Source organism: Typopeltis vanoorti, chromosome 18 (genome assembly GCF_054136105.1).
Source record: "Typopeltis vanoorti isolate ZY-2024b chromosome 18, IOZ_Tvanoo_1.0, whole genome shotgun sequence".
NCBI classification, from domain to species: Eukaryota; Metazoa; Arthropoda; class Arachnida; order Uropygi; family Thelyphonidae; genus Typopeltis; species Typopeltis vanoorti.
The window spans coordinates 18,412,170-18,917,750 of record NC_143566.1 but is presented as its reverse complement, the minus strand read 5'-3'; the positions used below and the strand labels follow the sequence as shown (position 1 = coordinate 18,917,750).

Below are 505,581 nucleotides of genomic sequence, written 5' to 3'. Positions count from 1 at the left end.
TTATTAAGCATAATAAAGAGTGTTTGCTGGACCGATTTTCCATATAACTTCAAGTCATTCATATACAACAGATGGAAATTTTAATATTACATTTAAAAATTTCATATCCAAGTCTTGTTTTCTTCAGAATCATAGGCAAAGGTACCAAAGAGCAATGGTGACAAGGAATCACCTTGGAAAATTCCACATTTAATGCTGATATCTGCAAATCACTCATTATTCACTATTAAAGTTGTTTTCCATGATTTCATAGCAACAGCCAGAAACGAACATATGTTTTGTTAATTCCAAATATTTTTAGTGATTTTAGAATCCAGGAGTGTGGGAGGGAATGAATACTTTTTTTTTTTTTTGTAGTCTATCCATGCCATGTTTAAGTTAGTTTTTCGTCTTTTTGAATTTCTGAGAATCATTTTATTAATAAGGATTTTTTTTTGTTCCTCTAGATTTTTTAAATTGCCTTTTTGTTCAATCAGATAAATCTGATTATTTGATAATAGTGGTATATGGAATTTGCTATGATTGCAGTGAACAGCTTAAACATAGTTGACAGACATGTTATTGGACGATAGTTACATGAGTCTGCACCCTTATCCTTATCTATCATGAAGAGAAGAGTGCGCCCAGATGTCTTCCACTGAGCCTGACTGCAACAAATAATTAAATTGTTCTGCATTCGATCATATAGACTGGTTAGATGTTTTAACCAGAACCTATGTAGTTCGTCTTTGCCAGGTGCACTCCAGTATTTTTAATTTTCTAGCTTGAGCACTGCCCATTTCTTCAGTGATAATGACATTTTGCATTCTGATTCTATTTCTTTAATCCATGACGCATATTTTTCGTGTTCAATGGGATTATCCGAGATTGACTTCCAAAATTTGAGTGTTTCCTCTTTTCCTGGTGAACGATGGTTTGTATTTGTATTTCTTTGGAGAGACTGAAAGAACTGACGTTGGTTCTTGTCGAAATTCCATATTTTGTACATATTGCTTTATTCATGCTTCATATCTTTTAATTTTCTGTGCAGTCGCTGTAATTCTTTGTTTTAGCTCTTCGGTAACTTCAGCAATTGTTTGGTTGGCCAAATTATATGTGTTAATCAGTTTGTTTTTGATGTTATTATTATTCAGCCGTTCTTTAACACTCTTTATGTTGCTCAGATCAGCTCGAAGTTTGTTGACTTCGATTGTTTCATCCTCGGCATTTGCTCTTTCCGTTTTGAAACTAAGCTTCACTGAAATGATATAGGCTGTGCTGTATAGGAGATGATTTGTTTCCTTTATGCTGTTCGTTGTGATGGTTTCAATTACAGCATTTGTGTCTAAGAGGAGCTGTTTTAGCTTAGATTTTTGTAAAGATTTTAATGGTGGTAGTCTTATATGGTCATTTATGGAGTTCATATGTTCCAATATCCATGACTTCATTTTAAACTGCACTTCTGTCAAAACATTCTGATGTATGTCATCAGCTTGACGTTTACTGAGTTGAATTCCAAAGTTTGATATAGCTACTCCTGATGATTTTCTGTTATTGGAGTTGTTGGTTTATTACCAAACCCTTGCAGATCACGTTCAGTAAATATTTTGTTATGGAAAATGAAATTCTTTTGGCCCATAAGTCTTTGTTCTGTTATTGCAGATTCTGAGAATTTTTGTTTCCAAAATAAATGCATACGCTTTCTGAAACCTCGTTTTTCTCATGTTGATCTGTAAAAATATTTCATAACTTCTCTGTTTTCTTCTACAGTCCATTTTTTACATTTGATTTCTTCCAATCGCTTTTCAGCTTCCTGCCCTGTTGCCCAGCAAGGAGCGGCTTGTCAGCAAGTCTCAACTGAGGATCCCCAACATCTGACGGAGTCCTCAATGACCCAGGCGTCGACTGATCCGGTATGGATCTCTTATTCCTTTTCACCATTAAGATGTGGGATGGAACACTGTTAGTCTGGCTCCTCAGTTGAGACCTAACACACAACATTCAATGGCAAACCATTCCAATCACGCACCATTCTATAAGAGAAAAAATCTAGATCTCACCCCCTTCTTAGAATCATTCATTCCAAGATTCAAAAGTTGCCCTCTTGTTCTTACCCCACCCTCCATAAAATAAAAAATTCTATCAACTGAGACCTCTATGACCCTTTCAGAAGTTTGTAAGTTTCAAATATATATCAACCCTCTTTCACCTGTTTGTTAGCATCTGTAGTCTACAAATTCTCAATCGGTCTTCACAATCAGTATTCTCCACAATTTTCATATCATTTATAATACTCTTCTCTTTAATGTCTCTACTCTACAAAAATCTCAACAGAAACGAGAAGACCTCCTATAAAAGATAACTGCTATTTTATGTAGTAATTGGCGATATTGATTACAGTTCAGTAGAATCTTGTTTACTTTTAATAATTCAGCATAACGCGATATTATCGGTTAATTACTGATTGTTTTATTGAATTTTGAAGCTTAAATTGAAAGATTGAAAATGGTGGTTCCAACAAGATATGTACGGGGCGTAGAGCGAAGATCAAGTGTAATTAACGTCGAAGTTATTTGAGGATGGTTCGATGTCGTCAACGCAAAATGTATGTTTCACGAAATTTAGTGGATATGTTTGTTGAAAGACTGAAGAGAGAAGATCATAAAAAAAAAAAAAAATCAGCTAACGCCTTTTTATTCCCGTATATACGGGAGTAGGCGAGGCCATTTAGCCCTATCTAACTTTTGGAGACTGAGTGGGCAATTCAATCTCCACTGGTACCCAATCAGAGACAGATGGCCCAAGGCTATCACTGATTAAGCGGTACGCAGTGAAGAGAGACGGCTCAAATGTGCCGCCATCTCGTAGTCTCTAACCCTAACACAATATATTTAATGTCTGAAATAATGTGGGTTCTACGGTCGATTTTCTTGAGTTTACAGGACGAAAAACCCGAGTTTCCGGGAGGAAAAACCTGCTTGCCCGTGCCAGAGATCGACTAACTCGGGAACCGGTCGAAACTTAGAAAAATTTCCTCTAGTCGCCGACTAGACTCGAAACCAAGACTTCCTTCGTGCTGCCTAGCGCGGTGGTGTGCAAACGCCACATCCACTGAGCTACACAGGCTCAAGAGAGAAGATTAGTTTGTAAAAATTTTGATCTATTTTTCTTGACCACGAGTTACCAGTGAATGCTAAACAAACAGACTGATTAAACGAACGTTGGCATAAATGCAAGTGCAAAAGAATCTTTGAACGAAAGTGGCACATTGTGATTCATAATAAAAAAAAAAATAGGCTCTTTAGTTAAAGCGTTGTAGCTCAGCGGAAGTGGCGCTCGCATCCTCCGTGCTAGGTTACCCAAAGACAGATTTTAGTTCAAGTCTAGTCACCAACTGGAGGATGTTTTTCTAAGTTCTTCGACCGATTCCCGAGTTAGTTGATCTTTAGCAAGAGAAAGCGATTTTTTTTTTGTCACGGACACTCGGATTTTTCGTCGAATAAACTCAAGGAAACCGTACATAGAATCCACACTATTTCAGACATGAACATTTCTGTTTGGGTTAGTTACCAACAGATGGCGATAGTTGTTTACCAGTCTCTTGCCGCTTATAATGAGCGATAGCTATCTCTCATACCGGTTGAGATTGAACTGTTCACCACTGGCAGCCGGTGAAATTTTAAGTGGGGAGTGCTTCCTAAAATAAAATAATAATTATTATTATTTCAATTTGTATAGACCCCGATTTAAATTTCACCGGCCGCCACTGCTGCCCACATAGTCTCCAAAGGACAAATAGGGCATAAAACAGGCCTAGCCTATTCTCTATAAGGGAAAAAAACGTTAGCTGATTTATTTCTTTTTTATGTAATCTTTAGCGATAATAAATAACGCAATTCCTAACTAAATCAGGACAGTAGTCATAAACAAAAGAAAAAAACCTGGATAGATCATTTAAAATTGAGAATTTCTCTCTCTCTTCCATTACAGAATGAGTTACAGGGGTTCTTTCGATTCGAACTATGAAATAATATATTGGGTGTTGACCCAATAACCTTGAAAGTTGGAGTTATACGAAAATATAAAAATTAATTTAGAACTTTTCATTGTTTTGATTATATTTGGTCATTCAAACATATAATTAAATATTAATTAAATTAAATTGAATATGACTTACAAAAATCTAATACCAACAAGTTTCGCAGACGGCTGTTCGGCTTCTTCAGGGCTTATAACGGTAAGACAAATAAACTCAAAGTGGCTAGAACAGAAAATGGAGTAACACTATCGCATAAATTAAACATTAAAACAGAACGCATAACATTAGACTGTTTATTTACTGACATCTATTTAAAGCCTCAGCGTAACTGTTATAACAGTGACTAACACAACACGTTCCATGCGTGTAATGTTACGCCTTCTGTTTAAATGTTTAATTTATACGATAGTGTTACTCCATTTTCTCTGTACTAGCCACTTTGAGTTTTTTCTCTTACCGTTATACACCCTCTGTCCAGAAAGAAACCGAACTTTTCCAAAATAGAAGAAACTAGTGCTTCAAAATTTGACCTTTTGACCTTTTGGTCAGGCGGAACGAATTCTTTGTGGGAAATGACCTTGAAATCGTAGAAACAAATCAGCATTGTCTTTATTTTTGACTTCACACACAAAACAAACTCAAAACACCACGTTTCGTCACCAGTAACAATCGTTTCAAGGAAGTGTGAGTCCCTACGAGCGGTTTTAATGAAGTCCTTGCAGTTTTCAATTCGATTCATTTTTTGGTTGTCGGTCAACTTGTGGGGAACAAATCGCGAATTCAATTTACGAAGGCCCAAACTCTCGGTTAAAATGTTGTGCACAGTTGATTTTGGATTCCCCAATTCGTCTCCAATCAATCTCACGGTCGATTTGGAGTTTTCTTTGATCAAATCACTTTTTAGATTCTCTGTTTAAACTCATTTTCAGATCGAAAATGGGTTTCAAATAGAAACTCATTTTCAAAACACACTGTCACTCTTGGCACTATAACTCGGCTTCTAATGAAACAAATATCATAAATAGTTGAACACAACAGTAATGAAGGTTGTCGATTGCGACAAAAAAGATACAACAGGTGGCGCCACTAGTTTCGTCTATTTTCGAAAAGTTCTGTTTCTTTTTGGATAGTGGGTGTAAGCCCTGAAGAAGCTGGACAGTCCCGTCGGTGAAACTTGTTGGTATTAGATTTGCAAAATCCCCAAGAAAGCCGGAATGTTTGGCAGAATTTCATAGAATATAGATTGAAGTAAAAAAAATCCTGTATAACACATTAATTTTTGATATATTTGGTGTTCACAAAGCACATGCAATATGAGGCCTCACAAACTAGATTTATTCAGCATGAGAATGAATATCTGGATTTCATTAACTGCACTGTTCTTGTGAACCAAAGTTTCATTCCACTTTAGGAATTAAGAATATAAGGAAACTGAAAATGATAAAGTGGGTATAAAGTTCATTTTCATGGTAAAATTGATCACAACCTTGAAATCATAGAGAATGCTCCCTGATGGGATGCATACTTATATGCTCTTAATTTTCAGTTCATTCTCTAATACTCTTTATTTACCACAGATAAAAGTGGCATTCTTATATATTTTTAGAGATTTTTAAGATAATTTTTTTAAATTTTTATTATTTTTTAAATATTTAAATTTTTAATATTTTTTGTTTTTAATTTTTAATATTTTTTGTTTTTAATTTTTAATATTTTTGAAATTAATTTAATTTAATTTAATTTTTAAAATTTTTTATTTCATTTTTTAAATATAAATTTTTAAAATTAGTAATCACCAGCAGAGCCGTACTTACACTTTTCCCGAAGCTCGAGGGGCACCCAAGGCGCTAGAGTGTGTGTGGGGGGACCTGGATCCCCTCTCTCATTATTTGGGCCCTAATTTTTCCATACCCTGTGAAAAAGTACGTCCCTGATCACTAGAACTCCACCTCTCATAATTGCTTACAGTTGAGATGTACTTCTGTGGCCTGGATGCCAAAAGATAATGTTTGTAATCTTAAGCAGTATTTACTTCATGTATTTCTGTTTTCAACGATGCTGCAGGGCTAAAAACTAGATTCCTCTCTGAGAAAACCAATGTTCTTCTAAGGATTGACTAATAATGCAAGAAAATTTACAAAAATTAGTGACCAGCAATCATTCTATAGCACTGTTACATGTAAATGGTTTTTATCAGTTCACTGATGGAATGTTTACTCAAAATCCAAAAAGCGGCAGGTAGCTTTCGGTTGAAGAGCGGAACTCAAAGTTGTTCGTGATGTACTGAAGATATAGCATAAGCAACTATGTTAACGACTTCTAATCCCTTTTAGGAAGAAGAGAGACCTTTCAACCCTATCTAGCTTTTGGAGACTGAGTGGGCAGTTCAATCGACATCGGTAGTCAATCAGAGATAGCTGGCCTATGACTATCACTAATTATACGTGACCACCGGTGAAATGCGTGTTTCAAAAACAGTTAGAAGTGTTCATATTTTTTGTATGTTCTTTAATGTTTATCTTTCTGATGAAGCTGTTAGTCAATTATAGTGAAACACGTAGAGGTTTTGTTTCTTATAATAATCAATCTATGAGTAAAATCATCTTATTAGAATTTATTTCAACCTATTACTATCCACACTGTTTCATTTCGATATGATGAAAAACCACTTGATATTATAATCACCAAAAAACGAAAAGGTGGTATTTCCTTAGGTGACTATCAGAAACTTACTAATAGAGGATGCTGTTTTCCTGCCAGATCTCTACTCCATTTCCCAAGAAGTCAGGTATCATTCAAACTCAAAAAATGCTTTACCATCACTGAAGACGAGAAAAAAAATGACAAGAACTTAAATTTTCAATCCACCTGTTTATCCTTAATGCTTTCCCAAGAAAACCCATTGAAAAACTACTCTTCATAAAAATACAACCTAGCCAAACATGCAATATTAAACATGAAGGAAGATTCTGAATGTATATATATTTTGTGAGTTCAATAAAAATTCATCATTGGCCTATAGAGTAAGATAGGCTGAGAGTCAGCAGATAGTAGGAGAGGAAATAAAGATAGAGTGCATAGTGGTCGAGTAGGTGAAAGAGGCCTCAGTTGACCTGTTTTAGCTGTTTGCCCCCCAGGGGAGATTCTAAAACGGTCGTTGATTTTTCACTTTAGAAGAAAAGGAAAAATCCTAAAAAGGAAACATGTAACAAAAACAAAAACATGAAGTACAGAGAAAACAAAAACTATAGATAGGACTAGAAACCGAAAAAGAAAGGTGGGGGGAAGGGTCTGGCCTGAGTGATGCAGCGCTCAAGGAGCTACACCACCTCGTTGTAAGCTTTCGCTGCTCAGGTTCTCAGGCCCTCCCCCACCTGTGGGAACTAGAGAACATTATAGCTCTGGACAGGAAAACCAAGGAATGGTTATTGTGACTGTCATTTTTTATGGGCAGTCATTATTCTTTTAGCCACTTCGCTTCCCTTGGCCATGTCTAATTTGGAGAGAGCTAAGAAGAACGCCGATGCCGCCTCCTTGTCTATGTCCAGGGCTACCTGTACTTGCTCATGGGCTATTTTGCTGATGTCTTCAACAAATAGTTCACCCCATTTTGCACTAACTACATTGGGACCATATTTCCCAGTGAGGAGGAGCTCAGGTTCCCCTATTCTCACTATTGCATTTTTAAATTTTTCTGCCACTCCAGAGATACCTTTAACTAGATGCTTTAGAGTCTCCCCTGCTTTTGCATGAGGAGTCTCTAATTCTTCTGTTTCTGCTGGTTTTATTTTTTTCATCTCCTTTTCGTCTGGGCTGAGTGGTCGTTTGAAGGGGGTGCTGTTTTCCTCCATATTTTCTTCTTCTCCTGCGATTTCAGCATGTGTGACAGCTTGCTTTTTTGCTGGTTCTTCATGGATTTCTTGCTTCTTATCTTTCTCGGGTTTGGATATTATGGCAGCATTTTTTTTTTCTTATTGCTCTCCTATGGCTTTCTGCTGTAGCCTTCAAGTTTGGAGAATCTTTCTTTTCTATATTGCTAGTATTGCCTGGCAGTATTGTTGTGATGGTAACTCCCATCCTTTCTGCCAGGGTTCTTGATGGGCAGGTGTCCACTTTGTGGTCTGTGGCACCACATTTTGGGCAGGCTGCCTCGCACTTATCCAGGTTGTGGCCTGCCTTGAGGCAGTTTATACACTTCGTTTTCAAGCAGTCGGCCCCAAGGTGGGTGAAGGCTCCACATCGGAAACATTGTATCTTTTCGCCAGGGTAATTAATCATTCTGAATGTATTCTACATGTTGATATCCATGAGAATTTCAAAATCGAAGGAAAGGAACATTAATAGTGACGTGGCCATAAAAGACAAGAAAATATAAGTTAGTGTGCATATCTGCTAATAATCTCACAGAAAAGATAACGCCACCACGTGCTATTTCAATAAAAACTCAATTTAACAGTGCATTAAAAAAAAATCCACTGAAGAAATCCAACCACATGGCACTTCGAATAGGAACCAATAATTGATTTTGAATGATGCAAATTTTTAAATTTTAGGCGGATTAGACAGAATAATAAATTAATAATTAAAAAATGGGACTTTTAATTAGTTCTACATTAATACACTAATATAAATCAAAGTAATATACCTGTTTAAGGTCTTATGGAGCGCCATTCAGTGATCCAAATGCTCCAAACTTTGAAGGAATGTGTTGAGTGTCATGAAGAAGAGATATCTCGGGGGGGGGGATTAGTTCGAAAACTCGCCACCTGGGGCATTACGAATACCAAATGCATGGAATTTGCATATCATGCAACTCACAGGTATTTAGAAGGGTTTAAAAAGATGGACACTGGATTTTTTCCCCTTCATTCTGGTTGTTAACACTATGAACAGTGATGGGACTAACCTATACTACCTGAAAAATTCAGAGGTTGCTGCACTCCATGAATTTCATCACCTGAACAAATATCTACGAGGTCCACTATCACTATGTGCTCTGCGATGAACGATTAGTCGTTTTTAAAACAGTTGTTTTAAAAACGACTAATTAAAAACGACTAAACGATGATGTTTTTAAAACAACTTTAACATTTTTAAAACAGTTGTTTTAAAAATGTTTGTTAAAAAAATATTATATATATATATATATATATATATATATATATATATATATATATATGTAGAGAGTTTATTACCTTGCGTATAATATACGTTAAAGATACCAAGCTATTTTAAATATAAACCTGGTTTTAATCCATTTTCCAAGTAAGCAAACAGAAAAGTAAGTCAAGTTTGCGCCTGCAAGTAGTGCAAACTTGACTACTTATGTGTGGGTCACCCAGACAAGTAGTCTGGGTGACCCACACATAATGCAAGTCTTAGGCAACTCGTGGTAAAGATGAAATAAGCTCTGATCACTATTCTTAGTATTTACCCTTAATGCACAGCACATCTCCTTGATGAGATGTATGATGCTTTGCATTAAAGGCAAGGGGCCACTACCCAGACCGGTTTCGACCTTTATTGAGGTCTGTTAACTGTTAACTTAAATGAAAACGACAGATGGAGACACAAACTGCCTTCGGACGTTTGTGTCTCCATCTGTCGTTTTCATCATAATTTGATGCATCACGAATGAGTTGGTTGGGGTGGAGTGATGCCTGGGCGAAGTACTTGGTTGCAGTCTGGTTGAGATATGAAGGTATGTCTGGCATGTTTCCGTCTTGGTGGAGGAGAGCATTCCTAACAAACCACGGGGCGTCGAAGATCATTCGGAGGCATTTATTTTGTAGTACCTGTAATCTTTTGATGTTGCTGGGGGAGGTGTGGCTCCATGCCGGCGATCCGTACGTTAATATGGGTCTGATGATTGTCTTGTATATTGTTAGTTTGTTTTCTGTACTGACTTTGCTTCTTTGGTTGAGTAGCGGATAGAGTTGGGCTATTGCTGAGTTGGCTTTGTTGCAGGCATGTGAGATGTGGGAGTTGAATCGGAGTCGGTTATCCAGTTTGATACCCAGGTATTTGACTTCTTTTTGCCATGGGATATCAGTGTTAAACATCGTGACTGCTCCGTGGTGGGTTACTTTCCTTCTTCTGAATAGTATGGCAGTACTTTTGTCGGCATTGACATCTATCCTCCATTTCTGAAACCATTCTTCAAGATTTGTTGCTGCGTCTTGTAGTCGTTGTGTGGCTAAGTGTGGCCTGAGTGATCTGGTCAGTATTGCCATGTCGTCTGCATAGAAGGCCGTGGTAGTTGATACTGTGTTTGGTAGGTCTGAGATGAAAATGTTGAAGAGTAGCGGCGATAGGAGGGAGCCTTGCGGGACACCTGCTGTGATGCTTCTCTGGAGGATCTGAGGCCATGTAGCTTAACTTGAAATTTTCGGTCTTTCAGATGGGATTCTATGATTTTTGCTAGATTTAATGGGTATTTTGCAGCTAATAGTTTGTGGATGAGGCCTTTGTGCCATACTTTGTCAAAGGCTTTCGCCACATCCAGGAAGATTGCACCTGTGTGTTGTTTCCAGTTGTATCCAGTAGTTATGAATTCTATAATTCTGTGGACCTGTTGGGTTGTGCAGTGGCCTTTGCGAAATCCGAATTGTTCTTTTGGGATTAGGTCGATCTTGTCCGTTTCATTTTGTAGGCGGTTCATAATTATCTTTTCCGCGATTTTTCCCAAATTTGATAGGAGGCTGATAGGTCTGTAGTTCTGGGGGAATTGAGGTACTTTTCCAGGTTTGTGGATGAGGATTACATCTGCCTGTTTCCAGCGAGTGGGGAAGTAGTTGAGTCTGAGCATTGCGTTGATGATCGCCACTAGATGCATAACTGTTTTATGGGGGAGTGCTTTTATGGTTTGGTTTGAAATCTCGTCAGGACCTGGGGCCTTTCTGTTGTTGAGGCTCTTGATGATTTGATGTACCTCCTTTGGTGTAGCATAGCTTGTATTGTCTTGGCTGCTGGTTTGATGGAGTGCACAGCGGACATGCCTGTGTATTTTTTTAATGAAGTGCAAGTCTGCATGCGCATAGTTGGGGCTGAATTGCAGTTCCAGGGCATCCGCGAAGGCTTCTGCTTTCTCGTCGTCTCGGTAGGCCATGCCCCTTTCTCCCTGGATTGGCTGAATGTTGGGGCGGTCGCTGCGAAGGGCTTTCGTCATTTTCCACAGTGAGTTGTCTTTGGTGTTTAAGGAGCTTAGCTTCTTCTCCCACAGCTGGTTTTTGTGATCTTTGATCGCATATCGAACAAGGTTTGTTGCCCTGTTTAGCTCTTGTCTATCCTGGGGGGATAGTGTTGTATGGTAACGGCGTCTGATCCTGTTTTTGCTGCGGATGAGCTTTAGAATCTCTTCTGGAAGCAGGTTGGCTTGAAATGGAGTGGTAATGGTGGAAGCTGCTGCTAGGCCAGCTTGGATTGTGCTTTCCAGTTTTCTGATTGTTGTATCTATTTCTTTAGGTGAGGAGATGGTTGGAACGGGTCCTGTGAGGTTGCAGAGGATAGCGTTCAGCTTTTTGAAATTTGTGCAGGACTGCCTGGGGATGATTTCTGTTTCCCCGCCTAGGTTTAGTAGTACCGGATTGTGGTCGGAGCTTAGATCATTGACTACCTGTAACTGGAATTGGTGCGAGGTGTTCCTAAAAATGGCTATATCCAGCACATCAGGTCTTCCCAGCGGTCCGTAGTGTGTTGGTTCGGCGGGACCTGCTATGATGATGTTTCTCTTCATAGCGAACGTGTGTAGGCTCTTCCCATTATTGTTGCAGTTCCTACTGTTCCATGCAGGATGTTTGGCATTTAGGTCTCCCGCTACAATTGTTGCTTCATTTGTGTCGAGCAGCTGGGAGAGATCCGAGGCTAGTAGTGGTTTGCCTGGAGGGTTGTAGACTGAATATAGCTTTAGGTTACCTGCATTTTTGGTGTTTATCTCAATTCCAGTTTCTACCAGGTGTGTAGTCGTTGTCTTCTTGATCTCATTGTATCTTATGTCTTTTTTGACAAAGATAGCCGTTCCACCTCCTCTGGCATTGAGTCTGTCATTCCTTAGTAGTGCGTGGTTCCTTAGTTTGGGGTTGTCGCAGGGCCGAAGGTGCATCTCGTTGATTAAGAGGATGTCTATTCTATGTCTTGCTGTAAATTCTTGTAGTTCCAGGAGTTTGTTGTTTAGGCCGTTGGCGTTCCAAAATGCGATCTGTATGAAGTTGTTCGTACCAGGTGTATTATTCATTGCTTATCATTGTGAAGATGACTTGAGTGTTTCTTAAGAACTTGTTCGTATCACTCTGATTGGGGTTAGTCTTGCTAAAAGCCGTTAGCATCTCCCCTAGGGTGGCAGCAAGGATAGAAGCTGTGTTCTGTCTGTTTGGCATAGATTCTGCTGATTTAGCCTTTGAGGTGACTGCTGCAGCATATGAGCTGTGTGATGTTCGCTGATTGATATCTTCTTCAAGGGGTGTTGCACATTTTTGAGCTGGTGGAGTGCCTGATTTTCTGTTGCTTGCCAGGTTATCTGGGTGGAGAGTGCAGCCTCTATAGTTGGCTGGGTGTGGGCCGCCGCAGTTTGCACATGTGGCTGGAGTTGTGCGAGGTTTGGCGCATGTGTGAGTAGGGTGACTGTCCCGGTACTTCACACATTTGTACTCTGCTCTGCACAGTTTCTGTGCATGCTAATATCTCTGGCAGCGATGGCATTGTCCTGCTGTTGCTTTCTTTCTGAGTGGTTCTGTTTTAATCCTGAGATTGCAAACTGTTTTGAGATCGTAAATCCTTCTTTGTTCCTTATTAATTTCCACGAGAACCAGCGGCATGGGACGTTTGTCTGCCCGGTACATTCTTGATATTTTTATGGGCTCCAGTCCTTGAGATCTAAGGTCGATGGCTATTTCTTCGGACGTGATATCTTCTACCAGTCCTCTAATGACAACTTTTAGGTTCTTTTCGCTTTTCAGTTCGAAAGTGTGGTATGGGGTCTTTAGCTCGTCCATCAACTTTGTTAGCCGACGGTAGTCTGATGTCCCTTCGGGCTGGATACGGACTCCTTCGTCGGAGTTTTTAGCTGTTTTGAATTTAATCTCGGAGTTTCTCATGGCCTCCGAAATTCTCGACCATTGTTTTTTGTCTCGTAAGATTACCGGCGGGACTCGTTCTTTGATCTGTGCCACTGTGTCCATTGGCTGGTGTTCCAGTTCTTCAGGCGGTGTCTCTTTTCGTCGCTTTTTTCTGCTCACCGTTTGGTAGTCGTCTTGTTCTTCTGGAGTCTGAGTATCTGTGGCTGGGTTGTTGTCTCTTGTTTCATCCTGAGATGTGGTGGGGAGAGGTTCTGAAGGTTGATAGTCCTCAGATTCCACTTCCGCGATTTGATGGATCTCTACTTTACCTGGCCATTTTGTATGTAGGAGGTTTCCTACATGTCGGAAAATTGCAAGTAGCTGCTTAAAGTCTAGTTCATCATAAGGAGTGCTCATGATGATTAAGACTAGTCTTTTACCTTTACCTTACCTTACCTACTTACCTAAAATTTCTGATCACCTGTCTCAATCTTTATCTTTACCTTACCTTACCTTCACTCCAACTTTCCAACTCTAATCTTTCTATCACCTCTATTAGTAAAATAATCTCCCCCTTATTGAGGTCTCACCACTGGGAGCCATATTTATATATATATATATATATATAGTTCAAAAATTCACCACCAGGGGACGCAGCGTGATGTGCTGTTAATTCATTAATTTTGGTTCATTAATTTTGTGTGTGAAAAGAGAAAAGCAGCAAAAGTATATATATATATATATATATATATGATCCATATGAAAATATGTTATACATATATATGAGGGACGTCCAGAAAGTAAGTTCCGTTTTTAAATATTTTCACTGCAGCACTGCGATCGCAATGCTGTTCATGCATGCTGGGTTTGTTGATCCCTTAGCAACGTGTTGGTGCCATTTTCAGACATTCTCGCAGTGTATACGATTCTTGGTGTGTGTTTATAATGTCTAAGAAAATCGAATCGCCCACCGCATGTGAAATTAGGTCAGTTATCCGTTTCTTGAATGCGAGAGGAACATTAAAGCAGCTGAAATTCATCGGAAAATTATTGAGGTTTATGGAGATCACGCAATGAGTGATTCAATGGTACGAAGATGGGTAAGACTTTTTAATGAAGGAAGGACAGGTGTGTTCGATGATGAACGAAGCAGTCGGCCATCTTTTGTGACTGACGATTTGGTGCGTTCATTTGAAGAGAATATTCAACAGAATAGGGTATTCACTATGACGTCACTCTCACTGCAATTTCCAGAAGTTTCACGTTCATGTATTCATGAAATTATGTCGGAGAAAACTAAATTACCGAAAATTGTGTACACGCTTGGTGCCGAAGCAGCTTACAGAACAACACAAAGTGAATCGGCTGGGCAGTTCGTTGGAATTCTTGACACGCTGCCATGAGGATGGCGATGCTTTCCTGAGCAGACTTGTCACCGTGGACGAGACTTGGGTGCCGCACACAACCCCGGAATCCAAACAACAGTCAATGGAGTGGAGGCACACCTCATCACAAGTCAAGATGAAATTGAAGACAACGGTTTCCACTCGGAAAATCACGTGCACTGTTTTAGGACAGACAAAGAATTTTGCTGGTAGACTTCTTGGGTCAAGGCTCCACAATCAACGCGAGTATGTACTGCCAAACCCTTAAGAAACTGCGTTGTGCGATCCAGAATAAAACATGGCAGCTTACCAGGGGCGTTGTGTTGATTCATGATAATGCCAGCCCACACACGGCCGGCGTAACACAACTTCTCGTCATCTTCAGCTGAGAACAATTCCAACATCCCCCATATAGTCCTGACCTCGAGCCAATCGACTTTGACCTGTTCAAACAGCTGAAATCTTTACTTAGTGGCTGCGGTTTCAAGATGACGAGATCAAAGAAGCAGTCGATACGCGGTTTACGTCACAGGCGGCAGCCTTCTACGACGAAGGTATACAATTCTTGGTTCCCCGTTATGATAAGTGCCTGAACATTGGCGATAATTACATAAAGTAGTGAAAGATGTCTACTTTAATTTCCAATAAAGTTTTTTTGTAAGTATATTTTTGTTTCTCTGAGAGCCCATTGAAACCTACTTTCTGGATGTCCCTCTTATATATTATTATTATTAAGAGAGACCTACAGGGCGTCAGAGACTAATCAAGGGAGGCCACATACCAGACACACTAGCTATCATACTTATTCTCGAATTCATTCACACTGTTTGCACTCACAAAATCCAAACGCAATCCATTCCAATCATGTACCACCCTCTGAGAGAAAAATCTAGCCCTCATACCCTTCTTGGCAGTCTTCATTCTCAGCTTCCAAGGAATCCTGTATGACCCTTTCAGAAATTTGTAAGTCTCAAACATATCACCCCTCTTTCTCCTGTTTGCAGTCTACAAATTCCCAATCTGTCTTCATAATGAGTATTCCATAATCCTGATATCATTTTTAACATTCTACTTTGTACTCTCTCCAATATATCAATCACAATGGAAACCCGGAGACCAGACCTGCACACAATAGTCCAAGTGAGGTCTTATCAGGGCCTTGTAAATATGCAAAATAACGTCCTTATCGTTACATGAAAACGTTCGTTTCAGCATTGCAATAACCTTCTGAGTTGTATTTGCAATCTTTTCCACATGGCCCCTGAACTTCCTATCTATTAAGACTCTAAGATCCCTAGCCTCATCAGTTCCTTCAAGCATAATCCCACCAATATAATACGACATTGGATATCTAATCATGGCGAAGTGAATGACTCTACAATTACTGATATTGAACTGACATCCATTTTCCATGCCCACAATTCCAGCCTATTCAAATCATTCTGCAAAGACTTCATATTAGCAGCATTCCTGATTACCCTACCTATCTTTGCATCATCAGCAAATAACTGTATGTCGCTTGTCAAATCCTTCCCAATATCGTTAATATACAGATTGAATAACAGTGAATCAATCACTGATCCTTGTGGTACACCACTTGTTACCTTAAACCTTGCCGATTTAGATCCCATTTTCTCCAATTAATGCAACAGTCATGCTGTATTCTGTCAAAAGCGTTAGCAAAATCCAAAAGTATCATGGTGTATCCATTTCCCCCCTTGTCTAGTTCAAAGGTAACATTATTATAGAATGTGAGCAAGTTGCTGAAACATGACCTTCCCTTAGTAAACCCATGTTGCTCATTGCAAAGTAGAGATTCACTGTCAACCCGCATTTTTGAATGCGGGTCCCTAAACAATTTTTCCAAAATCTTCACCACCACTCCTGAGATACTGATTGGTCGATAGTTGGACACATCGGTCTTTGTGCCACCCTTGAGTAATTACCATACATTCCTTTTATCCGATGCTTTCACAAGCTATACTGTTCAATGTGCTGCCCACACACATACAATGAACACACTTTGTTGAGGATGAAGTTCGTTGTTATGCCACGAACTTCATCCTCGACAAAGTGTGTTCAATGGCAGAAGGCACTTGGTCGGGACTGATGTTTTGTACATGCTGCATTATGTTGTCTTTGAGCACTGACAAATGATCAGAATGATCCCTATAAACCCTGTCTTTGAGAAATTGACAGAGTCAGAAATCTCAGGGGGTCAGATCAGTTGAATGAGGTGGCCATACACTGGTCAATGCATGGCTGATCACTCCAGCTTCAGTGGCATATTCTCAAAGAACCTCCTGTATGGATCAACGAATGCGGAGGATGGGCTGTTCTCATTATGGACTAAGGATGAAACCATTAAGGGGATTTCATCTTTCAGAAATCCTCCCCCTCTCTTTAATGGTCCATCCTATGGTCTGGGACTAGTTAGAAACCTTTGAATTGCAATGCGTGAGGAATCCATAATTTCACAGTGCGTTTGTCAGATAAGTTTTAATTTTACTTTTTTATAATTCTGACGTGTGCTGAAACCAGAACGAGACATACGAGCGTACGCAATATATGTATTCCCTTTGATTCAAGTTACTGTTCCCAGCATAAGTAAGGAAGGAGGTTGTCATGGGGATACATGCTGATTAGCCTGGGATAACGGTAGCGGAAGTGGTTGTATACGTATAGGCAGAATATAATGGAAATCACGTTAAGAGAGGTGGGGGGGGTGCGATAAATAAAAGGAGCCAATATTTATTCGTTTAGTTTATACTGTCATCTTCAGATTTGTTTTTCTTCTGACTGGAATATCATGTAAGTCATGGAAAATCCTTTTGTGGATGGGTTTAACTTTTTATTTTATTTTTTAGTATGCGACTATCACCTATAGTCTTTCTTTAGGTGATAGTCACCTAAAGAAAGACTTATAACTTATAACTTAAGGCAGTGTTTCTCAAACTTCAGATATCCAGATATCTGCATAACCAGTTCTTAAATTTTCATTATTACCAATTACCCCTTATCAAACAATAAATAAATAAAGTATATGTAGTTGTAAATGTGTATTTAATTTGAATTTATATGTCATGTAAACAAAAAATATGATTTTTTTTTAATAGAACGAAATTTGGAATAGGTCCCTCTTCATCTCCCGTCCATGAAAATCCACATTTCAAGTACTTCATATCATAGTTGGTTCTCTAGATGTCAGACGACACACCCTTATCAATTTAAATTGATCCAGACGCAACATCAACGTTTTCTTGTTTGCTTACAGCTACTTGTATTTGCTATATTGCTCTCTTTTGTGGGTTTTATAAATCCAATCTTTAACCAATGATCCATACTTAAAAATTTGAAAGCTAAAAAAAATTATCTTATTTACTCGAATATAACTCGCACTTTTTTTTTCCCCAAAATTAAAACTAAAAAATCGTGGTGCGAGATATATGCGGAGATTTTCGGAAAATGGGAGATATATGCGGGTTTTTTTCCCTGAAAACTAAAGTTTTCAGAAAAAAAACTGCAAATGGTGTGACTTACCAAGAAGCTCCTACTCACTATCGCTACTTTAGGCATCGAGAACAGTTTCCTTGTGTGCATCGTCAAAGTCATCTACCCAAATAGCTTTATCTTCTTTCCCATTATTTCAAGCAAAAATTATCAGTAATTTACAACACTTGAGATATGCAGAGCAGCTATGAAGAAGCACATATAATTTGTGCGGTATTAACAAAAGATCACTCGAACCAAAGACAAATTAGCATTTCAGCAATTGAGTTGAAATGCTAATTCGCTTCAACCAAATTCCAATATCTGAAGCACATTCACTATACAGTATATTTCTTAGTTTTAACACGCTCACGACGGGGTGGTGTCAAGCAAAACCATATGTTGGAGGGGGAGATGTGATTCATTAGTTAGTGATGTTTTTATCCCAGTTGTCTCTAATTGCATATAATGATTCCATGCGTTAATGATGCATAGCCGAAAATTTCCATGTACCCCTTGAAGACCTTTTCCGTACCCCCCGGGGGTACGCGTACCACACTTTGAGAAACACTGACTTGAGGTATTATATTTAGGTATTTATAACATATCATTATTAATACTTAATAATTTAATATTTTTATGAACGTTATATTGTGATGCTCACTTCTGCCTAAAAATAAACAGAAGGCTTAGAATAGCTATATGACGCAACAAAGTGTAAAACAAAGCCTTCCCCTTTTACACGGCTATAGTATATCCGTATCGAGTAAATATGTTGTTTAGGGCAATCCGTCCTAATATATATAGGCAAAATTAAAATTGTGTCTATAAAGGAAATCTTAACTGTATCCAATTTAATTGCTCATGTTCACTGCATGATTGTGATTAAACAGAATGCATATCTCATGACAAAAAAAAAAACAAGGAAATCGATCAGGGTTGGAAAAAACAATCAATTTCTTTTCATGATTGCTGTAAGAGATTCAGATTAGCAAGCAGAAAAGAAATTCTTCGATTTACAAGCAAGATGTGAAGGAGAAATGAGGAAGTGTTGGTGTTTTACTACGCGTGCATGGTTGAGTTAAAGAACAGGAAAAACTGATGGAAGAATTAGGATTTCAATGTAGACTAAACCTAAAGAATGGACGATGTCTTTTGATTCCTCAAAATTAGTTTGTTTGAAGAGAACTTTATATCCCAATGGAAACAACAACAAAAAAAAAAACTTTATGTTTGAGGCTTAATCGAATGATTAAGGAATGAACCACGCAACGACCTTCATAATGAATGCATGCATGATATCACGTTTTTCGCAATTGTTCGTCGCTGAAATGCTCATTTTCATCGTGCAAAAACACAATCATTTTTAACCGATTCAAATCTAGTAGTAAATAGTATGCTAAGCCTCTTTAACTAAACTAAGTTAATGCTGTCAAAGTAGTTGCAGAAAATAGCATTAAAAACAGACAGACATGGAAAATAGATGGAAGCGTGAAAAACCTATTTATTTCCCCCATTGAAAATGCAATCAATCTATTGAACAAACAAAATAATTTCAGTTATTTAGAATAAACGGATAACCAATCTGGTTATCCGTTTATTCTAAATGAAAGTTGGTAAACGAAATGAAAGTATGATGGGACATAATAGATTTGTGCTCAGTGTGGAAAAGTGAAGTTTCTGGAATAGTAAAACATTTTATGGCTCTAGAAGCATCTATTTCAACAATGATTAACTAAAACCTGAAATATAAGATTTTAGTTAATGTTATTGTGTATGTATTTGTGAAGGTGATAAATGGAAAGAATCACAGTAAACACCAAAATTTTGAATAAATCTAAGTGATTTTGTATCAAACATTTGGCAGTATTGTGTAGCTCAATGAAGATGGCACTATTTGTTATTGGTTTAATTTAATAAAATATACTCAATGAAGATGGCATGTGCATTCCACGGTGAGAGCATTCGATCATTGACACTCATCATTTCATTCAGTAATACATACACTATATATATACACACAGACATTCCAAGAAGCAACAAGTTTAGGAACACCAGATTGCAGCAACTGTCTGCCATACTCTCACTCCAAGTTCATTTAGTATTGAATGCCCTGCTTTCGTTGGAAAGATCTGAATTCGAATTTCGTCTGGGATGCAGAAACCTATGACTGTTTTTTCTGCTGATAGTGATAGTTGGGCTCGACTAAGATGGTATTCCACTTCCAGAAATTTTTTTTTTCATCCCACACAAGAAAACATGTATGAAGCTAACAATATCTGAAATTGTGAGTTCTGCTATAGTGGCCTTGTCGCCTTAGTTCCTTTCCTAATAACTCCAAAGAAACCAATTTCTCAGCCTACTCTAATCGTAGGTAATGACCTCAATCACAGAAAATGACAAAGGCGAGGTCGTTTAGCTCAAACTAACTTTTAGAAAGTGGATGATACTGATCTCCACTCTTAACCAATTACAGGTAGCTGGTCTGAAATTGTTAGTTCTGCTATCGATTTTCTTGAGGTGTGGAATTAAAACCCCCATTTTCTACTGGCAAAAATCCTTGACCATGCCTCATATCGACTAACTCTGGAACCATTCAAAGAAAGGCTTAGAGAAGAGATCCTCCAGTCGACGACTAGTATCGAACTTAGCACAGTCTTTCTAGTGGCCTAGTGCTATGGAAGCAAACGTCAACTGTAATGATCATGAGAGTATTGCAAAAGTGGCTGCCGCAAGTATAATCCAAGTGCTTTTTTTTAAACACATCTCAATAATCTCCTTAGATCGCTACAGCACAGGAAGCAGAAATAGTGTCAAAAAAAAAAAAAATATATATATATATATATATATGTTCAATACTGGCGCACTCGTGACAGCACGTAGTCAACTTTTATCTTCTTCTTCCTAACATGGAATATAGGCCATGTGGCCTGTTCCGGTCTCATGCCATCTCTTTCTTGGTCTTCCGATTCTTCTTTTTCCACTTATTTTGTATCTGTATAATATTTTTGGTAGTCGGCTGTTGTCCATTCGATTTAAATGTTCTAGCCATTTTTGTTTATGCTGTCTTATGTAGTAATTAATTGGTTTTATTTATTTTTATTTTGGCGTCAACTTTTATTTGGAACTCAAACTCGCATTAGTTTTCAAAATGTACTACTGTTTTTTTGGACTAGTACTGTTAATGCAATTTTTAAGTCTGTTATTTTTTGTATATTTCTTTGATTGTGATACCTGAAGAAGTTGATCCATTCAACGAAAGTAGTAATCTAGTAGTATCTTTTTAAATAAACCATGTCGTCTCTTTATCTGTCGGTATCAGTCATTTAAAATAATTTATATTTTCTACCGAGTAAAAATGAATAATCACAATATATATATATATATATATATATATATATATATATATATATCAGTGTTCATTCCAATCCCTGGAAGAGACGAGTAGGATTTGGTTTCTCCTCCCCACCTCTCTCTGTTTGTCTTACAACAAACATAGCTCTCATTGTCTCAACACTTAATCTAGATTTCTCCTTTGACCACATACTGTTCATAAGAGAAAATATTTTCTCAACAGGTGCTGTACTTCCTGGATTATAGGTTATGAATAATAATTTATGATTGACCAATATGAAAATATATTTATAGTTTTTATTAAAAACGGGACAAATTGACATTTTCATTAAAAAGACGGGACGGCTGGGAAATATGAAAAAAAAAACTGTACTGTCAGGTTCAAAACGGTACGTATAGTCTGCCTAATAATAATAAAAAATAAAGTAGTAATGATAATTCTTCTTGTATATACACATAAGTTAGTCGTTAGTCAGTAGAAATGAAAGCCATTTGGTAAGAAAACCCAGGGTTAGCTGGTCTCATACATAAAATTGTAATGATCATGAGAGTATTGCGAAAATGGCTGCCGCAAATATAATTAAAGTGCTTTTTTTAAAAAAACATCGCAATAATCTCCTTAGATCGCTATGGCATAGGAAGCACAAATAGTCTATATATATATATAAATCAGTGTTCATTCCAATCCCTGGAAGAGAAAAGTAGGATTTGGTTTCTTCTCCCTGCCTCTCTCTCCCTCTGGAAACCTGAATTTTTACTCCTGAAACTCCAGAAAAATGGATTGTAGAATTTTGACAACAAAAGGAGTGTTAGGATCACATCATGGTGCTGAGTGTGTCCTCCCTATCCCTCCCCCATAATGTCTAAAAAATCAAGGGGAGAGAGTAGCTGTTGATGACAGTCAAGGACAGAGACTGGATGTCACCAGTTTTCCAAAGAGACACCTGCACAGGTCACATCATACAATTGATTTCAACCAAACACTTCTTAAGTTGCAATGTTACGCTGATTTCAACTAGATCCGTTGCGTAAGTTAATTTGAGAAAGGAAACAGTTGTTAATGATTGCTTCCCTCTCAGATTTCTATCCTGTAGTTGTGACTAGAACTCATGGACAATTGGGCCAAAATCGATGATGGGAAAGTAAAGAGGGTGAAGAAAGCAAAATTCTGAAGTTACATGGCAACAGAAAACCCTCTTAGTGGCTATTTTACTACTAAAATAATTGTAAAATAGCCACTCTGTAGAGTTCCAAAAATCCAAGGCTAATCCCGGATTTCCGCCAAAGTAACTAAGGCATGAAGTTGAATCCGGTGTAATGTCTATTACTTCTGTATGAGACCAGCTAACTCATATTTTGCTGAAAATACCTTATAATGGTTCTCTGCATCCTAGATGGGATTTTCTAAGCTGGGTTTTTCCAACATAAGAGTATCATTGCCAACCGAGCTATGAAGGCTCTAACATCAAGTTGATACAAAGTATATTTGTTTTTGTAATCTGCTGATGAGGGGGGGGGGGGGGGAGTAAGGATTGTTAATTTTTATGTGGAGTTTGAAAGTTGTATGAAAATATTACTTCAAATTCCTCACTATTTTTTCTCAGATTCCCCTGATATGGAGAATGTCCCTTTTAATAGAACATAAGGTGTGTCATTAAACTAAAATGAAGTATTATTTATAATCTGTGCATATGTAATATCAGTTTCAGTGTTACCATTTTGTGATGTAGATCAGTGGCATGACAATATTCATACTATGAAACCTTATAAAGTGGAGTTTTAAGGAAAGTTGAGCAGCACAGTGATCAGAGTAAGGAGTAATCAATAAACTGACTGAAATCCGGGCGGTTAGCCTAGTGGCTTTGCGCTTCGCAACCATATGCCTGGGGAAGGAGTGTCCTGGGTTCGATTCCCGTCACCAACATGAGGAACTTAAGGATCTTCTTCAGCCATAGCCAAGTTAGCCGGTCTTGTGCATGGACAGCAGGGTTTTTCCCCCCAGTTTTACATCCTGAAGGTAGGCAAACTGGCCCTGTGAACACGGATCTACAGCCATAAATACTTAACACTCCATGAGGGGACTCAACTCGCCCCAATAGGGATGGGGGAGAAAAGGGAGGAAAATCCATATGAATAAATAAATAAAATAAATTGACTAGATGTTCCACCACATTAGAGTAACAAGGAGGTAACTGTTCTGCCACCAGTTGGAGACAGTGATCATGTTGTACTGAACTCGAAAGTGGCTAAGAATATGGATGTTCCACTCAGAAAAGGTCACATCTTGATTTACAAGGCCGGAAATTATGACTAACTGAGAAAAATACTAGCTTCAGTTCTATTGTATAAATTGAGACAGATGGCACACTGCATGAGAAGCATTAAAATGTTTGAATGGTGCAATATCAAAATGCATCCCTAGGGTCTAGAGAATAAATAGGATCAGCTTTAAATGGATATGTTCATATTTTATTGCATACCCCACTTGTCACCTTCTAAATCACTTGTATGAGCCAAAATAAACCTATCTTTACAGAATCACTAACATCCTTAATCTTAATACCATGAAAACACAATTTTGTTACACTCTCCTCAAGCACTACCCTTATCAATTTTGTTTGTTCATATTATCTGCCAAGCATTTCTCCAAAACCTCAATCTCTGAATTTGTTCTGTGGAGAATCTCATGTGCTTCGTTTCCATTACTATCTCTTCATTTTGCACTGCTTCATTCGTACTTATACCACTAGTAACACCAACCTTGACTATCACATTATCACGCATTTCATGTTTCAACTCACCACTACTAGCATTCTTCTTCTTCTCTCCACACACTTCTGATATTCATTAATGAAACACTTATGACAAACACATTCTCCAGTTTTATTTCCATACAATAATTTCTTGCTCTGTGAGGTGTATGCATTTTGCATACGCTCAGTGAACAAAATCAGGACATCAAAATCGTCTGTCATTGTTTTGCACATTGGAGTCATGTTTCACAACACAGCATACAATAAAACAAAAATAAAACCTCTGAAAACTACAAAATTAAGCACACAACCCTTACAATTATTCAAACAAATACTCATAAATATACCAATACAAACATTTTTAAAATTATTCTAAATACATTCAAAAGAACTTATCTTTAAGAACTGAAAATCATCATGTTGCACCTTCTGCTCTCTTGCAGAAAACATGAATTTATCTTATCCAGATTTAGAAGGCTTAATTAGGATTATTATGCCTTGAATATTCTTTTCAAAAAATCTCTATGTAAGAAATTGCCAAGCTGATAACACAGGGAAACCCATTGCAGTATCCTCTGTTTGTATATATTTTATATATATATATATATATATATGGCAAAGAAGTGTAGAGGTTTGTGATCTTGGGAGTGGAAAATGTTTCTTTAAAATTTTTAAAGGTGTCATCAAGGGGATGTTGATGAAGAGCTGATGATAAAGCTGACCATAATATCAGAATATTACCACAAACTATTATTATTATTATTGTTCCGGGAAACTCCAAGGAGTCGACAGACTCATCGAGGGAGGCCCTAACATCATGTCTGGAACAACTATTCAGCATTCACACAGTATCTATCATATCTTGCCTTGAACTCATTCACGGTCATAGCACCCACAACAGACTCTGAAAGCTTATTCCACTCATTCACCACTCTCCAAGTAAAAAACCTAGCTCTAACACCCTTGTCAACCACGCTCTTGCCCAGCTTCCATGCATGGCCCCTAGTCCTCCCACCACCAGTCATATTTTCAAAAATATCTTCTGGATCAATCTTATAAAAACCCTTCAGTAATTTGAATGTCTCAATCATATCACCCCCTCCTTCGCCTATCGTCCAATTTCTGCAACCCACAAATCCTCAACCTATTCTCATACGGTTCATTCCACAGACCTGCTATCATCTTGGTCACTCGTCTCTGGACCCTCTCCACTTCCTCCCCATCACGAAGAAACCCTGGTGCCCATAACTGGGCACAGAAGTCCAGATGGGGTCTTATCAAGGCTCGATACAGAGGAACAACAACTTGTTTGTCTCTGCATGTTAAAGTATTTTTCAGAAGCCAAGTGACCTGTTGAGCTGTTTTAGTTACTTTTGCAATGTGCCCCCTAAACTTCAACTCCTATCCACCAGCACTCCCAAATCCCTGGCCTCATCAATCTCCTGGAGTACGGTTCCACCAATGCAATATACTGCTGCTGTTCTTTTCACCCCAAAGTGCTTAACCTTACACTTGGCCACATTAAACTGACATCCATTTTTTCTAGCCAGTCCTCCAAACTATCCAAATCATCCTGTAAAATTTTGACATCCTGTGCACTCACAATTGCTCTACCCAACTTTGTATCATCAGCAAACAAGTGAACACTTCCTCTCAAATCCTTTCCAATATCATTGATGAACAAATTGAAAAGCAGTGGTCCAAGAACAGAGCCCTGCGGCACTCCACTAGTCACAAGCCGTCTTTTTGACTCCACTCCTGAATAAACCACTCTCTGGTATCTCTCCTTCAACCACCCTCCTATCCATCTTACCAACCCGATATCTATCCTCATCTGCTCCAGTTTACTGATTAGGGTTCCATGTGGTATCCTGTCAAAGGCCTTGGCAAGGTCCAGTAGTATCACTGTAAACCCATTACCCCTATCCAGTTCAGCCGTCACTGTGTTATAAAACGTGAGCAAGTTACTGAGGCATGATCTACCCTTCACAAAACCATGTTGTCCCCCATACAATATCCCATTTTCATCTATCCAATCCTGTATTCTTTTCTTGACTAATTTCTCTAAGACCTTGACAATGATTCCTGATATGCTAATCGGTCGGTAATTTACAACAGCAGTCTTGGAACCACCTTTATGCAGTGGAACTATTTTTCTCTCCTTCCACCTGCTCGGGACTAACCCAGACCGGAGACTCAAATTAAACAAAATGGTCAAGGGTACTGACAATTCTTTAGCTGCTTCTCGTACTACACGAGCTGGTATACCATCCAATCCCACAGATGTATTGACATTGAGGTTATGCAATAGACTACTCACCTCCACTTCATTCACCACAATTCCCGTATAATCTACTGGTTTATTCGCTTCTGCAATGTCACCACCTGGATGATATATTCTTGCTAAGTGCTCACTCAGTAACTCAGCTATCTCAACTGATTCAGTTACCTCCATACCATCGGCATTCTTTAAAATCATTCTACCATGTACATTTTTCCTTTTACTTGCTACATATCTAAAAAATTGTTAAGGATTTCTTTAGCCTGCATGGCCAATGTTCTTTTGTAATCCTTTTTTGCTTTTCTTACCACACTCGTCACCCTTCTGGCCTGCGCTTTATACCGTTCACGTGCCTGCCGGTCACCTTTCTCCTTAAATTCCCTCCATAATTGTTTCTTTTTTTGCAGCTCAAGCTTAATGGTGTTATTCATCCATTTAACCCCTACTTGATTTATTATTCAGACTCTAGGTATACAGTCAGCCATTGCTTCATGCAAGCACTTCTTAACTACCTCCCATGCACTATCAACTTCTAGTCCTTGCCAGGGCACTGAACCAATCAAACTCCTAAGCTTGTCATACTTTCCAGCCCGATAATTCCACATGTACCCTGTCTTAATTAAAAATTCTACACCTTTAGCCACCTCCCAAGTCAAGACCCTATGATCACTCTCACCGATTGGTGGCAATGTGGTCATATTTGTTACAGCCAAATCCTCAGATGTAATTACTAGGTCAAGCACTCTCTGACCCCTAGTATTTTCCATTACATGCTGTCGCAGATAGTTATCCCTTAATAACCGCATAAAATCCAATTCCTTCCTCCCGTGTGACCTCTCCTCACTCCAATCAATGCGATCATAGTTGAAATCTCCCATAATAATCACCCTCCTTCCACTCATTTCTTCTATTTGCTTGTGCATACTGTCACCACCATCTTTTCCATCACCTGGTCTATAGCAGCACCCAATTGTATATTTAGTTCTGCTAGCCACAATCTCACACCAAATGGCCTCAAATGTGCTCTTTTCTCTATCCTGCAATTCAACTTCTACTCTCCTTGGCTGTAGCTCATCAGCTATCATCAATGATACTCCTCCCACCATTTTATTCTCTCTGTCATTCCTGAACACACTATACCCATCACATTCAATCCCACTAGCTATATCATCTACAGTCAGCCATGTTTCACTAATACCAATAACCTGTGGTCTGGAAGTGCCAACCATGGTCATAAACTCTTCCTTCTTGTTCCTAATACTCCTAGTATTAGTGTACATGAATTTAAAACCCCCATTAGCCCCAACCCTACCTTGATGTCTTATATTAACTATCCCACTCTGGTTTGTTGTCCTTATTTGCTCTTGCATATTATATTCATTCTTACATTCAACTGCCTTCCTAAGGACTGTATATCTACTCCCACCCCTTAACAAATCTAGTTTCCCTGAATTTGCACATCCACTACATTCAGCAACACTTTCTCAAGTCTTCTTACACCTTACCCATTCAAATGCAAGCCATCCATCTTATATAGATCCTTTCGCCCATCAAACTCACTCCACACGTCCACAAATTCCACACCACTCGTCATACATAACCCACGCATAAAGTCATTTGCAATTATGGTCCTCCTTTTAAACATTTCACTGTCATATCGTGGCAAAAGACTAATCATTCTAACTCTCTCACTCTTTTCTTTTGCTACCTCAAACAATTCATTCCGGTCTTCTATCATTTCCATTTTATCTCCTTTCAAATCATTCGTACCTGCCACAACAATCATTTCTTTCACCCTTTCCTTTTGATCTCTAATAGACTCAGTTACATCCTTTATGGTCGTAGCAGGTTGGTACGATTTTCTCAAATCCTCTACTAACACACCTCGTACTAACGAGTCTCCATACAACACTCTATCCTTCATTTTGTTCATGTTCACATTCATACGCCTATTTTTCCTCTCATACCTTTTATTATTGGTTGGTTCATTCAGTCGACTTTTGTTCATGCACTCTAGCTGCTGTTTTGCCCTTTCTATCGCACCATTCAACAACGCGATCTCACTCAATGCATCTATCTCATCTATCAAACATCTTGCCTTTTAGCTCGTCTCAAAGTAAATTTTTATATAACCATTATCTGCACACAGACTTACCTCCTGCTTAGAGATAACATGCATGAGATGCTTGGAATTATACAAACTGAAAACTTAATACTACAAAGAAAGGCAGTGGCAACTTTCTGGGAATTCATACTCCTGACAGCATGAATACATCCTATGTACCGTTAGTTCATCTTCATAAAATCCTCACCTAACCAGAGATGACTGCTGTACTCCAATTAAAACATCATTGCTTAGTAAAATGTTCTAACTGAAGTTTCAATTTACTATTTTGATTAACATCTAGCTAATTTTATTCAAAACAATGAGAAACTTTTTTGACATGTATTTGCTAACAGTCATGCTAACAATCATTTTCCTTACCCTCATTATTCATTATGGGTTAAATTCTAGGAGCTAATTTTTTGGCTATCATGGTTAATTTTAATTAGGATGGAAACTAATTGTCAATTTGTAAAAGATGGGTGTAATAAAAAACAAATTTAAGTATGCATTCTGGGAACTAAAAATTTTATTCTCTTAAGTGTATACTGAAACTGCAGAATGTAACAAAATACAGTTATATGTGTATTCATAATCAGCTTGCCTTATCAGGCAACAGCTGACAGACCTTTGTATTAGAAGTCAGATTTATTTAGTACAGTAGCTTGTCATCCAAGAGGAAAATGATATTATATATATATAAAATAGTGCAGATTAAATGAGATTCATGTATAATAAAACATCTTTTATTTACATTCAAATAATCTTTCACAATATTTCCTCTCTGCATCAAAAAGAAGCACTTCATAAACTTTATAATTAATCATAAGATAAATTTTTTTTTTTTCAAAAAATAAACTAGAATGCTTAAAACTGGAATGTTCGAGGCTGGGGATCCAATATTAATGTCACCTTGTTAAAAACTCCTCGACCAAAATAATCTGCAACCACTGAGAAGCTATCTTTTGCTCTCTCTAGCTGTAAAAAGTCAATTGCACAATAACATATACTTTATAAATGCTCTATTAAATGTTCAAAGATAATACTGTCTGCTAATTGTTTCCTGACAGAACCATTTAAAAAGGTAGGAGTACATATAACTATAGAAAACAATAAGTTAAAAATTAATTTATCGTAATGCATAGTGTTCCATGTGAAAGCTTTCACCAATATCAGTTAAAATCCATTTTTGTCTGGATGAGCCGAATACAGTAATCCCTTGATTAGTGCGTCATTTTTTTCGATACCCAAATTCAATTAGTGCACCTATATACATCTTAAAAATAAATGTTACAGATTTTAAAAAATCACTCACCAGAATGAAATAATTTAGTTACCGATTTAAAACATTTTACAAAACTATTTTTAATGGCACACTACACTACTTGCATGTACACTATGTTCCAAATTTTTACCGCCAAATTTATGTCGTCTGCTAGCACGCCAAATATTTGAGACCCTTTGACTCTTCTGCGCATGTCACAAAAAGGAGAATCCATTCCGATAGTAGGGTAATCAATTCGTCTTCTGGGATGAGTTGCTTATTATTACATGTTGGAAAATTAACTTCTCTTTTATGATCATTGTAGTTTTTAAAGTGGTAACTATTTTACTTGTATAACAGTTGGGAAATTTTATCTATAAAGCATGTGATTTCGCATGTTGGCGACCAATTCGTACATCCTGTATTTCTTTCTCCCCTTCAATGATAATGTCCAAGAGTTAATTAAATCTCATTCTGAAGAATCGAGTGATTCCTACCTGCTAAATTTAGATGCACAGTGGGAAGATCCCGAAGAATACGAAGAAAATTGAACTACTGATAGTCAGCCAAAAGAGATTCACAGAAACAATTTGAAAATGTTTTTCATACAATCAAAGTTTTTAAGCAGCAATGCTTAGAGGCCAACCTTGATGAAGAGAGAAGCAGTAAAATTTGCAGAAGAGTAGAAGAGGCAATAGGACCATACCGTCAGTTGTATGAAAAAAAGAAACAAAATGCCCACCAAATTACGTTAGCTCAATTCTTTATTAAGAAGTAGAATAATAAAATTTATATTCTGAATGTGTTTTATTGTCTTTCAGCTTCATGGTTTTCCTTTAGCTTTCCTTTAACTTAATGAGACATACCTTAATTCTTTTATAAAAAAATTAAGGTTCAAAAAAGAAATTTGAGGAACGAATTATACTTTTTCCCATAGGTTATTATATTCGATTAGTGCGTTTTCGATTAATGCACCTGTTTTAAAGAACTGTATTCTATATTTGTTACATGCAAAAAACATAGGAAATAGGATAAAAATACCAGATGAATCCCATTTAGACTTTTTTTTTTTTGAAGTGAGGAAACTATGGCAGCAGGGGGAATGTAAATCACAACTAATAAAGTGATTAGCATACTTCTCAACAGCTATGACTCGAGGAGGAGAGAGAGCAGAGATAATGAATGGCAAAAACACTAACTTATGCAAAGCAAAAAGTACAAGTTGAAGGACATGTGTATATACAGGTGAATAACAGATTACAGCAGAACAAAGCAAAAGAATGCATGAAAGCAGAGCTAGAAAAAGGGAAACGAGAGTGGTCAGAGTGTAAAGGAAATGTATGACACAGAGCATACAAATACAGATGGTGTACATGGAATGCTTCAAATAAAGTGGGAATGGTAGTATCTCAGGTAGTACAGTGATGGAAAAGGAAAGTTGGGGAGGTTGCAAGCTGGTCAGAATGATTTATGGTACTTAATATGGAGTATTTTGTTTGTATGAGGGCTGTTCAATAAGTAATAAGACTAATTTTACTGTCGCGAAACTACTCATCACAATATTAATTTCTGTGGAATAAAGAAATGTTGCTGTCTGTGTTAACAAAAGAGGTCAATAGATGGCGTGATGTGCCAAGAGTGTCACGTGACTAAACGCAAGCTTGTTTCGGTGCACCTACGAGCCGAGACCAGTTGTCGAAATGGAAGCGTCCTTGGAACAGTGTTATGCGATTAAATTTTGTGTGTTTGCAAATATCGGCACCAGACACTTTTAACATGATATGCGAAGCTTTCCACGATGAAGCAATGTCGAGGGCAAGCGTTTTTCGCTGGCATTAAACTTTTAAGGAAGGAAGGCAAAATGTGGAAGATCTTGAATGTGAGGGAAGACCTTCAACGTCCATCACAGAGACAATGATCAACACAGCAGCGATTATCATCGAGGAGGATTGCAGAATTACAGTACACCAGTTGCATGTTGTCCTGAATATTTCTGTGGGAAGTGTTCACTCAATCATGGCTGAACATTTGGGACTGAAACGTGTTTGCGCCCGATGGATTACCAAACTCTTGACACAGGAGCAAATGCAGCATCGAGTGGATGTGTGCAATGGAAAGAAAGACTGGAACAAGAAGGCGACAACTTCTTAAAATGCATCATTACAGCAGATGAAGCTTGGTTGTATCACTATGACCTTACAATGAAGCAACAAAGCAGTGAATGGAAGCATCCGTCTTCGCCTATCCCCAAGAAAGCAAAAACTGTAAAATCGGCTGGTAAAGTTATGACCATAATGTCTTTTGACTACGAAGGCATCGTTTACCAACACGCTGTAGAACCCAGGAATACTGTGAACGGCTCATACTATGCAGATGTTTTACGGACAATGGTACAGCATGTCAAAAGGAAGTGTCCATTGCTGAAGAATGGCTTCTTATTGCACCACGATAATGCAAGGCCACATATTGCTGGTTGTGTAGTGGACGTTTTGCAGAAGAACAACATAGATATCCTACCACACCCTCCATACAGTCCTGATCTCGCACCGTGTGATTTCTGGCTGTTTCCTCAGCTCAAGAAACCACTAAAAGGCCGCCGTTTCGAAAGCAACAAAGTATGTGTAAAAGCTGCGGAGGCGGTTTTGAAAGAACTCTCAAAAAACAGACTTTCACATGTGTTTAAGGAGTGGACGCAACGTTGGGACAAATGCATCGCGTCTCACGGTAGTTACTTCGAAAAAGACCATATAAATGATGACGATTAAAGGTAATCTGTTTTCTGTATAAATATAGTCTTATAACTTATTGAACAGCCTCCATATATTAATGCAAAGGTATCAGAAATCAGGTTACTGATTATGTGGCACTGATCAAACCAGTTTGTCCAAAGATGATATACAGAAAGAAATGAAGGTATACCAGATCTTAAGGGTGGGAGTGGAAGTAATATAAAGCAGTATGTGTAGCTTTGAGGTTATTTGTTCTGAAGTTGAAATAAAACAGAATAGCATATTTAACTGGGATGTTGTTATAGGTCCCAAAATATAGATGACAATGACTACAAAATATTTAGAGAAATTGGATGGGGAGGTAACAAGATCCTAAGGCTTTTGATCATGGGAATATGGAAAGAGGAGACAAAATATAGAAACAAAAAGAGAAAATTTTTAGAATTAACGGGGAATAATGCTGTGCTAGAGAGCATGTGATGGAAGCAATACATATCTTTAGGTGGAGGTAATGAAAGACAGTATATGAAGTGGCTTGGAAGCTATTGCATGTGAAGCTTGAATAAACAGATCAGAAGAATAGGCAGTGATAGTTTTACAGGATGCAGTATGAATTAGGCATGAAACCTGCCATTGGCCAAAAAGTGATGAGGTACTGACTTGGGAAGTTATCCAAGTAAAGCAAGATTTCTGTCTAAGGCAGATATATGTGGATCTATAAGAATTATGGAAAGCTCCATAGTTACATCAGTAATATGGGATGATTGAGCTTTGAGAAAAGAGGATAATAGAACATGGGGAGTTGGTTAAGGACAATTTTTCACAAGTAACTGTCAGGTGAATAAATAAGCCAGGAACGGAATGTACAAACAGTGAAATTAGGCAGCAGTGTAGGGGGGAAAAAAGTTATGGAAGAAATGTTAGATAGCAGGTAATAACCAGATGCATGATGAGTATGAAATATGGTAAGGAAAGAAAGAAATTAACAAGTTAGGTTAAATGAAATTCAAGAAAGTTTTGCTGCTGTGCAATGCGCAAGGGAAGAATAACTTATGGGATAGTGACAATGGTTGTTGGTATTGGTGCTAAAGTAACTACTTCAGAGAATGCAATGGATTTAATAAAAAATTCAGTCAGTTCATTTTCGTACTAAATTTTACTTGACAAGAAATTATATTCTTGTTTATCTTTATCCATGTTTAAACATGAAGTATCTTCATGACTACACTACTTGTACATAGAGACTACGTGTGTTGAGGCTTAAGTGTTGTGAAGAATTCATATTAGAGGTTTAATGGAATATTAACAGCACTGAGAAAGGATTAAAACTAATTTTAATACTTCCAATATTTCATCTCCGTCACAGAGACATCTTTGGGGATTACAAAAAGTAACAACACACACACAAATACAATACAAAGTAAAACTAAAGTCCTATGTAGGTGGTGCACCTCTATGGGCATTTGCAGGTGGCCTGGGATGTAAAGAGGGATCTCTGATAATTAAAGTTTCCCAAATTTTGGGAAACTTTAATGCAACCGTATTTGTTTAAATTAGGTTGATTCTGAGTGCAGATGCAGATTCAAAGAATAGTCTTTCTTTTTTCGAATTTACTATGGTGGAGCATGGTAGTTTTTTTCCAGGCGATCCTGTGGGATGTATCCAAAACATGGCCTGCAAGGCCAGATTGACCATAATTGTGTTTGCAGATGTAAGAACTGTGTTCTTCTAACTGGATAGATGCTGACCTGCCTGTTTGTACGAAGTAGGCAAGTTTACAGGAACAAGGTACTCTATATACACCAGGCACTGAAAGAGGAGGGAGCTGGTCTTTAGTGGGGCGGATAAGGGTAGCAAGTTTACGGTGGGGCTTAAAAGCTGTATGGAGGTTGTACTTTTTTAATGATCTGGCTATTTTTTCTGAAGTCCTTCTGAAGCGATGGATGAAGAATGGAGAAGGACTTGATTATTTTTTTAATTCTGTAGTCATTATAGCCATTGGAAAGGAAGGTGTTGTGTATGTGTTTGAGTTCGGTTGAAAGGGCAGTTTTACTGGAACAAAGATTGTGGGCCCTACTGGTCAGAGTTTTAATAATGCCATATTGCTAGGAAGGGTAGTGGTGGGAGAGTTTGTGAATGTCTGCCTGTATGAGAAGGTTTCCTATATACAGAGAAAGAAAGGTTACCATTAGGAAAGGGTAAGCTATTGTTATTTTCCTTTTCCATCGTAAACTGGATTCTTGGATGTAGATTTGAGGTGACTGAGGAAGGAATCTAATGTGTCTGGGCCATCATCATTCCTTAAATCCGTGGTACTTCAGAAAAAATAGCCAGATCATTAAAAAAGTACAACATCCATATGGCAGAACTAGAACTAGTTCACTATCTAATCATGTTCTTAATTCTGCTTGCCCTAACAAGGAAGATTCTGTCATTCATCCACTGATCTGAAACAAATCAGAAAATTTTTTTTTTAGATGCTACGATGAACTAGGCGAGAAGAAATGTGGAATCAACAGAAATTGTCCTTGATCCGGTGCACCTTAATACTGTTGTGTCACCTTTTTTAATAACTTTGATATCTATGCTCTCTGTTTATTCGCCCCTTGGTGTCACATGGCTATTTAAGAACAAAGGGAATTGCCCTTGGGTAGAGCCAAAATCCAAATGCAACCAAGCTTCTGAGGTTCTTCTTCTCATAAAATCCTAAGACATTTATTTGTTATCGCTGCGCCACTAAGGACAATTAATGATTCGTTTCAGTCGGTCATGCCTTCTTTTCAATAGGATTCTTGGGGCAAAGTCACTCTTTCACACGTGTTGCCTTTTTACCTAGATTCTGAGGCCTCTTCACAGACTACCCTTTTCTTTCGGAATAATGTGATTCACCTCGGACCTTGCAACGTATACCCTTTCCCGTGGATATGCGGCTTCTTCCATTTCCTTCTGCCAGGCATCAGGGCAGAGATTTCCCCTTGCGCTTTGGAATCGTCCCTCCACTCGTGAAGTCCACACACCAAAACCACCAGGAAAAGAGCCCCCTGGAGGAGTTCCTAACTCTTTTATATCTCCACACCCCATCGGCACCTTCCATAATCTTCCTCCTCCCGCCGACAGCGCTCAATGCGATATCTCTCGGTAGAGGACTTCTTCTTTGATATGATATGCTTGCAACAACTTCCTTTAATCCTGTGCTCTTGGTCTTGGATTACGCTATAATTATCGTTAAAAACTGTGAGTCATTCATCTAAGCTTTGTCTATCTAATTTCTAGGAATGGTATACTGCTTTAATCATACATTAACGTTCTTTTTCCCTAGAATTTCACTGCCAATATTTAACTAGCTTAAGTAATCTTTCTACATAATGGAATAACACTCTTTTCTTATGCATTTTCACAATTATTATCTTCTTGTTTAATATATCCTAATTTTGTTCACATATATGTAATTTACACTCTTAGATGCAAACAAATTTTCTATTATAGGGTCTTTGCTTGTTAAATTATGAAAGAATAAATTCTCTTAGGAATTTTATCAATCACAATTTAACAATACTAACCTTAGCTATAACCTATTTGATTGTCACTCTTCAGCTATCCAGCATTGGCATACGTGAGATCATGTCTACATGCCCAACAATACTATGGCATCCAGTACGCCATCAAATGTCAGCAATATGTACTGTTTGCACGTTAATTTATAGCAGTTGTTCTGTTGTAATGTATATTTTTATTTTATATTTCTCTTTTTGTCATGCACCTGATGAAGTCTTCTAAGAAACAAAACTAGTTGTGCATTCAAATAATAAATAGTTTTTTCCATTTTGGTATCTCTTGGCTTCTAGTCATTAAATTTCTTTAATATGTCGTATAGTTGAGTAAATTTGTTACATTAAATATATATACACACATACAAGTAGTCCTCGACTTACGAGGTTTTGCACTTACAACGGCTAAAAATTATTATTAAAAATTCTCTAATTTAACTTTGTTGCCAGCATATACATACATATATTACATTGCTTTTGTATACGCATGGCAGCATTGCCATTAGTCAACAAGCAAAACCTATCACCAATACACAATAACCGTAGCTATGATTCACCCATTTCTAACTTATCACAGCCTTTGGCACGTTAATTGCTAATCAGCAGTTGAAGTGTTCATTTCTCTCATTGAAATTTTTGTATCTTGTCGTAACCCTATCATGTCCAGAAAGAGAAATAATACTATTGATGAAAATTCCAACATAAAAAAGAAGGCGAGGAAAGCTTTAAGTTTAGATGTTAAAATGAAGGTCATTAAAGCATATGACAAAGGAAAGAAAGTCAGTGAAACAGCATGAGAAGAAAAACTATCCCATTCAACTGTTTCAACAATTATAAAAGATAAATCAAGAATAATGAAGGCAGCTAAAGAGGCAGTTAATATGAAATGTACAATTTTAACAAAAAAAAAAAAAAAAAAAAAAAGAGAAGGGCCAACTCATGAAATGAAGAAGCTTTTAACGATATGGATAGATGATCATATCGACAAGAATATTCCTCTGTTTATTTACAATTCAAACAAAAGCACGCAGCCTATTTGACAATTTAAGGAAACAGCAAGAAGATAAATACAGCAAGCATACATTTAATGCTAGTAAAGGTTGGTTTTATCGATTCAAAAGGCGATTTAACTTACATAACATATGAATAATGAGAGAAGTTGCTAGTTCTGATTTTGAAACTGCTGAAATTTTCAAGAAAAATCAGAAAGAGATGATAGAAGATGAAGGCTATTTGCTAGAGCAGATTTTTAACATAGATGAAACCACTGTTCTGGAAAAGAATGCCAGAACAAACTTACATTCACAGAGAAGCTACATCGCTGCCTGGTTTTAAGGCATTTAAAGATAGGATTACGCTTCTTGGAGGAAATGCTGCTGGTTTTAAATTAAAACTATTTCTTGTTTACCGTTCACAAAAACCCCAGAGCTTTGAAAAACAGTGACAAGAATACGTTGCTGGTTTACTACAGGAGTAATCCTAAGGTTTGGATGACAATTGTTTTATTCGAAGACTGGTTCTTAAATTGTTTTATTCCAGAAGTACATGACTACTGTCTTGAAAAAAACATTCCTTTTAAAATTCTACTGCTGCTTGACAATGCTCCAGGACATCCTCTTCACATTGGCGATTTGAATGAAAATATAAATGTGATGTATCTACCACCCAATACAGCAGCTGTGATTCAACCTATGGATCAAGGTTCGATTGCTGCATTCAAGACATATCCGAAAACTACATTTTCTCAAGCAATAACAGCAATGGACAATGATGCTATAACATTACCCAATTTTTGGAAAAATTACGATATTAAATAATGCATTCAGAACATTGGAACTTCATGGAAGGAAGTATCGGAACAATGTATGTGAGGAATTTGGAAGAAGTTACTACCGCAGGAGACACTCTACAATGAGTGTAGTATGTTAGAACAAATTGGTGAAGAAATCGTTGAAATTGCAAGAAAACTGGATCTAGAAATCAATATTACCGATATAGAAAAATGAGCAGATCATGAAGCAGGTGAACTGACTGATCAAGACTTAATTTTCCAAAATAAAAGAGTTGTAGAAGAAGAAAGAAATAACGAGGAAGATGAAGAAGAGAAATCATTAAAAAAATTTACTATAAAAGGATTAGCTGAAGTATTTTCTAAACTAAATGAAAGACTTCAGCTACTCGAAAATATGGATCAAGACACTAATCACTTTGCCAAAGTTGAAAAGCAAATTCGAGAAGCAGTCAGATATCACAAAATATATGAAGAAAAAAAGAAAAAATCCAACAGACAACATTAACTAAATTTCTAATTAAAAAAGTTACTCCCGATCTCGAGAAATAACCATATAATCCAAATGAGTAACAGTTACTCACCTGTTTAATTAAAGACACCGTTAATAAGTTTTTTTTTGTTTATGTTAACTAATATTTAAAGGCATTTCAAATTAAAGTAAGTGCACCATTTTTGATATGTGTTTATGTATTTATATATGCTAATAAATAATTTATATATGTTTATGTAAGTTTATACATTTTTAACCGTTTTAAGTTAAATAGAAACCTAATTTATGAAAATATTATAACAGAAATCAAACAAATCAATAATTAAAAAAAACTCCTCGACTTACATCAGAATCGATTTATGACAGGGACATTGGAACAGAACCCCGTCGCAAGTCGAGGACTACCTGTGTATACATACATACATACATAGTAATAACCTCCTTGTGATGCTTTACTTAAAACAATGATCCACTCTATAACGCTTTTCAATGACTTTGCCCATGTATACAATACTGCAATCATCATATGACTATTTTAGTGACATGATGCTCTTGTGAATCAATCCATTCATAGTTTTTGTGAACTGCTTATTTATGACATTTCTCACTGCATCTGCATGTGTTCTGTGTGAATTATAAGATGTTTATAACTATTATTTTATGCAACTGTGGTCAATAATGGCAGATAAAAATCAGAGTAAGGATGCTATTTCTTCCATAAAATAAAGTGTAAAACTGTTACATTGGATACTAAGATTACAATGACTAAATTTAGTGATGGTGGTGTGTGTGGTGAACACTGAGAGAGAGAGAGAAGCTGCAGGATAAACTTACCTCACACAACTGGTGTTAAAATCAAAGAAGTGAAAAGTCCTACATTAGTTAATACTACGGTTATCTGTAAATAAGACAATCTTATTGCCCAAATGGTATAGACAGTTGACCAAACTGGTTAGCATGTTAAAATTAAGCCAAGATATTCAGAATAACTTTTACATTTGTAAAAATTATTCTAAATTTTTATTTGTATATCTGAGATAAATTAATGCTTTATTTATGTTATTATTATTAACATCTAACCTCCATGGAGTCAGAGACTCATTGTGGTAGGTACATATCATCATGCACAAAGCTCATCCAACTGTGCATTAAACCGATTCCATGCGTCTACATTCACAACACACCCAGGCAATGCATTCCACTCACCAATCACTCTCCATGTAAAGAACCCGAGTCTCAATCCCTGCTCACATCTTCCTTATACAATTTCCAAGGATTGCCTCGTCCTATCCTTCCCTCCCTCTCCCATCCTATGAAAAATCTCTTTCATAGCATGAAACTAACTTGTATGTTTCAATCACATTCCTCCTGTCCCCTCTTATTCATGAGGCTTTGCAATTTACATTTTTTCAATCTGTCCTCATACTCCACATCCCAAAGACTACTGACCACTTTTGTGAATCTTCTCTGGACCCTTTCCAACATATCCTTGTCACCATGAAAACTCAGTGATCAAATCTGTGTACAATACTTCATATGAGGCCTAATCAAGGCCTTATACAATGGTATCATAAACTTTTTATTTCTGCATGTCAGGGTCCTCTTCATCATTGCCATTATCTGATGTGATGTCTTCACAACTTGTGCAATGTGACCCTTGAAATTGTGGACCTAGTCCACAACCATTCTCAGATCTCTCATCTCCTCTAAAGTTTCCTCACCAAGTGTATACTTTGCATCCTATCGTTGCTTACCAAATTTCAAAACCTTACACTTTGCAACATTGAATTGATAGTTCCACTTACTTGCCCATTCAGGCAATCTATTCAAGTCCTCCTGTAAGGCTATAACATCTGCTTGACTCTGCATTGCTCTCCCCAATTTTGCATCATCTGCAAACAGCTGTGAATCATCAGTTAAACCCATCCCAGTATCATTAATATACAGGGTGGGCCAAAAGTCACAAAGGGGTTTCAATATTTAATATCTCCTTTATTTTTTGTTTTAAATTTACATTAGGTATGAAAAATGAAATCTTGTAAATGGCATCCATTTTCTACTTTGCACAAATGTGCCCTTTCTAAGGCATTCTTCATCACACCTCTTAGTGTTTCAGGATCCAGTGCTCTTATTTTGGTCCAAATATTGTTCTTCAGCTGTTGGAGTGTCTGAGGCTTGTTAACATAAACTTTTTCTTTGAGATAGCTCCATAGAAAGTCACAAAGGGGTTTCAATATTTAATATCTCCTTTATTTTTTGTTTTAAATTTAGATTAGGTATGAAAAATGAAATCTTGTAAATGGCATCCATTTTCTACTTTGCACAAATGTGCCCTTTCTAAGGCATTCTTCATCACACCTCTTAGTGTTTCAGGATCCAGTGCTCTTATTTTGGCCCAAATATTGTTCTACAGCTGTTGGAGTGTCTGAGGCTTGTTAACATAAACTTTTTCTTTGAGATAGCTCCATAGAAAGAAATCAGGAATCGCCAGATCTGGAGAATGCGATGGCCAGCTTATGTCTTCCCTCAAAAATCTGCCTGAGTAGTTGGATTGTGGCTCTTGCTGTGTGAGTTGTCACTCCATCCTGTTGGAACCACATGTCATGTTTATCTTGAACTGCTGGGAGTAAGAAATTTTCGATCATAGACCAATATTCACCTCCTGTAACACTGACAGGGTTCCCAACATGATCAGACCACATACTTAAGGGGTTGCAATTCCCTTTGGTGAACTGCCCTAGGATTTTCCAAACCCCAAATCCTAAAGTTTTGTTTGTTAATGAAGCCATTCAAATTAAAATATGCTTCATCTGACATTATCAGCTTGTGGATAAATTTGGGATCTCTCTCCTTGCTAATTCTTGAAATCTGTGGGCATAATCTGGTGGCTTCAGCTGTTGCACCAACTGGATTTTATACGGAAACAGGTTCAAGGTTTTCAGAATACACCAGAGTGACGTCCGAGAAACTCCAACCTGTCCAGACTGCCGTCGAATTGATGTACTCTGGTCTTCTGCAACACTCTCCTCTCTTACACGCTCAAATGTGGATTCATTTTTAACCGAGCAAAGTTTACCTGTTCGTGGAAGGTTTCTTACTGAACCCTGTTTCTCAAAACGACCAATCAAATATCTAATCATCGATTCGCTTGGAGAATTTCTCACACCGTAATGGTGATGAGATGCTTGTTGGGTCAAAATTATTGATCCTTGGTTTTGATAGTAAAATTTCACAATTTGTGTTTGCTGTTCAGTCATGAATTTTTCCATGGTTAATCTCCAAGGTCTTCTTTATAAAATTTGTAAAAAATGTTATTAAAACTACAGACCCCTTTGTAACTTTTGGCTCACCCTGTACAAACTGAACAACAATGGTCCCAAAACTGACCAACATACCATTAGCGACCTTCCTCTTTCGGGATACTGCACTCCCATATACAACTTTGTGATACTTATCTGCCAGCCAGTCACTGATCCAACTCTGAGGTCTCTTATCCAATCCCATCTGTTTCAATTTATTTAACAGCTTGTCATGTAGCAGTCTATCAAAAGCTTTTGCAAAATCTAAGTATACCACTGTATATGCATCTCCTTTGTCCAAGACATCTGTCATCTTGTTATAGTACATAAGTGAGTATAACATGATCTCCCTTTCACCTATGCTGATAACCACAGCGAATACTACTGTCAACCATTTCTGTATCCTAGTTCTCGCCAATCTCTCTAGTACCTTCAACCACAACTCCAGATATACAGATTGGCCTATAATTTATGGCCACAGCCTCATCACCGCATGTATGCAGTGGAATAATTTTATCTTCTTTCCACTCTTTTGGAACATGTGCTGTTGTAAGACTCATTAAACAGGCATGCCAATGCTACTGCCAATTCCCTGGAACATTTACTTAGGACAAGTGGTGATATGTCATCAAATCCTATCACCTTATTGATATCAAGTTTATTTTTTCATATACTGCCTGCTCACTCCCAATTAAGCCAACCTCTCCTATGTCCTCTACACTTGATGAAGATGAAATACTCTTATAAATGCTAATGTGTCTTCAAAAGATAGGCACAGTAAGGAGATCATGACTGTTGGGTTAATAATCTCATAATAATAGTCTCTCAGATTTTTGGTAATGTGAGGCAACCATATTTTTAAAAAAGGGGGAAATCATGAGAACATGATGATCAAAACTTAATGGCATTGTTACAACCACTGAATGGCTATAATACACATAATACCTGGATGTATGTGTAGACCTGCAGATATTAATAGTTCTTTCAGTGGGGACAAAGTATATCAGCTTATAAGAGCAGAGTATCCTATAAATGGCAGGATGATGCAGGATCTTTTGTTGAGCGAATAAAGGAGAACTAATTTTTGATAAAGGGGGGGGGGGTATGAGAGTCTCGTCTTTCAAGATTGTGTGAAAGATAACAGACGACAATATACATGGATGTGCTTTCTTGAGAGAGAGAGAGAAGCATAAGTATCCACTGATTAAATGAATAACTAGAATATCAAGGAAGATAGCTATTTTCTTAAAGTTTTTCATCCAGCAAACCAGCCATAAGAACATACACATACATAGCTGGTTTGCTGGATGAAAAACCTGTTTCCAAGAGGAAAAACCTTGCCACTTCCATATGAAACCAACTAACTCACTTTCAGCTGAAATGACCTGATTAAAGATTCTTCATATCCTTGATGATATTCAAACCAAAAGGAATCATCTATATCAATGGAGCTATAAAAGGCAGGATGATGCAGGATCTTTTGTTGAGCGAATAAGGGAGAACTAATTTTTGTTCTCTGTCTCTCTTTTATAAATTGTATAATTGATCGTATGGTGTTGGCTGCTAAAGATGTGCTAAAAACATTTCTAACATATTAATGTCACGTAGCCAAATGTGGAACTCTTCATTAGTGTAGCAAAATGATAGTTTTTAGTGGCATCTTAAGCTTTTTTTTTAAAAGTGTTACATGAATGAGCTGGGAAGTGAACCTGGTAAAATTTATATTTTGTTCTAACAGATAAAATAGCCAGAATGCATGGTAATCAGCAGATATCTTAGTATTGCTTCTTCCTAGCCTCCATGGAATCCAAAGGCTCATTGCAGGAAGTCGAATACTCACAGACAACAATAACTATCATACCTTGCTTTGAGCACATTCGATGCTGGAGCACTCAACATCCATTCTGGCAATACATTCTACCCATTTTTCATCTGCCATGCAAACAATCTCCTTTTCATTTTCTTAAAGGTTCTTATATAATCTTTGACCAGTTCCAGGAAAGATCTCTTGTTCTTGCATCATCCATTATCCTATATAATAATCTCCCTATATATATGTTATAGGCTCCTCTCACCAACTTATACATCTCAGTCATATCACCCTCCTCCTATTACCAAGCTCTGAATACCACATTAACTAAGTCTGACCTGAATATCCTCATATTCAATATTCAAGTCTTGATATGGTCTTAATTAGTGGCCTCTGAACTCTCTCCAGTGTTTCCTTATCACCTCCTTACCCATTCATGGCAGCATTCTTCACCTAGAAATATTCTGGGCAACTTGTACGTTTGTGACGTGTCAGTTCTCTATTCACTATGATCCCCAGATTCCTCATTTCTTCCACTCCCTAAACCAAAGTTTCTCTGATATAAACCTCATTTCATCTTCTCTGGCCAAAGTGCATACCTTTACACCTAGCAACAATGAAATGACATCCCCATTCTTCAGCAAAACACCAAACTATTCAAATCTTCTTGTGTAACAACATAACGTCAACACTTCCTGATATTGCTCTTCCTAATTTAGCATCATCTGCAAACAACTGAATATCTTCACTCATATCCTTAAATGGAACCATTAATATATAAATTAAAGAACAGTGGTATCCCAGAACAGACATGTAGTACCCCACTCATCACCTTTTCTTTTTTGGAACACTGCACCCCATACATAGCACGTTGGCTCCTGGTAATATTAATTATCCACACATTGATTGGGTAGAAGAGAAATCTCATGATGTTGTTGTGAAACAACTTTCTCAAGCAGTATGTGAAAGTAGGAATTAGAGATCAATGAGCATAGATTAGATGATAGCATCAGAAGGTGTCTCAGTTAAGAATATATCTCCTTTACCCAACTGGTGACAGTGATCATGCCATACTTTCCTGTGAAGTAGCTAATTATACAGATGTTCGAATTAAGAAAGGCTACATGCTGAACTACAAAGCTGGAAATTATGACCAACTTAGGAGAATACTATCATTGGTCCCATGATATCAGTTACTGAATGGGAAAGATATCAGTAATGTGTAGGAATTTTTGAAAATGCTTGATTGAGAGGCAGTATCTGAATGTATCTCTAGAGTTCGAAGAACATAGTGGGAGTTCTTCCATTCATTTCACATAGTGGGAGTGAAATGGATGGATAGATAGATAAGCAACCTTATTAAGCAAGAGATTCATAAGATGATGAAGATATGGAAGGAATATCATGTGAATAGGAGTGAGAGCAGTTATGAAATATATAAAGCATAGGACAGAATAGTTATGGGTATTGAGGGGAGAGCTAAATCAAAGAATGAAAAGAAACTGGCAATGTAGGCTAAAGCAACCAAAAAAAGAATTTTATTTTTATGCTGGAAGTAAAAGAAAAAGTGAATGTGGAAGAATAACTTTACTGAATGCAGATTGTACTGTAGTGTCAGAAGCTAAGGAGACTGTTCAACTAATGAGTGCTCAGCTTTGCTTAGATATATCAATGAGGTGTATGTAACATGGCAAACAATGCTATTACTACACTGAAAAGTGATAATGGTGCATGAAGTTAAAAAGTTGTTGCTTAACAGGATAAGAATTCAGCAACAGGGACAAATGAAATATCAGCACATATTCACTTGACATATTTGTATAACTCAAGTCTCAGCTAAGGAAAGATACACAGAAATGGAAAGAGTGTATATGTTACTGTGAAAGACCAAAATTAGAGAATGTCAATATTCTCCGGTGAATGTCAACACATACCAAATATGTCGGTGAAAGACCGGCGTATTTGGTTATATTATTATACATTCGAACCATGCTGGTATATGTCGACAAGCACAGATAAGCTCTGGTGGGGTCGAAACAACAAGGTGAGAAGACACAGCCAGAGAGAAGTGACAAAAAAGCTAAATCCTTTGTTCTCTCTTGCCAAATCCTCTGCTGCGATTGAGCTCACATGGCATTTATTTTGCTGGTGCGTGCAACGTTTGCTTAATTTCTATTTTTTTATCCGATACCCTAATTTATATTGAATGTATATGTATATATATGGCTACTGCAGTGAACCGTGATCTTTTTTTTTTGAAAAGTTATGTGCATTAATTGTGAGTAAACGAAAGACAAATTGTTTTTATTTTTCTCAAGTACTCTAAAATACTTTCTGAAGTGATTTCTGCTAAAACTAAGTGCAGTATACCTTTGGATTACAGACGATTAAAACATTTTGACATTTTAAAACTTAATGATGAAGAGAAGTTCATTGTGCCATTAAAACCAGGAGAAACGAATACACAGTATTATGTTACCAATAATGAATTGTTCAGTATACTATCTGAAACTCGCATCAGAATAGGCCATGGAGGAAGAACACGTATGCTTAAAGAATTGCAAGTTAAATACAAAAATATTACATATGAAGTTGTAATGTTGTATTTAAATTTATGTAAACAATGTCAAATGAAACAGTGCACCTAAAAAAGGTATTGTTGTGAAACCAATGGTAAGTTTGGAGTTAAACTCAAGATGTCAAGTCGATCTGATAGACCTGCAGTCATACAGGGATGGCGATTACAAGTTCATAATGGTATATCAAGACCATTTAACGAAGTTTGTCCAGTTACGACCTAAAAACTAAGACAGCTGAAGGAGTAGCGTATCACCTTCTTCAAATATTTTTAGCATTTGGTGCCCCAGCTATATTGCATTCAGATAATGGTAGGGAATTCAGTAATCGAGTCATATCCGAACTATGCGCTATGTGGAAAGATGTTAAGATAGTTCACGGAAAGCCTCGTCATAGTCAAACACAAGGCTCAGTTGAAAGGGCCAATCAGCATGGATGAACGATAACAATACAAATGAATGGTCAGATGGTTTGCCCTTTGTTCAATTTGCCAAGAACACAACATACCATGAAGGAATACACCAAAGTCCTTATGAAGCCCTGTTTGGCGTTAAACCAAAAAGAGGCATAGCATCGTCATCTTTGTCTGGAGAGCAAATCGCAAATATTGAAACCGAAGAACAGCTCAAAGAAATTGTTAATACTTTTGAAGAAAATTTGAGCAGTGACCATACCGAAAACCATATTCCAAAGGAAAATATTGAAGAGGAGCTGCAAGCTACCACGTCTTCATATCAAGCTCTGACTGAACAACACGAGTTTATTTCTATAAAAAGATCGGCCGTGAAAGAGAATCTTCTGCTGCAAGCAACGAAAATGTTACAAACCTCAAAAAGAAAATTTCCTCCTGCTCAAATTGGTGATACCGTACAAATACAAGTCCCTGATGTCGACTGTGACCGTACAGATACCCGAAATGTGTTGGCGGTTGTTTTTGGAATAGAAGACTCCGACTTTTATAAATTAGCAAACAAAAATGGTACCCTCAAGCAGCTTTATACCCGTAATCAGTTCGTAATTTGTAAAGAAAAGTTACTTTCCATAGATGAGATTTCTTCTCAAGAAATGTCGCTGAGAGAAGCAGCTGCAACTAATTTGAGAAGTGGAGGGCAAGGCTATACATGCTGTAATTGCAAAAAGAAGTGTTCCACGACTAAATGCAGTTGTAAAAGCAAAGGACTCTTGTGCAATTCAAAGTGTCATAACAGTTTAAGTTGTTGTAATAAATAATATTGTATAACGTTAATCACATAATTTATGTGTAAGTTTATTATTGGTATTATTTTCTTTTCTGATTTAGAATGTACTGTTCGTTTTAGGTTCAATAGTTTATTTACATGTGCTGTTACTTAAGCTTTCTCCTATTTTGGCATATCATAATATTATTTCTCCTATTTTGACATATATCATAATATTATTTCTCCTATTTTGACATATATCATATATTAAAAAGTTGCATTTTTGTCTTAACGTAATAAAAATATTTTTTATTCAACATCAGTGCATGCTGAATGTCGACATTTGCCAGTGTAACTGAGAAATAATGATATTTAGCAAATATTTTGTACATACACCAAGCGACTATGTGAATGCTGACATTCACCGGAGAATATCGACATTTGCCAGATATCGGTCTTTCACAGTAACATATACAGTTCCATTGTACAAGAATAGTGCAAAAACCAACGTATCTAACTGCTGACATGTCAGTATCTCTGATGTGGTGGTGAAAATTTTAGAGATTTTAGTAAGACTTGTCTGTACCAACTTCTATATGTGAATAGAAGTTGGTACAGACAAGTAATATTCTGCAAGGAACAATATGGAGATCATATTTCAGCAATTTGCTCAATAGGCAGGATAATCAGAGATGCTAGTGGCATACAGCATTTATAAGATGATTTGAATAAGCTGGAAGTGTGGACAAATGATAACAGCTATCAAGCCAATGTTAGTAAGTATATATTATGCACTTTGGCATGTGATTATCCAACAGCATATTACACTGGCGTGATTAGGTATGAAATGAATAATTGATGAGCCTAGAGATCTTGGAGTTATGGTGGATAGAAAGTTGAAGTTCAAATGTCACATAACAAAAATTGCAAATAAATCTTGGAAGATAATTGGGATGTTAAAACACACATTAACATATGATAGAAGTCATTTTGCCTCTTTACAAGACCTTAATATGACCCGATCTGTACTACTGTGCACAGATTTGGTCTCCTAGTTTCCAAGGGGATAAAGAAGCTGTAGAAAGGATGCAAAGAAGATTTATAAAGAAAATATGGAATGCAGATTATGAAGATAGACTGAGAGTATGTGGAATACAGTTATTAGTAGAGAGAAGAAAAGATAGGTAGATGTAAAAATATTCATAATTCTAAATGATGAATATTTTTACAAATTGTTTATGTTAGTACATTATTAATTTTGGTTTCAAAACATGTATTATCAGCACTTGCGATGTGCTCATTAGTGATACTATTATTGCCAAAATAAAATAAACAATTTGAAAATTGATGTGCTTACCAGATTCTGATAATTGTGCCACTTTCAGTTATTTTATTGTAATTTAAAATGATTGAGATTTGTGTATTGTAAAGATATTCTTGTTAAGCTAACAGAGACAATGTGTCAGCCATTATAAGTAACTTCTTGCTTGCCATTTACATGGAGTGCGCATGCTCGCCAAGGAGTTTGATGCATGATTGACAGCTGACAGATAGAGCATTCGATATCGAAGTAACGAGGAAAACAAGAGAGAGTTAATAAAAGTTTAAGAACACAGACCGGAAAAATTTTGTTCCTATAAAGTTAATAAGTTTTATGCGACAGTCGGAAGAATATTAATAGAAGATTCCGAAAATGAATCATAGAACTGTGAGTCTTTAAACTGGAGGAGTTGAGACTGTCAACAAGTATTTCGTAAATAAAAGAAGATATTGCAGTCAATGTTCTAATTGAATGTTCGAGGAAACGCTGATTAGAAAGTTTCACCTGTCTTAAGGATGCCGGATCTATTTGTTATTTCTACTGGAAAAGGCAGCAAATTTGCTCAATTTAGATATGTTATTTATGAATTAGTAGAAGAAATTCTTTTTCTCTGGTACAGTAAATTGTGCTTTAAATAGAACTGCAAGAGGTAAGAATATTTATATGTCAGTGCGACAGGAGGAATAATATTCTATGCTATAATAAGAGAGAAACAAAAAGGATCCTATGGAAAAGAAGAAGAAAATGTTTATATTTTCAAAAAAAAAAAAAAGGCCTTAACAAGGAAACTGACTATGAACATTTTGTTATTGTGAAAACAAGGTGTTTAGTCTGGCAGACATGATTAAGTATATGTTAAACAATCCAGTAAATAGAATGAGTCAGAGAATGGGTGATTTTAATATTTTTGGATAAGAAAATTTCTAAAGTGTAGATTTATTTTAGAAGACCCTGCATCCAGTATTTTGTAGTTATGTAATTTTATTTAAAGTATATATATTGTTTTAGTTTTATTAAATGTGTATATTTTTTGTATTTGGTCTTGAGTCACTGATTTCTAAAAGAAACAGTTAAAAGTCATTGCACCAATTGGAATTGAACCCTTGTGTAAATAATAAAAAAAATTTCTTTATACAGATAATCTCCAATCTCATTACAATAGGTAATATGATAGAGTCTATGAACTTTTGAGAGGGCATTATAGGATATCAGTTGATAAAATTTTTCATTGTATAGAAGGTGGATTGAGGGCAAGGGGATATCTATGGGAGTTAAGTTGGTGTGAAAGGGATAAGAGCTAGATTTTTCTTTCATAGAGTGGAACAGTTTGCCTGTTGAAGTAGTGAATACATCTAGTGTGAATGAATTTAGAAAAGGTATGACAGCTGATGTGGGTGATGTATGGACTCCCTTAACTCCTAATAATCTAAATAATTCCTATAAATGATGAATAACTATAGGAACAATGTACATCCTTATCATATACCTTATTTAACATCAAATTTTTTTTTGTTTATTTCTAAATGCTGAATTACAATGTAAGATAGTTGGTTTGATTTTTATTAGCATTGCCCTCAATCCACCTTCTATACAATGAAAAATTTTATCAACTGATATCCAATAATGATATCAGTTGATAAAGTTGATATCAGAAAACTAATAATGTGCAAGTCAATAGTTGATACATAATGAGAATGGTATAAATCAAATAAAAAAACAGTGTGTATATATTCATATTCAAATTTTCTGTTCTTACTGAACTAGTCATCTTACTTTCATAAGCTTTATATTCCTCATGCAAGTGCTCTCCAATATACAACACCTTCCTAACCTCTTTTTTTACCTGCAGTTCCTGTTTGATTTCCCTAGTCATCCATTTAACAAATTATTCTTAACTATCTCTCACTCAATACTGATCTCTCCTTTTTCATTCATTGTACTGCTCAAAGCTGGTTGTTTCTAAGTCTATTATAGTTGCCTGCCTGCCTTATAATTCCACATAAATTGCATCTGTCTTGATATTTCTGTATGCATATATATATCCTCCAAGTCCGAAATACATGGTCATGCTTACCAGTTGGGGGTAAGGATGACTTTTCAGTCATAATTATATTCTCTGACCAAATCTAAAACTCATGCATATACATTCCTGTTCCTCAACCTCCACAATAATCTTAGGGTTGTGTACATGCCACATATAATGAAGTCTTTAAATGGTGGTGGACTGGGTGACAACATGTTAGGCATTGCAGCTAGCAAGATGGATAGAAGTAATAAGCTCATACAAAGCAACTACACAAATTATACAAAACATTAAACTCAGTGACCCAAACTTAGAACTAGTATATTAGTGAAGATACCCTCTCTTAATAATGAACCTTTTCTTTCTTTCTTTTTTTTATGTCTCATGTTAATCTTCTCCTTCTAACTTCACCACGAAGCAACATACTGTATATTTTAGGTGTTCCAGACTAGAAGACAACTAAATTTATTTGAAAAATATTGATTTTATATTATTATATTCTGCTTACTCTCCACAAATTCTGTTGTCTCATTACTGATTTAAAACAGGTTTTTATGTGGAAAAAAGATAAATGTTCCATTTCACAAAAAATCAAAACTTAGAGCTATTTGATTTATAAATTAGATTTGCAAATCTAGACTTTACACTGGATCATAAAAATAAATGAAACAAATTTTTGAAAAATATTTAAGAAACTTTAATACACTACCTGATGATGAAATTGTTCATGAAGACTCTTATTCTGTTCCTGATCACGTACCATTTCTAATATATTTCTGTATATAGAGAGAAAAAATTAACTAAGTAATTAACATATTTCATCTTAATAATAGTGCTGAATAGTCACTTCATGCTAGCTTATATCATCAATTAATAGCTTAAATAATAGTTTATATGTTAAATCATTAAATGACCAATTCATAGAGAAGACCACTTTTGAAAGAATGCTGGAAACTTTATAACCAATATTTAGGAATACAAATGTTCTGAAATTAATTTTTAAATACAATAACTAAACCTGTTATATGATCTAAGTCAGACTTAAGGTAGGTAGATAACTTGACATTTGGATAAACATCTACACTAACTAGCTATTTCTAGTACTGTATTCGTATTATTTAAAATCAGAAGTACAATATACAAATATTCTTTATTTTATAATCACTATGCTCTTCATACATTAGGTGTTAAGTGAAATCAAATTTTCAATAGATCTAAAGTTTAGTTGTTTTTTTTTACTATAAAAAGAGCATTACATCTTCTGAGATTAGAGACTGACCTTGGGGTCCAAAATAACTTGCCAACCTATTTTCAAACTTTAAATAGGTAAGAAATCTAGCTTCATTGACTCGAATCCGAAAGGGATTAGCATGCCTAGTGGGCTGCTTTTGGTAAGCAGAACTGGCACTGTAGAATGAATCTGCATTATATATATATATATATATATATATATATTGCAGATGAAATGTAGAATACATATTTGCTTATTTTATATGTTTTGCTCTCACAATCAGTAATCTCATAATTCAGCAATCTGTTCCTGTGAGTGAGTTAGTTATAGCAATGCTTGTTGTAATGAGAATCAGCTATATATGTTCTAATAATTTATATATACATCACATGATACCACAAAATTAGACTATTTTGATCGAAAGAAAGCACTTGATTGCTCTAGTTCCAATTAGTCTGTGCTGATATGCCAGCTCTACAATGTTGGTTTTTATTAATGTTGTGCATAAATTTTTTAATGTTATGGTCAATTCTCACTTAGTGAACTACCTTTAAAACTGAAGATGCATTCTAAAGGATATTGATGTGAACAATGTTTTGGCTTCCATATTGAGATTTCTGTAGTTATAGTTATTCATGTTGACAATTTTGGAATAAACTATGTAGACACAGAAATGAAACAAATAAATTAAATATTTACAACCTATGTATAGCGTTTACATGCATATCTTAAAAATGCTTTGTTATGCCAGCATGCATTTGATTTAAGTCATTACTTCCAATTTAAGCACTTATATGTGATTACAAAGTCATGACTAAACTGAGGACAGCAGCTTCTTTCAATATTAGTGATGATAAATTAGAAGCAACATGCTCTTGATGTAGTTGTGGTCAACCCACTAAATACATTGCAAAAAAATTCTGCTAAAAAACATTGCTAAAAAAACCATATATTTAAACACTCAGGCATAATTTGCTTTTTATTATACCTCTATGCAATAATGTACCATGAATAGTGACTCATTATTATGAACTTTATGAAGTCAAAAGATTCATAGTGGGCTCACTCATCCATTAACATAATACCTATCATACATCTCCTTAAACCTATTCACTGTTGGGGCGCTCACAACCACCTCTGGCAATCCATTCAATTATTCACCATTCTCCAAGAAGAGAACATGGTCCACTCTTGATTTCATAAAGTTAAAATTTACCCCAAGATATATATGAGTTACTCAAATTCATGGTGCATGCTAGTTATTTCACATGGAAATCATACTTGAAGAGAAATTATATTTTTCTTTTAATCCTTTACCCAAATGTGAGCAAACGAAAGTTTGCATGTGAAGTATTTTTACAACTAAGTTACTATGCAGAGGTTGTTGAATTTACATCAGATGAGAAAGAGAAAATATACAAACTGGAAGGAACAGCAATGGGTTCCTCCTTTCCCTGCCATAGCCAATTTCTATATAGAACACTTACCAACCCAAGCCCTCAACACAACTATATGTAAACCACATCATCATCTATACTGGTGTCCAAAACATAAGGACAAATGCTATTTCTGAAGTTTCCACAACCACAAATTCAGATGAGGAATCAACTTGTGGCAATTGGTATAACTGATGATTTCAAGTAGAAAGTGGGTACGCATTCAAAGTTTCAAATCGCATGCAAAGGGGCCATGTAGAAGCACTCAACAGGATAAAAGGCAAAAGTCCGTGCTAAGAGAATTGTGTTTGAAGGAAGCTCTTTTTGTAAAGGAATAAAGATGTAAACTTGGATATCTCATACACAAGCAGTGAAGATCCTTCTGGAAACAGAGGATATTAATTGAATTGGGTAGCCAGCATGCTCCCCAGATCTTAATCCCATAGGACATATTTGGGACACAATAGAGATGCCCATTGCTGCACGAAATTCTCCCCCAGAAAACAAACAAAGCCTTATCCTTGCTTTGAAGGAGTGGACCAGACTGTTTCAAGAACTCGTGAAGTAGAAGAAACACACAAGGAAACAGCATTTTTGGCTGTATAAAGATTATCTATTACAAAATAAATTTCCTAATAGATACTATATGTCTAAAAAGAAAGCTCTTTAATCTATGCATTATTCCCCTCTTTACCTATGGAAGCAAGACATGGGCAACAACTAAAAAACAGGAAGATAGGTTGCCTGTAGCCCAAAGCACCTTGGAGGGAAGAATGCTTTACATAACAAAAAGGGATACATTAAGAAATACTAGAATCAGAAAGATGACTGGAATAGAAGATATTGTGAAGTGTTAGAAAGCAAGTAAATGGAGATGGGCTGGCCATATTAGTAGGCCACCAGACAATAGGTGGACAAAATTAAGCACTGAGTGGATATCAAGAGAAGGTCATCAAAGAATGATGGAAGGATGGTTTACAAAGATTTCACATGAGATGGTGGATGTTGGCTAGAGAAAGAGAGAACTGGAGAATTAAGGGGTTGCAGGTCTATATCCTGCAGTAATGGAAAATGGCAAAAGAAGAATTATATAAATGTGAATTTGTTGGAAGTAATCCATAAAGCTAGATACTTAGAGTTGGTGTGGTCAATGAGCTAAAGTTAAGGAGTCACACTGCTAAAGTGGTTAAGTCATCAGATTTAACCACCAAACTTCAGATAACATGCCCAAATGGGTCTTCCATTTCTCAATAATTCCTCCTTGGAGATGTATTCATAAAAACAATAGTAATAATAATTACACATAAATTTACCTGTTTTCTGGCAAGCATAATGGACACTCTGAATCATTTTCAGCACTGTAACTTTCAAAGCATCTATAAATAAAATAAAAGCATGTAATTTATATTAGTGGTAGCTAATTCTGTACAGAATTTTCAATTAATGCCCATACAATTAAATGTATTAGTTGAGTTATTAAAATACTCAAGTTATGAAATAACTATTTTTTTAAAATGGTAATTCCAAATATGAAAGGTCACTGATTCTAGTATAACAATTATAGTAGTATCCTAGTAATATAAAAAACTAGAAGGCTAACAAAGAATTAACTTAACACAGAATATCAGCAAGCAGAAGTTTTAGAGAATACATATGAAGGAAGACTACTAAACAAAATTCAAGTAAAGGTTCTTAAGTTTAACATAGAGTTAAATAAGTGTAGCTTAATCTTAGACATTACTAAAATTAATTGATATCATTTTAGTTACTGCAATAATAGTATTCACCTGTGATGTCTTAGACATGCTCTATAGGTTGAGAAGCCAGTAGAATGATTCTAAATACTTATCTGGATGAATACTGCACATGAAGATTTATGTGAAAAAGAAGTGGGCAGTTAAGGTGTTCTCAATCCAGGAAAAATGAAGCATTCAGCATGGTTTTGAAAGGGGAGCAATGTATCAGATAAGCAGTGATCCACAAGTCATGATATTCACGTGTTTATGTGTGAGAAATGCAGAAATTGTGGACTAGTAGGATATGCAGTATGTGGGCATGTGTTGCTTTGGTTTTGTTCCAAATTGTTTTAAAGGTAAAGAAATGTAATTCAATCCATGAAGGTGGCTGCTTTTTGTCTTAAATGACTTACACTTTGATTTCAATCATTTTGTGAAATGTGAAGTATTCTATATGTATTCAATATATTAAATGGATAAGTTATGGATTTTTAAAGTAGATCGAAGGAGTGTGTGAGTGACTTAAATACAGAGCTGATGGGTAGTTACATTAAGGGAGAGTAGTGAGAACAAGTGGTCATTAGACAACAAAGAAATATCGCGTGAAAGATCAGTGCCATGTGCAAGCAAGGGGATAAGAAGAAAAAAGCAGGAATGTTTCCTTTTTTTTTTGAACAGCTGAAGGTTGTATTCTTTGGGGAAAGCAGAGTGGGGAGGCTATTCCAAAAAATAGAAGAATGAAATGAATGGGCCTGTCTACTGCTGCTAACCAACAGTCAACATGTACAGAGCATCAGGTATAGCTAGCAGAGAAACTACAAAATCCATGCTGAAATAACTGCTATTTTACTTGATTACTGAGGTTAAGAAGACAGTTTCTTTTAAATAATAACTATGATTTATTCAAGCAATAAAAATAAAGGAAAGGAGTGATGAGTTATAGTAATTATCAAACATTTAATTAAATTTAGTGAGGCCACTGTGTTTCGAGATTTGATTCCTAATGGTTCAACCCCTGTTAATAATACATATTGACAGTCAATAAACTGAAAGAACTAAACAATCTTTTTCTCCCAGGTTCTCAACTGCTACCTTAGTCCACAGCCAAAACTAGAACTCCAGGTCTCAACATTAGTCTCTCTCTCTCTCTCTCTCTCTCTCTCTCACAGAGTTTAATGCTCAGGATACATTCTTAAATAGAGCACTGCACTAAGCTGGATCATTTTAACCTTACATAAATAGGGAAAGATGAAAAACACAAACAGGAATAGAAAAGTAGTGAACTTTTATTAAACAATAATATTATATATATAAACTTGTATAATGTTACTCAGGGGCTCACATTGGTGATTACGGGCATGGCAAACCCGAGATACCCAAGTTAGACCTGATCTTACTTCGTACAATATACACTTGGTATATCATATCTGGAGACTAGTCTTTCACTATTCTTTCCCCTCTACTCTCTCTCTTACTTCTTACTCCCCCCCCCCAGTGCTATTAGAGCAATTCGAGGGTGAGGGGGGGTGACTCTTTCCTCTCAAACTGCAGTTTCCACTATCTACTAAAAAAGGCAAGCCAAGTTGTCTTAAGGTGGCAGCCCCAACACTAAGATATCTATCGTCATGCTAGTCACTTGACATAGAGAAACACATATTACTTTCAAGTCTCAACAAAATCCAAACCGGACAGAAAACATGGGAAATGACTGCAAACTGGAAAAGGTTAAGAAACTTTGGAAAAAGAAAAACGTGGTGAAATATGCTACATGAAACATTAGAAGCATAGCACGTAAAGAAGAAGAATTAGATAAAATTTTAAATGAAGAAAATATAGAAATTGCAGTTCTTACAGAAACAAAAAAGAAACTTAAAGGAACAAAAGAAACAGCTAACTACAATATCATATATAGTGGAGTGGACAAACAAATACATGCAAAAGCTGGTGTAGTGATTTGGATCCATAAATCAATTAAAGCAAAAATTATACATACTGGAATGAAAGAATATTAGAAGTGCGATTAAAATTAAATAAAGAAAATTTAACAGTTGTTGGAGTGTATGCCCCAGAAGAAGGAAAAGAAGAAGAAAATGATTACTTTTACAAAGAGTTACAAGGAATATATGAAAAAAAAAAAATAATAAAATAAAACAGACCATATAATTATAGCCAGAGATCTTAATGCCAGAATAGGAATGAAAAAAATTAACAATAATATACAAAAATTTGGAGAACCAACAGTAAACAAAAATGGAAAGAGACTCATTGATTATACAATATATAATAATTTAAAAATAATTAATACATTTTACAAACATAAAAATATGCATAAATATACGTGGTGTGCAAGAGGACAAAAATCAATAATAGACTACTTTATAGCAAATGAAAAAGCAGCAAACCTCTTCCTAGATGTTAAAGTTAGAAGAGGGCTAGACATTGGCACAGATCACTATTTATTACAGGCAAAACTAAGATTTCCACCAAACTGGCTTCAAAAAATACAAAAAAAAATAAAAAAAATAAAATAAACAAACTAGAGAAACAAATCCAATTACAAAGTAAGACTACTAAATGATTCAAGTATAAGAAATTTATACCAACAGAGGATTAATAACTACTTAGAAAAAAATACAAGAAGATGAAGACATTGAGAAAGAATGGAATAATATAAAAGAAATTATCGCATCAACAGCATATGAAAGTCTAGGAACACACAAAAAATATCGTAAAAATAAAAAATTACATATATAGGACAATGAAATAAAAACAATAATTGAAAATAAAAAGCTGGCTTTTAAAAGATGGTTAAGTAGCAAAAAAACAAGAAGATGAAACTGAATATAAAAAAAAGACACGCAATAGCCAAAAGAGAAACCAATAGCCAGAAAGAGACAAAGAGAAAGCTGGGAAAAATTTGTATCATATCTAGAAAATGACATATACAAAATAAGATCAAGTGCGTACAAAATACTAAAACACATGAATGCATATATAAAAGAAACTGCAAATATAAATTGTGAAATAGATATAAAAGAATTCTTGGATTACTTTACATATCTCTGGACGGATAATACTGGCATCAAAAATAATTGCACCAGAAACTCACAAAATACCTTAAATGATATGATAACAATGAAAGAATTAAAGGACAACCTAAATAAAATAAAAAATGGCAAATCAGCAGGAGAAGATGGGATAAACTATGAACTGTATAAATTTGCTGGAAAAAAATTTCATCAAAGATTACTAAAATTTTTAAATAAAATATATACAAATACCAATAGAATCGAATACAAGCATAGTAATACCTATATTTAAAAAAAGGGGATAAAACAAAACCTGCTAACTACAGATGTATTAGTTTATTGAATACATGCTACAAAATATATAGCAGAATACTTAATGAAAAACTAAAAATATACAGTGAAAAACTATTATTAGAATGTCAAAATGGATTTAGAAGAGGATGCTCTACAATGGATGCAGCTTTCTGTTTAAAACTACTTATAGAAAAAAGAAGAGAATTTAATTTGGAAACTCATCTTTTGTTTCTAGATTACGAAAAAGCATTTGACAATGTAAAAAGATATATACTGTTTGATATATTACAAAGAATAAATATACCTAATATTTTACTACATGCAATATTGAATATATATATATAAAGATAATGAAATAAAAATAAATGAAAGTTGTTTAAAAAAAACTTATAAACCAAGGAGTAAGACAATCTGTCTCCAACACTTTTCAATATTTCATCATCATCATCAAATTCCTGCCATGTACCCTCAAGGGGTGTACAGGATATGACAGTACTACATGAAAAAATTACAATATTACTAACTTCCTATCTACAATTTTCCTCCAAATCAGTCTGTTACTTGTCAAGACTCCAACATTATCAGATCTTATATTTCTATCGTCTAAGGCACTTTGTACTGTATCAATCCACCTATATCTTGGTCTTCCTCTGGGTCGTTTTCCTGCCAACCTGGCAGAGAACACTTGTTTTGCTAATCTTTCCTCTCCCATTCTATTTAAGTGACCATACCATCTGAGATTAGCTCTGCTAACGCATTCCTGGATGCTGACAATGTCAAGTTCTTTCCTAATATCCTCATTTTTAATATGATATTGCCATTGATGCCATCTGTTCACGCCTCTAATCTTTCTTAGGACTCTCATATCTGCGGTCTCTAGTCTTTGGTCAAGTGTTTTACTTCTGACCCAGCTCTCAGATCCATAAGTTAAAACTGGTTTGAACACTGTCTTGTATACAGCTAATTTAGTGTTCCGACTAATTTCTTTCTTATTCCATATGAATTTATTCAACTGACTTCCCACCATACCAGCTTTGCTGATTCTGTTGTCTATTTCTATATTTAGTTTACCATCTTCAGTAAAAATTGTGCCTAAGTAGCTGAAATGTTTTACTTGTTCCACAGGTTCTCCATTCACAACACAGTTGACATTTTCAATGATTCTGCCTATTTTCATTGTCTTTGTCTTTTTATTGCTGACCTTCATACCATATCTATTACAACAGCTATTCAATTTAGTCAGAGAATCTTGCAGACTTGTAGCAGATTTATTTAGAAGTATAACATCATCCGCATAAAGCAAAGAGCTGACATTAACATCTCCAATTTTGATATCAGGTTTAATACCACATTCCTTCATAATGTGATCCATATAGATAATGAATAACAGAGGGGTTAATGTACATCCTTGTCTCACACCAGATTTAACATTAAACCATCTTCCTGTACTTCCTTCAATTCTAACTGCTGACTCACAACTCAAATAAAGACTAAGTATTGCTTGATATAATGCCCCATTGACACCATATAACTGCAGCGTATTGAATAGCTTCTCTCTTGGCACCTTGTCATATGCCTTTTCCAAATCGACAAAACTTAAATACAGATCTTTGTTATATTCCCATGCTTTCTCGACTATTTGTCGTAAAGTGAAGATCTGATCCTGACAGCCTCTATTTGGCCTGAATCCAGCTTGTTCTTCACCAAGCTTTTCCTCCACAATTCTTCTCAACCGTTTCTCAAGTATACTTGCATAGATCTTGCCAGGAACACTCAGTAGGGAAATACCTCTGTAATTCTCACATTCGGTTTTATTTCCCTTTTTATATATGGGTACTATGAGAGCTCTACTCCAATCATCGGGAATTCGTCCCTCTGTCCAGGCTTTCTGAACTATGCAGTGCAGCCATTGTAAGACTCTTATACCACCATACTTCAGCATTTCTGGTCGAATATCATCTACTCCTGCTGTCTTTCCACATTTCAAGACTTTGATGGCTTTTTCTACTTCAAGTATGGATATGTATTCCTGACTGCATGCCTGGTCAGTGTTTTTTATCACTGTGCTGTCATCACTGTTTGTTTCATTTAGCAGTTTTTCAAAGTAATTACTCCATACTTCAAGGATATCTTTTTCTCCTGTTTTCATTTCACCTTTATCATCTCTAATTCCTTTTACAGCACTCTTTCCTCCATTCCTAAGCTTCTTCAACAACCTCCAGAATATTTTGCCACCTTCTTGATATTTATTTTCTATATTCTTGCCAAAGTCCTCCCATGACTTTTGTTTAGCTAGTTTTACACACTGTTTAGCTTTCTTACATTTGTCTCTGTATTCTGTAAGAGTAAAAGCTGACTTATTTGCCAGGAACTTTTGATATGCTTTCTTCTTTTCCTTCACTGCCTCTTTAACTTCCTGTGTCCACCAGGGAGTTCTGATTTTTTTATCTTTGCACACAACCTCACCACATGCCTCTCTGGCAGAATCAATCAATGTTTCCTTCAGAGTTTGCCACTGAATCTCCAAGGTTTGATTCCTGTTCTCAAACTCTTTCATTTTCTTTTCAATAATATTTCTGTATTTTAGTCTACAGTTCACATCTGAGAGCTGCTCAACTTTTATTCGCTTTAAAACTTTCTTACATGTTATTCTTTTCAATATGGAATTCAATTTTATCCTGCTCACGACTAAATAGTGATCACTTCCAATTTCAAATCCTCTGTACACTCTGGTGTCCTGCACCAGGGAGAAAACATCACTATCAACAATAACATAGTCAATGAGACTTTTCTTATTCCTAGCCTCTTCTCTCCATGTGAATTTGTGCACATTTTTATGTTGGAACATGGTGTTAGTAATAACCAGTCCATGTCCTGAGCAGAAATCCAACAGATATTTGCCATTATTATTAGCTTTGCTCTTTTCTCCAAATTTTCCCAAAATATTTTTGTATGTCTCACAATCATTTCCTACTCTACTATTTAGATCCCCAACAAGGACCAACTTTTCCTTTTTCATTGTGTCAGTTGCTTTTTCTAAAGCCTCAAAAAATTCCTCCACTTCTACCTTAGTAGAACCTTCTGTGGGACCATAGGCACAAATAAGTCTCATTGTCCAGTTCCCCATTCTCATATTTGCCCACATTACTCTACTTGAGACTGACTGCCATTCAAGAAGATTAGCCTCGTATTTTGTGTTGAATACTATGGCTACTCCTTCTTTTCCTTGATTGTCATTGCCTGAATATAACATTTTGTATTTATTGCTCAGAAAGATCTCACCAGTTTTGGTCTTTTTTGTTTCAGTCACCCCTATTATGTCGATCTGGTACTTATCTAATTCCTCAGCTAGCTCCATTTCTTTGCCATTCAGGCTTCTTACGTTGATAGTACCGATCTTTAACTCTGGTGATGTTGAGTTGGGGTTTGTTTTCAGATTTGTTCCAGTAGCTGACTTTTCGCTGTTCGCCCTGGTTCCCTGGCAAAAACAACGGGGGCCTTGTTTAACCGGGCGACGCCCCAGCCGGCATGAAATTTTGTCATGTTGTACCATCATTTTTATTTTGGTTTAACCAATAAGAATACAATTTGGTCGGCTAAATCCCAAATTGCCAGCCCATCCTCGTTCGTTCAGTATCAAAGCAGATACCCAACAGGGTGCACCACGAGAAGGTGAGGATTGGACATTAGGTCAGAAGCCCTGGTCGGTTCTCCGCATTCCTTTAAAGGCTATGTGGAGGTCTCCTCTCAGTTATACAGCTTTGACCCTTAAGCACCCCTTTTCAATATTTACATTAATGAAATATTAATACAGTGGAACACCTTAAACAATCAAGGTATAGATATTTCCCAGAATAACAAAATAAATAAGCTATTATTTGCAAATGATCAGGTAATAATATCAGATAAGGAAGACAATTTACAAAGAGCAATATATAATTTAAACATCACAGTAGAATAGTTTGGAATGAAAATTTCCATAAATAAAACTAAAACAACGGTATTTTGTAGACAAACTCTAGTTAGAAGCAAAATAGTTATTAATAATAAAATATTAGAACAGATTAATACTTTCAGTTACCTTGGATGTGAAATATCATATGAAGGAGAAACAGACATTAAATGAAAACCTTGAAAATTTTTACTGATTATAGGCCTGATAAATAGAACACTCAACCCAAACATAGTACAAAAAAAAACACGCTTGAAAATATACTATACTTTATCATCATCATCAAATTCCTGCCATGTACCCTCAAGGGGGTGTACAGAATATGATAGTACTACATGAAAAAAATTACATCATTACTAACTTCCTATCTACAATTTTCCTTCAAATCTGTCTGTTACTTGTCAAGACTCCAACATTATCAGATCTTATATTTCTATCATCTAAGGCACTTTGTACCGTATCAATCCACCTATATCTTGGCCTTCCTCTGGGTCATTTTCCTGCCAACCTGGCAGAGAACACTTGTTTTGCTAATCTTTCTTCGCCCATTCTGTTTAAGTGACCATACCATCTGAGATTCGCTCTGCTAACGCATTCCTGGATGCTGACAATGTCAAGTTCTTTCCTAATATCCATGTTTTTAATATGATATTCCCATTGATGCCATCTGTTCACGCCTATAATTCTTTCTCAGGACTCTCGAATCTGCTGTGTCTAGTGTTTGGTCGAGTGTTTTACTGCTGACCCAGTTCTCAGATCCATAAGTTAAAACCGGTTTGAACACTGTCTTACAGCAAATTTAGTGTTCTGACTAATTTCTCTCTTATTCCATATGAATTTATTCAATTGACTTCCTACCATACCAGCTTTATTGATTCTGTTGTCTATTTCTATATTTAATTTACCATTTTCACTAAAAATCGTGCCTAAGTAGCTGAAATGTTTTACTTGTTCCACAGGTTTTTTGTTCACAACACAGTTGTCATTTTCAATGATTCTGTCTATTTGCATTGTCTTTGTGTTTTTAATGCTAACCTTCATACCATATCTATTACAACAATTATTCAATTTAGTCAGAGAATCTTGCAGACTTGTAGCGGATTTATTTAGAAGTATAACATCATCTGCATAAAGCAAAGAGCTCACATCAACATCTCCAATTTTGATATCATGTTTAATACCACTTTTCTTCATAATGTGATCCATATAGATAATGAATAACAGACGGGATAATGTACTTCCTTGTCTCACACCAGATTTAACATTAAACCATCTTTGGTACTTCCTTCAATTCTAACTGCTGACTTACAACTCAAATAAAGACTAAGTATTGCTTGATATAATGCCCCATTGACACCATATAACTGTAGCATATTGAATAGCTTCTCTCTTGGCACCTTGTCATATGCCTTTTCCAAATCGACAAAACTTAAATACAAATCTTTGTTATATTCTCATGCTTTCTCGACTATTTGCGGTAAAGTGAAGATCTGATCCTGACAGCCTCTATTTGGCCTGAATCCAGCCTGTTCTTCACCAAGCTTTTCTTCCACAATTCTTCTCAACTGTTTCTCAACTATACTTGCATAGATCTTGCCAGGAATACTCAGTAGGGAAATACCTCTGTAATTCTCAGATTCAGTTTTATTTCCTTTTTATATATGGGTACTATGAGAGCTCTACTCCAATCATCGGGAATTCGTCCCTCTGTCCAGGCTTTCTGAACTATGCAGTGCAGCCATTGTAAGACTCTTATACCACCATACTTCAGCATTTCTGGTCGAATATCATCTACTCCTGCTGTCTTTCCACATTTCAAGACTTTGATGGCTTTTTCTACTTCAAGTATGGATATGTATTCCTGACTGTATGCCTGTTGAGTGTTTTTTTACCACTGTGCTGTCACCACTGCTTGTTTCATTTAGCAATTTTTCAATGTAATTACTCCATACCTCAATGATATTTTTTTCTCAAGTTTTCATGTCACCTTTATCATCTCTAATTCCTTTTACAACACTCATTCCTCCATTTCTGAGCTTCTTCAAAAACCTTCAGAATATCTTGTCACCTTCTTGATATTTATTTTCCATGTTCTTACCAAAGTCTTTGCATTACTTTTGTTCAGCTAATTTTCACAGTGTTTATCTTTCTTACATTTGTCTCTGTATTCTCTAAGAGCACAAACTGGCTTATTTGCCAGGAACTTTTATATGCTTACTTCTTTTCTTTCACTGCCTCTTTAACTTCCTGTGTCCACCATGGAGTTCTGATTTTTCTACCCTTGCAGACAACCTCACTACATGCCTCTCTAGCTGAATCAATCAGGGTTTTCTTCAAGGCTTGCCACTAAATCTCTAAGGTTTGGTTCCTGTTCTCAAACTCTTTCATTTTTTCTTCAATAATCTTTCTGTATTTTAGTCTACAGTTCACATCTGAGAGCTGCTCAACTTTTATTCGCTTTAAAACTTTCTTACATGTTATTCTTTTCAATATGAAATTCAATTTTATCCTGCTCAAGACTAAATAGTGATCACTTCCAATTTCAAATCCTCTGTACACTCTGGTGTCCCACAACAGGGAGAAAACATCACTATCAACAATAACATAGTCAATGAGACTTTTCTTGTTCCTTGCCTCTTCTCTCCATGTGAATTTGTGCACATTTTCATGTTGGAACATGGTGTTAGTAAATACCAGTCCATGTCCTGAGCAGAAATCCAACAGGTATTTACCATTATTATTAGCTTTGCTCTTTTCTCCAAATTTTCCCAAAATATTTTTGTATGTGTGACAATCATTTCCTACTCTGCTATTTAGATCCCCAACAAGGACCAACTTTTCTGTTTTCATTGTGTGAGTTGCTTTCTCTAAAGCCTGAAAACATTTCTCTGCTTCTACCTTAGTAGAACCTTCTGTGGGACCATAGGCACAAATAAGTCTCATTGTCCAGTTCCCCATTCTGATATTTGCCCACATCACTCTACTTGACACTGCCTGCCATTCAAGACGATTAGCCTTGTATTTTGTGTTGAATACTATGGCTAATCCTTCATTTACTTGATTGTCATTGTAATTGCCTGAATATAACATTTTGTATTTATTGCTCAGAAAGATCTCATCAGTTTTGTCTTTTTTTTCAGTCACCCCCCTATTATGTCGATCTGGTACTTATCTAATTCCTCAGCTAGCTTCATTTCTTTGCCATTCAGGCTTCTTATGTTGCTAGTACTGATCTTTATCTCTGAGGATGTTGAGTTGGGGTGTGTTTTAGGATTTGTTCCAGTAGCTGACTTTTCGCTGTTTGCCCTGGTTCCCTGGCTAAAACAATGGGGACCTTGTTTAACCGGGCGACACCCTAGCCGGAATGAAATTCTGTCATGTTGTACCATCATTTTGTATTTTGGTTTAAGACAATAAGAATACAATTTGGTCGGCTAAATCCTAAACTGCCAGCCCATCCTCGTTTGTTCAGTATCCAGGTAAACAAAGAATAAAAACAAGTGAAATGAGATTTATGAGAAGAACTGCAAAATACACATTATTAGATCAAAAAAGGAATGAAGACATTTTAAAAGAACTAAAAATAAAATCAATAGAAGAAAAACTAAACAATTATAAACAAAAATGGATTGAACATGTAAACTGAATGGCCAACACCCGACATCCTAAGCAAATACTAAAATATAAGCCAACTGGAAGGAGAAGGCAGGGGAGACCTCAAAAAAGATCTCATTATCCATCTCATTATATTGGATGGATAATGAGACCGGAACAGACCAATATGGTCTATACCCGTAATTATTGTTATGATGATGATTTATATAATGTATTTATGACTTTACATTTTAGATGATGGGCTGGACTGAATGTCTTCTGAGAGCTTTGGCATCTTGAAGCTGTAGCCATGAAGAGTTGACAATCATTTCCTTTTTTGTTCATGAAGGAGTTCTTGGTAGCAAGGTATTGCTTCCATAATACCCTAGCTTTAGAGCTCTGTGCATAATCCAAGTCATTTTATAAGAATTGATCCATAATTTGTGTTGATTGTTGTGATACTTTTATTAAGAAAATCTATACTAAGTTCTCTTTGTCCATCATCTTTAGAACCAGAGGCTGCAGATTTGCTTATTCTTAAAGATCATTGTTGCTAACACTGTCACCATGGGATAGTAGCAATTACTCAACATACTCTTCATTGTCCCAACGCATTACTGATGAAGCCAATAGATTTATTATTACTGCTTAAAGCTGTACATACCATTCTCTGGTGTTATCCCTTGAATGTGGCAAGTTTGGGAAATTGGAGAATTACATTTTGCTGAGCATTTCAAAAGAATGCTATAACAAAATAGTGCTTGAATGGGGTAGCATTAACTGGGGTCTTACTGTGTATACAATATATATAGAGTGCTTGGAAAGAGGTTAACACACACCATAGTATGAGGAACAAACAGCCATGACACTCATCTTAATAAGATGTATGACCTCCTTTTGTTCCAATGATTGCAGCAACAATTCTATGGGGCATCCTTTCTGCAAGCATACAAGGCAATCAGTGGGAATTGTGGACCATTCTTCTTGTAGGCATGTAATGTGGTCCCTTGACTTCACCCCATGCTCATTCCACAGACGTTGAGGGATGAGCATGGGGTTGAGATCAGGATTCTGTGGAAGGCCAGTCAAGTGTGGTGACGTTCATGTCCACAAACCATACAGTTATAGCAGCAGCTTTATGGCACTGTGTTAGCTTGCTGAAAGAGACAATGGCCAGTTCCATAGAAATGCCAAAGTAGGAAGCATTGCATTATCCAGAATGTTCAGATACTTCTAAGAGTTCAATGTTCGTGGCATTACAAACTGAGGTCAGAGGCCAAACCAGGAAAAATAAGACCACACCATCACATTGCCACTTCCGTATTTCATAGTTAGGATTATGCACTCTGGTATACATTCACTGGACATCTGCCACACCCACACCTATTGATCTACTCGGTAAAGGGTGTAATGTGATTCATTGCTCCATTACACAGCTTTCCAAGTTTCCATGTCCCACTATACACACAATTTGCATACTATAGCCCTACAATGCAAACCCATGTTGTGAGCCTTGGTTCTGAATGTTTTTGTGCAGATTTCTGCTCCAAATGATGCCTGGAATTCCGCATTCAATGTGTTGGATGATGAATGGTAGTTTTTACATATTATCCCCCACAACACCTTATGTTCACATTCGGTGACTGTGGTGGGTTGTCCACTGTGGGTAGCACTTGCAGTTCACTCTCTGTGCTTTGATCCCAGTATGGTATCATTGGCTGTTGACTTAGTATGGCCAGATTTGTCAATAATTTGCCAAAAAGATAGGCCTGAAACATGGCATCCTATCACAATGCCTCTTACAAACTCTGTCAGTTCTCTTCTCGCAGCCATTTCACCTGGATGCAGCTGCACTGATTTGGAAGTTTCATATTCCTGCAATTTATACTGTCTACAAACATGTGACTTGTTACACGGCATAAGGCACCTTGCTTATGGAATGTCCATTGACTTCTTTCCATGCAGTATATATATATCTACTCTATAATACAAAATGATAAGCCTTTTTTTGTAATGTTTTTTGTCAAGTTATTTGAAACGTTTTGAAGCCCAGGAACTACCCTGAGTGTCGAGTCTTCAAAATTCGAGTCATCAGAATTCAATGAGAACGGGCCTACCAGTCCGGAACTCGGGTGGTTTGGTGCTGTAGTTGCCGGGGGGGGGAGGACCCCTTTTCGAGTTTTCAAAATTCGAGTCATCAGAATTCAAGGAGAACCAGCCTACCAGTCCGTAACTCAGGGGGAAGAGCCCCACCCCCCATTTTGAAGACTTGGCACTCAGTATATCCCCTGAGTGTCAAACCTTCAAAATTCAAGTCATCAGAATTCAAGGAGAACCGGCCTACCAGTCTGGAACTCGGGGGATTGGGCACCAGGGTGGTAGAGCCCCCCCCCCTGAAGATTAAACACTCAGGGGCTACCCTGAGTGTCGAGTCATCAGAATTCAAGGGGAACTGGCCTACCAGTCCAGAACACGGGGGGGGGGGGGGGGGGGCGAAGCCCTTTAGTGTGTGTGTGTGTGTGTGTGTGTGTGTATATAGTGTGTGTTGTTTTTTTTTTTTGAGACAGTATGCAAAAGTACAGTGTACTGGCACCTTTTATTAACAGTGACACTAATTGTACATACTGATATGAATTTTTTTTCCCAAAGTAATATTCAACTCAATTTTTCTCTTTTGTTTTGTTTATTATGTTTCCCCTACACGTATACTAGGAGGCACGCCCATTTTACAGTTAGTGATTAGATTTAGTGCAGTTATGGTTACTTTTCTATAACCTTGTGTTTCCGCATGTATGTGTGTGTATTATAGCATTAATATATGATTATACCCAAAATATACATTTTTTTAAATCAGAATGAAGGGAAGCCTAAATTTGTGCAACTGACAAAGTAAATGAAGAACCTAGTTCACAGATTTGGAAGAAGTCTCAGATTGTGGGAGCTCAAAAAAATCCTATATTAAAAGATACTTTTAAAGCAGTAATGATGGGGATGACACTCAACTAGATATTTTTATTAAATTTAAAAGATATGCATACAAATATGGAATGCTAATTCAGAAAAATTTAAAAACTGAAAATATCGGCATCAAATCAAATTATATCCTGGAGAGTGTATACTTTTCATGATTCTCATTTGGCAGGTCATGAAAGATTTTTTAGAATTTAGCAAAGAATAAAAGATAACAAATACATGAAAAGTGACATGATTTTATTCATGTGTATAATCATGCCATTAATGCCCATTAAGATCTATTTTCAGAGGCGAAACTTCACTACAAACTTTTCCTATACCAACAAGACTTTCCAGGCCTTTGCTATTTGTGTGGTAGCTATGCTTTAAGGATATCTATGGCTACTAGAATATGCTTATATTCTAGTAGCCATTTTTTTTTTGTCTTAATTTTCATTTTTTATTTATTTATTTTCAGCAATTCGAAAATTGATTTCCTCACAACTGGAGAATCTCAATGCAGCTTTATGAAGAATCAAACTGCAAAGAAGTTCATAAACATGATAATTTTAGATACATCTGGAGAAGCTCCTTAGGCATTACCCTTAAAACAAAGAATTAAACTTTATATTTGAACTGTTTTAACAGTTATATAAGTTATTAAATTTTAAGTTTTAGGGGAGCTCTTAAGAACAATACCCCAGATGTGAGAACAGTATTCAATATTTAGATTTGTGAACCCTATAAAATTAACAGCTGTTCAGGGATAATCATACTTTGAGGAAAAGAGAATAGGCTATTTCTTGAATGCTGAGGAGAAGTCTTACTCAGAGATTTGGGTAACATCAAAGGTGAGAGTGAAAGAAAAGGATGAAATAGCCTATCTTTTCTTCGTTCCTTGTCATTGTTGTTGCAATAAATAAGATATGAATGAGTTTGGCTCATTCATATCTTATTTGAATATCATATCATATCATTCATAGTGGCATTCTGATAGCAAATTTATCAGAATGCCACTGAATAATGGTTTGGAAAGCAGAAATCCGAGTTACAAATGTTTGTGTTCCCCATGTTTTGTTGATTTATGACTTAGAAAAAACAACTTTTCTACAGCAGTTGTCCAATGGTGGGTGAAATAAACAAGAAGATTCTCTATTGATCAATAGCAGAATTCATTGATAGTGATGATTGTTTATTAGCTGTAGGTTTGAGGGTTGTAGGGAGTTGAAGCATTAATGAACTTATCTATTACCTTAGATAGAATTTAAGTAAGCACCACTGGTCAAAATCTGTTAATCTTCTTAAGAATGGACAAGAATATAGGCTAATGTCAGAATGATCAGAGAAATGCAACAGAATCAGGACACTTTCTGGTATCCAGTTTGAACAAAACTCTTCTTATCTCCTCCTAGAGAAAAATCAAAGGGGAACATCACAAAATACCACACATACACAATAGTAAGACATTTGCCATGATGATCTATGCAAAAATGTAAGGAAAAGTTACAAACACTGGGAGATTAGCATTTTCCATGGTAAACAATGCAGTATGATAGCAGAGAGTTGAGAAGGGCCATGATTGCTAATGAATTAATGAGAATATTGTGAAGGAGGAATGGTGTACAGTTTGTAGATGTGTGGAGTGAATTTGATGAACAAAAAAGACTCATACATACCTGATAGACTTGGAATGGTTTTGGAGTTAGGTGTCTGGAGAAAGTATTATTTAGTGAGAGCTTGAAAGTGGAAAACAAAATAAACTAAAGATAAGGCAACAACTACCAACCCAACCACGGTAGTAACTCTGGGCACAGAGGGAAAGGAACGTGCACTCCCAATCTCAACACTTGCTGAGAACCTATGACATTCAAAAAACTGATACCTTTCTCAGCCACAATCCAACAATGACCTACAAGCACCAATTAAGGAAAATTACACACATTGGTAGTTGGAATGTACAAGGAATACTACATACAGGCAAACTGGGCAGAGTGCAAAATTAAATGGAAAGACTAATAAATATCGATATACTAGGAATCGCAGAAACACGTTGAAAAAACAAGGGACACTTTACATCACAGCTAGGCAATACATTTATTTTGCTGGACATGATTCTATAAGCAGACACAGAGTAGCAATAATTGTCAAAAATGTAAGTGCACACCAGTAAGGAGCTACAGCCTTAGCAATGATAGGATAATTTCCTCATGGACTGACTGTAATCTGAAACCAATCATACTTGTACAAATTTATGCCGCTACAAGTGATGCAGATGAAGAAACCATTGACCTCTTTTACAGAGAGATCCGAATTTAGTCATAGATGCAAAGATGCAATACCAAAAAGAGACATTCTGATCATTGAGGTTGATTTCAATGCAAAAGTTGGAAAAAGGATGGAAAAACCACAACAAGACAGTCCTGGGACCTCACGGACTAGGCACCCAAAATGAAATTGGTGAAAGACTGATTGACTTTTGCATAGAAAGAGAACTTATGGTTACTAACACCTTCTTTGAGCAAAACACAAATGGAGACTATACATCAGAAGACAAAACGAGGAACCAAATTGATTACATTCTTATTAACAAAAGCTAGAGAGCTATGATAAAAAAAGTTAAAGGACTTCCCAGAGCTGATTGTGGCTCTGATCACCAACTCCTCATTGCTGATATGAAAATACGTTTGAAAACAAATAACATACATATCTGCCCAGATTAGACTTCACAGGAATTACTGAGACACATAGCATTAAAGTGGAAAATAAATTTCTAGAACTAGGGAATTACACTGATGAAACCCAGAAGAATTTTGGGATAAAACCAAAATAACATTATAGGAAACTGCAAAAGTTAACATTTCCCAAAAAAATCCAGAATCAACACACCCTGGATATCAAATGAAACTCTGAAACCAACCAAGAAAAGAAGAGAAATTAAGTCAAAAGGACTTTAGACAGATCTACAGGTGAGTTATCCAAGCTCATCAAAAAACTTTGCATTAAAGATAAAAACAGCTTTATCAACAACACATGCACAGAAATTGAAGATCACTCAAGTCATCAAACCAAAGATTTATTAACAAAATAAGGCTATTGAATAGAAAATTTAAACCAAAGTATTCAAGTATAGCTGATGTTAACAATCGTATTCTTACTGATCTAACAGACATCCATAATAGATGGAAAGACTATTGGTCAAAGATAATTCAGTCTCATTCAACCAAGAAAACACCAGAGACTTCCATAAGGAATCTTGCATTTTAAAAGAAGTTGAAGAAGCTCTAAAAAAATTCAGAAAAGGGAAAACCCCAGGCCAACCAAATACCATGCAAACTTCTCGCATGTCTAAGAACCATAGGAATTGAAATCATCAGAAAAATTTGTAATAAAATCTGGGAGACAGGAGATTGGCTAAAATCCATTTTTATCCCAATACGCAAAAAAGGAAATCACAAAGAATGCAATAATCATAAAACTACAAGAGGAAAAATAATTATGGCAGGTTGATGCTGGTGGATAGGTATGGTAGCAGAGTAATCATAGCATGGTAAATAATATAGCAGAATTATTTAACAAACACTTCATCAGTGTATATCATAGTGGTATGAATGATGCTGTGCAACGTGTAGAAGGGAGGCAAGAATTAGGAGAATTAAAGGTGAAACAATCAGAGGTGCATCAAGTGTTGCTTGGGTTAGATGTTAATAAGGCAGTGGGAATGGATGATATATCATCACGTATTCGTAAGGAATGTGTACCACAATTGGCTATACCCTTGACCTGGTTGTTTAATGAAAGTCTTGCAGTGGGTAGGGTTCCTAAGGAGTGGTTCCAAAACTAAAACTCTTCCTCGTTGGTCAGTGTTTTTCTTTGTTTCTCTTTGCAGCTATAGAGGGGTATTTTGCAGATCTTACTGAGAACCACTACAAGGACAGGATAATGGCATTTGATCATTGCTGGAATAAACGTATTAGTCTTAAGGGAGATTATGTTGAAAAATAAAAATCATTTTGAAATTATAATTTTTTTTTTTCATTGTTAGGCCGAGAACTTTTCAGACCACCCTTGTATGTGCTTCATTGATCACGCTAAAGCATTTAACAGTCAGGACCTGTGGAAAATAATAAGTAAAATGGGCATCCCAGAACATTTGACACAATTTTTAAAACAACTCTATGAGAGGAATCAGGCTGTGGTGAAGATGGATGGAAAAACATATAGTGGTTTCTCAGTTACTGGCAAAAAAGATGAATAATCTTAGGTATTCTGATGATATTTTCCAGCAGCAAAGGAGAACTGGAGTCTTTTATTAAAAGAGTTGAATAAGAAAGCCTGAAATATGGTTTAAGAAATAATCCTAATAAAACAAAATACATGGCCATAGATGAAAATGAGAATTTCACCCACAACATTGACTTTGAGGTGGATGAATTTATTTACCTTGGAGCTCTAATAAGCATCTAGAGTAGATGTCAACCAGAAATTAATAGAAGAATTACCATGGTAAGGTCAACAATGGTGCAATTGTAGAAAATATGAAAAGACAGAAACATTTTTATCACCACTAAATCAAGCCTGGTCAGTAGCTTGGTGTTTTCGATTTTCATTTATGGTGCTGAATCTTGAACACTCAGCAAGAAGAAATAGACAAGATAAACAGCTTCAAGATGTGGTGCTGGAAAAGGATGTTGGGAGCCTCCAGGTGCATTGTCTTGATGAAAGATGATTTTTTTCTTCTGCAAACTAGATCTTTTTTCACAAATTTTTTCGTCTAGTCTGTTAAAAGATCGGAATAATATTCCCCGGTTACTGTCACGAGTCTTCAGACTCGTGACAATAACCGGGAGAGTGAGCAAAAAGAAGAAGAAAAAAGTTACATCATTACTAACTTCCAATCAACAATATTCCTCCAAATTAATCTTTTATCTGTCAAGATAAAAGATTAATTTGGAGGAATTATCAGATCTTATATTTCTGTCTTCTAAGCAATTCTTACTGTATCAATTCATCTAGTACTTCTTCCTCTTGTTATTTGGGCTAAAAATACTTATTTTACTAAGCTTCTCCTCTCCCATTCTGTTTAAGTGACCATTCCACTGATCAGTTCTGCTAACATATTCCTGAATGCTAACAATGTCAAGTTCTTTCCTAGTATCCTAATTTTTAAAGATCCAAATTACATAATCTGATGAATTACACCAGGATATTAAGTGCTTTTGTGTTAATTTTATGGTTTCTGGATAGTTTTTCTGTTTTTTGGGAATTAAAATAGAGAATTCTGAGAGAGAAAAACCATGCTACTTCCATATGAAACCAGCAACTCACTTTCAACCAAAAAAGCACATGTTAAGATGATGTGTTTTGGTGAGAAGCGATTTTTTTTTCCAAATAAAACGAGCCCGTTGTATTTCTAATTGCATTAGGGGGACAACTAATATTTTGCTTCTTGTTATAATGTACTCTTTATGAGTGAATGTTATTTTTATAAGTCAATAGAGACATTTGTTACTTTATATGATCCAAGAATAAGTGACAGAGCAACAATGTCATCTATTAATCACTGGATAAGAGGGTCCAGTGATTAATGGGTGCAACTAGTTATTGCAGTTGATACTTCTAGCAGTTCTGACAGCTATGGAGAAAGCTAGATATTTGCCAAGAAATTATCAATTTTATATTATTTTTAATGGAATGCAAAATCATGTTATTCACATTAACTTACTGCTGATGATAAGAATGTCCACAAAGAAAGTGAACAGATGGTAATTCTAGGTGATGCCCACAACCACTGCATTTTGACACTTGAAAAATTTTTGCACTAAAAAAATAATAAATAAATAAAATAAAAATACATATAAGTTCTAGTAAATGCACATTGACACATTTTGTTCAATAATCAAACACTATCAAAATGAAAGTTTACAATTCATAGTGAAATTCAAAATTATGTTAACTCTTATTTTGCTGGCTAAACAAACATAATAATAGGTGAATCATCTGCTTATGGTTTTACCTTTTATTACATACCATCTGCTTTTATTATTATTTTAATTTATTTTTTATAAACATTGTTTCATGATTTAAATTGTGCTAATGTAAAATTCTGTGTTAAACTTGGGGAAAGTTCTACAGTAATTAATTAACACACACACACACACACACACACACACACACACACACACACACACACGCACACGCACACGCACACACAGGGGGTTCTCCACATGCGTTGTTTCGACTTTATGATGGTAATCCAATAAATAATTTAAAAAATAAATTTCGACTTGAAGAAGAGCGACGTAAAATTCAAACATCGCGGGCGAACTTGTTTGTGAGTGCGGTGGAAGAATACGCCGTTACGCAGCGTTTGTTTGGGAGAGGTGGCATCGCTTGGGTCCCATCATACACTCTTTGGGTACAGCGTGATTTGTTTACATCCGCTCTCTCACTTTTGTGTTTGTGTTTTTTTGTACCTTTCGATATGGCTCCCAAAATGTAAGGCAGCCTCTTCTGATGGCAGTGTGTCGAAGAAAAGGAAAGCCATTACATTAGAAGTGAAATTAGACATTAAAAGGGCAAAAAAGGGAGAAACACCAGCGACCACACGTTGAACTAAGTCGTACCACAGTCGGGACCATTATCAAGTATAAAGTTCGCATCCTTGAACGTGAAAGGATTAGTGCCCATGAAATCGACTGTGATTATGAAAAAACATAGTACGCTCATGATTAAGATGGAAAGGCTTCTTGTTCTTTGGCTGGAAGACCAGCATCAATGCCGTATCCCAATTAGCCTCATATTAATTCAAGAAAAGGTGAAAAGATTGTTTGAGGCACTGAAAAGTGAAAGGGGGAAACGAGTGCAGGTGAAGAGTTTAATGCTAGTAAAGGTTAGTTTATGCAGTTTAAGGCTCGGGACAATTTACATAACCTTAAGGTGCAAGATGAAGCTGCTAGTGGTGATTTTATCCAACTACAGAATAAAAGGTAAAGAATTGTTTCCATTTTAATCACCTGTACAGAATGTACAGTTTCATTTGTCGTTTTGGGGATTGTTCTCATTTTTATGTTTTTTTTTTTTATTACAGTTTCATTTTTGTCATTTTTGTGTACTATACAGTAATTATGTTCCCCATTTCATTTTCCTATAGCCTAGTTCTGTTTCTTGATATATACGTATAACTTTAGGGTGTTTTAGGTTAGGTAAGTAACTTAGGCTATGGTTAATTCTGACTTGCATCAAAAATTGCCTTACGTCAGTCCTTAGGAACTAATCTCCAACTTAACGCGAGGACCACCTGTATGTATATAAATATATATATTTATATCCATATATACATATATATATATATATGGAGCGTCCATAGCTCAGTTGGTATGGATAAAGCCCTTTGGGTGGAAAGACCTGGGTTCGATTCCCGTCAGTGACGCGAGGAACCTTTATCTGGTCTCTTTCAACGGAGGATGAGTTAACCGGTCTCATACAGAGGCGGTGGTATAAAAGTCTTACAGTGGCTGCGCTGTATAGTTCAGAAAGCCTGGCCAGAGGGACGAATTCCCGATGACTGGAGTAGAGCTCTCATAGTACCCATATATAAAAAGGGAAATAAAACTGAATGTGACAATTACAGAGGTATTTTCCTACTGAGTGTTTCTGGTAAGATATATGCCAGTATACTTGAGAAATGGTTGAGAAGAATTGTGGAAGAAAAGCTTGGTGAAGAACAAGCTGGATTCAGACCGAATAGAGGCTGTCAGGATCAGATCTTCACTTTATGACAAATAGTTGAGAAAGCATGGGAATATAACAAAGATCTGTATTTAAGTTTTGTCAATCTGGAAAGGCATATGACAAGGTGCCAAGAGAGAAGCTATTCAATAGGCTACAGTTATATGATGTAAATGAGGCATTATATCAAGCAATACTTAGTCTTTATTTGAGTTGTAAGTCAGCAGTTAGAATTGAAGGAAGTACAGGAAGATGGTTTAATGTTAAATCTGGTGTGAAACAAGGATGTGCATTATCCCCTCTGTTATTTATTATCTATATGGATCACATTATGAACGAAAGTGGTATTAAACATGATATCAAAATTGGAGATGTTAATGTCAGCTCTTTGCTTTATGCAGATGATGTTATACTTCGAAATAAATCCGCTACAGGTCTGCAAGATTCTCTGACTAAATTCAATACCTGTTGTAATAGATATGGTATGAAGGTTAGCAATAAAAAGACAAAGACAATGAAAATAGGCAGAATCATCGAAAATGTCAACTGTGTTGTGAATGGAGAACCTGTGGAACAAGTAAAACATTTCAGCTATTTAGGCACGATTTTTACTGAAGATGGTAAATTAAATATAGAAATAGACAACAGAATCAGCAAAGCTGGTATGGTGGGAAGTCAATTGAATAAATTCATATGGAATAAGAGAGAAATTAGTCGGAACACTAAATTAGCTGTATACAAGACAGTGTTCAAACCAGTTTTAACATATGGATTTGAGAGCTGGGTCAGAAGTAAAACACTTGACCAAAGACTAGAGACCGCAGATATGAGAGTCCTGAGAAAGATTATACGTGTGAACAGATGGCATCAATGGCAATATCATATTAAAAACAAGGATATTAGGAAAGAACTTGACATTGTCAGCATCCAGGAATGTGTTAGTAGAGCTAATCTCAGGTGGTATGGTCACTTAAACAGAATGGACGAGGAAAGATTAGCAAAGTAAGTGTTCTCTGCCAGGTTAGCAGGAAAACGACCCAGAGGAAGACCAAGATATAGGTGGATTGATACGGTACAAAGTGCCTTAGACGATAGAAATATAAGATCTGATAATGTTGGAGTCTTGACAAGTAACAGACTGATTTGGAGGAAAGTTGTAGATAGGAAGTTAGTAATGATGTAATTTTTTTCATGTAGTACTATCATATCCTGTACACCCCATGAGGGCACATGGCAGGAATTTGATGATGACAAATCAGAAACTATAATCATGTGACAAGATGACAACTGATGACCCCTTCTCCCCACTCACAGATTCACTTTAATCACTCTCAAAGAAAACTGTTTCTCCCTTATGCCTTTCTTATATGTATTTTCATGTTCCAATCAACTGACCACTCTCATTCTTCTACACTCTTCTATGACTGTTAGAATATAAACAGCTGTTAGTCAACATTCACTTGCTGTCCTGCTTCAAACCTAAACCTACACAGCCAACTCTTCTTTCTCCTCTTTCATTTCATGTATTTCTCTACTTGGAACAGTTACATCACTCTTCAACAAAAGGCTACAACTTTTAGTTATCAAGAAACATGTCAACAGATCTCCCCCCACACACACACATGCAACACTGGTGTCATATAAGTTTTGGAACCTTTTGTGTGAGAGTTTGTATGTACTAAACACATACATATAATACACACACACAGAGGCACATATCACATGAAAGCGACAGGTGAAATATATATATACATATTTCATTTTCATGTTTCATTCTAAAACAGGTGCCTTAACATTATTTCAACACGTTTCTTATTCAACACATACATATGAAATTTCAAAGGTAAGAATGCTAAAAATGGATTAAATCTAAATATGTGACACTTTCAAATCCAACCACTTTGGCATTACATGATGAGGAATTTATAATTTTATTTAACTTGAAATGATTTTTAAAAATCTTTATTTTTCACCTTTCTCCTCACTGCATAATTTTCTCAACGTAACATTTTGTTATTTTTAAGGAAAAAACTGATACACATCACTTTTTAAAATCATTATGTGACAGTTACATCCTATAAAACATATTATTTTCCTAGTATGCAAATTTAATGTGACACTGCATTTTTACAAAAATAAAAATTCTCATCTAAATCAGATATAGTAATTTTCAGGAGAAAATAGATTAAATAAAATTTACTTGGTTCTGATCTCTTCTATTTGATTTCTCATCTTTTTTGTGTCATCTCGATATTGACTAATTAATTTCTCATCTTCAGCAATCTGTTCATATTCTTCTTTCAAATAATTTTTTAAATAATCCTATACAAAATATAATGGATCAATAGTGGAAGTTTCAGAAACAAGCTTAATAAAATGATAATAAACTGACATATATAAGTATAATAAAATACTTATGTAATGTATAATAAGCATAATAATAATGTTAATTAAAGGTACATCACACTGAGTCTGTTTAAAATGGTAATAAGTTTGAAAATACTAGTTGTTGATAATGTGATAGTTTTAATTGCTTACTGTACTGTAACAAAAGTTAATTTACTAAGCTAAACTAAGGATCACTGAAAAGTGTTGCAGAAGAATTTCAGGAATACCATATGGATATAATTGGTGTTATCAAGTCGAAGAATACTAGAGGAGAAATTCCTTCTAAATAAGTTTATTTGGCAGAAAAGCTAGAAGTAGCTACAGAATTAAACAGTATAGCCTCTGTAGCACAACTGGAAGAATAGCGATACATTGCGCCCTTCGAATGGAAAAGACCTGGGTTCAATTCTCGTCGTGAAGAGGGAAATCCTTATATGAGCTTTTTCAGTTGAAGGTGAGTTAGCCGATCTCATACGGTGGTAGTAGGGCTTTTTCTCCCGGAAACTACAGTTTTTCATCCTGCATACAGACAAATCGGCCTTCAGAACATACGCAATTTACAGACAAAAAATACTGTTGTTAGTTAGTGATGATGAGCAATAGATGGCAGTAGTGGAGAGGACGAAATTTATTCAGTGAAGTAGAGTAGTGTGCCCTCCTACGATGAGTCCTTGGACTCCCTGGAGGTGTCACATAATAATAATAATAAACCTTTGGTGGTTGGGAGTATCATAAAAAAAGAAAGAAAAAAACATGAACAACTTCTTGAATGAAAGACATTTTATAATGAAAAGTCTTAAGGAAGGACAAGTTTCTAAATAGGGAAATGTAAGTAGGAAATAAGCAAAGAATTTTTTTGTCATTAGAAAGAGCAAGTAATATAAAGAGAGTATTGGTTCTTACTGAAATAACTAAACAACAGAGCAGGTAATAACTCATAAGAAAACAATGTTCTGGACAAATTTAAAGAAAAAGAAGGAGAAATCTAATAATGATAATGAGTATCTAATGGATTTCTGCTCAGGATATGGACTAGTTATTAAGTTAGGAGATTTCCTAACACCATGTTTCAACATCAAGAAATGAATAAATTGACAAAGAGAGAACACAGAAGAAATAAGAAAGGATTATTATACAGTTTCAAGATAAGTGACTGCCATTTAGTTTAGAGGACAAAAATGGATATCATGCTGAAAAGAAAAACATGCACAGCACCCATGAAAAAAATGAAAGCTGAGCAGCTTTCAGATGTGAAATGTATACGCAAATATACACCTTTACTTGGGAGGGGGGGGGGAAGTAAGTAAAAGAACCTGAAAATAGGAGGTACATAGACCTCTGGACTATGTACTAAGACTAGACTACGATGGGACCATGTTTAATATAATCTCTAGAGACTAAACATGAATGAAAGTTTTTCAAGCTACTTAAGGCTATCAATAAGCAGAAAGATGTAGCTCAGACTGGGTAAAGAAATCCATCTTATAACATAAAGACATTCATAAATATCCAGCCTGACTGCAGTGGAATTTAAACTCAAAATCTGATGGAGAGGCTGGAGAAGTTATCTGCAAAGATAGAAAAATCAAAATTCCAGATGGATTTAAGTTAAAGAAAAAGAGATCATATTAAAATTCTGGTTAGTAAGCATGAAAAAATACAGAAAAGCTAATTTGTGTGCCAAAAATTACAGTTAATTATCACTATAGCAAACATGTAAGAATTATAGGAATAATTTGTTATAGTGCATTTTCTTCATTCTATCTGCTATGATGGCCTCATTCCTAACTTTCTGGAGTTTGTTATAATGGTGCTTGCAATAGTGGGAATTGACTGTTGATGATATATATCATGAATGTGGGGAAAGGTTTTAAAGGCTACTGAAAAAGATTAAAAATTGAAGGAAGGGGTACAACACAATGCATTAAAAATGATATGATATAAAAGCAGAAAATACACATATTCTGAATGTCTGGAATAATTATTCTGAAAAACTTTAATGAAAGTCAATTGTAGAGCAACAGTAGAAGAACTGCATCTGAATGAGGAAGGATGGGACAACTGGAGAGAATGTTGATAGTGATTTTCTTCCTTGACTACTTGTATAATAACTAAAACGCTTTTTTTGAAGTGAAGAAGAGAAGAAGAAGAATATAAAAGAAGAAAACTACCATTCCAGAACCTTCAAGGAGGCTGCTACGATCGCCCATTCAACAGGAAACCTAAACAAGAATCAAGGTCTAATCGTACCGGAAATTTGGAAAGGTTTAATCAGATCACTAGACATCAAAGAAATTAACTTTCACGCCAATTATATTATGTCTCGTAACAAATAAATCATGTTCCCGAGACACGCGCATTATCTCGCACAATACTAATTTTGTATGAATTAGAACTGTCAGTTAAAAACGTAGTCTGTTACCTTCATGTAGCTTACCAATTGTATTCCCTGAAGATGCCGATAGCAAAAATTGGCGAAACATGTAAGACAATAAATTAAAAACCCACTTGACTATCATTCAAAAAAGGTGTTTTAGTTATTGGAGAGAATGTTGTTTTCAGGTGCAAGGGAGAGTACTAGTACAGGGAAACTAGACTTGTCAGGTTGGATAATAGCAGGGGTGGCCTCTTGTGTGGATAGACACTTGAGAGGAGGAGGAATATATGGTGTTATGGAGAGTGAAATGGAGTCTGAAAGGAATTATGATAGGTATAGAAATAGTGATAGAAATACAAATGTCAGGAGTATCAGGAATAAAGGAGAAGAAGTAGTGGCACTGATAGCTTTAGGTAGTCCGAGGATTATTGGAATTAGTGAACCATGGTTGACAGATGATATACTGACAGAAGTAGAAATAGAAGGATATAGTGTATTTCAGTAGGATAGGAAGGATAAAGGTGGTAGTGGTGGATTATTGCTTGTACATGATGGGGTTGTGTCCTCTCAGAACAGAGGAGTTGGAGGGAAATGGAACTCCTCTTCAATCTTTTGGTTCTGTCCACTACTGGACGAAGGTCTCCCCCATGATTTTCCAGACCACTCGGTTTTCTGCCTCTCCCATCCATCTCTCTCCTGCAATTTGTTCCAGTTCATCCCTCCACCTTCTTCTTGGTCTTCCTCTTTGTCTTGCTCCATCCATCGGTCTCCACTCTATTGTTTTTCTAGTCCATCTCCCGTCACTGCATCTGGCAATATGGCCAGCCCATCTCCACTTAGCCTGTTTAATGTATTTTACAATATCAATGACACCTGTTTGAGATCTTATTCAGGTATTTGTCTTCCTATCTCTTAATGTTGTCTTCCTATCTCTTAAAGCTGAGAACAACACAGCATTGCATGGAGAAAAGCATGCTGTGTTGTTCTCAGCTTTTTGTTTAGGGCTTCTGTTCAAGTCCATGTTTCTCTTCTGTATGTTAGGACAGGAAATATGCACTGGTTGAAAGCTTTCTTTTTTTAGACTCATAGGGATGTCACTTTCGAACATGTCTCTCATTTTCCCATAAACCATCCATCCAAGGTGAATTCTTCGTTCAATCTCTTTTCTTTCACAATCCTCAAAGGATAACAATTGGCCCAAATATACATATGAAGTAACTTGTTCTATTTCATGGTTTTCAACTTTGACAGTTCTATGGTTTATGTATTTATTCATCATTATTTTTGTTTTATCTCTATTTATTTTTAATCCAATTACTTTGGAAGCTATATTTAGCCTTTCTTCCAGATCTTCAAGATTATCTGTTATTAGGACAATATCGTCTGCAAATTTCAGATGATGCAGCCTTTTCTCCATTTATATTTATTCCTTTTGTTTCCCAATCAAGGCTTCTTAAGACTTCCTCTAGTGCAGCTGTAAATAATTTGGGAGATATGGTGTAGCCTTGCCGGATGCTTTTTTGTATTGGGAACTTTTCACTGTTTTTATATAATTTAATTACAGAAGTTGCATTATTGTAAATATGTTTTAGTGTTTCAATATATGGTTTCTCAGTTCCCTGGGTTTCAAGTGCTTTCAGTGTTGCAGATGTAACTGAATCAAATGCTTTTTCACAGTCAATATAGGCCAGACATAAGGGTTTATTGTATTCAATTGATTTTTCAATGAGCTGTCTTAATGTGTGAATATGGTCCAAAGTATTGTAATTCTTTCTAAATCCAGCTTGTTCACAGGATTGCATTCCCTCTAGTTTAGATTTTATTCTATTATTTATACTTTTTGTGAAGACTTTATATATGGTGGGGAGTAGGCTTATAGGTCTGTAGTTTTTAATTTCTTCCTTACTGCACTTTTTAAAAATTAATATTAGAAGTGAATTGTTCCAATTTTTTGAAAATTTTCTCTGTTTTAGGCATTTATTAAAGAGTTTAGTCAGCTGTTTGATGACAGAGCTTCCTTCCAGTTTTAAGAAGTCTACCATAATTCCATCTTCTCCTGGGGCCTTTCCATTCTTCATTTCCCGCAGTGCCATTTCCACTTCACCTTGTAAGATCTCAGAGGCATTGTGTTCTTCTTCACTCGAGTTATCCATAGATGATTCTTGGATGTCCCGGTCTTTGTCTTCATAGAGTTCAGTATAAAATTCCTGAATTCTTTTATCTATTTTTTTATAAGTTCACCATTTTTTCCTCTTACAGCAGCTATTTCCTTTGTTCCAACTGATAATGTTCATCTTAAGATCTTCATATTACTATTGTTTTGTATTGTTTCTTTAATTTTCCTAGTATTATACGATCTAATTTCATGCTTCCTTTTACATATAGTTTTACAAATTTCTGCATATTCTATTTTATTGGTGTCATTCAAATCTCTTCTTTTCTTCATCAGATCTAAGGTTACCTGTCTTAGTTTTTCCTCTCTTTGGTGCCTTTTTACACTTCCTATTTCTAGTGCACAATTTAAGATAGATTTTGTTAAAATTCCATTGGCATCATCGATGGTAGTAGCTGTGTTTAACTTTTTTAGTTCATTTTTGAGTGATTCTCTATAACAGCTTTTATTGTAGTAGAGGTTTTGTAGATTCACTAAATTGGACTTTTTTCTTATGAGCTTATCCCGTTCCCTTTTTTTTGTTGATCCATACTTTAGCCCTTACTAGTCTGTGGTCACTTCCTGTATTAAATCTATTAGGCACTTTGGTATTATTTATTATATATCTTCTGTTGGAGACGATGTAGTCTATTTCATTGTAAGTTTGTCCATTTGGGCTTCTCCAAGTCCATTTTCGGTTGTTTTTCTTCTCGAAAAAGCTGTTCATAATAAAGAGGTTATTTTCTTCTGTGAATTCAATAAGTCTTTCTCCTCTGTCCAAATCCAAATTTACTGATGGAATTCAGATGGTCATCTCTGCTTCCAATCATAGCATTAAAATCACCTATTATAATTATGTAGAATTCTTTAGAATTATTTAATGTGGATTCTAATGTTTCATAGAAATCTTCTGTCTCTTCACCTGGATGGTCCGTAGTTGGGGCGTATATTTGTATAATTTTCACTTGGTATCCTTTATTTATGAAGAGACTTAGTTCAGCTATTCTTGATGTTATTTTATTAACAAACAGGACATTGTTCTTGTTTGTTTTATTTATTAGGAATCCTACACCACCAGTTGAGTTTCTGTCACATTCACAGTGGTAGAGTAGATGTCCATCTTTTAATTGCATGAGAATTTCTTCTTTCCTTCTTATCTCTGAAAGGCTCACAACGTCCCATATTATATGGTCCAATTCCTTCATCAGTTCTTCCAATCTATCATCATTCATCCGGTAGAGATCGGCAGTTATATGTTCCTACTAATATCCTTCTATCATTGTGCAGCGTAGGTGGACTCATTGTAGCTAGTGGAGACTGTAGCATATTTTTTGACCTAGACCCTCTGCCTAAGTCCAGGACGCGTCCCTTTTTATACTGGGCGACAGATGAGCCAGTATGCAATTTTCCTACTTTATTCATCATTTGCATTGTCCTCATGGGGAGGTATTGAGAAATGGAACTATTGAGAGTATATGGTGGTGGGAGGAGGCAGGACAGGATATTTAGTGGAATGTTGCTACAAGCCAGGGAATACAGAGTTTGAAGAGAAAGAAATGTTTAGGCAGTTCAGTTTGGCAATTGCAAAATGGGTGATTATAATGGGAGATTTCAACTACAGTAGTGTAAATTGGGAAAAGGTAAAAGTAACAGATTGGAATTCTTGATGGACAAATATTTTAGGCAACATATAGTAGAAGAAACAAGGCTCAAGAGCTTTGGATTTGGTCACAGCATCAGAGGACCTGACTCTAACTGAAATGTTATCCATGTCCCCAGCTGGAGAGAAAGAGTGACCATGCAGACTTAACTTGGGGAATGAGTAGATATGAGGAAATGTCGAGAAGAAAGGAATTTATGGGAAATTATAAGACAGGTGATTATAATAATCTTAAAAATCTGCTTGGGACAGCATAATGGGTGGAAGAATTGGAAGAGAGATATTACCAATACATGGGAACTAGTGAAGAAATATTTATTAGCAGCAATGGTAAGTTGCATACCTTACAGTGGATGACTAATAGTATAACATCAAACAAGAACTGCAGATGAAAAGGAGGTTATGGAAAAAGTATAAGGAGCAGGGTGGAGAGCAGCTGTATGAGGAATATGACTTGACTCAGGCTAGGAAAGTGACTAGCATGGTAAGGAAGGCAAAACCCTGAAGAGATTAACCCTGAGATCCAAGGAAAATCTGAAGGAATTCTTTTGCTATGTGGCCAGTAGGAGGAGAAATGATTGTGGAAGAGTGACATTGTTAGATGAAAATGGGAGTAGAGTGCAGAAGACATAGTGGAGTTCTTTAATGATCACTTTATTGGGGTATTTCATCCTGGAAAAAAGGGTTTTATTACTAGAGGTATGGGGAGGGTTCAAGGTTTGGAAGTGCAAGAGGAGAGTGTGATACAACTACTAAGTTCTCTGGATGTCAATAATGCAATGAGACTGGATGGGATTTCATCGCATTTTAAGAGAAAGTGTCCAAGTCAACAGAACTGACAGCTCCATTAACTTGGGTTTTCAATGTGAGTCTACCTTTGGGAAAGGTGCCCAAGGAGGAGAAAAAGGGTAAGATTGTCCTTTCACATAAGGGCACTTGTAGAGGAAGTGTCAAACTACGGGCCAGTTTGTAAGATTTCTCTAGTGATTAACATTTTGGAGAAATTAGTGTGAGATCATATATAGCATTGGGCAGATGAGGATAATGTTATCTCTGAGTGTCAGCATGGATTTGTTAAGAGATGATCTTGTTTTAGCTATTTAATTGTCTTTTATAATAAAGTAAGAAGAAAGGTTGATGACAGAAAGGCATATACTGCCATTTTTTTATTTTTATTTTACAAAAGCAGACTGGATTACACATGTTAAGCTGATAATTAAGTTACACCATATGGGTCTGGATATCAGGTTAGTGAAATGAATTAGAGATTGGCTGTCTGATAGATATCAGAGAGTTGCAAACAAGGGAATGGCATCATAGAGATAGGTTACAAGTGGAGTCCCTCAGGGCTCAGTATTTGGACCCATATTGCTTAACCTTTATATCAATGACATTCTCAATGGATTGTAGAGGAGTGTTCAGTCATTTCCAGATGATGTGAAGCTGTAAAGAGTTATTAGTAATAGTGCCAATATGGTGGCCTTTCATGAGATGAATAGGCTGGACAGAATGGGCTATCAGTTTAATGCAACTAAATATAAGAGAATTTTGGAAAACATCAATGGGAAACTGCATACTCTGTTGGAGGAATTGTAACAGGAAAAGTTTGGGATGTAAGGGACCTTGGGGTTATGACTGATAGAAGCTTGAATTATAAGTGACATATCCAAATGTAATGTGGGTAAACTAGAGGATTGCTGTTAAGCTGAGAAGGACACTGATCAGCAGAGATAGAAGAGTTGTAATCCTAGTATAAAGCTCTGATCAGACCACACATGGACTCTGTGCTTGGATTTGATTGCAGGGATTTGAAAGAGATAAATTAACCTTGGAGAGGATGTAAAGGTATATAACAAAAATCATATCAGAACCATACAATGTTAGCTATGAGAATAAACCGAGGATATGTGGAATGCAGAGTATGGTCAATAGAAAGAGAAGTGATATTGAGACATTTAAACTGTTGATAGGTAGTTACAGGATTGATACTGGGGAGTTCTTTCATATGGTAACTCAAGAAGAAGGCACAATGACAGGAGGCCATCCCTGGAAGTTATGAATGGAAGTGGTGAGTACGATGATGAGGAGTGAGTTTTTGGCGAGTTTTTGCATGAAGGATGGTTGGACCTTGGAATGCATTGCCTGATAGAGTAACAAGGGCATGAACAGTGAAGGAGTTTAAGGAATGGTATGATAGACTTTGTTTTAAGATGGATCTTCCATGATGAGTCTAATGACTCTATGGAAGTCCCAAATAATAATAATAATATCCAAGGAATGTAATTAAGAGTGTATTTTAGTATGGGAGATAAATAATGCTATTTAAAACCTGAAATGCAGAAAGACAGCTAGATAGGATATTAAAGATATTCAATATTCCTAAAATTCCTGTCTTGATAGCTTAGCTAATAAAAGCTGATGTATGTTTACTGCAAACGTTATGGGATAGTTCAAATCCTCTGTCAGGCAAAGATGTTTACAAAATACCTATAGATGGATTAGTATAACCTTGAGTTCATAAAGCTTGTCTTTCAAAAAGCTTAAATATAGCCATATAAAATTTTTATAGTTGCTATGTTCACTATATTTCAGAAGACAAGAGGTAATCAGATAGTTAAATTCCACACGATTAACAATTTTCAATACACTAATGTATAAAAAGGGGGAAGGGAAATCCTGAATGTGAGAATAATAGAGAATTTTTCTATTGAGTATTCTGGACATTTAGGCAAGCATACTCAACATGAGGAAAAGAAAAGTTTTTGAAGAGAAACCTTGAGAACAAACTAGTTTTAAACCAAAAATAGCCAAAAGGTTACTGGCATTTAACGAGGATCTTCAAATTTTGTAGATCTGAAAAAAAAAAAAAAAAAAAAATAATACAGTGAAGAGAAAAGGATGTTCAAAACATTTAAATGATATGGAGTGAATGGGAGGTTACAAAGGGCAGTGGTAATCTTTATTTTCCTCATGTTTCTAAAAAAACTATTTGGATTTAATGTAACCATAAAGATAAACTTCTACATGTTTTTCCCTATACTGACTAACAACTTTCAAACTAACAACTTTCTGAACAGCTGTTGTTCAGAACTTCTGAACAACAGCTGTTTTTTAAATTCATAATATTAATAATGTGGAACTAGCCATATGAGTCAGCTGGCATATCAAGCTAAGTTGTCTCTTTCATGGTTGTACAGAAAAAGAATGGCCAACCTGAATGTTCACGTACAACTTTTAGTGTGTAACCTTTCATGGTTGTACAACTTTTTCAAGCCTTGTCAGGCTTCTAGTATGCAGGGATGTGGTGGTCTCACACTGGCAATGAACTTCATTTCTTTCGCTTAAAGACAAACACTGATGTCCATTGAGAATTTGAACCAGAAGTGGTTAGCATACTTGGTTAGAGACCAAGTATGCTTACCACTCAGCCAACCAGGCTGGCAGAATGATTAAAAATAAAGATATTAGAAAGAAATATGATACTACTGGCATTCAAGAATGTGTATCCAGAGCTAGCTAGTTAATATACTGGCATTATTACTTATGCAAAAAGAAAGGTCAATGTTAGAAAAAGAAGCATTTGAAGAAAACAAAGATGACTATGCTATTTGTAGTGCCTCAGAAGACTGAAATATAAAAAATGATTGTACTGCAAGGAAGATGATGTGAAAACTGTCAACAATTAAAGAAACTTCAGTAAAACTATAACCATGTTCTTCTTCACTGATTTTTTTTTTATTCCATGACTAGCATGTCAGGAAGGGGATTGAGGGTGAAGAGAGTGCAAAAGAATCATAAAATAAGTTCAATTAATACCTATGTAATTCAAAAAACCATTTAATTCATCATTCCATCCTCTTGGATTTCTTTTATTTTTACATTTGACATAAATTAACTACAGATAGTAAATTCTGAGAAATACTATCAGAGGAAGAGTATAATATCATAATATTTTCACTGGGTGTTGTCTTCTTTTTTGTAGGAAGTAAAATGTCACTTTATATTGCAGAAACAAAAAAAGTCAAGCCCGAAGTGTGTATGAAATATGCTTAGAAATCACTGGTTGTCAAAATATATTGCCATTAATGTGAATTTTTTGGTTTAGTACATAAAATTAAAGTGGGTACGTATATCACTGGAAAAAGAAGAAAATAATATATATATATATTTTTTTTTTTTGGGGGGGGGGAGTTATCTGTGAGTGTTTGATGCATCAAACAGTTCTTTCATAACAGATGTAATTTATGACTACAGTAATATGACATTCAGACAATTTCCTCTACTGTGATAGTAATTAGCTTGAGTTCTATATTTTATAGTAAATTTAATGTCTCTCTGAAGTTCAAGAGTAATTGCTTTAAGGACTTTTCTCCTCAGTTAGTAATACAGAGCATTATTAGCCTCATTTCAAGACTTCAGCAAAGCAAAAGGTATTATCAAAAGTCTTGTACATACAGTACACATAATTTGTCTTTTGGATTCCCTTCTATTAGAAGTATTAAATAAAATAAGAATCATGTTGTTGTCTAATGGATATAAAGAAACTACCATCCAGAAAATAATCGATAATTATCATCCTTCAGCCAGACTACAATCTGATGTTAACAGGATTTCCATGCCCTACCTTAATGGGACTTTTAAACAAATAGAAAGGATTAGCTGCAAACACAATTTGTACACTACTTTCAAATCAGCATGAAGATTATCTTCTTTCCCACCATCTACTAAGGATAAATTGCCTCCACTATCCTTTAACTTAGCTAATCTGAATATACTGACTGTTCTGCTAAGATTAGAATCCAAGAATACATAACTAGAATAAGAGGATTCAGGTCTTACTTTCATGCCTTCAACACTACACATAGTGTGTATTGGAATCAAATAAAGATTTTGAACTCCAGTAGATTTAAATTATTATTATGACTCAGGCCTCTATGGAGTCACAAGACTCATCGTGGGAGGCCTACCCTAGAAAACACAAAATACCACTCTTTGAACCTATTGACCATTCATGCTCTCACCACTCTATTAGGCAATGCATTCCACAGTTCAACTACCCTCAGTGCAAAGAAACCACTCCTTATCCTCATGCTCACAACTTCCTTTTGTGACTTCCAGGGATGCCTCCCCCCCCACCTTCCTTGTCCTCGCTCCTTCACTGTGTTCCACCACATGAAAGAATTCCCTAGTGTCAGTCCTGTAACTATCTCTCAACAGTTTAAGAGTCTCAATCATATCACTTCTTCTATCTACCAAATCCTGCAGTTCATATTCTCTCAGCCTGTATTCATAACTAACATCGTACAGTCCTGATACCATCTTTGTTATCTGCCCCTGCACTTTTCACAGTTAATTGATTCCCTTCAATTCCTAGGGACCAAATCTGAGCACAATAGCCGGTGTGGAACGACAACTCTTTTATCTTTGCAGGTCAGCATCCTTCTCAATATTGCAGCAATCCCCTGTGTTACCTTCACTATCTTTGCAATATGTTCCCTAAATTTCAGGTTTCTATCAATTATCATCCCTTGCCTCCTCCAGTAGAGTTCCATGCCTCCCATTGATGTATCCAAAACTTTAATATTTTACATTTAGTTGAATTAAACTGACACCCACATTCATTTGCCCATCTCTCAGTTTATTCAAATTCTCTTGCAGAGCTACCACACTGCACTATTACTAATAACCATTATTAGCTTCACATCATCCTCCGAATGTCCCCCTGCAATCCATCGACAATGTTACTAATATAAAGTTAAACAATACAGGTACTGTATTTAACCCAGTACTGAGCCCTGTGGGACCCCTTGTAATGTTCTGCTTTCTTGATACCACTGCCTCATACATAACTCTCTGATACCTATCATATAGCCTGAATCCAGTTCACTAACCTGACATCTAAACCCATGTGCTGAAACTTAAATATCAGCTTATGATGTGGTACCCTGTCAAATGCCTTTGTAAAAAAAAAAAAAAAAAAAAAAAAAAAAAAAAAAAAAAAATGGCAGAATATGCATTTCCCTCATTAACCACTCTTGTCACTTTATTATAAAAGGCAATCATATTACTAAAACAAGAGTGAACCTTAACAAATCCATGCTGACTCTCACAGGTAACATTACCCATATCTGCCCAACACAGTAAATGATCAGTTACTAATTTCTCCAAAATCTAAATTTATAGCTTGACACTTCCAGCCTACTACCACTCTTATGCAATGGCACTATCTTAACCTCCTTCCACTCCTTGGGCACCTTTTTCATGGTCAGACTTTCACTGGAAAGCCAGATCAACAGAGCTGTCAGTTCTTTAGCCCACTTTCTCAAAACCCATGGTGAAATTCCATCCACTTCCATTGCTTTATTGATATCCAGAATATTAGTATTTGAAACATACTCTCTTCTTGTAGGATGAAATACTCCAATAAGGTGTTTATTGAACAACCCCAATATGTCCTTTGCAGTCACTCTATTCCTATTCTTATTCAACAATGTCATTCTTCCACAATCATTTCCCCAACTACTTGCCACATAACGAAAGAATTCCTTAGGATTTTCTTTGGATCTCTGGCCAATCTCTTCTCATATTCCAGTTTTGCCTTCCTTACCATACTAGTCACTCTCCTGGCCTGAGTTTTATATTCTTCATGCATCTGCCCTCTCTCTCTCTCCTTATATCTTTTCCATAACCTCTTTTTTACCTGTGGTTCCCATTTGATATTGTTTGTTATCCACTTTACACCATATCATGTTCTCTTTTTCACTTGCAGTATACAGCTTGTTATTGCTCCTAATAAATATTCCTTCACAAGTTCCCAAGCACTGATGATATCTTGCCCCTCCAATTCCTCCATCAATGGAACTAACCCAAGCTGATAGCTAGGATTATTATAACCACCTGCCTTATAATTCCACATACATTCCTTTCTCTTTGATACACCTGCATGGCTATTCATCCTCCATCCTCAAGTCAAAACAATATGGTCACTCTTTCCAACTGGGGACAGAGATGCCATCTCAGTTATAATCAGATCTTCTGATGCTATGACCAAGTTAGAACCTCATGTTTCTTCTACCTATAGGCTAAGACATTTGTCCCTCAAGAATTCCAGAAATTCCATTCCCGTACTACTACTATATGCAGTTTCCTCTTCCTAATTTATACTGATGTAGTTTAAATCTCACATAACAATCATTCTTTTTTTGCGCTTGCCCAGCTCAACTGCCTAAACATCTCTTGCTCTTCATCCTCTATGTTCCCTGGCTTATAGCAACACTCCCACTAAATATTCTGTCCACCTCTACCTCACACCATATGCTTCTGACCGAGAGGACATAAGTCATCACTTATCATAAGCAGTACTCCACTACTGCATTTGCTTTTCCTCTATCCCATCGAAAAATGCTATACCCTGCTACTTCTATTCCTGTCAGTATATCATCTTCCATCAACTATGTCTCAGACATAAAGAATCAAGGCATTGTCACTGTTTCTATACCTATCACTATCCCTGCCAGACTCCACTGGATTCAGAAGTACACAATGTATTCCCTCTTCTCCAAAGCACCTGTTCTCGCAAGAGGTCATCCCTGCTACCATCCACCCTGATAATTCTAGTTTCCCTGCATTGTTCTCTGAACAGTGACCTGTTCAGAGAACAATTTTCTCCAGATGCCTATATCCTTCCTCATTCAACTGCAAGCCATCTCTAGCATGCAGTTCCTTTCTGTCCTCAAATGTCCTCCAAGCATCCATGTAATCTAAGCCTCTGATACATTTTGGCTATTATACTATTCATTACTGATGCTCTTATCTACAGATTTGCATTATCATACCTCTCTCTGTCTTCTTCCATACAACCTCAAGCATGACCCTCAGTTCTCTTTCCACCTGATTCATACTGCCTCTCAAATGGTTCGTTCCCACCATCACAATCATCTCATCCATCCTTTCAACCTCACTTATTTGCCATAGTTACAGTATCGTTTCTCCAGGCAAACACTCCCCTGGTATTCTATCTTATGCACTACAGGCCATCAAGTCTCCATACATCACACCACTTACTCCTCTGTTTCTTCCTTGCTTACCTGCATCCCTCACGCTCTCTCTCTCCTCTAACACTTTCTTTGTTCTTCCACTTACCTGCCATCCTGTCATCTCTTCATCCCTGGTTCCAGCACTGTATCTCATTCCCTTTCTTTTACTGGTTCTCCTATTGTCTCCCCTTCTATCATTCCCATAACTCACTCTCACTCCTATTCTGATTTGCCATTTCCAGTCACCTAATCTCTTCTTTCATGCATGCTTCTCAACTTATTCCTGATACATCCCATTTCTTTCAAGGCATCTATCCATCTCTGCAAACTACCTACTCTTGCTTGACATTCATCCTCCCAATTAACACCATCCTAGAAAATTTCACAATGTTTCAAACCTACACTCCCTACTTTTATTTTTTCATTCAATTTGTCCATATATTCCTTGAAATGTGCAAAACCTGCTGTATAAGAATACCTACCCTAGTTGAAGGAAATGCCAACTAGATCTCAGAGTGAAAAAATGACTTTTATCATAGAAATGTCAAGACATTGACATTTCCATGTGTAGACATCCATGTCCACTGCAGAATTCAAAGCCTTTTTGGTTGGAGTGAATATGCTAACCACCCAGTCAACCAAGATGACATCCTACACTGTTTGAGATCTCGCATTGTTCAATGTTGATATAAAAAAAAAAAAAAAATTAAATGTTTCACACAAGAGAACAGATCATAACATTCTTAAGAACAATAATGGTATGTTAGTTTGATAAAAAAAAATGTCAAGCCTTGATGATGGTACAATCAAGTATGGCAAAATATTATCACAGTCATTATTTCCTGAATGTACAACTATATGTATACAAATTATGATTATTTTCATTATATTATCAGATCCCTCAAGAGAGTCAAGGATGCAGCAAGGAAGGCCATACATCACCCACATCAACTGTCATACCTTCTCTTAAATTCATTCACACAAATGCACTCCCTATTTTAACAGGCAAACTGTTGCATTCACTCACTGTTCTGTGAGAGAAAAATCTAGCACTCACCACTTTCTTAACTACACACAAACTCCCACAGATGTCCTCTCCCAAAAATATAATGAAAATTTTCATCAACTGATATCATATAACACCCTTTCAAAATTTATAGATCTCTATCATATCACCTCTCTTTCTCCTGTTTACCAATGTCTGCAGTCCACATAACCCAATCTGTTATCATAATCTTCATTTTATACTCCCAACATCATCTTTATAACTTGTTTGCTCTCTTTCAACAGCTTCTTTAAGTCCTCTGAACCTAGGAAACTAACTCTGTGCACAGTAGTCCAATTGCACTCATATTGAGGCCTTGTAAAGAGGCAAAATGACTTTCTTGTTCACAACAATGTTCATTTCAATATTACAATAATCCTCTGAGTCGCATTTGAAATTTTTGCTATGTGACTTTTGAACTCCAACTTCCTATCCACTAGAAATTCAAGATCCGTCCTCATAAAAAGAAAAATGGATACCACAATGATGAAATACTTTTGTGTTGTATTTAGCCAGCACAGCCAATTTCTTTTCATATTCTGATTTACTTTCTATACCATACCTGTGATTTTTCTGGCCTTTGGAAATTGCATCATGCCAAAAGTGCATAACTTTACGCTTATTATCAATGAACCGCTTGCCATCATCATTTGTTCACAGTTCTAATCATTCTGTAAGTGCTATATGTCAGTATAGTAGCATCCCTGATTACTCTATTTTGCTTATCTTTGCATTATCAATCAAACAACTAAATATTCCCTGTCAGGTTATTCTCAATATTAGTAATATATACGTTGAACAACAGTAATACAAGACCTGATCCCTAGGGTATACCACTAGTAACTTTCAATCTGGCAGATTCATCCCTCTGCTTAGGATGTTATTATAAATGAGCTTAGTTGTAACATTATAATAAAATGAGCATATTACTCAAACATGACCTCCTTTTAGTAAATCCTTACTGTTCTTTGCAAAGTATAGCTTATCCTTCAACCTATTTCTGTATGCAAGTTCTTACCAACGCTTCTGAAATCTTCCCCACTACTCCAGAAATGCTGATAGATTGGCAGTTAGATGTATCAGTTTTTGTACCATCTTTTCCATTCCTGTGGGATCTTTCCTGAGTTGAGACCCGAGTTATACAACTATGTTAAGGGCTTAGTAAGTTTGACTGAACACTCCTTTAGCATGAGTTGATATATCCCTATTGCTGAATTCTTATTATTATATATTAGAATCTCCTTCTCATGTGCGTCTATCTCTTCATCCAGTGTACATAGTCCTGTACCTCATGTTGCACAGGACATGAGCTTGTCATAATTTGTCATACACCAAGTTGATGGATCATAATGAAATGAATACTCATTATTTGAACATTCTCACCTGTTCCAGAAAGAAAGATACATCAATAAAATACTTTTGGGCTGTCTTTAGCATGCACAGTTCATTTCTTTTCATACTCTGATATAGCTTTCCATAACATACCTGTAATTTTTCTGGCCTGTGCTTTAAAGATTTCAGTTAGATGTATCAATATGTATTTTCATATATATTTTATATTCTTATACTTATTCTCATGATATTCCTTTCATGTCATCCACTTCTCTTCTTAATAATCTCTTGCTTAATGATATTGAATATCTATTTCACTCTCACTCTACCTCCTCTTTGAACTCTAGGGACACATTCAGATATTGTATCATTTATTCATCTTTTTAAAGCCTCCCATACTCTGCTGATATCCTTCTCATTCAGTAACTGATATCATGGGACCAAACATAGTATTCTTCTGAGTTTGTCATAATTTCCAAATTTTTAGTTCATCAAGTTACTGTCCTAAATGGAACATCCATACACTTTTCAGGTCAGTATGACTTGATCACTATCCCCAACTGCTGGCAAAATAGTCACATTTTCAACTGAGAATTGTTCTGACACTATGATAATATCTAATGCTCTTTGGCCTCAAAGTTGCTTCTTTACACACTGCTTGAGAAAGTTATCACGCAACAGCTCAATAAATTCTCCTTCATTTTTATCATGCATTTTCTCTGCTACCCAATCAATCATTGAATAATTTAAGTCATCCACATGGTTATTTAATAACCATCAAGATAATTTGGTGATGCATTTCATCATTCTCAGTAAAAACCTCCAAATCTGTAGCAACACTCCATTTATTTCATCCTGTTAGCTTCCACTTCACACCAGATAGCGTTGAAGTTACTGCTACATGGGACATTGCTTTCATGAGTTTCAACTCTGACCAGGCTCAAACCATCTGATATCAGTAGTAGAACGTAACCCTTTATGTTCTACTACTGAACAGACATAACTCTTTTTCTACTATCAATGCCATTACCCTTTCTATCTTCATGAAACACATAATACACTTTCATCTCTATTCCTGTCAAGATGCCATTCTTATCCAACCATATCTCACTTTTTCCAACAATTTATGGGTGAACAAACTCAATCAATGCAACTGTTTCATTTCCCTTGTTTCTGATACTTCTAGCATTTGTATACAAACATAACAGCTCATTCCTGGATGTATAACAGGGTTCGCTGATGCCACTTCTTAGATGTGACTTCTCCACGCTTTTTTGAGCCAGTATGGTGTAAGATAGAGGTGAATAGAATGAAATACTTCGTTGGATGTTGCTATAGACCTGGTAACATGGAAGGTAGTGACCGGGAAATGCACAAACAAATTAGCAAGTGGGAAAAGGGTTATCATTATGGGAGATTTTAATGGTAATATAGATTGGGATGACAAGATAGCAACTGGAAGTGAAGAAAATGAATTTCTTGAGTTTTTGAAGGATAACTACCTCAGGCAGTATGTAACAGAGGGCATGAGGATTGAGGGTCTTGGATTTGATCATCCCATCACAGGATATTATTATAAATGAGGTGTCAAATCTCCCTCCAGTTTGTGAGAGTGACCATAAAGTGAATACCTGGAGATGGTTGCCAATCATGTGAGGATTTCCATAAGGAAAGGGTACATGTGGAACTACAAAGCTGGTGATTAACCTTCATTTCATGTTACAGCTGCAAGCCATAGCATAAAAATGAAGAGATGGGTGGAAAGGAGATCAATGCTGCTTGCATGATATTCAGGAACTATTTAGTAGAAATGTCTAAATTTATTCCAAAGATCAGAAGGTTAAATGGGAGGGTGTGGAATGGATGGATGAGGAGATTAAGCATACAATAAAGAGAAAAAAAGGCATCATAGAGACAACATAAGAGGAGTGGTAATAATCAATTCTATGGGGAATATGGGGATGGTGACTCAGTTGGTCAGGGTAGCATGAGTTCAGTGTGGCTGGTGAGGCCAAGAGAGAGCCTTAGGAGTTCTTTCAATATGTAGTCACCAAAAAAAAAGGTGGGATGGCATTGATTGGAGAAAATGGTATAAGGATGGCTGTTGCAGAGAATATGGTTGGAGTATTTATTGGGCAGTTTTTCATTTTCATCTTGATGTCACATTCACAATGTGACATCAAGAATGACACAAATAATTTAATAACTAAATTAAATATTACATGCTGACCTTTCACTAAAACAAGTTAGCATTATCTAAGCACCTGAATTGTGCACTCTGAAAAAAAAAAGGAAAAACCTACAGAGCCAGAATAGTCGCAATCAAGAAGCTAGAAGCAGGAGTTATGTCCTTTTCGACAATATGCCGGCCTGGTTGGCCAAGTGGTCAGCGTATCTGCTCTCCAGCCAAAAGGCTGCAGGTTCAGATGTTTGTAATTGTTTGGAAAATACTAAGTGGTGATGATAGGGGGTAGATGGTATTGGTGTAGACGATGATGGTAGTTGCGGTTGTTGTAGTTGGATTGAGTGGAGGAGACAGAGAGGTTGTAGAGTAGGTGCCCTCCCTTGATGAGTCTTTGGTCTCCCTGGAGGTGTTAGGTAATAATAATAATAATATATTATATAACTGATACGAATGAGAAGATAATGCAGTGCTCTAAAATTTGTGAAGAAATATTTGACCTGCTTCTGTAAATACTTCTCTGTGACTTTTTTTTTTTTCCTCTAGCTAATGAAGTGGTTTCATTCTGAGGCATGTTGTGCCAATCCTCTCTTTTTTTTTTTTTGAGAGTTTGAGAGCAGTGGTTGATGAGGAGGAAACATATGGGGAGTTAGGTGGGCTTGATATTAATGGTTCATGTGTTTTGGGGCAATGTGCTAGAGAGATGACATCTGCCTTGATATATTTGTTTAATGTGAGTCTTACACTGGGTCAAGTTCCAGGGGAGTAGAGGGAGAGCAAGATTTTGCTCCTTCATAAAGAAGGTGACAGAATTCAAGCATCAAATTATAAGACTGTCTGTGGAAGGGCTGGTGGTAGAGCAGATGTGGCCTTGCAAGAAGACTTGAATAGACAGAGCGAATGAGCACGGAGTGGGAATACAGTTCAATGTTGCAAAATGTAAGTTATTAAAATTTGGAAAAAAAACAAAGATAGGATGTAGAATATACTCTTGGAGATGCAAGAAATAAGAGATCTTGGGGTGATGATGGATAAGGATCTGAAATTTAGGGGACATATTGCCAAAATTGTAATGGCAACACAATGAATTTTGGCAATGATGCAGAGGAAAGTGACTTGTAGAAGTAAAGAGATTCTGATTCCAAGTGTATAAGACTCTGATTAGGCAACATATGGACTACTGTGCAGAGATTTGGTCACCTGGTTTTCAAAAGGATGAAGAAATGTTGGAGGGTCCATAAGCAACTGACCAAAATAATTTCTGATTTCTGGAATGTTGAATATGAAGAAAGGTTTCAGACGATGCAATTGACAGAGTCTAGTGGATAGAAGGAAGAGGAGTGATATGATGCATAAGTTGATAAGGAGTTGTCATAGGATTAATGTTGAAGAAATCATCATCATCATGCATATCAAGGATTTAGGCCTAGCATGGCCTGTTTCTAGCATGACTGGCCTTAGAAGTCATCATTGAATCGTTTAAGAGGACGTCCTGGTTTTCTTTTTCCTAATGGCTTGTACTTTAAGGCTTGTTTTGGTAATCTTTCTGTTTTCATTCTTTGAACGTGTTCCATCCATTTATGCTTATATTTTTTAATTTTTTCTATTACTGGTTCTTGGTTTAATTCTTTCATAATTTCTTTGTATCTTTTGTGATCAAATAGGGTATACTTTGCAGTTTTTCTCATAAACTTCATTTCTGCTGTTGTTAATCTGTTTGTTTTATTGTCCAGATTTCGCTTCCATACATTAAGACTGGTAGGGCTAATGTATTGTATACTTTTAGTCTGGTTTGTTTTTGAACTAGGTTTGGTTTAAATATAGAGTTAATTACACCCGTTCTTTTTAAATATTTTGCAATTTTTATGTTTATATCTTTTTCATTTTCATATGTGATCGTACATCCTAGGTAATTAAATGAATTCACCTGTTCTAAGATCTTGTTATCTATTACTATTTTAGTTCTTGCTGGATCTTGTCCTTTAAACGCCATAGTTTTTGATTTTTCTGTTGATATTATCATACCATAATCTTTGGATATCTCATTTAGATCTAAAATAGCTTTCTGCAGTTTGAAGAGGTTTTTCATAAAATGGTGGGAGATTGGGGAAGAACAAGAGGTTATCTGTGGAAGCTGTATAAGGAGGGTGTGAGCAAGGGAATGAGAAGCAGGTGTTTTTTTTTTTTTTGCATGGAGAGTTGTGAATGATTGGAATGCATTGTCTGAGAGCATGGAGTCTGCATAGAATTTGAATGTGTTTATGGTATGGTATGAGTTTGTGTGTGTGTATGACAAAAGGGGATCTCCTACACCAGTGTTTCTCAAACTTCAGATATCCGCATACCCCTTCATATATTTTCATTATTACTGAGTACCCCCTTATCAAATAATAAATAAATAAAGTATATTTCATTGTAAATGTCTATTTTATTTGGATTTATATATTCATATAAACAAAAAATATGATTTTTAATAGAACAAAATTTGGAATAGGTTCCCTTTCATTTCCCGTCCATGAAAATCCACATTTCAAGTAATTCATATCATACTTACGAAGATTTTTCATCTTCTTACTAGTTGGTTCTCTAGAGATGTCAGACGACACACCCTTATCAAATTCATTTGATCCAGAGGCAATATCAACGTTTTCTTGTTGCTTACAGCCACTTGAATTTGCTATATTGTTCTCTTTTGTGGTTTATAAATCCAATCTTTAACCAATGATCCATACTTAAGAATTTGAAAGCTAAAAAAAATTGCCATAAATTTATCTACTTGAATATAACTCGCACTTTTTTCCCAAAATTAAAGCAAAAAAATCGTGGTGCAAGATATATGGGGGAATTTTCAGAAACTAAAGTTTTAAGAGAAAAAAAAACTGCAAATGGTGTTTTTTTAGACGTTCATATTTCTTCTTTTTTATAGCATATCTTTTTTAGACGTTCTCCTCATCCGATCATCTTCAAATATTCTTACAACTACAGTATACAGGAAACCAACATTCACAGGTCGTTATATTCTGAAAGAATCAGCCCATCATCCATGTCATAAAACAGGAATTATAAAATGTCTCATCAAAAGAGCCAAAACTAATTGTTCTACTTTTGATTATCTACAGAAAGAACTTTCTACTATCCAGCAACACATGAAACTCAATGGCTTTTCTGAAAAAAGTATTCAACGTCTTCTTACATCTTATAATCCTCCACAAAACAACAAAGATTCAATACGTCGAGTACCTATTCCTTATATCTCCGGTATTTCAGAACCTATCGCAAGAATTTTGAAGAAATATGATTTAACAGCTACGTATTCTCCTATTAACAAACTGTCTTCTCATTTTCCTTCTCCTAAAGACAAACGCTCAACTTTATCTCTTCCTGGAGTTTATCAAATTCCTTGCAACTGTGATCTCTCTTACTTTGGACAGACTGGACGTTCTCTTGAAAAAAGAATCCAAGAACATCAATCATCCATTCTTCACAATAAACCTGAAAAGTCTGGTTTGGCTCAACACGGGATTGAAACTGACCACAGCATCCTTTGGTCCAAAACGCGCCTCTTACATAGATCCCGTTATAGGTTCGAACGTTTGTTCAAGGAAAGCGTGGAGGCCTTGCTCCATCATCCCAACCTGAATCGTAATGACTGCATATCTATATCAAAAATCTGGGAAAGCCTAATCAAGATTACTCATTAATTTTTTTTTAATAGCAAATTCAATCATGTTTCTACTTCAAAATATTTCGTTTCATACTTAGTGATATAACATCACGCGGCATGTTCTAATTTCAACGATCTATTGTTAGTATTCTAGCTTGTATATTTTTTAAACTGTTCTTGTAATACCACCGACGATGGTCTGCTATTTCCAGACCGAAATATTTGGTTAAATAAATATCTTTCTTGTGATTACGTGATTATATCATTCAATGGTGTGACTTACCAAGAAGTACCTACTCGCTATCGCTACTTTAGGCATCGAGAACAGTTTCCTTGTGTGCATCGTCAAAGTCATCTACCCAAATAGCTTCATCTTCTTTCCCATTATTTCAAGCAAAAATTACCAGTAATTTACAAGACTTGAGATACGTAAGGCAGCTATGAAGAGGTGCATATGATTGGTGCGGTATTAACAAAAGATCGTGCAAACCAAAGCCAAATTAGCATTTCAACAGTTGAGTCGAAATGCTAATTCTCTTCAACCAAATTCCATAACATCTGAAACACATTCACTATATATTTCTTAGTTTTAACGCATTCACGACTGAGTGGTGTCATGCAAAACCATATGTTGCACCAGCAACATATGGTTTTGCTTGAGTTTATACAGCAGTTTCTGTTGGAGGGAAGATATCGTTCATTAGTTAGTGCTGTTTTTATCCCAGATGTCTCTAATTGCACTATTTGTTGAGAAATATGATTCCATGCATTAATGAAGCATAGCCGAAAATTGCCACATACCCCCCCCTGAAGACCTTTCGCTTTGAGAAACACTGTCCTACACGAATCTGTGACTCCATGGAGTCTTAGGATAATAATAACAATGAACCACTTTTACCAAAAAATTATTTAAAATAATTACGAAGTAATTCCTCCCTGGCTTGATACAATTTAATAAAATTTGGTAATCAGGATCACTGTTAAATTTTTTTGTTTCAACTGGACAATTTTAATGGCAAAATTTGGAAAAAAAACTGCTACAGTACATACAGCAAAAACAGCTCAAGTTCCATTGTTGTGATCATGAATAATGTTTACTATAGAATATTGTGTTTATAATATGTATCTATATATGACTGTTTATGATTTTTCCATAACTGCTTAGTACTGATTTGTTTTTCAGTATCATCACTCAACGAACATAACAGGTAATTTATTCATATCAGACTGTTGCTTAAATAAGGTTTTTAAGAGGCAAAAATAATGATTTTTTTTATTTGATCTTCTCAATCCTTAAATAAATAAATAAATACACAGTATAAATATTAATAATTAAAGAAGATGCTAGTTTACAGGACAAAGACCTTATAGTTTCAATTTTAGGAACTGATCAGAAGACTTTTTTCCCTCAGGAAATTTCTTCCTGAGGGTTCAGGTAGTTGATCTTTAGCAGGTTCAACTTCTCCCAAAAGATACCCAGGTTTTTAACACAATTCAGCAGAGGTGACCACAGAACTTGATACTACAATAATAAACTAGCTAGGATAAGAACATCAGGCAGAGCAGGAAAACAGTAATATTCTAGTAATGATTTTGTCTATCTACACTGGTTGGCTGGTGATCACACTAATTTTCTAGTGATGATAAAGGCAGAAATTAGCTACTGAAAAGTTATAGCTAAAGACCACCCTTATTCCATTCAGTGTAATATAAAAGGGGTAAAATATTTATTTATTTTCTAATTTATTTTACAAAATGAAGCAAAAAAAAACTTACCTTAATAACTGAGAGATTTGCTGTATTACTTTTTGCCATAATATTCACTACCATAATAGGAGAGAGCAAATTATTATCACTTATCTTTAAAAAAACATAAGGAATAGTAACTTTATTGACATTTCAGGATTATAATAATAATCAGGTATGAGAAAAAATATTCAACATGAGGCAAAAGTCAAATTATTATTATATGGGTATGTCCACGGAGTAAGAAGCCTTATCATGGGAGACCCACACTAATCATTATTTACATAATATCTGTCATATCTCTTAAACTCATTTGCTGTTAGGGCACTCGCAACCACCTCTGGCAATCCATTCCAGTCATTCACCATTCTCCAAGCAAAAAATTTAGCCCACACACCATTACTAACCACACTCTTAACGCAACTCCAGGGATGTCCCCCTAGTTCCCTCCGTAATCATCATGCACTGAAAAATTTCCCTTGTGTCAATCTTACATATTGACACAAAGTCAACTAAACTTCACAACCCACACACACCTTCAATCTATCTTCAGAGGGAGTATTTCACAGACCCTTAACCAGATTGGTCATTTGTCTCAATCTTCTCCACCACCTCCCCATCCCATAGTAATTCAGTTGACCAAATCTTGATGCTGCTTTATCACAATCTTATAAAAAGGGATAATAACTTCCCTATCACTATTTGTCAATGTGTTCTTCAACAAAGTAATTCTTGCAATATGTCCTATGAACTTCAACTCTCTGTTCATCATCACCCCTAATTTCCTAGCCTCATCAATTTCCTGCAATCCACCCCACTATAAACTACTCTTTAGTGTCTGTCTGCCATCCACCTCTCTATCCAGCCATCTTCATATCCAAAGATAGCCATACCCATTTGCTCCAACTTATGTAATAGTTTCCTGTGCAGTATTATGTAAAATGCCTTTGCAGAGTATTTGTAAACTATTTATAAAATGTGAGTTAACTACTATGGCAGGACCTACCCGCCTTAATACCATGGAGTATCATACAGCTATCCACCGATTCTTGACTTCTATCCTTACCCAGTTTTCCAACATCTTAATCACCATCCTTGGTCTGTAATTTGCTACTTCTGTCTTTGAGTCACTTTTATGGGTTCACTCATGTAAGTGATATACCATACCTTCTTTCCAGTCCCTCGGAACCTTACAAGAGCTGAGACTTAAGTTAAACAATTTCATCAGAGGCACTACCAGTTCTCTTGCACATTTCCATAGCACACAGGCTGATACATATCACCCAATCCCACTACCGTATTCATAATGATATTTATCAGTACTCTGAACACCTTCAGTTTGTCCATCTTAATTCTCATGCCAGTCTCCATGACCTGCAACTGCAAAATCTCTACCTGGATGATACACCTTTGCAAAGTGATTATTTAGTAACATAACTATTTCTTCTGCTTCTGTCATTTTCCTGGCATTGATTAAATTTATCCTTCCATAATCATTCCTACTTTTTTTTCATTCTGTTGGTCTCTATTTCCTGAAGGAGTCTGCATGATCATGCAATTTCTTTCTGTGCCAGCATAACTCTCATTCGTATTTTGAGCACTATCACTCACTGCTTCCACTACATTCTCCACAACATCTTGACAATCCTGCCTTATATCCTTATTTTCAGTTACTTCATTCTTTTGCCACTCGCATTTCTTATATTCACTTACAAAACATTTCTGACAAATATTTTTTCTGTTCTCACTCTCGTACCACTATCCATTCACTCTCAGCAATGAATACATTAAACACACGCTACATTGAACTAAATCCCGCACACTGATATCAGTCAACACATCGATGTCTTGGTGTCCATTTTTTTTGTGCGTGATTAGTATGACAGGTATTGTGTGATTAGTCAAAAGACTAATCACACAATACCTGTTTATACATCTTAAACGTATTCACTGTTGGGTGCTACCATCCACCTATGGCAATCTATTCCACTCATTCACCACTCTCTCCAAGTCAAGACCCTAGTCTGCTCACCCATACTAACAACATTCTATGACAACTTCCAAGTATGATCCCTGGTTCTGTCCCTACTCTTCATGTATTGAAAAATTTCTCTTGTTGCAATCTTATAGAATCCCTTTAGTAACTTTCTATTTATATAAGAAAGTTTCTAGTAACCCTTTAGTAAGTTTCTATTATATCACCTCTTCTTTGCCTGTCAGCTAAACTCTGCAACTTGCACACCTTCAATCTGTTCTCATAGCGAGCATTCCACAGACCTGTTGCCAGCTTATGTCTATACATATAAAATGGTTGGAATGCATTAATTAATATTATTTATAAAATTAATTCTAAATAATATTTATAATTAATTTTAAATTAAAGTATTAAATAAAAGGCAATTTGTGCTTTAATGGACTCCAATAATTTTTAAACAAAATATTTATTATTTATTTTAAGTATTAAATGCTTGTAAGTATTAATCAGTGTTTATACTATATTGTTTGAAAATTAAGAAAATTGTTTGAAAAAAAACAAATATATCTCAAAATAAGCCTATTTTGAGATATATTTGTGTTTGTTCTGGTTATTTTTCAGGTAAAGCAATTATTTTAAATTAAAAACAGTTGTTTCATTATTACAGGGATAGATTGTAAAAGATATTGTATTTTCCAGGAGGATAGAGGAAATAGGACTGGAGGAGTAGGCAATATTACTGATGATTGTTGAGGAGGATTTTAGGTCTTAGGGAGATGATTCATTTTGAGGCAAGGCTATTTGGCACAATCTCCCCAATTGCCATTGAGGAGATTGTGCAAGAGAAATGGTGTGCAGTTTGATGTATGAAGTGAATCTGATGGACAAAAGGACTTATATATGCCTGATAGACTATATTTAAATGGTTTTGGAATTAGATATTTGGAGAAAGTGTTGTTCAGTGAGAGTGTGATAGTGAAAAACCAGGGAAACAAGGATATTAGGGAGGATGAAAGCAAGCATGTGTCTGGCCATCCCTCTGATAAATGAGCATGGGTACAGTATGCAATGCCAAATTGGATTTCACAGGTCTCCAATTTAAACGGGTTGGTAATAACATTACACAAGGTTAACTATGGATACAAAGGGACATTGAAATGCATGTACTTATGCAAAAAAGGGTGAGGAGTTTTTAGCATTGGCAAACTCAACTTGGCCAAAAATTATAATCATCACTGAGACCTGGCTGACTGAAAATTATACAGTTACAGGGATAGAATGTAAAGGGTCTTGTATTTTCAGGGAGGATAGAAGGAACAGGACAGGAAGTGAGGTATTGCTGATGATGGCTGCAGAATTACAACCATCAAAATTAGAAAGTTAAAGGCACTTTAACTTCTAATTTTGATGGTTGTAATTCTGGCACTTTGTTTAGGGCTCATACTCAAAACACCACGTTTCGTCACCAGTAACGATCATTTCAAGGAGGTTTGAGTCCTTATGAGTGGTTTTAATGAGGTCCTTGCACTGTTCAATTTGATACATTTTTTGGTCGTCGGTCAACTTGTGGGGAACAAATCACGAATTCAATTTACTAAGGCCCAAACTCTCGGTCAAAATGTTGTGCACAGTTGATTTTGGAATTCCCAATTCATCTTCAAATCTCACGGATGATTTAGGGTTTTCTTTGATAAAATCACACACTTTTTGGATGTTAACTTCATTTCGTCCAGTTTTTGGATGGTTTTTCGTCGTCCTCAAGCATCTCACAACCACTTTGAAATCGTTTAAACCACTCATAAACTTGAGTACAGGATAAGCATTCATCACTGTATGCTTTTTGAAGAATCTGATGCATTTCGGTAAAACGTTTACCAAGTTTAACACAAAAGTCAATTGCAGCTCTCTGTTTGAAACTCATTTTTCAATAGTTCGTCAAAACACACTGTCACTCTTTGCACTATAACTCGGATTCTAACGAATCCGAGTTATAGTGCAAATGTCATAAACAGTTAACACAACACCACTGAAGGTTGCTGCTTTTGACAACAAAAAGATACAACAGGTGGAGCCACTAGTTTCTTCAATTTTCGAAAAGTTCGGTTTCTTTTTGGACAGAGAATGTACTGCAAAAGTTGGTAAAATAGCTCAATGAATTATTTGGATGTTGAAAAACACACTAACAAGTAAAGATAAGGAAGTTATTATCCCTCTTTATAAGGCTATGAATCGGCCACATCTTGACTACTAGGCAGAGATTTGATCACCTGGGTTTCTTGGTGATCAGAAGGTGGTCAAAAAGATTCAAAGATGAGTGACAGGTCTGTGAAATATTCTCTACAAGGATAGGTTAAAGTTTAGTTTAGAGGCAGAAAAAGAGGGAACATGATCAAAACTTTTAAGATATTGAAGGGATTTTATAAAATTGTTGCAAGTGAAAATTTTCAATATATGACAAATAGTCAGAGAACTAGGGACCCATCAATGGAAGTTGTGTAAAAGTGCGGTTAGTAGGGATGTGCAGACCAGATTTTTTGTGTGGAAAGTGGTAAGTGAAGGGAATGTATTGCGAGAATTGGTTGCGAGTTCCCTGATGGTGAATGGATTCAAAGAGAGGTATGATGGTTGATTTGGGTCTCCCACAATGATTCTCTGGTCTCTGTGGAGATGCTGTAAATAAAAATAATAATAATTTCATCCTTGTGAAGGCAAAATCAGAAGCTGGAGTGTAGAGGATATGGTGATGGAGGAGAGACTGATGGTAAACTAGCAGGAAGTATATGAGAAATCAAGTATTTCCTTGATGTTAACAAACTTGTACTCTTGTTCTAAATTTGATGTTAATATGGCAACAGGACTTGACAGTATATGGCCACGTGTCATGAAGGTATGCTCTTTGGAATTAACGGCACCATTGGCACACCTATTTAACATGAGTTTTGCATCAGAGTGAGTCCCAAAGATATGGAAGGTGAGAAAAATTGTTCCACTTCACAACATGGGGGTTAAGACTGAGGCTACAAATTATAGGCCAATCTGTGTGTCTGGAGAAGTGTTAGAGAAGTTGGTGAGGACCAGGATTCAGAAATGGGTTAATTATGGTAATATGAAAATATTATAATAGAAGTTTTCTTTATGATGTAAATTGTAAGCATGGGTTTGTTGGGAGGGAGGGGGTCATGTTTCAGCAATCTACTTGAGTATTATAACTAGGTGACAAATTCACCTCGACAAAGACGATGTAGCAGATAAGGTGGTGTACTTAGATTTTTCAAAGGCCCATGATACACTACAACAAGACAAGCTAGTAGCTAAATTGAAACAGATGGGATTAGATAACATGACTAGTAAGCTGGATAGTTGATTGGCTGTTGGACAGGTACAGCAGGTTGTGTATGGATAATAGGTATCCCAAAAGAGGAAAGTTGCTAATGGAGTGCCACAGGGATCTGTTTAAGGACCATTACTGTTACTTGTACATTAATGACATTGTGACAGGTTTCACTGGAGATGCAGTTGATGCCAATGATGCAAAGTTGGGAAGAGCTATGAAAAGAACAGAAGACATTGTGGCTTTGTAGGAGGAGGAGGAGGAGGATCTGAATAGACTATGTAAGTGGAGCTATCAATTTAATGTTGTAAAGTAATCTTGAAATTTGGTAAGAAGGTTGGGATGCAGAGTATACAAATAAAGAAGAAATTTTAAAAGAGGTGCAGGAGATAAGAGATCTGAGCGTGATGGAGGACAGACTTGAAGTCCAGAGGTGACAATGCTAAAATTGTAAAAACATTCAAACAAATTATAGCAATAAAGAGGAGGACATTGACATGCAGATGCAAAGTGGTTATGCTTTCTTATATAAGGATTTGATCATATGGAATACTGTGCACAGATTTGGTCACCTGGTTTTGAGGGGGATGAGGATGTATTGGAGAGGGTCCAGAGAAGGTTTACTAAGTCAGTGTAAGGTCTGTTTAATTTCAGATACAAAGAGAGATTGTGGGAATGTAACTTAGTCTTGTGACAGAGTAAGAAGGGAGAATATGACTGAGACATATAAGTTGGCAAGGGGTTGTGACCAGATTATTGTGGAGTAGATATTTAATAGAGTAGAGGGAAGCAGGGGTAGAACTAGAGGCCATCGCTGTAAGCTGTATAAAGACGATGTGAGTAGGGGAGTGAGAAGTAGGTTCTTTGCAAGGAGAGTGATTGACAAGTGGAATGCATTGCCTGAAAGTATGGTGGGTGTAGAAATTGTGAATGGGTTTAAGGCATGGCTTGATGATTTTTTGCATGAGAAAGTATAGATCCCTTTCAATAGTCCTTTGACTTCATGGAGGTCAGATAATAATAATATTATTATTATTATCATGTCCAACATCAAATTTACTCAATTCTTCATATACTGTATTTCCTGTTCGCTCACCACCACCATCTCCACTTCCCAGTGTGCTCAAGTTCTGCATGATGTCTCATTCATGAGGATGAAATACCTTAACATTTAATATCTGAATTATATCCTCTGCTGTTGTTATCATTCTAGTATTTTCAGCTTACATCATCTTTCTTCTACTGACCATTGTCTAATACAGATAGTTCCTGAGTAGGGCCAAAGCGGTTAATCTCCTTTCTATCCAATTCATCATTCCATGAAATATCTGCAAGCTGTCTCCTGACTTTTCATAATCACCAGCCTTATATTTCCATATACAGGGTGTTCGGGATAAATTTGACAGTTTCGTAAGGAAAAAGAAAATCTTCTTTGTATCTATTAAATTTAATGAATTGACAAAAAAAATTACAGGCAGAGTTAATTACAATACTATCAACAAGATTTACTCAAAATAACCACCATTAGCATCGATCACAGCTTCAATTCTGCTTCGGAACCTCGAACAAGCTGATGCTACAGTCTCCCTGGGAAGGGCCGCAAAAACTGTTTTAATTTTATCCATTAACTGGGCTTTTGTATTACTGGAAGTGCGATTGGTGTCTTTTTCAACTGCGCCCCATACAAAATAATCCATGGGGTTAAGGTCTGGGGAGTTTGGAGGCCAAACATTTGGACTGGTGAAGTCGTAGAAATTTTCAGACAACCATTTTTGACTTTTCCCAGAGGTGTGGCAAGGGGCCGAATCCTGCTGCCATACATACGGCCTACCATTGCCTATCCTTGTTATCCAGGGCTTGACTACAGTTAGCAACTCCACGAACAAAGCCCGAATTCCAATGCCAGGGTTCTTCAACACATGTTCCTGCAGATTTGCGAGGAATTCTGCTGTACGAACGCAATCAGATCGTCTGCTAGGGATCTTTCTTCTTGCTACATCCTCGTAGTCACCATTGCAAGTCTCTAGTTCATGCCTGATTGTTTTTACTGTATTCAGGGAGCATTGGGCAGCAGTCGTAATATCCTTATTTTGATGGCGGGCACGAATCATCATGATACAAGTTATTCTCTTCCATGATTCAGGTGGGTTCCAGCTATCCATCCTTTCTGACATCTTGTATATGAATGAAGAAGGGTCCAAACTTTTAAATGAAGAGAAGTGTGTGTTAATACATGTAACTTACGGAAAAATATAATTAATTATAAATATGTCAAATTTATCCCGAACACCCTGTATATCCCTTTCTCACAGAAGTCCTGATTAAGTCACAGTCACTCTCACCAAATGGAGGAAGATTTGGCATCCCATTTATAACATCCTTTGATGAGATGATCAAATTCAAGGCACTTGATTTTTATGTGTTTTCTATTATATACTGACTAAGGTAGTTGTCTCTGAAAAATTCAAGAAATTCATTCTCTTTGGAATGGGAGTCACATCTTATGTGACTCCCAGGTGCAATCTATATTACTATTATTATTATTATTATTACATGATAATAATAATAATAATAATAATATTATTACATGACACCTCCAGGGAGTCCAAAGACTCATCGTGGGAGGGCACCTATTCTACAACTGTCTTCTCTCAAGCTACACCAACGGCATCTACCGCCGAACATTACCATTTCTACAGACAATCACAAACATCCATGCCTACGGCAGGATTCGAACCTGCAGCCTTTTGGCTGGAGAGTAGATACGCTAACCACTCGGCCAACCAGCCGGCATTACCATATTACCATAATTAAAACCACCCATAATGATCCCCTTTTCATATTTGCTTGGCTAATTTGCCTATGTTTCCATCACATTGCCCTCCAAATGTCCTATAGCAACATCCAACTAAATATTTCATCCTATCCAGCCCTACCTCACACTATGCTGCCTCAAAGCCACTGCCACTGTTTGCCATTGCATCTCTTCATGCTGAATAACACTTCTGGTATCATTAGTAATATTCCCTTCACCTTCCAACTAGATCACACAGACATACTAATTTACCTGCATGCTTTTTGTGTACTCAACTTCTGTAGTTTGCATAGTCAGTGAAAAGGGTGATCATTATGAGTGGTTTGGTGAATACATTGGGCCTCAGACAATAGGCATCAGATGCAGATATATAAACTTGCATTTAGTGTAAAGTGAATAATATTTTTATGAAGGACAGGAGGGGAGGGGGAATGCTGCTGATGAGGGGGAGGACTCCACCTCATACCTGATGAGATGGAGTCTAATAAAATCAAATACATGGTAGGGTGTTGTTACAGAACTAGTGGACCAGTTGCTAGTGATGACAAAATACATTACTAAATAAACATAATGGGTGAGAAATGAGTAATCATAATGGGTGACTTTAATTATCCAAATAACACTTGGGTAGTGGTGACATCTCATGAGAAGAAGGAAACCAAATTTATTGAACTGTTGCGAGACAACTTCATCAAAAAGCATGCGAAAGAAGGAATTCAAGGCTAAGAGAGAGATCTGATTATAATACCACAGGGGGTTTCAGTTAAAGATGGACTCTTCTGCTTCCTTTTGGTTACAGTGATCATACTGTAATGACTTGGAAAGTGGCAATCATCATGCATGTTCCAATCAGAAAATGTTATGTGCCAAACCATAAAGCAGGATTTGACCAACTGAGGAGTATGTTAAATTCCTCCCCATGATAGTCTGCTGGATGGCAGCATTACATAGGAAGTATTTAAAAAAATATTCAGATGTGTCCTGAGAGTTCAAAGAATAAATAGCATAGGAGTGAAATGTATGTGCAGTCTTATTAAGCAAGAGATTCTTAAGAAGAAAATGATGTGGAAGAAGAACTAGGCATAAAGATAATGGCAGCTATGAAATTATAATCAGCAGGCCAGAAGAGTCATGACTGTTATACAGAAAGATTAGTAAAGAAAGAAACTGGCTCTGCAAGCTAAAGACAATCCAACAATCCAAAAGAATTCTATCATTATGCTGCAAGTAAAAGAAATAACTCTGAATGCAGATGGCATACAGTTGATATATGCAGAAGAGACTGTTTGACTAATGAGTGCCCCATTTTGCAAACAGTATATGATTTGAGTCTTAGAACAGGGAAGCTTTCACAGGAGTAGAAAGAATGTATGATAATTCCATTACAGAAGGGTGGTGAAAGGCTAATTTATCTAAACTACTGACCTACCAGTATCTTTGGAGTTTTGGTGAAGATTTTGATAAAGTTGGTTAGGGCTCACATATAGAAATGGGTTGACAGTGAAACTGTACTTTGCAATGAACAGCATGGATTTACTAAGGGAAAGTCATGTTTGAGCAACTTGCTCACATTCTATAATAATGTTCCCATTGAGGGGAGTGGATATACCATGATACTTTTAGACTTTGCTGAGGCGTTTGATAGGAGACGTCATGGAAAACTGTTGCATAAATTAGAGAATATGGGATTGGTAGCATGGATAAGAGGATGACTTTCTGGCAGATATCAGAATATGATATCTGCCAGAAATGTAGTATATGGGGAGATGTGAGTCTGTAAGATTTAAAGTGACCAGTGGCATACCACAGAGATCAGTAATTGGTCAACTGTTATTCAGTCTTTACATTAATGAAGAGAAGGATTTGACAGATGGCGTTTGCTGATGATGCAAAGATAGATAAACTAATCAGGAATGTGAGTGATGATATGCAGTACTTGCAGTTCAATGTTCATAAATGTGAAGTTAAGCACTTTGGTGTGATAAGATATTCAATGTCATATAATATTGGTGAGATTATGGTAGAAGAAATTAACAGGCAAGGGATCTTGGAGTTTTAGTAGATAGGAAGTTGAAGTTCAAGGACCATGTAACAAATTTTGCAAATACAACTCTGAAATGCTGAAAGAAATGCTTCAACAAACCTTGACATGTAAAGTAAAGGAAGTTATTTTGCCTCTTTACAAGGCCTTGATATGCCTTCACATGGACTACTGTGGGCAATTCTGGTCTCCTGGTTTTCATGGTGATGCTACTAAAGTGGAGAGAGTGAGTGCAAAGTAGAGTGCTGGACTGTGGAATACATATTATAAAGACAGACTGAGAATATATGAACTGCAGGAACTAACAAGCAGGAGAAAGGGGGGGTTACATGACTGAGACTTACTAACTTCTGAAAAGGTTATAGGATATAAATAGAATGTTTTATTTTATGGAGGATGGGGAGAGGATGAGAGGGCATCCATGGTAGTTGGGATTGAATAAAGTTGAGAAGAGAGTAAAAGATAGATTTTTGTTTTTTCTCTTATAGAGTGGTGTGTGATTGAAATGGATTACCTTTGGAGGTGGTGAAAGTAGATAGTGTGAATGAATTTAAGAAAAGGTATGACAGCTGGTGCCGGTGATAAGTGGCCTCCCTTGATAAGTTCCTGACTCCCCGGAGGTAATAATATTAATAATAAGCAACATGACACCTTTCCCAAGTCCAACAATATACTCTCTTTAAAACAGCCATCTGTTCTGCATTTACCACTACATGATATTATCTGTGCATTTTTTAAACCAGTGGTTATGATTCCCTGTAAAAAAGATAATATATACCACATTTGCAAAGTCCAACAATATACCCTCTTTAAAACAGCCATCTGTTCTGCATTTACCACTACATGATATTATCTGTGCATTTTTTAAACCAATAGTTACGATTCCCTGTAAAAAAGATAATATATACCACATGCCCTGCTCCATCTTGCCATCTCTTAATTAATATATATATATATTATATATATTAGGGTTACCAAGTAATTTTATAAGCTTGGTTATTTAACTCCTAATCTCAAGTATGCAAACAATTAAGTTTGCGCCTGAAACACAGTTCAAGTCTAAAGATGGTACAACACCAGGGCAACTCACTGTAAAGGTGAGTAAAGCTCTGATCACTATTCTTAGTATTTTCCCATAATATAAAGCACATCCCACTATAAGATACTAAGAATAGTGAAAATACTAAATAAATACTAAATACTAAGAATAGTGATCAGAGCTTTACCCACCTTTACAATGAGTTGCCCTGGTGTTGTACCATCTTTAGACTTGAACTATGTTTCTGGCGCAAACTTAATTGTTTGCATACTTGGGATTAGGAGTTAAATAACCAAGCTTATAAAATTACTTGGTAATCCTAATATACAGTATCCCCAAGTTAAAAAATTAATCACACACACACACACACACACACACACACACACACATATATATATATATATATATATATATGATTACTTGTGTGTCTTGTGTTCTGAAAAGTGTTTTTTGTGCTCTGGGATGCTAGTCTAAAATGAAGAAAATATCAACAGCTTAATAACTGATCATATGTATTTTGTTCTTGTAATATTGTTGTGAATAAATAATGGTAAATCATTAAAATGAATAATTGCTAATGCATAAACCATTCTCAACATATATGTTAAATATTCACTTTCAACATCATGGAAAGCCAAACAAACAAACAAATAATGTTGGCTTATGTGACATACTTTGATATTTTTTTTTATAAGCAATATGAAAGTAGAAATCACACACACACATATATATATGGCAACAAATTATAGGCCAATCTGTATATTTGGAGTTGTGGTGAAGGTACTAGAGAGATTGAAGAGAAGTAGGATACAAAAATAGGTTGATAACAGCAGTATTCGCTGTGGTTATCAGCATGGGTTTATTAAACAGAGATCATGTTTTGCTAACTTATGTATTATAACAAGGTGACAAATGTCTTGGACAAGAGTATATACAGTGATATACAGAGTTTGCAAAAGTTTTTGATATACTGCTACCCAATAAGATGTTAATTAAACTGAAACAAATGGGACTGAGTTGGATCAGTAACTGGCTGTCAGATAGGTATCAGAAAATTGTATATGGGGTGCAGTATTCCAAAAGATAAAGGTCACTAGTGGTCTGCTGCAGGGATCAGTTTTTAGACCACTGTTGTTTAATTTGTATATTAATGATATTGGGATGGATTTAACTGGTGATATGCAACTGTTTGCAGATGATGCAAAATTGGGGAGAGCAATGCAGAGTCAAGCAGATGTTATAGCCTTACAGGAGGACTTGAATAGATTGCATGAATGGGCAGGTAAATGGAACTCTCAGTTTAATGTTGTAAAGGGTAAGATTTAAAAATTTGGTAAGCAATGATGGGATTCAAAGTATACACTTGGCAGGGAAATTTTAAAGGAGGTGGAAGAGATGAGAGATCTGGGGGTGGTTGTGGACAATGATCTGAAATTCAGGGCCCACACACTGTACAAATTGTGAAGACATCACATCAGACAATGGCAATGAGGATATGTCAGAAAGGCTACAGAGAAGATTCATAAAGGTGATCAGTGGTCTCTGGAATGTGGAGTATGAGGACAGATTGAGAGAATGTAAATTGCAAAGCCTCATGAATAGGAGGAGGATGGGGGGGGGGGGAAGGCATATGATCGAGACATATAAGCTAGTCAGAGATTGTTACTGGGTTGACATGGGAGAGATTTTTTCATAAAATGGGAAGGGAGATAGGGGAGTGGTGATAGAACAAGAGGCCATCGCTGGAAATTGTATAAGGAGGATGTAAGTAGAGGAGTGAGGAGAAGAACATGGAGAGTGGTTGTTAAGTGGAATGCACTGCATGAGTCTGATGTGAATGTAGACACACTGAACCATTTTAAGGCATGGTTGGATGAGCTTTGTGTGATAGTGTGTACCTTGTTAAGTCGAAGTGAACCAGAATATTAAAGAAAATTATGTTTCACTCAGACTTAACATCATTGTCACTCTCTTAAAAGAATTAATGATTTATCAGAATTGTAGAAGCACTTGTATAGAAATTTTACCTTTAGTTTTATAGCTTATCTTATTTTGTAATGTGAAATTTCATTATAATTTTGGGGTATAGCTGCTTAGTCTCAGATAGTATGTAAATAACTAACCATTTGCTGGGTGAGAGATAATAACCAAAATGTGAAATGGCCGACTTCAGAAATACGTAGTGAGAGTACAGGTACATCTGTTATGTAGCACGGTGCCTCCCCCCCTCCCCCAACATGACGCTACGAAAGTTATGAGAGGATTCCGCGAGCAGTGCTTAGTGCCGTGTGACATAGAGAACGTATGACGTAGATATCAGATGGCAAATGAGAAAAGTGGCGCACCGTTTAAAAGGAGCGGTAACGCTGCATACAGGGCTTTTAGACGTTTTCCTGCTGCTGTATTCTTGTGCCTCGGAAGTCCGGCTGGTATGGAGCCTTCACGTGGGTTTCCTTTGTTCAAGGAAGTTACGACCAAATGACCAAGGGAACTTACCAGTTGGAAACAAAAGCCCAGCAGATCATGATAGTGGAAAACTACAGACATCTCCCAATATGTAGTATAGAGGAAAATCGTAAAGAGTATCCAGTAAAGTGTGAAGTGAAGCGGTAAATGTGGGTAGATATCTGACGAGATACTGAAGCGGTTAAAGCAGCATACCAGCAAATTGGTAAGGTGAAAACTTTATGTCTTTTAACTAATGGAACTGAACGAGAAGATTTATTGTATGTGCAGCTAGAGACTCTTTGAACTGTTAAGTGATAGATTTAAGAAGGAAACAGAATATTGTCTCATGAATGTACCTCGAGAGAGAGTGATATACTAGAGTTCTTAATTAGGCCCGAGATATATGTAAATTGGATAAGATTTGTCAGAGAAGATTGTGAATGAAATTTGATATATATTAAGGGTGAGATTTGATCGAGTAGAGTGATACAACAAGACTAAGTGATAAATGTTATTAATTAGGTTTCTCAGATAGAATTTTATGGAAAGGACAAATAACTGTATGTAAGAGTACTAATGCTGTACCTAAATATTATTGAATGATTAACTCAGTGTTTCAAACTGTATTATACGTATTCTACTTGCAAATGAAAATGTTTTGTTTAACTATAAATGTTGTCTTGCCTATACTTAGATCCTACTGCACTTGCTCATAAAATATAGCGAACCTTGAAAGGCGGAAAAAATGAAATATTATCAGGTCATTGACTGCAAGTTTAAAAATTATAAATGACAAGAGTGAATGCTGACTGGATTCTAACTCCTTGGTCTTACATGTTTAGTATATCCTAGAATTCAGGGTGGTGCAGCGTTAATAAATAAATTTTCTCTGAATTTGAAAAGGGAGATAGAACCAGTGCTGAGATAAAGAAATAGACATTCGCCATTTGCATTTCTTTGTCTGACAGAACAAAAACTTCACCGTCGATTTCGGCTTAAGTAATAAGTATACTGAGATAGAAGTTAAAAGATAAATGATATTGAAAAAGTGATAAGAAAGTAATAAGAAGGAATTAAAGGGAGAAAGATAGAAATAAGAGATATATGTGTACAAGAGATAGAAAGGGTCTTAAAACACAAGGGGACAACACAACAACCTCCCACAATGAGTCCCTGACTCCATGGAGGTCAGATAGTGGAAGTTTTCATCCTGGAGTTTTATTCCTTACAAAAATACACAAAAACCACCTAGAACACATCATCTGATAGGCATAAAGTAATAATAGTAAAAAGTTATTCTTATATATTCTTTTATGCTTTCCGTTTTATTTATTTATATATTTTTACATATTATATTATTTTATATTATATTGAATGAGCTACGGCTATCTTATCTTCACAAGCGGCATCATGGCTTGATTCAAATCATCACTTGCCAAAATACAACGAAACCTCCCATTGATAATCTTTCACCTTTAGAACATGCTGCTTTCAATAAGCTCAGAAACAATTCTGATATAGTGATATTACCTGCAGACAAAGGAAATGCTATGATTATCATTGACTCAGATGATGATGACTATAAAGTTAAACAGCTTCTTAACACTGACACTTACTCCATTATGGATTATCACCTACTAGATGGTTTCAAAATCGCACCAATAACCTTTTAAAAAAAAACAAAAACCTATGAATTTAACAGAGAAACCAGACTAGCTCTCTGTTTTCTTCATCCTCTTCCTCTACGTCTATATGGGAAACCCAAAATTCATAAAGAAGACACACCTCTATGTCCAATAATAGAAGGGATAGATTCTCTGATATATCTTCTTGTCAAATTCCTACTGATGATCTACTTGCACTGCTTAAACTTGAAAACCTAACAGGACAATCACTATCCTTTGTTAAAAACTCCGAGCATTTTGTTTCAAGCATCAGCAATGTTATCCTTGATGAACATGACATTTTAGCAAGCTTTGATCTAGTCAATTTGTTTACCAATGTTCCTACTGATGATCTACTTGCACTGCTTAAAGATAAATTCTCTGAGAAGGTTATGGCACTCCTCAAACACTGTATTTCACGTGGATACTTCAAATATAAAAATACAATATACTGTCCTCTTTTGCCAGTTTTAGCAAATCTTTATATGGAAACTTGAAAACTAGGCCCTAGAACAGTGATGGTGAACCTTTTTACCCAGGTGTGTCAAACATCTTTTTTTTTTTTAAATATTGATGTTGTTGATGTGCCACTTGCATACATGCATTATAAATTTAACTACTTAATCACAGATAGTGATTTACACATATCATATTAGGCTATTTCTTTAATAGGACATTGATATACAATCTATGAATTCATATTATACAATTAATTTAATAAACTGAAATTACTGAAATTAGTTTTTTCATCAGAATACCAATATTTTTCAACATCCAAGGTGTGTCACCTGAAACCCTCAAGTGTGTCATAGGTTCGCCATCACTGCCCTAGAAGAATACCATCATAAACCAAAATTAAGGAAAAGGAATGTCGATGATATATTCTTATTAGTCTTGAACCATGGACTACACCTTCACTTCTGCTTTTTCATGAGTACCTGAATCATCAACACCCTAATATAAAATTCACCTATGAATTAGAATCTAATGGTTCACTTCCATTTCTGGACTTATTACTAAGAAATTGGGCAAATTAAGTCTATTTCAAAAGCCTACACATACTGACAGATATCTACATGCCTCATCCCATCATTATAGACCTCAAAAACTGGGTATCATTTCCACACTAAGAGCAAGAGCCCACTGACTCATCTCTGACAAGGACAAACTAGCCAAAGAACTTCAACATTTAAGAAACACTTTCCTTCAAAATGGCTATACTGAGCACACAATCTCCAGACTACTCAACCAACATGAGACCAGAGAAATTTCTAATGAAGAGGAAAACAGAGGATTCATCACGCTCCCATATATTAGCTCTGTATCCAATAAAACTATCAAAAATACTTAAGGAATATAAAATCAAAGTAGTATTTATCCCCTTTATCAAGACGAAATCACGGCTAAGATTAGCAAAATCTCAACATAGCCCACTTCAATATACAGGTGTTTACAGACTATGGTGCAATTGAAGATCATCTTACTATGGACAGATAGAAAAATCAATTGAACTATGCACTGAAGAACACATTCGAGATATTGAATATGATAGAAGTGAAGCCTCAGCTTTGTCATCACACATGCTCTCTTCAGTTGACCCACAAGATGCTTTGGGAATCAGACATCAAGTTTTATAAAGGAATAAATCAAAACTATTACATTGTTGTCATGATACAAAAGAAAGAAAAATATAGGAATCATTGGCAATTGCATTAAATCCTAAACATTTAAATATTAACCAAAGTATTAACTTGTCTGAATACATCCTAGCCTTCAATAATCAAGAACGTTCACATAAATGCACAGAATGTTTGGAACAATTTGAAATAATTTAAAAAAAATAATAATAATAACATCAATCTCTTATATAACTGCATAACAGTTGTCACATTTGTTAGTCCTTACTGCTTTGTCTGCTAGTTTGTTTATTTACATCTGAAGAGAAGAAATCCTATGCAACTGTGATAGATGTCATGTTACTAAGTGAATAAATGTTATAAACTTATACCAGTATTCTGCTTCATAAAGTTTAATCAAATATTTTACACACACACACACACACAAACTGTGGAGTGAAGAGACTGAAATAGAAAGCATAAAAGAAAATATAAAACTTTTTTATTTTTTATTAAAATTATTATTTTTTATTAAATTTATGCCTGTCAAATGATGTTTTCTGGGTAGCTTTTGTCTATTTTTGTAAGAAATAAAACAAACTTCCACCACCTTAATATTAGCTGACTAATTAATCTTCATTTGTAAGCTGTTAGAAATATTCCCTGCATCTTATATGATATATGAATCTGGGTATTTCCAACTAAAGAGCAAATGTTGGGTTCGAGACTATCTGGTAAAAATATGTGCTGTTAGAAAGCTCCTGAAAAACGTGTGATTTTTATTGATTTATTGAGTGATTTGACTAAACTTAGACAGGGTAAGAAAAAGGATCAAAACAAGAACAGACAAGAAAGTACTGAACATGGTAACATAATATTAATAACAAGGTAAGTCAGTTAAAATCTAAGAAAAAAGAGTGGTATGGTATGGTATGGTAGAATGACTCAATCTTAAAATTTGTGCTTGCCGAGGGAGTCACCCTTCTAGTTTCCCGAGGGCAAAGATAGTTTTTAGTTTTTAGATGTGTGGAGTGAGTCTGATGGCAGAAAAGGCTTGTATAAGAGGGATGGTATGCACTCAAATTCATTTGGCATCAGGATCCTGGAAAAATTACTTCTTGGTATAAGACCTAATGCAGAGAGAGTCAGAGAAACTAAATCATCAAGGTAGGCGCAGGAGTGGAAAAATATGCTTTGGGTTCGCACCGTTTAAGTATGTCTGGGGAGGAAAAAGAGAAAGTTCTACAACAAGGCCAAATAGATTGCATATCTAATTATAAGAATAAGCTATGTGGTAATTTATTATGTCTATACACAAATGCCTGGAGCATCAGAAACAAAGGGGTGGAGTTCGTTGCTTTATTGAACACGATGTCGCTTAAGCCTGTTGGCATTAGTAAAACCTGGCTATCAGAATCAGATATGGTAATTGAGATTGAGTGTAATAGGTATACTATTTTTAGGAATGACAAAAGAGATAGAAGAGAAGGAGAAGTACTACCGACTAATGATATCAGTTGACTTAAGTCCAGGTAGAAATACAAGAAAACAATGATGGTAACAATGTCCCATGTAACAGTGAGATTGAGTCTATCTCATGTGAAGTGAAGTGGAGGCTAACAAAATGAAATATATATTGAGGCGTTGCTACAGACCTGGTGGCTCTGTTGCAGGGGATGAATAAATGCATCACCAATTTAGCCTTATGGATACCAAACAATGAATGGGCAGATGAGAAATCTCGTGATAAGAAAGAAGAGGAATTTATTGAATTATTGCGAGAAAACTTTCTCAAGCAGCATGTGAAAGAAGGAACTTGAGGTCAAAACGTGTTGGATTTGCTAATAGTGTCAGAAGGTAATAGGGACTCTGTTAAGAATATGGCCATTTTACCACCAGTTGGTGACAGGGATCATGCTGTGCTTTATTAGGAAGTATCTAACTGTATTGATGTTCCAAATAGAACAGGTTACATGTTGAATTACAAAGCTGGAAATTATGATCAACTTAGGAGAATACTATCTTTGGTCCCATGGTATCAGTTACTAAATGGGAAAAATGTCAGCAATGAATGGGAATCTTTGAAAAAGTGCTTAAATGAGGCCGTATCTATATATATCCCTAGTGTATGAAGAATAAATAGGATGGGAGTGAAATGGATGTGCAACTTATTAAGCAAGAGATCCACAAAAAGATGTGGAAAGAATATTGTGAGAATAAGAGTGAGAGGAGTTATGAAATATAAAGCTCAGGCCAAAAAAGGAACAAGTATTGTGCAGAAAGCTAAATCGGAGTATGAAAGGAAATTGGAGTATAAATGGCCAATTTACAATAAAAATAATTTTATCGTTATGCCGCAAGCAAAAGAAAGAACGAATGTGAAAGAATAACTTTATTGAATGCAGATGCCACTCTAGTGAGCCTCCATAGCTCAGTCGACACAGACGAAGTTCTTTGGTCTGAAAGACTTGGGTTCGGATTCCCCTCAGTGGTATGAGGAATCTTTATCTGGTCTCTTTCTACTAAAGGTGAGTTAGCTGGTCTCATATGGAGGTAGGAGGGGTTCCCCCCCCCCAGAACAAGCAAACCGGCCCCGTGAACACATGCATCTACAGACATACGCACCGGGAGGCATAGGGCTAACCACCTTATCCTCAGGACGGGTATGGTTTGGAAGGGCTAAGGACAACTCCGTAACAGGCCACTAGGCCTGTTACGTAAAAAGGGAGAAGAAGAAGAAGATGGTACTCTAGTGTCAGAAGCTAGTGAGATTGTTCAATTAATGAGTGTTCACTCTGCTAAGATATATCAACCAGGTGTATGTAACAGGGTGCATAGTGCTATTGCTACATTGAATGAAGAGTTAGAGGTTCATGAAAATGAGGTTGAAGAGCTGTTGGATGTTCTTATCCATAATCTGGATAAGAATTTGTTCAACTAACGTTCAACTGAATTGGCTAGGCCTTTTACATGTTTGTATAACTGGAATCTCAGCTCAGGAATGGAAGGAATGTATGATAGTACCGTTGTGCAAGGGTGGTGCAAAAACTGATGTGTCTAACTACCAACCTATCAGTATCTCTAGTGTGGTAGCGAAGATTTTAGAGAAGTTGGTAAGAACTTGCATACAGAAATGGTAGACAAACATGCTATACTCTTCAATCAGCAGCATCGGTTTACTAAAGGAAGATCATGTTTTAGCAATTTGCTCATATTTTATAATGTTATGGCCGAGTTGGATAAAGAGAATGGATACACTATCATAATGTTACATTTTTCTAAGGCATTTGATAGGATACCAAACGAAAGGCTGTTGCATAAACTGGAGAATATGGGATTGGAATATAAACTCTTGATTTGGCTCAGGGGATGGATGACCAATGATTATAAAATTAAAGAAATCCTTTTTCAGGATTTCTTCAATTTTAGGATATCAATGGGTATGAATCTATCATAACAGATTCATACCCACTGTATGAATAAGGTGACCAGTGGTGTACCTCAGGGTTCAGTCCTTGGGCCACTGTTGTTTAATCTATACATTAATGACATCAAAATGAGGAGCAACACATTTTGGTGTATTGTTGGATAGGAATTTGAAGTTCAAAGATCACATAGCAAAAGTTGCAAATACAACTTGGAGGATAATTACAATGTTACAGCAAACCTTTATATCTAAGGATAAGGAAGTCATTTTGCCTCTTCATACGGCTTTGATAAGACCACAGCTGGACTATTGTGTGTAAATTTGGTCTCCTGGATTCTAATGGAATAAAGAACCTGTGGAAAGGGTGCAAAGAGGAGTTACAAAGACTTTATCCGGATTATGGGATTTAGTTATGAGAACAGATTGTGAGTATGTAGATTACAGACTCTGGCTAACAGGAGAAAGAGGCAGTGATATGGTAGAGGTCTATAAACTTTTGAATGGGTGTTATAGGATATCGTCTGATGATATTTTTCATTATATGGATGGTGGGGAGAGAACATGGCGGCATCCATGGAAGTCAAGTTTGTTCACATTCAAAAAAAGGGTTAAGAGATAGGTTTTCGTTCACACGGCAGTGAGTGAGTGGAATAGTTTGCCTTTAGGGGTAATGAGTGTATCTAGTGTGAATGAATTTAAGGAAACATATTAAAGCTGGTTTAGGTGATTTATAGCCTCCCTTGATGAGTTCGACATCCTGGAGGTCTCCGATAATAATAATAAAATGTCATTTTAATTACAGTGCAAATTATTATAATTAAAAAATTTAAATTCAAAACAATTGTAAATTAAAACACTGTTTAAAATCATTAATTAATGGTAAAAGGATATTTTTCAGGATTTCTTCAATTTTAGGACTGTGATTATCACTCAACTGACACAAGTGTCCCAGTGCTTGAACCCATAAGTAAGGATCATGATCTCTACATGAAGTATTACACAACTGTTAGAAATGTAATTTAAAAACAGAAATATTATTATTATCTAAATAAACATTACTGTAATAATCATGCATTATTACACATAAGCTATAGTAGAAACTTGATCACATATACATTTTAAATTTTATGAATGCAACCTTGATATTTAAAATTAAATTCTGTTCACTTATTCTAACAAATAATCCTTTTCAATCTCAATGGAAATTAAGCAATGATCAGTGAGAGAAGCATTAAAAAAAAAATACTGTCTGATACATGTAACCTGCAATATACAGTCATCTCATCCTACTGTTAGATTCTGAATATATAGAGATTTGAGTAATTAATTTTCAGAATCCAACATAATCTTCCATCACATAAGCTAGACTTGTAATTATTATTTAATGTAAATCACTTATTTATAAATTAATATTCATGTAACTACCTTTAAGTTCTATTAATAATTAATTAATCAAGGATATATAATAATAGTGAAAAGATTCTGTATTAAAATATTATTGAGTTTATTTTATTTATTGCTATGTTAATATTATAAGAATTTGTATTCAACATTTTAACTGCATATTAATTGAATGTAAATATTCCTTATTTGTTCCTGTATGTAGAGGTATAACATTGTGCAATGCCTCAGTTTTATTATATTTTGTTTTAGTTGTCATGGAGAAGTATGTAAGATAGCGAGCGCGAGTTTAGAACAGAGCTTGGCAGATCGGTATTGAAGGGCTGGAAAAGGATTTTAATAGAAGTAGAGCACGAGAATAATTTCGGCGGGAAGAAGGGATATATAAGCGAAGAACAGACAAAACGATTCATTTAGGGGAATTAGAGTGAGATAATAGCGAGTTGGCGAGTCAGTCAAGTAGCTCGCTAAGGTCTACTAGTCGAGGAGCGAGTCAGCTAGTAAGTTGCAGAACATCAAATAAAGCAACGGAAGATAGCAAAGTAGCAACTGGATGACTAGTGATAATTTTGTTGGAATTCTGACTCAAGACCGACCTTTCAGAGATGCACAGAAAGTTGAAGAATAGCACGGAGCAACTAAGAGAATAAATAGAGGCAGCAAAGTAAAATTTAAACGATAGCTGTGCTAAGAGATATAGTGCCTGAAAGATTAATTAAATGCTGGAAGAATAGGCAACTGTGCATAAAAACTTCAAGTTAAAGAATTACTGCGTGTTACCTTAGTTCATGAGTTATTGGTAGAATACTGAATTGGTCAAGTGATGTCAAAGATAGTACAATCGTTTTGCTCCAAGCAAGAACCTTTAACTATGTGAATTGCGACCATTAATTTATTCAGTTATTACTAAGAGGATTTGTTTTGTTTTTAATGATTACTGTTAATTGTTTTAAGTGAATACAATTATAAAAGGTATCCGTACATAAGTAGATGAACAAGGAAATTTACCAGTAAGAATTAACCAACTTTGTTACTCCTATGCAGAGATAAGTGTGTGTTTCTTCCTAAAATATCCCTACATTAACAGTAACTTTCGCGGAGAATAGCTGGAGTGGGGATTTAAGAGTGTATACTTGTGAAGAAGCGTTGTCGCCCTTATATTGTATTTGAAACTTAAGTAACTATAAGATATTAATGTAGTTGTTACTAAGGAACTTATGACATTGAACTTTTTTTCTAATGGTTAATTGAATTTTGTGAAAGCTGTAATTCAGACAACAGATTAACCATTGCCTGAAATTATATGACAAAATTACCAGATGAGCCAAAATGTTTGTAATACCTTATTCAGTGACTTAAACTAGAGTGTATAATTTGTAAGCCTATATTAAATGTTTGTTTTGTTGATCTAAAGTTGTACTTTGCCTGAATCTCTTTGACTGCACCGTTCATAAAATAATCGAACCAAAGGGGGTGAATTAAATAAATTAAATAAACTCGGCCTGTATACATAATAACAACACATAAAAAGGAAATAGTTGAGAGTTGGTTTTACTTTAATTCTTTGACTAATTTAGATATAGAGTGGCACAGTCAATAAATACAAATTTTCTCTATGTTTGGATTAGAAATCAACTAGCAACTTAATTTTTTTGTTTAAGAACATTGTAGTGACAAATTGATGGACCCAAAGTATAGGTTAAGACGAAATAGGATCCAACACTACTCACTCATTGTAAAAACTACCGTATTTTCCGGTGTATAAGACGCACCCAAGAAATTTAATACAATTTTCTGGAAAAAACCTAAACTTTAAAGTACTATTTAAAAAAAAATTTTTTCTGTAGGCAGAGGTCCAAAATGTCTTTCAGCTTCCCTATTCCGTGTTCTTCCGCATATTTTACAACCTGCAATTTGTAACTTGAAGAATATGAATGTCGCCTGTTTTTTTCCCATCACTAAAATCTATGGGGAAATATCAAACTGAACATAAAATATCTCAACACGTCAACTCAATACTGATAAACATCGGTAACTGATTACTCGGATAAGATATTATGAAACTTGAACAGGGACTCCCTGTTCTTAGCCAATGACGCGCTAAAAGTCACGTGAAGGTCACACATCAATTTGATTGCACCATTAACCAACTACAAAGATCTTGGAACATAAAAGGGAGTGCATATGACTTTGAAAAGAGGAAACAATCATTACCTTCATTATATAAGACGCATCCCATTTTTAAGATGAATTTTTAAGGTAAAAAAGTGCGTGTTATACACCGGAAAATATGGTACATAGTTACAGGCAAAATCCCATAGCATAAATGGTATACTACATTATACTATACTATGGCAAACCTTCTGCAACAACAATTCTTTTAAACCAGTGATTCCCAAAGTAGTCACATATCATCTTGGGACATAATCTCAGAATATGTATTTTCTACCTTTTGACTTGTTTACTCTTTATTTAATTAAAAAAAAAAAAAAAAAAAAAAATATATATATATATATATATATATATATACACACACACACATAGACACGCAAGGGTGGACTGAAAAGTTATCGGACTCGACCATAGATAGCAACACTATCGGCAAGATTTTTTTTTTCTAAGTTGGTATATCTATTATAAGCATCCATGTGAAATTGCAAGTCATTCTATCAAGTAGTTTGTTTTATACAGCTGTCCGAAGCAAAGGTATTGTCTGTATCACGTGAAATGGATAAAATTAAGTATCGTGCAGTTATAAAATTCTTTGTAAAATAAGGTTTAACGGCAAAAGAAATTCATTCGAAGTTCATAAAAGTTTATGCACACTCTTCTCCTTCGTTTTTGAAAATTAAGAAATGGGCTGCCGAGTTTAAACGTGGCCATACCAGCCTGGAAGATAATCCACGTGAAGGATGTCCAAAAAGTGTAAAACATCAGAAATCATTGATCAAGTGCATGATACGGTATTGGATGACTGGCGAGTCAAAGTGCATGAAATTGCTGAGACTATAGGAATTTCAAAAGAACGTGTAGCATAGATTTTGTATGAAGAATTGCATATGAAAAAGCTTTGTGCAAGATGGGTACCATGCTTGCTCCCAGCAGATCAAAAACGTACTCACATCAAAATCTCTGAACAGTGCTTAGAGCGTTTAACAAGAATAAAACTGATTTTGTAAGACCTGGATTCACCATTACACATCAGAATCCAAACAGCAGTCAAAATAATGGAGACAGAAGCCAGTTGTTAAGCGCCAAAGAAGACAGTCGGTTCCATCAGCAGGAAAGATCATTGCATCGGTGTTTTTGGGATGCTCAAGGCATTTTGTTTATTAATTATCGTGAAAAGGGTAAAACAATAATTGGGGAATATTATTCCGATCTTTTAACCAGACTAGATGAAAAAATTCATGACAAAAGACCAGGTTTGCAGAAGAACAAAATCATCTTTCATCAGGACAATGCACCTGCCCACAAAAGTGTTTTGGCAATGGGAAAATTAAGGGATCTGCACTATGAATTGTTGGAACATCCACCCTATTCTCCAGATTTGGCTCCCTCTGACTTCTATCTCTTCCCAAAACTAAAACTCTTCCTTGCTGGTTAGCATTTTTCTTCGAATCAAGAAGTGATTGCAGCTGTAGAGGGGTATTTTGCAGATCTCACTGAGAACCCTACAGGGACGAGATAATGGTGCTGGAATAAATGTATTTGTCTTAAGGGAGATTATGTTGAAAAATAAAAATAATTTTGAAATTATAAATTCGTTTTTTCATTGTTAGACCGAGAACTTTTCAGACCACCCTCATATGTGTGTGTGTGTGTGTATATACACTTTAATTTTTTCTACATAAACAAGTAAGACAACTGCTTTCTTGATGAATAAATTATGAAAGGACAAAAGAAAACATTTAATATAAAACACTTCATGATGAGTATTTCCTCACATCAGAAAACAGAAACAAACAGAAAAATAATGGACCTTTACATGAAATGAGAATGAAATGAAACCTAATGCTATAAAATGCATTCTTTCTACTACTCTTTAATGTAGCACGATACTATTAGGAACCCATGTGGCAAAATATAAATATAGTCAATAGGCAATGGAGTGCAATTAGAGTGAACATAAAGGTTAAAATGAAAAATTAAATAAAATGAAAATAAAATTATGATATTATTAATACATATGAAATTAATAGATTTTTCACATAAGTGAATTATAAAAAGTGTTACATTATAATAGTATAACATACATAATAAATATTAAAGGAATAAATAAATAAATTTATAAACCATATAAATATACATAAATAGAAACAAAAAGATGTTTGCATAAGAACTGCATATAAAAATATTACAAATAATTGCTAGATTACTAGAAAGAGTTTAGAGTCACCAAATATTTCCCAGAATTCTGAAATGTTTAGGAAACTATTACAACTTATATTACGATGATTGCAAAGGGATTCACAGAGTTCTTTGGGCAGTCTCTCAAATTTCAAAGGACTTGTGTGAAGAGTTTTTTTGTGCATTACATAGGATCCTGTTGTAGACAGTCCTTGTTCTGCAAAACCAAATTTCTCAGTTTGGAGAATAGGGATGTAATCTGTATGTTCTGATCACTGGATGTTTATAGTATGAGCTGCCTGGCCAAAATAGGAGGGATTATAGGAACATGAAATATGATGAAAGTTTATTTTTCACTTGGTTAGACTATAATAAATTTAGTTTAATCCTTTATCCAAGTGTGAGCAAACAAATTTTGCACCTGAAAGTATCTTCAGGACTAAGGTCAGGTAGTACAACACCGGGCAATGGGCGATACCGAGATGGGAGTGATGTTAGCTTGGTCCACCTTTGCTATGAGTTGCCCGGTGCTGTACTACCTGACCCCAGTCCTGAAGATACTTTCAGGCACAAACTTTGTTTGCTCACACTTGGATAAATGATTAAACTAAATTTATTATAGTCTAACCAAGTGAAAAATAAACTTTCAATATCTTTCTCTAAATCCAGAGTAATTTAATAAAAAGGTGGCACACCTTTTGGCAACTACTATAGGTAAAGATGACCTTGCTATTGCTTCTGCCTGGTATCTCCACGTCTGGGTCTGGCTCCCACTGAAAAGACCTCAATAAAGGTCGAAACTAGTCTGAGTAGTGGCCCTTTCCTTAATGCATAAGGAAAATATACATATCCACAAGGAGATGTGTTTTGCATTATGAGAGATACCGAGATAGGAGTGATGTTAGCTTGGTCCACCTTTGCTATGAGTTGCCCGGTGTTGTACTACCTGACCCCAGTCATGAAGATACTTTCAGGTGTAAACTTTGTTTGCTCACACTTGGATAAAGGATTAAACTAAATTTATTACAGTCTAACCAAGTGAAAAATAAACTTTCAATATCTTTCTCTAAATCCAGAGTAATTTAATAAAAAGGTGGCACACTTTTTGGCAACTCCTATAGGTAAAGATGACCTCGCTATTGCTTCTGCCTGGTATCTCCACATCTGGGACTGGCTCCCACTGAAGAGACCTCAATAAAGGTCGAAACTAGTCTGGGTAGTGGCCCTTTCCTTAATGCATAACATTATATATATCTGCAAGGAGATGTGTTTTGCATTATGGGAGATACTGAGATAGGAGTGATGTTAGCTGCTTGGTCCACCTTTGCTAAGAGTTGCCTGGTGTTGTACTACCTGACCCCAGTCCTGAAGATACTTTCAGACACAGACTTTGTTTGCTCACACTTGGATAAAGGATTAAACTAAATTTATAATGAAATATGATGTTCTCTTACATGAGCTAAGAAATCCTGTTTAATGTTATTAACATCAAGTTTACGTAATTCCTTATGTACTTCCTGCTAATTCATTATCAGTCTCTCCTCCACATCCTCTACACTCTAGGTTCTCTTGATGTTGCGTTCACAAGGATGAAATACACTGATAAACTTATCATTGAATACTTCAACTATATCCTCTGAATTGGTAACCAGTCTGCCAGTGTCATCCACTAGCATTATCCTCCCATAGTTATTTTTCCTTCTACTTGCCACATATTGAAAGAACTCACCAGGATTTTTTGTATGAACATTGCATGATCGTCTGTATGTTCAGAAGAAGAAAAAAACAGTTTTATCAGTTTGTAGTTTGCACAAAATGTATATGCTGTTATAGCATATCTTAATATGTTTTTGCATAATGATTTGTATATTAATGTTTTTATGTGTGTTTGCTTGCTATTGTCCAGAGTTTGTTTTGAAGATAATTTATAGGACTATTCCGGCTCATATCTGCATGGAGATAAATTCCAAGGCATCACATTGTTTCACCCAGAGTGATGGTGGTGGTTTTACTGATTTCTGTGTTCAGCAGGTGTTGATTGTTAAATGCTTATTCTCAATTGGTTAAGTCAGTGGATTTCTGAATATCATTAATTTTGTCCTAGCAGACTTCAGGTGAATGGAGTTTTTGGTGAGGTAATTAGTGATCAGATTTATGTCATGCTGCATGTTTGCTTGGACTATGCTTGCATTATTATGGATGAATACCATAGCTGTATCATCAGCCTATTGGAAGAGCTTGCCTTTGAGATGTAGCTGGTTAATGTTATGAATATAGATGTTGAACAGAGTGGAGGTGAGAATAGCTCCTTGTGGCACTCCACATGCCCATTATATATATACATAATGGACATAGCATTAGTGATAAAAGGCAACAAATGGTGCTGACAAGATGTGATGAGAATGTCTGGCAACAGAATATACACCATGAACTGATTATTCGAAACCAGCAGTAAAATGGAATGATGAGATAACAAGATATTATGGACATTTATGGTGGAGAGATGCTCAACAGCAGCAAAAATGAAAGAAACATGGAGAGGCATTCAACCTGCAGTGGACTGTAGAAAGCTGTAATGATATATATACCCACACAGGACATAGATCAAACAGTGTTTGTTCATGACAAGAGCAATATTATTGGAGATTTTCATTTTTTTAAGAGACTGTATACCCAACCACAGATTGGTAAAGTAAATAGGCATGCATGGATGAAACAACTTCCTGGAAATAAGTTATACAACAAACATAATTTATTTAAACAGGTATAAATAATTGCATCCATTTAATAATTTCTTGCCTTTACCTTGCATTTCACTAAGTTCTTGCATTCTTAATCTCAGTGGAGAGGTTAAAAAATCAGAGGTTGTTCTTAAAAATCATCCTCGGTATAGAAAAGCAAAGTGATTAATTAGTAACAAGAAATTCCTACTTGTTGCTAAATTATACTTTTTTTAGGTTTAAACAGACTCGATGGATATAGTTATGCTACTGAGATTCTCTCTTCTTATTAACTAATCACACCAAACCAGTCTTTGTGTGATTAGTTAAATTGCACCAAGCCTCTTTGGGCTTAGTGCAATTCATCTAACTTAAAATTGTCTGCTCTGTTGTCAATCTGAAGTATATGATACTAAATCTAGGATCTTCATTGAGTCAGTATAATGTATTTTCATTATAAAAAAAAAAACATCTCAAGCAAAAATTTAGCCTTTTAATGAAATAAGAACTAATCAATCTATTCCTAAACTGTACCTAGAAAAAATGGTTATCAATATCTCTGGTTATCCTCCTCTTAAAGAAAAAGTTATGTTTTCAGCTAAGGAATATAATTCTGCAGTTATACCTAAGCAGGTTCCAATTATGGACTTGAATAGCAATAATAGAGGATTATGCAATGTGCCATATAAAACCACTAGCAAAATATATTTTATAGTTGCTCACATTTTACTTAAGTAAAATGTAAGCAATGTGACTCCACTTTAAAGTGGAGTCACATTACCCCGTAACTTACCTCCGCCTCAGTTTAAAATATTTTCCTCTCTCTCATAGAACAGTAATCTGGTGATGTATAACTCTTTCTGGTATCAAGAAAGAGAGAAGTTATACAAAATAAAAGATTATTATTATCATAATTATTATGTGACACCTTTAGAGAAGATAATATACAAAATTACTAGGCAGGTATGTGGGAAAACTTATGAGTGCTCATAAGTTCATAAGGAAAATAATGAGGTGCTCTTCCAGAATTTTTTCAACGAGTGAGACAGATACCTTCATACTTCTTCCCATCACTACCCTCCACAGAAATTTGGAATTATTTCAACCCTGGCACATCTTACCAGATCTTTAATAACAGATGAAAGAGGGATTGAAAATGAGCTTAATTGACTAAAAACGACTTTTGTCAACAATGGTTTCTCTCTTAAGAAAACTGATAAATTTATTTCTCACTGTCGTTCTCCTACTATTGAAGATTCTTCTTCCCGAAGATCATTCATATCTTTACCATACATCAGCTCTCTCTTTCTCTCCCCCCCCAAAACTGGCGAAAATTCTTTGGAAATTCAACATTACAACTTTTTTCACTACGTTTCCAAAACTTCGATCAATACTAAGTAGACCTAAAATAAAACATCTCCCTCTCCAGTATCCAGGAGTTTACAAGATATAGTGTGAATGTGGCAAACCATATTACAGTCAAACGGCTAAATCTATCCTTTTATGTATTGAGGAACACAGAAGAGACATATCCTACAATAGGACCAGAGCCAGCGCTCTCTCAAGCCACGTTCTCTTCTCTATTAACTCGGATGAAGGCCACCAACACCTTGTAGACTGGCCGCAAACTTCTAATATTCATAGGTGTTATGATGAGCTCGAAAGGAAGATAGTCGAATCTAAAGAAATATCCCTTGATTCATCCCATATAAACAACAGCCTTAGCTACAATCTTTCTGCCGCACACATTGCCACTGTCCAATACTGGTGCTCTCATGACAACACTCACATGTAGTCAACTTTAATTGGAATTCCAGCACGTATTCCTGTTTTAAACTGTACTTCAGTCTTTTATATTAGTTCTGTTGATGTAATTTTATTATGTCTCTGTTATTTTACATAATTCTTTGTCTTTGATACCTGAAGAAGTTGAATTTTGTTCAACAAAACTAGTAGTATCTCAACATTAAACTTTATTCTTTTTATTCTCAGTATTATACTCATTCAAACTAATTTTTTCATATATATATATATATATATGTATATATATATAAAATTGATAAAAATTTCTGAGCCCAACCATGGAACAAAATGTATAGGTTTGTAATAGCCATTCATGGCTGGGAACCACACATAAAAAAACATAAATAAAATTTAAAAAATTCTTCATTTTCCTAGCATATATTGTATGCTGCATGGGAAGGCTTTCAGCAATTGTTGAGCTTTCATACAAAGAAGTGAAATGAACAAAATACTTTTTATTACTTTAAAATCAAGAAAGTGAATTTGACCCAATTAAAGGTTATTTCAGATTAAATTACCTGATTTTATACAATGGTTTGGGGAAGAATTGACTTCTTGTAACTTAAAACTAAAATAAAATCCAGCTATATATATATATATATATATATATATATATATAACACGCTAACCACTCGGCCAGCCCGCTTGGCCGAGTGGTTAGTGTGTCCGCTCTCCAGTCAAGAGGTTATGGGCTCGAATCCCAGCATGGGCATGGTGTCAGTGGCACATATATCAAGCAATACTTAGTCTTTATTTGAGTTGTAAGTCAGCAGCCAGAATTGAAGGAAGTACAAGAAGATGGTTTAATGTTAAATCTGGTGTCAGAGAAGGATGTACATTATCACCCTCTGTTATTCATTATCTATATGGATCACATTATGAAGGAAAGTGGTATTAAACCTGATATCAAAATTGGAGATGTTAATGTCAGCTCTTTGATTTATGCAGATGATGTTATACTTCTAAATAAATCCGATAGAAGTTTGCAAGATTCCCTGACTAAATTGAATAACTCTTGTAATAGATTTGGCATGAATGTCAGCAATAACAAGACAAAGGCAATGAAAATAATCAGAGGCAATGAAAATACCAACTGCATTGTGAATGAAGAGCCTATAGAACAAGTAAAACATTTCAGCTACTTTGGCACAATTTTTAGTGAAGATGGTAAATTAAATATGGAAATAGACAACAGAATCAACAAAGCTGGTATTGTAGGAAGTCGATTGAATAAATTCATATGGAATGAGAGAGAAATTATTCGGAACACTAAATTAGCTGTATACAAGACAGTGTTCAAACCAGTTTTAACTTATGGATCTGAGAGCTGGGTCAGAAGTAAAATAACTTGACCAAAGACTAGAGACTGCAGATATGAGAGTCCTGAGAAAGATTAGAGGTGTGAACAGATGGCATCAATGGCAATATTATATTAAAGAAAGATGCTGGAAGTTTTTTCCCCACTTGGTTAGACTATAATAATTTTAGTTTAATCCTTTATCCATGTATAAGCAAACAAAGTTTGCGCCTGAAGTATCTTCGATTTGGATAAAGGATTAAACTAAATTTATTATAGTCTAACCAAGTGGGATAAAACTTCCAACATCTTTCTCTAAATCCAGTGTAATTTAATAATAAGATGAGACACCTTTTGGCAAACTCGTATAGGTAAATATGACTTCTCCATTACTTCCACCTTGGTACCACCACCTCTGGGTCTTGCTCCCACTGACAAGACCTCAATAAAGGTCAAAACCGGTCTGGGCAGTGGCCCTTCCCTTAATGCATAGCATTATACATGTCTGCAAGGAGATGTGCTTTGCATTATGGGAGATACTAAGACAAGTGATGAGAGCTTAGTTCACCTTTACCACTAGTTGCCTCAGTCTGAAGAAGATACTTCAGGTGCAAACTTTGTTTGCTTACGCTTGGATAAAGGATTAAACTAAATTTATTATATTAAAAACAAGGATATTAGGAAAGAAGTTGACATTGTTAGCATCCAGGAATATGTTAGCAGAGCTAATCTCAGGTGGTATGGTCACTTAAACAGAATTGGAGAGGAAAAATTGGTAAAACAAGTGTTCTCTATCAGGTTAGCAGGAAAAAAGACCCAGAGGAAGACCAAGATATAGGTGGATTAATACAGTAAAAATTGCCTTACAACACAGAAATATAAGATCTGATAATGTTGGTGTCTTGACAGGTAAAAGATTGATTTGGAGGAAAATTGTAGATAGGAAGTTAGTCATGATGTAAATTTTTCATGTAGTTCTATCATATCTTGTATACCCGTTGAGAGTATATATCAGGAATTTGATGATGATGATTTATTGAAACTCAGTAAGATCAGTTAACTACAAGTTTAATTAAGTGAATTAAGTTTTGAAGTAAATATTTAGAAAGCAAAGTTGTTAAGAATTTCATTCATCTTCAACAAATGAATAGGAAACTTTGGTCAAGAATTTTAATTTATGTCAAATTAACCAAACAACATAAACTGTCATGAATCAAAATTGAAATTAAGTATTTTGATAAAGTGAAGAATAACTACACACATGAAGGATTACTGATGCTTTACTGTATGCTTAATACTACAGTACCAAGTCGAGAAAGTAGAGTAAGAGAAAGATGATACGTTAGATAATATATAAGATTGTAAGAACATCCCAATGGATTATTGCAATAATAAGGAGGACATTGAAATTCAGAAGCAAAGAAGTTACGGTTTCCTTGTATAAGGCTTTGATCTAGTCCATATGTGGTCTGATTGGTCATCTGGTTTTCAGGGGGATGAGGATGTACTGGAAAAGGTCCAGAGAAGGTTTACTAAGTTAGTGCCAGGTTTATGGAATGTCAAGGTGAGGTTGAGGGAATGACAATTTACAGAGCCTTGTGAATAGGGAATATGACTGAAACATATAAGTTGGTAAGGGGTTGTTACCAGATTAATGTGGAGAAGATATTTCAGAGGGAGGCAAGGATGGAACCAGAGGCCATCCATGAAAGTTGTACAAGGAGGGGGTGAGAAGTAGGTTTTTTGCATGGAGAGTGATTGGTGTGTGGAATGTATTACTGAATCATGGTGAATGCAGAAACTGTGAATGGGTTCAAGACATAGTTCGATGATCTTTTGGCATGAAAGAGTATAGACTTCCTGCAATGAGTCCTTTGACTCCATGGAGGTCAGATGTCAATAATAATAATATTACCACTGGTATATCCATAACCCATCTCACCAGCCATCCAATTCAACTTCTGATCCCTTGTCATAAGCACTTTTAGAGTTTATTAGGCAAAGTTGATTTATCAGTTCTGCCTTAGCACAATTAGACTCTCTATCCCCAGCAATGGCCAGATAATAGCCTAGGGTTGGCTCTGGCTTGCAGTGAAGTACAGTCCAGTCCAAGGAGAGATCAACTCATTTTGTACAACTTGCTCATCCCCCCAACTTTCCCAAAAGTTGGTCCTCTAAAATTTTTAATTGAAAATTAACATCATTCATTATGACTTATTTGTTTGTGCACATGTCACGGGATTACCAATCACATAATAAACAATCTTCCTTGTAAAAAAAAAAAATGTGTTATTCAAATTAAGGGGATATTAAATCCCACATTTAATATCCCCTTAATTTGAATAATGTTTATATCGCTGAAATGAAGCCTACTGGCTCTTTATATTTAAGTAAAATGTGTTATGTTTATAATGATTACATATAAATATTATTCATTAATAACTGACTTTTGTGTGAATGCCAGAGGATAACTGATCATGTAATAAAAAATCTCTCTTGTAAAAAGAAAAATGTGTTATATTAATAATTTTAAAAAATGTTATTCATTAATGATTGATTTTCATGTGTGTCTGCTACAGGATAACCAATCATGTAATTATTATTAACATCTGACCTCCATGAAGTCAAAGGACTCTGCATGAGTTCTATACTCTCTCATGCCAATAGATCATTGAACAGTACCTTAAACCCATTCAAAGTTAAACCCTCCACTCACCACACTTTCAGGCAATGCATTCACTTACCAATCATTCTCCATGCAAAGAACCTACTTTTTACTCCCTGCTCACACCCTCCTTATACAGATTCCATGGATGGCCTCTAATGCTACCCTTGCCTCCCTCAATGAGGTATATTCTCCACGTTAATCGTAATAACCCATCACTAACTTATATGTCTCAATCATAACTCCCCCTTCTTCTATTTACAAAGCTCTGTAAATTGCATTCCCTCAATCTCTCCTAATTATTATTAACATCTGACTTGTATATCCCATTCCATAAAGCTGACACCGAGTTAGTAAACCTTCTCTAATACATCCCCCCCCCCCCCAAAAAAAAACAACAAGCGACCAAATCTGTGCACAGTAGTCCATATGTGGCCTGATCAAAGCCTTATACTAGGAAACCATAACCACTTTGCATCTGCATGTCACGTCCTCCTCTTTATTGCTGTAATTTGTTTGGATGTTCTTACAATTTTAGCAATGGACTTCAAGTCTGTCCACCATCACTCAGATCTCTCATCTCATGCACCTCCTTCAAAATTTCTCCATTAATTGTATAATCTGCACCTCAACCTTGCCTACCAAATTCCAACACCTTGCACTTTGCAACATTAAACTTAAAACTGACAGATCCACTCATTTGCCTACTCATAATCTATTCAGATCTTCCTGCAAGGCAACAATGTTTGCTCTACTTCTCATAGCCCTTCCCAACTTTGCATCAGCAGCAAACAGTTGCACATCTCCAGTCCCAATGTCATAACATACAAGTTAAACAACAATGGTTCCAATATGGTATAAGCTACCTGTTACCTAATCCCATCCCTTTCAATTTAGCTACTAGCTTGTCATGTTGCAGTCTATCAAAGGCCTTTGAAAAATCCAAGTAATCCACCACCTTATGTGCATCTTCTTTATAAAGTGAATTTGTCACCTAGTTATAATATGTAAGCAAATTGCTGAAACATGACCTCCTAACAAATGTATGCTGACTACCATAAAGAATGCTGCTATGTATCAACCCATTTCTGATTCTTAATCCTCACCAGCTTCTCTAATAATACCTTAACAACAACCCCAGACACACAGATTAACCTATAGTTTGTAGTGTTAGTCTTATTCCCCTCCCATTGTGAATGGAACAATTTTTCCCACCTTCCATTCCTTTGGGACTTGTCCATTGCAAGACTCATGTTAAACATTTGTGCCAAAGTTGGTAATTAGTTTACGGAATTAACAACGCATATAAAGTATATTAATTAAAGGTAACTTTAATGAATAACTTCTATATTTCGGCAACGTCACATTGCCATCTTCAGGAACATAAAGATAAGCCTTGCTACTAGAATCGTGATCATCCACGGAGATGCTATCGCATGAAAGGCCCGTCAATACGGCAAAATGAGGTTGAAGATATCGAGGCAAATAAATAGTCTGACGTTCCTAAAACGCTGCCAGGATAACAAAGTGATCCCTAATTGTGTTAAATTGAAGCACCGTTTTACTTCCGAGAAAGCTCTGCGCATTTATAATCGCACTAGCTTCGCCCTGTTAAGAGAACAAATTACCGCGACGCGCATTCTCCTTGCTGACGAAAACAAAACCTTACGGGCGCTAGAGGAAGAGCTTTCGGATACACTCGGCCGTGATCTATGGTCGATACTTTATGACGTCTCATGCGCATCGGCAAAAAAAGAATTCGAAAAAATACGAAAACCTGACAAAGAATTCTACTTCCTTACCACAGCCACCACTCAACACTGTAGTCAACCTCTCGTCAGCAGTTTTAAAGCCTGAAGCACTCACCGCACTTTCACATGGTCACAATTTTGCCCTAGCTCCAAAAAGAATACATGCCAAAGAAATCATGATCCAGATAGAACGTGGGATTCGCAACCTGCCTAACCATATCGCCAACAACGTTAGACTGGATGTAGTCGGTGTTCTCACTAAAGCCAAACCTCCAAAAACCAACTTATCCAAAAACGAATATGCAGCCCTACAAGAATTGAAAAACAACAAAAGAATAGTAATCAGCAAGGCAGATAAGGGAAACGCCACTGTGGTACTCAATCAAAAAGACTACAAAGGTAAGCTAACTGCTTTAGTAATAGACCGTACGACTTATTGAATATAAGTCGTACGGTCCAGTACTAAAGCATTGAATATAATCCGACCAGCTCTCAGATTAGAACTCTCCACAGACTCCTTAAGAAGGTCACTTCTTGGCCTGTGGAAGTCACCAACAAACTAAAACCTTATAACTCTAGACCCCCCCCCCAATTATATGGACTCCCAAAAATACATAAACAAAATGTGCCGTTGCGTCCCATAGTGGATGGCATTGATTCCCCCACATATAAATTAGCCAACCATTTAGCCAAAACGCTCACACACCATCACACATAAAAAACTCAGCCCACTTTAAAGCCAGTATAGAAAACCTCACACTCCAACACACTGACATAATGGTCAGTTTTGACGTCTCCTCCCTATTCACTAGTGTCCCACTCAAAGAAACCCTGGAGCTCATCCAAGCCAAGTTTCCTCCCGATATCTCAGCACTATTTCAGTTCACAATGAACTCAGGCTATTTCGTTTGGCAAGGAAAGTTCTACAAACAGATAGAGGGGACAGCCATGGGTTCACCGCTTTCCCCACCCTTGGCCAATTTCTTTATGGAGACATTTGAAGAGAAAGCCTTAAACTCCGCCCCACAAAAACCCACTATTTGGCTTCGTTATGTGGATGATGTGTTTGCTATTTGGCCACATGGCTCAGACACACTCCATTCCTTCCTAACACACTTAAACAACCAACACCCCAGAGTCCAGTTCACCTTAGAAAAAGAGGAAAACAACACCCTCCCCTTCCTAGACACTTTAATCACCCGCCAGCTGGATCTTTGGTTTTCTCTGTTCACAGAAAACCCACCCATACTGGCAGATACATTCACCAACAGTCCCCCCCCTCACAACAATATGGGGTTATAAAAACACTATAACAGGACAAAATTAATCTGCTCAGATGACAAGGCCCTAACTACTGAACTAAACCACATCCTCAACACTTTCTTAGCCAATGGCTATAACCCCAAAAAAATCCAAAAAATACTAAAACCAGTAAACCACAACCCCCCCCCCCCTCCACAATAAAGATTACACAAAATCTATCACCATCCCCTACATCCAGGGCACCTCTGAGAAAATAACCAATATCCTCAAAAAATATGACCTTACTTCCTGTTACAGACCATATAAAAAGTTGGCATCCCTTATCTGCTCTACCAAAGACCAACCACTTCCCCTAGACCTACCTGGTGTATACCAGGTCCCTTGCAGCTGCAAATTGTCCTACTTTGGCCAAACAGGCAGAACAACAAATATCAGGATTTCAGAACACCAAGACTACATCCGGTTTCACCAGTACAGCTGCTCTGGGTTGGCAGACTATGCCTTAGATATCCACCATAAAATTCGTTGGAAGAAAACAAAAATAATTCATCGCAGCAAGTTTAAATACGAAAGATTATTCAAAGAATCTTCAGCAGCTCTAAAAAACGTTCCTAACCTCAACAAATTTGGGTGCATGAAACTACCCCAAATTTGGGAGACTTACATTATGAGAACTTCAGCCCAACTGCCAAGACTACCAAATTAGCCCGCAAGAGGGCACCATTAGGACTTTAGGAACAATATTAGTTTCTTGCTTTCTTCCACATTTGCTTTGTGTTAGTGCCTGCGTGCACATACCATATGTTTATGTTCCTGAAGATGGCAATGTGACGTTGCCGAAATATAGAAGTTATTCATTAAAGTTACCTTTAATTAATATACTTTATATGCATTGTTAATTCCATAAACTAATTACCAGTTATTACTATTATTACGGGCAACTCCAGGGAGTCATTAGACTCATCGAAGGAGGCCCCAAATCATATTCATCACAACTATTTGACATTCATACAGTATCTATCATACCTCGCCTTAAACTCATTCACTGTCACAGCATCTACCACAGACTCAGGGAGCGCATTCCACTCATTCACTACTCTAAAAGTAAAGAACCCAGCTCTAACACCTTTACTAACCACACTTTTGCCCAGTTTCCATGGATGTCCCCTAGTCCTCCCACAACCAGCCCTGTTCTCAAAAATATCTTCTGAATTAATTTTATAGAAACCCTTCATAAAAATATCCAGTAATTTGAATGTCTCAATTATATCTCCCCTTCTCCGCCTATCAACCAATTTTTGCAACCCACAAATCCTCAACCTGTTCTCATACGGTTCATTCCACAGACCTGCTATCATCTTGGTCACTCGCCTCTGGATCCTCTCCACCTCCTCCCCATCAAGAAGAAACCTAGGTGACCAAATCTGAGCACAGTAGTCTAGATGGGGTCTTATCAAGGCTCGATACAGAGGAACAATAACCTGCTTGTCTCTGCTTGTCAACGTATTCTTCAGCAACCAAGTGATTTGATGAGCTGTTTTGGTCACTTTTGCAATGTGTCCCCTAAATTTCAATTCCTTATCTACCAACACTCCTAAATCTCGTGCCTCATCAATTTCCTGGAGCACGGTTCCACCAATGCAGTAAACTGCCGCCAATCTTTTCACCCCAAAATGCATAACCTTACATTTTGCCACATTAAACTGACATCCATTCTCCTTAGCCCAGACCTCCAATCTATCCAAATCATACTGCAAAATTTTGACGTCATCTGCATTCACTATTGCCCTACCCAACTTCGCATCATCCGCAAACAAATGAACTGTTCCTCTCAGATCATTTCCTATATCATTTATGAACAAATTAAACAGCAGTGGTCCAAGAACAGATCCTTGTGGCACACCACTAGTCACAGGCCGTCTTGTGGACTCTACTCCCGAGTAAACCACTCTCTGATATCTCTCCGTCAACCACCCTCCTATCCATCTCACCAACCCTATGTCCATTCCCATATGCTGCAATTTACTGATTAGAATTCCATGTGGAATCCTGTCAAAGGCCTTGGCAAGGTCCAGTAGAATCATCGTAAACCCATTACCCTTATCCAGTTCAGCCGTCACTGTGTTATAATACGTGAGCAAGTTACTGAGGCATGACCTACCCTTCACAAAACCATGCTGTCCCCGATACAGTATCCCATTTTCTTCTATCCAATCTTGTATTTTCCTCTTGACTATTTTCTCTAAGACCTTGACAATGATTCCTGATATGCTAATCGGTCGGTAATTTACAACAGCAGTCTTGGAACCACCTTTATGCAGTGGAACTATTTTCCCCTCTTTCCACCCGCTCGGGACTAACCCAGACCCGAGACTCAAATTAAACAAAATGGTCAAGGGTACTGACAATTCTTTAGCTGCTTCTCGTACAACACGAGCTGGTATACCATCCAATCCCACAGATGTATTGACAATGAGGTTATGCAATAGACTACTCACCTCCACTTCATTAACCACAATTCCCGTATAATCTACTGGTTTATTCGTTTCTGCAATGTCACCACCTGGATGATATACTTTTGCAAAGTGCTCACTCAGTAACTCAACTATCTCAACTGATTCAGTTACCTCCCTACCATCGGCATTCTTTAAAATCAATCTGCCATGTACATTTTTCCTTTTACTTGCTATATATCTAAAAAACTGTTTAGGATTCTCTTTAGCCTGCATGGCCAATGTTCTTTCGTAATCTTTTTTTTGCTCTTCTTACCACACTCGTCACCCTTCTGGCCTGTGCTTTATACCGTTCATGTGCCTGCCGGTCACCCTTCTCCTTAAATTCCCTCCATAGTTGTTTCTTTTTTTGCAACTCAAGCTTAATGGTGTTATTCATCCATTTAACCCCTACTTGATTTATTATTCAGACTCTAGGTATACAGTCAGCCATTGCTTCATGCAAGCACTTCTTAACTACCTCCCATGCACTATCAACTTCTAGTCCTTGCAGTTGTACATGCCATGGCACTGAACCAATCAAACTCCTAAGCTTGTCATACTTTCCAGCCTGATAATTCCACATGTACCCTGTCTTAATTGAAAATTCTACACCTTTAGCCACCTCCCAAGTTAAGACCCTATGATCACTCTCACCGATTGGTGGCAATGTGGTCATATTTGTTACAGCCAAATCCTCAGATGTAATTACTAGGTCAAGCACTCTCTGACCCCTAGTATTTTCCATTACATGCTGTCGCAGATAGTTATCCCTTAATAACCGCATAAAATCCAGTTCCTTCCTCCCGTGTGTCCTCTCCTCACTCCAATCAATGCGACCATAGTTGAAATCTCCCATAATAATCACCCTCCTTCCACCCATTTCTTCTATTTGCTTGTGCATACTGTCACCACCATCTTTTCCATCACCTGGTCTATAGCAGCACCCAATTGTATATTTAGTTCTGCTAGCCACAATCTCACACCAAATGGCCTCAAATGTGCTCTTTTCTCTATCCTGCAATTCAACTTCTATTCTCCTTGGCTGGAGCTCATCAGCTATCATCAACAATACTCCTCCCCCCATTTTATTCTCTCTGTCATTCCTGAACACACTATACCCATCACATTCAATCCCACTAGTTATATCATCTACAGTCAGCCATGTTTCATTAATACCTATAACCTGTGGTCTGGAAGTGCCAACCATGGCCAAAAACTCTTCCTTCTTGTTCCTAATACTCCTAGTATTAGTGTACATGAATTTAAGACCCCCATTAGCCCCAACCCTACCTTGATGCCTTATATTAACTATCCCACTCAGATTTGTTGTCCTTATTTGCTCTGGCATATTATATTCATTCTTACATTCAACTGCCTCCATAAGGACTGTATCTCTACTCCCCCCCCACTAACAAATCTAGTTTCCCTGAATTTGCACATCCACTACATTCAGCAACACTTTCTCAAGTCTTCTTACACCATAACCATTCAAATGCAAGCCATCCATCTTATATAGATCCTTTCGCCCATCAAACTCACTCCACACATCCACAAATTCCACACCACTCGTCATACATAACCCGCACATAAAGTCATTTGCAATTATAGCCCTCCTTTTAAACATTTCACTGTCATACCGTGGCAAAAGACTAATCATTCTAACTCTCTCACTCTTTTCTTTTGCTACCTCAAACAATTCATTCAGGTCTTCTATCATTTCCATTTTATCTCCTTTCAAATCATTCGTACCTGCCACAACAATCATTTCTTTCACCCTTTCCTTTTGCTCTCTAATAGACGCAGTTACGTCTTTATGGTCGCACCAGGTTGGTACGATTTTGTCAAATCCTCTACTAACACACCTCGTACTAACGAGTCTCCATACAGCACTCTATCCTTCATTTTGTTCATGTTCACATTCATACGTCTATTTTTCCTGTCATACCTTTTATTATTGGTTGGTTCATTCAGTCTACTTTTGTTCATGCACTCTAGCTGCTGTTTTGCTCTTTCTATCGCACTATTCAACAACGCGATCTCACTCAATGCATCTATCTCATCTTTTTTGTTCTCTGAGAAACCATTTATACTATCATTCACACTTTCTATATTCACACTCTCACAATTTTCATGTACAACCTTGCCGTTTCTTGTCATATCCCTATTTCCTTCATTCTGAAGGTTGACAAAAATATCACACTCACGATCCGAAATACACTTCAATTCCGCATTCTCCCTACATTTTCTACACACATTCAATCCTTTATTACCATCTAACCACACTCCGACCGCACTCCGCAAAGCGTACATTTCACAGCTAGTACACTGACTGATTTCTTTTATGCTACCGTTCTTTATGTCTGACCAACGTATAAGCCTTGCTACTAGAGTTGTGCCAAAGGCACCATTAATTCCACAAAGCATTCTCTCTGATAATGTTGGAGTCTTGACAGGTAACAGACTGATTTGGAGAAAAATTGTAGATACGAAGTTAGCAATGAAGTAAATTTTTCATGTAGTACTATCATATCATGTACACCCCTTGAGGGTATATGGCAGGAATTTGACGATGATGATGAGCATTCTCTCAAGAAGTGCTGATATACTGTCAAATCCTACTGTCTTATTAATATCATATTTACTTAATTCTTCATATACTTCCTGCTCATTTGTCATCGGCCCCTCCTCCATTATATCCTTTACACTCCAGCCTCTCCTGAAGCACCATCACGAGGATGAAATATGATAATAAACTGATCATTGAATAAACAACTTGCTTTGTAAAAAGAAAAATATATAATGCTTTAAAACTCTGACTCTCATTGTCACCATTCATAATAACTTTTCTAGTCTGAAATGCAATCATATGAATAAATGGAGGAAAGTGGTAAACAAAGTTTTGTAAAAAAGTAAACAAAATCTAGGCTACACCTATAACACCTATAACCAAACTACAAATCAAAAGATTTTAACTCCCTCAAGAGCACTGTTAAAACACAACTGGCCTTAAAACAAAACAATGCTGACCACACTTGTAATTCATGATACAGCTCAAGAAAATGCTATATATTTCACTTTTTACCAATTTCTAAATTACTTATTAAAAAGAATTAGAGATATGCCCAGTCTACAGATCTAACTCAGATAAGGAAATAATTATATATATATATATATATATATATATATATATATATATATATATATATATATATATATATATTTTATTTTAAACAAAATCTAGGTAGATTGATGCACTAAGAAATGTCTCAGAAGATTACAACATAAGATCTGACAATATTGGAGGACTGACAGATTACAGACTAATTTGGAGGATAATTTTTGATGTTAAGTAAGTGATAACGTAAACTTTACATATAGTACTCTCATAGTATCCTATACACCACTCGAGAGTGATGATATTTTGTTTTCAATTTACATTTTTTCCAATTCCCACCCTAAGAATTTGATCAAAAAGTTATATCAGAATCTTAAGGTGGGAAAAGGTTAACTTTTATGTAAATGCTAAAACTACCACTATGAGGATGGCATTTTCTGTCATATTAAAAAGTGGGAAGAAGCAAACAGAGAGACTATTCATTACCAGATAAGCATTGCCTTCTAAAAAATCATACTGTGTGTTTTTATAATGTGTAATTTTACGTAAATTATACATAAATAGCATAAGCGTCACAAAGATATCTGGATACACTAGTATTTAACATATTAACAGATAAATGAATATCACTGCCTTACCCAAGCCTTTTACAAGTTTCATAGAGGTTTTCAGAATCATCGTGATCCATATGATAGGAAAGCACTTGTTGATATCTGAAAAAAAATATATAACAAATAAAAATATAAAATAAAATAAGTGCGAACTTAGGCTGGAGCATTTCCTTTTATGCCAAATATTACTTCATTTTAATTTCTGATATGGATAGCATTTTATACATACTTTCTTGGCATAAAATCAGAATCTGTCTGATCAGTAGATCATTTAGCGATGAAAGTAATGAACACAGCCAATGGTATAATGCATTCTAACCAGGTCTGCATATCCTTAAATATTCTAGAATCAGCAGGAGCAGAATGGAAACTTAGGTAGCTTATTCCCATGATGAAAATTTATACCATAAGCAAACTTTATAATCTTCTCCTCAACTTCTCCATAATAAGCAAGAACCAGTCTAGAGTCTATACATACAGCTGTGTAGAGATATACATCGGTCCATAAATTCCATCATTTCATTCCTCAAAACCGTTTAACAGAGGTGATATAAAAGCATGGATGAAATAACCGGACATAATGAAGTATATCATTATCATCATGGCAATAGCCATTAACTTCAATGTACAAATTAATACTCAAGACTACATGATTTGAAATACAGTGGATTCTGATTAATTGGCCACGTTGGGAATAGCATAATTTGGCTCAATTAAATGGCTGTGTAAATCACACAGTGTTGCAAGTAATGGGTTGAAAAAGTCTTTTTTATTTAGGCTAAAGGTATTTCATCTACATGTTTTGCTGTCTATATCATTAACAGTATCATCAGTGGGTTGCTTAACATAAATAAAAACTGACCAAAAAAATAAACGTTTTCCAACAGCAGTTAATATCTATAAGATGAAAATATTGGAATGATAGTTTTAATCACGTTAGGCATTATATGCAGTTTCTGCATTGTTGCGTAAACTCTTTAAGTGATTGTTTGCCATAGGAAGATGTCCTTAATGTTACAGGCATTAATTATTGACTTCGAGACTTGTGAAGGATCATTCCTTGATTTCTATTTAGTGCGCCTTTTGAGCAAATGACCTTGAAGGACTCGTTGAACAACCTGTTGAAGTAATTCTCTTCAAAGTAGGACATGGAGGATACTTGCCAATTTAGAGTGTGGTGTTCATTATCACCATGCTTTGAGAATGTGCACTACAAACCTGCTTTTTCCTTCCCTTTTGTTTAGGATTAGGAGGTTAGGATTTTCAGCATCACCTATATGTTCTTTGTTATGGATTTCAAAATTCTCCCAGTCTGATCCATCTATATCTCTCCACAAGAACATGAATTTTGTATACACATGGATGTTTATAAAAAGGAACTTTGTCTATAGTGGAGTGTAGAAAGCTTTGTAAAGCACTGACTGGTTTGAAGGCTGTTCCAATGTTGACTGCTTTTAATATTTTGGCTATTTTTCTTGATGTATTGCAACGTATGGAATGGATACTGTGACTCCGTAATTAATTTCTGGGTTCTCATGAGATGGTTTGTCAGAAAATAAGTTTCTTTATTTTTAGAATCCATTTTAAAGGAACTGATTAAATAGGATTTGAACTTCTTGTTTTCATTTGATTTTGTAATTTTTTAGTTTAAAGCTCTATTTTTAAGATTATGATTATACCTAATTTTTATTGACGGTGATGGAATGAGCTTGCTTGTAGGTACCTGCCTGTGTGGGTTTCTTCCCCATAGACTTCTAGCAATAATCCTCCACAGATATTTTTTTTGACAAGGATGTCTAGGAATCTTAATTTTCCATTCTTTTCTACTTCTAATGTAAATTTTATTTTCAGATGTTGATTATCCCAAAAATATACAAAATCTGACAGGTCTTTGTGGGTGTGTTTCCAGATGATAAATATGACACCTGCATATCTCCATATGTGGCTTATAGTTGAGTCTTCAAATTTTTCCACGTATAAGTTGTTGACTGGAGGCGAGACATTGCAAGACAGTATATTTGGTAGTAAAATTCTTCTTTCCAAGTGAAGAATGAGGATATTAGGCAGTGTTGGAAGAGATGTGTGATGTCCAAAGGCAATAAGTTTTCAAGTATATCTATAGATTCTTCAACTGAGATGTTTGGTAAATAACAAATCTACATCTAAACTAGCTAATATATCTGATGTTGCAATTTGAATATTTATAAGTTTATCTACAAAATGCATTGAGTTTTTTTAGGTAGGAATTTGTATGTCTGATATGAGGCTTGAGGAGGTTAGATAAGTGTTTAGAAAGAAGACATGTTGGAGAGCTTCTGCCATCAACGATAGGACGAAGAGGAATGTCTGTCTTACGAATTTTAGCCTTGCCATATAATCTTGGAGTGATCAGATATCTGGATTTCATTTGTTTTGTAAGTCTTTCAGTAAATTCAAATGTATTGGAGATTAAACTAAGTTTTTAAGTGTGATGACCAAGTGGGATCATGGTCAATTTCTGAATACGTGTAACTGCCCGATAACATGAAGGTTATCTTGATGTCACACTTGCATATGAGGTTGTTTGAAAAGTTTGGTAAAAAAATAAGTTAAACAGATTTTTTTGGAAAAAAATCACCTTTATTTCTCAATAGTCTCCATCGAGGTCTAGACATTTGGTCCAGCAAGTTTCCAATTTTTTCATCCCATCTAAAAAGTAGGATTTGTCAAATTGCACAAAATAGTCATTGACAGTCTTGATGACATCCTCGTTCTATGAAAATTTTTTTCCACCAAACCAAATTTTTAAGTTTGGAAAAACAAGAAGTCACACAGGGCCAAGTCCAGAGAATACGGTGGATGTGGAACCAATTCGAACCTCAATTCATGCAATTTTGCCATTGCGACGTCCGATGTGTGGGATAATGCATTGTTTTGATGAAAGAGAACTTTTCTGTGCTCTAATCTTGGCCGTTTTTTCTTCAGTTCTTCTTTTAAATGGTCCAATAATGATGCATAATAGACTCCTGTTATTGTCTTACCCATTTCCAAATAGTCTATCCTGATAATTCCTTGGGAATCCCAAAAAACAGTGGCTATCACCTTCCCAGCTGACAAAACGTTCTTCGCTTTTTTCAGTGTCTTTTGATTCACTGGGCATTGTCCACTGTTTTGACTGCTGCTTGGACTCAGGTGTGTAGTGGTGGATCCAAGTTTTGTCTACAATCACGAATTAAGCAAAAAATCCTGCCGATTGTGATTAAACATCGCCAAACACTGCACTGAAATGTCTTTTCGCATGCGTTTTTGATCAATAATCAAAAATCATGGCACCCATCACACACACACACAGCTTTTTCATGTGCAATTTTTTGTGCAGGATATTATACACCCATTCAGTTGAGATGCCTACAATCTCAGCAATCTCATGCACTTTCACTGGGCAGTCTTCCATAATGATACCACGGATTTTGTCAATCATTTCCTTTGTCGGACCTCAGTCGGGCATCCGAAACGCGCTTCATCTTCGATGAACTTACGACCACGTTTAAACTCATTTATTCAAAAATAAATAGTCTTTAATGCTGGTGCAGAGTCCCCATGAACTGCATCTAACTCGGCTTTGATCTGAGCGGCCATCCACTTCTTCAAATAAAAGTAATTTATCACTGCATGAAACTCATTTTTCTCCATTTTTATGAAAAATGCGAACACGGTCATTTTAAATGTTTGCCAAACAAGAACTGCGCATCACACGTGGCTAAAATTTTGCCAGGGGCCATGAAAAAGATGATACGTGCCAACACTGGTATGAATGAACGAATTGTGTAGCCGTCTATTGGAAATTTATCAACTTTTCAATCAACCCTCATAAACTTCTTACAGCCTCTTTCTCTAAAGCTGTGAAATTATTTTTTGAAAGAAAATCTCCATAAAATTCACATTAGAAGAGGAAAAGAATGGAAAATTACCATTCCCAGTCATCCTCATCAAAAAAAAACATCACTGGAGGATTATCATTAGAAGTCTATAGGAAAGAAACCCACACAGGCAGGTACCTATAAGCAAGCTCATTCCATCACCCTCCACAAAAGTTAGGTATAATCAAAACCTTAAAAAAAAATAGAACTTTAAACATCCTAAAAGATGACAAAATCAAACGAAAACAAGAGCTTCAAATCCTATATAATCAGTCAAACAGTCAACATCTTATGAAGCTTTCTATGCTCCCCTATAGACAAAGTTGCTTTTTATAAACATCTGGGTGTATACAAAATTCTGTGTTCTTATGAAAAGATATACGTAAGTCAGACTGGGAAAAGTTTTGAAATACACAACAAAGAACATACAGGTAACGCTGAAAACAAAAGGTAAAAAAAAAAGCAGACTTGTAGCACATATCCTACAACTTAGAAGAGAATTACTTCGACAGGTTGTTCAAGGAGTCCTCGAAGGTCATTTGCTCATAAGGTACACAAAATAAACATCAAGGAATTTCATGACATCTGGAAGTCAATAATTAATGTGTGTAACATTAAGGACCTCTCCTATGTCAGCAATCACAGACAGAGTTTACACAACAATGCAGAGACTACACGTAACATGCCTAATGATACTGGTGATAAAAATGATCATTCCAGTCTTTTCAACAGATATTATCTGCTGTTGGAAAACATTTATTTATTTATTTTTTTGTTGGGTTTTACTTATGTTAAGCAACCTTCTGATGATGCTGTTAGCAATATAGACAGCGAAACATGTATAGGAAATAAATCATTATCATCATCATCAATTCTCTGATATGTATCCCCAAGTGGGGTGTTCAGATTACTATGACAGCACTAGATGATTAAGTTTAAATTATTATTAATCTCCTATTAATAATTTTCCTCCAAATCAGTTTATTTCTTATGAGCACTCCAATATTGTTAATCGAACATTTTGTGCTTCTATGGCACTTCTGACCAAATCAATCTACTTAGACCATGTTCTTCTGAATCTCTTTTGCCATCTTGGCATCAAACACCTGTTTTGCTAATCTTTCTTCACCCATTCTATTTAAGTGGCCATACCACCTCAGATTAGCTCTACTGACATATTCTTGAATGCTAATAATGCCAAGTCTTTTTCTAATATCTTCATTTTTAACATGATTCTGACATTGATGTAATTGGTTCACTCCCTTAATCTTTCTAGGAACTCTCATATCTGTGGTCTCTAGTCTTTGATCAAGTGCTTTATTTCTAACCCAACAATCAGTTCCATAACTTAAAACTGGTTTAAACATTGTGTTGTATACCTGCTAGTTTGGTGTTTTGGCTAATTTCTCTCTTATTCCATAAAAATTTATTCTCCTGGCGACTGACCATACAAGCTTTGCTTATTCTGTTGTCTATTTCCAGATTTAACTTACCATCTTCACTAAAAAATGTACAATAGCTGAAATATTTTACTTGTTCAATAGGCTCCCCATTCAGAATGCAGCTGAAGTTTCCTATGCTCCTGCCTATTTTCATAGTTTTAGTCATTTTCATGCCCAATTTGCTACAGCTGTTATTCAATTTAGTTATGAATCTCAGAGACTTGCACTAAATATGTTTAAGAGTACATCATCATCTACATAAACCAAAGAGCTAAGTTTGACATCTCGAATTCTAATATCAGGATTGATGCCATTTTCTTTCATAATGTGATCCATATAGATGATGAATAAGAGTGGAGATAATGTACATCCTTGTCTTTCCCCTGATTTTACATCAAACCATCTTCCTGTATTTCCTTCAATTCCAACTCCTGACACTTAAGCATATACTATGTATTGCTATATATATAATGTTCCATTCACCCCATACAATTGTAGCATTTTGAAAAGCTTTTCTCTGGGCACCTTGTTGTAAGCCTTTTCCAGATCTACAAAACCAAAGTACAAATTATTGTCATATTCCCACATTAGGAATTTCCTATACTTGTTATATAGGAAATACATCTAGTATAAACAAAAAAATACAAGTAAAAACCCTGGTAGTTATTCATGTTTAAACGTTGTACATACATAAGACAAAATACAAGTTTAGATAAGTTTTTGTTTATTGAGTAAAATTACTTAATAAACATAAACAACTCAATAGACAAGAATTTCTGATTTACATATAAACTGACTTAATTAAAGCAAAATATTTGCCATAAAAAATTTATGGCAAATATTTTTCACTTTATAAGATGCTTTTTTTTGTATCTAAAATTTATCTGAAAATTAGGATGCGTCCTATAAGCTGAATGCATCTTATAAACCAGTGCATCTTACGGTGCATTTTATACATTGCTGTGTTTTTTATGTATGCACAGTTATGATGAATCATCACTTGTCAGTAAAGTTTGATCAGTTTGAATAGTTGCACAGTCATTAATGATTACGCATTTAAACTAGTAATCAGTACATTATTATATTTACATTTTTTTATAACCCATGGATTCTACAAAAGCAAAGACATAGCTATATGTTTCTGTATAAGCATAGTATGATTGAGTAGGCAAATAAGAATGGTTACAGGCAGCAGAGTGGCATTTTAGGCCCCTGCCTACAGAAAAAATGGTATGAACTTGTAGGAAAGAACAACAGCAATTAATAGAAGCAAATTCTGAAAAACACAATCTTTGTGTTCAGAAAACCAGTAAAATGGCCAGAAATTGAAAGAAAAGGAATTAAAAACTTGGATAACGGATCAAAGAAGAGCAGTTTGCTGCGTATCTTTGTTCAATGAGCAAAATTATTGGCAATATAATTTTGCTCATAGCAGAATATTATCGATTTTAAAGGGTCGCCATGATGGTGTTTTAGATTTATTTATGCATGCCTGGAAAAATGACAATATCAAAAAAAAAAAAAAAAAAAAGTCAGACAAATATGAATTTGTCATTTGTCATACTGTGCCAATAAGACAGCTAATATGGACAAAGTGCCTCTGACTTTTGATGTGCCCTTAAACAAGACCGTTGACTCCAAATGTAAAAAAAAATATTGTTAAAATTTCTGGTCATGAAAAACCCAATACACTGTTGTTTTGTCATGATGTGCAGATGGAACAAAACTGTCACCTTTTTTTATTTTTAAAAGAAAAACAATGCCAAAATCTTCCCAAAGGAGTTTACATTCATATTCATTTAAAGTGATGGATGGATGAGGAAGTTATGGATAAAGAAGGTGCATTCCAGATGGCCTAGTAGCTTATGTCAGAAACCTGCTTTGTTAGTATGGCATTAGTTTAGATGCCATAAAACTGATATGAACTTTGCAAAATGAACACAAAAATACAAAAATAGCCGCAATCCTAGGACTCACCTCTGTGCTTCAACCTTTAGATGTATCGATAAACAAACCATTTAAAGGATTTAAGAAGGAAAAATGGGTCAATTGGATGCAATCTCCAAATTTTGAGGAAACATCTACAGGTTGGAGAAAGATGGCCAAAATTTGGAATGAAGTGAAACCTGAAATTATTATAAAATCTTTTCAAAAGTGTGGCATTAGTAATTCTCTTGATGGTATGGAGGATGACTTATTTCAAGACAGCGATGATTTGATTTCTAATGAACAATCAAGTTCAAAAAATTTTGAGAGTGAAGAAGAATGAAGATTTGAAAAGATTAATGAAATTTAAAAAAATTAATTTGTTTCTATTATCATTATATATATATTATATAATGATAATTTATATTGTATAATAATGATATATTATATATAATTTTTATTGATTTGATGATTTTTTTAATAAAATTTTTTTTTATCTAATAAACAGATAATATTAAAATTTAAAATAAAAAAAAAATTAATATTTATATGAAAGATTTGATGCATAATTCTTATACTGTAAAGAATATTTCTCCCCCCAAAATCGACAAAAAATGTAATGCATCCAATACAATGGTGCATCTTATAAGGCGAAAAATACGGTAATTTATATTCAAATGAAACATGCATGACAGTGCTTAGCAGCTAATGACATTCTAGGAATTGTTTGAGTGTAGCCAGTTATCTATATATATATATTTTTTTTTTGATTGACTTCAAATGAATAAAATCAGTATATGTAACTAGTGCAGATATAGAACTGCTTTCATTGCCTTTCTGCATAAAATAGTGTCGTAATACATCAATAAATTTTCTAGCATCCTAGGTAGTCATTCAAGCTGGAGAGTGCCATCTTCATGTTCCTATTATTCTAAAGCCCTCTGATGTTTTTCTGCAATTTCATCCATAATGTTGTCCTCAAAATCTTCATTTCCATTATAATATTAAAGACTATCATCAATGGATGCAAACTCTTCATACTTTATGTTGTGGTTCAATTCTAATGAGATGTCATTTTTACTATCGAGAGTATCTTGAATATCCATAACTAAATGCTTAAACCATCAGTGAGCTAACCAGTTTTAATGGTCGCATTGTTTATTCCTCATCAACTAGAAACTATATTGCTTGTAAAAGATTAACTTTGTGGTGTGCTGACCTCTTTAGCAACTCTCAAGAACCAGTAAAATTTTTCTTGACTTCCATTGTAATTCTATGTCCTATCTCATAATCCAGTTCTTGAAAACATCAAATGTCATTCATGCATTTCTGTTGGCATGGTACCCAACTGGTACTCTTGCCATTTTCAGAGAATGGAGAATTTACCAGATCAGTAAATGTGAACTCTCCGAGGAAAATCTTGCCTATAGCATTTCAGCATCAATAATCCAATCATCAGTTTGCCTCTTAGAAAATAATTTTTTCATCCTTCAAACTAGCCAGAAGAACACAACACACATAATACAACCTCACAGCCTTAATTGTTTTTACTGCAATTCCAAACAGTAATTAAATCTGTGGTAGACAAATTACATTCACTGGGCAAAATATTAGCAATGTTTCCTGTGCAAAATGGAATCCATCAGTAACATGACTAATGACACATGCCAGCCAGGCATTAGATAGGATCTGCAGATAGTACACACAATACTGGCTAAGGTGACTTTGAACTGAAATGATAGTGGGGGATAGATGACCCATTTAAAGCATCTTGGAAACTGCTGAACTGGTAGAGTAATGGTTTCTGATCAGCATTTCTGTTGGCTAGATAGGCCATCGATGCAGATAAAGGAGTAATAACATGTTTACAAATAACAGGATTTAACATAACAGATTAATGAAATCAAGTACTATGGACTTCAAGGGCATATATCTGAATGAGAGTATACCAATACCTCTCCAACAAAATAAGTAGCTACAGCTAAACTGGGCAAATAAAAATAGATCTTTAATATCCCTTATTTCTATTCTTAGCATATTATTAAATATTATGAGGTAAGTCCAGAAACTAAGTTCTGATTATGCACATTGACAGTGCGTAGCAAGAGTGGAGATGACTTCTTGACTACTGCAACATTAATGCTTGCGCAGTGACGTTGCAGTAGTCAAGAAGTATACACGTGTGTTTATGAGTTTACTATTATATAGTAAAAGAGTAAGAAAATTGAAATTCTACCAACTGCGTGATACACTCGGCGATAAAATTTCTCAATGCCAAAAATTTTTACCCATTTAAAACTGATTGGTAAGTTAATAAAGTGCCATGAGTGATGGAACAACAAGAAAATCAAGTAGGATGTTCAGTGAAAGAATGACAAATGTGCGATGAAGGCCAAATTGGCCACTGATTGTTAATTACCGCGAATCTGCTTGACCACGTAAATGAGAAGATCTATGAAAAGAGAAGATTTATCATTTCTGAGTTAAGTACACATTTTGCATTCTTTACTACATGAAATCATAATGGGAAACTTACAATTTTACAAACTGTGTGCAAGATGAGGACTAAAAACTCACTGATGATCACAAAGCAAAATGTGTGTGTGTCAGCACTGAACTTTTAGGAACAGTATTATAATGGATGAATTTTTGAATCGTTCTGTGACAGGGGACGATACCTATATTTCTAACATGATACCAGAAAGTCAGCAGTAATCAATACCAAGGATAGGGAATCTATAAAGATAAAGAAATTCAAGATGTTTCCCACCAGGAGGACATTCGTGTACCATGTTTTGAAACAGAGTGTTTTGGTCGAGACTTAGTGCCTCAAAGAATAACCATAAATAAAGATGTTTACTGTGAGGCTCTAAAAAAACTGACTGCTTGTTCAAAACAAATGACAAGGCCTCCTCATCTCTACAGTTATTTTGATTCATGACAACTGCAAAATTCTTGGTATGAAGATGGTTATGAAGGAGTGGATCAAAACACTGTCCTGATATAATGAATGTCTAAATAAAGTGAGCAAATATGTGTAGAAGTAGCTCTCTCAGTATGTGTAAACATACTGAGAGCTACTTTGACAATAATAATATTGAAAATATGGTCTTCTCATTCATTTACAATCCTCACTTAGTTAGAACTTAGTTTCTGAATGTGCCTCATATTTAAGCATACTGTCAAAAAAATATACTAACTTACAGTTTTCTTTTTTCATAAAGATGAAGAATACCAGGTTTAAAGTTGTTTAACTGGCATAATACAAGTGCTTGGTCTATATCATAGCTTGCCTTAAAAATAAATAAATAAACAGTCTGAAAGGAAATTCTGGGCTCATGTTTCGTAAAACTTTTGGATCAGAAATATTAAATTTTTATAAAAAATTTCAATCTAATAACTTTTTCGGTAATTATATAAACACAAACATACATTTGATGATACATATCTGTATATACGAAATATATAACACCATAGAAAGTGAAAAAAATGTAGTAAAAATTCATTAATATACATGTTATTTAGCACTTCTTCCCGAAGTGATAAATTTAGACAAACTTATTTCTACGTTACTATCATGCTAAACACCAGTATGAAATAACAAAAAATATAATACTAATAATATATTTTTTGCTTGACAAATTACATTATGAGTTACTACTATCTGCTGCAGTTAAAGCAACTAAGGACATGAGGTAGGTCAGTATGCCTGTCCTGTGAAAAGAAAGACCTGAATTTACATGATGAAAACTGCATCATCTCTGTATGAGGAAACAGCTACTGTGATTGAATTGTATATTTAATTGTACCCACAATTTACAGCACATAAGTTGTTATATATCTCTGCCAAAAAAAAAAAAAATAAATAAATAAACACTAATACCTTTTATTCCCTTATAGGGGCATAGGCAAGGCCATTTTAAGCCCTAACTTTTAGAGACTGAGTGGGCAGTTTAATCTCCAGTGACAACTGATCAGAGATGACGAAGAATAGTGGCCATCGCACGGTCCCTAACACAATGTTATTGTCTGAAACAGTGTAGGTTCTACAGCCGATTTTCTAAGTTAGCATAATCAGCAACTAGAATTGAACTTGGGTCTTTCTTCAGACAACTTAACACTGTGGTCACAAACACTACATTAAGCTATGCAGGCCATGTTTATATATATATATGTGTGTGTAGAAAGTTTTTTACCTTGGGTATAATATATGTTAACGATGCCAAGATTTTAAACCTGGTTTTACTCCATTTCCAAAGTAAGCAAACAGACAAATAAGTCAAGTTTGCTCCTGCACGTAGTGCAAGTCTAAGTGACCCGCAAAGTAGTGCAAGTCTAGGCAACTCGTGGTAAAGGTGGAATAAGCTCTGATCACTATTCTTAATATTTACCCTTAATGCAAAAGCCCATCTCCTTGAGGAGATGTATGATGCTATGCATTAAAGGCAAGGGGCCACTACCCAGATCGGTTTTGACCTTTACTTTCTTTTGTAGAAAGAAAGTTTCTTTCTACAAACTTCTACATCTATCTCTCATCCTGAGATTTTTATTTAATAAGGTCAAAGTACCTTATGGTAACTTGTGTTGGTAAAATACTTATAAGTTCTGTATTACTTAACCTTGGTATTTCTAAGCCTGGCTCCCACTGATGAGACCTCAGTAAAGGTTGAAACTGGTCTGTGTCTACCTACTCACTGATGAGATCCCAATGAGGGTAGAAACTGGTGTGGGGCGGATCTGGCTTTGAGAGGCTCCGCTTGGAGGTAGGTTTTTGCCTGTCTCCGAGTGGCACCACCGCTAAGATTATGGCTCTGCTTGGTGGTGGTGGGGCGAGCCTGCCACTGGGTAGAGCCAATGCTGAGGTTCTTCTCGGTGATAGGGTGAGCCTGTCACCGAGTGGAACAATGCTGAGTTGGGCGATCTTTCGGGATCGTCTTATTTTTAGAGCCTGCTTCACCTATACATCAAGGTCGAAACCGGTCTGAGTGAAGAGAGTGAAGAGTGGCGTTTTTGCATGGAGGGTGGCTGGGTAGTGAAATGCACTACCTGACAGGGTGGTGAGAGTACAAATGGTGGTGTGGATTAAGATGGGCCTCCACAATGAGACTTGTTGCTCCATGGAGGTTCTGAATAATAATATTCTCATTTAATCTATAAGTTAGTCTTTAGTCATGGTCAAATTCATTTCAGTAAGATTGGATGCTCATTATAATGCCCAGAAATAAACTACTGTAAAACTGAGTTCCAAAATATTTGACTCCCTTCCTCAGTTCTGGGGAGGCTGCTTGTTTGAAATAATCATATGTTTGAATTGGGTGGTGGTGGTGGGTGCAGGTGTTCAGTTAATTGCTAAAATTGCACATAAAACAGTAATTGCAAAGACTGACTTTTGGAATTTTCTTTATGTTAAACAAGAATTCAATATTGAAAAATATCTAGGCCTAATTAGAAGGCCAAGAGACACATGGATATCAGATTCAACATGAGATCTGATTGAAAGGTGGTAATTGGGGAAACAAAGAGAAACAAGGACAAGAATATAAGCAATTACATAGAGAAGTCAGAAAAGCCATCAGGTAGGACAAGGAAAATTTTTTATGCTAATAAATGTGAACAGAGTTCCTGATGAGGAGGTACAATTATAAAAGGACGTTTATTCAATAGATAACTGTGCTTTATTCATTGTGAATAAGTAACACATAGACACAGTTGAAAATAATTTAATTAAGATGGATTATTACAAATATTTCAATTTCCAATATCTTCCATTCTTGCTAACCTCTGTTTTGAACAACTAGAAGAGATAATTTTAACGATTAATCCACATCCTTCAATACGGCTTCACTACATACATGATATTTTTGCCGTGAGAATAATTCATGTGATCAACAAGATGCATTCTTATAAAAAATTAATGACCTTCATCACAGAATCAATTTCACTATGAAATCAAATGGAACTATATATTTTCTTGATGTTCTCATAAAAAAGAGCACTAGATAGCTTCTTATCACATCTTTTTTTATAATTTTACTTTAATTTTATAATTAAAGAAACTGTCATTCTCATCGGTTATAATCCTAAAACAGTTAAGATTATCAACCATTTTTCTCTATTCTCTATTAGAAGAGAAGACTCACACAGAATCACCTTCTGTACATTAAAGGCATTTCATAATTTTTAAGCTTATAAATTCAATTAATACTGATACCATTTCCAATAAGATAAAATTCCATCTCTGCCTCTACCTGTGTGTAATCTATTCAGTCCTATGCAACTGCAAGTTAGTCTACTTTGGACAAACAGTCTGATCTGTTTCTATACGCCTTTATGAACACCAAGCCTAATTTCCTCCAAGAAATGGAATGAATCAGGTCTTGAGATAACTAATACTAGCCACAGGATCCTCAAGAACTATGCCAAAATACATAGCTGATCCCATAAATATGACCATCTCTTTAATGAAAGTTCTGAAGTACTTTGGCATCGCCCAAATCTCAAACTTAAGAATGGACTCTCTATGCCAAAAATCTCGGAAATTATTATTAAGAACTGTTCAATTATATATATATATATATATATATATATATATATATATATATTTTTTTTTTTTTTTATTTATATTTATTTTTTATAATCACATGCATGCACACTTCAACTGATCCTAATAGTATTGTTTTGTATTTGGCTGTCACACAACTGCATATAAGTAGAGATTCCATTCTCCATATGCTTTCACTATTGTTTAATTTTTTTTATTTCAAACTGCTTGACACTAACGATGACTGATGATATGTGAATCAAAATATACGTAATTAACCTATCTTAACTAAATATTTTTAACTATGTGTTACTTATTTAGAAAGTATAAAGAAAAACAGGAATGGAAAAGTACTAACAGAAGATCTAAAAAATAGAAAGAGTATTGTGAGGAACTGTACAGCCAAGACTAAAGAAAATTTGGAGGAGCCCTTTCATTAGAAAAATTTCAATTTGGAACCTTTTCCACTTAGGCACGAGGTTGAAAGCACAGTTAAACAACTTGACAACAACAAGGCCCCGAGTGCAGATAGGGACGGAATCCCAGCAGAGTTAATTAAGGTCACGGAAGATGGAGGGATAAGTGTTTTATACATTGATTACAAAAATATGAAAGACAGGATTATGGCCTAGAGATTGGAAGAAGTCGGTTTTCATACCACTACACAAGAGGGAGATAAGAGAGAGAGATTGCAAGAACTATAGAACAATTAATTTAATCTCTCATGAAAGCAAGATTTTATTAAAGATCATTCTAAATAAGATTGAAGCCAGAGATGAGGCACAGATGACTGAGGAACAAGCAGGTTTTAGGAAAGGCAAAGGCACCAGAGAAGATCAGATCCTTCGCCTTAAACAGATCACTGAAAGTAAAGAATTTAGAATCCCCATGGTAATGTATTTCATAGACCACTCTAAAGCTTTTGCTGTGTTCAGCATATGAAATTATGGGAGGTAATGAAAATAATAGCTTTTCACAACATTATCAGGCTAATAGCTACAGTAAGAACCCGTATTGGATTAACCGACTGCCTCCAGGTCGGCAAGGATGCTTACTTTCTCCTCACCTGTTTAGTATCTACACTGAAGACCTCAAGTGCGTGGAACTGGATGAGCTTAATACAGGGATTAGGATAGGTGGCAGATTGATAAGTAATCAGAGGTATGCTGATGATACAGTACTACTTTATAATGACAAGGAAGAATTAAGACAAATCCTAGACAAAGTTAATGACGTCAGTAAGAACAGAGGACTTCAACATTACCCTAGCAAGAAAAAGATTATGGTTCTCAAAGGAAATATAGACTGGAAAGTCCCTGAGAAACACGTGTACCTTCCTTAAAGGAGAAAGAATTGAAGAAGTCTGCAAGTTTCTGTACCTGCGATCCATTATTAATGTGAAGAATTTCTGTTTAGAAAATTTAGGAATGGCTAAACAACATTTAGAGACTAGTCTAAAATCTGAAGGATGGATCTATCTCCAAAGAAACAAAGTTGAGGATTCTGGATACAGCTGTTTTTCCCAACAGCAATTTATGGATGTGAGACTTGGAACCTAAAGAAATCTGATAGGAAAAGGAGATGTGGTATTGCAAAAGGTTGTTGGAGATATCATATACTGAAAGGCAGACAAATGGATGGATGTTTGAAAGGGTCAGAAGAACTTTAAGGCTCCTTAAGAATAGTAACAGAAGAATGGACAGATTGAAAGGATAGAAGGAGAACTTCTCAAAACAGTAATAGAAGGTAAAGTACTTGGGAAAAAGAGGAAGGGTAGACCTCAATGAAATGGATGGATGAATTGTATGTCTAGAGTGACTGATATTCAGAGAAATGAAGCCTTCAGAAAAGTATACAATAGGACCACCTGGCGAGGACTTGTGTGCCACATCACCAAGGAAAAGAGTAACCATATAGCATCTGATGATGTCCAATGAATAGATGGGTTTGTAGTAAAAGGTCAGAAATCAGGAAGATGAATATTAGATAATTCATTCTACAGTCTGGTCTCCATATTCGTGGGATCTGTATTTGCAGGTTTGTGTTGGCATACATGATCAAATTATGCCTCTTCAGTCTTGCAGTGAGTTAACTACTAGTGCTTAAAATCTTACTATGTTTATGTGAATACCCATGGGTTCTAAACGAAGTGCACCTAATAAGGCAAAAAAGGGCCAAGAAAATGATGACTTTGAATGAGAAAGTGCAGATTCTAGATAAATGTCAAGAAGGGCTCGCATGTGCAGCTATAAGCTGAATGTTTAATATCAAAGAAAGTATTATAGGGTACATAAGGAAACAAGGAACTGAGATCAGAGAGACAATGCAAACTGAACCGTGGAACTATTACTGCTAAATATGTGCCTACTTGTTTGGTTGGTATGATTTCCATTAAGTCCCTCCTTTACAACAGATTTAAACAGAACCTCCCCCCCCCCCCCAATACCAGTAGCACTGCAAAACTCCAGCAAAGTATGATTCCAGAAATTCAAGAGGTGTTACTCGCTCTGTAATGTAGATTACCAATAAGTCTGCTTCAGCTGATCATGAAGTGGCTAAGGGATACCATATGCAATTTAAGAAGTTTATCAAGGAGAAGGAATATAAACCTGTACAGGTTTTCAATGCAGATGAGATGGCTTTATTCTGGAAGAAGATACTTCAGTGCACCAATATAGCCATTGAACAGAAGAAGGCCGAATTGGAAGTCTTGACATCAGCCAAACCTGAATCTTCTCCAGCCTCTGAGATCTTTACTATTGAGGAGTACTGAATTCTGTGGTGGATACCCTGTTGCATGCCTTTTTCTTAAGTATGTAATCAAATTTTGATATCGTGTTTTTGAAACATGGGACTCAAATGTTACTCATAATTGTAAAACAAAATTAAAACCTTTTAAACACATTTGAACATTTTTCTGTTAGTGGTAAATGGTTGTGTAACTGTTTAGGTATATGTAGAAAACATCTGGGTCTATTTGAGTGAAAATACAGATTTTTGTAGAACTTGAGTTTTCGCAGAAGTGTTGAGAAGTAACTCCTGAAAATATGAAGATACAACTGTAGTTAGAAACAATGTTTCATTTATTTTATTTTTGTAATGGTTTTCAGTTCATATTATGTTTTCCATTCACTGGAAAAATATTCTCATACTTTAGCAATAAACCTAAGAATCTCTGCAAAAAAAAAAAAAAAGGCAGTTTTCAAGATACTGTCATCTTTCTGGAATACTTATGACAACATTGCAAAAGGTATACAATTTGATTAGTTTTGTCTTCATCATAAATAATGTTCATACGTAAGCGATGTGTAATAAATAAATACAACCAAGATGAAAAACAAAACAAAAAAAAAAAGACGAGTAATTACTAATGTTCAGACTGCAACAGAACTCTGGGGGGATGGAGGGCAGGGTGATTGCAATATACTGTAAATGTCAAAATAATGAACTGTTTTTATGAATTTATACACAATTCAGTCAGCCTATCTGAGCTTTCATTGCAAAGGAAAACAGTCCAGCAAAGGGAAGGGATAACTGAGAATATCAAATCAATGAGTTGGCTTAGGAATTTATACAAAATTCAGTAGGAGTTCTGAGTTTTCTTTGCAAAGGAAAACTGTCCAGCAAAAACAATACAGAAAAGCACATTATAATCAATGTCATATCTGAATAATATAAGCACGTAAACACAAGAAAGATATTTAATTAACCAAATATTTCAGTCTGGAAATAGCAGGCCATCTACAGTGGCACTACAAGAACAGTTAAAAAAAAAAAAAACAAAACAAGGTGGAATACTAACAATAGATCATTTAAAAATAGAACAAGCCACGTGATGTTATATCACTAAGTATTAAAGGGAATATTTTTAAGCAGAGACATGATTGAAATAAAGATATTAATTAATAATATTAAATAACATAAAATTAATATGAATTAATGAGTTATCCTGATTAGACTTTCCCAGATTTTTGATATAAATATACAGTCATTCCGATTCAGGTTAGGACAATGGAGTAAGGCCTCTATGTAAGAGGCGAGTTTTTGACCAAAGGATGTTGTGGTTAGTTTCAATCCCGTGCTGAGCCAATCCAGATTTTTCAGGTTTGTTGTGATGGAGGATTGATGTTCTTGGATTCTTGAACGTCTAAAAAAAGATAACTGGTTGCTTTCTTCATTTAGACGTTCTCCTCATCTGGTCACCTTCAAATACTCTTACAACCACAGTTTACAGGAAACCAACGTTCACAGGTCGTTATATTCTTAAAGAATCAGCCCATCATCCTTGTCAAAAAACAGAAATCATAAAATGTCTAATCAGAAGAGCCAAAACTAATTGTTCTACTTCTAATTTTCTACAGAAAGAACTTTCTACCATTCAACAACACATGAAACTCGATGGCTTTTCTGAAAAGAGTACTCAACATCTTCTCGATTCTTATAATCCACCACAAAACAACAAAGATTCAATATGTTGAGTTCCAATTCCATACATCTCCGGGATTTCAGAACCTATCGCAAGAATTCTGAAGAAATATGAGTTAACAGCCACGTATTCACCTATTAACAAATTGTCTTCTTATTTTCCTTCTCCTAAAGACAAACACTCAACTATGTCTCTTCCTGGAGTTTATCAAATTCCCTGCAACTGTGATCTCTCCTATTTTGGACAAACTGGACGTTCTCTTGAAAAAAGAATCCAAGAACATCAATCCTCCATTCATCACAACAAACCTGAAAAATCTGGATTGGCTCAGCACGGGATTGAAACTAACCACAACATCCTTTGGTCAAAAACTCGCCTCTTACATAGATCCTGTTATAAATTTGAATGTTTATTCAAAGAAAGCATAGAGGCTTTACTCCATCGTCCTAACCTGAATTGGAATGACTGTATATCTATATCAAAAATCTGGGAAAGTCTAATCAGGATAATTCATTAATTCATATTAATTTTATGTCATTTAATATTATTAATTAATATCTTTATTTCAATCATGTCTCTGCTTAAAAATATTCCCTTTAATACTTAGTGATATAACATCACGTGGCTTGTTCTATTTTTAAATGATCTATTGTTAGTATTCCACCTTTTTTTTTTTTTTTTTTAACTGTTCTTGTAGTGCCACTGTAGATGGTCTGCTATTTCCAGACTGAAATATTTGGTTAATTAAATATCTTTCTTGTGTTTACGTGCTTATATTATTCAGTCTTTATGTCACAAATATCCTTAAAACATCAAATGTCATATTTGCTAGAGTATAACATTCATGTTTATCATTATCATAAAATTTCTGATATGTACCTTCAAGGGGCACACAAGATACAATCAGTTCTACGTGAAAAGTTCACACCATTAATAATGTCCACAATAAATATGCTCACTCACTGGATTTTGCTACCTAACAAGTGACTATAGAATAGACAAAATAGAATATTTTTTATTTAATAAAAAAGCATCTTCAACAATGGTACAATATGCTTTATTACTCTGTTGAACTCCTGACTTGCTCGGATATATTAAACAATAGGGTTTTTGGGTACAGGTGAGTGTGTATACACACACACACACACACACACATATATATATATATTTTTTTTTTTTGGATGGCAAGTAACTTTTGCATAATTTATTGAGTTCTGCTAATGCCTACAGACAATTTTCCTCCATAATAGTATGTTATCTGTCCACCTAGATCAACCATCAATCCACTTGGATCTTAGTCTTTCTCTTGCCAGCAATAAAAAGGCCAAAATTATGAAAATAGGCAGGAATATAGAAAATTTCAGCTGCATTCTCAATGAAGAACCCATACAAACAAGTAAAATGACAACAAGTTATTTAGGCACAGTTTTGAGTGAAGATGGTTCATTAAATTTGGAAATTTAATCAGCAAATCTGGTATGATGGGAAGCCAACAATAAATTTATATGGAATAAGAGAGAAAGCAGCCAAACACCAAACTAGAAGTATATAAGACAGTGTTCAAACTAGTTTTAAGTGGTGGATCTGAGAGCTGGGTTAGAAATAAAACATTTGATCAAAGATTAGAAACCACAGATATGAAAGTTGTGAGAAAAATTAGGGGGGTGAACAGATAGCATCAATAGTAGAATCATATTAAAAATGAAGACATTATGAAGGAACTATAAAATCACACCTTCTACCACAGTAATTAACCTTTTAATAAGTAAATATTTCGTCTTATGTATCATAAGACATTTTCAGTAAAGTTATCAATCAACAATAGGAATTAAATACAAAAAACATTAGCATGCATTCTTAAATTGGAATTCCTCTATGTATACAGTAGCATGTTTAAAGATTAAACCTATTGGGCTGTAATTAAATTAAAATATAACAGATCATTTATTTTATACATTTGAGGATAATAATTTTAAAGATTGGGTCTATAACGTAAGGCTCCAGCGCTTCTTAATATAAACTTTCATGTTTATATAAAATATATTTTATGAAATAATTAATTAATTACTGAAACAATTACCTCTTTACTGGATGAAGAAACTTAGTTATGAGGAGATATTATAGCTCTTGCACAATCTGAATAAGAATTCAGCAATAGGGACTGATGGGATATCAGCACGTGTGCTAAAAAAGTGTTCAGCTGAACTAGTTATTCCTTTGACCAGGCTGTTTAATATGAGTCTCAGAACAGGAAAGATCCCGCAGGAATGAAAAGAATGTATGGAAATTCCATTGCACAAAGGTGCAAAGATTGATGTATCCAACTGTCGACTAATTAGTATCTCGGGGTGGTTGTGAAGATTTTGGAAAAATTGGTTATTGCTCGCATTCAGAAATGTCATGACAGTGATCTCTACTTTGCAATGAGCAACATAGTCATGTTTTAGCAACTTTCTCACATTCTATAACAATGTTACCATTGAGCTAGACAAAGGGAATGGATACACCATGATACTTTTGGATTTTGCTAAGGCTTTTGACAGAATACAGCATAGTAGGCTGTTGCATAAATTGGAGAATATGGGTTTGGATTATAGAATATTAGCATGGATAAGAGGATGGCTGACTGACAGATATCAAAAAGTGGTATATGGGGGATGCGAGTCTGCAAGATTTAAGGTAACCAGTGGTGTACCACAAGGATCGGTCCTTGGTCCACTGTTATTAAATTGTACATTAATGATATTGTGCAGGATTTGAAAAGTGACATATGCATCTATTTGCTGATGATGCAAAGATAGGTAGAGTAATCAGGAATGCTGCTGATATGCAGTATTTGTAGAATGATTTGAATAGGCTGGAATTGTGGGCATGTGAAAATGGATGTCAGTTCAATGACAGTAAATGGAAAGTCATTCACTTCGGCGTGATTAAACATCCAATGTCATATTATATTGGTGGGATTATGCTGGAAGAAACTGATGAGGCTAGGGATCTTGGAGTGTTAGTAGATAAGAAATTGAAATTCATGTACCATGTAGCAGAGATTGCAAATACAACTCAAAAGATAATCAAAATGCTGAAACGAATGTTCACATGTAAAGATAAGGATGTCATTTAGCCTCTTAAATTACCTGTACGAAAAAAACGAAATAATAATAATAATAAACAAAACTAAGCTTTAGGGTGATGAAGCTATTACTGTTTACTAACTTGTAAGCTTAATATTAATATATTATCCCATCCCATCTTATCTTTCAGGTTGGGCTTAATATCCTATCATGGCCAAGTAACTTTGCTTCTTATAAACCTGTTTACTTCTCATGATACATACATCTTCAAGGCCCACCTTTCCTAATTGGGTTGTGGGGACAACAGCTGCAAGAGGAACTTCCAATGGTCACGATCCTCTGCCACCAAGCTCAGGTGTTCTGGTGGGATTCCCAAACGTGTCCACCCAGGTTTTGGATATAATCTATCCAGCGAGTCCTTGGCCTTCCACGTGGCCCCCCACCCTCTGGCTTAGTAAAGAGGGCCTGCTGAGGGAGCCTCTCTTGTGGCATTCTGACCAGGTGCCCATACCAACATAACTGTGATCTCTCAACATAGAGAAGCAACGGTTGAGTATTGAGGGTTTCCCGAATTGCAGAGCTTCTGACTCTGTCGAGTCTTGTCAGCCCCGCAACCCCCTCGAGGAACCTCATTTCAGCCGCTTGGATTCGTGTCTGCATTCTTTCGGTCATTACCCAACTCTCATGACCATAGGCAATAATGGGGACATAGACTGTATTGAAGACAGCCAGCTTTGCCTTCTAGCTTAATTCCCGCTTCAATACCGAACGGCCAAGTTCTCGCAATATTGAGCTTGCTAAGCCAATTCGAGTATCTAACTCTACGTCCCATTTTCCTTCATTCGTGAATATGGACCCAAGGTATTTAAACTTCTCCACCTGTCTCACTAGGACTCCACTTACATGTAGAGTGCACTGGGATGGTTGTCTTGAGAACACAAATGTTTCAGTTTTGGCCACACTGATCTTCATTCCGGCATCTGCACAAACAGCTACAAACCTATCCAGGGTCCACTGGAGGTCATCTGTGGAAGAGCTAAGCAGAACTAGGTCATCTTCAAAAAGCAGACATCCAATGCTACATCTTCCAATTCTGACACACTCGCTGTCTCGGCTGTGCCTATCAATCCAGTCCATAAATATTATGAAAAGGAGGGGTAACAGAACACACCCTTGGCAGAGGCCAACAGAGACTGTGAAAGGTTCAGACTTTGTGCTGTTTACCCTGACACAAAACTCTGGGCATTCGTAGAGGGACTTGATGGCAACTAATAGTTGGCCATCCACTCCATACTCCTGTACTACTTGCCAAAGCTTATCCCGAGGAACCCGGTCATATGCCTTCTCCACGTCCACAAAACGTGTAGACATTCTTGGCATATTCCCAAGATTTCTCAAAGACTTGCCTTAAAATGAAGATTTATTCAGTTGTGCTTCTACCAGGACGAAAGCCACATTGTTCTTCCTGGAACTTTGACTCAACTATGCTCCTGCACCGTCTTTCCAAGCACCTAGCATACACTTTTCCAGGCAGGCTGAGCAGAGAGATGCCACGATAATTACTGCAATCCTTCTGGTCTCCCTTCTTGAAGACTGGTATTATTATGCCTGTCTGCCATTGCTTTGGTGCTTGCCCAGATGTCCAAGCAGCCTGACATACTTGAGTCAGCCAGAGAACACCGTCTCGATTTAAGGCTTTTAGCATTTCAGGCCAAATTTCATTATCGCCAGCGGCCTTGCCCGATTTTAGCAATTTTATTGCTAAATGGACCTCTTGCTGCGAGACTAGTCATTGCCCCGATCTGCACCTCTTGGATGCCACAACTGCTGGGCCACCCAAGGTTAAGAAGGCTCTCAAAGTATTCACTCCATCTGTGGAGGATATCCTTCTCGGTTGTTAAAAGTGCACCATCAGAGGGCTTAATTGCCTTTGCTGTGCACGATTTCCTCCCTTGAAGGCAGCGGATGGTCTGCCAGAATACTTTGTTTGCATTTGCATAGAATGAGTCTGATCTTTCTCCAAAGGATTCCCAAGCCTTCTGCTTTGCTGTCTTTACTGCCTCAGCATACTGCAAATGCATCTCAAGTGACCTGACCCTAAGCCATGTTAGGTAGGACTCCTTTTTTGGACTTCTTGGTTCCACCAAGGTGTCCTTTTCTCACTGCCCGTTGCCACGCCGAGCTGCTTTCTGCCACAGCATGAGAGTGCAGAGGCAATGACAGCTGTTCTGAACAGCTTCCGCTCCTCCTCAACATCTGCAGTATGCTTGGGAATCTCTTTGAACCTGGAGGAAATGTCATACAAGCATCAAGTATCTGTAGCGTTGATGGTAGCATCTTGTTTCTGAAGCCGTAGAGTGCATACGACAAGGTGGTGATCAGTTGACAGTTCTGCCACCTCTTCTCACACAAACGTCCAACACTGAGGAAAACAGGTCTGCTGAGACTATAAAGAAGTCAATCAGAGAGGTTGTAGTGTATCACTGTACCAGGTATACTTATGGACTTCTCAGTGCTGGAAGAAGGTATTCATTATGGACAAGCTGTTAGTACAGCAGAAGTCCAATAATTTCAACCCATTTGCGTTAAGGTCGGGCGCCGTTCCTCCCAACCACACCCCTCCATGTCTGGTCATCTGTTCCAACATGTGCATTGAAGTCACTCATTAGCAAGACTGATTCCATGTCTGCCACCCTGTCAAAAGCAGCATCCACTTCCTCTAGGAAGGCAGAGTATTCTGACTCCAGATTAGGTGCATAGGCTTGCACCACAGCCAAATCATGGTTTTTCATCTGAAGCCTTAACACACATACCCCCCCCCCCCTCAATGGGATCCACTCAGCAACACAGTCTGACAGCTGGTGGCTTGTGAGTATCCCCACACCCACCTGAGCAGACATTGCCGGGCTCACACCAGAGTAGTAGAGCTTCCACCCCTTATCCAGGTCAACAGTTCCAGAGCCTCTCCTCTTGGTCGAAGAATGCCCGACTAAGTTTAGCCGGTAGCGCTTGGCTTCCTCAATCAGTTCCAACTCCTTCCCTGTCAGAGAGAAGATGTTCCACTTGCCTAAAGCCATATTCTGGTGCCGTTGTCGTTGCCATTTCCATCCTTTTGCAGAACCATTTCTTTGTGCTGCCCCTAAACACCTCCCCAAATGGGTAGCGGGCCCATTTGGGGAGGATGATGCGGTATGAACATTTTTTGATGGCCTGATCATGTTACAGTGTTTGATAATGTCCTGTTAGCACAAGATGAAATGACACAGTGAAATAGGAAAGATTCCCCTCGAATACTCTAATAGCATTCAGAGGGATAGGAGCAAGAAGAGAAGAAAGAAAGAAAGAAGCAAGGGAGGAAGAGGAGGGACCAGTCTACAGATAACATTACAGATGTATATTACATGAAGGCATGGTCCAGCATCAGGTACCTCGGGTTTGCCACGCCCGTACTCACTAACGTGAGCCCCTGAGGTAAGTGTAGTTAATTCTATCTGCTATATTTGCTGGTTTACTTGTTTTGTGGGAAACCCTGCCACATTGATATCAGAATAACTAACTCATTATTGAAAAATCCCTGGTAAAGATTCCTTATTTCCTAGATGGGATTAGAACCCAAGTCTTTTCCAACCAACAAGCATCATTTATACTGACTGAGCTATGGATGTTCCTAATAGATTATTTATTAATTAATTTTTTTTAAATTAGAGTAATAAATCAGACATACCTGGATAATATGATCAAGATGACTGAAATATTTAGTACAAATTTTAAAAATAAGCCAAAAAATAATGTGAGTTATTAAATGAAGAGAAGGTGATTTCGTGTGGGTGAGAAAAAGTATGGCAAATTGACCATTAATCTATTCATAAATGTTATAATTAGATTTGAAGAAATCTGATGGGATAATTATCTTAATTAGAGAAAGAATATCTGAAAGCGACAAATTTTTCATTCTTCTAGATTGTGATCATTAAAAAGGGGTGAGGGAACAATGCCCAGGGTTTTGGGAACATCGCCATTATTGTGTACAGAAAAGAGACAGAGGCGAGATAAATTTTGATAAGCAGGTGTTGTTTGTATGAAATTATGGAATGTACAGTATAGCCAAGTTTATGCATTTTTATTTGCCCCAAAATAATGGGAAGATGGCTAAGTATAAATAATGTATAAATATGTTTTGTCTTCAATTTTTATATTATTTTATTTTTTTTTGTTTATTATCTTAACAGTAGCTACATGAAACTGAAGTTTCAGAATATTCTAAATAATAGATACCTCTGAACTTTTCAGCATTTCCATAATCTTTTGCTCTTGAAGTTTTTTGTCCTAACAGAAATATGTTCAATTAGTTAAAATAAAAAGCAATTCTAAAAAACAGTTTCAGACAAATATCTTGAATTTTCACATTACATTACTGAATCATAAAAGCTAAAAATATCAGAAATGACTAACTAAAAATAATCATTCATGAACTGTCAATCTACACAAAATATTTGTGTGTGTGTGTGTATTTTTTTACAGACAGATGTTGTTAGAATGTGTAATCCAAATTACAAAATGTGTGTTAGGAATATTTCAAAATTTAGCAATGATAGTAAGCTTTGCCCTCAGTCCTTTCCTCGATCAGTTTTTGACAAGCTTCTGCATCTTGTCACAGTTCTAATCATCTGAGTAGAGCGGTGACAGAATCAAATGTATTTACATTATGATAACAATTATGTGCAGATTGGCATGTTCAAGTGACAAGACAATGCATTACAATTAACATTAGGAGTAAATACAAAAAACTGAAAACACATGTGGGAAATTATGTTTATTTGTAAAATTTTTGTCTACGATTCACAGGCATGGTCCATTAAACATAGGCAAACATTTTATAAATAAACCTTGTTTTCCACACGAATTTTTCATTTTATGTATTTATTCTGAGTATGAATTCCAATTTTGAAACAAATAATTTATATTATCACACACTTATGTATTGTTTTCCCATTATTGAGAACCACATCCACTAAACCTTTATACATATCTATAACTTTGCACAATACATAACATCCAACCACACCAACTAATTATATAAATTGTAACATAACTAAAAATAGCTTTTGAACCTTTGCAACATCAGAGTTTAAAATAATTATGTTCCAAAAAATTGTCAATTACACTTTGAAACTTTTAAAATAAGGAAACTCTTTTTTAAATTCTTATAGGCTAAATATTATCTTTTTGGAATTCTTTAGTGCTGGTATTCAAATTATCACTAATATTTAGATACAGCATTATTCTTCTTAAAATTAAATGAAATTAAACATATGAATTTTTTATCATAATTTCAATGCATGATTGACAGACAGATTATTAGTTGAGAATAGTCAATTATGTTATACTTCTAACCAAATATTCAAGTTTTGAGATTATACTCAATACTATTTCAGATTCAAGATTATGCTGCCATAATAACTTATTAATCTCATTACCAATCTCCATCACAAATATAACTCCTTCAAAGAAGCCTCACCATATCTCAATAGCAAGAGTTAGCACTAGAACATTATGGCACTCCTATAGTTTGGAAATAGTAACTTTAATGAATAAATGATATGCTTAGCCATATAGGTGGCATACCTGTTCTCAAATAACAGGTTGCTGGTCCAGATGATGCCTTCAGCATGGATAACTGTGATTGTTCTTAGGTAGGAAATGAATTTTATTGCCCAGTGTGAGACCACTAACCTACTTATTGCAGGCTGAGGTGGCTTGAAAAAGTTCAATGTCTGGTCTCTAGAGTAAAGTTTGCAGTTATGTAAAAAAATACATACAATTAATATAAATATATATAAAAAAAATCCATCCTTAACCTCCCAACCAGCCTGGGCATTGTTGTGTCCTGAATAAGCTATGAAATGTTTATTATAAAATATTCAGGTCACAACCTTAAATACAACTGAGGCAGAGAATATGGAACGTTGGCAATAGGATAAGTGTAAGCTGTTTACAAGTACAAAACACTTAAAATTTAGGAATTTCATGAATTTGTATAATAAGCTTTTATATTTTATATATAATCTGTATTAAGTGTGAACCAGTTATAGAGATCCATGTAAGCTGGCAAATCCATTTGATAAAGTCAGTCTCTAGTACTAAATTAGCAAGGCCTATGAGTAAGGGTTCAAGGGTCACTTTTGCCGTCCTGTATTATGGAAAAGAAGGGAGGGAGAGAAGTATTGGAAAAGGAAACCTAAGCGTCTTCCAAGAAAGGAAGGCAGACACACGTGCGAAAAAAATAGAGGAAGCTAAGGTGATCGACGTTAGCACACGTGACCGCACCGGCGCGAATTGCGAAGTTCGAGATTTGCCGAGAGGAAAGAGTTAAACAAAAAGGCGTTGCAAGCACGATTCCAGATCTTTTTTCCCTGGATTCCTGGTTCCTGATCTCTCAGAGAGCGGTCGAGCTCCTCGTCGTCTGGGGAAGTTCCTGGCTTATCGCAGAAAGCATTTGGATCGTCTGTCGTAGCGTTGGTATTGGGCCAAGCTATATCCGTGCACTGGATAGCTGAGCGACGTCGTGCAATGGACAAACCAAATTGATGCCGTTTCAATCAAGGCGATGTCACCTACGCCAACCCCTCGGTTTCTCACGGAGATTCCACTCACACAGATCTACGGAAGATATCCTCTAAAGCGACTATATTGAAGGCCTTGATGACCAGACAAGGCAGGAACAAGCTTTAAGAATTCAAGGACAGACATGGTAATGTAGACTTTTAAAATACTAATTCCAGTTATAGAAGAGTGTGAAGTCCTTGTGAGGACATTTGTATTGGACTGAACTTAAGGGACTGTAAGAGTAGCCTACAACTAGGCATAGGTCCGAAACAGTGTTAAGATTTGTTAGCCCATGAGGCCGAGTAGGTATCTGATTATGTTAAACTTAATGTGTAAATTGTGCTATTGTGTTAACTGATGGCCACGTGTATCAGAATGGCATGATGATGACCTATGAATTTTATACTTTATGATTGTATTAGTGTTATTTGTAATTTAGTATGTGTGATTAGTACAAATTAATTAGAGCCTTTGAACTAAATTGAGTGCTACCATATTAACCTGCTTAAATTGTATTGTATTATTGTGTATCACCTTGAAGCTCATTAAATTGTTTCATTCATGTACTTGCCTGATCTGCTTGTGTTATATGAATTCAAAACTACCGCTCATAAAATAATCAACAAACTAATTGGGATAAACCCATGAGAATAAATATATTAAGCGCGCCACGACTGTGAGAAAGAAATAAGAGCGGAGGAATAAGATTAATCTTGATCAAATTATCATTATCTCTCTGAAGGGGTCATCCTGAGCAAGAATTCTTTCTATCCTAGGTATTAGCTGGTGCAGCAAAAGAAATAAACGTGTTAATACTTATAGGGCAAACTCCATCAGATTGTTGTGTGATAAATTGACGTTTAGAGCATAGAGAGGCCAATAAGACTGCAGAGATCCTAAGAAATATATTAGTTTTATAAGGGACAAAAGAGTTATGTACATGTGTGAGAGAGAAAGGAAAAATAAGTAAAGATTAGTGGTGAGCTTGCTATAAGAACGAGGATAGGATATAAGGAAACATTATAACAAATGGCGCAGACGATAGGATAAGAGAATAATGCTTTTGATTGCGCAAGGTATCGTGATAAAGCCCATTCTCAAAATGCATTTCTATATGGTCTATACTATAGAATATTTCTATATGGTCTAGAATGGTTTCTGAACACGTTAAAGTTTCATGATGTTATGACTGAAAAACAATTCAGCCTCATTGTGAAGTATTTGCATTTTCAGAATAATGAGGAATATGATCAGCAACACATCCTTGCCATCCACAACAAAATTTTTGATTGTATGATGAAAATTCAGTAATTTAGATCACTATACATCTCCGAGAGAGAGAGAGAGACGTGAATATCAATGAAAGCCTTATGCCATTCAAAGGCAGATTGAAATGTAAGCAGTATATTCCCCAAAAGAAAGCAAAGTATGGGGAAAATTTATGCTTTGCAAAGTGAATAACTTTAGGATTTCAATCGATAAATATTCGGATCTTCCCTTGTCGATGCTGTAATAATGGAATTACTAGACCCCCTTGATGGGGAAAGGTTACTGAGTTACAATGGATAACTACTATGTGTCCTGAATCACTGATTTGCATTTACAGCATCATACAGATTGTTATTGTACCTGAATGCAAAAAGGCGAGACATCCTCCAAGGTTGAAATCTGAGCTTAGCAGCGAGGGAAAGTCTTTGCACTACATATGAAAGACAAAAAAGATGTTTTCCTGCTGTCTTCCCTGCACAATCCATCAATGGAATCAGGTGCAATCAGTAGCCATAATTTCACTCTGTAATGAGGAAACAGCGTAAAAATATTACAAAAAAAGGGATTGGACATATATTAGATTTTATTATTTGGAACAGTTTCCTCCTGTACAAGAAAAGATATGTCTACCATAACACACCTAGATTACAGAGCAGAAAATGCTAAATCATTGCTATAATTTTATGGTCCTTTTAAGCAGGAAAACAGGCAATCCTTCCAGACATCATTAGTTGAACTCTGCTAACTCTATTTATTGGAAACTTTACCACCCACAAAAAATATATATATATATAATAAAAACTAACACTGCTCCGCAAATGTCATGTCTGCTTTAAAAAAAAAAAAAAAAATCAGAAAGGAGACAATCTGGTGTCCAGAAAGGTAAAACTGCATTGTGCATTCATCCTTGTTTTATCAGAGATAAGACTAAACATGTTTTTTTTTATCAAGCTTCTAATAAACTGGGTGATGGCCTTGCACTATGCTATTTACAGAACCAAATTCATCTACCCACCTCAATATTTTCATAAACATTCATGCCAGTATTGATGATTCTAATCCCCAGCCACTTAGTGAAAAAAAGCAATGACCCTCTCCAGTGGTCTACCCAACTATGCAATTGACTGGGAATATAGCTCTATGCAGTCTTTGGATGATGATTACGGTTACAGAATTTTCAAGGAAGAAGCAGTGGTATTAAGAATGGGTAACAACATCAACAGAAATCAGGGCACCATACTGAAAGATATATGGAAAAAGTTAATCAACTCACTCAGTTTAACGGAACTACAATACGCAAAAAATCATGTAACACGTGTGCATACAACACGTATCCATGATACTGACTGAAGCTTCTCAACACATGTATGCATAGTTTCAAACTTAACTGCCTAACAGCTAGCAAATGTTTCTGTATTCTCTCATTTTTTTTTTGTGTGTACTGTTCAGCCTTGACAAAGCTAGACAGTTGCTAGCGAAACTAGTAGGCAGGATTATATTAATAAAGTACCGATGGTCTCATAACCACAAAAAGTCTCATTTACAAGAAGATTTGGTGAAGAGTTTTTTTCCCCTTAACATTCAATAGCAAGTTGAACTGTACAAGTCCAGAAGAAAATTGCAATATAACAATCTGAACTATACAAATCCAGAAGAATCTTAGTACAAGAGGACTTGAGCAGTTTATTGTAGTTTTTTTATTTAAAATTATTTTATTTTATTTATTTATTTTTTTTTTTATCACTAGAGATCAGGCTAAGAAAAAGATTAATTAACAGTGTAGAGTTAATTTATCTTATAGAGAGCAAGAGCATGTAGCTTGGTTTCCTATACACATGTATCCTTCTGATGATGACCTCAATACAGGGGTCAAAACGTCAAGTGTTATTTTATTAATAATAAGTAAAATAATCATTTCAAAACGCGTGTTTTGTGTCCCTAAATTCGGAAATATGAAGACTGTATTCATTATAATAAATTATGGAGACGACTACTGAGTTAGAGTAATAACTTCAGTTTAAGCAAAATAATCACCTGATGTTTTGACCTTCATGTCTTGGAGTAATACACACACACACACACACACACACACACACACACACACACACACACACACACACACACACATATATAAAGAGACAAGCTACATTACAATACACATAGTATGCTTAAGTCACACCACTAATTTGGTGAACTATTAACACTACCTGAACTGTGTTATCTGTTTGGCCAGAAATTAATAACAGATAAATTAAAACAAAAACAGCATTAATGGTAGCCAAATATGAAATAAGAGCTGAAATTATTCCTTAGATTTATAAAGTTTGCTAAAGAACCTGAAATAGAAGTTAGGGAGGCTGTGCTATTCTTTGGTTTTTTCGGCCACCATTACCATTTAGATTAGAATGGTTGATTAAAAATTCACAGGATTTTCCTTAAATTTGCATTCATACCAAGTTTTTGTACGACGTAAGGAAAAGGTTCCTTCCAAACAATTCGGTGTAGTGTTAAGAGCATGATCAGAGAGGTCCAATTCGCCAAAATTGTTAAATTTGATGTGTTGTGTTCTTTTTTTTACTGAGTGGAATTGTATATTCAGTTTCCCCAACATAAGGTGAGTCAGAGGTATACTGGACTTGGTATACCACAGGAGATCGATGAAGGAGTTGAATTTTTTTAAATTTTTTTAATAGGTGGTTTATTATTATTATTAATATTATTATTATACAGGCATCATGGAGTCAGAAGACTCATTGTGAGGAATCCATTATTCATACATGAATAATGAAGGTCTTCTGATGGCCACTTACCTCCCTATCGAGTATAATCCCACCAACTCACAAATTAGAAAACTCCACAGGCTCCTTAAGAAGGTCACTTCTTGGCCTGTAGAAGTCACTAACAAAATAAAACCTTTTAACTCCATACTCCCCTGTATATATGGACTCCCAAAAATACATAAAGAAAATGTGCCATTACATCCCATAGTGGATGGCATTGATTCCCCCACATACAAACTAGCTAAACATTTGGCTAAAGCTCTCACACACTATACTGGCAACACACCTTCATACATAAAAAATTCAGCCCACTTCAAAGCCAGCATAGAAAACCTTACACTCAAACACACTGACATAATGGTCAGTTTTGATGTCTCCTCCTTATTCACAAATGTCCCACTCAAAGATCCTTAGAGCTAATCCAAGCTAAATTTCCTCCCGATATTACAGCCCTATTTCAGTTCACAATGAACTCAGGCTATTTTGTTTCGCAAGGAAAATTCTACAAACAAATAGAGGGGACAGCCATGGGTTCTCCACTCTCCCCACCCTTGGCCAACTTTTATATGGAGACTTTTGAAGAGGAAGCCTTAAACTCTGCCCCACAAAAACCAATCGTTTGGCTTCACTATGTAGATGATGTATTCACTATTTGGCCACATGGCTCTGATGCACTGATCTCCTTCTTAACACACTTAAACAACCAACACCCCAGAATCAAATTCAACAACAGGGCTAAACTTATCTGCTCGAATGACAATGCCCTAACCACAGAACTAAACCACATTCTCAACACTTTCTCAGCCAATGGCTACCCCCCCAAAAAAATATTGAAACTAATAAACCACAACCCCCCCCCCCACCTCACAACAAGGATTACTCTAAATCCATCACCATTCCCTATATCCGAGGCACCTTGGAAAAAATTACAAAAATCCTAAAAAAACATGACTTAACTTCTTGTTACAGACCATATAAAAAATTTGCATCCATTATCCGCTCCACTAAAGACCAACCTCCCCCCCTAGACCTACCTGGTGTATACCAGGTCCCTTGCAGCTATAAGCTGTCCTACTTTGGCCAAACAGGCAGGACAGCAAATATCAGAATTTCAGAACACAAGGACTACATCCGTTTTCACCAATACAGCCATTCTGGTCTTGCTGACCATGCGCTGGATACCTGCCATAGAATATGGTGGAAGAAAGCCAGGATAATACACCGTAGCAAATACAGATACGAAAGGCTTTTCGTGGAATCAGCTTCAGCCCTAAGAAACGATCCAAACCTCAACAAATTTGGCTGCATGAGACTTCCTCAATCAGAAGACCTTCAGCCCAATCGGCCCAACATTGCCTGCTAGGGGCACCATCAGGACTTTTAGGAGAAAGAATAGCTTCCTGCTTCATCCTCATTTACTGTGTGTTGTGCTTGCGCACAAGTGTCTTTTTTTAAGGTTCCTGTAAAAATGGCAGCGTGACATTGCTGAAATACTGGAAGTGTATTAAAATTTATTTTAATGTATATCCTAGTACGTTGTAATTTCCTTAAATTATATAGTGAAAATCTCATAGGGAGCATTCCACAGACCTGCCACAGTCTCTGTCACTCGCGTCTGGATCCTCTCCATCACTTCATCCCCACAGAATCTAGGAATCAAGATCTGTGGGGGCCTGAGACGTGAGCTGATTTTTTTTTTTTAAAAAACTGAAAATTAATCTTTCTATATTCTATAAGAAGAAGGAGAATGCATCTCATGAAAGCCAACAAACTAGAAACATATGTGGAAAACTCATCTAGTGATGAGTTTCCTGAGTGGCTGTCAAAAAGAAAAAAACATGTGATGAAGTTTGAATTTCCAGTGAGTAATTCAGATGATGATTTCAATCGGATATTATATATACAGAGCAGTTCCTCATCTGACAAAGAAGGTATTTCAGAAAGTAAGGTTTCTGAAATTTCAGTTTCAAACAAATGGAATCTGGTAAACAACATGGCAGTACCGGTTCAGGAATACCGTAGAGAAGATAACCTACTTTTTTTCACTTGATGCAGAAAATCCATCTGCAGTACACTCTACATTTCTAACTGATGGCCTAATGGAATTTATCATAAGAGAAACTAACAGATAAGCAGATCAGTGCTTATCTACAAATCAGGATTGTGAAACTCCAGGTAGACAAGTGAATTCCAAGAATTAAACTTATTAAGAACAAAATTATTTATGCATATATATATATATATATATATTATACTACTATGTAAAAAAACACTAATCATCAGTAAATAAAAGAATTATCAGAAAATAAAGTGAAATATATAAAAAAAGAAAGAAATATACATAATAAGCACAATAAATTGTACAAGATGATTTGCTCCTCTGTTATTAACACACTAGAAAACAGGGCTTTAAAGATGTGCTCCAATTAGCTATTGAGCACTTAAGCATGAATTAAAAGTTATCAACAATAACTTCCTAAAAAATAGCTACAGCAAAAATACTGTCAACAAACTTCTTCACAAGACAATCTCCCTCCTCTCTCTCAGTTACAGATGTATAGAGTTCCTTATTCCTGCAAGTTGGCCTATTATGGATAGATAGGAAAATCAGCTACCATCTGCATGGAAGAACATAAGAAATACATCTACAGCCACAACAATGGTCAATTGGATCTTGCAGGCCATGCTTTGGATATCACAGAATCAATTTGATAAAGACCACACTTCATCACAGTAAATTTAGAAGAGAAACAGATACTAATACATTGGGATCCCAGTTTACATCCTAGGCTGTCAATGGGTGTGCCTAGGAGGCATTCCACCTCCTAGGCAGGACTCTAGTCTTGCATCCAAGTGTTTCACTTAGTTTTTTGTTGCCTCTGTGTGTGTGTGTGTGTGTGTGTGTGTGTGTTTCAAGTGGAATTAGACCGGATATCAAAATTATGTTAATTTCCACTCTCTGCTTTATGCAGATGATGTTATATGCCTATAAATCTAGTACAGGTCGGCAAAATTCCTTAACTCATATTGTACTCCCTGATGATGCCTTTGTAACTGAGGCAAAATGTTGAAAGAATTAAATATTATTTTTTAATCCTTTCCAAGTGCTATTAAACTTCTAACATGAGTTTCTCCCAGCACTTAAGCCTTAACACATGGATATTAAGGTATGATCTCTATTAAGGTTTGAAATTAGGATAGTATGGCTAGATAGATTTCAGTTGGCAAATGACATATACAGGGTGTTCGGGATAAATTTGACATATTTATAATTAATTATATTTTTCCGTAAGTTACATGTATTAACACACACTTCTCTTCATTTAAAAGTTTGGACCCTTCTTCATTCATATACAAGATGTCAGAAAGGATGGATAGCTGGAACCCACCTGAATCATGGAAGAGAATAACTTGTATCATGATGATTCGTGCCCGCCATCAAAATAAGGATATTACGACTGCTGCCCAATGCTCCCTGAATACAGTAAAAACAATCAGGCATGAACTAGAGACTTGCAATGGTGACTACGAGGATGTAGCAAGAAGAAAGATCCCTAGCAGACGATCTGATTGCGTTCGTACAGCAGAATTCCTCGCAAATCTGCAGGAACAGGTGTTGAAGAACCCTGGCATTGGAATTCGGGCTTTGTTCGTGGAGTTGCTAACTGTAGTCAAGCCCTGGATAACAAGGGTAGCCAATGGTAGGCCGTATGTATGGCAGCAGGATTCGGCCCCTTGCCACACCTCTGGGAAAAGTCAAAAATGGTTGTCTGAAAATTTCTACGACTTCACCAGTCCAAATGTTTGGCCTCCAAACTCCCCAGACCTTAACCCCATGGATTATTTTGTATGGGGCGCAGTTGAAAAAGACACCAATCGCACTTCCAGTAATACAAAAGCCCAGTTAATGGATAAAATTAAAACAGTTTTTGCGGCCCTTCCCAGGGAGACTGTAGCATCAGCTTGTTCGAGGTTCCGAAGCAGAATTGAAGCTGTGATCGATGCTAATGGTGGTTATTTTGAGTAAATCTTGTTGATAGTATTGTAATTAACTCTGCCTGTAATGTTTTTTTGTCAATTCATTAAATTTAATAGATACAAAGAAGATTTTCTTTTTCCTTACGAAACTGTCAAATTTATCCCGAACACCCTGTATATATATATATATATATATATATATATATAGAGAGAGAGAGAGAGAGAGAGAGAGAGACAGAAGAATTAAAAATAACTAGAATTGTGTGCTGGACATGTTTTTACCATCCACACAGATTTGGATGAAAGTCCTTTCTTTGCAGAATTTGGTGAACTATCTGTTAAAGAATGAAGATAAAAGGCTATCTGCTAAGTGCTGCTGTATTCTTATTTTGAAATTCCTTTCTTTTACTTGTTTCTGCCTTTCCATTACTATCTCTATGTTGATGTTTCTGATAATGTCATAGCATTCTGTACCAGCTTCTCTCTTTATACATTAACTTCTTCCTGACATATATTGATAAAAGCATGTTCCCTTTCCCCATCCAATCATGGTCTGTTTTACTGCTTATTTGAATTTCAACCATATATTCTGGTTGCAGGTGACATAATTAAAATCTGAACAGAAAGTCTGGAGTTTGGTTAAAATGATCAATGGAAATCTGACATGAGTTTCCACTGACTGAACTGATCACTACTTGTTCCCTGCAGTGGAATTTAAGAGGATTTAGATTACTGATCTGACATGTTGATATCAAATGTTTGATTTTAATTACTCTGTTTATAAGAGAAGAGGAGATGTATATTTGATCAAGCCAGGAACCAATAAAAAGAGCACAGACAATCTCATAGATCCAGAAAAAAAAAGAAAAGAGACACTTTTTAGATATGATGAATTTTAAAATGGAACTAATAAAGAGTATACATAAAAAAAAAAAAATTATATATCATATATGAGTCATATTGCAAGGCATGGAAAGTCTACAAAAAAAAAAAAAAAAAAAAGTTTTTCAGAGGGAATAATTGATGGCAAGAGAAAGAAAGAAAGACAGTGACACACAAAAATAAAGAATTGGCTGGGCCTAAACTATGCAGAGAGAAAATAGCCAAAGACAAAAATATGTCGTAATCCATAATAGCCATCCTTCTAGGCAGAGTTGACACTTGACAAGAATGCACACTATCTCCACTGTTATCCATTTTTACATGGATGACATTATGAAAGAAAGTGGAATTAAGACTGGATATCAAAATTATGTTAATTTCCACTCCCTGCTCTATGCAGATGATGTTATACACCTATAAATCTGGTAGAGGTCTGCAAAATTCCTTAACTAAACTGAATAACTCTTGTTATAAATTTGGTATTGAGATCAGAAACAGAAAGGCCGACTATGAAAAAAGACAGGAACATTGAAAACATCAGATACATTCAGAACAAGAAATCTATAAAAACAAGCGTAACAATTCTGCTATTTAGGCACAATTTTTAGTGAAGATGACAATTGAATAAATGTGAGTTCTGAGAAAAATCAGGGGAGGAAATAAATGGCATATCATATTAAAAATGAAGATATTGTGAAGGAACCTGACATTGTTACCATTCAGGGAGATATGTGCACAGAGCTAATCTCATTATGTTGTCGTCACTAAAAGAGAGAATAAAGAAAAGGTTAGTAAAACAGGTGTTTGATGCCTAGAAAAAAAGGCACAGAGGAAGACCATGATCTAGGTGGACTGATGCAGTCAGAAGTGCTTTAGAAGACTAAAATTTAAGATCTGACAATATAAGAGAACTGGCAAATAAGATACTAATTTGGAGGAAAATTGTCAATAGTAAGTAAGCAATAATCTGATTTGTATCCACATGAAGCATATTTTTTATGTAGTATTATCATAGTATACTGTATATCCCATGAGCACACATATCAGAAACTTGATGATGATTATGAGAAATGCATATAATTAAAGAGCATGAAGCTGGAAGCCCTATCTCAATACTTACCTGATCATCCTGTTTGTGATTGTAGGCTTGTAAGTATAACTCTAGTAATGTATTGTATAAAAGGCTGGAAGATTTTGGACGAACCTATAGTATTAAAAAAAAAAAAGAATTAAAATAGACTCAGCTAGTTAATATTTGACTTCACTTTACTTTATATGAACATATCTACTGTAAAATATTATTACAAATAAAAATATTTAATAATCAAGAAGAGACTATCCCTTTCCTTATAAGGTCTATTCTATCAATTCTGTAATGCTTCTGAAGTGGTGTCATAAAATAGTTAATTATAAGATAGTAGCATGTAGTATGGAAGAAAACTGTCAATAGGAAGTTAGTAATAATCTAATTTGTATTCTCATTTTTGATATGTATCCAGGGTATATTTTTCATGTGATATTATCATAGCATCCATGTTGTGATGTGCTGCTATATTTACCAATTTTCGGATTGATGCACCAAAGAAGAGATTATTATATTATCCAGGTCTTTAAAAACTCAAACATACCTCCCATTCAGAAAACAACCAGTGAAAGATTTATTTGCTAGTAGGTCACAACTCTTCTATTTCTTATTTATTTAGCAAATGATGTACATACTGAAAGTAACCAAAGAACAAACAGGTCTAATTTTATGATAAATAACATGCATGCAAGTCATAATATAACTGGATTGAATTTTGAATTCACATTACAGCTTCATAAGAAGTCCATATATTAATGAAATAAGGGAACATGAAGCAATCATTAATATTATATTTAATGGTTTGTCCAAAATTGCAACAGTCATAGTATAGAGAGTCAATCCATTTACATTTATAGTGAATCTGTTTACATCTTTCATGTCCTGTCTTGATAGTTATGTGCTGACCACAGATGTCATGAAAGGTCTAAACCCTTTGGCCTGGTGGTTGGATCTACAATAGTGACATTCAAGTCAGAGGTATGTTTCTGTCAGTTTAATTTTATAAACTGCCATGATATCAAAAGCCTCATGAGATTTTGTGCAGCCATTTTCCAAATAGATCATCAAGATTTAAATCTCAGAGTAGCTGTGCAGGAGATATCTTCACGTATGGACAAATCATTACCCTCAATAATTCTATTACATAATTTACCTAAATCCCTTTTCTGTGTGATGGAGGAGGAACAATACTACTAAGATTTGGAAGCCAATAAGTTGCTGTTGATCTTATTACTCCAAGAGACAGACCTCATGGGTTGGTTGAGATGTAAGCACTGTTAAGTTGCACCATGGCATAGCTTTCTGCTGTAGAATACATTAACATGAAAGCTGTTGTGCATAGCATGCTGACATGTGCACTGTCTATGAAGATGTTATATCACAAGATATTTTGAGTTTTTAATTTACCAGCAATTTTTCTCAAATGTTCAAAGAACATTTGACAAAAATTGCTGGTAAATCCATTTCATTACCATCCATGATCTTGAAAGGTCAAGGATATGCTCATCCCACCGTGGGCATGGATGTTTGTGATTGTCTGTGAAAGCACTAGTGGTGGTAGTCGATGGCAGATGGCGTTGGTGTTAGATGATGAATGTTGGTGGAGTAGTGAGACGTAGAGCTGATGCCCTCTCTCGATGAGTCTTTTGACTCCCTGGAGGTGTGATATAATAATAATAATAATATATATAGAGTCACTCTTAAATAGTTTGGAGTTGTACTGTATTTCACTATGCTATTTCTAAAGACTTCAGAAGCACATCAAAATACCAAATACAAATCCTGATTTTCTCTGCCAAGATATTTTCCAAGAAACAGATTTCAGTAGCATACCCCAAGGTCCAGAAAGCTGCATGGCTATCATTCAACAGACTAAAATAAATGCTTAATGATCCAAATCTTGACATCTCTGCGAAGGCAAAACTATTTAATAGTGACATACTTCCATCACTCACATATGGATCAGAAACATGGAAGACGAAAAGAAAAGAAGAAGAAACTCTCAGAATAACTCAGCGTGCAATAGAAAACGGGATTTGTAACATCAGCAAAATGGAAGATGTTAGAAACACGGAACTAAGAAAGAGATCAGGCATAAAAGATGTGGTAACTGCAGTATATGAAAGCAAGATGAGATGGGCAGGTCACATAGCCAGACTCAGGGATAACAGATGGACATATAAAATACTCAACTGGCAACTAAGAATAAAGAGAAAAGCAGGAAGACCACCTACAAGAAGGGAAGATCCACAAGTGAAATCTATGGGTATAACATGGAAGAGAGAGAGAGAGGCTCAAGATCGAGATCATTGGAGGCATCTTTGTAACCTGCACTCATGGAGAAATCCTGAGTTTACCAGGTCCATCAAGGTAAACCTCAAGATTACTCTGGATTTAGAGAAAGATGTTGGAAGTTTATTTTGCACCTGGTAGACTATAATAAATTTAGTTTAATCCTTAATCCAAGTGTAAACAAACAAAGTTTACGCCTGAAAATATCTTCAGGACTGAGGTAAGGTGGTGAAACACCAGGCAACTACGAGCAAAGCAGTATACATGTCCACAAGGAGATGTGCTTTGCATTATGGGAGATACTGAGACAAGGAGTGATGAGAGCTTGTATCTGAGTTGCCTGGTATTGCACCACCTTACCTCAGTCCTGAAGATATTTTCAGGCACAACTTTGTGTGTTTACACTTCGATAAAGGACTAAATTAAATTTAGTTTATTAAACTAAATTTATTATAGTCTAACCAAGTGCAAAATAAACTTCCAACATCTTTCTCTAAATTCAGATCCAGAGTAATTCAATAATAAGGTGGTACACCTGTTGGCAACTCGTATACGTAAATATGACCTCTCCTATTGCTTCTGCCTTAGTATCTCGATCCTGGGAGGATAATGGATGGTAATGCTGTAGCCAATGAAGTTTTAACTGAGGCTCAGCTATTGCTGTTACCCTCCTGCCATGATCACAGCTCAATAACACCCTATCCTTACACTGTCCTCTACAGATAACAGAGAATATGAAAAGCATTCTTGCTTCGCCCCTTTAAGCCAGTCCTTTTAAGGGCTTTAAAGGACCTTAGTATCTCCACATTTGGGTCTGCCTCCCACTGACAAGACCTCAATAAAGGTTGAAACCGGTCTGGGTAGTGGCCCTTCCCTTAATGCATAGCAGTATACATGTCTGCAAGAAGATGTGCTTTGCATTATGAGAGATACTGAAACAAGGAGTGATGAGAGCTTGGTCCACCTTTGCTTTAATGCATAGCAGTATACATGTCTGCAAGGAGATGTGCTTTGCATTATGAGAGATACTGAGACAAGGAGTGATGAGAGCTTGGTCCACCTTTGCTTAGAGTTGCCTGGTGTTGCATCACCTTACCTCAGTCCTGAAGATATTTTCAGGCGCAAACTTTGTTTGCTTACACTTGGATAAAGGATTAAACTAAATTTATTAAGGGAAAAGCTGAGTTACATTTCACACAGTATGCTAAAGAGAAAATGATTTGATCAACGGTTATTCTACTGGCATGACCTCTAGTGAAAATATAATATCTGCTATATAATATAAAACGATAAGCTTTTTTGTAACGTTTTTTTGTCAAGTTATTTGAAACGTTTTGAAACTCAGGGGCTACCCTGAGTGTCGAGTCTCATCAGAATTCAATGAGAACTGGTCTACCATTCTGCAACTCCGGGGCAGGGGGGGGGGAAAGAACTCCCTTTCGAGTTTTCAAAATTTGAGTCACCAGAATTCAAGGGGAACCGGCCTACCAGTCTGCAACTTGGGGGGGGGGTCGAGACTGGCGCCGGGGGGAGGAACCCCTTTTCGAGTTTTCAAAATTCGAGTCATCAGAATTCAAGGAGAACCGGCCTACCAGTCTGGAACTCGGTGGGGGGGCATAGACACCAGGAACCTCTTTGAGTCATCAGAATTCAAAGAGAACCGGCCTATCAGTCCGGAACTCATGGGGGGTGCCGTAGGCGGAGCCCCTAGCATATATATAAAAATACAAATAACATTAAAAAATTAATTAGAAACTACATCAAAGCTATATTCTATTTAACATAACATCAGAGAAACATTCTTTCATATAGATCGTTTTCTTACAGTAACAATGATGACCTAATTTAACATGATAATTGTTATATTAGATTTAAGATTCTGTATTATTTAAAGTCCCGTTTTTTTATTTAACTCTTAAGGAAAAAGGTTCCTTGGGTAGAATATGTGCCTTTCATATATGCTTGGGATTTTTAGAGCATCATTATTGTTAAGATTAGGGTGGTTGATAAGAATCTCACAGGCTTCCTTAAATTTATGTTATACCATGTTTTGGTGTGATATAAATAACTGGTGCTTTTCAGTCAATTCTGTGTAAAGTGTTCAGGGCATGATCAGAAAGGCCAGCTTCACCATAGTTGTTATATTTGATGTGTCGTTTATGTTCCTTTTGTCTGATAGGAATTGTGCGTCCTGTTTCCCCTATATATGGTAGATTACAGGCGCAATAAATACGGTATATTCCAGGGTGGGCCAACAGAAGGAGTGGGTCTTTGGATGAGTCAAGTAAGCTTTTTAATTTTGCAGGAGGTTTCAAGGTGGCTTTAAGGTTGTATTTCTGTAGTAATCTATTTATTTTATCTGATGTCCCTTTAATGTATGGAATGATTATAGTTTTATTGTAGTCTAGTTTATCTTTGGTTTTTATTGAGGTCTTGTAGAGAATTTTGTGGATAGTGTTTTGGCTGTAACCATTTTTTAGGAAAGTAGTACTGATAACTTTAAATTCATCTTTAAGCACTTGTTCATTGGAGCATATCTTCAAAGCCCTGTTTTTTAGAGTATTAATGATACCTAGTTTTTGTGTTGGGTGGTGGTAGGAGTTTATGTGTATATATTGGCCAGTATGTGTTCTGGTAAACAGTGAAGGAAAGACTGCCAGAAGGAAGACGTGTAACAAGTGTCTAGAAACTGAAGTGTGTTCTGCTTTTCAATCTTCATTGTGAACTATATGCGTTTGTGTTGTTTGTTTAGGTGGCTGAGGAAAGTGCTAATGTCTGGAGGCCATGCAACCAGATAGTGAAATACATCGGCAAAGTATCTAAGCCAGACTTTGGGTTTTAAAGGAGAGGAATCTAGAGCACGTTGCTCAAAATATTCCATATAAAAGTTAGCAATAGGGGAGGATAATGATGAGCCCATGGCTGTGCCTCTTTTTTGAAAGTAGAAGGCATTTTGCCACACAAAATAACAGAATGTAATGCATGTACAAAGAGTGCCATAACCAGAGCGTCTGGAGGAAATTTGTCCTGTAAAAGAAGGCTTGTGTCATTGATTACGAATGTCCCAATCAATGACACAATCAAAGGCTTGTGTCATTGATTGGGACATTCGTAAAGAGGGCAGAGACGTCAAAACTGACTAATAAATCATCCTTTTCTAACTTAATTTGTTTGATTATGTTTATAAAGTGTTGTGAGTTTCTGATAGAAAAGAAATACTAACAGAAAGTGTTCCAAACAGTTGTTTCTGTCATCCTATTACAGATTTCTGTGCAAATTCTATAGCAGTGTATATTTCACCTAGTCTTTCTGTCGTGAATTTGACTGATCAAGATGTTGCAAATGACTTTGTAAAAAACAGTTGATGCAACTTTTTCTTGAGATCTTGCCAGCCTGGTTGGCCGAGTGGTTAGCATATCTGCTCTCCAGCCAAAAGTTTGCAGGTTCGAATCCTGCTGTGGGTATGGATGTCTGTGAAAATACCAGTGGTAGTGGATGGTAGATGGCATTGGTGTAGTTATGATTAGCTGTAGTTGGTGGAGACAGAGAGCTGTAGAGCAGATGCCCTCTCTCTCTATGAGTCTTTAGACTCCCTGGAGGTATCACATAATAATATGATAATCTATCAAAAACAGGTATGTCTGTAGCAGATAACAGCCAAGATGATTCAAGAATTGAGACTTCAGACCCTTGTGATGAGAAGAATAAAGATATATCACCCAGGACTACAAAACATCAATATTCCAGAATTCATGCTCTAATGGGCTTTGATGCAGTGGTGGTTGATGATAAATCCATCACTACAAATTGATATGTTGAGGACTATTTCTTTATCTCTTCCCTGCAAGAAACATGTAACTTTACGTGAATCATTTGTTAATCATTTTACTTCATGGAACAAAGTTAATTACACATCAGGCTTAAAAAGCACAATTAGAGAGATGCTCATACATGATTATAATTATAAATATACATGATTATAATTAAAACTACTGACACATGCTAATAGGAGAGACTTCAGTTTTATTCAAAGTGGCTATGGTTGTGAGTGCAGTTGTTTAAAGTAATTGTCAAGATTTGATAAGTCCTTTGTTAGTGTATTCTCTGCAACTTGCAATGCAAGAGGTGCTATGAGTTGCAACTGCAATGTTATCTGCATACATAAATATCTACGAGAAGCGATGGGAATATCATAGGTACAGATAGTGAAAAGCAATATTGACTTATTCTTAGCTCATGAAATTTTCTTTTATAATTACTGGCACATATCGAGAATCTATCTTTGGTAGCATATTGTTCATAAGATTAGCAATCTTCTTGAGAGACTGATAACTTTTGGGAATTTCAAGATCAGATCCTCCCTATAAACATCATCACAAGCTGCTAAAAAAAGCAAGAAACGCAGTTCCTTGCTTTAGTCTAGATAACTGGAATCTTAGTTATATTGTATAGACTAAATATATAGAAATTATTTTAGTTTTTTTTATCTACTTCTTTTAATTGTATAATTTTTTTTAATGCCAGTACAAAATAAGAGATCTTTGAATAATTTCTTCACTTAAATATTACATCACCTTAGAAAATCAATGTCATTATCAATTTTTTTGTGTTAATTGTCTAATTGCTAAGTCAACAATCCATTTTATTTGTTTTCGAAGAAGTTTTGTTTAATTTTTATTCATAATCATATATCCAAGAATATTTCAGGACAAAATACTTCACAGATTACACAAAGGTCTCCACACGTTGACGACTTTGCTATAGAGAACAATATAAAAATTTTTAATCATATCATTAAATTTATATTCTTTGTATCATAAACTGTAGTATTTTGGTTCTTCGGTATAATCGCCCATTACAAACATTATAAACAGTCTTGAAGTAAATTGTTACATATGTATTTTCTGCTAGTTCAATTATTATGCAGCAAAATTAAGCTAAACAATACTTTTTACTAAAATTTATCATTCAAAATATGTAAAGTGCAAAAGGTGAAATTGGAAATGAAAATTTCCAATTTTTTCAAAATAAAATTAAAACTGCAGTTCACTTTTGATAGCTGAACTCCCTTCACTCCACCCACCCTCAACAACACTATTACACACACACACACACACAGCTAACCAATCAGAAAGATGAAAAATAAAATAAGAAATTTCTGCACGTCAGTAGCTGAATATCTTATGTGCAGAAATTTCTTATTTTATTTTAATTGTTTAGGATGCTGCCTACTGGGACATGTTCATTCTTCTATTTCTTAATGGGGGGGGATCAGTAATCTCTGATATACAGTCTGCTACTCAGACAGAAAGGAATATCTAAGACAACTCATTTCTAAGATAGCAAGTAGCAGTAACATTCAGGATTTAAACAAGGAAATTTCAGGAGATGCAGAAAAGTTGGAGCCTTCACTTTCAAGTAGCTTTTTGCTTTACCAAAGATAAGGGAAATTTTTCTAGCTCTGAAGATAGCGATTCTGCCTGTAGTTCAGCCATATCTTCATGCCAACTATGGGTGATTGCCACTGAACGTACACCATGTTTCCCACAGTTCACCATACATGCACATTATTCAATATGGAGCATTTTGAAAACCAAGCTCTCACACCAGCCACACAAAAACCAACAGCTTGGCTGTGCTATGTTGATAATGTGTTTGCTGTTTGGCCTTACAGTTCAGGCACATTAGATACAATTTTGATGCAACTTAACAGCCATCCTAAAATAAACTTCACCATAGAAAAAGAAAGTAACAATAGTCTTCCCTTTTTAGATACTAGTGACACAACTTCCTAATGGCTCATTATCCTTCTCTATCCACAGAAAAGCCACTCATATTTACACAAACAATCACACCACCACCCTTACCTTCAGTATGGTATCCTCAAAACTCTTACCGAGTCAGGACTGTTTGTTCAAATGATACAGCCCTTGAAACTGAGCTTAGAGAACTTTGCAACACCTTTTTAGCCAATGGCTACAGCCCATATAAAATCGATAAAATATTACATACAGTTTACCTTATCCAAAAATTCTAATAATTCAGTCTCTGAATGTAAACAAACTGCAAAGATGTCATCTATGAAACTCAAAGTGAAGTGAGATGATGAATTAGGAAAATGGTACTGAAGAGTTTGACTCTCCCAATATTCCATGAAACTGTCCACCAAGGCTGATGGAGAAAATACTATCCACAGCAGTACTCTTAAATTGCTTGTACAGCTTATTTCACCAGGTGAAATAGCCTGCACTGAAGATAACTTGAATAAGTTTGCAATATCTTCAGGGAAATTGGCTTGAAAGAATTCAAGAGTTTCTTGAAGTGGTATGTAAGTGAATAAGGAAACTACATCATAAGAAAACGTAATTATCAAGCATACATAAGATTTACTGTTTAATAATGCTTAATAATGAAATGAGACCATGATCAACTTTTTGTCATAATTATTAACAAAACATTATATCTGCTTTACCAGTTATTCTGTAGAGAGGATAACAAACACATGACCCTGGTGAATAATTTATGACATCAACAGGTTTTCACTGTTCATTATCTACAGTATCAAGTAATCATTAGTGAAGATGATTTTTTTCCCCTCTCTATCTCTTTATATACTTATTTATTTTTGTTTGGCAGTGAGAAACAGTATATAATTATGAAATACATCATGAACATCAGCAAAAGGCAATATTCTAAAATTATGAAGTAAATGTTGCTCCCAACCCAGAATGTTATAATACCACACGAAATGTTCTCTATTTCCTAATATTCTCTCTCTCTCTCTCTAATCAAAAACAAAATTCACAAGTGAAGACATACATCATATAGAATTTTCTGATATTCAAATCTTGGCGCTTTCTTAGCTTAAGGCTATAACATAAAACTTAAGTTAAAAATTACACTAGAGGATAAACAATAATCATATTCCAATATCAACGAGTTAAGTGTATCAAAAATTTATTGCTTCTGCTCAAGCTGATATTCTGTTAACATGGGCCAATAGCTGTGTATACATAAGATAATGTAACAGAAACGGTTATACTGATAATAACTCTTGTATTTTTTGAATGTTATATTGCATTACTAAATAACTGATTGCATTATTACATAGCTGATTATATAAGTATCCAAGAATCAAATTTATTTATTGAGAGTGAGGTATGTGACTGACATTAGTGCTCACTGTTGTTGACATTGTCTAAGAGTGATTCAGAAATGAAACGTAAATTCCTTTACTGCATAGATGATTTTAGATTAAGGCAAAGAAAAATAGTGAAAAACAGATTTTAAAATAATATTTCAATAAAATTATAAGAAGTTATTTAACTCTATTTAATGTTAGCGTAATTTCTGCCTGCAGCAAGAATATTTTAAGATAAGAGTTTTTATACTGAATCAAACACTTGAGCCTGAAATTAGTAATAGCATTTCCTAAGGATAAACCATAGGAAAGATAACACAAAATCATCAAATTGAAACAAAACTTTCTGCAAGTATATATATTTTTGATTCACCTTTATCATGTATTCAAGAAATTCCATCAAGATGTTTGAATTATTAACAAAGATATGAATGAAATCTTCTGGTGAAGAATTCTGAACAGCAGGAGGTTTTGAACCTAAAAGGAATGCAATATTATTCTGTAAGAGAATACGGCATATTTTTTAAAAAATATTTATTTACTTACAGTTAAAAAAAAATTTAATGGTAACCTGAAGATGTGAAATATCAGATGATTTTAAATAATTTTAAAACAATAAATGTTTGTTGATAACATATTTTATTTGAGTTCTTAAGGATGCCATAACAATCAGTATAAAATCATCATCATACAGTAATCTATCATTTGTCCACTTCTTCAATTATCAGAGCCACAAGTTCTGATAATTGTACCAAAGGTTGGTCAATTGAAGCATCGTTATTTTGAATGTTGGATAAATGGTACATTACTGTATCTTATTAATCACCAATACCAAATACAGTCCAATGCATGCTTCCTCAAACTTTCTGTTAGAAAGACAGATTTTTTCCACAATCTTACACAAGCAGTTGGTCAGAGCAAATTGAGGATTTTGGATCCTTCCTAGCTTAGGAAAGGCAGTTGATCCACGGCAGGTGGAGACATGGATGTTATATGGTCCATCAGCAGTTGGGTGACATATAAGCAAAGAAGATTTCATTTCTTGTTTTGTGAATGGTCTGTTGTAATCTTCCACACTGCTTGGGGGGGGGGGGGGACACAGAATTTGCCATTTTTCTGCTTTACTCCCCCCCATTGGAGGGGGAGTAAAGAAGTAAATCTGGGGGAAAAAGAAGTTGCAGATGTTTTTACAAAAATCCCACCAAAAAAGATTGCTGTTGGGTGGTAATTGCACATCCATTATGTAAAGGATGGAAAGTGGGCAGGTGGTATTTCTAATTTTCATTTTCTGAATTTTATCCTACGCTTTTTTGTTAGACAAGATGCATACTGAATCCAGGATTCCTTTTGACTATGACGGATATGTCTTGTTCGAGTATGGACACATTTGAAAGTAAGGTTTGTTGTTGTTGCAGGAAATGTATGAAAGATACTCCATGTTTTCTTCAGAGCTTCCTTGGCTGCTGTGCAGTGTTCCACCATGGTTTAGGAAAAGGTGGAAACAGACTAGATGTTTTAGGAAGTGAGTTTGGTGTGGCTTGTGCAATATAATATATCACATGATTCACTGCATCACTGACAGGAGAAGAACTGACTGTTGCAGCATCAAATTCTGCTGGGTGGGCCAGTCATTGATCTGGAGGGGTATTAGGTGTATACCGTAAGCCAACTGATACAGGTTATCAACATTTCTCCTTGTTGCACCATATTTCACAAAAATTAGGCATTGTATATATGCTGAAAAAGAGGGCAATCTCTATTATAAGAGATGAAGAAACACTAACAGAAGAATTACATTCTATTCTCCAACTATTGATCAGCAATGGGTATCCTAAAAAAATGGCACAAAGAATACTTTTCTTTAATCCCTCTCCACAATAGATCAATGACATTCATTATAAAGCCTTGGTTTCCATCCCCTCTATTGGCAAACTTTTGCTAAAAATCGCCAATCTCCTGAAATCTCATGACATTAGAGTGGCCTTCAAATCCATTATGATAGTATGAAATCTGTCACGCTCATCCAAGGACCACAACTCTTTCAACAAAAGCCCTGGAGTTTACAATATTCCATGTTCTTGTGGCCTTAATTACACAGGACAAACATCGAGAAGTTTAGATATAAGACAAAAGGAGCATATTGGAGACGTCAATAACAAGAGAAGACACCTCAGGTCTGGCATTCCATTTCTACCACACTCACCACAACAATGAATGGGATAAGAGCTCCATGCTGTATATAGAAGACAACTTCATTGCCCACAACATCAAAAAGGCTATGATGATAATTTACTCACAAGGCACTCTCAACAGAAACCAAGGAATGATTTTGTGTGACATTTGGAAATCTATTATCAGATCTTTAAACACCTCAGACTTTAATGACTGACCGTGTGCCACATTCCACATGTTTCTGTCGTACTTATATAACGGTTCCTACACATTTGGTGTTTTTAATCATGTAATGATTCATATTTAATGCTTGTTGTATAGTTGTGTGTTCATCTCAAACCCAAATGAAGCCACTAGCTTAAGTGGCAAAACTAGTAGGTTTTATTCAATAATTATTACAGCCTATTAAACCCAGTGTTAATTAATTTTTATTAAATCATACTGTTCATGGATGTTGTAACCATGATAAGTTAGGGCCCGACATATCACAACTACAACATCCTAGAAAGTACAATCTGCTTGTCTTCTCGGCCTAAGAGGGTTTATGACCAGATGTTCCTGATATTGGGTGTACTGTTCAGTTTTTCTTTTTTGGATCTCCTTTTCATCATTCCACCTTTGGCATACTCAAGAGTACATAGAGTGATCTCCCTAACAATTAGGGCATTTTGGTATTTTGCTCTTATAGTCCTTGTTCTCATTGTCTTTAGTTCCGCATCGTGCACAGATGGCAGAGCCATAACAAGCAGTTTGAGAATGATCATACTTTTGACATTTAAAGAAGCACAGGTGACATATCCTGCTTTCACAGATATTGGTTGTTCAGGTGTGTTAAAAGTAAAGATGTTATTCCTTGTGGTAACCTGGTGATCATCCCTTTGTATGAGTATTCTCCTCATGGCTGTCACTCCTTGATCTTTCATTTCAGAGCAGATCTCTTTGTCAGGAACATCAAGAAGGTTCCATTATCATCAAATTCCTGTCATGTACCCTCAAGGGGTATACAGGATATGATAGTACTACATGAAAAAAATTACATCCTTACTAACTTCCTATCTACAATTTTCTTCCAAATCAGTTTGTTACTTGTCAAGACTCCAATATTATCAGATCTTATATTTCTATCGTCTAAGGCACTTTGTACCATATCAATCCACCTATATCTTTGTCTACCTCTGGGTCGTTTTGCTGCCAACCTGGCTGAGAACACTTGTTTTGCTAATCTTTCTTCGCCCATTCTGTTTAGGTGACCATACCACCTGAGATTAGCTCTGCTAACGCATACCTGGATGCTGACAATGTCAAGTTCTTTCCTAATATCCTCGTTTTTAATATGATATTGCCATTGATTCCATCTGTTCACGCCTCTAATCTTTCTCAGGACTCTCATATCTGAATTCTCTAGTCTTTGGTCAAGTGTTTTATTTCTGACCCAGCTCTCAGATCCATAAGTTAAAACTGGTTTGAACACTGTCTTGTATACAGCTAATTTAGTGTTCCGACTAATTTCTCTCTTATTCCATATGAATTTATACAATTGACTTCCCACCATACCAGCTTTGCTGATTCTGTTGTCTATTTCTATATTCAATTTACCATTTTCACTAAAAATCGTGCCTAAGTAGCTGAAATGTTTTACTTGTTCCACAGGTTCTCCATTCACAACACAGTTGACATTTTCGATGATTCTGCCTATTTTCATTGTCTTTTCTTTTTATTGCTGACCTTCATACCATATCTATTACAACAACTATTCAATTTAGTCAGAGAATCTTGCAGACTTGTAGCGGATTTATTTAGAAGTATAACATCGTCTGCATAAAGCAAAGAGCTGACATTAACATCTCCAATTTTGATATCATGTTTAATACCACTTTCCTTCATAATGTGATCCATATAGATAATGAATAATAGAGGGGATAATGTACATCCTTGTCTGACACCAGATTTAACATCAAACCATCTTCCGGTACTTCCTTCAATTCTAACTGCTGACTTCCAACTCAAATAAGACTAAGTATTGTTTGATATAATGCCCCATTCACATCATACAACTGCAGCATATTGAATAGCTTCTCTCTTGGCACCTTGTCATAAGCCTTTTCCAAATCGACAAAACTTAAATACAGATCTTTGTTATATTCCCATGCTTTCTCGACTATTTGTCGTAAAGTGAAGATCTGATCCTGACAGCCTCTATTTGGCCTGAATCCAGATTGCTCTTCACCAAGCTTTTCTTCCACAATTCTTCTCAATCGTTTCTCAAGTATGCTTGCATAGATCTTGCCAGGAACACTCAGTAGGGAAATACCTCTGTAATTCTCACATTCAGTTTTATTTCCCTATTTATATATGGGTACTACGAGTGCTCTACTCCAATCATTGGGAATTCGTCCCTCTGTCCATGCTTTCTGAACTATGCAATGCAGCCACTGTAAGACTCTCATACCACGATATTTCAGCATTTCTGGTCGAATATCATCTACTCCTGCTGCCTTTCCACATTTCAAGCCTTTGATGGCTTTTTCTACTTCAAGTATGGATATGTATTCCTCACTGCATGCCTGGGCATTGCTTTTTACCACTGTGCTGTCATCATTGCTTGTTTCATTTAGCAGTTTTTCAAAGTAATTACTCTATACTTCAAGGATATCTTTTTCTCCCGTTTTCATGTCACCTTTATCATCTCTAACTCCTTTTACAGCACTCTTTCCTCCATTCCTAAGCTTCTTCAACAACTTCCAGAATATTTTGGCTCTTTCTTGATATTTATTTTCTATATTCTTGCGAAAGTCCTCCCATGACTTTTGTTTAGCTAGTTTTACACAGTGTTTAGCATTCTTGCAATTGTCTCTATATTCTCTAAGAGCACAAGCTGACTTATTTGACAGGAACATTTGATATGCTTTCTTCTTTTCCTTCACTGCCTCTTTAACTTCCTATGTCCACCAGGGAGTTCTGATTTTTTTATCCTTGCAGACAACCTCACCACATGCCTCTCTGGCAGAATCAATCAATGTTTTCTTCAGAGTTTGCCACTGAATCTCCAAGATTTGATTCCTGTTCTCAAACTCTTTCATTTCTTCTTCAATAATCTTTGTGTATTTTAGTCTACAGTTCACATCTCACAGCTGCTCAACTTTTATTCGCTTTAAAACTTTCTTACATGTTATTCTTTTCAATATGAAATTCAATTTTATCCTGCTCAAGACTAAATAGTGATCACTTCCAATTTCAAATCCTCTGTACACTCTGGTGTCCTGCACCAGGGAGAAAACATCACTATCAACAATAACATAGTCAATGAGACTTTTCTTATTCCTTGCCTCTTCTCTCCATGTGAATTTGTGCACATTTTTATGTTGGAACATGGTGTTAGTAATAACCAGTCCATGCCCTGAGCAGAAATCCAACAGATATTTGCCATTATTATTAGCTTTGCTCTTTTCTCCAAATTTTCCCAAAACATTTTTGTAGGTCTGACAATCACTTCCTACTCTGCTATTTAGATCCCCAACAAGGACCAACTTTTCATTTTTCATTGTGTCAGTAGCTTTCTCAAGAGCCTCAAAAAATTCCTTCACTTCTACCTTAGTAGAACCTTATGTGTGACCATAGGCACAAATAAGTCTCATTGTCCAGTTCCCCATTCTCATATTTGCCCACATTACTCTACTTGAGACTGACTGCCATTCAAGAAGATTAGCCTCGTATTTTGTGTTGAATACTATGGCTACTCCTTCTTTTCCTTGATTGTCATTGCCTGAATATAACATTTTGTATTTATTGCTCAGAAAGATCTCACCAGTTTTTGCTTTTTTTTGTTTCAGTCACCCCTATTATGTTGATCTGGTACTTATCTAATTTCTCAGCTAGCTCCATTTCTTTGCCATTCAGGCTTCTTATGTTGATAGTACCGATCTTTAACTCTGGTGATGTTGAGTTGGGGTTTGTTTTCAGATTTGTTTCAGTAACTGACTTTTCGCTGTTCGCCCTGGTTCCCTGGCGAAAACAATGGGGGCCTGTGTTTAACCGGGCGATGCCCCAGCTGGCGTGAAATTTTGTCATGTTGTACCATCATTTTTTATTTTGGTTTAACCAATAAGAATACAATTTGGTCGGCTAAATCCCAAATTGGCAGCCCATCCTCTTTCGTTCAGTATCCAAGTAGATAACCAACAGGGTGCACCACGAGAAGGTGAGGATTGGACATTAGGTCAGAAGCTCTGGTCGGTTCTCCGCATTCCTTTAACGCTATGTGGAGGTCTCTCAGTTATACAGCTTTGACCCTTAAGCACCCCCTTAAGGAGGTTCCATTCTGATGATATTATTCCTTAAGAGTGTTTCAAAGTTTTGTGAGGAATAACTGTGATTGGTATTCCCCTGATAGATGCTGCATGGAGTTGCTCTGATTATACTCTGATTAACCACAGCAAGTCTTGGTTCCTGTCCCCAGATTATAAGAAAGAGACTTACTGTAACACTGTTTACCCTTGTAAGTAGGCACAATATCTAAATGATCCTGGCTGGGCCATGCATGACTGCCAATCTTGAAAAATCAGAAGCCAAGGTAGTGTGAGACTACTAGGATCCCCTATCTGGATGATAGGTCTGGAAAACAGGATGGTAAACAACTCAGGAGAAACAGAGCACAGAATATGGGAACAGAATAAGAACAAAAAGGTCAGGGAGGTTCCCTGCACCATGAACAACTGCCTCACATGGAGGAGAGTTTGTCAAGGCATTTGACAGGATTCCACATGAAGGTTGTCTCAAAACAAGCATGAGAAAGCGATAAGAGAGTGCTGAATGACAGGTATCAGAAAGTGATGTATGGAAGTGCTACATTTATGAGAACAATGATGAACAGTGTGAATTATCGCCTGGTTCTGTACTTGGGCCATTGTAGTTTAACTTGTATATTAATGATATTAGGGTGAACTAAAGTGTGATATTCAGTTATCTGCTGATAATGCTAAGTTTGGTTGGTGATAAGGGATAAAGCTGATAAAGAATCTTTGCAGGATGATTTGAACAGACTGGTTGTATGTACAAATAATGAATGTCAATTCAAGCAGCCAAGTATTATGCATTATGGAGTGAGGACATTGCAGGCAAAGTGTTATATTAATTAGGATTTGCTGCAAATGGATAATGAAGCTAGAGGCCTTTGGATGATAATGTTAAGTTTAAAGGCCATAATGATAATTAAGTCATCACACTAAATAACTGCAATGAAGATGACACTGTTTTACTTATGGGAATAAGCAGGTTATTCTTGAACTTGACAGAGCATTAATAGAGATTATGGTGTTTAGATATGGTCACCTGGGTTTTTAGGAGAAGGAGAGGGAAAAAAAATCCAGCAGAGGGTAACCAAGATAAATTATAGCTGTCCTATGGAATTGTGTATATCAGAATTGGTTGAAGAAATGTACTATCAAATTTGAGAATGAAATAGTTTAGAAACATATGAATTGGTTGTGAGATCTTAAAGTACATACAAGTGAGATGTTGAAGTTTATTGATAAGTGATGTAGAACTTGTGGGGTGAGGGATGCATGGATAGAAAGCATATGCGGTCAAGAGAGATACTTCTCACAGTATGTGGTGATGGTGTGAAATGAGCTACCATCAGATGTTGTGAGTGCATCTAGTGAAGGTATTCAAGGAGAAATTAAAAGAAATTAAACTTCATTACTGAGTCAATGGACTCCTTGGAGGAGCCTGCAAGTTTTTTTTTTTTTTTTTTTTTTGTAGTTTGCTGTAAATTTTCAAAAAATGTTCAGTTTATCTTTTAGTTTTCCTCCATTAATTCTATAGGCTTATTAATAACACTTAGTTTTATTCTGAATTTTTATTCTCAATGTTCCGTCAGTCACATATTCCCAATTTTCGTTTTGAAAATCCTCACTTGCTACAACTACTTTCATTTGTTCTTTTTCTAAACAGTGTAGATATTTATTTATACCATTCCTTTAGCTTTATTTTTCATTCTGATTTCTTTTTTTTTATCACTGTTATCTATTTCTTTCATGCCCCCCCCCCTTACAAAGTAAACATTTTGATTTACAATTCTCAATGGGTTCCATTTCCACTTTCTTCCTTTGTTTTTTCCTGATATCAAATCCATCTAGACAATCTCTTTTTTTTTTTTTTTTGAGCATTTAATTTTAATATCATCCAGATTGGTCACTGGATGATGACTTACCAATGTCTTCTCCATGTTTTAACTAAGTAATGAATGGAAGTGTGAACTTTTGGTCAATTCTTCCGTGTGAAATACTTCAACCTAATACAATGATGCCCACTAATTTTGTGGGCAAATATTTCCCTGCCTTCTGAGCAATGTTAATATTCAGGCAATGACAATCATCAAAAAAAGAAGGTGTAGCTATAGTATTGAAAATAAAATATGAGGCTAATCTTCTTGAATGGCAAGCAATACCAAGTAGAGTGATGTGGGCAAATATCAGAATGGGGAATTCGACAATGAGACTTATTTGTGCCTATGGTCCCACAGAAGGTTCTATTAAGGTAGAAGTGGAGGAATTTTTTGAGGCTTTAGAAAAAGCAACTGACAAAATGAAAAAGAAAAGTTGGACCTTGTTGGGGATCTAAACAGCAGAGTAAGAAATGACTGTCAGACATACAAAAATATTTAGGGAAAATTTGGAGAAAAGAGCAAAGCTAATAATAATGGCAAATATCTGTTGGATTTCTGCTCAAGACATGGACTGGTTATTACTAACACCATGTTCCAACATGAAAATGTGCACAAATTCACATGGAGAGAAGAGGCAAGGAACAAGAAAATTCTCATTGACTATGTTATTGTTGATAGTGATGTTTTCCCACTGGTGCAGGACACCAGAGTGTACAGAGGATTTGAAAGTGGAAGTCATCACCATTTATTCGTGACCAGGATAAAACTGAATTTCATACTGAAAAGAAGAAAATGCAAGAAAGTTTAAAGTGAATAAAAGATGAGCAGCTCTCAGATGTGAACTGTAGACTAAAATACACAAATATTATTCAAGAAAAAATGAAATCGTGTCAGCGCAGAAACCAAATCTTGGAGATTCAGTCACAAATCCTAAAGAAAACATTGATTCAGCTAGAGACGCATTTGGTGAGGTTGTTTGCAAGGATAGAAAAATCAGAACTCCATGGTGGACACAGGAAGTTAAAGGGGTAGTGAAAGAAAAGAAGAAAGCATATCAAAAGTTCCTACCAAATAAGTCAGCTTGTGCTCTTACAGAATACAGAGACAAATGTAAGAAAGCTAAACACTGTGTAAAACTAGCTAAACAAAAGTCATGGGAGGACTTTGGTAAGAACACAGAAAATAAATATCAAGAAGGTGGCAAGATATTCTGGACGTTGTTGAAGAAACTCAGAAATTATTATTATTATTACAGGTGACTCCAGGGAGTCCTCAGACTCATCGAGGGAGGCCCTAAACATCATGTTCACACAACTATTCAACATTCTCACAGTATCTATCATACCTTGCCTTGAACTCACTCACTGTCATAGCACCCACAACAGACTCTGGCAGCTTATTCCACCCATTAACCACTCTAAAAGTAAAGAATCCAGCTCTAACACCCTTGCTAATCACACTCTTGCCCAGCTTCTGTAGATGTCCCATAGTTCTCCCACCACCAGTCCTGATCTCAAAAATATCTTCTGAATTAATCCTATAGAAACCCTGCAGCAATTTGAATGTCTCAATCATATCTCCCCTTTTCCACCTATCAACCAATTTCTGCAACCCACAAATCTTCGACCTGTTCTCATAAGGTTCATTCCATAGACCTGCTATCATCTTGGTCACTCGCCTCTGGATCCTCTCCACCTCCTCCCCATCAAGAAGAAACCTAGGTGACCAAATCTGGGCAATGGAGGAAAGAATGCTGTAAAAGGAATTGGAGATGATAAAGGTGATATGAATACTTGAGAAAAAGATATCCTTGAAGTATGGAGTAATTATTTTGAAAAATTGCTAAATGAAACTAGCAGCGATGACAACACAGTGATAAAAAACACTGACCAGGTATGCAAACAGGAATACATATCCATACTTGAAGTTAAAAAACCCATCAAAAGTCTGAAATGTGGAAAGGCAGCTGGAGTAGAAGATATTCAACCAGAAATGCTGAAGTATTGAGGTATAAAAGTCTTACAGTACAGTGGCTGTACTGCATAGTTGAGTCTTTGGACTCCCTGGAGGTGTCATGTAATAATAATAATAGTTCAGAAGGCCTGGACAGAGACGAATTCCTGATGATTGGAGTAGAGCTCTCTCATAGTACCCATATATATATATATATATATATATATATATATATATAAAAAGGGAAATAAAACTGAATATGAGAATTACAGAAGTATTTCCTTACTGAATATTCCTGGTAAGATTTATTCAAGTATACTTGAGAAACAGTTGAGAAGGATTGTGGAAGGGAAGCTTGGTGAAGAACAAGCTGGATTCAGGCCAAATAGAGGCTGTCAGGATCAGATTTTTACTTTACAACAAAGTGTTGAGAAATCATGGGAATATATCAAAGTGATCTATATTTAAGTTTCGTAGATCTGGAGAAGGCATATGACAAGGTGCCAAGAGAGAGAAGCTATTCAATACGCTACGGTTATATGGTGTCAATGGGGCATTATATCAAGCAATACTTAGTCTTTATTTGAGTTGTAAGTCAGCAGTTAGAATTGAAGGAAGTACAAGAAGATTGTTTAATGTTAAATCTGGTGTGAGACAAGGATGTACATTATCACCTCTGTTATTTATTATCTATATGGATCACATTATGAAGGAAAGTGGTATTAAACCTAATATCAAAATTGGAGATGTTAATGTCAGCTCTTTGCTTTATGCAGATGATGTTATACTTCTAAATAAATCTGCTACAAATCTGCAAGATTCCCTGACTAAATTGAATAACTATTGTAATGATTTGATATGAAGGTCAAAACAATAACAAGACAAAACAATGAAAATAGGCAAGTTCTCTATTCACAGTGTAGTTGAAAATATCAACTACACTGTGAATAGAGAACCTATAGAACAAGTAAAACATTTCAGCTACTTAGCACGATTTTTAGTGAAGATGGTAAATTAAATATGGAAATTGACAACAGAATCAATGAAGTTGGTATGATATGGTAGGAAGTCAACTGAAAATTTATATGGAATAAGAGAGAAATTAGTCAAAACATTAAATTAGCTATATACAAGACAGTGTTCAAATCAATTTTACCTTATGGATCTGAGTTAGAAATAAAACACTTGACCAAAGGCTGGTATGATATGGTAGGAAGTCAACTGAAAATTTATATGGAATAAGAGAGAAATTAGTCAAAACGTTAAATTATCTATATACAAGACAGTGTTCAAATCAATTTTACCTTATGGATCTGAGTTAGAAATAAAACACTTGACCAAAGGCTAGATACCACAGATATGAGTCCCAAGAAAGATTAGAAGGGTGAACAGATGGCATCAGTGGTGGCAATATCATATTAAAAACGAGGATAGGAAAGAACTTAATATTGTTAGCATCCAGGAATGTGTTAACAGAGCTAACAAGTGTTGTTTGCCAGGTTTGCGGGAAAAAGACCCAGAGGAAGACCAAGATATAGGTGGATTGATATAGTAAAAAGTGCCTTAGAAGATGGAAATACAAGATCTGATAATGTTGAAGACTTGAAAGGTAACAGATTGATTTGAAGGCAAATTGTAGATAGGAAGTTAGGAATGGTGTAAGTTTTTCATGCAGTACTATCATATCCTGTACATCCCTTGAGGGTATATATCAGGAATTTGATGATGATGATGAAGAATACTTCCCTACCCTCTCTTCCTTATGAAAAACAACACAGTAAGCATTGTAGAATTCTGTAAAACACTGCCCAGATAAAAAAAAAAAAAAAAGCTAAATCTTGTTTCTGACACTTAATACTCTCTGAAGTATTAACAAATATACTTTCAGTTGTTAAAACAGTTCAATGTATTATATAAATTAAGGAGTTAATAAAATGACCAAGTTATATGGGACAAACAGAAAATAAAAAGGAGAAACACAGGAAGTACACATCAGAATACAATAATAATAAAATAAAAAGTTGCTTTTAGTAGCAGTATATTGGTAAATATCTTCATTGATGTGAATCAATTCATAAATTAAATGTTCTGTTTATTCATAATACTTCTAAATGTAAGACTAAAATATGTAGAAAAAGTCAACAGTTCTGAAATATCTGGAAAATGGGAGAAAAAGTATATTGAAAGTTCTTAGCAAGTAAATAACCATATCCGCTGAGAGAATAAACATGGATAAAGCTAAAGACAGCTCCAACCCTAAAGGAGAGTTTGATGTATTATTAGCTCCTTATGCTAATGGAGGTAATCCTTTGACAGTTTTTACAAGGATTTATTGATGTGCCTTGTGAAATCTTACTTGACACGGGTGCACATATTTCACTCATTTCTTATAATTTGTTTAACAAAATTAAATCTCTAATTTCAAATGACATTTCCGTTTTAAGCTATCCAATTAAATTAAAGGGAATATTTGAATCAGAAATTTCAGCTGATAAGCAAATAAATGTTTTTATTTCAATTCCTTTTTTTCCATTGAAAGTTTGTCATTCATTAATAGTTCTTCCCGAATCTCCAAATGTGCAAGTAATATTTGGAATTGATTTTCTGAAACGTCATGGTTTTGCATGTAATTTTGTTGATAATACAGTGTCCTTGTGTGGACTAGAATGCCGTTTAGACAGGAAATCAGGTGACAATAGAAAATTAGAAAATTCAGTCTCCTGAAGTTTTTCAAGACACTAATGATAATGATCAAGTGTTTAATATTGAGACTCTAAAGAATAAGGAACCTAGTTCAAAAATTTGGGAAAAGGATGAGATTGTCCAAGCTCAGAAAGATGATCCCATACTCAAAACTATCTATGAAGCAGTATTGAAGTGTGAAACTCAATTGGATACATTTTTAAACCTGGAAAACTTGTATTTAGATAAAGATGGGTTACTCTTATCTAGACAAATGGAAGATGGAAGGTTTTGAAAGTGAAAATATTGGCACCAACACAAATGATTCCTTGGATCATGTACACTTTCCATGATTCAGACTTGGCAGGACACCAAGGATTTTCTAGAACTTGGGAAAGAATAAAGGATCGTTACATCTGGAAAGGTATGAAGAGTGATATACTCACATATGTCAAATCATGCCATAAGTGCCAAATAAGATCCATTTTTAGAGAAAAAGCTCCATTATAACCATTTCCAATTCCAACTAGACCTTTTCAGGCTGTTGCTATTGATGTGGTAGGTCCACTGCCAATTATTAAAAAAGGCAATAGGTATATTCTAGTAGTCACAGACATGCTAACTAGATTTCCTGAAGCAGTGTCAATGAAGGATCAAACTGCAAAGACTATTGCAAGAAAGTTTTTGAATATAATAATTTGTAGATATGGAACTCCTCAGACCTTATTTTCAGATCAAGGAGCAAATTTCACATCTGAACTATTGTTACAGTTACATAAATTACTTAATGTTAGGAAGATTTTTACTACACCTTACCACCCACAGTGTAATGGTATGTGTGAAAGGCTGAATAAGAATATATAGCAAATACTTTCCAATCGAAAAAGGAAAAGTTGGTCCTTTTGGGGGATCTAAATAGCAGAGTAGGAAATGATTGTGAGACATACAAAAATATTTTGGGAAAATTTGGACAAAAGAGCAAAGCTAATAATAATGGCAAATATCTGTTGGATTTCTGCTCAGGACATGGACTGGTTATTACTAACACCATGTTCCAACATAAAAATGTGCACAAATTCACATGGAGAGAAGAGGCTAGGAATAAGAAAAGTCTCATTGACTATGTTATTGTTGATAGTGATGTTTTCTCCCTGGTGCAGGACACCAGAGTGTACAGAGGATTTGAAATTGGAAGTGATCACTATTTAGTCTTGAGCAGGATAAAACTGAATTTCATATCGAAAAGAATAACATGTAAGAAAGTTTTAAAGCGAATAAAAGTTGAGCAGCTCTGAGATGTGAACTGTAGACTAAAATACACAAAGATTATTGAAGAAAAAATGAAAGAGTTTGAGAACAGGAATCAAACCTTGGAGATTCAGTGGCAAACTCTGAAGAAAACATTGATTGATTCTGCCAGAGAGGCATGTGGTGAGGTTGTCTGCAAGGATAAAAAAAATCAGAACTCCCTGGTGGACACAGGAAGTTAAAGAGGCAGTGAAGAAAAAGAAGAAAGCATATCAAAAGTTCCTGGCAAATAAGTCAGCTTGTGCTCTTAGAGAATACAGAGACAAATGCAAGAATGCTAAACACTGTGTAAAACTAGCTAAACAAAAGTCATGGGAGGACTTCGGCAAGAATGTAGAAAATAAATATCAAGAAGGTGGCAAAATATTCTGGAGGTTGTTGAAGAAGCTTAGGAATGGAGGAAAGAGTGCTATAAAAGGAGTTAGAGATGATAAAGGTGACATGAAAACGGAAGAAAAGGATAACCTTGAAGTATGGAGTAATTACTTTGAAAAACTGCTAAATGAAAGAAGCGATGATGGCAGCAAAGTGGTAAAAAACACTGAACAGGCATGCAGTCAGGAATACATATCCATACTTGAAGTAGAAAAAGCCATCAAAGGCTTAAAATGTGGAAAGGCAGCAGGAGTGGATGAAATTCGACCAGAAATGCTGAAGTATGGTGGTATAATAGTCTTACAGTGGCTGCACTGCATAGTTCAAAAAGCCTGGACAGAGGGACGAATTCCCGACGATTGGAGTAGAGCTCTCATAGTACCCATATATAAAAAGGGAAATAAAACCGAATGTGAGAATTACAGAGGTATTTCACTACTCAGTGTTCCTCGCAAGATCTATGCAAGCATACTTGAGAAACGATTGAGAAGAATTGTGGAAGAAAAGCTTGGTAAAGAACAATCTGGATTCAGACCAAATAGAGGCTGTCAGGATCAGATCTTCACTTTACGACAAATAGTCGAGAAAGCATGGGAATATAACAAAGATCTGTATTTAAGTTTTGTCGATTTGGAAAAGGCTTATGACAAGGTGGCAAGAGAGAAGCTATTCAGTACGCTAAAGTTATATGGTGTGATGGGGCATTATATCAAGCAATACTTAGTCTTATTTGAGTTGGAAGTCAGCAGTTAGAATTGAAGGAAGTACAGGAAGATTGTTTAATGTTAAATCTGGTGTGAGACAAGGCTGTACATTATCCCCTCTGTTATTCATTATCTATATGGATCACATTATGAAGGAAAGTGGTATTAAACATGATATCAAAATTGGAGATGTTAATGTCAGCTCTTTGCTTTATATGGACGATGTTATACTTCTAAATAAACCCACTACAAGTTTGCAAGATTCTCTGACTAAATTGAATAACTGTTGTAATAGATATGGTATGAAGGTCAGCAATAAAAAGACAAAGACAACGAAAATAGGCAGAATCATTGAAAATGTCAACTGTGTTGTGAATGGAGAACTTGTGGAACAAGTAAAACATTTCAGCTACTTAGGCACGATTTTTACTGAAGATGGTAAATTGAATATAGAAATAGACAACAGAATCAGCAAAGCTGGTATGGTGGGAAGTCAATTGTATAAATTCATATGGAATAAGAGAGAAATTAGTCGGAACACTAAATTAGCTGTATACAAGACAGTGTTCAAACCAGTTTTAACTTATGGATCTGAGAGCTGAGTCAGAAGTAAAACACTTGACCAAAGACTAGAGACCGCAGATACGAGAGTCCTGAGAAAGATTATAGGCATGAACAGATGGCATCAATGGCAATATCATATTAAAAACGAGGATATTAGGAAAGAACTTGACATTGTCAGCATCCAGGAATGCATTAGCAGAGCTATTCTCAGGTGGTATGGTCACTTAAATAGAATGGGAGAGAAAAGATTAGCAAAACAAGTGTTCTCTACCAAGTTGGCAGGAAAACGACCCAGAGGAAGACCAAGATATAGGTGGATTGATATGGTACAAAGTGCCTTAGACGATAGAAATATAAGATCTGATAATGTTGGAGTCTTGACAAGTAAGAGACTGATTTGGAGGAAAATTGTAGATAGGAAGTTAGTAATGATGTAATTTTTTCATGTAGTACTATCATATCCTGTACACCCCTTGAGGGTACATGGCAGGAAATTGATGATGAAGATGAAACTTTCCAATCTGGCAAACACTAAAATGAATGATTGGGACACGTATATTTCTCAAGCATTATTTGCATGTAGATCTGCTTTTCATTCTGCTATCAAAGAAAAGCCATCTTTTGCTTTATATTGTTTTGATCCAATCTTACCTAATGAACTTGTTTAAGTCATTTCTAATACAGGATACAATGATATAAATGAGTATCTGGAAACAGTAGTAGATAAATTTTCCACTACTCACAGATTAGTAGGTGAAATAAGTAGATTAAGTTTTCAGAAAACTAGGCAGTACATAAATCGTTTTAGAAAGTATAAGTCATTTGCACCAGGTGATTTAGTATTGTTAGATGATAAATCTAGCATAAACTGAGTTGGGAAATTAGGAAGGAAAGCTTTAGGTCCATATAGAATTTTAGACAAATTTTCTCCTGTGAATTTTAGGATTCAAGATGTCAAAAATACTAGTAAAATTTTAAGTGTACACTCTGATAGGTTAAAAAGGTACTTTTTAGGGAGTAGAAATTTAGTTACATTTAGTTCTGTCGCCCGAGGACTGTGAGAAGTGGGCTAGGGCTACTGAACCAAGGACGGGTTCAACTAAAGAAGCAAGTCCAACAGAAAGAGAGTGTGTGTAAAGTAAGAATCGGGTCGCTGAATGGGAAGAGTAGGGAGATAGTGGACATGATGAGAAGAAGGAAGCTGAAGATCTTGTGCATGCAGCAGACAAGGTGGAAAGGCAATAAAGCAAAGGAGCTGGTGGAGAGATATAAACTATTTTATAGCGGTGTGAATGAGAAGGGAAGAAACGGAGTTGGAATTATCATTGATAAGGAGCTAAAGAGTGGAGTCTACGAGGTGTGCCGGAAGAATGATCGGATTATGAGCGTTAGGCTTGAGATGGGAGGAAGTGTGGCTACTATAGTGTGTGGCTATGCCCCGCAAGTAGGTTGTGATGATGAGGAGAAAGAGACATTCTGGAGAGAACTTGACCAAGTAGTAATGTGAATCCCTGATGGTGAGAGAGTGATCGTCAGAGCAGATCTTAACAGGCATGTAGGAAGGCGACGAAGTGGTGAAGAAAGGGTACATGGAGGTTGGAGTAGTGGTGAAAGAAATGAAGACGAAGTGGTGAAGAAAGGGTACATGGAGGTTGGAGTAGTGGTGAAAGAAATGAAGAAGGTAAAAAAATCATAGAATATGCTGTGGCATTCGATCTGGCTAAAGCTAATACGTGGTTCAAGAAGAGAAGTTGGGCATCTGATAACCTATAAGAGCAGGGATAGAATGAGTCAGACTGACTATATTATGTGCCGTAGGAAACATCTGAAGGAGGTGAAAAACTGTAAAGTGATTAATGGAGAAAGTGTAGAAGCACAGTACAGGTTGGTTGTGGTAGACTGTGATATAAAAGTGGTGGGTACGGAGGAGAATAAAGTGGTGGAAATTGGAAGAGGAAGGACCAAGGAACAAGTTTAAAGAAGAGGTATTGAAAGAAATGAAGTTACCAGAGGATGTGGAAGAATGGTGGGACATTAATAGTCGGAATATTAGAAAAATTGGAGAAGAGGTGCTTGGTATAACATCAGGAAAGGGACCACCTGAGGATAAGGAGGCATGGTGGTGGAATGAGGAGGTGCAGTTGGAGATCAAGGAAAAGAAAGAGGCAAAGAAAAAATGGGACATGACTGGAACTAGCGCTGACAAGGAGGCATATAGATTAGCAAAGAAAAATGAAAAGAGAGCTGTGGCAAGGGCGAAAGCGAGGGCAGTTGATGAGGTTTATGAAGAACTGGAGAGAAACGGTGGCAAAGCTCAGTTGTTGAGAATAGCGAAAGCCAGAGATATGGCCTTGAAAGACATAACATCAGTCAAGCAGATAAAGGACGCCTCAGGAGTAGTATTACAAGATGAGGACAAAATCAGAGGAAGATGGAAAGAATATTTGCGAAAACTACTAAATGAGGAGAATCCAAGAGAGAGGTGCGAGGATGGAGAGGTAAATGAGAGACCGGTGCAAGACATAAGTAGAGAGGAAGTGGTTTGGGTACTGAGAAAAATGAAGAATGGAAAGGCTGTGGGAGCAGACCAGATACCTGGGGAAGTGTGGAAAAGTTTGGGCAGTGAGGGCGTGGATATGTTATGGGATCTGATGTGTAAAATAGCCCAACAAGAAAAGATACCAGAGGAATGGAGGAAAAGTATTCTCGTCCCAATCTACAAAGGAAGAGGAGATGTTCAAGACTGTGGCAACTATAGAGGAATCAAGCAGCTGTCACACACATCAAAAATATGGGAAAGAGTAATTGAAGCAAGGTTATGGCAGGAAACGAAAATTGGTGAGGAGCAGTTTGGATTGATGCCAGGAAGAGGGACAACGGATGCAATATTTGCGCTAAGGCGATTGATGGAGAAATATAGAGAGATGCAAGTGGATCTGCACATGGTGTTTATAGACCTGGAAAAGGCATATGACAGAGTGGCCAGGCAGGAGGTATGGAGGTGTATGAGGAAGAAGGGGGTGTCGGAGAAGAACGTGAGGTTGGTGAAGGAGATGTATGAGGGAACAGAAACTCAGGTCAGGTCTAGTGTTGGCATGACAGAAGGGTTCCCTATTGTCGTAGGGTTACACCAAGGGTCAGCTCTGAGCCCCTACCTCTTTGACCTGGTTCATGGATGTACTAGTGGAGGATGTCAAGAAGGAGGCACCATGGAGCATGCTGTTTGCCGATGACATTGTTCTATGCGAATCATCCCGAGAGAAGCTTGAAAATACCCTGGAAGAGTGGAGAAAGGCATTGGAGGAGAGCAGCATGAGAATTAACCGGGTGAAGACTGAATATATGTCAACGGGGAGTGACGAGGATATCGTCATACGACTCCAGGGTTAAAGGCTAATTTCAGGAAAGAAATTCAAGTACCTTGGGTCGGTTGTCGAGAGGAATGGTGACCTGGATGAGGAGATACAGCACCGAATAACATGCGGTTGGATGAATTGGAGGAAGATGAGCGCGGGGGGGGGGGGGTCCTGTGCGACAAGAGAGTGAGCTGTAAGAGGAAAGGAAAGCTCTATAAGATGGTGGTGAGGCCGGCGATGCTCCATGGTGCGGAGACGTGGCCTATAACCAAGGCACAGGAGAGGAAGATGGAGGTAGCGGAGATGCGGATGTTGAGATGGATGAGTGGTGTGACAAAGGAGGACAGGATAAGGAATGACTACATCAGAGGGACGGTTAAGGTGGGACCAATTGGCAAGAAGATACAAGAAAGTAGGCTGAGGTGGTTTGGACATGTTGAGAGGAAGGGTGAGGAGTATGTTGGTAAACGAGTGGAGTATATGGAGTTGGAGGGAAGGAGGAAAAGAGGCAGGCCCAAGCTCAGGTGGAGGGATAAGATGACAGAGGATCTTAGGGAGAAAGGATGGAGTCCAAAGGATGCTCTGGACCAGAGAACTTGGAAGAGGAAGGTTAAAGATTGGTGCGCCGACCCCGTTTAACATGGGATAAGGCACAGTGAAAGAAGAAGAAATTTAGTTACATTAGGAGACAATATGAATAAAATATTGAAAGATGAGCGTAGTTTTCCTAGTACTAATTGTGCATCTCATTCACAATCAAATAGTAGGAAAGGGAATAGTTTTAAAGCTCATAATTCAAATATGCAGCAAAGGAGAACATTAAATTTGGGTAAAACTAAATCTAATGCAGGAAATTTTAGAAATCCCAGGGTACATAATTCTGATAATGTACAATAAGAGTGATAATGATCAAATTGACTCTAACATTGATGAAATAGTAGCAGAATATCATAGGTTAGTTAACATAGAGTTAAGTAAGCCAGAGGAATGTGAAAATACCTCTAATTTAGTTAATAAGGATAAGCAAAACACATCTCCTTGTGGATATGTATACTGTTATGCATTAAGGGATTGGCCACTACTGAGACTAGTTTCGACCTTTATTCACGTCTCTTCAGTGGGAGCCAGGCCCAGAGTTGGAGATACTAGGCAGAAGCAGTAGCAAGATCATCTTTACCTATAGGAGTTGCCAAAAGGTTTGCCACCTTTTTTTATTAAATTACTCTGGATTTAGAGAAAGATGTTGAAAGTTTATTTTTCACTAGGTTAGACTATAATAAATTTAGTTTAATCCTTTATCCCAGTGAGAGCAAACAAAGTTTGCGCCTGAAAATATCTTCAGGACTGAATATAGTATTGTACTATCTTACCTGGGTAAGTAGTACAACACCAGGCAACTCGTAGCAAAGGTGGAGCAAGCTAGTCTGGGTAGTGGCCAATCCCTTAATGCATAACAGTATACATATCCACAAGGAGATGTTTTGCATTATGGGAGATACTAGGATAGGAGTGTTGGCAGCTTGCTCCACCTCTGCTACGAGTTGCCTGGTGTTGTACTACTTACCCAGGTAAGATAGTATAACACTATGTTCAGTCCTGAAGATATTTTCAGGCGCAAACTTTGTTTGCTCTCACTGGGATAAAGAATTAAACTAAATTTATTATAGTCTAACCTAATGAAAAATAAACTTTCAACATAATTCAAATAGTTTAAATAAAATATTTGAAAGGTATAGAAATGAAATTTGTAAGTATAGTAAATTGGAAGAAGAAAATTCAGAATTATCTCTAGCATTAGATGATTCTGAAACTAGTGATTCTGAGAGTGTAAATAATGATCAGCAGGAATCACGTTAATTTTTAAGATCCAGAAATAAGCAATAAAAGTTTTGTTAGATATAGGTTAAATATTTAAAAATTTTTTTAAAAAAAATTTTCAGAGAAAGATGAAATTGATGTAAAAATAATCATAATTAAAATTCTGAATATTTTTACGAATTGTTTATGTTAAAATGTTTATTAGTTTTGTTTTCATAACACGCATTGTCGGCACTTACGATGTGCCCATTATGGAAATTGTTTTGTCAAAAGTGATATGTAAAGAAGTCAAAAAATTGATGTACTTACCAGATTTGATATTTGTATTACTTAAAAGAATTTTATTGGAATATAAAATTATCAAAGTTGTGTTTTATGAAGACATTCTCTTGTCGCTAATAGAGACGTGTCAGCCATTATTTATACCTAATTTCTTGCTTACCAGTTTCATGGAGTACGTATGCTCGCCGAGAAGTTTGATGAGTGACTGAGCTGACAAGAAAGCGTTCGGTATCTGAGTAATGGCTGAAAACAAAAGAGCTTTCGGACGGAATTTAGAACACAAGCTGGCAGATATTTAGATTCAGAGGAACTAAGTTTTATGTGACAGTCAGAGGAAAATTAATAGTATATTCTGAAAAAGGAATCGTGGAACTATTAAGTTTTATTGTAGAATAAGTATGGATAAATAAAAGAAAATATTACTATATGTGTTTTAAACAGAATATTGGAGGAAACACTAATTGAAAGATTTATAGGAGATTCCAAAAAGGAAATCGTAAAACTGTAAGTTTTTTTTTATTGGAAGAGTTAAGACTGTCAATAAGCATTTAATGAATAAAAGAAGAATTTGCTATTTACGTTCTAAAGGAATGTTCGAGAAAACTCTGATTAGGAAGTTTCATCTTTATTAAGGACAGCGGATCTGACTATTATTTCTACTGAAGAAAAAAGACAGATTTAAGTTCGGAAGAATTAATGTGTGCTACATAAGTGATGAGAAAGGATCCTGTAAAAATGAAGAATAGAGTCATATATCTTCGGAAAAGGGCCTTGACAGAGAAAGAAACTGGCTATGAACATTTTGTGATTGTGCAAACAAAGTGTTTAGTCTAGTCTTAAATGTAAGTTTATTTTTAAGAGGCCTTGGATCCAATTAATTTGTAGTTAGTTATGTAATATTGTTTGGAGTGTATATATATTGTTTTTGTTTTATTAAATGTGTTTATTTTGTATTTGGTCTTGAGTCAGTGATTATTTGGATTATGAAAGAAAGAGTTAAGATCACTGCACCAATTGGAGTGAACCCTTGTGCATATAATAATATATAGGTACACTCAGAAATAAAAAAAATAATTGTTAGAAACAGAGATCATCTCTATGGTAGAATTAATAACATGATAATATTTATGAATACTCTATCTATATAAAAATCCACCAATTATTAACAAGTTCCTTTTAATATGATTCTGTCATAGATGCTGTTTGTTCACTTCACTCAAATCTTTCTCAGTACTCTCAAATCCATAACTTAAAACTGGTTTGAACAATGTCTTGTATATTGCGAGTTTAGTGTTTCAGCTAATTTCTTTCTTATTCCATATAATTTTATTCAACTGGTTTCCTATCATCCCAGATTTACTTTTCTGCACTTAAACAGTTTTGAAATATTTTACTTGTTCAATTGGTTTTCCATTGAGATAAAGATGTCCAGAATAATTACTTAATGACTGTTACATATTTCAAATTTCTGATTGTAACCTTCTCTGCCTCAAGTATTTATATGCATTCCTGATTGCACTGCTGTTCTATTAACAGCAATGCAATCAGGAATGCATATCAATATATTTAAAAGTAATGCAATCATAACCTGAGGCACAGCAGATCGCCATCGGAATCCGAAAAGGTATCTGGGATCAATCATGTCTAATGATAATTTAGAAGGCCTGGCCAGATGGTTAAATTTCAGGCTGATTGGAGCAGTGTTCCCATGGTACCCATGTGCTAAGGAAATAAAACCAAATGTGAGAATGTTACATAGAAATTTCCCTACTAAGTGTTCTAGGTAAAATTTATGAATGTGCATGTGAAAAGAAGCTAAGAAAAATTGTTAAGGAGAAACTTAGGGAAGACCAAGCTGGGTTCAGGACAAAAAGGAGTTGTCCTGATCAGATTTTCATTTTAAGACATAATGATCAGAAATCATGGAAATGTAATGAGGATCTATATTTCTGTTTAGTAGATCTGGAAAGGCATATGACAAGGTACCAAAAGTAAATCTGTACAAAATTCTATTTGGTGTAAATAAAACATTATACAGAGCAATACATAGTTAAAATTTATTCTTAAGTCAGCAGTTTTAGTAGGAGGAGGTACAAGTAGAGATTATTATTATTAACATCTGACCTAAATGAAGTCAGAGACTCATTGTGGGATGTACAAACTTGTGTGACAGTTTCACACACAAAACTCTTCCAACCGTACCTTAAAATGATTTAATGTGTATACATTCACAACACACTCAGGTAATGCATTCCACTCATCAACCACTCTCCATGTAAAGAACCTGTTTCTCACTCCTCTGCTCACATCCTCCTTATACGGTTTTCAGGGATCGCCTCTTGTTCAACACCTCCCCCCCCCCCAATTCTATGAAAAATCTCTCCCATGTCAACCCAATAACAATCCCTGACTAGCTTATGTCTCAATCATATTCCCCACCCTCCTCCTCCTCCTATTCATGAGGTTTTGCAATTAACATTTCTCAGTTTCTGTCCTCATACTCCACAGTCCAAAGACCTCTGACCACCTTCGTGAATCTTCTTCGGACCCTTTCTGACATATCCTTGTCACCATTAAAACCCACTGACCAAATCTGTATACAATAATCCATATGAGGCCTGATCAAGGGCTTATAATCCATTGCATCATAACATACTTCTGCATGTCAGGGTCCTTTGCATCATTGCCATTGTCTGATGTGATGTCTTCACAATTTTTGCAATGTGGTCCTTGAATTTTAGGTCCCTGTCCACACCACAACTCCCAGATCTCTCATCTCATGATTTGATATAAAATCAGTGCAAGACAAAAATACACACCACCATAATATATTCATCATCTATATGGATCACATTATGAAGGAAAAGTGGCATTAAACCTGATATCAAAATCAGTAACACTAAAATCTCAGCACTTTACCTTATACAGATAATGCTAAACTCCAGAATAAATCCAGAGCAAGATTAGGATTCCTTAATGAAACAAAATAATCACTATAACAAATTAGGCATGAAAAATCAGCAGCCAAAAGATGAAAGCTATGAAAATAGCAGGAACAAAACAAATGTCAACTGCATTTTGAATGGAAAACCAAAGCAAGTACAGTACAATATTAAGTACAAAGGCTATTCAATGATACTTCTGGATTTTGCAAAGGTATTCGACAAGATTCCACATGGAACTCTACTGCATAAATTTACCTGCTTTTTAACAATGTAAGAAATGATATAGAAAGTTGTTTGCTGATGGTGCAAAACTGATAAGATCAATAGTCAATGAAGATGATCTGAAGTATGACTTAAATAGACCGACAGCATGAACAAAGATAAATGGCCAGTTTAATGTGGCCAAGTGCGAGGTCATGCATTTGGGAAATAAGAGATCAAAATCAAAAAGATAAATGGCCAGTTTAATGTGGCTAAGTGCAAGGTCATGCATTTGGAAAATAAGAGATCAAAATCTGCTATACTGATTGAACTGAACTGCATGAAACCTTTGAGATCAGGGATTTGGTTACTGAGGTTATTGAGAACATGGAGCTGACATTTAGAGGACAAACTGCAATCATGGCCAAAACAACATATCAGATTACCTGATCATTGAAGATGCACTGATAAGCAAGGATAAAGAGGTTATTATTCTCCTTTATAGGACTTTAAGAAGGCCATATCTGGACTAACATGCAGAGATTTGGTGTAGGATTATGTTGAGATGAGGAAGTTGTAGAGGATCTCAAGGCAAGCAACCAAGATTGTGGCAGCAAGTCTATGGAATGTTCTTTGTGGGCTTCAAAATCTAGCTGACAAGGAGAATAAAAGGGGGAATGATGGAAGCATATATATTTTTAAAGATGTTTTTATATGATTGACATAAGACTCTTTTCAGTACTTAGTAGGAGGGAAGAAAACAACAAGTCAACCCATGCTTGCTAACCATTAGAGCATGGTTAGCAAGCATGTTATGATAGGCCTAGATTTTTTGCTTGGAGGTTGGTGAATGCATTGTTAGGAATGGGAGGATAGTTGATAGTGCTTCATTGGTGAATGAGTTCAAGGAGAAGTGATAAGTACTGTGTGAACAATCGTTAGGTGGGTCTACCACAATGAGTCTGATTCTATGGAGATTAAGTCAAATAATAATTAAGACTAGTTTTAAATGGCACTTGTGACATAATAAAGTTTATCAGACATACATATATTCATACAAATAAATAGTCGTTTTATTTTTGACTATATTTCAACCAGAAACTAATTGGCCATCATCAGCATAATCATAAAGTGAAATAATCCTATTGTATAATTGAGCCACATGTCAGAGTGTCACCTAATGAGAGATTACAAAATAAAATTAGATTAAAATTAAATTAAGTGATTTGAAATAAAAACTAGCAAAAAGTTAAGTAGTTAATTGAATAACATATCATACAATAAAAAGAGGTACTACTGTTTGCCGTTTATGAGGATGAGACTCCCAAATCCTGGCAGTAGAGAGGCAGTCATTCAGATTTAAGTTTGGGTGGTGTAGAAGTGCTTTATCACTCTCTTTAAATAGTTAGGACTGTAGATGTAAAAGGCAAGCATTAGACCAGAGGATATTGTGGTCAGCATCAACTCTATGCTGAGTAAGGCCAGATTGAGAATAAGGTCGATCTGGTTGGCAGTGGAGAGCACATATGCTCTCCAGCCACAAGGCTGCGGGTTGGAATCCCACCGTAGGCATGGATGTTTGTGATTGTCTGTAAAAATACTAGGGGTGGTAGATGGCGTTGGTATAGATGATGATGATGGTAGTTGCAAATCATTGTAGTTGGTTGAGTGGTGGAGACAGAGTTGTAGAGTGGGTGCCCTCCCTTGATGAGTCCTTGGACTCCCTGGAGGTGTCATGTAATAATAATTTTTCAGGTTCATAGTTGCTGATATAAGAGTGGTGTTCTTGTAGTCATTTTTTGGCATTTCTGCTCATACTTTGTTCATCAAAGTATGAACAGAAGCACTCATGCTGAACCAGGGAGGGGAGATAGAAAGGGGGTTAGTGTTTATCTTTCGTGGTAGGTAATGAAGAGGAGATTTTGTTGATAGGGAAGAAAATCTCTTCTTGGTTATCATAATATATCTGTACCCCAGAGGCATAGGACACTAACTCACAAAATAGTAACTTTTCAATACAGACAGGAGAATAATTTTTAGCACTGATTTTTCATATTTAGTCTCAATTTCTGCCACAGATAGGTTAATTTTAAAGATGTCTAGTTTCATAGCTAGTGCTCTATTCCTCATGAAAATGAAGAAAACTTCCCCCCCCCCCCCTTACCAAGTTTTGGTGAAAATTGGTGATGTGTTCTATGCTTCTGGGGTACCATATATGTAATTTCAGAGAACAACTTAGTCAGCTAAGTCCCAAACTGAAAGGCTATTTTTTGCTTGTTCAGCATCCAAGTTTTCACAGTACCAGTTCTGCTTATCAGTCCACTAGGCTCTCTCATTCTTTTGTCTAGACTTAAGAGTCAGGTAAACTGACTTCTCACCCATTTAAAGGCTGAGAACAGATTGATCTAATAAGGTCAATGAGGAAGGTGAGACTAGATACTGGATCAAGGTACTGGTCAGTTCTCTGCATTCCTTACAGGCTATATGAGATCTAGTTTTGATGCAAGCAATCCCTGATGTTTTCTTAAACTACAATGGGTAACAGCATAGAAGAATAATAAAAAACAGTAGTGGAGGGAGATGGGAATTCCTCATATCGTATAGGGTTTGGGAGTATACCACTGTAATTGACACAATTAATCCTTATGCTTAAATGGTAAGACAAAACACACACACACACACACACACACACACACACACACACACACACACACACACACACACACACACACAGTTAAATGTAAACCTTGTAGTGCATGGATAAATATACAATAGTTTATAAACCAATATCCAGTATAAGTAAAGAAGTAACGTTTATTCTGAGACACAACTAGTTTTGTCTAAATTGCAAAGGACTTTATGGTGCAGGAGAAGGAATTAAAAAAACAACCAAACAAGAAAAAGATTAGCACAGTGATAACAAATATAGGATTATTAAGTTTTAAGATTTCAGATTCATTCCACAGAGCCTGGTACCTCTCTATCAAGACATCATGTGGATCAGCTGAAGACAATACATGCCATGAAAGAGATGAAGCCTCACTTTTCTGGAATTCTGTGTCTCCATGTTTTCCCTGAAAGTGCGATGATTTTAACAGAAAATTTATGTAGTAATGTGAGAAATTTATCAGGATGCTGGTAAACACATTAAATATATCACAGCTCAATGAAATGTCCATAAAACTGGCTAAAATCCTTAGAGAATATAAAATTAGAACAGTATTTACTCCTTTCATCAGGATAAGATGACTATTCACTATTTTAATCCATTAAACCTGGACATAGTCCCCTGAAATTTCCAGGAGTTTACAGACTGGAGGTGATGCAGGACACCATACTATGGACAGACTGAGAAACAGACTGAACAATGCATTCAGGAGAATGTTAGATATATGGAATAACAGAAATAAGATCACAGCTCCATAATGACATGTATTCGTGATAGAACTGTGAGCATGTGACTGATCTTCATTTGATCAACATGATACCGTGACAGAGCCACCAGGTTGTGTGGAATGAATACGACATCTTACATTAGTGTTATGGCAAAACAGAAATGTAATAATACACACTCGAATGTCAATCCTAGCATTAATTTATCTAAATGTTTCCTAACTATAACCAGCGAATCACACAAACAATAGCATGCCAACACGTACAATGACAGCATATCAAACATAATTTAAATCATTAGAATCTTACATATTTCCATATTTGTTGTTACCAGTGCTGTAACAACAAAGGCAGGTGCAACAGGTGCAGGGCCTGGGATGAAGGGGGGGCCCTCGAAATGGGGTATTAAAAAATAATCAGTATTATCTTTTCATTTTCAAATTTAAAATTTTTCCACTGTGGGGGCCAATTCTGTAATGTGTTTGGTTAAAGTTAAAATTTAACCAACCAATAAGAAACAACTATTAAATAGAAATTATATAAGTAATGGTTTTCTTATTGGTGCAGTAAAATTTTAACTTTAATTAAAATATTATAGAATCAACCCTGCAGTTTGCTGTCTGAGTCAGGCAGACAAAAGTTGTGAATAATCACAGAGTGATCCAAGCTATAGTCTATATTATTGTACCAAAGTTTTCTTCCATTCACAAGGTTTCATGAATGTGTATGTATTGTATTTTTTTTTTGGTCTCAAAAAAAAAAAAAAAAAACCTTGCACAACGTCCATGAAAAGCTAGTTATGGCACTGGTTGCCACCATGCTAATCTTGTACTGTATGTTTTGTCTATTAATTCCTCCGCCAATATCTGCTGAAGTTTTATTCATTTAAGACAAAACTAGTCATTCATGCCCCTGAGTAAATGAGTTACTTCTGTACTACCAGATACTATCAGTTATCATATTATAAACTGCTGCCCTCTATGTATGTAGCAATACACACAAACACACACACACATACATACATAAACACAGAGTGAGTGTATTATCAATAATGATAATAATGTCTGCAAGTGAAGTTTCATAAAGAGCAATTAACACTATGCAATTAAAAAAGAAAGCAATATTATAAAATTAATAACTCACCATCAAGAGTACTTGGATGGACTAAAGGTGCTATTCAAGAGAAAGTAATTCTGATTACTAAAAAAAAAATACTGTAAAAACATTATCTGACCATAAGAAATTTATTGGGAATCTCTAATGAAAATAAATTTTTATTAATATTTCTTATTAGGAATTAAGAATACACATTTTTTTTTTTTTTTTTAAAGAGAACTTTTGAAATAAAAAGTATTAAGCTTAGATGTAAGTTCATAGTGAAGAATTTATGGAGACAAAAACACACATGTTAGAGTAATTACTTTACATATAATTAAGAAAATAACATTCGAAGTTTCAACCTTTGTATCAAAGTCATCATCAGGAAAACATGTATGCATAGGAGACGAGCCACATGACACTACATTAAAGTAAGATAAATCTAAATATTTTGTTAATTGTTTACTCTAGCCTGACTTCTGGTGAAAAATAAATAAATAAATAAAATATATACAAAAATTTAATTAATCAACAAAATAAAATAAATTGTTTATACATATCAGTATAATAATATACAGATGACAGAAAAAAATCTCTAAATAAATAAAAATAAAGATTTATAGTGGAACTACATTAAACACATCTCTACAGTCCTATTATATTAAGTTTAGTTTAATGCTTTATCCAAGTGTGTGCAAACAAAGTTTGCGCCTGAAAGTATCTTCAGGACTGGGGTAGAGTGGTACAATACCGGCAACTCCTTGCAAAGGTGGAGCAAGCTACCAACACTCCATCTCAGTATCTCCCATAATGCAAAACACATCTCCTTGCGGATATGTATAATGTTATGCATTAAGGGAAGGGCCACTACCCAGACTAGTTTCGACTTTTATTGAGGTCTCCTCAGTGGGAGCCAGGCCCAAGTGGAGATACTAGGCAGAAGCATTAGCAAGGTCATCTCCTCCTATAGGAGCTGCCAAACGGTGTGCCACCTTTTTATTAAATTACTCTGGATTTAGAGAAAGATGTTGAAAGTTTATTTTTCACTTGGTCAGACTATAATAAATTTAGTTTAATCCTTTATCCATGTGTGTGTGCAAACAAAGTTTGCGCCTGAAGGTATCTTCATGAATGGGGTAGAGTGGTACAACACTTGCAAAGGTGGAGCAAGCTATCAACACTCGATCTCAGTATCTCCCATAATGCCAAACACATCTTCTTGCAGATATGTATAATGTTATGCATTAAAGGAAGGGCCACTGCACAGACTAGTTTCGACCTTTACTGAGGTCTCTGGGAGCCAGGCCCAAGTGGGGATACCAGGCAGAAGGCATTAGCAAGGTCATCTCCTCCTATAGGAGCTGCCAAAGGGTGTGCCACCTTTTTATTAAATTACTCTGGATTTAGAGAAAAATGTTGAAAGTTTATTTTTCACTTAGTCAGACTATAATAAATTTAGCTTAATCCTTTATCCAAGTGTGTGTGCAAACAAAGTTTGCACCTGAAAGTATCTCCAGGATTGGGGTAGAGTGGTACAACACTGGCAACTCCTTGCAATGGTGGAGCAAGATACCAACACTCCATCTCAGTATCTCCCATAATGCAAAACACATCTCGTTGCGGATATGTATAATGTTATGCATTACGGGAAGGACCGCTAAGCTAATAATAATGGCAAATACCTGTTGGATTTCTGCTTAGGACATAGACGTTATTACTAACAACACAATGATCTAACATAAATATGAGCACAAATTCACATGGAGAGAAGATGCAAGGAATAAGAAAAGTCTCATTGACTGTGTTATTGTTAATAGTGATGTTTTCTCTCAGGTGCAGCACACCAGAGTGTACAGAGGATTTGAAATTTGAAGTGATCACCATTTAGTCTTGAGCAGGATAAAATTGAATGGCATATTGAAAAGAAGAACATGTAAGAAAGTTTTAAAGAGAATTAAAGTTGAGCAGCTCTCAGATGTGAACTGTAGACTAAAATACACAAACATTACTCAAGAAAAAACGAGTTTGAGAACAGGAACCAAACCTTGAAGATTCAGTGGCAAGCCCTGAAGAAAACACTGATTAATTCAGCTAGAGTGATATATAGTGAGGTTGTCTGTAAGGATAGAAAAATCAGAACTCCATGGTGGACACAGGAAGTTAAAGAGGCAGTGAAAAAAAAGGAGAAAGCATATCAAAAGTTCCTGCCAAATAAGTCAGATTTTGCTCTTAGAGAATACAGAGAAAAATGTAAGAAAGCTAAACAAAACTCATGGGAAGACTTTGGTAAGAACATAGAAACTAAATATCAAGGTGGCAAGATATTTTGGGAGTTGTTGAAGAAGCTCAGAAATGGAGGAAAGAGTGCTGTAAAAGGAATTAGAGATGATAAGGTGACATGAAAGCTGGAGAAAAAGATATCCTTGAAATATGGAGTAATTACTTCGAAAAATTGCTAAATCAAACAAGCAGTGATGACAGCACAGTGGTAAAAAACACTGACAAGGCATGTAGTCGGGAACACATATCCATACTTGAAGTAGAAAAAGCCATCAAAAGCCTGAAATGGGGAAAAAGCAGCAGGTGTAGATGATATTCGACCAGAAATGCTCAAGTATGGAGGTTATAAAAGTCTTACAGTGGCTGCACCGCATAGGTCAGAAGGCCTGGATAGAGGGACGAATTCCAAATGATTGGAGTAGAGCTCTCATATTACCCATATATAAAAAGGGAAATAAAACTGAATGTGAGAATTACAGAGGTATTTCTCTACTGAGTGTTCCTGGTAAGATTTACTCAAGTATACTTGAGAGACGATTGAGGGATTGTGGAAGAGAAGCTTGGTGAAGAACAAGCTGGATTCAGGCCAAATAGAGGCTGTCAGGATCAGATTTTCAGTTTACGACAAATAGTTGAGAAATCATGGGAATATAACAAAGATCTGTATTTATATTTTGTAAATCTAGAGAAGTCATCTGACAAGGTGCCAAGAGAAAAACTTCAAAACCAGTGGCGGCCCGTGAAAATTTTAAGTAGGGGTGCTGCATATACAAAATAAGAAAAAAAAAATTAATTCTTTTTCCTAATCAGTAACCAATTTATTAATAAGTAAATTTACATGTTACAAAAATTGCTTTATTAAAAATATTTCACCCTCCCTACGAATACACACCAATAATAAAAGTTTCGTACACAGAAATAACGTGTGCAAGCATATAATATATCTGTAGCAACATTGCTCAACGAGCAGTGTCGGTTTCGACATTCCGACACTAATTTAGTTGCAGTGCATTTGTTTCGTGTAACGATAATTGAGAAAATATAATTCTTTTCATATTTTTAACAGTGACACTCATTATAATTCAGCCTTGTGTTTATAATAAATAAATAATTATATGTTATTTTAAAAGAATAAAATAAGATTTACCAAAAATATTTCACCCTCACCACTAACACACATCAATAATAAAAGTTTTGTATCTCACGGAAATAAAGCGTGCAAGTATACAATTTATCTGTAGCGACACTGCTCAACGAGCAGTGTCAGATTCACTTGTTAAGTGCAATGGCAAGCGCAAACAAATATCGGCGAGCCTAGCTGCAATTGGCCGAATGTGATAATTCCGACACTGCGTTAGATCACAGTGTATTTGTTTCGTAATCTAAAGTGTTAATCGAACAATTCCAATTATTAACTATTCGATCAATGTCGAAACATAAGCTGTAACCTTTAACGTGTTGTATTGCATTTATGTAATGCTGTAAGCATTGTTATTATTTATAAACACAAACAAAATTTACTTTTTTCGTTTTTTCTTTGGGATGTTGCAGTGTCGCAGTGCTTATGTACAAGCCGCCACTGTTCAAAATGCTACAGTAATAGGGTGTCAGTGGGACATTATATTAAGCGATACTTAGTCTTTATTTGTGTTGTAAGTCAGCAGTTAGAAATGAAGGAAGTACAGGAAGGTGGTTTCATGTTAAATCTGGTGTCAGATAAGGGTGTACATTATCCCTCTCATTATCTATATGGATCACATTATGAAGGAAAGTGGCATTAAACCTGATATCAAAATTGGAGAAGTTAATATCAGCTCTTTGCTTTATGCAGATGATGTTATACTTCTAAATAAATCCGCTACAAGTCTGCAAGATTCCCTGACTAAACTGAATAAATGTTGTAAGAGATATGGTATGAAGATAAGCAATAACAAGACAAAAACAATGAAAATAGGCAGAAGCATTGAAAATATCAACTGCATTGTGAATGGAGAACAAGTGAAACACTTCAGCTACTTAGGCTCAATTTTCAGTGAAGATGGTAAATTAAATATGGAAATAGACAACAGAATCAACAAAGCTGGTATGGTGGGAAGTCAACTGAATAAATTTATATAGAATAAGAGAGAAATTAGCCAAAACACCAAATTAGCTGTATACAACACAGTGTTCAAACTAGTTGTAACTTAAGGATCTGAGAGCTGGGTCAGAAATAAAACACTTGACCAAAGACTAGAGACTGCAGATATGAGAGTCCTGAGAAAGATCAGGGGCATGAACAGATGGCATCAATGGCAATATCATATTAAAAACGAGGATATTAGGAAAGAGTTTGACATTGTCAGCATCCAGGAATGCATTAGCAGAGCTAATCTCAGGTGGTATGGTGATGATGAAAAATGGTGGTGAAACATAAAATGGTATGGATTTTTCGAAAATAGTGAGATGTCGTGAATGCAGTATGTATGCTTGGGGAGAGAGATTGAAGATATTTATGTTGAGAGGATGAATAGAAGAGATGAGAGAGTTTTGGTGTGTAAGAAGTTCAGAATAGTTATGGATTATAAGATATCAATGAATGTAAGTGGTAGTGGGCAAAAGATCGTGAATGTGGCTATGGGGGGTGGAGTTGATGGTTGCTGAGTGGTTGAGCAGACAGCAGGGGAAAGTGGCGATGAGTTAGCGATGCTGATTGATAACAATCAGCATAGATGGCAGCGAGTTAGCGGCAGTAAGACAGAGGATGAAGAAAACAGTGAAAAAAGCAATTTGCATAAATGGCACTGAAAAACTAATAGAAGTTATTCAAGCAGAGCTGGTAAAGATGAGGCATGAGATTAAATGTATGAGGAATGAACTGAGGAGAATTACTGATTTGCATGGGAATGTGATGATGAATGGCATGAAAGATTTGAAAGAAATATCAAATGATTTGAGAGCAGCAACGTATGGAAATTCGACGAGAAGAGGTGTAGTGAGTGCAAAGGTGCAGAAGGTCTGCTTTCTGGGAAGTAGAATGAGCAGGGTGGTTGAAGAATTGGATAAAAGGAGTATGTGAGCAAAATAGTTGGTAGTGGTATGAATGATTTCACTGGTAAAGAAGAACGTAAGGAGAGATGTCATAAGGATGTTAAGGAGAGTGAAATATAACAGTGTGGGAGATAAGGTAGTCAAGAGTATTGCCCAGGTATGATAATAATGAGTTGAGAAGGTGGGTGAAGATTATGAATGGTATGCTAGCAGAGTAATGTGAGGAGAAACCAGTTCATTTTGTGAATTTGTGGGATAAGTTCGGGGATAGATACAGCTGTATAAAAGATATGGGCTACATTTAAATGGATTTGGTGCAAGTCATTTGGAGAAACTGTTGCTGCAAAAGAAAATGTCTGAAGTGAATTTAAGACTAAGGATGCAAGAGGTGTTGTGGAAGAGTAGGAGAGTAAGGTAGGCAACTTTGTGAATAGAAAGATGAGTGGCACGATTGAAGAGAATAAGAAAGAAGGAACACAGAGTGGACAGGGGAACACTACGTGAAAAGTGTAGATGATGGTTCCAGGAGTGTGTGTGTGTGTGTGTGTGTGAGTGCACAAGAAAGGATTAAGATAGTCAATGATGTGAGGGGTGATATTTAGATCTGGGGAGGCATGTAATATCAGTGATGATAGACAGAAGTGGACAAGGGAGAATGAAGAGGAGTTCATGTCTAAGAAGTGGGGTTAGTTGGACTTGTTAAAAAACAGAAATGAGTTAGTGCATATGTTTACAAATGCTAGAAGTATCTGAAACAAGGGGAATGAAATTGTAGTGTTGATAGAGTTCATTCGCCAAAAAATTGTTGGTAGACATGGTTGAACAAGGTTGACATTCTGACAAGAATAGAAATGGAGGGATATGTAGTCTTTTGTGATGATAGACAAAGCGAAAAGGGAGGAGGAGTGTTATTGATGATGGCAGAGGAGTTGTGCCCATCTAGGGTGAAGATGCAAGGAGCAAATACAAATACTGACAGTGGTTGCAAAGCAATAATGTGAAGTGGAGGTGGATGAAATGTTTAGTAGGGTGTTGCTATAGACCTGGTAATGTAGAAGGCAGTGAGAAAGCAATGTTTAGACAAACTGGTCTGGCTAATAAGAAAAGAGTGATCATTATGAGTGATTTCAAATAATTTAAATATATTACTATAAAGGAATATAGACTTGAATAAAGAGACAGCATCAGGAACCAAAGAGAATGAATTTGAGTTTTTAAGGGATAACTACATTTTGCAGTACGTAACAGAGGCCACACGTGGATCGGTGGTCTTGGATTTGATTATCTCATCAGAAGATATTGTTGTGAATGAAGTGTCACATCTTCCTCCAGTTGGTGAAAGTGACCATGAAGTGATCACTTGGGTGGTGGCTAGCCATATCAGGCCTTTTGTGAAAAAGAGTTATATGTGGAACTACGAGGCAAGTGATTATAGCAAACTCAGGAGGTAGAAGGAAATCAATGCTGCTTGGTCTCCACAGGAAGTATCTGGCAGAGGCAATGACTGATCATATTTCAAAGTTCAGGAGATAAAATAAGGAAGGTGTAAAATGGGTGATTGAAGAAGTAAAGCATGCAATCTAGAAGAAAAGGCATTGTGGAGGTAGCACAAGATGAGTGAAGATAATCAGTTGCATGAGGAGTAGAAGAGCAAGCAAGGAAGGTAAGTAAGGGCAGCAAAAGTGCACTATGAGCAGCAGTTAGCAAAAGATGCTAAAAGATATTCTACAGTTTTTTTAATATGTGGCAAGTAGAAGGAAGAATGATTATGGGAGGATGATATTGGTCAATGATAATGGGAGAAGGATAAACACTGAGGCGGATATAGTAGAGGTGTTTAATAAGCAGTTCATTATGATATTCCATCCTTGTGATTGTAACATACTGCAGAATTGAGAACAGTTGGAATGGTGGAGGAACCACTGATGATGAGTAAGCAGGAGGTATATGAAGAATTGAGTAAATTTGATGTCAACAAGACCATGGGAATTGATGGTATATCATTGTGTCTTGAGGGAACGTTCCAAGGAGTTAACAACAGCTTTAATGTACATGTTAAGTGCCTCCGAAGCGCAACTGGAAGAATGATGGTACGTTGCACCTTTCGATTGGAAAAGGCCTAAGTTCAATTCTCATCATGACGGGAGGAATCTTTATATGGATGTTTTCAATCGAAGGCAAGTTAGCCAATCTCATACAGAAGTAGCAGGGTTTTTCTCCAAGGAACTCTGGTTTTTCATCCCACATACAGACAAATCGGGCCTTCAGAAAACACGCAATTTACAGACAAAAAAATACTAGCTGTGGCGGTAGTGGGCAGTAGATGGCTGGTAGTAGAGGTTCGGTGTAGTGGTGGAGACGGAGAGTTGTACAATAGGTGTCCTCTCACGATGAGTCTTCAGACTAATTGGGGGCGTCACGAATAATAATAATAATAATAATTTTTAAGATTAGCCCAGATTCCCTGAGTCTTAGATTAGCCCAGATTCCAAAGGAGTGGAAAGATGGTGAAATTGTTCTGCTTCATAAAGGAGGGGATGATAAGACAAAGGCTTCAAATTATAGGCCAATCTGCTTGTCTGGAGTTGTTGTCAAAGTGGTGTAGAAGCTAGTGAGGATAAGGATTCAGAACTGAGCGGGATGCATATACAGTAGTATATTTAGATTTTGCAAAGGCTTTTGATAGATTACTGTATGACAAACTAGTAGTTAAATTGGAACAGATGGAGTTGGATAATGTTTGGATAAATGTTAAAGATACCAAGCTATTTTAAACCTGGTTTTACTCCATTTCCCAAGTAAGCAAACAGACAAGTAAGTCAAGTTTGCACCTACAAGTATCGCAAGTCTAGGTGCCCTCACACATAGTGCAAGTGAAGGCAACTCGTGGTAAAGGTGGATAAGCTCTGATCACTATTCTTAATATTTACCCTTAATGCAAAGCACATCTCCTGGAGGAGATGTATGATGATATGTATTAAGGGCAAGGGGTCACTACCCAGACCGGTTTCGACATTTATTGAGGTCTCATCAGTGGGAGCCAGGCTAGAAATACCAAGATTTTAGTAATAAAGAGATTATAAGTATTTTACCAGAACAAGTTACCATAAGGTGTTTTAACCTTATTAAATAAAAATCTCAGGATGAGAGATAGATGTAGAAAGTATTTTACCTTGGGTATAATAAATGTTAAAGATACCAAGCTATTTTAAACCTGGTTTTACTCCATTTCCCAAGTAAGCAAACAGACAAGTCAGTCAAGTTTGCGCCTGCAAGTGTTGCAAGGCTAGCTGAACCTGCACGTAGTGCAAGTCCAAGGGGAGGGGGGGTATTAGATTTGTGGTAATCCATAGATATGGGGTGGTTTACAATGAATTGGCTTTATTTTTTTGATAATTTCTTTTGGTCAGGAAGTCAACTTTTTTCAATAATTTGCAAATTTTTTTCCTTTGAGACATATGATCTATAATTTGGTAAGTAGAACCATCGCATTTGTTATAATCCTCTTGATCCATGATGACTGTTGCATTTCCCTTATCAGCTTTTGTAATAATAATATTTTTGTTATTATGTGGTATATTACTTTTTCGTGGTTTAGCCTTGTTTAGGATGCTTGTTATTTCTAAATTATTAGCCATTGCAGGTGGAAGATTGTAGATGTCCCATTCTACTTTCATCATGATTTCTAATTTTGGATTGTGTTTGGGTGTAAATGCAAAGTTAGCCCCAGACGAAGAGCATTCTTGGCTCCTTCAGTAAGTATTTACGATGATAAATTTATGACCACACAGTCTCATCGAAGTTGTGGTCGAAACAGGATGTTGGTGATGTAGGATTTCATATTTCTTCAAGGTGTCTGCTTTTAACTTTTGTGAATTTTTTTTTTTTTGCTGCAACTTCGGAAATGTTATGCAGGATGGTCCACATTTCAGGATTTAAAACATTAATTAGTTCATCATGTAGAACAGTGATAGAGCTGTTTAACTTACTCATCTTTATGTGAGTAGTGGCAATTTGTTCTCAGAGAAGTGATAAACTCACCCATCAGTAAATATGATGTTCCTTTGCCAAATTTAACTTATCTTTAAATTTGAGAAATGCTGAAATAATATCACTTTCACAGCATTGTTTGAGGAAGGATAACCTGTTCAATTTTCTGGACAATTTCAGTTTCAACTTACTGAAGGAGTGTACACTACTTTAAACATCCATCTACACATAATCCCTATCTACACTCCATGCCTCAATCAATCAACTACGCACATTTACTTTAATGATATTGATGTCTATAAATTTCACATGTACTAAGGCCAATTTGCCTGTATGCTGGATGAAAAACCCAAGTTTCTAGAATGAAAATTCTCTGCAACCTCCATACAAGATTAGCTATCTCACCTTCAATTGCATAACCCAAATAAAATTTCTCTCATCAGGACAAAAACTGAACTCAAGTCTTTTCCATATGAAGAGCACAATGTCCCACTGTTTTTCAGATTGTACTAGGGAGGTGCTTAATTTTCAGTAACCAATCTACCAAAGTGAATATCTTCCTCCAATGAGCGGCAGATAAACTGGCTAAATAATCATGAAAAAAGGAAAGAAAAACACCTCCAATTTCTTTTATTTGTACAGAGAGAAAAAAAAAAGAAAAAAGAAACAAAAGCCCAAGTCAAATATGTATAATGCAATGCTAACATAAAGTTATTTTTTAAAAATATAAACAATGAAACCTTTGCTTGCTTTCAAATCACACATTAAACAAAGTGATTATTATCTACTCATATATTTAGACAATACTATATATATATATATATATCAATGAATTTGAAGTCTAATAATTAAACTTTTCAGAAATAAGTGAAAAAAATTACCTGGTTAATAAACAGTTTTCTAATCTTTTTTTTTTTTTCCATTTTGTACATTTTTACTGACATATATAATAAGTCACTTACACTAATAATAAATCACCTTTTATAATTAATATCTCATAGAAGTAACAAAGTACCTGTGCTTGGATGATAGTCGGTACATAAATATTTGAGCAACTTAGTTGTCTGTTCGGGAGCATTATGAATCAATATCTTTCCATATTTCTTCATGTTTTTTTCTGCCTGCATAAAGAGTTATTCAAGTTATAATACATATAGCTTTCAACTAAATGAATACTATCATATTGTTGTTATTATTATTGTGTGGCACCTCCAAAAAATTCAGACTCATCATGGGAGGATACTCGTCCACACAAACCATCATCTATAATTATACCTCCATCTATACACAACATATCTGTATCTATTTACTTACACCAAAATCAGACATAAAGATTCCCAAATCTGGGCAACAAAGTACTCCAAGAACAATTTTCCAATGCTATGTCCATCCTGCATTATTTTAATAAGAAGAATGTTTATAAGAATGTGTTCATTATACTGTTCAAAACAAAGCACATATTTCTCAGCAAAATTTTTATAAATTACCATAGAGATAAATTCTCTTTATCTTACAGATAAGTTTTAATTACGCTGTTAACAAATGAAAGGTTGTAAACCTATAATACACCTGTATTGTGAGTGGCAACGAATTTTTATCTCGTGGTGTTGCTAGCATGCAAAGACAGATGCAGCAAGTGATGTGAGCTGTTAAAAAAGCATAAATTTTAGTAGTGAGGAAAGATAAAAGATATTGTCTTTATTTCATGACAATATTGATATTTAAGTTTGTGCTATTTGAAATGATTTTTTTTGTATAATTGTGTGGTATTTAGTTAAGATTTAATGATCTCAGTATTGTCTCTACATGTAGCGATTACATTAAACATTTGCAGCTGCCAGTTTCAGTACCAGCCCTAGCCGTCCCCCCATGTAAAGACTGCATTATTCATAACCCAGTCAAAGATTTTGTAGCTTGCTATGCATGCAGTATGTACATGTCCATTGTTTAAGGATGTGGCAGGTGCGAGATGGGAATGTGTATGTGTATGTGTGAATGTGCATGAAATGCAAGGCAATGGGAGGTGCAGGGAGACACGAGTCTCAATCTCGGGATTTAGCAGCAGTGGTGGTGGAGATAGTGCATCCGAAATGGGTGGTTTTCAGTTTGTCGATGCTAGTAATGTGTTGGAGTATGGATAGAATGTTAAAGACCTACATATAGATTTAGCCTTGGATAGTGATGCGGAAAGAGAGAGTTTGTCTGATAGCCATTTTTGCTGTTGTGAATGGCAATTGAAAGCAGAAAAGAGAAACAGAGCGGCTGTGTGGAGTGAGAAATAGAACTGCTGAGAAAGGAGATAGAAGGAATGAAGACTGAGTTGAAGAGGATGAATGAAGATTTTGGAGGATAGCTAGTGTGAGATGAATGAGACTAGGTGTAAGAGAACACCATCGCACAGCAAGGGAGAGAGGAAGGAGAGACAGTGGAAGAGAGGAAATTGCAGAAAGATAAGAGTGTGGAAGCAAGGGATAGAGAGATGAGAGGGAGGAACTGGAAGCCATAAGAATCAGAGATGAATGAGAGAAGGATGAATGAATCTATTCAGTGTTATGTATGGAGATTTGATGATTCGGGGGGGGTTGCAGAGTAGAGTGCCATAGGAGTGCTTGCCTGTGTAATGATAGAGAGTGTGACAATGGCAGTTAAGAGGGGTAAAAGTGTGGAGAGATGATAGTAATGGTTGAAACGAATGACCTGAGAGGTAGTGTGAATCGAATAGCATGAAATTTGAGGTTGATGTTAGACATAGTGCAGTAGAAATGTGTCCAAGGAAAAATAATGAGTATGTTGCCCTGGAATGATAATGCAGAGTGAAGGAAAAGGGCAGTGATGACAAATGAGCAGAAAAGGGAGTATGTGTGTGGAGTACGTTTGAGAATAGAAGGGAGCTGTATGCAAGAGATGGATTGCATTTGAATGCAGAAGGGTGCAGGCATTTGAGAGACTTGTTTTCTTTGCAAGTGAATGTGTTGGGACAGGTAAACTAGAATTGCACAGGTGGAATGTTGAAGGGATGGCCTCATGTGAGGAATAGTGGTCTGAGAAATGAGAGGTGTAAACTATATTACAGAGCCAGGTGGAATATGAGAAGAATAATAATGACTGGAAAAATGCTACTCTGATACTGTTATTTAAAAAAGGAGGCAAAGAACTATAGACCAATTAGTATTCTATCCAATCTGTACAAAATTCTCACAAAAGTAATAACAAACAGGTTAACTCCTCTCATAGACTCAAAATCAACCAGTAGAAAAAGCAGGATTCCATAAAGGCTTTAACGCAATCGATCATATTCATGCAGTAAAACAAATAGAAAAAGCAGAAGAAAACCAATTGCCTTTCTGTTTAGCCTCTATTAATTATGAAAAAGCATTTGATTATTCCATCAAAACTAATGCAATAATCAAAGCACTCCAGAATCAGGGAGTTCCTGGAGAATATATGGATCTCCTCCAAGAAATATACCACAGTGCAACAGCAACAATCCAACTTCAGAAAAGTAGCAGTAAAATACCAATTGAAAAAGGTGTCCAACAAGGTGACTCTCTATAACCCAAAATCTTCAAAGCAGTTCTTCAAGAAATATTTAACAATATAAACTGGACAAGCCTTGGTATAAAAATTAATAACAGATGCTTAAGATATGCAGATAACAATTAAGATATGCAGATGATATAATTTTTGCAAACGCTGCAGAAGACTTTAATATAATGATAGAAGACCGATATCATGAAAGCAGAAAAGTCGGTCTAAAAATAAACAGAGAAAAAACTAAAATCATGTTTAATCATTTTTTAACACCAAAAAACATAATAATAGACAACCATTTCTTGGAAAGAGTCTCTTCATGTACATAGGTCATCTCACTGATCTAAACTCTGGACTCCAAAAGGAAATAAATAGGAGAGTTCAACTTGCCTGAGGTGCATTCAGAAAACTGAAAAGCATTTTTCAAAACAATGATGTCCCACTCTGTTTAAAAAGGAAGACATTTAACCAGCGTAGGTTGGTTTATAGTTTATTTGGCACAAAAACTACAAAGGTCATACTGGGCCATACTAAAGGTTACAACATTAGCATTTACAAAAAATTGTAAACAATATGTCTGTACAAGAATCTAGTTTCACAAAGCAGCATCTCTAGGTAAACAGAACTGCTGCAGAGGACACAGCAACACACAAGGTCAGAGGTTATTACAGTAGTGCAAAAATAGTTAACAAAGTTAATACATAACATATGAAACACTAACCCAAGGAATGCAGTATCTACATATGTAAAATTATACTAGATGCATTTATAGCAGTACAAAAATAGGCAAAAAGGAATTATTATACAATATACATGGATGAAAATTAAATTTAGCAATGCAGTAGAAACATAATTTAGAATACATATAAACAGAATTACTAGAAAGTACACAAATAGGTAAGATATCCTACAGCACTACATGATTATTCGAAAAATAAAGTAGTAAATAAGATGCATACACAAAATGTATGTTAAGTGATGCAGTATCTACATATAAACAAAATTACTGCAGAGGTTTCAGCAGTACATAAACAGATAACTATAGGTTATCATATGTATATACAAAAGAAGTCAAGGAAAGCAGTGTCTACATCTAGTAAGATTACAACAAACATTATTATATTAATACTTAAAGAGTCAGAAAGGATTTATTATACAGCACTGATGCATAAAATTTAAGTTTAGCAACTTTGGTATTTATATATTAACAAAATTACAGAAGGGTGATACAAATATACAAGATCAAGGCCCATGGTAATACATAATTGGTCAGATTTAACCTAATGAATAATATATATGTAAAAAAGTTAAGCAAAAAAAAGTATTTACATATAAACAAATTTATGGTCAAATGTGTTTGTACAAATTAATTCTTTCTAAAAAATTAAAAACCTCGTGCAATTTGCCTGAGTCTGCTAGCATTTCCCTGAGTGTATATGGCTTGGTTAGATAGGTGAAAATTTCATTCCTCTCTTGTGTAAATTTTTGACAATCTACCAGAATATGATGAACAGTGAGATGTGCTGTGTTGCATTTTTCACATATGGGAGGGTCATCAGCTCTCAGTAAATGAGAATGCGTAAGGTGACTGTGACCTATGCGGAGCCTAGCAAGGACAATCTCCTCCCTTCTCTTTGTACGTTGACTAGAATGCCAGTGTTTAATTTCAGGTTTAATGTTATATAATTTGTTTGTTGATGTTTCTTGCCATGTTAACTCCCACTGAGCAATTAGCATTGATCTTATAAGTTGTTTGTATATGGAACTGTCAAATAGTATGTGGAGAAGGTATGGGCTGATTTAGCAGCTGAATCTGCAGCCTCATTTTCTTTGATTCCGATGTGGCTGGGAATCCAGCAGAACTTAACATCGAAATTAAGGATTTTCATTTTGCGAAGCAGGTGTAGCACTTCATAAAGTACTGGATGAGGATTATACATAGGAGAGGAGATAGCCTGTAAAGAGTCTGTATAAATTATACACTTTTGGTAGCAGTTTTCTTTTATATGCACAAGTGCAAGCTAAATGGCATGTAACTCTGCTGTATAATTACTGCAGTCTGGTGGGATCTGATTTGAGATAATAATGTCAGGAAACACAGCAGCACCGTCAGCAGAGGTGTTAGTTCTTGAACCAAGCATAGATGGGTAAGAAATCAGTGTGTGCTGCTCTGTGTGCATTAAACAATAGCAGGTAAATGGATGATGGGGTATAAGATTTCTGTAGCTGACAAAGTGAGAGGTTGCAGGTTGGTGTGCAAACCTGCCATGGAGGAATGCTGTTATGTTTAGTGTAGCTAATTGTTGAAAATTTATTTATCACTAGGTTAGACTATAATAGATTTAGTTTAATCCTTTATCCCAGTGAGAGCAAACAAAGTTTGCGCCTGAAAATATCTTCAGGACTAAATATAGTGTTGTACTATCTTATCCAGTAAGTAGTACAACACCAAGGCAACTCGTGGCAAAGGTGGAGCAAGCTACCAGGCACTTCTAAACCCAGTGTCTCCCATAATGCAAAACACATTTCCTATGTGGATATGTATATGTATACTGTTATGCATTAAAGGGATTGGCCATCTACCCAGACTAGTTTCGACCTTTATTGAGGTCTCTTCAGTGGGAGCCAGGCCCAGAGCTGGAGATACCAGGCAGAAGCAGTAGCAAGTCATCTGTGCCTATGGGAGTTGCCAAAAGGTTTATCACCTTTTTTAAAAATTTTACTCTGGATTTAGAGAAAGATGTTGAAAATTTATTTATCACTAGGTTAGACTATAATAGATTTAGTTTAATCCTTTATCCCAGTGAGAGCAAACAAAGTTTGCGCCTGAAAATATCTTCAGGACTAAATATAGTGTTGTACTATCTTATCCAGTAAGTAGTACAACACCAAGGCAACTCGTGGCAAAGGTGGAGCAAGCTACCAGGCACTTCTAAACCCAGTGTCTCCCATAATGCAAAACACATTTCCTATGTGGATATGTATACTGTTATGCATTAAAGGGATTGGCCATCTACCCAGACTAGTTTCGACCTTTATTGAGGTCTCTTCAGTGGGAGCCAGGCCCAGAGCTGGAGATACCAGGCAGAAGCAGTAGCAAGTCATCTGTGCCTATGGGAGTTGCCAAAAGGTTTATCACCTTTTTTAAAAATTACTCTGGATTTAGAGAAAGATGTTGAAAATTTATTTATCACTAGGTTAGACTATAATAGATTTAGTTTAATCCTTTATCCCAGTGAGAGCAAACAAAGTTTGCGCCTGAAAATATCTTCAGGACTAAATATAGTGTTGTACTATCTTATCCAGTAAGTAGTACAGGGAGACACTGGGTTTAGAAGTGCCTGGTAGCTTGTTCCACCTTTGCCACGAGTTGCCTTGGTGTTGTACTACTTACTGGATAAGATAGTACAACACTATATTTAGTCCTGAAGATATTTTCAGGCGCAAACTTTGTTTGCTCTCACTGGGATAAAGGATTAAACTAAATCTATTATAGTCTAACCTAGTGATAAATAAATTTTCAACATCTTTCTCTAAATCCAGAGTAATAATTAATTTTTAAAAAAGGTGATAAACCTTTTGGCAACTCCCATAGGCACAGATGACTTGCTACTGCTTCTGCCTGGTATCTCCAGCTCTGGGCCTGGCTCCCACTGAAGAGACCTCAATAAAGGTCGAAACTAGTCTGGGTAGATGGCCAATCCCTTTAATGCATAACAGTATACATATCCACATAGGAAATGTGTTTTGCATTATGGGAGACACTGGGTTTAGAAGTGCCTGGTAGCTTGCTCCACCTTTGCCACGAGTTGCCTTGGTGTTGTACTACTTACTGGATAAGATAGTACAACACTATATTTAGTCCTGAAGATATTTTCAGGCGCAAACTTTGTTTGCTCTCACTGGGATAAAGGATTAAACTAAATCTATTATAGTGTAGCTAATGTTGTCAACATTTATACTAACAGCTTGCACAGTTTCTTTAATATGCATACCAAAAGGATGTATAGCAGTTTGATGTGTGTGATATTGAGCTTCCCAATGCAGAGAGAAGATACTATTCCATGTAGGGTGATCTGGGAGAGATTTTATTTTTAGGGCGTAATTAAGAGACAACTGCTTCCATCAAAGTGATAGAGCCGGTTCATTTGCTTCTAAATAAAGACTTGGAGTGGGTGAGGTGCGAAAGAAACCAGTAGCTATCCATATACCCTGATGATGGATGGAATCCAACCATCATAGGTTACACTGTCTTGCCGAACCATAAACTTGGGACCTATAATCCAGCTTTGAACGTATAAGTGCACGATAAAGATGGAGCAATGAAGCTCGATCAGCACCCCACCCAGTAGAGGATAGAGTGTGAAGGAGGTTCAAAGTTCTTTTGTACTTTTCTCTTAGTTAACGAATGTGTGCTAGAAATGCGAGTTTTCTGTCAAAGATGAGTCCCAAGAACTTGGTTTCTGTAGTTACTGGAATAACATTAGGTCCCATTCTTAGTTCAGGATCTGGGTGATGAGTGCATTTTCAACAGAAGTGTACACAGACACTTTTTTCTGTTGAAAACCTAAACCCTTTATTAAGAGCCCACAGAGAGACATGATCAATTGCTTGCTGAAGTTGTCTTTCAATTACCTTCATGTTATGTGAGTGACAGTAAATTGTGAAGTCATCAACATATAGAGCATTGTCTACAGTGGGAGGAAGCTGTTCAATGATTGAGTTGATTTTAATAGCAAAAAGGGTTACACTTAAGACAGAGCCTTGGGGAACACCTTGTTCTTGAAGATATGGTCGAGATAGCATACTTCCCACTCTGACTTGGAAAGTTCGTCTGGACAGAAAGTTTTTAATAAATATAGGGAGGTGTCCTTGGAGACTTATAGAGGTCTTTTAATATGCCATATCTCCAGGTTTTTCCATGTCAAAAAAACTGAGACAAGATGTTCTCGCTTCAGAAATACATCTCTTATACAAGTTTCTAACCAAACTAAATGGTCTAAAGTTGATCGATGTCTACGGAAACCACATTGTGTATTGGAAAGAAGACTTGCTTTCTAAATACCAGAGAAGTCTGGCATTAACCATTTTCTCTAGTATCTTACAAAGACAGCTGGTCAGAGCAATGGGTCGATAATTATTTGCTTGTGTTGGATCTTTTCCTGGTTTTGGGATAGTAATGACAATTGACTTATGCCAAGAATTTGGAAACTCTTCCTCTGCAAGTATTCTATTGTATAATAAGAGAAGAAGATCCATAGAAGATAATGGTAGATGTTTTATCATTTCATAATGGATGTCATCAGATCCTCCTGCACTAGGGTGAGATTGTAGGAGAGCTCTTTTTAGTTCCTCCTTGACAAATGGCTGATTATATGGCTGAAGAATGTTGGTAGAAAAATTTAGCCTTTGTTTCTCTTGCTGCTCTTTCAGTATTAAAAATTCTGGAGAATATGAAGCTGTTGCTGAGATTTTAGCAAACATTTCTCCCATAGTATCTGCAACAGCTTTGGGATCAGCAAGAACACTTCCATTATAGTCTAAGGTAGACAAACAATGTGTACTACATCTGCCTTTCATTTTCTGGATTTTATCCCATACAATTTTTGGACTGGTCATTTGATTAATTGATGTAGTAAATTGGATTCATGATTGTTTTTGACTCCGAAGTCTTACAAAACGTGCTTTGGCTCGAGCACGCTTGAAAGTTATTAAATTTGATGTGGTGGGGTATCTACGAAATATGTCCATGCTCTGTGTTGATCTTTTTTGGCTGCCTGACATTCTGGGTTCCACCAAGGCTTTGGATAGACTGGAAATCGAGATGATGTTTTTGGGATGGAGGTTGTTGCTGCCTGGACAATGCATTCTGTTATATATTTTACAGCTTCATTGATAGGTGTTTGACTGATGGCATCAGCATTAAATTTTGCAAGATGAGAGAAAGTGTTCCAGTCAGCCTGGTCCATTTTCCATATAGGTATCCATGTGGGTGAACATGGTTCCTGTGAAGACATTGTACAAAGAACAGGAAAGTGATCACGTCCATATATGTTCTCTTCAATGTCCCACATGAGCAGTGGAAGAATGGAAGGGGAACATGTTGTAAGATCAATTGCAGAATATGAACAGGTAGGCATATGGAAGAAAGTATTGAGTTTATTATTTAGAAGGGAAAGGTTATTATTATCAAGAATTCTTTCAATGATTCAACCTCGTTTATTAGTGTTGGCACTACCCCATAGAGTATTATGACCGTTAAAGTCACCCATCAAAAAGTATGGGTTCAAGCAGTTGCGAGATAAAGTTATCAAGATCAATTTCGTTTAACTCAGCATTTGGTGGTAAATAAATTGAACATATTGTAATAAGGAATCCCACAAAGCAAATCGCTACTGCTTCCAGAGAAGTATTAAGTTGGACCCGATGGAAAGGAGTATGACTGCCCACTAGGATAGCTACTCCTCCATGAGCAGGACCATCTCCAGTTCTATCCTTACGTACAACAGTGAAATTCCTAAAGGTATGGTCCTCATTGGGTCTTAAGTAAGTTTCCTGATGTTGCAGAAACACAAACATTAAGGTTTGTGTTTCTGCAACAACATCTTGATATCGCCAATATTCTGGCAGATCCCACGACAGTTCCACTGTAAAAATTTTCTTATTGTCTTGATTTTATTGACTTGTCTAGTTTTCGAGAGGTTGAGGGCTTACCTTTGTCAGATTTATATTTATGCACTGTTTTAGGGAGGTGTGGACGGCCAGTGTCCATCTCATCCTCTGGTAGAGTGTTCAAATAAACCACCAGAGGTGTCTGGTGGTTTATCTTTGAGTGAAGTCTCCACCATAATTTTTTTGACAGGTGAGTTTTCATCGAATGGGATTATTTTTGAAGTTGTCTCTGGAGTAAGGACATTGGTCTTGTGATTAATGGGCTCAATAGAGAAGCACTTGCAATCGTAAAGTTCAGGTATGGTGAAATTATTCAAATGGTGGAATAGACATACATGTTTGAGTTACTGTTGGCACTTTTTTAATTGTTACTTTTTCAGCATAAGAGGATCGTAGAAAAGGTGTAATGGTGGCCAACTTTCTTTTTGCATCCTGATATGTTATGTTTTGTTCTGTTTTAATTTTTTGTATCTCTTTTTCATCTTTCCATTTCTGACATGGATGAGAGTATGCTGGATGATCTCCCTGACAGTTGACACATTTAGCTTTTTTTTCACAGCGAGATTTATTTTCATGTTTCATGTTCTTTACTACCACATCGGGCACAGGTAGTAGAATCACGAGAGGCAGTTTGAGCATGTCCATATCTTTGACATTTAAAGCATCTCAGTGGGTTACGGATGTACATTCTAACAGGACAGCTGAGATACCCTTCTTTTACAGATGTCGGAGGCCTAGGTGTATGAAAAGTAAGGATGATGATCTTGGTTGAGACCAGGCAACCATCCCTGTGTATCAGGATGCACTTCACACCTGTCACTCCTTGATCTTTAAGCTCTGAACATATCTCCTCATCAGGAATATCAAGGAGATCCCATTCTGATATCACTCCTCGACTGGTGAGTGTTCTTTCTCATAGATAGGCTTATACGTTGGTTATGCATTATTAAAACACTTAAGGAATTGAACAACGTAGTTAAGGATATAAATTAAATTATACTTTAATAAATATTTTCCGATATTCCGGCAATGTCACATTGCCATCTTCTAAAGGAACATACAAAAAAAGCACGTGCACGTAGGCACTACAAACACAGTAACTGGGAATGAAGAGATGAAGCTATTGGTCTCCTAAAAGTCCTGATGGTGCCCTCTAGCGGGCTAAGTAGGTGTTCTTGGCCGTTGGGCTGAAGGTCTGCTGATGTAAGCTTCCCAAATTTGGGGCAGTCGCATACAACCAAATTTATTGAAGTTTGGAGAATTTCTTAGGGCTGAGGCTGATTCCATAAATAGTCTTTCGTATTTGTATTTGCTATGGTGTATTACTGTAGCTTTCTTCCACCGTATTCTGTGGCATGTATCCAGAGCATGGTCCGCAAGACCAGAATGGCTGTATTTGTGAAAACGGATGTAGTCCTTGTGTTCAGAAATTCTGATATTCGCTGTCCTGCCTGTTTGGCCAAAGTAAGACAGTTTACAACTGCAAGGGACCTGGTACACACCAGATAGGTCTAGGGGAAGTGGTTGGTCTTTAGTGGAGCGGATAAGGGATGCCAATTTTCTGTAAGGTTTGTAACAGGAGGTCAGGTCATGTTTTTTTAAGATTTTGGTAATCTTTTCCGAGGTGCCTCGGATGTAGGGAATGGTGATGGATTTAGAGTAATCCTTGTTGTGGAGGGGGTGAGGGGATCTGTGGTTTGTAAGTTCTAATATTTTTTGGACTTTTTTTGGGGGGTAGCCATTGGCTGAGAAAGTGTTGACGATGGGATTTAGTTCAGTGTTTAGGGCCAAGTCATTTGAACAGATTAGTTTAGCCCTGTTGTATAGTGTTTTCACTACTCCATATTGTTGTGAGGGGGGGGGGGGGGATTGTTGGTGAATGTATCTGCCTGTATGGGTGGGTTTTCTGTAAACTGAGAAAACCAAGGTTCCATTAGGCTAGTGGGTGACTAGTGTGTCTAGGAAAGGGAGGCTGTTTTTTTCCTCTTTTTCCAGGGTGAATTTGATTCTGGGGGTGTTGGTTGTTTAAGTGTGTTAAGAAGGAGAGAAGTGTTTCAGAGCCATGTGGCCAAATAGCGAACACATCATCAACGTAGTGAAGCCATATGGTTGGTTTTTGTGGGGCAGAGGCTAAGGCTTTTTCTTCAAAGGTCTCCATAAAGAAATTGGCCAAGGGTGGGGAGAGTGGTGAACCCATGGCTGTCCCCTCTATTTGTTTGTAGAATTTTCCTTGCCAAACGAAATAGCCTGAATTCATTGTGAACTGAAATAAGGCTGAGATATCGGGAGAAAATTTAGCTTGGATTAGCTCTAGAGTTTCCTTGAGTGGGACATTTGTGAATAAAGAGGAGATGTCAAAGCTGACCATTATGTCAGTATGTTGGAGTGTAAGGTTTTCTATGCTGGCTTTGAAGTGAGCTGAGTTTTTTATGTCTGATGGTGTGTTGCCAGTATAGTGTGTGAGCTCTTTGGCCAAATGTTTAGTTAATTTGTATGTGGGGGAATCAATGCCATCCACTATGGGATGTAATGTCACATTTTCTTTATGTATTTTTGGGAGTCCATAAATACAGGGGGGGGGATAGAGTTAAATGGCTTTAATCTGTTGGTAACTTCTATAGGCCAAGAAGTGACTCTCTTAAGGAGCCTGTGAAGTTTTCTAATTTGAGAGTTGGTGGGATTGTAATTGATGGGGAGGTAAGTAGCCCGATCTAAGAGAAGAGCATTCAGCTTACCTGTGTAGTCCTTTTGGTTAAGGACTACAGTTGCGTTTCCCTTATCCACTTTGGTGATAACTATTTCTTTATTATTCTTCATTTCCTGTAGAGCTTTATATTCCTTGTTGGATATGTTGGATTTTGGTGGGACTGCTTTGGAAAGGACACAAGCTACATCCAGTCTCACACTGTTGGCAACTTGATGTGGAAGGTGGCGGATTCCGCATTTGATCTGGATCATAATATCCTCACTGGGTATTTTTTTGGGAGCAATCACGAAGTTGTGGCCACTTGACAGCGCGTTGATTGCTTCAGGCTTCAGGGTGACTGAAGAAAGGTTGATTACAGTATTGGTAGCAAGTTTTGGAAGGACGGTAGAGTTCTTTTTTAATCTTTCGAATTTTTTCATCTGTCGGCCTTGCATTTTTTTAAATTCTTTTTTGGCAGCGGTACATGAGACGTCACGTAAAATCGACCAAAGTTCGTGGTTTAAAGTGCACGAAAGCTCATCTTCGACGGCACGAATAGCTTCGTTAATGTCCGCTAAGAGAAAACGCGTGGCAGTGATTTGTTCGCGTAGTAACGCGTAGCTGGCGCGGTTATATATTCGAAGAGTTTTTGAAACAAAACGGTGCTTGAATTTCACAAGTACAGCCATTCTGGTCTTGCGGACCATGCTCTGGATACACGCCACAGAATACGGTGGAAGAAAGCTACAGTAATACACCGTAGCAAATACAAATACGAAAGACTATTTATGGAATCAGCCTCAGCCCTAAGAAATTCTCCAAACCTCAACAAATTTGGTTGTATGTAACTGCCCCAAATTTTGGAGGCTTACATCAGCAGACCTTCAGCCCAACGGCCAAGAACACCTACTTAGCCCGCTAGAGGGCACCATCAGGACTTTTAGAAGACCAATAGCTTCATCTCTTCATTCCCAGTTACTGTGTTTCTAGTGCCTACGTGCACGTGTTTTTTTTGTAAGTTCGTTTAGAAGATGGCAATGTGACATTGCCGAAATATCGGAAAATATTTATTAAAGTATAATTTAATTTATATCCTTAACTACGTTCAATTCCTTAAGTGTTTTAATAATGGTGAGTGTTCTGTGAGATGTTACTGCAATTTGTATTCCACCCATTGTCGTTGCTCTCAGCAATTTCTCGGAATGTTGTTTGCACATTATTATCCACTACGATATCACCAGAACGCAATTTCTTGACAGTTTTGGGAGGTCCTTCCAGTCCTTCTAAACCTTTTTGGATAAAGAAGGGTGACATTTTTCCCAATTGGTTTTTCACCTTTTGCATGAATTATTAAAAAGGTTGGTACATTTATGTTAGTATCCGATATCTTTTGTTTCTTACTTCTGTTTCCATATGCTGTGTCTATATTATCAGTACTTGGTTGGGACTTTGTTAGGGTCCCTGAAACATTTGAGGATGAAGAATTCATATTTAAGAAATTTTTAATTCGGCGGCAGAGCTCCCTACCCACCACGGAGCCACACATGGACGCCCACTACCCGGCAAGCAAAGACTGCGCTCAGGAGTGGAACGTCAGGGCTACCCTGGATGCTATATGGCACTGCAGCAGGTCTAGGATCCCGACCCCAGACCATGGGGTAAGAGACTTACTGCAACACCGTTGACCCTTGCAGGCAAGCCCACTAGCCAATTGATTCTGGCTGGGCCATCCAGGACCACCTGGTCTTGCCGAAGCAGGGGCTAAAGTAGTGCAAGACTACCAGGATCCCCCTTTCTGGATGTCCACGGGTCGCACCACACGTCAAACACGGAGTTGGATCCCAGTGATGGTGGTCTGGAAAAAGGATAATGAAAAAGACTCAGGAGAAGTAGAGCAAACAATACGGGAAGAAAAGCAAAGAAAAAGAGGAAGAATGAAAAGAGCCAGTACCATCACTGGGAGGTCCCCTCCACTACGAACAGGTGCTCCACATGGAGGAGTTTAATCAGTGTATACTTCCAGTCATCACATATGGTTGTGAAACTTGGTCTCTAACAAAAGCACTGGCAAATAAACTAACAACAACTCAAAGAAAAATGGAGAGGTTGATGCTAGGCATCACATTAAAAGATAAGAAACGAAACACCTGGATAAGAAGCCAGATTCACATCACTGACATCATTCTTCACCATAAGTGACTAAAATGGAAATGGGCTGGACATCTATCCAGAAGAGAAAATGAGCGATGGACCACCATACTAACGAACTGGATTCCAAAAGAAGGGAAACGAGGCCTAGGACATCCTAAAAAGGTGGAGTGATGAACTGTCAAATTTTGTTGGGAAAAATTGGTCAACCATTGCCAAGAACAGAGAAAGGTGGAAAGAACTGGAGGAGGCCTTCGTCCAGCAGTGGACAGAAAATGGCTGAAAAGAAGAAGAATGACTATAAGAAGACTGGCAATAGACTGATTCTTCTATATACAAATGCTAGGAGTATTAGGAATAAAGGAAATGAGTTTGTGTCATTGATTGACTCAGTCTCTCCAAAGGTTGAGGAGGATGTTCTAACAGGGAGAGAAATCGAAGGGTGGTGTAGCATAATTCGGCAGGATAGGGAAAGTAAACATGGAGGGTTGAGTATTACTCATGATAAAACGTGAATTGTGTGCTCTCAGGGTGGAGAATCTCAGTGGAAATAACACTAATGGCCTTGAGAGTATATGGTGTGAGGTGGATGTTTAGTTTAGGACAAGATATTTAGTAGGATGTTGCTACAGACCATGGAATATAGATGCCAAATTAGTCTGGCAAGTGCAAAGTGAGGAATCTTTATGTGCAACTTCAACTATAGTGATATAAACTTTGCAGAGGAGACTGCATTCAATAATAATCATGTCAGTATGTCAGTGATACTCAGAACGTCCGATTATCACTGACATACTTACCTTCCCCCCCATTGGTGTAAGTATGCCATCCATGCCTATTCATCCTCCTGATTGGCAGATGAATAGGAATGGGGAGTTATCAAAACAGAAGGAAGTTATGTAGATTATTGAACAGGTAACTATCACACACTTAGAAACCAGCTTGCAGCAGTGCAATGGATGAAAGAATTTAAAGGAAGAGGGATCATTATTGCATGGGAGATACTTAAGAAAAAACTGATGAGAGCAATGACAAATTGTATACCTTGAGTGAAGAAGATAACACAATTTGGAGTCAAAAAGGATGACTCCAAAAGGTCAAAAGGAATAAAAGGGGATTTATAGAAGAAAAGGAGATTATGGAAAGCATATAAAGACAGAGGTGGAAAACAGTTGAATAAGGAATATGAAGCTCAGGCTAGGAAGATGACTAATATTGCAAGGAGAGAAAAATTAGAATATAAAGGAGACTAGCATTGCAACACCTCAAGGGCTCACTTTAGTGAGTATGGGCGTGGCAAACCTGAGGTACCTCATGCTGGACCAAGCCTTACTTCATGCAATATACATCTGTAACATAATCTGCAGACTGGTCCCTCCACTTTTTTCCTTCTTGCAAATTCCACCCAATGCAATTAGAGTATTTGAGGGCTGGGGTGAATCTTTCCTATTTTACTATTTCATTTCATCTTATGTGGAAAGGGCCTCTGCAACACTACCACTTTCTTCTTGGAGTGACTTCACTCCAAAATGCTAATATGATTGTGCCTCATAATACATCTCATGCTGCATCAGTTGTCGTGCAGAATAATCAGAGCTGCATTCAGGGCTTAGGCAGAGGATCCTGTTTGAGAAGTATATTACAGTCTCCAACAAACGTCAGTGATATTGTGAATGAGGAACACAGGAAGTACAGGATTATTAGAAGGGAATTTTACATAGGCACAGGGAATATTAAGGATCTACAGATAAGTACTCTTGAGATTGTCTGTAAAGAGATGGATAGGTATAAAATTGACATCCTGGGAATTACAGAGACCAGATGGAATGGAGAGGGTCACTTCAAAAGACAGGATGGTAAGCTAATAGTTTACTCAGGTGGTGACTCAAAGCATCATGGGGTAGCTGTGATGCTGAAGACAGCTCAGGCAAGAAGCCTGAGTTGGTTATAACCTCGTTAATGATAGGATACTTTCTATTAGATTTAAGGTTCAGCCTACCAATGTATCAATCATGGTAGTTTATGCACTCCACATTGATAGGCCTGATGAAGAGAGTGAGAATTCTACAAAAACTTACAGACTGTTTTGGACTGCCTACCAAGGAGAGACATACTTTACATCTTAGGAGACTTAAATGCAAAAATGGGAAAGAGTATGAGAGTTAAGCTACAGTGTGGCATGTTTCGTCTGGGTGAACATAACACCTGTGGTGAAAGACTGTTGGAATTTGCCCATGCTAACAGATTAGTTAGTACCGATATCTGCTTCCAAAAACACCCATGATGGACCTATACTTGGATATCTAACATTGATAGGTCAAGGTACCAGATACATCCTAACTCTCCAACGGTGGAAGACAAGCATATCTGATGTGCATACTTGTCTTGGAGCAGATTGTGGTACAGACCATCAGCAAATAAGAGCCAAAGTAAGACTCCGAAAACTTCCATGTCAGGAACACCTCACTAGACTGGATGACGGAGTATTTCCTAGTGGATTCAGAGAATAAACATCAACTCAGTCGGATGATTTTTTGGAGACCAAAGAGGAGAACTCACCAGAAATGCTTTGGGAAGGAGTCAAGATGATAATACAGGATACAACCAAGAAGTATCTGGGTCCAATAAGAAGACCAAGAGACTGTTGTGTCGGAAAAAGTGCTGATTCACTATTGGTGAGTCATCCTGCTTCCGACCCAACATACGGTAACGATTAGATCTAAGGAGAAGGACATACTTATGCCTCCAGAAGAAAAGCTAAAAAGATAGTGTACGTATGCTCACTCAGAAGTATGTCTAACCATCTTTAGTTGTAGATATTAAGTGATTTTGAGAAGCCCATAATTAAAGTTGATAATGTCTGTGTAAAAATTAACAAGGGAAAATTATGTATCTGTACTGAAATGTTATTATTAGATGTATATAAATGATATATGTATTAGAGCCCTGTCAAAACAGTTCGGAGTTGCGGTGACCAATCGGCAGCCGCTATGAGCATGAAGTAGTCATCGAGAGAGGGCGCTCGCATTTAAATATAAGGCCCGGCGGGAGATTCAATCCCTCTCTTGTTTTCTGTTCCTGCGTTCCTGATCCAATTCCTGGATAGTTGTGGAAGCCTACCGCCGGTACCCAGCAACAATCTCCCAGTTGCTGTACATGCCGCGCCGAGTACACTAACCGAAGGAATGAGGTCGGAATTCCAGTAAAGAGCTGTTGGTTAGTTATGCCAACGTGTAGTCAGCAAAAGGTGAACCGTTCGAAGAAAATAGAAGTAAGTCGCAGATGCCATGAGAATACGTGGTGAGAAAACGCAGAAGTGTAATCAAGGAAGTCTCAGCAACTCCGTGAAAAGACAAGAATGGTGATGTACAACTTTTCACACTCATTTTTGAATAGTAACCAAAGAAGGAATAGGAAGAACCAGGGAATTAAGGAGCTCCACACAATTAACTTTCATATAATGCCTAAAGGACTGTGTTTGGACTAATCTATCTATGTCTAATAAGCTAGTGCCACTCTAAGCTTATGCTGAGAAAGGAACCAAACCTTCAAACTGTTTATTTTGGAAGAAACATTTAAGATATTATGTTAGAAATTAGCTTGAATATTAACTAAGTTGGGGGGGGGGATAAAGCCAGAGCATAAATAAGAATATTATCCCATGTTAAAAATGCAAGACTGAATATGTCTGATATGCTCTACACAAGGATTGTATATAATTAGTTGCATATGTTGTTTTACATGTGGGAACTGAGTAACTCTGTGTTATATTAACCGAGTCTGAACACAGTAACACAAAAGAAAGCGTGGGACTGTTAGAATAAATTTAGGAGTAGATATTTTGGATATCCTAACATAAAAAAAAAAAAAGGGGGGGGGGAGTTCAGACTCTTTAGTATTGAAATTACCATTTAAAGTGTATATACAGGGTGTTCGGGATAAATTTGACAGTTTCGTAAGGAAAAAGAAAATCTTCTTTGTATCTATTAAATTTAATGAATTGACAAAAAAACATTACAGGCAGAGTTAATTACAATACTATCAACACGATTTACTCAAAATAACCACCATTAGCATCGATCACAGCTTCAATTCTGCTTCGGAACCTCGAACAAGCTGATGCTACAGTCTCCCTGGGAAGGGCCGCAAAAACTGTTTTAATTTTATCCATTAACTGGGCTTTTGTATTACTGGAAGTGCGATTGGTGTCTTTTTCAACTGCGCCCCATACAAAATAATCCATGGGGTTAAGGTCTGGGGAGTTTGGAGGCCAAACATTTGGACTGGTGAAGTCGTAGAAATTTTCAGACAACCATTTTTGACTTTTCCCAGAGGTGTGGCAAGGGGCCGAATCCTGCTGCCATACATACGGCCTACCATTGGCTACCCTTGTTATCCAGGGCTTGACTACAGTTAGCAACTCCACGAACAAAGCCCGAATTCCAATGCCAGGGTTCTTCAACACCTGTTCCTGCAGATTTGCGAGGAATTCTGCTGTACGAACGCAATCAGATCGTCTCCTAGGGATCTTTCTTCTTGCTACATCCTCGTAGTCACCATTGCAAGTCTCTAGTTCATGCCTGATTGTTTTTACTGTATTCAGGGAGCATTGGGCAGCAGTCGTAATATCCTTATTTTGATGGCGGGCACGAATCATCATGATACAAGTTATTCTCTTCCATGATTCAGGTGGGTTCCAGCTATCCATCCTTTCTGACATCTTGTATGTGAATGAAGAAGGGTCCAAACTTTTAAATGAAGAGAAGTGTGTGTTAATACATGTAACTTACGGAAAAATATAATTAATTATAAATATGTCAAATTTATCCCGAACACCCTGTATATGTGTTTAAAATAAATGTATTTCTTTAACCCAAAGTTCATGAGTCTATCATTTTCTGAGATTTGAATTACCACTTATTAAACTTTCGGACCTGCACGAGTAAGGGGGGGGGGGGAAATATAGAGGAGCTTGGATCAGATTTTCACTTAAAGTGAAAATCTGATCCAAGCTCCTCTATATGATCTGAAACCTAACTTGTTCTTCACTAAGCTTCCTTTCCACAATGTTTCTTAACCTTTTCTCAAGTATTTCCCTGTTTATAGATAGGTATTATGAGAGCTCTACTGCAATCATCTGGAATTTGATTTCTGATCAGATCTTCAGAATTAGGCAATGTAGCCACTATGAAACTTACATACCTCCATATTTGAGCATTTCTGTTTGAGTATCACCTTCTTCAGTTCCTTTCCACTTTTATTTTTTTTTAAAACCTAAAGTATTGATATGTCCTCCTGATTGCAATTCTCTTGAACGTTCTCTACTACAATGCTGCCATTGCTTGTTTCATTTAGCGATCTTTCAAAATAATTTTTTCAGACATCCAAAATATCTTTATCTTCAGTTTCATGTCACCTTTATCAACATCTCATTTCTTTCAAGTACACTTTTCTCTATTTTTAAGCTTTTCAACAGCCTATCGATCTTCCCAAGAGGTTATCTCTGAACTTTTATTAGCTACTTTTACACATTGATTTGCATTCTTACATTTCACTCTGTATTCTCTCAGAGCACAAGTTGACTTGCTTGAGAGGAACTTCCAGTATGCTTTCTTCTTTTCCTTGACTCCTCTTTTTTTCAAATATCATCTTCAAAGTTACATTTAAAAAGAATTTAAAACAAAGTTAGTAAATTAATGTTACTTAATTTTTTTTAAAAAAACAGCTGCTGAACTTTATGTTTTGTACAATTGGTTAATAAATAGATAAAATTAAAATGACTAGCTATCTCAACTTATTTATGCACAAGTATTCCATAATTCTGCTGAATGCTTATACTGGTAAGTCAGCTAATTTGGACATGTTCTGAGACATCTACAAAGGACACTTCTTGAAGGAACTGTTGAGGGAAAGAGAAGGAGAGGAAGACAAAGACTGAAGTGGATGAAAAATATAAAAGACTGGACCTATCTCTCATATGAGAAATGCTGCAAAGGCGCAGAATAGGACATGGTGGAGACACATGGTAGTTAATCTCCTGAAGCGAGAAGACACCTGACAGGACAGATGTAGTCATTTACAAACCCCAAAGTTTCAATTTAAACTTGGATCAATAAAAAGTTGCTGGTCCCCAGTCTAGAGAATAGAAGCAAAAATGATTGATATTTCACTGAGGAACTGATATTTGATAAATTCTCTACAAATGTTAACGCACTCATTAAAACTGCGGAAAGTATTACCATTCAAACAGAGTTTTTGAATACCATATTTGTCATGGATAATGTGTTCTTTTAACACACACAATGAAAATACTTACACTTAACCAAATCTGAATAGATTCAAACTGTACTGTATATTATCAATTATAAGAGCTTGCTGAGTCTCACTTTATTTAGTACGGAAATGTAGTAATTTTTGTTTATCGATAAGCCCAACATTCGAAGTGCCAACACAATAATAATCCTAATTTTACAGGCAAAGAGAAATGATAATTTCACTGAAAATATTTATCATTTCAATTAATTATTATTTTAATGAAAATTAAACATGCAAACAATGATAATAAATGAAATTATAGTCATTCCTACCAGGCAAGATAGATGGTAATGAAATTTCTTATTTCAGATCACTATTAAAACCTGGCATTTTAATCTGACTATATTAATAACACAATAAAACAATATTAAATGTATATATGTCCAAAACTCTTCTGTTTAGTTGTTATGATGCTGAATAGTGTTATAATGAATGAACCCCTCCCCCTTTATGATTGTCTGCTACCATATCTTTACTCTTGTTTAAACTAAGTTTGGAGAATAAGCGCGTTTCTTGCTTGCATTTGCAGCCATCATGTTAAGAAAAATTTCGAAAAACAACATATGGGTGTATATCACATTGTTCCTTCATATGAATCATATTAAGTATTTGTGATTATTATACATATATTATTTATTGCTAATATAATGGTTTTAATATAAAGTCCAATTCATTGAAATGAATGTAAAAATTAAAATTCAATATTTTTTATAATTATTTTCCATAATTATTATAGCTCAGTCATTTATGTCCTCAAGTAGGAAAGATCTGGGTTTGAATCCTGTCTAGTGCAAAGAAGTCTTTATAAAGGATTTTCAACAAATGGTGAGTTAGTGGCTCATAAAGAGATGAAGTGTTTATTCTCCCAGAATCTCAAACTTTTCATCCCACAAGACTGATTAAATAAGCCAGAAGAAACATGTGCAGTTAACAGTATTACCAACTTTTAAGAATTGACTGCCCTGTTGTAGTATTGTTTAGGTTTCTATGAAGCCAAAATTGGCAATCATGGGTCTAAGATGATGAGATTTTCTACATAAGTTGTACTTGTAATGCCTCCTGGTAGATGACAGATGAGTCTATAATAATAATCCCAATATACATTAATATTTTCCTGGTCCAAAAACAAAGTTAATCACTTCAGTCATAAAAAACAAAATATGTCTTAATGGCATGAAATGGACTGCAGTAAACATATGAAAATTTATTTTAACATTTACCTCAATAAATTCCAATTTAGAAATATAATCAAGAGCTTGGCTGTAGTCTTTTTGATCTTCAAGCTGAATTTTCAAGTACCAGTCATGCTGGCCATGATGTTCTGCTAACCGTAAAGCAAGAGTGCAATAACCAGCTTGGCGACAAACTTTAATTGCTGTCTCAACATCGAAATCTATCTCTCGATCTTTTGTCTTGGCATAAAAAATAATAATAAAAAGCAGTAAATAGAAATATTCCTAGGGTTTTAAAAACGGATGAGAAAAATTTCCCATTAAATGAGCATTTCTCTTACCATGATAAATTCATTCAGTTTTTTAATATCTTTCAACTTGGTGTAACAGTTGAGCAACAACGTAGTATGATCCTCTGTAGCTAAACCTTTCTTGTGTAATGCTTGTAAGTAAGCTGTTAAATTGTGGATTCTCTGTGCATCTAAAAACTGAAAAGTGTCTGAATATAATTACACATCTACTTTTAACTAACTAAATAAATGTTGAAAGTTTTTTCATTTAGTTATACTATAAATTAAAGATGCCAAGAAATTATATTCTTGGTTTAATCCTTTATCCAAGTGTAAGCAAACAAAGTTTGCATGTGAAGTCATTTCACGACTGGGCTACTTGTATATGGTGGCTGATGACTTCACATCCACTACCCGGGTCTGGGTAGTAGCCTTTCCCATAACACATTACATTATGTAAGGATATGTGCATTGCATTATGGAATACAAAGGCAATTGATGTGAAGTCATCAGCCTCCATATACAAGTATCCCACTTGTGAAGTGACTTTATGTGTAAACTTTGTTTGCTTACACTTGGATAAAAGATTAAACCAAAAATATAATTTCGGGGATAAACAAATGCATAAACAAATATGCATTTATTTAAATTTGTTGTTTTTGTTGTACATGTGACAACAAAAACATCAGATAAAGGATTTATCAGTTAAAGTGAAGTTTATGAATTACTATATGAAAACAAGATTTGCAATGAAAAAATAATTCTGCACAAAAATGTACTTAATTAGTATGAGTTGGGTTAATAATAAGTATTACTGAAAAACACTTCAAGAAAAAGAAAAAAAATGGGGGAAACACTGCATATGACAGCTGTATACTTTCTTACTGAATCCAGTCCAATTCACCTTGAAGCAGATTACTACATCAGATTATTAAACACATATTTGCAAGAATAATCATTTTTATTATTGCAAATATTTACTCAGAATACTACCAATAACCAAATCAACAAACTTAATTTTTTACTCAACAAAGGGATGATTTGGGAAGAAAACACATAAAAAAAACTGAAGGCCCATCATGGAAGAATCCCATGTTTCTTTGGAATACCAAAAATCCACACAGAAGGCATCCCACTCGTATTCATATTTGACTGCATGAATACTCACACCTATCACCTAATCAAGTTCCTAACTCATCTTTTAAGCTCTTGTACAAGTCACACACGAGCCTCTGTGAAAAATTCATTAGAATTTCTGACAAAAGAAAAACCCTATCCCTCAGCCTTCACAATTCATGGTCTGTTTTGACAATGACCATCTAACTACCACCCTATCTCACTCACTCACCTCAGTCCTATCTAAAGTGATTGAGAAAACCATCAATTATCAACTCCTACTCTACCTTGAAGGTACCCAGCTATTAAGCAATCATCCGTACAGATTCCATTGATGCCGATCAACAGGTGATCAGTTCTCATATATCACCCATCTTTGGACAAATCCCATGGAGAAATTTGGAAAAACCCCAAGTGGTTGCACTTGGGATTCGCCTTTGACCAGGTCTGGCACAAAGGCTTACTAGTCAAACTCACATCATTTGGACTGTCTCAGGACTTCTGCAGATGAATTGTCAGCTTTCTGTCTGGAAGCACACTTTGTGTGATGGTAGATGGTTCCCTATCCTTTCACCATCCAACTAATGCTGGGGTCCCACAAGGCACAGTTCATTCTCTCACCAACCCTCTTCCTTCTGTATATCAATGACCTACTTCAGTTGACCTCCAACCGAATACACAGTTTTGCAGATGACAGTACGTTGCACTCCTCCATTTCATTTGATAAACCTTACTCTACACAATTCACTTCAACCCACAGAACATCAACCACAGCTTCCCTTAATCTGCCCTTCAAGCTATCCTCTAAAGGGGCTCAGATAACCTCGTCGAACTTCAACCCTAGTAAAACCCAGTATTGTCTTATTTCTCACAAAAAAAGAACCATTTTCCCCCAGTATTATTTTTGGTAACACTCAAATTCCGAGACAACGTGAGATTTCTCTTCTCAGAATTACCCCGACATCAGGCCTCTCCTAGAATAAACACATCACAACCATTGCATCCTCAGCTTCAAAAAAACTAGGATTTCTCTTTTGCTCAAGATGTTTCTTCACCTCCAAATCACAAATCTGCCCAGCTATCAAATACAGTTCTCGTATTTGGAGTGGGAACTCCTACTAAAACCTTCCTCAAAATGCTTGACTCAATTCAGAGGAGAGCAATTAGACTGATGAATGATCCATCTCTCACCCCCCCCCTCCCAGTTTCACATAGACGTTTGGTCTCTGAAATTTGTATATTCTATAAATACTTCCATGGGAAATGTTCATCTGAAACAGCATCAATAATTACCCCATTCTGTACTAAGCCCATTGGAACACGTACAGCTGCCACCCAACATCCTTTCCCAGTAAACTTTGAAACCCACAGAACAACTTTCTTTATCTCCTCCTTCATCCCTGCTACTGCTATACTGTGGAACAGTCTCCCCCCCCCCCCCTGACGTATTTCCCAAGGAATACAATATGCATGCTTTTAAATCGAATGTCAACAAGTTTCTCCTTTCCCAACCCACTACCCATATATAGTGCTATAGGTTGATAGTACAAGTACTATAGGTTGATAAGCCAACCTCTCGTGTATGTGACCCAACATAAAAAACACTCAGCTGCACCTATCCCATCTCATGGAAGCAAGCATATATACAACTCATTCCAACAAAGGGAGATAAAAGCTTGCTGTCCAACTAATGACCAACTGCTATCACCTCAATCATCTCCAAAATAATGGAGAAAGTTATCAATAATCAACTTCTTCACTATATAAAAGCTCTCTAGTTAATCAGCGACCAACAGTATGGATTCTGTTGATAAAGATCCACAGCTGATCTCTTGGCCTACATCACCCACCAATGAACATGTGCCACAGAAAGGTACTGAGAAACATTTGCTGTTCACCCTTGACATTTCCAGGACTTTTCATTATGTCTGACATCAATGCACTTAGCAAACTGCCTTCTTTCGGCCTACCTGGTACCTTCTGTAACTGGATAGCCAGCATTCTCTCTGGCCATTCACTGTCGATGACTGACCATTGCCTCCAATACAGGAGTGCCTCAGGACTCTGTTCAATCATGGCCCTGTTCTCTTGTCTTATACATAAATGACCTACTCTCGATCAAAAGTAACCTATCCACAGTTTTGCCAATGATGGCACATTTCATTCATCTTACTCATTTGACATCCCAGACATCCCTTGCATCAAGATCATCTGCAACCATTGACACCATATAACTGTAGCGTTCTGAATAGCTTCTCTCTTGGCACCTTGTCATATGCCTTTTCCAGATCTACTAAACTTAAACACAGATCTTCGTTATATTCCCATAATTTCTCAACACTTTGTTGTAAAGTGAAAATCTGATCCTGACAGCCTCTATTTGTCCTGAATCCTGCTTGTTCTTCACCCAGTTCTCTTCCACAATCCTTCTCAACCGTTTCTCAAGTATACTTGCATATATCTTACCAGAAACACTCAGTAGGGAAATAACTTTGTAATTCTCACATTCAGTTTTATTTCCCTTTTTATATATGGGTACTATGAGAGCTCTGCTTCAATCATCTGGATTCGCCCCTCTGATCAGGCCTTCTGAACTATGCAGTGCAGTCACTGTAAGACGTTTATACCTCCATACTTCAGCATTTCTGGTCGAATATCATCTATTCCTGCTGCCTTTCAACATTTCAAGCCTTTGATGGCTTTTTTCTACTTCAAGTATGGATATGTATTCCTGACTGCAATCCTGTTGAGTGTTTTTACCACTGTGCTGTCATCACTACTTGCTTTAATTTAGCAATTTTTTGAAGTAATTACTCCATACTTAAAGGATATCTATTTCTCCTGTTTTCATGTCATCTTTATCATCTCTAATTCCTTTTATAGCACTCTTTCCTCCATTTCTGAGCTTCTTTAACAAATTCCAGAATATCTTGCTGCCTTCTTGATATTTATTTTCTATGTTCTTACCAAAGTCTTCCCATGACTTTTGTTTAGCTAGTTTTACACAGTGTTTAGCTTTGTTACAATTGTCTCTGTATTCTCTAAGAGCAGAATCTGACTTATTTGACAGAAATGTTTGATATGCTTTTTTCTTTTCTTTCACTGTCTCTTTAACTTCATGTGTCCACAATGGAGTTCTGATTTTTCTATCCTTACTGACAACCTCACCACATGCTTCTCTAGCTGAATCAATCAACGTTTTCTTCAGGGATTGTCACTGAATCTCCAAGGTTTGGTTCCTGTTCTCAAACTCTTTCGTATTTTCTTCAATAATGTTTGTGTAGTTTAGTCTGCAGTTCACATCTGAGAGCTGCTCAACTTTTATTCACTTTAAAACTTTCTTACGTTCTTCTTATCAATATGAAATTCAATTTTATCCTGCTCAAGACTAAATGGTGATTACTTCAAATCCTCTGTACACTGTAGTGTGCTGCACCAGAGAGAAAACATCACTATCAACAATAACATATTCAATGAGACTTATCTTATTCCTTGGCTCTTCTCTCTATGTGAATTTGTGAACATTTTTATGTTGGAACATGATGTTAGTAATAACCAGTCCATGTCCTGAGCAGAAATCCAACAGGCATTTGCCATTATTATTAGCTTTGCTCTTTTCTCCAAATTTTCCCAAAATATTTTTGTATGTCTGACAATCATTTCCTACTCTGCTATTTAGATCCCCACCAACAAGGACCAACTTCTCCTTTTTCATTGTGTCAGTTGCTTTCTCTAAAGCCTCAAAACATTCCTCCACTTCTACCTTAGTAGAACCTTCTGGGGGACCATAGGCACAAATAAGTCTCATTTTCCTGTTCCCAAATCTGATATTTGCCCACATCACTCTACTTGAGACTGCTTGCCATTCAAGAAGATTAGCCTCATATTTAGTGTTGAATACTATGGCTGCTCCTTCTTTTCCATTGATTGTCATGGCCTGAATATAATATTTTGTATTTATTGCTCAGAAAGATCTTACCAGTTTTTGCCTTTTTTGTTTCAGTCTATGTCGATCTGATACTTATTCAATTCTTCAGCTAGCTCCATTTCTTTGCCATTCAGGCTACTTATGTACCAATCTTGAACTCTGGTGATGTTGAGTTGGGGTGGTTTTAGGATTTGTTCGAGTAGCTGACTTTTCGCTGTTTGCCCTGTTTCCCTGGCGAAAACAACGGGGGCCTTGTTTAACCGGGTGACGCTCCAGCCAGCATGAAATTCTGTCATGTTGTACCATCATTTGAAATTTTTGTTTAAGCCAATAAGAATACAATTTGGTCTGCTAAATCCCAATTTCAGTATCCAGGAAGATACATAACAGGGTGCACCACAAGAAGTTGAGGATTGAGCATTAGGTCAGAAGCCCTGGTCAGTTCTCTGCATTACTTTAAAAGGCTATGTGGAGGTCTCCTCTCAGTCATATAGCTTGATTCTTAAGCACCTCCAAAAAAATATATATATATAGATATATATATAATATCATCAGCAGCAGTAGCCATTGTCAATCCACTGCTGGATGAAGGCCTTTCAAAGATTACTCCAAAACTGTTTGTACATGACTCTCCTTTCCCATGTCACTCCTGTAAATCTTTTGAGATCATCAATCAACATGATTTAGGTTGGCACTGTGGTTGTTTTTCCTGTTGTGGAATCCAATCCAGTACTTCTTTTGGGGGGGGTCATGACAAGTAAATGCACTTTACTCCTCTGCTGTATTTCTCAAGGTTAAGTTCTGATTGTAGATCTGTATGTTCACAGATCTTCAATATTATATATACAGGGTGTTCGGGATAAATTTGACAGTTTCGTAAGGAAAAAGAAAATCTTCTTTGTATCTATTAAATTTAATGAATTGACAAAAAAACATTACAGGCAGAGTTAATTACAATACTATCAACAAGATTTACTCAAAATAACCACCATTAGCATCGATCACAGCTTCAATTCTGCTTCGGAACCTCGAACAAGCTGATGCTACAGTCTCCCTGGGAAGGGCCGCAAAAACTGTTTTAATTTTATCCATTAACTGGGCTTTTATATTACTGGAAGTGCGATTGGTGTCTTTTTCAACTGCGCCCCATACAAAATAATCCATGGGGTTAAGGTCTGGGGAGTTTGGAGGCCAAACATTTGGACTGGTGAAGTCGTAGAAATTTTCAGACAACCATTTTTGACTTTTCCCAGAGGTGTGGCAAGGGGCCGAATCCTGCTGCCATACATACGGCCTACCATTGGCTACCCTTGTTATCCAGGGCTTGACTACAGTTAGCAACTCCACGAACAAAGCCCGAATTCCAATGCCAGGGTTCTTCAACACCTGTTCCTGCAGATTTGCGAGGAATTCTGCTGTACGAACGCAATCAGATCGTCTGCTAGGGATCTTTCTTCTTGCTACATCCTCGTAGTCACCATTGCAAGTCTCTAGTTCATGCCTGATTGTTTTTACTGTATTCAGGGAGCATTGGGCAGCAGTCGTAATATCCTTATTTTGATGGCGGGCACGAATCATCATGATACAAGTTATTCTCTTCCATGATTCAGGTGGGTTCCAGCTATCCATCCTTTCTGACATCTTGTATATGAATGAAGAAGGGTCCAAACTTTTAAATGAAGAGAAGTGTGTGTTAATACATGTAACTTACGGAAAAATATAATTAATTATAAATATGTCAAATTTATCCCGAACACCCTGTATATATATATATATATATATATTTTTTTTTTTTTTATTTAAAATTTTTTTTAATTTTTCAAGCCACTTCAAATCTGCAATAAGTGGGGCAGTGGTCTCATACCGGGTAATGAAATTTATCTTCCACCTAATGACAATCACAATCATTCATGCCCATGGTGGGATTTGAACACAGCCTGTTGACTGGAGATTGAATACGTCAACCACTTGGCCAACCAGATTAGCAATTGCAGTGGTAATAGTCACTGTTCAGTTATTTTCATTTTAAAGTAAGAAAAAAATATGATTTTAAGAAAACATGCATCAGAGTTCTTTTATATATTGAAGGATATGAAAATTTCTGAGGGCATGTAATCATATAACCAAGATTTATTACTGATAAATGTTACATCATTTTTCTGAACTCTCCTGTGACATATACCATACAAATTAAAGATACTAGTGACTTATGATCCTGTATTGCTATCATCAAAATTAACAATGGGAACAGAACATTTATTGCTATCCTATATTTTTAATATATTTTAATCATTTAACAGTGCCAGTTTGGTTGGCAAAATGGTTAGCATATGTGCTCTCTAAAAAAAAAAGGCTGTAGGTCCAAATCCCGCCATAGGTATGGATGTTTTGCGAATGTCTTCATGTGGCAGATGCATTACTGCCGAGTGAGAGTATCATCCTGCTAGTTGGAGGTCTGAATTGGCTTAAACCAAGATGTGAGGATTATCTAATCCTGACATCTTGTGATGTGAGTCCCACTGTAAATTCACATTATGTCTGTGAGTCATAATGTGAATCCCACCCTTTCATGGGTGGGATTCACATTATATATATATATATATATATATTACAATCTCTCTTCATTATGTTTTACTATAATAAAGAGGGACTGCAGAAACAGATGTAAATACAAGAAGTCAGATGAAAGTAATGTCTCCTACATTAAAAAAAAAAAACAACCCCCATCTTTTGTAGCATCCTGTCATTTTTCAACAGTCTTGATCAATCTCTATACATATCTGCTACTGCTAAGTGAGATGCTGAATGCCAACACCTTATATAAGTCTTTCCTCTGACATTGGAGCTCTTCATAAATAGCATGATTCACTACTTCATCATCTGCAAAATGGAATCATCATAGTGCATCTCATTCTCAGAGTACAAATGGTGCCAAAATATTATTGGCCAAACAGTATTTCAGGAGCGGTGGTTAAGGTATTGGAAAAGTTCATAAAAGACAGAACTCAGGAACTGGATGGACAGGAATATGATACTTTATAGGGGGCAACATGATTTTTGTGAAAGGTAGGTAAAGCCTTATTAAATTGGTTACTTTTCATAACAAAGTGGCAAATGAATTGGATAAAGGGAAATAGCTACTCAGCGTTTCTGCTGGAACTTGCAAAGGCATTCAACAGGATTCCACACGGAACTCTGTGGCATAAATTGGAGCAAATGGGGATGGATATGAAGCTGTTGGTTTGGATAAGAGGATAGCTGATGGAGAACAGTCCTCTACTGTTCAACTTATACATCAATGATATAGGAAATAATTTAAATGAAAACAATCACTTTGCTGATGATGCAAAGATAGGAAAAGTGAGTTGATGAAGATGATGCGGAGATCCCGCTGGATGACATAAATAGACTGATATTATAGGGCAAAGGTAAATGGCAGCCAGTTTAATGCGGCCAAGTGTAAGGTCATTCGCTTTGGGAAAAAAAGAGATCACAATCTGTGTACTAGATCAAAGGAAATAAACTACAAAAAAATTTGAGATGAGGGATTTGGGGTTATTGTGAACGCAGAGTTGTGAAGTTCAGAGGATATACTGCAATGATGGGCAAAACACATCAGATAACAATGAAGAATATGCTGACAAGCAAGATAAAGAGGTTATTATTTCCCTTAAACTTTAGTAAGGTCATATCTGGGCTACTGCACACTGATCTGATCCAATGAGGAATTATGTGAGGCAAATGACTAAGATTGTGGTAGGACTATATCAGGGACAAATATTCTGGGTGTGCTAGATGTGCAGTGCCCACTCACAGAATTGCAATATATCGATATTATATTTCTGCATTTATTCATGTTAAAGACTCCCCTGATTGTTTCCTGGCTTTGCTTGATTCCTAAAATTAAGCACAATATATTAATGCTTCGTGATAATGAAGAGGACACTTTTGGATGTGTAAATATTGCATCACATTCCGGGTTAATAGTTTGGGTGTGTAGTCACAAATACTGACACCTTTGAGCGCTTTAAACAGACAATCAGATGGCACAGCATGTCAAATACTTAGAGTTCCAGTGGTTTTTAAACAGCCCAGAAGGCAAAGCAGGGTGTGCACTGAGACAATAGCACTCAGAATTTGTAAGTGGCTGTGACTAGTTATTGTGAAGAAAATTGGATTGCTTGTGTGAAGCAATCCAATTTTTTCTGAGTTTCATCTGTTTTATGTGCATGAAGTGTGAACTGATGTGTTTATGACATATATATTAAAAACTATAGACAAGTTTTTAATATATATAATTTCTATAAATGATTTATAGCTTTTATGCCCATATTTAGATGCGAAAACAAGCCTTAAAATACAAACCATTATGAAAAAGAAAACCAGGACGTCCTCTTAAACGATTCAACGATGACTTCTAAGGCCGGAACAGGCCATGCTAGGCCTAAATCCTTGATACGCATGATGATGATGATGATTTAGATGGGAAAACAAGCCTTAAAGTACAAACCATTATGAAAAAGAAAACCAGGACGTCCTCTTAAACGATTCAACGATGACTTCTAAGGCCAGAACAGGCCATGCTAGGCCTAAATCCTTGATACGCATGATGATGATGATGATGATTTAGATGGGAAACAATGTTGACGATGTACTGAATGTTCCATCTGCTGCCAGTGCTTTTGCAAATTGTATGATTATAGTCGAATGAGGTTGGAACCTGTGTATAACAAGTAAAATGAGTTATTTCAGCCTATCTTTGGTTCAATTAGGAAAAATAATAAGTTCTCAAGTGATTACTTTTCCAATTTTTCTGTGGAAGTTCTATGGCTGTATTTAAAAATTGTATCAAATCATCCATATCTCACTCTAGTATTCGTGGATGATAACATAGTCCAACACAATTTTTGCTGACTTTTATATGAGACTTGTTTTTTTACTAATTTGGGTGTGCTGATTTCAAATATCAAACCCATTTTTCTCTATCATGTCAGATTTTACCTCTATGGCATTTTCCTTTTGCTAATTTGTAAGTTTTTGATAGTTTTAAGGAGGCAGTACTATTTAGAGGATCAAAAAAATCGAATTTTTAATATTATTTTCTGAAAGTATGTACTTTTAAAAATCTCTTCCTAACTTTTTATCGAGAAATTCGAAAAATTCCCAAAGATATAGCCTATTATTCAAAGCGGTGCACAGATCAGAATTGGAGCACTCACCACTCTCGCTTGTTAGTAAACGAATAAATGCGTAAGAACCTGCAACGGCACATACTCGCGCTTTGAATGCGAGAGAGGCCGATAATTAGATACATGACTACTTAACAATATTCATTTAAAATTACAAGAATATTTATAAAAAAAATAACAATTTTACTTACATATGAGTTTCAGGGAATAAATTTTTGTTTGTAGCAATTTCTGCTGTGTGTTCTGTTTTGGCAATCCCTTTGAATACTCCAACAGTAGTTGGCCATCAAAGTGAGAATCCCATCTTCCTTGGTACCGATCTTCCATAGTTTTTAAGTCTTGATGAAATCTTTCGCCTTGTTCATCGCTTACAGCACCTAAATTCTCGGGAAATCTATCAAGATGACTGTATAGGAAATGAAGCTTTATGCTCATGTTGCAACCTTGGTGCTGGAATTTTCAAGCATTGTTTCCACTAGATCTTTGTAATTGCACGCTTTTTTGTTTCCAAGATAATTATTCGCAACCATCGTAAATGAAGTCCAGGCCTCTTTCTCAATTGGGTCTCTCATTAAAGTTCTAATTTGCGGTCCATCAAATACACCGGCTTTAATTTTTCATAACTAAGTCGTGGAAATTTTTCACATATGTATTGGAAACAGTCATCTTGTAAATCTAAAGCTTTAACATACTGCTTCATAAGACCTAGTTTGATGTGTAGAGGTGGAAAAATGATTTTTTCTCTGTCGATTAAAGGTTGATTTATAACATTCTGTTCTCCAACATTTAAGGATATTCTAAGAGGCCAATGTTTCTGACTCCAGTGTTGGTTTCTAGCTCGACTATCCCAGAAGCATAGAAAACACAGAAGCTTTGTATATCCTCTTTGAAAGCCAAGTAAAAAGTTCACCATTTTAATAAGATCCACACAGATGATCCAGTTATGGTCTGTATATTTTAATAACTTCAGAACCTTTTTAATGTCCTCATATGTTTCCTTTAAGGGGACTGAATAGCCAATAGGAATTAAGCCATATACATTCCCATTGTGTAGTAAGACACACTTGAGACTTCTGCTTGAACTGTCGATAAATAAACGCCACTCATTTGGATGATATTGTACAACACTCATTTCAGTTAGTAAACCTGACACATTGTTACAGTAAACAAATCCACACTCGTGTTTAAAATATTGTAGAAGATTACTTTACCTGCTACGATAAAAAGTTATCTTCGTATCTTGCTCCAGTAAGTTTTTTTCATTTAATCTTGAAGCTAACAATTCCAATGATTCCTTTGATAGGCCCAAATCTCTTACTAAGTCATTCAATTCCGCTTGAGTAAAACGTTGCGGTCCAGAACTAGAAATTAAATTTTCATTGTCTAAATCAACATCCGGGTCTTGCTCCTCAAGAACATCTGGCATATCCCGATCATGCTCGTTCTCAAGTAAAGGAAGTCCTTTATAAATTGGCATGGCTATTTCATTGGAATGAGCAACTGGCCTAATTGCTGAGTCGAGATTTGGATACACAATTTTTTTCTTATTCTTCTTATTATGACCAGAAGTCTGAACTAAACAAAAATAGCAATTATCTACGTGATTTTTCGGTTCACGCCAAATCATTGGAATGCCAAAAGCTAATTTTTGGCGTTTTCCCTTGCTCCACTGTCGTAAATTTTCTACACATGACTTACACACTTTATTTGGAGCCCATGACTTGTCCTGATCTGCAATTTTTACATCAAGGTTTGCAAAGTTCACTTTCTTAACGAAATCAGTGATATTTGTCCTTTGACTGGGAACAGTAAAGCTGCCACAAATGTAGCAGAAGGAATCTACACTATTGACACAATTTCAAGTAGTAGACATGATGTATTTTCTTCACTGCCGACTAACATGCAATTAACAAGACAAAAAAAAATCAGAGACTTTATTGAAACGTTATAAGCGCTCATCATACTTTCACGATCGATTAACGATTGACTGATTTCGATCGTTCTTTGTCTGCTATGACACATATAGCATTCATTTGTTTTAGGCAGTTGTCATCGCCTGCTTTTCATCACCTAAATGTATTAGGTCGGTTATCGGCCTCTCTCGCATTCAAAGCGCCAGTATGTGCCGTTGTAGGTTCTTATGCATTTATTCATTTCCTAACAAGCGAGAGCGGTGAGCGCTCCGATTCTGATCTGCGCACCGCTTTGAATAATAGGCTATATCTTCGGGAATTTTTCGAATTTCTTGATAAAAAGTTAGGAATAGATTTTTAAAAGTACATACTTTCAGAAAATAATATTAAAAAATCGATTTTTTTGATCCTCTAAATAGTACTGCCTCCTTAAAACTATCAAAAACTTACAAATTAGCAAAAAAAAAATTGTCATAGAGGAAAAACCTGACGTGATAGAGAAAAATGGGTTTGATATTTGAAATCAGCACACCCAAATTAGTAAAAAACAAGCATCAGATCATAATCAGCAGAAAAAAAGTTTTTTTTTGTTGGCCAGTGTAATCTAATCTCACCACAAAGCATATACTCTTTGTGCTTCTCACATAAACAACAAGCTTGAAGCATAGCTATTGTTTATTTGACTGCTATGCTTTCCATATTTACAATTATATTAATTGGTAAAGTATTCAAAGTTATTCTACAATTAATTGCATTGGACCAATTAAGATGAGCATTGATGCGCTTATGCACTCATAAAATTTTCATACATCTATAAATGCAATCATCAGTCAAATTAACGTGAATTTTGTTGAGTAGGATGCATAAGCCACACAACAGCACCCATCCTAAATAGGCACGTGATGCCACTGGTCTATATGATTATAGTTGAATGAGGTTGGAACCTTCATTCTGTTCTCATAAGGAGAACAGAATGAAGGCTAAAAACTATAGTACGGACACTGAAAGTTTTTTTCCAAGGGGTAAACTCTGGAAATTATAAGAGAATGATTACTAAAGGTATTAGGACTAGAATTTTTGCTTGGATCAGGGGGGGGGGGATTCACTGATGAAGCACTCACCTATGCAATCCATAGGTGAGTGCTTCATCAGTGAATGAGTTCAAGAAGCATGATAAGTATTGTGTGAACAATAGTTACAGTGGGCCTCCCATAATTAGTCTGAATCCATGGAGATTCCCAAAAAATATTATTATTATTAATAATTTCTTATTGCCACTCATAAATAAATCCTCTAATGCATTTTCATTCCATAAAGGAAACAGGCAGCACTCTTTGAACTCTATTTTTTTTTTTTTTGGAAATTGGTAAGTAGTGAATACTGAATTTCCTTTAAAACAGCATGGTTGCAATGGGGCTTCCACCAGGACTTTTTAGTTGTTCAAACATCACAAATTCAACATAATATAGAAATTCTGTGCACATATGGGCTAGTACAGCACCAACTTATGCATTGCATAGGATGATATTCAAGTTCACAGAATGCTGTAAAATTCACAGACACAAATGGCTGGAATATTCTTTCAAGAATATATAAGACAGTTACACTGCTTAGCTGCTCTTACATGAAGAAAAGTGTTCGCATCCCAAGAAGAGATCATCACCTTAGCAGCTTAATATTTCTGAACATATGATGGTGGATGTGACTTCTCAAACGAATACTCAGGTCTTCAACGTCTTTATTCTTCTGATTTCTTCGAAAATAAACCCCAACTCAACATAACCAGAGTTAAAGATCGGTACTATCAACGTAAGAAGCCTGAATGGCAAAGAAATGGAGCTAGCTGAGGAATTAGATAAGTACCAGATCGACATAATAGGGGTGACTGAAACAAAAAAGACCAAAACTGGTGAGCTCTTTCTGAGCAATAAATACAAAATGTTATATTCAGGCAATGACAATCAAGGAAAAGAAGGAGTAGCCATAGTATTCAACACAAAATACGAGGCTAATCTTCTTGAATGGCAGGCAGTCTCAAGTAGAGTAATGTGGGCAAATATGAGAATGGGGAACTGGACAATGAGACTTATTTGTGCCTATGGTCCCACAGAAGGTTCTACTAAGGTAGAAGTGGAGGAATTTTTTGAGGCTTTAGAAAAAGCAACTGACACAATGAAAAATGAAAAGTTGGTCCTTGTTGGGGATCTAAATAGCAGAGTAGGAAATGATTGTCAGACATACAAAAATATTTTGGGAAAATTTGGAGAAAAGAGCAAAGCTAATAATAATGGCAAATATCTGTTGGATTTCTGCTCAGGACATGGACTGGTCATTACTAACACCATGTTCCAACATAAAAATGTGCACAAATTCACATGGAGAGAAGAGGCTAGGAATAAGAAAAGTCTCATTGACTATGTTATTGTTGATAGTGATGTTTTCTTCCTGGTGCAGGACACCAGAGTGTACAGAGGATTTGAAATTGGAAGTGATCACTATTTAGTCTTGAGCAGGATAAAATTGAATTTCATATTGAAAAGAATAACATGTAAGAAAGTTTTAAAGCGAATAAAAGTTGAGCAGCTCTCAGATGTGAACTGTAGACTAAAATACACAAAGATTATTGAAGAAAAAATGAAAGAGTTTGAGAACAGGAACCAAACCTTGGAGATTCAGTGGCAAACTCTGAAGAAAACATTGATTGATTCTGCCAGAGAGGCCTGTGGTGAGGTTGTTTGTAAGGATAAAAAAATCAGAACTCCCTGGTGGACACAGGAAGTTAAAGAGGCAGTGAAGGAAAAGAAGAAAGCATACCAAAAGTTCCTGGCAAATAAGTCAGCTTTTGCTCTTAGAGAATATAGAGACAAATGCAAGAATGCTAAACACTGTGTAAAACTAGCTAAACAAAAGTCATGGGAGGACTTTGGCAAGAATATAGAAAATAAATATCAAGAAGGTGGCAAAATATTCTGGAGGTTGTTGAAGAAACTTAAGAATGGAGGAAAGAGTGCTGTAAAAGGAATTAGAGATGATAAAGGTGACATGAAAACGGGAGAAAAAGATATCCTTGAAGTATGGAGTAATTACTTTGAAAAACTGCTAAATGAAACAAGCAGTGATGACAGCACAGTGGTAAAAAACACTGACCAGGCATGCAGTCAGGAATACATATCCATACTTGAAGTAGAAAAAGCCATCAAAGGCTTGAAATGTGGAAAGGCAGCAGGAGTAGATGATATTCGACCTGAAATGCTGAAGTATGGTGGTATAAGAGTATTACAGTGGCAGCACTGCATAGTTCAGAAAGCCTGGACAGAGGGACGAATTCCCGATGATTGGAGTAGAGCTCTCATAGTACCCATATATAAAAAGGGAAATAAAACTGAATGTGAGAATTACAGAGGTATTTCTCTACTGAGTGTTCCTGGCAAGATCTATGCAAGTATACTTGAGAAACGGTTGAGAAGAATTGTGGAAGAAAAGCTTGGTGAAGAACAAGCTGGATTCAGGCCAAATAGAGGCTGTCAGGATCAGATCTTCACTTTACGACAAATAGTCGAGAAAGCATGGGAATATAACAAAGATCTGTATTTAAGTTTTGTCGATCTGGAAAAGGCATATGACAAGGTGCCAAGAGAGAAGCTATTCAATATGCTGCAGTTATATGGTGTGAATGGGGCATTATACCAAGCAATACTTAGTCTTTATTTGAGTTGTAAGTCAGCAGTCAGAATTGAAGGAAGTACAGGAAGATGGTTTAATGTTAAATCTGGTGTGAGACAAGGATGTACATTATCCCCTCTGTTATTCATTATCTATATGGATCACATTATGAAGGAAAGTGGTATTAAACATGATATCAAAATTGGAGATGTTAATGTCAGCTCTTTGCTTTATGCAGATGATGTTATACTTCTAAATAAATCTGCTACAAGTCTGCAAGATTCTCTGACTAAATTGAATAGCTGTTGTAATAGATATGGTATGAAGGTCAGCAATAAAAAGACAAAGACAATGAAAATAGGCAGAATCATTGAAAATGTCAACTGTGTTGTGAATGGAGAACCTGTGGAACAAGTAAAACATTTCAGCTATTTAGGCACGATTTTTACTGAAGATGGTAAATTAAATATAGAAATAGACAACAGAATCAGCAAAGCTGGTATGGTGGGAAGTCAATTGAATAAATTCATATGGAATAAGAGAGAAATTAGTCGGAACACTAAATTAGCTGTATACAAGACAGTGTTCAAACCAGTTTTAACTTATGGATCTGAGAGCTGGGTCAGAAGTAAAACACTTGACCAAAGACTAGAGACCACAGATATGAGAGTCCTGAGAAAGATTATAGGCGTGAACAGATGGCAACAATGGCAATATCATATTAAAAACGAGGATATTAGGAAAGAACTTGACATTGTCAGCATCCAGGAATGCGTTAGCAGAGCTAATCTCAGGTGGTATGGTCACTTAAATAGAATGGGCGAGGAAAGATTAGCAAAACAAGTGTTCTCTGCCAGGGTGGCAGCAAAACGACCCAGAGGAAGGCCAAGATATAGGTGGATTGATACGATGCTTTAGACGATAGAAATATAAGATCTGATAATGTTGGAGTCTTGACAAGTAACAGACTGATTTGGAGGAAAATTGTAGATAGGAAATTAATAATGATGTAATTTTTTTCATGTAGTACTATCATATCCTGTACACCCCTTGAGGGTACATGGCAGGAATTTGATGATGATGATGATGATGATGATGATAAGCATTTTAAACATTAACGAATTAGACATTAATAACATTAATTAAAAACTGCTTGGAAAATAAAAGAAATTATTACTGTGCAGAAAATCTCATGTGACTAAAAAGTTACCTCCAGCTTTTTATTTCACATTGATTTAAGTAATTACCAAATAATCTGAATGTTTACTATAATCTCAGACTTTCAAAATTTTCTATATGATAAACTATACTAACATATGCACACACAAGAAAATGCCATACCTTTCTAATTACATAAGAAATTTCCAGTTTGCCAATAGTTTTGATATATTGTGATATAGCTCCATCATAGTCTCCTTTTCTGAAAATATTAACAAACTAAACAAAATACCTCAATACAGAAAAAAAAAAAAGACATAAGTAGGTTACTTATATAGAAATTATTTCATGCACTGAAAGTAAAAAAATGCATGTAAAAAAGGAACTAAAAAATTGCTACATGCAGTAAAAAAGAACTACATGTAGCAATTTTGATGTTCATCAATAATTCCTACAAAACACAAGAACAAAGTATGCATTCTGAGTTTATATTATTTTTCATTTTTACTAATTATTTTTTTTTATTTTCAATTTTTATTTTTTTTAAATTTCCTGCAGCTGATAAATGAAAAAGATATAACTTGCATGAGACTGAGCAATGTTCAGTGATAGTAACATAACTGAAGTAAGCAGTTCACCATCGTGTCAAAATCTTCATTCTCTTGTGACAAATGCATATTATCCTTATAAATTAACCTTCTAATTAATAGGTCAATTATCATGTTATGTAGTTCTCACCCATGAAATGTTTTGCTACAAACATATAGTATATTCGTACTAAAAATTTTTTTTATATCTTTAATAATTTTATTATTATTTATTTATTTACTTGATATTTCTTATTTAATTTTTACATAATCCCGAAGCCCACACAAGAGACCAAACGTAACTTTTTTCAAGCCACTTCAGATGTCCAATAAGTGAGAGGTGGTCTCACACTGGGTAATGAAATACCTAAAAATAATTACAAACATCCATGTCCACAGCAAGATTTGATCCTGAAGCCTGTTGGCTGGAGAGTGGACATGATAACGACTTGGCCAACCAGGCCAGCAATGTACTTAAAAAAATAGCAAAAAAGATTTGTTCAATGGGATGGAAGATTATTATTATTATTATTATATTAACTTTGATAGCTCTAAGACTCAATAACAAGTGCCTTCATTATGCACAGTTCAGTTCTTCTTATGATAAGAAGAATCTTTATGTGATTTTTTCATTGAAGTTGAGTTATCCATTCTGACATGGAGGTAGCAGGATTTTTTCTCACAGAAATTTGGATTTTCATCTGATATATGCACTAATCGGCTAGAGAATACACACAGACAAAAATATTGTTGTGTGGAGTAGAGTGCTCTCCTGAGATGAGTCCTCAGAGATGTCATGTAACATGTAACTCATTTTTGTGTTTTCAATTATTTATCCTTTTGTTTCTATCTGAATTGCAGTGTGCAATCCAGAGATGATCACAGAGAGAGTAACGAGTTTTGCTCTCAACAAATGTCAAATTGTGTGAGCAGACTCCCATGTACATTTGTTTCTGTTCAACACTGAGATCACGAGGAGTCGATCATGTACATACTCAAGTTGCTGTTTAATTCACCCACTGCTACAGCATGGTAAATCTTTCCAAATGATTTTTTAAATTAGCAAAAAATTCCCATAACAATATTCTTTTGTCCTCCTACAATAATCAGTCGACTAGCTTTCTTGTCAGTCAGAGCTGCAATGGCAACATCTTCATTCCAAATGGCATCAACAGTACAGGTAAGTGATTACAGCTGAACAGTAGTGTGCCTACACTCCTTTTCTAACAGTCTTCATTGGCAAGGTCTCAGGTAAGATTCCAAATTAATAAATAGCTGGTGCAGTAACCAAGGCAAAGATTTTTCAGAATTATAACATATACTTTTCTATACATCATAACAAACTGAAATATATTTGCTCTATTAGTTACTCAGAAGAGCATCTTACTTCTAAGCGTTATTACTTCATATTTCAAAAATATAGAACTTGCAACAAATTTTTCGTAGTAGTAGTATTTAGTTGTAATTGGAGAATTAAGTATTGGAAGACATAGCAAGATAGCAGAGTAGAGTGTCCTCACGTGACACCTCCAAGAATTCATCACAGGAAGGCACTCTACTCTGATATCTTGCCATGTCTCCAATACTTAATTCTCCAATTACAACACAACACTACTACTATGATCAATGCCATCTACCACCCATCACCAATTGTGAATGTTCTCATGGCTGATTTGCCAGTACACAAGATGAAAAACCCAAGTTTCTGAAAGGAAAAAACCCTGCTACTTCCATATAAGATCAGCTAACTCACCTTCAATTGAAAAAGTCCACATAAAGGTTCCTTGCATCTCAACAAGAATCAAATACAGGTTTCTTCCGTAGCAACTCCCATAACAATATTATTTTTTCCTCCTTCAATAATCCATCAATCAGCTTTCTAGGCAGTCAGAGCTGCAATGGAAGCACTCTCACTCTAAGTGTCATCAACAGTACAGTGGTTATAATTAATCATTTCTCTTTTGTAAATTTAATACACAGGACAAGCATTATCAGCTACATATATTTTAAAAAGGAATCACAACATTTGTTTAAAATCTCATAACTGATTTTAAAAATCAAAAATTTTTATTTTGTGCTATACCCGCTGTACAAGACAACCACAAATTTAATACTTGATGATAAGCTTCTTCTTATACACTTTTACTTTAATATAATGTATGCACAGCAATTACCTCAGATGTTTTCCTTACTGTAATTTATGAACATGTCTTCCTGAGGCTATCGGCAAAATTGTTTGTTATGTTTATACCAGTCTTCAGTTTCGTATATATTCATGTGATCATCAGTAAGGTTTCATTAGAATTTAAGTGAAAAAATTAAATGCTTGACCAACTGCAGGTGTGAGAATCTCTTGATGTTTTCCATTGCCAGATTCAAAGGTGCAGATTTTATATCTGGATTATAAGATGATCCCTTGTTTCAGCAATTTTTTTTTAACTTTAAATACTGTCTTATATGCTGACATATACAGTACATATGAGGTGTTTGTGAAATGGTACCATATAATTAATCACTTCATTCCTATATGTCATAAAATAGGTTAAACATTATCAGCTACATATATTTTAAAAATCAATTACATGGTTAAATGTAATACATTACCCATAAAGATGATCTCCATATTGTCTGAAAATATCAATTAAACCTTCTTCATCATACTGTTGACTTTTAGCTAAACTGAAAGAAAATAATTTTATAAACACAAACATATAATAAAGAAGATGTCATCTAGAATCTTATGCCATACTTCAAAATATTTATGGCTTAGCTGTTCCAATTAAAAAAATGATAGCAAAAGCTTGTACTTGTATCTAATTTCATGGACATATATCTATATATTAAATAGTACAGAAGATGTCCACTATAGTGAATTCCTACAGAAACGAGAAATTGTTATAGCTCATGGTTTACTATAGCAATTTTTTTTGGGAAAAATCGATTCCCCACACAGACACACACCCAGTCCATTCTCCAAAACAAAAGAAATAATTGTATATGAAATCATACATATACAACAGAACAAGGTTTTTATATGGCAAGAACTACAGATAAACAAAGGAAATTGCAAGAAATCATACAGTACATCAACCACAGAACACAAACGACTGGTAGGAACAATACATAAAGCACAAAAAACACGAGAAATCCAAATGCAGATAACAAAGGAAGACATAACAGAAAGAAGAAATTAGAAGAGAATGAAAAAAATTAAAATCCAGAATTAAATTTTAAATTTCAAAATGATATGTTAGCTTAAATTAATATCACTTACCTGAAATCATAATGAACTAAATATGTACAGTCTGTAACATTAAAATCCAAATTAACTTTAAAACTTCAGCATTCAGTCACCTTTAAAGTTTATCTTCACCAATTACAAAGAGGGAGGTAGCACAAGTGATGAACATAGTCATCTGCACTAGTCAGCTCAAGGAGAAATGTGATTTGCACAGCTTATGTGAACAATTTAACTTCCTAAATCACAGACCCAATACTGAACAGCTGGCATAAATTGATACTGTTCTCTTATAACTAAATTAAAGAAATATGGCATGATATACAGTAGTTCTTTAATCAAAATTTAATTAAAAGTTGTGCAGTTTGTGTGGGTAAACAGTGTTCAAGAGATTACTTACACATAAGCTAAAAAACTGCTTCAATTGAGAATTTTTTATTTTATTTTTTTATGGAAATTTTTGATTTTAATGGTACAGACTGCTCATATTTAGTTCATCTTAAAGATTTCAGGTAATTCAAGCTAAGATAGCATGACATTTCATTTAAACATTAATTCTGCATTTGCATTTTTATCTCTTCTAGTTCTTTCCGATATGTCTTCCATTATTGGCTGCCTTTACACTTTTTTTTTCATGTTGTTACATGTTCTCTATGCTTGTTCCAAACATTCTTTTGTGTTCTTCCATCAACATGCGATTTTCCTTGACTTCCCATGATTTCCATTGTTCTATTTCTCACAATATCCTTTGTTCTATTTCATGTGATTTCCTTTCTTTGTTTCTCATGATTTCTTTTGTTCATGTCAAGGTCTTGCCATACATAAACAGTGTTCTGTCATCAATGTATGATTATCCATTTCCTTTACTTACTGATTGTGACATCGTTTACTACTAAAAAGTTTATAAAACAGCATTGGTTATATGGAGCTTAGGTCACAACCTCTTTTTTGCAGTATGTTACAGAATATCATTTTTGTTATAATGGTCAACAAAGTTTATCATACCACTCCTTAAACTCTTCACTGTCTGCACATTCACCACCCTCTCTCAGGTAATGCATTCCATGTTCCTACCACTCTCCATGCAAAAAAGCTTACTTCTTATCCTTTTATTCACCAGTGGCATCGAGGGCTCGTTAAGGTTGGGTGTGCTGTTGTGTGGATTCCCATCAATTTGATTATGATTGCATTTTTATTGATGTATGAAATTTAAGAGTACATAGTGCATCAGCGCTCATTTTAATTGGTCCAATGCAATTAATTGTAAAATAACTTTGAATACTTTAATTTATCGATTAATAAATTTTAAATATTTCCATATTTGATATATTTCCATATTCCATATATTTCCATATTTGGCATAAAGGTCACGTGTCGTTTAAGCACAAAGGGTTTATGCTTTGTGGTGAGATTAGATTATCATTGGCAAATACTAGAGTGAGACACCGATAATTTCAATTTTGAAATGATTTTTAAATACAGCCATATAATATGCATAGAAATCAGAAAAAAATAATCACTTGGGAAATTATTTTTCCAGACTGAACCAAAGAAAGAATGAAATAACTCATTTTACTTATTTATAGACAAATTCCAACCTCCTTCGGCTATAAACAATCTTACAATCTGTGAAAGCTCTGGCAGAAAATGGGACATTCAGTAGATCGTCAACACTGTTTCTCATTGTAAATATGAGCAAAAAAGTTATAAATTATTTAGAAAAAATTACTTTATATCAGTGTCCTAAACATGTCAGTTCACACTTTATGCATGCAAAATAGATTAAACTCAAAAAAAGAAAAACAGCAATTCATGACAAAATGAGAACGTTCAAATGGATGGGTTGACACAATAACCAATCACAGCCATTGATTTCTGCATGCTGTTGCTTAACACCCACACCCTGCTACACCTTCTGGATGATTTAAAACCACTGGAATGCTAAGAATTTGATCCACTGCACCATTTATACATTTGTTGAAGGCTCAAGGGTGTTTGTATTTCTGACTGCACAACTGAGTTATTAACGTGAATGCAATGTTATGTTTATATTCCTATTCATTTGCCCACTTTCCAGCCTATTCAAACCCTCTTGAAGAGACAAAATATCACTACTATTACTAATAACCCTCTTAAGTTTCACATCATCTGTAAAAAATTGAACATCTCTCTATAGCAGTGGTCACAGGACTGTGTAACATATGCCAAATCCATATGGCACCCTGTCAAATGCCTTTGTAAAATCCAAAAAACTGACAATGCTATAGTTTGATACCTCCACTCTACTGCCACCCATAAGCAATGCTGCTATCTTACCCTCCTTAACTCTCCACAAACCTGTTCCATTGCAAGGCTTTCAATTAAACAGCCAAGTTAATGGCACAGTCAGTTTCATAGCACATTCCCATAAAACATGTCGTGAAATTCCATCTAGGCCCCCTGCATTATTAACATATGGCATACTCAGCATTTGAAATACACCCTGTTCCTTCACTTCCAACACTTCACTCATTATCCTTCTAAGAACGAAGCCTGCTCTACCAGGATGAAACACTAATAAAGTAATCATTAAATAGCTCAACTATCATCTGCTATGGTCACCCAATTCCCATCTCCAACTAGCAAGCTATTTGTCACAGAGCGAAAAAACTTGCTGGTATTCTCCTTGAATTACAGTGCCAGTCTCCTCTTATATTCTAATTTTTCTCTCCTTACAATACTAGTCACTTTCCATGCAACTGTTCTCTTGACTTATTGCTCCTTACATCTATAAGGTGCATGAGGTCATGAGTTTAGCGTGCCATCCTCTTCGGTCCAGTGCTGCTTCTCTTGCTTTCCCCCAGCTCGACCATCCTAGTTTGTTTCATTCTTCGATTACCATCCAGCTAATAATGTCATTTTGGGTCTTCCGCTCTTCCTTTAACCACCAGACGTCCATGTCAATGTTATTCTTGTGTGTTCTGATGTTGGTATTCTCAATACATGGCCTATCCATGTACATCTGTGTTTCTTTAACTCGATTGTAATGGGCTTGGTTTTGGTTTTGTTGTAAATTTCAATATTTGAGATTTTATTTGGCCAGTAAATTTTGAGAATTCTGTGTAGATGTTTTGTTTGGAAGGCATCAATTTTATTTTCTTGTTGTTTGGTTAATTTCTATGATTCACTTCCATAAAGTAATACAGATTTAACAGTTGAGTTGAAAATTTGCACCTTTAAGTTTGTTTTTATATTGGATGATTTCCAAATTTTCTGTAAAGTTTTAAATACACAGCAAGATTTTTTTATTTTTATTGCAATGTCTTCATTGGTACCACCCTCCATGTTGACAGTTGCTCTGAGGTAATTAAAAGTGTTTGTCACTTCTACTTGATTTCCATTTATAAAGATTGGGTCATTCGTTTTACTGTTGATTTTTAATATTTTGGTTTTCTTCTCATTGATGTGTAAGCCTATTTGTTTAGCAGTTTCCTCTAACTTTGCTGTCTTAATTTTCATGTCTTCAAATCTAGATGACAGTAATACAATGTTGTCAGCATAGTCCAAATCTTCTAATGTGGTGTCAATGTTCCATCTTATTTCAGTTTGCAGGTTTTTCAAGGTATGTCGCATTATCCAATCTATGACAATGATGAAAAGTGTTCCAGACATGACACAACCTTGCTTAACACCAGTTTTGATGTAAAAACTTTCAGAAGCTGTTCCATTTAATAGAATTTGTCCTTTACTTCCATCATACAAATCTTTTATAATACAGGATGTTCGGGATAAATTTGACATATTTATAATTAATTATATTTTTCCGTAAGTTACATGTATTAACACACACTTCTCTTCATTTAAAAGTTTGGACCCTTCTTCATTCATATACAAGATGTCAGAAAGGATGGATAGCTGGAACCCACCTGAATCATGGAAGAGAATAACTTGTATCATGATGATTCGTGCCCGCCATCAAAATAAGGATATTACGACTGCTGCCCAATGCTCCCTGAATACAGTAAAAACAATCAGGCATGAACTAGAGACTTGCAATGGTGACTACGAGGATGTAGCAAGAAGAAAGATCCCTAGGAGACGATCTGATTGCGTTCGTACAGCAGAATTCCTCGCAAATCTGCAGGAACAGGTGTTGAAGAACCCTGGCATTGGAATTCGGGCTTTGTTCGTGGAGTTGCTAACTGTAGTCAAGCCCTGGATAACAAGGGTAGCCAATGGTAGGCCGTATGTATGGCAGCAGGATTCGGCCCCTTGCCACACCTCTGGGAAAAGTCAAAAATGGTTGTCTGAAAATTTCTACGACTTCACCAGTCCAAATGTTTGGCCTCCAAACTCCCCAGACCTTAACCCCATGGATTATTTTGTATGGGGCGCAGTTGAAAAAGACACCAATCGCACTTCCAGTAATACAAAAGCCCAGTTAATGGATAAAATTAAAACAGTTTTTGCGGCCCTTCCCAGGGAGACTGTAGCATCAGCTTGTTCGAGGTTCCGAAGCAGAATTGAAGCTGTGATCGATGCTAATGGTGGTTATTTTGAGTAAATCTTGTTGATAGTATTGTAATTAACTCTGCCTGTAATGTTTTTTTGTCAATTCATTAAATTTAATAGATACAAAGAAGATTTTCTTTTTCCTTACGAAACTGTCAAATTTATCCCGAACACCCTGTATATATTATTTTGTCAGGAAATACATAAATTTTCAGGATTTTCCATAGACATTCTCTGTCTATGTCATTGAAAGCTTTGGCAAAATTAATAAAAACTGAGATACATAGTTGAATTTAGTTCAACACTCTGTTCAATTATGTTTCTAAGAATAAAAATTTCATTCATTGTACTTCTTCCATTTCTAAAGCCTGCTTGATCTATTCTCAGAATTTTCTCAATGCTATTTTTTATTCTGTTTATTATGATTCTAGTGAAGATCTTTGATGGTACTGACAATAGGCTGATTCCTCTCCAATTGGTGCATTCTGTAAGATCACCTTTTTTTGGAATTTTGACTCTTTGCGATTCTTTCCAGGTACCCGGAACCTTCTCAGATGCCCATATGATATTAAACAGTTTATACAGTATAGTTGCTGATTTTTTACATCAGCTTTGAGGTTCAGCACTAATGTTATCATTTCCACCTGCTCTTCTATTCTTATGGATCTTGATTGCTTCCATGATTTCTTACACTGTGATCTCTCCTGTATACATGAAATTCGAATTGATTTGGCATCTCTTCGAAAGGGGTTGAGAGTTTATTTTTCACTTGGTTAGACTATAATAAGTTGTTAATCCTTTATCCAAGTGTGAGCAAACAAAGTTTGCACCTGAAAGTATCTTCAGGACTGGGGTAAGGTAGTACAACACCAGAGTAATTTAATAATAAGGTTGTACACCCTTTGGCAACTCATATAGGTTGGGATGACCTCTCATTGCTTCTGCCTTGGTGTCTCCACTACTGGGCCTGGCTCCCACTGACGAGACCTCAATAAAGGTCAAAACTGGTATGGGTAGTGGCCCTTGCCTTAATGCATAACATTACACATATCCGCAAGGAGATGTGCTTTGCATTATGGGAGATACTGAGATAGGAGTGATGAAAGCTTTCTCCACCTTTGCAACAAGTTGCCCGGTGATATACTACCTTACACCAGTCCTGAAGATACTTTCAGGTGCAAACTTTGTTGTTTGCTCACAACTGGATAAAGGATTAAACTAAACTTATTATCTTTGAAAGGGGATTCAATATTTGGATTTAGAGAGTCGTGTTTAACATTTAATAATTCTTCAAAGTACTCTTTCGATCTTTGTTGGATTTCTTGCTCTCGAGTTAGTAGTTGACCATTTTTATCTTTAACCCCACATTCATTCATCTGATAGGTTCCTCAAAGTTGTCTTACAATTTTATAAACATCTCCAAGATTTCCAGTATCATTCGCTCTCTGAGCATCCTCAGCCAACAGCTGATAGTAGTTTCTCTTGTCATTTCTTGGTATTGCTTCTGATATTCTCCACATAATTTTTCTTATTTGCAGTTGTTTATTTTCTCTTTTATCTTCTTCCTTTCTTCGGTTAGTTTTAATGTCTTTCCTGTAATCCATTCTTTGTGTGACTTCCCACTTGTCACTCCTAAAGTATCTAATGCAGTTTTATTGAAGGTTTCTTTACACTTTCTCCAGTTGGCTTCAATCTTATTTTCCTCATAATTTTCATTTGATTCTTCCAAAAATGAGAATCTATTCTTCAGTTCATTGGTAAATTTCTCTTTTATTTTCCTTCCGTTTATCAATGTTATATTTCATTTTCTTATTCTTTTTTAGTTTTGAATTTCTTGCTAGCTTTAATTTAACTATTGAGGTTAGCAGAAAATGGTCCGAAGCTGTATCATCTCCTCTTTTAACCCTTACATCTTGAAATGTCCTCTTGAAAGTATTACATATAGCAATGTGATCGATCTGGTTTTTTGTTTTTCCATTGGGGGAGATCCATGTTAGTTTGTGAATTTCCTTATGTTTAAAGATACCTCCTATAATGAGGTTATTTAATTCACAGAAGGATGTAAAAAGTTCTCCATTTTCATTTTGCTCACCACTCGCTTCGTTTCCTATAGCACGTTCATCCTCCGTCTCTCTTTTCCCTACTTTAGCATTCATGTCTCCCATCAAAATTAACAAGTCGTGTTTAGGGACTTTATCAATCACTTTTTGGGGTTGGCTTTCCCCATTTCTTAGGCATCATTTGTGGGTGCATATACTTGTATGACGGTCAATTTCATGAACCTGGAGAAAAATCTAGCTTTAATTATTCGGTTATTGATTGGGTTCCATTCCATCAGACTTTTCCTTGCTTTCTCATTTACAATCACTGCAACTCCTTTCTCATGTCTTTCATCATCTCCCGAATACAATATATATTTGTTGGTTGTTTTTATCCCACCAAAACCTGTCCACCTTGTTTCAGCAATTCCTAAGATATCAAGACCGTATTTACTCATCTCGTTCACTATCTGCCTAGTTTTCCAATTTGGTACATTGTGCGAACGTTCCATGTTCCAATTTTAAGTTTAATTTTAGGATGAATGATTGACTTCATCTGCAAGTGAGGTTCCACGAGGCTTTGCCCCACCTGCATCATAGATGTTGGCTCCCCTCTAAAGTCCTGTAAATATTCGTCTGTTGGGAGACCACAAGTCTTAGCACTCTGCCCCAAGGGATTTCTTGCTTCACTCGTGGTTTCTGTAATCATGGTTTTTTTTTTTTTTTATGAGGATGGGTGATTAGCCCGTCGCTCAACCTTCCTCTTTTAACCGGGCTTAGGGCCAGCATACGTTCCCACATATGGCAGAGTTAACTGTTCTCTACCTCTCTCTTTATGTCTTCCATAATCTCTTTTTCTTCTGCAAATCCCCTTTTATTTCTGTTGTCATCCATTTGACTCCAAATTGCTTTATCTTCTTCACTCGAGGTATACAATCTGCCCTTGCTGTCAACACCCTTTTTTTAAGTATTTCCCAGGCTAATGACCCTCTTCCTTCAAATTCTTTCATCTATTGTACTGTTGCAAGCTGATTTCTAAGTCAATGATAGTTGCTTGCCTTATAATTACACAAATTCTTCTGTTTTGATACTTCAACATGCCTATTCATCATTCAAATCAGGACTGCATGGTCACTCTCACCAATGGGGGGGGAGGGAGGGCAAGTATGACATCTCAGTCACAAACATGCTATGACTAAATCCAAAACTTTTGATCCTCATGTTCTCACCACCACATAGTGCCTAAGACAGCCGTCTCTCAAGAAATTGAAAAACTGATTTCCCATACTGCTGCATGCAGTCTCCTTTTCCCAGTTTATATCACAATAGTTGAAGTCGCCCATAACGCCCACTCGATTTGCACTTGCCAAATTAATCTGCCTAAACATTTCCTGCTCATCACCAGTTATATTCCCTGGTCTGTAGCAACATCCTACTCAATATCTTGTCTTATAAAGATCTATCTCACACCATATACTCTCAAAGCCATTTGTGTTATCTGCACTGTGATTCTCCACCCTGATAGCACACAATCTCTTATCACATAACACTCCACCACGACATTTATCTTCCCTATCCTGCCAAAATATGCTATACCCTTTTATTTCTATCCCTGCTAGAATATCCTCTTCAGTTAACAAAGTTTCACTGATACTAACAAGAATGAGTCATTCAATGCCACAAACTCATTCCCTTTATTTCTAATGTTCCTAGCATATGTATACAGAAAAACCATTGCATTGCCAGTATTCTTATGGGCATTATTACTCCCCTCATACTTCACCTGGTTCTATAATATAGCATACACTTTCTCATTTCTCAAGCCACTATCCTCACATGAAGCCATCCCAACTACATCACACCTGTACAATTCTAGTTTCTCTGCTCTGATACATTCCCTTGTGCAGAAAACAACAGTCTCTACAAATGTCTGTGTCCTGCATTTAAATGTAATCTAACTCTTACATGTAGCTCTCTTCTATTCTCAAATGTATAATGCACATCCACATATTCCAGACCTCTTTCCTACACATTCTCACTATCATCTCATTCATTACTACTGCTCTTCTCCTTCACTCTGCACTATCATACTGGAGCAACATGTTCATCATCTTACCTCAGACACATTTCTGCTGCACTATCTCTAACATCAACTTAAAATCTGATGCTACACGACTTACACTACCTTTACAACATATCTTTCCTATGTAGGAAAAGTGGAGTCATTTTCAAAATACATGTGTATTCAATAACTGAAGCACTCATCTTCTAAATCAGTTCAGATAAAATGTGTGTGTGTGTGTGTATATATATATATATATATACACACACACACAGGTATACCTCGATTAATGAAGATGATGCGTTCTACAAAATTACTTTGTTAAGTGAAACTTCGTTCTCAGAGGTAAAAATTCTATGGCAGTAATAGATATACGTAAAGAAAATGAAAGACTTTATTTTTGAAAAAAGAAAAGCTTTATTAAATAAAAAGTCAATATTACATACCAAACAAAGATAAAATCACGACATTTTAAAATACGAATCTAAAATTGATTGTTGATGCTTTTTTTCTCTTTGATTTAACAATTGCCTATATGGATTTATTGCATTTAACACTGATCGCTTAACAATAACATTTCTTCCTAAATCAGGTTCATTTTCACTGAAAAAATTTAAAACGCTTTCAATGTCATTCAAGCATCTTTTTAAATCTTTGGTTGCTAAAACTTTTTCAGTAGGAACTTCTTTAATTTCACTTTCATTTTCTTTGGCTTTGTTGCTAACAAGTTTTTCTAAATCTTCCACTGAAAAACCATCATCTTCTGCATTTAATAAATTTCTTACATCCTCTTCATCGACATTTTCAAAACCTATTGATTGAGCCATCTGGATAACTTCATTTCTAATCTCTTGAATGTTATTTTCTTCTTCTAGTACAACTTCTGGCATTATATGCGCCAAACTCTATTTAAGCATTTCTGAGTGACTTCTTTCCAAGAGCTATTAATGTTTTCAATTGCATCTTTAATGGTGTAGTTTTTCCAAAAAGAAAAGTTTTAATTGACATTTGCTCTTTATCTTCCAGTTCAATTAAATTGCTTAATGTACCACACAGATAATAAGCTTTAAATGTTGCTATTACTCCCTGGATCCATCGGTTGAATCAGGGAAGTTGTGTTTGCTGGAAGAAAGACAACTTTGATAGGAATGCATGTGTCTAACGTATTAAGATCAGTAGGATGTCTAGGAGCATTGTCCAACAACAAAAGAACTTTTTCTTCAAAATTATTTCTTTGGCAATACTGTTCCACTTCTGGACAAAAATGGTTAACAAACCAATCAGTAAATAACTCCTTGGTAATCCACGCTTTTCTATTAGCTTTCTATATTACAGGTAAATTGTTTTTATGTTACCTTTTAACACCCTCGGATTTTCTGATGATAAACTGATAATTTTAATTTAAAATCACTAGAGGCATTTGATCCAAAGAATAACGTTAAATGGTCTTTGGCTGCTTTGAACCCAGCTGCTGATTTTTCTTCAATAGAAATGAAGCTTTTTGATGGTAGCTGTTTCCAGAACAAACTGCTTTCATCAACATTGAACACCAAAATTTGTGAAAATTTTTCACATTCAATTATTTCCTTTAGTTTTTCTGGAAACTTATTCGCCTGTTTTTTAAATTTCTCAAACAAACCACGAGAAGCCACAAAATGTTCCGTAATTTCTTCAGTTTGTTTCAATTTCAGGTGATTAAACAAAAATAATGCTTTTTCTTGAATCACTATTTCAGTTAAAGGCATATGATGTTGTGACATGTCATTTATCCACAAACTTAACATTTTCTCCATTTTTTCTAAATTTGGACTCCTCCAGCGAGTTAATTTTGCTGTTGTAACATCCGTAAAATTCTGAGCAGACTGTTTCATGTTTTTCTGATTGACTAAGTATGGTTGTTAAAGTTGACTGCACTAAGCCTGAAGAAGTGCCACATCGGATTTTCTTTCACCCCTTTCAACACGTACAATATTTAATTTAGTTTCTAAAGTAATTGCTTTTCTTTTCCTTGATTCTTACATTTTAACTAAATGGGCAGAAAAACAAAATATCAATTAATATTTACAAAATCTACAATAATGTTATCAGAGAACATATGTCATTTATCGCAATGCACCACACTGAAACACACCCTAAGAAGTGTAAGCAATGACTAAATTAACGTGGATGATGCACAAAATTGTTAAAACAGACACACCAATAGCTTGAGAGTACATGACGGGTCGCTGTCATTCGCCAATCGGATGATTGCCGGGCAGTGACCTTAAAATTTTAATATTTTTACGTAAAATGGGGCTTGAATATTTAAATATTCTTAAATATGGTGCCCTTCTTCCCTAAACCATCCTATTCCAGTTTTGTACACTCTTAATTTTCAATATCAATATCAGTTCAATTTTCTAGCGAATAACATTTTCAGTGAATTTTTTCCACGATAAATAGTTTGTGCAATGAATTTCCCTAGTGATGAATTGTCCGTGAACCGACAAGGACCAGGCCAATTCAGCTGAACATTCCTTTAGAGTACGTGATGATACCCCCATCTTTTTCTATTGCTGAATATTTATTCAGGTTATGCAACAGCTCTTTAACCTCATTCTCGTGCACCCTATCTTTTCATCCAATGTAATGGTAGCACTGTGCACCATGTTACATACACTTGGTTGATAGATCTTAGAGAAGTGAGCTCATTATTTGAACAATCTCTAACTTCTGACACAAGAGTACTGTTTACATTCAATAAAGTTATTTTTCTACATTCATTTATTTCTTTTATATGCAGCATAATGATAAAATTCTTTTGGGTTGCCTTTAACCTGCACAGTTAGTTTCTTTTATATATTCTGATTTAACTTTCTATGCAATACTCTTAACGTTTCTGGCTTGCACACTTTATATATTTCATAACTTCTCTAACTTTTATTTCTCACTATATTCCTTCCACATCAAATGAATTTCTTGCTTATTAATGTTGCACATCCATTTCAGTGCTGCCCTATTTAAGCATCTTTTTAAAGCTTCTAATGAATTTCCGATATCCTTCCCATTCAGTAACTGATGCCATGGAACCAAAGATAGTATTCTCCTGAGTATGTCATAATTTCCAGCTTTGTTGTTCGGAAATTATGCCTCTAAATATATTCAGTCAGATCATCCCCATAACAGTTTTATTTATTATTTATTTATTTCTATATTTAATTTGTTCTCACTAAAAATTAGTATTATTATTATTCCCAACCTCCATGCAGTCAAAAGCCTCAATAAAGTCTATCATATATTTCCATAAACTCATCCACTGTTTGCACTTTAACCATCCTCTCAAGCAATGCATTCCATGCTCCTACCATTCTCCATGCAGAAAATTTACTTCTGATGTTCTTCCTTTTGTAACTTCCAGGGATGCTCCGCTCCCCCTTTGTCATTGATCCTTCCCATTGTTCTGCAATATGAAAAATCTTCCCAGCATCAATCAGGTAAATATCTCTCAGGTTTAAATGTCTCAATTATTACTCACTTGCCTTCTGTCCACTAAACTCTGTAATTTGCATGAACTATGTTATACAGTTCCAATATTGTTTTTGTTTTCTGAATGTGCACTCTCTCCAAGATTATTTCATTCCCTTCAAATCCCAGTGATAGTAATCTGAGAAATCAAGGTCTGATCAAAGCTTTATTACAATGGAAGGACCACTGTTATTCTCTGCTGGTGAATGTCTTTAATATTGCAGAAATTCTCTAGGGTGTCTTCAAACTTTGGCATTATATCATCAGAATTTCAATTTTCTATCTACCATCACCCAAACATCCATTACTTCCTCCACTTCTTTTTAACTCCACCACATGAACATGCCATCTGTGGATCACATTCAAAATCCTATATTCAGCTGCACTAAATTGATACCAATTCACTTGCCGACCTTTCTGGCTTACTGAAATCCTCTTGAAGAGCCAAAACATCAGCAATATTACCCTCTCAAATTTCACATCATCTGAAAACAACTGAATATCCATCTACCTGTACTCCAGTGACAAGAACTCTGTTAAACTTCACTGGTAGCCTTTCTATTTCCTGAACCTGCTCCCCCCCCCCCAAATAAAACCCTGTGATATCTATTAGAAAGTAAGTTATCAATCCAATCCACATATCTGATATCCAAACCTGAAATGAAATATCGTAACTTAAACAATAACTTGTCATGAAGCCCCCAGTCAAATGCCTTCGCAAAAAGACAGTATGTGCCTTATCCCTTGTTAACATCTCGTTACTCTATTATAAAAGGCCATCAGTTTACCAAAACAGGAGCTCTCCTAAGCAAAACTATGCTGGCCAGCAAAATTATATTGCCCTCATTCTCTATACACCTTCTTACCAATTTTTCCAAATTCTCAACCATCACAGAAGAAATACAAATCTGTCTATAGTTTGATACCTCCAATCTGCTACCATTCATATGTAATGGTACTATCTTACCTCTTTCTGCTCTTCAGGAATTTGTTCCATTGAGAGACTTTTATTAAACAGCCAGGTTCATTGTGCAGTCAGTCAGCACATTCCCTTAAAATGTAGCAAAATAATACTGTCAGTTCTTTTACTTACTGATATCCAGAGTGTTTAATATTCAGAATACATCCTCTTTATTCACTTCTGATCCTTAGCAATTCCTTATTCCTCTAGGGATAAAGCCTGCTTTACCAGGATTGAACAAACTAATAAAGTGATCATTAAATAGTTCAACTATATCATCTGCCTGGTCACCCAACTACTATCTCCATCCAGCAAGATAATCCATTCACAATAATTTTTTTCTGAGATTCTTGGGTTGCAGCACTAGTCTCCTCTTGTATGTTAATTTTGCTTTCCTTACTATACTAGTCACTTTCGTAGTCTGAGCCGCATGCAATTGTTCCCCCCCCCTCTCTGTGTTTAATTTCTCTGATCATCATTATCAAATTCCTGACATTTACCCTCAAGGGGTGTACAGGATATGATAGTACTAATGAAAAATTTACATCATTACTAACTTCCTACCTACAATTTTCTGCCAAATCAATCTGTTACCTGTCAAAGCTACAACATTGTCAGATCTTATATTTATAAATCTATCTTCTAAGGCACTTTTTACCGTATCAATCCACCTATATCTTGGTCTTCCCCTGGGTCTTTTTCCTGCCAACCTGGCAGAGAACACTTGTTTGGCTAATCTTTCCTCGCCCATTCTGTTTAAGTGACCATACCAACTAAGATTAGCTCTGCTAACACATTCCTGAATGCTGACAATCATTCCACCACTCTGTTTACCTTTCTTATCATACCAAATCCCTGTCAGTGCAATGTGAGTAATCCTATGGCTATGATCACTCTTTGTTGACTCTGCAGTATAGTATATATATCCTCTCATTTTTTAAGCCACTATCCCCATGAAGCGACCCTTGCAATTTTAGTTTCCTGTCCTAACAAGCTCACTCGCTCAGAAAACAAGTCTCTCCAAACACCTACATCCATCTGTGTTCATATGTAATTCATTTCTTGCATACAGCTCCCTTCTATCCTCAAATATACCATCAAGAATCCACATATTCCAGATCTCTATCCTTCTCCACTCTGCATTTTTATCATACTGATGCAACATATGATCATCCCTCTCATAATTTTCTACTGCACAATCTCTACCATGAATCTCAAATCTGTTGCTACACAATTTGCATCACCTTTCAGGTCATTTGCACTAACCACCTCTATCGTCTCTTATATTTCACCTAGTCTCATTGCAGGTATCACACTCTTCATGCATGCACTCTTCTCTGCATATCCCAAATCAATCGAATCTCCATATATGATATGTCTTTCTCTCTCTCACACACAAACACCTCTTTCTCTCCTGCTTTTCCTCCTCCTCATTTCTCTAGCCCTTGCTCCCATATGCACTCACTCATCTTCTTCTCTCGACTTCCTCCAATTTCCTCTCTTTACCTGTCTCTTCTATCCACTAATCTTCTTCTTGCCCTTAATCTCTCATGACCTTCTTTCACATCTAATCTCATTCTCCTTACACTAGCTAACCTCTCTAATCTCTCCATTCACCCTCCTTGAACTGAGTCTTCATACCTTGCATTTCCTTTCTCTGTAGTTCTTTTCTCTTTCTCTCTCCACACTTCCTGCTTTCACCAAATATTCAGCTGAACATTCATCATCATCTTTCAAAAAGTTTCCCTCTGCCATACTGTCCAAGGTCAAATCCATAGACACCACTTTCATATTCTCATTACCCTTTAACATGTTACTGGACCTACAGTCTATATTGACTCAATTCTGACACATTACCTCTGCTTCTGCTGTTAAACCCTAAGACAGTGCTCAAGGCATGGAATGCACTTCTCACTGGCTACATTTAATACACACACATTCCTGTCACTCATTTGCCACCTTCTAACTGATTCTAAAAATCTCATATAATCGTTTTACTTATTATGTTCGTTTTTACGGTGTTAAGTATATTGAGTGTAAATTTTATTAGTGTGGAATTAATGAGAAATAGATAAGATAATCTAAAAATATATACATATGTTTACATTTATTAATACAATTCATCATCATCTTCAAATTCCTGACATATACCCTAAAGGAGTGTACAGGATGTGATAGTACTACATGAAAAAAATTACATCATTACTAACTTCCCATCTACAATTTTCCAAATCCGTCTGTTACTTGTCAAGACTCCAACATTATCAGATCTTATATTTCTATCTCTAAGGCACTTTTTACCATATCAATCTATCTTGGCCTTCCTTTGGGGTCTTTTTCCTGCCAACTGGGCAGAGAACACTTGTTTTGCTAATCTTTCCTCTCCCATTTTGTTTAAGTGACCACGATACCACATGAAATTAGCTCTGCAACGCATCCCTGGATGCTGACAATGTCAAGTTCTTTCCTAATATTCTTGTATGATATTGCCATTGATGCCATATGTTCATGGCTCTAATCTTTCTCAGGCTCTCATATCTGCAGTCTCTAGTCTTTGGCCAAGTGTTTTACAGCTGACACAGCTCTCAGATCAATAGGTTAAAATTGGTTTGAACACTGCATTGTATACAACACATTTAGTGTTTTGACTAATTTCTCTCTTATTCCATATAAATTTAGTCAGTTGACTTCCTTCCTACCATACCACCTTTTTTGATTCTGTTGTCTATTTCCATATTTAATTTACCATCTTCGCTAAAAACCGTCCCTAAGTAGCTGAAATGTTTTATTTGTTCTATAGGTTCTCCATTCACAATGCAGTTGATATTTTCAATGCTTCTACCTATTTGAATTGTCTTTGTCTTGTTATTGCTGACCTTCATACCATATCTATCACAACAGTTATTCAATTTAGTCAGGGAATCTTGCAGACTTGTAGTAGATTTATTTAGTAGTATAACATCATCCGCATAAAGCAAGGAGCTGACATTAACATCTCCAATTTTGATATCAGGCTTAACACCACTTTCCTTCATAGTGTGATCCATATAAATAATGAACAACAGAGGGGATAATGTACATCCTTGTCTGACCCTAGATTTAACATTAAACCATCTTCCTGTACTTCCATCAATTCTAACTGCTGACTTACAACTCAATAAAGGCTAAGTATTGCTTGATATAATGCCCCACTGACAGCCTATTACTGTAGCATTTTGAATAGTTTTTCTCTTGGCACCTTGTCATATGCCTTCTCCAGATCTACGAAACTTAAATATAGATCACTTTGATATATTCCCATGATTTCTCAACACTTTGTTGTAAAGTAAAAATCTGATCCTGACAGCTTCTATTTGGCCTGAATCCTGCTTGTTCTTCACCCAGTTCTCTTCCACAATCCTTCTCAACCATTTCTCAAGTACACTTGCACATATCTTACCAGAAACACTCATTAGGGAAACACCTCTGTAATTCTCACATTCAGTTTTATTTCCCTTTTTATATATGGGTACTATGAGAGCTCTGCTTCAATTATCCGGAATTCGTCCCTCTGTCCAGGCCTTCTGAACTATGCAGTGCAGTCACTGTAAGACATTTATACCTCTATACTTGAGCATTTCTGGTCAAATATCATCTATTCCTGCTGCCTTTCCATATTTCAAGCCTTAGATGGCTTTTTCCTACTTCAAGATATGGATATATGTATTCCTGACTGCAATTCTGTTCAGTGTTTTTACCACCATGCTGTCATCACTGCTTGTTTTAATTTAGCAATTTTTTGAAGTAATTACTCCATACTTCAAGGATATCTATTTCTCCTGTTTTCATGTCACCTTTATCATCTCTAATTCCTTTTACAGCACTCTTTCCTTGATTTCTGAGCTTCTTCAACAACCTCTAGAATATCTTACCGCTTTCTTGATATTTATTTTCTATGTTCTTACCAAAGTCTTCGATAAGATGGAATAAGTGCCAGCTGAATATGGAAGATAGAAGAGTAGTAGAGGATATGTGTTAACTCTAGAGTACATTTGAGTATAATATGAGAGATATCATTAGGTGTTGTAACAGTGGTGCCATCTGAATGGGAGAGAGTTGGGAGTGTAGGTGAGCAGAAGTTGTGTCCGATTGCTTTTGCATGGGGGGGGGGGCCAAAAAGCACAGCTTCTGTTTGGGAAAGAGATGAGCTTTCTGCTATTGGCCTTTATGAAACCAATAGCAGAAATGAATTTGAATTTGCTGATAGCTGATTTACATTTATTGTGAGCTTCGGCATAGTCTGAGTAAAAAGCTTGGATTTTTAATGCAGGCCACCTACTTTCATACACCTTCTGTTGAACCAAGACTTGGATAGGAATTATAGATGGAATTTTGAATGAATGCCACTGTCAATGATTTCTATTACGCACTCACTGAAGATGTTTGTCCAATTCAAAACAGCAGAAGCTATAGTTGTGCAAAAGAAGAATTAGTTCTGGAGATCATCCTACTTTGTAGTGCAAGAGGACATGAGGTTGGGTGCAGTCAGAGGAAGGATGTTCTGTGAGAATGGAAACTTGCACTGAATTTTCAAGAGGAGAGGTAACCTCTACAGTGTGTCTGGAAGGAGAACTAGTTTAAAAAAAAAAAAAAAAATCAAGTGTATTGGGAAAGTGGAAGGGATTATCTGGAATACGGGTAAGTAGCTGAATGATTTAAATTATATCATTGCTTACAGCAGAAACTTCCACATTTTGTCCAGCTTGATCAGTAGCATTGGAGAAGGAGAGTCAGAGTTGTGGACATTCAGGTGACCTAGGACAATGACTTTAATAAATTTAGTTTAATCCTTTATCCAAGTATAAGCAAAAAAAAAAAAAAAAAAAACTTAGAACAAAAAATTTCCGACGATGACTTTACTTATTGTAGAAAGGCTTATATGCTGGTTAAACATGATAACCAAATACTTAAGGAATTGACAGCATACACTAGAAATATAAATTAACTCAACTTTAATATATACTTTCCGATATTTTGGCAACGTCACGTTGCCATCTTCATGGGAATTTAAGATAAAGACATGTGCACGCAAGTACTACATAAAAGCAAATGAGAAACAAAGCTGCCATTTTCCTGAAGTCCTCATGGTGCCCCCTGACGGGCTATATTAGGTGTTCTTGGCCTTTCGGCTGAAGTTCTTCTGATATATGTTTCCCAAATTTGGGGCAGTCTCATGCATCCAAATTTGTTAAGGTTTGGCATGTTCTTAAGGGCTGAGGCTGATTCCATGAATAGTCTTTCATATTTGAACTTGCTGCAGTGAATTACTGTGGCTTTCTTCCACCTTATTCTGTGGCGAGTATCCAGAGCATGGTCTGCAAGCCCAGAGTGGCTGTACTAGTCAGATGTAGTCCTTGTGTTCTGAGATTCTGATATTTGCTGCCCTGCCTGTTTGGCCAAAGTAGGACAATTTACAGCTGCAAGGGACCTGGTATACACCAGGTAGGTCTAGGGGAAGCGGTTGGTCTTTAGTGAAGCAGATAAAGGATGACAATTTTCTATATGGTCTGTAACAAGAAGTCAAGTCATGTTTTTTTAGGATTTTGTTGATTTTTTTCTGAGGTGCCTTGGATGTAGGGAATGATGATGGATTTAAAGTAATCTTTTTTGTGAAGGGGGGAAGGTGGGTTGTGGATAACTGGTTTTAGTATTTTGGGGATTTTTTTTGGGGGGGGGGGATAGCCATTGGCTGAGAAAGTGTTGAGGATGTGATTTAGTTCAGTAGTTAGGGCTTGGTCATTTGAACAGATTAGTTTTGCCCTGTTGAATAGTGTCTTAATAACTCCATATTGTTGTGTGTGTGTGGGGGGGGGGATTGGTGGTGAATGTATCTACCTGTATGGGTGGGTTTTCTATAAACTGAGAAAACCAAGTTCCATCAGGTTGGCGGGTGACTAGTGTCTAGGAAGGGGAGGCTATTGTTTTTCTCTTTTTCCAGGGTGAACTTGATTCTAGGGTGTTGGTTGTTTAAGTGTGTTAAGAAGGAGAGGAGTGTATCCGGGCCATGTGGCCAAATAGCAAACACATCATCAACTTAGCAAAGCCATATGGTAGGTTTTTATGGGGCAGAGTTTAAGGCTTTCTCTTCAAAAGTCTCCATAAAGAAGCTGGCCAAGGGTGGGGAAAGTGGTAAACTCATGGCTGTCCCCTCTATCTGTTTGTAGAATTTTTCCTGTTTCCTGCCAAACGAAATAGACTGAGTTCATTGTGAACTGAAATAGGGCTGAGATATCGGGAGGAAATTTAGCTTAGATTAGCTCTAAGGTTTCTTTGAGGGGGACATTTGTGAATAAGGAGGAGACGTCTAAACTGATCATTATGTCATTATGTTGGAGTGTAGGTTTTCTATACTGGCTTTGAAGTGGGCTGAGTTTTTTTATGTGTGATGGTGTGTTGCCAGTATAGTGTGAGAGTGCTTTGGCTAAATATTTAGCTAGTTTGTAAGTGGAGGAATCAATGCCATCCACTATGGGACGTAATGGCACATTTTCTTTATGCATTTTTAGGAGCCCATATATACGGGGGGAGGGGGGTCTAGAGTTATATGGTTTTAGTCTGTTAGTAATCTCCAGAGGCCAAGAAGTGACCTTCTTAAGATCGCCAGATTTCTGAGATGGATGATGAGCAGAAGAATTGCTCATCATTCATCTCAGAAATCTGGCATTATTAAATCACTAGTTTCCAGAGCACACAAATTCTGCTCCTCTGAAGAATCTTTAAACCAGGAATTAGAAGTTATCAAAAATACAGCCATCCTAAATGGATATAATCCCAAAACAACTCAAAAAATCATCAGTCACTTCTGCATACATCAAACCAGACAGGAAGAAGTGCATAGGATTCCCACACCTTACGTTAAAGGCATCTCAGAACGTCTTTCTAAAATTATGAAGAAATACAATTTTGCCACTACTTACAAACCTATCAACCAAATTTACAACTTATTACCTTCTCCTAAGGACAAATTCTCACCCTTGATGTTACCTGGTGTTTATGAGATTCCATGCTCATGCAAATTATCTTACTTTGGACAGACAGGTAGGTCTGTTCAGAAATGCATCTCGGAACATCAAGACCACATTCATCTTCTTAAACCGCAGAAATCTGGCCTCTCTCAACACGGAATTGAAAATTCAAACCATAGGATCCATTGGGAAAAGGCTAAACTTTTACATAGATCTTTATTTAAACATGAATGTTTATACAAAGAAAGTTCTGAAGCCCTACTACACAGACCAAACCTAAACCGCAACGATGTTCTTACTATTCCTAAAGTATGGGAAATTATCACACAAAATTGTGTTAAATAATTAGCATTTTTTTTTTTTTTTTTGTACTACTTTAGCACGTTATCCACGTTTTCATGAGATTCTATTGTAATCATGCGCCCTAACTGTATGTTATTCCTAATTTTGTTTAAATACTGTACTGATGATGTTCTAAGATACTTAGGATGAAATATTTACAATTAAATAATTTTCACTGTGGTTTATACGTGTGTTTCTTCTAATTCTGTAGAGACTTGTATTCACTAATGGAAATGTTGGTATTTGGTGGTTTTGCTTTTGTGAGAACACAGGCTACATCCAATCTAATATCGTTGGCAATGTGGTTTGGAAGGTGATGAATCCCGTGTTCAATCTGGATCATTAATTCCTCGGCTGGTAATTTCGTAGGAGCAATGGCGAAGTTGTGACAGAGCGTTGAGTGCTTCAGGCTTCAAGATGACTGAAGAAAGATTAACTACAGTGTTGGTTTGGATGTCGAGTTCTTTAATTTATCAAACTTGTTGATATGTCGACTCTGTATTCGTTCGAATTCTTTGTTTCCCACAGTGCACGAGATGTCATGTAGAATTGACCAAAGTTCGTCCAAATTGACCAAATGACTTCAATGTTTGGATAGCTGAATTGTAGATGGTCGAGTTTCATCAAGAAGATGAAGACATCTTTGCGGTTTTTCAGCGTTTGGAGACCATTAAATGCAGCAGATGCAGTGGTGCACCCAGAAAGGGGTGGGGGCAAGGGGCCCCTTCCCTCACCCAAGAAAAAGGAAAAAAAAAAACTAAAAAATTTTCCAGAAATCGTTTCCTAATTAATAAAATTTATATTGTGTCATGTCTTCTATTTCTATACTACTTATGAATTAGCGATCATTGCAGATGCTCAGTCATAAGTCGTATGCAATGTATAGTGTGTATTCTCAAATCGCCTACTCAACTCCCCCCCAAGATTAAACTCTGAGTGCACTACTGAGCAGATGAATGTCACTAAGTGGGGCATGGAAACCTTCAGCCAGAGGAGATCAAAGACAGGGGATTCTAAATTTGGCATTCTCTGACAGGCATACAAAGGCACAGGTTCCACTCTTGCAGCAAAATGATTTGTGAAGACTACAATTTTGTCACTGAAGGTTGTCAGTTGTGGTTCACTGGGTCAGGCTCATATACTATCTGGTGGCCAACCTGTTACCACTGTAGAATGGAGTAGGGCCTGGATCTCTAAATATCACTCACACTGCACTTATAATTTAGGAGTATCTTACCTGTTTTTATCTGCTTCATCTCAATGATACCATATGTTGCCACAGTATTTTTGTGATCACTCTGCTATCTTTATTCCATTAATGTTTTTTTACATTAATTCTTCTGAGTTGAAGTCGTTTTCTGATAACTGACTTTTCAGTGTTTGCACTGCCCGGTGTAGATGAGTGACACCTCAAGCTGGAATGACACCTGATCATGCTGTGCCATCATATCTGTCTGTGGTTTAACCACCCAAATGGGCATGACATGTATATACATCTAAGTTACCATGGATACAAAGTGCACATTAAAATTGATATGACATTGAAATATATGATGAATACAGGGCTGTACTTGTGCCTACCTAGACACAAGAAACTCTAGCTGAGGCCTTGAAAAATTAGGGCCAATTTAAGATACCCCAAACAATGAGAGGGGGGGGGGGGCCCAGAGCACTCTAGTGCCTCAGAAAAAGTATAAGTATGGCCCTGGATGGATACAAAGTGCATGAAGAGTGTTTTTATCCAATGGCCAGTTGGGTGGTTAATGGTTAAGTCCAATAGTGTCAAAGGACTTATCATAAGAGGTCTATGCTCTTTCTGCAAAAAAGATCATCAAACTGTACCTTAAACTCATTCGCAGTTTCTGCACTCACCAATCAATCTCATGCAAAGAACCCACTATTCACTCGTCTGCTCACACTATTCTTATATAGCTTCCAGGGATGGCTTCTAGTTCTACCTTTGCACCCTCTACTCTATGATAACTCTCCACAATAATACATCCTCATCCCCTAAAACCAGATGACCAAATCTGTGCAAAGTAGTCCATATGTGACTTAATCAAAGCCTTATACATGGGAATCGTAATCTCTTTGCTTCTGCATGTCAATGTCCTCATTGTTGCCACAATCTATTGGGATGTTCTTACAATGTTAGCAATATGATCCCTAAACTTCAAGTCTTTGTCCACATCGCTCTCAGATCTCTCATCTCTTCCACCTCTTCAAACTCCATTAATTGTATACTCTGCATCCCAACTCTGCCTACCAACATTCAGGAACTTGTACCTTCAACTAAGTGAAGAGATTTTACATAATATTATTAATAATATACATAATATAATAATAATATAATAATAAGCCTGTGTAGCTCAGTGGATGTGGCGTTTGCACACCACCACGCTTGGCCGCACAAAGGAAGACTTCGTTTTGAGTCTAGTCGGCGACTAGAGGAAATTTTTCTAAGCCTTTTTTCGACCGGTTCCCGAGTTAGTCGATCTCTGGCACGGGCAAGCAGGTTTTTCCTCCTGGAAACTCGGGTTTTTCGTCCTGTAAACTCAAGAAAATCGACCGTAGAACCCACATTATTTCAGACATTAAATATATTGTGTTAGGGTTAGGGACCACGAGATGGCGGCACATTTGAGCCGTCTCTCTTCACTGCGTACCGCTTACTTAGTGATAGCTTTGGGCCATCTGTCTCTGATTGGGTACAAGTGGAGATTGAACTGCCCACTCAGTCTCCAAAAGTTAGATAGGGCTAAATGGCCTCGCCTACTCCCGTATACGGGAATAGAAAGGCATTAGCTGAAAAAATAATATACATAATATTTACATAATATTTTACATAATATTATTAATAAGATTAATACATAAGGGATTATAAAAAGGGTGGAGAGTGAGATATTTATGAAAAAATATTTAATATATATATATATATATATATATATATATAATAATTATAAATAAATATAATTTGACAGGAGCATGTGAAGAGAATGCCTGAAATCAGATTATTGAAACTAGCACAATTTCAACACAGTAGGGAGAAGAAAAAAAAAAAAATAAAATAAAATAAAATAAAAAAATAAATAAAATTTGTCCTAGAAAGACCAACTCAATTTAGAGAAGTGAAAAGTACAGGCTCTTTTCCCTTTGTATAAGAAGCAGAAAGATAAAATATACAGAAATTTAAAGTAACTTCATAATGAAGTCGATAAGAATGTTTTTCCCATGAGTCTAATTTTTTTTTTTTTTTTGAAGTGCATGTATCATTATTTTCTAACCATAAGCACATATACAGAGTAAAAAGTGACAATGTGACTTACAGTGCCAACCATAGAATGTTCCTAAATAACAAGTGAGATCATGCACACTCAATGCATGTTTCATACATGCTATGTTCTTTTGTCTAATATAATTTGAATCGGTTGATTATAGTTTGTAACAATTTTTTACTTTTTGGTGCCTTACATCAGTTATGTACCCTGAAGATGCTAACGGCCTTAGTTGGTGAAACTAGTTGGTAAAGCATAGTTGTTTGTTATATGTACTTGATCAATATAGTCCCATTAAAAATCTTTTTATAACTGTTATGGTCAAAAAAAATTACATATATATGTTAAAAAATGTTAAAACATTTTTTAACATATACAGAATTATAAAAATTGTCTACTCTGAAAGTTGTGAGAATCTAAGTCATACAAAGAAAATGTATTTAAATAATGAGTACCGTATATTTTTGTGTATAATGCGATCCACATATCATGTGAACTAGAAATTTTGTTTGAAATTAGTCCTAAAATGCCATGTCCACGTATAATGCGATCTGTTAATCTTGTTCCATAACATTATAAATAATACAATACGAATTAACGAAAGAAATATTTATTTTAAAACAAAATCCTTTAAATTCTTCATCTTTGAGTCATCAAACATTTCATTTATAAATTCATCTGTAGGGATTGCGTCATCAGTGTAGCAGTTGTCGTTGTCGTCTTCATGGTCTCCATTTTGTTGTGCATCATCCTCGCTTTCGTATATGACATGATCTTCGGATCCAACCATTGAATTACTTATTTCACATTTAAGAAATGAGAGTTGAATGATTTCAGATGGTATCGAATCCCATGTTCTTTAACCCAGCTGGTGACTAAGGTGATTTCAGACTTCTGAAAATTCCCACCCTTTGTCATCTTCACCAAACCAGATGACATCCATTCTCTCCATTTTTCACTTGAATAAATGGCTTATTCAAGCTGACATCAAGCGGCTGCAAAACGGAAGTTAGACCACCTGGTATGACTGCTAGGTCTGTACGTGGCTCACGTGCTTTCTCTTTGCTTGCCTCCGTTAAATGTGTCCGGAACATATCCCAGACTAGCATGCTTTGTTGACGTAACAAGCTACCTGGACCTATGTTCCATACTTGATCCAGCCACAATTGTACACCTTCTTCATCCATCCAACCTTTCTGATTGGCACGAACAATTACACCTGGTGGAAATTTCATATGCTTTGGAATTTTATTCCCTTTAAATATCACTGTCGGCTTTAATTTGGTTCTGTCTGCCATGCATACTAGAACAACGGTAAAATGCGTTTTTTCAGGTCCCTTTGTTTTTATGAAGACACTCTTTTCACCAACTGAGTTTACTGTTCGATTCCCAGGCATATCAAAGTACATGGGCGTCTCATCCATATTGCCAATTTGGGAAAGTTCATATCCGTGACACTTCCATAATTTTATGATAAATTTATGGAAGGACTGCACTTTTTCTTCAAGCTGCTTTGGTAACTTCTGCGCGATTTTATTACATATAATGCGAACCCCTAACTTTAAGTAGTATTTTTTACCATAAATTTTTCGCATTATATGCGATAATATACGGTAGATATTAAGATATTAAATAATATTAGTACCAAAAGTATTGAAAATATTGAAACAATGGTTTCATAATAAATGGTAGTAATACATTGTGACTGAAAATATTTCCATGATTGCAGAATATATTGTAGTAATTTCTATATGACCACATAACCTTACTGCTCTAAACACACAAACTTTGGAGCAGTAAAAGGGGGGGGTTAAAAATATAAAATGAATCCAACTTGGTCTCACTAATATGAAAAACAAAACTGCATTTCATGTATGATCTTAGTATTACACATAAAGGAATGGTGATTTCACAATCTAATCCAGCCTTCAGTGATAGATCTCAAGATCAGTACATATCATAGAGAGACAAATAATTGTCAAGTTATGCACATAATCCAACGAACGTTTAGAAATTATAGTTAGCAAATCACAATTCAAACAAAATAAAACAGCAGTAAAGTAATCAGTTGACGAGCTGAACAAGCAATGCAAAAAAAAAAAAAAATTATTCTGCCATTCCTAAGAGAACTTTCAATTATGCTTAATAGTAAAGGCAATTATTAAACTAGCTATCCAATACTAGGTCAATGATGATACGGGTAAAAATAGCAATAGCCCAATTACAAGCAAGCCTTTTACTTACTAACATTTCCAGTTCAATGATACTTAAGTGTCATAGCAATTTCAGACATCCATCGAACTGCAATCTTTCTCTATAGCCAACATTCCATAGTCCTGATATTGTCTTAGTCACTTGTCTCTGGACCCTCTCCAATGTTTCCACATCACATTGAAAACTAGGATCTGAGCACAACAGTCCAAGTGTGGTCTGACCAGTGCTTTATACAATGGCACAACCACTTCCATATCCCTATATTATTATTATGTGACACCTCCAGGGAGTCCAAAAACTCATCAAGGGAGAGTGTGCTAACAGCATCGAATGAATGAACCCCTTCCAACTACTAACCACGCTCAAACTTGCTTAACTTTTTGCATGAGCCATTAGTAGCAGAGGCTCGACCAATCTTTGCTGGCATGTTAGAGAACTTCTTATCATAGTGGTCCCCATGATTTACAGACTTTGCAACACTTGCAATATGCCCTCTAAACTTCAGTCTGCTGTCAAGCATTCTCCAAAATCTCAAACCTCATCCACTTCTTGTATTACAGCATCATCAATACAGTAGAGAGCCTTATATTTCTGTACTCCAAAATGTAACACCTTGCACTTATTCATATTAAACCTGCAACCCCACTTCTATGTCCAAGTCAAAATTCTATTTATATCTTCCTGAAGAGAATTAATATCAGCAGTGCTGCTTATAATTCTCCCCAACTTTGCATCATCAGCGAATAACTAGAGATCCCTCAGTCAATCCACATGATATCTCATTTACAAACAAGTTAAACAAAAGCAACCCAAGAACAGAACCCTGGGGGACACCACTGGTTACCTTGTTTTTGAGACACTGCTCCATCATACACAACCTGTGTATCATTCAGAGCCAATCTCTGATCCACCTAACCAATAAACTATCTATTTCCACCATCAGCAGCTTGTCCACCATCAGCAGCTTGTACAGATCAATCACCAAAGATAAGATATTATTTAAATATCTTATCTTTGGTGATTGATCAAACACTTTTGCAAAGTCCAAGAATATCACAGTATATGATTTTCCTTATCTAACACACTTGTTACCTTATCATAAAATGCAAGTAAATTGCTATAAAAAAAATAAAAATAAAAAACTATCCTTTAAAAATCATTGCTGACCATCATAAAGAATGCTATGCACATCAACCCAATTCTGTATTCTATTCTTAACCAATCTCTTCAACACCCTGTCTGCAACTACAATTGCACAGACTGGTCTATAATTGGAAACTTCTGTCCAAGAACCATGCCTGTAGAGTGGTACTATTTTGTCTTCTTCCCACTCCTTAGGAACCCTACCTACTGCAAGACTTTCATTGTCAAGGACATAGCTAACTGTTGTGCACATTCCTTAATACGTGGTAATATGTGATCCATTCTCACAGCCTTATTAGCATCTAACACAATCAACATCTGATTCTTTATTCTCCTAATACCTACCTTCCTTCTATATATTAGAGCATCATTTACACCAGCAGGATATACACCAATGAAGTGTTAATTCAATAATTCCACTATATCCTTTGCAATGATCCCTCTTCTACCATGACTATCCACCAGTGTCAACCTGCCATAATTATTCTTCCTGTAAACGAGAAGTGAGGTGAATGAAATGGAGGTAAATAGTATATTACAAAACCTTAATGTGAATACATCTGTGGGTTTGGATGGTATATCAGCTCGGGTCTTACGTGAAGTGCCAAAAGAATTGTCAGTGCCCTTGACCATTTTGTTTAATTTGAGTCTCGGATCTGGGTTAGTCCCAAGGGGGGTGGAAAGAGGGGAAAATAGTACCACTGCATAAGGAGGTTCCAAGACTGCTGTTGCAAATTATCGACCAATCAGTCGTTGTCAAGGTTTTGGAGAAAGTAGTGAAGAGAAGAATACAGGAATGGATAGATGATAATGGGATACTGTATGGGCGACACATGGTTTTGTGAAGGGTAGATCATGCCTCACTAACTTGCTAACATTTTATAACACAGTGACGGCTGAGCTGGATAAGGGTAATGGGTTTACAGTCATACTGCTGGACTTTACTAAGACCTTTGACAGGATACCACATGGAATTCTAATCAGCAAACTGCAGCATATGGGGATGGATATAGGGTTGGTGAGATGGATAGGAGGGTGATTGACAGAGAGATATCAGAGGGTAGTTTATTCAGGAGTAGAGTCCAAAAGATGGCCTGTGACTAGTGGTGTGGCACAGGGTTCTGTTCTCGGACCACTACTATTTAATTTGTTCATTAATGATATCAGAAAGGATCTGACAGGAACTATTCATTTGTTTGCTGATGATGCAAAGTTGGGTAGAGCAATAGTGAATGCACATGATGTCAAAATTTTACAAGATGATTTGGATAGATTGTGGGACTGGCTAAGGAGAATGGATGTCAATTTAATGTGGCAAAGTGTAAGGTTATGCATTTTGGAGTGAAAAGATTAGCAGCAGTATACCACATTGGTGGAACTGTACTCCAGGAGATTGTTGAGGCCAGGGAGTTGAAGTTCAGGGGGGGGGGGGGGGGCAAATTGCAAAAATGGCTAAATCAGCTCATCAAATCACTTGGTTACTGAAGAATACTTTGACGAGCAGAGACAAGAAAGCTATTGTTACTCTGTATCGAGCCTTGATAAGACCGACCCCATCTTGACTACTGTGCCCAGATCTGGGCACCAGGGGTTTTTTCTTGATGGGGAGGAGGTAGAGAGGATCCAGAGGCGAGTGACCAAGATGATAGCAGGTCTGTGGAATGAACCTTATGAGAACAGGTTGAAGATTTGTGGGTTGCAAACAATGGTTGATGGGCTGAAGAGGGGTGATATGATTGAGACATTCAAATTACTGAAGGGTTTCTATAAGATTAATTCAGAGGATAATTTTCAGAACAGGTCTGGTGGTGGGAGGACTAGGGGCCATTCATGGAAACTGGGCAAGAGTGTAGTTAGCAAAGGTGTTAGAACTAGGTTTTTTGCATGGAGAGTGGTGAATGAGTGGAACAAGTTGCCAGAGTCTGTTGTGGGTGCCATGACTGTGAGTGGGTTCAAGGCAAGGTATGATAGATACTGTGTGGAAGCTAAATAGTTGTTGACGCGATGTTTAGGGCCTCCCTCGATGAGTCTAAAGACTCCTTGGAGTTGCCTGTAATAATAATAATAATAATAATAATATAATAGAAAAATTCCTCTGAATTAACCTTGACCTGACCAGTCAATCTCCTCTCATACAGCACCTTTTCTTTATTTACCATGCTTGTCACCTTCCATGCCTGCACTTTATACTCTTCATGGATTTGATCAACACCAACTGTCACCTCTTCCATAGTATTTTCTTTTTCAACACAGCTTGCTTGATTTCACTGTTCATCCATTTCACTCCTACTCTAATTACTCTCTTAACCCTTGGTATGCAGTTATACATTGCTTGTGTCAGATATTGCCTTATGAATTTTCATGCACTGTTAACATCATTTCTGCACAGCTCATCTACCCAACATAATTATGCTAACTGACTGCAGAGCTTTCCTTAATTACCTGCTTTATACTTCCACATATATCCCTTTTTCGGTGTAACTTTTTCTTATTTCACCACTTCCCAAACAAGTACCTCATGATCACTCACAAATTGGTCGGAGTGTTAATACATCATCAGCATCTACATCTTGTGAAGTTATCATTAAATCCAAAGCATTAAAGCCTCTAGTTGCTTTAGTCTCATACTGCTTAAGATATTTATCTCTCAGAAATTCAATAAACTCACTGTCCTTGTTTCCATATACTATCTCCTCCTTCTATTGTATATTCCTGCAATTAGAGTCTACCATCGGGATTACCTTCTCTTTACATGTTCAACCAATTTGCCTAAACATTTCACAATTAGTATTCTCTACATCTGCTGCCACATAATAGCATCCTATCAGATATACTAGCCTGTTAATTTAAACTCCTCACCACACAGATTCAAAACCTGTGCATGTACTATCACATTCCAGACTTTGTGGACACACAATTCCGTTGCAAATTATTCCGAAAAATTCCAATTCTGGAAAATTATATATCCTTCCATCTCCATTCCAGACAACCAACTTTCACCTACCAATTATCTTTGGCTATATTTCAATCAATGCAACAAACTCAACTCTCTCATTTCAAATAGTCCTTATATGTGTACAAACATAACAATCTCTGTGTCTATATTCTAGTTGCTATACCACACTCCTGTCTTCAGTCTGACCACTCCAGTTTCCCTGATCCTGACTCTGATTTCCATTCATACTTGTCTCATCCTCACCTTTATGCTGCAGCAATCACATCTTCAACCATGTATCCATCCTCCTCCTGTTGTACAATCCATTTAGCTGTGCTATCCTGCTTTACAAGTAGACTCTGATCATTTATTACATTAACTTCTTTACTCTGAGCCTTTTAAGAAAACGATAACCTTTCTTAATGCCAAACAGCAAACCCATTCAAATGCAATCCATCAACTTTAAATCATTCCAACTTTCCTTCAAATTCCCTCCATAGATTTACAAACGGAACCCCCCCCCACCTTTGCCTCACACAACTCAGCCATCTTATTAATCATCTCTGCTCTCCTCAATTCACTATCGTTATATCTGGGCAACACACTAACAACTTTTCCAGCAACACTATTATCCTTTACTTGTCACAAGCTTCCTCAAATCTCCATCAACATTCTTTTTTTCACCAAATAAGTCATTTGTGCTCATGACAACCACTAATTTTGGTGCTCGCTCTTTCCTTATCTGCAATGCATCAGTTTCATTGTTCCACTAGGAAATCAAGTTTTGTGCACTTTATTAGTCATCACAGCTCTAATGATCGAGTCCCCATACAATGATATATGATTATCTTTTGAGTCTTTCTTCATAGTACTTACTTCCTCCTTCTCATTAGCCAACATCCTTTTTAGATGTTTAATATCATCTTCCAGATGTTTTATTTCACTTTTCATTTTCACTAAATTTTGCCTAAGCTCTTCTACTATGTCCTGACTCTTGTTCTCATTTCTAATCACTCTAATTTATCAACACACTTTTCCCATATATTAATGCGTTCCTTTCTTTTCGTTTACCCTAACAGTCCACAAATCTTGCACATTTTTCAGCACATATATGAAGCAATTTTTACAATGCATCCACCAGGAAAAATCCAAGACAAAATTCGATCTTCATTGAAGCTTTCCGTGCCTCTATTGCATCTTTACAGATGCCATTTTCAGAAGCAGTAAACACAAACAAGTAGCAAAACAATAAAAACAAAGAAAATTCTAACAACAAACAGTACTGAAGGACACTTGTATCCAGAATGAAAAAAATGCAGCACAATTTATGATATAAAGCCACACTATTTAAAAACACTTTTTTTTTTTTTTTTTTTTTTTTTTTGTAGCATAGCTCAAATCTACCACTACATTCATTAGCAACACTGTATATACAATCTATCTACTCATGTATCTATAAATTCACAAGTCAGTATTCCTCTTGGTCCAAAGAGCAAGAGTACTGTCAATAGTAAGAACATTACCAGATTATCACAAACTAGCCACCTTGCATGCTATAATGTTATTTGTAAACATTTTAGTAGGAAAATGATTCGAAATTCACCTCACATTATACTATGAATTATTTATATAGTCTAAATAGCAAGGCATATTAGTAACTTAGATAACCTGCATCAAAGACCAAACAAGGTATTCTTCCAAGCACTTCAGGTCTCTGATAAGCAGTAATGAGGTTTTCACACACCAGGCAAAGCATTTACCACTTGAAATTCTTTGGTCTCTTAGGCCTTTCAATGGATGAACTGGTAACTTGCTATGCAGATCTTCACACGTGCTGCACATACCCAATATTTTTATGGGTGAATTTTGAAAAGTGGACACTGAATAAAGACATTCTAAAACTGAATCAGTGAATAAACTGTATCAATGATGTTCTAGTAAATTTGGATCATGCTCTGCAAAATTATAAAAACTTCCTGACCATATAATCCTTGGATGGGCTCTATTTATTTAAAGGCAACCCTTCTGCTATCTGTCCACAATTACCAAGACAAAAAAAAAATAAATAAATAAATAAATAAATAAAATAAAATATCCTAAAATATTCATGGCCCTGCAATTTTAGAATTGATTTTTTTTAATAAAAATTCAAATTGGGTAATTCTAATATAGGTTTAATGGCTTATCACAACACAATAGATAAAATAAGTACTCTGTTACTAATATTTAAACCTTCGATGAGGTTAGCGCAATCAACTTAGAAAATGCCTGGTTTTGTTGTTGTTTTGGCAGAGGATGACAGTCCTCCAAATATTTGCCAGTTTATTGCATCTATCATTACTGAAAAAAAGATGTTGCTTCAGAAGTAAAATACTATTTTGGGAATGGTATATGCTTGCTCCACACAAAAGTCCAAATTTAATTACGTTCAGCTGCAAAAAATGCCAAATATTTGAGAAATTGTCATCTTCCACAAAAACAAGAAAGCTAGTCACCTCTCAACTGCACCAGAGTGAGAATAATCAGGACATTAGAATATTATCTTAACTTCATGTTCGTAATTATTCCTGAACTATATGCCTTTGTGATCACATTGTGATTTACTGTAACTAGAAGAGAAACACTGGCAATGATGACAAAAATTCCACTGCCATACCTTACATTTGGGGCACCTCAGAAAAAATTTCATTCATTCTTAAAAGGTATAACACACACACCTCTTTCAGACCATACCAAATAGCTACCCTTATCTGCTCACCAAAAAGATTCTATCCATAATCTAGATCATCCTGGTGTCAGTATCCCTTATTGTAAAAGGCAGAATGGATAATTGTAAAAACAATAGTCCAATCAACAATAAGTCCTGCAAACTGAAAGAACAGCTATTCTCTGTCTAGAAGAACACAGAAACTATGTCCATCATCTGCACTACAGTCATTCTGGGGGTAGCCAGTCATTCCATGGGTACAGATCACCTGATCCTGGGGGGGGGGACCTCCCTTTTATACAGAAGTAGATATAAATCAAAGATACTATTTCTGCAATCCATCACAGCATTATAACATTCTCCAAATCTGAACAAATTCAACTGCATCACATTACTAAAAATCTGGTCATTTTGAGACCTCAGGCAAGTTTCCATCACTACATCCATGAGCACACCTGTGAATAATGTAGGAACCTACCTTTTACAATAAGTCTGTGTTTGCCACCCTGCTAGTGTACCTGCATGCATATGCTTAGTGTATTACTTTGTGTCCATGAATATGCCTTAGTTACCAAGGCAAAATAGTGACATAATAATTTAATTTAGTTAATTATTATCTTTAATGTTTTCTCCATTAAACGCCAACATGAATGGGTAGTTTGATAGTAAGGATTCGTCACCCTTCTTAGGAACAGGTTGAACATGGGCTAAGTGCACGGTTGAGGGTTAGATACCAGTGGTATAAGAGAGCATAAAAAAAAGGCAACATAGAATAGAAGTCAATTCTATACAAACCTTCAGAACAACCAGAGGTTTTTTGATGTGTCATTGGACAAGATTCTTCCAATCTCTTTCTGGGGAAGGTTACAGAGGTACAACGGGCTTTGTGTATTTGGAATGGCTGGGGAACATTTATCAAGATCAGCTATGTATGCATTGGAGGAAAAGTATAAAGCCAAGAGATGGGCATTTTCTATGGATGATGCAACAGAGGCATCTGGCTACAACAGGAGCACTGTTGGACAAAAGTTACAGCCAACTGCTTTGGCAAAAAACCAGAAGATCTGAATGCCAGTTTTTTTTTTTTATTATTATTATTATTATTATTTGTAAGCAGTAAAGGAGGAGGCAGTACGCTCAGTTCACTTACAGCCTTATACCTTTTGAAGAACGAAGGTTTAGATAAGGAATGACAGTCCAGAGTGGAATGGGGAAATATGTTTCCACACCAGTAGGGATTACTTCAGTGATATATTTAGTACATATGTTGGGATTAGAAGGCCAAAAACAGTAGTCTAACCCAGCGATTTTAAACCGGTGTACCGCGGCACATTGGTGCCATGAGAGGTCTTCAGGTGTAACGTGAGATTTATGAAAACAAATTAATTGAAAGAAATAATGTCGTAATTTGCGCATTTATTTATTAGTGTCTGGTCTTCCCTCTTCTTGTGTGTGTAAATCAATCAAAATTATGCCTATTTTTTGCCAGATCATCAAAAAAATTAAAAGAATATATTTTTAGTGTGCTGCAAAATTTTAATAATTAATCTAGGTGTGCCGTATTATGGAAAGGGTTGAAAATCACTGGTCTAACCAATAGAATGAGGCATAAAAATTAACAAAGGTCCATCCAGTTGGCACCGTTATAATGCCAGACAACTCATTATTTGGAGGTGATGTGCAAGTGTTGTGGTTTGAATTACCTAGAGGACATACTGAATTTACAGTGTGTTTGGAATGGTGACCAGTGAGAAAGAGATGTAGGGTGTTTGGGGTTATCTGATATTCTTGTAGGCATGTGAACAATTAATGTAAGATTAATTGCTCACATCGGTGGTGTGAACATTAAAATCTCCAAGAAGGTAACTTCAATGTTAGGAAAGTTCAACTGTAGAAAGTTCACATCTAAAGAGAAGTCGAAGAGTTCAGAAAGTTTATTGGGATTAGGTGACAGAGACTACAAATGAATTTGACTGAGTGGGAAAGAGAGATTTCCAGCCAAAGAAGGTCAAAGTCAGGTGACTGGATGCTGGCATGGTGTGTCAAATACATGAACAGATGCCACCTTTGGGTTGAAAGGAGTCAGAATGTATAACTAAGAAAGCAGATATGAGCAGTGCTTGGGGAGAATGAAATTTGGGTTACTGCTAAGAAAAGTATGTGGGGATTTTGCAGACTGGAAATGAAAGTGAATATTGTTCACTTCCATCTCCAGTCTGAAGCTGAGACCACATAATATTTGTAAAGTGGATTTTGAAGACCCTGTGGGGTTTATTGCTGACTGTGGGTCACACACATTTCCTATGCAATGCTTTAATCCTGGTTCTGATGATGGTTGTTAGTAGCACCGTTTTTTAAAATCATCTATGCATAATTGCCACTTTGAATTTTTCTTCTAGAAAACTAAATAAATTTAGTTTTATAGAAGAAAACTAAATCTTTTTGCACATATCTGCAGGACAGATAACAGAAAGATCAAAGCTTTGCTTTTCAGCAGAAATGGATAACTTAAACAGAACAGAAAGATCCAGAAGAGGAGGGAGAGAGAGAGAGAGTAGATGACATAAAGGAGTGGTGTGTAGAGAGTGTGAGTGCTAAGCCACCTGGCAATGGACAGAAAGGAATGGAAAGAATTGTGAAAACTACATCAGACAACTCACTGCCAGTGGAACAACAACAACACAGAACATTTCAATTATTTTCCCTGCCTCATCAACAAGGGGTTATTTTTATAAAAATTAACTATCTCCACTTTCCTTTTTCTATCTGTGAGGTATCTAGTTTTATTTTATTTTTACAAAAAACTCAAAGTGAAATTCACAAACCACTATTTTTTTTTTTGGTAATTTCTTTTAAAAATAAAGTCAGTACTATTCTGGCTAATACTAATAACAGAAATGTTAAATTTAATATTAACTAAAATGTCAAATTCCACAGTCTCTGTTATTTATTTATTTATTCTTGATTCTTGAATTAATAAATAAATCCTCTAATTCTTTTATTCACAAACAAGAGCAGACTCGATTTTGAAACTGTCAGGAAATAATTTGAAAATTGATGTCTCGGTTAGTATGAATTTTATGGTTGATTTTTCTTAACAGTAGCATTAAAAACAAAGTTTCTAGGAGAAAAAAAATCCTACATGCCTATGACAAAGAACAACAAACTTGGGAATCAACTAAAAAAAAAAAGTTAACATTCCATACAGAGAGTAAAAGATAAACTGACAGATTTACCTGATAGCTAAAGTATACTGATTCTTCCTGAACAACATATCAAGTTTACTTTGAGTATCTTTTTCTTGCAAGCTATACATCTTTGGAAAAGAAATCATAGATAAAAATCACATTTCCCTCTGCACCATAATTATAAATTCATTAATATTTCATTAAAATGAAAATTAATTATAAAACTACATAAATGAAAGGTGGTATAATTTCTCATCACTTGCCTTAGTATCCCATAATGCAAAGCACATCTCCTTGCAGACATGTATAATGCTATGCATTAAGTTGCTCCAGTTCTGAAAATACTTCAGACACAAACTTTGCTTGCTTACACTTGGATAAAGAATTAAAACAAATATATAATTGGTAGCATTCCAATTGAAAAAACTTCCATCAACTTATCTCTAATCCACAGAATTTTGATAATAAGATGTGACACCTTTTGGCAGCTGGTATATGGAAATATGATTTTGCCATTACTTCCACCTTAGTATCACCACCTCTGGATCTGGTTCCCACTGATGAGACCTCAATAAAGGTCGAAACTGGTCTGGATAGCTTCCCTTAATGCATAGCATTATACATGTCCGCAAGGAGATGTGCTTTGCATTATGGGATACTAAGGCAAGTGATGAGAAGTTATACCACCTTTGCCAGGAGTTGTCCCAGTCCTGAAAATACTTCAGGCACAAACTTTGTTTGCTTACACTTGGATAAAGGATTAAACCAAATATATAATTGGTAGCATAGCCAAGTGAAAAAACTTCAATCTACATAAATGAAAATAATATTCCAGTAACATGAAAGTATGCTAAAGGTGTTTTTGTTATGTCATGATAATGGAAGGCATAAAGTCAAGAAGAAGAAGAAACATGTATTCCTTGGGAAATGTAGAGGAAAGACTGATCTAGGGGAGAGCAGCAGAAGGAATGCATGAGGAAGAGAAATTTTTTTCAGTGCTGAGTAATTGCAGGTGTTTTTAATGGATTTAGAAGAGAGTAGGGAAATTGCTGATTACTGTCAAATGAACAGTAGCCATAGAAGTAATTGAAGAAGATGAAAACAGTGGAAATTGAAAGTAAATGGAGTGAATTAGTAAGAAATGGATCAGTAATCAATGCGATTGCTTTTTTATGTACTGAATCAAGCATTTTAGGATGCTATATTAAGTGCACCACTCCAAATAACTAATTTGAATAAAGTTGAGCTGTATGGTGATAAAGCAATGCCTGAATGAAAGCAAAATCCTGATTTTTTTTATTCTTTTAGAAGCAGGAGGTAATAACTGTAACATGTTTATACCAAGAGAGATTTGACACCATACTTTCAAAAAAAAAAAACTCATCTTAAGATCTGGGTATTACTGAAAGTAAGAATGGAAGGGGAGAGGTAAATAAGGTAGGCTTGTGCTTTTCTTTGCAATTATCTAAAACACATTGAAGAATGGTTTAGAGATCAGAATTTAGGGTATTGAAGTTGAAAGTTTTTCAACTTGGTTTAATCCTTTATCAAAGTTTGATCAAGAAAGTTTGAGTATCTTCACAACTGGGCTACTTGTATATAGGCTTAATGGCTTCACATCAATTGCCTTAGTGTCCCATAATGCAAAGCACACATTCTTTCAGATGTGTATAATGCTATGTGTTATGGTAAGGGCCACTACCCAGACTAGTTTCGACCTTTATTGAGGTCTCATCAATAAGGTAGACCCAGAAGGGATACCAAGGTTGAATATATTGAACATACCAAGTCATATATTTCCCATATACACGTAGAGAAAAATTTAATCACATCTTATTATTAAATTACTCTGGATCAGAGATAGATGTTGAAAGTTTTCCTAAATTACTTTAAGGAATAAACCAAGAATATAATTTCTCGGCATCTTTAATTTTAAAATTTAGGAAAGTAGAGGTTGATATTCTGGAGGTAGGCACAGTGTAAGGTTTGTTAAATGAGAAGCAGTATAGTGAGCTGTCATCGGTAAAACTGTGTATTGGAGTGGTAGTCAACTAAAATACATCATTGATGTAGAGAAGACATAGTCAGTGAGAGAACAGAATGTGGAATTCCAGCCATCAATTGCAAAATTAGAGGAGTGCAAAATTCAGATTTCATCAGATGCAAAATTCAGGGAACAGATTGAATGATAGCACTTGAGATGTCAAGAGCAACCAACCGTGACTTGCCAAACTTTTTAATGGTACTTGTCCAAAGATTAATGATATAATTAAGCAGATTTTCTTGTTGAGAGATTTTAGTGTTAAGAGATCAGAAGAACAACTTTCTTCTGATCTCTTTCTGTCAAAAGGTCAATGCTAGAGGAATACTGAGTGTTTGGAAGGGTTGAAGAACATCTACCAAGTTCAACTATGCAAGAATTTCAAGAAAAGTAAGAGGCCAGGAGATTGGCTTTTTTCTCAGTGATGATGCAACAGAATCAGAGTGTATCATGGTAGGGAGCAATGTTGGACAGAATTTATGGACAGAAGGCATGATTGCAATTTGGACAAGATGCAAGTTTTTTTGCTTTTAACTCTTTTAAAATCAGTTTTGGATCAGTTGATTGGTTTCTAGAGCTATTTTAAGCTTAAGTATAAAAGAAAGAAATTTTGATTAGCTCCAATTGAGATTTGCTTGGTACTTCCCTTGTACAGGTCTTGGCACAATATTTGAAGAACTAAGCTTTACATGAGGGATGGGAATTTAGAATAGAATGGGGAAATGTTTCCATTCCAATAAGAATTACTTTGGTGATACATTTAGGGCACATGTTTGAGTCAAAAAACAATAATCCAACTAAGGAAACGAGGTACAGGATTTATAAATATATGCACTAGATTATCTAGATGACAAATAACATTCATAGTATATGGATGTTATCTAGAATGTTTGGAGGGTTAGAATTATATAGCATTCTGGTATGCATGTGAACAATTTTTGCAAGAGCAATGGTGATGGAAAAGGTCTTGGCATCTCCCTGCTTAATGTATGCAGCTGGAAAAGGAAAGGCAACTAGAGTTGTGAACATTAAAATCTTCCAAAAAGATAACTCACTAGTAGCAAAGTTGAACCAGAGAAAAATCAACATTTAAAGAAAGCAAATCCTTCAAAAAGTTAACGGTTGATGGCATTAAGATAGACGGCACCAGATGAATTTGAGAGAATGGGACAGAGACTTTTAACCAAAGAAAGTCAAAAACAGAGAAACAGAGTTGGATATGGTAGATCTGAGAAAACATATGTGACCTTTGAGAAAAAAAGGAGTCTGTATAATTTGGAAAGCTAAGATGAGTAGTGCTTGAGGAGGTTGAAATTTGAGTTTCTGTCTGGAAAAGTAGGCAAAATTTTGTAGACTGTTGTGGTTTGAATTGAGAATACATATAAATTAAAGATACCAAGAAATTATATCTTGGTTTAATCCATTATCCAAATGTAAGCAAACAAAGTTTGTGACTGAAGTATTTTCAGGACTGAGGCAACTCGTGGAAGGTGGTATCACTTCACATCACTTGCTTTGGTATCCCATAATGCAAAGGACATCTCCTTGCAGACATGTATAATGCTATGCATTATGGAAAGGGTCACTACCCAGACCGGTTTCGACCTTTATTGAGTTCTCTTCAGTGGGAGTCGGACCCAGAGGTGATACTAAGGAAGTAATGCAGAAGTCATATTTTCATATACAAGTTGAGAATACATATATTTTTGAATTGGGTCTGGAAGGTTTCTGTGCAGTTTGCCATTGACTTAGGCCACATATGTTCCCTATGCAATGTTTGCATCCCAGTTTCAATAATGGCTCGATTTTCATGCCTTTTTTATACTCGGTGTTCATTTTTGGCAGTTTTCTTCCAACTGATGATGCAATCCACAACTTTCCCAGTGAGAGACATAAAATTTGACTGGGATTAAGCATGATGGAGAGGGAATGTGCCTTCAAACAAATTATTCACAGCTGCTATTAACTCAAATCTGTTCAGTGGTATATACACATAGGAAGTTAATTTCTATCTCTCCATTTGTTTTGGGGTCCAAAGTAGTAGTGGTGGTGGAGAATTTTTCTAGGATTAAAGTTGCATTTTCTAGCTATATTAATGATCATTCTTTATCATGAAGTGCTTTTCTTTCTTTTACCTTAATTGAACAGTCAAACACAATGAAAGCACAAAGTTTACTTGTGCTTTCACTGGAAAGTGTGTTACTATTGAGACAATGATCATGAATCATTCAAGCTTCTTTACTAAAAATTCAATTTTGCAGGAGTGTTGTCAAGGATGATAAGGCCCTGTTCTGGATTTTCAATATGCTTTCCAAAGTTTAAGATAAACAGCTTAATTGTAGGGAGGCAGAGAAGAGAAAAAAGGCTGGTTGAAGTTGGCTAGAAATTCGTACACAAATTCAGTGATCTTTGTACAGCAAGCATAAAACTAGGGACAAGAGAAATTCCATATAAACTTTTTTTTTTCTTATTTCATATCCAGTTTTGATAGGAGATTATTATAAGTCCAGTGTCCCTACAGAAAGTCCAGCATTAACAAGAAGGCTATTATTTAGAAGCAAGAATGAAAAATTAGAAGAGTAAACCAGTAAGACAGGACAAAATATTTACAATTGTGGAGGTTAACTAGAAAAAATGCAATCCTGGTTAGCTTTTTCAATCTCAGGTTTCTAATTGTCTAAACATGTAATCTCAGGATCCCAATAAAGTTTGTTTTTATTTTTTAAGTAATTTCTTAAAAAATTAAAAACATGATTTCAGAGAGAGAAAGATTCTCTCATCCTCTGCATCATGCATTCTGATTAAGCATAAACAAAGTTGGGCATCCAGATGAAATATTAATTAAAATAAAGAAAAAGTAAAAGTAATGGTTCCTTTAAAACAAACAAACAAAAAAAAAAACAGCAATGTGAATTATATAATGTCATTCTTTAGACTGGATCAATATTTTTTTAAATATGGAAAATACTACTGTAAATTGTTAAAATGTTATACAGCTGTTCATATCATAAAATCAACATACATATGATATCTATAATACAATAACTATCACTTATCTACATATCATAGGGGTCACTTAAGAGTGGAGCTACATTAAAGAGAAGCCTTTCAAGGAATATAGATAGCCCACTGGGATTTCACATCTACTTGTGGTACACATCTCACATGATGCTTAAGATATTTATCCCTCAGAAATTCAACAAATTCACTCTCCTTTTTCCCATACGCTATCTCCTTCTTCCAATTTCCATTACTGTAATAAAAGTTCGCCATTAGAATCACCTTTTTACATGCCCAACCAATTTGCCTAAACATTTCAAAATCAGTATTCTCTATATTTTCTGGTCTATAACAATATCCTATTAGATATACTAGTCTGTTAATTTCAACTTCACACTACACAGATTCAAAATCTTCATATGTACTATCATTTTCAACTTTCACTTTTTCTGGACAATTCTTCTGCTATCATTAAGAGTACTCTCCCTCCTCTTTCCATTTCTATTCTCACCAGTACATCATCCTCAGACAACTAAGTGTTTTACCTACAGCAATTATCTTTGAGTGTACTGACTCAATCAGTGCAGCAAATTCAACTTCCTATTTCAAATGTTCCTTACGTTTGTATATAAACATAACAATCCCACTGCCTTTGAGGCCATTCCACCAACATTCTCTACTCTAGTCATTATACCACAATTCTCTCTTCGGTCCAACCACTCCTATATCCCTGATCCTGACTCTGTTACAATTCATATCTGTCTCATTCCCAACTTTCTGCATTCCATCACCTTGTCCTACAATCACATCTTCAGCTTTGTATCCATCTTCCTCCTGTCCTACAATCTGTTTGACTGTGATAATCTGCTTCAAAATCACCATCTGATCTTCAGTTAGACTAACTTCTTGATTCTGTGCTTTCTCAGAAAACAATAGCATCTCTAGAAGTCTCACACCAAACCCATTCAAACGCAATTCATCAACCTTAAATCATTCCAACTGCTCTTCAAATTCGTTCACTCCACAGATTCACAAACTGAACCTGATTTGCCTAACACAACTCAGACATATTGCTATCAATTATCTCTGCTCTCTCTCTCTCCTTCACTCACTAATGATTTCCCTACAATGAACCAACTACAATCACAAACATCCAAGCCCACGACGGGATTTGAACCCGCAGCCTTTTGGCTGGAGAGCAGATACGCTAACCATTAGGCCAACCAGGCTGGCATATCTTTATATAGATTTGGGACACAGGAAAATACAAAAGATTTTAATTGGGAAGTGATCACTATTTTATTAAAACAGGACAAAAATGAATTTGATATAATGAAAATAAAAATATGTACAAAAGTTTTAAAATCAAAGTAGTTTCAGAATGGAAATGTAGAATCAAATATACAAATACTATTAAGAAAAAAATTACAGTTTGTAAACAAGAACCAAGCCATAGAGACTTGTTGACAGCTTTGAAGAAAACACTGATTAATTCAGCCAGAGAGGCATGCAATGAAGTTTCTGCAAGGAAAGAAATATCACAACTCCATGACTGACTCAATAAGTTAAAGAAGCAGTCATGGAGAAGAAAGAACCTATTAAAAGTTCCTAGCAAGTAACTGACTATGTGTTCTGAAAGAATACACAGAAAACTGCAAGAAAGCAAAGTAATGTGTAAAAGTAGCTAAATAAAAGCAATGGCAAGGTTTAGTAAGAACACAGAAGATAAGTCAGGAAGGTGACAAAATGTTCTGGAGGCTACAGAAAAAGCTTAGAATTGGAGGAAAGAGTAGCAACATGCATGCATGGGTGAATATGGGAGATGTGTTTATTGAAAACTTGAACAAGAGCAGTGAGAGAGCAATGGTCTGCAGAAAGGGTGATATTTTAATGGACTGTGGTAATTTAAATAAATATCAAGAATGAGAAGTGAATATCAGATGAAAGGCTGAAGGGAGTAGCAGGTGTAAGACTGAGAACAGCATCAGCCACAGGGATGAGTGAGAGAATATGACTGCAGAGAATGCGATTGCAAATACGGAAGTGATTGAAAAAGCAAAAGTAGGAGTGATTGCCTACATGAAAGAGAACAGGACTGCTGGAACAAGAATAGAAAAACAAAATGATTAAAGATGGAAAATGAGATGATGCATATGCAATGAGATCAGATGGTTGGTGGATACGAACAGAAGAATGTGAAAGAATAAAATGAAAGATAGTGAAGAAAAAGAAAAGGCAAATGATTCAAGAATAGTGCTGTATGGAGATTCTATTATAAAAAGTATGGTGGATGAGAGAGCGCACATCAATCATCCGGAATGATTGATGTGTTAGATATAAGAAGTAAGAGCATGAGAGAGTTAGTAGGAACAAATCATTTGGGTGGGATATAGAGATTGTGAGGGAAGATAATATGACACAGAGAAGGGTGAAAGACAACACTGTGGGAGGAAACGTAGTTGTTTTGTGTTGCCAAGCATGACAATGATGAGTTGGCACAGTGAGCAAAAATCATGAATAGAATTTTTCCTCACACAGCTCTGCTAACAGAGAGGTCTAAGGGGAAAAAAAGGGGAGCAAGTGTTTTCATCAGATAGCCTTGAACCCAGCTTCTGATGATTTGAGTAATTTATTTTAACCTCTCATGTGTAAACTAATATCACTCTATGCATATTTCTTCACATAGATTATTAAAATTACAGTATCAGAAATGCATCATCAAATTCCTGACCTGTACCCTTCAAGGTGTGTACAAGCTATTATGATAGTACTACATTATCAACAATCCTCCTCCAAATCAATCTATTATCTGTCAAGACTCTCACATCATTAGATCTTATATTTCTGTCTTCTAAGACACTTTTTACTGTATCGATCCACCTGTATCTTGGTCTTCCTCTGGGTCTTTTTTCCTGCAAACCTGGAAGAGCACTTGTTTTGTTAATCTTTCCTCTCCCATTCTGTTTAAGTGACCGTATCACCTGAGATTAGCTCAACTAACATATTACTGCATGCTAACAATACCAAGTTCTTTCCTAACATCCTCATTATTACTATGATATTGCCATTGATGCCATCTGTTCACATCCCTTATCTTTCTCAGGACTGTCATATTTGTAGTGTCTAGTCTTTGGTCAAGTGTTTTACTTCTGACCCAGCTTTTCTAACCTAGCTCTCAGATCAAATTGGTTTGAATTATACAGCTAATTTAGTGTTTTGACTAATTTCTCTCTTATTCCATATAAATTTATTCAGTTGACTTCCAACCATACTACCAGCTTTATTGATTCTGTCGTCTATTTCCATATTTAATTTACCATCTTCACTAAAAATTGTGCTAAGTAGCTGAAATGTTTTACTTGTTCTATAGGTTCTCCATTCACAATGCAGTTGATATTTTCAACGTTTCTGCCTATTTTCGTTGTCTTTGTCTTGTTATTGCTGATTTTCATACCAAATTTATTACAAGAGTTATTCAATTTAGTCAGGGAATCTTGCAGACGTGTACGATTTATTTAAAAGTATAATATCATCTGCATAAAGTAAACAGCTGAAATTAACATCTTTAATTTTGATATCAGGTTTAATACTGCTTTCTTTCATAATGTGATCGATATGGATAATGAATAACAGAGGGGATAATGTACATCCTTGTCTGACACCAGATTTAACATGAAACCATCTTCCTGTACTTCCTTCAATTCTAACTGCTGACTTACAACTCAAATAAACACTAAGTATCGCTTGATATAATGCCCCATTGACACCATACAACTGTAGCGTTTTGAATAGCTTTTCTCTTGGCACCAGCTCCCACTGATGAGACTTCAATAAAGGTCAAAACCGGTCTGGGTAGTGGCCCTTCCCTTAATGCATAGCATTATACATGTCTGCAAGATGTGCTTTGCATTATTGGAGATACTAAGGCAAGTGATGAGAACTTATACCACTATAAATTCTCATCACTCGCATCTTTCAACTATAAGTTCTCATCACTAAGTTTGCACTTCAGGTACAAACTTTGTTTGCTTACACTTAGATAAAGGATTAAACCAAATATATAATTGGTAGCAAGGCCAAGTGAAAAAACTTCCATCAATCACAATTACTAACTAAGCATTTTATATTAATAGTCCATGTTTTCCGTCAGGTGGCGTGACAGTGATTATTCTACTGAAGTGTACATGTCAGAAATACTAATTTCAAGAAAAGGGAAATAATAAAATACCAAAAGTAAACAATAAACGAAATCATTAAAATTTCTCATTTTTAATTATCTCATCTTTTATTTGAATGAATCATCTCAAAATCTGATTTTTTAATAACACTTCCTTGAAACTGGCTAAATGTGAAGATAGGGAAAATCTCAATGACTTAAAATGGCATCTGGACCTAATTGAGAGTACATGCAACAGTATTCGAGTCTTGAATCGATAAGAGATGAAGAATGGTCAATGCAAATGCTTTTGATCATCTAATGCATACCAACTACCAAATTACATGTTGTCACAGTGATAGAAATAAACTAGAGATGTATATATCTCCCAAAGTAGAGAGGTTTAGCTGGTCAACATTAACTCGATAAAAATGAATAAGAGACTAAACATTTCTGATTTCACTGGACTACTAATGGGCAAGTGATGTACAACATAAATACTCTGACAGTTAATTCAACCTCACCTTTCAATGGTATGATCTTCCACAGATAGGACAGTGATGCACCAGGCAAATGTTGTCACCTCAAAAATGTACCTTCCCTAGATGGAAGAAAGCCAACAAAACTTTCAGATGATTTTCATGCCTTGATAAACCAAACCCTGCTTATTAGGAAGACCGAAGACTGTTTCATGTTTAATCTCCAGAGCTGCCTTAGTTTCCATGTATTGTGCCATTTTTTCTAACATGCTAGTGCCAGTGACACCCTTTGTGAACATGTTTAGCATATTGTAAAAATAATCATAATTAAAATTCTGAATATTTTTACATACTGTTTATGTTAAAATGTTTATTAGTTTTGTTTTCATAACATGCAGTGTCGGCACTTGCGATGTGCCCATTACGGAATTGTATTGTCCAAAGTGATATGCAAAGAAGTTAAAAATTGATGTACTTACCAAATTTGATATTTGTATTACTTAAAAGAATATGATTGTGGTTTGAAATATTAAGTTTTGTGTTTTATGAGGACATTCTCTTGTCGCTAATGGAGACAACGTGTCAGCCATTATACAATACTTAGTTTCTCGCTTGCTACAAGTGCGCATGCTCGCCGAGAAGTTTGATGAGTGATTGACAGCTGACAAGAAAGCGTTCGGAAGGAATTTAGAACACAGGCCGGCAGATATTTAGGTTTGGGGGAACTTAAGTTTTTTTTTATGTGACAGTCGGAGGAAAATTAATAGTATATTCCAAAAAAGGAATCATGGAACTATTAAGTTTTAATATGGAATAAGTATGTGGATAATAAAAGAAAATATTGCTATATGCATTTTAAAAGGAATATTGGAGGAAACACTAATTGAAAGATTTATAGTAGATTCCGAAAAGGGAATCGTAGAGCTGTAAGTTTTTTTAATTGGAAGAGTAAAACTGTCAATAAGCATTTAGTGAATAAAAGAAGAATTTGCTATTTACGTTCTAAAGGAATGTTCGAGAAAACTCTGATTAGGAAGTTTCATCTGTATTAAGGACGCCAGATCTGACTATTATTTCTACTGAAGAAAAGAGAAGACAGAATGTTACATAAGTGATGAGAAAGGATCGTGTAAAAATGAAGAATAGAATCATTCTATTGAAAAGGGCCTTGACAGAGAAAGAAACTGGCTATGAACATTTTGTGATTGTGCAAACAAAATGTTTAGTCTAGTCTTAAGTGTAAGTTTATTTTTAAAAAGGCCTTGGATCCAATTAATTTGTAGTTAGTTATGTAAAGTTATTTGAAGTGTATATATATTGTTTTTGATTTATTAAATGTGTTTATTTTGTATTTTGGTCTTGAGTCAGTGATTATTTGGATTCTGAAAGAAAGAGTTAAGATCATTGCACCAATTGGAGTGAACCCTTGTGCATATAATAAAATATAGGTGCACTCGGAATTAAAAAAATAATTGTTAGAAACAGAGATCATTCTCTATGGTAGGATTAATTTTAAGATATAATATCTATGAATATCCTTATCTATATAAAAATCCACCAATTATTAACAATATGGTAACACATCAGGAGGCTTCTCAACCAGATAGCAAATAACATTCTGTGACACTCTTTCTCTTGAACTACTTTACTTGAACTCTCTGAAGAGAGTCCAAGTAAAGTAATGCGGGTGGGGAAGAACTGTTAAGGCCATACATGGATAAAAGATTGGGTACTCCATGTTTTGGAGGAGACAGTGATGTGTGTCTGTTACTTCCACATATGTTTCTGCTCTGTAATTAACTTTCTGGCATTGTCAACCATGATAGGCAAAGTGAAAAGTAAAATAATGCTATGGATCGAAAATATCTCCACAAAAAATATCAAAAATCATAACTAATATAAAAAAAAATTATAATAAATATAAAAAATATATATCTAATAATAATAATAGAACCATAAAACCAAGAAAAATCATCAAACAAAAAACAGCAACAAGAAAAAAAGCAACATTTATAGCCATTAAAAACTCAAATATAAATGATATACACCACCACTGCAAACAGCCTCATCCACCTCAAAGCATGCAAACTATGCATTACATGATTCTTATATGTGCATTCATCACATCTAACAGTCTATATCAGAGAATAACAAATATTGAATGATCACTCGTGATTACTCTGGCTCAAAATTTGTTTGTGACGCTCTGTGGCTTTCATATGCTGTCATTGAATGCACTCCCAATTTCAGTATTCATGCTTTACCTCTGATTATTTATCTCAAATAGTTCATGTTTTACAGTCTGATTACCAAAAGAATGAAATATGTCCCTTGGAAATCTCAAGATTCAAAATGGTCTAGCTCCAGCAATCAAGCTGCAAAGGTGTGCAAGTATTTGCTGTTAGAATACTTGATAATAATAATCCTGCCATCATCCTCTCAATATCTGGTTATTTTTCATAAACATTTCTCATTCAGAAGACCTGCATAACTCAGTGGAAATGACACTTGTATCCTCTGAGCTAGCCTGCCTGAATATATACTTAAGTTCAAGTTTAGTTGCGTAGAGGAACTTTTTCTAAGCCTTTCTTCAACTGGTTCTCAAGTTAGTCAATTTCTGCCACAAGCAAGCAGATTTTTTCTCCCAGAAACTCATTTTTTTTTTTTTGTCCCATAAACTCAAGAAAATCGACTGTAAAACCCACACCATTTCAGACAAAAAGATATCCTGTTAGGATTGGGTACCAAGAGATGGCAGCACTTCTTTGCCAGTCTCTCCATCAGTTGCTGCTTCTAATTAGTGATAGGCTCTAATTTGAATCTCTGATTGGCTACCGGTAAAGCTTGAACTGCCCACTCAGTCTCCAAAAGCTAGATTAGGGTTAAAAAAAAAGACCTTAACTACTCCCTATAAGGGAATAAAAGGCAGTAGCTGGTTTATTTATTTTATTTTTCATTCAAAATACGATGTATGTATATGTCAGCTATCCTCATGGTAACTCTGCTCATAATCTAGCCGTTTTTTTTTTTTTTTTTTAAATCTAAGGAGTGTCTTTCACTCACTCACTTTCAATCTTCTGTCCTTTGGCATTACAATGGCAAATATAACAACCTTCACTACTTCTACTTCTTTCTTTCTAGGGTATGATTGTCGTTTTCTGCTCAATCAATCAATCTGAACATCTAGTGCAAATTAATAACTGAAATAATCCTTCTTAAAATAAGGAGGCCTTCATCCTCCCACTCAAACTCAAGCCACTATCCTATCCTTGCTTTTACAATTGCCAAAGCAATTTAACATAAAAATTCAAAATATCACAAGTAAAAACTCTAGCTATGCACACACAGACTATAATGCAGCCTGCAACACAACATAAATGGGACAAATGTAGGAAACTTGCCTCCTACTCAAATGGCAGTAGAGCCCAGCAATCCCTTACCAAGACTAGTCAGCATAATAAAAAAAATGTCCATCCACTTCTCTCATGTCCACATAGTACCATGTAACATTTCCCAAAGATCATGTTTACCTCCACTCATGCACAGATAACTGATGCAAATCACCTCTCAACTATAGCAAGAACAGCTCACTGCATGAGAGATTATCATTTTCCAATCCACAATAAAATTTCCTTAACAGACTGCATACCGATAGGTCTCCTGGTCTAGGGAGTATCCCTTTCATGCCAATTGAGCTAAAAATCTGCACTTATGAATTAAACCCTTCTACATTTTCTGTATAAGATATTATCCTCATCTTGTTTCCATTCTACAGTACATGGATGAATGGAAACAAGACTTTCAAAAAAAGGCAATCAGCCATTAGACATCATTCCAATGCCCTTACCTCTGTCTTCTTCGAAGGAGATTGGTCAATGATTAGTTGACTAATGTGGATTCTATGCTCTCACAGTGCATGAGTTTTGCAAGGCAGCCTTACTCACCATTGAACACAGGCTATGTCAAAGTTTGGAGAAAATGTTCTTGACTTGGCTTACTTAGTATGCCATCATGGTTTCCTTTAATCCTTTGCAAATGGATCAGTAGTTTCTTTGCTAATCATTAATTACATGTCATGGTGTGTGGCTTCCTCTATTCTGACTTTTCCACCAATGAGAATGTACCCAAAGTACTGTATTATGAATTCTCTCCCATCTATATATGAATGACCTTGTCTCACTAACCTTAAATACTATCAGAGTTTTACTGATGACAGCACACTCCATTTTAATTTGACAAAACTTATGAGGTTAAAATATCTCTGAGCTTGAAAATGTTCCATAACCAATGTTTAAAACTCTGGTCTCCTTACTCTTTTCCAGTGGAGTTAGAGCAACCTAGTGAACAGTGCTAAAACAGAGTTCTGTCTTATTTCTCTGGGGGGGGGTCCTTCACTTCCCCTTACCATACTAAAATTTCCAGTCAAGATCAGATTTCTCTTCTAGAAGTACATCTCTTGCCTTTCTTGGCACAAACACATTACAATCACAGTCTCCTCAGGCTACAAAAATCTTGGTGTCCTTTTCTGTTCAAGACACAGTGCTCACATACACATCTAACTCCTGCCACCATATAAATCCTAAATTCACTGAACTTCAGAATACAATTCTCATATTTCAGATGGTGCATCAAAATCTCTAAAATACTTGATGGTATACAGAACAGGGAAAGTTGCATTCAAACTGATGACCTGTGTCTCACAAACTCACGTTTTTCTAAAAATCATTTGTCTTTTTTGATGAGTATTTTCATAGGCACTGCTCCACCAAATTGGTCCCTATTGTTCTCAACTTTCCATTATGCAGGTCAAAACACAAGCAGTGGCTAATTAATAACTAAACAAAACAGTCTGTTTCAAGTTAGCTTCCTATTATCCTCATGCCATTTTCCCCACTGAATACAACTCCAGCTTTTGATATACAAGAGACCAAAACATTTCTTCATTCTCCTTACCTGCTCATCCACACAAAGCATGCAAGTTCTAGGTTTTGCAACCGATAGTGTGAGGAGTTGATATAATCATTGTCATCAAATTTCTAATATGTACCGTCAAAATGGTGAGGATATTATGATACTACTACTACTACATCATTAAGTTTACATTATTACTAGCTTCCAATCAAAAAATGTCCCCCAAGGTAGTCTGTTATCTGTCAGGACTGCATATTGTCAGATGTTATATCTTGATCTTTTAAAATCTTTCTAACTGAATCAATGGCTAGATTTTGGTCCTTCCTCTGGGTCTTTATCCTGCTACTCTGGCAGGTAAACATCCATTTTGCTAATCTTTCTTCTCCCATTCTGTTTAACTACCCATACCATCACAAAATAAGCACTGTTCACATATTCCTGAATGCTGCTAATGCCAGGTTCTTTCCTAACACCTTCATTTTTAGTATGATTCTACAGCTGATGAAATCTGTTCTCATTCTCCTTTTTTTTCTCATAACTCTCATATCTGTGGTCTCCAGTCTTTAATCTGTTTTATTTCTAACCCAGTTACACATATACTGGTTGAATACCATGTTGTATGTTAGTAACTTTAATTTTGACTAAGTTCTTTCTTATTTCATATAAATTTATCCATTTCACCATACCAGTTTTGCTTATTGTGTTGTCTATTTCATATTTAAATTGAATCTTTACTAAAAATTTTTAACTAAGTATGTGACATATTTTACTTATTAAGTTTACATTATTAATAAAGTTTCTCCACACAAGATGCAACTGATATTTACAAAGTTCCTGCATTATTTTATAATCCTTGTCTTGTTATTCCTGATTTTCCTGTCAAAACTGTTATTAGCTATTCAACTTAAAGAATCCTACAGACCCATATTGGATTTATTTAAGAGCATCAGGAGTAAAGAAAAAAGTAAAGAGCTAGTTTATCATATTTGATTTTGATATTAGGTCAAATGCCACTTTTCTTCATGCTGTGGTTCATATAGATGATAATTATAGTGGAGATAATATTTACAATTGTCTTCAAAATGATTTTACATTGAACCATCTTTCATCCTTCAATTCTAAATACTGACTTAAATATGGACTATGCATTTTTGTATAACGTACCGTTTACACCAAATAATTGTAGCATTTTGAACAGTTTTTCTCTTGTAACCTGGTCATATGCCTTTTAAGAAGTACAAAACTTAAATACAGATCCATGTTAAATTCCCATTATTTCTGAACTATTTCTCTTAAAGTGAAAATCTGATCCCGATGACCATTATTTTGACTAAAACCTGCTTGTTCGTCTCCAAGTTCTTCTTCCAAATTGTTTGTAGCCTCTTTATAAATATGTTTGCATAAATCTAACTGGAACACTCAGTAGTAAAATTTCTTTGGAATTTTCATATTGTCTTAATTTCTCTTTTTATAGATGGGCCCCACAAAAGCTCTATCCAATTATCTGGAATTTGACTTTATGATCCTGCCTACCACCACGTGAATGAACAATTAAAGAGAAAGCAAACTTCCTCTATGTTAATCACTGCATGCCATGGTGGACAGCATTCTCTCTTTCTCCTCAAGCTTCACTAAAGAAAGTGCCTTAAAAATGCTGTTCTATCACTACCCTCTTTCTCTTTTACAAAAATGACTACTCAATTGCTGCTCAGGCACCTAAGTTTAAGACTGTTTGCAACTAGTGCCCTAAACAATGATCTCTATACCATCCATCAACTGTCTCCATACCAACTTCAAGGTTACCAAAACTTAGTCCCTGCTATTTTCTCATAAAAAGGGATCAGACATACCCTTCTTTCTTTTAACCCTTTTTATAGCCACTTGGCTATAAAAAAGAGACACCCAAAATTGTCTCCCAATTCTCTCCATCTGTTTCTATCCTAAGCTTGTTGGTATCCAAATGTTTTTCTTATATCATCTAACCATCTTCTTTCAGGTATTCCAACTGATCTCTTACCTTCATATGGTAGTCACTCCAGTAAAACTTTTGTTCATCATTGTCCTTGAGCCTTGTGATGTGTCCTGCCCATTTCCATTTCTTTTGAAGTATGTTTTCTCCAATATCTAAAAATTTGGTTTTAGCTCTTATTTCTTCATTTTTGATTTTATCTCTGAGTCTTATTAGCAGACATCTTTCCATTCTTCTTTCTGTTTTTTGCATTTTATCTATTATTTCCTTTTGGATTAGCCAGGTTTCTGCTCTATATGTCATAACAGGCAATACACATTGGTTGAACAGCCTTGCTCTGTTCTCAGGTTTTATTTAGCTTTTAAAAATCTCTTCAATTTTCCAAAAGCTGCTCATCCCATTCCTATTCTTCTCTTCCCTTCTTCCATGACTCCTTGTTTCTTCATTGTTAACAATTTTCCTAAGTATATATACTCATCTACTATTTCAATTTCTTTATTGTTTATCTTAACATTGTGTCTTTCATAGTATCCTTTTCAGTTTATCTTAGTTTGGTTTTCTCAGAATTAATGTCTAATCCAATTTCTAGTGATTTAGTTGTTAGCTTTTCTATCATTTCTTTTAAATCTTTCATATTGTTTGCAATAATAAGAATATCATCAACAAATACTACCCTTACCCTCAGTAATACACAAATCATCAGAGAGGGGTCATATCTGACATCCTGGATTGATATTGCTTGAGGTAGCAAAAGAGAAGAGTGAGAGAGTTAGGATGGTGAGTCTGTTGCCAAGATATGACAGTGAAGAGTATAGAAGCAGGGCCATAATTGCTAATGACTTTATGCGTGAATTATGTCTGATGAGTGGTGTGGAATTTGTGGATGTGTGGAATGAGTTCGATGGGTGAAAGGATTTATATAAAATGGATGGTTTACATTTGAATGGATTTGGTGTATGGAGACTTGAAAAAGTGTTGTCGAATGTAATGGAAGTGAATGTGCAGAATCAGGGAAACTAGAATTATTAAGGGGGGTGAGGTAGATATGCAGATTTTAGGGAGGCAGTTGAGTGTGTGAATGTGTGTAATATGCCCAGGCGAGTAGGAAAGACCACGAATCAGAATGGGATAGTTAGTATAAGGCATCAAAATAGGGATGGGACTAATTGGCTTCTGCAATTAATGTATACAAATGCCAGAAGTATTAGGAACAAGAAGGAAGAATTTTTGGCCTTGGTTGGCACTTCCAGACCACAGGATATTGGCATTAGTGAAATATTGCTGATAGAAGATGACATAGCTAGTGGGACTGAATGTGAGGGGTATGGTGTGTTCAGGAGTGACAGGGAGAATAAAATGGGGGGAGGAGTGTTATTGATGATAGCTGATAAGCTACAGCCAAGAAGAATAGAAGTGGAACTACAGGATAGAGAAAAGAGCACATTTGAGGCTATTTGGTGCTGCTATAGACCAGGTGATGGAATAGATGGTGGGGATGGTAAGCATAAGCAAATAGAAGAAATGAGTGGAAGGAGGGTAATTATTATGGGAGATTTCAACTATGGTAACATTGATTGGAAGGAGGAGAGGACACATGGGAAGAAGGAAATGGATTTTATGCAGTTATTAATGGATAACTATCTGCAACAGCATGTAATGGAAAATACTAGGGGTCAAAGAGTGCTTGACCTGGTAATTGCATCGGAGAATTTGGCTGTAACGAATATGACCACGTTACCACCAATTGGTGAGAGTGATCACGGGGTCTTGACTTGGGAGGTGGCTAAAGGTGTGGAATTTACAATTAAGACAGGGTACATGTGGAATTATCGGGCTGGTAAGTATGAAAAGCTTAGGAGATTGATTGGTACAGTGCCATGGCATGTACAACTGCAAGGGCTAGAAGTTGACAGTGCATGGGAGGCAGTTAAAGAGTGTTTGCAGGAAATGATGGCTCACTGTATACCTAGAGTCCGAATAGTAAATCAAGTAGGGGTTAAATGGATGAATAACACCATTAAACTTGAGCTGCAAAAAAAGAAACAACTGTGGAGGGAATTTAAGGAGAGAGGTGACCTGCAGGCACACGAACAGTATAAAGCACAGGCCAGAAGGGTAACGAGTGTGGTAAGAAAAGCAAAAGCAGATTATGAAAGGGAATTAGCCATGCAAGCTAAAGAGAATCCCAAACAGTTTTTTCGATCTGCTGCAAGTAAAAGAAAAAATGTATACGGAAGAATGATTTTAAGGAATGCCGATGGTAGGGAGGTAACCAAATCAGTTGATATAGTTGAATTACTGAGCGAGCACTTTGCAAGAATATATCATCCAGGTGGTGACATTGCAGAAATGAATGAACCAATAGATTATACGGGAATTGTGGTGAATGAAGTGGAGGTGAGTAGTCTATTGCAAAACCTCAATGTCAATGCATCTGTAGGATTGGATGGTATACCAGCTCGTGTCATACATGAAGCGGCTAAAGAATTGTCAGTACCCTTGACCATTTTGTTTAATTTGAGTCTCGGGTCTGGGTTAGTCCTGAGGGAGTGGAAAGAGGGGAAAATAGTTCCACTGCATAAAAGAGGTTCCAAGACTGCTGTTGTAAATTACCGAACGATTAACATATCAGGAATCGTTGTCAAGGTCTTGGAGAAATTAGTCAAGAGAAGAATACAGGATTGGATAGATGAAAATGGGATACTGTATGGGGGACAACATGGTTTTGTGAAGGGTAGATCATGCCTCAGTAACTTGCCCATGTTTTATAACACAGTGATGGCTGAACAGGATAAGTGTAATGGGGTTACAGTGATTCTGCTGGAACTTGCTAAGGCCTTTGACAGGATACCACACAGAATTCTAATCAGTAAACTGCAGCATATGGAGATGGATATAGGGTTGGTGAGATGGATAGGATGGTGGTTGACGGAGAGATATCAGAGAGTAGTCTATTCAGGAGTGGGGTCCAAAAGACGGCTTGCGACTAGTGGTGTGCCACAGGGTCCTGTTCTTGGACCACTACTTTTCAATTTGTTCATTAACGATATAGGAAAGGATCCGAGAGGAAGTGTTCACTTGTTTGCTGATGATGCAAAGTTGGGTAAAGCAATTGTGAGTGCAGAGGATGTCAAAATTTTGCAAGATGATTTGGATAGATTGGGGGACTGGGCTAAGGAGAATGGATGTCAATTTAATGTGGCAAAGTGTAAGGTTATGCATTTTGGGGTGAAAAGATTAGCAGCAGTATAACACATTGGTGGAACTGTACTCCAGGAGATTGACAAAGCCAGGGATTTGGGGGTGTTGGTGGATAGGGAGTTGAAGTTTAGGGGGGCACATTGCAAAAGTGGCTAAATCAGCTCATTAAATCACTTTGTTACTGAAGAATACTTTGCCGAGCAGAGACAAGAAAATTATTGTTCCCCTATATCGAGCCTTGATAAGACCCCATCTAGACTACTGTACCCAGATATGGGTGCCAGGGTTTCTTCTTGATGGGGAAGAGGTAAAGAGGATCCAGAGATGAGTAACCAAGATGATAGTAGGTCTGTGGAATGAACCTTATGAGAACAGGTAGAAGATTTGTGGGTTGCAAAAATTGGTTGATAGGCAGAAAAGGGGTGATATAATTGAGACATTCAAATTACTGAAGAGTTTCTATAAGATTAATCCAGAAGATATTTTTGAGAATAGGACTGGTAGTGGGAGGACTAGGGGCCATACATGGAAGCTGGGCAAGAATGTGGTTAGCAGGGATGTTAGAGCTAGGTTTTTTACTTGGAGAGAGGTGAATGAGTGGAACAAGCTGCCAGAGTCTGTTATAGGTGCTATAACCATGAATGAGTTCAAGGGGAGGTAATGATAGATACTGTGTGAATGTTGAATAGTTGTTCTTGACATGATGTTAGGGCCTCCCTCGATGAGTCTGTCGACTCCTTGGAGTTGCCAGAAATAATAATAATATTTACTTGCAGACTCTGCTAGCACACACATACCACATCAATAGCTTCTATCAACTTTCAAGAACTTAAGTTCCTATAAGATAGTAATTATTATTATTATCATATACAGGCACCTCCATTGTCTGAAGATTCACCCAGGAAACCCAATCTATCATATCTCTCCTTGAACCCACTTACAGACAAAGCACTTACAACAGATTCTGGCAACCTTTTCCACTCATTCACAACTCTCCAAGCAAAAAATCTAGTCCTCACACCCTGCTAACTACATCTTTATTCAACTTCCAGGGATGACACCTTGTTCTGGTTCCTATAGCCAAGTGTGAAACATTTCCCCTGCATCAATCCTATAAAACCCTTTAAGCAACTTAAATGTTTCTATCTTATCCCCTTTTTTTCCTCATATGAACCAACTTCTGCAATCCACACACCCTCAATTTTTCCTCATAGAGGAACATTCCACAGGCCATCGCATCTGAATCCTCTCCACTGCTTCCTCATCCCTAAGAAATCTGGGAGACCAGACTTGAGCACAGTAATCCGGCTGTGGGCGTATCAAAGCCTTATAAAGAGGAATAACAACAATGTTAATTCTACATGTTAATGTGTTCTTCAATAGCCAAGTGATTGTATGGGCTACCTTAGAAACCTTATCAAGATGTCTTCTTAACTTTAACTCTCTGTCTACCACCACCCCTAAATCAGTGCCATAAATGTGATACATGGCTTGTAATCTATTTTTCCCAAAATGAATAACTTTTGATTTCTTCATATTAAACTGACACCTATTACCTTTTGACCATATTCACAGCCTATATAAATTGCTTTCATTAACTATTACTCTACCTAATTTTGCATTATCAGCAAACAACTGAATATTTCCTTTCAGGTTATTTCCTATATCATTTATAGGAATGATATAATCCCAGCAATGGCTGGGACCATTACTGTATAATTTAAACAGTAATGGTCCCAGCACTGAACCTTGTGGCACACCACTTCCATATACCATCTTTTTGATATCTGTCCAGCAGCCACCCTCTTATCCACCAGTGTCATGCCCATTCTCTTTTTTTTTTTTTTTTGAGTAGCAGAGTTCCATAAGGTATTCAAATGCCTTTCAAAATCATCCAGCCAAACCATCATGTAGCCATTCCCTTTATCCAACTCAGCTGTTACTCTAAGTAATTTTACTTATAGTAACTTAAAGTAAGTTACTATAAGTTATTTTTAACAATTAACTGTATGTACCCATTTCATATCCATGCTCATTTCAGGAGTACAGATCAGAGCAGCATAGACAAATGCTAGCTAAAGAAAAATTCATATAGTAATAACAAAAAAGGCCTGCTCACTTAAAAAGAAAAATCATTTCAAATAGATGACATATCAATTCAGAAAAAAAAATGCATTAGTAAACAAAAAGACATCATTTCAGGAGTTATCTATATACCTACATAACATCTCGTAAAGTTCCTATAAGGATGAAAATATTTTCTCCTTATAATTATATATGAGGGGTGAAAACTAACAGAAGCTACATTATAATGATTAAAAATAATAAAAATTCAGTATACGTTATCAAGAAATCTTACTTTTCCTTCTTTTGAAAGAACAAGAAGAGAACCCCACTCAGCAACTACATTCTCAACTGCAGGAAATGGAGCAGAATAAGCTGCAATTAAACAATTGACAGAATTTTGTTTTCACATAATGACAATCTTTAATCAAAAGTTTAGAAATTAATGTCAATATTTTAAAAGAATAATTAACGTTTGTACCCAGTAGCATATTCATCATCAACAAATTCCTGATATGGACTTGCAGGGAAGGATGGGGGGGGGGGGGAGTGTTCAGAATATTATGATAGTACTACTACATGAAAAAGTAAATTTATTACCTACTTCCTATTAACAATTTTCTTCCAAAATAGTCTGTTATCTGTGAAAAATCAATATTATTAGATCTTATATTCCATCTTCTAAGATACATCTTACTGTATCAATTCACCAACACTTTGGTCTGCTCTGGATCTTTTTCCTGCCATTCTGGCAAAAAAACAGAAAAAGTATTTTGCCATTTATTAGATCTACTAACACATTCCTAAGTGCTAACAACATCAAGTTCTTTCCTCATTTTTAATATAATACTACCACTGATGCCCTATTCACTTCTTACCAATCTTTCTCAGAACTCTCACATCTGTGGCTTTCAGCCTTTGATCAAGTGCTATTTCTAATCCAAGCTTTCATATCCACAGGTTAAAACTGGTTTAAACACTGTCTTGTATGCAGGTAATATAGTGTTTTGACTAATTTCTCTCGTGTTCCACATAAATTTATTCTGTCAACTTCCTACCATAATAGCTTTGCTAATTCCCTTGTCTGTTTCCATATTTAATTTGCCATCTTCACTAAAAAATTGTGCCTAAATAGCTGAAATGTTTTACTTGTTCCATAAGTTTTCCATTCAGAATGCAGTATTTTTGGTGTTTCTGCCTATTTTATTGTCTCTGTCTTTTTAATACTGATTTTCATACTAAATTTATTACAGCAGTCATTCTATTTTGTTAGAGGTATCCTGCTCTCTTGTAGTGGATTTATTTAGGAGTATAACTTCATCTGGATAAAGTAAAGACCTGGGATTAACATTTCCAATTTTGATATCAGGTTTAACACAACTTTTCTTCCTAATGTCATCCATATAGATGATGAATATCAGAGGAAATAATGTGCACCCTTGCTTCACATCTGATTTAACATCAAACCTTCTTCAATTCTAACTGCTAACTTATAAATCAAATACAGACTATATATAGCTGATATAATGTCATTTCTCATGTCTTAAAGTGGATCTCAGAACCTAACAACTTCTACTTACTATATTAACTGAGTGGCCAAATTAAAACTGGCTTGGGTTCGAACTTCCAAAGCTTAAATTCCATAATTTTTTTTTTTTTTTCAATTTTTCTTGAATATATTTGAATAAATCTTACCAGGAACACTCAGTAGAGAAATTCCTTCATAATTTTCACATTCAGTTTTATTTCACTTTTTATAGATGAATACTATGAGAGCACTCCAATCTTCTGGAATTCAAACCTCTGACCAAGCCTTTTTGAATTATGCAGTGTAGCCAATTTAACGTTTTTATACCTACATGTTTTTTTTATACTTCCATATATACCTCTGTTTATACCCTCCATAGTTTAGTTAAGAATATTAGGTTAACTCATTGTACTTACTGTTTTATAAAGGTGTGTGATTTATTTATTTAGTTGACCGAGTTATTTAGTTTGTAAGTAAATCTTGTATTTTTTTGTTTAGATACGATATTGTTGGTATGATACCAATGTGTGATAGTGGTGGAAAGACATGACTGTTGGGTGATTTGAATTTACATGATTTTATACAGTGCAGTATGTGTGTATGAGATGCATTTGTCATGAAAGTTAATGGGTTTATGGGAAGAGAATGAAACTGGTGAGTGAGTGTGTATTAAGTGTTTCCAGAGTGAATTAGGTGGCAAGAATGAAGCAAATGTTAGTTGAGTAGACGGTATCAACAGTAGAATGAAAAATATTAATGTTAGAATTAACGTCGTGACAGTGAAAATACAGGAGAAAGAAATGGACTTAAATAAGGAAATAGTGTGCTTGAATATTATCCTTCAGAGGAAAAAGGGCAAAATCGAAAAGTTGCAGAAGGATAAGAGATTAGAGGGGCTGAGAAGAGAAAGAAGCAGAGAAAAATTAGAAAAATAAGGTAAGGATAAAATTATGTACAGAGACTCTATGAAAGTATAACAAAATCATGTTTCCCTAGCATAACAATTAATAATATTAGTAATCCTCTTCGGATGCAGAAAGGTAAGGCAAAAGAACTAATTATCTTGGTTGGCACTAATGATCTGACAGAAGTATTCTATGAGGGAAAATATGAACAAGTTGTTAGAAAAAACAAAAATGCAAGGCAAGAAGCTAAAGATTGTAAGTGTCCTGCCGCACTATAGAGGTAAATTGAGGAGGAGAGTACCGATAGCAAACAAATCAATATGCAGGTTGTGCAGATAGAATGATGTAGAATTTGGGGACCTATGCTCTAAGTGTTATAGGAAGAAGGATTTGTATAATGCTCATGGACTGCACCAAAATGGTTTTGGTGTTAGGTGTCTAGAGAGAGCTTTTTCACTGAGCATGCTGAAGTGCAAATTCAGGGAAACTTAAGCAATTAGGGTGGATGCGGGTGAACGATGCAGATAAAAGACACATGAGGTGAGTGAGTGTGAGAATGACAAACAAGTGCAGAATCTAATCTCCCAAGCAAAAAATACTGAATAGACTAGTCAATTCAGGAGGTAAAGGTGATTGGGGAGCCTAAAGGGATGCTGTAGTTTCTATATACTAATGCCAGAAGTATCAGATACAAGACGCTCAGGCAAAAAAGGTGACCAGCATGGCAGGGAAGGCAAAATCAGATTATGAGAAGATCTAGCCGAGCAGGCCAAAGGAATTCGCAGAGTTCTTTCATTATGTGGCAAGTAAGAAAAAGAATGACTACGGAAGATTAACCTTAATAAGTGATAATGATGGTCATGAGGTGACAGAAGCAGATAAAATAGTTGAATGACCATTATGAAAGGGTATATCATCCTAGTGAGGTTACTGCTTTTACCTATGTGACAGACACTAATGTGGGAACAGAGGGAGTGGCGATGAATTGAAGGTTTTTAGGATATTGCAGTATCTCAATGTAAATACAGTTGTGGGATTAAATGGAATATCAGCTAGGGTTTAGCGAGAATGTGCAAGGGAAGTAATGCCTTTGACTAGGTTCTTCTCAAAGCCTCAGCTCTGGTGGACTTCAAGAGGAAAAATAATTGCTTTCCATAAGAACCAATCAGTATCTCAGGCATGGTGGTAAAAGTACTAGAAAAATTGGAAAACATAGAGAATTCAAGAATGGGTAGATAAAAATATGACACTATGAGGGTTAATATGGCTTTGTGAAAGATCAGTCATGCCTTAGTAATTTACTAACTTTCTGCATACCAGCTTTGATGATTCTGTTGTCTTTCCATATTTAATTTAGCATCTTCGCAAAAAATCGTGCCTAAGTAGCTGAAATGTTTTACTCGTTCTATAGGTTCTCCATTCACAATGCAGTTGATATTTTCAATGCTTCTGCCTATTTTCATTGTCTTTGTCTTGTTATTGCTGATCTCCATACCATATCAATTACGACAGTTATTCAATTTAGTCAGGGAATCTAGCAGACTTGAAGCGGATATATTTAGAAGTCTAACATCGTAGAGATAAAGCAAAGATCTCCAATTTTGATATCTGGTTTAATACCATTTTCATTCATAGTGTGATCCATATAGATAATGAATAACAGAGGGGGATAATGTACATCCTTGTCTGACACTAGATTTAACATTAAACCATCTTCCTGTACTTCCTTCAATTCTAACTGCTGACTTACAACTCAAATAAAGACTAAGTATCGCTTGATATAATGCCCCACTGACACCATATAACTGTAGTGTTTTGAATAGCTTTTCTCTTGGCACCTTGTCATATGCCTTTTCCAGATCTACAAAACTTAAATACCAATCTTTGTCATATTCCCATGATTTCTCAACTATTTGTTGTAAAGTGAAAATCTGATCCTAACAGCCTCTATTTGGCCTGAATCCAGCTTGTTCTTCACCAAGATTTTTTTCCCACAATCCTTCTCAACCGTTTCTCAAGTATATTTGTGTACAACTTACCAGGAACACTCAGTAGAGAAATACCTCTGCAATTCTCACAATCAGTTTTATTTCCCTTTTAATATATATCGGTACTATGAGAGCTCTACTCCAATCATCTGGAATTCATCCCTCTGAACTGTGCAGCTGTTAGACTTTTATACCTCCATACTTGACCATTTCTGGTTGAATATCACTTATTCCTGCTTTTCCACATTTCAGGCCTTAGATGGTTTTTTTTCTACTTCAAATATTGATATATGTATTCCTGACTCTAGTTGAGTGTTTTTTACCACTGTGCTATCATTGCTAGTTTCATTTAGCAATTTTTCGAAGTAATTACCCCATACTTCAAGGATACCTTTTTCTCCAGTTTTCATGTCATCTTGATCATCTCTAATTCATTTTACAGTATTCTTAATTCCATTTCTGAGATTCTTCAACAACCTCCAGAATATCTTGCCACCTTCTTGATATCTATTTTCCATGTTCTTACAAAAGTCTTCCCATGACTTTTGTTTAGCTAGTTTTACACAGTGTTCAGTTTTCTTACATTTGTCTCTGTATTCTTTAAGAGCACAATCCGACTTATTTGCCAGGAACTTTTGATATGCTTTCTTTTTTTCCTTCACTGCCTCTTTAAATTCCTGTGTCCACCATGGTGTTCTGATTTTTCTATCCTTGAATACAACCTCACTACGTCTCTCCGAATCAATATTTTTTTCAGGGCTTGCTACTGAATCTCCAAGGTTTGGTTCCTGTTCTCAAACTTTCATTTTTTCTTGAATAATGTTTGTGTATTTTTAGTCTACAATTCACATTTGAGAACTGCTCAACTTTTATTCTCTTTAAAACTTTCTTACGTTCTTCTTTTCAATATGAAATTCAATTTTATCCTGCTCAAGACTACATGGTGAACACTTCCAATTCCAAACCCTCCGTACACTCTGGTGTCCTGCACCAAGGAGAAAACATCACTATCAAAAATAACATAGTCAATGAGATTTTTCTTATTCCTTGCCTTTACTCTCCATGTGAATTTATGCACATTTTTATGTTGAAACATTGTGTTAGTAATAACCAGTCCATGTCCTGAGCAGAAATCCAAGAGATATCTGCCATTATTATTAGCTTTGAACTTTTCTTTAAATTTTCCCTAAATATTTTTGTATGTCTGACAATCAATTCCTACTCTGCTATTTAGATCCCCAACAAGGACCAACTTTTCCTTTTTCATTGCCAGTTGCTTTCTCTAAAGCCTCAAAAAATTCCTCCACTTCTACCTTAGTAGAACCTTCTCTAAGACCACAGGAACAAATAAGTCTCATTGTCCAGTTCCCCATTCTGATATTTGCCCATATCAGTCTACTTGAGACTGGCTGTCGTTCAAGATTAGCCTTGTATTTAGAATTGAATACTATGGCTCCTTCTTTTCCTTGATTGTCATTGCCTGAGTATAACATTTTGTATTTATTGCTCAAAAAGATTTCACCAATTTTTGTCTTTTGTTTCAGTCACCCCTATTATGTCGATCTGGTACTTATCCAATTCCTCAACTAGCTCCATTTCTTTGCCATTCAGACTTCTTATGTTGATAGTACCGATCTTTAATTCTGGTGATGTTGAGTTGGGGTGTTTTTTCAGATTTGTTCCTGTAGCTGACTTTTCGCTGTTCGTCCTGCTTCCTTGGCAAAAACAACAGGGATTTGTTTAAACGGGCGACACCCCAGCCGGCATAAAAATTCTGTCATGTTGTACCATGATTTTATATTTTGGTTTAAACCAATAAGAATACAATTTGTTCAGCTAAATCCTAAATTGCCAGCCCATCCTCGTTCAGTATCCAGGTAAATACCTAGCAAGGTGCACCACAAGATGGAGAGGATTGGACATTGGTTCAGAAGCCCTGGTCGGTTCTCTGCATTCCTTTAAAGGCTATGTGGAGTTCTCCTCTCAGTTATACAGCTTTGATCTTTAAGGACCCCAATTCATTTATTGATGAGTATTAAATTTCATTTATTCATTTATTGATGAGTATTAAATAAAAACCAAAATATATATATATATATATATATATATATATATATATATATATTGTTGAAATTAGGATTTACTCGGGATGTATACATTTATAAAAATAAATTTAACTGACTAGAACCCGAGAAAGTATAACAAAAACCTTTAATACATCACAACTAGTTTCATCGGTGATCCGACTTCTTCAGGTGAGAAATAAAAACATAAGACATAAAATAACACGGTAAAAAATTAACTTTACAGCTTAATAAAAAGCAGAATAATAACAGTCATATTTGAATAGGTGACCGCGTGCTACCGTTGGCATGAGTAGAATGTGTGCGACAGCTAATTTTTGAGCGCCAGTACTGGATTACTGCGCTATGGGAATCGGGTAAATTGTAGCTAAGATTATTGTTTAAATGTGAAGGGTCCAGAACTATTTCTTTTGATTCGAGATTCTTCTTTCGAATTCATCCTTGCAAATATATAAATTAGTAGTGCGTTCCCAATCAACTTGATGTGGCTGTTCTTCAAGGTTAGAGTTTGCCGAGAAAAGGACATGACTGGAAAGGGCGCTCGCTCGTGCTCTACTGTAGGAGATGTCACGTCTATGTTCCTCAAGACGAAGTGAAACAGATTTGTCTGTCTGGCCAAAATAAAGTTTTGTGCAACTGTGGTCGACCTTATTTTGGCCAGACAGACAAATCTGTTTCACTTCGTCTTGAGGAACATAGACGTGACATCTCCTACAGTAGAGCACGAGCGAGCGCCCTTTCCAGTCATGTCCTTTTCTCGGCAAACTCTAACCTTGAAGAACAGCCACATCAAGTTGATTGGGAACGCACTACTAATTTATATATTTGCAAGGATGAATTCGAAAGAAGAATCATCGAATCAAAAGAAATAGTTCTGGACCCTTCACATTTAAACAATAATCTTAGCTACAATTTACCCGATTCCCATAGCGCAGTAATCCAGTACTGGCGCTCAAAAATTAGCTGTCGCACACATTCTACTCATGCCAACGGTAGCACGCGGTCACCTATTCAAATATGACTGTTATTATTCTGCTTTTTATTAAGCTGTAAAGTTCATTTTTTACCGTGTTATTTGATGTCTTATGTTTTTATTTCTCACCTGAAGAAGTCGGATCACCGATGAAACTAGTTGTGATGTATTAAAAGTTTTTGTTATACTTTCTCGGGTTCTAGTCAGTTAAATTTATTTTTATAAATATATATATATATATATTTATAAAATATATATATATATATATATATATATATATATATTGTAGTGATTCCATGCTTAAAGAAGAGGAGGCAGGCTTGATGAATGCATGATAAAATACATTCCTGATGAAGAAATTAAAGTTAGTGATACTGTTAAATTGTAAAGAGGTGATGTAAAAGTGAATTTAAAGATGAAAAGTACAGAATGTGAGAGGATATGAAAGTTTATGGAAGGAAGGGAAAAAAACAAGAGAGAGAGAGAGAGATAGAGAGTAAAATTTTTTAACTGTTTAAAAAATTAAACAGTTAAAAAATAAGTCTACAAGACAAGATATAAGAGTGAAGTGAGAAAAAGAACCATGACTGTAAATGAATTTGTAGGTTGTATATAAAAATAATACATAGTTTTTGGTGTTTAAAGTGCATTTGATGAGCAAAAGGACTTGTATATAACTGATGAACTGCATTTAAGGATTTGGAGTTAGGTGGAGAAAATTGTTCAGTGAGATAACAGAAATACAAAATCAGAGAAACTAAGGATGGTAAGCCTTAGTTTCTCAAGGCTGTCTGCACAAATCAATGTGAGCATGTGTGTGTGTGTGTGTAGACACTATTGAATACAGTGAAGTGAAAAGGATAAAAAAAAAAGCTGCATAGTTTTTCCCAAGTCTCAGATATGAATGAAATATGCATTAAAAGATCAAGGCTACCTATAAGTCTAAGCATTCTTCAATCTCCAAAAAACTTGAATTTTTCCACTGAAGACACTACTCCTCACCTGTAAAACTTCTAACACTGTACAAATCCCAAATCTACCCAACCATGGAATACTACTCACACATTTGGAATAGTCTGAGCAGCATCCAAAACATGTCTAAAATTGCTTCATGATGTAAAGAAGGCAATCCAATTAATCGATGGTCACTCTGTCATAGCTGTTCTATGAGGAATAGTGACTAAATTGGAGGAGAACAATAGTTAATAAAGATGAAGAAGCCTAGCAAGATGATTTAATAGATGGACAGGATAATGGTTACTAGTTTAATGTGACAAAGTGTAAGGTTATGAATTCTGAACTAAAGAGATTGCAAGCTGTGTATTATAGTGAAGGAACTCTACTGAAGGAAACTTATGAGGGTATAAATTAGAGTGTGATAGTGAATTGAAGTTCAGAGGACATATCACAAAAGTGGACAAAATAGCTCAAAGAATAAATCAAACGAAACACACCAACAAGCAGAGACAATGAGGTTATCATCTCTTTATGAGACTTTGATATAACTACATCTGGACTAGAAAGATTGGTTGCTTGGATTTCTTGAGGGTGTGGAAGTGAGAGAGCATTCACTTATCACTCAGTAAAATGATGCAAAATGATGATGAATGGTCTGTGGAGTACTCCAAATGAAGACAACATAAAAGTTTGTAGATTACAAAGTTTGGGTAAGCAAAAAAAGAGGAGATATGATAGAAACATATAGGTTTTTTATATAGAAATATATATATATATATATATAAGGATTTTATAGAATAGATATTAGAGAAATTTCCCAACACATGACTGGATGGTACAAAAACAGGATCACATCCTGGAGGCTGTAGTTAGCAAGAGCATAAAGACTAGAATTATTTGTATGAAAGGTAGTTAGTTAAGATAAAAAGCCAAATGGCTAGTTTTCTGGCACCTTAATATAGAAAATAAGGGGATAAACATCCTTTGTTGTTTTATAGCCAGTAAGCGAAACTAAAGATCGATAACTACGATCTATAAGTTTCATACTGAAAAACTATCGGCGAAGGCAATTCGAAGTAAAGGTGGAGCAAGCTCCCTCGCTATTCTTGATATTTTCTCATAATGTAAAACACAGCTCCTAGGAGATGTAATACTGTCATTACATTATGAGGAGAGGTCACTACCCAGACTGGTTTCAACCTTTATTGAGGTCTCATCAGTGAGTAGGTAGACCTGGAAGATATCAAAGCTTAGTGAAAAGAACTTACATACCTTCACTATACGAATGCCATAAAGGTGTAATTATATTTTAGTTAAGATAAAAAGCCAAATGGCTAGTTTTCTGGCACCTTAATATAGAAAATAAGGGAATAAACATCCTTTGTTGTTTTATAGCCAGTAAGCGAAACTTTTTCGGTATGAAACTTATGGATTGTAGTTATCGATCTTTAGTTTCGCTTACAGGCTATAAAACAACAAAGGATGTTTATCCCCTTATTTTCTATGAAAGGTAGTTATTATCAGTGGACATCTCATGGTGAATCTTTGGACTCCATGCAGATGCCCATATAATAATAATTAAAGGACTTCAATGACAATTCTGAAATTTTGTTTCAGCATTTCAAAATAAAAAGCATGCACAACAATGATCTTATAAGACATTGTTATTATTTTCAGAACAAGATAGTGGAAGCAAAATTTAATTTTTACATAGTCCAGAAAAAAGTAGGATAGTAGTCACGCACCAGATGATGAATTCCATCGACCACCAAAAGACAATCACAAACATCCATGCTCACAGTGGAATTCAAACCTGCAAGGCTTTGGTTAGTATTTAACCACTCAGCCAAAAAGGCCACCAAAAATGTAGGGGGGGGGGGGACCATATTCATTAAAAAGTAGCTTCAATAATGATGATATAACAATTAAAATAAATAAATCGTTTCTGAAACTTACCAATAAATTTGTTCTGTATGTCATAAATAGTCACAATATTCATCTCCACTGCAGTATTTGACCTGAAATTATGTCATATACTGACAGTTTTACAACAATTAAATACAAATAACATATATATATATATATATATATATATATATATATATAACAAATAAATAAATATATATGTATATACATTTAAAAATACTTATGAAATTTCATTTTTATATCCACTGTATGTTACTAATCACTAAACAAATGGTGACATAAGAGTGAGGTGTTTGATGACAGATATATAAAATCCGTATTCTATTTCCACTATTCTCTATGCTACAAGACAGAATGGTGGAAATGGAATTTAAACATGTGCAATACAGACAAGTCAACTCTCACTACACCAATCTGAAATGTAATGAATTCATTCATTATAACAAAGTACTACAAAAATTGTTCCATTTCTATTTTACAGGAAATTCCATATAGCATGCTTTCAACAATAACAAACAACCTCAGTCCTTGCATGTCTTTCTAGAATGAAAACTGAGAATACTTCATGTTACACAATCTCCTTGATTTTGATGCAATGCTACATTTTAACTCTTTATGCCATCTCACCCACTGTTGATGTCTATCCAATCCAGTGCAAAGGGAGCATCTGATGAATGGTTGCTAGTCCATTCATCAGATATGACATAACTGAAATGACATAACAACATTGGATTATACTGTCTTGGGCTCTGTAACAAATGTCTTTTTATGCTCCAAAGAAGTCAGACTGAATCCAATGAAATATCAGTAGCTCAATAAATTATCATATTAATTTTTGCTCTTGTGAATTGTACATCAACACTGTAATCAGTTAACAAGAACATAAGCAAAGGTTAGTAAAAAGTGTAAATGAGCCATCTATAGGGTACAAAGAATCAACATGTGATGAAATTATATATTGCATTAACAATGCTCTGGCTAGACTGAACTTAATAAACTTCAGGATTTCATACAAGATGCCAATGAGGTTCAAACCTCATTTCATCTAGATCATTTTGATCAAAAAAAAAAAAAAAGATTCAAAAAGATAATTCCTGTTTGAAACAGATATTATGTTTAGAATACCTAGTCAACATGTTCTAAATGGACTATTACTAATATAACTACTTTTGACACACTCATTGAATTACCAACATATCACCAAGTGAATCTGAATTAATGTATATTTGTCACAGAAACCATGATAATTCTAATGAAAAAAATTGAAACAACAAAAACTGAAAATTCAACTTTGAACAATTTCAAACTATTTTTATATAAACAATAATAAGGGTATGTGAAGTCTCTTTATAGCACAGGCAGCGATTTTTATAGTTAAACAAAATCTGTTTAAGATTGGGAAGTTTTATAATTCAATTATATGAAGTTTTATAATTCAATTTTGATGTATAAAACAATTTGAAATGATACAATAATAGATATTATTATTATATGTGTTTGCAATGCTATTATTATAATGCATATATGTAAATAAGATTTTCACTTCAAGACAAAAAGATGAAAAGTCATCATCATCAATTTTCTGATATGTTACCCTCAAGATATGTTCAGGCTTCTATGACTACTACATTCAGGTTACACGATTAAGTTTACATTATTATTAATCTCCACAATTTTCCTTGAGAATTAGTCTAATTAGTCTATTACATGTAGCTCCAATATTGTCATATCTAACAATTTTGTGCTTCTAAGGCACTTCTGACTGAATCAATCGACCTAGATCTTGGTCTTCCTCTGGGTTTCTTTCCTACAATGTTTGCATCAAACATGTTTTACTACCATTTCCTCCCATTCTATTTAAGTGACTATCTTAGATTAGCTCTGCTTTCACATTCATGGTGCTAACAATGTCAAGTTCCTTTCTAATATCTTCATTTTTAATACAATTATATTATTGATGCCAACTGTTCACTCACCTAATTTTTCTCTGAACCCTCATATCTGTGGTCTCTAGTCTTTGATCAAGTACTTTATTTCTAATCCAATTCTCAGATCAATAACTTAAAACTAGTTTGAATACTTTCATGTATACTGCAGGTTTGGTGTTTGGGTTAATTTATCTCTTATTCCATATAAATTTATTCAGCTGGCTACCTACCATACCAGCTTTGCTTATTCTGTTGCCCATTTCCAACTATTTCCAAATAGCTAAAACATTTAACTTGTTCTATAGACTCTACTCTCCATTCAAAATGCAGCTAATGTGTTCAATGTTTCTGCCCTGCCTATTTTCCAACTTTTGGTCTTTTTATTAGTAATCTCATGCTAAATTTGTTACAGCAGTTATTCAATTTAGTTAAAGAATCCTGGAGACTTTCACTAGATGTGTTTAAGAGTATAACATCATCTGCAAAAGCTAAGAGCTAACTTTGACATCTTCAATTCTAATACTACTTATTAGACTTAATACCATTTTATTTCATAATGTGATCCATATAGATGATGAATAAGAGTAGAGGTAATGTACATCCATGTCTTAAACCTGAATTTACATCAAATCATCTTCCTGTATTTTCTTCAATTCTAATTTCTGCCTTACAATTTAAATATAGCCCATGTATTAATCTGTATAATGTTTAGCTGATATAATTTGTAGTGTTTTGGAAAGCATTTCTCTGGATATCTTGTCATATGCATTTTCCAGATCTACAAAACTAAAGTACAGATCCTCGTGTCATATTCCCAGGATTTCTCAACAATCTTAAAGTGAAAATCTGATCTTGAGAACCTCTATTTGGCCTGAACCCAGCATGTTCTTTTCCAAGTTTCTCTTCCACAATCTTTCTCAACCTCTTTTCAAGTATGCGTGCATAAATTTTACCTGGAACACATAGTAGAGAAATGTCTCTGTAATTCTCATATATAGCTTTATTCCCTTTTTTATAGATGAGAACTATGAGAGCTCTACTTCAATCATCTGCAATTTAATCTTCTAACCAGACTCTGAATTATGCAGTGTAGCCACTGCAAAACGTTTATACCTCCATACTTAAGCATTTCTCATCGAATATCATCTACTCCAGCTGCCTTTCCACATTCCAAGTTTTTGACAGCTTTTGCTACATCAAGTATTGAGAGATAATGAATAATAATGGAGAAAATGCACACCCTTGTCTCACACTGAATTCACATCAAACAATCTTCCTGTACTTCCTTCATTTTTTTAAACTCTTAACTGTTCTGGCAAGATGGATTCATTGCCCCTGTGGTCCTTTATCCCTTTGTCAGATTTGCAACAAAGTTTTTGGTTTAAGGAAAAAATGACGTGTTTGGTATAGGTTTTTGGGATGTTTGTACTGAGATATTTGTTTTGCACAATCATGTTCACTATAGCCTACCACTTGGCAAATTAGTGGGTTAAGGTGGATAACAACATTTGCAAAAGGATTTTGCAGCCTTTTTGCATAGGAAAGTTTTAATCTGAGGGATATTGGTTTCACGGTGAAGCTGTATGTTTCTTATGAATCACACTGCATTAAATGCTATTTGTAAACACTCGTTTTGGATTGTTTGCAGTTTGCTAACATTTGAATTCTGCTTGTGAACATACAAATCCATGTGCTCCACATCAGGACTGGCCTGATAAGTATGTTGCATAGCAGCAGTTTAAGTGCTGTGCTTAGCCGGCTACGACAATTCAGTAATGGTTATAATTGTCCATTTTCCTATCTTTGGAGCAGACATGATTGATATGAGTTGTAGAGCAAAGCCCTTTATCTAGTTGTACTTTATCGAAGCCCTTAACCTAGTTATACTCCTAAGTATTTGGAATGGGAGTGCCAAACATGATAACTCCACTTCCTGGGGACACTCATCTTCTAGCACTGCAGTGTTCTTGTCTGCATTAATATCAATTTGCCATTTTTTGAACCATTGTTTTAGTACTGAGACTGCATTTTGCACTTGCCAATGTAGGTTGCAAGGGATGGACCATTATGGTGCAATCGTCTGTATATAGTCACTATGGGGAGAAACTGTGTGTGAGGGATATCGGTGTGAGGGATGTCAGCCACACAGATTGCAAAGAGCAGAGGTAATAGCAGGGAGCTCTGGGGGGATGCCTGCAATGATGTTGCGCTCAGACGATCTAATTCCCTATAGCTTCAATCAGATTTTACAATCGCTGAGGTACGATTTGGCAAATATGACCATCCTAGTGGAAATCTGGCTAGCAGGAGTTTGAAAAGAAGCCCACTGTGCCATATTCTGTTGAATGCTTTGGTAATGTACAGAAAGATCATCCTATACATTACCATCATCAAATTCCTGCCATGTACCCTCAATGGGTGCACAGCATATGATAGTACTACATGAAAAAAATTACATCATCACTAACATCCTATCTACAATTTTCCTCTATCGTCTAAGGCACTTTGTACCGTATCAATCCACCTATATCTTGGTCTTCCTCTGGGTCGTTTTCCTGCCAACCTGGCAGATAACACTTGTTTTGCTAATCTTTCTTTGCCCATTCTGTTTACGTGACCATACCACCTGAGATTAGCTCTGCTAACACATTCCTGGATGCTGACAATGTCAAGTTCATTCCTAATATCTTCGTTTTTAATATGATATTGCGATTGATTCCATCTGTTCACACCTATAATCTTTCTCAGGACTCTCATATCTGTGGTCTCTAGTCTTTGGTCAAGTGTTTTACTTCTCACCCAGCTCTCAGATCCATAAGTTAAAACTGGTTTGAACACTGTCTTGTATACAGCTAATTTAGTGTTCCGACTAATTTCTCTCTTATTCCATATGAATTTATTCAATTGACTTCCCACAATACCAGCTTTGCTGATTCTGTTGTCTATTTCTATATTTAATTTACCATCTTCAGTAAAAATCGTGCCTAAGTAGCTGAAATGTTTTACTTGTTCCACAGGTTCTCCATTCACAACACAGCTGACATTTTCAATGATTCTGCCTATTTTCATTGTCTTTGTCTTTTTATTGCTGACCTTCAAACCATATCTATTACAACAGTTATTCAATTTAGTCAGAGAATCTTGCAGACTTGTAGCGGATTTATTTAGAAGTATAACATCATCCACAAAAAGCAAAGAGATGACATTAACATCTCCAATTTTGATATCATGGTATTAAACATGATGCATATAGATAATGAATAACAGAGGAGATAATGTACATCCTTGTCTCACACCAGATTTAACATTAAACCATCATCCTGTACTTCCTTCAAATAAAGATTTGAAGGAAGTACAGAAAGGATAAATAAACAAACAACTCAAATAAAGACTAAGTATTGCTTGATATAATGCCCCATTGACACCATATAACTGTAGCGTATTGAATAGCTTCTCTCTTGGCACCTTGTAATATGCCTTTTCCAAATCGACAAAACTTAAATACAGATCTTTGTTATATTCCCATGCTTTCTCGACTATTTGTCATAAAGTGAAGATCTGATCCTGACAGCCTCTATTTGGCCTAAATCCAGCTTGTTCTTCACCAAGCTTTTCTTCCACAATTTTTCTCAACCGTTTCTCATGTATACTTGCATAGATCTTGCCAGGAACACTCATTAGGGAAATACCTCTGTAATTCTCACATTCAGTTTTATTTCCCTTTTTATATATGGGGACTATGAGAGCTCTACTCCAATCATCGGGAATTCGTCCCTCTGTCCAGGCTTTCTGAACTATCCAGGGCAGTCACTGTAAGACTCTTATACCACGATATTTCAGCATTTCTGGTCGAATATCATCTACTCCTGCTGCCTTTCCACATTTCAAGCATTTGATGGTTTTTTCTACTTCAAGTATGGATATGTATTCCTGACTGCATGCCTGGTCAGTGTTTTTTACCACTGTGCTGTCATCATCGCTTGTTTCATTTAGCTGTTTTTCAAAGTAATTACTCCATACTTCAAGGATATCTTTTTCTCCCATTTTCATGTGCCCATTATCATCTCTAATTCCTTTAACAGCACTCTTTCCTCCATTCCTAAGCTTCTTCAACAACCTCCAGAATATTTTCCCACCTCCTTGATATTTATTTTCTATATTCTTGCCAAAGTCCTCCCATGACTTTTGTTTAGCTAGTTTTACACAGTGTTTAGCTTTCTTACATTTGTCTCTGTGTTCTCTAAGAGCACAAGCTGACTTATTTTCCAGGAACTTTTGATATGCTTTCTTCTTTTCCTTCACTGCCTCTTTAACTTCCTGTGTCCACCATGGAGTTCTAATTTTTCTATCCTTACAGACAACTTCACCACATGCCTCTCTAGCTGAATCAATCAGGGCTTTCTTCAAGGCTTGCCACTGATTCTCCAAGGTTTCATTCCTGTTTTCAAACTCTTTCATTTTTTCTTCAATAATCTTTGTATATTTTAGTCTACAGTTAACATGTGAGAGCTGTTCAACTTTTATTCGCTTTAAAACTTTTTTACATATTATTCTTTTCAATATGAAATTCAACTTTATCCTGCTCAAGACTAAATAGTGATCACTTCCAATTTCAAATCCTCTGTACACTCTGGTGTCCTGCACCAGGGAGAAAACATCATTATCAACAATAACATAGTCAATGAAACTTTTCTTATTCCTTGCCTCTTCTCTCCATGTGAATTTGTGCACATTTTTATGTTGGAACATGGTGTTAGTAATAACCAGTATATGTCCTGAGCAGAAATCCAACAGATATTTGCCATTATTATTAGCTTTGCTCTTTTGTCCAAATTTTCCCAAAATATTTTTGTATGTCTCACAATCATTTCCTACTCTGCTATTTAGATCCCCAACAAGGACCAACTTTTCCTTTTTCATTGTGTCAGTTGCTTTTTCTAAAGCTTCAAAAAATTCCTCCTCTTCTACTTTAGTAGAACCTTATGTGTGGCCATAGGCACAAATAAGTCTCATTGTCCAGTTCCCCATTCTCATATTTGCCCACATTACTCTACTTGAGACTGACTGCCATTCAAGAAGATTAGCCTCGTATTTTGTGTTGAATACTATGGCTACTCCTTCTTTTCCTTGATTGTCATTGCCATGAATATAACATTTTGTATTTATTGCTCAGAAAGATCTCACCAGCTTTTGTCTTTTTTGTTTCAGTCATCCTTGTCGATCTGGTACTTATCTAATTCCTCAGCTAGCTCCATTTCTTTGCCATTCAGGCTTCTTATGTTGATAGTACTGATCTTTAATTCTGGTGATATTGAGTTGGGGTGTTTTTTCAGATTTGTTCCTGTAGCTGACTTTTTGCCGTTCGTCCTGCTTCCCTGGCAAAAACAACAGGGATTTGTTTAAACGGGCGACACCCCAGCCGGCATGAAATTCTGTCATGTTGTACCATCATTTTTTATTTTGGTTTAACCAATAAGAATACAATTTGGTCAGCTAAATCCCAAATTGCCAGCCCATCCTCGTTCGTTCAGCATCCAAGTAGATACCCAACAGGGTGCACTACGAGAAAGTGAGGATTGGACATTAGGTCAGAAACCCTGGTCGGTTCTCCACATTCCTTTAAAGGCTATGTTGAGGTCTCCTCTCAGTTATACACCTTTGACCCTTAAGGACCGAGAACTTGTTATGTGGAGTCCAAATTGCTCATCAGGTTTATTCTGGAATCCAAATTGCACATTAGTGACTTTCTGCAGGCTAATCAGGTGATAGTGTTGGGTAAGGTGTGCTGCTTTTCCTGGTTTGGGGATTAAGATTACATCAACTACTTTCTATCATGCAGGAAAGTAATGATATAGAAATACAATTTTATTAATACAGACCAGTTTACAATAAAACTTATATTTAAACCTGCCAGTTTCGCCAGCAAACTGTCTGGCTTTTTCAAGGCATTTACAGAGATATGAAAACTAGTAAATGCAAATTGAAAGGAACATAAAAAACGTTGTAAACCAACTAGTAGCTATGGTTACACATTTCGCATGACAGAGAGGACTTATTGTTATTATTCATTATCATGCATTCATTGTAGACGTGTAATGTGATTACTGGCTAGCTGTAGTTCAGATTGATTGAGAGAGAGGATCAAGTTTTTTCACGAACTGTTTAGAATTACACCCTGATTTCTGTTGAGGTTTCCACCGGTTATTGACACTATTGTGGCTTCCTTAAATAAACAATGCCTGTAGTCGTCATCGAGATATGGCATGGAGCTGTTTTGCCAATCTATCGTGTGGTTAGACGTACAGAAATGATGTGCTAAGCCAGAAGAGATGCTTCTGTTGTGGTTTACTAACTAACACTAACACTAACAATAGTTCTATCACTGTTAGTGATAGAACTATCACTAACATGTTCTTTTTGTCTAATTTCTAAACTTCGTGAAGTTTGTCCGATGTAGGCAAGACCACAGGAAGAGGGAATGTAATATACTCCTGGATATTTGTAGAATGGAACTTTATCTTTTGGGGATCCTAAAACTTGTCTGATGTTGGTGGGTGGTTTGAAGACCACTCTGATGTTATGGGCTCTTAGTATTCTTGCTATTTGATAAGAAATTGACTTGATGAAAGGTATCACTACAGTAGAAATGTGCTGACAGTGGGATTCTTCTTGTCTGGGGTTGTCAATGTACAGATATTTTTTGATGATGTTTTGAGGATATCCATTTTGTGATAATGTGTTGGCTATTAGTGAGAGTTCATTCTGTGTATCCTCCTCTTCTGATATAAACTTTTTGGCTCTATGTTTCAACATGTGGATAATGCTCAGTTTGTGTGTCTTGTGATGGTTTGAAGTATAATGAAGATATCTTCCAGTATCTGTGGGCTTTCTGTAAATGGATAATTTGACACTGTTAGGTTGTTTTTTTATCAAGATATCTAAAAAATGCAGTTCGTTGTTGTTTTCCACTTCCAGAGTGAATTTTATCTTGCTATGTATTGAGTTGATTTTATCCACAAACGATTTTAGGTTATCTAAGCTGTCTTGCCATATGATGAAGATATCGTCAACATATCTCCACCATGTAGATGGTCTCGGAGAGATTGCAGAGAGAATTTATTTTTCAAGTTTTTCCATGAAAAGGTCTGCACAAGATGGTGATAGTGGGCTTCCCACTGCTAGGCCTTCTAATTGTTGGTATATGGTGTTGTTAACCTTGAAGAAATTAGATTGAAGGCAGTGTCTAAACATCTGTGTGATGTCTAGAGGAAAGAGATCTTGGATGATGTTTATTACCTCTTCTACTGGTACATTAGTGAAAAGGGATACAACATCTAGACTGGCTAGTATGTCTGTTGGTGCAATCTTAATGGCTTGGAGTTTATTTACAAAAAGTTGACTATTCTTGATATAGGATTCTGTTGATCTTATTTTATTATTTAATAAGTTTGCAAGATGCTTTGCCAAAAGGTAGGTTGGCGATGATCTTCCATTAACTATTGGAAGGAGAGGTATATCCTGTTTATATATTTTAGGTGTCCCATATAGTCTTGGAGTGACAGGATGTGAGGATTTTAGTGTTCTCTACACTTCTTCTGGCCAAATGTTAAAATTTCTAATTAGATGGTTTGTTTCATTATGATTTTTTATTGTGGGGGTCTCTGTCTAGGATCTTATAAGTGGAGTTGTCTGATAGTAATACGTTTAACTTATCATAATAATCTTTAGAGTTGAGGATAACTGTAGAATTTCCCTTATCAGCTATTGTAATGACGATATCTTTGTTTTTCTTCAAGTTGAGAATTGCCTTTCTATCATAAGGAGACATGCTGAGAACAGGTTGTTTGGCTTTGGCTAGGATTATTGTACTTTTGAATCTAATAGTGTCGGCCACGTTTTGTGGTAGTGGATATAGGCCTTTTTCAATTCCACACATAAAATCCATTTTAGGAATGTGTTTGGGCATAATCGCGAAATTAAAACCTTTTTTGAGAATGTCAGATTCATTTTTTGTGAAGCTATGATTTGACAAATTGAAAATCACTTTGTCATCCGGGAGGTTGATTTGTGCCCGATATATTTTTCTTGTACAGTTCATTGAATTTCCTAATTTGTTTGTACTTATAAAGTTTGAAAGTTTTTTCGTAACTGCGTTGTATCATTTGATCAAATTGATTTCATAAGGTGTATTCTAAATTGTTGGAAATTTCATCAAAGAACTTGCGGCAATTAATATCACTTTTATTAAGTTCGTATCTCATGTGTTGAATCCTTTCTCTTACAAGCACCAATGAAGTGCATAGATAAATTTTTTTAGATGATATAGAGTTGATATGACCTCTGACTATGAGGAACTTTGGAATGATGGAGAATTCCCTGCAACGTTTAAGGAACGTTATGTGGTTCAAAAGTTTGGCCTTTCTGCATTTTTCTCTTTCCATGCACCGAACTTTGTGTTTCATTAAACTATTTAAATTATACATATTTGGTCGTTTTATAATAGAAATACAATTTTATTAATACAGACCAGTTTACAATAAAACTTATATTAAAATCTACCAGTTTCGATAGCAAACTGTCTGGCTTTTTCAAGGCATTTACAGAGATATGAAAACTAGTAAATGCAAATTGAAAGGAACATAAAAAACGTTGTAAACCAACTAGTAGCTATGATTACACGTTTCGCGTGACAGAGAGGATTTATTGTTCTTATTCATTATCACGCATGCGTTGTAGACGTGTAATGTGATTACTGGCTAGCTGTAGTTCAGATTGATTGAGAGAGAGGATCAAGTTTTTCCACGAACTGTTTAGAATTGCACCGTGATTTCTGTTGAGGTTTTCGCCAGTTCTTAACACTATTGTGGCTTCCTTAAATAAACGATGCCTGTAGTCGTCATCGAGATATGGCATGGAGCTGTTTTGCCAATCTATCGTGTGGTTAGACATACAGAAATGCTAAGCCAGAAGAGATGCTTCTGTTGTGGTTTACATCACCAATATGTTCTTTTTGTCTAATTTCTAAACTTCATGAAGTTTGTCCGATGTAGGCAAGACCACAAAGAAATTAGGAAATTCAATGAACTGTACAAGAAAAAACATCGGACACAAAACAACCTCCCAGATGACAAAGTGATTTTCAATTTGTCAAATCATAGCCTCACAAAAAATGAATCTGACATTCTCAAAAAAGGTTTTAATTTCGTGATTACGCCCAAACACATTCCTAAAATGGATTTTATGTGTGGAATTGAAAAAGGCCTATATCCACTACCACAAAACGTGGCCGACACTATTAGATTCAAAAGTATAATAATCCTAGCCAAAGCCAAACAACCTGTTCTCAACACGTCTCCTTATGATAGAAAGGCAATTCTCAACTTGAAGAAAAACAAAGATATCGTTATTACAAAAGCTGATAAGGGAAATTCTACAGTTATCCTCAACTCTAAAGATTATTATGATAAGTTAAACGTATTACTATCAGACAACTCCTCTTATAAGATCCTAGACAGAGACCCCACAATAAAAAATCATAATGAAACAAACCAACTAATCAGAAATTGTAACATTTGGCCAGAAGAAGTGTAGAGAATACTAAAATCCTTACATCCTATCACTCCAAGACTATATGGGATACCTAAAATACATAAACAGGATATACCTCTCCGTCCAATAGTTAATGGAAGATCATCGCCAACCTACCTTTTGGCAAAGCATCTTGCAAACTTATTAAATAATAAAATAAGATCAACACAATCCTATATCAAGAATAGTCAACTTTTTGTAAATAAACTCCAAGCCATTAAGATTGCACCAACAGACATACTAGCCAGTCTAGATGTTGTATCCCTTTTCACCAATGTACCAGTAGAAGAGATAATAAACATCATCCAAGATCTCTTTCCTCTAGACATCACACAGATGTTTAGACACTGCCTTCAATCTAATTTCTTCAAGGCTAACAATACCATATACCAACAATTAGAAGGCCTAGCAGTGGGAAGCTCACTATCACCATCTTGTGCAGACCTTTTCATGGAAAAACTTGAAAAATAAATTCTCTCTGCAATCTCTCCGAGACCATCTACATGGTGGAGATATGTTGACGATATCTTCATCATATGGCAAGACAGCTTAGATAACCTAAAATCGTTTGTGGATAAAATCAACTCAATACACAGCAAGATAAAATTCACTCTGGAAGTGGAAAACAACAACTAACTGCATTTTTTAGATATCTTGATAAAAAAACAACCTAACAGTGTCAAATTATCCATTTACAGAAAGCCCACAGATACTGAAAGATATCTTCATTATACTTCAAACCATCACAAGACACACAAACTGAGCATTATCCACATGTTGAAACATAGAGCCAAAAAGTTCATATCAGGAGGAGGATACACAGAATGAACGCTCACTAATAGCCAACACATTATCACAAAATGGATATCCTCAAAACATCATCAAAAAATATCTATACAATGACAACCCCAGACAAGAAGAATCCCACTGTCAGCACATTTCTACTGTAGTGATACCTTTCATCAAGTCAATTTCTTATCAAATAGCAAGAATACTAAGAGCCCATAACATCAGAGTGGTCTTCAAACCAACCACCAACATCAGACAAGTTTTAGGATCCCCAAAAGATAAAGTTCCATTCTACAAATATCCAGGAGTATATTATATTCCCTGTTCCTGTGGTCTTGCCTACAAAGGAAGCCACAATAGTGTCAGTAACCGGCGAAAACCTCAACAGAAATCAGGGTGTAATTCTAAACAGTTCGTGGAAAAACTTGATCCAGTAAGTCCTCTCTGTCACGCGAAATGTGTAACCTTAGCTACTAGTTGGTTTACAACGTTTTTTATGTTCCTTTCAATTTGCATTTACTAGTTTTCATATCTCCGTAAACGCCTTGAAAAAGCCAGACAGTTTGCTGGCGAAACTGGTAGGTTTTAATATAAGTTTTATTGTAAACTGGTCTGTATTAATAAAATTGTATTTCTATTATATAACGACCAAATATGTATAATTTAAAAAGTAATGATATCTTAATAGTGCATTAATAATAGCAATAATGTACATTATAGTTTTATGTGAGGCATTTGATGATTTTGTAGAAATTCCATCTGGGCTCGATGCTGTCCTATTCTTAAGTTTGGGGATAATTTCACATGCCTCAGCAGGTGATGTCAGCTGGATATGGTTTATGTTCTCTGTGCTTAGTGAACAGCATAACTAGGTGTGTACTTCACCAATAAAGTCTAGATCCTCATGGGTGTAGTCTGGACCACACTGCTTCTCTAGGCTATTGGCAAAGGCTTCAGACTTTGTCTACATCACAATAAACCAGACCACATTCATGATGGATTGGTCGGAGGGGTTTATAGTTTGTGCATAGAGATTTCATCATTTTTCAGAGTTTCTGAACTTCTGTGTTTAAGGACTGCAGTTTTGTCTCCAACACTGTTGATTATGATAGATTTTTAAGCACATATCAGACGTCCTTTTTATCCCTGTTGAGCCTGTTGAGCATTTATCAGTGCTATGGGGCCAGCATTCTGTAATGGCACTTGGTTCTGTTCTTTTCATGGATCAGGAAGTTGGTAGGAATTTGTTCATGGCACATCTGTGGTGGCAGCTGTTAATGCAGTTATTATCTGCTTTTCTAAGCTCAAAATTGAGCTGCCAAATTTTTCCTTTGAGTCGATGGCAGGAACTGAGCCAATACATTTGTGTAGAGTGGCATTAGTTTTGTCCAGTTGATAGTTGGGATACTTTCATGTTGTTACATCCTTCTTTTCAATTTTATCCTATGTCAATGAGACTTTTCTTATTTCTTGCATCTTCTCTTCATGTGAATTTGTGCACAGTTTTCATGTTGGAACATGGTGTTAGTAAAAAAAATCTAACAGGTATTTACCATTATTATTAGTTTTGCTATTTTCTCAAAGTTTTCCCAAAACATTTCAATATGTCTGATAATCATTTCCTACTCTGCTGTTTAGATCTCCAACAATGACCAGCTTTTCTTTTTTCCTTTGTGTCAGTTGTCTTCTCAACTACATCAAAACTTTCCTCCACTTCTTCTTTTGTAGAACTTTCTGTGGGACCATAAGCACAAATAAGTCTCATTGTCTAGCTTCCCATTCTGATATTAGCCCACATTGCTCTACTTGATATTGCCTGCCATTCAAGAAGATTATCCTCATATTTAGTGTTGAATACTATAGCTACTCCTTCTTTTCACCCAACTGTCATTGCCTGAATATAACATCTCGTATTTACTGCTTAGAAAGAGATCACCTGTTTGTTGTCTCCTTTGTTTTGGTAACACCTATTATGTTGATCTGGTACTTATTCAATTCTTCTGCTCCATTGATACTTCATATGCTGATGTTGACAATCTTGATGTCTGCTGACATTGAGTTGGGATTATAGTGAATTTAAATAATTCAAATGTGTCAGGGAAGGAAACAGTGGGCATGTGAATTTTTGATACCTCATATAACCCATATTCACAAAATCAACCCCCCCCCCCACACACACACACACATCATCCAAAAGTTAGTAGCAGGGTTTGACAATGTGCCAAAGAGTTAGCAAAATCACTTTCCCTTCATAGGCAACTATCCCTAAATTCATTAAATGTTTTGTTCACTTTAAAACTTTAATAAAAAAAAAAAAAAATTTACCTAAGAGATTTGACTGCTCCCTCAAATTCCAAAAATAGATATGGCTAAAATGGGGTGAACCTATGGGAATAAAAGACATCAGGAGATTTTTTTTTAACTTTCTCTTCACATATACTTTTACATTCCTATCAACAATGATTATAATTTGTTTACAGCTGTGTTAATAGCTGTTTACAGGTTTTGCCTAATAGTATCATGTGGCTGGCTGGAAAGTGGTAAAAAGAAAGCACTCTATGATGTCCATTGTCATTCCCTTGTCACATCATGTCACTATTTGTTCTTTTTTGTGTGTCCACAAAAACTCTGTTGATATGATGAGATACTCATCATGAATGAGTATCTCATCATACTCATCATGAAATATGTGTTTTATATTAAATGCTTTATCTTTATATAATTTACATGGATAGTAAGTTCAACATGTCTATGAATTACATTGGTATCAATAATTATATTAGATGAATTTTTTGCATATTTAAGCAAGCAAACATTCAAAAATATACTTAACTATCTGCCCTTCCAAGATAACACTAGTCACTCGACTACTAAATGTTTCATAATCCTTTTCTATTTATACACACACACACACACTCTCTCTTGAAAATACTTACATAAGCAGTTACACGTCATCCATTCTAAAAGTATGGCATCCTCAAAACATTTACACAGAGAGCCAGGGATGCTGGTTAGAATGACCTAGATCTTGACACAACTCAGTTATCTTTTCAACACTTTTTTTTTAGCCAATGGCTATAACAGCTATAAAATAAACAAAATTCAGCATGCCTCTTTACATTTTCCATAACCAGTGCACATCACAGCAAAACTACTCCCATCCTGATATCCAGGATACATCTGAAAAAAGAGAGCTGAAGTTCTTTACAGATATAATCTCCATATTTTCAAACTACACATCAAACACGCTATGAACCTCTACCTGTTTTCCTAAGCATTAAGTCCATCCTCTTAAACATCTTGGTGTGTATAAACCTTGTGCTTGAAACTTAGCTTACTTTGGATTGACTAGTAGATCTGTTTAACATTTGCTTTGAAAAATATAAGAACCAGATTCACAAGCATCTATATGGCAAGTCAGATATGGCAGACCATGCTCCAGATACTTCTTCATACAGGATTAAACGTAAAACAACTGTGCTGCAAAGAAGTTGCTATAGGTCTGACAGACTATTTTTGGAATCAGAATCAGCTATGAAGCCCTCCCCCTAATCCCATCTATGGCTGCATTAATTTGCCCGAGAAATGGGAAACAGTCATTCTAAGACTGCATTTTGTTTGATTTCTCTGAATTAGCTTTATTTGTATCTGTAATCCCTAGAGGGTTCCCTTATAGGACTTTAGTTCCTTTTCAGTTACAATCTGAACTGTTTCTATAACAATATAATTCATTGCTGTGTGTTTGTTTACAGTTGTAATTTGTCATCATCATCAAATTCCTGCCATGTACCCTCAAGGGATGTACAGGATATGACAGTACTACATGAAAAAATTACATCAATACTAACTTCCTATCTACAATTTTCCTCCAAATCACTCTGTTACTTGTCAAGACTCCAACATTATCAGATCTTATATTTCTATCGTCTAAGGCACTTTGTACCGTATCAATCCACCTATATCTTGGTCTTCCTCTGGGTCGTTTTCCTGCCAACCTGGCAGAGAACACTTGTTTTGCTAATCTTTCCTCTCCCATTCTATTTAAGTGACCATACCACCTGAGATTAGCTCTGCTAACGCATTCCTGGATGCTGACAATGTCAAGTTCTTTCCTAATATCCTCATTTTTAATATGATATTGCCATTGATTCCATCTGTTCACGCCTCTAATCTTTCTCACGACTCTCATATCTGCGGTCTCTAGTCTTTGGTCAAGTGTTTTACTTCTGACCCAGCTCTCAGATCCATAAGTTAAAACTGGTTTGAACACTGTCTTGTATACAGCTAATTTAGTTTTCCGACTAATTTCTTTCTTATTCCATATGAATTTATTCAATTGACTTCCCACCATACCAGCTTTGCTGATTCTGTTGTCTATTTCTATATTTAATTTACCATCTTCAGTAAAAATCGTGCCTAAGTAGCTGAAATGTTTTACTTGTTCCACAGGTTCTCCATTCACAACACAGTTGACATTTTCAATGATTCTGCTTATTTTCATTGTCTTTGTCTTTTTATTGCTGACCTTCATACCATATCTATTACAACAGCTATTCAATTTAGTCAGAGAATCTTGCAGACTTGTAGCGGATTTATTTAGAAGTATAACATCATCCGCATAAAGCAAAGAGCTGACATTAACATCTCCAATTTTGATATCAGGTTTAATACCACATTCCTTCATAATGTGATCCATATAGATAATGAATAACAGAGGGGATAATGTACATCCTTGTCTCACACCAGATTTAACATTAAACCATCTTCCTGTACTTCCTTCAATTCTAACTGCTGACTTACAACTCAAATAAAGACTAAGTATTGCTTGATATAATGCCCCATTGACACCATATAACTGCAGCGTATTGAATAGCTTCTCTCTTGGCACCTTGTCATATGCCTTTTCCAAATCGACAAAACTTAAATACAGATCTTTGTTATATTCCCATGCTTTCTCGACTATTTGTCGTAAAGTGAAGATCTGATCCTGACAGCCTCTATTTGGCCTGCATCCAGCTTGTTCTTCACCAAGCTTTTCTTCCACAATTCTTCTCAACCGTTTCTCAAGTATACTTGCATAGATCTTGCCAGGAACACTCAGTAGAGAAATACCTCTGTAATTCTCACATTCAGTTTTATTTTCCTTTTTATGTATGGGTACTATGAGAGCTCTACTCCAATCATCGGGAATTCGTCCCTCTGTCCAGGCTTTCTGAACTATCCAGTGCAGCCACTGTAAGACTCTTATACCACGATATTTCAGCATTTCTGGTCGAATATCATCTACTCCTGCTGCCTTTCCACATTTCAAGCATTTGATGGTTTTTTCTACTTCAAGTATGGATATGTATTCCTGACTGCATGCCTGGTCAGTGTTTTTTATCACTGTGCTGTCATCACTGCTTGTTTCATTCAGCAGTTTTTCAAAGTAATTACTCCATACTCCAAGGATATCTTTTTCTCCTGTTTTCATTTCACCTTTATCATCTCTAATTCCTTTTATAGCACTCTTTCCTCCATTCCTAAGCTTCTTGAACAACTTCCAGAATATTTTGCCACCTTCTTGATATTTATTTTCTATATTCTTGCCAAAGTCCTCCCATGACTTTTGTTTAGCTAGTTTTACACAGTGTTTAGCATTCTTGCATTTGTCTCTATATTCTCTAAGAGCACAAGCTGACTTATTTGACAGGAACTTTTGATATGCTTTCTTCTTTTCCTTCACTGCCTCTATAACTTCCTGTGTCCACCAGGGAGTTCTGATTTTTTTACCATTGCACACAACCCCACCACATGCCTCTCTGGCAGAATCAATCAATGTTTTCTTCAGAGTTTGCCACTGAATCTCCAAGGTTTGATTCCTGTTCTCAAACTCTTTCATTTTCTTCTACAGTTCACATCTGAGAGCTGCTCAACTTTTATTCGCTTTAAAACTTTCTTACATGTTATTCTTTTCAATATGAAATTCAATTTTATCCTGCTCAAGACTAAATAGTGATCACTTCCAATTTCAAATCCTCTGTACACTCTGGTGTCCTGCACCAGGGAGAAAACATCACTATCAACAATAACATAGTCAATGAGACTTTTCTTATTCCTAGCCTCTTCTCTCCATGTGAATTTGTGCACATTTTTATGTTGGAACATGGTATTATTAATAACCAGTCCATGTCCTGAGCAGAAATCCAACAGATATTTGCCATTATTATTAGCTTTGCTCTTTTCTCCAAATTTTCCCAAAATATTTTTGCATGTCTCACAATCATTTCCTACTCTGCTATTTAGATCCCCAACAAGGACCAACTTTTCCTTTTTCATTGTGTCAGTTGCTTTTTCTAAAGCCTCAAAAAATTCCTCCACTTCTACCTTAGTAGAACCTTCTGTGGGACCATAGGCACAAATAAGTCTCATTGTCCACTTCCTCATTCTCATATTTGCCCACATTACTCTACTTGAGACTGACTGCCATTCAAGAAGATTAGCCTCGTATTTTGTGTTGAATACTATGGCTACTCCTTCTTTTCCTTGATTGTCATTGCCAGAATATAACATTTTGTATTTATTGCTCAGAAAGATCTCACCAGTTTTGGTCTTTTTTGTTTCAGTCACTTCTATTATGTCGATCTGGTACTTATCTAATTCCTCAGCTAGCTCCATTTCTTTGCCATTCAGGCTTCTTACGTTGATAGTACCGATCTTTAACTCTGGTGATGTTGAGTTGGGGTTTGTTTTCAGATTTGTTCAAGTAGCTGACTTTTCGCTGTTCGCCCTGGTTCCCTGGCAAAAACAACGGGGGGGGGGCCTTGTTCAACCGGGCGACGCCCCAGCCGGCATGAAATTTTGTCATGTTGTACCATCATTTTTTATTTTGGTTTAACCAATAAGAATACAATTTGGTCGGCTAACTCCCAAATTGGCAGCCCATCCTCGTTCATTCAGTATCCAAGTAGATAACCAACAGGGTGCACCACGAGAAGGTGAGGATTGGACATTAGGTCAGAAGCCCTGGTCGGTTCTCCGCATTCCTTTAAAGGCTATGTGAAGGTCTCCTCTCAGTTATACAGCTTTGACCCTTAAGCACCCCGTTGTGATTTGTGAGTTGCAGATACTGGTCAGGAATTCAGTGAAATATCTTAATAAATTATTTATTTTCTTCTGGTGTTGCTTATAAAGCACTCTTATGAATAACCACTAGCATCTATGCCTGTCTATACATATTCATTACCTAGTTTACTGTTTTAGGACTCAAAAAAGTTTTTCATTGAGAGAGAAAACACTTCTAAGTGAATAACTTTAATAAAATAGGAAATTTTCCTTTTTCTTTACATCAGTTGCTCATTAATGAGCTGAAAGAATTGCTCTACTTGTACATTACTGGCCCTTCAGTGTGATTCAAGACACAAACTGTATTTTTCAATTTCCCATTCTGAAATTTGACTACGTCACCATGAAACTGTCACTTACTGAAGAAGTTTAGGTTCATGTTTTAGTGTTGAATATTCCTGAGCAATCGTTTTTGCCTGAATAAATCACTTTAAGAGGCCTGTGTAGCTCAGTGGAAGTGATGCTTGCATCACTCTGCACTAGGCTGCCCAAAGATAGACTAAAGTTCCAGTCTAGTCACCGACTGGAGGAACTTTTTCTAAGCCTTTCTTTGACTGGTTCCCAAGTTAGTTGATCTCTGGCATGGGCAAATGGGTTTTTCTCCTGGAAACTAGGGGTTTTCATCCTGTAAACTCGAGAAAATTGACCGTAGAACAACATTATTTCAAATAGCAACATATCCTGTTAGGGTTAGATACCAAGAGATGGAGGCACTTGTTTGCCCATCTCTTCATCGGCGGCCGCTTATAATTAGTGATAATCATGGGCCAGCTATTTCTGATTGGCTACTGGTGGAGATTAAACTGCCCACTCATTCTCCAAAAGTTAGACAGGGTTAAAAGGCCTCATCTACTCCCTATAAAGCAGCATTTTTCAACCTTCTTTCATGGGTACCCAGTTTTTTAAAATTAGTTTTTGTGGCACCCTCCCCCATTGCAATTCTTGTGTTGAGACACTGACAAAACCCATAAAAGTTAGCAAAACAAAATAACAAAAAAACAAACTAGGAATTAATTCAAATTTTTAAATATTCATACAGATTTAAATACATCATCAAATCTTTCAAAAATTGTGTAGATCTGGCATCACTGCACAGACCATTGAATCGCATCGGCCTTTCGGAAACATTTGCAATTTCATCACAGGAAGTCTCGAATGTTCTGGAAATGTTTCTGCGAGTATAAATAAGGCTTGAAATGACAAGACGGCAGTAACACTGCAACAGCGAGAAGTCGATGGTTGGTGTTATTTTACTCCTATTCACAACAACTGTGAATAGGAGTAAAAATGGTATAAAAACAATCTTTTCTAGTATAGAAAATGGATGAATTTTTAAATGGACGAAAAAGAGCATCTGACAACTGTGGAGTGTCGACGTCACCAAATTCAGCTTCACAGAATATTACTCAGAAAGTAAAATCAAGAAAGTACACAGCAGAATATTTAGATTTTGGTTTTATAAAGACTGAAGTAAATGATGAAGAAAGACCACTATATGCTATTTGTTCAAAATTTCGGTGGCTGATAGCATGAAAATGAATAAACTTAAAAGACATTTGGAAACACTTCCTAAGGAGTATGTTAACAAACCTCGAGAAGTCTTTGTTACCAAACTGAAATGTTTTGAAAAGCAAAAATCTACCATTAAAAAAGCTTTTTCTGTAAAAAGCTTTTTTTACAGAAAAACACTTTTTTTACTGTAAACAGCTTTACTAGCTTCTTACAAAGTTGCATATAAAATAGCTAGGTGCAAAAAACCCCACACTCTCGGAGAAGACCTAACTCTACCAGCTGCAAATAATATTGTGGAAACTATGCTTGGAGAAAGTTTTACTAAACAACTACAGTGCATATCTCTATCAAATGATACTGTTGCTTGGCAAATTGGTAATATATATGAAGATTATGCAGCAACAACTTTTGTAGAAGCTTTGTGACATATTATTCTCAATTCAGCATGATGAGGCAACAAACAGCAACAAGGATTTTCATTTAATTGTTAATGTTCGATTTTGCAATGGATCATCAGCAGTTGAAGAGTTATCGTTATGTAAACCAATACAAAGAAGAGCCACAGTACTTGAATTGTTAAAATTATGTTGGAATTTGCACTGATGGCACTTGTGTTATGTCTGCTAGGTTTAAAGGTTTACAAGCCCTTGTGAAGGAAAAATCCTCACAATGCATTTGGACACTGCATGAGTTAACATTGACATTGAGTTAACAACAATTATAACCGTGGTGAATTATATAAAAATGAGACCCTTAAAATCAAGGCTGTTTTCTGAACTTTGAAAAGACATGGCTGAAGCACAACATTGAGTGTTAGTATTTTACTGCAAGACAAGATGGTTATCACAGGGAAAATGTTCACGTGTTTACGAATTAAGAGAGAAAATAGCACAAATCCACGGAGAAGCAAAGAAGTTTAGAGACCACTTATTTGTGATGAAATTGAGCTGCCTGGTGGACATATTCAAGAAACTAAATATGCTAAACCTACAACTCCAGGGGAAAAATACACATATCTTAGAGATGAGTGACAAAGTTAACGCTTTTTTTGTAAAAACTAGAGTTATGGAACAAAAAGGAAAAGCAACAAAAATTAGAAATGTTTGCAAATGTGGATGAATTTATCAAAACCTACAAGACAAAAGTGCAACACATCCAAGTTTTATTTGCAACTACTGAAAATCATTTAACAATGTTGACGAAGAATTTTAGAAACTATTTTATAACCGACGACAACATAATGGCAATGTACGAGTGGGTTAGAAACCCATTTCAAATTACCCTTGGAGGTTTCTCAATTGAAGAAGAGGAACAAAAGTGGCGAAATCAAAAGACAATTTGCATCTAAATCACTGTTTGAATTTTGGGCTGGTGTTGATGATGAATTGAGACCCTTATAACCAAATAAAAATGAGACCCTTAAAATCAAGGCTGTTTTCTGAACTTTGAAAAGACATGGCTGGAGCACAACATTGAGTGTTAGTATTTTACTGCAAGACAAGATGGTTATCACAGGGAAAATGTTCACGTGTTTACGAATTAAGAGAGAAAATAGTACAAATCCACGGAGAAGCAAAGAAGTTTAGAGACAACTTATTTGTGATGAAATTGAGCTGCCTGGTGGACATATTCAAGAAACTAAATATGCTAAACCTACAACTCCAGGGGAAAAATACACATATCTTAGAGATGAGTGACAAAGTTAACGCTTTTTTGTAAAAACTAGAGTTATGGAACAAAAAGGAAAAGCAACAAAAATTAGAAATGTTTGCAAATGTGGATGAATTTATCAAAACCTACAAGACAAAAGTGCAACACATCCAAGTTTTATTTGCAACTACTGAAAATCATTTAACAATGTTGACGAAGAATTTTAGAAACTATTTTATAACCGACGACAACATAATGGCAATGTACGAGTGGGTTAGAAACCCATTTCAAATTACCCTTGGAGGTTTCTCAATTGAAGAAGAGGAACAAAAGTGGCGAAATCAAAAGACAATTTGCATCTAAATCACTGTTTGAATTTTGGGCTGGTGTTGATGATGAATTTTCTGCACTAAAGTCAAGAGCTTTTCTTGCACTTTTGGTATTTCCAACATCCTATCTTTGTGAAATCGGGTTTTCTGCAGTGGCTGCTTTAAAAACAAAATATAGGTCTCAGGTAAATATAGAAAGAGAACTAAGAGTGTAAATTTTCCAATGTATCACCATCATATAAAAAGCTTTGCTCTGCAACACAGGCCCAAGAAAGCCATTACTTTTTAGATTCATTGTTATTGTTTACTTTTAATTAGTTGCTCAGTATATATTTTGCAATACTGATAAGTTCCCATAAGAGTAAGTAGTTTATTCAATACAGTGGATTTTATACATTTTATTATTTTATTTTCAGAGTGTATTTTATGTTTTTGTTTTTATATTGTTTTTCTGTCAATAAATAGTTTCATTAAATGCTTTTGTTTCGATAAAATATCAATAATTTTTCAGTTTTTACTTTGATTTCCACTTTCTTTGCACCTCCTTTGGGGGCGTGTGCCATAGGTTGAGAATCACTGCCATAAGGGAATAAAAGGCATCATCAAATTCCTGGTATGTACAAATTCCTGGTATGTATATTCCTGGTATGTCAAGGAGTGTACAGGATATGATAATACTACATGAAAAATTTACATCAGTACTAACTTCCTATCTACAATTTTCCTCCAAATCAGTCTGTTACCTGTCAACACTCCAATATTATCAGATCTTATATTTGTCTTCTAAGGCACTTTTTACTGTATCAATACCTATATCTTGGTCTTCCTCTCAGTCTTTTTCCTGCCAACCTGGCAAAGAACACTTGTTTTCCTAATCTTTCCTCTCCCATTCTGTTTAAATGACATACCACTTAAACAGAATGGGAGATTAGCTAACACATTCCTGGATGCTGATAATGTCAAGTTCTTTCTTAATATTCTCGTTTTTAATATGATATTGCCATTGATGCCATCTGCTCATGCCCTTAATCTTTCTCAGGACTCTCACATCTGCAGTCTCTAGTCTTTGGTCAAGTGTTTTGCTTCTGACCCAGGTCTCGGATCCATAAGTTAAAATTGGTTAGAACACTGTCTTATACAGCTAATTTAGTGTTTTCACTAATTTCTCTCTTATTCTATAAATTTATTCCGTTGCTTTCTTACCATACCAGCTTTGTTGATTCAGTTGTCTATTTCCATATTTAATTTACCATCTTCACTAAAAATCGTGCCTAAGTAACTAAAATGTTTTACTTGTTCTATAAGGTCTCCATTCATAATGCAGTTGATATTTTCAATGTTTCAGCCTATTTTCATTGCCTTTGTCTTGTTATTGCTGACCTTCATATCATATCTATTACCAACAGGTATTCAATTTAATCAGGGAGTCTTGCAGATTTATTTAGAAGAATAACATCATATGCATAAAGCAAGGAACTGAGATTAATATCTCCAATTTTGATATCAGGTTTAATACCACTTTCATTCATAATGTGATCCATATAGATAATGAATAAGAGAGGAGATAATGTACATCCTTGTTGGACACAAGATTTAACATTAAACCACCTTCCTGTACTTGCTTCAATTCTAACTGCTGACTTTCAACTCAAATAAAAATTAAGTATTGCTTGATATAATACCCCAACGACACCATATAACTGTAGCGTTTTTGAATAGCTTCTCTCTCTCTCTCTCTCTTGGCACCTTGTCATATGCCTTTTCCAGATCTACAAAACTCAAGTATACAGATCTTTGTTATATTCCCATGATTTCTCAACCATCTGTTGTAAAGTGAAAATCTGATCCTGACAGCCTCTATTTGGCCTGAATCCAGCTTGTTCTTCACCAAGTTTCTCTTCTACAATCCTTCTCAGCCATTTCTCAAGTATACTTGTATATATTTTACCAGGAACACTCAGTAATGAAATACCTCTGTAATTCTCACATTCAGTTTTATTTCCATTTACTGAAATAAGAGCCAACAGGCTTCACTTCGGTGAAGTAAAATTATTCAAAATTAATTATTCAAAATGTAGAATAGTAATACATCTCCTAGGAGCTGTGTTTTACATTATGAGAAAATACTAAGAACAGTGATCAGAGCTTACTCCACCTTTACTATGAGTCGCCCTAGCATTGCACTACCAGGTGTTGGCTTATGCTTGGACTCGCCGATCTTTATATAGTTTTCTACATTCGGCATGAAACTCTTAGATTAGATTTACTATTTTTGAGTTTCTTATTCGGCTAAGATATGATGTGGTATTCAATATCCACTTAATTTTGAATAGTTTTATTTCCCTTTTTATATATGGGTACTATGAGAGCTCTACTCCAATCATCTGGAATTTGTCCCTCTGAACTATGCAGTTCAGCCACTGTGAGACTTTTATACCTCCATACTTGAGCATTTCTGGTCGGATATCATCTACTCCTGCTACCTTTCCACATTTCAGGCTTTTGATGGCTTTTTCTACTTCAAGTATGGATATACAGGGTGTTCGGGATAAATTTGACATATTTATAATTAATTATATTTTTCCGTAAGTTACATGTATTAACACACACTTCTCTTCATTTAAAAGTTTGGACCCTTCTTCATTCATATACAAGATGTCAGAAAGGATGGATAGCTGGAACCCACCTGAATCATGGAAGAGAATAACTTGTATCATGATGATTCGTGCCCGCCATCAAAATAAGGATATTACGACTGCTGCCCAATGCTCCCTGAATACAGTAAAAACAATCAGGCATGAACTAGAGACTTGCAATGGTGACTACGAGGATGTAGCAAGAAGAAAGATCCCTAGCAGACGATCTGATTGCGTTCGTACAGCAGAATTCCTCACAAATCTTCAGGAACAGGTGTTGAAGAACCCTGGCATTGGAATTCGGGCTTTGTTCGTGGAGTTGCTAACTGTAGTCAAGCCCTGGATAACAAGGGTAGCCAATGGTAGGCCGTATGTATGGCAGCAGGATTCGACCCCTTGCCACACCTCTGGGAAAAGTCAAAAATGGTTGTCTGAAAATTTCTACGACTTCACCAGTTCAAATGTTTGGCCTCCAAACTCCCCAGACCTTAACCCCATGGATTATTTTGTATGGGGCGCAGTTGAAAAAGACACCAATCGCACTTCCAGTAATACAAAAGCCCAGTTAATGGATAAAATTAAAACAGTTTTTGCGGCCCTTCCCAGGGAGACTGTAGCATCAGCTTGTTCGAGGTTCCGAAGCAGAATTGAAGCTGTGATCGATGCTAATGGTGGTTATTTTGAGTAAATCTTGTTGATAGTATTGTAATTAACTCTGCCTGTAATGTTTTTTTGTCAATTCATTAAATTTAATAGATACAAAGAAGATTTTCTTTTTCCTTACGAAACTGTCAAATTTATCCCAAACACCCTGTATATATATTCCTGATTGCATGTCTGGTCAGTGTTTTTTACTACTGTGCTGTCATCACTGCTTGTTTCATTTAACCATTTTTCGAAGTAATTACTCCATACTTCAAGGATATCTTTTTCTCCTGTTTTTATGTCACCTTTATCATCTCTAATTCTTTTTACAGCACTCTTTCCTCCATTTCTGAGCTTCTTCAACAACCTCCAGATTATCTTGCTATGTTCTTGATATTTATTTTCCATGTTCTTGCCGAATAAAAGGCATTAGCTGATTATTATTATAATATATAAATCACTTTATAGTTATTATTTAGAAGGATGTTACTGTTTTTTGTTTTTTTTGACTTCTTTGTTTCAGTAACACACACTATATATAAAAGATGATATAAGTTTTATCACTTGGCTATGCAATCAATTATATATTTGGTTTAATCCTTTATGCAAGTGTAAGCAAACAAAGTTTGTGCCTGAAGTATTTTCAGGACTCTGGCAACTCGTGGTAAAGGTGCCATAAGTTCTGATCACTTGCCTTGGTATCCCATAATGCAAAGCACATATCCTTATGGGTATGTATAATGCTATGCATTATGGAAAGGGTCACTACCCAGACTGGTTTCAACCTTTATTGTGGTCTCATCAGTGGGAGCCAGACCCAGAGGTGGTGATACTAAGGTGGAAGAAATGCAGAAGTCATATCACCATATACCAGCTGCCAAAAGGTGTCAACACCTTATTAAAATTCTCCAGATATAGTTGATGGAAGTTTTTTCACTTGGCTATGCTATCAAAAATACCATAATGCATAGCATTATGCATACCCATAACGATATGTGCTTTGCATTATGGGATACTAAGGCAAGTGACCAGAACTTATACCACCTTTACCACGAGTTGCCCCAGTACTGAAAATACTTCAGCCGCAAACTTTGTTTGCTTACACTTGGATAAAGGATTAAACCAATATATAATTGGTAGCATAGCCAAGTGAAAAAACTTCCATCAACTATCTCTAATCCGGAGAATTTTAATAATAAGGTGTGAACACCTTTTGGCAATTGGTATATGGTGATATGACTTCTGAATTACTTCTACCTTAGTATCACCACCTCTGCATCTGGCTCCCACTGACGAGACCTTAACAAAGGTTGAAACCAGTCTGGCTAGTGACCCTTCCCATAATGCATTATACATACCCATAAGGATATGTGTTTTCCATTATGGGATACTAAGGCAAGTGATCAGAACTTATATCACCTTTACCACAAGTTGCTCCAGTTCTGAAAATACTTCAGGTGCAAACTTTGCTTGCTTACACTTGGATAAAGATTAAACCAAATATATAATTGATATATAAAAAGATATTTCTGCAACTATTAGGCTAGTTCAATATCTTTTCTACTGATGCTTTACTACTGCTTCTGTTGTCTACCTTCAGTTTTGTAGAAGGCATTCCAGAAGTTGACAAATCGGTGGTGAACATGTTTAGACAGGAAAAAATTTAGCCAGCACATTTGATTATGGTGTACCATCATAATTTGTGTGCAGCATAAGTCAACGGACAGAATACAATTTGGTCAGAAGTCAAAAATTGGCAGTCCAGCCTCCTAAAAAAAGAAAGGAGAGGAATAGACAGTGGGTCAGAAATCTCAGTGGTTTTTCTCCATTCCTTATAGGCTGAGGTATTAGAATTATCTGGCTTTCACCTTTAAGCCACCCCAGTATAAGCATTTCCTTAATTATTTATACACTAAGGCAGTACAGTAAAATATTACAATTTACATATTTTCTATTTATATTTATTTATATATATTTATATATTTATTTATATATTTATATATTTATAAATTTATATATATTATATATTTATATATTTATATATATATATTTATATTTATTAAATTTATTATTAAATAATTTATTAAATAAAGAATAAATTATATTATTATAATTTATTAAATTATAAGGTAATTTAATACTCACACTCCTTTAGAATGCAGAGCTGGAGTGCTGTCTTTTCCAACTATGACTAGATAATTTCTAAACCAATAAAGTATTATTTTTTCTCCTTCAAAGGCAAAACATGGTCCACGGCCATCATGATGGTAGAAATATACAGCCTAAAAAATTCATTTGTAATCTAAATTTATCTGTGAACAATAATTTAAAAGCAAAATGTAGTACTGGCAAAAATATTATAAAATTGAAATGCATTATCATATTGTAAACAGATGAATCAATAATGTACATTTTTAAACAATCTTTAAAAAAATTCAAATAAAACCTATCTTATCAGAGGGTGCAAGGCATGCTTTATTACATTATCTATTAATACAGACATACCCTAATCATATGTACAACAGGTTCCAGACTACAGTATTATAGCAAGTTTCATCGTATAGAGAATTGCCACTTCTCCTGACACATACTTGTAGATGCATATAAAGATTTAATAACATTCTTAAATAGTCATATGTGTTTGTGAATGACAAAAATAAAGCATTTATTTACTTCAGGCATGCAAATAAAAAATTCAGTATAACTTTTGCAAATGGAAACGTTAGCTTGGCTAAAAAAGTAGCTTGACTTAATGAAACATATTGACTTCTTTTGTCATCTATCCACACCATTAGAAGTTTTTCCATTTTGGCAATAAAATTGCCATGTTTATGGATAACTGAAGTATCAACTAGATCTTTAAGAAATATTTGTGCCATGAGAGGTTTCTTCAATTCACAAGAAAAACACAATAAAATAAGTATTATTATTTATTTAATGCTATATATTTTAGCCTGAATATTAGAGGCCATCATCAGTGGCATCGATATTTAATTACTAGGTAAAATGCAAACAATGAATTGATTTGAAACAGTACGAGCTGTGTGGTTATACCTAAAACAATTAATGGTAAAACTGAGGAAGCATTGCATTATTAATTGTTCATTAACTCTATTTTTAAAAAAAACTTCAGTGATGTAATAATTAGAATAAGACTTTCACATATCTTAGATAGCGAGAGGCAGTCATTTCAATTTAAGTTCAGACAGCAAAATAAGGCCTCAGCGCTTTCTTTAAACAAATGTTCAAATTTATAGCAACACAGATGAAGTAAACATATTTCAGACAACAGGATACTGTGGTCTGTATCTATTCCATGCTGTGCCAAACTAGATTTCTCAGATTTCCTGTTGCTAAAATGAGATTGGTGTTCATGTATTCTCTTTTCTACTGAGCATTCAGTTTGTTCAAAGAAAGATGACAGTTACAAGGAACTTGGAAGATACCAGGAGGAGTCAGAGGAGAACGTTTATCTTTAGAAGAAATCTTTAGATAGAAACTATGTTTATCTTTAGATAGAAACTATGATGATAATTTTGTTGACAAGAAGAAAAGTAGCCCTTAAATAGTATTTCTTACGAATTCTTTAAATTGGTTCTGAGATGCCATAAATGTATGGCATTGGGAGTCAACATACTTTTCCTTGTTATCTGAGCTAGGATTATAGGAATTAAAAGTTGTGGTGTGGTCCTTTCAGAGAAGCCACAGTTTGAGAGTCCTTGCTGAAATTTTTGAGGAAAGAACAAATAGTATGTCATACTACAGTTTTTTTTTAATTCCAGTCTTATGTGATGGATGGTGAGCAGGTTACTGTTGAATGTAGCATCCAATGAAAGTAGGCTTTTGATAAATGGAAGCAATTAATTCCTGATGATGAGCAGAGGAGTAGGATATCTTAAAAGAATAAATTGTGGTCTTTTTCTGTTTCCATAGTAAATTTAATTTAAAACAGACATTAGGTTCTAGCTATACTTCTTTTAAAACATGAAATACAAGGTGGCATCTGACAAAGAAACAATTTCATCAACAGTTCTTTCTCAAATAACACAAAAATAACAACAAACGTCTTATTGATAAATACTAAGATATATGAACGTATGCAGTGCAGTACAATACACACTCGTGGGTGCAGTCACAATAACCTACAATTTAAAATTTATTATAAATTCATATCAATTAACCATACATAATACTTTACAAGTGTAATATACAATAACTGTTACTTTATTTTTATCTGAGATCTTCTCACACAATTAGAAGTTCAGCAATAAAATCATAAAGTGGAAATTCTGGTGGACTAGCTTATATATTGATTACGCATAACTACTATTTATCAGGAAATAACAACATATCCTAAAATATTAATTATAATAATTATTATAATTAATTATTACTACTACTGCTACTAATAATATTATATTACAAGTCAGTGTCCTCCACATCACTGTCAGAATTCAAAATCTGACAGCGATGTGAGTCTCACAATTTGGCAATGTGTCCACTAAATTTTAGATACTAATCCACCATCACCCCCAAGATCTCTTATTTCCTCCACCTCCAACAATATATCCCCACTAGTAAATTCTAGTGGGGATATATCTAGTGGGGATTTATCTATATCCCATCTTTGTTTTCCAAATTTTAAAACCTTACATTCTGCAACATTTAAACCATCATTCCCACTCCCATGCAGATTCACTCAGTCTATTCAAGTCTTCTTGTAAGACCACAGCATCTACTCTACTCCTCATATATACTATTGTGTATCCAACTTTGCATCATCTGCAAACAACTGAATGTTCCCCAATATCATTAATATACAGCACTGGCCCTAAAACGGATCCTTGAGGCACAACACTAGTGACTTCCAGGATATTGCTCTCCGAGACACAACTCGTTGATACCTATCAGACAACCAATCCAATCTAACCAATCAGACTTCCAATCCAATGTACAATAGTATATTTAGACTTTGCAAAGGCTTTTGATAGATTACTGCATTATAAATTGATAGTCAAACTAAAGCAGATGGGGTTGGCTATAGTTTGACTATCAATTTATAATGCAGTAATCTATCAAAAGCCTTTGCAAAGTCTAAGTATACTATTGTGTATCCATCTTCCATGTCCAATGCTGCTGTCACCTTATTGTAATAAATAAGCAGATTACTGAAACATGACCTCCCTTTAGCAAATCCATGCTGTCCATCAAACATAATACCACCATTGTCAACCCAATTCTGGATTCTGATTCTCACGAGCCTCTAAACATTTCCACCACAACACCGGACACACAGATTGGTATATAATTTGATGCTTGAGTATTGTCATTTCTCTTTTGAAGCAGCAATCTTGTCTTCCTTCCACTCTTTTGAACTTGACCCAATGTATAAGACTCATAGTAAACAAATATGGGCACATTCCTTCAAAATATGTGGTGATATATTATAAAGTCCCACAGCATTATTAACATCAAGTTTGCTTAATTCCCCATATAACTCTTCCACACTCTTTCTCTCCTCCTCATCATCATCCACTGGTCTCAAATTCTCGATGATGTCACATTCACAAGAACATTAAATATCTCATCCATATCCTCTGCAACAGTTGTCCTTATACCATTTTCTCCAATCAATACCATCCTACCATAATCATTCTTTTTTTACAGGCTACATATCAAAAGAAATCCCTAGGTTTTTTTTTGGCTTCAATAGCTAACTACTGCTCATATTGAACTTTTGCTATCCTAGTAACCTAGTCACTCTCCTTGCTTGTTCTTTGTATTCCTTGTGGAATTGACTATTACCACTCCACTTATGCTGCTTCCATAGTGCCTTTTTTTTTTCTCTGTATTACATGCTTAATCTCTTCATTCATTTCGCACCTACCTTATTTAATTTTCTGACCTGTGGAATACATGTAGACATTGCTTCTAGATCAGTGATGGCGAACCCATGACACGTGTGTCAGCACTGACACATTTGAGGGTTTCAGGTGACATACCTTGGAGGTTGAAAGATATTGGTATTCTGATGAAAAAACTGCGATAAATCGTGTAAGATCGCTCTCAGTTAAGGCAAAGGTAGGTTTCGGTTCATTGAAAGAATTATATTTTATAGTTAGCCTATTTCTATTTTATTTTGTAACTAGCCTATAAACAACGAGCGATTTAAGTTTACATTTTCTTTCTTAATCATTATAATTTCTGCATAGTCATATGATATTATAAAACTTATAAAAATTATTATCAATATTATACAATACAAAATTATAAATACGTGCTTTATATATTATAAACATAAAGTTTTCATTTGACTTCTATGTGCAATTCGTTCATGCATGCATTCCAAGTCTCTCGACTGAGTAATACAAGTTCTAAACATTTTTAAAACCACTTCAACAGAAAATATAATTCGCAGCATTAAATACTGAATTTATCTGAGAAAATAATGGAAACATTTTTATAGTTGCATTAAATTCAGTAAATTTTGTTAAATAATGCAAATAGTAACAACTTACGATGACGTCGCAACAAAAGCTACTAAATAGCTGCTATTTGGTAGCATGATAGAGAGTAAAACATAACAAGGTTGCTAAGAACGTACCATAGTAATAAATCTGGTAACCCTGCTGAGAGAAGTAGTGGTAGTCTTGCATGGTCTGCCACTTAAGTAATTTGAGTTGCTGGTGTATAATTTATTTCCAGTAATAGTTAGTTCTTATTAATTATTACTACTTAATTACTGCTGTATATAATTGTGCTCTTTTTTAATTTGTGAACCCTTTTACAATGGCAGCTAGCACTAATAAAAAAACTAATCTAAATTTACTAATCTAAATTCCACTTCCTTTCTGTGATAACTAAAATTATCACAGAAAGGAAGTGGAAGAAATTTCCACAATGCCTGGACTGAACAATATGGTGTTATTGATAGAGGCGATAAAGTTCTCTGTAAATTGTGTGGTGAGCTATCTGTGAGTAGAACTTGGAATGTAAGAAGACATTTTGAAACTAAGCACAAATGGCTCCTAGAAAAAAACTTTTGAAGAATACATATCGCAACATCTAAAACTGGCAGAATCACAATCAGGGACTTTAATTAAATTTGTTTCAGGACTTCAAATTTAGTAGCCAGAAGTTACAGTATTTTGCCTACTATTGTTGAACATGGGAAATCACTTAGTGATGGTGATTATATTAAAGAAGTTTTCGTAAAGTGTGTGCACCATTTTTATTTGAGGACTTTCATAATAAGGAAGCTATCGTAAAACACATGAAAGAGTTACCATTAAGTATAAATACTATTAAAGACAGAGTTATATCAATGAATACCAGTATAGAAAATCAAATACAACAAGACTTGAACTCATGCCATTGTTTTCCCATTTGTCTCAACGAAACTACATTACGTCATCAGCTCGAATGGCTATTATTGCAAGGTATGTTCACGGTGATTCTATGCATGAGAAACTGATAAAGTTAGAAAATTTACATCAAAACACAACAGGTAAAAAAACATATGTGACTGTGTTGTTAAAGTGTTCCGTGAGAAACAGATAGGTTTATCGAAAATATTTTAGATTACAGCTGATGGTGTGCCTAATATGGTTGGCCGTAATGTCAGTTTTATCAAACAATTTATAGAATATGTTGGTCATCCCCTGGTTTGTTTCCATTTTATTATACATCAGGAGACACTGTGTGCGAAATCAGGCTTACAGGATTTGGATAATGTGATGAGAATTGTGACAAACGTAACTAATTTTATTGCTGCCAGGACTTTAAACAAACGAGAATTTAATTTACTTTTAAGCGAAGTTGAATCAGTATACAATGGTCTATTAATGTACGATAATATTCAATGGTTGACTCGTGGCCAAGTACTTGAACGGTTCGTTGAATGTTTAAATGAAATTAAATTATATTTAAATACAAAGGGCATGGAGCACGAATTTCTTCAGTTTAACGATTCTCCTTGGCTCGGTAAGCTGATGTTTTTCACAGATTTTTCATTGCACCTGAATGAACATAACATACAATTGCAAGGTTTCGGAAAAATCTGTCGATGTTATGTTTGGCACGATCAAGCGCTTTGAGAATAAACTCAAAATATTTCAACGTGATTTAGAAAGTAACAATTTTAAGTATTTCCCAAGAGTGAAATTTTTTTAACGAAACCAGCCCCAAAAATCGTGAACAACATATCAATCAATCTATCGAAGTTCTAAAGTCAGTAACTGAGCAGTTTTCTTCTAGATTTGAGCAATTTCGAATGTTGGGACAAACAATCCAATTCAAAAGTATCCAGATGAAACAGAATTCATGGATCTTAAATTAGATGAGTTTGAGTGGTTGGATTTAAAAGATCTAGAAATGCAACTAGCCGACTTCCAGTGTAATCCTATCAGGAAAAGAAAGTTTATTGCTCTTAGAAATGAATTAGAAGAATTTGAGCGAGAATGTCTGCATGATACCTCGTGTAAAAATTCAGACTGTGAAATTCTAAGCATGTGGAATAGCATTCCCGAAAACTTTCATGCTCTTAAAATCTTTGCTAAAGCTCTTCTAACAATTTTCTCTTCTACATACTCTTGTGAAACTCTATTTTCTGCCTTAAATAATATCAATTCGAAAGGAAGAAATAGATTCAGCAATGATTTGAGCGCTGCCTGTGTAGCATTAAAATGTACACACTATAGCTCTTCTATAAAGCAACTTTCTACCAGTACTCAGCAACAGAAAAGTCATTAAATGTAATGTAAGTTTGTAATTTCACTTTATTAATAATTGAATTCATATGAATTCATAGATTTTATATCAATGTCCTATTAAATAAATAGCCTAATATGATATGTATAAGTCACCATCTATGATTATGTAGTTAAATTTATAACGCAGGTATGCAAGTGGCACATCAGCAACTTCAATATTTAAAAAAAAAAGATGTTTTACACACCTGGGTAAAAAGGTTCGCCATCACTGTACCAGATAGTTCTTGAATATCACCCAAACAGCATTGATCTCCTTTCCACCTAACTCCTCATTCCATGCTACAGCTGCAATCTGTCTCTTGAGTTTCTCATAATTACCGGCCTTGTAGTTCCACACATGCACTTTCCTCAGATGCTTGGCAACCAATCAACCAGGTAATCACTTCATGGTCACTCTTACCATCTGGATGGAGCTTAGATACCTCATTTATAATAACATCCTCTGATGAGATAATCAAAACCAAGACCCTCACTCTTCACGTGCCTCTGTTACATAATGCCTGAGATAGCTGTTCCTCAGAAACCTCATTTTCTTCACTTCCAGTTGTTACCCTGTCATCCCAATCCATATTGCCATAATTAAAACACCCATAATAATCACTCATTTCCTATTTGTTTGGATAATTTTTTTTTATACATTTACTGGTCAACCGTCCACAATAGGGCTATGGCAACATCCAACTAAATATTTCATTCCATTTACCTCTGTCTCACACCATACTGCCTCAAAATTACCACAACTATTTTCTCCTTGCATCTCCACCTTCTATGAACATAACTCTTTTTCTATCATCAATAGTATTCCATCTTCCTTTTTATCCTTTCTATCTTAACAGAATACATCAAACTCTTTCATCTCTATTCCTGTCAGGATGTTTTCCTCATCTAACCATGACTCAATTATTCCAACAATTTTGGGGTGAATGAACTCAATCAATGCAACCATTTCCTTTCCCTTGTTCTGATACTTCTAGCATTTGTATACAAACATAACTCATTCCTGAATCTATAACAAGTTTCAACGATACCACTTATTAGATGTGACTTCTCCATACCTTTCTCAAGCCATTTCTTGTTCTTTTTACTCATCTCAGAACCTTCTTTAAATTCAACTGTTTGCCCCTACATCCCATGTCATCCCCATCCCTTTTTTGTCTTCACATGCATTCACATCCTGTTGGAGCATCAACCTTTCTTGCGCTGTGTTCCTTCTCCACCCTGAATCTCCCCATTTCACTGTCATCTTCTTTCATTCTTTACACTCATGCTATACACTTCTTCATTCAAAAGCACTACTTCAATCCCTCTCCTTCCTTACTCTCCAACTCTTTCACATCGCTTCTTACTTGCTCAGATTCATTCTCTGCACTCATTACTCTTTCTCTCCCTTCTAGCAGAAGTCTCTCCAAATGACTCACACCTAAACCATTCAAATGCAGTCCATCACTTTTATACAGTTTAATTCTTCCTTCAAACTCATTCCACAACAAACAGCACTCCTTTCTTCCTCACACATTTTTGCAAACATATCATTCATAATTCTTACACTCTGCTTAATCTCATCACTATCATACCTGGGCAACACACCGACTACCTTTCCTATCAAACTATTATCTTTTATCCTTCTCAACAATGTCCTGATATGCAATCTAACATTCTCCTTTTTCCCAATCAAGTCATTTGATCCTACTACCACTACCAACTCCTTTGCTTGCTTACTCCTCTTATCTATCTCCTCAATTACTCTGTTCATTTTACCACCTGGAAAAAAACCTCACATCTTTTACTATACCTCCAATAATCAATTCGCCATACAATGCTACTCACAGGTCTTTGTTACCTTTTTCATATCAACATCATTTCTTTTCATCTTCTTCCATATATATCTGCAATTCTCTTCATTTCACTCTGCATCCAGTTCATCTTCACGAACTCAGCTTTCAAGGCTTCTTTTGTTTTCTCGCTATCATTCACTCTCACTATTTTATCGCCAGTCACACACTTGTTCCCCATCAACCCTGCTTACACATTACTGTTAATTGCACTTTGTTTTTCAACATTATTAACTTATCATTGCCTGTTTTATCGTTAATCAAACTTTTTTCCTTGCTATCAGCTCCACAAACTCTCTGAACATTCATACAATTTTCAACTGTCGTATCAGTTACGACGCCATGTTCCCCACTCATTGTCCATCAGAATATTGCATTTCCTACATACCCACACTCATTCTTTTCTCTTATTCAGCCTCTACATAAATGTCTGTGACATCTTCCTACACATACATATTATATCCACAGCACCATACCATTTTTGAGAAATCAACACTGTTTACTTTGTCTTCCACACAGACCTACACAATGATTTGCCTTTCTTCACTGCTATGCTGTATCAGTGTGTTAAGAAAAACAATGAATTTATGATAATATCGTCTTAGAAATTTATCCAAACACAGTGTTCCATACTCAAATATATCAGAGTAATAATCTACAATTTAGACAATATCAGCATATATTTAAATATAAAATTTATCTTATCTTACTGCAGCCCACACAATGACTGATGTTTAACTCACACCACCTCAATATTGAAATAAGCAACAAAATAAACAAAAAGTAGCATGCTGGGAAGTCAAATGAATAAGTTTATATCGAATAATAGAGAATTTAGTTAAACACTAAGCTATCTATATGCAAAAACAGTGTTTTCAAACCAAGTTTAATTTATGGAACTGAGAATTGTATGAAAAATGGAACATTTGATAAGAGATGACTGGGAACCACATTTATGAGGGCAGCACTTGCAGTTGCCTCCTTGTGCTTCCATCTCAGTATAGTATCACTGAATTGTTGACCTGGGATGGCCCATTTGCCAAAAATTTGCTGAACAGATAAGCCTGATAATGACTCTCGAACCCATCAGTTCCCTTCTCACAGCCATTTCACCAGGCCACATCAGAACTGACTTGGGAGTATCACATTTCTTCAATTTATACCTGCTACAAACACGTGACTCATTACATGGCATGATGCACCTTGCCCATGGGGATGTCCATTGACCTCTTTCCAAGCTGTGTATGACACTATTATTTATGTCACTGCAGCCAATTGATTTCTAATTGATGTGAACTGTATTAACTTTTAATCTACACTAATCATGATTTCTAAGAAAAACACTCACCTCTTGTTTTCCAATGACAAACTGGTAATCTTGTTTTGCATCACTCATAACAGAGCACCTTTGCGGACATCCGTGACTATCCAATGGTATCTATAATCAAAAACTAAACACTATAATTGCTAAATAAAAAAAATTAAAAGAAAATTAAGAAGGAGTTTGGCACAAACAACAAGCAACAGTTCACAAAGCACTTTGAAATGAATAATACGAATGATGTATTAAAAGATTTCACATGTAGAATGACTGTGGGCACTAGGTAATTAAGTGCCAATATGCCAACTTTTAAGGTCAACCTTGGTAGCTATGCCAATGAAGGTGTTATGTAGATGCTGAAGCCTTCCAAGCCATGCAACGGTGAGGGCACAGTTTATTCCAATGCCTTTGCCATGAGGAAACAAAAGTATGTTTCTAATGGTGACTGCTTTCAAAAATTCCCTCACATTCAAAATGTCCATCTGGCTGACAATTCTGGCAACTTCAGAAGTCATAAAATATGATCTGATTATTTCAATTACTCCTTGTTGTCACTCAAATATCAGATGATAGAAGATGGCTTGGAGTATTATTCAGGATAAGGAAAATTCTGAACAGAATTCCTTCCTGAATGATCTTTATACCAAAATTATTTTTGAATATGTCCTTTATCATCCTTCTGTATTCGCACAATGAAAGATTGGAAAGAAGCTTTTATTCTAGTTTTTATTGAGTGCTGTAGATTTTCACTGTAATAGATCAGCAAAGGCTTCAAATTTCAGTCACCACTGCAGCCAAAATGATAGAAGTGAGGAGATCATTAACAGCTTTGAAACTTGATATATTTCTCTTCCTTGTGCAATGTAGATACGGTTTGTATTCATTTCCAGAAGAGACCAATCACATCCAGAGTGAAGTTTGTTTGAATGTAGAGCTGCTTTTAGTTCTTCTGAATATTTATCTGCAGCTTTTTTGTTTACATATGCAGCTGAAAGCCATATCAAACCACAGACTTGTCAGAACAGAAAATTATTTTTCTCTGCTCTCTTCTATCCTCAACTTTTCATAGGGGCCAGTTCTGAAAGGTGATCAGAACATTTTGTCTGCTCTAGTAATGTAGCTACACTGCCAGTAACTTGTCCATCTTCTATTAGCAATTTTTTCATTCCTTCTGTTATACTGAATGTTGGTGGAATTAACAGCGCATCATGTATCTGATTTTAATGTTTTATTTTTTCTTTGCTGTCCCTTTATAGAATAAAAATTATTATCAATTTAATTAAGCAATGATGACCAAAAATCTTGCAATTAATATTAAAAATTAATTAATAAAAACAATTTTAATAATTTATATTAAAAATTTATTCATTTACACTAAAATAAAAATTTAATAATTCACTAATAATGTTAATTCACAATTCAATGAACACAATCACAGGCCTCTATTAATTAAATTTATATGAAATACTATCAAAACAAAGTCATAAATGAATGAGTGCAATTTTCTGTGCCAATTCATTATGAGGGATGAACTTTGGGCAGAGCACATGAGCAATGCATACAGGATGGGTCATCAAGTGTGCTCATCATTACCCAGATTTTTTCAAGTATACACTTGAAAAAATGAGACATATGCCCAAATAAAATGCAAATAGCTGAATATTAGGTTACACACACACACACACACACACACACACACACTGAAATCGACATAAACCACAATCACATAATCAGAGGATCTCATATGCACATGATTAGTGTCAAAATTATTAATGCATGGGAAGGAGAACTGTCACCCCTGCAATTATAATTATACACATACAAATGTGTAAAACAGTGTGTCAGGTTACTAATGATACAACATTTTCTAAATGAGATATATTTGATTGCTATATTATTTATTAAAATATTATTGGGTTACACCCCTACACTAATTAATCTTTTTTAAACTATTTCAATAATTAATTCAAGGTGAGTGATACCATTTATGCAATGGTATCAAGGTGAGTGATATCATTTATTCTTAGTTGCAACATTTTAGAAATTCAAAAATTTTGATTTTTAAGTAAGAAAATTAAAAGATATCTAATTATGGTGATATTAAAAGAAAAAAATACTTATATAATGAATTCCTATATGACTTAGTTATCTCTAGCAAAATCTTGCAAATTAAAAAACAACAAGGTAATTTTACCTGTTGGTTTGCTATGTTTAAAAAAAACGAATCAATAAAATTCCAAAATTAAAGCACCATCAAATGGTTAGCATACTCACTCTCCAATCTATAAGCTGCAGGTTCGAATCCTGCCACAGGCATGGATGTTTGTGATTGTCTTTAGGTGGGAGATGAATTTCTGCACCCAGTGTGAGAGCACTTCCCAGCTTACTGGAGACCTGAAGTGGCTTGAAAAAGTGCAATGTTTGATCACTAGAGCAGGATTTCCAGACTTTGTAAAAAATACTATATATATATAGTGTTTTTTTATTTATATATATCCTAACTCTACTAGAGAGCTGCAAAACTGCACCAATAATCTTTTGAAAACAACTATGACTTTAACAGAGAAACCAGACTAGTTCTCCATTCTCTTCATCCTCTTCCTCCAGATCTATATGGAACACCCAAATTCATAAAGCAGACATACCTCTACGTCCAATAGTAGAAGGAATAAATTCTGCAACATGCCTTCTTGCCAAATATCCAGCTAAACTACTAAAGCACTTGACAGGACAATCACCATCCTTTGTTAAAAACTGAAAGCATTTTATTTCAAACATCAGTAACATTATCCTTGAAGGATATGACATTTTGACAAGCTTTGATGTAGTCAATTTATTTACTAATGTTCTTACTGATGATTTACTTGCACTATTCTGCCCAATATTTTATATTGTCTATCGAGTTTATTTTAGGTTGACCTCTTTTTGGGTTCCTGGAATAAGTCCTTTGAGAATTTGAATAGGAGGCCATTAGATCTATTGACATAACCAAGTCAGATGAATTGAATTTTTGTTATAAAGATATCTCTTGGACTGGTGAAAGAAGAATTCTTTGGCCTTACAAATTCCTGATATATATCCTCAAAAAACAGACATGGGATTAAGATGGTACTACATAAAAAGTTTACATTATTACTAACTTCCAATCGACAATTTTCCTCCAAATTAGTCTTGTTATCTGTCAGGACTGTAATAATCTTATGTTTCAGTCTTCTAAGGCACTTCTTACTATATTCATTCCTAATCTGGTTTTTTCCTTTAGGAAAAAATCAGATCTAGGAATCCAGACATCCAGATCCAGACATCAAACACCTTTTGCAAACTTTTTCCTTTCTATTCTGTCTAACTGGCCATAACACCTGAAGTTAGCTCTTCTCACACACACTCCTGAATATTAACAACAAGTTCCTTCCTAATACCTTTTATTTTTAATGATTCTGCCACAGATGCCATCTGTTTAGATGCTTAACCAAAAAGAGAGATCAGCAGCATCTTATCTCAACCATATACCAAAAAATCTACTTGTTCTGATGGCATGTGCAAATTTTCTGAAGGTTGATGCCCCTAAAGTTGACTACTGTTTTGAGTTGCCTTTTTATTCTCTCCTATTCCACTGGTATCTATCCTATAAATTGGAAATTAGCCCACAATCAATCTATTTCTAGGACAATAAATCTTTACCATCCACTTACTTTCACTTCAATTCTTTCTAATGAACAGAGAAAACCATAAACAGCACGCTACCCAGTATCTTTTCAATTAATAAGCAATTGCCAGCAGGGATTCTGCCACAGAAAATCAACAGGAGATTTGCTTACTTATATCACCCCTGTCCCCGTTGGACAAATGCTACAGGAAAGTTTAGAGATATCTGAACATGCCTACACAAAGACGTTACAACTAAGTTCCATCATGTGATCTGTCTTCTGATTTGTGCAAGTGGATTCTGAATGTGCCAGCTCTATCTCTATTTCTCTGGTTGCCTTTACCTTCAAACTATGAAACTAATGCTAGGTTTCCAGAAAGCTATTTTCTTACTTTCTTCCTTCTATATATCAATGATCACCTCCAGCTGATTGTATATCCAATCTGTAGTTTTGCTGATGACAGTACATTATACTGATCACCCAATCTTCCAGAATCAACTTCTACAATCCTATGTTGTGAAACTTCAAACCATTCTTCAATAGAGTTCTGATAACTCTGTTAATTTCGATACGAGTAAGTGCAACTTTGTCTTACTTCTCGCAAAAAAAGATAGCCCTTTTCTTCCAGTTTTACTTTGTAAAACTCTAATTTTAAATCTTTCTTGGCATAAACTTATTACAAATATCACCATTCAGAAAATCTAATTTGCACTTTTTGCTCAAGATTACATTACCTATAAAGAGAAATTATCACAATTTAAACACAAATCCATCTCAATGAATACTGCTCATCCCTAGCCTGATCAGTTTCTTCCAGCATAATCCACCAATATAATATGACATTGGATATCTTACCAAGAAGCATGACTTTACATTTACTAACATTGAGCTGACAGCCATTTTCTCATGTCCACAATTCCAGCCTATTCAAATCATTCTGATGACAGTATAATCCAGAAGCTCTGCTCTACAGACCTACACAGAACACCTTCAAGCTGCTTCAGGCCTCTGATAAGTGAGTTAATGGTCTCCTGCCAAAAGACATTTGAAAACATTCATGCTCATGGCTGGATATGAAGATGCAGCTTACTATTTGGAAAGTGGGTATGCTATCCACTTGGCCAACTGGATCAGAAAAATTTACACATTATTGAACAATTAGTCTGCGGACAGTACTGAGACTAATTTACTACAGGTAATGGAGATTTTCAGTGTAGTGAAGATACAGAAGAATCTCCACTATACACTGTTGTTGCAGCAGCTAATCAAACACTTTCACAGTTTTCAACTTCAAACTCATTGAACAATTTTTTCTTCCTCTTCTTCATTCTTCATTCCTTCTACTGCTTTCATTCAGAACATCTCCCAGCTTATTTATTTCCAGTATATAATGTAGACCTTCAAATCTAATGTTCAAAAGTTTTTCTTTCTCTTCAACTTTTTATCAATTCACAGTACTAATACTACACACTCAACTCAGTACTGTCCAAGTTGAGCAGATGACCAATAAACTAATAGGTGACCCCCCCTTCCTCTCAGAGACTTCCTTCAGTCACCTCCACATAGGTGCTCTGTTTCTGCACTGTGCCTTTCTACTTTTCTATAGATATTTTCGTGGGCATTGTTCCTCTGAAATGGCTGCTATTATTCCTCCACTTTCTTCTAACTAGAGCAGCCACTAGCCAACACCCATATACAGTCCAATTCCAAATATACCAAACAATCTTCTCATTATCTTCCTTCATTCCATCCATCTGAACTCTATGAAACAATCTCCTCCATACTGTTTTATTTTCTCCAACTCTTTAAGAAACATATCAATAGGGTGCTTCTTTCTCCTTAAATTGTAGTGTTATAGTCCTATGATCTTTCATGTGTGAAGCAATGATCATCATCATACAAAAAAAAAAAAATTCACAATTTTGATGAGTTTGTCAAATACTTGAATTATAGACATTTTGGTAAGTATTTTAAAAGTAAGATGTAACAAAAATATTAACTGGAGTAATAATTTTCACTAAAATAATTAATTCAATTAATTTGCAAGTAACAGAAGAGAGTATTGATCCATATAAGCAAGGTTGCATTTTATAGGTGTTTATTAGGTTTGTGATTTACCTACAAGAGTGTAAGGGAAGAATTCTGAAAGAGCTATGTTTGCTCACAAATTGCTTTATTCTGATTTTTTTTTCTCCTCAAAATCTAGTAAGGCTACTGTACTTTGACAAAAAAAGCAAACAATCAGAGGTCAGTGGAGGGGGTACACATTGAATCAATGAATGAGCACTTTGAAGCAAGTAATGTTATTTATGTTAGTGTTTAATGAAAGAAACAGTAGAAAAATAACCTTTAATTCAGTTATCTGCAAATATTTTACCCTTGGTTGCCAAAGTATTTTTGTGAACATAAGAATATGAGATATGCATATGCAAGTAGGCACAACAGCAGGAAGATAAAGACTGACTAAGTTCAAAATAGCATGTCTCAATAGTACCAAGTAGGTGGCATGGTGAGGAGATCATGATCATTCATTCTGCTGACAGTCTACCGCACTTTACCCAGATTTTTAGTAAAGAGAAGTAGCTATATTTATTCAGGTTAGGAGAATATTGTAGAAATGTGGCAGATTCTAAAAACAGTCTCAGATTTATATTTACAAGTCTATATAATAGCAGTTTAACCTGCCTCCAAAACCACTGGATCCACTGGTCTGTGTCAATGGCACAGTCTGCAACTCCAGAGTGGCTGAAGTGTAGATAATAATAATCATAATACAAAGTACTCACCTTAGCTTCATAACCAGAATTTTAGGATAAGATGGTTAATCTTTATGCCTAAATGTGTGCAAAATGAATGTTTTCTCCTGGTGTATTTGCCAGGATGCTGGATTGCCTAGCCAATTGCAGAATTAAAAACCAGAGCTCTTTTAGGAATAATGCTGCCACCTAAAGAGTGTGATACTGGACATATTTTCTGTTCATACTGAATGGTTCTTCCAAGTTGAGGAAAATAATTCAGTTTGTAGGAGCAAGGAATACTGTAGACACCAAGGTGATCTAGGTGGGGGAGAGGATATTTTGGAGAATTGATAACAGCAGTTAATTTTTTGTAAGGCTTGAAATTTGAATATTATATCTTTGAGACTACTGAAATTTTTTATTGAGGTAACCCCCAATGTCTTCTCTTCTTATCATGGATTTTAAGCCAAGTGGCCTGTTCCAGTCTCATGCCATCACTTTCTTTGTCTATTAATTTTTTTCCCATTTATTTTATATCTGTATAATATTTTTGGCAGTTTGCGATTGTATATTCAATTCTGATCTATCCATTTTTGTTTACATTTAATTATGTTGACTTTAGTAAATTTACATTTACTTAATTACATATTGAAAGTTATTTTTCACTTGGTCCGAATATAATAAATTTAGTTTAATCCTTTATCCAAGTGTGTGCAAACAAAGTTTGCGCCTGAAAGTATCTTCAGGACTAAGGTAAAGTGGTACAACACCGGACGACTCTTTGCAAAGGTGGAGCGAGCTACCAACACTCCTATCTCAGTATCTCCCATAATGCAAAACACATCTCCTTGCAGATATGTATAATGTTATGCATTAAGGGATGGGCCACTACCCAGACTAGTTTCGACCTTTATTGAGGTCTCTTCAGTGGGAGCCAGGCCCAAGTGGAGATACCGAGGCAGAAGCATTAGCAAGGTCATCTCCTCCTATAGGAGCTGCCAAACGGTGTGCCACATTTTTATTAAATTACTCTGGATTTAGAGAAAGATGGTGAAAGTTTATTTTTCACTTGGTCCTAATATAATAAATTTAGTTTAATCCTTTCCAAGTGTGTGCAAACAAAGTTTACGCCTGAAAGTATCTTCAGGACTGGGATAAAGTGGTACAACACCGGGCGATTCCTTGCAAAGGTGGAGCAAGCTACCAACACTCCTATCTCAGTATCTCCCATAATGCAAAACACTTCTCCTTGCAGATATGTATAATGTTATGCATTAAGGGAAGGGCCACTACCCAGACTAGTTTCGACCTTTATTGAGGTCTCTTCAGTGGGAGCCAGGCCCAAGTGGAGATACCGAGGCAGAAGCATTAGCAAGGTCATCTCCTCCTCCTATAGGAGCTGCCAAACGGCTCCCACTGAAGAGACCTCAATAAAGGTCGAAACTAGTCTGGGTAGTGGCCCTTCCCTTAATGCATAACATTATACATATCTGCAAGGAGATGTGTTTTGCATTATGGGAGATATTGAGATAGGAGTGGTGGTAGCTTGCTCCACCTTTGCAAGGAGTCGCCCGGTGTTGTACCACTTTACCCCAGTCCTGAAGACACTTTCAGGCGCAAATTTTGTTTGCACACACTTGGATAAAGGATTAAACTAAATTTATTATATTCGGACCAAGCGAAAAATAAACTTTCAACATCTTTCACTAAATCCAGAGTAATTTAATAAAAATGTGGCACACCGTTTGGCAGCTCCTATAGGAGGAGATGACCTTGCTAATGCTTCTGCCTCGGTATCTCCACTTGGGCCTGGCTCCCACTGAAGAGACCTCAATAAAGGTTGAAACTAGTCTGGGTAGTGGCCTTTCCCTTAATGCATAACATTATACATATCTGCAAGGAGATGTGTTTTGCATTATGGGAGATACTGAGATAGGAGTGTTGGTAGCTCGCTCCACCTTTGCAAAGAGTCGCCCGGTGTTGTACCACTTTACCCCAGTCCTGAAGATACTTTCAGGTACAAACTTTGTTTGCACACACACTTGGATAAAACATTAAACTAAATTTATTATATCCAGACCAAGCGAAAAATAAACTTTCAACATCTTTCTCTATATCCAGAGTAATTTAATAAAAATGTGGCACACCGTTTGGCAGCTCCTATAGGAGGAGATGACCTTGCTAATGCTTCTGCCTCGGTATCTCCACTTGGGCCTGGCTCCCATTGAAGAGACCTCAATAAAGGTCGAAACTAGTCTGGATAGCAGCCCTTCCCTTAATGCATAACATTATACATATCTGCAAGGAGATGTGTTTTGCATTATGGGAGATACTGAGATAGGAGTGTTGGTAGTTTGCGCCACCTTTGCAAGGAGTTGCCCGGTGTTGTATCACTTTACCCCAGTCCTGAAGATACTTTCAGGCGCAAACTTTGTTTGCACACACTTGGATAAAGGATTAAACTAAACTTATTATACTTAATTACATACCATTGATAAAATGATTTTGTATTCAGAGATTGTAAAATTTCATTTGTTTTATGGTCCCACTTTGTATATCCAGCTATATATATATATTTTTTTTTTTTGATAAATTTCATTTCTGCAGCTTGAATTCATTTGTTTTTCTTTTTCGTGGTCCATGTTTCATTTCTGTAAAATGAAAATGGTTTAAACAGAACATTTTTAACTAATGCTTTTTAACCATTATTTGGAATATATAATAAACTTAGATTTGAAAAACAGTGGTACTGGAATTACAGATGGTAGCAGAATGCACATCAGTTACAAGAATTAACAGACAGAGTTTCTAAGGCACTTAGTGATTATGGATTAAAGATTAGCATTTATAAATCCAAAATGATGCCTGCAGGCAATAAGCCTATGAAGATTTCAGTTAATGATGAAAAATTGGAAGCAATAGAAAGATTCACCTATTTGGGAAGCATGCAACACAAAGATGGCCAGTCTAAACACAACATTAAAACATGTATTGCTAAAACAACCGTTGCCCTTCAGAGGTTACAGCCACTTTGGAAGGAAAATAAAATACAGGTAACTACAAGATTCTACCTCACTGATAATCCTTGTCAACCCATGTTAATTCTTCCTTACTACACCCTTTGTCCAAAAAGAAACTGAACTTTTCGAAAATAGAACTAGTGGCACCACCTGTTGAATCTTTTTGTTGTCAAAAGTGGCAACCTTCATTAGTGTTGTGTCAACTGTTTATGACATTTGTTTCATTAGAAGCCGAGTTATAGTGACAAGAGTTACAATGTGTTTTGACGAACAGTCAAAAAATGAGTTTCAAACAGAGAGCAGCGATTGACTTTTGTGTTAAACTTGGTAAAAGTTTTACCGAAACGCATCAAATGCTTCAAAAAAGCATACGGTGATGAATGCTTATCCCGTACTCAAGTTTACGAGTAGCTTAAGCGATTTCAAAGTGGTCATGAGACACTCAAGGACGACGAAAAGCCGGATCATCCAAAAACTGGACTGAGCGAAGTTGATATCAAAAAAGTGTGTGATTTTATCAAAGAAAACCCAAAATCGTCCATGAGATTGATTGAAGATGAATTGGAGATTCCAAAATCAACTGTGCACAACATTTTTACTGAGAGTTTGGGCCTTCGTAAATTGAATTCGCGATTTGTTACCCACAAGTTGACTGACGACCAAAAAATGTATTGAATTGAACACTGCAAGGACCTGTTTAAAACCACTCATAAGGAATCAAACCTCCTTGAAATGATCATTACTGGTGACGAAACGTGGTGTTTTGAGTATGGGCCCAAAACAAAGCGCTAGAGTGCTGAGTGGAGACTGCCAGAAGAGAGGCATCCGAAAAAAAATCGCTTAGAGAAGTCAAAAGTAAACACAATGCTGATTTGTTTCTACAATTCCAAAGGCATTATCCACAAAGAATTCATTCTGCCTGGCCAAACGGTCAATGGCGAGTTTTATCTCGAAGTTTTGAAAAGATTGATAGCGAGAATTAATCGCGTACAGCATGAATATTATGATGCAGGCAGCTGGTCACTTTTGCACGATAATGCACCATCTCATCGTTCGAACAATGTGAAACTTTTTGGTCAAAAACCAAGTTTGTGTGTTGGATCACTCACCATATTCACCTGATTTAGCACCCTGTGACTTCTTTCTCTTCCCACGACTTAATTTGCCGATGAAAGGAAAGCGATACGACACCATTGAAAACATTCAAGCAGCAGTAACCACGACCCTCAACAGTATCCCAAAAACTGATATAAAAAACTCATTTAACAAATTAATTGACCGTGCCATACGCTGTATCGAAGCTGAGGGAGAGTATATTGATTGAAATAAATGATTTGAATAATTATAATTGGCCTGTGTTTTATTTTCTATCAAAAGTTCGGTTTCTTTTTGGACAGAGGGTGTATATGATTGTGAGAGTTAGACTTTGCTAAAGGAAGATGAGAAAAGACTTTGACCTTGGAGATGTTGTGTGCAAGAAAACTTCTGAAGATACCATACATAGCACATGTAACAAATGACAACATTAGAAGGAAAATCTGCTTCACTGCTAAAGAAAATATCCTCACTAAAATACACTGTGAACTGCTCCAGAAGCCAGGCCACATAGCTAGATGAGAGAGCTGACCTAAAATAACACTAGAGGGATAAGAAGGAAAACCTGCTTCATTGCTAGAAAATAGCACTAGAGGGATGATTGACTTCTGGTAAAAAAACACTGGAGGCAACCTAGAATCACCTGGATACATAATATTAGAAAATGGACTAATTCTTCATTTTCCACCTTTTTAATTGAAAAAAAAATCTTAGCCCACCTTCCCCTTACCTCTAATAATATCAAACAAAAACAATACATTATTTAAATTAAGGGGATATTAAATCCCACATTGTTTTAAAACCGAATAAGAAACTCAAAGATTGGAATCAGAGAGTTTCATGCCGAATATAGTAAACTATAAAGTATCGGCGACCACTAGCGTGAGCTAATGCAAGTGACCCTAGTACGTAGTACAATACCGGAGAACTCGCAGCAAAGTCGGTAAAATTCTGATCGCTATTCTTAGGTATTTTCCATAATGTAAAAATACATTTCCTAGGAAATGTGTTTTTACATTATGGAAAAACATTATTTTTACCACTTGCATTAGCTCACGCTAGTGGTCGCCGATACTTTATAGTTTACTATATTCGGCATGAAACTCTCTGATTCCAATCTTTGAGTTTCTTATTCGGTTTTAAAACAATGTGGGATTTAATATCCATCATCATCATCATCAAATTCCTGCCATGTACCCTCAAGGGGTGTACAGGATATGACAGTACTACATGAAAAAATTACATCATTACTAACTTCCTATCTACAATTTTCCTCCAAATCAGTCTGTTACTTGTCAAGACTCCAACATTATCAGATCTTATATTTCTATCGTCTAAGGCACTTTGTACCGTATCAATCCACTTATATCTTGGTCTTCCTCTGGGTCGTTTTCCTGCCAACCTGGCAGAGAACACTTGTTTTGCTAATCTTTCCTCTCCCATTCTATTTAAGTGACCATACCATCTGAGATTAGCTCTGCTAACGCATTCCTGGATGCTGACAATGTCAAGTTCTTTCCTAATATCCTCATTTTTAATATGATATTGCCATTGATGCCATCTGTTCACGCCTCTAATCTTTCTCAGGACTCTCATATCTGCGGTCTCTAGTCTTTGGTCAAGTGTTTTACTTCTGACCCAGCTCTCAGATCCATAAGTTAAAATTGGTTTGAACACAGTCTTGTATACAGCTAATTTAGTGTTCCGACTAATTTCTTTCTTATTCCATATGAATTTATTCAATTGACTTCCCACGATACCAGCTTTGCTGATTCTGTTGTCTATTTCTATATTTAGTTTACCATCTTCAGTAAAAATTGTGCCTAAGTAGCTGAAATGTTTTACTTGTTGAACAGGTTCTCCATTCACAACACAGTTGACATTTTCAATGATTCTCCCTATTTTCATTGTCTTTGTCTTTTTATTGCTGACCTTCATACCATATCTATTACAACAGCTATTCAATTTAGTCAGAGAATCTTGCACACTTGTAGCGGATTTATTTAGAAGTATAACATCATCCGCATAAAGCAAAGAGCTGACATTAACATCTCCAATTTCGATATCAGGTTTAATACCACATTCCTTCATAATGTGATCCATATAGATAATGAATAACAGAGGGGATAATGTACATCCTTGTCTCACGCCAGATTTAACATTAAACCATCTTCCTGTACTTCCTTCAATTCTAACTGCTGACTCACAACTCAAATAAAGACTAAGTATTGCTTGATATAATGCCCCATTGACACCATATAACTGCAGCGTATTGAATAGCTTCTCTCTTGGCACCTTGTCATATGCCTTTTCCAAATCGACAAAACTTAAATAGAGATCTTTGTTATATTCCCATGCTTTCTCGACTATTTGTCGTAAAGTGAAGATCTGATCCTGACAGCCTCTATTTGGCCTGAATCCAGCTTGTTCTTCACCAAGCTTTTCTTCCACAATTCTTCTCAACCGTTTCTCAAGTATACTTGCATAGATCTTGCCAGGAACACTCAGTAGGGAAATACCTCTGTAATTCTCACATTCAGTTTTATTTCCCTTTTTATATATGGGTACTATGAGAGCTCTACTCCAATCATCGGGAATTCGTTCCTCTGTCCAGGCTTTCTGAACTATGCAGTGCAGCCACTGTAAGACTCTTATACCACCATACTTCAGCATTTCTGGTCGAATATCATCTACTCCTGCTGCCTTTCCACATTTCAAGCCTTTGATGGCTTTTTCTACTTCAAGTATGGATATGTATTCCTGACTGCATGCCTCGTCAGTGTTTTTTATCACTGTGCTGTCATCACTGCTTGTTTCATTTAGCAGTTTTTCAAAGTAATTACTCCATACTTCAAGGATATCTTTTTCTCCTGTTTTCATTTCACCTTTATCATCTCTAATTCCTTTTACAGCACACTTTCCTCCATTCCTAAGCTTCTTCAACAACCTCCAGAATATTTTGCCACCTTCTTGATATTTATTTTCTATATTCTTGCCAAAGTCATCCCATGACTTTTGTTTAGCTAGTTTTACACACTGTTTAGCTTTCTTACATTTGTCTCTGTATTCTGTAAGAGCACAAGCTGACTTATTTGCCAGGAACTTTTGATATGCTTTCTTCTTTTCCTTCACTGCCTCTTTAACTTCCTGTGTCCACCAGGGAGTTCTGATTTTTTTATCTTTGCACACAACCTCACCACATGCCTCCTGGCAGAATCAATCAATGTTTCCTTCAGAGTTTGCCACTGAATCTCCAAGGTTTGATTCCTGTTCTCAAACTCTTTCATTTCTTCTTCAATAATCTTTGTGTATTTTAGTTTACAGTTCACATCTCACAGCTGCTCAACTTTTATTCGCTTTAAAACTTTCTTACATGTTATTCTTTTCAATATGAAATTCAATTTTATCCTGCTCAAGACTAAATAGTGATCACTTCCAATTTCAAATCCTCTGTATACTCTGGTGTCCTGCACCAGGGAGAAAACATCACTATCAACAATAACATAGTCAATGAGACTTTTCTTATTCCTAGCCTCTTCTCTCCATGTGAATTTGTGCACATTTTTATGTTGGAACATGGTGTTAGTAATAACCAGTCCATGTCCTGAGCAGAAATCCAACAGATATTTGCCATTATTATTAGCTTTGCTCTTTTCTCCAAATTTTCCCAAAATATTTTTGTATGTCTCACAATCATTTCCTACTTTACTATTTAGATCCCCAACAAGGACCAACTTTTCCTTTTTCATTGTGTCAGTTGCTTTTTCTAAAGCTTCAAAAAATTCCTCCTCTTCTACCTTAGTAGAACCTTATGTGTGGCCATAGGCACAAATAAGTCTCATTGTCCAGTTCCCCATTCTCATATTTGCCCACATTACTCTACTTGAGACTGACTGCCATTCAAGAAGATTAGCCTCGTATTTTGTGTTGAATACTATGGCTACTCCTTCTTTTCCTTGATTGTCATTGCCATGAATATAACATTTTGTATTTATTGCTCAGAAAGATCTCACCAGCTTTTGTCTTTTTTGTTTCAGTCATCCTTGTCGATCTGGTACTTATCTAATTCCTCAGCTAGCTCCATTTCTTTGCCATTCAGGCTTCTTATGTTGATAGTACTGATCTTTAACTCTGGTGATGTTGAGTTGGGGTTTGTTTTCAGATTTGTTCCAGTAGCTGACTTTTCGCTGTTCATCCTGGTTCCCTGGCGAAAACAAAGGGGGCCTTGTTTAACCGGGCGATGCCCCAGCCGGCATGAAATTTTGTCATGTTGTACCATCATTTTTTATTTTGGTTTAACCAATAAGAATACAATTTGGTCGGCTAAATCCCAAATTGCCAGCCCATCCTCGTTTGTTCAGTATCAAAGTAGATACCCAACAGGGTGCACCACGAGAAGGTGAGGATTGGACATTAGGTCAGAAGCCCTGGTCGGTTCTCCGCATTCCTTTAAAGGCTATGTGGAGTTCTCCTCTCAGTTATACAGCTTTGACCCTTAAGCACCCCTGGATTTAATATCCCCTGAATTTAAATAATGTTATATCGCCGACATGAAGCTTATTAGCTCTTTGTATTTAAGTAAAAACAATACAGATTCCTGTTCTTGGGTTGACATTCACACCCAGCCTCTCCAGACAAAAAAAAAAAAAAAAAAAAAAAAAAAAAAAAAAAAAAACTAGTGCCTCCCCAACCTCCAAAAACCTGCTATCCATTTCCAATCAAGATAATACATTTCCTTTCCAGATACTAACGCAGCACAAATTCTAAATCTGCCTAAACTTAAAACACTGCTGTTATATGTGGTGTTGCAACAAAATACCTGACTGTCCAAAAGAGAATCATTTGGCCAAATGATGCCCCCCACTCTCTCTCTCCCCTAGACTCCATGTCTCAGTGATGGTCTATTTCTACAAGTACTTCCATAGACATTATTCCAATGAGTGAAATAGCATTTATCATCCCTCTCTCCTTTACTTCAACTAAAAACATTATAACAATACTATCAACAACTTGCCAACATCAACTTGCAACATTCAGTGCAAATTACTAACCCACCAAACCTGCTTCTCACTCTCCTTTTTCATTCCATTTCATTTATCTCTGTTCTCTGAAACATTCATCCCCAAAGGTTTCAACCTCTCCAGCTATTCAGAGAGAGAACATCAACAGATTCCTTCTTTCTTAACTCCTTCCACACACACAGTGCTAATCTATTTAGTTTTGAAGCCTGTGTGTGTGTATGCGCAACTGATATAAAACGTACAATTTTTTTCCCTTCTCTAAGATAATATAAATCAAAATTTTATTCTATGTATAAAAACTGCTGTAAATATTTAATCATAGCTCACTTTGATTTCTTCTTTTGCCGAAAGATTGAAACAGAATACTTCTTCTTCAGTAGCAGCAAAGAGGAATGTGTGTTTACCTGTAATTCTAAAAGCCAGTCCAGTTACAGGCTTAGGCCCAACCAGCAACATTTTTTGCTTGCTGTGTCTAAAAATAGACAAAAAAAAAAGTATTAATAGACAAGTAACATTTCTAGTTAGAAGTGGTCATGATAACAATTTTTTTGGGGAAAATGAGCCGCACAGGCATGTCTGTTACACAATGTAATTTCTATGTAACTAACATCTAGAAAAGGATGTAAACATATACATCAATCATGGCACATTAGTGCCATGGGGAGGGGGGGGGGGGATAAAGACTTTTTTCTAGTTTTATTTATTTTTATCCTTTATTTATATATATATATATATATATATACAGGGTGTTCGGGATAAATTTGACAGTTTCGTAAGGAAAAAGAAAATCTTCTTTGTATCTATTAAATTTAATGAATTGACAAAAAAACATTACAGGCAGAGTTAATTACAATACTATCAACAAGATTTACTCAAAATAACCACCATTAGCATCGATCACAGCTTCAATTCCGCTTCGGAACCTCGAACAAGCTGATGCTACAGTCTCCCTGGGAAGGGCCGCAAAAACTGTTTTAATTTTATCCATTAACTGGGCTTTTGTATTACTGGAAGTGCGATTGGTGTCTTTTTCAACTGCGCCCCATACAAAATAATCCATGGGGTTAAGGTCTGGGGAGTTTGGAGGCCAAACATTTGGACTGGTGAAGTCGTAGAAATTTTCAGACAACCATTTTTGACTTTTCCCAGAGGTGTGGCAAGGGGTCGAATCCTGCTGCCATACATACGGCCTACCATTGGCTACCCTTGTTATCCAGGGCTTGACTACAGTTAGCAACTCCACGAACAAAGCCCGAATTCCAATGCCAGGGTTCTTCAACACCTGTTCCTGCAGATTTGCGAGGAATTCTGCTGTACGAACGCAATCAGATCGTCTGCTAGGGATCTTTCTTCTTGCTACATCCTCGTAGTCACCATTGCAAGTCTCTAGTTCATGCCTGATTGTTTTTACTGTATTCAGGGAGCATTGGGCAGCAGTCGTAATATCCTTATTTTGATGGCGGGCACGAATCATCATGATACAAGTTATTCTCTTCCATGATTCAGGTGGGTTCCAGCTATCATCCTTTCTGACATCTTGTATATGAATGAAGAAGGGTCCAAACTTTTAAATGAAGAGAAGTGTGTGTTAATACATGTAACTTACGGAAAAATATAATTAATTATAAATATGTCAAATTTATCCCGAACACCCTGTATATATATATATTTTTTTTTTTTTTTTTTTAATTCATTTATCTGGTGTGGAAACTCTGCTCTAGAGACCATACCACTTCAAGCCACTTTGGGCTTCCAATAAGTGGGGCTGTTGTTTTGTCTGTTGGGCCATGATGTCACACCAGGTGATGAAATTCATCTACCTCCTAAAGACAATTACAAACATCCATGTCCACGGTGAGAATTTGAACCTACAGCCTACTAATCAGAGAGCAGGCATGCTCGCTACTCTGCCAACCGGGAGAGCATAAGGAATGCTGGCTCTCTGGGATATAAACCCAGGACCTCTCACACCTAAACGAAAACCATACTCCTAGACCAGTGATGGCGAACCTTTTTATCCAGGTGTGTCAAACATATTTTTTTTTTTTTAAATATTGACGTTGTTGATGTGCCGCTTGCATACATGCATTATAAATGTAACTACATAATCATAGATGGTAACTTATACATATCATATTAGGCTATTTATTTAATAGGACATTGATATAAAATCTATGAATTCATATTACAGAATTAATTTAATAAACTGAAATTAATTTACATTACATTTAATGACTTTTCTGTTGCTGACTACTGGTAGAAAGTTCTTTCAATGAACAAACCTACCTTCGCCTTAACTGAGAGCAATCTTACACGATTTATCGCAGTTGTGTCATCAGAATACTAATATTTTTCAACCCCAAACCTGAAACCCTCAAGTGTGTCAGTGCTGACACGTGTGTCACAGGTTCGCCATCACTGTCCTAGACCAATGAGCCACTCTTAAGGGCAGCTCATTGATCTAGGAAATGGAAATAATTTAATTAACTATGAAAATAATTTAATATAAGTAACAATATAAGTAGTGAAATAATTTAATTATACCAAGTTACACCTACACATGTGCAGAAATGATGTGCAAAACATTTTTGTACCTCTTGTATGTGGGATAAAAAATACACAAACTAATATTCTATTATACATACCAAAATAAATCACATGCATACATACATCTTTTAATGAAACCAAATAATTTCATACACAAACAATACACAAACTTAATGGAAATAATATTCATCACCGAGGAATAATATTAAATATTAGCTTAATGATTCTAGTATACTGTATTACCCCCTAATGCCACCAGAAATGCAATATAAGGTTACAATGGTATATGGGCAATATAAAGGAAGTGAAAATGGCTAGACTTAAAATTGAAAGTCCTAAAAAGGGCAACTTATATATATATATATATGTCATGCATGAGATGTTTCAAAACTTACAACAAATTAGTACCATGTGGGAAGAGATACTAATGAAAAGATAGTCAATATTCGAGCCTATCCTTTAACCAAGTTTGAAAACAGCATTTGAAGAAAAAAAAATCCTATCACATTATTATGTCCAAAACAAAACCTCTTGTGCAGATTACAGAACAGCCTCCATCATCTTTCACAGAAACACCACAAATCAAATTAGGTTCAAAGTACCTCACCCTCTGTCATCATCTACCATGCCAATAAGTAACATCCCCAATTCAGCAAAGAAAGCAATGACTATGTTTCAAAGATAATGCTTCTTCTTTCACATTCTTCAACCTACTCCACTTTAGATATTATTCTACTTGGACAAATGAAGAAACCGGTGATATTTTTCATAATATGCCAAATGGACTGAAAAAATGGAACCTGAAATTTCTTCATGATCTAATGCCAAGATTATATGGGTTGCCCAAAATACATGACTGACATTCCTCTGATAGTATTTGCTTACCTGCTTACCTTTTATCCAAACTCCTTGTGGAATTCCACAAGATGTTTACCAAAGACTCCATCAGGTACTCTGATTCCTTCATCAAGAAGTCAGTCATTTTGTTCAGAAACTGTCAAATGTGACAGATGAAATGTAATTATGACAAACTCAGGAGATGGCTTGTAGCTATATCATGGAATTGGATGCAAAAAGGAGGTCACTGCTGTTTGGGACCTTGTTCAAGAACTGTCTGGGAGAGGCACTGTTCTGAATGCATTCTCAAAGTCAGAAAGATTAAATAATGTGAAATGATGGAATGAATAGGTGTGAAATGGATAAATGAAATGATGAAGCATACAATTTGGAAGAAGGCATTATGCAGACAGCACAAGATGAGTAGTAATAGTCAGTTGTATGAGGAATAAAAAGAGCAGGAAAGAAAGGTACTTTGCTAGGTAAGGGTAGCAAAAACTGCAGTATGAGCAGCAGTTAGTTAAAAGAAGTCCTCAAGGGCTTTTTTGATACATGGCCAGTAGAAGAACAAATGATTGTGAAAGGGTGATATTGGTTGTAGGAATAGTAGAATGATGGGCTTCTAGAGATGCCTATTGAACATCTAGAGATGTTCATAAAGGTATTTCATCCTCGTGAAAATAACTTCATGTGAAACTTGAGAGCAGTGGAAAAGGAGGACTAGCCACTGATGGTAAGTAAGGTATATGAGGAAATAAATAAACTTGATGTCAATATGCCTGAAGGATTTCAAAGTACATCAGCACATGTGTTGAGGGAATATTTGAGGGAGATAATGACAGCATTAATGTACCTCTTTAAAATCAGGTACATTAATGCTGTTCGAAGTTTCAAAGGAGTGGAAAGAGAGCAAAAGTGTTCTGGTTCATAGAGGGGTGATAAGATGAGGTTTTCAAATTATAGGCCAATCTGTTTGTTTTGGAGTTATAGTCAAGGCATTAGAGGGTGATAGTGAGGACCAGGATTCAGAACTGGGATGACAACAGCAAAATATTTGTTGACAGTCAGCATGGGTTTGTTAAGGGATGTTCATGTTTTTGTAATTTACTAAGTTATTATAACAAGGTAACAGATGTAATGAACAAGGGGAATGCATATACAGTGATACATATTGAGATTTTGCAAAAAGTGATATATTTGGATTTTGATATACTGTATGTGAGAAGTTAGTAATTAAATTGGAACAGATGGGATTGGACAATAGATTAGTGCACTTGATTGGAGATTGACTGTCTGATAGTTATCAGCAAGCTGTGTATGGGAAAGTGATATCCCAGAAGAGGAAAGTTTTTAGTGGTGTGCTCCAAGTGTCTGTGTTGAGGGCCATTGCTGTTTAATTTGTACATAATTTATACAGATGATGCAAAGTTGAGAAGAAATATGAGGAGAAGATGGATGTTGTAGCCTAGCAAGTGGACTTAAATAGAATGGGTAAATGAGTGGGCTATCAGTTCAATGTAGCAAAGTGTAAGATCTTAAAATTTGGGAAGCACAGGTGGGATGCAGAGTATAAGACTGGTGGGGATATCTTAGAGAATGTGAGGTATCTGGGAGTGATCATAGATAGGAACCTAAAATTTTGGAGACATTTTGCTAAAATTGTGAGGACAGGACAGCAGATTATGGCAATGATGCAGAGGACACTGATATAGAAATAAGGATGTTATATGATTCCACTGTATAAGGATTTAATCAAACCACATATGGATTACTGTGCACAGATTTAGTCAGCTGGTTTTCAAAAGAATGAAATGATGTTGGAAAGAGTTCAGAGATGAGTGACTACAGTGATTCTTGTAGATAAGCTTATACGTTGGTTAGACAGCTTCCAATTTTTTATGAAATGACAACGTAAACTAGATTATTAATTATAAAAACTTTAATTAATAACTACTATATTTCAGCAATGTTACACTGTCATCTTCAGGGATAAGAGAACAATTACAAGTGCAAGCAGGCACTCACACTAAGCAAATGAGGCTGAAGAAAGGCAACAGAAGTCGGTCCTAGAGTTCTAAAAGATGCCCCTAGTGGGCTAAATTGGGTTGTCTAGGCTGTTGGGCTGACGATCTTATGTCTGATATTGGCTATCCTGCCTGTTTGGCTGTAGTAGACAGTTTACAAATGCAAAGGACCTGGTATACTCCAGGTAGGTCTAGGGGAAGTGGATGGTCTTTGGTGGAGCAGATAGAGATGCCAATTTTTTATGTGGTCTGTAACTGGTTGTAAATTCAAATGTTCTTAGAATTTTTGTTAATTTTTCAGATTGTATCCCAGATATATGGAAATATGATAGATTTAGAGTAATCTCTGCTTTGAAGGGGGAGGGGAGGGAAGGAGGGCTGCGGTTTTTTAATATTTTTTAATATATTTAATATATAATATTTTTAATATTTTTTGGATTTTTGGGGATGTTGGAGCCATTGGCTAAGGTGTTAAGGATATGGTCGAGTTCAGTAGTTAGGGCACTGTTACCTGAACTGATTAATTCTGACCTGTTATATAGGGTTTTTAGAATCCTATATTGTTTGGTGGTGGTGGGGGGGGGGAACTGCTGGTGAATGTATCAACCTGTATGTGTAGGTTTTCTCTGTAAACAGAGAATACCAGGGATCCATCAGGCTGACGTGCAATCAGATTGTATAGAAAAGGGAGACTGCTGTTGTTTTTCCTTTCCAAAGGTAAACTGGATCCTGGAGTGTTGATTGTTTAAGTGTGTTAAGAAATTATGGAGTGTATCCAGGCCATGTGGCCAAATGGAGAACACATCATCCACGCAGCATAGCCAGACATTGACTAAAGTGGTTTCTGGTCTATGGAATAATGAGTATGAAGACAGATTGATGGAAGGCAATCTGCAGAGTCTAGATAGAAGGAAGAGGGAAGACATGACTGAGACATATAAGTTGGTAAGGAGTTATTATTGGATTAATGTGGATGAGATTTTTCACATATTGGTGAAGATGGAGGGGGGGGGGGAACAACAGGCTATTTCTGAAGTATTGTATAAGGAGAATGTGAGCAAGGGGATAAGGCGCAGGTTTTTTGAATGGAGAGTGGTTGGAATGCATTGCCTGAAAGTGTGGTGTGCGTATATGTGGACAGTGAAACCATTTAAGTCCCAGTATGATGAACTGTGTATGAGTAAGTGGATCTCCTGCAATGAATCTTTTGACTCCACTCCACAGAGGTCTGATAATAATAATAATATTATTCCCTGTAATATTATTATTACAGGGAATCCCAATTCACTGACACCTCCAGGGAATCTCAAGATTCATCGAGGGAGGGTACCTACTCTACAACTCTGTCTCCGCTATTCAATCCACCAACTACAATGATCTGCAACTACACCAACGCCATCTACCGCCCACCACCTCCACTTGTATTTTCACAGACAATCACAAACATCCATGCCCAGAAGGGGATTCGAACCCACACTCGGCCAACCAGGCTGGCTTTAATGGAGGAAAACTGAAACATTTCTTCTACATTCTACACAACAGACAGACCATATGTAGTCATAAAGCATTCCACTTATGCAGCACTCCACTATGCAGCACACAACCAGAACTTTCTGGTTGTGTGCTGCATAAACAACACAAAACCAGTATTTGATATCTGCTAATGTAAATCTATAATTTATTTATTTTGTTATTTCTAAAGAACTCATTATTCACAAAAAAAAAAAAAAAAACTGCTAACAAAAACTGTCCTCTTCCTGTTTAATACAATAAAAACTAAAGTTTTAACGTTGGATTTTTTGCTGTCTCATTCAAGTAGACATTTTGTGATTTAGGGATTCATTTTTCTTGTAATGTGATTTTACAATCATTTTTTAATCTGAAATTTTTAAAACATGGCTTAACAGCATAATTTACTCATTTCTTTCTGCACAGCAGTACTTTAATTCATAAATAGTTTATGTTCAGGGAAACAATTAGACAAGCAATGAACTTGCATGAATTAAGCTACTCGCATTATTTTTAAATTTGAGTAATGAGTGCTAGTGCCAAGTTCTAAAGCAGTGAGCATAATACTATAAGTATGGCTGGCCGAGTTGTAAGCATATGGTCTGCAAGAGCAGAGTTTCTGGATTACCTAGCCCTATGTCTATGCATTGCATTAGAGTCAGCTCTAATTGAACTACATTTATGGGGATGACAAGAATTATACTGGACAGTTTGCTATAAGTGAATTTATATTAGAATAGCACTGTTCCTATGGACTCATTAGTAGTTTGTAACAGTGTGTGTGAGTTGATGATAATGGTGTTTACTTATGATGAGAGGCAACTGTAATGTACTACAAGTTTGCAACCTTTCATTAGTAAGATGTGAGTGGATGAGTCTGTTAATGGTGTCTGCTTATAGCAAGAGTCAACTATAACCCACTACAGGTGTATATCATTCATGAGCAAGATTTACATAAAAAAAATTGACCAATTGAACTTCTAGATAATACACAATAGAGAAAATTCTTGCTTTTAAGTTTATATATTTACATACTGATAAAAATATAGACAAAATAATATAAAAATAAAAAAGTATAAACCCTGCTAAGGAGGTAGCAGGGTTTTTTCTTCCGAAACTTGGGTTTTTCATCCCGCATACAGACAAATCGGCCCTTCAGAACACATGCAATTTACAGGCAGAAATACTAGTGGTGGGCAGTGGATGGCGTCGATGTTGGTAGTAGAGGTTTGATGTAGTGATGGAGACGGAGAGTTGTGGTGTAAGTGTCCTCCCTCGATGAGTCCTCGGACTCCTTGGAGGTGTCATGAAATAATGAAAATAATGAAATATCTATAAGAAAAGGAAACTTAAAGAGATAAACAATCTTACCTTTCCCGAGTTAAATCTCCTTTCAGCAGAAATACGTGACCATTCTCATAGCCAATTGCCATCATATTCATATTTTCATGAACATATAAAGCAGTCACCTAAACAAAATACAATAATAGTTAACTAATGAAAAACATTCAAAACAAGATAATACATACATACAAACATACATCTTCAAGGCCGACTCTTCCTAAATGGGTTGTGGGGGCAACAGCTCCAAGAGGAACTTCCAATGGTCACGATCCTCTGCCACCAAGCTCAGGTGTTCTGGTGGGATTCCCAAACGTGTCCACCCAAGGTTTTGGATATAATCTATCCAGCGAGTCCTTGGCCTTCCACGTGGCCTCCCACCCTCTGGCTTGGCAAAGAGGGCCTGCTGATGGAGCCTCTCTCGTGGCATTCTGACCAGGTGCCCATACCAACGTAACTGTGATCTCTCAACATGGAGAAGCAGCAGTTGAGTATTGAGGGTTTCCCGAATTGCAGAGCTTCTGACTCTGTCGAGTTTTGTCAGCTCTGCAACACCTCGAAGGAACCTCATTTCAGCTGCTTGGATTTGTGTCCGCATTCTTTCGGTCATTACCCAACTCTCATGACCATAGGTGAAGATGGGGGACATAGACTGAACTGAAGACAGCCAGCTTTGCCTTCTGGCTTAACTCCTGCTTCAATACTACCGAACGGCCAAGCTCCTGCAATATTGAGCTTGCCAAGCCAAATCGAGTATATAGTTCTACGTCCCATTTTCCATTATTCGTGAATATGGACCCAAGGTATTTAAACTTCTCCACCTGCCTCACTGGGACTCCACTTACATTTAGAGTGCACTGGGATGGTTGTCTTGAGACCACAAATGTTTCAGTTTTGACCACACTGATCTTCATTCTGGCATCTGCACAAACAGCTACAAACCTATCCAGGGTCCGCTGGAGGTCATCTGTGGAAGAGCTAAGCAGAACTAGGTCATCTGCAAAAAGCAGACGTCCAATGCTACATTTTCCAATTCTGACACACTCACTGCCTTGGCTGTGCCTATCAATCCAGTCCATAAATATTATGAAAAGGAGGGGTGACACACCCTTGACAGAGGCCAATGGAGACTGTGAAAGGTTCAGACTTTGTGCTGTTTACCCTGACACAAAACTCTGGGCATTCGTACAGGGACTTGATGGCAGCTAATAGTTGGCCATCCACTCCATACTCCTGTACTACTTGCCAAAGTTTATCCTGAGGAACCCGGTCATATGCCTTCTCCAAGTCCACAAAACATGTGTAGACATTCTTGGCATATTCCCAAGATTTCTCAAAGACTTGCCTTAAATGAAGATTTGTTCAGTTGTGCTTCTACCAGGACGAAAGCCACATTGTTCTTCCTGGACCTTTGAATCAACTATGCTCCTGCACCATCTTTCCAAGCATTTAGCATACACTTTCCCAGGCAGGCTGAGCAGAGAGATGCCACGATAGTTACTGCAATCCTTCTGGTCTCCCTTCTTAAAGACTGGTATTATTATGCCTGTCTGCCATTGCTTTGGTGCTCGCCCAGATATCCAAGCAGCCTGATACACTCGAGTCAGCCAGAGAACACCGTCTCGATTTAAGGCTTTTAGCATTTCGGGCCGAATTTCATCATCGCCAGCAGCCTTGCCCGATTTTGGCGATTTTATTGCTAAATGGACCTGTTCTTCTGTGAGACTAGTCATTGCCCTGATCTGCACCTCTTGGATGTCCACAACTGCTGGGCCACCTGGGTTAAGAAGGCTCTCAAAGTATTCCCTCCATCTGTGGGAATATTTGGTGCACTTTTAACAACCGAGAAGGAGGATATCCTTCTTGGTTGTTAAAAGTGCACCATCAGAGGCCTTAATTGTCCTTGCTGTGCACGATTTCCTCCCTCGAAGGCGGCGGATGGTCTGCCAGAATACTTTGTTTGCATTTGCATAGGATGAGTCTAATCTTTCTCCAAAGGATTCCCAAGCCTTCTGCTTAGCTGTCTTTACTGCCTTAGCAGCAGCTTTTCGTGCCTCAGCATACCGCAAATGCATCTCAGGTGACCTGACTCTAAGCCATGTTAGGTAGGACTCCTTTTTTGCCCGGACAGTTTTTCGGACTTCTTGGTTCCACCAAGGTGTCCCTTTCTCACTGCCCGTTGCCACGCCGAGACGCTTTCTGCCACATGAGAGTGCAGAGGCAGTGACAGCTGTTCTGAACAGCTTCCATTCCTCCTCAACATCTGCAGTATGCTTGGGAATCTCTTTGAACCTGGAGGAAATGTCATCTGCAAAATTCTTCCTCACAACCTCATTTTTCAATGTTTACCATTTCATGTGGTATAGCTGCTTAGGCCTACCAGCGTTGATGGTAGCATCTGGTGTCTGAAGCCGTAGAGTGCACACAACAAGGTGGTGGTCAGTTGACAGTTCTGCCCCTCTTCTCAGACGAACGTCCAACACTGAGGAAAATAGGTCTGCTGAGACTATAAAGAAGTCAATCATTCTCGGTGCTGGAAGAAGGTATTCATTATGGACAAGCTGTTAGTACAGCAGAAATCCAATAATTTCAACCCATTCGCGTAAGGTCAGGGGCACCGTTCCTCCCAACCACACCCCTTCATGTCTGGTCATCTGTTCCAACATGTGCATTGAAGTCGCCCATTAGCAGGACTGATTCCATGTCTGCCATCCTGTCAAAAGCAGCATCCACTTCCTCTAGGAAGGCAGAGTATTCTGACTCCAGATTAGGTGCATAGGCTTGCACCACAGCCAAATCATGGTTTTTCATCTGAAGCCTTAACGCACATACCTGTCCCCCAATGGGATCCACTCAGCAACACAGTCTGACAGCTGGGGACTTGTGAGTATCCCCACACCCACCTGAGCAGACATTGTGAAAACACCACTAAATAGTGATCTGTATCTATTTCTAGCCCTCTTCTGACTTTAACATCTAGGAAGAGGTTTGCTGCTTTTTCATTTGCTATAAAGTGGTGCTATTGTTGATTTTTGTCCTCTTGCACACCATGTATATTACTGTAGACTATCTTCATTACTTTTAAATTATTATATAACCAATGAAACCTCATAAGTTTGGTCTAGCACAACATAGCATTGACACTAAACATAATATCCAGTGGGATAAAGCTTGTCTTCTCCACAGATGCAGGTTTAAATACAAATGCCTTTTTAAAGAAAGTTGTGAAGCCCTTTTATTTCAGCCAAATTTGAATCAAAATGACTCTCCCTCTCTCTCCCGAAAGTTTGGGAGATTCTCATCTTATGCAACCATCAATGAAATAGTTTTTAAGAATTATTTAATAATATTTTATTAATATTAATCTTCTGGCACGCGGCAACAATTTAATTGGTAATCCACCGACTGTTCTGTACTTTGTATTCCATTCCTTTAACTGTTTGTTCTACACTGATGATGTATGTTACTTTCAGTATGAAATATTTGTACCTTTAATTCATTAAAGTTATTACTGTTGGTTTTAAACATGTCAAGTTATTAATTTTAATTAAATATAATCAACAAGTCACTTTCCATTTTTGTTTACTGTTGGTTCTCCAAATGTTTCTATGTTATTAATTTTTTTTCACTCCTATTCTGGCATTAAGATCACCAGCTATAATTATATTGTCTGTTTTATTTAATTTTTCTTATATTCCTTGTGACTGTTTGAAAAAGTCATCATTTTCTTTTTCTTCTTCGAGGACATACACTACAACTGCTAAATTTGCTTTATTTAATTTTAATCACACTTCTAATATTCTTTCATTCCAGTATGTATAATGAGTTATTTTTGCTTTAATGAATTTATGGATCCAAATCATTACACCAGCTTTTGCACGTATTTGTTTGTCTACTCCACTATATACGATATGATAATTAGTTGTTTATTTTGTTCCTTTAAGTTTCTTTTTTGTTTCTGTAAGAACTGCAATTTCTATATTTTCTTCATTTAAAATGTTATTTAATTCTTCTTCTTTATGTGCTATGCTTCTAATGTTCCATGTAGCATATTTCACTATGTTTTTCTTTTTCCCAAGTTTCTTAACCTTTTCCAATTTGCAGTCTTTTCCAATGTTTTCCATCCAGTTTAGATTTCATTGAGACTTGAAAATAATATGCGTTTCCCTATGTCAAGTTACTAGCATGACAACACTGACTGATGCAGAGGACATCACTTTATTGGGGTATTTCATTCTGGAAAAATGGGTTTTATTACTAGAGGGATGGGAGGGGTTAAAGCTATGGAAGTGCATGAGGAGAATGTGTCAAATACTAAGGATGTCAATAAGATAATGAGACAGAGTGGGATTTTGCCATCTGGTGTCTTAATGTGTTTTAAGAGAATGTGCTAAGGAACTGATAGCTCTGTTGACTTTGCTTTTCAATGAGAGGCAGGCTATATGTAGGGTACTCAAGGAGTGAAAGGAGGGTAAGATAGTGGAAGGTCAGTAGGATAGATATAAGGATAGTGGTAAAATAGAAGTGTCAAACTATAGACCACTTTGTATTTCTTCTGTTGTTAAGATTTTGGAGAAATTGGCAATAGATCATATACAGTAGAAGAAATACAAAGTGGTCTATAGTTTGACACTTTGGGTTTGGATATCAGATTAGTGAAATGAGTTAGGAATTGACTGTCTGAGAGATATCAATGAGTTGTGAACAAGGGAGTGGCATCAAAGAGACAGAAGGTTAAAAGTGGAGTCCCTCAGAACTCAGTATTGGGAACCATATTGCTTAACCTTTATATCAATGACACTGTCAATGGATTGCAAGGGGATATTCAGTCATTTGTAGATGATGTGAAGCTGGAAAGATTTATTAGTAATAGTGCTGATATGGTAAACACTTCAAGAGGATTTGAATAAGTTTGACAGATGGACAAATGAATGAGGATATCAGTTTAATGCAATTAAATGTAGGACCTTCAGGTTTGGGATCCATTGATGGGAGAATGCATACTCTTTTGATGGAATTATGCTAGAGGAAGTGGAAGAGGCAAGGGACCCTGAGGTGATGATTGATAGAAACTTGAAGTTTAGGGGCCATATTTCAAAGGAGGTGAAGGTAACCCAGAAGACTGCCACAATACTGAGAGGAACTGCAACTAGTAAAGACAGAAGTGGTGGTTCCATTTTATAAAGCACTGATCAGATCACATGTGGATTATTGAATTCACATTTGGTCACTGAGATTTGAAGAGGATAAATTACACTGGGAAAGGGTGCAGAGACAGACAACAAAAACAATATTAAGTCTGTACAATATTAGTTATGTAGATAAAGTGAGGAACTGAGACATTTAAACTGTTCAGATCTAGTTACAGAATTGATATTAGGAGATTTTTTGTATGGCAGAATAAGGGAAAGAGACAAGCACCATCCTTGGAAGTTACTAATGGAAGTGATGAATAAGAGAGTGAGGAATGACTTTTCTGCATGGAGGGTGGCTAGTCCATGGAATGCATTGCCTGATTGAGTAGATACAATAGACTGTGTTGTGTAAGATGATCCTTCCACAATGAGTCTTGTGACTATGTGGAAGTCCTGAATAATAATAATAATAAAGTAAAGTAAATTTTGAAATTTAACTCTCACTTCCATGTAGTTAACCTTGGAACCTGAGAAACCAAGTGGAAAACTGAGTACCAACCGCGGTGGGAATCTTGATCAGGTACAGACAAGAGAAAGGAGCGTTAGCAAAAGCAGGAATAAAGATTTTTATTCGCAAATCAATTTTAAAAAATATCACACATTACAAATACCAGAGCAAAAGAATTCCAGAACTAAGATTACAAACAAGTCAAGGCTTCCTGGCTATTACTAGTGTCGATGCCACAAAGGAAGGAAGATAACAATGCCTTCTATTCAGATTTACAAAAAATAAAAGATAAAATAAATCTGAATGACTATCTATTAATAATGGGAAATTTCAATGTCACAGTAGGGAACATTCCACTTTGTACAAATATAGGAACAAATGATGAAACTACATGAAGCTACATGGATATAGACATTTTTTTCTGCATATAATATATAATAAATTAAAAATTACTAATACCTTTATGACAAACATAAAGATTGTCATAAATTCACTTGGGAAACAGGAAATCTAAAAAGTATAATAGACTATATAATAGCAATTAGAAAACAGGTAACATGATAATAGATAGCAGGGTATTTAGAATGCAGAAATAGAAACAGATCATTATCTACTAGAACAAAAAATTAGAACACACCAAGATGATTTAAAATTAACCAAATCAATGCAAAGAGATATCCCCAGGAATTTAGAGTTCAAGTTCTGGATGACAAAAACCATTAACTGTCTTTATTTGCAAAACTTGAACAAATAAACTTTGAACATATCAGATGACTTTCCTAGTAAGCTGATGCACAGCTCAGTGTCATCGCCATTTTATTTATTTCTACTCTGGAGTGTAAGTTGTTAGCAACTTACATAGCAAACCTACATAGTTCTTATTGAAATCACCACTGAAATTTGTCTGAAAAACATAAAAGTGATGAGGATAAATACATGTCCTTAATTGTAAATGGATTCTAATTATGGATTTACATACATGTAAATCCATAATTAGAATGCATACTAAAGTAGATATTATTAAACAACATAACAAAGGTAAGTTTATGGATGTTGTGCATGCTTGCAAAATGAACATATTGACTGTTGGCACTGTTATAAAAGATAAATTTCACATTATGCACTACATGAAAAGTTCAACCAATGCAATCAACGTTCACTTCCTTCTAAGATAAAAGGAATATTGATAGCGGTAAGGGGAAAATTATTGGTGATCTGGATTGAAGACATGAAACGATGAATGCTGATAAGCTTTATACTTACAAAAGAGAAAACCCAAGATGCTATAAACTGATTTACAAGTGGGAATAAAAAGCTGCAGTAGTATGGACTGGACTGTATGTATGTACCAGTCAAGATTGTGCATGTAATACATACAGTATTACATATTCAGAATGAATACGTAATGTAAAATTCGATGCAGTGAAATTCTATAAATAAAAAAAAATACGGAAAGAACAAAATTGCACATTACTGTATTTTAACGGACAGATACTGATTGTAAACTAGTCAAATTAACTGACTAAAAGAATGACATAGAATTGTTCATAAGTTATAAAATACTGTGAAGGTTAAAATTGTACATTAAGTTGATTAATATTAAGTTCTGATGTAAAGTTGTAAGGGTAACAGAATGTTAAAAATATTTCTGCCTCAAATTAAGAGGATTAGACAAGATTATGTTGGCAATTAATTTGATAGTGAACAAAAGTATTGAAGGTCATTCAGATGTGGAGATTTTGCCACCAAAACTGAAGGTCAAGACAACAATGATGTCAGTTATTTACAGAAGATTCGGGGGGTCTCCGACCCTAAAAGAAGGAACTTTGGAATCATATAAAAGAGGTCTTAAGAACATCCAAAAAGGAGACCTGGAGTTTTTTTTTGTCTTGCTGAAGTTCGTTGGCCAGCTTGGACTTCGAGACTTCGTTGGAACATGACCCCTAGGCACAGGAAACCAGGAGCGGCAGATTAATCTTCGGAGATGTATTTTCAGTAATGGAGCGTGCCACATGCGACTAGATACACAGCGCCAACAGTAGATCCAGAACCAACGGTGAGCTATGCCACAATTCCCAGAAGAGGACTACAGCAGGACGACTGCCAAAAAAGCTGTTCAGCACTAGTATATAGGACAGGGGGGGGATGCAGTCAGCAGGACTGCCACAAATCTTTCAAAGCTGGTAGGTCTGTACATGTTTCTGCGAATTTGTGAGTAGATTCTATTGTATTAATGCTGAGGTAATGATTAAGAATTGTATGTCCACTGAACGTAACTCTGTTAAAATAACTGTATAGTCGCTATAAGAGATAAGTGAGGCTGAAGGTTAACTAGTATATATTAGGAAGAATGTTAGCCAACAATGTAAATTGTAACAGCCAGATAATTGCCTAGATTTTGTAAAGCAAGTTATTTAAGCATTGTGAATAGCAGGTCTAATTTGTAAGGTTACGAATTGAACTTAAGATAGGCATCAGAGTGAAATTGTTCAATTGTATATTAGACTGCATAGTTGCTTATAATTTGTTTAAAACTATCACCTGATCTTTGACCAATGCACTGTCTCGTAAAAATAACCGAACCCGTGTGCTTAAATTAGAGAAATTGCCAGGACTAACTATTTACATAATTATTTTAAGAAAGTGATCTATTCTATCAGTGCTATAACTAATCTTCTTGTGCTATAAATTTAATTCAGGATGGCGCAGTCGAAACACAATATAAATTTTTCTTGAGTTAGATAATGTGGGAGATAGCTAACTGTAACCGTGAATTGTCTATTTAGAGGTCCTTTCACTAACGGCGCTACAAGTATAAAGGATTGCAAGTGGGGACTAAGTTAATCGAATTAGATTAGAAAGGTAAAGATTACTTAACAGAGAGTTTAAAGTTAAAGTAGACATAAGGATAATGACAAAAGAAGAGTAAAAATAATACAAAAGGCACAACAGCCAACAGTGACATAGAAATAAAAATAATAACTGACATAATTTTACAGTAATACTGTTTGTATTAGTTTTATTACAATTACATATGCTTTTACAATCGACTAGTGCAGACACCTTACTATATATATAGAGAGAGAGAGAGAGAGAGAGAAAGAGAGAGCACGTGAAAATAAAATAAGAGCAGTCAACTGCGAAATGAAATCCAACAGTAATAGCAATCCTGAGTGTGATGAAAATAGTGGATGTTTGTGAATTTTAGAAAAAGCAAATTTTCATTCATCTATTTAAATGGTAACGTGTACAGTACCTGAGAAGGTGTAATTCCTTGAACAGCTCGTATAATTCGCACACATAAGGGTTCTTTATTTCGACCAGGCTAAAGGGAAAAATAAATGAACCATACAGAGTAATGCATAATTAAGGATCACCACACTTTAAAAACTATTTTTATACATATAATGCATAATTAAGGATCACCACACTTTAAAAACTATTTTTATACATATATCTGCAAAACTCTACAGACTTAAGTACAACTGTATCATTATCTAGTAAAAATTTTTATGAAAAAATCATTTATAATATACACAAATTACTATAATTCATGGTTGATTTCTGGTGAAAATTTCAGGATCATGCTTAAATGAAGCACAGTAGGTTTCGTTTCTTCTTAAAAACACCTTTCTACACTATGAAGCAAATAATAAAATGGCAATTTTGTTATTTACTTATTATTAAGTCTTATTTTATTTTCAAAAAGATCAGCAATCATATATTTCTGGTTCTTTCTGCCTGTCGGTCTCTCTTTACATTCAGTTCTCTAGCATTCTCTCATAAAGGCATCCTAGCAATCAACACATGAATAGTGCTGAACCATTCATGTCCAAACATCATTTCCAAATCATATTTACACTAATTTTAGTTTCAAGTACAGCATTCCAACATGCACAGATACAACAATTACTACAAATTAAGTTTCTAGTATCTTGTCCCTTCCATCCTAATTTTGGTATACTGAATTGCTTACACAATTGCAAATAAAAATCAATTAATTTTTAAAAAAAATCATTTAGCTATTACAAAAACATGTTATTAATAGAAAAAATAGAGAGGAAGTAGGTGATGAAAGATTTCCTAAAATTTCTAAATAACAAGATTCTGCATTTTTCCCCTTCCTTTTTTCCTCCCACCACCAACCCACACATGTGCACTTGCTCAACAAAAAATTTTTCATCACTTTTCCAACTCTCTTAAATTTATAAATTATTCTAAAATACAACAATTTAAACTAAACTGACAAATTTCACTATAAACTTTTATATGCTGTGCAAGGAGATAAATAAATTCTCAATTTCTTCTAGCCTGAAAGATATTTCGGATGAACTGTAGTAAATATTTTCTTTGTTTTCAAGGCTAAAAGCAACATTCCTTTTTGGCTTGTCTAAATAGAACTTTCACAGGTATTCATATTATCCTAGCTTTTCCCACTATGAACACCAGAAGAATTTTCTTATCTATATATTTAGTCATTCCTTTACACAAATTAAAAGTTTTAGGTGTATTTTTGCTATCTTGATTTTCTTGTCATGTCTCCTAAAGGTACTTCTGAAACACTTAAATAGTATAAGCATCTTCCTTAAAAATTTATGACTCTTATATTTATGCACTTTTACTAGTGTCATTCTCAATGAGAGAAAAATAAATCCAATGACCAGCTTGTTACTTACAATTAAGTATTATCTTAGTAAGTACTGCCTGATGTGATTTCTGATTTTAGGATCCCCACAACTATTTACCTTATGTTATTACCACTCAAGTCAATGACTTGAGTGGTAATATCTTGGATGATTTAAACATTTTACCCAAATCAACATTTTCCTTTTCATCAGATAAGGGATTTATGTTCAACATTTTTTTTTTATGTTGCTCCTACCCACAAAGAGTTTTCCTGCAAACCTATAGTACAATCCTACCATGGACGGGCTAAGGATTTTTTTCTCAATTTTTATTAATTTTATATTTTGTTTGGTGTTTTGATTTATATTTTACATAGTCCACAAACTCTGCTCTAGATTACCAACTTCAAGCCACTTTGGACCTCCAATAAGTGGGGCTTATTGCAGGTCTGAATTTCATTGTCTAGTGGTCTCACACTGGGCAATGAAATTCATCTCCCACCTAGATACAATAACAAAGATCCATGACCACAGCAGGATTCAAACCAGCAGTCTGTTGGCTTCTTATCTAAACTATTCTTATTCACAATTTTTATCTCACTTGAACTGTAATGTGAGAAATTTTAACAAGAGTTTGAATGCCTTAACTTCATTTTACATGTAGTAATGTTTCCCAATCTTGTGCAGGAGGATATTCTTCTATTTTTGAAAGAGACTTCTGGCAACTACAATCTTGAGTGAGACACCAGAAAACATATTTCTGCATGTCCTATCCAAGATGTGCAATCTCTTCTCTAAATATTTAAAGCTTAATAAAGATTTAAAATAAACTACCTAATATAGGTCTACATACCTTTTCAAGATTCCAGATCTTTACCAAAGGATTTATACCAGGTTCATCAGCCTGGAGAGAAAAAAAAAAGGAATATAACATAATACAATGCAAAAAAACACTCTTTTTTATTCATCCATTCTCCCTTTCTTTCTCTCTCTCACGTGTGTGCCTGTATGTATACACACACCAACTATTTTACATATATATATATATATATATATATATATATATTTTTTTTTTTTTTTTTTTTTTTTTTTTTTTTTTTCCACATATGTCAGGCAATAACAAATGAGAAGTGATTAAGCTGAAGATCCAAATGGGGTAGAGAGTACAAAAATTTAGATGACAACTTATGAGAGAACTGCAGTGTTTGACACAGAAGAAAAATTAGCATGGCAAGTTAAAGCTGAAATGTCTCTTCATAACTAACAGTGCCACTCTACAACTTGGACAATGATAACAGCCTGCATCTCTTTCTCTTTGTTTTAGCAGAACATGCTGTTTGTATTGCAATGAGGAAAAAAACATATCTGTTCTTAATAAATTTAGTTCAATCCTTTACCCAAGTGTAGGCAAACAAAGTTTGCTCCTGAAGTAATTCAGGACTGAGGAAACTCGTAGCAAAGGTGGACCAAGCTCTCATCACTCCTTATCTCAGTATCTCCCATAATGCAAAGCACATCTCCTTGCGGACATGTATAATGCTATGCATTAAGGGAAGGGCCACTACCCAGACTGGTTTTGACCTTTATTGAGGTCTCATCAGTTGGAGGCAGAACCAGAAGTGGTGATACTAAGGCAGAAGTATAAGTAAATATGACTTCTCCATTGCTTCTGCCTTAGTATCACCACTTCTGGTTCTGCCTCCAACTGATGAGACCTCAATAAAGGTCGAAACCAGTCTGGGTAGTGGCCCTTCCCTTAATGCATAGCATTATACATGTCCACAAGGAGATGTGCTTTGCATTATGGGAGATACTGAGATAAGGAGTGATGAGAGCTTGGTCCACCTTTGCTACAAGTTGCCTCAGTCCTGAACTACTTCAGGGGCAAACTTTGTTTGCCTACACTTGGGTAAAGGATTAAACTAAATTTATTATCGTCTAACCAAGTGGAAAATAAACTTCCAGTATCTGTTCTTATTTTCTGAGAATGGACATAACAGCAAAATGCTGTAACAAAAGTAATAACAACATGACTGATATCCAATCAGTCATCCTGTTTAATGGAAAAAACACACGTCTAAAGATAATGATTAACAAGCTGAATTTATTTAGCAATTGTAAAAAAAGGTAAAGGAGATGTGCAAATTGTAAAATTGTAATTGTAAAAGACTTCATTCCTTATTGAAGCAATAGAGGAAACCAGTTCTAACTGGCACCCTCTGTGGGCACGATGATGGAATCTTGTTGAAGGCCTCAAAATACAGTCACTCAGAATTTTGGTAATGTGAGGAAGCCAACTTCAGGTATGGAGAAATGTAGTGCTGTGGCAGATTCCAGAAAGTGTTTTTTTGCTCCATTTAGAGACTGTTCAGGTGTCTTTAGATATGTGTTTTCTCCATTAAACATCAGCATGAGTGATAATCAATGTCTATGCATCCATATCATATTACATCCAATCAGATTTTCTGAGTTGTTAGTTAATCCTCCCAAGTGGTCATGCTATATTGTTTTTCCTTGTGAAGGCTTCAAATTATTGTTTCTAAAAATGAAGTAGAAATTCACTTCACATTATGTTTAACATGCATTCGCTTACTTCTTGGTTTTGCATTTCACAAGTGTAAAATGGCAGTTTCTATATATATATATATATATATACTTTTAAAATGGAATACAATAAAAAAAAAAATGCACTAATAACATTCTGCTCCTTGACAATGCATTCTGAGGAGCATGCTGTGATCTATTCCCAATCTGTTCCAATGAAACAAGTAAGGAAATAATTATACACAATCAGAAATGTTGCATTTTGTTAAAACATTCCTGTCTAGTGAGAACATTAATTATCATATTAAAAAATAATAATCTCCTTTACCACAAAGGGTTCAGGTTCAAATCTCACTTAAGGCATAGATGTTTATAAAGCCTACTGCTGATGAGCTCATATAGCTCCTTAAGTTTATAAAGATATGTTTAAACACACATAAACACAAAACAAAACAAACAGAAGAAAACTTTAGCTATCAGCAAATCATGAAAACTGAAAACTAAGAAATTGAAAAGCAAAAGCACATTATACTGTAACATTGCTTATGGCTAAATGTACATCACATTACATGGCACTTTATATATAATACAGTTGGAAATTATCAGATCTAAATTTGATTACTGCCATTTTTGTCCTTTCTCCCACTTCAAGAATTATAACTGTGAAAATTTGCATTTCCATTCAGCAGCACTCTTTGAATAATGTAAATTTTCACAGTTATAATTCTTGAAGTGGGAGAAAAGACAAAAATGAGAAGTGATTTATGGCTTGGAAGATAGCTTGGATATGTGTATCAAAAATGAGTACATTTATAAAATGTTAATATGTTTTTTTATGTTAATTATAGTATATTGAATATGTTATAATTAACTAGGGAGTGAATCAGTACATCTTCCATTTGAGGGAACAGCAATAAAGCAGTTCTACAGCCAACCAGTTACTACTATACAGGTCCAAATCTAATCTCAAAAGGCTTCCTGGAAATCTAATAATTAATCCTGCTGCTACCCTCTGGCAACCTGGAAGGAAGCTGAGTAACTTTTAATGGCTACAGCCAAATGTGGGCATAAATTTATTACCAGCATACTAACATATTATATAATATATTAGTATGTACATTGACAAATGGTATCAACTCTTCGTATCAACAATAAACCTAAGAAAGAGTAGAGAACTTTCAATACCTTGGATCGTACATCAGCAATACAGAAAATTATATTAAAAAACACAAACAGTTGGCTCTAGTCTTCCATAACAAACTCTGTCCCCATCTGAAAATCATCATTAATATCGTTAAAGACAAAATTAAGATTATACCATGCAACCAGTAGATCCATCTTCTTGTATGGTTCTCAAACCCGGACAATAAGCACCAAAAAAAAACTACAGATCTAATTAACTCCTTTGGAACTACATGTCTCAGACTGATCCTTGGATACACTTGGATGGACCGTGTCACTAACTCTCCTGTGCTAAATCTGGCTAAGCAAGAACCATTTGTCAATATAGTTTTTTGACTACAACTCAGATGGCTTGGACATCAACTCAGACATCCTGAAGTTTCACCCTTTTTTGGAATCCCTCATCCTGTACAAACCAGAAGATGGCAATCACAGTAGAGGAAGACCATGTAAACAATTTTGGCAATACATATGTGAGACCATCAGTAGGCTGAACTGTAAAACTCCATCTGACATCTACCAGTTAGCTCAAGGTAGAGAGACTTGGAAGACCATAATTGGCAATTTTTAATATAAATCTTTTCCCTTTTCACATTGTATCATATTGTGAATACACTCTAATTAATACAAAATTAACTGCAGAATTTTATTGAGACAAGTTTAAAAATTAACATAGAATTTCATAAAAATGAACTCATAATTTGACATACACATTGTCGTATACAAATCAACATCAACCTTTTATTAATTTATCAATATATCAATTTATTAATGAGATTTTTGCTGTTGTACATTAGATGCCAAATTCTTTATATCAAGTTCATATTTTGTCACTTTTAGTAATACACATATGGAACTAGATTCATCAGTCATTCTATTTCTTAAACTGTCTTTTATAAAATTCATTTCGAAAAATAATGACTCACAAGCATATGTAGAGGAGAAAACAGATATAGCTAGTTTTTTTTAAACAACAAAAGATTTCAGGAATGGCATTCCAAGTTCTCAATATTTCCTCTTCTGCATTCTTTTTTAATTGAGCCCAATAATCGATCATTTTCCATTATTTCCAAGTCATTTCTCAAATCGACAAACTTTTGTTTCCATTAGATTGAAAATTGATTAGTTGCATTTCTATATCTTCCAAATTCAGCCACTCAAAAATCTCCAAATTGAGTTTATTTGTTGATGTTGTGTCCAGATGCAAAATAAATTTTGATGTCTCTGCAAATTGCCTCAACTGCATAAATCTTGAAGAAAATTCGTTCATTATCAACTGAATAACTGTAGAAAATTCTTTTGTCAATTTAACTTGATTTGTTTTTTCATGCGATTCTAGATCTGCAAAGAATTTTTTTGTATTTGGAAAATATCGTAAGGTATTGGAAATAATGTCACGATTAAAAATTGGTAATTTAGCTTCGAATGCTTTGATTAAATCAAACATGACAATAATTGTCTTGTTAACACCTTGCAGTTGAACATTTAATTCATTTAAATGTAAACACAAATCAGTAAAAAACATTAATTTCGAAAGCCATTCGACGTTCATTAATATTGTACAATGGTAAACTTACGTACAACAACGGACGTTGTTGTACATAAGTAAACCATTGTACACCGAGTTTACTTCACTTAATAATTCTATAAATTTTCGTTTATTTAAAGCGCGTGCCGATATAAAATTGAAAAATTTTGTTACAATGCTCATAATATCTTCCAGTGGCTTGAAACTAGCCTTTGCGCATAAAACCTGCTGATGTATAATACAATGAAAACCGCTAGAGCAACTACCAGTTGCTCTAGCGGCCAACTTGTAGTATGGCAGCGAGTATATTCCCGTAAGTTCTCTGGTCAAATTTTGCACGAAACATCTATAGTTTCTGTAGTCGGCTTTGAAATAATGTTGGATTTAATATCCACTTAATTTATATAATTTTGTACTGCCGATATGAAGCCTTTTGGCTATTTATTTTAGCAAGTAAGTATTAATAATTAATTATGGCATAATCATAAAGAGTATTAATACAGTTAATGTATACGGTGTAACATGTTGACAAATATAAAAGTACGCATTTAAATTAGTTATCAATCACAGGACTAATGTTGCAATATTGTAGTTTCCTCAGGCCAACATCATTAACTTAATTTGTGATAAGTTTCATTGACACATCCCATTCTGATCACCAAAAATTTATAATATTATTCAGTATAAAATTTATTATAATGATGTTGGTTTGAAAAAAAAAAAAAAAAAAAAAAAAAAAAAAAAAAAAGGTAGTGAAGTCACCATAGAAGTCAGCGGAGCAGGGGAAGCAGCAGAAGGATGTCGACTTGTCGGCAAACGCTTACCGTCAAATATAACTTGCCTTTGCGTATAACTGGCACCCTGATTTCACTTTACGAAAAAAGATGTTAAAAGGTTTTGCATATTTTGCATATATACCTCCGACACCAAAAAACAACATGCCCTCCCCAACAGCCATTATATACTGTAGATGCAAAAAAAAAAAAAAAAGTTTTATTGTATCCCTGAATAAGGTACAGAGGCTTTTGCAGTCTGTGTAATATATTTCTCAACAAATAGTGTAATTAGAGACAGCTGGAATAAAAACGGCACTAACTAATAAATCACATGTACCCCTCTCACAGAAACTACGCTGTATAGGCAAGCAAAACATATGTTGCACTGGAAACACAGTATCTAACTAAAATTATTGTCTCATTTTTCAATTACATGAAATAAGTGTTTGTTTGATTACATTTGAAATTCTCGATGTCATTATAACAGATCACAAAGGCTAACTTCAAATAAAATTCTACCACGAATTGAAACATGCCTTATAATACTTATGTGAGTTCCCCTTCCAGCTCAAACGCAAACAAGCAGCAATAAAAATCAACCAAGGGTTGAAACTTTGTGTGAGTTGAGCCCGCCAGTAATGAGAAGTTCTGTTGGAACGATAAACGACACCCCGTCGTGAATGTCTTATAACTAAGAAATAAACTTAAAACTAGTGAATGTTGTTATGACAGTTGCAGATGTTATGGAATTCGGTTGAAGAGAATTAGCATTTCAACTCAAAAATTGTCAGTTCCATTTATCTTTAGGTCACGTGATCTTTTGTTAATACTGCACCAATCAAATTCATGTCTTCATAGCTGCTCTCTCCTGTAAAACAAAATTTAACTCATATGTATTGTAACAATTAAAAAAAAGGTGGAATAATTTATAAGCATATAAAAGGATATCATATGTAAATCATTGACGTGCCAGCAAAATTCTCAGGCGTGCCATAGGTTCGCCACCACTGACCTAGACCCTTTTCTCCTTTGATACTACAACAGTACAAAATGAGATTACCTGTTACTGCTTTCCTGATCCAAACACCTCGCTCTAAGTGAATAACTGAAATAATCATTGCTGGAATCTGTGAGGCCTTCATCTCACACACAAATCTCCCAACCATAATCCAAGTCTTAGTTCTCTAACAAATATGCTGAAACAGCCCCAGATAAAAACTGAGCATATCTCAAATGGCTCAAAAACAATAGCTTTATACTCTCAGCTACTTGTAACATCTGTAAAACAACCATCAACAAATCCAGATCAAACTCAAAGTACCAAATAAAGAAAACTTGCCTCATACTCTAACACAAATGGTGATAAAAGATTATGCTATGACATTTCAGATTATTCATCTACTTATTGGCATTAAGTAGGAGCTTGCTAAGTATAATGTTTGATAACTCCTGTTCAAATAAAGCTTGATGGTTCAAAGAGAGTACTATGTTTTCTCATAATACATTAGTATTATTGGAGATAATGGAATATTTTATTTATTAATAAACACTTTAATCAAGTCTCCATAGCTTAGTCAGTATATAAAGTTCTTTGGTTGTAAAGATCTGTAGTTAAATCTTATCCGAGATGTGAAAAAAACTTTATAAGAGTACTCAATTGAAGGTGGAGGGGGAAGGGTTTTCCCACCCAGAAACTCAGGTTCTTCATCCCACAAGACAAACAAACCATGATACACACTCTCAGCTAGCAAACACACTATACAAACAGGACCAATCACTTTATCAGATCATTAGATTACTCTAACGCCAAGTAACTTAGCCATGATAGGCTATTGTGCCTAAAAATAAAGAGAAAATAGAATAGGGTGGAATAAACATTTTATTTTTGTGAAATAATGCTGGAAAAATAAATGTTAAAATAAAATTTTAAAAAAATGTGAACTTGTAGGATTTGCAAAGGTATTTACAAATTTGTGAAATGTAGCAATGTGCCATCCAGTTGTTTCTGCCTCTTGATGATGATATGAACAAAGGCTCTCCATCTCATTCGGTCTCTTATATTTTCTTTCAGCAGCTGCAAGTTCAAGTTGGTAAGTTCTTATATATGTTATCCATCAACTCTCTCAGTCTTCTTCTCCTTCTCATGGCCCCAACATAGCTGCTTTTTCCAATGATTCATCTAATTGCAAAATATGCCCAAATTACATAACTTGTGTGTTAGCGTAGCATTCTACCTTTGTACTCCCTAAAACCTTATCAGTCTTTCTTGCAGTCCATGGGATTTTTAATACTCTCTTCCATGTCCATAATTCAAATGAATCAATTTTCTTTCTGTCTTTCTTTTTAATGATGCAGCTTTCACATCCATACATCACTACTAGAAATACCATTGCATTGGCAATTGTAACTTCCATGGCATTGCTAACATCTCTATTTTTCATAATTTTTGTTAGACTTAACATATCTTTTTCTCCATAGCTATCCTTCTTTTAATTCCATTTTCACATGGACCAAAATTTCTTCTTCTGGACCCCAGAAAATTATAACTTTCAACCACCTCTATTTTATCTCTCTCAATCATAAATTCATCCAAATTGCCAGAAGCCATCATATTTGTTTTGCTGATACTTAAATTAAGCCTGACTTTGTCTTCTCTCTTAACCACCAGAATCAACCACCACATACCTTCCTTAGTTTCTGCTATGAGCATTGTATCATCTGCATATCTTATTTATTTTCTTCCACCAATTTCAATTCCTAGTGGTTCTTTGTCTAAGTCATGTACTGTCACCCCATAATATTTATAGTAAATATTATGGGGTGACAGTATACAACCCTTCCTCACCTTTTTTTCCCACTCAAACACCATCTGTTTCTCTGAAGACTGTTTTTACTGAAGCATCTTAGTGTCATACAAATCTCTAATCAAGAAAATTAGATGCTTAAGTATTCCCACTGTTGTCACAACATTCCACAATCTGTTGTGATCCACACAATTAGATGCAAAAATATCATGAAAAGGAAATATAATGATTAAATAAAAGTCCTTCACAGTGATGATTACGAGCTCTGCAAACAAAAATAAGCCTAAATTTTTCAAGTAAAAGCAGCAACTTGATTATTTTTTCCTCAGTTACCAATCAAGACAATAAAATTGCTTCAGCTGCATTTAGTGAAAAATGAACCAAAAACAAAAACTCATAAATCTTCTAATATAAAATCACGATAAATATGTATATTTCACCATACTATCCACCATACTTGAACAGAAATATACAATTAACGAGGCAAGATGGTAACTATACTGCTTATATTTATCACGGTAATGCAAAATCTATAGTGAGAAAATAGAGAAGACATATTATGTATATCCGAAATTGATCTGCAAATGCCTTAGATTTTATGCAAGGTCTCTGCACTGTACACATGAAGCTCTTGAAAACTGAAGTGAATATCAAGATAGAATAATAAAATAATCTGTTATCAAAATATTCAGTATTAAAACAAGACAAACCTGGCAACATTCCATTATTTCAGTCATAATGCGAAGAAAAGGGACATATTTCCCTTCCACAGAAATCAGATGGCTATTAAGTTTTGTACATTTAAATACACAAATTTCAAAACCTTGCACTTTGCAACATCAAACTGGCAGATCCACTCATTTTCCCATTCACACAGTCTATTCAGATCCTCCTGCAAGGCCACATCTGCTCTACTTCTCATAGCCCTTCCCAACTTTGCATCATCAGCAAACTGCTGCACATTTCCAGCTAAGCTGGTCTCAATGTAATTAACATACAAGTTAAACAATAATGGCCCCAAAATAGATCGTTACGGCACTCCACTAGTGACCTTCCTCTTTTGTGATATCACTTCTCCATATACAACCTGCTGATGCCTGTCTGACAGCCAATCAGCTATCCAACTTACCAGTCTGTTATCTAATCCTATCTGTTTCAGTTTAGTTACTAGCTTGTCATGTGGCAGTTTATCGAAGGTCTTTGAAAAATCTAAGTACGACACCAAATATGTATCTCCTTTATCGAGTGAATTTGTCATCTTATTGTAAGCAGACTGCTAAAACATGACCTCCTTCTAAGAAACTTATGCTAGCCATCATAAATAATACTGCTATTATCAACCCACTTCTGAATCCTAGTCCTCACTAATTTTCCAGGATAGCAGTATGGCGATTCCCGTTAAAGGATAATGAGAATCCATAAGGTCTGCTATCTCCAGGAGGGAGAACAGACTCAAGTTAAATAGTTGTGCCAAAGATGCCATTAATTCCATAGAGCGTTCCCTCAAGACAATTGTAATATGTAAGCAGACTGCTAAAACATGACCTTCTTCTAAGAAACCCCATGCTGGCCATCATAAATAATATTGCTATTATCAACCCACTTCTGAATCCTAGTCCTCACTAACTTTTCTAATACTTTAACAACCCCCCCCCCCCCACACACACACAAAGACTGGCCTATAATTTGGAGCCTTAGTCTTATCCTGCTTCCCCCTATTTGTGAAGTGAAATAATTTTTTCCACCATATATTCCTTTGGGACTTGCCCTTGTAGGACTCAAGTTAAATAGTTGTGCCAACAGTGTCATTAATTCCATAGAGCATTCCCTCAAGACATATCGTGATATTGTAAAAATCGATGTAGCTTGGAAATACCAAAGCGCTTTACATCGATTTTTACAGAGGTCAAGTCTCATGAGACTGTTACAAAAATAACCTTGTATGTCTCTATATATTTTATGCTAAATATTAATGTAACTCTATGGGAATTGACTGTACTTACTGCTTTAACAAAAATTTCTAGAATATCAAAAACAAAGGCAATGCTTTGCCGCCAGAACTTTGTATAACAGCTCTACATAAACAACTAAGAAAGCTGTTTACGATTTAAGTGTATGAGAAAGTTGTTTGCGAGCTCTGCGTATAAACACCTTCAAAGTTAGTGTCAAAGAGATCGGGAACATTCAGACAAGTTTCTGCTGCCCGACAAGATAGGATTAAAGGAATGAATGGAGGAGAAGAAAGCAGGTCGGTCTTAACAGAAGATCAAGGAGTCGTGCCGAATTCTTCGGGGGTTACAACCCTTCGTGCAAGGTCATGGAAAACATGAAATAAAAAGGGACTGAGCCGAACATCGTGTCGTTAGAGGCAGAATAGTCAGCAGTTAGTGGCAGAAATATTGGCAGTAGGATCCAGAGGACCAGACATTATGGGGAACCCATGCCAGAGGAGAAGAATGGGAATGACGAGAGAACAGCCGATGTAAATACTCAAACCAAGTGTCGGTCGGATGTCTTTTTGCTGCAGGAGGTCAACCAAAACCAAAAGCCGCAGAGCGATCTTCAAGCCTGTATGCTGAAACCTCTTGCCTGAGCTTTTCGAGTGCTGGGAAAATTGCAGTCCAAAGCCCGCCAATATCCCAACAAGATGCCCCCTGAAGCAAGACTCTCCAGACAGAAGCCTAATGCCCGAGATGAAAGAAAAAGCATAGGGACTTTAGTGCAGGACCTTTGGATGAGTGTGCGACACAGAGCCTCTGTAAGTTTCTTCCATCTTTTGTTGCACATTCTTTTTGTAATCTAGGACATAGATTGCAAACCTATGGCACACGTGCCAGAGGTGGCACGTCCGAGAATTTTGCTGGCAAGTCAACAATTTACAGGTGATATCCTTTTATATACTTATAAATTATTCAACTTTTTTTTTTAATTATTATAATATGTACAAGTTAAATTTTGTTTTATACGAGAGAGCAGCTATGAAGACGTGCATGTGATTACCGCGGTATTAACAAAAGATCATGTGATCCAAAGACATAGGCAACCAACAAGTGTTGAGTTGAAATACTAATTCTCTTCAACCGAATTCCATAACATCTGAAACTGTCATAACAACATTCACTATATATTTCCTAGTTTTAACACATTCACGACAATGTGTCGTTTATCGTTCCGACGGAACTTCTCATTACCATCGGGTTCAACTCGCACAAAGTTTCAACCCTTGGTTGAATTTCATTCCTGCATGTTTGGGTTGAACTGGCAGGCAAACTCACACACGCATTATATGTACAGTGACCATATTTTATTGGAGAAAATAAAGGACAAATCAGAAATTGTTTCATAATAAATAAAAAAAAAAAAACAGGTTACATTTATTTGTTTCACTAAAATTAAAAAGCTTTATAACGTTTATAAAATGTTATAAAATATAAACATACACATAGCATTTTAAACAATCATATTATTACTTAAAAAAATTAATTTTGAAACTTTACACAAGAATGAACTTTTTTTAATAAATCAGGTTTGTGATTTAAAAATTCATAAAACTGCATTCAATTCATATCAAAGTTCCATTTGGTATAAATGCATGCTTTCAATGTTTCTATTTTTAATTGTTTTTTTTTCATTGGTCCATATATTTTCACTAATGAAAATACTTGTTCAGTGGGGGCATTAGATCCAAGGAGACATAAGCAAAATTCAACGATTTTTAAAATGTTTTTAAAAGATACATGTTCATGTACAAAATATTTAAAATATTCAACCCTACTATGTCATTTTGATGCCATTCTTCGATCTTTTCACTGGTGACATAACTTTTAATATACAAAACTTCATAAAATAGTTCGCCGTCATTTATGTTTAAGTTCCAGTGACTGGCAATGAACAAAATACTTTCCTCAATCTTTGCCTGCAGAGGGATTTCTCATAGTAGGACCCATTCAAATACTTCCATTTCCATGAAACAGCTGTCCAAGTTATTTAAATAATCAGTGCAGGTTTGGTACAATTTATGAATTGCATCTTTAAATATGTTGGCATTAATTCACAAAATAAAGGACAAAATGGCCATTTTAGAAAAAAAAAAATCTAAAGGACAGAGCAGCGAAATAAAGCACTGTCCTCTTAAATAAAGGACGTGTGGTCACCATAATTATATGGCATGTTTCAATTCGTGGTAGAATTTTATTTGAAGTTAGTCTTTGTGATCTGTCATAATGACATCGAGAATTTCAAATGCAATAAAACAAACACTTATTTCATGTAATTGAACATGAAATAAGTGTTTGTTAGTTAGTTAGATACTGTGTTTCAGTGCAACATATGGTTGCACTGAAACACAGTTGTTGACTTGAGGCTGTACAGTAGAGTTTCTGTGGGAGGGGGCAATAATAGTGCAATTAGAGACAGCCGGAATAAAAACGGCGCTAATTAATGAATCACATTATTTGTTGAGAAATATATTACACAGACTGCAAAAGCCTCTGTACCTTATTCAGATACAATACTACACTTGTTTTTCTTGCATCTGCAGTATAATGGCTTTGGAGAGGGCGTGTTTTTAACTGATGTTTAAACATTTTTTGTGTGCGAGGTAATATGCAAAACTTTTTGATGTCGTTTTTCATAAAGTAAAATCAGGGGTGCGAGTTATACGCGAGAGCAAGTTATATTTGAGTAAATACGGTAAGCATTTCGCTGACAAGTTGAGCTTCCTCTGCTCAGCTGACTTCTATGGTGAGTTACAATGCATAAATATTTTTCTCACTACCGTTTTTTTTTTCCTTCAAACCAACGTTAAAATCAATTTAATAATATAATAATCAATTTTACACTGAATAATATTATAAATTTATATATAAATATTATAAATAAAATATTATTTATAAAATTATAAATAATTATTTATAAAATATTATATATTACTATAAATTAATAGATTTTCTATTAATTTTTCCCTTACTAAAAACTGCCCGGCACGTCATCAACTTGATTTGTAAATTTTTCGCATGCCCCGGCATGTCAGCAACTCGATTCATAAACTTTTGGCACATGCACATAAAAAAGTTCGCCACCACTGATCTAGGAGATAAGTTATAGATGGACTGATAAGAAATAGTAATAAGAAGTGTCTATAAGAGGGTCCTCTGAATTGTTATTAATTGGAATATAATTTGTGAAATAACTTGGCATAGCTAGCTAACCTCTTTGTGAGTAAATTAGTTCCAATAATTTGATTCAATAAGCAGAGAAGTAATTTAGTAATTATATTGTATAGAATAATATATATTCTATTAATAATAATATTCTATTGTATAGAACAGAATATACAGTAAAGAAAGGGAAAGTTTGTTTCTTTATGTTAAAAGTCTAACAGATAGGTACAGAGTAACCTCCCTATCATTTAATTAATGTACTTTGTTATTAATGTAAATAAATGTGTCTTAATTATATGTCAATAGAGTGCCACCTGATCTTTTATTTTAGAATGCACTGTTCCTAAATAAACTCAGATCTGTGAGCGGGAAAACTAAGGCATTAAAAGTGTAGTTTAAGTACTTCAGAACCACGACCGTTTATGTAAACTTTATTGAAGGAATTTATGCTAGTAAGAGTAAAACATCCGGTTTATCTAGCGGACGTTTTACTGAGTCTTATGCCAATATAGAAATACTGGTGGTGCAGTCTTAACAAATAAATTTTCCAGTGTTCATAGGCATGCAACTAGTAAATACGAAAGGTGGATAAACATAGTACGCAATAGAATAAGTAAGAAAAGTTACGAAAGCAAAAGCGCACTGCTAATTAGAATAAAGAGTTAATATCCCCATCTACAATAAATCATTAGACCTCATTCATTACAAAGCCGCAAATAACTTCATATCATTACAATATACTGTCAAATCCTTTGCCTTATTAATATCAAGTTTACTTAGTTCCTCACATACTTCCTGCTCATTCAACACCAGTCCCTCCACTGCCATACCTCTACACACTAGCTTGTGATGGTACAATCACAAGGATGAAATACACTGATAAACTGATCACTAAATAGTTCTCAACAATATTCAACTGAATGCAAAACACTATGAAAAGATAAAAGATGGCATAAATGAAAGAAATAGAAATGAAAAAAAAAAGCTAGTGAAACTGAGGGAGTGAAAGAATGCAAACATAGAAGTCAAAGTTAGTGATAAAGGAGTGAAAGAAATTATGAATGAGTAAATGGCAGCACAGTGAGGCAGAACAAGAGGTTGCGAGGCTATGGGAGTGACAGAGTGAAATTGTTAGAATGCAAGATTTGATGAAACAGTTATTGAAAATGAAATCAGGAATATGTGTAGTGATATGAGACATTTAGTGGAAACTAATGAAAGTGTGCAAAAGCATAGAATGAAAGGATAAAAGAGGTGACGAGTAATTCCAGGATAGCAATATGGTGATTCCAGAGTTAGAGGATTAGATAATGAGAACCCATAAGGTCTGTTATCCAGGAGGGAGAATGAACAGGATAATTCAGGCATTGGGAATGAGGAGGAAACAAGAGAACTAGTCGAGGTCATGAGGACAAATGATTTATGAGGACATAAGGAGTATGTAAGAAAAAAAATCAGGAAGTTATTGAGAAAAGTGAAAGAAAACAGGGAAAGTTTGTCAGTGTGTTGCCGAGATATGACAATGATGAGTTGAGACAGAGAGCTGGAATCATGAATGATATGCTAGCAGAGCTGTGTGAGGAGAAGGGAGTACAGTTTGTGGATGTATGACATTGTTTGAGAGAAGAATGGAATTATACATGCATGATGAGTTGCATTTAAATGTCTTGTAGTGAGTGTACTGGAGAAAGTGTTGCTAGATGGAAGAACAGTCTATGCTGCATGCAAGAGATCAAAAGTAAGAGATGACGTGAAAGATCAGGAGAGTGGTATTGAAGAGACAGAAGTGCTTGGCAATGGAAACGAAGGTATTGTGAGAAGACGAAGAAGAGACAACAGGAATGAAAGAAGAAAAGGAAAACAGGGGGAGCCCGGGTGGAGAGGGAGACATGAAGTAGGGAGAGTGGATATTGAAAGTTGCAATGAATGTGAGTATGGAAATGGAATATATTGCAATGTGGGTGGGGAAGTTGAGACTAAGCAGGTATATGTGTGGTAAGTGATGATAAAGGTGACTGGGCAAGGGAGGTATATGTGTGGTAAGTGATGATAAAGGTGACTGGGCAAGGGCAGGTATTGTGGGAAAATCACCCAGTGGCTTGGATAGGACTGATTATAGACCTAAAAATGAACTACTCTGTTTGTTTCGGGGATGAAATGGTTTCAGTGACTGAGTTTATTCTTGCCAAAATCATTGGAATAAGTGAAACATGGTTTAATGAAGATGATACTCTGAAAGGAATAGAAATTGAAGGATACAGTATTTTTCGCAAGGTAACATGAAAGAGGGAAATAGTGGCACTGGTTATGAGGCAGTGTGGTGTAATGTGGAAGTTGACAGAAAGACATATTTAGTTGGATGTTGCTATAGGCCAGAGAATGTGGAGTGTGGTGAGGAAGAAATGTATGAACAATTTGAATTAGTGAACAAAGGAAGGGTAATTATTATGGGTGATTTTAATTATGGCAGTATAGAATGGAATGAAGAGATAGCATTTAGGAATAAGGAAAATGAAATTCATGAGAGTAACTATCTCAAGCAGAATGTAGAGGAGGGCGTACGAGGATCATGAGTTTTAATCTGACCATATCATCAGTGGATATAATTGTGAATAGGGTTTCTCACTCTCTCCAACTGGAGGAAAGTGATAAGGATGATCACTTTATGAAAAACCATAAAGTGATCACCTGGGTTGTGGCTAGCCATATGCAGACTTCTGTGAGAAAAGGATAGATGTGGAATTATAAGGCTGGAGATTATGACAAGCTTAGGAGACAGCTTGAAGCTATAGCATGGAATGAGGAGTTGAGCAGTAAGGAAATAAATGTGACTTGGGAACTGAAAGAAATACATAACAGCATCAATGTGTGAATGTATTCCAAAGTCCAAAAGGCTTAATATGGTAGATGTAAAATGGATGAATGAGTTAAACATGAAATCTGGAAGAAATTATTTTGGAGGCAGTACAAGATGAATAATGGTAATAATCAGTTTCATGAAGAGTATAAAGAACAAGCCAGAAGAGTGACTCAATTGGTAAGGAAAACAAAAGTGCAGTATGAGCAGAAATTGAAAAATCAGGCAAAGAAAAACCCTATAGTTTTTTTAGATATCTGGCAAGAAGAATGATCATGTTGAAAGTTTATTTTTCACTTGGTTAGAGTATAATAAATTTAGTTTAATCCTTTATCCAAGTGTGAGCAAATGAGCAAACAAAGTTTGCACCTGAAAGTGTATCTTCAGGACTGGGGTAAGGTGGTAACAACACCAGGGCACTCCTTGTAAAGGTGGAGCAAGCTACCAACACTCCTTACTCAGTATCTCCCATAATGCAAAACACATCTCCTTGCGGATATGTCTAATGTTATGCATTAAGGGAAGAGCCACAACCCAGACTAGTTTCGAACTTTCGACCCAATTGGGCCTGGCTCCCACTGAAGAGACCTCAATAAAGGTCGAAACTAGTCTGGGTTGTGGCTCTTCCCTTAATGCATAACATTAGACATATCCACAAGGAGATGTGTTTTGCATTATGGGAGATACTTAGTAAGGAGTGTTGGTAGCTTGCTCCACCTTTACAAGGAGTGCCCTGGTGTTGTACCACCTTACCCCAGTCCTGAAGATACTTTCAGGTGCATACTTTGTTTGCTCACACTTGGATAAAGGATTAAACTAAAAAAGAATGACTTGGTAAGATGATGTTAATGGATGAAAACGGTAGAACAGTAACTGCTGCAGAAGACACTGTTGAGGTATTCAGTGATCAATTTATATGGGTGTTTCATCCTGATCAGGGCGGAATCATGAGAAACTTGAGTGTAGAGGACATAAGAAAGGATAGCTTAATTGTGAGTGAGCAGGAGGTATCTGAGGAAATAACCTTGATGTCAATAAGGATTTGCACATCTTAAAGGAATGTTCCAGGGAATTGGAAGTAGCAGTGGCATGCCTATTTAATAAGTCTTTCAACAGCAGAGGTTCCAAGGGAGTGGAAGGAGGATAAAATTGTTCCACTGCATAAAGGTGATGATATGGCTATAGTTTCAAATTACAGGCTAATGTGTATATCTCTGTATATCTAGTTGTGGTCAAGGTACTGGAGAAATTGGTAAGAAGTAGGTTACTGAAATGGGTTGAGAGCAGCAGTATTCTCTGCATTTATCAGCATGGGTTTGTCAAGGGGAAATCATGTTTTACTAACTTACTTATGTACTATACCAAAGTGATAAATACCTCAGACAGAGGAGATGCATATATAGTGGTGTACTTGGATTTTGCAAAAGCTTCTGATAGGCTTTCACATGACAAACTATTAAATAAATTGAAACAAATGTGATTGGATAACAGACTTCTGAGTTGGATCAGTGACTGGCTGTCAGATATGTATCAGAAAGTTGGATATGGGAGTGTGGTATCCCATAAGAGGAAGGCTACCAGTGGTGTACTGCAAGGATTTGCTTTGGGACAATTGTTGTTCAAAATTTGTATATTAATGATATTGGGATGGATTTAACTAGTGATCTGCAGCTGTTTGCAGATGATGCAAAATTGGAGAAAGCAATACAGTCAAGCAGATGTTATGGCCTTGCAGGAGGACTTGAATAGATTGCATGACTGGGCAGATGGAACTGTCAATTCAATGTTGTCAAAGTGTATGGCAGGGGTCTTCAATGCATGAGCCGCAGGTGGCCCACGGAGCTCCTTTCTGTGTCCTGCTGGCCATTTTGAAAAAATAACTACTTAAAATTAAAATGTGATTAAATAAAAAATAATTTCAATGAAGCCCGCGGGCCACTAAGCTATACTGCGATATTTAGAATCGTAAGATGCTTTCCAGATTCACAAGGAACGCTCTGTATTTGATACTTTACATAAAATCCTATAAAAATAAATAGACATGCTTCTTCAGCCATCTACCAGTACTTAAGTACTACTACTAATGTCCCACGTAGATGGCTGGAGCAGTAGTTCGTTCGAGTGCACTGTCCAGTGTCTTCCAGATACATCTCGAAGGTTCTCGATACTTTGTTATTTTCATATAAATACAAGAGGATCTCATCCATAGTCAGTCAGTCAGTCGTGAACAGTGTGATATTCGTGTATAAGCGCACACAGGCTCATTGTGTCAGCTATAACCTATTGTGGATTTATACTGCCAGACTTTTTTCATTAGTGTGAGACATATTCAGTGGATAATAACTGTTTACATGGCCATTTTGGATCATTTTTTTTGGATTCACCTTCCATCACTAAGGTGTCTATGAGTAAAAAGCGTAAATTAAGTGATTCTTGTTGGGTTTTTAATGAAAAGTGGACCAATTTGTACTTTTTTGTGCCAATCGACGATAAGCCAGTGTGTTTAATTTGTGGTGAGTCAGTGTCAGTATCAAAAGAACACAATATAAAAAGACACTATGAGACAAAGCATGCGTTCCAATTTCGATCACCTTCAAGGGTAGCTTCGTGTGGACAAAATGAACCATCTCGAAATTGATTTAAAATGCCAGCAGGGTACGTTTAAAAGGCAGAGGGAAGAAAGCGAAGTGTGCATCAAAGTAAGTTATGTCTGAAAAAATTGCTAAAAAATCAAAAGCCTTCTTGGATGGTGAATTTGTGAAAGAGTGTCTCATCGCTAATGGGGATATTATGTGCCTAAATAATAAGGAAGTGTTTAAAAAACTGAGTTTGTCTGGGATAACTGTAGCACATGTCGAAGAACTTGCCAATGACATTGAAGGAACTTTAAAAAAAGGGTCATCTGAATTTATGTCATATTCACTTACTTTAGATGAGAGCACAGATGTAAAGGATACAGCACAACTGGCTATCTTTGTCCATGGCATTGATCAACAATTCAATGTGACAGAAGAACTGCAAGCGCTCGTACCTATGTAGGGAACAACAAAAGGCACTGATATTCTTGAAGCCGCCAAGAAAACGCTCCAGCGTTTCGACCTCAGCTTAACCAACCTCGAGGGTATGGTAACTGATGGTGCCCCTGCTATGGTGGGAAAGAACAAAGGATTTGTTGTGCTGCTACGGAAAGAACTGGAACTAGAAGGTAAAGATTTCATATATTACCACTGTTTAATCCACCAGGAAAATTTGTGCACGAAAACTATTGGACTTGAGAATGTGATTGTCATCAACATTATTAGGGCAAGAGGATTGAATCATCGTCAATTCCAAGAGTTTTTGACCCAAGAGTGCGAAGCAGTTCACGACGATATGGTTTATTATAGTGATGTGCATTGGTTGAGCAGAGGGAAGGTTCTTAAAAGAGTCTTTGACTTAAGGAGCGAAATATAGCAGTTCATGAAAACCAAGGGGAATCTGATTGTGGAATTTAATGATCCAAAGTGGATGACAGACTTTGCTTTTGTGACTGACATCTTGCTGCATATGAATGACCTAAACATGCGACTACAATCCAAAAATCAACCGGTGCACACTAAGGTGGCCAAGCTCAAACTTTGGGAGGCACAACTCGCAAAAAAAGACTTGACTCATTTTCAGCTTCTCGCTGAATCCAACTGTTCTTCTCTTGATGAATACGCTACAAAATCAGTCGTGTTGCGAAGCGAGTTCAAAGAGAGATTTAGTGATTTTCGTAACCAAAAAAAATTAGATTTATTTTCGATGACATTCAGTGTCAATGCTGTTGAAATGCCAGGCTCAGTACAAATGGAGCTGCTTGAACTCCAAAACTCTTTGAGAAAAAAATTATTCGATGTGCCCTTGCTTACATTTTACAAAGACTACATTTCTGAAGACACATTCCCTAATCTTCACCGGCATGCTTTGAAGATGTGAACTTTGTTAGGAAGCACATACTTATGTGAGCAGTTCTTCTCCAGAATGAAGCATGTGAAGTCCAAGACAAAAATTCAGATTACAGACCAACATCTCGAGAATACTCTGAGCACAGCGACTTTCAACACTGATGCCAACATCGACAAGCTGGTCAAGGAAAAACATTGCCAAGTTGCTCATTGACATTGAATGTTTTCTTCATTAAATTATCTTTTTTCAAGTATTGATTGTATTTACTTATCATGAACCCGACTCCTACCTATGCTCTTAAAGCTGAGTTTGTTTATTTTTATAGGATTTTATGTAAAGCATCAAATGCACAGCGTTCATCTGGAAAGCATCTTACAATTTTAAATACCGCAGTATAGTTTACTAGCCTGCGGGCTTCATTGAAATTTTTAATGTGGCCCGCACTGTCTGAAAGGTTGAAGATCCCTGGTGTAAGGTTTTGAAATTTGGTAACCAACGATGAGATGCAAAGTATACACTTGGTGGGGAAACTTTACAGGAAGTAGAGGAGATGAGAGATCTGGGAGTGGTGATGGACAAGGACCAAAAATTCAGAGGCCACACTGCACAAGTTTTGAAGACACCACATCGAATAATGGGAAGAACCCTGATATATAGAAATAGAGGTCATGATGCTATTGTATAAGGCATTTATCAGGTCCCATATGGATTACTGTGCACAGATTTGGTCACCAGGTTTTCATGGTGACGAGTGTATGTTAGAAAGGACCCAGAGAAGATTCCCAAAGTTAGTCAGGGATCTTTGGAATGTGGAACACAAGAACAGATTGAGAGAATGTAATTTACAAAGACCCGGACTCAGAGGTGGTGATACTAAGGCTGAAGTAATGCAGAAGTCATATTTTCATATATGAGTAGCCAAAAGGTGTCACACCTTATTATTAAAATAACCTGGATTAGAGGTAGTTGTTGGAAGTTTCTTCACTTGGTTATACTATAAATTAAAGATTTTTTAAGTACTTTAATAATAATAATAATAATAATATAATAATTTTAACTTAAATATAAACAGCCAATAGGCTTCATTTCGGCGATATAAACATTATTTAAATTAAGGGGATATTAAATCCCACATTGTTTTAAAACCGAATAAGAAACTCAAAGATTGGAATCAGAGAGTTTCATGCTGAATATAGTATAATAAACTATAAAAGTATCGGTGATTACTAGCATGAGCTAATGCAAGTAGTCCTAGTACGTAGTACAAACTCGGGCAACTCGCAGCAAAGGTGGTAAAGTTCTGATCGCTATTCTTGGTATTTTCCATAATGTAAACACACATTTCCTAGGAAATGCATGCTGTTATTACATTATGGTGAGAGGTCACTACCCAGACCGGTTTCAGCCTTTATTGAGGCTTCATCAGTGAGCAGCTAGACCAAATTAATATCAAAGGGTATAGCAAAAAGAACTTGTATACTCTGCTATACGAGTTGTCAAAAAGGTGCACCCATTATGTTACTTAAATATAAAGAGTAAATAAGCTTCATTTCGGCGATATAAACATTATTTAAATTAAGGGGATATTAAATCCCACATTGTTTTAAAACCGAATAAGAAACTCAAAGATTGGAATCAGAGAGTTTCATGCCAAATATAGTATAAGTATCAGCGATTACTAGCGTGAGCTAATGCAAGTAGTCCTAGTACGTAGTACAAACTCGGGCAACTCGCAGAAAAGCTGGTAAAGTTCTGATCGCTATTCTTGGTATTTTCCATAATGTAAAAACACATTTCCTAGGAAATGTATGCTGTTATTACATTATGGAGGTCATAACCCAGACCGGTTTCAGCCTTTATTGAGGCTGAAATACATTATGGAAAATACCAAGAATAGTGACCAGAACTTTACCACCTTTGCTGCGAGTTGCCCGAGTTGGTACTACGTACTAGGACTACTTGCATTAGCTCATGCTAGTAATCACCGATATGTTTATAGTTTATTATACTATATTCGGCATGAAACTCTCTGATTCCAATCTTTGAGTTTCTTATTCGGTTTTAAAACAATGTGGGATTTAATATCCCCTTAATTTAAATAATAATTTTAATAATAATAATAAAGTGTTTTAATAATAAGATACGAGTAGCCAAAAGGCTACTCATATATGACTTCTACATTACTCAACCTTAGTATCATCTCTGCGTCTAGCTCCCACTGATAAGACCTCAATAAAAGATCGAAACCAGTTTGGGTAGTAACCCTTCCCATAATGCATAGCATGATATATATCTCTAAGGATATGTACTTTGCATTATGGAATAATAAGGCAAGTGATGTGAGGTCATTAGCTTCAATATGACCAGGCCAGCCTGGTTGGCCGAGTGGTCAGCATATCTGCTCTCCAGCCAAAAGGCACAGGTTCGAATCCTGCTGTGGGCATGGATGTTTGTGATTGTCTGTGAAAATACTAGTGGTGATGATGGGCAGTAGATGGCATTGGTGTAGATCAGTGATGGCGAACCTATGACACGCATGTCAGCACTGACACACTTGAGGGTTTCAGGTGACACACCTTAAATGTTGAAAAATATTGGTATTCTGATGAAAAAACTAATTTCAATAATTTCAGTTTATTAAATTAATTGTATAATATGAATTCATAGATTGTATATTAATGTCCTATTAAATAAATTGCCTAATATGATATGTATAAGTCACCATCTATGATTAAGTAGTTAAATTTATAATGCATGTATGCAAGTGGCACATCAACAACGTCAATATTTAAAAAAAAAAAAAAGATGTTTGAACACACCTGGGTAAAAAGGTTCGCCATCACTGGTGTAGATGATGATGATAGTTGCAGTTCGTTGTAGTTAGTGGAATGAGTGGTGGAGACAGAGAGTTGTAGAGTAGGTGTACTCCCTCGATGAGTCTTTGGATTCCTTGGAGCTGTCATGTAATAATATACGAGTTACCCCATTCCTGAAAATACTTCAGGCACAAACTTTGTTTGCTTATATAGGATAAAGGATTAAACCAAGTATATAATTTCTTGGTATCTTTAATTTATAGTATAACCAAGTGAAAAAACTGCCAACCAAAAAGTTGATTGTAACATACGCCTATGTTCAAATGGAATGACCATATGGAAAAATTAAAATATTTGAATATGATAGTAACTAAGAAGAAGATTTAGAGTTTTTATGACAGTGTAACTCTTTTAGTTGTTCTTCGAGAAGATGTAGAAGAAACATAAAGAAGAAAAGATAGTTTATGACAAGTTGCACTTCTCTTACAAGTACAGTTAGGTGAAAAATGTTGACTGATTGGAAAACAGAATAGCATTTTGATTTATTCAGTTGCCAAATTGAATAAATCACATGGGGTGGGAGGGATGAGGTCTGTGAGAGTCTATGGTGCTAGGAGTGAAGTTCCTAAAATTTCAAAAATTTTAATTTTTGAATATTCAGTTATTTAAGAATTTGAATTTCAATCAGAGTTACTGGATATCCAAAAGAGTGAAGTAAGATTATCAATCGGAATGAAATGAGATAAGCACTAGTATTACATTAGAAATTCAAGAAACATGTAAAACGTTATACTGTGTTTATGATAATGTAACCCATTTTTACTATATATATCTACATATATATTGTAGACATGAATTTATTTTGTCACTATAAAATGTCCAAATGAAACAAAAACTGAAATAATTTCACAAATTTTAAGAGGGGGTCAAAGCTGTATACCTGAGAGGAGATCCCCACATAGCCTTTAAAGGAATGTGGAGAACCGACCAGGGCTTCTGACCTAATTTCCAATCCTCACCTTCTCGTGGTGCACCCTGTTGAGTATCTACTTGGATATTGAACGAACAAAGATTGGCTAGCAATTTGGGATTTAGCCGACCAAAATAAAAAATGATGGTACAACATGACAAAATTTCATGCCGGCTGGGGTGTCGCCCGGTTAAACAAGGTCCCCGTTGTTTTTGCCAGGGAACCAGGACGAACAGCGAAAAGTCAGCTACTGGAACAAATCTGAAAACAAACCCCAACTCAACATCACCAGAGTTAAAGATCGGTACTATCAACATAAGAAGCCTGAATGGCAAAGAAATTGAGCTAGCTGAGGAATTAGATAAGTACCAGATCGACATAATAGGGATGACTGAAACAAAAAAGACCAAACCTGGTGAGATCTTTCTGAGCAATAAATGCAAAATGTTATATTCAGGCAATGACAATCAAGGAAAAGAAGGAGTAGCCATAGTATTCAACACAAAATACGAGGCTAATCTTCTTGAATGGCAGTCAGTCTCAAATAGAGTAATGTGGGCAAATATGAGAATGGGGAACTGGACAATGAGACTTATTTGTGCCTATGGTCCCACAGAAGGTTCTACTAAGGTAGAAGTGGAGGAATTATTTCCCTACTGAGCGTTCCTGGCAACATCTATGCAAATATACTTGAGAAACGGTTGAGAAGAATTGTGGAAGAAAAGCTTGGTGAAGAACAAGCTGGATTCAGGCCAAATAGAGGCTATCAGGATCAGATCTTCACTTTACGACAAATAGTCGAGAAAGCATGGGAATATAACAAAGATCTGTATTTAAGTTTTGCCGATTTGGAAAAGGCATATGACAAGGTGCCAAGAGAGAAGCTATTCAATATGCTGCAGTTATATGGTGTCAATGGGGCATTATATCAAGCAATACTTAGTCTTTATTTGAGTTGTAAGTCAGCAGTTAGAATTGAAGGAAGTACAGGAAGATGGTTTAATGTTAAATCTGGTGTGAGACAAGGATGTACATTATCCCCTCTGTTATTCATCATCTATATGGATCACATTATCTTTTTGCTTTTTGCGGATGATGTTACACTTCTAAATAAATCCACTACAAGTCTGCAAGATTCTCTGACTAAATTGAATAACTGTTGTAATAGATATGGTTTGAAGGTCAGCAATAAAAAGACAAAGACAATGAAAATAGGCAGAATCATTGAAAATGTCAACTGTGTTGTGAATGGAGAACCTGTGGAACAAGTAAAAAATTTCAGCTACTTAGGTACAATTTTTACTGAAGATGGTAAATATAGAAATAGACAACAGAATCAGCAAAGCTGGTATGGTGGGAAGTCGATTGAATAAATTCACATGGAATAAGAGAGAAATTAGTCGGAACACTAAATTAGCTGTATACAAGACAGTGTTCAAACCTGTTTTAACTTATGGATCTGAGAGCTGGGTCAGAAGTAAAACACTTGACCAAAGGCTAGAGACCACAGATATGAGAGTCATGAGAAAGATTATAGGCCTGAACAGATGGCATCAATGGCAACATCATATTAAAAACAAGGATATTAGGAAAGAACTTGACATTGTCAGCATCCAGGAATGCGTTAGCAGAGCTAATCTCAGGTGGTATGGTCACTTTAACAGAATGGGCAAGGAAAGATTAGCAAAACAAGGGTTCTCTGCCAGGTTGGCAGCAAAACAACCCAGAGGAAGATCAAGATATAGGTGGATTGATATGGTACAAAGTGCCTTAGAAGATAGAAATATAAGATCTGATAATGTTGGAGTCTTGACAAGTATCAGACTGATTTGGAGGAAAATTGTAGATAGGAAGTTAATAATGATGTAATTTTTTTTCATGTAGAACTATCATATCCTGTACACCCCTTGAGGATACATGGCAGGAATTTGATGATGAAATATTAAATTTCAGCAAATCCCATCCAGCCAGTGTAGAATTATTAATATCTACTTGAATCTTTTTTCCCAATATGAATAATCCAACTGAAACCAAAAGAGACAAAACTTATGTAAATCCCATATCTCAAATTTTATCAATTTCATCCAGCCAGAACAGTATTATTATAATATATAAATTTATGTTTTGCTCTTTTGTATACCCTGAAAATACTATGATTGAAACAAAATCATATATGGAATGGCTTAACTGTGTCCTCTAAGGTTTCCATGGACCAAAGTTCTATAAAAAGCCATCAAAACCAGAGTCCCAAAATCAATGGCATACAGAATCAAATCTTTATGCATTTTATAAAACATACTTAAATTGAGCAAAGTAATATAAATTTCTCTTAACAGTATAATTAGAATACCACAAGTAGAAAAAATAAATAAACAATGTGAATTAGATTACCTATATTTTACTAAGAACGTGCTAAGAATATGTTTTCCGGTATTTTTCCACAAAAAATATCAGAAATAGAATAAGAAACTATTCTCTATTTTCTCGACTAGTTTCATGCAAATTCTTTTGTTTTAGTTCATCCAGATGACTGCACGAATAAACTAACAAAACTAAAAAACAAGAAATAACAGCTAATAGCTCTAGTGAAAATATCTGAGCATGGTTAAACAATGGAAAGCATGCATTTGCAATTAAGGTAGCTGATGGCTCATGGGTTGCTGTATACTACTGGTAGATATGAGTGTGTCATGATGAATTAATGGAGACAAAACTTGATGTAAAATTATTCCTTGTTTTTTGTTGTGCTGTAGAACAGTGGCGCACTCAGGATTTAATCTTGGAGGGGGCCGAGTACTCAAGAGTTAATCTTGGGGGGGGGGGGGGAGTTCAGTAGACGATTTGAGAATACACACTACGCATTGCATACAAGATAGACTGAGCATCTGCAGTGATCGCCAATACATGATACCCCTGATCTCCTCTGGCCCGGCTCATGCAAATGAAGTAACGCACTACTTCGTTCGCCTTGAGTTCACAGCGGCCAGATTTCCCGAGCACTATAGGGTATTCCCACCTTATGGAACCGCTAATTTATAAGTAGCATAGAAACAGAGGACACGACACAGCATAAATTTTTAAAAAAATAAAATAAAATTTTAATTAGGAAAATATTTTTGGAAATTTTTTTAGTGTTTTTGTTTTTTCCCTTTTTCTTTAGGAGGGAGCCAGGGCTTCTTGGCCCCCTCCCTGGGTGCGCCAATGCCATAGAGGATATTTCAGCTGATTCTCATCATTCTCAAATTTTAGGTTAGGATTTTCACAGAACTGTAATTAATAAAAAGCATGACGAAAGCCTAAACAAGTATGAACCTTTAGATACTCTAACAGAAACATATAACCACATCAGACCGAAGAAGAAGATATAAACCTGAGAGACAATTTCGAGTCATGTCAGCTTCTGGATTGAATTATTCTTCAATCTCAGAGTGTACAGCTGTATATAAAATTACTAAAATTTGGAAACAGGATTGTAATACTTACAGCATAATGGCTTTGGCCAACAATAATTCAAGCCACAATGGTGCTCATTTAATTACTTACAATTTTCAGTCACAATTCTGAATTTCCACTTTTGCATTTTATTGCTGTGTCTTGTGTATACTGATATTAATTATACTGATCTTAATTATTGAAGATGCTGATCTGAAATCCAGGAAAATATCAGTCAGGCCAATGGGCACTTCATTTTTCTACTTGTGCTGTAATTATAGTAAAAGATTTATACCAATTTGTTACTCTAACATAGAAACAAAAGGTAATTTTTGAATTTGTACGAATTTAACAGATGTTTAGAAGAAAATTAAAATAGGGAAGAGAAAGAGGAAACCTAGCTTTCTGGATTCTGAAGACTTTATAGAGATTCAGAAATTATACATGAAAGGTATTCCAAGCATCAAAGTTTAATCGAAAACTTAGAATAGAAAACTGGTTCTTCAGGTATTTATTTCGGGAGAGGCATGTACAATCAAATTTTAGCTTTCTTTATCATGATTGACTTATTATTATTATTATTATTATTATTTTGACACCTCCAGGGAGTCCAAAGACTCATCGAGGGAGAGTGTGCCGACAGCATCGAACGATTGACCCCCTTCCAACTACTAACCGCGCTCAAACTTACTTAACTGAGCCATTAGTAGCAGAGGCTCTACCAATTGACCAACCTCGTCGGTCGATTGGTACAATTGACTTGGTGCAAGGTTTTTTTTTCTCTCTCTCTCAACAAGGTATTGTTGGTCTGTTGGTGGAAAATAGTGCATTAAATGTAGAGCAGTTAACTTTTTGGTTTTCAAAAAATTAAACTATAGTTTTAATTACTAATTATATTATTATTATTATTTGACACCTCCAGGGAGTTCAAAGACTCATCGAGGGAGAGTGTGCCAACAGCATCGAACGATTGGTCCCCTTCCACCTACTAACCGCGCTCAAACTTACTTAACTGAGCCATTAGTAGCAGAGGCTCTACCAATTGACCAACCTCGTCGGTCGATTGGTACAATTGACTTGGTGCAAGGTTTTTTTTTCTCTCTCTCAACAAGTATTGTTGGTCTGTTGGTGGAAAATAGTGCATTAAATGTAGAGCAGTTAACTTTTTGGTTTTCAAAAAATTAAACTATAGTTTTAATTACTAATTATATTATTATTTGACACCTCCAGGGAGTTCAAAGACTCATCGAGGGAGAGTGTGCCAACAGCATCGAACGATTGGTCCCCTTCCACCTACTAACCGCGCTCAAACTTACTTAACTGAGCCATTAGTAGCAGAGGCTCTACCAATCAACCAACCATATGAAGATCCAAAGGCTTCAATTCGGCGACTTGAAATTATTTAAGTTAAGGGATATTACATCCCATATTGTTTCATAGCTGAATAAGAAACTCAAAGAGTTTCATGACGAATATAGAAACTATATAAAGTTCGGCGAGTCCAAGCATAAGCAAATACCTGAATAGTGCAACACCTAACCCATTTGGTAGTGCAGCACTGAGGCAACTCCTAGTGAGGATAGAGCAAGTTCCATTCACTATTCTTGGTATTTACCCATAATGTGAAACCCAACTCCTAGGCTCTATTGCTGTTCTACATTATGAGAGAAGGTCACTACCCAGACTGGTTTCAACCTTTATTGAGGTCTCATCAGTGAGTAGGTAGACCTAGTTAAGACCAAGTATGTAGCGAACAGAACTTACATACCCTACTATAAGAATTGCCAAGAAGGTTTCCTAATAAATTACTAATTATATGAAGAGCCAAAGGCTTCAATTCGGTGAAGTGAAATTATTCAAGTTAAGGGATATTACATCCCATATTGTTTCATAGCCGAATAAGAAACTCAGAGAGTTTCATGCCGAATATAGAAACTATATAAAGTTCGGCAAGTCCAAGCATAAACAAATACCTGGATAGTGCAACACCTAACCCATTTGGTAGTGCAAACTAGGTCTACCTACTCACTGATGAGACCTCAATAAAGGTTGAAACTAGTCTGGGCAATGACCTTCTCTCATAATGTAGAACAGCAATACAGCTCCTAGAAGCTGGGTTTCACATTATGGGTAAATACCAAGAATAGTGAATGGAGCTTGCTGAACTCTTACTATGAGCTGCCTAAGTGTTGCACTACCAAATGGGTTAGCTGTTGCACTATCCAGGTATTTGCTTATGCTTAGACTCGCTGAACTTTATATAGTTTCTATATTCGGCATGAAACTCTTTGAGTTTCTTATTCAGCTATGAAACAATATGGGGATGTAACATCCCTTAACTTAAATAATTTCATGTCACCGAATTGAAGCCTTTGGCTCTTCATATAATTAGTAATTTATTAGGACACCTTCTTGGCAATTCTTATAGTAGGGTATGTAAGTTCTGTTCACTACATACCTGGTATTAATTAGGTCTACCTACTCACTGATGAGACCTCAATAAAGGTAGAAACCGGTCTGGGTAGTGACCTTCTCTCATAATGTAGAACAGCAATACAGCTCCTAGGAGGAGTTGGGTTTCACATTATGGGTAAATACCAAGAACAGTGAACGGAGCTTGCTCCACCCTTGCTATAAGTTGCCTCAGTGTTGCACTACCAAATGGGTTAGGTGTCGCACTATCCAGGTATTTGCTTATGCTTGGACTTGCCGAACTTTATATAGTTTCTATATTCGGCATGAAATCTTTGAGTTTCTTATTCGGCTATGAAACAACTATAGTTTTAATTTTTGTTTTTTTAATATATAAATATACATTTATTTTATAAAATACATATATATTTTATACATACAACTGCCATAAATAATCTATGGCAGCTGTATATTATTATTAATGTAGAGCCATCATAAATTAAATATTAAAAATATTAAACATAATTACCCCAACAGAAATCAACATTGGATTCTGTCTTAATTGTTGAAGATGTGAAACAGCTAACTTATGAGCTTGAAAGGAAGTAGAGGTGATCTGCAACTGACGATTTATAAAATAGACATATCCATCTTGACCTCCTAGTATTAATTGACCACGTCCACTTGTACTACATGTTATAGAAATATCCTAGGAATAAAGAGAACTAGTTAATTTCATATATAAAACTTATAATAATAATAATAATATAAGCTAATGCCTTTTTATTACCTTATAGGGAGCAGGCGAGGCCTTTTACCTCTATCTTTTGGAGACTGAGTGAGCAGTTCAAACACCACCAGTAGCCAATCAGAGATAGCTGGCCCATGACCATTACAAATTATAGGCGGCCACTGATTGAATAGCAAACAGGTGCTGGCATCTCTTGGTACCTAACCCTAACAGGATGTGTTACGATCTGAAATAATGTGAGTTCTACAGTAGATTTTCTTGAGTCTAAAACTTCAATTATTAATTTTTTTAAATCATAAAAGAAAATTCAACCATCTCATCAGCTGTATACAGAGGCCAAATAGAGACTGGACTAATAGAGGTAAGATGACTCAATACAATAACAGCTACCACATTTCAAGAAACTGAATCCACAATCCAGAATCCAGTAATTTGTAGTTTTAGAGCTTATACACCCTTGAGACATGATGTTTTTTCTGACAGCAGATGACATGTTAAATATAACAGTAATATTTAACAGCTTATATTTGGCTAATAATTTCAAGTGACACAATTTGAGCAGGAGAGACAAATATTACAGAAAATATTAACAGTCAATGGAAAATTGGGTAACACACACATACAAAACAAAGGATTAATGTAACTGGAAAACATAAAGTTCTATTATATTAATCTGCACAGCAACCCAATGAATGTACTACCTTTTTGGAGAGAATGACTTTCCCATTATGTTTGAAATGGATATCAAAGATATCAAATCATTCTTGATTAAGTCATCTCAAATTGACATAGGAAAACCTCACAAGATTCTTTAAACAGATATGTAAATTTCTATGTAAAAAACTAGAAAAATGGTATCCTAATTGTACATAGATATGTGCACAAAACTAACATCTATCCTATCATTGCTGCATTTTTATTATACTGAGAAGGCATCATATCCATCTGCACAATGGAAACAAGACCACATTTAACCCATTCCAAAAAAAAAAAAAAAAAAAGAGAGAGAGAGAGAGAGAGAGAGATAAGTGTCTACCAAACTATCCATTTATTGCCCCCACTCAGTGTTCTGCAAAATAACGGCGAAAGTCATCAACATCGTTATCACATGGAGATCCCCAAGTTAATCTACATCCACTACTCAAGAACTACAGCAATTCTCCTAGTCTACATCATCTGCCTCTAGATAGAGCCATGGAAAGGGCTGAAGAAACCTATATTACTGCACTTGAAATTTCCAAACCATTTGATAGGATCTGGCTTAGAAGGCCGGTCAGCTTACTCTGCCACCTTTATAGTCTGCTTTCCATCATTTATAAGTGGATAATCTTTTTTTTTTCCTACCAGTGCAAGTGTGCTTAAGGGGAGGTCTATTCTTTCTTCTAGAGACAAACACTTTACTCTCTCTCTCTCTCTTGCTGCAAACCTTATTCATAGTTTTGCTGATGGAAGCACACCATTGCTCCATTTCTCGTACTCATTTTACAACCTGTACAATAAGCAAAATCCAGTTCCTGCTTCAAGCCCTTCTACACAACCACGGCTCTAAACATTATCTCCCTATTATTATTTTTCAATGGGGTGAGGGGAGTGATAAACCTCTAGTCACCTGGCATTCAAAGTAGTTAGCTCCTACCAAAACATAGTCGCATCATTGGATTGACATTTACCTGTAGTTTTTTCTAGCAAAATACATCACATATGTAACCTAGTGTTATTTTTTTTTTTCTGCTGTAGCCATTTACCTACAGTCTTTGATGATACAAATACATCACATAAGTAACTTCTGCAGCTTCTAAAACATTACTTTTCACTTTACTTCTATTAATGCTATAAAAATTTCCAAATTTGCATAACCTTTAGAATATTGCTCACATATCTGAAAATCTCCTACAAAATTCTTGTCTATGGAAAGTTTTTTCACTTGGTTATAAATTAAATTACAAATACTCAGTGATCATTCTTCCTCTAATCCAAACCTAAACAAACACAATGGCAAGACATTCTCTGACTTAAAAAAAAAAAACTCCACATGCATCAAAACCACTATACAAAACCTTCAATTAGAGCACAATCACTTAGTAAGCTTTGATGTCTTGTCCCTTTTTACAAATGTATCCGATAGATGATACACTAGTTCTCCTGTTCAAAATTAATGACATTTGTGAACGCTTTAAACAGTCTTAAATCAGGGTACTTTAGCTGGAACAGCCAGCTCTTTAAACAAATTGAAGATATAGAGCAATTGGCTTCACATTTTCACCCCCACTGTGAACTTATACATGGAATAATTGGAATCATATGAATCTTTTGCACTTAATTCAGTCTTCCTCAAGGCCAAAGTATGGTTGAGGTATTTAGACAATGTCTGCCATTTGGTCACATAGCCCACAGGCTCTGTCTAACTTTTTAGATTTCCTAAATAATCCAACCTCAAATTAATTTCACTGTGAAAGAAGAAATAGAAGGAAATCTTGCCTTCTTGAATACTTTAGTTATAAAGCAAGGGTTACTCATATGTTCAGTTTGCTGTAAGCCTACACATACAAGCAGATAACTACATTCCATTTCACATCACTATCCTGCCCAGAAACTTGGTTTCAAAACTTTAGCCTTCATGGCAGAACGAATTTCATCCTCAGGACCAGCACCTGGAACAACAGGCTCTAATCACATTATTCCAACAAAATGGATACAACCAAAAAAACTCTTGCCATACTCCTTAACCCTGGGGAGGTTGCGGCTGATCTGACAGATACAAACAAATCGTTTAATATAAATATTATTACACATATCCAGTGTAATGCTTGGAGGTCATGAGTAGCTGTGCATGCATATATTACAAATGATATTCCACACTGTTTATATGATCAGTTTTGGTTTAACACGTGTTATGTAAAGGTGTGTGATATTTCATAGTAAATTGTATTGTATCTGAGAGATACTGCAACCTCCGATGTCAGTACAGTATTGGTTTAGTTATTGTTGTTTTTTATTTACTGTGGCACAGGCAGCCAGGAGAGAGGGGTGCTTCTCACTGTCCCACTAATTGTGCGAGTTGAAAATGGCTGGAAAAATATATCGATTGGATAATTCATCAGATGTTGAAGAGATTCAGCAATTTTGTTACTTAAGTCCAATGATGAGAAGGATGGAGTCGAATGTGAAAATTAAAGTGATATTTGATAGTAAATTGTTGTATCTGAGAGATACCGTGAACTCGATGTCAGTACGGTATTGGATTAGTTGTTTTTTCTTTGTTCAATAATTTCTAGATTGTAACTGAAAATAAATAAACCATCATGTATTATATTTGCAGTTTTTTTTTAAGTTTTATTGCATTTTAGCACATACTAGTAATGAATGTATCTCTCAGATACATGTGACCTACGCTGCAATTTTTTCGACCTTGACCTCCACAGGGTTAAAAAGAACAACAAATCCCACCCCAAAAACCAGACTATGCAAACTCTATATCTTTACCCTTTATTTATTTATTCATATGGCAAAAGGAATACAGAACAGCTACAGCTACAATATCCAGTCTGGAAAGCCAATCCAAGGCCTCATCTGTCACCTTGTGGATGTCCTGTAGGTCACCACCATAAAATTGGTGCCTTGGGCAGTTGTTCACAATATGAGTAATTGTCTGAGCCACGGGAGAACAATCATAACAAGGGTGGTCTAACAGCCTCCATTTATGTAATAGGTAGCAACTCTGCCCCAGTTAGTTCTGATCCTGTTGATCTTCCTAGGAAGAGCAAAACCAGGCTGCAGAGCACAGAGATCTTCTATCAGGAAGCCGTTTGTTGGGGGATTGTTGGACAAGTATTCTCTCCACATGTCAGGTGTTGATGACAGTGCAGCCGAAGAGAGTTCGCCCATGGACCAGAAAGGCTTTCTAGATTTTAGGCGAAGACTAGGTGGATTTATGAGAGTCTGTTGCAGGGGCAAGAGTGGGTTGCTCATTGCTTTATTAAATTCTTTAATCGAGGCTTGTCTTCTCCATATGTTTGGTGGAGCAATGTTAGAGAGGACAGGCAGTCAGGAGAGAGGAGTGCTTCTCACTGTCCCACTAATTGTGTGCATGGTAAAGTTTAGCTGGGTGTCTATAATGTTAATGTGTGCACTTCTTTCCCAGATAGGGACACAATATTCTGCTGCAGAGAATGCGAAGGCTAGTGCAGAAAACCTTAGGACTTCTGCACCACAACCCCAGGTTGTTCCAGAAAGCCTTGAAATGATATTGTTTCTCATTTTAATTTTGTTGGACAGGTTGATGATGTGCCTTTTATAGGTTAGACTTCTATCCAGGCTCACTCTAAGGTATTTTGGTTGAGGCTCGTGTTCTACCATTTTTCCACAGAAAGAAAGATTGAGGTGTTGATTTGCCTCTGCATTGGTCAGGTGAAATACTGTAGACACAGTTCTTGTTGGATTTGGCTTGAAGTACCACTGCTTGAAGTACTCTTCCAGGATGCTCAGGTCTGTGTTCAAGGTTGATTCCAGGTTGGCAAAGGAGGTAGATTGATGTAGGATCACTAGTTCATCAGCGTACTGGTTTTGGAAGTTTTGAAGATGAAAGCTTGGCCCACCTTTACTACGAGTTGCCTCAGTCCTGAAGATACTTTAGAAGCAAACTTTGTTTGCTTACACTTGGATAAAGGATTAAACTAAATTTATTATATTCTAACCAAGTGGAAAATAAACTTCCAACATCTTTCTCTAAATCCAGAGTAATTTAATAATAAGGTGGTACACCTTTAGGCAACTTGTATAAGTAAATATGACCTCTCCATTGCTTCTGCCTTAGTATCACCACCTCTGGGTCTGGCCCACTGACGAGACACCAATAAAGGTCAAAACCGGTCTGGGTAGTGGCCCTTCCCTTAATGCATAGCATTATACATGTCTGCAAGGAGATGTGTTTTGCATTATGGGAGATACTGAGACAAGGAGTGATGAGAGCTTAGTCCACCTTTACTACGAGTTGCTTCAGTCCTGAAGATACTTTTGGCACAAACTTTGTTTGCTTACACTTGGATAAAGGATTAAACTAAATTTATTATATTCATCAGCGTACATATACTTGATTGAGCTGGTATGTGGTAAGTCGTACACGTAGATGTTAAAGAGTAAAGGGGATAACACAGAGCCCTGTGGGAGACTGTTGTGAAGGAATCTGGTTCTGCTCTTTTTTCCGCCAATATGAACCTGGATCTTTCTGTTGGAGAGAATGGATTCAAAAAGCTGGAAGGTTTTTTTGCACCTTATAATATTTCCTAGCTTTAGAAGGAGGCCCCTAATCCAGACTGTGTCATAAGCTGATGTTAGGTCAATGAAAGTGGGCTCTGGATTTAAGTTTCTTCTGGAAGTCTCCTTCAATCTGTGTTGTCAAGGGCAGGACCTGTTCAAAGCAACTTCTTCCCAGCCTGAAGCCAGCTTGTTCAATCGGGAGTGCTCTTTCGATGAGTGGTGAAATTCTTTCAAAGAGCTTAAAGGTGGAGCAAAGCAAGGAGATAGGTCAAAGATTTTTGACATCATTGGATCTTTCCCTGGTTTGGGCACGGCAATTATTTTGGCTTCCCGCCACAGATTTCGTAGTTTTCCAGTCATTATAATTTTTGAGAAAGGGGGGCGACCAGCCATGTTTGGCCTTGTTGACCGAGATGTTTTAGAAACTCGGGGAAGATACCATCCACTCCTGCAGCCTTGCCATTCTTGGTGAGTTTCAAGACTACCTGTACCTCTTCCCGAGATACTGGGAGTACAAGTTCAGGAAGCTCGGGGCCCGTCTTCAGGATTTGTCTGATGGAAGATTGCACAGTAATTTTCCTGATAGAGCTGGGACATATCTTGGAGGTTTTCAATAAATGATTGGCCATTTGATCAGGAGTTATCTCTGTTGTTTTGATATAGGTTCTTTACCCTACATCAAAAGCACAACAGACAAACTGGGCTTCATTCTGAAACAACAGAACCGTAAATTTCTACATGCCTAAGACAAATCAAGGATCGGCGAGACTCTTTTTTTCCTCTTTCTTTCTTTCTTTCTTTCTCTCTCTCTCTCTCTCTCCCTCCTTTCGAAGTGTTTACAGCATCCAATGGCAGTGTGGAACTCAATATTTCAGACAGAGAGGACGAACTACTCTAGTTAGGAAAAAAAGAACATAAAAAAATACATCCAGAATGGAGAACCAAAAATCAGCCTATCTCAAAATAAGAGAAAGCCCACTTTATAAGATGAAAGAAAGCCAGGCTAATTTACAAATCCCAGATTAAATCAGAGACACACTCTACTGAACCTGGTTAACTGTAACAGAATGGACAGTATGATTTTAAATAAAATTAGAGTGCTACTCTCACAATCCATGCTCATGACTGCCCTTGTTACCCAGGTCAATTTAATTTGTCTTCACTGAGTGTGCAATGTTAACTATCTTAAGCTAGCTTTGTCACTGATAAAGCTAGCTTAAGATAGTGAAAGGGGTCAGATGTAATTAAATTAATTTTAGGTAGTCATTATTTATTTACATGCCAGTATCTATATAATTTTTTGTTCAAAAAACTTCGACACGGAGTAAAAATTAAAAAAGAAAATTTAAATTTCATTGGATATGCAGATGAAACAGCATTACTTGCAGGAAATGAAGATAATCTCCAAAAGCAATTATTCAGATTACAACAGATATAATCAATTTTAAAGTGCAAATATCAATACAGAAATCAAAGCAATGGTAAGCAATGCAAAAGAACCAATTAGAATGTAAATTAAAACTAAATAGAAAAATACTAGAACAAGTAATAAAATTTAAATACCTAGGAATAACTGTGAACAGTAAAAACATTATTATTATTATTATTATTATTATCATTAACATCTGACCTCCATGGAATAAGAGACTCATTGTGGGAGGTACATACTATCGCACACAAAGCTCATCCAACCATGCCTGAAGTTAATTCAATGTCTCTACATTCACAACACACTCAGGCAAGGCGTTCCACTCTCCATGTAAAGACCCTACTTCTCTGTTCATACCCTCCTTATACAGTTCCAGGAATGGCCTCTTGTTCTATCCCCTTTTCCATTCTATGAAAAATCTGTTCCATATCAATCTGACAACAACCCCTGATTAGCTTGTATGACTCAATCATATCCCGTCCTCCTATTCACAAAGCTTTGTAAATTACATTCTCTCAATCTGTTCTTGTACTTCACATTTCAAAGATCCCTGACCAACTTTGGGAATCTTCTCTGAGTCCTTTCTAACATACACTCATCACAATGAAAACCCAGTGACCAAATCTGTTCACAATAATCCATATGGAACTTGATAAATTCCTTATAAGATGAAATCATAACATCTATTTCTGCATATCAGGGTCCTCTGCATCATTCCAATTATCCAACGTGATGTCTTCACAACTTGTGCAATGTGTCCCCCTTCAGGTCGTTGTTCACCACCACTTGATTATCACTTCTACCTTCTTTAAAGTTTCCCCACAAAGTGTATACTTTGCACTTTGCAACATGAAATGACAGTTCCACTTACCTGCCCATTCATGAAATCTATTCGAGTTCCCCTGTTATAACATGCTTGACTCTGCATTGCTCTCCCCAGTTTTGCATCATCTGCAAACAGATGCATATCACCAGTTAAATCCATTCCAATATTAATATGCAAATTGAACAATGACCTTCCTATTTTTTGAATACCGCAATCCCCTCCATATACAACTATATGATACCTATCTGAGAACCAGTCACTGATACCTACCATTCTGAAGTCTGTTATCCAATCCTATCTGTTTCAATTTATTTAACATCATGTCGTGTGGCAGTCTTTCAAAAGTTTTTACAAAATCTAAGAATATCACTGTATATGCATCTCTTGATCAAGACGTTTGTCACCTTGTTATAGGACATAAGTTAGTAAAACATGATCTCCCTTTAACAAATGCATGCTGATAACCACAGAGAATACTGCTGTTATCAACCCATTTGTGTATCCTACTTCTCAACAATCTCTCTAGTTTCTTAACCACAACTGCAGATACAGAGAATGGCCTATAATTTGTAACCATAGCTAGCTTAAAGAAGATAAAATTGTTTCACTGCATAAAGGTGATGAAGTGAAACAATTTTATCTTCTTTCCACTCCCTTGGAATCTGTGCTGTTGTAAGCCTCTGGATAATCCTTAAATTAGGTTTTTCCACTGTGGAGAAAGCTAAGGAAATTGTTTACATATGAATGAATATAATGCAAAGGAAGATTTACTGAACCCAGTATCAGTTGGAGTCAAGGGCATCATAACCCACTAAGCAACTAAGGCAATGACTGGGAAAAACAAGCATAATTGTATCTTAACCATTTCTGTGCAACGGTGATATAGTGATTAGTACAGGTGCCTTCCAAGTAATCGACCAGAGTTTGGTTCCTGGCCATCGCAACATCCTTTTTCATGACTCGATGGAGGCCAAAAACAAAAAATTCAATGCTGTTATTTTGAACTTTCTGATGGAAAAGAGTAAATCACTAAAAGAAGACATGAGCAAATTATTAGAAGAATGTAACTTTGATTCTAAAAATATCGTCATGTGTTATTGTTTCAGACCCATAAATAAAAGAAAGCTCGGAAGGAACTTTCCACTTTTCCAGTATGGATTCCGTTACTGTCAATAAACAGGAGATCTGCTAACATGTGTCACCAATCTCTGGACAAATGCTATGGAGAAATTTGGTGAATCTCAATTGTTTGAACTTGATATCTCCAAAGCTTTTGACTGTCTAGCAGAAAGGCTTACTATGTAAATTTCCATTATTTGGTCTTCTCAGGACTTCTGTAGTTGGATTGCTGGCTTTATGTCTGAACACACACACACACACACACACACACACACACACACACACACACACACACACACACACCATGTATGTGGTGAATGGTTCCCCTATTCAACTAATGCCAGGATTACACAAGGTTCTGTCATCCCACCAATCCTCTTCCTGCTACATATCATGACCTACTTCAGTTGACCTCCAATCCAATACACAGCTTTGCAGATGATAGCTCAATGCACTCCTCCCTTTCATTTCATAAACCTTATTCTATACAATTCACCTCAGCCTATAAAACATCAATCACCACTGTCCTCAATTCTTATCTCCAAGCCATCCTTCAATGGAGGTTCAGATAACCTCATTAATTTCAATGCTAGTGGCACTGATGTTGATGACTGGTGGTAGAGGTTCAGTGTAGTGGTGGAGACGGAGAGTTGTACAATAGGTGTCATCCCGCGATGAGTCTTCGGACTCATTCTTGACACCTTGGAGGTGTCACGAATAATAATAATAATAATAACCCAGTTCCATCTTATTTTTCACAAAAAAGAATGATTTTCTCCAAGTATTATTTTAGACAATACCCAAATTTCCAGACAAGATGAGATTTCTCTTCTTGGAATTACCATGACATCAAGCCTCTCTTGGCATAAAAACATCCCAACCATTGCATCCTCGGCTTCTAAAAAAACTAGGATTTCTCTTTCCTCAAAATTCCAGACAAGATGAAATTTCTCTTCTTGGAATTACCATGACATCAATCCTCATCTGGCATAAACACATCACAACCATTGCATCCTCAGCTTCTAAAAAACTAAGATTTCTCTTTCACTCAAGACCAGTGGCGACTCGTGCCTTGAAATCATGGGGGGGGGGGGGTGCTTCAACTTTCAAAATATACATACACACTGTAAGTACAGTGTATACATGTTTGGATAAAATATCGAAATTAGGGTAAAAATTTAAAAGAAAATTAAACATGAAAAAATATCGTTTATTATCGATAAAATTATACAGTTTGGTATAATTCAAAATTACTTAAAAATAAAATATCTTCTTGTTTTGTTTCATGAAAAAATATTGTTTATTACTGATATAATTATACAGTTTAGTATAATTCAAAATTACTTAAAAATAAAATCCATTCCTTTAATTGTAATTAAAGAATGGATTTACAATTTTTGGACATTACAATTTTATCCTTTAATTGTAATGTCCAAATATTTAAAGATACGGAGTAAACACGATAAGCACTACGAACACTCTACTACTGGCACAAACTGCATATAAACAACAGTGGAACTGCGCGACAGACAGTGTCGCATTATGCTAATAGCTCGCATCTCACTATGGCGTGCATATGCTTGCTTGCATGCGTAGCAATATAACACTGTGGTAAACACAGTGCTGCTAGCGTCCTTCGCTCTCCTAAGTGATACAAGATGGATCTTTTATTATTTTTTATACAAAATAAGAGAATTTTATAGGATTGTTGATGATAAAATTAAATATTACAAGCAAAAATAAATAAATTAATAAATATATTTATATATCTAGAAAAACTGGGGATGCTACAGTTCCGCAGTGCCTATGCACGAGCCGCCCATGCTCAAGATATTACTTCACCTCTGAACAGCTGTTAACCTAATACAAATCAGCCCTGCTATTGAATACTGCTCTCACATTTGGAGTGCCCCCCCCCCCCCCCCAGGAGCTCCCTCAAAATGCTTGACTCAATACAGAGGAGAGCAATTAGACTTATTAATGACCCATCTCTTAGCAACTCACTCCTCTCACTTTAGCACAGATGTTTGGTTTCTGCAATATGTGTATTCTATAAATAATTCTCCCACTTAGTACCAAGTTTGTTGAAACACATACAGCTGCTGCTCAACATCCCTTCACAGTGCACCTTGAAACTCACAGAACAAGTTTCTCTTCCTCCGCTTTCATCCCTGCTACTGCTGTATTGTGGAACAGTCTTCCCCCTGATGTGTTTCCCAAGAATACAATATAGTCTTTTAAATCAAATGTAAATAAGTTCATCCTTTCGCAACCTAGTACCTATATATGGTACTAATGTACTATAAGTTGATCAGTCAACCTCTTGTGCATGGGCATAACATTAAAAAAAAAAAAAAATTATTTTACATATTTTCTTGACTTTAGGGATGGTAAAATAATGCTTGCTTAAGGGCAACATATATTCAAATAATATTATTCTTTTTTATTTCTTAAAAATAGTTTTTCTTTATATCTGATTCATTCGCTAGAAATGTTTTGTTTTTAAATAGAAATTTTTTTTTCTGTGGTTCTGTTGAGTACAGTTTTTTTACAATTTTTTTTAAGCAAAAGTGAAAAATGTTTATTCTGAAATCATTTCTATAATTAGAAGAATACTTGCAAAATAATTTATATAATTATGTATATATAATTACCTTTAATTTCTGATATGGGTGATTTGTTTCTGGATCCTTTACAACTTCTTTCTCAAAAAAATTAAATCTTCTCCACTAAATAAAAATAATATGTATATAGGGTGTTATGAAGAATGAGTAATAAATAATGAATTATCTTCATTACACAAAGAATAAGCATGAAAATACCCACAAAAAACATATTTATTAATTACCTATATACAGTCTTCGGCAAAGTCAAGAAAAAATCACACTATTATTTAACAGTGCTAAGTTGTTTCAACTGTGTGAAACATTTTTGTAATAATATTTTATTTTTTTTTTACATATTTAATAGATTTTCTCTGATCTTTTAACCTTGAGTCTCAAATATCAAATAAGCAGCCTTTTTTTATTGTTTATCCCCCCCCACACACACACCTACTAATGCCTTTAAAGAATAGCGGTTGTTATTATTATTTTATAACTCTAAGGACTCAATATGGTAGGGAACTTTCCATCATAACCCACTATACTACTTAACTTACCTCTTACTGAGTTTTACATGAGATACTGAAAATCTACACTGAACAAGCACTTAAAAACCTGTAATATGGACTGCATGCATTACAAAATCTCTTCACCCAAACTTCAACATTCTGCATCAGAAACATAAAAACAAATATTTCTATAAGATGATGGATATGTGCACAATAATCCTGTTATGGATTACTGCAAATATATCTACCTTTCTAATATATCCTGATGAGGATATATTATGGTGATGAGGATATATTAGAAAGTGTCCAGAGAAGACTGAATAAGCATTGCATATTGTTTAAAGAAATTAACAACATATTTGTTAATAAATAAATTTATTGACTAGTCATCCTATATTTCGCTGAAGTCAAATCAGCATCATGAGGAAAAAATACACTTGTATTAGACACATGCATGCAGGCACATGTCTAATACACCACCAATTGGCTTCATTTGGGAGTTCTTAGCTGTTGGGCAGACTCTCTGCAGATGAGGATTTCCCATATGATGGTGAATCTGATACAACCATATTTGTTTAGGTTGGGGTAGTTGGTGAGAGCTGCAGCTGATTCCAGGAAAAGTCTCTCAAACTTGAATTTAATTTGGTGGAATAAGGTGGCTTTTTTTCCAACAAATTCTGTACCAGGTATACAGGGCATGGTCTGCTAATCCAGAGCAGCCATTGTGGTGAAATCGGATGTAATCAGGTGTCACAAGATTATTCTTTTTTAATATCTTGGTCACCTTTTCTGAGATGCTACGGATATAGGGGATGGTGATAGATTTGCAATAATCTATGTTGGGGGTGGGGGGAGGGAAGGTTACATCTTCCACCAAATACAAAGAATTTTAATATGACACACATGTACCATCTTTTCCGCCCTCCCAAACATAGATTGCAGCAAATCTATCACCATCCCCTATATCCGTGGCATCTCAGAAAAAGTGGTCAAGATATTAAAAAAGCACTATCTTGTGACCACCTATAATCCACACCCAAAAAAAAAAAAAAACTAGCAGCCCTTATCCACTGCCCCAAAGACCAGCTACAACCTCCAGATTTACCTGGAGTTTAACAGCACCCATACAACTGCAACCTTTCTTATTATGGACAAACAGGTAGGAGAGCCAACATCCACATAACAGAGCACCAAGACTACATTCGATTTCACCATTTGGCCGCTCAGGATTAGAAGACAATGCCCTGGATACCAGGCACAAAATCTGTTGGGAAAAAAATACCTTACTCCACCAAAGTAAATTCAAGTTGGAGAAACTTTTCCTAAAATCAGCTGCAGCTCTCACCAACTACCACAACCTAAACAAATATAGTTGTATCAAACTCCCCCTCATATGGAAAAACCCTCTTCCACAGACAGTCAGCCCAATGGCCAAAAACTCCCAGCCAAAGTCATAGGTGGCATAATTGTAGGATTCTAGGTCTTCTGTATCTCTCTCTCTCTCTCCGGTTTCTTCATCTTTGTTACTGAAGTGTGCGAGCATGCATATGTCTAATACAAGTGTATTTTTCCCTGATAATGCTGATGTGACTTTGGCATAATATAGAATAAGTAAATAAATTTATTTATTAACAAATACATTGTTAATTTCTTCAAAATATACAATGCTAGAGAATCAACATATAAACCTAAACACCAGGAAGACTGAATAGAGTGGTAACAAGGTAGTGTGTGGGATATGAAGAGGAGGAAGAGGATATTAGATAAGACTGTCTAAGGTGGTATGGGGTTGTTAACAGGTTAATGTGGAGGAAATTTTTCATACCATGAGAGTAGGTAGAACAAGGGACCATTTTCTTGGAAACTGTGTATGTGCAAGCAAGGGCATGGGGGGGGCAAGTTCTTTGCATGAATGGAATGCATTGCCTGACAGTGCAGTGAATGTGGACACATTGAGTTCAAAGCATGGATTGAGAGGCTTTGTATGTAACAGTGTGTAATTAGTTTGCCCCCATGGAAGTCTGGTGTTAAATACATGAATGCAAGAGGAATAGGGAAATGGAGAGAAGCCTGGGTGGACAGGGAGACATGGCATAGGGAGAGTGGAAGTTAGAAGTAGTAGTGAATGTATACATGTATGAGGATGACTAGCATAAAAATGGAATAGATCAGGATGTCAGTGGGGGAAGTTGAGACTGAGCAGATATATGTGGTACACAGTGATAAAGGTGACCGGGCATGAGTAGGTGGGGGTGAGGAAATCAGAATCAACAAAAGGCTTGGATAGGATTGGTTATAGACCTAAAGTGAACCGCTATTTTTATTTACAAATGCCAGGAGTATCAGAAATAAGGGAGATGAAATAGTTTCACATATTGAGTTTATTTCTCCCAAAATTGTTGGAAAAAGTGAAACATGGTTGAATGAAGATGATATTCTAATGGTAAAAGAAATTAAAAGGTACATTTTTCATTTCATTTTTCGTGAGGATAGAAAGGCCAAGAAGGGAGAGGGAGTGCTGCTGCTGATACCAGGGGAACTATAAGGTAGACATGAAAGAGGGAAACAGTGGCAATGGTTAAGAGGCAGTAAAGTGTGATATGGAGGTTGACAGGAAGACATATTTAGTTGGATTTTGCTATAGGCCAAGGAATGTGGAGAGTGGTGATGAAGAAATGTATAAACAACTTAAGTCAGTGAACAAATGAAGGGTGATTATTATGGGCAATTTTAATTATGGTGGTATAGATTGGAATGAAGAGATAGCATCTTCGAATAAGGAAAATGAATTTCTTGAGTTGAGAGACAACTATCTCAGGCAGCATGTAGAAGAGGGTACATGAAGATCGAGCTTTAGATCTGATCACTTAAATCCAGTTGGTGAGAGTTATCATGAAGTGATCACCTGTGTTGTAGCTAGCCATATACCGACTTCTGTAAGGAAAGGAAAAACGTGAAGTACAAGGCTGGTGATTATGACAAGCTTAGGAGACAGCTTGAAACTATAACAACTATAACATGGAATGATGAGATGAGCGGCAGTATGAGGAAATAAATGCTGCTTGGTAACTGACAAAGAAATAAATAACAACATCAATGTGTGAATGTATTCCAAAGGTCAAAACAGGTAAATAAGGCAGGTGTTGGATGAATGAGGAGATTAAGCATAAAAAATGGAACAAGAAAGTACGCTGATTAATATGATGAATAATGGTAATAATCAGTTACATGAAGAGTATAAATAACAAGCCAGTTGAGTGGCTCAATTAGTAAGGACAACAAAAGTGCAGAATGAGCAAAAATTGGCAAATCAGGAAAAGAAAAACCCTAGAGTTTTTTTTTTTTTTTTTTTTTTAGATATGTGGCAAGCAGAAGGAGAATGATTATGATAAAATCATAATCATACGATAAAATCATAAAAATCATACGATAATGATTACAAAAAATGGCAACTGCTGCAGAATATACTGTTGAGCTTGAAACTATAACATGGAATGATGAGATGAGCAGGAGATAAGTATGAGGAAATAAATGCTGCTTGGTAACTGACAAAGAAATAAATAACATCAATGTGTGAATGTATCCAAAAATTGGCAAATCAGGAAAAGAAAAATCCTAGTTTTTTTTTTTTTTTAGATATGTGGCAAGTAGAAGGAGAATGATTATGGTAAGATGGTGTTAATAAATGAAATTAGAAGAATGGCAACTGCTGCAGAATATATTGTTGAGGTATTCAGTGATCAATTTATAAGTATGTTTCATCATCATCAGGGTGAAATCATGAGAAACACAAGTGTAGAGGACATAAGAGAGGATGACTTAATTGTGAGTAAGCAGGAGGTATGTGAATGTGAATTGTGAGCAAACAAGTTAGTGGAAAATGTTCAATATTGCAAAGTGTAATGAATCAGACAGTTGTAGATGAGGGTGAAGTATTCTGAAAGAGAAGGTAACTAGTGGAGCGTTACAGGAGGGTCAGTATTCAGACCATTGTTGTTCAGTTTATATATTAATGATATTGGGATGGTTTTAACTAGTGATTATTATTATTATTATTACCCGACCTCATGGAGTCAAAGACTAATCTGGGAGGTCCTTTTATCACACACACAGCTCATCATGCTGTGCCTCGAACACATTCAAACTCCTTTCAGACACCACACTCTCAGGCAAGGCATTCCAATCATTCACAACTCTGCACGAAAAAAACCTTTCCCTCACTCCCCTACTCACACCCTCTTTATACAGTTTCCAGGGATGACCTCTGGTTCTCCCCCAATTTCCCACTATTTTCTATAGAACTTCTCCAGCATTGATCCTATAACAACCCCTTACCAACTTGTAGGTCTCTATCATATCTCCCCCTTCCTCCTGTCCACCAGACTCTGCAAATTACATCTTCTCAATCTTTCCTCATACTCGACATTCCAGAGATCAGAAACTACCAAATCTACCAAATGAAACTACCAAATGATATGCAGCTGTTTAAGATGATGCAAAATTGGGGAGAGCAATGCAGAGTCAAGCAGATGTTATGGCCTTAACAGGAGGATTTGAATAGATTGCATGAATGGGCAGGTAAGTGGAAATGTCAATTCAGTGTTGCAGAGTGTAAGGTTTTGAAATTTGGTAAGCAACGATGGGATGTAAAGTACACACATGATGGGGAAACTTTAAAGAAAGTAGGACATGAGAGTGGTAGTGAACAAGGATCTAAAATTCAGGGGGACACATTACAAACGTTGTGAAGACATCACATCAGATAATGGCAATGATGCAGAGGACCCTGACATGCAGAAATAAAAATGTTACTATGCTAATAATGATGGTGAGTACCTGCTGGATTTCTGTGCAGGACATGGACTCATTATTACTAACCATGTTCCAACTTACATAAAAATGTGCACAAATTCACATGGAGAGAAGATGCAAGAAATAAGAAAAGTCTCATTGATTATGCCATTATTGATGCAATGTTTCCCCACTAGTACAGAACACAAGTATATACAGAAGATTTAATAATTTTGTTTTGAGAAGGATAAAATTGAATTTCATACTGAAAAGAAGAGTGTATAAGAAAGTTTTAAAATGAATCAAGGTTGAGCAGCTTTCAGAGGTGAACTAGACTCAAATATGCAAACATCATTGAAGGAAAAATAAAAGAATTTGAAAACAAGAATTACGCTATAGAACCTTGCAGATTCTATAGCGAATACTGAAGAAAACATTGATTGATTCAGTCAAAGAGGCATGTAGTGAGGTAATCTGCAAAGATAGAAAAATCAGAACTGTATAGTTCTGAGCAGAGAATACTCAGAAAAATGTAAGAAAGTGAAGCACTGTGAAAAACTAGCTAAACAAAAGTCATTGGAAGACTTTGGTAAGAACAGAAAATAAATATCAGCAAGATGGCAAAATATTAAGGAGGCTATTGAAAAAACTTAGAAATGGAGGAAAATGTACTGTAAAAGGAACTAGAGATGATGAAGGCAACATGAAAACTAAAGATTTGGGATAATTACTTTGAAAGACTGCTAAATGAAACAAGCAGTGTCAACAGGTGGTTTTTTCCGCTGAATGAAATGTGGAAAAGCAACTGAAGTAGATTAAATTCGACCAAACATGCTCAAATATGGAGGTATAAAAGTTGTACAGTGGCTGCACTACATAATTCAGGTCTGGTCAGAGGGTCGAATTCCAGATAATTGGAGCAGAGCTCTCATAGTACCCATCTATAAAAAGGGAAATAAAACTGAATGTGACAATTCCAGCGGTATTTCTCTACTAAGTGTTCCAGGTGATATTTATGCAAGTATACTTGAGATATGGCTAAGGACAACTGTGGATGGGAAGCATGGTGAAGAACAAGCTGGATTCAGGCCAAATAGAGGTTGCCAGGGTCAGATTTTCACTTTAAGACAAATAGTTGAGAAATCTTGGTAATATAGCATGGATCTGTATTTAAGTTTTGTTTATCTGAAAAAGGCATAAGATAAGGTGCTAAGAGGAAAGCTCTTCAAAATGCTATGGTTATATGGTATAAATAAGATAATATATTGAGCAATAGATTAGGGACAATAGGGAGCAAGGAGGTACAGGAAGATGGTTTGAAGTGAAATCAGGTTTGTGACAAGGGTGCAAATTATCTGCACTGGTATTCATAATTTATATGGATCACATTGTGAAGCAATGTAATTAAATCTGATATCTGAATTGGCTATGTTTATGTTATCTCTTTATTATGAGATGATGTTATACTTATAATTCCAGCACAACTCTGCAAGATTCACTGACTAAATGGAATAAGTGTTGTAATAAATTTGGTATGAAAATCAGCAAAGACAATGAGAATGCAGAAACATTGAAAATATCAACTGCTTCCTGAATGGAGAACTTATAGAACAAGTAAAACATTTGAACTACCTTAGGCACAATTTTCAGTAAAGATGGCAAATTAAATATGGAAATAGACAACAGAATTAGCAAAGCTCATATTGTGGGAAGTCAACTGAATAAATTTATATGGACTAAGAAATTTGTCAAAAAATTAAATTAGCTATATACAAGACAGTGTTCAAACCAATTTTAGCTTATGGATCTGAGAGATGGGTTAGAAATAAAACACTAGATCAAAGACTGGAGACCTCTGATATGAAAGTTCTGAGAAAGATGAGTGGTGCGAACAGATAGCATCAATGGCAGTATCACATGAAAAATGAGGATATTAGGAAAGACCTTGCCACTGTTAGTATTCAGGAATGTGTTAGTAGAGCTAAGCTAGGTTGGTATGGTTGCTTAAACAGAATGGAGAGGAATGATTAGCAAAACAATGTTCTTTGCCAGGTTGGCAGGAAAATGACCCAAAGGAAGACCAAGAGATGTAGATGAATTAATACAGTAAAAAGTGGCTTAAAGGACAGAAATATAAGATCTGATAATGTTGGAGGCTTGACAGATAACAGATTAATTTGGAGGAACATTGTTGATCAGACGTTAGTAATAGTGTAACTGTTTCATGTAATACTATCATAATTATCCTGTAGACAACTTCTGAAGGTACATATCACAAATTTGATTACAATGATAAAATTAAAACTTAAACAGCTTTTGCACCCATCACTGAAGTAGCATTCCTCAGAAGACAGATTGTTACTTCCCTTCCTTTCAATTCCAAGCGCATATAAGGTCTCTTGAAATGATCAAATAAGGAGGACAGTGCTTAGTGGCAAAATAAGACAGCTACTGTCAAGATTTTCTGTCAATCCTACTTACAAAAAAGACTGCAAATCGATAGCCATGTTAGTAGCATGTCCAAGATAACTATTATTTTTGAGGTAAGCCACGTAGCCTGGATGCTGTCAATATATTCCAGTTCACCTTACAAAAGGAAAAACAATTCCCCTTCCTTGACACCCTGATTACACACCAGCCTTGGGGTCCCTAGCATTCTCCATTTACAGAACACCCACACATACTGGAAGATACATTCACAAACAACCATCCCCGATCTCAAGAATATGGGATTATAAAACCCTATATGACAGGGCAAAATTAATCACTTCTGATAATAGTGGCCTAACTACTGAACTTGATCACACTGTCAACACTTTCTTTACCAATGACTAGTCCCCAGCAAATCCAAAAAAATATTAAAACATCAAAAGCACAACCCCATCTCTCCCTCTAAAATAAAGACTATGCAAAATCTATCACCAATCCATATATCCAGGGCATATCTGAAAAATTAACAAATATCCTAAAGAAATACAACCTTATAACCAACCTACAGACTACATAAGAAATTGTCATCCTTTATCTACTCTACCAAAGACCAGCCACATTCTCTAGAGCTGCCAGATGTTTAACAGGTTCCTTGCAGTTGCAAACTGTCCTGCTATGGCCAAACAGGCAGTCAATATCAGAATTTCTGAACAGATGGACTACATCCTCTTCCAGAGTGACTGTGATGGTGGATATCACAGTCACTCTGGACTGGCTGACAATGCTTTGGACATCCACCACAGGATACACTGAAAGAAGGACAAACCTGGCATGAAACTGCTCCAAATTTAGGAAGCATTCATCCTCAGATCTTCAGCCCAACAGCCAAGACCATCCAAATTTAGCCCACAAGAGGGTGCCATTTAGCACTCTAGGCTCAACTTTGGTTGCCTTTCTTCAGCCTCGTTTATCCAGTGTTAGTGCCTTCATGTACATATCATTGTTCTGCATTTCCTGATGATGGCAATTCGACATTGACAAAATACTGGAAATATTAATTATTAAAGTTATTATAATTAATATTCAGTATACACTGTAATTTCCTTAAAAATAATAGTCATAAATAAGCAACGTATGAGCCTTTCTACCAGCATGTCCAAAGTAAAACTATACACATGCATGCAAAACTATTTAAGACAATTCCAGATCCCTAAGCAGAATAGTGGTCTCAAATGATGAAAATCAAAAATCAACAGTCGTAAAAATCCACAGTAGAAGGCAAACCCATGGCCTCAGCATGAGAGCAGAGACACTGTTCACTCTCCCAACCAGGCAAGCAATATTGGACAACTAAAGATTGAATATACATTTCAATCGATATAGCAAATCCAGTCTAACAGACCATAAGCTTGAATAAGTTCACAAAATAAATGTTGAGTCTCCCAGCCTTAAGAAATATGGCTGTCAAATAACCCAGTGAGTAACTCTAAAATATCCCACCCCCACCAAGTAGACCAGGTCAAACAAACATATACACACATCAAGAATGGGCACACAGGACTTGCATCATTCTTACTGCCCTTTCTTTGCCTGGATCTTAATGTGAATTTCAGTAATGCAAAAGTAATGTGTTAGTTCTTTTGTAAAATGCAAATTCTAGAAAAAATGTGAGATGGTTTTGAAATACTGGAAATACTTTTTTTAAGCAAAAAAAAAGTATCCACTACTTTTTTTTTTTTTATTTTCCTACAAACATGATGTTTGTTTCCTAAAAACTCAATTTTATTTAGTTACTAAAGACATCTTAAAAGAAACACATAGAACTTATTAAAAATTAGATTATTCATAGCTCATAATACAGTATAGTACAAAATAAAAAAAAAAAAAAAAAAAAAAAACAGTATTTAACTTCGACAACATTTCCTTCAGTACACATGTTATGAGCTATCCCATAATTTTGACTGCTTGCACATCAATAGAAGAGCATGTGTGGTGACTACACCACATTCAGCTGTGCCAATGGTGTTGATGTTGGAAGAAAAGACATTTATTGTTGAGTGTTATTTTCGTTCATGTGGAGTTGGTAGGGCAAATGGTCCAAGCCTACAACAAAAAAGTATAAGAGAGGCTAGTTTAAACCACCCTGCACCTTCAGGGGGAAACCCTATAAATGTTTCTTTCATAACTAATAGGAATCCAACCCAGGTGTGTCTGACTGAAGAATAAATATTTCAATGTCCTTGCAAATGAGCTACACAAGCACTATTTGGATCTAGAAAATACATGCTATTTATACTTGGAATGTTCAGCTATGCAAAGAAGCAACAAAGTTATTTATTTTAGTTGGTTTCTTGAAAAAGTTCAATCAATCAATAACTGCTAGTGTTCTTCCAGATTTTCTCAATAAGCTAATGATAGCATTTTGGTAGGTAAAAGTAAGTCTGGCAAACAGTTTCATTTACCAAGGACAATGTTATAAGCCTTCTTTTTCTAACAATTGATTTTTATACTTGTATATCAATTGATTGCACTATAATTATGCTTAGAAACTGGAGGTTCATATCAATAAATTATATTCCATATTGTGCTTGCTTCTAATTTAATCATACAGTGAGGTTCAGATGTTGACTATTATTTATTCTATTCATTTAAAGGTATTAACTTACAACGAAATTTACAAGAACAAAATAGCCTATGTAAATAAAGTATAAAACTTAATATATTAAATATTGTTATTTATATACTTATTTTAAGCAATATGCATTATAATGTCAATTAGTTGCAGTGCTTCACTGAGTATAATAAAGACAGTGTCAGCTGGACCACAGCAATGTGAATACGACACAGCCAGGGGTGTAGTCGGGGCAAGGCAATGCCCTGGTACTTTTTTAAAACTATCAAAAATTTTAAATTCATTATAATAAATTATCATCATCATCATGCGTATCAAGGATTTAGGCCTAGCATGGCCTGTTCCAGCCTTAAAAGTCATCGTTGAATCGTTTAAGAGGACGTCCTGGTTTTCTTTTTCCTAATGGCTTGTACTTTAAGACTTGTTTTGGTAATCTTTCTGTTTTCATTCTTTGAATGTGTTCTATCCATTCATGTTTATATTTTTTTAATTTTTTCTATTACTGATTCTTGGTTTAATTCTTTCATAATTTCTTCATTTCTTTTGTGATCAAACAGGGTATACTTTGCAGTTTTTCTCATAAACTTCATTTCTGCTGTTGTTAATCTTTGTTTGTCTTTTTGTTTTATTGTCTGGATTTTGCTTCCATACATTAAGACTGGTAGGGCTAATGTATTGTATACTTTTAGTCTGGTTTGTTTTTGAACTAGGTTTGGTTTAAATATAGTTAATTATACCTGTAATTTTTAAATATTTTGCAATTTTTACATTTATATCTTTTTCATTTTCATATGTGATCATACATCCTAGGTAGTTAAATGAATTCACCTGTTCTAAGATCTTGTTATCTATTACTATTTTAGTTCTTGCTGGATCTTGTCCTTTAAAGGCCATAGTTTTTGATTTTTCTGTTGATATTATCATACCATAATCTTTGGATACCTCATTTAGATCTAAAATAGCTTTCTGTAAGTTATCTTCAGAATTTGTAATTATTATTTGGTCGTTGGCAAAGAGGAGAGTGTTTAAGTTTACTGCAGGAGAAAGTTTAATTCCTTGATGTAAATTTTTATTCCATTTTATTATTATTTCATTTAAGTAGATATTAAAAAGAGTTGCTGAGAGAGGACATACCTGTTGGACCCCTTGGCTTATCTCTCTCGTATATGATAGCTCGTGATTTAATCTTATTTGTATTTGATTATTTTCATATATACTTGTGACAGTTTTTAGGATATTATTTGGTATTTGTCTTTCTTTTAATATGTTAAATAATATGTTTCTTTTAACTTTGTCAAATGCTTTTTCAATAAATGCAATATATGTTTCTAAATTATATTTTCTTCTTTTCTCTATTATTAATTTTAGGCAAAAGGCCAGGTCTATACATGATCATCCTTTTCTAAATCCATCCTGAATTCAATTTTCTCATAAACTTTATTTCTGATTTAATTATTTGATCCAATTTTCTCATAAACTTGATTTCTAATTTATTTAGATGAGATATATCTGAATCTTATTATAATTCTTATAATAAATTATAAGAATTATAATAATAAGACTTATAATGCAGTTTCAGCTTTCGGTCAAAAAATAGCAGCTTGCCACTATTATTATATTATTTAATACATAATATTATATAATATTAATTGAAATATATAATAATATAACAATTAATATAATATAATATAATTAAAATTAATATAATAATAATAATAATAATAATAATAAATGATGCACTTTATGCTCTGGATTTTTGTTTCCAAGGTAGAGCCCTGGCACTATTTCTTTTAGGACTACACCCCTGGACACAGCCATACTGAACTGTGATAAATCAAAAGGTTTTTTATCTATTTATTTGATCACTTAATTGAGAACAATGTTCATGACAATGTAAGGAAAACAAAGCAAAAAAAGCAAAGTAAACAGGAAGAAATGCTGTTTGAATGCAGTAAATGTGGATATTATTATTAACATCTGACCTCCATGGAGTCAGACTCAACGTGGGAACGCAAATCTCATCCAATCATGCCCTAAATTGATTCAATGTAACTAAATTCACAACACACTCAGACAATGCAGACTTACCAACTACACTCTGTGTAAAGATCCAGCTACTCACATCCTTGTTCACACCCTCCTTATACAACTTCCAGGGATAGCCTCTTGTTCTACCCTCTCCTCTCCCATTCTATGAAAAATCTCTTCCAAGCTAACCTGATAACAACTGCTTACTAACTTATATATCTCAATCATAACTCCCCCCCCCCTCCTATTCACGAGCTTTGCAATTTACATTCCCTCTATCTATCCCTCTATATATATCAAAGATCCCCGACCACCTTTGTGAATCTTCGCTGGACCCTTTCTAACATATTCTCTTTGCCATGAAAACCGGTGACCAAACCAGTTCATAATATTCCATATGAGACCCAATAAATGCCTTATACAATGGCATCATAACTTCTATTGCTGAATATCAGGGTCCTCTGTATCACTGCCATTATCTGATGTGATGTCTTCACAACTTGTGCAATGTGTCCCCTCCCTATTCACCACCACTCCCAGATCTCTCATCTCTTCTACTTCCTTCAAAGTTTTCCCACTAAGTGTATACTTTTCATCCCACTGTTGCTTAACAAATTTCAAAATCTTACACTTTGCATCATTAACAAATAACAATTAAGAAATAACAAACCCATGCTGATCACCACAGAGAATACTGCTGTTATCAATCTATTTGTATTCTATTTCTCACCAATCTCTCTAGTACCTTCACCACAACTGCAGATAGAGATATTGGCATATAATTTGTAACCACACACTTATCACCACCTTTATGCAGTGGAATAATTTTACCTTCTTTCCACTCCCTTGGCATTTGTACTGTTGTAAGCCTCTGAATAATTCTTAAATTAATAGAGTTTTTTCACTGTGGAGAAAGTTAAAGAGACTGTTTACATTATTACAAGATCACACTGAACTACAACCCAGTGTCGGTTGGAGTCAGGGGCGTCATAACCCACTAAGCAACTAAAGGAATGACCGGAAGTTGCAAAAACTGGCATAATTGTATCTTAATCATAAAGCACCATTATTTTTTCTTTTTAATTTTACATATTTTCTTGAATTTGGGGGTGGTAATATGATGCTTGCTTAGGGGCAACATATATTCAAATAATATTATTTCATTCTTATGTGTGTGTGGGGGGGGGGGGTCTTAAGAGTAAAGCTTTATAACCAGAGGAGACCTCCATAGTTTTTTAAGTGATGTGCAGAACTAAGCGGGGCTTCTGACCTAATGTCCAATTCTCACCTTCTCATTGTCCTCCCTGTTACGTATCTATCTGGATAATGAACAAACAAGGAGAGACTGGCAATTTGAGATTTCGCCAACCAAATCGTATTTTTACTGACTACAACATGACAAAATCCTATGCCAGCTGAGGTGTTGCCTAATAACAAGGTCCTCATTATTTTCTTCAGAAAACCAGGGCAAAGAGCGAAAACTCAGCTACTGGAACAAAATCCCAGAATACAACCCAACTCAACATCTGCAGAGTTCAAGATTGGTACTATCAACATAAGAAGCATCAATGAAAAAGAAATGGAACTAGCAGAACTGGATAAGTACTGTCTGACCACAGATGCGAGAACCCTGGCTGGCACAGTGCCAAGAAGAGTCAGTTCATGTTGAAGGGGATAAAAGGCATAAGACGATGTACGAATTCGTCATGAACAAGCAAAATTACGTATTTTATATGTAAAATTTTCCAACTGTGGTACAAGCAAAATAGTTACCATTTTAAAAACTAGAATTTTCCTAAAGGAAAAGCTAATTTTCCGACATATAATAATAATAAACACTCATCATTGATTACTCTATTATTGCAATGGATTCACCGCCTTCTGTTATGCACAAAAGTGTTGAGGGATCTTCCATCTGTGGTCAGACAGTACCAGATCAATTATAACAGGTGGGACTGAAACAAAAGAGACAAAAGCAAGTAAGATCATCCTGAGCAACAAATACAAAGCATTATATTTAGGCAATAACAGTCAGCGAAAAGAAGGAATAGTGTTGCGACATTTCTTATAATACTTATCTCTCTACTTATTTGTTATAATACGCTTGTACTCGAATCGTTTAGATTAACTTCTATTGTTTTATATCTTTCCTTTATCCTACCAGCTACACCATTTATGTTGAGACTTTTTCTTATCTTGTTTGCTTTTTCTTTACTTAATTAGTTATTTACCCTTTATCTACCCTTTCTTAACTAATCCAACATCCTATCTTTCTTAAATTCAAAACTCGTCTAACACTGTACCTTACTTATACACATTTATCCCTCATAATTTAAACTCTACAATCAAATATTTTCTCCTTCAGTGCTTTGCAGTCCTATTGGCCTCTCCATGTCCTAAACAAACAATCTGAAGAAGTTCACCCTATAAGTATTAACATATTTATATTTATGCTGCGCCAGCTAATACCTAGGTAGAAAGGATTCTTGTTCAGGGTGACTCCTTTAGAGAGTTAATGATTATTTGATCAAGCATAAATTTATCTCCCCCCTCGCTTGTCCTTTTCTTTCTTACAGTCATGGCTTACTTATTGCATTAGTATTCATGGGTTTATCCCACTTGGTTCGTTGTTAATTTTATGAGTGGTAGTTTTGAATTCATATAATATAGGCAGATCATGCAAGTACATGAATGAAACAATTTAATTAGCTTTAAGGTGATACACTATAATACATTTCAAAACAGGATAATATGGTTGCACTCAACTCAGATCAAAAGCTCTAATTAACTTGTACTTATCACACATACTAAATCTTAATAACCTTAAATACAATCATAAAATACAATTCATAGATCATCATTAAGCCATTCGGATACACGTGGCTATCAGTGAACACATCAGCACAATTACACTTTTAGTTTAACATGATCATGTATCTATTCGGCCTCTTGGGCAAACAATTCTTAACACTGTCTCGGACACGTATCTAGTTGTAGGCTACTCTTCCAGTTCTTTAAGTTCAGTCCAATTTAAACATTCACACAGGAAATTCACTCTCTTCTTACAACTGGAATTAGTATTTCAAGAATCTACATTACCATTTCTGTCCTTGAACTCTTAAAACTTGTTCCCGCCTTGTCTAATCATCAAGGCCTTCAAATGTAATCGCTTTGGAGGATATCTTCAGTAGATCTGTGTGAGTAGAATCTCCGAGGGAAACATGGGAGGTGGCACGGTAACGTCGCCTTGAATGGACGGCTCAATTTAGTCCCTCCATCATATGACAATATCACAGCTATCCTAGAACATGGACATAGCTTGGCCCAATACGAACGCTGCGACGGACGAATTAAGTACCTTCCGCGACTGGCCAGGGACTTCCCTCCTACGATGAGCAGGACCACTCCGAGAGATCAGGAATCCAGGAAAAAAAGAGTCTTCGAATCTTCATGCAAGGCCTTTTTGTTTCATTTTCTCCTCTCGTTAAATCTCGATATTTGCGACACACGCCAACTCGGTCACGTGTGTCCACGTCAATCTCATTAGCTCACTCTATTAATTTTTCGCACATGTCTGCCTCCTATTCCTGGAAGACGCTTAGGTTTCCCTTTCCAATACTTTCATAATGCAGGACGGTAAAAGTGACCTTTGAACCCTGACTCACAGGCTTTACTATTTCAGTGCAAGAGGCTGGTTTTCCAAACGGAGTTTGCCAGTTTACATGGATTTCTATTATCAGGCCCACACTTAATACAGATTATATTTAAACACTTTATACAATTTTATACAATTCCTTAAACTTTATCTTGACTTGTGTTCACAAACAATTTAATTTTTTTATTGCCAACGTTCCATGTTCTCTACCTGAGTAGAATTAATGTTGTGACCTGAATATTTTAATATAAACCCTTTTAATGCTTATTCAGGACACAACAATAGCTATAGTACTTAGCACTAAATATGAGGATAATCTTCTTGAATGGCAAGCAATATTATTATTATTATTATTTGACACCTCCAGGGAGTCCAGACTCATCGAGGGAGAGTGTACCAACAGCATCGAACGATTAATCCCCTTTCAACGACAAACGTGCTCAAACTTGCTTAACTTTTTGAGCCATTAGTAGCAGAGGCACTACCAATCAACCAACCTTCTGGCAAGTAGAATAATGTAGGCAAATATCAGAATGGGGAATTCGACAATGAGACTTATTTGTGCCTATGATTCTACAGAAGAAGTAAAGGAATCTTTTGAGGCATTAGAGAAGGCAGTTGACAATGAAAAAGTAAATGCTAGTCCTTGTTGAAGATCTAAACAGCAAAGTAGGAAATTATGTTTTCAGAAAATTTGGAGTAATAACTAGGCCATGTCCTGAGTTTCTGTTCAGAAGATGGCCTAGTTATTACTAAAGCTATATTCCAACATAAAAATTATTACAAATTCGTATGGAGAGAAAATGCAAAATATAAGAAAAGTCTTATTGACTGTGTTATTACTGTAGTAAAGGTTTCCTACTGCTTCAGGACACCTGAAATAATTCCCATATTTCCACATCCTACTATTTACACAAGAGATTTTAACAGCCATCACACCATGCGGAATTACAATAATAATGATGAAAATGGTGAAGCATTAACAAACTGGGCTGAGCAAAACAATCTTAGCTTAATATTTGATGCAAAGGACAGAGGAACCTTTAAGGCTGCAGCATGGAAGAGGGAATACAACCCAGACCTCTGCTTTGTTTGCAAAATTTGCAAACCACAGACGAAATAACTGAGGCCTTGAAGGAGGTGATAACTGGCAAAGCACCTGGCTTTTGATGGTGTTCACCTGAATTCTTGGTAAACTGTGGAAAAAATGCTTGTCAATGGCTATCAAGATTCTTTTCTCACATTTTAAGGACCGAAAACCTTCCAACAGTGTTTAAGAGAACCAAAATAATAGCCATATTAAAACCCAACAAGCCTCAAAATCAAGCAGAGAGCTATCGCCCAATTGCACTCCTCAGTTGCTGTTATAAGCTCCTCGAGAGACTCCTCCTTAACAGAATTGGACCAAAAATATCTGAAGTTATCCTTGTTGAGCAAGCAAGCTTTAGGACTCAATGTAGTTGTACGGACCAAGTACTAAGCCTTACTACCCATATCGAAGCAGGCTTCCAGAGATGTTTGAAAACCTCTGTTGTGTTTGTTGACCTTACTGCTGTATACGACATGGTATGGAAAGAGGGGATGCTATACAAGCTGATACAAGTCATACCATGCCAATCCATCATAAGACTTATTGGTAACATGCTTTTTGACAGGTTCTTCCATGTGGTACTGGGAAACAAAATGAGCAAACTGAGAACGTTGAACAATGGGCTCCCACAGGGCTCAGTATTAGCACCAATTTTATTCAACTTAAATACATCTGATCTACTGACAACTAGGTCAAAAAAATTTGCTTATGCTGATGACATAGCCCTCGCCATCCAACACAAGAGCATTGAAGTAACAGAAGATATTCTCAATGACCTTAGAACCATTGGGGAATACTTTCATAAATGGAGACTAACACCGAACCTCAATAAGGCTGAGGTTAGCTCTTTTCACCTAAACATCAAATTGGCAAATAGGAAACTTCAGGTCAGCTCTAACAACACAATGCTGCAGCACCAAGATTTCCCTAAATATCTGGGTGTTACCCTGGACAGAACACTATCTTTCAAAAGACATCTGGAGAATCTCTCTTTAAAGATCAGAACCTGTAATAACATCATACAAAAACTGTGTGGTTCTACATGGGGTTCTTCTTCTATTACACTGCGATACTCCACGTTGGCCTTAGTCTACTCTATGGCAGAATATTGTTCACCAGTATGGTTAAACAGTCCTCATATCAAGAAAATCAACACACAAATAAATGCAGCGATGAGGACAATAACAGGTTGTGTCAAATCCCCCCCCCTCTCTATTGGCTTCCAACTTTGAGCAATATTGTACCACCAAACTTACGCAGACAAAATGCTCTAGTAAAAGAACACACAAAAATAAACAGCAATCCCCTGTTGCCGATACACGAAGACCTCCCATATATAAACATGAATCACCTTAAATACCGACAGTCTCCACTAATACTGGCTGAAGAACTAGTCAATAGCAATTCAATGTTAATTCAAAATGGCTAGAAACTTTGAAAGAAAAATCGCCACCAGACTTAAACAATAACATCCTTCCCAACCAAAATCCGAAAGGGAATGAGCTTCTACGTCACCTATGGAAAAGCCTAAATATGATATGCACAGGACGTGGTATCTGTGCAGACAGCTTATACAAATGGGAAGATCACCATTTGTATAAGTGATCTCACACCCCCAATGTGACTGTGGGGCCATAAATCAAACCATCCGGCACATTGTGGAGAACTGCAGCATAAGAGCCTACCCTGGTGACCTGAGAGACTTTTTTGAGGCAGATCCTTCAGCTCTTGATTGGCTATCTGAACTATACTTAAAATTTTAGACTTTTTTTTTTACCTGATATTTGTATATGTGCATTACTTGTTTCATTTTTATTGTCACAAATATGTATTTATATATTCTTATGTCATGTGTCTTTATTATGCCATACGCTAAATCAATAAATAAATGCTTCAGGACACAACAGTATACATAGGATTTGAAATTGGAAGTGATCGCCATTTAGTTCTGAGCAAGATGAAACTGAATTTCATACCGAAAATAAAAGTGTGTAAGAAAGTTCTTACACACTTATCATCCAGGTGGTGACATTGAAAAAACGAAGGAGCCATTAGTTTATATGGGAATTGTGATGAATGAAGTGGAGGTGAATAGTCTATTACAGAACCTTAATGTGAATATATCTGTGGGATTGGATGGTATACCAGCACGGGTCTTGCGTGAAGCAGCCAAGGAATTATCAGTGCCCTTGACCATGTTGTTTAATCTGAGTCTCGGGTCTGGTTTAGTCCCGAAGGCGTGGAAAGAGGGGAAAATAATTTCACTGCATAAAGGAGGATCCAAGACTATGGTTTCAAATTACCGACCGATCAGCATATCAGGAGTTGTTGTCAAGGTCTTGGAGAAAGTAGTCAAGAGAAAAATACAGGAATGGATTGATGAAAATGAGATACTGTACAGGGGACAGCATGGCTTTGTAAAGGGTAGATCATGCCTCAGTAACTTGCTCAAGTTTTATAACACAGTGACAGCTGAACTGGATAAGGGAAATGGGTTTACAGTGATACTGCTGGACCTGGCAAAGGCGTTTGACAGGATACCACATGGAATTCTAATCCGTAAACTACAACATATGGGAATGGATATAGGGTTGGTGAGATGGATAGGTGGGTGGTTGATGGAGAGATATCAAAGAGTGGTTTATTCAGGAGTGGAGTCCAAAAGACGGCCTGTGACTAGTGGGGTGCCGCAGGGTTCTGTTCTTGGACCACTGCTGTTTAATCTGTTCATTAACGATATAGGGAAGGATCTAAGTGGAACAGTTCATTTGTTCGCTGATGATGCAAAGTTGGGGAGGGCGATAGTGAATGCAGATGATGTCAAAGTCTTGCAGGATGACTTAGATAGATTGGAGTTCTGGGCTAAGGAGAATGAATGTCAATTTAATGCGACAAAATGTAAGGTTATGCATTTTGGGGTGAAAAGATTAGCAGCAGTATACCACATGGGTGGAACTGTACTCCAAGAGATTGATGAGGCCAGGGACTTGGGAGTGTTGGTGGATAGGGAGATGAAGTTTAGGGGGCACATTGCAAAAGTAGCTAAATCAGCTCATCAACTCACTTGGTTGTTGAAAAATACCTTAACGAGCAGAGACAAGCAAGTTATTGTACCTTTGTACCGAGCCTTGATAAGACCTCATCTTGACTACTGTGCCCAGATTTGGTCACCTTGGTTCCTTCTCGATGGGGAGGAGGTTGAGAGGATCCAGAGGCGAGTGACTAAGATGATAGCAGGTCTATGGAATGAACCATATGAGAACAGGTTGAAGATTTGTGGGTTGCAGAAACTGGTTGATAGGCGGAAAAGGGGAGATATGATTGAGACATTTAAATTGCTAAAAGGATTCTAAGATTAATTCAGAGGATATTTTTGAGATCAGGACTGGTGGTGGGAGAACTAGAGGACACCTATGGAAGCTGGGCAAGCATGTGGTTAGCAGTGGTGTTAGAGCTGGGTTCTTTACTTTTAGAGTGGTAAATGAGTGGAATAAGCTGCCAGAGTCTGTTGTGGGTGCTATGACAGTGAGCGAGTTCAAGGCAAGGTATGATAGATACTGTGAGAATGTCGTATAGTTGTGGTGACATGATGTTTAGGGCCTCCCTCGATGAGTCTAAGGCCTCCCTGGAGTAGCCCGAAAATAATAATAATAATAATAATAATAATAAAGTTATTTTTAAATAAATCTTTGTTGAGCAGCTTTCAGACATAAACTATAGTCTAAAATATATTGATTGACATATGGTGAAGTTGTCTGCAAGATGGAAAAATCAGAACTAGATGGTTGACTCAAGAAGTTGAAAAGGAAGTGGGGGAAAAAAATGCATTGACACTTCATTGCAAGTAAGTCAGTTTATGCTCTTAGAGAATACAGACAAAAAAAAGGAAATAAAAAAAAATGCCGTGTAAAGCTAGCTAAACAAAATTAATAGAAAAAGTTTGGTTAGTTTGATCAGAACACTGAAAATAAATATCACGAAGGTGGCAAAATATTCTGGAAGCTATTGAAAAATCTCAAAATTCGAGAGAAGAGTACTGTAAAAAGAATCAGAGATGATAAAGGTAAAATAAAAAATGAAGATATTCTACATGTCTGACATAATAACTTTGAAAGACTGCTAAATGAAACAAGTGACAGAGTGGTAGTGGAAAACACTCAACAGGAATGCAATCAAGAATATATATATCAATACTTGAAGTGGAGAAAACCATCTAAACACAGAAATGGGGAAAAACAACTGGAGTAGATTATATCCAACCCAAAATGCTCAAAAATGGAGGTATAAAAGTATTACAGTAGCTGCACTGCATAATTCTGAAGGTCTGGTCAAATTCCAGAAGATGGGAGTACAGCTCTCATAGTACCTATTTATAAAAAGGGAAATAAAAGTGAATGTGAGAATTAGAGGTATTTCCCTACTGAGTGTTCATGGCAATATTTATGCGAGTATACCTTGAGAAATGGCTAAGAAAAATTATTTAAATGAAACTTGGTGAAAAACAAGCTGGATGCAGATCAAACAGAGATTGTCGGGATCAGATTTTCACTTTAAGACATACAGTAGAGAAATCATGGGAACATAAGGATCTGAATTTAAGTTTTGGAAGTTTTTTCCCCCACTTGGTTAGACTATAATAAATTTAGTTTAATCCTTTATCCAAGTGTAAGTAAATTTAGTAAATAAATTTAGTAAGTAAATTTAGTAAGTAAATAAATTTAGTTTAATCCTTTATCTTTGTTTGCATCTGAAGTATCTTCAGGACTGAGGCAACTCTTGGTAAAGGTGGACCAAGCTCTCATCACTACTTGTCTTAGTATCTCCCATAATGCAAAGCACATCTCCTTGCAGACATGTATAATACTATGCACTAAGGGAAGGGCAACTATCCAGACTGGTTTGGACTTTTATTGAGGTCTCGTCAGACCCAGAGGTGATGATACTAAGGTGAAAGCAATGGAGAGGTCATAATTAGCTATACGAGTTGCCAAAAGGAGTCTCACCTTATTATTAAATTACTCTGGATTTAGAGAAAGATGTTGGAAGTTCTTCCCCCCCTGCCTGGTTAGCCTATAATAAATTTAGTTTAGTTTAGTTGCTTACACTTGAATAAAGGATTAAACTAAATTTATTATAGTTTCATCCTTTATTGAGGTCTCGTCAGTGGGAGCCAGACCCAGAGGTGGTGATACCAAGGTGGAAGCAATGGAGAAGTCATATTAACCTATATGAGTTGCCAAAAGGTGTCTCACCTTATTATGAAATTACTCTGAATTTAGAGAAAGATGTTAGAAATTTTTTTTTTCCCCACTTGGTTAGACTATAATAAATTTAGTTTAGTTTAGTTGCTTACACTTGGATAAAGGATTAAACTAAATTTATTATAGTCTAACTAAGTGGGGGAAAAAATAATTTCCAACATCTTTCTCTAAATCCAGAGTAATTTCATAATAAGGTGAGACACCTTTTGGCAACTCATAGGTAAATACGACTTCTCCATTGCTTCCACCTTGGTATCACCACCTCTGGGTCTGGCTCCCACTGACGAGAACTCAATAAAGGATGAAACTGGTCTGGGTAGTGGTCCTACCTTTAATACATAGCATTATATATGTTGCCAAGGAGATGTGCTTTGCATTATGGGAGATACTGAGACAAGGAGTGATGAGAGCTTGGTCCACCTTTACCATGAGTTGCCTCAGTCCTGAAGATACTTCAGGCGCAAACTTTGTTTGCTTACACTTGGATAAAGGATTAAGCTATATTTATTATTTAAGTTTTGTAGATCTTGAAAAGACATATGAAAAGGTGCCAAGAGAAGTGCTGTTGAAACGATTACACAGCTATATGGTGTAAATGGGACATATCAAGCAATATTTAGTCTATATTAGTTGTAAGTCTGTTAGAAATGAAGGAGTTTCAGGAAGATGGTGTGAGACAAGGGTGCCCATTATTTCTGCAATAATTCATCATCTATATCCATAACCAAGTAGACACTTGCCTCCAACTCGTCTTGTTCAGAGAAGTTGCCAAACATGGAATTCTCTGTTAAGAAGGTGATTTATGTTCAACTATAAGGCTGGTGATTATGAGAGACTCAGGAGTCATCTTGGAACAGTGCCATGTCTTGAGAAGCTACAAGGAAAGAATATCAGTAGTGTATGGCAAGTAGTCAGAAATTACTTGAAAGTAGTAGTATCAGACTGCATATCCAAAGTCAGGAGGATAAATGAAGTTGGAATTAAGTGGATGAGTAGGGATTTAAAGCAAGAGCTGCAAAAAACGAAAACACGGTGAAGGAAATATAAAGAAAAAAGTGATAAGCATACTCATGAGCAGTACAAAGTGCAAGCAAGAAAGGTGACTACTGTGATAAGGAAGACCAAATCAGACTATGAGAGAATATTATCCAAACAGGCCAAAGTAAACCCAAAATAGTTTTTATTTTTTTTTATGTAGAAAGTAAAAGGAAAAATGAGTATGGTAGGATGACATTAAATAATGCTCACAGTAGGAAGGTGACCAAGCCAAAAGAAACGGTAGAGTTGCTGAGTGATAATTTTGCAAAGGTGTATCATCCAGGTGATTTCACAGTTGCTGATGTTACACAGCCACATATGAAAATTGAGATAGATGAACAGGTGTTCAGCATAATAAAAAAAATAAGAATGTAAACACAGCAATGGGACTGAATGGCATATTAGCCAATTCTCTTGTGCATTCACAGACATATCAGCCCGTGAATGTGCAAGAGAATTGGCAATGCCCCTGACGAAGTTGTTCAATCTGTCTCAGCTCTGGCAGGGTTCCAAGGAAGTGGAAAGAGGGCAAGATAGTACCATTACATAAAGGTGGCTCCAAGATAGAGACAAACTATAGACCAACTAATATATATCAGGAGTGGTTGTTAAGTATTGGAAAAGTTCATGAAAGGTAAAATACAACAGTGGGTGGATAGGGATGCAATACTCTATAGTGGGCAGCATGACTTTGTAAAGGGTAGGTCCTGTCTTAGTAACTTATTCACGTTTTATAATAAAGTGACAGCAGAATTGGATAAAGGTAATCACTAAACCATGATATTGCTCAACTTTGCCAAGGCATTTGACAGAATACCACATGGAAAACTATTACAAAAAGTGGAGTAAATGAAAATAGATATGAAGCTAATAGCATGGATGGGGGGGGGGGGGGGACAGACAGACAACAGACACTAGAGAGTAATAGAAGGTAGAGTGGAATCTAGGAGAATGATGACGACTAGTGCAGGGTTCAGTACTAGGGCCACTACTCTTTAATTTGTATATCAATGACATAGGGAAAGATTTAAGAGAAGATTCAGTTGTTTGCTGATGATGCAAAACTGAGAAGAGCAATAGTTGATAAAAGTGTTGTAGATATCCTGTAGGTGATTTAAATAAATTAGCATTGTAAGCAAAGGATAATGATCGACAATTTAATGTTGCAAAATCTAAGGTAATGCACTTCAAGTTGAAAAGGTTGCATATGGAGTATTATTGATGGTACTGAATTGCAGGAAATTGATGAGGCTAGGGTCTTGGAGATAATTGTGGACAGAGTTTAAGTTTGGAGGCATATTGCAAAAGTTGGTAAAATGGCTCAAAGGATTACTTTGAGCTATTTTTTTGAACGATTTTTCAATATCAAAGGATTACTCTGATATTGAAAAACACACTAACAAGATAGGGAAGTGATTATCCCTCCTTATATGGCTATGATTCAGCCACATCTTGTCTGCTGTGCACAGATTTGGTCACTGGGCTTCTTGTGAATCAGGAGGTGGTACAGGGGATTCATAGAGATGAGCAACCAAGATGGTGACGTCTATGGAATACTCCATACAAGGACAGATTGAAAGTTTGTAGGTTAGAAAGTTTAGTTGATAGGCAGAAAAGAGGAGACATGACTGAAACTCTTAAGATATTAAAGGGGTTTTATAAAATCGATGCAAGTGAAAATTTTCAATATATGACAAACAGTCAGAGAACTAGGGGCCATCTGTGGAAGTTGTGTAAGACCGCAGTTAGTAGGGGTGTGTGAACCAGATTTTTTGCATGGAGAATGATCGGCGAGCAAAATGAAATGCCAGAATTAGTTATTAGTTCCATGATGATGAATGGATTCAAAGAGAAGTATGATAGGATTTGTGTGTATAATTGTTAATTTGGGTCTCCCACGATGAGGCTCCAGACTCCATGGAGATGCCATAAATAATAATAATATATGAATTACATTATGAAAGAAAGTGGTATTAAACCTGATATCAAAATTGGATATGTTAATCTCAGCTCTTTACTTTATGCAGATGATGTTATACTTCTAAATAATCCTGGTGCAAGTCCACAAGATTCTTTGACTAAATCAAATAATTGTTGTGATAAATGTGGTATGAAAATCAGCAATGAAAAGATGAAAGACAATGAAATTTGGTAAAAAAAATTTTTTTTTTAAATTTGAACATATCAACTGCTTCCAAAATGAGAACCTATAGACCAAGTAAAATATTTCAGCTTTAGGCACAATTTTTAGTGAAGATGGAAAATTAAATGTGGAAATAGTCAGCAGACTTAGCAAAACTGGTATGGTTGGAAGTCAACTGAATAAATTTATATGGAATAAGAAAGCAATTAGTCAAAAACACTAAACTAGCTATATACAAGACAGTGTTCATATCAATTTTAACTTGTTAATCTGAGAGCTGTGTTAGAAATAAAAATTTGATCTATGACTGGACACCACAGATATGACAGTTCTGAGAATGATTAGGAGAGTGAACAGATGGCATAAAAGAGATTATCATATTAAAAATGAGTGTATTAGGAAGGAACTTGCCATTGCAGCATTCAGGAATGTGTAAGCACTGCTAATCTCAGATGGTATGGTTACTATGGGGGATGAAAGATTAGCAAAAGAAATTCTTCACTAGACTGGCAGGAAAAAGACCTAGAGGAAAAACCAAGATCAAGATGGACAGATATGATAAAAAGTGCCTTAAAAGACAGAAATATAAGAACTGATAATATTGGTGTCTTGACAGATAAATTAATTTGAAATAAAAATTGTTGATTGAAAGTTAGTAATGATGTAACTATTTCATGCAATACTATCAAAAAATCATGCAAATCCCCACCTGAGGATACTAATGAGGAATTTGATGATGAAACATTCTTGAGATAGCAGAATCAAAAAAGTAAGTTTATCCTTGTAAGACAATAATGCTTTTAGTATATCTCTTTTGACAGTGTGTTGACATTATGAAAAAATAATTCATCTCTTCAAATATTTTGGATATGAAATTTCCTAAGGAAATTTCATTTAACAGTGCAAAATGGTAGCAAGTTTTTTCACTTGGCTAAATTAAAATTGCCAAGAAATTATATTATAGTTTAATTCTTTAGCCAAGTGTACGCAAGTTTCTTCATGACAGCAATTTGTATATAGAAGTTAACGACTTCACATTAACTGCCTAGTATTCCATAATGCAAAGCACACATCCTTTTGGGTGTGTATAATGCTTATGTATTATGGGAGGAGCCAATACCCAGCCCAGTTTTGAACTTTATTAAGGTATCATCAGTAAGAGAAAGAGACCCAGAATACATGCAAAGGTTTAAGTAAAGCATATGTCATATATACACATATAAATATCCCACATACAAGTAGTGGAAAGGTGTACCACCTCACTTTCTACAATTAGCTCTAATCCAGAGTATTCTAAAAATAAGGTGCCGGACCTTTTCAATACTTGTATACGGGATATATATGACTTCTCTTCTGTGTGTCTCCCACTGATGAGCAATCAATAAAGGTCGAAACCAGTCTGGGTAATGGTCCTTCCCATAATGCATAGCATTACCTACATAGCCAGAAGAATGTGTGCTTTGCATTATCGAATACTAGGCCATTAATGTGAAGTCACTTTCAAGAATAGAATTTCTTGGCATTTTTAATTTACTGTGAAATGGTATTTTAGATTTTTTATATGTTTAGTTTATGTACAACCTTCTTTTGTGAATTTGTGAAAGTGGATTTTCATCTGTTTGAGAAATACGTAACACATTTTTTTTTTTAAAAAATCCTGAAACATCTCATAATGACTTCACAAACCCTAATAAGCCTTTATAATTTTTTTTTCGTGGCGTCTGCAAGTGTCACTTCTAAACACCATAGCCCTCTCCCCCTAATAAAACGAGCAAATCCGCTAGGAAGACCGCACTGGAAAGCTATCTCCCGTAGGAATGAATAGAAGTGTAAGTGTCAAAACATCAAAATCATTCATGGCAACCGTTTTTTTTTTTTGAGGAATCGTATCTAGATAAACCTTCGTAAAGTTTGCACAGCGAGAGTCTGCCTTCGCGCAGTATTCATTACATTCATCTTAGAAATACTTCAGCCATACGTGTCACATACCTGAAGAAAAGCCATTTTTGTACCTAAGGCTAGATCCTATATATATAGAGATATAAACATCTTATCAGAAACGAGTTATATTTTTTATATCATATCACAAAATAAAACACCAATTATACATCCAAAATCACGTAAACACAACTACACACACACATGATCACTGACATTACACAAAACGATGATGGCCCTGGTGGAATTTTCACAAAATAGAAAATACACATTTAAATATATTATTTTAAAATGCCTTCGGTCGCGATAAAAGAGGAACCCATATTCAACGCTATTTAATAAATTAAGATAAACAAAATATGCTAACTCCTTTTATTTCCCAAAGGGAATAGGAGAAGCCGGTTTAGCCTGAACTAATTTTCTGAAGAAAAACTGGTACAAGCCATCTTCCGCTCTTAGTCGATCACTGACAGCTGGCCCAGGTATAGCCCTGGGTTATCAGTGATTTTACTCGGCATCCAGAGAAGAGAGTACGGAAGACAAATTCCTCCATCACGTGTTCCCCAAAACCTAACTATATATTTCATTAAACTTCACGGGAAATTATATTTACTCTACCTAACTATACGTGATTGCCTGAAATTGTGATCTACAGTCAATTTTCTTGAGTTGTAGAAATAAAACAGGCGTTTCCAGGAGAAAATCCCCACATGCTTGTGCCAGTAATTGACTAACTCAGATGATGAAAGGCTTAGGAACAGTTCTTCTACTCGGCGACTAGATTAGAGATATGAATGCAAAATCCACGAGCCTTCGTGGATTTGCTTTTGCATTCATATCTCTAAAAAAAACTTACTTTGAGATACGAGCTGGCAGCCAGTATATTCTTATGTGACGTTTCTAACACCATAACACTAAACTGCCAGAGAAAGATCGTTACAGGCACAGGTTTCATTGTTGACTATTAAACAAACTCTCTCTTTCCATTTTCTTTTTAAGCAGTTCTTGAGTGTTCAGGAATCTTTAGCTCAAGCAAGTAAGGGGAAAGGTCTCACTCAAATATTGAGATTTTTTAACCCAGTGTCTCTGAAATATTAGTCGCAGTCTACGACTACTGTATATTACTAATATATATATTAGGGGATTATTACTAGGTTAATATGAATGTTTTACATGAAATGGTGAAAAATATATGGAAAACAACAATAAGGAGGGAGTAACCAAACTGGTGAGGAGCAGAATTTTTGCATAGAGAGTGGTGGGTGATTAGAATGCATTGCTAGAGAGAGTTGCGAATGGTGCAGAGACTACAGTATGCCAAACTGTGTATGTGGGACCTCCAATGATGAGTCACTTGACTCGATGGAAGTCTGATGATGATGATAATAATAATAATACTTTTTAATAATAATATTTTATTATCGCACAGAGTATTTACATATATTCGTATATGCAATTAAAACATATTACATTTTCCGTTCTTCCATATTTATTACTACAAAAACTAGGTATACAAATTAGTGAATACATTCAGTTTTGATTTTTTTTTTTTTTTTTTTTTTACGGTGTAAACTCATGATTTACTTTTAAAATAATTTTTTTTTTACATTGCATACATTTGTTACAGTTATTATATACATTACATTCATTTGTTTACATATGATACATTAATTACATTTGTTTACATGTGATATTTACATTACGTACATTGGTTTACATATAATACATACATTGGTTTTCTTGCGATACGTACATTACATGCATTTGATACATCTTGGATGAGAACTAATTTTTTTTCCTTTCATCCTCGAAGCTTAAATGTAAGCTTATCTGAGGATGACACCAGTTGGTTATTATGTACTGTTTTTTTTTTTTTTTTTTGCTGTGTTAGGATGCTACGGAATCTATGATTGAGAAATTCGCGCGCGCGCACTCACACGCACACGCACGCACGCTCACACACACGCGCGCCCACACCCACCTCCCCCCCACACAATAAATTGGAATGTACTGATGCGTCGCTGAACTGGAAGCCTGAGCGAATATATTGTGTTTCATTAAGTTTGTATGCTATTTTGGGTGCGTGTTTCTTGTTCGTAGTATGTCCTTAGAGCTCTTTTCAGGCTATTGTAGTTTGTAAGGTTTCTGTATTCAAAAGGTAATTTGTTTATCATGTCTGGGATGTAGAAGTTTCGCGTGGCCTTTCCGTAGTGATTATTGTATTTATATGTGATATAATTAGTAGTCTGAGGTCTTGTTATACGGTATGTATTTCTAACTGTCCTGTAGTTGGCATCGAAATAATGTTTTAGCAAGACTGCATAGTGACATAAATGTTTTGCTGTCAGTATTTTGTGTTCTGACATTGCAATGTTTATAAGGTCGTGATTTTCTCTTTGTTCCCAAAAGATCAGTTTTGTCATTTTGTACTGTAGCGACATTAATCTATTTAATTTGTAGGGTGCACAGAAAACATACGTTGTTATAGCGTATCTTAGTATATTTTGGCATAGTGCTTTGTATATTAGTGTTTTTAGGCGTATGGGAACTATGTCTTTTAATCTGTAGAGTTTGCCACTTATTGTTCGGAGTTTGTTGTGTAGATGCTTTATATGGCTATTCCAGTTCATATCTGCATCGAGGTAAATTCCAAGGTATCGTATTGTTTCAACCTGAGTGATTGTAGTGGTTTTGCTGTTCTGTGTGTTTTTTGTGTTGGAAAGTGGATGTTGGATAGTTATATATTTGTTATCAACTGGTCGAGTCAGTGGATTTCTGAATATCATTAATTTTGTCTTTTCTGAGTTTAGGTGTATGGAGTTTTTCGTGAGCCAGTCTATGATCAGATTTATATCATGTTACATATTTGTTTGGGCTATGCTTGCGTTATTATGGATGGATATTATTGCTGTGTCGTCTGCGTGCTGGAATATCTTACCTTTGAGTGGTAACTGATTAATATCGTGAGTGTAAATGTTGAATAGAGTTGGGGAGAGTACAGCTCCCTGTGGCACTCCACAGGTTACTGGTAGTTCTCTGCTTCGGTTTGATCCGATACGTGTGATATGCTTTCTATTTTGGAGGTAGTTTGTAAACCACTTGTGAAGAGGCCCGTCTATTCCAACATGCCTCAGCTTTTCTAACAAGGTTTGATGTGTAAGTGTATCGAATGCGTTGGTTAGATCTATAAAGACTACCATGCTATTTTGTTTTTGTCTAAGGCGGTATTAATTACGTCTGTAAAGTCTTCCAAGAGAGATGCTGTTCCCTTATTTTTCTGAAAACCATATTGTGTTTTGGGGATAATATTAAAGATCTCAGTGTATGCTGTGAGTTTCTTCAGTATGATCCGCTCCATAATTTGATTGATAATTGGTAATGTTGCTATGGGTCTGTAATTGCTGATTAAATTTCTTTTTCCTTGTTTGTATATGAGTGTAATTATGGCGGTCTTTAGCATACTTGGTATCTGTCCTGTTTTAAATATTTTATTTATTGGTTTGAGTAGGATTGGACTTAAACTAGTTGCATGTTGCTTTATATCTTTAGGTCTGATACCATCTATTCCTGGGCCTTTGTTTGGTTTGATTTGATGTATTGCTGAGAGAAGTTCTGCTTCTTTTATGGTTGGGAACCATAATGTCTGTTTTGATCGCGGTCCAAGTGGAGGGTCTCGTTTTGTGATTGGGGGAATATTTCTGTGAAGTTCTTGGATGGAGTCTGCAAAGTATTGGTTAAAGTCATTTGCTAGTTGTTGGATAGGTTTTGCGTCTTTGATGAAGCTGTGTTTTATGGTTTCGGAGGCAGTGGTGTTGGGAACAGAATCTAGCATCTCATTAATCAGATGCCAGGTTTGTTTCATGTTGTTTTGTGCTGAGGTTAGTTTGTCTCTGTAGTAGTTCTTTTTGCATTTCTGATTTGTGTTGTAAGGCGATTCCTTGTTATCTTATATTCAGTTTTTAAGGTTGTGTTATTTGGATATCGCTTTAATTCTTTCCATAAAGCGTCCTTTCTGTGTATTTCTAGGATTAAGTTTTGTGTTATCCAAGGATTTTGTGTTGTTTTTGATCGAATTCGGACTTTCTTTGTAGCTTTCTTATATATTTCCTCCAGTGTGAGTTTAATGTTGTTGTATAAGATATCTGCTGAATCTGATGCCAGTTGTTCCCAGTCTGTTTTTCTTATTTCGTGGTTGACTATTTCTTCGTCTATTATTGTTTTCTGTCGTTTTTCTTCTGTGGGACATTGCATGGGTATTGTCTTGGTGTGCAGGTTTAGAGCGGTGAAGTAATGGTCTGCTACCTTGCACTTTATGACTGATTCAGTGTAACTATTTGGTGATGCTCGGACGTTTATATGGTCTAAACAGAAGGCAGTGATAATATTTCCGAATATTTCTTCTCTAGTGCATGATGTTATTGTTGGTATTAGATTGTACATGGATAGTGTGTGTAGGTATTGTACAGTATTGTTCCGGTTTTCATTTGCAATATTGATGTTTATGTCGCCAATTATCATTAGGTGTTCGGTTGAGCATATTTCTTGCTTGAAAGCCAGCAATTGAGGTCGTGTAAGAATTTTACCATGTTTAGGTTTGGTGGCCTGTAAATAGCATTTAGTATTATGGGATGCTGTGTATTCGTGGTATTAATGATTTCGAGGCAGAGGGTTTCAGCATGCTCAAACTGATAGGCCATTTCTTTTGCTATTAATTTTTGTTTCATAAATATTAGTATTCCACCCCCTCTTCTTGTTTGGCGGCATGATCTATGTTGTTGGAAACCTGGAATTTGGAAAGCAGTCGCTTCGTCATTAGTTATGGATACTTCTGTAAGAATTATTATATCAATAATATCAATGTAATTCCTCAGATAAGCCTGTAATAATAACCAATGTTTTCGGATGCTTCTGATGTTAATATGCAAGATTGAGAGACCTCTCGCTTGTACTGTGTTTTGTTTCCATGCATCAAGAGATTCGAAAGTACAATTACTGATGTATTTTGGTGTAATTACATCTATCTGATGGTTCACATTCATTTTTGTCGTGTTGAGATCTTCTTATTGAACTAAGTTAGAGTCTTTTGTTTCACTCTGGCAACCTGGTTATATCTTCCGAGCTTTTTATTTGTATAGACTTTAAAGTCTGTGACTTTCTCAAGAATATTTTCCCGTCTTTGATCCATAAAAATTGATACTTTTTTTCTGTTTTTTCCTTTCTTGCTTGGTACAAAAGATTCTGATTGAAAGGTGTTAAATATTCAGGTAGAAAGATTGGCGTATTGTCTTGCGATGCATTTAAATCCTTGACTACTGGTTTTTTCAGTCTGCTGGCTTTTATGAGATTGTCTCTTGTAGCCTTGCTTGCCAGACGAACTATGACTGGTGCTGGTCGTGGCGAACCTTGTTTTCTGTTCTTCCTGGGAAACCGATTTATGGTCTGAATATCATTATGTTGTAAGGGGATGTCAATTGCATGGCCTAACTTTAGAACTACGTCTCTGAGATTTTCTGTGGATTCGGTTTCTGGAAGACCGTTTATGACAAGGTCTTCTTTATGTTGTTGTTGGTTTAAAACTTCGTATTGTTGTTTGAGGGAATTAAATTCTTGACGGAGTTCCGATGTGTCTTTTATCAATTTGTGCTAATAATAATATAAAAAAAATAATAAAAATCAGCTAACGCCTTTTTATTCCCGTATATACGGGAGTAGGCGAGGCATTAATAATATATATTATAATAAATAATAATAATAATAATAATTATTATTATTATTATTATTATTATTATTATTATTATTATTTGGTAACCTCCATGTAGTCAAAAGACTCATTGTGGGAGCCTACTCAACCAGCAACATGTCTATCAGGATGAGCTTTAAGTTATTAATACTACCTGCATTCAAAATGCACTCAGGCAATGCATTTCGCTAACAACTCTCCACACCGAAAAAAAATCGATTCCTCATACCCTTCTTCACATTTTTACAGAGGCGAATTCTGGTCTTGAAACTCACGCTTACTCTTGTAATCATTCAGGGTGTGAGAGGTGTGATTGAAGTCTAATTAGCAGAATAATGAATTACTGACTTTTTAAAACTATATATTTAGAAATTTATGTGCATTTAATTATACAAATACAAAATTTATTTTACAAATGATATTCTTTCTTTTTCAATCTAGCTACTTGAATACAAATTCTACCCTACATTCTTCTTTGTGAACTGATCAATAACATCGTCATAAAAAGGTGCTTGTAACTTAATTTTCCCAAAGCAACACGCATACTTGTAAAGGCTGGCTGAAGTTCACTGGCTAGAGCTACGTTGACTGCGTACGCCCGTGTTTAAGCAACAAAGAGAGATGACGTGAAGGGAGAGGAAATGGCTATGCGCGAGCATGAAATCACAGCGCTGCAGCGAGAACCTGGAAGCTCCGACAACCGAGCAAGCATCGGCCTTCGATACACAACGCAAAGCTCAATTATTGCCGCGCAAGCTTAAGACGTCTTCTGTCTACAAAAATAAAAGCCTAAATGGAATGCTTATAAATGAATGTATTTATTAACAAATAAATATTACTTCTTTCTCAAGTAATGAGCTTGCGCAGCAAGCATGGATAATTCGCCCCTGCATCTTTATACAACTTGCAGGGATGGCCTCTCATTCTTCGCATATTAACATCGACTCTATAATCCCTTAATTACCTTAATAGTCTCTAAAATATATATCTACTTATCCTGAGAGGCATAGTGAGGCTATGGCCAATGTCGCCCTGGCCATAGGCGCTAATTTTACACATTCGCAAAAACTGAGATTTTTAAAGGTTTGTTTTTTTAGAATGGCCTAATTTTCTTTCCTGGCCATAGGTGCCAAAATTCCTCACGACCTCTCTGCTTTTCCTGCTGTCCACATTTTCTCAAACACTCTTCATAACCAACACTCTAGAGTCCTGATATCACATTAGTTATTCGTCTTTGGACCCTCTCTAGTATTTCCACATCACAATGAAAACTAGGTGACCATATCTGAGCACAATAATCCATATGTGGTCTGACCAATGCCTTAAATAAGGCCACCATCACCTCCTTATCCTTATATGTCAATGCACTTTTTATCATATACAGCAGTACAGTCTTTGGAATAGTTGCGATATACCCTCGAAACATCAGTCCGCTGTCCACCATCACTCCAATATCCTGAATCTCATCCATTTCCTGAAGTATAGCTACTCCCATACAGTATGTAGCCTTATATCTCTGTATCCCAAAGTGTAACACTTTACATTTAATAATATTAAAACTGCAATCGCACTCATTTGTCCAAGCTAAAAGTCAATTCAAATCGTAGAGAATTAACGGTAGCACTCTACTCCTGATAATTCTATTTAACGTTACATTATCGGCAAACATTTGAAGATCCCCAGTCAATACACATGAAATATCATTGACAAATAAATTAAACAGTAGGGACTCAAGAACCGAATACTGATGCATGCCCCTAATCACCGCCCGTTTCTGAGACTGCTCTGTCATACACAACTTGCTGTATACCAGCAAGTTGTATCGTTCAAAGAGCCAACTCCGATCCATCTAAGCAATATATTACTATTCCTATTTTCTGAAGCTTCTACACCAGGGGTGGAGAACCTTTATTCGGCCAAGGGCCATTTGGATATTTATAACATCATTCGCGGGCCATACAAAATTATCAACTTAAAAATTAGCCTGCTATATTTGTCAAACATTTAACTCACTACTAATGATGGCTGGAACTGCTTCTCTTTTGTGAGGAGTGTGATGTTAGCTGGTATTAATGATGTTGCTACTCGTAACTGCTTTTCCAGGTTTGTGTGGATCAGTCTGGAGCGCAGTCGACTCTTTGCGATGGTAAGTTTTGAAAAGAACTGCTCGCAGAAGTAAGTTGTTCCGAACACAAATGCATATTTCAATGCATGTCTCCTCAAAGTGGGAAATTCATCATTGCTTATGTAACGTTTATAGAACTCAAGCAGTGGGAGGTTGTTGTATCTAGCTTTCAACTCATCATTGCTTTGCAGCTGAGTGATTTTGTGTTGTAGGTTATCAGGCACATCAGTTGGCTCCACATTGAACGTTGTAGTGAAGATGTTCAATTCCATTTGTTTACTTTTCACATCCTTGAATCTTTCATTAAATGCCTCAATTAGTTTCGCACATTCACCAGCATATTCAAGTGTCGCTCACTACATAACTCGTCTGAATAACGTTCTCTCTGTCACATAGAGGCCTAGTGAAAGCAGCTTGTTGTGATTCCAAACTCCACTGAAGAGCATTGATTTTATCCAGACGCATTTGGCCCCCAGTTCATTGAGTTTAGCATGTTTTGTGCTGTAATGACGCTCCAGATTGGCTTTTTTTTATTACTGCTAACGCATCGCCACAAACTAGGCACACAGACTTGCCTTTGACTTCAACAATAAAAATAATCATTTGTCCATTTCTCTTGGAAATATCGACATTCTGCATCAACTTTTCTTTTCTTTGTAGTCGCCATTTGTAGGATGTCTCACCACTTAAGTTTTAATAACTATCCAGTGTATGTGTCGCCAGCCACGCGATTATTTTGCTTTGATCGCTGTTCTAATCCTGCATCTTGGATTTGGAATATATCCAACGTTCGTACCATCGACTCTCGAGGTCTTCTCGTCAGCAGCCGACGAGAAGACCTCGAGAGCCTGTCTATCCCGTAATGGACGTTCCTTGCTTGTCCCTCAAAATTTACGTCATTATTATGATTCACTTAATGTAAATTTATGTTGCTATGAAAAAAGCTCCTAGATTTATTGAATTTCGAGTCCCGCCTGCGATTGCCTTGGCAGGGCCGAACCAAAAATGATTTTGTTGGTCTTATACGGCTCGTGGGCCGGACCTTCCCCCACCGCTGTTCTACACCAACTTATCATGTACTAATCTATCAAACGCTTTCGCAAAGTCCACTAATATCACTGTATATGATTCTTCCTTATCCAACGCATTCGTCACCAACAAAATATACATCGTATTTAGCCATGCTCAGGCTTACTAATTCCACATACTTCGAAGCTAGGGTTAGCTTTTATGAAGACAGTGGGATTAGAATGAACTATTATTTTAATGGCTAATATAGCCTACTTTCATTTAAGAGTACTCTTTTTTACAATGTCATTGGCTCTTTACTCAAAAAACTTGGGCATTACTGAAGTATTATAAAACTAATATATGAAGAATAAAAAATAAAAAAATAGGAGAAATTTTGGACATACCCTTTTTGGATGTTGTTTTCTTATCCCGGCGATGTGCCTTCATATGCTGTTAAGCTGTTAAAGGAAGGGGATTTTTGGGGGAGAAGAGGGGGTAAAGTAATGTGGGGAAATCATTTGAAAAGATCCGGGTTTTTTAATATATGTATAAATATTAGTATCATTAAGGGTGGGTAGAAAGGGGGGGTTAGAGAAGGATCTGAAGATGGAAATTATTTTTTGAGGGAAGAGCGGGGATTTAAGAGAAAAATGCAGGGTTGGGAGTGACGGGGGTTTGAGCCGTTTCGACAACCGTCGTCTTCGTAACTCGTGGGAGAAGTTGATGCTATATCATGCCGGTTAGGTGTTTCTGTCTTTGGTGTACTTGTGTTATCTCCTATTGGTCCTAATCGTGACCTAATTTTTATGTTGTGGAGCTTCCAACTCTCGGAGATTATTTAGGGTCGGTGTATTTTTATTGAGATTTCGTCACATTTTATGGCTATCGTTTCCGATATTCTAATCATTGTTTCGTTGTCTTGTATGTCTAATATTATGGCCTTGTCGATTTGCGAGGTATGTTTTTGTTGAAGGGCGCGGACTGCTATCTCAGATTTTCCTGTATTTTGTATTTTTTTATTCTGTTTTTCTTTTGGTTGTTGCGTTTTTTTAGAGTTTAAATGTTCTGGAATAGGGAGATGTTACAGTCACAGAAGTTTCTTGTAGTTTTGTCCATAAAGAACTGATGGTAGAACCTGTGTAAGTGACATCCCAGTCTTATTGGCAGGGAAATTTGTAAACACGTTGTGGTGTTCTAATATTTCTTTGTGTATGTGGTTTTGTAGGTTTTAGAAGTGTTGCCAATATTTGGTTTGTGGTGAACACCAGTTTATAGTCAGTGTATTTGAAAATGTATTTGTAGGCTTTGTATGTGTTCAGGATGTATGGCAGTTTGATAATTTTTTTGTGTTAAAAAGTTTGTTTTGGTTGTCGGGTTGTTTTGCCCGGTTTTGGCTGTTTTGCTGGCATAATTTATAAGTTGTGTTGGGTAATTCCGAATTTAAAAAATTTGTGTTAACTTCTTTATTTCTGTATTTAGATAATTACGGTTTGTTGAAAACTTGTAAGCATTTATGAATTGTGTTAAGATGACTGATTTTTTAATCGAATAAGAATGGTATGAGTTAAAATGGAGGTAGTTTCCGATATGTGTGGGTTTGTGGAATATTTTCGTGGCTATTTTTGTTGTTTGTTCTGACTATTGGCCATATTGGGTAACTACCTTTGTGGGTTTTGATTTGGCCGAACATACAAGTGGTACATGTGGTGTGGGGTGTTGTGTTTTTCATAGTGATTTTGTCTCTCTTGTTCTGATATTTTAGAGTGTGTGTAGGTGTTGTTGATTTGTTTTATGAGGTTGGGGGTGGGGTCATTTTGGATTTTTTGGTACGTATGTTGGTCGTTTAAAATAGTTGTTTAAATTTAAAATTATTTCTTTGTTTGGGTCAGTTTCTAGTTTTGCTTGGATTTCGATAATAATGTCTTTGTTTTGTACGTATTTTGGGGATGGAAACGAAAGTAGGCTATATTAGCCATTGAAATAATAGTTTACTTTAGTGGAATAATATGGGAAGAAATAATACCTTAGAATGAATTATTTGTGTTGTTTGGTACTTTTTTATGGATGGAATGCAGGCATTGAATGCTGATGATTTGTAAAGTGTTTCTAGGTGTGAATGCTATATCAATTATGTTGGTATACTTTCAAAATTCGTGTTTTAATGCTCTGTGATTGTCTTCTTCGGTTTTAAATTATCTATATGTTTTAAATTTTGTGGTAAGTTATGGAGTAGCACGGGTATGAGATGTGATCTCACTGCAGTATTGTATAAGTTGTTGAAGGATTTGAATTGCAAAGAGTTGCGGTGGGTCTTATTATTCGATGTGTGCCTTTGTTGTTACGACAGGTGTTGTTGAAATCATTCCTTAGTAACATTATGTAATATTTAAGATTTTTAATGCTCAGGATTTTGTGCATCGCCATAAGGGGTTTGGTTATTGGCTGTTGTATATGAGGCCTCCAAATCACTGTTGAAATAATTTTCCTATATAATGTTTCTAATTTCGTTAGATGGCTGTTTGGTGTTTGCATACCTTACCTGAGTAGCGCAAATAAAACCGTGATTATATAGGAGCTTTTTTGCGTTATATGGAATCATTCGTTTACTTGGAAAAGTTTCGCTGCAATGATGTGGAATTTAGCATGTAGGTATTCTATATGTTTTGTCCATTTGCAGTGGCAATCTATGTAAAGGTCAAGGTATTTTGCATGTGTTACGTGTGTGATTTCGGGACATTGGAAGCTATTTTTGTTGTTAATGCAGCGGTATGTGTGAAATTATAGCGATAGTGGTGCGGGGTATATTTATACCCCGCACCACTATCGCTATTTTTTTATACATGATTCTCTGATTATGTATAATTAATACCTGCGTTTTGGTGATGTTCATTATATTAAATTTTGGTAGAACTTGTGATTTCGTTTAGTTCTTGTGCTTTGTAAGGAGCGGTGTTGATGTCTGTGTTGACAGCTCGTGGCACGGTGTCATCTGCGTAATAATATATTTGACTTCGTCTGGCCAGGTTGTGAACATCGTATACGTATAAAGAGTATATGTTCAACAGGGAAGTCATAATATGGCGAGTTGTGAGACTCCGTGTTTTATCTGTATACCCTGGCTGTAATGAGTTCCTATTTTATTACTTGTGTTCCGTTTGAGAAATAGTTCCTGAACCAGGTACAGTGTTCCGCTTATCCCGACTGAATATAGCTTGATCAGCAGTATGTGATGTTCAAGTGTATCAAAAGCTTTAGTTAAGTAAATAAGTAACAGGACAGCGAACTTGTTTTAATCGAGAGCTGTCTTTAATAATAATATTATTTTTTATTAATAAAAATTTTTAATGTTCATGCATACATACCATTTACAGTATATAAATGAGCACATGTGTATACAAGTACATATATGGACGTAGATTACTTGCAAGATAGGGTAATGTGAAGGAATAGAAATGATATATTTATGAAATGATGTAAGGAATAGAAATGATATATTTATGAAAATGAGTTAGGTTCTGATATTCGCAGTAAAATCATGATGAGGTGGAGTAATCTACTGACTTCGAAGCTAGCGTTAGCTTTTCTGAAGTCAGTGAGATTAACGATTAAACTTTTTCCTTTTTTGTTGTTAGCGTTTGTTGCTGTAGATACTATGTTTCCTGTGAAACGTATGGCAACTGTTTCTGTTCTAAGCCTGCTGATACAAGTTCCACAGATTGGATTTTAATGTTCTGTAACTGTTCAGATGTTTTACATTATATGATAAGTTGTTGAGTATGTAGGTATAAGATGCTCCCTCACGCGGTTCCATACAAATTGTTAAAACGCCTGATAATGTTTGGTCTTGTAATGCGATGCTTTTCTCTGTTATTACTGTAAGCGTTGTTGAAATAGTGTCCTGGTAATAGTATGTAGTGTCTCAGATTCTTTATACTCAGGATTATGTATTTTCATTAAAGGATCGGTTATTTCCTGGATCTCCAAAGCATCGTTGAAACGCTTCTTGAGTGAAGTTTTTCTAAATTTGATAAGTGACTGTTTGCTGTGTTTGCGTAGAGTTATACTGTACCTTAGTATTATTTCACCAATTCCATGATATATGAGTTTTTTTTTTACGTTGGTTAACATCACATTATTTGCTTGGAAGAGTTTTGAAACAATAGTAGGTATTTAGAGTGTGTTACGGGTGTGATTTTGAAACACTGGCCGCTTCCATGCTTAATGCAAGGTATATGTAAAGCTATATACACGTATATTTTTGTAGTAGTGCAGAGTGTATAATTCTTCAGTTCTTTATTAGAAACATTTGCGTTTTAGTGTTGTTTACTATAATTGAATTGTGGTAGAAGTATGCGGTTATTTTGTTTAGGTCATGTTGTGCTTCAGAGAGTGGTATTAATGTTTGTGTGGACTGTTAGCAGTGCTGTATCATCTGCATATTGATAAATATGACTTTGTATTATGGCCAGACTTCAAATGTCATTTATGTATATATTCTGTATAAAATCTGCTAATTCACCTTCAGGGAAAAGGCAAATAAGAAGGGCAAGCTTCCTAACGGGTAAAAACTGCCGCACAGTAAGGGTTCTTCCTCTCATAAAGTATATGATCCCAATGTTCACTTCTTGTTTCAGAGCATTAAAAATGATGACTACGCTTTTAACATTTTCTGACTAAATTTTCTTAATTTGTTTCCTACTTGTTTAAATGCTGATTATAGTTTCAAAACCTTGTAATCATTGAAGCTAACAGCAACTGATTTGGGAATTTTGCTATATTTAAACGAAGATTTCCTCAGAGGGAAGACGTAGAGGACAAGGAAAACAACAACAATAACAACAAAACAATTGCCTGGAAAGTCTAAGAACGAAAAGATGTTGCTTATCATGTGGTTCAAAGGATTTCGAAATAATGAAACCGTAGATGGCACTTCAAGAAATGTAGCTGATATTTGGGTGAAGCAACTGTCAAGGTTATTATGTCTGTTAACGCGCATGTATTCTTCTGGTCGGTTTGCCTTTTACGGACAAAATCCGAGCTTTTGGAATGCAGCAGAAACAGTGCTAAGAATATAGTGAAAAATGAAATAAATCAGTTTTAAAAAAGAAAATAAAAAAATAAGTGATCAATTCAATCATTCTTAGAAGCCACTCCAGAACAGAATTCTGGTGTAGTTCGGATCCAGGGGCGAATGCTGGTCTTGAAATTCATTATTCCGCTGATTAGCGGAATAATGAATTACTGACCATTTAAAACTATATATTTAGAAATTTATGTACATTTAATCATACAAATACCAAATTTATTTTACAAATGATATTCTATCTTTTTTAATTTAGCTACTTGAATACAATTCTACCCTACGGTTCTTCTTTACGAACTGATCAATAACATCGTCATAAAAAGTTAGTTGTAACTTAATTTTCCCAAGTAACATGCACATTTGTAAAGGCTGGCTGAAGCTCACTGGCTAGAGTTACGTTGACTGCGTATGGCCTGTGTTTAAGCAACAGAGTGAGGCGACGTGAAGGGTGGGGAAATGGCTATGCGCGCTCATAAAATCACAGCGCTGCAGCGAGAACCTGGAAGCTCCGACAACCGAGCAAGTCAAGAAGACTTATTGCCGCGCAAGCTAAAGACGTCTTCTGTCTACAAAAATAAAAGCCTAAATGGAATGCTTATAAATGCATGCATTTATTTATTAACAAATAAATATTACTTCTTTCTCAATTAATGAGCTTGCATAGCAAGCATGGAGAATTCGCCCCTGTTCGGATCAGTATACATTCAACATTTTAGACGCGAAGGAAAAAGAAAAATGTGATTTTTTGTAAGATGCTGAGGAGGTGGCGTGGAAATTGTTTTATTTAATGCACGTCAAGATAATTAATTCCACCTGAAGGATCTTATTTCCTCCAAAGATGATGCTCTAAAAGCGATGTGATATTAAAAAATAAATAAATAAATAAATAAATAAATAAAACTAAATAACATGGGTTTCTTTTTTTATTTGAAGTTTTCATATTTAGTATAATAAAGTAAATAAATTTTTTCATTTTATTTCATTTCTATTTTATCATTAGGATAATTATTTTTATTCGAATGATTTCACAGGTTTTCTGAATTTCAAATAATTTTTTTAAACGTGTTACAGTATACCACTCAACAATGCCATGTACAATTGCAGAAGCCTTCATATTGATACAACAATTGCGAATTGTTTAATATTTAAGCATTCTCAATTTTAGTAATTTGTATGCACATGCAGCTGGAAAATATCTAAACAGTTTGAGATTTGCTGCGTGTTCTTGACGATCACAGCCTTCAGTAAAATGGAGGCATATAAGCGAGTTGAAATTTTTCTTATTATTTTTAATATAAGTTATATTATATTACACGATGTATTTTGAATAATAACATTTTCTAAACAACACATGAATAATGTTTGATTTTTCTCGACATTTAGAGACTTTAGTATAAATGATACAAAAAAAGCAACCTATGAGGGAGGAGGGGGACCTGAAAAATTCTGATAAACAACTAGAACCAAAATTTTATATCTTCTTATATATCCTAAAAGAAAAAGAACAAATTATTACAATTTGATGAAACATGAGGGTTAAAGAGTTTTAAGATATGTTCTTTCTTATGGCTATATCAGTTGCGTTGCGTTAATATCATTTTTGTTATGGCGTTTATCAGAACTTTTTAGTTCCTCCTCTCGAATGTGCGGATCAATGACAGGCATATGTAGGATAGGATTTTAAGGTTGGATTACTCCCCTTCCCCCCTGTATTTCCTAAGATGAAAGATCCCAGGCGGGTAAATTCTTCCTTTCCACTCTACCTGAAGACCACATCGCTAAAAAAAAATCGCCAAAATAACATTGATAACTTGTTATTTTTAGTGTACAGATCTTTGATCAGGGAGGTAGCTTCCATGTATATGCTCAGATCTCCTACAAATGATTTGATGAGCTTCAGGCGGTATCATATCGTCATCATAATAATAATATTAAAAGAAAAATAATAAGTTTCGTAATTAGTTGCCAAATTTCTCAATTTCCCAAAAATTCGTAATTATCTTGAAAAAGAATTGCTTTGCATTAAAACAAACATTTCCAAAGGAAAAAAGGCAGGGATTGATGCCTTTTTTCGCGGAAGTGTAAAAACTTGTTGAATTTCTCAATTCTAGTTGCTCCTGATAAAATAAATTATTGCATGAAAGAAAGCACTCAGAATTCTACAAAAAAGCAAATTACCTTGGATTTCAGAAGGGAATTTATATTCTCGACAATTAAAGCAATAACGTCAACCAAGCAGTGACTGATAAATTACAACTTACTTCCTATTTAGATATTCGTTAATTTTTTTTTTTTTGTTTTTTTTCGTTTAGAAATAACCGCACTTATTTCTAGAAGAAATAATAAATTCTCGAAATCGGTTAAACGATGCGACCTGCTGTGGCATCAGCTGTATTTTACTACTTTCTTCTCCTTTCTTTACAATGTCCGCTCTCTACTCTGGTCCAGCAGTGCGAAAAGGAACCTTAAACATAGTAAAAAAAAAATTATATTCCAAATTTAATCGAAATCTATTAAACGACGCAAATTATAGCAATGCTGCCAAGAAGCAACTCCTTCCCTACAATATTCGTCCAATTTAGTCTAATAATATACAACCAAATTTGGTGGAACGGTGTGACTAAAATGGAAGCCTTCAGCAACATTAGAAACAACTATATTCCAAATTTGGTCAAACCCGTTGAATGATGTGACCTCTAGGAGTGTCCGAGGTGGAGAAAACAATGCCTTTTGGACATTTTTTTTTACTATTTGCAAAGTGCTTTAGTTATTATTATTATTATTATTATTATTATTATTATTATTATTATTATTTAAATTTTTATTTATTATAATATAATGTAATTATATAATATGCTGGAAGTTTCAAAGCATTTCATTTTACCTTATGATTGGGGCACTGGTTTGGAGGTACAATGGAACCTCGGTTGTCGAACGCCTCTGTTCTCGAACAATTCGTTCCCGAACAAAAAACGCCGGTTTCCGAACAGGCAAACTTCGTTCAGTGCAGACATCTGCTCGAATTTGCAGTGAGTTTTCTTGATTTTCTTTGTGTTTTGTTGTTTTTTTTTTTTTTTATAAATTATTATTAAGCCACCATGGGGCTGCAGAGGAAGAGTGGTAGTAGCAAAGCAAAGAAAAGTTGTTAGAAACCACGATAGAGACCTGTTGAAGAAAAACCCTGGTACGAGTGCTGATACTGATGTGTTTATAGCTAGTAGAGGGTAGTTCGAGAAATTTAAGAGGAGAAGCAGCATATATAGTGTGGTTAGGCATGGGGAGGCTGCTAGTTCGAACCGAGCTGCAGAGAAATATGTGCAAGAATTTAGTGACTATGTAAAGGGTTTTCTTGCACAACAAGTGTTCAACTGTGATGAAACCAGCCTATTTTTTAAAAAAAAAATGCCAAAGAGGACCTACATCACCCAGGAGGAAAAAGCATTGCCAGGACACAAGCGAATGAAGGACAGGCTGACTCTTTTGCTATGTGGAAACACAAGTGTGGAATTCAAGGTCAAGCCATTGCTTGTACCACTCTGAGAATCCGGGAGTGTTTAAGAAAATAACGTGATGAAAAGTAAATTGACTAATATATGAGGGCTAATAGAAGGGCTTGGGTAACCAGGCAATTGTTTATTGAGTGGATTCATGAAGTCTTTGCCTCAAGTGTGAGAAAATACCTTCAAGAAGAAAAAAAAATGCTAATTACATTAGATGCCTTCTTTTGAAGGACACTTCTCCTGCTCACCCTCCGGACTTGGAGGACGAGTTAGTGGAGGAGTATGATTTTATCACAGTGAAGGTCCTGCCCCTAACACAACTTCTCTAATTCAGCTCATGGACCAGCACATCATTTCGAACGTTAAGAAACTTTACACCAAAGCACTGTTTCAAAGGTGTTTGGAAGTTACCTCTGACATACAATTAACACTCAGAGAATTCTGGAAAAATCACTTCGACATCCTCAATTGCTTAAGTATCCTTGACAAAGCCTGGGTGCAAATGACTTACAGGACGATGAACTCGGTCTGGAGGAAATTGTGGCCAGACTGTGTAGCAGACAGAGACATCGAGGCTGAGCATGTTGCTCTAGTCGATGATATTATGTCTCTTGGCAAAAGCATAGGCTTGGAAATTGAAAATGCTGATGTGAAGGAGTTAGTGGAGGATCACAGGAATGAGCTCACCATGGGAGAACTGGAACACCTTCAGAAGGAGTAGCAAAAGACGAAGGTGAAGGAAATGTCTTCAGACACAGAGGAAGGGTTGAGGATGTTCCTAGTTCTTTTATCAAAGAAATGTGTGAGAAATAGGGTGAGATGCAAAGTTTTGTGGCAAGATATCACCCTCACAAAGCTGTAGCAAACCCCCATCATAAACCAAAATCAATGACAGTGCCATGTCTCACTTCATAAACATTTTAAAACGCGAGCAAAAACAAATGTCATTGGACAGGTTTTTAGTGAGACAGAAGCCCAGTGTGTCTCAAGCAGAGTCGAGTGGTGCCAAGAGACAGAAAAGAGAAAGAGAAGAAAGAAACCCCAGAAGAACAGTAACCTGATGTTTTTATGGAAGGGGACTCCCCTTACTCACCTTCTTCCACTTACGCCATCAACACTCCTCCGTATGTAGTGTTAAAGTGAAGTTAAATTTTCGTTTTTATTTTATCTATTTATTGTGTTTATTCTTTTCATGTAAGATTCTATGCATTTTCATTATGCTAGTATATGATCTTATGCATGAAGTACTATTGTAAAGGTTTAAATAAACAATCATCTGGGGTTCGGGAACGGATTAATCCATTTTACATTAATTCTTATGGGAAAATGGTTTCAGTTTTCGAACAATTCGGTTTCCGAATAGCCTTCGAGAACGAATTAAGTTCGACAACTGAGATTCCACTGTATATGAGAAATTTTTGTTTATATGAACAGATGTATGACATTATTTTTGCTTTTTTACAGATGCAATGCGTGCTTCAGGTGGAATCATTGCAAAATACCAGATGGCTCTTGGAGGACTGATCCCAAATTGCCGCTAAAAGTAGCTGGAGGTCAGAAAATATGGAGATCAGAAAAGGAACCAATGCTGTCAGGTACACTATTTTAATAAATCAACAAGAAGGAAAGTATACTGACTTTTTATACAACGGTATAAAAATTTTACCTTGTGATTGGGGCACTCTTTGCTATACAGTATAGGAACATCCATAGTTCTTTTATATAAATTCTATTCTTGGTACTTTGGAAAGACCATATGCGCCACTCTAAGCTTAAAAGTAATTACCAATTATATGAGGAGCCAAAGGCTTCAATTCGGCGACGTGAAATTATTTAAGTTAAGGGATATTACATCCCATATTGTTTCATAGTCGAATAAGAAACTCAAAGAGTTTCATGCCGAATATAGAAACTATATAAAGTTC

The 505,581-nt window shown here is 36.0% G+C and overlaps 1 protein-coding gene across 1 annotated transcript; it reads right to left on the bottom strand.

Annotated features, from left to right (window-relative positions):
- Positions 1–29,167: 29,167 nt before the first annotated feature.
- On the bottom strand, positions 29,168–486,405 carry Vps11 (vacuolar protein sorting 11). The gene is made up of 30 exons (XM_090408066.1): positions 486,249–486,405; positions 458,734–458,808; positions 447,228–447,407; positions 417,142–417,192; positions 414,920–414,988; positions 406,051–406,148; positions 398,090–398,234; positions 382,269–382,358; positions 372,463–372,599; positions 344,167–344,228; positions 334,071–334,150; positions 312,003–312,082; positions 275,456–275,530; positions 272,448–272,526; positions 255,349–255,495; positions 255,056–255,247; positions 233,499–233,604; positions 223,229–223,258; positions 194,540–194,643; positions 184,770–184,853; positions 172,410–172,460; positions 157,301–157,389; positions 146,857–146,931; positions 124,252–124,341; positions 103,033–103,120; positions 78,621–78,742; positions 74,415–74,510; positions 54,449–54,511; positions 51,178–51,244; positions 29,168–29,415 (listed from the first exon to the last, which is right to left on the bottom strand). The coding sequence occupies exons 1-30, from the start codon at positions 486,261–486,263 to the stop codon at positions 29,305–29,307; spliced, it is 2,751 nt and encodes a 916-aa protein (XP_090264192.1). The 5' UTR covers positions 486,264–486,405; the 3' UTR covers positions 29,168–29,304.
- Positions 486,406–505,581: the final 19,176 nt, after the last annotated feature.

Excerpts from the sequence above, each read along its gene's own strand:
- Vps11 (XM_090408066.1), bottom strand. Across the intron at positions 312,083-334,070 it reads TTCTTTCAAAAGAAGGAAAA|ATGTATAGCTTGCAAGAAAA; the intron begins GTAAGATTTCTT and ends TCTTTTCCAAAG. Across the intron at positions 223,259-233,498 it reads CGACTATCATCCAAGCACAG|CACCTTTAGTCCATCCAAGT; the intron begins GTACTTTGTTAC and ends TCTCTTGAATAG.